Raw genomic sequence first — 482130 nt, 5'->3', positions numbered from 1 at the left:
CACCTGCTCCCTGTGCCCACAAAGCTGATCTCATGCCCATAAATCACTGCCCCGCTCTGCCGCCGCGGGAACAGAAGAGCCTGCTCATAAATCAGAAATAAAACTAACCTGGCGTCTTTGGTGAGCAAATTAAATTGTGGGCTTTGGAGGAATGTTTCTGTTTGGCCAAATCATTAATAAATCAATGGGAGCCGTAAGGAAGAGGAGAGGGGCTGTGCCCCGCGCCACGCAGAGGGATGGAGAGCTGCGGGGCGGCACGCTCCGTCCCTGCTGCCCCCGTGTCCCCTCGGGCACTGCCTGGATGGCCCCGGGGTGCCCTGGGGAGGGCAGGGGGAGCCCTGTCCTGTTGCCCTCCCGACACCCAGGGCTCACCGGCCCCGGGGAGCGCTGCGAGTTGCAGGTTAATAAATCAGTTTGTCTCCAGAATGGTTTGCTTTGTGCGCTCCACAATAGCCTGTTGTAAACGGCAGCCCCTTGCCTCCCCTTCTGAAAGGCTTTTAATTAAAATATGGAAGGGGCTTTTCTGTGTACTTAAAAAAAAAAAAAATAGATTTCAGCACACTGCCATTTCTGGCGTTCAATTATTCTCGCCTTCCTGCCGTTTGTGATCCACACGATAAGTCCTTTGTGCCGTGATCCGGCCCCATTAGGCGGCCGAGGGTGATGTTGGCAGCGGGAGCCGTGTGCCAGCGGCAGCCCTGTGCCAGCGGCGACGGCGATTTCCATCGGTCGCCTCGTCCCGAAGCCGGGGCAGGGGGACACCAGAAGCCGCACCGAGGGCCAGCAGTGCCGTCGGGGCGAGCAGAGAGGACACAAGCGCTGGGGCTGGCCAGGAGCTCCAGCCCAGCCTCAGCCCCGGGCGCCGGGCAGAGCGGACCCTACTGGAGCCCCCCATGGCCGCTCCCGGAGCCCCGTCCCCATCCCGCGCGGGGGAAGGCAGCACAGCCCCTGCCCGCCGTCACCAAGCGGAGCTGGGTCCTGCGGTCCGGGAAACCTCGGCGGGGGTCCCACCGCCGGCCCCGCGCCCCCCGCTGCAGGGTCTCTGCCTCCCCCCGCGGGAGCGGCCGGGGCCGCTGCAGCGATGGCCGGCGCTGCCCGCCCCGGGCAGCAGGAGCCACCCCCACAGCGGGGTCCTCCAGCCTCTTCCCCATATTCTCACAAATTATTTCAACAGTTTGATGGCGCTCGAGCCCAGCACCGAAGGCTTCAGGCCGCCACAGCCCGTCTCCCCCCCGCCCCTCTCCCCCCGCCCCGCCGGGACCCGGCGGCGCCCGCGCCGCGCCCGCTACAACGGCGCCACCTGGCGGCCGCCGCGGCAGCTGCAGCGGTCGCAGGGCGGGGGACACCCCGACGGGGCGCTAAGGGACGTGGAGGGGGACATGGGGGGCACAGGAGAACGCAGGGTGAGACACCGCGGGGGGAACAGCACCCCTCAGGTTCCCCTCGGTGCCCGCCGCGGCTCCCGCAGAATGTGCACTGAGCTGTGCCCGGCCTCAGCCCTCGGTGCCCCCTGGGTGCAACAGTGCCCGGGCCCCTCCACCGGCTGCGTTCCTGCCTCAGCTACTTATTTCCAGGCACATTCCCCCAACAATTAGCACATGCTCTTTAATTAATTTTCCTCTTTTATCTCTTCACCCAAATTATCTTGACTATGGCGCCATTCAGCACGTGCACAGCAGATAATGGTGCTATTTATGGCTTTCCCCTTTCAATGCCGTGGCTCAGGAAGCCAGGATGGTCATCTCCTCCAGGGGCTGCATCCTGTGCACAGCGCAGGACACATCCCCGGGATGGGCCAGTGGGTTGGGGATTTGGGTATCATCCGTATTTGTCCCCATAACCTGCCCCGTCCTCAGGCCAGCCAGCTCCTTGGCTCTGCTTCACGGGCAGCAGCTCTTTCCCAGTCCCCTGAGCTGGGCAAATCCTCCTGCACATTACTGCGGTGATATATCCTTCCAAGTGAAAATGGAGCTGAATCAGGCAAAGCTGCTAAATTAAGTCTGTCTGGAATAAGCTGTTAAACATTGACACCTTCTGAACACCAAGGGGAGACGGATAAAACCCTCCAAAGGCTCCTGAGGACACTGCCAGCAGAAACGGACCGCAGACGAGGGAGGGGGAGAGTGTGATGAGCCCCTGAACCTCCACGTAGTGGGAACTGAGGCACAGGGATGTGGCCGAGGGTGCAGAGGCCATCTGTGGCGGAGGAGATGGGCTTCAGCCACCAGCCAGCTCCAGGACACACTGGTCACCCCCACGGCCCCCTCAACATCAGCACCAGGGGCGGAGTGGCCACCGCTGCCGGCTTCAAACTGCAGCTCCGAGATGCACAGCAATCCATCTTTCTACCTTTAATAAGCTTTCTCTGTTTAAAAATAATCATTACAAATAAACAAATATACCAGCCAGTGTATATAAGCATCAAATTAAGTAGCTACATGCATTCGTTGTACTTGATATAGCCTTGTTAACTGGAAATTCCTGGGTTTGGAATATGTATTGATTTCAGCAAACATATATTATTTTACTGTAAGTACCAACAGCCATTGTAGTTAATATACAACAGTTTAATTTAAAATGCATTAGTTTAATAAAAATGCATAAAATAGAAGAGAATTGCATTAGCTTCAATAAAGAATTCAATTTCATAAATATTATCCATTGTTAAAATGCATTGATTTCCCAGGAAAAATGTATTGGTCAAAGGTAATTTACATGGGTTTGAATGGGAACGTACGGGCATGTATACATATGTATTAGTTTAGTCAAATGTATCTGATCACGGAAAAAATAACGGTTGGAGCAAAAGATATTCATAAGGAAACCGCAACGGCGTGGAGCCAGCGGCTGCACGGGCTGCAGCACCCTGACATGCCAACACAGCCACGCTCGCCTGGCCCCGGGGCCAGGACACCCCCAAATCCACTCCGTCGATGTCCGGACTCGGGGCTATCCATGGGCACGATGCTGCCGGGCTCCGTGGGACGAAGGGAGCCGGATTTGGCCGGGGCGCAGGCACGCGTCTCGCTCAGGCGGAGCACGCGCCTTGACAAGAGCGGGGGTTAATCAAATCCTTTTGACTCCATTTTTTATCGAGCTCGAGAGGGGCTGGCCTATTAATTAGAAAGGCTTTTTCATGTAAAACACAGGCTCTTTTGCAGATAAGAATGGATGACGCTTGATTTTGCCGTGGCGCACATACGTGTGTTATTCCCTGACATCCATTCACAGGCTGCAGCCGCTTCCCAACTGCTCTTTTGTTCACTACGGAGTCCTAGAGGCATATATGTCCGTACATATATATTGAAAGCACTCGGGTTTTCCTGGATGCCAGTAAGCCCCCCAATATCCACAGCAGAGGATGTGCCCAGAGCCACCTCCACCCCCAGGCACGGGGTCCTCACCGGAGGGGAGGTGCAGGATGTGGCCCGTGCAGCACAGAGGATGGTGTCTGACAGCAAGAAGTGAGCAAGCGGAGCAGATGCACCGTCTTACAAATTATGGCACAAACACAGGCAGCCATCTGCACCCTGTCCCCGGCCAGGATTCCTGCGCCACGCTCCGCCCGGGCGCACAGACGGGCCCTCGAAGCCCCCAGCCACCATCTCACCCCCAACCACAACCTGGGCAACACCGGGGAGACACCGAGGTCTGACCTCTTCCAGGCTGGGCAGGCAGAAATGGTGCTTTTCCCTTCCCAAAAAAATATCCCAGGAAATCTCCGTGGCTCCAGGGCTGCTTCCCACGCCACCAGCCATGCCCCGGCATGGACATGAAGCCACGGACGGGCAGTGCCCAGGCAGCGCCGGCAGCTCCACAGCCAACCAGTCTGGTTAAACCGCTACACATCACTTCCCTGATGCTTATGGATTTTTCCTTAATGCCACAAATTAAGGTAATTGGGCTCGGCTGGCCGATGAATCCAGCTGAACTTGGCAGGAGGAGGGAGCGTCCGTGCCGAGATTGATCGGGCTCATTCCCGGCTGTGCCCGTGTGCCCGGGGCTGCTCCTCGCCCCAGCTCTGCCCCTTGGCTCTCTCGCCTGCCCTTTTGCTCAGACAGACCCCAAACCCCATCCTGAAATCCCTTCCCTCAACTGTAGCTCCGTCCAGACGAGGCAGGCGTTCCCGGATCAGGAGTTTTCTCCTCTCTGGGCACTTTTCCCTACGCATTTCCCTGCTGCCTACTTAAATCCTTCCTGCAATGCCATCCTCACTGGCTCAGCCATGGCAGCCGGGCGTTGAGGTGCGACTGAACAGCGAGTGCCAGGGATCAAACACGGTATTTGTGTCCTTTGGGGAAGGAGGGCAGTGTCTGGGCAAAGCCCGAAGCTCTGGGGATCCTGTTTCCCGCTGCCTTTGTTCCCAGCCCTGTCCCAGCTCTCCCTGCCCGCCCTCCAAGCTCCTCAGCACATGGAGGGGACTATGCCAGGCAGTGGGTCCAGCAGCCACCCACACCCCAATCACTGAGTCATGGCCACGAGGGGCACGGCAGAGCCTGGGGGGCTATGGCGGCAGCTGAAGAGCACCGTTGGACCACCAACACCGTTCCCACCCCAGCACTGTTGAACCACCAGCACCATTCCCACTCTAACACGCTGGTGTCACCAGGGCAAAGCGAGAGGGAGGGGAGATAATTAAATTAACAGGCTGAAAATACTGAAGACAAACCAGAACCGCCCCAATCGCCAGCAGCTCTGCTCTGCGCGAGTGGTGGGGACAGGTCTCGGACCCCCGCAGAGGTTTTGCAGGATTTCTGCCTGCCCACTCACGGGTTCGGGGGCTCCCGCTGCAGAAATGCAGCCCTGGCCAGGGCGGCTGTGCCATGCCCGGGCTGGTGAGCTGTGCCAGCCGGGCAGTGTGACTGCCACCGCTGCCGGGTGCTGCAGGATGTGGCCCCACACCGGCTGCCAGCGCCCAGGATAGGGAGAGTTAATTGTGGTGTCTCGCCGGGACCAGGGCGAGCAAGTGTTTGGCTTAACTGGACGACAGGTGCCTCGGTGGGGGGTGACACATGAGAGAGGAGCCCCGCGTGCCTGCCCAGCTTTGTGGGAGCTCGGCATCTGCCTCCGGCCTCGTCTCAGCACTCTCGGATGGGGCGCTGCATCCGAGCTGCTGCTGCGGCAGGGACGGTCCCCTTTGGCCAGAGATGGAGTGACCGGGCAGCTGCTTCTGGTCTTCGGGCACCACAAACTATGTGACCCTGTTGCACCCAGGGCCGGGAGGCTCCTCCACCTCCAGCATGCCAGCCCTGCAATGGGGAATGAAGGCTCCCAAAGATGCCTGGCAGGACCGAAGCAAAACATCCACGTCGCAAGGCTTGGGGGACTGTAGCTGGGGATTCCCCCCTGACCAAGTCCTCCCGCACATCCCATCGGAGGGGAAAAGCCTGGCCGCAGCCCGAGTGACAAACGCAGGTGGGATTGCTCCTGTGCCGTCCCTGCTACGGGTCAGCATCTCCAGTGCGGGAGCAGCGGGGCCGCCTGGCACTTCGTTAACCTTGAAACCCTCTCTGGCTCCCATGTCACGTCAGCCGGTGACGACGACAAGCTGCTATTCCAGATTAGAGAGAGAGGGACAGAGAAAAGTCCAAGACAAGAGGGTTGGGGGCGGCTAACTTACCTATTACAGCCAAAAGTGGGCATGGGGTTATTTTTAACCCGGAGTGGGATGTATTTATTGCTTCAGCCCAGGGGAAGCGAGGGACTGCCTCCGGACACCTCTCGCAGCAACGTCGGCAGCTGAGCGAAGCCATGGTGAGTACCGAGAGCCCGAGGCTCCCGCGGGAAAAGGCAAAATCTGTTAGCTTCTTCACCAGGACAGCTTTAACGGGCACGGAGCGGTGGAGGTGACAGGGAGGTGATGGCCAAGGATCCCTCCCGCCCCAGAAAGGGGGTCCGCAAGCCGGGGAGCATCTGGCTGCATGGGAAGCATCCTACGGGGAACAGCGAGGTGTCTCCCACGCTAGCAGAGCTTTCTAACTGGAGCAGACCACTTTGGGGTCCAAACAATATCTTTCTGCTTCCCCTTCCTCCATGCAGCGAGAGGAAGGGCCGTTGTGTTCCCTAAAACCATCCCGCGCTGCCTCCTCCTGGCAGACCCCCCCAATTAGAGGGAAAAGGTGCCGGAGTGCGTGGCCGGACCGAGGGATGATGGGCAGGGTGGGTTGGTGCGTGGCTCTGTCCTCTGCTCCTGTTCAAAAGACATCAAACCATTTCTGGTTGTTTCAAGCCTCGATGCAGAAGGAGGCAGATTTTTTTAATAAGCAAACATTTTAATAAGTGGTGATTTAGTGAGAGGCTCAGAAAGGTAAGGAAGCACCTAACAACTACAGCCCTTGCGTGCAACCTCAGCACCGCTCCCAGACCCGGGTTTCCATCAGGGAACATCTCACCTCAGTGCCGATCCCTTTACCTGCCTTAGCCTTTTAGGGGGGGAAGCGATTTCCCAACTCATCTTTCCCTGGACCTATTTGCCTAAATTCACCAGGAAAGCAAAGATGGAGCTGTAATTTAAGCAGGAACCCTGATGTCCCTCCACAGCTTGGAGGGTCGCGTGTGCCCAGAGCTCCTGAGCAATGCACGGGAAAACCACCGAGCACCCAAGCGCAGTGACAGCAGCACCCCAGAGCTACCGTGAAGGACTCACGACTAAGAATAGGGCAGTTCCATGCTTTTATTCCACACCACAAAAAGGCAGTGAGTCAGTGATACATGCTTGAACCCCTGCAGGCACCCAAGAAAGCCAAGAAGCGGATTGAAGGTGCTAATTCCAACGTCTTCTCCATGTTTGAGCAGGCCCAGATCCAGGAATTCAAAGAGGTAGGTGGGTTTGGTAGAAATGACTGAGGGTCCTTGATGCGATGTGACCTTGAGCTCCTTCCTCCGCGCTTTCAGATGGGTGGCAGCACGCCCGGTTTTGAGTCGTTTTATTTTAAAAGTGCGAATAACGACTCGGTGACATTGTTAAATACAGCATCGCCTCGAAGCTTCCTGGGAGCCCGCGCCCCGCAGAGGAGCCAGCAGCATCCAGGAGAGCCGGCTCCCACCTACCGTGCCAGGAGCTCTGCACGACTTACCCCCTGCACGGCTGGCACAGCCCTGGGTAGATGCCAGTTACAGGGATAAGATATAAGGAAGATATAAGAAGAAATTATAATATAAGGAAGAAATTTTTTACAATGAGGGTGGTGAGGCACTGGAACAGGTTGCCCAGAGAAGTTGTGGCTGCCCCATCCCTGGAAGTGTTCAAGGCCAGGTTGGATGAGGCTTTGGGCAACCTGGTGTAGTGGAGGGTGTCTCTGCCCATGGCAGGAGGGTAGGAACTGGATGATCTTGAAAGTCCCTTCCAACCCAAACCATTCTGTGATTCTACGACAACTGGTCCCAGCTGGGGGAGCTGATGGCTCAGGCTGTCCTCCCTGGTTGGTCTCATCCCAGGGCAAGAGGGCTTTGTCCAAGGCAGAGGGTTTGTAGGGCATTAGGGTTTGGGCTGCTGTAGGACGTCGTCACTCCACGCTGCCCAAGGGCACAGGAGCCAGGATTGCTGCTGGATCAAGTTGTGGCTCCCTTGCTGAGTGACGACCCCCAAAGCCCCATCCTGGGCAAGGCTCAAAGTGCCCTTGTCCCATCCAAGCCAAAGGGAGGAGGAGGAGGGTACTAAAGCCTTTGCAAAGGCCAACAGCTCTCCCTGTGCTCCCTGCCCTCCTCCCGTGCTTTCAGGCCTTCACCATCATGGATCAGAACCGGGATGGCTTCATCGACAAGGCGGACCTGAGAGACACCTTTGCTGCGCTCGGTGAGTCCCCGGTTTGGATCTTCCCCTCAACAGCTTTGACGATGTTAGACCTCCTAAGCGAGAACCCAGCTGTGAGCTCCCGTTTAACGAAGCCCCAGCAGTCAACCGGATCTCCGGTTCTGCCGAAAACCCTGATCCAAAACCGCTTCTGTCAGCCGGTGAGATCCCACGTGGGGGGACTCAGAGCTGCTCCCGCAGCAGCGGGTGTTTGATCCCGTAGGTCCCAGAGAAGAGCCAGCTCCTGGGTTACCCACAGCCAAACGCTCCCTGCCTTCTCGCATGGCTGTGCCCATCCCACGGCGTCCCCGGCTGTACGGGCATTGGGGGGGTTTATGGGATTTGTGGGAAGCTGTGAAGTTGGGAGCTTGGCTCCCTCATCACGGAGGCCAGCATGAACCAGCGATGGGGCTGGGGAGCCCCAAAGACAACCCACCCTCAGGCAGAAGGACGTAGGCGTTCAGTCCTGTTCACTCCTGACATTGGAGGCCAGGAGGAACCACGACCCTGGTGGTTTTGACCCAAAACGTCTTCCAAGGAGGGTTGAAGCAGGCTGATCCACGGGGCAGTGAGGGAAGGAAGCAGGACAGCTCAGTCCTTTGCAGTCCTTTTTTTCTGTGAGCTGGAGCCCAAGAAACCAGAGGTGGAGATGTCCAGCCCACTACCCCTTCCTGCTCCTGCTGCGGCCGTTCCTTGGCAGAGGTGGCTCCCCAGGGCTGTGCTGTTTCCCTCGAATGGGGGGAAAAACCTCCAGGGCAAAGCTCCTGTGATGTGTCCTTTAGCTTCCAGCACGTAGAGCAGAGCCCGGAGGTCTGCACGGATTTGCAGCTGGACAGGAACACACAATTCACCCAAAGCTGCTCTCCTCTAGGGCGCCTGAATGTGAAAAACGAGGAGATCGACGAGATGATAAAGGAGGCACCTGGCCCCATCAACTTCACTGTGTTCCTCACCATGTTTGGGGAGAAACTCAAGGGTGAGAAGGCACCCAGGGAGCTGGGGAGGGGTGTCAGTGGGGACACACACCACCACCGATATGCCACCCCAGCTGGGGAAGCCACCCAACTGGGAGCTGCTAAAGTGAAGGCAGGTGGCACCGACTGCCATACTGCGGTGTGCAGAGCCCAGCAAGTGAGTCAGAGCAAAGATGCCAAGAGGTGACACCTGTGAAATTATTTCCCTCACCCATCCCTCCCACATCCCTTAGTGCCAGCTTCTCCCAGTGGCAGCACATGGACCCCCCGAAAGATAGAGGCTTCGTTGAGACCATCACCAGCAACAACCTCTTTCCCCAAGAGTTCCAGTCCTCCTCCTCCAAATCCTGGACTTGGATGCTCTCCCTGCCTCCCCATCCCAAGACACTGCAGAGAGGACAAACTCAGCGTCATGTACCCTGAGCAACTGTCCCCAGGGAGGTCCCCGCACCCCAAAACCCATGCTGACTTGCAGTACCAACAGTCCCAAAGGCAGGGCCGGGGCTGCCTGTCCAGAGACCTGCATCTCATCCCATGTCTCCCCAATCTGCTGGGGGGTAAGAGCAGGTCTCTGTGCCTCGGTTTCCCCAGCCATTTAAAAAAAACGACAGGCTGTGATGCTGCTATTCCCATAGAAAGAGGGGACAGGAGATCTTGCAGCACCTTGGAGCCTGCTGACACCAACGGCGGCCCCAACGGCCACCCTGGCAAGGGCACTGGCTACAGCATGACTCTGACCCAACGGCCCGGTCCGGCTGCATCCTGTGTCACACAACCCAAGGCATGCAGCCTCCCGGCAGATCTCCAGGAGGCTCCCCAAGGGCCGGTGCCTGGAGCTCTATAAATACACCCCAAAGATTAGATAAGACGCCGGATGCCAGGCAGACGGCCTCACAGCCTGCTTTGAGGGCACACAGCAACCCTACATCTGCTGTGCTATGCGCCACCGCCTGCGCTCGAGACCCCGGCTGCAGGGTCAGCATTCCTGCGGGACTCCCGCTTCCCAGCCTGCCCCCCATCTTCCCCCCCAAGGCTGGGCGAAGCAGGAGGCTGCGGCTGACTTCCTCTGCCACCTCCAATGGCCTTGGCCATGTCACCCACAGGTGCTGATCCAGAGGAGACGATCCTGAACGCGTTCAAGGTGTTTGATCCAGAGGGGAAAGGCCTGAAATCTGCCTAGTGAGTGCAGGGGTGACCGGGGGGGAGGGCGGGCATCCCCACTGCGGCCTCCCTGGTGCTCACCACGCTCTCTTCTTTGCAGCATCAAAGAAATGCTGATGACACAGGGTGAGAGGTTTTCCCAGGAAGAGGTACGTGCTCGTTCCCACCTTCTGCCAGCCTCCCGTGCCCTCCATCCTGACAGACCCCAGCCCTCCCTCCTCCCAGCCCAGCCACAATCGCCTCTTTGCACCACCTTTCCACCCTGGCTCTTTCCCGGCAGATCGATCAGATGTTCGCAGCCTTCCCTCCGGACATGTCTGGCAACCTGGATTACAAAAACCTGGTCCACGTCATTACGCACGGCGAAGAGAAGGACTAGGCGCCCGCTCAGCGCCGCTGCCGGTGCTGCGAGATCGCCTCTAGGTCGCACGGGGCCGGGGAGGTCATTTTGCCTCTCCCCCTGGGAAGCACGTCAACAGCAGCCACATTAAACCGCCTTTTGGCGAGAGGGAATCCAGCCGCTGCTGCGCGCGGCGCTCGGCTCCGCGTGGTGTGTCCGTGTGCTGCGCCTGTGCCCGGCGGGAGCCCCCAGATCCATCCTGTCCCTGCTGTCCCCAGCCTCCCGGCCATACTGCACACCATCCCCACGTGCCCTCCAGTCCCCCTGCCACGCCAGTTCCCATCTGGCCCAGCTCATCAAACAGCCCATGGCTAGCAGCCAGCTGGTCCCACTAGCCCAGGACCAGCACTGGGCTCGGTTTTACTTTGGGCAGCAGAGAGCTGCCTGCCTCTCCCAGCTTAGCAGGCAACACCCAGCAAACACACTCATCCCCCTGCGTCCCCCCATGCCCTGCCCACACCCCTTGGACAGGATGGCGCGGGACTGGGACCATGGTCCTCATCTCCTCCCGAGCAGCCGTGCAGCGCATGGCTGTGGGAAGCATGTTGGGATGTGTGATGAGGACGGCACCCGCCGGAGAGCCGCCATTCCCACCCCGAGCCATGGCTGCTGTCAGCAGTGGGTGAAGCCGTGGCAAAATGTCACCCATGGAGCTTTGGGAGCTGCAGAAGGCGTTGGGCTCCTTCTGGAGGGGAAGGGAACCAGAGCGACAGCCGGGACGAAGAACAAGACGAGAGCTCGAGTCTAAAAACATTTAATTTGCCTCCACTGGGCTCTCCCCGCATGGACTCCACTCCTCCCGTTCTTGCCCGGGCTGGCATCGCTGGAGCTCGGTCGCCATCTCCTCCATGACACCTGGTGGGAGGGAGGGAGGAAGAGCTGTGCCACGGAGCCCCTGTCCGGCCCTGCCCAGACCCACCCGGCTGTTTGCTGGGCACGGGCTGGGACGGGACTGTGCCAGTGGGCAACTGGGGCCTGTTGGTTTCCCTCAGGTGGGGACCCACACCCACAGCCCAGAGGAGGGCTTGGGGCTCCACTGGGATGTTCATACAGCTTCCTCAGCTCTCGAATTTGCTGGGAATTGGACACATGCAGGAGGCAGCTCCTTCAGGACTTCAAGGCTGCTGCTCTCGGCGTCCTCTTGCTCTCTCACGAGAGACGCAATTTCGTTCTGTGTGAACACAAGCACGTGAAGGGATTACTGGCTGAATGTCCACCAGATGTGCCCAACAGAGCCTGGGGACCATCCCTCCACCCTCGGAGCAGGGACATCCCGCTTCACCCCTCTGGGGACCACTGTCCCCAACCCAGGAAGGCAGGTGATGACCCCACAACGGGCAGCACTTCCCAGTGCAGCCAGCCCCACCGGTGGCTGAGGTGGCTCTTGGCCCTCCTGGATAGTGCAGTATTTGTGCTGGGTACACGGTGGCAGCATTGAGACAGTTTTAGCTCCGAGAAGGCAGCGGGGTCTGACTAGTGGAGTCCTATTTTTGGCTGCCCCTTTGCATTCTAGTCGTGCCATGTGGCAGGCCGTGAGCTGGGCTATGGTGTGGGCAGTGATGCTGGACACATGGGAGAGGGAAAAGCACCCCAATCCAAAAGCACCAGCTGAGAAAGGGGAGAGATGAAGAGCCCGGAACAGACCTGGAGGTCACGGATCCTCTGCTGCATCCGCTCTACCTCGTTGCTCAGCTCAAAGACAGAGCTGAAGCGCACAAAGTTGTTGTGGTCCTTTAGGAGGAAGCTGTTCACCAGCCCATCAAGGTCCCCGTCCTTTGCCATCTCCAGCAGGTATTCGTAAGCCACTTCCCAGCTCTCAAAGGTCTCCCATCGGAACTGCTTCTCCTCCTTGGCTGCATTCAAAGCTGAGGGCGAGACAGACAGCCTGAGCTGTGCGTGTCCCCACGGGCTGCCCTTTGCAGAGCCTTCCCCTGTGGGTGCGGTGGGGTTTGGTGAGGAGCTCGGCGCAGCGGGGGAGCAGTGCTGGAGGGGCAGAGGGAATCATAGAATGGCATAGGCTGGAAGGGACCTCAGAGATCATCTAATCCAACCTCCCTGTCATGGACAGGGATGCCTCTCAACTAGATCAGGCTACTCAAGGCTCCGTCCAACCTGGCCTTGAACACCTCCAGAGAGGGGGCATCCACCACTGCTTTTGTAGCTGTTGGCTACTGTTGGCTTCCTCCACCTTCAATGCCATCTGCCTCACAATCTCTTTTTCCAGCTCTGGTATCTGCACACATAGAGGAAAAAAAAACCACTATAATCTCCACCCCTACATTCTGGACTTTTGTCAGGACACTCAGCCAAAGAAAATACCCTCTGTTGACCTGAACTACAGCAACTGTGTCATTAATGAGCTCCCAGTTAGAGGCAGCTTTAATCCCAAAGGATCCTATCCTGCACACGCACAAACATCCGCCATAACTAGGAATGGATTTATTTTCATGCGGGCTCCCCTGTCCCCCTCAATGCTGTCTGCAACGCCAAACCCCATCCTCTCACCACGCCGAAAACAGCCACCACATGCTATGAATCAAGAGCCAAAGCCCTCTGGTAGCACTTACGCCAGCAGTTTGAGCATTTTTGCCCATATAGTAATTTTATTTTCTAGGAAGTGTGAACATTTACAGAAAACATAATTGCTTTTATAACAAAATATTTTTTATCTGTCCCCTTTGCATGTCATTTTCTATCAGGCAGTTCATCAAAGCCAAGCCAGCAGACCCCAACCCCGTGCCGTCCCCTCTCCACTGCCCGACAGTCTCTGAACACGGGCAGAGCCATTTCCAGAGCCCCACGACTGCGCAGCCGGGCACAGACCCCGTGTGCCCCTGTGGAAGGCGGGAGAAAAACTCTTGGGTTTAAAACCCTTTCCTATGGAAATACTGCTAAATTACGCATCTCCTTAGAGCGGCAGGGGAGGAGGAGGACGGACAAAGCGCCTCGCCGCCCCTCCATTTCGGTCCCTGGCCCCGGCGGGCGGGCGGGACGCGGGGCATCGCCGCGGCGGTGGCTGAGGTGGGACCACGGAGGTGCCGCACGGGCTGGCTCCGGGCACCGGCAGCGCCGCGGGCCGCGGCTCTCAGCACAGTCCCCGCACTGAGCGAAATGGCCGCCGGCCCCGCGCCAGACACGCCCGGCGCACGGATACGCCTCACGCCGAACGCTTTATAGGCGGCGGAAGAGCGCACCGCGGCCGTCTCGCGCTGGAGGGATCCTTCCGCGCACGGGAGGGAAAGTAGTGCGGCGCTGCCGCCTCCCGCCGTCGGGCTGTGGCGGGGCCGCCCGCGGGCCATCGGCAGCCGTGCGCCGGGCCAGCCGCCGTGTGGCTTCTCGGAATTGAGGACTTTCCCTACGGTTTTGCCACGGGTCTGCTCGCTGAGAAGATCTTTCCCCTTCACCAGCTGCCTTCCCAGTTGTCAGCAGCTTCCTGCTCCTCCCAGCGCTGCTGCTGGAGCTGACGGGAGTTTGGTTCTGATTTAATCCAGGCTTTTAGAGGAGGGAGAAAAGAAAAGTTTTGACAGTTCCATATATAGTCCTTTGACTCACAGATTTCATGTGTCAAATACCGAAGACGGGTTAAGTAGAATTAAGTTCTGGGTTTGTTATAAATAGGCATTAAGTAACACAAATGTATGATGTTTGCCTGAAAATACGGGCCTGATTCTCCAGCTGACCCCAGAGATTTTCTTTGACGCCAGTGGGACGCTCCCAGGTGGGTGGGCGCCGGTCGGAGACAGCCCACTCTGACCGTCCCCTGCAGCCACCGTGTAACTGGACCCAGTGAAACAGGGAAATCATTGCAGAAATTGGGAAGAACTGACGCCACTTGCACAGATCAGAATTAGGTCCTTAAAATAGTACAAGCAGTTTTAATTAGACCTCAGTCTGGCAGCCGAAGGAATAATTTTTCCATGCCAATCAGTGCTAAATGTCCCTGTGAAATCTGGGAAGATGGGTTGAGATGGAATTGCATAGGAAGTCGCTTTTCTTATGTTTCACCCAGAAGATGGAGATTTGTTGGACTCAGATGTTACAGACGATCTCATCCTGCTCCGATTAACATTCTGCTCAGCCACAGCTTAAAGGTCCATCCAGACAATGAAGTCACCCTCACTCAGAGCAAATCTGACAATGAAGCGTTGTTTGGGTGAAAACAGTCCCCTTTAGTAAAATAAATGTTTCTGCAATGAGTGTGACAGACAGAGACTCTACCAAATCAGATGCGTCCTCAATAGTTTAATTTACTGACTTGTTCATCGCTAAACAATCGAGAATCGGTCCATGGAGAGGGAACACAAAAAGGACAGACAATATGGGCTGTATTTTGAGGCTAGCCTAGTCCAAGCCAAGGGAAACCAGGCTTTTGAGCCACCCAGCGGCATAGTTTCTGGAAAAATCATGCCCACCTGCGCAGCTCTACCTTTATTCTGAACTGGAGGTTTGGCCCCATTTCCGCTGAGGGCGAAGAGAAGCCAAGCGCAGAGCAGGGATCTACAGTATGGCACAGCCTTCCCTCCGGAAGGAGCCCGACGCCTTCCGCAGCTCCCAAAGCTCCATGGGTGACATTTTGCCGCGGCTTTGCCCACTGCTGACAGCAGCCATGGCTCGGGGTGGGAACAGCGGCTCTCCGGCGGGTGCTGTCCTCTGGAAAAATTACCAAAATTACATTCTGCCACAAAGGTCAATAACTACTCTGCCAGGAAAAGATGTTTATAATAGTCATTTAATAAACAACAACAAAAAAAGACTAGCGTACGTTACTAACAATGGTAATTGTTTTAAATATTGGAAGATGAGCATTGCCTCAAGGAATCCAAAATCCCAGCTGAAATGTCAATAAAGGAAAAAAAGTTTAATTTCAGTTCTGGCAGCTGATGCAACCTCAGCTTCTTTAGTTGCAGGAACCCTCTCTTAAAAGATCATGTTAGTAAACCAAAAACCTGAAGCCAGAGGTTACGGACTCTCGTGGCCTCCAAACGTCTAATGCTGATACAAGCTGCATAAGAACGTCAGAAAGAACGTCAGTTCTTCAAAACGACGTTTTTGAAATTAAGAACTGACACTTGGAGAACATTGCACTAGTTACACTAGGGGAAATCAAGTAAGAACTGTAAATAACACCTGCAGAAGAACTCAGCATGTATTACTATGTCAAACATGACACACAGGACCTGGCATCTACAAATTGTACTACTAAAGTTTCAGGAAAATCCTGGTCTACATTTCTAAAGGGAAGCCTTTAGATAATTTAAACCAGGGCAGTTTAAATTGGTAACATGCAAAACACAAAACAGATCACAGGAAAAGCCCTATTTACTTTTCCTTACTCTAGTTCAATCATGCTGTAACGCATCTACAGGATTTTGAACTCCAGATAATTTCCAGAGTAGCACTAGTGCTCCTCTGACTGACTTTTGCTACCCAAGCCATTACACGAGCAACATGTTAAGAAGAAAAGCGTGTAATACAGCAGAAAGACATTTCTTCACCGTTTGTCTCAGCATCGTCTCAGAGGACTTTGTGCCAAATGGCAAAAGTTAAATCCCTGCCCAAGCTCTTCAAGCCTAAGCCCACATGAGATGCCTGTCCTGACGTACACGCAGCGAGGCTGGATCAGGGGAGCTTCCTCTCGGAATAATTAGCATTTACCTTGATGCCTTGGGAAAAAAAACCGTCTTAGGCTCCTTCTCAGACTTTTGCCCTGAGAAATATCAGCCAACAATTCTAGTCTGGTGCTGACCCTGCAACCAAAGGGATGATGCTGAAGACACCCAGGGCAACTTCCCGGTTTTCCCTACGGAGGAAAAACAAAAAAAAGTCCTGCTACCAGAGGACTTCGGCTCTTAATTTGTAACATCCTTCTTGCACCAAAAGCTTACAGTGTAAAAATAACAAGTGTACATCCATCATTACAGACAACAAAATAGCACAGAAGTAGCTGGTTTTCACCTCTGGGTATGTTGTTCCTGACAGCCTGTGAGCACAGCAGCAACGGCCTCTAGGTAGCAGGATGGATAGAAACGTCTCCGTACGGGCACATGGTTCCCAGTGGCAAGAGTAACTGGGATTAAGTAAGGGGAGAGGAGGCTGTTCTCTGCGTCTTCGATTACAGCTGTAATTCCTCTTCACTCAAAGAGGAAATCATGGTTGTAATTTCCTTCAGATGGGTTTCTTCCAAATTGCTGACACCAGGCGTAATGCAATTTCCAGCAGTGAACCAAGTCCTTCGTGGCATTGCTTGGTATTTTTTAAAGGGTCGTTTTAGGAGCAAGTTCTCCAGACCTTGACTTTAGGAAAGTAAAACTCTTTTCCAGTGCACACTCAGCCCCTCCGATGCAGCCTAATAACATGGATTTGCTTCATCCCTCCGTGTTAACTTACGGACGCCTTTGACTGCAGCAGGTACGTCGTGCTGAATTACTGCTCAAAGGCGGCCGCCGCGGGTGGGAAAGCGCAGAAGCAAATAGCTGAGGACACGCTGCTGTCAGAAAGCGAGAAAAGACCTCTGAAAATTTCAGTGGCCTGAGGTCAAACCTGGCACGTAGCAAGCGGTCATCCGCTGCGGGAAGAGTTTAGCTAAAGCAAGAGAAGAGAACAGAGGACTCAAGGACAGAGCCGTGGCAGAAGCTGCTGTCACATGGGGTCCTGTCTGACCGGCAGTGGGGTTCTCTGTGCACAGAGTTTTTTTCTCAGCAGTTTCAGAGCAACGCAGACATTTTACAGCAAAATTCCCAAGCAGGAGGCAGGGGTTTTGCTCAGGGGTGGGATATACAATGCAATAGCTCTGAAGGTCCGGTGGGGCACTTGGCTACGGCTAAGCTGAGCTAATAAATTGTCACTGTGACCTCCCAGATCCTGTTCTTCCCCAAGGAAGTCTGATCTAGGTGCTGTGCTGGAAGCCCTCTGTGGCAGATCTAGCTGGGAATTGGGGTGGGAGGGTGATTCGTGGCTGAGAAAGCGGCACTTCATGGTGGGGAGTTCCTTCCCTGTGCCCCTCTACAGCTCCCGGTCAGCTCTGGGCAGAGCTGGGCAGAGAGTGCAGCAGGTACAGCCTGTTTTAGAAGAGCTGTTTCCAGTTAATCATTCCTGATTACCATCCCGGGCAATGCTCTTGATCAGGACTAGGAAATACCATGCTAGTTGAACACACTCTGGAAGTGGCTTAAGGCAACTGAGGATTTGCCTACATAAGATCACTCAGGGAAACTATTTTGAATTAACATTTAAAGGCAATTAATTAAACTGCTGTATGGGTGTTCTGCACCATCTGCATTCAGTTTATCTTCTTTTACTTTTCTTTTCCGAATCAAATGAAGGCCACTCGGTCTCTGGGTTGGGCACAGGAGGAAAGGGTCCTGGGGCAGCCCACAAGCCCCAAGGAAAGTAGAACAACTGAAATAAATCTGCCTGAAAGAATTGCACCCCAGGTCCAGCCCAGCATGGTGTCGATATGTGCAGTCCCAGACCTTTCTGTCTCCCCAGTTTTGGCTTTATGGGAGAGGTCTGGGCACTCTGGGGTATCCCCTTCCAACGGCAATCGCAGCAGCAGGCAAGAAACTGGGTGCACCAACTGCTCTCCTTCTGACTCAGTGACATTAATGCCCGATGAAGTAGATGATGGCGTGAGACAGTAAAGTGCACGGACAAACGCAGGCAAGTGACCCGAGGTGGATCCGCAGGGTTTCCCTGCCCGAGCATCAGCGTGGTGGCTGCGTTGCTGGAGCAGAAAGCCGTGGGCACGGCAGCAAGCGGGACCGTGGGATGAGGCAGAGCAGGGCTTCTTCAGCACAAACCTCCCTGGAGAAGAGTCAGCCCAGCAAAGCCACTTGCAGCCTTTTTATTTGATTTAGGACATGTCTCCTAGTAATTACCCTGTCTTGGCCCTGCTATTTTTCTGAAGCAGAATTTCAGACCAGCTTCGCTCTGAGAATAGCCGCTTTCCCAGCTCACCGCCGGCACTGCAGCCCTTCTCTGGAGAAGGAACAGATTGTTCCGAACAGTCTGGTCCATTTGCCATTTCTCCGAGCTGGCTGGATTTGCTGTTTATTGCCACACACTGAGCAACTGATCTTTTGCAAGATCACAGCTATCAGTTGCCTCCCCTCCCGTCAGCCGTTGCTTCATGCCCCTTGCTGCAGGTCCAAGGCTTTACGAGGGACATCAACTGATTTTTGTAACAGGCGGTTGTTACTCAAGAGTTTATTTAAATCGAAGCTTTAAAAGAGAAAATCCCAAGGGTTCAGGCTGCATGTTTCTTTTAGTGTAAATCTGAAGGAACTCGCAAGGAAATGCAGAGGGGACACTAATCAAAGTCGGGTTATAATGAGTCCTCCTGGGTGTTTAGCTCGGTGTGTCAGCACGCGCTTCTGGGACTAGTTCAAAAGGAAGCTGCATGGCTGGGAGCTGGGTTGGAAGAGTGAAGCCCCTTTCTAACCCTGCTGCTGATCATGATTTCCACGGGTTGGCTTTGCAGGAGTGGTCATCCTTACCGGTCAGGACCATCCTGTCCCATCAGCTGCCAGTGGTCCCTGCTTTTCCCAGTGGTACCTCCGCAGGCAGGTGGAGGCAGGCTGGCACAGCTGGGAAGTGCTGGGCAGGCTGGGGCAGAGGGATGCAGGGATGCAGCCATTCTCTGCCTGCTCACTGCTCAGAGGGAGGAGAGGAGCAGGAGGTGGCAGAGCTACGCCAGTTGCTTGGCAACTCCCCTGCAAATCTCCTTCTTGTCAGAAAACATTTTTTCCAGCGATTCGGATGGGTTTCACAGGTGCAGGATCAGGCCTGGCCAATCAGGTGCTTTTAAGAAACCACACATCGTACCTGGAGGGACCGCGCATCCGCTTCGGCCAAGTCCTGGCCATGCAGCCAGGCATGGGCTGTGAAACACGGCTCCTGATGGGCACTGCACAGCGGGGAGGGCTGCCAGGGGTGTGATGGGGCTCCTACATCCTCATTTCAGCCCCTGCCCAGGGACCACGATGCTCTGCATCATCCATGTGCTAGGAAAAAGACTGGGGATGCAGCAGTCTCCCCCTCTCCCTTCTGCAGGCAACCCATGAACGGGATGTGAGCCACCTCTGGCGAGGGAATAAGCGGCTGATGTGAGTCCAGGTGAGCTTCTCCCTGGTCTCGCTGGCTGGGCAGGCCCTCCGTTAGCTGCCCCTTGCTCTCTCTAGGCTGGGAGAGAAGCTGAACTAGGCTGATCCTAGTTCAGACTTTACGTCTCTTCATCACTGCGGGAGGAAGGCACACGCTGGGCTTGATGGTGAAGAGCAAAAGGGCAGGAGCTGAGGGAGCATGAAACGGCCCCAAACCGTTGCCAAGCAGGCTGGATCCTGGCACATACAGCATCTCTGCATTTCTACTTTGCTCCTCTGCCACTTGCCTTTCCCAGGGGAGATGCTCCCGGCTTTGTCACCTGCGAGCGGCGGAGCCGGTGATGGCAGCAGCAGGTCCTGCAGGAGCTGGAGAGGAAGGATGAGACATCCAAAACTCTCCTTAACCCCCTCTACACTTTGGCATGAGATCATTTGCGTGGGAGCTGATCCTTCTGCTCGGAGCTGATGAAGGGGGGAATTTCCTCAAGGAAAACAAAACGGTCTCAGCCCAAAAAGGCTTTTCTTTTCTGGATTTTTTGGTTACAAACAGTGGCTGGAATTTTTCTCTTGGCCACACTGACACAACCCCTTCTACAGTGTGGGAGGGGAATTTGGCACACTGATATTACATCCCAAGTTTAGATCAGGATAATGATACACTGTTTGGGTTTCTATAGATTCCCAGGTCACTTTGCAAACTGGAATTAATCTTGACAACGCAGCTGCAAGGAAATGGAGGTTTTGTTGTTCCTGATTTAAAGAGAGGGAAACTGAGGCCTGGGAGTAAATGCTTTACGCGAGGTTGCCGAGAAAACAAGCGATGGAGGCTGGGAGGGACCACGGGGTCCCGAAAGCCTTTCCGTTTCTCGCAGCGCTGCAGAGCGCTCCTTCCCACACAAACCCCTTCTGGAGCACCATTTTACACCAGCCCAAAATGTAACTCTCTTTTATATTTAGCTCCCAGGTTCTGTAAAGGGACGTTATATAACAGACCTCAAGCGTGGCATTTTATAATTTACCAGCTCGACTTGTGCTGCTTCTAGAAACCCGCCTGTGCAGCGTATTCCCCGGCTCAGCGCAGAGCCCTCTCCCCCCTCCTTCTGAGCTGGCAAAACATCCCACCGGGCACTCATCCGCTGTTTTAAAACCCCGTGGTGTGCCACCCCCCAGCCCCAGGCCACCATGCTGCCGCTTAAGCAATTAGGGCTGTCGTCAGCTCCATTTTCATTGCTGAATTTTTTGCTCCTGCGAGAGAAGGAAAGGAGGTAGCTGGACATGCCACTGTCAGAGGGCAGGCGCAGCCCTTGCCGGTGGGAAGTCCTCTTTTGGGTTGCAAAATGGTCCAATGAGCTCTGGAATCTCCAAGGAAAGGTGAGGAGGGAGGGTACCCGGGCACCCCTGCTGGGCCAGGCTCTGCAGGGAGTCCCACCCTGCCATACAGCAAAAATTGGTGTCCCCAAAGCCAGGGTGAGTGAGGCGATGCAGCCGGCAGCCAGCACTGTGCAGGGATGGCCCAGCCATCATGCAGTCTCTGTATCCCTGCTGCTCCCAACCCAAAGCATGCCAGGAGGGCTGTGGACCCCCTGGTGCATTGGAAACGGGGGCTTTCCGCCCTGGGACGCCCCCCACAGAGAACAAACCCAACCCTGAAGGTCCAGTGGCTGCACAGCATCTTTGATGCTCAGTGCTCCCGACAGCCTGTCTGCTCCTCTCCAGATCTGCCGCTCTGGCCCAACACAAGAGCGCGATGCTCTGGGAAGGGCCCCCATTGCCACACGTCCCCACACGTGTCCTCTTTCTCTGAGTGATGGCGAGTTAAGCACAGACCCACTGGAGCAGGAAGAGCACATTTCCTAACGGTGAGTGCTCAGCCTGCTCCCTCCACCTGCAGCAAACTGCTGCTGCTGGGCTTGGGAGAGAGATTTTCCAGCAGCTCCTCTGCTCCGGCTGCAAGCATCCTCCCCAGACACAGCTGGTCCTGCCAGGGAACCCAAGCCTGCCCTGGCACGGAGCAGAGCAGGCAAACACCAGACCACAACCGCATGCTCCCTTCTGGCATTGCGGCACAAGCCTGGCATGCCAGCAGCCCACAGACCCCTGCCCCATCCATGTGTTAAAGCTTTAAAGCTTCTCCGTGCTCTGAATGTCTATTGACTGATGAAGAGTTTGGAAATCTGGGGTGTAAGGGCGAGGAGGGAAACAACCGGGGCCAGCATCCAGCTGGGGAGGCTGCGGAGATGCACTGCGGGTTAAGCACCGATGCAGGGCTGACACCTCCAAGGTGAGCTGATGCTGGCAGGACAAACCTGACTGACAGCGTTTCTGGCTTTAATCCCTGCCTGCAGGCGGAGGCGAGAAGCCACATTAAGGAATATTTACTGAAGTGGCAGTAGAGGAGGGCACCCTGACTCAGCCACTCAGCACTGCAGCCCCTCAGCCCCTCCGGTGCCACGAGCCTGGTGCTTGTGGGGCACCAGCAGGAGCCCTGGGTGCACAGACAGACGGACAGACAGCCCTGCTGTGCTCATCTCCAGGCCAGGACAATGGGGCTGATCCCTCATCTCTTTCTGCTGAGCCGAGCAATCACATGGAACAGCCTTAAATCTGCCATGTGCCTTTTCCAATACTTTATTTCTTATTACATTACATATCATATATATATATAACATTATATAATTATATATATTATGTAATATATATAAACTGGAGCTCCCTGGAAGTTTTGCCATAAGCTCTTGTGCCTAGTGCCCATGAGCAGAGAGAGCTCATCCTGCTCCTCACTTCCTTCTCCCTCCAAAAGCCGAGCACTTAAACCCCTGGATTATCATAACCTTCAATATTTGCAATAAACAACAGAAATGACTTGGTGTGTGACTCAGAGAGGGACAAGGAAATGACCAGAAACTTCAAATCCTGAGCTGAAAATACTGTTTTGCTAAAAACACACGTCCAGCCTGTTTCAGTGCATGAGACCGTCTCCACCCTGGGAGGTGAGTTTCAGTCACATCACTGAGTATCATCGTCAAGCAAGTGAAACAGAAGAGCATTAATTAATGAAGCAGCCAACGGCACAGCATATAAAGGCTGTGCTTGGGAGCACCTGGGAGGAGCGAGCGGAGGATTTAAAGCATCACTTTGTGCTCCCGCTGCAACCCAGGAGAGCCAGGGACACCCCGCTGTCTGAAAGACGTTTCCAGAGCAGGATCAGTAAAAGCACAGGGATGTGTGGTCACCCAGCCTGGGCATATATGACAATTGCCATATTAATCAGAGCACAATAAAAAACACCAAACAGAAACGAGCTCCTTGGCGTGGCCGACCTCCCGGCACACGAGGATCGAGTGTGTTCTCATCATCCTGCTACTTGCACTCCTGGGATTTCCGATCCCTCCTTGAGCCCCGGTTTTAAGCCCTGGGGAATTCAGCAGCGGTACCGCAGTTTCACCAAGTGACTCAAACCTCTTCGCCTTTGGACTCTATTTGCTCCCCACTCCCCGCTTCCTCACGCAAATGTGCACCCTTGATACGTAAACGCATAATAAAAATAAGTGCAACCTTGATAAAAAATAATTAAATTAATTAATTAAAATGCATCTGCGGCCAAGCCATGTAACACTGCAGCGAAGAGCTGCTGGCTTGTACCACCTCCTCCTCCACAGTCGCCAGCGGGGACTGAAGCACCCGACCATGGCACAGGGGACACCAGGCAGCATGGCTCCCGAGGGAGGAGGAGACTCAGATCTTGGAAAGGTCATTTGAGCAACCAAAATCTAAAAGAATGAAGGAAGAAGGAAAATAGAGGAAACAGTGGCTGCGTGCCTTGTTTTACCCTGTTGCCCATGCTTACAGCTAATAAAATAGAGAGAGAGCTGGTGTCAACCTGGGATGAAAGAGCAGGGAAAACAAAGCAAATAAACGCTGAGAGAAGAAGCACGTGCTCTGCCATGACCGTCCCCATGGGTCCTCTCCGGAGGTCACGGCTGTGAAGGCATCTCATTAGCAGGGCGGGCTCCACAGCGACCAAGGCACGTGTCTCCTGGGGTCTCCGAGCCACCCCAGGGCTCCTGAGCAGACCCCCAGCAGCGAGCAGGTCATGAGGGTCAGCTCACAGTCCCGCCGGGATTGTCCCCAGCAGCTGCCCCCGTATCGCCGGCCCCGGCACGCGCCGCGGCATTGCGACCTTGCGCTGCTCAGGCCTCGTGTGTGCCAAATCACAGCTATAAAAGGGAGAAAAGTTCAGCTGAAAAACACAGCTCACCTTTTTAGAGAAGAATATGGCATCTGTTACGTTCCAGCTGAAACCCTTCCAAAAACCCAGGTGGGACTTTTTCTATATATATATCTAAATAAAACCGTTTCTTTCAACAAAAAAAAAAAGAGCGCTGGCAACTATCCCACGCCGAGAAAGACATTTAATTGAAGCCACACAAAAGGCAGTCGGTCTCACCAGCAACCGCACTTCTATCGCCTCCAGAAAGCTTGACGCACGGATTCAGAATCAAGGATGAATGTCAGCTGTCAGGTCCCTAAGGCTCTCCAGTGACCTACATGCTACCGAGAAAAAAAATACCCAACGCTTGTTGGAGGTTGCGTTGGGAGAAGTGGCAGAGGTGGGACGGCTCAGCAGAGAGGGGTCACTGAGGCAGGAGTGGGGGTGAAGCATCCCCCACGCCGGCACTGCCCGCAGCGAACCCCCTCTCCTGGGGAGCTCGTGGTGTGAATCCATCGGTGCATGGGGTTACCCAGGAGCAGCTCTCGCTGGTCCTTTCCTCACTCTGTGTTGAAAAATTAAATTCACAGCAAGATGAGCGGGGAGGGAGCTCTTTGCAGGGAAGTCAAACGGTGTCGGAAAAGGAGTGAAAGTCCAGCCCAAGGGCTGGAGGCCAGCAAGGCTTTCGCCTTTGGTGGAGGCTGCAGAGAAGCAGGCTGTGCGGGTGCAGGGGGCTTCTTTGAACCCCAGTGGGATTTCTCCGTCTCTGGAGATGCTCCTGGCCTGCTTTGCCTCCAGATGCTCGTGTTTCAGGCTGAACTACCTGGGAAGAGGCAGTTGTGTTAGGAAGAGTGTCTCATGAGGAGGTACAGAGAAGAAGCTATGATGGTTCAAGTTATCATCAGATAAAACCTTCAGGCATGCAGAAACTTTCACAAACTACTTTCCTTCTAAAATACTGCCTCTTGGCCTCAAAATCTCCTTTTCCTCCTCATGTGCAATGGGAGGCGACCTGTCCCTGTGGTGGGCTTGGGCAAGTTGCGTGTGTTGAATCAGCGAGAGTGTTGGGAGGTGCGGTGAGAAGGATTGGTCTGATCCTCAACAGGAATGTAGAGTCTCGCATGGGGTGTCTCTTCCCTGGTTCAGCTCTGACGTGACAGCTACTGTCACCGGGAGCATCCTGGCTTGCTCCAGCTTGGCAGTGATGGGCCCAGCTGGGGTGGCTGCCGTGAGTACGGCCTGGTGTGTGTCTGGGTGGAAACGTGACATCCATCCGTCTGCCGCAGCCGGATCCGGCACAACAGCACTGAGTACTCGAGCTGAAAGAGCCGGTACTGTCCTCTCTGCTTCACAACACTTGTTTGCTTTTCGTATGTGCTGTGATTGTCCAAGGCAACATAAACACTCAGGTTTCACTCTCTGCCCACAGTTCGCCTTTGTACTCCTCTCCCTTTCCCACAAAGCACATTAATTTCTGCAACCTCCCTTTATAATGAAGCCAAACCCACCCGGCTCGGTGGTGAGCATCCCCTGGAAGGCAATGGGAGGGCAGGAGGGGAATTCAGTAACAAGATGTAATGAGACATTTGAACCCTAAATGCATTCTTGAATAATCAAGGCTGACCCGGAGCCGATGCGATGCTGAAGTCTCACCCGATCCCAGTCTTGCACTGGGCTGAACCTCACCTGCTGCGCAAACACGCACAGGGTGTTCTTACTGCAAACACGGCATCTATTTTTAAAGGGCAAAAAATCACGTGAAGTAAAACGTGGAGGGAAAGAAGGGGAAAATCGAGTTCCCAGAGAGGAGAGACTGCAACAAAAGTGGCGAGTTTCCAAGGCTTCCTTTTCTCTGCAGATTAATGTTCCTGAGTCTCCTGTCTCACCTGCCACCTGACAGCGTACGTGTGTATGGAAGCATTTACGTAAAAGCCCAATTTATTGGCTAAAACCCACTATTGTATACGCTATCATTCGCACCCCTTAGATTTATCACTCCACTTGAACCGAAACACTCGTGATTTATCACCAAAGGCACGTGGCTGCAGACCGACGTGGGAGAGAGCCTGGCTCTACGCCTTGGGTCTGCCTGTGCTGCGACCCAGAGATGGGATGGCAGCTACCTGGGTCACGCTTGATTTAAACCAGCTCACAACAGCACCCAAAGCCCCGTGGGTGCTGCGGAGAACCCTCCCCGCCTTTCCATCAGGTGCACCCCGCAGCGCTTTGCAAGCCCACTGGCATGCCAGAGATCTACAAGGTCTCCCTCTCCGCTGCTGGGTTGAGCCCCCGTGTCCTCTCCAAGGGTGCCAGGGACTCTGCCTGGATGAAGCTGCCCACGACATGGAGGAGAGGCCGTCCCAGGAGAAAGAGGGTTTTCCTCAAGTCATTTAAGGCATCCTCTGGATGTAGGTGCAGGTCTGCTGAGCCGAGAACACAGCTCAGAGCTACTCAGGCTGAGGATTTCAGATGAGTTAAATCAGCTTCATACTCACTCCCTCAGCCGGATAATTACCATTAATTATACAGGCTTGAACTCCGGCCACGCTCTCTCGGGGACCTGGGAGATGCTGCTCCTCTAAGTGCCAGGAGAGCCAGCGCGGGACCCCCGCTGCCGTCACGCGGCAGCCGAAGGCGGCTGTGGCAAAGGCGGCACTCGGCACAGCCAGAGATCTCATCCTCCACGCTAAGCCCGATCCCGAGGGATGCCAATGGGCAGAGGATGCCCCAGGGCAAAGCAGCAGCTCACAATGACATGCCCAAGCTGGGCGGACAAACCAGAAGGGAATCCAGGGATCAAAGGTGACTCCAGCCGCAGATTCCTCCAAATCCTTTCACACTGATTTTGGCGCAATGTTATGCAAGAGCAGCCCGGCTCCTGAAAATCTGCCAGGCTCACTCGCAGCGAGCAGCAAGGAGGAGGTGAGAATGGAAACAAATAAATAATCACACGTGGCAGCTACTTCCACAGTGGACCACGTTTTCAAACGCTGCATATAAGCAGATATTCCAGGTGTCCGAGAGCCGTCAGTGGGACTGTTCTGGATTTTTAGGAATGTAAGGGAAAATAAAGTCTCGGCCAGGAAAGCCACTGCCCTCTGAACACTTGTAAGCCATCCCAGGCCTAGGAAGACTTTGGTGCACCAGCCTTTGGGAAGCCTGCAGGCACTTGCAGGTAAGAGTTCCCATGTATTTCATCTGCATTTCAAAATCCCCAGCAGAGTTAGGGATCCCCAGTGCGCGTGGAAAATCTCTTTCTCGCTCCTGTGTCTCATGTTCAGCGATGTGTCTCCCACCGGCATCCGCAGAGGCACAGCAGTCATTTGACCAACAGCAAATCAACGGATCTCCATCTTTTTTTTCCACTTTGCCGCTCCCCCAGCAGCACTCCTGGTCCTCCTTTTTCATCAGTTTTAATTAGAGAAGTAGCTCATCCATGAAGTGGAGTTATGCTGATGTAAAATCAGAGGAAGCAAAGCAGCCAGCCGTGTCCCAGGCTGCTAACGTGCATTTCTGGCCAATGCAATGAGGAACATCCACAAAGTGCTTTCTTCAAGCCACATGAAGCCGAAGCTATGCAAAATGTCCCACTTAATCTTTCTGAGAAGCAGTTGCCTTTCCCCATCTTGCAAGGTCTGCTCCACACCATGGGACGATTCACATCCCTTGGTAAGCACATCCAGGCAGACCAAGGTGAGCCACGCAGAGAGCCACTCCGCTCCCCAACGCCTCTCCCCTCACACAGCAAAAAGAAAAGGTGAGTTATGCTTGCCCCACCATAAACCAGCTGAAGAAGGGCTGAAAAGCCCTTTGCTGGATGTCTAGCACTGGCTGTCGCACATGTTTCCCAGTTTCCCCTCTGTGAACGGCTCAGTTGAGCCCCGTGGAAACCCGCAAGAGTTTTCTAGCCGGTTATGAAACTCGGGCTTTGGCAGAGCGTAGAGATTCCTGACTGAAGAAGGGAAGACGGGGGCTCTGCTCCTTGCCAAAGCAGCATCAAGTGATCCACTACGGCTGTTCTCCAAAAAGAAAAAGACAAAGCCTCCTTTAGTCCCATTTCTCCTCTTTTTCAAAGCGACGGAGCAGAACCTCTGCCACACTTGCCCAGGGATGCTCAACGGGCGCAGGACACATTTATTGACTCGTTCTCCAAATGGCTCTTGTGCCTGGTCTAGCCTTAAAACTCAGATTCATCAAAGAAACTCACTGAGAAGGTGGAATGTGCTGTGTTTTCTTAATCCAAATAGCTATAGCAGGAAAAATCCTACTGTGGTCACTGCTATATTAGAAAAAAAAGCGACTTAAGGTATTTTTATATGAGAAGGATTTTCTTGGTAGTATTTTTGCCAATATGAACCTTCCAAAACTCACCAACAGAACATTTTTCCATTTGAAAATACCTTTCATCAGAAACCCATGAAGTACATCAACTTTTACAAAAAAAAAAAAAAAGTAGGAGGGGAGGAATGACAAATCCCATTTCTCCCATGTCAAAAGAGCCTGTCTCAAGATTTTTTAAGTAGAATCTTTTAACATTTTTTATCAAAACCGTGATTTTAACAAACTTGAGACGGACTTGTCATCGTTGTTGACAGCTTCTGTCGGTGGGAGATTTCAGACGGAAGCCAGCTGTTGAGATTGTGAAACGTTTGGCTCAGTGGAAATTAAGGCCTGGCTCTGGCACGCAGGGTACACCAGGGAGAAGAGAGGGTGTAACGAAGGCTCCAGCAGCCCTCCTGCCTCTGGCTGTCTGGGGATGGCATTTCATTCGGCTTCTGCATGTGGTTTGAGTACTTGGTGAGCCCCAAGATGAAGCCAGAGGCCTCGGAGCACCAGCGAGCTCCTCGCCAAGTCCAGCTCGGCGCAGCCGCCTGCCTGCAGTTTGCGGGTTTTGTTGCCGGAGGGAGATCATTGCACTGTATGTTTTGTCAATAAAATATGACACTAAGAAAACACCTGCCTGTGCGTCATCAGCTCCCTTCCGAACAGGACGCGGACCCCTACATCTTCAGATCAGCCTTGCGGCGTGTTCCAGCTGCTCTTCTTCTGTTTGACAAATTGGCACTGTCTACCCCCAAAACTCCGCAGCATCTGAAATTTGGAGGTCAACAAAATATCTTAGGCATCAGAGGCGAGGAGCGTGCATAAAAGTTTTATCTTGATTGTAACACGAGGAAATCTGGATGCAAACAGTAGGAGTTATGAAAACATTTAAATCGGGGCTGTGTGTCTTGTTAGAAAAAATAACATTTGACCCGCAAGTCACCCGTTCTTGTTTTTGCAGTGTTTGAACAGGCCGTGTAGGTCTTTGTTTGAACTGTACACAAACACATTGAATTTCACGGATTTAGCAAATATGTAATCTAAGGCAAGGGGAAGTGTGGGTGACTTACATTTCTTAGGATCCACCTACAGGCAGGGATAAAATAAGGAGCGTTTCATTATTATCTGCATATATATACACGTACATGTGTGTATATATAGTGTACATACATCTTATACATGCTGTATATGTATGTGTGTGCACATATTTTGTGTATGTATGTACAGAACAACAGTGAAATGCTCCTTCTTTCACTCTTGTATGTAGGTGGGTATTACATATATCACATATATCTTTTTAAACATAACCAGATTATGAGCAACCGTACGATAAACAGAAGTGGCATGCGCGTGAGAGAGTGAGGACAAATCAGCACGGAAAGATATTTTACACGGAGGCTTCCAAGGAATGTTACCAAAGCAGTGATTTATTTGTGGAATTTCACGGGGAGGACAGAAGAAAAGACACAAAGGTCTCAGAGCTGCGAGCGAGATAAACTATAAATCGTCATATATTTAGCAAACCAGAACGCAAATTGTAGACAAACAGAAAGAAGTTGGGGAGGAATATATGAACAATAAGTTTCCAAATTATGGGATGCTTCAAGTCTGTGTGCAGAGTTTAAGGACAAAGGGATTTCCCTGATTGTTCCCCCTCTAGAAACCAATCATTGTTGTGAGCAACGCTGGAGAACAAAATAGTTTCAGGATATTTATAACACCTTGGCTGGGTCCCTTTTCTAATCAGAGAAGCTGGTGTGGGGCGACGCTTGTTATTTCCAACAGAGCAAAGTCAGCTTATTAAAAAGATAATTTTGCGGCGGCATTTTAATACCTCTGGCTCATCACAGAGTTTACTGCTGTTAAGCACAGGTCTTTATTTTTCACGTAAATACAAAAGACCCTGTGCCAGAACACAGCCCCCTCCGAACAGGACACCAAGCACTGGCGGCTGCCGTCGAGACGCGGAGCTGTAGCGAGGTGCATCGGTCATTGCAGTGATGACGGGGCCTCCACAGACTCGCCTTTATCCCTCACTTCTTTCCCTTCCCTTTGGCTACGCCTCTTCTAACGAGCATTGACAGTGCTTGGGACCTGCCTGATGTGATTCAGCAAGGGAGGTACGTTCTTTGCCCTGACCGGTCTCTTTTGAAGGGCTGGATCCTTCCTTCCAGAAGTACAGTGTTCCCAGTGAATTCCCAAGTACATCTCCTGGCTCGCACCCTGGAAGGTGCTGAGCTCTTCCTCTTCACCCCGCTTCCCAGAGCATTAGCAGGAGTGAAAGGGGCTCAGCACCCCACCAGAGGTGTTCAGATTTTCACAGGATTCATCCCCGGAGAGGAGGTAACAGCTGAAGGATGAGATAAGATGAAGAGATTTCCAGCAAGGAAAATAAGGCCAGGAAGGTTTCTCTGGAAACACAGGACCAATTTATCTTTTTAAATAATCCAGCTAAGTCCTAGAGAACAACTTGCCCCGCAAAATTAGAAAGGATTTGAAAGAGAAAGAAAAGCATTCGGTGCGAAGGAGCCAGGGAGGGGGCCGTTCCCCGGGAAGGTGCAGTACAAAAATAGATGTAAATCTGCAAAGGGCTGTCACGTTGAAGTAAATCTGAAGTAACTCTATTGTCTTCAATGGGGTTACTTCGGGCTTACACCAACGTGACTAAGATTAGCATATCAGCTTGGGCGTGCTCATTACGATAAGCACTCGCTCAGGGCAGCCGAGCGTTGAAGCCGCGTTCTGCAACGGGCAAGCGCCCGTGTTTCACAGAATCCCAGAATGTCAGGGATTGGAAAGGACCCCAAAGGATCACCTACTCCAATCCCCCTGCCGGAGCAGGACCACCTAGATCAGATCACACAAGGACGCGTCCAGGCGGGTTTGGAACATCTCCAGAGAAGGAGACTCCACAGCCTCTCTGGGCAGCCTGTTCCAGTGTTCTGTTTCGATGGACTCTGCGTCCTCTGATCTCCTTCCTCCCGCCAGACCTAAGGTGTGCTGAGGCTGCAAGTCCTCTGCTCCATCGCCCTCGCCAAGCCGAACTCTGCTCCGGCCCCACGCTGGTAATCAGCTGCTATAAATACTGCGTAGCTGTCGGCAGGAGGAACCTGGGATGCGCAGTGGGAGCGATTCACGCAGGGAAGGGCCAGGAGGACAGAGGTCGACACAGCCATCCCTGTAAATTAAAGGAGGACTAAATAAAGCCATGAAACAGCATGGCTGCAAACGGAACAGTGGGAAAGGCCTGCCTCTCCCTTGCAAATGCAATCCGACTTACGAGCAGAACCTCATTTAGCTGCTCGTAGCCAAGCCGTAGCTACATACAGAATAAAAGCAGAAGCGTGAAAAAAAAAATAGCAACATGCTCTTGCAAGAGCAGGCTAATTTCTCCATCCGTAAGGATTTCACAGCGCTGCACGTTCCTCACTTAAAATGATTCGCAGGGGGACAGCCGCGCGCCTGGGGCTGCTCAGGAGCGGCAGGGCGGTCTCCGGCTGCGCAGCCTCTCGCGGGCAGGCGGGGACGGGAGCGCCCGGCCCGGCAGCACCCAGGCCCGAGCCCCGCCGCACTACTTCCCCTCCTGTGTGCGGAAGGATCACGCAAGCGCGACATGACGCCGTGCGCACTGCCGCCCCGCTCTTCCCGCCGCCTATAAAGGGTTCCGGGTGAGCCGCGTCGCGCTGGAGTATCCGTGCGCCGGGCGAGCCTGCCGAGGGGACGGCGGCCATTTTGTTCAGTGTGGGCACCCTGCTCAGACCGGCGGCCGAGGGTGGGGGGGGGCGGGGGGGAAGAGAGGGAAGAAGGAGAGCGGGGAGGAGAAGAGGAAGGGGAAAAACGAGAGAGAACGAGACGTCGGGCCGGCCAAGCTGCGAGCGGAGGGAGGGGAGCCGCGGGGAGGGGTCCGCCCGGCCGCTGAGAGGCGATGGCGGATATAGACAAGCTCAACATCGACAGCATCATCCAACGGCTGCTGGAGGGTGAGGGTCGGGGAAGGCGCGGGGCGGGGGGGGCGGGTGGCGGCCGTGCCCATGCCCGGAGCCCGCCCGTGCGGCACCTCCGTGGTCCCACCTCAGCCACTGGCGCGGCGATGCCCCGCGTCCCGCCCGCCCGCCGGGGCCAGGGACCGAAATGGAGGGGCGGCGAGGCGCTTTGTCTGCCCGCGGCTCTCCGCCGCCGTGGCGGGCGGTTCTGCCCCTCAGCCCCCACTGTTCCCGCAGCGCCGGTGCTTCCGAGCGGCTCTGCCGTCCGATCCCCTCTGCGCTCTCGGGGCAGCGTTGGGACCCGCCGGCTGCCCGCCCTCCTCCTCCCCTGCCGCTCTAAGGAGATGCGTAATTTAGCGGTATTTCCGTAGGGAAGCGTTTTAAACCCAGGAGTTTTTCTCCCGCCTTCCACAGGGGCACACGGGGTCTGTGCCCGGCTGTGCAGTCGTGGGGCTCTGGAAATGGCTCTGCCCGTGTTCAGAGACTGTCGGGCAGTGGAGAGGGGACGGCACGGGGTTGGGGTCTGCTGGCTTGCGTGGGTAGCTGCTGGCACGAGTGCTGCCAGAGGGCTTTGGCTCTTCATTCCTAAGAGCCGGTGGCTTTTTTCGGCGTGGCAAGAGGATGGGGTTTGGTGTTGCAGACAGTATGTGGAAGGGCTTATTATGGTGTTAGTGCTTTGGGTTGGGAAAACTTGCCTGGGAGTTTATAAATGAAGGGAAAACCTGGAAGTTGCCCTGAGTGTCTTCAGCATCATCCCTTTGGTTGCAGGGTCAGCACCAGACTAGAATTGTCGGCTGATGTTTCCTAGGGCAAAAGTCTGAGAAGGAGCCTAAGACAAATTTTTTTCCAAGGTATCAAGGTAAATGCTAATTATTCTGAGAGAAAGCTCCCCTGATCCAGCCTCGCTGCATGTACGTCAGGACAGGCATCCCATGTGGGCTTAGGCTTGAAGAGCTTGGGCAGGGATTTAACTTTTGCCATTTGGCACAAAGTCCTCTGAGACAATGCTGAGACAAATGGTGAAGAAATGTCTTTCTGCTGTATTACACGCTTTTCTTCTTAACATGTTGCTCGTGTAATGGCTTGGGTAGCAAAAGTCAGTCAGAGGAGCACTAGTGCTACTCTGGAAATTATTTGGAGTTCAAAATCCTGTAGATGCGTTACAGCATGATTGAACTAGAGTAAGGAAAAGTAAATAGGGCTTTTCCTGTGATCTGTTTTGTGTTTTGCATGTTACCAATTTAAACTGCCCTGGTTTAAATTATCTAAAGGCTTCCCTTTAGAAATGTAGACCAGGATTTTCCTGAAACTTTAGTAGTACAATTTGTAGATGCCAGGTCCTGTGTGTCATGTTTGACATAGTAATACATGCTCGGTTCTTCTGCAGGTGTTATTTACTGTTCTTACTTGATTTCCCCTAGTGTAACTAGTGCAATGTTCTCCAAGTGTCAGTTCTTAATTTCAAAAACATGGAATAAGATAATCCTAGAAAGAGAGATGAGCGATTTCTCTTGTTTAAAGTTTCAAACAGTAGTAAGATGTACCATGTCAATATGTGACGTTCTTATGCAGCTTGTATCAGCATTAGACGTTTGGAGGCCACGAGAGTCCGTAACCTCTGACTTCAGGTTTTTGGTTTACTGATATGATCTTTTAAGAGAGGGTTCCTGCAACTAAAGATGTACCTGAGATTGCATCAGCTGCCAGAACTGAAATTAATTTTTTTTCCTTTATTGACTTTTCAGCTGGGATTTTGGATTCCTTGAGGCAATGCTTGTCTTCCAATATTTAAAACAATTACCAATGTTAGTAACGTATGCTGGTGCTTTTTTTGTTGCTTATTAAATGTATTATAGACTTCTTTTCCCGGCAGAGTAGCGATTGACCTTCGTGGCAGTCTGTAATTTTGGTAATTTTTTCCAGAAAGGGCAAAATGATACTGCGTTTTAGCACAAACGCTGTTTTTTTGCTAGAGCGCTAAACTGTGTGAATTACTGTGCAAACGCCATTCTCTTTGGTTGTTTGAAATTTTCCTGTCTCGTCCTTTCCCTGAAATGATTAAGTCCAGCTAGGTAGATGACAGGACTGAACTTGTAAAGTGGAGGTCTCCATGGTGTTGAATGGAGGGAAAGAAATATCTTGAGTGTGTGTGTAAGGATTCTCATCCTATTTAGATTTGGAGCAAATGAGAAGTTGTTTTTCAGTGTGGTTCTGGTAGGACAACTGCGTAATGTTAGTTACACAAGTCTGGTTTGTCTGTACCAGAACTCTGTTATGAGTGATACCCTTTTCAGACAAGGTTGTGCTCTGATTAATGTCATTCTCAAGCATGAAAACACTGCAAAATCTGTTCTAATAATCAGCTCACAAACCGAGTTGTCCAAATTCTTGTGCAGGCTTTAATTTTTAGAGCAATTCGCTGTTTCATTACAGCTGTCTTTAAACTGTATACTTAGATGTTTTTATAACAGTTGACTTTACGTGATTTTGTTAGTAAAATGCAAAGGATATGAACAGGGGGCAATATCCTTCCTTTTTAAAGGTAACAAACCCGAGTATTAAGGAGGTACTTGACAAAATATTTCAAATCAACAAGAAAATACAGTTAAGCAAGTATTTGTGTTTTATAATATGCCTCAGTGTTGCGCTGTTGGAAGAGACCGAGAGCTACGCCAGTAGTGAGTCTAGTCTGAGGGTCGAGGTAAGCGGAGTGGTTAAAGGATGAATAACAAATTGCTCTCACTTTTATTCTTAATATAGAGTATTAATAATGTATTTGTGAGGGGGTTTTACTTTCTGTCCTGACTTCTCTGATCAAATGACAGCATTCTTACTTTTCTCCCAAATAGTTGATATTTGCCCACCCACATTAGGTTAGTTAGCTGAAATTAGTAGTTTGTTCTGTAAACAGCCTGGAAGTATCTGTTTAGCTTCTCATTCTAAGGTAAATATTTGAAGAGTCTTTCTTGCTCCAGATGTTTATGGTACAGAGCCCTTTAGCATTGAAATGTCACAAAAAACATTTTTCAGTAACATTGTTCTCAGCCTTGGAAAGCTGTTCAATGAAAACATTGAACATACTGATCTTTTTTTGCTGTAATTGAATTTATATTTGTTGCTTTCTTTACTAATGAGAGTTGTGTTCTGCTAGGAGCAATTTCATGAGTACAGGTTGTCTGATTTTGTTACTTTTAAGAACTGTAGTAACAAAAATTTTTGAAAGAACAAGACTTCTAAAGTATAGTAAATGACATGATCCTGCGCTGAGTATTGAAATGTTCCTGAAGTGCCCTTGATAGTGGATAAAAGCTCGAATATTTATGGAACTAACTCACTTTACTGAGGAATAAGGAGGGGCAAACATGAGAGCAAATTACTCTCCTTCTAGGAGGAGTTTTATGGACAGTAACTTCATGGTCTGAGCTTGCAGCTGTACGTGTCTGCTAAGTCATAACTGCAGGTAGACGAGATGATGCCAGAAAAGCTTGCTGTGAGATGGAAAACTCAGTGACATCTGCATGGTCATGGAAAGGGTTCCAGGAAATGGCCGAATTTCTGCTCGGCTCTGGGCAAAGAATGAGTGACAAATCCCGAGATTCCTTGAGGGTGAGTGTGGCTTCCTTTCCATGTCATGTCGGATGGTGTTCCTATAACTTGAGCCCTTCATCCTTTTCTTTCATCTACTGCGTTGGCAGCTTTTCACAGATAAGTAGGATCTGGTTTGAAAATGGAGCTCATAGTAGCATAGCTAGAAAACCAGATTGAAATGTACTAGTCTTACCCTGGTAACGATAAATATCAGGGTAAAATAAAACTATTTTGACATACATACGTGGAACTCAAGTTGAGGTATGTTTCTGAAAATCTTTTCTGTACTGCAGCCTCTGCAAGTGCTATTAAGGGAAAACTAGGTAATGAATGGAGGTTCCTTTGGATAAAGCCATGCGAGACTAGAACAGCAGTAGCCATTCTGAAAGCTGAAATCCTGGCTAGTGCACTAAAATCGGCAAAAAGACTCTAAATCTTCAAACTTTCCTATTTATACGCCCACAGATTTCTATTCCCGGTAAAGCCTGTTGTATAGCTGTTGAGGAGATATTTTCTCTAATTTGCTTTAAATGGGGAAAGAGGATCATCCAGTTATTAAAAATAGCTGAGCCAAAGAGTATGGATAAACTTTTGCTGGCAACAGAAAAGACTCTTTCTTACAAATGGAGTTCTCTGTTTTTTCTTTCCACCATTCTGCCAAATACAGCATTGATGGGGTCTGAAGGGTTGCTTGCAGTTTAGTTTCATATACTGAGATAAGTGTCTGATTCTCACAGATGTTGATCTGAAATGTAGTCAGAGTTCACTTGTTGATGAGTTGGCGTACTGTGATAAAGTTTCTTATAGACGAGCAGCACTCGTTGCCCTCAAACCATATAATTTTCCATAGTTTGTGTAGCTTAATGTTAATTGTGTCCTGCTGTGTTGCAGAAATTTCTAATGATGGAAGTAGGAGCTCTACACTCAGAAGACAAGGATTAGATTCCTATCACTGCTGTGGATTCAAATAAGTCAGTTAAATTCTGTGTGTGTTGCCCAGTGAAGTGGAGGAATTGGTCATCTCTGAGTATTTGTGATCAGCGTGAGTACCTGTAGCTCTCTCCAGTGTGGAAGTACGTTACGAGATGAAAATTGTGCAGTCACGCAGAGCCTGCTGTTTGATAATGCTGCTCTGAGCTTTTGTCATCCTGAGAAACTAGACTAGATCTTTTTAGAGGCTTGGGAACTGAGGAGTTGCTTTTCAGTTTCAGTTTTGAATTTGGAATGATCTGATCAAAGTTGGTAGTGCCTGGGGTGAAGTAAAACCTCTTTTACATCAGCCACTTTTAAGTTATTTATTCCCTTTGTGCCTGTGATGGAAAACTCAATGTGAAACTGTCATCAGGAACTGCTAAAAACAAGATTAAAACCAACCTGCAGTATTTTTGGAGATGTCTCTAGGATTGCAGGCATCTTAATGTAAAATATGGTGAAACTGAGACCCTTGTTTAAGAAGCCAAAAAATGAACTGACCTGCTGATAGACCATTTTCTTGAAAACACTTTCTGTGCGAGAACTTGAGTCCAACACTTGAATTGACAGCATTGCAGTTGCTTCTTTTAATGTTACACTGAAGGATAATTAGATGGTTGGATCACTGAAATTTCTAATATTTTTGAATATTCTGCTATTTTTGAATACTTCCCTAAATATCCATCCCTTTCAATATTAACCTTGAACAAGGTAATGTACTCAGTTTTAGGATAGCGGTTGCCTTCATTAAAGGATTATGTGGCACGAACTGGACATGGGAAAATGCTGGTGGGGGATGTGGTGTAGAAGTCTCTTGTACCCTACATGCATGTAGTCACCTGACAGTTGTATGTCCTACATCCCACAGTTCCTGAGCTGTTTATCCTTCACGAAGAAACATATCAAAATTACCCTGGATGTCGAACGGTGTTTCAACTCCTGGCAGCTGCAGCTCTGTTTGCTTGTGCCAAAATGACAGGGGTGCTGTTAGGTTCTTGCTGTTCCTTTTTCTACCTTTCCCTCCTCTGCTGGGCAGCTGTCGGACTGTTCTCACCTCTGTCATTTTAGAGTTGGTATCTGTTGTTGCTTTCCAGCAGTTTTTCTCCTTGTCTTGGAAAGCAACATTAATTTTAATAGCTGGAACCTGTGTTCAAGTCAGTATCTCTGCAGAGATCAGCCGGGCTGCAGGGAGGGATCTCTTCTGTAGTCTTTTCCATCCAGTCGAGAGCGTGTTTTTTCCAAAACTTCTCATACAATGGAGAAGACTTTACTTGTTAGAAGATTGCCCAGACTGGACATTGAAATTCAAGCTCTCAAAAATGATTTTTAAGAACAGGCGCATCTCTGCATAAAAGAGGATGGGAATATATTACTGTCTGGAAATAGTGCAGCAGTATGTTGAGACATGACATAAATAAAATATTATTTGAAATGGGCTGACTTTTTTCCTGAACCGATTAATCTTTAGCTTGTTCCGCTGTCAGTCCCAGACTGTCATTTTGGAGAGATTATTTTTTATGCATTCAAAGAGCAAACGTGCATGTACAGTACTACTGAGCTGCTCTTTCAACTTTATGACCAAGCTGCCAATTAGTGTCGTACTGCCTGATCTCTGCAGGCTGCCTTGTTTTGGTCCAAAGCAGAGAAAAGAAACTGTAAACACACCATATTTTTCATAGTATATTATTTTTGCCTTTCTTAGTGAGATTAAGTAACTTGAAGACTCGGAGAAACCTTCTAAGTAGTCTTTCAGACTGAACATTCTGTGTTTCCTTGTCAGCTCTTTCATTGCAGATGAGAAAATCCTTGCACTAAAAATATAGATTTCTCAAACCAACATGCGCTTCTGCATATTTGATTCTTTTGAAGCCAAAAACATTTTTATCCAGCTTTTCAGGATATATAGGTCAATGTTAGAAGAAATTGAACACTCATTTCTTCAGTGCTGATTCCATGTTGGACAAAGGTGGTCAGAATGTCACTGGCAAGCAGTGTGCTGCAGAACTGAATCAAATTGTCCTGTTCTTCTGTCCTCCTTCTGGTATCTGTGCTAGTGAGTTCGTGAACTGCAACAAAGCAGCATTTTATCTTGCCAAGATTTTCTAGAAGCAGATGACTAAAACTGCATGAAGATTATGCTGGTTCAGTGAAAATACGTTGGAGAAACGTAGGAAACTTGTATCTGAAACAGTCAGTTTTCAGATTTTCATTTAATCTTCAGCATAAATGAATGCATATGCTTTATTCATGAGCTTTAGTGACTCAGTGCATTACGTAGTCTGTATAACATTTTATACTTTGTAATTTATGGATGTGAGACACGGGGTTTAGTTTTTAGCAATTTCTAACAAGACCAAATCTGGAAAGTTAGACCTTTGGCTTCTCAGAAAACTAAATAAGAGTGTGTTGTATTGTCTCAGAAAGAAAGGTGAACTGTAAAATTTAAGAGTAGGGGAAAACTTAGCATTTATAATTCAGCCAGCTGATCACTTCATTCTATAAATTTATGTTTATTGCTTCTGGATATTTGGCATTTTGAGTAACTTGCTCATCGCTCAGGAGTGTTTGGAAAATTACTGTATGGATGAAAAAATTACTGTGTGGATGAAAAGCCTCATGCGTGATAAACTGCTGTGACAAAGATTTAACTTGCATTTGCATGCTTCATTACTCTGAATATTTTAGTGGAAGACATGAAGTTTAGTGATAATTCAGTGTTGCCATGTAATGTCAGTGTTGAGTGATAATCCATAGGCAGTAAATAATAGAGGAGTGCGTGCTGCTTGAAAGATAACATTATTGAAGCCCTGACTTTTGACCCACAATTAACTTCATGTCACTGTCGGTACATGTTGTAATTTGAACTAAAGTTTAATTTTGAAGCTTGTTTGAGAAAAGGTGGTGTGTTTTAGGATATTGTCAATGGTTCTGTAGGGCAGCCTGTGCCACCTTGGCCAGGGTCTCTGGGAGTCAGTACACAGGGTAGAATTGTTTTGGTAGTAACGCTAAGTGCTGGTAGAGGTTGTGTCCAAGGACACTTGATTTTACAGATGAATATTACACAATCATTTTATTCTTGGCCTAGATAAGGTGCACACTGACTGAACAATGTTTTCTGTTTCACAGATCAGACTTGCACAGAAGTAGGAAACTTCTGTGCCAGTGACAAATTGTAATCCCTTGGGAACACAAAACGGTTCTGTTGTTACTCTTCCTAAAGCATTCCCCCTGCACCCACCAGCCTTTCCTACTGCAGCTTTCGCTTCTTGATTTCGTATAGTGCAAGGCCACAGTGACAGCATGGAGATTTGAGTCATCTGTAGCTTCCACATTTCTCACTCTGAGGTTAAACAGCACCGAAGGAATTAGACTGAAATTTAGGAATTCAGGAAGATAACATCGCATAGGTTCATGTATTTGGAAGGGTTTGAGGCTTGTTGCTTGCTTTTTTTGCAATTAAAGACCAAGGCTTTTTGGCTAAGAACATGGATTCTTCAATCCCAGTGCCCTGAGAGTTGTACACGGTAAGTCAGCTCGCTTGGCGACGTTACCAGTGTAGCGCCTTTGGTTCTGGAGGTGGTGTCAGAGTGTTTCCAGGCATCTGAGGCTGAAGTGCTGAGCTAAACCCATGGGTTATGTTGTAGAAGGTTACTGATTTTATTCCATAATCTTACTGGAATTTGCTATGTGTGTGTTTGGGTGGGTTTTTGCTTCACCCTTATCAGTGCTCTGTGTTGTCACTGTTTTTTGACGCCAAATAAAATGTAATAAGCTTCACCAGTAACCACATATCACAGGTTTTTATTTAGTCATAACCTAACCGTGATAAACGCCGTTGCATGCGATTTAGCCATAGTTACAGCACTGCTGCCATAGAAATGTCCTTTGTTTTTCTGGGCAACAGAAATGGAGGGGTGTGATTACATAAATGGTGGGAAAGCTGTGCTGGTGACTGTAGAAACTTGTTTCAGGCCAAGCTGGTGTCCTTACTGTCCAGACTGGGAAAGAAAGCTTTGGTGGATATGAAAGGGAACCAACTATTGTGAATTGTTGCAGAGAGGGGGATCAAAGGGGGGATGAAAGATTGGGGAGGGTGGGGGAGTGATCTGAGGCTGGGAGACCGATCTAGTAGCTTGTCTTTTTCTGTGCACAAAGGCAGTGATAAGGACAGCTGTTTTGTCATTGTCATCCAAAAATGTTTCCTTGCGTATAGTTCTGACCTTCCAATCATAGGCTAATTTTTCTTCCATGTTTGCTAACTGTGGTGTAGGATGGGGCAGTCCAGTATTTGCTGGTATTGGAGTCCTGCTTGTTCAGGTACTGTCTGGGGCGAGGTGATGTGGCAGTTCAGGGAAGCTTGCACAACCAAGCTATGATGTGGTGATTAAATGGGAGACTTCCTTTCCTCAAGTTCGGACAGCTTTCTAGAGAAACTACTTCACTGGGTGGGAGAAAAAAAAAATAAAAATATATATATATATATAGTGTCACATTATCCAGATGATTTTTATAATTAAATAGAACCAAACTGACGCCATTTAAAATGTGACATTTAAGGGGGGAATTGTTGAGCCATGAATTCTGTTAAATGAAGGTAACACAACTGAAGCAGAACACACTACCCTTTCTCTGGTGACGCGGCGCTGCAGTTTCACCTCAGCAGGCTGATATTACCACGTTCTCTTCTGCTTCGGTATCGCAGTGGCATTTAGTCAGGCTCTTAAAATAACACTAGGGGTATTGTTGATTTTGATAACTGACTTCTGACTCCTTCTGACAGTGCGAGGATCAAAACCAGGTAAAAATGTCCAACTTCAAGAGAACGAAATTAGAGGACTGTGCTTGAAATCCAGAGAAATCTTTCTCAGTCAGCCTATTCTACTAGAACTTGAAGCTCCACTGAAAATATGTGGTGAGTACTGTGCAAAGTGTGAGGGGAAGATAAAACCCTGCTGGATGCTTAGTGGGGAGGAGGTAACAAACATAGGAATTGGAGCAAAAAAAATCCAAAACCAATAAGTAACTCATCCAGTTTCACCAAGTCTCTTGGGGAAGGGATTCACCTGAAGTTTTGGAAAGGAGTTTTTGTGTCAGCGAAATAATGTTTGATGCAGTTATGACTGAACAAGGGGAAACAAAGGACAACTACAGTTGTTTATTGTAGCTGCTCTTCAGAGTCAAATGGTGGTTTGACAATATTTTAAAATCCTGCTGGAAACTTAAATTTCTGTACTGTTTCTTGGAGTTACTTTCTGGTTTGGTTTCAGCGAACTTGTACACAGTGGTGCTTCTTTTGCACACGTGTACGTGTCTAGTTATGCTAAAAGAATGAAGAATGTCAAAATAAAAGCCTCAATTAATACACTTTAAAAAGCTTCCAGCAAACAGTATTTTATGTTATTCTTAACACTGAGGATTTACTTCAAATCGAAGTAGTTTTTTCAATATTTATGACATTGGTAGCCTAAAACCATGATTCAGTGTTGTTAGAAACAAGACCATGATTTAAATCAAAGGCAGAAATACCAGTTTCATTTTCGATACAATTTTCTGCTAGAACTTGAAAGTACTGAGTGTTTCAAGAAAATACCAGGAAAGTGAATTCCCCAAGCGGTCAGTTTTCCATCAATATTACTAATGCCGTGTGGAAATACCAAGAATGAAGTAAAGGTTCCTGATCTCACAGGCACTAGTCAAGAAAAGGATTTAACTGGATGACAGATTTCCAGTTGAACATGCAGCTGGTTTCTTGTAGTCTTGACCTTTTTTACACATGTGTGAATGTTTTTAAGTAGCCATGTACTTCATCTTAGTGCAGTTAACCATTGCATTACATAGATGTCAAACTTCAGAATGTGATAATTTTAGATACGTTAAGATAAGCAGTAATTTTTAAGTATGTTGTAGGCAGTATCTAACTTCAAGCTTTTTACTTTCTGAAGCATCATTCATTTGTTCTTTCTCTAGAGAAGAAGGTAGCAAAGGGTCACTTACATGTTGTTTCTAAATACTCTTTACAGGTGACATCCATGGACAGTACTATGACTTGCTTCGACTTTTTGAGTATGGAGGTTTTCCACCAGAAAGCAACTACCTGTTCCTTGGTGATTATGTTGACAGAGGAAAACAATCTTTAGAAACAATTTGTCTTCTATTGGCCTACAAAATTAAATACCCAGAGAATTTTTTTCCTCCTCAGAGGGAACCATGAATGTGCCAGCATCAATAGAATTTATGGGTTTTACGATGAATGTAAGTAACACAGATGTGTGCCTCTGGCTTGGGAAAGCAGGGTAGGAGGTGGTACTGTTGCAGTGTTAGATGATTTTTTTCCTAACTTGAAGTTCCCTTTGCGCACTTCAGTGGGGTCCTCGGCCTATTTAGGAAGGGAAATGTGTCCTTTCCCTGATCCTCACAGTACAAAGCAGGATACAAGTGGGTAGTTTTGCTTATTGGTGACTGTGTTAACTAGCACTTCTCACTGGTACATATTGTTAAAGTTCTTAAGATGAGGGGGTCATCAAATGTTAACAAAAGTTCACCTCTGTTTCCTTTCATTTGAGGGATGATGATGTATACTGGTGTTATAACTGTGGAGAATGGGCTTGTCTTTCCTGTGGTTATGTTGCAGTGCTGCAATCTACTTCATATTAACACCTTTGACTTTGTAATGTTAAAAAAAAAAAAAGACTTTGCCCTTTCTGGATGCCGTCCTGCTGTATTATGTGCTGTTGCTTTGGCCAAAACCTGTATTTCCCTTCACAAATGGGAGAGTGTGTGAAGATTTCAATGCGATGAGTGCTCGGGTTGAGCACCAGGTACTTGCTCTTTCAGTAGGTGGCTTCATCTGCACAGGTTACTTGAACCAGTGAGACAGCCTTTTCATGCAGAAACGTGCCTGTATTTGTTTGACATCAGGAGCACTGTTTCTGAACGAACGCAGTGTTGCCGTGCAGTTAATGTTCCAGCTCTGTCACTGCATTAAGGTCTGTTGTGACAGAGACTATACGTAGACCTCACCATAACATAGCAAGTAATTTTTGCTCAGAAGTGTATGTTCGTGTTTCAAAGGATGTGACTTAATAAATCCAGATAAAACTGTTAAAATTATTAAATTTTAATAATTTAATATAATAATTTAATTTTAAATTTAAATTTAATTTTAATTTTAAATTTAATATAATAATTTAATATAATAATTTAATTTATAATAATAATAATTTAATAATTTAATAATTAGTGCACTGAAGCATTCTCACAATTTCTGTTGTGGGACATACTTGGCTTGTAGCTTACAAGATGTACTCTCCATGTCTTGTTCCCCTTCAACAAGGGAACAAAGATCTGCGGTATTTCAGAGTTGACTCCTAAGAGATTAATCAGAGGCTTAGTCATACATTGCAAATATGTTCAGGGTTCCTGTCTGTTGGGAGAGTCCCTCTGAAAGTAAAACTGCAGCAGTTTCATTTTCAGTTGTCTTTCTTTGCCTACAGAGAGTTTATGTGGTAAAGCACTAACAGAAGTTGAAAGAAAATCTGCTTTCTAAGAATTGCTGTCTTCCCTGAAGAAAACAGCAAATGGCAAGATTTTCTGAAAGGTATCAAATTCTCCAAGAGATAATTTCCAAAAGCAAAGTTGGGAGTTGGAGAGTCTGGTTCTATTGGATAGATTTGTGTTATCCTCAGAGCCACTTCAGAGTGCTCTGCTGTACTGGAGAAGAGACCTTTGCCACTTTTTTACAGGCAATAAAGTATGTCCATGGATATCAGAGAAAGTAAATGGTGTGTAGGCTTTAACCTTAACTTTCTGCAGGCCTTAGTAAACTTAGGGCAGCCCTGTTAGTTGGTTGTAGTTGTGTTGGAAAAATATTGACTGTTTTTCCTCCACAATGTCTTCTAGGTAAGAGAAGATACAACATCAAGCTGTGGAAAACCTTCACAGACTGTTTTAACTGTTTACCGATTGCAGCTATTGTGGATGAGAAAATATTCTGCTGTCATGGAGGTCAGTGACAGTTTCGTAGTTGATATTTGAGAAACTGTAATGCTGTGGTATAAATCCTGGCGGTTTCATGTTTGCATTGCTGAAGCTTCAAAACTTCAGGGTTTTTTCTCTGCCTTGGTTCATGTGTGAGGTAGGGTTGAGCTTGATTAGTGTTTTGTGAATCATTGGGCTGGTGGTTTTGTAGCTTCAGACACATCGATCTGCTTTTATACAAAAATATGTATTTAATAACCTCTCCTTTTGAGTAAGGAATCCTTGTAGGGTTTTTTTGACTTACGTGACTAGGAGTTTTATATACATTTTGAAAACATGTTTTCATAGAATCATGCAATGGTTTGGTTTGGGTTGGGAAGGACCTTTAAAGATCATCTAATCCAACCCCCTTGCCATGGGCAGGGACATCTTTCACTGGATCAGGTTGCTCAAAGCCCCGTCCAGCCTGACAAGTTGGGAGTTTTCATTTGTAGAAATTGGCTCTGTTCTGCTGCGTGATACCTGCTTCATGCAGCTTTTCAAAGTAATAAAATACATATTGCACCTTAGTGTTTTATCACTTGCAAGTAGTGACAGTTGCCCAGGGAGACGTGTCAGTGAACAGTGGCATGAGGTCTGTTTAATATTGTATTTCAGCTTACCGGGCCTGATTGTTAAAATAAACATACCCTGTGATGCCTAGTGTCAATGCCTCTTTTGCTTCACAGCTCTTTTACCAGACACTTGCAAAATATTACAGTGAGATTATTGTAATCCTGTAAAATGTGGAAATGGCTTTGCTTATCTGTCTTCCAGTAAATCTTACAGAAAGTGACTTTTCTTCTGTCACAAAAGCTTTAAAACAAATGCTGGATTCAAAAAATGTCAGTTAACATTGCCATTGAACTATGTAAAATTGCAATGGTGAATCAGTTTGAATACGTATTATTTTTGTCTTGAATTAAAACCTTGGTCTCATTGAGCAGAGCTGAACTGTCTGTGTCTTAACTCTGAACAGGTTTGTCACCAGACCTTCAGTCGATGGAACAGATAAGGCGAATTATGCGCCCCACTGATGTACCAGATCAAGGTCTACTTTGCGATCTCTTGTGGTCTGACCCTGACAAGGATGTCTTAGGATGGGGTGAAAATGACAGAGGAGTGTCCTTCACGTTTGGTGCCGAAGTGGTTGCTAAGTTTCTCCATAAACATGATTTGGATCTCATATGTAGAGCTCATCAGGTATTGGAATTTTGTACATTACACCATAGAATAATTTTGGTTCAGAAGGACCTGAGGTGGTCATCGGGTGCAGCCCTACAGACATGCACTCAACACAGGACAAACCGGCATAAGCTGGAGTTGCTGAGGATCTTGTCCAGCCAAATTTTAAATAGCTGGATCTCAATTCTTGCAGGTATCTCTAAACAACTTGTCCCAATGGTTAACAACCCTTGGAATGAACATTTTTTTCTTGATGGGTGTAGACTCTGGCTCTGATTGCTGAACGAGATTGTCTTCAACCTAGCAGGATCCTGGTTTTCCCTTTGCTAGTGGACTCTGCTGAACTGGATCCTGGAGTGGTCTTCCTGTTTTGGTGTAAAAGTTCGAGCTCATGCTCCTTTGACGTAGCTCAGTTAAAGCTGCTTTGCACCTTGGCAGGAAGAAGTTGTCCAGTCTAATATTTCTGCTTTTTTCTCTAAAGGTGGTTGAAGATGGATATGAGTTTTTTGCAAAAAGGCAATTGGTAACTCTCTTTTCCGCCCCAAATTACTGTGGAGAATTTGATAACGCGGGTGCCATGATGAGTGTGGATGAAACTCTGATGTGCTCTTTTCAGGTATGATATCTGAAGATTTTGCTTCCTCATTAGTGTAGCCACACTTCAAATTTGCTCTGTCTTGAGTTGGTACAAAACCATAATGCTTGTTTCAAAGAGATCTTTACATGTAGACATGATGTGTAGACAGGGCTGTGTTTGCACTCATGTCTTCAAAAACGTGATGGGCCCTTGCTGCTGTGAGTAGATCAGCTGTTTTACCCTGGAATTAAATCATCCAAGCAAAGCTGTCAGCCGTTGGCCTGGGCGGTCCCATCTGCTGCTCTGAGCCTTGTCGTAGCTCCGAGTATTAAACACGTTTATTTCTTGGCACATTATGCCCAGTCCAGGTGACCTGTATAATACCTTTACTAGTGGATGAATTGATTGTAAGAAAGCTAAAACTTTTCGCTAAATAACTGAACTATCTTTTCAGATTTTGAAACCTGCAGAGAAAAAGAAGCCCAATTCCAGCAGACCTGTAACGCCTCCCAGGGGTATGATCACAAAACAAGCAAAGAAATAGTCGCTTTGGCGCTGCCTTGTTGGGACTTGTACTATAGTATATAACCTCCATTTTTAAAACTGTAATGTGTACTGTTCAGCTTGCCCAAAATAGAGAATGTGTTTGTGCTTTTCCTTTTGATTTGATGAATGGCATTTGCTGGTTGTAACAGCAAATGAAAGACTTTCCTCCCTCCCAGGAAAAGAGTTTTAAACTTTCCTTTTGTTGGTGTTACAGCTGTACACTCCACAGCATCTTATCCCCTCATTATGGGTAATTGTACAACTGACTCTGAATCTGTACAATGAGTAGTGTAAATGCTTGTTTTCTTCTTTAGGATCTAAAGAGGGCACTAGTGTGCTGTGAGAGTAGAAATTTGTTACTGTCAGATATTACATACTGTTTATACAAACCACTGTGAACTTTTTTTACGTTAAAATTTGTTTTTAAAGGGATTGCTTTTCTTTTAATGTCTTTGTCATGTCCACGTTAGTTTTATTGCTGTCAACCTTAGAAATAACCTTCAACCTCGCCAGCATCACTGGCATGATGTATATTTAATTCAGACACACGTCCCTCTCCGTACACTTCGAATGACAATTAAAGCCATTATTTTAAATGTTTGCGTCTCCTTCCCGAAGCCAAAGTTCGCTTGGAAAATCATTGGTCCACGACCCACCACGCTGACTTGGCAGGGCTTTGCATTCACGCCTTCCTCTGGAGCTAAAAGGAAGTCCTGGCTTGAAATAGCAACTAGAAATGCTGCGCTGTTTGTTCTGCTGGTGGCAACAGTGAACACATTTTTGTACAGTTTCCGTGTGTTCGAGCGAGTGGACGTTTTTACAGTGGCACCAGTCCTGTGGCAGCCAGTGTCACAAAGCTGGAAGTTACAGAAAATGGTTCTAGATCTGCCTGGATAGTTGTGTGTGTTTTAGCCTAAGGACTTTGTTCTACAAAGACCTAGAGAACAGCCTGATAAGCCAACCCGAGGCATTGATCTTGATCACTGGTTTATATAAATCTCTCACAGAATCTTGTTTTTTAAAAACTGTTAATCTTTTTTGAACAGATAACAGTGTACAATACCATGTAGTGAAAATCACTTATTAAATGAAGAAATTGTTAAATCTTCTCAGTGTCAGTTTATCACAACCTATACACTACTGCTCTCAGAGGACCTGACTTAGATAAATAAATTGTTCTGGAAACCCACCCATTCTTGGTTTGGATTTGTCTAAACTATGAGCACCAGAGGTATGGTTTTTAAATAAATAAATTTAAATACAGGTCCCCTCCGAGCAGAGGGGCTGGGTGCAGGCACAGAGCTCCCAGCTGTAGACCTGCAGAACTGGGAGGACACTGGGATCTGAACCTCTGGGTTTTGGTGGCCCGAGGCTGGTGTAGCAGCAGCAGTTCCCAGAGGCACATGTGTGTGGGAGGACTTGGTCATCCTGGCTCGTGTTCATCGTTCTGTGTTTTGAGGGGGTTTTTCCTTGAATGCAAATGCTGCTTTATTGGTCCCTTGGGCTGAAGAGGGTGATAGCAGAGGAGAAGACCGATACCCTCTGGTTCTTTAATTAAAGAACTGTGAATTCTTGGTGAAGAAGGAAAGTTGAGTAAACTTCACCCCTGCCATCTGTTCTGTTAGCAGGGCTTGGTGCACACCAGCTGAAGCAGGTTGTGTTGAAGGTGGTAGATAAGGTGTGACCATGGGGTCTTCTGCCCTCGACAGGAATACACTGTTGGTCTGTGTTCCTTTGTGTAACGCCGCCCCTCTCCTGTGCCTTGTGGAAAATACTGCAAAATTTTTAGAAGCTGAACAAGGGCGCTTGTTCAGCCTGTTCTAAAACACTGTGGTGATGAACTTCTGGTGCTTGGTGGAGTCTGCTTATGAAGAAGGACCAGATAAACCATCAGCTCTGTTCTGGTGTTCGCTTCACAGCTGAAGTTTCCCTTCACTTCTGGAGTGAGCTGAGCTTTTTTGACAATGTGTCTTCTGGGCAGTCCCCTCCATTGATTTTGGTTTTTTCATGTATTTCTCTGCCAAACTAAAAAGCCTTTTTCCTACTTTGAAGAATTGCACCACTACTAAAGCTAATTAATCAAACCACCTTTTGATGAGCTTGTTAGACCAGGTGTCAGAGATTGCCTGTTAAAGGCTTTCTCACCAACTCCCTTTCACCCTTTAAATCACATTTGTGGCTTTCTTTAGAGCTCTTCTCCCTTCTTGTAAAATGGTGACCTGAGTGTCTTTTATTGATCCAGTGAATAATGGAGCACACACGGAACCGGTTTTTATTTGACTGGTGTCTAAAGGAATGCATCAGCCTGTCTCTGCGGCCGTTCCGTGTGCCACCACGTCACGCCTTTCTTCCTCCGTGACTTTTTTTCTCTCCTCAAACACAGTTTCGGTCACACGCGGCTATTCTGAGCTGCGTTTTCTGCTCGGCTGCGTTCCCAGCCGTGGCTGGTGGCCCTCGGGCTCCCCAGCTGCTCGGGGTGAAGGAAGTCCCCCGGCACCGCGGCGGAGGTGGAAAGGTTCCTGTTCCACGGCCGAGACAGGAAGGAAAGACGACCTGCTGGTCTCGCTACAGGTTGTGAGCGAAAGCTCAGAGGCATGTTTTCTGCCTCTTTGTTCTTGTTGGGTTTTTCGATCAGTGGAGGGAGAGAAGGAGCAGCAGCTGCCGCTTTCCTATTGTTTTCCATAATGATGCTTGTAGGAACATGTAGTTGACACATGGAATGGACGGAACAGCATATGAGCCTTCTGAGGCCCTTGTCCCCCTAACCCTGCTGCCCTTTCCGGCTGGCCCAAAGCTTTGGCAAAGTTGCCAAGGGCAGTCTGTAGCAGGGAGGGCTACCAGACCTTGCTGAAGATCACCACAAAAGGTAGCAGGAAAGTTGTGATAAACCCAAGTTCTCTTCAGTCCTCTTGTACCTTTTGTGGTATGCCTGCCGTAAACGTGTTCCTCTGGAAAGGGTGGTGAGATGTGAGGCACTGTCTCTCGATTTGGATGTCACTCCAAGTGGTGGTGTCTTTAGTTTCTCTGAAATGCAACGAGTCCTCCTTGCCGTGTAGCTGGTGAGAGGCTGTTTTTCAGCACAGGCCATCTTTGATGGTTCCTGGTTTGCTTTACGATGGTCAGCGCTATGGTGACTTTCAGTCCCAAGTTGTTGGGTGAAGCTGCGATGCTTTAAAACCAACAAGAAGGCGTTAATTTTGCTGGCAGCGTACGATCTGAACCCCAACGGTGCTCAGGTCTCCACAGGAGGATACAAGAGTTTCAGGCACATGAGCCCCTGATGCGTACGATGTACTTTAGACCCTGGCGGTCCTGGGGCTGGTGGCGGTGCTGAGGGTGGCTCTGGGCTCCGGGTTCTGCCCTGGCACTTTGGGGAGTCTGTGGGCTTCACCCTCTGCAGCTCAGGTGCACAGTCCTGACCCCCATCACCCCAGAGCAGGGAGCTCAGACTGAGATTAACAGAGTTGTTTGTGAAAAAAAGGTGGACTGTAACAAGAAGTGTAGGAACCAGGAGTTAAGTCACCAGCAGACTGGGAAAAGGTTGAAGATGAGGCAGCTGAGCTTCTGCTCAAGGCCTGTAATGCCGGATTCACCCTTAAATCACGCTCCGGGCATCACCCCGGTCTTCACCAAGAGCTTTGTGGCTCTGCTGACGGCATCTCCTCCTGCTAGAGCACCGAGGTGCCTCATGGCCACAGTTAACACGCAGCCCCCCAGGGCTCTGCGTGCACGTGCTGATCAGTGGGGGTTTGCTGAAGTTCTGACATTGAGGCTTCGTCTTCGTGATCACTGGTGGCTCCGCTCAGCAGCTGCACCCGGGGGCCAGGTGAGCCCATGTGCCATGAAGACGACTCAGCTGGTGGGGGAGCAGAAGCTGGCCGTTTTCTCCTTAAAACCTCCACTCCTTACTGAAGAGCGAGTTGGGTCTGTTGAGTTCTCAGGAGATCTGCCATCCCCGGTTCCAGTCCTGAGCTGGTGCCTCCCACCATTAGCTGACTGTGTTGGTGTTTACTTGAGTCAGCTGAGACCATAAATGCCTAAATTAGCTGGAACCTCCCAGGACAAAACTCCTCCCTGCTGCTGCTCCAGGGCTGTGTCTTTCCTGTCCCATGGTCCTGTGTGCTTAGCTGATCTCTGTAAGTAGGTGGTTTGGGGTGATGGTCAAGGGATGGGGGTTTTGGAGCTCCAGGAGGGCACTGGCTGTGCTGATCCCCTGTCACACTGGGGAGGAGGATGGGGACAGGTCTGGCCCTGTGCACTTTGGGGTGAGGCACTAGAAAATTTCCAGGTTTTGGGAAAAGTTTCTAAATATCTTCAGGCTTTAAAAGTGCAAAAACTGAGAGGTGCTTCTTCATTAGGGGAGGATTAGAAATATTTCAGGTGTGTCCCAGCAGCGGTGCAGTGGAGATGGGTCCCTGCAATAGAACCGGGTCCCTGATCCTTCTTGCAGCTCCGTTTGCTCAGGGCACTTCCGACCCCAGCTTGTGTTTGAAAGATGGAGGGGAGCCCTGAATAAGAAGCAGCCTTCTGAGAAAACGTGAGCCTATAAACGGCGGCAGGTTAATCCAGGCCTAACGTCTACGTTTTATGCTTTTGTAATCCTCCTAATTCCTGGAATGCCGCCTGCTTTGTGGGACTAATCGTGCCCCTGCTCCGCAGCCAAGCTCCGATCCCGGCTGAGGCTCACGATTCCATTTCCCGCCCGCCCTGGGTGGCCGCTCGGTTTGTCGGACTCGAGGGACTGTTTAAAAAAAGGTTGGTAGTTGTTGTTGGGTTTTTTTTTTTTAAAAAAAAAGAAATTTAAACTCCATCCGGCGTCTCCTATTCCAGCAGCTCCTCCTCAGGGACGTATCGCAGCGAACTCGGGGAAAAACAGGAAGATGTGGGAGCGGGGACCCCGGGACCCGCTCGGAGCCTTTTGGGGCCCGATGGGGCGGGAGCCCGCGGGGCCGGGCCGGGGCAGCGGGGCCGCCCCCGGCTGGGGGAGGCGGGGCCGGGCCGGGGGAGGCCCCGCAGCGCCGGCGGAGTCGCAGGGCGGCGGCGGGCGCAGCCGGGACGCGCACGGTACCGGGGCGCGGGGCCGAGCGGGCGGGGGGCGGCCGGAGCGCTCCCGGGGCTTGGCCCGGTGAGTGCCGGCCCGGGGCGGGGGGGTCCATGGCGGAGTTTGCGGCGGGTTCTCCCCCCCCCGAGGCCGCCACGTCCTTCCCCTCGGGGGTCCCGCCGGGGCCCGAGCGCCGCCCCGCCTCGCCCCGGGAGCGGGGAGCCGACGTGGTCGCTGCGGTCGCGGGGAGGTTGGGGAGCCCCAACCGCAGTCCCCGTCCTGGTCGCTCCATCCACCGGTGACGGCTCCAGGCTCCGCGGCCGGAGCGAGCCCCGAGTACGCCCCGCGAGGGGCCGGGGCGCCCGGGGCAGCTCCCCGCGGGGCTCCGGTGGGCTCCGCTCAGCCGCCGACGGCTGGGAACAAAGGTGGTGCCGCCGTGATGGCAGCGTGGGGCCGTCTCCGTCCCCTACAGCGGGTGACCAGGTGGCCCAGAGCCCGTGTGCCTTCCAAGAGCCGCCGTGAGCGGATCCCGCCGGGACCTCCGCTTGCAGGGAGGGGAGGGAGGGCGACCCGGGGGCACGGACAGACCCACGGCAGCTCCAGTGGGCCAAGAGTGGCTCACGCTGAGCCCCCGGTCAGCTTTGGCCAAGGATGGATGCGTGCAGAGCCCCGCCGGGGATGGGGATGCGGTTGTCTGCTGGTGGCAGGAGCGGCTGTCGGAGGGTCTGTGGGCCGGGTGGTCTTGCTGGGTTGCCCGAGGAGGAAGGGTGAGCTGGTGGGGCTGCAATGGGGAATGTGAGAGTTGGCACAGAGGGAGCCTCTCCCGCAGCCGTTCTCAGCGCCGAGCTGCAAGTGGGATCGTCTGCAGGTTTGGGGTTGGTCCTGCCCCTTGCTGGGTGCCCACAGGGACGGCCCGAAGCCGTCCGAGGCCTCAGGGATGCCTGAGGGTGAGGTCAGGATGAAAGGAGAGCGGTCACCCGCTTATTTTGCCTTCGAAGGCTGAAAAAATGGGAACCTCTGATGTGAGGGAAGGGAAATTATGTTGTTCTTCAGCTTGGTAGCGTGGCTGGAGGATGAGGATGCCCTGGTTGGCCCAGGGGCAGCTGGGCTGCAGTCGCAGCCACCTGAAGGGACGAGGGCAGCAGAAGGTTTGTCTTGGACCTGGCGCTAACAGCAGCCTGTGCTGGCATGTTGGGCATAAAAGAGCTAATGAAGGAGAGTAAATCACCTGCTTCCACCTTCTGACTGGTAACTTCCATCAATCAGTGTCTAACAGGAACACAATGGCCCTTTCCAACTGGGAAGGGGCAGCTGCTGCCTCTTGCATCACAAGATGTGAGATAGGGCTGGTGTTTTTTTCTCCTGTAATTGATGCTTTGTTTTGAGATGTTTGGAAACGCCTCTCGAGGAAGTTTCTTGTTCTAGAGCAGCACAATGGGGTGCGAAGAGCACTGGGGAGGGTGGCCGGGGCTCCGTGTCGCACCGTGGGAGGTGATGCAAAACACGCGGCACCACCGTTAAGCAATTTCCCGTCAGCGGGGCCCGTCCACGCCACCCAACTGTCTGCGTCTGAACGAAACATCACGCTCTTGTCACGCTCACTGTGGTGAAACGGGGGAGTTTTGGCATCCTCAGTTGGCCCTGAGCAGGGTGGTGACGCTTTGCTCTTCTCCCTCAGGCGTTGGCAGGGTGATGCCAGCTTGATCCAGAGCCATGTCCAGGTACCTGAAGCACTTCACAGTGGTGGGGGACAACCCCGTGCAGTGGAGCAACGACTATCAGAAATGGGAGGAGGAGGAGGAGGCTGGGGAGAATGGGGAGAAGCAGCCGGATTCGGAGATCAAGCTGGAGCCCACCAGGAGCCGCGTCTCCTTCCAGGACATGATGAAAAAGCTCTTCAGCTCCCACAGGTTTCAGGTGAGGCAGAAGAAACCCAGGCCAGAGGGAGATGAGGATGAGACTTGGCCAAAGGTGCTTGTGGCAGCAGAACTGATGCGGGACAGAGCTCAGGGTGGGCTGGGAGCAGCGCTGAGCTCGTGAGCGCTCGCGGCGCCCGTGAGAGCGGCTGCTGCCTCCGAGCTGAGCCATCCTGTCGGAAACAAGCCGCTCCGCAGTGGGCGCAGATGTTTCCTGAGCGGCGACAAGCCTCGGTGCACACTCGTCATGGCACGGGTGGAGGCATGTACTCTGCCCCGGATCGAGCTCCCCGAGACCCCCCACGCAAAGCGGTGGGACACGGCTGGGTTTGATGGGGAGCCGAGTGGTTTTGTATGAGCGAGACTTTGCAGGAATAACTCAGCGACCAGGGGCTGCGGGAGTGGGAGTCCTGAGTGGGAGCAACAGAAAGGTCCATGAAATAGAACCAACCAAATCGGGGGTGCAGGGTGTTGGGGTGTCTTTAGCTGAAGGCTGCATCGGCTCCTCTTGCCCATCTGTCTGCACTGGGAGAGGATTCACATGGATTCTTCTCCTCCAACAGATCCTGGTTGTCTGCTTGGTCATCCTGGATGCCTTGTTGGTCCTCGGGGAATTGCTTATGGACTTGAAAATCATCCATCCAGACAAATATAATATAACCCCAAAGGTAAAATGCAGAGAAGTATCAGTGGGAACTGCTGTCTCCCACTCTTTGGTGGTTCGAAGCCCACTAGATAGGACGACTGGGCAGGCAGGACCTGGACCTTCAGCCTTGCCGAGCCGGCAGTTGCAGGCACATGGATGAAGGTGTCTCAGGGGCTCCTGTGACAGCCCTGCGGTGTGCAGGGCCGAACTGGCTCGGCTCATCCTGATCCATGCAGTAGCTTCGTGTTTCCTTGGGCTGCAGCAGAGCTGAATCGCTCTTGCCACCCTTCTCCTGGTCGTCTTCACACCTCCTGGTCCAGCTTACCCAAAGCCCCTGGCTGCCCAGCCATGCTCGCTCTGGTTGTCCTCTGGAGCAGAAGAAAAGTCTCCAGCTCTCCTCCTCATCATCGAGTCAGATCTGAGCAGTGGAGGTTTCCAGCCTGCCCCACTCATGTGCATGCAGGAGGGGTTCCTGGCCCTAAACTTTTGCTGTCTTTTCCCAGGTTTTCCACTACCTCTCCCTTTCCATTTTAACCATCTTCCTGGTTGAGGTGGGGTTTAAAGTCTTCATCTACCGCCGGGAGTTCTTCCACCACAAGTTCGAAGTGCTGGACGGGATCGTCGTCGTCGTCTCGTTCATCCTGGATGTCGTCCTCGTCTTCCGGGAGCACGAGTTTGAAGCTGTCGGGCTCCTGATCCTCCTGCGGCTGTGGCGCGTGGCCAGGATTATCAACGGTGGGTGTGCGCCACCGGTCGGGAGCTTTCCCTCGTGCAGGGCTGGATTTGTCGACCTCACCTGAATGACCTGGGGTGGGTCACGTCTTTGTTCCCTTCTCAAAGCCATCTGCAAGACACCAGGGTCTTGCTCTCCCAGCCAGCTCAGAGTTTCGCCTGTGTGGTTTTCACTGCTGGAGTGTGGCCTTAATTAGGCTGTAATTTCTCCAGAGCCCCAAAAATCTGCTGCTTGTGTTGGTGCGATGCCTCGGTGACAGGGGCACGGCAGCTGGCCCGGGCCAGTGGAGGTGCCCAGCTCTAGCATGGCAGCATTGGGCACATTCCTCTAAAAACAACCCGTAATCTGTCCTGGCATCTCTCCATCCGGGAGGGGGATGGCTCGTGTCTGAAGCTTGCTGCAGCAGAGTAGGTTTTATTGCTCGGATGTTCTGCTGGGGCTCTGTCATCCTCTCCAGGGGTGCTGCAGGGAACGTCCTGATCTCACTCTGGACTTTTCTGGCTTGGATTCTAAGGGTTTACCATAAAAAGTGGAATATAAAATATCCCCAAATCAGACTTTTCTGACTCTACTGTTGTAATTGTGAATTGTTGTAGATTCAGACACTTTTGAAACAAGTCTCTGGAGACATTTTCTTCCTTCTCGGGGAAGGAATTTTGGGATTCAAAAAAATGCGGCAGTGAGACTGTCCCTAATTCCTGCGTGAAACCTCTGCCCAAGTGCTGTTCTGTGCCTGCCAGTGCACTTTTGGAGAGTGCTTGGTACTTGATGCAACTGTAAGTCTTGTTGGTGGATTAAAAGGGAGGGATGGCTGGGAGGCATCCATCACCTGAAGCCCTCTGTTGCCATTTTGATGGGGGGAGCGTGCCTGATTGGCAGCAGTGGCTGGGAAAAGGGAAGATGTGAGAGCAGCTTGTGGCTCTTCTGAGTTCAGAGTGAAAGTCAGAGAGAAACCAGACTCCTATGCAGCTGCATGAGCTGTGGAACCTCGGTGTCTCTTAGCACGCTGTTTTACAGCAGAAAACCAGTACTGCATTTACAAGTAAATCTCCTTATCCTTGGGTGCTTCTGGTTTCCCCCCTCCCTGAGTTTCTCACCGCTTGGAGCAACAGAGGGGATAATCAGAACGTGCCCCGGGCTCTGGGTGCTGTGCTAAGGCAGGGCACGGTTCGCTGCCTTCGGTCACCGTTGGCTGCGAAGGGACCGGGTTACAGGCAGGTGGGGACTGTTTGGTGTTATCAATGCAAATAAGCAGCACCGCTGCTTTGTCTCAGAGAAATGAACCCCCAAACCTGCTGCCCGAGGAGCACGGGCACGCATCGCTGCCTGCCTTCCTGCACGCTGTTCCGACAACAGCCGGGGGAGAGCTCTGCCAGGAAGAACGTGATGTTCCCGATGCTCTTACCAAGAGGTGGTTTGTTGGGTTTTTTTTCGCCCTTAGAAAAGGGCGAGAAGAAGGTGCCTGTAGCGTGGGGGCTGAGTTCACATGTAATAACCAACGATACCTCGGTAGAGAAGTGACGCCCCCGCTGTAAGGAGCAGCTGCGTGCCCGTACTGCAGCCAGAACCTTAAGGAGCTGATGCTGTGCCACCTCCCGTTGTGGGGGCAGGACAGGAGCCGTGTGCCCCAGGCTGTGCTGGCAGAGCAAGGCTCTAACAAACCAGCTAAAAGGCAGCCCCCCCGACAACAAAGCTGCCAGTTATATCCCCCCAGGCTCTGCCAAGGGAGCAGCAGATTAAATTCAGGGTTTGAATGACAGCCTGATTAATTCAGCTCAGAGGCCAGGCTGCCCCTTCCCAGCAGAGTGTGGGTATCTGAATCCCTGGGGTGGCTAATTGAAAACCCTCCTCATTAAGAAGAGCACTTGGGAAGGGTGGTTTGAAGATGACAGAACCAAAGCTCGAGAGGAACACATTTAGCTCCTCAAGTACAGACCCTGTGTACTGTTAACCTCCTGCTAGCGGCTGTTTTACACTGTAAAACGAATCCACTGTGAATTGTTTCACAGGAATCATCTTATCGGTGAAGACCCGCTCTGAACAACAAGTGTCCAAGCTAAAGCAAGTGAACCTGAAACTCGCCACAAGGGTCCAACAACTGGAACACAGCTGCGTGGAGAAGGTAAGAAAACACTTTTAATTTAAACAAGGTTTACCTGCTGGCTGCTCCCCAGGACAAGCTGGGCAAGGTTGCCACTGCCAGCTTGGTTTTCTTATCAGACAGGGGTGGGGTGAGGTGGGCTGAAGAGCCACAGCCCTGCCTGTCCTGCGCTTCCCTGGGCTGTTCTCTCGCAAAGGAACGACGGCTTCCTCTGTCCTACTTACTTTAGCCGGGTCGTCCTGTTTCACTGCTGTGAGATACCTTAAAATAGTTTCCCAGGCTCCCACGGATCTTCCCACTGCTGAAATGGAAGAGCTATATTAATGATTCGACTTTTGTCTCCAACAGGAACAAGAAATTGAGAGGCTTAACAAGATATTAAAACAGCACGGACTCATCAGCGAGCTAAAATAGGGGAGCAGTTTTCTGAGGTGGGAAGGTCTGCCCTGGAGAGTGCAGTGTTGAAACCTACCAGTTTGACCTAAAAAGTTTTCCTGTCTCTTTGCTTTCTCCTGTATAGTGTTGTCTATAAACATTTTCTAATTGACCACACTTTGATTAGATCTTGGGATTGCAAAAATGGTTTTGCTGGAAAATTATTCACGCGTACTCCCTGTAAACAGTGATTTCGTAAGGCCTTTCTTGTACAGTTGTGCAGCCAAAACTGCAAAATAATTTAATAAAGACACATCTTTACAAGCTATACATCCATCAAAGTACCATTTATTTTAAATAATTGCATTTTTTTTGTGATAACGTTCTTTGTTTGCAACATCTTTTAGAATCATGCAGTACAAATTATAAGAATTCAGGCTGAAAAGGTCATTTCTTCTCTACGAGCTGACCATTCATCATTAGTACATCCCTTCTTTGCCAGCCATTCTTTTCATGTTGTTGGTAGTCTCCTCATTGCTGTTGCTGCTTGTGCCACTTTGTTATTTATATAACGTTCATCTCAAGAATACCAACATACCACTCCTTTAGTTGACAGTGAAATCAGCACCAAAATACAGGCAGACATGTGCCATCTTACGTCAAACAATGCCTCGTTCTCTGCAGCAAATTTGAGTTCTGATACTGCCTGTTCTCTCTTCTTCCATTTTAAGTGCTCGTTTGTGGCTCGCTGGGCTACAAAGTTCCTTCTGCTTCCACAGCTCATAAATCAACACATTAAAAGAATTAGAATATGTAAGAACAGATGTAGGTGAGTGGACTGCTGGGAACAGTTAGACTCCAGAAAAGCCATTAGAAAGCATATTCTGAAGGACCAGGCTGGTGTTTGAACACAATGTGAACTTTTTCAGGTACCAGAAGGTCCCTGCGGTGACACTATTTTATAGTTGAACAGTAAGATTCAATAAGTGGGAATTTTGAAAGGTGTTGACTGTAGCAGGAGTCTCCAATTGATTTCAACGACAGTCAGCTGGAAGGGTCATTGAGCTTTTCTGAAAGCATAACTTAACTGTTCAGATTTTTAAAGAAAGGTAATTAATTAGTGCTTTGGGAAAAATAGCTAGAAATACGTGGCCTGTTCATCTATGAAAACAGATAAAGCAGAGGCCTTATCTAATAGCACATGATTACTTTAATTAACAATCTAGCTCTGCTGTTCACAGAATAATGAAGCCTACTTTCCTTTGGAGCTGTATTGTGTCCCTGTATTATGTCCCTGTGTCCCTTCCCCTCCTGCCTCCACGCTGCCGGGCAGGCACCTCGGACCAGCCCTACTTCAGAGCACTGATGTGCTGGAAGGCTGGTGGCTGTACGTGTGCTGGCTGGCCAGCTAGAGCCACCATCAAGTTCATGCTGAAACCTTTTTTTCCTCTAAGCAAAGGTATAATTGGAAACTTTCCACTTAATGTGTTTTTTTTTCTGCCCTGAAGCTTCTGAGAACCCTCACAAGGCCTCACTCTTTCTCTCTTGGCCAATTTTAACCCAGTGTGTCTACAACTTAGAAGAAACCGATGGCCCATCACAGTGACTGGATAAACCTCACTTCTTTAGGAAGTGGACTGAAAATCAGAAAAAGCAGATTTTTTTTTTGATGTATACTTACCTCAGACAAATGGAAAGAAAAAATCAAAGGGTAACTTGGCATTAATAGTGGGCCAAGCTTTATAGCCTGGCTCTGCAGGTGAAGAAATGTCAGTGAAAACAACAGAACTTGTTACAGGAATAGTCCTTTCCCTTCCTGAGGGAAGCTGCAATGAAAATACAAATGGTCATTAGCTTCACTCTTTTCTTTGTACAGCTGCTTTGTTTGGGCTGAGTTGTATTTTCAGCTGTTATTTGTAAAAACTTTTTTTTTTCATATACAGTTCCATGTTTCTTTTGATGAATGATGTAGAGATTTTTATTGAAGTGTGTTTTGGCAAGCGGCCCACAGTCGTGTTTGAGTTGGAACAGAAACCACTGAGAGTAACACGTTCCAATATGAAGTGCTACCTTTAGATAAAGAGGTTAACTGGGTCACTGTCGCACAGCTGATACCTGAGCAAAACGAGCCATTCTTTTTGTGTTAAATCCTGTAATTTAATTACATACCTGCTTCAAGGTGGTGGTAGTGATTGTTGCTGTAACGTTCACTATTCTGGCTTGTGGATTGACTAGGGATCCATATTTAGTCCACTTCACTTCTATTTCAAGTGATACTGGTATTTGGCACGAGCTCTGAAAAGCATTATAAATTCTGTCATTGTCTGACTTGTACAGAAGCAATCACATTAATTATTCATCTTATTAACCTGGCAGAAAGCCCTCAGCAAACTCGCTCCGGGAGGTTACCAGAGCAGCTGGGCCATGCCTCTGCCCTGGACTGCTGCCTGTGCAGGCACTTCCAGCCATGGCTCAAGGGTGTCCCTGCAGTTTCTCCACAGGTGAGAAGCCAATTCCGTAACCACACTTCAGGCAGGACTGTTCTGCCTGAGCAGGGCAGGACTTTGGCTTTTAGCAGTAGTGCTGAGCTGGCTCATTTTAGTAGGAAGACTTCTTTCAGTAATACTGCTGGGACAGTAGAAAATTCTTAACTCAGCCAGCGCAGAATTTTGAAACCTACAATCTTAAGTATTTTTAGGTATTTCTTCTTGAACTGTCAAGTTTCTGTTTACAGAAATTCACTGTTTAGTTGCAAAAGCGTGCAAGAAACCTATATACAAGCTGTCTTCGAGGGGGGTGCTGTCATTCAGGATGTGCCAAGCAACGCTGCCTACGACCAACAGCAGGGAGGAGAAGGGCTAGTACAGAAGATGGTAAGAATAAGTGTAGAGTTTGGGTCACTCAAGTCAACAGTTTCTGTTCTTTAAAGCGTTCTTGCCATCTTACCCTAAACTGGAGAAATCAGAAACACTGATTCTGTTACTTCGCTCTTTCAACCTTACCTCTGGTGCTTCATCCCATCTGAAGAGCAAGACTCTCAAACTGTGGAACACATCTTGTACCTAACGTGTTGTCCTGATCCATAACTGGGGTGCCTGGATACCAGCTTGATTAACAATAAACCCTGTCTTCTATTCCTCATTTGTGAATATTCCAGGACTTTTCTCCAGATTGTTTCTGCATTTTTTTTCCCCCCATAGTTCTGAGAAACCTAAGCTGATGCTGCAGTACAGGTACTGATTTCAGGAGAGAGGACAGCGAGGGGGTAGGGGTAGTGGTGTAACTTTCACCTGTTCTGAGATGTGGAGGTGAGTTATCGGCACCCAGTCGAGCACATTCTGGGCTTGAGAATTTCCAAAAGAGGCCACATATTCAGGAAAGCTTTGTCCCTTCAGTAAATCCAGGAGGGTCTGAGTCAAAGGCTGGCATTTCATAGCTGCAGTAATTCTTCCAGAAAAAAAAAAAAAAAAGAATTAAAGCAAAATCCATTGGTTTGGCACAGTAATAATTTCTCCTTGCTCTCATGCACTGTTCAAGCCTTCTGGCTACAGTTGCTAATGTACACAATTTTTTCAAGAGAAAGATCATTGTTAATTAAACGACATTTTTAATAATTAAATAATCCAACAGCAGTATAAATGTCCCAGGACCTGAACAGATCCTAATGGAAAGGGTTGTCAGAGTGTTAAAAGCACTAAATAAAATTTAAAAAAAATGTCCTCTTACCGTAACTTGCAGCCTGATATCATGTTATAACCAAATAATATCGGGGTTCTGGCTCCCTGTGCTGCCAGACAGTCCTGGTTGGATGTGCTTTGCAGAATGGTGAGTTGACTGTATTTGTTAGTGCTCTGAATGATGCCAGATGTAACACACAGTTAAAGGGAAATTCAATACTTGATGTAAATCTTGAAGAAAGAATCCTTAATCATATCCTTAAAATATATCTGAAAATGCCATAATAGCTCGAGACTCCTCTTACACTGTGAAGAAGCACCAGAGTGTACAACGAAGGGCTAAATCTACCCCACTAAAAAGTCCCAGGGGATTGCAGTCAGGTATGAGTCATTCTCTACTTCTAAAACCCAGCCAAAAAAAACACGCTTTTGCTTTTGGTAAAGAACAGATACATTTTATAGATGTCCATGCTAGAAAATGTTTGCCAAGATGGACCAGAATGAGAGCTACACAGAAACTTTCAGCAAGGAAAGGATATCCATGTGTCCGGAAGCCCGCTCTTACGGGCAGTCCAACAACATAACCAGGATTACCACTGAGAGGAACTGGCTGTGTATTTATCTGCAACACAAACGTACAGTATTAGCTCTTATCCTGTACTGAAATGGTTGGAAAACACAGAAATATTTCACTTATTTTAGGATTGTTAACTGCCTTCGACTGTGATAGCAGTAAGATTGCTCTAAGATTCGAACGGTTCCCCAACACTGGGGCAGGCTTGGCTTCTGCTGGATACAGTTATACAGAGTCACAAGATGATCTTCTAAATGGGAAAAGTAGACTTTGGAGGCCTTTATTGCCCAGTTCTGAAATGCTGCCTCATTTGTGTATCCAGGGCAAGTTACGTTTTACCTTGCTGCTAACAACTGTTCCGATTCAAGTTTAATAAGTTTTGTAATTAAATGTCTTTCAACGAGCCATCCGTAACGTCTCCAGCAGTTACCTGAGTAAAGCTGATTTCAAAGCTCTGCTGTATTGAAAGTGCTTCTTTGTTAATTGCCCCCAAGACAAAAGCAGCAGCTGCTTCTATTATTTCTCCTGACTCTGTGTATGTGATGTGATAACTCACCTGAAAATTAAGCATTTTACATATTAGAACACATACATAAGCATATGAAACTAGGAAAAAAAGGAATTTAAAACTATGGTAAGTATTGTTTTCTTTCCTCCTTAAGAAACACTCAACTAGATGGTAGAAATATACTATATCCTCGGTTGTAGGAAGGATGGGCCCAGAAAACAGGAGGAACTGAACAGCTTAGCAGGTGGTTAGTCATTTTACAATGACCAAAAGCCAAAAAGCCCTGCCTCTCTAGCCAAGGCAGCGTGTGGTTTTAGAAACTTAGGGACTGATTAGACACTTTCCCTCCAGAGGCTGATCTAGCTTTCTCCTACAAATCAAGACGCGTGCGTTGGAAATACTGCCTATTTATCTTAGTTTGTCACCTGTTTCCTGTCTGCAAAGGGAGAGTGTTTCAAGAAAAGCAAGAAAAAAGCTGCGGTCTGATCTGACAGACAGAACCATGACATTCACAAAGTCGCCGTGTCAGCAGATTTACGTGTAAAGGACACGATCGTTACCAGACCAAGCCACTGATGAGCAATGCTCAGAAATGGATCTAGGGCTGGAGGCTCTTCAAAGCTGACTTCTTGATAAACCTCTTCTAAGCACTAGCCCAATGTTCATCTATTTAAGACGAAAAGATGAGATGATTTGCACTTGGTATTCCTCTGTCTCTGCCACCACTGTGCCTGAAGTCATCTCCCAAGCATCATGTAGATTCTAAACTCATGTGGTTATGTCACATACACAGCAATAATAGAAAAGGATTTCATCCTGCCTCCTTGTTATGTTGCATATAGTTATTATTTTGTTGCAAAACTCTTTTATCCCAAAGTCAGTGTTTCTCCTGTAACATTTGCTTTGGAGATGGCACAATATACGGAAACTGGGCAAGGCCTTTCTCACATCTTCGTAATTTGTGAGTCAGAAGTGATTTGATGCATACATGCTTTCCATCAAACCTGAGGAGGAAAAGAACTGTCATACCTACCCCAAGAACTATATTTATGCACAGTTCATCCAAAATCATAGGGAGCCTGAGGACATCACTACCATTAAGTGAAGTCCGCATTCCATTCAGGGACTGGACAACTACGGACTGGACAGTAATATTAACCTGAAAAACAAATTCATGTCATTGCTGAATATTGTGTATAATCACTTTTGGCTTTTTCTGTATTATTATTTGTGACCCTTCCAGGTTCTGTTCCATAGAGACAGAAGCTAACCCTCTGAACAACTGCTGTGTTACATGTATTGCTGAAGTTCAACAAAAGGTTTTATTTTTCAGTAACTAGAGAGAGTTACTTAAAAAGAGAGAGTTTTATATGAGGGGAATGCATTAGGCTTAAATGTTTGCAGGTAGCATATTATCTTGGAATTCCTAAGTGTCATTACTGAGAGCAATGATAGTTGGGTTTTTTTTAATTTAAAGATTAAAGTCTCTGTTCTGATGAAGTCAGTGAAGAACTCTGACTATAACTCAGTAAGAATTTTCTCCCCACCTGTTCAAACTAAGTTAAAAGGATACTTACCATCTGACTTGATTTGGGCACCTAGAGGAGAAAAAAAGAACAAATTAAAACAACAGCAAAGGTATGAATGAATAGGTATGACCTACTACAAGTAGCAGTTAAGGCTTAATTGCTTTCCCTATGCAACTCTCTAGCATTACAATAACTTTTACATCATGGAAGTGATTGGATATGCACTACAGGATCCAGGCAGTGTGAAAATAATTGCTGTTCTTTGTGGCTAGTAGGCAAAATCTTACAGTCCAAGTGTCTTTCCCTGACAGGAACTGGAAAATTTCTTAGTGACTTCCATCAGTGTTCCATCAGGCCTTGCTTTGCCTACATTCCCAATAAATATACAGTTTATTCCATAAGTAGTAGATGAGTCTAGTGTTTCCCTGGGACACTCTATTTGCAACTCAGAACTAAGAAACCCTGGAAAAGTTTACTTGCATCAGAAAGGTGACCGGAGAAAGGCATCTCAGTTTGGCATGACTGTTACTGTGTGACATATCGTTTGACCTGTTGAGGCCGTCAGAGAACACTGTTCCTGTTGCAGATCTGTGCAAAACCACTCGTTCATAGACTGCCAGTTTAGGAAGTCTGCCAGGCTGTTTGCATCCAAGGAAATTAAGAGCTTTAGTTGTCCCATTCTGACAGTAATGAGTCCATAGTTTCAAGGTCTCTAACAAAGAAATGAGAAGCAAGGATCCCTCCTGTTATACAGCACAAGGACATGCACAGTTGCCCCACTGGGACATTTCCACCAAATTTTCATGGAAAGGCAGAAAGTCAGACCAAGGTCATCAATCAGGCCTGCAAAATACTTATATAGAGCACCATTTTGTCAAAAGTTTTATTTTTGAGACGTCCCAAGGAGTGTTTGATTCACATCTTTGGGAAGGGACCAAAAATTGGACTCTGACCATGACACAAGTTCTGCAGAATTACAACAGGATACAGAGACCAGTCTGCTCATCTAACGTCACGGCAGAGACCACATTCCTGTGAGCTGGAGACCCGAAGGTGATGCAGGTAAAGGCTGTCACACACTGTCACGTATTTATAGCAACATCTCGAGGTACAACTCAGCCATCGGAATGAGCTGTATGACAAAAAGGTGCCCGTAAAGATTAGACTCGTCCTTTAGGGAAGGAGCTCTTTCTGACTAGGGTTGAGGGAATGATCACAGCTCCTAAAATTCTATTTATCTGTGACTAGAGTGACGGATTATGTTTCTGTAGGTTGCTGGCAGACAGGACTCTCACTGACTCATCTTCCCACCAGCCGGGGAGGCAAGCAGGGGCAGGCAGCAGCGCGTTGCTTTGGCAGCTGCACAGTCCATGATAACCATAGGCTGAAGCATCACAACGTTCTAAGGATCTTGGCAGACAGTTCCAAACATCCCCAACGCCCCTCGGGTCTGCTAGACCAGGGCAGAGAGCAGAGACAGACTGCAACAATTACCAAGACCTTCATATCCCTCAAGTGGCACAGCCTGGCAGTGAGCGTGGGCTCCTAACGATGGGGTTTTCTGAAGGAACTGCTGAACCAGTCCTCTCACCCGGGGCTCCCAGAAAGCCCTCCTGGGTTGACGGGTTTTCACATTTCTTTTGCTGGCAGCTCCACCTGCTGGCACTGGAAGGGCTCCCTGCTCTGCCCTGTGACCTCCCTGTCCCCAGTACCAAGTCACTTTTCCGTTGTCACAGCCCATCTTCAGCTCCCTTTGGGAAGGGGAAGCTTCCTACAGACCATCTCTAGCATCTGTTCAGCCATCTCCAGTTCTTGCATCTGATCTTTCCTGAACGTCCAATGTACTTTGGGCAGAAACCTGACCTCTCCTATGCTGGGCTGTTGTAACTGGCAAACAGCACATGGGTAACGTGTTATGTACTGCTCTAGTAAGGAAAGGAAATTCATCTTTTAATTCAAAAACATTCAGCTGCTTGGAGCCTGTCCTGAGACATGCTTTTTTTTTTTTTTTTCTGGTTCTGCAGCCACCAAGAACTCTAATTTTGGGTGCACAAAGACACTCAAAGCTCTTCTGAGGCAGTTTTCTTCACCTCTCCAACAGTGGGATGAACATCTGTGAGCAATCCGTTGCTGATTTCAGTGAGGTCCTCAATGCTCAGCAGAATGATTCCACCTGTGAGAGTGTGAACTACTTAGTGGGCTTTCCTTAACTGCTGATAGCTTTGGAATCTGTGAGGAGACCAGGAGGGGGTCTTTAAGCAGTGACTCACTACAGAGTACTAATTAAATTAATTTAAATAATTACATAAATTAACAACATTTCAATGGCAGAGAACATGCTGTTTCTTGATGACCTTCAGCTTCTGGAAAAAGCTATCAGGTTAAGGTAATATGTATTTCAGTTTCAATCTTGCATGCGTGATTTCTTTGTCTTCCTGAATATCTGTAACGGGCATTTATTTATACATACGACATCATCCTCCAGTTCAAAAAGGAATGAAAAAGTAAGCTTAGCTTGGAAAAATAGCCACAGACTGGATTTGGTAGTAGGCTGGATACAAACAAATTTTCTCTCAGTGGGGTGAAGGTCATGTTCTTAAAGGAGTATAAAGAAGGATTTGCAGGTGTGTGCAATACCTCACTACTGTAAGGCTTGTAAGAAAAGCATATATGCAGAGGATTAAACCTTACAGGTTCTTCTTTAAGTACAAAGGTTTAGCAACTCTTTAAAACCCAGACTTTTTAAAATTATCCACTCTGGTAATAGCCTGCTTGGAAAAAGTTCTGAGGTGCATAAAGGCATAAAACTGCTGCCACTGCAGTAAGTGTTAGCTCAGTGACACGTGCGTGCCTCTTCACAACTGCTATTTTTGTTGGCTGAGCAGAGAGCAGTAAATGCTTCTGTTACCAAAGCTTGAAGTAGAAACATTTCCAAAGGGTTTCTGTGTAAAAGTCATAAGGATTTTTTTTTTTCCAACCCACAACTTCAAAACTCAAATAAACCGCCAAGAATTTACTTGATTCTGGAGACATAAAAAGATATGTAATATCAACAGTCGAATCATACTTACTGCTAAAATGCTGGAGTTGATATAGAACAGCATACTGACTGCTTGAATGTTGCTACATTTTTCCACACTTACTGATCTAGTGCATTTTGTAGCCTGGTTTATTAAAAACCCTGGAAAAAAGGCACAAAGTATTATTGAACGAAATTAGAGAGTAACTATGAAAAGCAGAAATAAAAAACAACATAAGAACCTCAAGTGTAAGCAAAAGTGAAAGTAAACATAACTTCTATTTCAGATAAGGTTTGATGGGAGCTATAAAGAATGACACTTTCTTAGATTCTCCAGAAATTCTACGAGACAAAATATTACTTCTTAACAATAGAAGCTTAACAAAAGCTAGAAGATTTACGACAATTTTTGCAGTCTCATAAGATTTTTTTTTTCCCTTTCCCAAGAGACTTCAGTTTTCCTATGGTCATCATCATGATTGTTATGATACCATATTTAGTAATAACAATGGGGTTTGGAAAATATAGGTGTGTGGTTGTGGTTTCTTTTTTCTTTTTTTCTTTTCCCTCTCCCTCTGCAGACTTTCAGGGAACTGTGTGAAAGGTTAAAATGTAGAGCTCAAGCCTGCAAGTCTGACTTGATTTGCATTCAGGCTGTGAAAGGAACCTCATTGTACCAAAGGGACATCTTACAAAGGTTGCCCAGTTAGGGCTTGCTTTGTGTAATACCCTCGTCCCTCATAGTGTCACCCTTGTATTATTTTATTAAACCAATTATGCCAAATAGGATGTTTTATTATTGGATAAACAAGCCATTAAAAAGACTTGAAGATTTACATATCTAACTTTGAATGTTCAACATAGATGCAACACAACTTCCAATCTATGTCTAAAAAATCCCCAGAGAAACAGAAGCTATTTGAAAAACATTTGTTCACAAATCTTTATCTGACTTTACACTTGCATGTGTGCCAACTTACTGACTGATTAAGCTCAAACCAGAGCAGAATACTCTAAAGCAAATAAACTGGGATTCAAATGCATTTTCCCACCTGCAGGATTCGCATCAGAGCACCAAGAGGAGACAACAGGACTAGGCAGCCTTAGAAACGCATCCACTGTCTGAATAGGGGCACCATACTGCCAAATAAAACAACATATTCTCAGTCCATGGAGAGTTTTAAAACATTTATATTAACCATAAATCTGAATAAAAGAAGGACTTCTTTCAATGCTGTATACTACTTTATGCATCACTTCCTAAGCCATTGCTAACAGCTTTATGTTTACAATAGCAAAACTGCTACTTATTTTTCACAGATCTTAAAAAAAATCCAGTTCACTTTTTAAGTAAGCAAACACAAAACGCTACACTTCTTGTCTTTACATTTCCATATTTAAAGACCAAAATAATGTTTCTCTTTTCCAGAAGAAACGCGATTTTTTAAAAGCAGGTGCAAACAATGTCCACTTGTTTGCATGGAACGATCAAACACTAACTGAACCATATAATGACTTACCTCATATCTATGAGTTTCGTTTGCATCAGAAGGATTTTGAGCATCTGTGTCCATGCTCCAGCTGTCAGGCCCAGCACTGAACGTGGCACTCCCAAATTGTTTAAGCAATTGATCAAAATTTTCAGAAGTAGGCATTTCAGGGGAACCGAAGGAGAGTGCTTGCTTATCTGTCAAAACGTTTTAAAGAATGAGACAACTTCTAGGATAAAAGATACAGAAATGGTATTTAGTAACCACTTTTCCTTCTGGAGTTGTTAAAGACTTGGTTACAGAAAAATATCTTTTCTTTAAGAGAAAAGATATTCTCTTTTCTTTAAGAGAAAAGCGAGGCGGGATCTTAATTCTTCATTTCACCCAGATCCATCAAAGCACAAAGTTAAGGAAAGGGGTAAGTCCCTTTCTTTCAAAATCATGGTTTCTACCAGCATCACACGTTCCAAAACAAAGACATGTCAATTAGTGTCTCCAGTTTTCATGCTAAGTATTCAGATGACTACTGCACAGTCACAATTAAATTCAGAGAACACAGAATGATCACTTGGTACTTCCCTGCAAGTTACTTCCCCGCTGGCCAAAAAGGATTTGTACCACTGGTGGCTATTACACAGTTATACTAAGGGATCGAAAAGGAATCTGTTTCCCATGAGACAACTTTAAATGGGATTTATTGGGGATGCTAATTATCTACAAAACAAAACAACACACAATTTTTTTTGCAAAAGAGAAGACTAAGCTAGAGTATGAGACATTTTAACTCCATACTTTCATACGTGAAAGGATTACAACATAAGGACTGTGAGCATACAGAATAACCAGTCTTCTGACAGGTTTAGTTACTTTTAATTTTAATCTGTTTCTGGTACCTAATGAGCTTATGAAAATAACACCACAATGCTTAATGTTGGCAACAACTCTACTTACAGTTTGTAGCATAAATGCAGAAAACACTGGGATTGACTTGTTCAATTACTTTAAATATCCTTTCTGGTGGATTTGCTTCAACATCAAGTGAATATATAGCAGCTTTCTGACTACAAAGACGACTGTCACCTCTGCAAATAATAATAGTAAAATCAATAATCCACTAGAAGTTAGTATTGACCATATTTTAAAGTTCTTTTTCTGTATTGAGGCAGCACCAAAAAAAGCACTAAAGAGATTACTCTCTTTAACACAGTTCATGTAGCAACTGTGCCTGCTTAGGTGGTTCATATTGCTTTATACTGCGTGCTTAGTAATAAAATAATTCTCCAACATGTCTTATCTAGCAGAGAAAACTGAGCTGCAACATGAAGAAAGGTAAGAGATAGGGCAGGGGGAAGGGAAGAGCCTGAGAGTAATAATATTAGAGCTAAAAGGACAAGTTGGATGGGATCCAGGTGGTGTGAGACACCACAAATGCAAGGTGCACCACGGGCTACACGCAGCTCAGAAGCATTTTTATTTATACCATGCAGTGGAAAGTATGACCTTTAGGGCAACGTGATGGCATGTAGGCCAGAAAAAAAGGTCAGTTTTGTGGATATTAGAATAACATCCACTTCAAGGGGGCAGGAAAAAGTCCTGCTTGAGATGCATGTAAAAGAAATGGCAGAGTGAGAAACAGAGAGGTGAAATTATCCATCCAGGCTAGGAAGTGTTTGTAGATGTGCCATGGGTTTATCTACAACAGCCCAGAACTGCAGCAGGCTGCACAGTGACGTGCCAGTTCATATCCTGGAGAGTACTGGTGTGTCCTACATGCCAGAAATACAAGGTGATGATCCCTGGGAAACTGGTACTTAGGCAGAGTTAGAGCAGTCAAGGACAGAGACTGCAGAAGTGAAATGACTTTTAGAAATTACTTTTTAAGCATAGAGTTAAACTTTTCCATGAGGTGAACCATTTGTTAGCAGGATCACATCATAAATCAAATACCCTTTTTCAGCTGTTTCAGAGACCACAGAGCCTTTTACTTGTGAACAGCCAAAGCCTTCCAGTAACTAACAAAATTATGCAAGTATTGACAAATCCAGATGTAAATAAGGAGATCACAATACTTGCAGTCATTGGAAATCCCATGGATCTTCATGCAAAATAAGTATTTAACACAAAAGAATTTGGAGAAAGAAACACAACTTCATTTTATGCATTTTTTTAGTTGACAAAGACAGAATAGTCACCTAAGACAATTAAAGTGTCACTCAGGAAGGCGTTGATTAGACCTTTCTGATATATATAAATATCTATAAATGGGAGCAGTAGTTATTGTGTGCAAGAACAATAAGAAACTGCAGTCTGGGATGACTGCTGATTCAAATTTCAAAGCACCAAGAATAAACCTGTGTTCAGATTGGCATAATTTATGCAGAAGGTGGGTTGAAGAGCTGTACTTAAGTGTTCTGAGAAGTCACCAAGAGATTTTTTACATTACAATCTTGAAGTAAGCTTCATTAACTCCTTTTTGAAAAGAAGAAATTGGGTGAAGGTGTTTTCAGATAAACTATCAATAGCAAAGAAACAACTATCAGTATTACTTTTTTGATATAATGTCATATATTACTGTTTGTACAGTGACAGACTGTCAGCAGGGCAACAGGCTGGGACTCTGACTTGTAGAACTAGAATCAGAATGATGCTCATGCTACTTAATTAAGCCCTGAATTGCTCAAGTTTCTAGCTGATATCATAAACCGTAATGAAAGGGGTTACTGATAAATTGCTGATCACTTTTGGAGGTGGCCAGATGGTCCCACAGGATCAGCTTGCTTAACTTCCAGGCACTGCATTATATTGATGAAACTCTGAAGATGTGCTATCCTTCCCCAGACAGAAGGCATCACCATCTAAGCACCCATAGGCAGTAGCACAATACAACAGGAGAAAAGCAAGGAGCACAAGTTTAGAAAAGAGGGAATAAGTGAATAAGGAACTGGTGTGGGAGGCCAATTTGCTGTTTTACCTGGTTGATGGCAAAAGTTTACAGGACTAGTGCTGGCAGGCCTGGTGAAAGGGCAGGCAGGAGTTAGGATGGCAGTGGGGAGAGGTGTTAGGAATTGGTAAGAGGAGAAGATAGAGCCCTTACAAACACATACAGCAAATAAACCAGGATTTTGTATTTCATACAGCCATTTATCCACTTACGTGACAACAGGAACCGAACATGTAGTGAAGAGACTGAAATCGGCCGCGCTGCAATCAGGGTCACAGCAGCAATTTACATCACACTGTGCCACCAACAGATCACAGACACACAGCTCGGCAACTGGAGGAGAGATTTAAATTAGAACTGGAACTTTACACATTACAGCATGTTCCCCAACACTTTGATTTTTCACCTCGCCTTACTTTGACAATGGTCAAAAGTCTACAGCCAAATTGATATGCTTTTTCTTTTTAAGTCACTTTTAAAAGCCATCTTTTCTGCTACTTAGCAAATCTATTTGGAACACAAGACCAAAACCAAGGGCATACTAAAATCTGATGGTGTGTTCTCTGTGAAATCAAAAAAGCAATTTAACAGGAATTTTAAAACATACTCAGCCCTGCAGAGGGAAAAAAAAAAAAGATATAAACAACGTATGTCTAGTTGTTTGAGCTTATTGGGAAAAAAAAATAATTGAGAGAGCAGTGAGATGTTTACAAGCATTGAGCATGTCCCATGGTCCAGTAATACGTTTTCCTGATGTGCCAACATAACCATAGTTGACTTCTTTGAAGTTTTTTCTCTCTGTCTTTAGATACTGTGAAACATTGTAATATACAGAAAGTAATTGCTGGAAATACTGTAAACTGTCTCAATAAAATATATTTGGCAACCTCTTAAAACATTCTTAGGTTTCAAGTTCACAAATTCAAAGAACAGATATCACTCTACCAGAGAGTTGCTGTTCTGTAATAAATCTAGACTTAAGAACACCACAGAATGAATTAAATTGAGACGAGCACTCCATAGGCAAGACGTTCACAGAGTGCTCGTTTTCCTAACTAGTGCTGCTTTTATTTCAGCTTGACTGTTGCCCATTTCTCCGCAGCCTCCTGCATGTTCTCTGACCATCTGAACAGTATCCAGGTATTTCCTGGAATCTCTGAAGTTCTGACTGTTCTGGTAGCTGAGTTGAGCACTGGAATCCTTAGCTCACCTTGTAAACAAGAGAAGTTTAAATATGGATGGTTAGATTGCAGGTTACATCTCTGAGATCAGGGGTTTAAGTCTCCTGCTTAAGGATGCATGCATCGGGACACGTTTAATTTGGCAAGTAATCTAGGGAAGCTGAGCTAATGGCCGAGCCTGCCTCTCTGCGGAGGCTGGCTGAGAAAAGGTGCTGCCAGAGAGAGGTGCTCAGAGCAGCGCCGGTAACCCCCCGGGGACCGCGGAGAGAAGCAGGGCAGCCGCTGTGCCCCAGCCCCGGGCGGCTGCACTGGGAGCCGGGGAGGGACCGAGGGTCCACTGGCGACAGGAGGCCCGAGAGAGGCGGTGAGCTGGGCTTCCCTCGGCCCGGGAAGAGCTGCCAGTGCCCCGCAGACCCCACCCCGCAGCGCCCCAGCGGGCACCCACCGTCCGTGACCGGGGCCGGCCCGCTGCGGGGCGGCGCCCGGGTCTCTGCTGGCGCCGCGGGGCCCGCCGCGCTGGCCGTGGGCTCGGGGGCGGGCTCCGCGCTCGGCTCTGCTGCCCGGAGCAGCGGCAGAAGGAGGAGGAAAGCCCCGAGCCTCAGCGCCGCCGCCATGGAAGCCACTCCCGCGCCGCCCCTAGCAACGCCGCGGTTACCAGGGAGCGCGGAGCATCACGGGAAGGGCGCGGCCCGCCCCTAACGCGGGGCATCACGGGAAACAGGAGGTCGCGGCCGCGGGGCACGACGGGAAGGGTGTTGTTCGCTGCGGACGATATGGAGGGCACCGCTGTGGTGAGGTGGCGGTGTAGTCGTGCTTGCCGCCATCTCCCGCCGCCCTCAGCAGGGAGGCCCGGGGCGAGGCCGCACGCTGGGCCTTTGCGTACACATGGCCGCTTGTGAGGCCGCCTGCGGCTGCCGCAGCCATGTCCCGCGCGGCTGCTCGCGTCACGCAGCCCCTTAGAGAGCCCCCGGGGCCGGGGCCCTGCGGTGCCGACCCGAGGGCACAGGGAAGGGTTTAGGGTGTAGCGGTGTAAGCGTTAGCCGCCCGTGTGGTTTGGGCAGAAATGCATTGGAAGGTCGTACACCAAAAAAAGTGTGGAGAATGGCCGCTTGTGAGCTGTAAAATCCTCCAGAGTCTTTTCACACCTTTGTTTTTAGTAATCTGCTTTTCTTTAATTTTTTAAGACTTACCAATTTCTCCTTTTGGAAAATGCCATGGTTCCTTAACGTGCAGTGCACATAGTCATTAATTAATCGTGTTGGTAATCTTGCAATATATACAGGTATTTTAATTTGGAAAAACTAAGCTGGAACGTGACTAAATTATCAGGGTTCATTACAGTTATCTTAGGAAATGTTAACATCCAGGCTTCAGTTTCAACCAAGAGACAACTTTTTAAAATTAAAACTTTTATCTTCTGCATAATCTGATCAAAAGCAACTTTACCGCATTTGTTCCTGCATCAAACTGGCAAGCACGCCACTACACAGTGTTGCTTCTTTTTCTGACTAGGTTCAGCCCTGTGGTCTCGACGGGAAGCTGACAGAAGCTGTAAGACCACCAGAGGGCACGTTCTCTTTTACATTTAATAAACTTCACTGCTGCCAGTGCCAATCAGCAGTGGAACAGCACAACTTCAGGCCGGCGTGCAAGTTCAGTACGTTGGAGATGTTTCAGCTGCTTCTGTTGAAAACTGAGATAATTATACAGCGTCTTTTGTCACTTCTTCGCACCGTGCTCTGCTGCACAAGAGCCAGTTTTTGACAAAGGTCTCGATGAGTTACGCAAGATGGACTGTACTGCCACATAGTACAAGGCTACCAAGGTCATTTGATGTTATCAAAGAGCACAGCTGGTAACTTAAGATGGATTTAAAATAGCTCCGTATTACGTGGCAAAGTTCTGGAGTCATCCTTCCCCTTGGAAAGTCCTCATTCTTCTAAGGACACGGTGAGAGGAAGGTGAGAATCCAGCGTCCTCCATCGTACCTCAGATCTTTGTGCGCCTCACATGCAATGATAGTCTCACCTGGGTCTCCATTCCATATTCCTTCTGTTAAAACAAGTATAACCCAGAGTTACTCTATTTGTCTTTTTCCTTGAGGAGGAGGAACTGATGTGTTTAGTCTCTTTGTTTCTTTGCTGTTTCTGAGATTATTTTTATTCAGTTGGAAACATTCATACATTTCCTTTCAATAAGGTCTCCTAAATTATGTTAGTAGTGTTGTTTTTTTTTTCCAGGCTTGAAGAATAACAATAACTTCAAGTACGCTTCCATTTTGCAAAGTGACTGTAAAAATGGCATTGTAGGACTCCTCCTTTTTGTTTCTCACTAAGGCTGTGCCAGCACTGGCTGCAGCCGTAGAGGAGAATACGTGCCTGTGTTTGGAGGAAATGGTGGGAATCTTCACAAGGCAGTATCTTTCGTTGTTCCACAGCGGAGAAAAATGTTGGCTTTGCCAGTTTACTGAGATTTGCATATTTGTTGGTATATTCAGGACAGATACTGGTGCACTAAGGAAACTCTGGTGTCTTTGGCCTTGCTTGGTGAAGCAGATAGGCACAGGGTGTAGCAGTCAGCCGAGGAGCTGTTTGCAGCTGGCAGAGTTGGAAGTCATAGAATCATAGAATCATCTGGTTGGAAGAGACCCTCAAGATCATCGAGTCCAACCATTCACCCTGCACTGTCAGAGTCCCTAAACCATGTTGCTCAACACCAAATCCACACGGTTTTTAAACACCTCCAGGGATGGCGACTCCACCACCTCCCTGGGCAGCCTGTTCTAATACTTCACAACCCAAAGCTTCGAGGAGGAGGAGGCCTTAGGTAGGTAGCAGTCGCCTTCGTAAGGGAGGCTTATTTTCTTGCCTGTTAAAAGTAAGTGAAGCTCTCCGTTTTTGTCACCACTGAGTGACATTTCCGCATCCTCTTGCTTGAGGGAAAGTAAAACACATTTTGGAGTTTTACTTCTAATTGCTGTGGTGCTTGTCCCGGCTGGGAGAGGCAAGCCTGCAGGAAGGAACAGTTGGAGCACGTGGCTGCTCTCTGCTTCGCTGCAATGTGTTTGAGGTCAGGCATCTCTGGGTGACGCTGACTTAGTTGCTTGAACTTCCTTGACTAATCTGCTCTGGTATACCACAAGTTACCAGTTAACTTGCCAGTTAACAAGGAAGAAGTCCTGCAAATTTTGAAACTTGTTATTTAGTTTATGGGCTTGGAGGGAGAGCAGTACTTAGTTTATTTTTTATCACCACTGCTCCTGTTCTGTCCTCTGTATCCCTTGTTAAACTGTAGTGTCATTAGATAATTAATATTGAAGCACCCCTACTTGTTAGTTTACACATTTCTGATGGGTTTAAAATCAGTAAAAAGGGCTGTTGACCATGCACAAGGGAAAATATAATGTAATACATTCTTTTTGCATCCAGAATTACTTTGCATAGCTGGTGGTGCACAGGGGATCAGAGGAAAACCAAGCCTGGCTGCAATCTGTGAGCTATTCCCAAGCACAGATTGCATCCTGAATGCATGTGGGCAGGAGCTGGATCAATCAGGAGGTTATTACTTCTTACTGCATCTACCATTGAAATAGAATAGATCCGGGCAACTGTTCAATAGCAAAGTACAATGTAATTAATTGGTTTTTCTCATTTTTTTTCCCCCCAGAAATAAGTTAGGGCTTTACTCAGACCAACATTTCACCTAAACCCATCCCCAATACTGGCTGTAAAAGAAGAACAGGGTGACCATAGCTGTTCTGTCACTTCAGCTTCCCCTTTATTAATGCTCAAGTGACCAACTCTGAATTTTTTAACTGTTGGATGGGACAGTTAAAGTGAGTAAAGCCTGTGCAGAAAGTAATGTAAAGAAAACGGAAGAAAAACCACTTTTGTCATACAGAGAAGAAAGGCAAGACAAAAGCCAAGTACAAGAAAAACCATTTGAAAAATTCCACCACCACAAGAACCACCCTTGAGTGGGACTTCTGAAGCAGGTTCCAAAAAGGAAACTCCTCAGTGTGTAGGACAAGATCAGGGCATTAATAAATAATGCGTGTTCTCCATCACAGAGATTTTAATTTATCCCATCAACACGAGTTAATTAATAATTAAAAAGGGCGCTGTGATCCGCATGTGGGAGGTCCTATAAAATGGGAATTCAAGCAGTTTAAGATGCAGTAGATCGCTGTCTATTAAAAAACACGTTAAGGGATTTCCTGCATTACTGCTTTAATTATATTTTATGCGGCAAGATTTTGATGTTCATTTAAGCATTATAGTGTGGCATTCACAGTCCAAACACTGCAGGATTAAGTCCCATCAAGTACACTAAAACCAGGGGAAGTAACTGATTATAAACACAAATGAAACTATGAAACTAACGCAGATTTCTTTTATGAAATGCTAAGACTAAGCAAAATGCACTACTTATCTTTCAGTTTCTCCAAGCTTGTTTTAATAATTCAGTTAAATTTAAATTTTTAGCTATGCAACTGTCACCACAGCCCTTCCCTTTCAAAATTACTTGAGATTTAAATAATTTGATTACTTTTACACAGACAAAATGATTGCTGTTCCTCAGAACAAAGGACACTAGAGTTTTTCGAATAGTGCACCAATATCTGCCTCGAACACAGCTACGAATATGCAAATCTCAGTGAGTAAACTGATAAAGTCAACACATTTCTCTGCAGTGGGTCAATGACAGCAATTCTGCCCATGGACATGTATCCTTTTGATTAAATGGTTTAATTTTGGACATTTAAGCTAACTCAGAGTAGAACTACCTTAATAACCATGGTCTTTACAAATAATGGTGGTCAGGGTGGCCGAATGTGTGCTGCTCTTTCTGAACACACCATTTACGAGGCTTTTCACTGACTCAGGTTTTAGTGTTAGGAAGTTTTTAGCAATAAAAAATGCTCAACAGAGCTCTTTCATTCTATCATGAAAGAGCTTCTCTAGGAAGTGGTATGATTCCTGTTACTTTAAACATTTAAAATGAGGAGAAAATCCTGAGAGGAAACAGTTTTGTATGTGCATTACTTGATCTAAATATGTATTTTCAGCTTGATGCCATTCAAAACAATTTCAGCACTGACCAAAAGTCACAATCAGTGTTAAACTACAATAGTTTTTATTTTATAGAGAAGCTGGGTGGCCTGGGTGAGGTTCTGAGGGAATTGAGGGAGAAACTGATACACAAAATAAACCAGCTCTCCAGGATTTCAAACAGTTAGGATTTGGGATGTCCTAGTTCTGCATCCTGCGATGGTGATCTTCTGACTCTGCATGTTCTCTTGACTCTGCCATGTGGAGAAGTCTGGTATCTCTGTCCTTTTCACACTAGTTTTCTGTCTGATGCTAGCTATGCTGTCTGAACTTCGTCTTTTCAAGGCAAAAATTAGTTTTCCTCTTTGGCAGATCCCTTTAAAAATTCAAGCGGACAGGCATTTTTAATTAGAGTCAAACCAAAGCCAAATAAGGCTGAAGTAAACTGCATTCTGGCCTAGCACAACATTAGCCCTTAAATAAAGTGAGAAGCCTGGGCTGTCTCTGTACAGCAGATGGCATTACAGGTAATATTCATCACACTATGATCCCAAGGCTAGGATGGTAGGGAGGGAGGATTGACGTCAGCTGCAAGTGAATCAGTCTTAATACGAGCCGGAAAACTGCTCGTGCCTTCAACAGCTGATTACAGCGCACAGCACTTCTGCTCCGCGCTCTCCCTGTGTTCGTTGCTCCGTCTGAGCCAGCCGAGCAGGAAGAGTTCGTGTTGTTCTGCAGCTCAAATGGACTGATGTAAACGGATCTTGGACTTTGAGGTGGGAAGATTCCACCCAACTGCAGTAACCAGGGGGATGCCCTTTACCCCAGTTTTTGTGCCAAATTCGCGCGTTCAAGAATTTTAAACAAATATCACTTGGCAGGATATCGACCCTCAGGGTACAAGAATAACACCGAGTGAGAGGGCAGGGCATGTACTGGGAGGGTTCACAGGGAGATCTACCACTGATACTGGACAGTGGGGGAAACCAGTTCTGTCCTATTCCATTAAAAATGGTCGTTCTTTGTCTCACAGGAGCTGCGTGATCCTCTGAATGAAAACCAGTAGCCATTTTTCATCTGGGTACAGCGTCATCGCGCAGGAGTGAAAGAGTTCAGCAAAGGTTACTAATTACAGTGTTAATGATGTAATCTTCCTTGGCCGTCTGGGCAGAGCGGGGTGGGTGGCCAGGGATGGATGGAGTGTGAAGTGCTCATGGTGCACCTTGGTTTGGGAGCCCTTACCCCAACACGGAGTCACGCTCTGCCAAGTGTGTTTCACAGCCTTGTGCTCATCCAGAGTTTCTCAATCTGCGAGCCATGGCGGATGGACAAAGCGGTACGGAGAGCGTCCCGTCCAGCTCTGGGAAATGTGCTGTGATGAGGCATGGCTTTAAACTGAAAAAGGGCAGATTTAGATTAGATATAAGGCAAAAAATTTTCACTCAGAGGGTGGTGAGGCACTGGAACAGGTTGCCGAGAGAAGTTGGGGATGTCCCATCCCTGAAGTGTTCAAGGCCAGGTTGGATGAGGCTTTGAGCAACCTGGTGTACTGGAGGGTGTCCCTGCCCATGGTGTGGGGGTTGGAATGGGATAATCTTTGAGGTCCCTTCCAACCCAAACCATTCCATGATTCTATGACTCTATGGAGAACTCGGGTTTAGCTGGAAGTGCAGAGGGAGATCACGGGTTGAGAAGCAATGCACCCCAAGCCAGTGGAGGATGGATCACCTTGCACTAACCAGAGCTGCCTCAGGGCACCCTGGCACTGCAGGCAGTATTGAAATCTGCTTCGTTAAAGGGATTAGGCCAAGCTGGATTTACCCTGGAAGGGACCTGGACAAGGAGGAGGAATAATGAGAGGAGGGAAGAATGACTCTGTGGGGGTAACTCTGGAAATATGTGCTTCCCTTTCCTGCTCGATATGGGAGGGGGCGAGGCGGCACTGTTTGCTGCTCCGCAGAGCTACCTTGCAAGTACTGTTTGTCATCTCCCACACCCTGACGGGCCTCGGCAGGAGCACACCCTTATCTCCAGCGCGTCGGTAAATTTGGCTCGGTGGCAGTTTCCCAATTCGCCAAGGCTGGGCCTGGGCTGTGCTTTGTGTCCCCTGCACTTCCCTTCTCCCCGTTCTAACGGGCAGATTAATTCTTTTAATAAGCTTGGCTACCATTTCAGTTTGGGGCAGAAAGTGTTCGTGCTTTGCAGTTTGAAGGGGAGGGATGCTGTCTCCGTGAAGACACAGCAAGTGAAATGCCGGCCGTCTCTTAACGCCATTATAGTGACGGCAGTTCCGTCACGTTCCCCGTGGGCTGGGTCCGTGGAGAACGCTGCACGGCTTTTCCTTTCACCGGAGGCAGCTTGGGCTTCAGGTTTCACACCCACCTCTGCTTTATTTACACCCGACTGTTGTTTTGTTATTTACATATCTCGGGTTGTATAATGCAGCAGCAGCCTCTTCATGCGTGTGTACGCGGAGGCGTTACCTGAATTCGTGCACATCACACAGAACTACCTGCTAGGAACTTCCAGAGGGACAAGCCATTCTGAACAGACAAGTGGCTGGGAAAAGCGAGCTGCAAAAGATGAGGAATTGGGTCTTTCTGAAGCGTCGATTCCTTGAAGCTGTTGATGTCTTTGAGGTTGTCGGGGGGGGACACCCGAAAGCCAGCTCGTTGCCTGTGTGTCCCGCTCGCCTGCAATTAAAATAATTTCAGTGTTTTTTGTGTGGTGACTGCATCCCGTGGCCTTCCCGTGAGAGGGTTTTGTTTGGCATCTCACGGCCCTTACCCGAAATGGATTAACGCTCCGCACTTTCCTGGATTCCCACAGAAACCACACAAACATCACGTGCTGCAGCGCTCTGGCTCCGTTCCTAACTGCACCCCACCGGGGAGAACAGGAGGAGCGGCGCTTTAAAAACACGTTTTTGTGCGGTGTGACTCACGGGACCGTCCCTAATAGCCAGAAACGGCCACCGAGTCCCTGCGAGTTATTTGGAGCATGCGAGACACGCGGCCCGATCTGGGTGTGGAGCGCAAGTATCTGGGTTAGGTGCAGCCGCGCTCGCCCGGGCGTTCAAAACGTAATTGCAATAATTACAGGTAAAAACGCGGCAAGCCGGGGAACGGCCATCCCCGGCACCGCGGGGCTGCACGGCCGCTCACCGGGGGGGGGAAGGCGGGGGGCGGCCCCAACCGGCCGCGCCGTGCCGCATCGCCGCCGCGGGGGCTGCCGGGAGCCGCCGCTGTTATTGTCCCGCAACATGCAAATGAGGCGCGGCGGGGAGCCAATGGGGGGGCGGCCGCTGGCCGCCGCGCACGCGCGCTGGGGCGGGGCGGGGCTGACCTCGCCGCCCGCCCGCTGGCTCGCTGTGCCGAGCGCCGGGGCCTCAGCACGCGCGGCGAAGATGGCGGCGGCTGCGGCCGGCGGGGCGCGGGGGCGGCGCAGCGGGCAGTGCCGGCTCTGACCGGGCCACCCCGCGGCGCGGCGGGCAGGGCAGTCGGGAGCCTTCGCGGGGCAGCGCCGGCCGGCCGGGGAGGCGGAGCAGGAGCCCCCCTCGCGGGGGGGGTGGTGCGGAAGGCAGGGGTGCTGCCGGCAGCTCGGCCGTGAGGGGCCGGCGCGCGGGGCGTGAGGTGCGGCGCGGGCGGGAGCCGGAGCCGGCCCGCCGCGGTGAGGGGCCCGGCCGGGGAGCGGCAGCGCGGGCCGGCGGGGGCTGAGGCTGAGGCGAGCCAGCCGGCCGGCGGAAGGCTGGCGCCCTGCGGCGGGCGCTCGCAGGTCAGGAGGCGGCTGCGCCGGTGGCTCCCCGCGTTCCTGGCGCTGGGCTGCTGGGCGCCCCACGCCATGTTCTCGGTGCTCTCCTATGGCAGGCTGGTGGCCCGGGCAGTCCTGGGCGGCCTCTCGCAGACTGACTCCCGTGACTACAGCCTGGTGACAGCCAGCTGTGGCTTCGGCAAGGATTTCCGCAAGGGCATCCTCAAGAAAGGCATGTGCTACGGGGATGACGCCTGCTTCGTGGCGCGGCACCGGTCGGCAGACGTGCTCGGTAAGTGCTGGCGAGGGGATTCGGGGGCTGTGGCGTCGGTGTCGCGACTTGCCCTCGTGGAGCCGCACATGGCGAGGCAGCTCAGCCTCCGGTCGCAGACAAAGGAGCCGGTTCTGCTTCTAAATGTCAGCCTGAGTTCTCTCTTTGTTGGTGGTGGGTTTTTTTTTTTTTTTTTTTTTTTTTTGTTTCAAAAGAAAGCTTTCGTGCTTTTTGCTGCAGCGCGACGCCCACCTCACGCAGCCCGCCTTTGAGAGGCCTTGGCGGTCACCTGTGGCTACCTGGAAGGCTTAGTGGCTCCGAAAGCCAGAGAAACAACTTGTAGTGCGTTTCAGCGTAAAACCTAACCGAGGCCTGTGTGTATGTGTTGTATTTCCACATAAAGGATCGTTGGAACAGACACTTCCTGATTTTCGCGTGTGCTGCGTCCTTGTCAAGTGAAAGGCAAAGTGACATTGAGACTGGTTTCAAATGTCAAACTTCAGTTTCAGTGTTTGTTCTCTCCTGATTACGCTCTCTGGTTTGGATTCATGTGCAAAATTAATCTTAAGGGTTCAAATTCTAGAGGTAGTGAATAATTGTAGATAATCAATGGGATCTTCAGGGATCTTCAGTTTATGAGCAGCATTGCTTTTAGGAGCACCTGACCTTTTTCCTGTGTCATCAAGGTTGAATTTGGGTAACTGGCACTGCAAAAGTTAGTCTTTGAGCAACTGACAGAAGTAAATTTTCACCAAAACTTTGACATTAAAAAAAAAGCTTCCTCCTCTCTGTCCCTGGTTTGCTTTTTGTTGTGGTGTATGTTTTTTTTAATTTAAAACTGGTGGGATTGCACTGCAGTATCTCATGATGTGGCAGGGCTTGGTGATTCTTCTCAATTTGGTGCTGTCATTATGACTCGGTTACCGTTTAATATAGCTGAGACATTTTTTCAGGAAGCTCAAACTTGGTGCTAGGTAACAGTATTGCTGATGGTACTCCAGGGAGCTGTTACTCTAAGGGTGATGCTACAGCTTTCAAGGAGATGTGGAAAACTAGTCAATGTGTTTTAGGTACTCTGCATCTTTTCTGTTGTGCGTGTTCCAGAGAAACTCTTTTCTGTTAGAATTAGCTGTTGGACAACCTTACTTACCATGTGACTAAGGCTGGCTGCCTTTAAAGTTCATGCTGGGCCAGCACTGATAAATAACTGAGCAGTCGGTATTTGCCCGTAAGAGAAATGCAGAATCTGCTTCACTTAGGTGGACTCTTTGCATGGGGAAGTGGGTGGATTTAGACTCGTTTGATGATGTTTAGGATTTTTTTGGTAGTTACCATATGTGGACCTACAGCTTGTCTTGTCTTCCTGCTGGAATCAACAGAGAATTGCATTTCTAAGTTGTTCTTTGCGTTAATTTTCATGGCAACTTGAAAACAAACAGAACTGTAACCCCACTTAAGGATCAAACGGCAGAGAAGGCATTAGACCAGGATGTCTTAAGTACCAAGAAGAAAATAATTTAAATAGAAAAGCTGTTGGTTTTGGTATTGTTTTTTTCCCTGTAAAGCTATTCTCATGTTAGTAGTTTATTGCTTTTCTAATATACATACCAAAAAATCCAAGACCACTGTGCATTCTGCAAACAGTAACGCTCAGTCTAACTCCATGTTTTTTCTTCCTCCCTAGTTCTTAAGTTTACAGACTTAGTAGTTTCTCCTTGTTTCTGCTACTACAGTCATCTCTGCTTTCCCTTTCTCAACCAACTCTTCTACACTGCTGCAAGAAGTTTCAGCACCAATGTTTTCGTGCCCTCAATTCCTCTTACTCTCATCACAAAGCTGAGGTTCTGTACCTGTTTTTTAAAGACCCTCATTAATTTTGTACCAACTCAGTATCTGCCTAACTGCACCTCAACAAAACTGGCTGAGCTGAACTGTTGCTTTTCAGCCTTCGTTTTCGGTATTAGTTTAATGAAGAGGCTCGTGTGGTTTTAGGTGAAGTGAACGCTAGACGCAGTAAGAGTGCTTTTAGAGAACAGTAAATTTCGAGTGTATCACTTAAGAGTTAGTCTGCCCTAGGAGTCATCAGTGACAAAGCATGCCAGATAATTAATTTGAAATTCTTCTGTGCCAGTCTTTTCTAAAACAAATATATGGGAAGCATGCCTGTGTGGGATGGGTATGGGTGCGGTGTAGTAGTGAAAGAGCTACTCCCAGCCATTTGGCATGAGTGCTTGGGGATTCATTTTCTTAGGTCAAGCAGAAGTTGACTAGGCAGGGTGTTTATAGCAGATAGAAAAATGCTAAACGCTTCTTTTGTTGTGTGTATACTGTATAGTCTTAAGGCTGAACATTTAACAGTGTCTTCTAGTCCATGCTTTATCCTTTCGTAGTAGGATTAACAGAAAGCTTATGAAGATTCATGTTATTTCCAGCCCTCCCATAGTTGTTAAAGGCTTAATAAGGCCTGTTACTGGTATACTTGAATCCTTGGAGTTTTTGTCTCTTATTTTTACTTCTCTCTGGTATGTGCCTGTTAAATTTGCATGCTTTCTTCCCATCCTGAGCACAGGGAGAAACAAGAAACTCAAAACCAGAGTATTTCCTTTGGGATCACTCTGAGAAAAGGAAGTGGCTTTACTACTAGTATTAATCTCTAGAGCTTTATGATTCAGGCCCATGTTTCCTTTTTGCTGCTGCTTGTACTATATTGTACCTTTTTGTCTGTTCACTGTCAGTATCTTGACTTTCCAGTTCCTCAGAATATTCACATATCTTCTTGAGACTTGGTAGACACTTATATACCTCTTTATGCATACTTTTGTAACTTAAAAGGACAGAAATGTTTTTTTAAAGCTGAAAAAAACTCTTTGGAAACTGACACCTTTGTATTTTCTGTTTAGCATAGGAATAGAATTTTGGTGCATAGGAAGCAAAATTTAAAAAATGTACTTAAACACTTTCTATAAACATTTCATTTATTTAACAGAACTAAACATCGAAGCTTGTTTATACATTTTGAGAAGTCTCCCGCTGGTGATTTTCTCTTTTGTTTGGATCTGCCTTTTCTTGCTTATTCCTGCCTTATCTGGCTCCTGATGTCTTTCCTATTTTTTTATGGATTTTCCAAGCTGTTGTGTGACTCATTATTGAAACATTACAGCAACCAGTGCGCATCCCGTGACAGCATCACTTGTACAGTGTCTGTGCTGGGTAGAAGTTTGGGTGTAGCCAGTGTGACTTGACTAGTCTTCCAAACTATTTCTGTCCCCCAGCAGTAGTAGGAAAAAACTGTTTGGCAGCAGGGTACTGTTTGTCCACTGCAAAGTTAAAATTTGGCAACTGTTCTCTGCTGCAAATCTCAATTTTAATTTTTTTTTCTTTGTTTTTGAGAGGGAGTGGTATTGTAGGGCAGCTACTCTAACCCAAAAGGAATTGCACTTTACTTGAAAACTAAGTTTGTCAGCAGCCTGCATAGGAGGTATGTAAAACTCAGCGTGACAAAGCCCCTGGAACATCGTTAGTCTCACTGTTGTCGAGAAAAGTAAACTACAGAACGTAAAAGGATTTGCAGATGAAATGTCAAGGTTGTTCTGGCAGCTATAGAGGAGGAAGGGATTCTTTCTTTGATGTCTGAAGGTCATATAAGATGATGTTAAGTGGTTTATTTGGTATCATACCTACTAAAAAGGTTGCTGCCTTATCACAATTTATCACACTAAAGGAGATAAGTCATCTGGTTGCTTCAGAGTAGCCTTTTACCTGCTCTATTGGGAGAACTCGGGACATCTTAAAGGGAGCAATCAGTGATTCCAAAAAATTTGTGTGTGTGTCTTAGTCTGCAATAGACCCAATTAAAGGGAGCATAAGTACTGTCAGTTGTAGAGAAACTACAGATTATTGAGAAATATCTCCATTAACAATCATATTCACTGACATTCTTGTCAATACAGCTAATCCAAATGTCAGCAGAGCTTTTCTTAAGTAACCACTTGGAAATGTGGCAGTTCTCTTTGAGAATGAAACTAAACCCCAGTTATTCATCTTTACCACAGTTTCTGGAAGGGCGTTGCTTACAACTATTCTGATCAGTTGTGAACTTAAGTTCACAACTTAAGTGAACTTAATTGTAAGTGCTATTGATACTTGTCGATAGTGGGCAATTTTCCGTTCATACGCAGATCTTGGCTTCAACAGAACCCAGGTTCTATCAGAAATCACAGAAGGAAACAAGCAAAGCTGAACCCAGGTCGGTAGGTGCGATGTTGATCATACCTGTGTTGCAGAAATCTCCTGCTGTTCACTGTGGTTCATCCGTGCTAGTAACGTTGTGAGCCCGAGACTGTTCAGGCTGTGGGTGATTTCGGTGCAGCGAGGCTGGTGTCTGTTCTACAGCACCAGTCCTCCCTGAAGTGCCAACCACCAGGAGCAGTTCAGCTGAGAAAATAAGTTCCAGGATTGCTCAACACCTTGAGAGATTCGATAGTTATGACTGCATAGGGAAGTTTTTACAAAACTCTCACAGATGAATAGTAGTGTTCTCCTGTGGCTCCCAAAATCCACTGAGCAATTTCTCAGGCTTCAATGAAATAGGTAAGAGATCTATCTGGTAAAAACCTGTTTCAGGAACAACAGTGTATTGTAGCGGGGTGTGGGGGGGAAGATATAAGGAACTGCTGCTTTTTCCTGGAAGTAGATGCAAAATGTAATGTTTTCCATTCCTTGTTTCTGCTTCAGTTTGTTCTTCAACATCGTCTCTCACTTTGCCTCTGGCTTTTTGTTCCTTACTATCACTCGGCCAGTTATTCTTCCAGTACCTTTCTATTTCATGCAAGGGTAGTTTAAGGTCTACTGTAACTTTTAAAACGCACGGAGTGGATAAGTAACCTTTCCTTTTGTGACTAGTTATCGGTCACACACAATCTGCCTTCAGGGATTTGTATTTAACCCTGTTGTTTCTTTGTCAGAACCTGGTGAGGGAAGTGGGTGCCATTTGGCTATAAACATTGTGATCCTGTACACGCTGCTAGGAGAGTTAGTGCTGGCTCTGAGCGTGTGACTGGCTTTGGATGGAGAACCCATCTAGGTGTGTGATTTATCTCGTTGCTGATAAAACAAGGAATCTTATCGCTTTATCTCCATTCCAACATGTTGACAAATATTAGGTGCCGTCTTTCAAACTTGTGTAGTGCAACAGGTTGCATGTTGTTATCATTTTAGCCTTTCTTCTGTGTTTGATGCAAAATAAGTTCAAATATATCCTTTTGATGTTCTTTTATCTGTGATTCATTGCTAATTCAGGTAAGGATCCCAAGAAATTTAAAGTTCCATAGGATGTGTGGACTACCTTACAAAGTTAATGTGGTTGCATGCAGAAGCAATTCCTGCTGGCACCCTTGTGCCTGCCTGGTGCTTCTGTGTGTGATTATTCCTCTTACCTGATGCAATGCTTGCAAATATCCATCCCTCAAGACATTTTTTGGGCAGGGTGATGCTTTTGGGCTCTGACCACGAGCATGTTAGTTTGCCGGCTAGCCAGAACTGCTACTCATAATGCCGTTTATATTAAACAGGGTTGGATTAATATAGTGGTTTTGTTCAGAACTTTAAGCCTGTTTAGTTTTTGTTTGCTCTGCCTAGATGGAACAGCTGGATACAGAAGAGTGCGGTGACAAGCACGTGTTACTAGTCTCAGCACCGGCTGGCTGTTCCCCGAGCTTCTGCACTTAAACTTACGTGTTGGCAACCAAACCAGCTTTACATCTGCATTTCAACTAGTATTTTACCCCAGGTGCTTTTAGCATTTTGAAATAAATCTTAGCAAGTTTCAGTGGCAGTGTCTTCGCTCGCTCGGTTTCAGCACTGCAGCGTCAGTCCCTTGTGCTTTGTCGTGAAGCTCGGTGGCAGCTGTCTGTCCCCGAGAGGTCCTGATGCGCTGAAGCTTTAAGGAGTTAGAAAGAGCCAGTTTTTGGACTGACACATGCAGCGAGTATTTAATCTGGCAGTAGTATTTGTGTGTTTTCCAGCAGAAGGCAATGTAGGGGAGTATTAACTCTCAACGATTCTGAGAGGTCTCTGTAATATAGTTTAATACTGGAGAAGCATTTATTCTTTGGAAATAATTTATTGTGAAATTTTCAATTGCTTTATTTACAGTAGTTGTTCATCTAGCCACAGGCATTTCATGAAGTCGTGTACACATTTGTGTGATTTCTACGTAGGCTTGAATGGGCAATATCCAAAGAAATATTCTTTCTATAAAATTTTATGATTTTCCGAATAGTTTAGAAAAAAGCAAGGATTGTGTACAGTTCAATTTCAGCAATTTTTCTCAGCTATGCAGTTGGTCTTAAATGTCCTGGTATTCCTATTTCGTGAGGTGGTTAGTTTAAGTTAAATGGTGGATACAGGAAGACAATATTTAATGTTTTATGGTGAAATGTGAGAAAATTAAAACCTAAGTAATCTTTTCTCTTTTTAAAACAATAGTTATTTGCAATATTTACAGGTTTGTTTTTTTTTAGATGAAAACAAAGATAATATAAATGAACAGAGCTTGGCAGTGATACTGCCAATAGCAGTACCTTTGAATTTTCCTTTGGTGGCAGAGGGGAAAACATGCAATTACATAGAAATTAGTCCAATTTTATGAGCTGGCTTTTCAGTTCTTGCTAATTCTGGAGTTTGAAGTACCTCACAAATAGCTTTGCTCCTTGTTTGCTGTATATCAAATATCACAAAGTATTTTTAAGCTTTATTCTCATTTACTTTTCATCTGTTTCAGTAGTGATTTGTCCAGTCTGTTTCAAAATCACATATTCTTTTCCCATAAAACTGTTCAGTTTATGTTGATAATGTAGAATGTAAAGGTACTGGTTTTATTTTAAAACCATGCTGAAGGTAGGACAGGATTGCTAAAGATCTTAGGGAATGTCAGAATCTTTTTAAGACAAAAACAATCAAGGTGGATGTTTTCTTGGTGGCATAGTTGTGGTGTAGGGCTTCTTGAATGTGCTTTGCCTGGTGACTGCCATTAATCAATGGCAGCAGTCATTCCTGACTGTGCCAGAGTGGGAGGAAGCGTTTGACTGCTCTGCCAGTGTTCATGAACCATGCTTTGGGAGCCAACAAGGTCATTTAGCTTAAGCTAAATGAACTGACCTATTGTCTTTCAGAGATGCAGTTTAAAAAAAAAAAAAAAGGAAAAAGGTGAAAAAAACCCCAAACAACCCAACAACTCAGACCAAGAAACCCCACATTGTCTGTTTTGGGCAAGGACAAGAAATAGATGCCTGTGGTGATCCATGAGCTGGTGAGCTGGTGAGATGTTGTGGAGCTGTTCCAGTGAAAGCATCCTCTGGGGCCTGCTCGTGCACGCGCCACGGTCCAGTTTGCTCCTGTGCCAGCGACGGAGAAGGAACACAGGATTGTCATCTCGATCCTTAAGCAGGCAGTCTGTTCTCTCAAGTGTGGTACAAAGTGAAGGCAGAGGGCCTGCTCGGGGGCTGCCTAGAGGAGGATTGTTTTGGAAGGCACTGGCAGAATGTTCTTACAGCTGTTTATAGCTTGCAGAAAGCAGACAAAGGCAGACGGACAAAGCCATTTCATTGCTCAAGATGGAGCATGAAGTGTGCTGCCATGATGACAGATTCAGATTTCCTGCCTGGAGGAAGAAGTGAGCAAAGAAAATCCAGTGGCATGCTCGTATTTTTGCTTTAAAAATTGAAATAGGTTTTTGATAATTAACCTTTTCAGGTGCTTGCTATGATGGCTTTCTTGTACTGTGTACTAGTGCTGTAGTGTTTCTGTTTATGTATTTCCCAAGAAGACTAATGCAAAAATGGTTTACGGATCGCTTGAGGGAGCTCGATAACTTCTGGTGAGCGCGTTTTGTCACTGCCTTAGGAGCCAAAAGCTTTGGGCAGTACTTGTCGCAGAATCATCTTTTCATGGCATTAACCCTGTTGGCAGTGAAGCGATGCTGTATTCACCTGGCAAAAGTACTCCTGGATCGAGTTCATCTGAAAGGGAAAAAAGCCGCTCATCTGGTAACTTCATGTAAAGCAAGTGTCATAATCCGAACTGCAGCTTAGTTTCTATTTCAAGTTGTATATCTAGAACTTTTTCTTAATAATCTCTTATTCTAGACTTGTCTGCATAGCAGCAGAAAGCAAAGAGTCAATCCAGTATTAGCTTGAAGTTGTGAGCCCAGTGAAGAGAGGATTAGTTTGTTCTTGAAGAAACCAGAAAAAGCGTTTCTGAGAACGCCGGGGTTGCTTTTTCGTGAGCTGCTTCCTAAAGCCTGGTCTGAGGAGATGAACACAGGGATCTGCCTTCCTGTAGCATTCTTCTGAGAAAGCGAGCGGCCAAAGCAGGTGTCGAAAAGGTTGTGCACTATTTTTGGGAGAAATCTGATTAATGTTGATAGGCTGTTCAGAATCTGGCTATAACCTCCTGTCAGATTATGGTTCGTGCCAAGGTCAGCTCTAAACCTTCCGTCTCGGTTTCAGATGGTGTCCCGTGTGAAGGGCGTTTGTACATGAGGCAAATGGAGTTTTCCTTTCTCAGGAAAATTTTCATGCCTTGGCTAATAGCGACTTTTTTTTCTCAGGAGGCTGTTGTTGCTCAGCACAGCCTGAGCTCTGAACTTGGCTCTTTGTGCTTTTATCGTGAACATAGTATTTTAGTTAGCTGTGTTACGTTACAGAAACCTGTGCTTGAAATGGTTAGTGCCTTACATGCTGAGGAGCAAAAGGATTTTGGAAAAATTTCCAAGTAGGAATGTTTTTATCTCATAAATAGCCCCTTTGGACAGTATTTAATTTTATCGTTAAAGCCAATTGAGGGAGTTCAAAATACTTCAGCCAAGGGGGCAGCAGAATATCTCATCTGCTGCTTGTCTCCCTCTGACCGCCCTCCTTTTCTAGGTGCATCTTTGCTGTTTGCCTCTGCGGTTGCTCAAAAGCTTCCCAAGCTGTAGCAGAATTGCCTTAATTTTCTGCTATCAAAGTTGTTTTGAATAACTGAATGAAAATTGACTGGATCGTTGTCAGTTTTTGTTCTCCTGCTTGGCTGAAGCTGTAAGCAACAAACTATCCTTGCAGGGGTAGAGCCCAGCATCTTGTTGGTTACGTGGTTTTTTGAACACGCTTTTTAAATGGAAGTTTAGTTTCTACAGGAATTGATATTACCAAATGGAAAGGATTATCCTTCATGTGAGCAAGTAGCTTGAGAAAAACCTTTGGGCTGGTGAATAGTGGGGAAGGGTTTCTTTACAAGTTCTGTCTGTCTTAAAATCTCAACAACCTTCATATTTAAAACTAATAAAAACTCTTCTTCGTTTTTAATGGGCTACTCAAAGGTTGTGATTGAATCCTCTTCCTTCCCCCCCCAGATTCCCCATTAGTTGTTCTCAAGTGAAGTTGGCCTCCTTACAGAGTTTTAGACTGTAAGCATTAGACTACAGCATTAGACTTTTACCTTCTCTTCAGCAATTCAGATTATATTTAGAGATTTGTCTAGGGGCTTATGTCAGAAGTTATCTTTGTAATTGCTCAGAAATTTTTATTCCTTAATCAAAAATGTTTTTTCAAGCAGGGACTGTGTACTACTTTTTAGTTACTGAATATCTTAAGACATGTCATAAATTAAAAACCTTCTTTTGGAAACCATTTCTGTTCATCTAACTGGTGTTTTCTGTTTTCTTCTAGGGGTAGCGGATGGCGTAGGTGGCTGGAGAGACTATGGGGTCGACCCCTCTCAGTTCTCAGGGACTCTAATGCGAACATGCGAACGTTTAGTAAAAGAAGGACGGTTTGTACCGAGTAATCCTGTTGGGATTCTCACAGCAGGTTACTGTGAGCTGCTGCAGAACAAAGTACCTTTGCTTGGTAAGAGCAAAAAAATATATAAACTGGATCTGTATTGTATGTTATCTAGACACGTGCTTAGGCGGGGTTACTTAAATCTGTTGTCAGCTTCTACAGCAAATTTGTGGGCAGTTACCTTCTCTTAATGAACAAAAAAAAAACCCCGTAGGAATGTAATTGTCTTGATAGCAACCTTGTTTTCTCTTGTATGTTTAAAATCTTGATTCATCCAGTAATGCAGGGAATGTTTGCTTGTGTATTAAAAACCAAAAGGCAAACTGCTGTTGTGTGTGAAGGGTGGTAATCCACTCGTGCTTGCAGAGAGTTTGCAAAATGAGTTCAGCAGGAGAATACGCTGCGGCATGCGCGCTCGTTCTTTGTTCCGTGTGTGTAAATAACTGTTCTCTGTTGAAAACTCTTCAGGGCTGCTTGGGGTTTTTTCCTTCAGCTACGCAAGCAAAAACACGTTTTGATGATAGTTGAATGCAGTTCTGCTTGTTCCTTGCCTTACTGCTCCCGTTGCCTTTTATGTCCAATTAACTTTAAACCTAATCAGTTGACTTAAGTAGCTTATGTCAGGCCATCACTGGTAACATATATTAATTTTATAGTTCTTTGTGGGGGATTCATTACAGATTTTTTTGGAAGTGAACTCAAGTAGATGCTTCGCGTATTCTGTGTCAAAGTTGATTTTAGACAGGGCATCCAGCTGCTCTGGAAATGGTGAGCAGATAGCTGAGGCCAAATGTGGCCTCTCTGACAACCTTGAAAACAGAATACTTTTCTAAAAGCCATGTGACCTCTTATGCACCAAGAAAGTGTTACCCTGCATGATATGTGTGCTTCTCACCTGACCTTAAACTCCTGTGCCAGAAGAGTGCTGCGTAGGCTATATTTAACCTGTCTGCTGAGCTTGGGAACAGATGTTCTTGCATTATGCGCCTAAAGAATAGGTTCAAACCTCAGAAGTGACCTTAAGTATCACTAAAATAGCAGTGGTGGGTAATTACATGAGGATTTTGTGTGTTTAGTGGTGCTCACTTGTGCAAAGCAGATGCGGCTGTAAGTGATCTACAGAGTGGGCCACTGGTGAGAGGTCTCCCAACGGCTTTGTAGACGGAGGCAGCCCTGCTTGGATTGACCTTTCGGATTCTGAAAAGCAGCGTGTGCTGAGTCACAAGATCTGCATTCCACACATGGCCGCCTAGTTACGCTCTGCTAATGGAGTTGGGATTTGAAACTAATGATCCTTAGTGCTTCTCCTTTAACCGAGAACAGTATTTTTAGAAGTAGAAATAAAAGCCTGGAATTACCGTAGCAATGAACATTTAGAGTTTATTTAAAATAAAGTGAAGGGAGAGGACTTCATTAAGGAGGATTCATTAGGCAATAACTTTTCCTTGCTGTTGTGCTCTAAGTCTTGGTATTTAGTTCATCAGAATTGAATCTAGCAAATATTTTAAAATAAAACTGAAGTGGGAGGAAACTGTGCCGTTTATTTGAACACTATCCTAGTATTGCAGAACAGTCTTGGATGCTGTTACATGTAAAAATCTGAGTTTTTCCCAAGGTACTGTGTTGTCTTACCATTCACTAAGAGTGGAGAAGGTCCTGTATATTCACTAGAGGACAAACAAAGTGAGGTGTTTTGCAGGAAGCTCCCAGTGTAAGAAAGGGAAACGCGTGGAATAGGTGATGCCTAGAGGCAGCCGGACTTCTGCCCTGGCACGCTTGATTGTAAGTTTAGCTCGTGCAAGGTTGTGGTTTGTCCAGCGTGTAGCTGTGTTTGGAAACTTCTGCTGGAAGAACATTAGGATAGAAGATGAAGACTGTTCACCAGCTGGTGAAACGGGGACTTCTGCTGGAGGCAGAGGTCAAGAAGAAATGCCTTAGCTGTATTTCACCCTCTGCAGCAGTGAAAGTTCTTGAGGTGGATGTGCTCTCTCATTTGCAGAAATTGATTGCTGCTTGCTGTGAAGGACTTAGTCTGTGGATGAGTGTCTTTCCAACACAGTTGCTTTTGTGGCTTGCAACCAAGCACAGTTGGTGGCTACTCCCCAGTGAATGAATCAAGAATTCCTCAGTGCCTTCAAGCATGGCTGGGATAGTTCTGAGCATTGTTGACAAGTAGATAATGTTTCCGTCCTGTCTGACTTTAATCTGGATTAGTATTTGTCTCCGAAACATATTTTCTTTAAACTTATGAAGTTAGTATTCTGCAGATGTGACAGGATTATTATTTTTTAAAACATGAAGATAGCTCTACAGAGCCATGCTGTGAGGAAGAGCATTTTAATACTCTGTGACAAGAGCAATGCGATAATACCTAATACTTAATTGCAAGCAGTTCTTTACTTGGTGTGGTGTATTTACAGCTGATGAGTAAAACTGCGTGGAGAGCACCTAGCATTGTATGGATGCTACTGGAATTCTATTAGCTCAATGATTTCGGAATTTCAGTATTTTATGTGACTTCTGTAAATCCAGTCCTATAGCAGAATGTGCTGACATGTTGGGATGGAAAACTGTAAATAAAGTGGAACAATACAGGTATTTGTCAGCATAATGTGTTTACGAAAATCAAAGCAGGAAAAGTAAGTTCTATAAAAAAATAAATCATAGTTTGTCTTGGACAGATTGATAGCATTTTGCTGGTTTTGATGTATGTTAATTTTGGTATTATTGAGTATTTCCATTTCTCCTGATTTGTAAGCTTTGATAACTGTTTGAATAATTGGACTTTGAATCAAATCGGTGAAAGAGTGAACAGTTTCTGTAAGGCTCACTCCAGTGATTGTGTTCTGTTTGCTTCCAGGAAGCAGTACAGCTTGCATAGTAGTTCTGGACAGAACAAGTCATCGTTTACATACAGCCAACTTGGGAGATTCTGGGTTTTTGGTAGTCAGAGGAGGAGAAGTAGTACATCGGTCTGATGAGCAACAGCATTACTTCAACACTCCGTTCCAGCTGTCAATAGCTCCACCAGAAGCAGAAGGAGTTGTCTTAAGTGACAGGTAAGATGGGAGAGAATCTTAAATTTTCAATCTGTGTGTGTCAGCAGCTCCCAGAAGGCTGCAGCTTTGCTGCTACAGTGCTCCTTGTATAGTGCAGCGTAGCGTGGGGGATTTAAGCATGTACCTGATGAAAAGATCTTACACCTGCCCCCCTGCCTGCAGGGGGCATGAACGTTTCTTACCTTGTACCTAACAGATTTTGTACGCTGTTGGACGGTCCCATTGCACAGAATTCATTAGGCTATTGATTGTTCATTCGTGATGGAGTATTCCCATGGTCTGTGGCGTGTTCTGATCCATGGAAGGACGTTACTCAGTAAAGCTGCTGCAGCAGGAGTGCAGCTGGTGTACCCAGCGGCCATCCTGCCCTAGTGGCTTGTCTTATCAGCGGCTCTCGTTCCCAGTCCCTGCCTGTGCTCTCTCGAGACTGGTTTGGAGGACGCTAATTTAGATGTTTTGGCAGTGGGGTAGCAAGTGCTTGAAGAATAGAGCAGAGGGACATGTGACTGTGACTTGTGTTTCCAAAGAGCTGTGTTTCCCGCAGCATATTGTATTTGACCAAAACGAGCAAAAAAACTGTTTGGCGGAACATCAAGCTGGGAAATGGGAGTATTAGGAAAGGACAATCTGTTCACAGAAATGAGTTGTTTCAAAGGCAGACTTGTGCTTGTGTTTTTTCCTAAGAATGTCAGGCTGACCATCCTCTGACTTGGGGAAGTCTCACCAGTAAAATAAAATATTAAAAAAAAAAATCAGCTTTCAAATATGTATTAAATCATATCAAATCAACGGTTATACACTCATTAAAGTGATACGCCTCTCCTGAATACAGAAGGATGATAAAGGGGCCTTCAGAGAGTGACCATAGTATACAGGGAAGGCAATAGTCATCTTTTAAGTTTTTGCTACTGCATCAGCTTTGATATTTAAAGCCTTGTAAGGGTTATAACTTTTAATGCCAAAGCGGCTCCTGTTGAAAATGTTGGTAAGTTGTTGGAACTCCTGACCATTCTTGTGTGTGGTTTTATTACTTCATCAGACTGCAGAGAGGAAGCTTGGGTAGACCTCTGAAATTAAAACCTTTTATTATCTAACTTCTTTATTAGACTAAAAAGAAATGATTGTTTGAAATTCTAGAACTGTAAAATCTTAATTTTTCTGAGATTGTGTGTCATCCATGAGAAGACAAAAAAACCCAAAAAGCACAAGGATAATTGATGATGTCCAGTGGAAGTCAGGAAGGCAAAGTAATCTGAGTCATCCCATAATAAGGAAAGCACAAGATAAATGAGCTCCCACACTTCAGTTCTGAATCATGATTATAGCTTTCTGGCTAGTTTCTGCACTGTTCTTGACGTTAATTAGTGCTCATGCGTGTTGTCTGGGTGCTGCTGCAGTACTTTTTTCATTTGTTGTCCCAGTTAAATGTTAAATTTGGTTGTATATGGGAATATAGGCAGGCAATCGTCACTCTTATTAACCTTCAAATCAGTTAAGCAAAGCAGCTCTCCCGCTTTTTGGCATAGCCAAATGGCATGGGACGCAGCTGTTTCTCCCTTCTAAAGACCTCTGAAGGATCTTCAAAAATTAGGAGTTTGCCATTGTGCTGCTTCCGAGAACCAGATTTTACAGCAATATTGATGGCCAAAGTGGAGATTTTCTTGTCTTGGTATTGTGTCTTGTATTAGATGTGAGTAGACCAACCGGCTGTGGTCTCCTGGCAGTGATATCCAGACATGTTTCACTTTCCATTGCCTTAGAAAGTGACTCGACTTGGAATCCTTACCTGTGTGGGCTGTTCCTGTCACAAACTGTCCTTTCACGTGTAGCTCTTACATGTTTAAGATGAGTGAGAAGAAAGCCTTGACCTGCCATTCTACTTCATGGTTTCCATGGAGATACACTTGTGAAGCAGATTAGGCTGCAGGATTGTTCATCTGGGAATTTTAAATGCAAATCCTGTGTGTAACGGCTGCAATGTTACCTGTTTGCAATCAATGCTTCTGTTACAGCTTTCTGGACCAGCTGTCCTGGTGCGACAGCTCCGCAGGCAGTGATCATTTCTCTCTCTTGCAGAAAAACGTGTAAGCGTAGTGAGTTACAGAAGCCGTTCGTGTGCTAGGTTGGGTTGCTTGGTGCCTTAGTGAAAGCTGGAGTCCTTTTCTCTAACATCCCTGTCGTCTTCACAGCCCCGATGCTGCTGATAGTACTTCTTTTGATGTCCAACTTGGAGACATTATTTTGACTGCAACAGATGGACTGTTTGACAACATGCCTGACTACATGATTCTGCAGGAGTTAAAAAAGCTGAAGGTAAAGTCTGTGTGTTCTGCATCTCACATCTTTTGCACTGGTTATCCCTCCTAGCTACTACCGTTACTTTTTATGCACATAACTTTTGTATTCTCTGTAAAAGACCCACTGCAAAGTGCTGCCTCCTGGAAACTTTTCAGGCTATGCCTCAGGTGAGCAGTAGAAAGGGAGATCGACCCCAGAGTGCTCTCTCTTGGATCTGCACTAAGGCTGAATCCAGAAGCAGCAGATTGGGCATAAATTTCCCAGTAGCAGCTGGTCTCATGTCACTAAGGAGCGATGAGAGGAAGGGGGAGATGTTCAACAGCAGGCGCTGCCTGTGGCCAGCTGCTCACATGCTGTATTTTATCTGCATTGTAGATTATACACCAGCATTCTCTCATGGGTTATGTGAAGGAGCTGAGCTGTATACTTAAAAATAATTTGAAGCTTTTCCGAAGATAATAAAACAGTAATTCTACAGTAGTAGGGGCTGTCTGAATTGTGGGTTGCGCGTGCCCGAAAATTTTTTAATGTTATGCAAAAAAAACCCAACCTCCCAGCAACTTTTTCAGGTTAGCAGCCACAAATGTTCTTTTTAAATAGTAAAAATCCATCAAAATATTTTAATTTGGAGGAGAACATTTAGCTTAAGGCTATTTACTTAAAGAAAGGAAAGTGTACTGAGGAGGTATCAATATGTATAACCTCCCTGAGGGAACTGTTTTGTTAGGAAATGCAAATAAGGTTAATGTGTGGAATTACAGGGCGGTTTTAAAAAGTTTTGCCTGCTCTTACCCTGCAGCTACATAACGGAAAGGTGGTGTCAGACAGACAAGGGTCCTTACAGACAAAATGTCTGAGAGGCCTCTGCACGGCAGGCAGACTCGTGTTGCCCTGCAGTCCCCACCATTGCTCTCCTCTCTGCTCGGTGCGATATTCCCGTGTGAAGTCGAGAGCATGTAGCTGTGCTGTGAAATAGAAAATGGGATTGAATTTTCTTGTGGAAGAAAGTTGAGCCCCACCTTTTGGTGTGCTTGGGAAAGGCACCGAAGTTCCCTTTGAGGTTGAGCCAAAAGTAAATCGTGTAAATGCCTGTGAATTCCCCGAACTGCGGGGAGGACTCCTGAAGTGACAGGGCATTTGAAAATAGTTGCAAACGGAGAGCGGTGGTTGTCATGTCATGTTGGCTTGAGTAAGAAAAGTCTTGGAGTAAAGCAGCAGAGTTGCTGAAACGGAAAAAAATTGGCACTGAAAATGCAGTCTGTAGAAAGTTTGCCTGCTGGATAAATTTTTTCTCATCTAAATTTTAATGTGCCTCTTCTCCCCAAGCGTGCTCTTGTCGATTTGGGTAAGAGGCTTAGAGAAGTAAGACCTCTTGTTCGAGGTAAAACATCATTACTCCCACAGAGCCTTCCATGTGAGGGAAGGATGGTTCCTGGTGTGAACTGCTGGTGTAGCTCAAACATCCTGATTCCTTCAGGTGACACTGTTTAGGAAGAAATCAGTCTTCTAAGTTTCTAAATTCTGTAAATCCTCCAAAACCAAGTCTTGTACCTGGTGGTAGGGAATAGAGGTCTGGATTTAGTTGTGAAGCTTTGCAGTTCTAACCCAAACTTTTAAAGCCTACAAGATGGTGAGCATCTCAGTTGGAAGAGAAGGCGGTAACTAGTGCCCTGCTCTGTGAGAGGAGTCTGCAGTCAGGGATCTGCAAAACTGACATGCATCAGCAAAGCAGCTACCTGTAGGCTTTCCTGTACAATGAAACTCTTTTTTGTCATTATTTAGAACTCCAACTACGAGAGTATACAGCAGACTGCCAGAAGCATTGCGGAGCAAGCTCACGAGCTGGCGTATGATCCCACTTACATGTCGCCGTTTGCACAGTTTGCATGTGACAATGGATTGAATGTGAGAGGTAAGACTTGGTTTTTCCTCTCCTTCTCCTACTCCTGCTGTCCTTGAGAAGCCTTAAGCAGAGTGAGGTTCTGTTGTTGGAAAATCCGATAGGAAAACGGAGTGTAGAGGAACATGGTTGGCAGCAGAGCGCCAATCCGGCGCACCGGCTTTGGCAGGGACCCAGCTCCTGACGTGGGTCGTGCCAGGCCCTCCCTCCTGCAGGGAGGTGGCTGGGACGCAGAGAACACAGCACACTGATTTTTATATTTTTTTTTTCTTTACCTAATATGTACACTCCTGCCCCAGGAATCCTGCCTGCCCCAGGATCTCCAGGCTCTTAGGGAAACGGAACTTGGCTTGTTCCTTAGATTCGGGGGTGTGGGTGGTGGTATGTGAGGGTTGGTTTTTGTGGTGTGGTTGGTTTTGTTGTGGGTTGTTTTGGGTTTTTTTTAAGGTCTTCTGTTATTGGTGCTTTTTAGTTGAGATTCTGCCCAGTCTTTGTTTGTGAGGTTTTTTTGGTTCAAATTCTGACCCGTGTACCATTAGCATCCTTGTCCTGATCTCTCTGTTGGTTCTGTTTCCTGTGCTCTAGGAAGTTGCTGACACCTGGCAGAGTTCAGAGTCCTGTCAAGCACCTTCCTTTTTTCCTTTTCTTTTTTTTCCTTTTAAATAAATAAATTTAATTCTGCCAGTAAAGGTGTTCTCATTATCTCTGTATCAGGAGGGCAGGATTTCCTGCAAGACCCTTAAGCATCTTTCCTTAAGGCAGAGAGGACAGTTGCAAAGCTTGGCCTCTGAGTTGCTACGGAGCTTGATCATTCAGTGATGAGACTGCAGGTCTCCTGGGTCCTAAGGACTGGTTCAGCTTTCTACATAACGAAATTCCTCTTCTCCGAGCTGCTTCCGTAGGATTTGAGTGTACTGCTCTCCCTGTTGAGGTTTGAGAAGTGATTATTAAAAACGTTAAGTAGCTTTTAGAAAGTTACAGAGAAACAGAGTGCTGGAGAAGATGCTGAAGAGGCGTTGGATTTACAGTAGAAATTCCTGAGGCAGTACCGACTCCTTATTGCAGCTTGCTTGTCACACAGCAAGGCCAGGTGTTGTGGCTCTTTGTTGAGTACATGAACAGGCTTTCTGCTCTAACATCCAACAACAACGTGCAAGGTTCTGTACTCCTTTAGTAGTTTGTGATCTCACTAGAGCTTAAAAGGAGAGCGTGCTTTTGCTGTGGTAAGCCTCATTGCCACCCTCAGCTGCACTTCGGAAAGGAGGTGGAGGAAGCAGAATTCTTCTGCCTGCACAAAACAGCTTTTGAATAAATAAACTATTTTTTTTAAAGAGCTTTCCTTGGGGGAATGTCACGTGTTATAAGATGACCTGCTGTGGTTTGATGGAATTGCTTTATTCTTGTCTTACAGGGGGAAAACCAGATGACATCACCGTCCTTCTTTCTATTGTCGCGGAGTACACAGACTGATGTGCCCGCCGCGTCGGCCTCCGATGTTCTCGGCATCCCTCGCTCCCAGCGGCACACCTCCGGTTTCCTGCTGGCAGGATTGCTTTCCTCCTTCGCAGCCCATCTCAGCGGCCTGTTCTCACGCTCGTGGCCAGTCCTGAGATGCAGCTGAAGTCCTCGTCAAGAACCACTCTTGCAGTGCACTGGTCTTCGTCTGCCAGCAAGGAATGAAGAAGCTCAAGGCTTGAAGCATGTCTTTCAGAGCTTAGTCCTTGTCCTTAAAAGGGGGAGGATTGATGCTGTGTCGTTACTGCATTGGAAACGTGACTCACTTTCAAAGGAGTAGAATCGGGTCATCATCTTTCAAACGAGATTGGACAGATAAAGCCTCTCCTCGAGGGTACATTATTTACTAGAAACAGTCACTATTCGTTACAGGTATGTTACAGAACACGCTCGTAAGCATAGTCTTGTTACAGTGATAGCTGAGGTGTCGTGTTTCCAAGCTCCAGTTTTCAGGAGATTTCTAACTGCTGTAAACATCCTGCTCTTGCCACACGGTGTCAGCCCACGAGCCTTTCCTAGTGCGAAATTTCAAAACCCATATTTAGTTCGACTTCAGTGGATGCAAATGTGTTTTGTGGTTTCAGGTGCTTAACTGTGATCTTAAAAGTTCTGCAGATCATTCGTCCGTAACGGGCCTGCTATCTGGATGGTTTGGCTGTGGAGAATTTTTTTTTTTTTTTTTAAACACAAATTTAATCTTCGTTTCAAAAAGCTGAGCTGGCCAGAGTTGAGGTTCTTTCAGCATTTTAGCCCACCTCACCGGTGCGGGACGATCCGGCAGAAACGCTCCGGTGGGAGGGAGCACAAAGAACAGACCATCCTCGACTCCCAACTTCTCCACCTGTGGTAGATAATTCTGTTGTTAACGAGGCGTAATTTGTGTTACTAATTGCTGTTCTCGCTGGTTTGGCCAGAGTATGCTGCACCAGTTGTAAGTCCCGTTGATCCTTGAACAAGCACCTCTCGGCTTACGCTGTGGTGGCAGCAGTAAGCCCGTAAAAATGGAAAATATTAACGAATAATCAGCAACTTACATTTCAGTAACTAAAGTTTAGGGTTTGGGGAACGGACCTTAACGATGTTTACAGTTACCTAACAGCCACTTTGCAATAGTACATTTCCTTTGGAATTACGTAGCTCCCGTTCGTTCCCCCCGCTCCCGCGAGCTCTCCGTGTCCTTTCCCGAGGTTCATACAGAAAGCTCAGAGCTGTAAAGATATATATATTTTTGGTCAGTTTTTCATTAACTTTTTTTGCTGGTAGAAAAGGATGTAGAAATAAATTAAAGCCATGTTTTTATATATAAGAAGTCGGGTAATGTTGCTGTTTAGGCGAGTGCAGTTAAACTCGGTCAGTAAGTGATCTCACTGCTCTCACAAGGAGATTTTTGCTGCCCAGTTTATTGTACTGGAACTGTTGAAGTTTGAGGTTACCTCAGCTCGTTTAAAGAAGTTTTGTGGACTTGTACTGTATATTTGCGTAACTATGTCAAGCTTTTATTTAAGATCACGTAACATGTACCATGTACATGTCATTTTACTCTATTTCAACGCGTCGTGCTTGTAACAGGCATTTCATTTGTAAGAAGTGATTGATTCGGAAGCTCTCCGGTGATTTATCCGCTGTTCCTAAATTGGCGTAATGCGAGCTGTCTGTCTCAAATCGCCTGTAACTACGTGTCAGAATGCCTTAACCGCCCGAACTCCACCAAAATGTTGTTTTGGTGAGGGTTCGGGGAGGATCACGTGAGGAAGACACATCAGCTGGTTCCGTGATCCGTGGAGCAGTGGGTAACTTTGCACAAACCGTCAGTCCGTGTTGTTGTTCGAAGCTGAACGAGCGGCGCCCCGCTGTGCCGTTGGAAGGAATGTATTCCCACTGCAGCACAGGGCTTTGTTCCTGCCGTTGGGAGGGGGTTTCTCTCTCCAGTCGGAGTGTCTTTGTGTTTTGTTCTCCAGTATTTCCTGTCACGCTTCTTGAGTAGAGCAGATCTGATCAACTCTTCTTTCCCTGAGCTTCCCTCAACACCATGCCCCTGCAGACCTGGGCTGTGGTGCCCTCTGACCCCTCGCTCCCGGCACGCTCGTCCCCTGCATTCCCAGTTTCCCCTGCCACCTCCTAGAACTACACACTGGGAGACGGATGTGGATCAGGCGGATGAGTGCGGCGAAGGTGCTCACCCCCGTGGTGCTCCGTGCGCCGCTCTCTCCGGGCCGGGGTCTGGGATCCCCAAAGCCCAGGGATTGGGCCCCCGTCTCCTGAGCTGAACTGTTGCTCTGTGTGTCACACGTAGCTGAGCAGTATCTACAAAGCCATTTGCCTCATATCACCTTGTGATTTCTTTTTTATTTTTATTTTTTATTTACTAAAGAACAAATTTGGATTTTGATTTACAAATCATGAGTTTATCCCTCACCGGACACACCAAAGACCAGTAAAGCTTATAGCTTTTCCATCTGTTTATAAAGCAATACTGTATTATAAAGAATTGATATTTTTATCACATGCTTGATTGTTTTGTTTTTTGTTTTTTTCTTTTCTAAGATGTGCACTCTAAACATATCAAACCTAATTTCTTCGTATGAACTTAAGCTGTCTGCGCACAACAAATTTTTTGGAAAAGGAAATGACAGGGCCCATGTTATCAAAACAATTTTACACGATGCACGAAGCAGTAACACCTCCTGGGAATTGCGTTATTGTGACTGTTCACGAGAGGAATGTACACGAAAGGTGTTCCATGAAACGGAGGTGCGTGAGAGCGGAGCGCAGGCTGACTTCCAGCTGCTGCGGAGGGAGGGGTGCGCGTGGTCGGGAGCTGGTGGTTTGGGAGCCGCGGTCGGAAGGAAAGGGAATTCCGAGTTTTACACACCAGTAACCACGTAACGTCACAGGGCGGGCAGGAGTGGGGACTCTGCAGCAGCGGTACGAGGTACTTGGGTACAACAGGGATAAGATGTGGGGAATTGGAAAAACTGTGGTTCCTTGCTACTTTTCGGGCTATCTTTGGGAGACCTGCAGCATACAGTTTCCCTCCAAATGTGCTCTGTGTTTCTGAAGGAGGTGTGGTTGAAAAACAAAACCCAAACCAGATTTTGGGACCAGACAGTTGACTGAGTCAAGGAGATGGGAGAGGTGAAGGTCTGGCACAGATGTGAAGGATTTTGTGATGGAATCTCCATCTCTTGGTAATGGCCACTCGTTCTCCAGGGAGAGAGCCAGGTCATGTGTGTAAAACGGACTGTATGAAGTAGTTTCTTACAAAGATAGCCGGAATAACGAAGCAAATCCAAGGCTGTATGTGATGAGGATGCTTTTTTGTTGCTAAAGTGAGACTATCATCTATGCTTTCCTAAGGCAATTATGTGAATTTCATGTCTGAGGTATAACTTATGCAGGAATAGTTCTGTAAATACATTTAAATGAATTGTAAAGATATTTAATAAATATAGTATTTATACTAAAAGGTGTTTTTTTCAAGTAAAGTTGACGGCACAAACTCCTTGTTTGTTACTGCAGTGATGTCAGAGTAGGTGGCACAGAGGTGCCCAGCCACCAGTACGGGGTTGCCGGGCTCACGTCAACCTTCACGCAGTGCTCTCAGACCCGCGTGGCAGGGAGAGGGAAGAGAGTCATGCAAAAGCCTCAAACTCATGCTTTCAAACATCACTTTTATTATTTTTTTTTTTTAAATCTGTTCCTGCAACAACCTTGGTTCTGAAGTTAACCACTAGCTCCGCAGTTTCTGTAACAACACCAGCTAGTCTGTAGCACCACCGTGCCTGGCTCTGCCAGGGCAGAGGGGTTTATTTTTCCAGCACTCCCATCTTTGCAGCAGCAGCTTAATTTGCCTGAGGCAGTAAAACAATTTCAATTCTCTAGCGAGAACGTACCGGAGAGCTGCGCGTCCGAAGCAGCCACACTACAGAGCACCCAGCACCTGATCTCAGTCAGTCGATCGTGCCCCAAATTTACGCTGCATCTTGACAGCAGCTGACAGATTTGGAGTGACCTGTGCTGGGGGTTAATGTGAACAGTGAACAACCAACCTGTGCTGACAGAGCAGGAGCTGACAAAGTGCTCAGTGCCGAGTTGAGCTTTGTCCTCTTCGTGTGTCTTGCAAAAAAAAGGAGGCACCACCGGAGTGGGAATCCCCCATTCCAGCCTGGCTGAAGAGGCATTTGTGCAAGGCAGCTCGCCACACAGGCTCAGAATACCAACAGTTTCCATCGAGTCAAGAACTGCAACAGAACTTCTTTCTAAAACTAGAAACAGCCCCACCATTACCGTGTCAAACCTGCTTTGGTCTTCCAAGGCAATCCCCAGTAGCCTTTACTGGGATTCCAGTGCTTCACCTCACTGGAGAACCTGGGAGCTCTCCGTGTTGCCAGGCTCCTCGTCGGTGTCACTGGCTGTTGCTAAACTGCAGAACGTGTGACTGACAGTGTCCTTCTGACAAGAAACTGCTCCAAAAAACAACGACTGAAACTGGAAAAGGCAATATTTAGAGAAGTAAGGAACTGCACGTGATATAGAACAGGCAGGTTAATTGTTCCTGAAGCCTCTGCCACTTCAAACTCTTCACTGGCCTGCAGTGTTTCCCAGTGAAACACGCCTGCCATCAGCCACTGTTTCCAGTGTTAAACACCGCAGTGGTGGCTTTGGTCACCTGTGCTGCTGGGAAAGCAGGTTCCCTGACACGCCACGTGCGGAGCGGAGAATGGTCGTGCAGCGATCCCCGGACCACAGGCGGCGTTCAGCCAGGTCCCAGCGGAGGTATCCCACTGTAACCATGACTGCCAGTCTCCTTACCTGCTGGTAATGAGACCTCCTTGCCTCTTCTTCCAGCGTTGCGTGGCCCTCTGCCTTGGGCCTGGCTGTTCCTTCCATGCTTGTCGTTGCGCACTCGGTGACTCTGGGAACACTTTTCACCCCTTGTTTTGCCACAGGACGCGTGGGATTCGCTGACTCTGGGTTCAGTGCTTTTCCATTCCGTGGTGGGTTTTTGGGAACAACTGCTGCTGCATTGCTATGCTGATCCATGGAGGTTTTTTCAGATTTACCTGTCTTCAGGCTGGATGGGAAAACGTAGGTCAGGTTAGTAACTGGCTTTTACAGGGTTTTGTTAAAACGTCGTTATTTTCTGGTAATGAAAGGCATGATGGCTTTAGAATATTCTCAACAAGTACCTTCCCTTCCCCTCCTACTGAAACAGAACCCCGTGGAGGTAAAAGAAAGCACAAAGTGCTCTCTGTTGCACCACGTTTTATTGCCGTACGTGGTGCTGAGATGTTCCCAAACCTGTCCAGTTCCCAGTTTGCCCATGAGATCCATGCTTACCAATGCCCTGCAAGGATGAGCAGATCACTTTCCATCTTAAATCTGACTTGGCTGGAAAACTTTAAACTTTGATTTTTTCATCCTCTCCAGGCAGCCTGCCTCCCTCACCTGCCCCCGAAGCCCACTGTTACCTTTCCTGTCGCTGGGAGAAGCGGGCAGGCTGCTGGGAAGCTGTCTCCTTCTCCATGTCAGACAAGGTAGCCAAAATAAAGCTGGCTTCCAGCACCATATCTTCAACGCTGAAAGCAATTGGTCTAAACACAAATATTCAGAGGCTAAAGCAACATGCGGAGTTACACAGATTGCAGGAGGAAATGCAGCTGCAGCAGTTACACAGATTGCAGGAAATGCAGCTCGTGCATTTTTACACACAGATTAAACAATGCCTCCTCTGAAAATCTAAATTTGCGGCTGAACAATGAGAGGTGCTTCCCGCTAGATTTAAATGCACCAACGTGCAAATGCTACGCAGTATGATTCAAATGACAGTTTTAAATATGTAACTTAAACTTCTATTGAAACAGAAAACGCGTTGCTGCTTTAGACTCCTACATAAAATCACTGAGAACCTGAAGTGCCCAGGTAACTCGTGGGTGCTCGTTGCCCAGCACAGCTGGCTTAGTCACACTGGTGCCTGTATAACAGCAAACCAGTTAACCCTGTATGGCAGATCAGAAATGCAGCTTTTGCTACGTAATGAAAATCTATTTGACTGTTCCAGCTAAATGCTCATTGCGTAACCTGCAGACAGAACCCGATGGCCGGGTTGCAACTGCTGTACTTGTCGTCAGGAATGTTCCAGAACGTACTTTCCAGATCCCTCGAAATGGATTGAGACTGGAACACTGGTAGCTTCTGACAATGCCAGCAGTCCCTGAAAAGAAGGTCTAGGTGGTTAAATGCTGTTTAAAAACTAAAGATTAATACTGGAATGTAAGTTTATTCCCAGCTGTTGGTTACTGGGAAAAGGAGGGTAAAAGCCTGCTGCTTCTAGAACCCATTTCCTGCCTTCCCTGCCAGCAGCTGTGCCAAGGACGCTTCTGCGTGGGGCACGTCTGTGGCCAGGATGCTTCTTCCTTCAGTACCGTTACAATGTGCCTGCCCACCACCGAAACTGCATTTTTCTTGTTTTAAAAAATGTTTCACTTGCCCGTGAGAGGCTGCTGCGAGGGAATCCACAGCGCCCTGAACATCCTGGGTTTGTAACTGATCCTCCGCAGGTGGTACAACACCGCTGCGGGTCAGGAGGCCTGGCACAGCACCTCCCCGGGCACTCCGCAGGGACCATCGAGTCAGGCAAATTAATGGGAAATGTTCTATTTCAAAACAAATTCTTACTTTACCCTCAATTCTTTAAGGCAAAACGTCACTTCACAATCTATTCCAACTTGGAAGTAGTCGAATTCATCTGGACTTAGTTGTATTTCGGTGAGCATCGTCTTTGAAAAATCTGTTTAAAATAACGAGAAAGCCAAGGGCTCAAAGGAGCAACAAAACTGTGATTATAACCACGAGATTTTTACAGCAGCATTGTCGAACAAATAATTGTATCTTGACAGTGACTAACAGTGATAAATGTTTATCTAAATTTATTTCATAATTAAGTAAAATTCTCCATTTATTTACAGTCTATGGTGTCGAATTAAATGGCTTCTAACAGAAGCTGTTTTATGTTCCCCTGTGTGATCTCACCTTTCACCTGCTGTCTGCTTTGCCAACAGGCACCAGCACAAACAGTCCTGCCTATTGTTTCACGCAGCAAACTGCAGCACCACCTTAACAGATCAGTCGTGACTGCTGACAGTCAGAGGACAAGGAAGGTGGACTTCGGCTCTTTGTTCTAAATTACAGTCTTTTCCGGGTAGGTTAAGGGGCAACAGGAAATAGGCGCTGCAGTTTCAGGTTTTCAGTTGTTGCTTCTTAGCATGAGGTTAGCCAGTAGTTAACAGAGTGTGGAAAGAAAGTCAGAGGGAACTTCCATTATGACCAGGGTCTCAAAGCAGTCAGAAAAATTCCACAGCAGCTCTACCAGCACACACCTACCCTGTTCTCCCAGTGCCAGGCTGCTAACATGCTCCCAGCTATTCCCACTCTTCTGTTCCTCTGCTCCAGAGGTTTCTTGTCTCTCAGCCCTCAACACGGCCCCACTGCGTGTTCAAGTATGTTCTTCTAAAGCTACTGAGAACTGGAGCAAGACACACATGGAACGCACCCGCCTGCTGCAGCAGGGCAGAGCCCGCCACGCACAAGTGACAACGGGTCAGGGAGAAGGTGTCGTTCCTTTCTTTGAACATTAAACTTGCATGTGGAAAAGCCTGAGCTGGGGTGGATGGTATGTTCCAGGGACACATCTTGCTTCAGTGTGTACAGAACACTTGCTGCAGGCAGTACATTGCATCCCATACCAAACAAGAACAACGGGTGCAATTCCTCCTCTTTCTTCTTGACCCTTTGGGTTTTGGTACCTCGTTACATTTTTACCCAGTTTTTTTCACTTTCTTTCTCACAATAACTCTTGTACGTGTGTGTTTCTAAAATAACAAAAGTCATCATTCAAAATGTAATCTTTTTAATGCCCTTTTTTTCAATAATTTCTTCCCTCTTTCACTCCAGTTTCCACCACTCAATCCTCGCTCTGCGTTGCTCTTGCCTGTTCAGCACAATCCCACCCCTACGCTCCAGGCAGTCATCTTTTTCTAGGTCATTATCCTCAGCTTTGGTCACAAGCAAGTAGGAAAACCATCCCCTTGTTGTGTGATACTCCAGAACCCATACTTCAAAACCACGATGATATCTTTAAAAATCAGTCTGAGTCACACACAAAGCATCTCAGTTGCTCTCCTCCTCAGATGGAGATCGGAACACTGAGCACTGTGAGGCCAGCTAACGCTCTGCACTGCCCTTACACTAAAACACACTCCCTGATGATATCAATTCTACAATCCCAGTATCCAGATTTCAATAGCTCTTTTTTAAAACATAACATTATCTCCTTTTTCCTGCCTGCTGCCACACCTCTGCTCTTGCAGCTCTAATTACCTCTGTTCAAGCCTTCAGCAAGTGGCACAACTGATTTCAGTTGGCTGCTCAGCCTGATACCTGTCACTGATCCCAGGAAAATGTTATTAAAAACACACTTTCTTAAAATATATGAAAGGCAGAGGGTAGTAGTGTTATTTAAAATCTCGCTATGCACGCTCCCCCTCTTAAAAATCTCATTCAGCCATAAAATGCATTCTCTGCTTCCGTTGCAATCGTTATTATTCCTTTAGTTCACCCGTTCTAAGGTCCCAATATTGTTTCACACTTTGAATTTCCTTACCAGTGTCTTCCTCAGCGTAACTCTTGAAACACACTTTCATTGGAGTGACTGATAAGGTGACTTCTTCTTGACTGGTTGGGAAGTGAATCAGTATATCGGCCAGCAGCCTATAAAATTTCACTCAATATTAAAATAATTTTACGTGCCACAAATCACTAGCTAGCATTCGTTGCTCACATTCAAAATAAAAATTGTTACTTGGCAACACTGTTTGAAAAAAACTGCCTTTGAAATGTGCACCTCAAAGCGTGCTGTGTCTTTTTAACTGATTTATAGAGCAATAGGTATAAAAGCAATCTAAAAATACAACTGGTGATTACAAAGGCAAATTTGTTGGTACTTAATGCCTGTGCACGCCGCCAAATCAGTCTTACACACACAGATATATATTTTGCTGTCACAGTTTTGAGCAAACCTCGGTGTCCTGTGCTCTTTATTCAAAAGTTTGCAGTTCTAAAAGCTGCATCATCTTTTAATAAACCCAATAAATAACATCTCTATAGAGGTACCTTTATATGCCCTTAGCAGTTTAATGGTTAAATAACATTAAATAAAAATAAATAAATAAAAATAACAATAAAAAATAAAATTAAAGCACTACTTTGTTTGTCCTAGGTGGAAGCTGCTCAAAGGAGTGAATTCAAATGACACATCATGCACTTCTCAAGGTTAGACTCAGTAGAATTAACGGCAGAACGATCCAAATTTTTTAAGCTGTAATGTGGAAAATCAAGCACTAGGATACAGGATTTAGGAATTTCCGATTTTTGACTGTGCCCTAATCAAATTTTGATTATGCTAATGACTATAACAGCAGTATTGCCTCCTGTATGATTTTTTTTTTTTCCCCGAAAAAATACTTTTGTGTTCATTACCTGGAGTGGACTTTGAGTACGTTTGGACACATGTGCTTTGCAAAAACAGCCTGCAATGGATCACATTCTTGAAAAGTCAGATTGTAAGTTTTTACAACCCCTATGTATAAAGGATATGGACAAAAATCAGTGCTGGTCTGTAATTTTACATGTTTTTTCAGTATTGATTATTCTTTTAGGAAATCTCAACAGAGAAAGCAACCAAGCTACTCACTACAGCCACGTGGAAATAACTCACCCACAAACAGAAAACTGAATTGCCCTTCCTTCATCCTTAGTTATGCTCCTCCAGCATCTGGGTTTTCTAGGAATCCACATCCGTGAACAGCAACGAGTGCAACAAACGGATGGGGAAAAAGGCTTCAATATTTAACTGTTATAATAATAAATGGTGGTGGAACACAACAGGCAAACCTTATAGATCTCTACATGTTTCTAGACAAGCACGAGCTGAGTGAGCTTCACTGTCTGGAGACCTAATTCCCAATATTGTCTCATGAATACAGGCTGGGTTTTTAATGACACAACCCACTGCCTGTCACACAGCTCAGCTCAGCAAGCTGGGGAGAGATGATGGTTCTTCAGGAGTTTTGCAAAGACCGACGCTGATGAACGGACATGCTGTTTTGCTGGACGTGCTGAAAAACTCTTAAGTATTCGAAGTGGAAAGACCCAGTAAATCCTCTAGATGAAACACCTGCCAAAACAGCATTTCTCTCCCTTCCATAACATGTGTGTTTTCAAAATTTACTCCAGGCTAACTCTAAATGTTGTAAGCAGCACGATTAGCATGTGTAACCACTGAACTGAAGAACCTTTGCCTGATAAAGCCCGTTACAGCTTCCTTTTAACCAGGTGATGCCCATGATAAATACAAACTGTGATGTGAAGAGGCTGCAAGTGTCTGGCATAATGGTCCATCAATAACATTCAGCTCATAATTGCACTAAATATGATGTTGTCCTGCTGCTTTAAACTGCTTCTGCGAAGTCACTTTATGTGTAACGTACCGTGTTTGCAGAGGAGCTGAAAAGTGATGTGGTGATCATTAATATTTGTATAAATCCTGCATTTCTCCACATTCCTTTCCAGCACATTTACACATCTAAATACAGGAAGAACTGACTGGAAAAAAATAATTAAAAAAATCAGTGCAGAGGTTACTCACCAAGCAATTTTGCAACATTATTTCCCAAGTTTGGTGTGGTTTCTCTCAAGCTCCTGCTTTTACAGCTTCCCCAAACCGCTCTGTAAGCAGACAATGAGGCAGCCCATGCTGATCCCATCCTCACCCACTATTCCAACACGTGGCCAGCAGATCTGTTTGCTAAGCAACTGGACAAAGCTCTCCTGCTTCACTGGTTTTGAAGGCTACAGGAGAAACACTCATAGAATCATGGAATGGTTTGGGTGGGAAGGGACCTCAAAGATCATCTAGTTCCAACCCCCTGCCATGGGCAGGGACACCCTCCACTACACCAGGTTGCCCAAAGCCTCATCCAACCTGGCCTGGAACACTTCCAGGGATGGGGCAGCCACAGCTTCTCTGGGCAACCTGTGCCAGTGCCTCACCACCCTCAGAGGGAAAAATTTCTTCCTTAGATCTAATCTAAATCTCCCCTCTTTCAGTTTAAAGCCATTGCCCCTTGTCCTGTCACTACACGCCCTTGTAAAAAGTCCCTCTCCAGCTTTCCTGTAGGCTACCTTTAAGTACTGGAAGGCTGCTATAAGATCACCCCAGAGCCTTCTCTTCTCCAGGCTGAACAGCCCCAGCTCTCCCAGCCTGTCTCCATAGCAGAGGTGCGCCAGCCCTTGGATCATCTTCATGGCCCCCTCTGGACCCGCTCCAGCAGCTCCATGTCCTTCTTGTGTTGGGAAGAGGCAAAAATGTGGTATTCCTTCACCCCAAGATTAAGCTGATTCAGACTTCAGGAACTGCAGGGCACAGCTCAGGAGGTTCAACTTCTAAACACAATTAAATACCAACGCTCTCTTTTGCAGAACTGCTCAGAAGAGCAGTTTAGAGCCATCTACAAGCCTCTGTGAGCTCCCTCCTGTAATTTCATTTGGAAATTGGGCTAATTTGCTGCTTACAAAGCTCTGCATGACAATCCATTAAAATGTACCTTAATTATCAATTTACATGGCAGGGATAACTGTTTTTCCTTCTGACATGGTAGAGACACAGCTGTCCAGCAGTAATGTTGAAAAAACATAGATGAGAAGAACACACATGCATATGCCGACCTTGAAGAATTCACTGATCTTAAGGCAAGCTGAAAATGTAATTAAAATAATTTATTAACTCAAAACTATTTTAACAAACAAGCCTCCTTTGTGCTTCAGTACCATACCTAAGGCACAAAACCTTTAAATGTGTGCATCTCAGACTCAATAGAGATGCATCATGGATACAGTCACGTTCAAACTTATCACCATCATTATTACTGGTCAGAAGTCACTGGTACAACACAGACACAGGAACCCAACCTATGGACGTTTTAAGTGGCCCTGGAGTGTGTTACCTAAACACCTGGAGCTCAACTTGTGTTGGAGGCATTTGAAGGACTGTTAATTCTAAAACAATCTTCCTGTACACCCATCCACACAATACGTACCGATGAGCAAAGACACTGCTAGCACCTCAAAAATTCTTCAGGTATAAAGAGAAATTATCTCCACTTCTGATTTTCCAGCCTCCCAGCAAGCTGCTAAGCAGAGTTGATCACTTTTAACTAAGAAACCTCTAGAGAAAACCCTAATTCTGCTGGAAATGGCGTTTGATTAATCAGAGGCATATTAATGGCTGCATTCTTCCTGATGAGTCATACCAGTACAAAAACATGTTGTTTAGAGGCAGCTTCTGATGTGGTACAGAACATGAACCTTTTAACCCATGGCAACAGAAATAAAATCCCTGGTACTAATCCAGATGTCCTGGAGAAGCTTCAGCTTGGGTAACAAAAAAATCAAAGAATATTAGGGGCAGAGTAGGAATGAATCTTCCATGATGGAATCTGCATAATTACAATTACAGAATGTATGGCATTTGTCCGTACTGAAAGCGGAGGGAGCTGAGGGAGAACGTAACACAGACTGAAGGGTACCTGCAGGAAAACAACACAATAGCCAACAATGCAAAGACTGTACTTCCAAGAAAGATTTTAAATTCCAGTAAATCAAATTCACTTACCCCTTTTTCTATGGGGTCAAACCAAAATTCATCACTAATACGTGCTATGGCATGTATTGCTCTTCCAAACACTAGCAGGAAAAGAAAACAGTGCAATATGCATTCTAAGTTAAAAAGAAGTTATACTGCATTTTCTCCAGAATATTTTAAGAGGAAACATTACAAAATTCCTACACATTTCAAAGAAAACTGATGACATGATGGAAAACATTACTCTTCACTTTTTAGTAGCACAAACACCTTGATGTTTTCAAAGGCTGCCTCCAATGAGGCACACCTAAAACACCACCTGTCCCTTTGCAGCAACTGGTATCACCTGATGTCACCACGAATTGATCCAATCTAATGGGATAAAATACCGCTGAAGTCAGAAACTACGTTTTGTAGATAGCAACAAGTCTGAGCAGGCAGTGAGCAACTGGACATTACGGTGCAGGTGTAGCCCTGAGGAACACAGCAGAAACCAGCAGCGGGTCTCAAAACGTGCCTGTGCCCACCCTGATGCGGGCAGAGTGGCATTTTGCAATAAACACTGTGCACAAGTTTTGTGGGGCCTCTGGAGGGGAACGGTGTGCACAGAAAGGCGGCCGGCTGACCTGTGGCTTCTCCAGTCCCTAAAAGGGCTACAGGAAAGCTGGAGAGGGACTTTTTACAAGGGCATGGAGTGACAGGACACAGGGCAATGGTTTTAAACTGAAAGAGGGGAGATTTAGATTAGATCTAAGGAAGAAATTCTTCCCTCTGAGGGTGGTGAGGCACTGGCACAGGTTGCCCAGAGAAGCTGTGGCTGCCCCATCCCTGGCAGTGTTCAAGGCCAGGTTGGATGGGGCTTTGGGCAACCTGGTGTAGTGGAGGGTGTCCCTGCCCATGGCAGAGGGGATGGAACTGGATGGTCTTTGAGGTCCCTTCCCACCCAAACCGTTCTGTGATTCTCCACCCGAACGCACCCACAAACCCACGAATTCCGCCTCTGTTCCACAATCCGAACAACGCTCCGAGGCTGCGCGTTGCCCAATGGAAACGCCATTGCGTTCGCAGGGCTGAGGAAGGGGCGAAGGCGGCGGGGGCAGCGCCGGGCGCCCGGAGCGGCACCAGCCCCTCACACGCCCCGTCGCCGCTGCCCCGCTCTGGGGTGCCCGTTCCAACCGCGCACGCCCCCCTGCCCAGGCGTGCCGCTCCCCGGGGCCGCGCGTACCTCTGAGGTGAGCGCCCGCGATGACGCACTTCATGGCGCCGCCGCCCCTTCCCTCACACACGACGCCGTAGAAAGGGCGGGAAACCCGCGCGGCGCCTGAGGGGCGGGGCGTGGCGCTCCGCAGAGACCCGGATGTAGTCACGCGGCTGGCTGACGAGAAACGCGTTTCGCACTGGCGTGGCCGCTCGCAGGCGCCGTAGCGGGCGGTGGGCGCCGGCCTGGCTTCCGGCAGGCGCCGCAGCGGCTGGTGCGGGGGACGGCGGCGCCGGCGGGATCAGGATGGTGAGCGGCGGCGCGCCCCGTCCCCCCCGGCGCCCTCTCCCCGCCGGGGCGCCGCCCGCCGCGCCGGGGGGCCGTGGGTTGCCTTGCTCCGGCCGCGGCCCAGCGGCGCGGGGCCCCCGCGGTGCGGCGCGGCGGTGGCGGAGCGGCTCACGGAGCGGTTCTGTCAGCCGCCGCCCGGTGCCGGGCTGAGGGGGGGGGGGGCGCCGGGAGGGAGCGCGGGGAGGCGCGAGGCCCCGCCGAGGGAGCTGCCGGGGCTGCGCGCAGGAGCCGGGCTTGGATCTTATATTTTTTTTTTAATAATGCTTCTTTCATAACATCAACAATTCATTAATTATTATTTGCCCGCTCATTTGGCTATATTCTCTTTTCTGTTGCTCTCTTTCGTTTAACATTGATCACGTTTCGCCCTGTTTTTCACTCCCCCTGTCTGCAATCAACTCCTTCATTCCACTCAGGCTGGGCACAGAGTAAGTTTACTCCTCGTGGCTGTGGCTAACACCGGTGGTAAGGGCTCGTTAGTGTCACTGCGTTAATGAACGGCAGGGGGTACGTGTGATTTGGGGGCTGCTGTTCAAGCCGCGCTTGCGATCGCGCCCAAATTCCTGGTCAAATCCAGACGTTGTAACGTTCTTCGCCACCATTTTATGTTGCAGATGCCTGTGATTATTAAGCACGCTCCAGTGCTTTTAATTCCTTTGGTTATTGTAGCTTGCCAAGCTTTTCCTTGATTAATGGGAGCTCAGGCGTGGTTTGGGGGAAAATACTGGGCCCGCCAGTTGGCCAGCAAAGGGAGTGATCTTTGGTTTAATAACGATGTTTAAGTGTGTTTTAATCAACACACACACTCTGCAGACCTGTGGGGCTGTGTGTGTTGAGTGGTAATTTTATGAAATACATAACTGGTACTGCATGTCTCAGTCCCTTAAGTGTCAGTAAGAGAACCTACTGCCGTTTTAATAATCAAAAGAACATATTATCTATTTTCTACTTGCATTTTAATAATCAAAATCACTTATTATCTTTTCTTATTTCCATTTTAATAATCAAAATCACTTATTATCTATTTTTTACTTGCATTCAAGTGTATCTTCTCTAGGCTGATGCTAGTGAGGGTATTTTTCACTGGGAACTCGAAAGACTGTAAAAAAAATGTCTGTTACATTTTCCTCTCCTGGGTTAGTTTTAAATTGGTAGCTCGTTAAAAAACTCTTCAACCATCTGTTCTCCAAAGATGCATGGCTTCCATGGTGGCACTGAGACATTCTTAATCTAAAAAACCCCAAAAACGAGCCCAGACAAAAATCTAACCAAGTTCCTTCTGCCTTTTTTGATGACTGTTAGCATGAAGAGAGCTGCATGGCCTAAGAAATTAAAAAGCAAGTAGTAAAAAGAGATAATTTCATGGAATAGTTACTACTGCTAGCTGGGCTGTGTCTTTACAAACACATTTGATAGCTGCCATTTTAGGAACTGTCTTGCTAGCAACGCATTATGGTTAGAAGCTAAACTGTCTCTTTTTAATGCGGAGCTATTTGTCAAGTTAACAGGGATGACTGTCTCTGGATCCAGTGTTTTTACAGTTTAGTGGCATAACATCCCATGCTTTATGGAGATTTCCATGCCCTTTTTGCATAATTAATTTATTGCTATGTTGCTTGCATTAATTATTTCTTTCTTCACAGATTTAAAGCCTGTGTTATTAAACTAGGGTCTGTCTTCATCTGAATCCTTGATTTTGAAGCCCCAAATTCCATTTGTATTCTCCTTGCATCTATTGAACTGAAACTATGAATGTATAGAACTGGTAGTAGAACCCCTGTGCGCAGTAGTCTGGCTTATTTTTTTCTGTTTTTTTTTTTTTTGTTTGTTTGTTTGTGTTTTTTTTTTTTAAACTGTTAGGTGTATTCTGTTGTTCAGTGGTTCCTACAGTGTGGACACTGAACAAGATTCCTACTCTGGTCAGCTATTAACACTTGTTGCAAACTTGCTGCCTTTTTTTTTTTTTTGATAAGGAAGAAAACAGAAGTTAATTAAAGTAGAAAGAAACTTGGATGAAGAGTTTTAAAGAGAAGTGGCCATAGTTTAGCCAGGTCTGTGAGAATATGTACTAGAGATGTCCTGTTTTTTTTTTTTTGATGTTTAAGGAAGAAAAAAAAAAGTGGGATAGTTTATGGTAGTTTCCAAATTTGTGTAAAATACATCAAAAGTGGTAACACATTTCTTTTGTTCCACCTTGCAATGGCTTTCAGCAACGAAATAAACCAAAAACCTGTAGACTGTTGTGTTTGTAAGGGCCCTTGTTTTCCCTCAAAATAGCAATATTCCATCACCATTTCATTCTTATTTTAGTCACTTTTATATCAAAATGCAAAGTTCTGAAGAAAACATTGCAATGCTTTCTGTTTCCTAACGATTCTCATCTCAACAAGTATCTGTAACGATCTTTCTTCCCTGTTGCTACACCTGGTAAGTTGGTGTTAGTACTAGGAGATCTTCACATTCCACATCGATGCAACAGCCTCCCGGCCAAATTCAAAAAACTGCTGGTTCCAGGAAAGATCCAACACATCCTCTGCACAGGAAACCTCTGCACCAAGGACACTTACGACTACCTCAAGACTCTGGCTGGGGATGTTCATGTTGTCAGAGGGGACTTTGATGAGGTAGTGTCCTCTCTTGCCAATGACCTTTTTTGTGCATCTTTCACATAAAGGCAACGCTTGGGTCATTTGTAATTCAAGTGGAAGTGGGCAGACTGAGGTTTTGTAGTACTAAGAGCACGTGAAAAGAAAACTGGGCAAAAGAGTTTGGGTGAACAATCAGTAGTGTGAACTGCACAATAAGGTCTCATCCGTCATCAGTATGAATAAAAGTAATTTGTGTCCTTGGCTATGTCTAGGACTCTAGTGAACAGGACCTGCTGTCACCAGATCTTTGCAGTTCCTTGCATCCTGCCACATTCTCCCCAGTGTTCATAAAAGCAGCTTCGTAGCAGTAGGGCCAATTACAATGAATATTTCCATAAGCTTTCCCCCCTCTCTTCTTGGCGTTGCGTAGAGTCGTTTTTAAATATAAATCTGTACATCTAATCTGGGTTTGGCTTTTTTATTTTTAGAACCTGAATTATCCCGAACAGAAAGTTGTAACTGTTGGACAGTTCAAAATTGGGCTGATTCATGGCCATCAGGTTATTCCTTGGGGTGACATGGCCAGCCTGGCGCTGCTACAGAGGCAATTTGATGTGGACATCCTAATTTCAGGACATACACACAAATTTGAGGCATTCGAACATGAAAACAAGTTCTACATCAATCCAGGATCAGCTACAGGAGCCTATCACGCCTTAGAGAAGTAAGTGGAGCATGGGAAATGTCTGTGGGGATTTTCTTTTTGATAACAAAACTGAACTACAGAACTTACTTACATTCTGAATGTCGAGGAGAAGAGGGGGTGGTAGGACTTGCTAAATCTCCTTGACTGACACAGACGAGAGTGGAATACTTAAAGCTTCAGATCTGATGTACTGTGCTTACAAAATTCCTATCCATTTTTCTTAGAGTGATTTCTCTTAAGTAGTGGTGAAAACACACAATTAATACATTTTTTTTTTTCCCCTCTTTCCAGCAACATCATTCCTTCATTTGTGCTGATGGACATCCAGGCTTCTACAGTAGTCACATATGTCTATCAGCTAATTGGAGATGATGTGAAAGTAGAAAGAATTGAGTACAAAAAGTCTTAAAAATGTTTCTGCTTGCCTGGTATTTTTACCATCTCATTCTGAACTGCAAGTTACTACAGTACTTGATCGCTAGTTTACAGTACTACACTGAACTTGCTAACAGCTTAACAACGTAGCTCATTGGTAATAACTTCAAAACAACATTGTGTTTGCTTTTCTCTGTATGAATGGATTTGTAAAATATTCCATTAAAATAACTGTTTAAATATACTGTTCCTTAATGTTGTAATAAACTCCACTTCATAGAAAAACTAAGCTTTATGAACTGTCGTTGGAAAAATGCAAGGGTTGTAGTTGCTTTTAAAACACTTGATGCTCTGGGTTGGTGAGGAACTTGTAAAGGAGATGTGTAACATGGCCCTGGAGCCCTCAATCTTTTTGTTCAAGCCCTTTACATTTGCTTCAGAATGCAGTTGATGCTTGATTTTCTCGATTTAACATTCCCAGTTGTTAAGAGAATAAAATTGATTGATAGGTTCTGAAAATATTACAATAAATTAATAACTCGGAGTAGTAATTTCCCTGTAGAAAGTTTAACTTCGGTCTTTTTATAATCGAAGCAGTTTCAAATACTGCTGTGCTTTAATGAATGATGGTCATTAGATCTATAAACAGTGAAGAGAGGCTTTATGGCTTATATCTGACACCACGTGTATACGCACCTTGCTCCATATTCAGAGGTTTTAAATAATCTAATTCCATATGACATTCCTACTACTACTGAGGACTAAAACATTGGTTGTTCAAGAAGACTGGACCTTTTTGCTCTCAGCAGCAGGGAACTGAAATGTTAAGCAGCTCCCATTTCTTATGACTGCTAACTTCCCCATAAAAATTGAGTTTTATCTCTGTCTTCTACAGAAGAACGTTTGGAATGGTTTCCTTTGCAGATGTTGGCCTTTGTGTTATGCCTCTGCAGTTCACGAGCTGTGCAAAAACCTGTGCAGTATTTGTCATGAATGTTTGAGTTAGACTAATGGTTTTCCATAGAATTTAAGTGATTAGCTAGAACCCTAACTTCTGTGTCATAAGCTGACTAACTTACTTACTTCTATTCAAAATAAACCTGCTTTACCTTAGAGAAAGACCAAGCATTTCAGCCTGGTGTCTCGGGAACCTTTGGATAACTGCTAGTTCGTGCAGTGAGACAGATGCCTATTGCTTTATCCTGCTGCAGACATACGGGAAGAACAAAGTTGAAAAGAAAACTTTAGCAAACATCATTCAAGGAAGGTTAGTGACTGAGTGGAACATCAATTTACTGACAACTTCATAATTAAAAAAGATTTATAGAATACTGTAAGGCCAAAATTGATATATAAGTCTGTTTATTTGTGCTCACTGAAGTTAAAATTACAATTTGTCTACAAAGCGTAGTTTACATGAAGTACACCACTTACAGCTTTAAAAAAAGTTTATCACAATTATGCAAGGTTATGTTTGTGTGAACAAAATCTTAGTGATCCTCAGCAGACTTAAACATGGAGAAGTACAGAAAAAAACTAATCCTTCGTAAAAATTAAAGTGCTGAATATGAACATTACTGTCAAATAGAAACAGGAACCTGCTGTGGATCTAAGCTGTTCCAATGGGGATAGAGCATGGAGAAGAAACAGCCTACAACAGTTAAAAAATACATGGAAAGCTCAGTATAGCTTTTGATAAGAGCACTGAGGTTTTAGTTCAATGTTCACCTGACCAGTTCGAGCATTCTCAGTGCGTGGTGCTCGTCTTACCAGTAGAGGGAGAAAAGAAAAGGGAAAATCAAGATCTTATCGATGACAGTTCTGTACACAGGTCTCGTCTGGTCCAGTCAGATACATCTGGAAGGTAAAAGAACAATATTAATAGATTATATCCTGTTTTCCTAAGCCCTAAGACCTGTGAAAATACTCAAAAGCATAAGCCTCAGCATGGCACAAATTTTGATTCAATTAAAATTAATTATTTGAATTAGGGGATATTTTATTATGTACAATATATTTTACTAAAATCAGCTAACAAGCATTTTTGCTAAAAGTTGAATGAAAGTCTTAGTTTAGAAAAAAAGGAGAAAATACTGCATGAGGTACAAAAGTGATTTGTTTTACCTTCAGAAGATCAGATGATGGTATGTCTACCAGAGTAGGATTTCCACATTTCTCATGATATTCTTGAATTAGGGCTGTTGCATCATCAATGCTGTAGGAGGCAAAAGTTTGTCAACTTCTCAGCTCTCTAAAAAGCCAAGATTTTAGACTACATAGACTGAAGTACGAAAAATAAGGTATGACCCTGAGTTTTGGTCAGAAAGACCGCAATCATGTCCCAGTAGAGGTAAGCAAGCCATGATGAGACTAGCATTTAACCTGGGGCTGTTAATAAAACCAATATATACTGGAATTTTAGCGGTTATTTACTGGTTCCTGTCCCATTGGGACTACAGGACAACTGGTAACAGTGACTCAGAAAACTGCCTCTATTTGGGGTCTGAAATGAAAGTTTGCAGCAGGCACAGACTTCAAATAAATTAAAATAAAATAAGGGAGAAATGAAATTTCTGTAATTGCTGTCAGAATGCATCACCTGTTTTACCTTTTATTAACTTACCAGTTCTTTTTGGCCAAATAATCTACCAGTTCTTTCATTCGGTGAGTATTCATCAGTTGTTGCTTCAACAGTGGAAAATACTTTGTTTTCAAGAATTTTTCATATAGCTTCTCATTTATGATACTGTCCAAAACCAAAGATCTAATCTGTAGATTTAAGTTTTAGTAATGGAAAAGTATTAATGTTAAGATATTTTACTTTTCAATGAAATGAGCTCAGACTTTTCTTATTGGACTCCCATAGAGCAGGATTCTCTTTTTTTTTATTTTTTTTTTATTTTTTTGTGCTGTGAAATGGCAGATTTTATGAAGACTAATCTGAGGTTCAGAGAGGGGAATCACAGAATCACAGAAACTTGCCCTTAGGAAGGCAGCCCAAGGCAAGGCAAGGCAGAGTCCAGTTTCATAAGCCCTTTGGCCTTTTTTCCTTCCAACATTTTAGAAAAATAAAGTAGTACTGCTGCAAACAATGTTGTCCTACAAATAGGGGCAGCCTATAACACAGCACTATGTATATAGATGAGAAGCTTTTCAGTTGCACAACGTTAATAAAAGCGCCAAAATCCCTGCAAATGTTACTATGTTTTAGAAGTGTGCATTATGTCAACTAATGCTTGGCAAGATCAGGAGAGAGGAGGGAAAAAAACGGTTCTGTGTACACTTATCTATTAAAAAAGCCTCAAGGTCAAAGACAAGTGAAGTAAATTTTATTTATTTACCTGAGAAGCAAAAGCCACTACTTCTCCAGTGGTCATGTGTTCATCTATTTGTTGCAGCACAGTTTCTGTGTTACATGTCGACAAGAAACCCTTGCAAAAATAAGTTACAAAACATTAAAATTATGTGAATAATTAAAGTAGAAACTCTCTTCAGAGCAAGTATTTTTCAGGAACAATTAATATTTTGAAATTCTAGACACAGACATGATATTATCAAACCAGGATCGGTGCAGTTTGACTGAAAGAGTAGTGCTCATTGCTTTTAACTCTCAAAGGGTATTTTGCTGCAGCTGGTAGGGATTTTTTTGACTAATTGCCAGCATACTAAACGTCTTACACTAATGGTGTAATCTGGGAAAATCTTTCTGAGCTTAGCTTTAATGACTGGAAGTCTAAGAATTTAAGATACCTTTACTAGTGCCAGTTTGCTCATGACAAATCTGGGAACAGCCTTTATCTGGGAGAACTACGCAGAGCATAAATTAATGAAAACAAATGAGAAAGGAAATTGCCAAGATACATGAAGAGTGAGGATATGGCTTTAAGGCAAAAGGTTAATATCAGAACTTGTGATGCATATCAAACATCTTTTTAAGTAGTCAGGAGCTTTCAACTCAACACTTTTCCAAAGTAGGATTCAGTACTTTTCTTACAATCCGCTGTGAAACCAGCCCACTGGTAGCTCCTCAGAAGTTATATGTGTTATCAACTTCACACTGCTCTAGCAGGTATATGGCTATGGCTTGGGTTTTGTTTGGCTTTTTTCATGGGTTTTATGGGTGGGATCCCACAAAATATCCTTAAATCCACAACAAGCAAAGTCATATGACAAAGCTGCGGAGGATGACTTGAAGTTTGCTGGTTTTCCTTTAAAAAAAACCCCAAACATAAAAATGAGGAAGGGCTCACATGATCCCCTTCAGAAGGACACCTTCAGGGCAATAGCCTTTGTGGGTGGGAAGATCTGAGTAGCTGTCAGCAATGACATATTTAAACAAACTGGAATTGTAAGTTACCATCTTTCAGTCTCTACTGAAAAGAACATGCTTAAAGACCCTGGCATAGATAAAACACTAAAATTATTTACCTGAATTTGCTGCTCGCGCTTCTCAGGCTGAGGAATCAGTAGCAGGCACCCCAGAGCAAAAGCTGAAAGGTCCAGCTGTGCATATTGTTTAGCTATTCCGATGACATCCAAGTCAGCCAGAACAGGACACCTTCAGCAGAAGATTAGGAGTGACGTTCTCAACCACGATACGTGTAACTGGATGGCTTAGTACTGGCAACAGAACCGCCCTGAGGTTTCTAAGCCAACACATTTTTACCTCATCTTATTTTTAGAAAGAGCCAAGCTATGTGAGTTAAGTTTCAGAAAATACAAATGCATGATGAGTTTCTAGCTTGAAAAAAAAAAACATTCCAACTCCAGTTTCTCTTTCTAGACACCGAAGGCCCTATTTTGAGGGGATGTGTTGGCCAACTGCCCAGAGTAATGCTTTGGTACATATGTATATGCACAGTAGTGTAGGCATGTTCTTCAGCTGGATCCCTTTCCAGTAATTCCTAACTGACTTCTGGGTCAAGTCAGGCTCTCTGAGCTCTGGCTCTTCTCTTGAAGAAGTCAGAGAATTGTGATAAATAAGATAATGATTTATGGTGCTTCTTTACATTGTAAAGGCAATGCAAAACTGGTTTATGTAGAGAATGTTTTGGAACATTAATATCATAGGTTAACCACGTTTACAGATCTGCAGCTATTAGATTTTTGTCATGTCAGATTTATTCTTTGTAGGAAAAGGAATTACTTCTCTCTTACACTCTGTGTTAATGTTCTAGGAAACGTGCTATATTTTGGGCAAGAAAAATACTAACTGGACTTTTAGGGTTGGCCATAAGTCCTTAAAACATCGGGACAGGAACAGCTATCCCTCATGGGGGCAGCGACTGGGCAGATAAACTGGTTTTCAGCAGTCTGTGCTGCTGATCCTCAGTCCCAGTTCCAAGAACAGTTCCCAGTACAGTTTAAACAGCCAATGTACCGAGCTACAGCGCATGTTGTCAACAGTCTGTGGGCAAGCACAGAATTTCTGTTTGGGTACGTGCCCTGATCCTCTCCTCACAAGAGGCAAAAGGTTCTTCCTCATGTCTCGGGTTCCCCAGTTTTCAGAGCTCCTTTGCATGTTCCAGGGCAGGTTGTCGGGTGGGAAATTACAAATGGGCATTCCCCCTCAAACTAATACAAACGTGGAACGTACTATCTACTTACTTGAGCAGAATCACAAAACACTCGCAACATTCCTCTAACTGTTTAGGACTCAGTGGACATGAAGCTAAGAAATAAAGAGAACATGATAAAGTAAATATATAACCAAGTACTACACAGGCATGATAGCTAATAAAAACCCTACCTGTGAGAAATGGGGACAGAACCACACTTCGCCAAGCTCGACTGAAGTTGGGAATCTGTTGACAGCAAAGTTTTAAGGTAATAGCCAAATACAGTTGTAACAGAGTATACTTGTAAGCACAGACATCCTAACCCACTGTAGGTGGAAGAAGCCTGCCAATTTTTTTTTTTTTTTTTTTTTTTTTATCCTGGATGAATTATTCCCTAACATTGCTCTCCTTATCTCATAGTCTGATTTAGCCATATTTTGACTGATGGCAAAAGTATTCTGTCCAATTTTACAAACCCTCCCCAAGTAAGTGTTTACTGAAGGAACCACAAATGCAAAATATGCTGTTTCAGTGATTAATAATGATACTCATCTGCATACTACATTGTCATAAAAATAATAATTCAAAAAGAATCTTTTTATGTGTAACACTTCACGGCATAGATAGCTGCCATTCACACACACACAGAGGATGCTAAAGTCCTGTTAAGAAAAAGATTAGGAGTCACAGGGTATTTGCTTACCTCCCATAATGAATGAATCCCAGAAATTGCTATCAAAACTCTCCTTAGATATTGAATCTGAAAAAAAAATTTCATTATAAAATGCTACAGTGTTTCTGAAGATTTGGCAATAATCTACATAACTGCATTACGCGCGTTGTCTTGTCTGCAGGATGCAAACTTGCAGTTCCTCAAGGCACCTCTGTTTCTTTGGGGGGAGTAACTGATGCATATGGAAATAGGATTTATAGTTTAGTAAATTAAATTACCACAAGCAGTAGCAGCATATGTTGTCTCAGTAAATACCCAAGATTTCCAGTAGTCTTAAAACAACTGGTGCTGAAAAGTTTATGATTCCATCTTTTTTTGCCATTAATACCTCAATCTCGTTACATGAAAACTAGTTTGGATACCTGCTCCTGATATGACCACATTGCCAGGTACATATGTTTCCTCATTAATTACCTCAGAGGTAATTAAGATTCTAAATGACAAAAATCACGATTACTATCATAATAAATACATTTTAGGGGTAATGTTTTTGTGTGTGTGCATATGTATACACATGTGAATATATATTTGAACACAAAAATGTGCATATCATATTGTAAAAATATAATAATACGAAGAAAATTTTCAATTTATTATCATAGGATTTACTCTTCCATCTGAAAGGCTTTGTGCCCTTAAAAAAAACCTAGAACAATTTAAGATCAAATTTCTCAAGCAGTACTGCTAAACATGAATTCCTCAAAGTCTTAGAAGCTCAGTATCTAACAGCCCAAAGGAAGCATGCAAATTATCAATAATTGTTTAGAGTAAGTTAATAGCTTCTGTATCTGTCACACTTTTTAGAAATCAGTGCATTAAAAAGAAGGCTTTTTCTCACCTTACTGCAGAACTTCATGCCTAAAAATTCCTTACCATATTGAATCCAACGAGTTTCTGTAGTAGGCCATTCCACAGTTGGGAATCATATACTTTGTACTCCAGACTAAGCTCTGTCACCAGTCTAACAGCCTAAAGGAGAGCAGGGACAGGCTGTATTTTAAGACAAATTCATGATCTTCAAACTCTTACTACTTGCCAGCATAATTTTAGATTTTTACAGTATTACTGGGACATTTAATGCCCAAAAATCACAACCAAGACACTTTCAAAATTATTTTACATGTGTGAGGATAATTAAAACAAACCCAAAAACCCACCTATATGCCATATCACTTTATTTTCTGATTATAGGAAGGCTAAAGCTTTTTTTTTTTTTAATCTGTCATTTTCATATTTTAAACCAGCATGTGTATATTTCAACCAAGAACAGATCACTTCCATTTTATGGCTATAAATCAGAAGTATTACTGTTGAAGCCTTAATAGAATAGGACACTTTTTTGGTCATACACTATTTTCTCCCTTGAAATCTCATTTACCTGCCCTTGTCTTCAATGTTAAGTTAGCTGTTTACAAAACATACTTGGTAACACAAACTAATTGTCAAAGTTAAATTCCTAAGCAGAGCATAACTTAAAACCTATCCCTGGCATATTATATAAGTAACTAACAGCTATTCTTAAGGTGTGTACCTGTTAATTCCTAATTCATACTAAAGTATGAGCTATGAGTTCCAGCAGCTTAAAAAAAAAAAAAAAGGCTTCTGCACCAAAGATCTTACTCCCCAGACAAAAGATGAGGTATGAGTACACAAAGGTGGACAAGTAGTAGATAATAATTATGTGATGGGCTGTAGTCAGCACATCAACAGGCTGGGGTTTTTTTGGTCACTCTGAAAAAGGAGTCTTTGGAGTAACTGCATACTCACAGGTATTTTTAAATAGAATTAAGTAGCATATCATGAGTAGTGTATGAATAGCACAGAGTACATTGGAGCAACACCTGGTTAGAAATGCATGTGCTACGTAGAAAGGTGTGTGTTTCACACACTGTGTAACAAACAAAAATTACAATAGGATTTAAAAATCATACCGTGGGCTCATGGCTGTGATTCTTCCATAGCCCCTTAATCATTCCTTCCTTGGGACTCTTATGAAATGATTCGTAAGTAAATGGAATATTCAAGATTTCAAACTCTGCCAGATAAATGCAGCATTTTAGAAAATACCTGTAAAAAAGTCCCCCCAAAACCAGGAGTTAACAATATTTACAGTGATTGTTATAACTCACATAATCAAGCTCAGAGTAATATTAGAAAAGTGTTTTTCTGTTGCTTTAAAAAAATAATGCAGACTGTATTTGTACTTAAGAGGGAGATCTTAATGAAGTAAAAAACTTTCTGGTAATTGCTTAGAGAAACCTCATTCCCCTGAGCAATGGATGGCTTGGAACATGTCTAAAGATCAGCCAGTTAGTATAACTCTTAACTAAAATTTCATTTGTGCACAGAGACTGCATGTTTTCAGAAGCCCATGTGTAGCTGTCTGGCACGATGTACTCTGAAAACATGGTTCTAATTCCAGATTACCAGCATAGAAATTCTCTTCTAGATATTCTCTCAGGAAGTTAGTTGTACAGATATTTTCAGAGAAACAACATTATCCTGCTGGGATTTTGGTTCCTTATTTTTGCAGAGGACATGTCTTGGCAAGATGACTATGAACTCTGATGAACAGAATGCTATATATATCTGGGTAGGAGAAAATGCTTCAGTAACTAGAGAAGTGACTTCAATCTGTGCAAAATGGAACCAAATATTTTCGGCGTCATTTCATACTACTTTCAGGTTTATAAATTAGGACTGTGATGTACTGGACTGCATAACAGTGAAGGTAAAGATCTAATTATGCTCTTCAGAAATAGATTTGAAAAGCTCCAAAAACAGATTAGTAAAAAATAATGCTCCAGATATCACATATTTCTTTCCAAAGGCTGTTAAAGACCAACCAAACATCATTATTAATGAACACCTTAAGGAAAAAATCATCTTACTTTACTTTATTGATGGGTTTCTTGAAGAGCGATTCCACAGTGTCGGTGTCTGCCAAGTAGAGCAGGCACTTCAGTGCTCTGCTCCTGTGGGCAAATGTCAACTGAGAAACACCGATGGGCTGAGAGAGGGGAAAAAACCACACAGTGAAAAGTCACAGCAACTGCTCAACGAGTAGCAAGAGGATTATATGTGTCCAGCACGATCCTTTCTAAGATTTTTGAATTAATTTACTGGAAATGTATGGTAAGTAACGGGCTGGTTCATGCTCGACTTTTATACTAACCGGTTGAAATATTGGTCCATTTCAAAGAATACTGCTAAACCAGCTGGTTTTCTAGATTTAGGACTATTAATGCAGGCAAGAAAAATATTTTTGATATATAGTATCGAAAATATGTTTAGTTAATGTGAAAGACTGAAGGTTCAGGTTCTGCTCAAATAATTTTACCATTCTGCTTTAATTGCAGCCAAAGTGAGCCAATGTATTACACCAGCTTAAAGAACAGTCTAGAAAATGATTAATGATGTTATTTTCAGACAATATAAACAATAAATTTAGAAAACCCAGAGTTCAAGGGCTGCTCTTGACAGTCGATAGCAAAATTTGATGAACACCACAGTTTTACTCAAAAGGTGGTGGGAGGGGAGAAAGATAGAGCTCAGCCAGATCCATAAACTGTCCAAAACACGGATACAAGGGCCTTGGATTGAAACCCATACAGTTAAGCAGGCAACATTCAATAAGAGGTAAAAATTTCATAAGAAGCAAGATAAAAATTCAGAAACTTACAGATGTGGCAGATGTTGTAATGGCAAAAAGCATTCTTGAACTGTAATCCATTGGGCGTGACTGAAGCAGATAGATAACTCTGTAAAAACGCATTTGATTTTAATACAAGTACAGCATAGCTGCTGAAATACAATGTGTCAATATTGATTCAAATGTAAATATATTTCACTGTAAAAAAAGATATTAAGGATAAGAGATCCCAAGGATATAGAAAACGAGGAAAAAAACTACAGATAGCTACTTTTAAGCACACGCTTACATTTCTAATTTATTGCAAATGGCATTTTATTGCCTAAATAAGTATTTGATGATTCAAAACTGATGTCACCAGAAAGTAAAAATAAGAACCCAATGGTGAGTTCTGAATCACGCATGCTGTTAGGTTTCTTGAAAAAGCCAGATATAGTTAAAACTTGCAAGTTAACAATAATTCACAATATTATTTATATAAGAAAACACACGTACCTTCGGAGTTCTTCATCTTCCTGCACATCTCCAAAGATTTCTTGAATTTTCTTTAAAAAGACATGGAAATCTAGTTGAGCATTTTCCAAATTGTTTTGATAACCAACTGGGTCATATCCTTGCTTAAACCCTGTCTTAAAAGCGGGGCATGTCTGCTAATGCAACCAAGGAAAGGAATTCCAGTTTTACCAGTCCTTTCTTGACTTAACTGCATGCCTGGCAGCCAGTTCGTCCGCCTGCTAACTGGTATTTGGAAGCAGAGGCAATGCCTGCTCCCTGCCCCTTCTCACCCAGCTGCATGCTGCACAGACAGCAATTTACTCCCTGTTAGCTAAGTTGCAACAGGAAAGGATTCCTTCTCTTTCTGATCCTAGAATCAGTGTTTGATAAGGCTGATATACTTACAACTCCTTTACTCCTTCAGGCTGGCTACACAACCTTACTGTAGCACCAAAGGTAAGATTTTACTCTCTCTACAGAGAGAAGGGAAAGTATTTCAAACCATTCTCACTAGAGACAGCGGTGTGCAACAATATTAGAAAGGTATTGAAATTATTAGTAGTCTGAATTCAGATGCATCTTAATAGAGTCATGAGTTCTGAAGGCAAATTGTGTCTTTTGAACAAGTCATAAAAATATACGTATTTTATGTAATTGGCCATTTTTCTCCAAAACCAAATCTCCAATGACGACTTACTTCTGAGGGCGGTGTACTTGGACACAGCCATTTATCCAGCAGTTTATCCCAAATTTTGTTCATATCCAAATCGTTAATTTCAGCTATCTCCTTAGCTGCCATATGGATATCTACATAAATAGGTAGAGACAATATATTTACAAACTAGTATTATTCTTGCTTAGCATTTTTTAAAGAACTTCTTTTTGCTCCTTTGAAACTTGATTATGGATCCTTACCTGGATAATCTCTGCCAGTTGGATTTTGGATTCTTTGGCCTATACTGTGGTGTTCATATAGTAAAATGATAAGATTTGCTGGTTTCCCAATAGACTTTAAATGCTCTCCAGTGTTCAGGTTATGTGTTATTAGAACATTTTCTGTTGCTGATCGCTTATACTGCATATACAATTTCTTCTGTAGGACTTCTGCTTTTTCATGTGAATCATCCTTTAGTAAAATAAAACCACCTCCTTTTACTCAAAGGCACTAGAAAAATAATCTTAACTTTTTATCGTCTAAAACAGTGAATTCAGTAGCAAGATCTGTTCTTCAGATATGTCCCCATATCTGTATTTCCAGGTATTTTTTTTTGTAAACAGACAGTATTAACCATGCTTCTCTAGCAAGAAAACATATTTGGAAAAAAAATGGTAAACAAAGGTATGTTGTGAAAATATGTACTACATGCACCAGATTGTAAAACTGAGATATTTTGAGGTAAGATGGAGAAGAAAAAAGATTTAATATTAAACCTTGGCTGCTAGAATTACAGGTTAATTGTGATACAATTTTATTCAAAGATGTGACTATGTATCAGAGAACTATTTAGTGTTCATTATGTCTCAACAACTCCATAGCAAGTCTGATATTTATAAGCAAGTGTGAGATTCTTATTTACCTTTCCCTACCAAATATGTGAAAATGAGCCTGAGAATCAAGTCAAAGCAGACTTTCTTTATATATACTCCTATAACAGCTAAAGAGTCTTAGAACTCAAAGCAAAAGTTAATAATGCTGTTGATCCCATAGCTGGGACACATTCCAACTTATTCTCTTGCAGCAAGAGAAATGCATACAACAGGAGAAAGAACAAATTATTCTTCCTTAAAATTGTATATTTTTTGTCCAGCCTCCATGAACTGTAAGCCTAATTTTTACTGGGTGGTGAACAGGAGAATGTTACTGGACAGAGAGAGTTCTTCTGAGGGGTCACTTACACAGTCACTTCCCTAGAAGAACTTCCCATGCGAGGATTGTACCCACCACTATCCAAAACACCAACATAAGTACCTGGCTGTAAAACAACAGTTTTGCAAGCAGTTTACCATTACCTTAGCTGTGGTGTTCTTTAGCCATTTCTCAGCTAGATAGAGACAGAATTTCAATGCTTGAATTTGGTCAGGACCTTTTTTAAAGAGGGGAAGGGGAGAGGTAAAGAAAGTAAATTTTCATGAATCCTTTCTACAGTACACAGAATATTCATTTTATTTCAAATAATTTTTAAAAAAATTTAGAAGTTATTTAAAATATCAGGAAAGCTCTTGTACCTAAAGAACAAAAAAAATATCTATTTGGATTCAGATAATAGAGAAGCTAGCTTAAATTTGGCTGAAATATTTTCTTTTGCTGGAAAACGTGTCTGAAGGTGGTATGAACACGCAGAAACTTTAAGCAAGACAACGTGGATTAAAAAGAGAGAAAAAAGGATTTAATAGTGATGCTGTGTTACACAATGGTTGTTTTTTGTAGCCTACTGTTCAAAACTGGGTGTAGGAGACAAATGCATTTTTATTCCCAAACTTCCCTGGGTTTTACTGAAGAATACAGAACAAACAGGCTAGCTTCTCTTCTCTTTCCTGAAACCTGTTCTCCTCCTCCCATTACTTCACACCTCAAGTCATCACATATGCACCTTACCTGTTGGAAATTCTTGTGCAATCTTGTGAGCAATAGCTACAGCCCACTCTGGATTAATTATAGACAGCAGATATGACTGAATTGTCTGCACAGTTTTAGTTGTTTCTTTGTTAACCACTGATGTATATCCACCGTTTCTCATTTCAAATATTTTTGGTTTCAATTTTTTTTCAAAGACATGTCGAGCTGCAGACATGTGTAAGGTATCCAGTGAAACCTAGAAAAACATTCAAGTAGATTAAGAGTTATCAGAAGTTCTACAGCGAGGCCAAAATAATGCAAAAGAAAGACAAAAGGTCTTTTTTTTTGGAGGGGGGGAGAATAATTTTGAAATAAATTATTTCAAGATCCTACTTTACCTTCATTAGTTTGGAAATCAACAGAAGTGTTGGGAAGGATTCCTCACTGAGCTCTGCAGCTGAAAAGAAAAAGACAGCTGCCTGTGATAGTGTCACAGTCCACTTGCAGCTTTCTCTATGAAACAAAGCACTTTCCATTTATTGTTAGAGGCAGACCTCCATTGGGAGAGAAAGAATATAATCTTAATTATCCACACTGGCCTGGGAAGAGGGATACATGGATTACTTTGGTCTTTGAGAGGTCCTAAGAAAAGAATTTGAGGACAGAATTCTGCATTGTATATATTGTTTTAGCTCCACTGAAAGCTGTTTACCTCAACGGCGGCAATTTGGGAGGACAAGTGCTTTCAGAAGTACTTGGAAAGAAAACTATATTAATAAAGAATTACAATTAATATAAAATATATACTGCAGAACTTGAAAGTTTACAGATAGCAGAGGAAGGCAATTATATATATAGCCATACAAAATACTGAACGTACATATAATGTTCCAGAAACATTGTGCAGTTCCAAAGAATATCAGATGAAAGGGCAGTCTGGTTTGAGCAGCCGGAGATAAGGGAATCACATGCTCTAAAACATACTGGTGTTCTCGGTCCACGGGTGGAGAAATTCTTTTATAAGATTCCAGATGTTTGAGGAGGTTCAAAGCCTGGGGAGGAGGGAAAAGGAAATAAGAAAAAAACCCAACAAATAAACAAACCAAGGAAAAAGCAAGAAAGCCACAAGACTACTATTTTTCTCCCTACCCCCCAGTAAACATGCCTAAGTCGTGAGGGCATGTGGTTTTTTGGCAGAGCTGGTACATATTTTGCAGAGTTTTTGCTCCTGCTATGAGCCATTGCTGAGAAAGAGCTAGAAATCACTATTTCTTGAATGCTATTTTCTGCATGAGAGCTGTGTAGCTAGAATAATTCAATTAATTTCCACAGACTCTTGGGTAGCTACACTAATAAATAGATAAAACAGAATATAGATGCCATTAGCAAGGGAACAGGACATACCTGATTCAGCTGGATACTGGTGTTCTTTTCATCAGCGTTTTGTATCACTTTCAGGACAATTTCAATAGTTTCATAGTCATAAGGATCGAGCTGTTCAAAATAACAGTTTTATAAGATCTTATATGATTTGTCTTATAACAACATACAACTGAGTTAACTTTCTCCAATTTTAATACCAACTATATTGGCATGACAGTGAGGAAATAGTATAAGCATCATGACATACTTCTTTAAAACTTCCACTTCAAAGTCTTCTCTAAAGACTTCCCCTTCATAGCCCTAAATCCTAAAAAAATTGTTAGGAAATTGCAGAAAGACTAAACATGAAGTGATTAAAAAAAATCCAAACCACCCCAAAACCCCAACAAAACAAAAAAAAAACCTCACACCCCCCCCCCCCCCAAAAAAAAAAAAAAGTGAACCAAACAAAAAAATCCAAGACATAAATTTTTTGGCCCCTATCTATTTTGATGTAGCACTTTGAAATATTTCCAGTGTGCTATCATATTTTGAAATTACTGTTTTGACTATTTTCTGGTTGTTTTTTAAGTGAAGCTGAGAAGAAAGACTACACCTGTCTTTAAAGAAAGTCAGATATGTTGCTCTATTTTTTTTTTTTCTAGAGAAGCAGGAAACTGAAATGTAACATTAACGTTCTTTAGGAAAATTTGAAAACAATAACCTTTTCAAATTTCTGTGGAATTACTAATCTGTCATTCAAGTGACATGCAGCACTTGAGACTAGATGGATACTTCAGGGATTCTTTTTGCTTGTTTTGGTGTGTGGGTTTTTTATCTTTTTTTCTGGTGTGGTTTTTTTTTTTTTTACCTTGTACAATATTCCACTGAGGCTAGTGACCAAGTCTGTCGTGCTTTTCAGTAGAGGGATTATTTCTAGCGCTCTAGCTAGTAATGTGGAATGAGGTTGCTTCTCACTGCATTCTGCAGAGTCATCCTCAACATGATTTGTATTAGCATTCTGGAGAAGAAGGGTTTCAATGCAAAGCTGCAGTGCGGCATCGCTGTCCAGCCTGAAAGTACTAGAAGACGACAGAATATTATTTTCTCTGTGACCTTTAATTTTGTCAAGGTGCTTATTTCCTTATGAATAAATTCACCAGAGACCAGTATGTATTCTGATGAGTACTTAAAAAAAATCCAAACAGTTTTCATATTGTATTAATGAGGATCTATTTAAACCAAAACAGATTTCAGTAGGTACGGTTATTATTACAGCAACAATTAAACACAGTTGACTTGCTTTAATTATTACCTGCAGTAACTCAATATGAGATCTGTGTCTACTTTTGGATTTTGCACCAGTGTTCTTATGAGTTCCTTCTTCCTTATTCGTGGTTGTCTAAATACAGTCTCGAAAGAAATCTACAGATAAATAAACATTTTTATCTTCTTCCCAAAGAAGTCTTTTAGATAATATCAAGACTAATTCCTTATATAATTAACCATTTATGTTTTCTTCAGTTTCAATCCAGACACTTTTAGAGCAAGAAAAAGCAGTGCATTTGCTGACTATGCCCTGTACCAAATAATACTTAAGCACTTAAAAGTTCTTTTATAGCACTTTTGTAGCACCCTCAGTTATTGCATTTCTCAGCTTCTGAGGTTTATTTAAGCAGACAAGCAGAATGAAAAATCAAAACCAGAACAAACCCCCAACTTTCCTTACATTTGAATGGGAAATCTGTCTAAAAAAATCACAATACATCTCAGCATATACTGATATTTAATCAGTTAATAAAACCTTAAAATCAATCAAACTTACACCAAATTTGCCAAGTCGGATACCCCATTCTGCATCAGTAACCAGTTGTTGGAATTTTTTTTTTTCTTCTGTTTTACCACATTGGTCAGCAAGCCGTGCTCCAACTAGAGCTACTGCCTAAAAGGAGTGAGAAAGGAATTGAAAACAAGTATAATAAATAATCTGAAAATTGGGAATCCTAAAGTCTAAATCCTCAGAGGAACTTAAAACAATTCACAAATGATCACATAACTGTGTAAAATGAAAACAAACCTCACAGAAGATAGTATCAGGAATACTCCACCTCTTGAGTTTGGCAGTTCAACGCTACTTTAAAATTGAGTTTCTTAAAAATATTTTGTTAGTATTGTACTAGTGAAACTAATACAAAAGGTATTTTTAAGACATCAACTTTTCTCTGAATTTGTCACACACTCTCCCCATTTCTTTGTTACGCTTTACTTTCCATCTTTCTTTATATTTTCATAAATGTATCTATGTATTCATTCCATTCTTGACAACTGCTGTCAGAGAACAATTTCTGAAAAATATAATGTAGGTATAAACTACGACGAGACCTGAAATAAACAATTTCAAGCTTTGGAGTAAGTCATGAGGAGGTAACCTAATGCTTGGACTTACATCATGCTGAGTATTCACAGCAAGTGCCTGTGCACAATCTTAGACTGTGGTAAACACAGCTTCTCTCTCAGCGGTGCCCTAAAGGAGGAACACATTCAAACAACTGTACCCTTAATAATGGCAAACTACTCCCCTTCCATATGATACTGCTGATGTCTGTTTAAAATAAACTTTTTAACATTCTCTGTTTGCTGAAGAAACGTATTGCCTTGTGCATTTACCGAAACTTTTCTGTAATTTTGCCACGTATTGTTTATGACATCCCACAGCTTATTGAACATATCTTCCTCGGGCAAAACTGTGCAATATCCCAATGCCAGGTTCTGATCTATGAGATGACAGTTGAACACCTGTGTTTTAGGGGAAAAAAAATTATAGACTTCAGGAATTTATTTTAATAGGTCTCTTTGGATAAAGTATAACACATAAAAAGTACTCTGTAATTTAGAGGTGTATTGGGCCTTTAAGTTAGAAGTGTGGTCGGAAGCGAGGCACCCAGCCCACCCTTGTCCCATTCTGGTAATGAGACATGAGGCTGTGGAACCCAATCCCTTCCCACCACTGCAACACTGTTCAGTACTTCCCTTCGCCTCCTCTGGTTTTCCAAGGTGTGTGATTTTTTCCAGAACGTGTGGGTTTTGTGGCATTTGGCCACACAACAGTTTCAGGACGGGCTTCTGCAATAGGAAAGGTAGCCCCTTTCTTGACAGAGCAGAAGAAAGGGGCTCAGTCTTATCCTTTTTAGAGCATTCTTACCTTGTGTAGTAAGGTTAGGATAGTGGTCATAATTACTGAAGTACACTTCTGTTTCATAGCCATGATAAAGGTTTTGGTTTGATCTAGCATATTGCCATCATGTAGCTATGATTAAAAAAAAAAAAGCATACTTTTAAAAATAAATTCTAAGCTTTCAACTTCTCATTTACAGCATAATAGGGGGTACTATAGTAATTGTATTTTCAGTTTTAATGAAGGTCTTATAAAAATCTCTCCTAGATAGACAAAGGATTCCTGCTTCCCAGTGCTTTTACACTGAGGAGTGCTTCTTGGATAGTCTACTTGCAGCTTTTCCCATACTAACCAATGATAAAACAATGTGAAAGAACATAATAAACCATTAACACTCATTTTATTCCTGGCCTCCCTGCAGAGACTAGGAGTTTAGTTCTGAACATACTTTGCAAAAAGAAACAGGACCACGAAAAATAGGGAAGAAACTAACAGCTCCTTTCACAAAATGACTCAACGTCTGATCAAGTGGTAGTAATTTTTAAAAGGTCATGGTGATAGCCTCTCCCATACCTATCCAACTCTTATGTAACTACTCAGAACTTGCTAATAGTTGGTATACTTCTAAGATTTACTCTCAGCAAAATTCAGCATCATTCTTGCCATACCTTTTCACTCAGGGGAAAATCCATGTTATTTGATACACCATGCTGAAGACAGGATCCAAATGAACAGACTATCAGCCGCAGAGCTAACTCACACTGGCTGCACTCCATGAGGTTCTGTAGCACTGCACAGATGGGAGTTCCAGCTGGCAGTAGAAGGTTCTGTCCTGCGATACATTTTGAAAACAAACAACCTCAGAAAATAATCAGTGCGTTTGTATTAAGTATATTGTTCTTGGAATTAGAGCAGTTTCTCTTTTTCTTCATTAAATTTACGACACAAGATCAGCCTTAGCTCCCTTCAAAACCTTATATTTTCAGGGCTTTTAATTTCATAGACTCCTGTTTTAGTTCAAAAACCAGAAGTTGGTCATGTTCTTGGAAAGGCTCTAATGGATCCTAGCTCTTAGTGGTAGAACTTCTGTACTGAAGTACAGGCTTTGACAACATGCCCAAAATCGCATGGCTGAATGGCAGCAATCACCACCCAAACTGGTGGATTCTGTGCTGAACCAAGCTATCCCCCTAGAACGTGGCTTTAAGTGGAACGTCCAGGTACCTATTTAAAAAAACCTATGAGTTAGTCATGCTTGTGTAGGTTGAATTTAAACCTCATGTTTTCTAGTGCTCTGATTAATGCTTTTAGCGTGGTGAACTTGCCGTCATGATACCTTTAACAAATGCACAGTTTGCCAGGCTCGTAGAGTCCAAAGGATACAGCTTGTTCTCTGAAAGACAGACAAATACATGTCAGCAGTGCATCAACATCTCAGCAACACCATGAAGCCTGGAAGTACCTTAAAACCACAATACTTCAGGCACAGTACACAAAATAGACACATATGAACTCCAAGAGCCAGGACTGCTACTTTTAACTGTGCCTAATCGGAAGTTATTTTCTAGGAGGGAATTATCTCTTCAAACACACAAAGGAATACAAACCAATGGTTTTCAGTAACTACTCTGTGTGTAAATCTCTTTATCTTGATGAAATGTCAACACAAACACTTCATTTGTCAAGGTAATAAATCTGTTCAAACCAATCAAATAAGCATATGCTTTATCAGTAGATTGAGCACTGTGTAACAGAATTTGCAATTATATGCTTTTTAATACAAGAATGACACATTAGGAAAGAAAGCATTTACATCAGAATGTGTTTAATAATTCTGAAACATTCAGTGCTTCTTTTAGAGAGCTGAAAGTGCCTTTTTTCAGCACCTACGATGCTGTAGAGTTCTGTTTATAATACTTGAAATTTTCAAAAACTCACGTATACCTACAATAGTGTATAATACAAGGACAATCAGTTTAGAATAAGCTGAAATTCATCTTGATAAAATCCTGTCTCGATTAGTGGCTACCAGAAGATGTCTAGAGACGATCGTAAGAACAGGGCAAGTTTACGGTCAACACTTCTCCAGAGCATTCTCTATGTGCTCATAGAGTATGTGGTCAGGTATTTGTCATTCAGATTCTTCCTGAAGCAGAATAAAAACCAAGGTCATCTTTACACTCTTTGCCCCCTCTCTAATGGATATTTCTTCCATGACTTTGTCTAATTAAGATTTCTGAGGTGATAATTTCCACACATGCTGACTTACTTATATTCCTAGCAAAAATCAGTCTGAAATACAGATTGTATATTGAGTCAACGTTCAGGAAAACAAGTTTACCAGAAACAGGCAGGAGAGAAGAAATAGTTTCGTATGCAACTGGAAGAGCTATCTGTGGATCAAGAACTATCCCATCTTCATTAAAGAAATCATCATAAGTCCACTCTTCATAAGGATCTTTATCTCCTCCAAAAGATGTTGTCTAAATAAGAACATTGTCAAAAGTACACACAACAAAAAAGAACAGCTAATAAGTCTACTAACAAAGTGTTGCAAGAGATTCCAGATTTAGAATACAGGAATAGAACACAATCTTTTATTTGAAAACAGGTTCTACTGTGCTACTTTTTGTTAAATGGCCACTAGCATTAAACACATTTCCTACTTAGAGTGGCCACATTTTTCTTTGATGTTGCAGTTATTCAGCTGTACAGCCAAAATGCATTCTTGATTAATTTAATGGAGGCTTTCATAAACATTCTTGGCCAAATATTACAAGCGAACACTTTTCAAACAGATCATTATTTAGAAAAATAACATTCAGTGCATAAATATGCTTGCCTAGCCACTTTGATCTATCCCACTCAAACTGTAAGAGCCGATTCATTTCAAATAGCCTAAAGCACTGCTTGACCTCAACAAAAAACAAAGATATCATTCAAGAACTTGATCCATCTTAAACTTTTACAAAACTGATGGGAATGCCTTCACATAATACATGCATTTAAAAATCAAACCCTCCTGCCATAATTTACCTTTTTTTTTAAAAAAAAAAAAAAAGCGGCAGCTTTTTTGAAGTCAGCTCTCTACGTTCTCTAGCAGTCCTGGTAGCAGCTATTCAATAAAATCAGTAATATTTTCAGTCACATTAGAGGGATTTATTATACTGAAATGTAAGTGGAATATGCTAATTGTGCTTGTGCCGTAGGTGCACTGCTTTGAGTGCTTGTATCAGTTTACTTTTTATGCTGAAGCACACACATGTTCAGAGAAACCTTTATTTGTAGAGCTGTGTGGAGTTTTGTTGTTGTTGTTTGCTTTTTAAACAAACTGATTAAATATTGCTGCAAAAATGAGAGGGGAAAAAAAAGTATGTACAGTGAACATTATTCAGTCAATCGAGACATTACATTTATTAAAAAAAAAATATATTCAGGTTAGCTGAAAATACCTTTGCTGTAAATCCATAGTTTTCTATTTGGCACTGTCTGTAAATTTCCTTGGCAGCCAAAGTATATTTACATAGTTCCAGAGAATCTAATAGCAAATCTGTAAAAATATTAAGATTTTTAGCATGCTATGAATGGAAAGGTTCATATGTCCTATCAAAAGGAAACAATTCTTTGCAAGCATCTATTTTTACAGAGCAATATATAGAAATTCACTTTGTATTCATGTTTATTAAATACTGTTTGGAAAGCTGGATTCCCAACATGAACACGAAGAAACGATAATAATTAATAACTACCTGGACTACATATTGTAGCTGCTTGGCAAGCCATTTCATAGATCACTGCTGGAAGATTCATATCTTTAGGAGTGATCATTGGAACATCAGCTCCTAACATATGACAAAGCCTTTGACATGTTGAAAACAGCAGCTTCCCTGTTTCTTCATTACAGTGGTTTTCATAGAACTTCCTATTAAAAAAAAAAAAGGGTGTTAAAAATAAATTAAAAAAAAATAGTCTTTAGGGCTTTTACTTAGGGCCACATTCTGTTCTAATTATTTAATTGTTTTTTAGTTCTTTCACCTATATGACTCACTGCAACTAAAACTTTTATGACTGAAGTGAAAAAACACAATGGAGCTGACTTTAGGGATATATACTGAAGCACACAGAACACATTAATAATAAGAAATACATGTAACTTTTTAATCTCATCTCTTCTGGGGGAGGTGGTAGTAAATTTAAATTATCTGACAACCTAAGCATGAGGCAGAGACCAGCTGGAAACCACGACATGTTATGTACAGTCAGTGTACAACAGTTTTCTCCTATCTGCGTGAGCCGAGAAGCTCTCAAAATGGTTATTTAATAATTGTGCCTTACTTCTCTCTCACTGTAAAACTGTAGGCAATCTTTTTACTAAATAATCATTTTACAACAAAAACCAATGGCAATTTGCAGAGACTACAACTCAGCTCTACACTCAATTTTCTATACAAACAACATAAGCATATTTCTTAAACAGTCATTTTTAGAAAAAAAAATAAACAAAAAAAATCCTTTTCTTTGCTCTACATCTACTTACTTCTGCAAAGAATCAGAAATAGTACAGAAAAGCCCATTAAGAGTTATAATCTTGAAAGCCTCTGCAGTTTTACCTGCATATTTTTACAGCATCTTCAACTTTTCCAGCATCTAGTGCTCTCAAGGCCAGCTTTTCTCCCAGTTCTTGCTCCGACCTCTGCAGGAGCAAAGCCAGTCTGTACAGCCTTGACTCAGTAGAACGGTTCTTGATTTTACCATCTTCTGAATCACAATTAGTTGTTTGCACTTTTCTAGACTTTGACAGAGATCTGACAGTTTCGTAAGCTTTTATGTGATCCTCAAGAAGGCTAGACATCAGTGAAGGATTCCTAAATTCTTCAACTGAAAGAAAGATATCAAAATCTTTCTGCAACAGAAAAAAAAAAATTATATATTTGTATATATTTAACTTCCTTTAAAAATGTTGTGGGTTTTTTTTTGTTAAAATATTTTTATTTCTTGTTTCATTCTGAAGAGTACTTTCAGTATGCAGTTGACTTTAATAGTTTCTACCAATTACTGATTTATGCAATAAATTAGACAATTTTGCTAGGCAGTAGGTAAGCAAAATAAAAAAACCCAAAAGATCCTGCATGCTCAAATGCTGTATTAAATAATTTAAGTTTACAAACCATAATAAGACCTTAATAAAATATTGCAGTACTCTATCACGAAATCTTTGAAGCGTTAGCAATTAAGACTTTTGGGATAGTATCTAATTTTTTGGTTTAAATGGACGACTGAGTTCTAGTAGTTGGTAACCTCCCAGGCACTATTTAAATTGCTAGATTAGCCTTAGAATCTCTTTGTAGGCAGTAACAAAAACAACCTTTGGACATAAGTTGTAAATACGATTAATTTTGAATATCATCCATGTTATAAGAACAATTGGAATAACTACAGAAAGTCAGAAGCAGTTTGAAACTATAAAGATGCTTACCTGCAGGGTGGCTAGTGTTTCAAACATTTTTAGGTTTGCTTCACATTCATCCTTCTTCAGAGGATTGTCTGTTGGAGGTGAAAAACAATTACTTCCTGACTCCACTTACAAACAAAAGGTAAGATTTTTAAGTTGTAGCTTACCTTTCTGAATGCTGAACAGGAATTTAAGGATTTCCACGAGTGTCTGAGTCATAAACATTTGTGTTTTGTGCTGCAGGAAAGGAAGAGGTTAATGTTTTGTTTGGTCAAAATGCTGCCAGTGACAGTGACCCTCAGGCTTCCATTCTATTAAAATGAGTGAAGTGCCCTACAAACCTCTTGAGCAACAATTCTCAAGTCTAAGATACAACTAGTTGAAAAGCAAGAGAACAGAAAGTTATTGTAAACATGCACCCTTTATAGAAATAGCAAATATTTTATAGCTGTAATATATATGTATTCCACAAAGAGTGTTAGCTCTCACAGGAGTTTTGAAAATATCCACCCTTTTCCCTTTGTTCTTCCGTCCCTTGCCCAGAATAACTCCCTAAAACAACGTTAACAAAAATTCTCTGCTGTCCTGCAACCACAGAAATGTGTCCTGTCAACTGTGAAGCTTCAAGGCACCATGGTGTGTGGCAAAGCCACATCTACAGTTTTTAAATAGATGTTTTCCAACCAGCTAAAGAAAACTGGAAAATATGTAGGACTAGAGGTATAATAATGCAGCAAGATTTAGAAATTATTAATTGAATTCAGATAGCCATGCCACTGTGTGGAGATGGCTTTAAGTTACATGAAATAATTGTACAATATACAGAATCAGAATAAACTTAAGTTGGAAGAGGATTCAAGATGTTACCTAGTGCTACCTCTTGCTCAAAGCAGGACCAGTTAATCACCCCTTTTTGCTGAAAGATAAAGTTTTTACATCTGCATCTCCTACCTGATTTTAAGCATCTGGGTAAAAATAGTGTTTAGAATAATTTGTGCACACCCTTTACAACGTGAAATGGCTCAGTACCTCTTCAGAATTTTCTGCTTTATTCTGTAATACCAGTGTTCCCCATACAGTCAATCTCTCTGCAACTTTCTCAGCTTCAGCAAGAGTCAGAGACTTTAACAAAGTCAGAGATTCCTCTCCCTGAAGGAGAAAATAAAAAAAAAAAAAGTAAACCAGAAATAATCAAAAGAAAAGGGCATTTGCTTTTGAAAAAGCTAAGTTACATGTAATCCCTTGCTTTGATACAATGGCCAACTGGGAAGATTAATCTTCTGCTGACGAATTTCAAATCTCTTTAGAAAATACTTTTACCATGACATGACTTCCTTAAACTCCCTGAATAGTTTTTACTAGATCTGTGAGGCTTTCAGTAAAATCTATGTGCTTACTCATTAAGGGTTATAAGAGGCAAATTAAAACACAGTTTTGTTCATTGGCAGTTATGCAATGTTTTTAAAACGGTATGGTCATCAAGAATACCATGCGCTAGTAAGGCAGAACAAATGTTTGCATGAGAAACAGTATTTTGCGAGGGAGTTAATTTGATTCCTTTAATCAAAAAGCCTCCTTTTCTTCAGGTCAAAGAGATCCCAATAACATAACCAGAGACAACCACAGGGTATAAAGGATAGTCACACCTACTTTAACGTAGCAAGCAAAGTTAAATGTTTCTAGTTAGGACATCAATGTAATTTAAAGATAACTTCAGGATTTTTTGCTAAACTGGGACTTGGAATTAACTTGGAAGAGAATTTTGTGTAATAGATAAATATTCAACACCGTTTATCACACGACAAATATTCAGGTGCTCTCAGTACTAAAGGGGCAGGTGTGTACTCATGTGGGGTATCGTTGCACTAGAAGAAAGCATTTCTCAGAAGAATTAATCTTTTTTTTTCTTTTGGTTAGCAAGAAAGCAACTTGTCCCAAAATAACTCTAGCAAAAACAGTATGTGAAAATATGTAGTGACTTCAATTCCAAACTTGTTTTATATATTCTATACAATATGAAAATAATATTTTGATTTGATTCATAATAATTTCATATGATTATGAAAATCATAATTTTCATCCATTTTGCCACAAATGAATGATGGCTCATGACATTTAAAACTCTGACAAAGGTCTCATTTTCAATGTTAAGTGTTAATAGAATTATAATTAATATATATGATTAATAGACCCATAATTAAAAAAATTCGTATGTAAACCAGGTATAAGATTTCAGCAAGTAGTACAACTTGCCCCTGTTTTGAAACTAGACCTCAGTGTCTTTAAATTCTGAGATCAACTGACACGAAGTATTTTAGTACCCTTTCTTTGTCAATCAGGTCTATCATCCTCAGAATGTAGACTTCCACAGTGGGCAACATATAGGCTGATACGATTTTCAAAGCATCCTCCAAAGACGTAGGGGTATCTTGTTTAAGAATGTATTTCACTAGCCTCTGTAAGAAGAAAACAGATATAGACTTTAGTTTGTTGATGTGCAGGATAACAAAGGAAGTCATTTATACACACTGCTTCTGCTTTGTAGTTGTACAGCTTGTACCAAGCATGTTACCTAGAAATTTAAAACTGCTATCTAGAGAAAACTTGACTGAAGCGAAACAGGGAGAAGATTGGATCTGGGAAAGAGAATTATCCTGGGAACTCTCAAAATTCAGGGGACTCATTTGGCTCCACAAGAAGGCAAGGAACTTTTCCAGAAATACTTATGTTTTCTCCCTAATAAAGGGGAGATGCTAAAAAAAAAATAAAATAAGAATTGCCAAGTATTGTTCACTGTGACTTTAGGAGAAAGCGGATCTGAAGTCTCGAGAGGACTTAGCCTTCCATTTTGTTAGTTTCCTTTTCTCTTTGCCACCTCCTATACAGAAGCCACTATGTTATCAATGCTGTGCTAATCAGGTTGGGCTAAGTTAATCCACTAATTCTTTTAAAAAGTGGGCTTTCAAGCAAAAGACGTGTGCCAATGGGACAAGAAAACTGGATATTGATAACAAGTGAGAGCTAGCAGTTGCTGATACTTTTTGAAAAGTCTGGCTTGTAATACCCCATGAAAATACATGCAGGTAAGCGTAGAGATTTTTTAATAGAAACAAGAGTAATGCTGATGACGTACCATTATCATCTGCTTGTCCTTTAAAAGATTAGTATCTCTTATGCCATAGGCTCGCAAAAGCTTCTTCATCTCCATCAGTCGGTAACTTTCCTGTAGTAACTTCACTCTGTGGACAAATTAGACTATCATTAATTTATTTGCTACTTACAGCCATGTGATTTAATCATCCTACTGCATCGGATACACAGTATTTCTTGCCCCGTCTGCCCCAACAGAATTCTAATCAAAAGTACACACAACACTGAGGTGTAGACTGTGGATGTAGCCTTACTTGACATGATTCATTTCCAAATGCTGTTTTACCAGCTGCTCCACTGCTGCACTCCATGGTACCATGGCACCATGCATTATCTGTAGAACTGCATCAAATTTCAGCTATAAAAGGAACATAAAGAGCTTACTTTTCAAAATAAGTTACAAGGTAATCTCTTGAACTATTTTTCACATGTGATGGATTCAGGTAGGCAAGCATTTTATTTCCTGGCCCAGGAAATAAAATGCATAAAGGGCATTCGTTATCATCATATGATGTGACAAGTTAGATTAGAAAAAAATTACAACACTGTAGAGCTTGAGTTTCGTACGTATTAAAGTTGGTGAGTTTTCCATGTGATGACATCAAAACTACAATTAAATTCTCAAGCAAAGAACAAATGAGAGATTACCAAGACAGAATAAAACCATAGCATAACACAGCATGTTATTTGTTCCTCTTCGTACCACTCATGTAAAAACGTGCTCATATGCTGATGTAAAAATAATGTTTCATTCTGAACTTACGTGTTAGAACCACCTGATACTTACATCTGTATCAGAGATGCAGCCAATGACAGCTATTGCCTTTGCCTCCCATGCAGTTTCAAATACTGAAGTAGACCGTGTTCGACAACGTTCCAGTAAATCCTGCATATTTTGATATAGATTGTTAGGATCTTTGTATTCAGAAAAGATAGGAATACCTTATAATATAAACAACAATGAAAAGTTTTTGGACATTAAGGGACAGATTTGGCTGTCTTCCCTTGCATCTGCTAATGCTTTACTACTGAAATAGCACCTATCAATAAGTTCCTTGACAGGAGTAAGCTAATCTGAAAGCTGGTCCTAAAATTCAAGTACAAATAAAAACGGTCATTAGATTTGTTTTATGCTTACTCATGTTTAAATGGCTTTCTTCAAAAGGAAGAAAATACGAATACCTTTATGTACTGTAGAAGTAGTTCATCCTTTTGTAGATTATGTTCATACAGGTAGGGTTTTATAAACTTCTCCAAAATGGATGGGACAAGCTCTGGTGCCAGAATTTTATCAAACATGCGAAACACAATAGTAGTTGCATTTTCCTGGGCAGAAAAGAGCAGAACAATGTTCCAAGCAGAACAATGCCACATAAGGACATCACACATGTTAGTACATGATACTTTACAGCTCTCATAAATAATTCAACATCCAGTGTCCACTGAAATCAACTGAGTGATTTCAAGAACTAGCATCACTCTTTAGCTCAAATAAAACCTTTATTTTACAAAGCCCCTTATTGTTCAGTTGCACTTCTAATTTCTCTGTTGCTAATGCTTGGTCCACAATACACAATCTGTAACGAACTGCAAATCACGGAGTTTAAGCCATACCTTATCATAGTGTCTCATCACATTATACATTTATACCCATGGTTGAAACACAATTTTTAACAAACACAACACATCAAATAGTCTTAGCAGCCGCTTATGAACACAAGTTGAACTAACCAATCCATCAGGATTCTTCTTTTGTCTGCCTTTAAATCACATGCTACAAGATTTTTCTCCTTCTCAGAGCAATCCGCTACTCAAAAGCACTTTTTGAAGTGTCTGCAGAATTACCTTTTCGAAATCACAGAGTGCCAGCCTGCAGTTGTATTTTCTGTAGAGATTTATCAGTTCTTGTAAATCATTTACCAGCTTCTTTAATCTATGTACCTCTTCACAGTCCCCACATCTCTGAAAGTTTTTAAAAGTGAAACATTAGAAGACTTGCTACAATCTTCAAGACCATTAAGTGCTGTCATAAACAGGAGGAAAACAAATTATTCTCCACATCTCTGGTATAAGACAAGGATAGTTGACTTACAAAGCAGCAAGGAAGATTCTAATAAGATATTAGGAAAAGATGCTTTCTAAATATAAAGACGATGTACTAGTAGAATCTGCACAGGGAAGACAGATGAGCATTTCATTCACTGAAAGTCTCAAGGAGAGGTAAGACAAATGACTAGGAACAATGTACCTACAGCTGACATTTCCTTTGGAGTGAAAACCCTATTTTTCATGCAAACTTGCAAGAAACCTCACAGACTATTTTTGATGCCTTGCATTCTTACAGGTTTTAGGACTATACATGCTGAAGTGCTACACTTACATGGCACATAAAAAAGAAAATCAAGTACATGTTAAAAGTGGGACTTAAGACTAAATTTCTCTTCTTTCCATTATGCACTTTAAATGTGGGATTCAGCAGTTGAAGTCAGCAGATCTAACTCACATAGAATGTCAATGTTTCCAATTTCTAAAATGCAACAGCTGGTTAGCTTTGAGCTTTATCTTTCTCCACTTTCATAGATGCTACTATATCTAGGATATACAACATGCATAATTTATTTGTGTTTGCACAAATTCAGTATTCATAACCTTACAGCTAGCTGATTTTTAATACCTGTTTTCTCCAGGCCATAACACATGGTTAATTGCAATTAATTTCCAAAAATTTTGACAGAGATGAGACATGTTTCTAATTTAAGTTCATAAGTTCATATCTTTATTTCAGTAAAGATACTGAAATATAAGTGTTTTGTAGTACTCTGGCTTATTTGCGTACTACAGAATATTAAAAAATATTATTGATATTTAGACCATTAATAAAAGAGTATTAATGTTGTACTGACTTTTTTTTAAAAAATATTTAAACTCAAGAAGATTGGAAACCAGTTCCTTCCGTTCATGAAACTGAGTCAATCTTCGCCAAAACCAATAGTGACCTAATTAGCATTCATTCCAACTCTAGCACAGAGTATATGTTCTGAAGACTCTTGGGAGCAAATCCCTATTTTTGCTACATTTCTTACCAAAGGAGTCCACTGGCCAAAAATTGTCAGTCCCATTTCACCTTCATTTTTGCTTGTAAAAAAAATCTCTGCCATTTGGAGTCCATTTTCTGGCCAATTTACCTGTCCAAAATAATTAATATTAGCAAACTGTATTATACACATAGAAATACAAGATATGCAAAGTCTCTGCAGTATGACTTACCTTATCAGTTAATTCAAGATTTCGAGCACCTTGTTCCAGCCATTTAGCTAATATTTTCTGAAAAAAATACAGTTATAAGTAGAGTTACGCTATCTGTCACAGCAAAATTTGCCATTAGAAAATTGTTTTAAAGGAAGTTATTCAAAATATAAACTGTAAATATAAAGAAGAATTCCTTTAAAAGACAGAGGAGCAAGGTTCTGACATTCAAAAATGAAAGTCTGTAGGTCTGATTATAAAATTCTCTTAGTTTGAGAAAATTATATTTTGCATTTATTAAGTCAGTCTTACCTGTCCCTTTGGCACAACTCTTCTTAAGAAAGGGATCACAACATTCTTAAGCCACAAACATAGTTCCTTCAAAGGAACAGTGAAATGGATGGCATTAAGCAAGTTCTCCAGCATTTTCTCATCAAAGCTGCTTTCAAAATCTGCCTAAAATATTAAAACAGAACAATTACAGATATATGGAGTATATGTTTATCTGATACTTTGTAAAGCTGCTTCACTAATAGGAAGAAGCAATAGATTTCCCAAACACAAACAGAAAGTCTCAATAATCAGACAGGATTTTTTTTAAAAAAAAAAACATAGGCCTGTTCAGAAAAACTAGAGCTTGGTCTTCTTAAACAAGACCTAATTGAAGAAATTTCTTTGCAAATTATGGTGGCAGGGTCATGTACTTTAGGACTTGCTCTAGAGTTCTTTTTTATTAAGAAGACGACAGACATGGACCTGAAAGTCCTGCACTAAAGAATGCAATAGCTCATAGCCACTATTATGAACGTGTCATGCAGAGTAAGGAGTCTATGTGATTACTTTTAAAGGATTTAAGGCAGCCAGCAAATGTCTACTTAAAAAGTATGAGAGCTGTGCTTGCAAGAAAGTGAAGTGAAGATTATAACCACCACAGAATAAAACAAAGAACTGTCATCCTTCAGAACTAGAAATATGCGTTCTGACATCAGAAATAGCAGTTTATTCTTAAATCAATAAGAAGTTCAGCCTGCTAAGGAGCTGGGTGAACTGGTAATCATTGTGATAATAAATGAAATTCTGCCATAGACCTTTGCTTCTTTGAGGAGTTGTTTCTTAACTGCATCGGTCTGATTCTGCTAAATAAGGCTGGAAAATTTGAGACTCAACGCCCTCCATAAACGTCAGAGAGAGATTTATGTCATCTCACCTGATGCCTAAGCCAGAGGTACTGCGCACAAGACAGATTTCCTTCTTCTAGCTGAAAAAGGATATTCTTGAAAAGGTCTTCGTTATTCAAGAATTCTATCCAAGCAATACCACTAGAAGCAAGAGGAGGAAAAGAAATGCTTGTTATTGTTGTATGTCAACATCAAAGGAGCTGGCGGGGAGAACCTCAACCCTTTTCTAGATAGTACTATATGCTATAGGAGACAACAGATTGTGTGTGTATAAAATCACACTCCCTCCTATTGACATTAAATAAATAGATAAATCCATACAAGATTTTATGTGCAATGTGCAACAGATAATACATGTTTCCAACATGTAGGATGACTTAGCCTCTCTGCTTTCTCCCTTCTCCACAGTAGAGGATGGGAAACTTCAGAAAGAGAAGGAGGGGATTAAAGTTTAATGAACTCAAATTTTTAATCTTAATTTCAACGGCACATGCTTAACCGTTACAATTAAATTTACTTTAAATCTTAATGAACAAACAGAAACAAACCTGAATTTCTCCAGTCCAAAAGCTCCATAGAAAGTTGTAAGCCTTGCCTGAGCTCTCAATACCTGAATGCAGACAAGAGATTTAAGGTCAATATCTGGCTTACCAAACAGTGATACTACATGGTTAGAATAACCATCACAAAGAGGAAGAATGGAGGAAAATACAGACTTTTCAAGAATTTCAGGTAATTATATATGCAAGTTTGTTTAATAAAGCATTAATCTAAAATTTAAATTGTGTAAACACTTTACACTGATTATCCTTGAAGGCGGATGAGGCCTGTCCAGTATACCACAGGACTAAATAAGAAACAAAATTAAATACTATACTATATTTCATACTATAAAACATAATCTTGTTGAGGCTTTTAGAAAGTCTAAACAAGATTAACAGTTGTACATTGTTTATCACATGATATTGCAGGGCCAAGAAGTTCGTCCTCACCTCAGTTAAGGATACCAGAGCCCCATCAGGCGATGGAGCAATGTTTCTATCATCTTTCTTCAAGATCTGAAACAAATACATGAAATAGTTTGGCTGACAACTTAATACATGCAGAACATGCCAGACAGTATTACAAATATAATAAAGACACAAGCAAAAACTTAGTACCCCTGTAAACTAGAGTCTTTATTTTACAATGTTAGACTGTGATTTGGTTTCTACAAGGATGCAGGATCAGGCAGATGTTATGCATCTCTCTGAATCTGTTTGATAAGGCAGGAAAGACTGAAATAATTAAAACAAAAAGGCGACATATTGTGAGCTTTTAGTCCTGAAATTATTATTTAAAAGGTACATAAGAGACTACTACTTAAAACGAAAACCTGCTTTCTGATGTAAAAATAAAACCGTAAGCTCTTTTTTGCCCTTAAGCAATAGCAAGAACAAGGTTGGAACAAGCCTTTCTTCCTCTTCATGTTTGGTAACACACAGTTTACAACACATGTACTTTTATAATGACTGTAACTCGTTTGCAGATGTCCTCCCTCTCAAGTTGTACAGAAGCATATAATACAAATGGATGAGTATAAGCACTTTAAACAAATAAACCCTCTTACTCTGACTTTAGCGTAGTTCAACATTTCTTGAGTGGTTTCATACAGTGGCCATGGAGCGTTTATGCAGTAATCCACAACAAACTGGCTATCCTGTTTGCAGAGGGAAACAACTGAAATTAATGTCAAGCTCCTTTGTAATTTTAATTACTTTATTAGAGAAAGAGCGTAGAAATAAAAACATACCTGAATTTTTTTCAGATTTTCTTTGGCTTCGTTCACAAGATCCAGCCAGACTTCACTACCATAACTCCCAACAGAAGCTGAAGCCAGTTTCTCTAAAATAGTGTTTGCTTTTACTTTGTATACAAGCTATTAAAAAAAAAAGAAACACAGTTTTCAGTTTGATGCAATGAAGTTTTAAGCAGCCTTGAACTGAAAATTCTATACTTTTGTTCACAATGTTTTTGAGATAAAGTGTGTCCAGGAACACTGAATGATTTCATTACAGAAATGGATTATCTATTAGTTCCTAACAATTGTGGTATCTTGCCAGCTAAGTCTGTTTTTTTTTTTTTTATTTAAAAAACTAAACCAGAACAAAAAAAGCAGAGGGAACATTCAAATTGCATTATTTGAATAAATCAGGTAATGAAGCCAGGCTATGTGTTAATAAATGCATGTGAAAATTATCTTTTTTTTTTTCCCCCTAGCAACACTCTTTCCTGTTACTTAAAGGGACAATGTCCCTTCTCCTGATCCAGCAGCGCTTATTTTGATCAGAAGATGTATTTCTGAACCACTTCGCATTGCAAGGTTTGTTAGTTATTGTAAACAAAACCAGTTTACCATGTAGTCATCTAATTTTGAATCAGCTTTCATGTTTAGCAAGTTGCTTTGTAAGGTAACATTCCACTGCATTTGTAGCATTTTTAACACTTTCTGTTGGTCTATAGGTCAAGAACCTTACTTATAAGTTCCGTTATACTAATCAATCTCCAAATTATTTATCAAGAATGGACAACTTACCTCAACATCTAGTCCAAATTGAATAGCAAAATTCTCTGCTTCAGTGAACTTGTGTTTGTGAAGTAAGCGACTTAGTCTAGGGGAGAAATAAAGTATATTATTTTAATAGAAGTGCCAAACCATAGCCAAAAAAATAAAATAATAAAATACTGTGTCATGGAAACTCGTACCTATTTTCCGGCAAGGCTTCAGTTAAACTTCTCATCACAACAATAGAAACTGGGCCTTCGGAGGGTCTGAGGGTGAGAGGCAACTATGTGAGTTTATTGACTGTGAAACAACTATATGTAGAAGTAATCTGCCATTTTTGTATAATAATGATGTAGGATGAAACAAAACATTACCTTACCTCTGATATTCGTCATGAATTCCTTCCAAGAAGTATATTGTATCCTGTAGCATGCAATAACAGAAATCATTAGGTGGTTAAGGGAAATCAGTCATAAGAAAGCACAACTACAACATATTAAGTGTTTCCTAATCTAGAAACAACCACTGCTTTTGACTCAGAGAAGTTTGTTGTTTTTTTAAAATGCTTATCATGTTATTTTCTGGATAGTTTCCACCATGTAAAATTTCTGAGGGCCTTAACTGAACAGACTGAAAATGCTCTCCTATCCCAGTTCAGTTACCATCAGTACATCCTCCACACGAGTGGATCATCTTCTCAGAACTGCACTCTTTCATTCTGCCCAAGCCATAAGCAGGTCACGCTGCTTTCATCTTCACACCTTCTAGAACCTGATCTCTGTGCTACATTCCACAAAGGCAATACATGCCTTGGCATTTCCCACCTTGACTTTGTTATCTCAGATCAAAGAACAGGGATATATTAGCCGTTATTTTCTCCACTGCGTAGTTACATATATAACCTTTTCTGCCAAGTGCTTCACACAAGGTCAGCAGTTTCATCAACTTTGCATTTTGTTGCATATCAGATCCAGAGCTTACCACAGTCACTTTTACAATTCCAATGAAGAGCCACTGCTTAGACTTCTCACTTGGTATCCTCTCACACGCCCACTCCACCTCACCACTCCTAATTGATAAAGTTCTCAACATCTTTTTTGACCTTCTTTTGTTGAAGTCTTTATAAGGAAGCAGTTTAAACAGTAAAAGAAGTAATTCTCTCATCTAAACTTAAATAAATCCAGAGCATTTTTCTATGCTAAGAGAACTTCATACAGCTTTTAGCTGTAACAGCAGCAAGAACACGCGGAAGTAGTATTAAACATTGCACTAGACCTGGCCCTACAATTAAACTCTTCAGTTTGCTCTGTGTTGTATCTTTTTCTCCATCCTTTGGGGACATCATTTTATCTTTCTTTGTACAGTTCCTGCACAGTTTCTAGCACAAATTCCTTCTAATCTAAGAAGAATAACACAATACCCTCTCTATACAATGACACCTATTAAGACAAAGAACAACAAAACCAAAACAATATAAACATGCTGTGCCAATCCCACTTTGAACAAATGAAGAACAAGAACAACAAAACCAAAACCAAAACAATCTAAACATACTGTGCCAATCCCACTTTGAACAAGTGAAGAAACGATAGATACTTCCAAAGAATAGAGTGCTTGCATAGTGGGCAACGCAAAAACCATCAGGCTTCTCATCTATAAAGAAAAAAAAAAAGAGGAAAACAAACAAGTTAGAATTTTTTTCCTCATACACTGGTGACAGAGTAATGTTTGCAGAACCATGTCTAGATTCTTGTGGATTTAGTTGAAAGACATTATTTTTATAATTTTTTATGAAAAAGCAGATCTTTACAATTCGAGAGAGTTCAATGAAGTATTAAATGTTGCCCCTATATATATGCCTATTATGTATAATTAGACAGGTTTCACTTAAAAAAATTGTGTAATGTTCATCCTGGCATTCTTTTTCAGTTAACTCCACTGACTGTACATGGAGGTGGATGCTGAATACAGCAGATATACTACTCTAAAGAAATCTGTGAAGGTATGTAAGTCGATAGTAAGTTTTTCTGCTCTTCCCTATCTGACTACCACTAAAAAAGCAAACCAACCAACCCCTAACAATCTGTAAAAAACCCAAACAGCAGGGCAGCTTGCCCTGGTCACCACCTTAAGACATCTCAATAGCCCCTCCCTTGCTACACCCTAATATATAGATGATCCTGTTTCAGTTTTGACTTTCAGCTCCTGAGAATTCTGTCTGCTCCAAATATTTAGCCATCTCCTTTTCTTTTTTTCCCCTCTTTTTTTCTGCGAGTGACTGCATAACAATTGAGGAACAGCACACATAAACACAACAGATAAAGAGATTATACCTGTTTGTTATCTGGTATTGTCATGACTATCAGTTTAACATTGGCAAGCCCTTGCCTACAGAACAAGAGAGAAAAAAGAAAGCAAAATAGACTGTATAAATCTTATGTTAAAATTGTGAAATACTCTGGCTTCTGAGTTTTAGAAATTTTAGTTTTCCATGGAAACTGGTACATTTTAAAACCCTATAGTGGACCCCAAAATAACAGTGTTTTAGCATGTAGAAGACAGACATTTGACTTCTGACATTTTTATGATTTTCAAACAGATCTGATTCTTATTTTTTTAAACTGGTACAGAGCAATGGAAAGACTCAAGAGTCTTGTCTTCTAATATTAATTGCCATTAACTTCTTTTGTATTTTAACCAATACATGCACCTCTAGATTTTGGCTTCCCCATCTGCAGAATGAAGATCTTACTATTTATCTATCCAAAAGACAGACGAACTTTTTTTGTAACATCAGACTTGTAAGCAATATTATACACATTATTTTAGATCAGTGTTTCCTAAATGGTACAGGTTACATGCAAGATTCCTTAGCAGAAACAACAGGTAAACCAAGAAGAAGCAGAAAGAGCCAAGCTTTTCTTTATTATGACACAAGAGCTAAGGATACCTACAATCCAATTATTTTGTCCTACTGACTTGAAAGATTTCAACAAAGACTTCTAAAAATTCACTAACACAGAAAATCAAGTGTTTGTGGTGTTTCCTGTAATGATAGACAACTTTCCACTTTTCAGAGTTGGTGCTGTAATGCTTTACTTACCACATGACCGTAGAAGAATCTGACTCTGCACTTAGAAGAAACTCTTCAACATGTATTAAAGGCCAATCCCAAATTAGAGTAAGAGAATAAATGTCCCACATGCTTAAGATATTCTAGAGTAAAAAAAAAAATAATCAGATATGGATTTCATATTTTCTTCATAGAATACATTTTTTGTCTTTTTTGAGCAGAATATTAACACGTTACATAGCTTAAATAATGACTAGGAGTAGAATAAAAAGAAACAACCACTGAGATCAAGATCCTCTGTAAATATAAGAAACTTTATTTTATAAAATAAATATAGCTGGTTCAAGAGCATTGTAAAACAAAGATTAAACCAAGTCATTATACATACCTCTGTATCTAAAACAAACAGCAGATTGTCAAGAACTTGAAGTTTCGCTGCATCTAAGAATATCAATAGTCACAGAAATTTATTATTTTTCTTGACAAAGCAATTTTTTGAAGCAAAAATGTATTAAAATGTACAACCAAACATTGGAAACGTACAGACATTTAACCTCCTGTAACTTCCTAGGTCTGTGAAAAGTTTAGCTTAGATACATACATCACAATTCTGTTTAAGCTAAACTCAACAGTTTTGAAGCACACATTTTGGCTGTACCTTTACAAGAAGTGTTCCATTTGATGCATGTGTATTTGCTAAAATCAATGAAATAACTGAAAATGTCTTAGTGTTTTCTGCAATTCATTATGACTTCTACACTTGTATATAAAAACGAAAAAAAACCCCACACTCTTCTTTACCTTTGATCAGACTTGAATCAGCAAAACTTCGAACAGACACCAAGTTATTGGTAGTGTCTACCTCCCATTTGGAAAGTACATAATCACCTTTACCCTGTTAGTAAAGGCAAAGTAAAGGAGTTACACATTAGAAATTTGGCCATTGACAGGTATGCTTCTTCAAATTATCTTTAACTTATAAAAACACTCGGAAACCTGCAAAACTAACTTAAGCTTTATTCCCAGTGAATGCTGATGTTCAGAAAAATCAATTTATTGTTTTAAATTTAGCTTTTTTCCTTTCTCCTTTAGAGATTGGCCTTTACTACAGTAATGATTACAGTTAGCATCCCCAAACACTTTTGGCTCTTCTAAAAACAAGCCATATTTCAAAACATCCACTTGCCTTTCTCATAGAACATAAAACCTGAATAAAACGTACGCTGAACCTACTGAGAAAAATCGCATTGAATTCACCCAGCTTCAGTCAATGAACTCAGAAAACTTACTTCTAGTCCAAAATAACATCTCAAAATATGTCTATCTTTTTAATTTTTTATTAGTTCCTTTACTTAATTAATGCTTAATGGTTTTGTACAATTGGGACCTTGATTATTACTTTGGCAAGCCTTCATTTGTTGAACGTGAACCTGGCTGGAAGATTCTTGCCAACTTTTGGCTTTGTCTCCGACCTCAAGGACGAGACTAAAATAGATGAGCCTGCATAGGCTAGGAACCACAGTGATTTTCTAAGGTCATGCAATCAGGGTAAAAATATTTCTCCCCCATCCATCATAACAGAGTCAGTTCTGAAATGACAACAGTTATTTCCTTACAAGAGAAACTAAGACAGACTGCACAACTGATAACCTTTAAATTTGCAGCGAAGGAAACGAAAGACAAAAATTCTTAGTGCAAAAAGTTCATTATCTTCTTTTTCAACCAGCTAGAGATAAATTTTGTTGCAGATCTAAACATGCCATCACCGGTCACATAACAATTGTTATGAACACATTCTTAGTACTTACCCCAGTTATCAAATGGATTTTGTTCACTGAGTTACTGATAACAAAACTCTGACAGCTGAGGCTGTGATACTCGTCTGTGGAAATGAAAGCTGTCTTTATCTGTCCTTGTAACTCGTGGGGTTGAAGATGAAAGGAAAGCAAGCAAAAGGGGAAGAAAAAATGTTGTTTATACAATCAGTGAATAAAACCTTGGACTGCTCACTTCTCCATGTACAGAAAAAGTAACAATCACAATTATGAGTTGTAATAATAAACTGGTAAGTAGTCAAGGAAATGTATAGAGCAAAGTTTTGTTATAAACTCTGCCCTTCACACGTGTTACAAGTTAGCAGGTGTTTCTTACTTTCCTTGCCGTAATCATATCCATCTTGTCAATTGCTACATTAAAAAAAAAGAAAAAAAAAATCTGTGTTAAATAAACCTTTTCAAAATTGAAAAAAGCCACTAAACATCATATAGGATAGTTTAACCTGATGATGCTGAAAAACACTTGAGCTAGGATCTTTGACAGGGACTATTTCTAGTGATCACAATATTGAGTTACAGAAAATTAGCTAGTAATTATACAGCATTAAACATTCAAACTATTCCAAATATTTTTCAATACTGTTAAGACTGATGACAACTTAAAATCCTGCTTCCATAGTATTCAGTACTTTCTCTAAAGCGGTGACTCAGAGAAATATAAGCCAAAGGATAATTCCTTTGCATTTGGGAGGATGCAAAAATAATTTTATTACAGAACTAGTTGTATATCAGTTTCCTGTTAAAAACAAACTAAGATTACATAGAAAATCCCAACTCAATATCTTATTCCCATTAGAAAGATGCAAGGAAAAGCTTTTTTAATATAGCTCTTCCTGTTCAAATGGAAATCCCAAGTAATTTGTAGATCATCCTACCTTCCTGCGTTTTAGCAAGTGGGAGACACATAATGCAGAAGAATCCATTGCTTGTCAGAATGAACATATGATAAACACCTAAAAAAAACCCCAATACAAATATTTCAAACTTAAGTATTCCATAACCATAAAGAGACTACTTATAAATAGGACAGTGAAATAACTGACCAAAAAAAACCAAAATCTGACCAATAGCTTAGACTGCTATTAAACAAAAATTTTGCCACCTTCAACAAAGAGTAGAATAAGTTTGTATATCTTAGAGGTTTTTTTAAATTATGATTATTGTATGCATCCATCATACAGAAAATTCTGTTTTCGTGACAAAACTACATTTAAATATATTATATGGTGACAGAATGAAACTGGGAGCTCATAGAACAGGAACTACTAAAATCTGAGGTCTGATAGGAGGAGACAGAAGGAATCCTCCCTTTTTGAGAATTTTCCTGTTTAGCACAATCTCAAAAGAAAGGGTATTGAGTTCTGAACTTTTGTTGTTTCCTAAGACATTTGTAAAATAATGAGAGATAAATATCATTACAGGAAAGCGTGAAACGCAAGGTAAAGTTGTATCTGATTATTTTTCTAGTCCCTTTTCCTGAAAGACATTAAAGGGGAACAAACCCACAAAAACTGAGTAAAGGAAAAAAAAAATATCAAATTGTTACCTGCATCTGCATTATCTTTTTCAATAAACAGATCTAAGTAAGTCTTTTCACTTGAAGATTTTCCAGCCAAATTCTAAACCAGAATCAACATAAAGACTATTAAGACTACTATTCTGTATTTTATTTGGAAGAAAAATAATTATTTGAAATACTGATCATCAGTTCAAACTTTAAACTTTTTTATTTCATGAAGAACTGGTTCTTGATTATACATGCCATTCCTAAATATATTTTCCTTATTCGTTACTTATGAGAACAAAACTATCCCTATAATCTGTTTTTGTTCAAACTAGAAAACAAACACAAGAATGTTTATATTTTGATATTTGGAAGAAAGAAAGAAAAAAATCAAGATATTCTGAGAACAAAAGGTTTTCAGCAAAACTATAATAGAAAAATTACTGCACCTTAGTTAGCAAAGTTTGTTTTGATGGTATGTGGATAAGATGGAAATTGCCACTTCTCTCACCAACCACAAGAAATTGTTTTTCTTGACACATACCAACTACATCCACATTAGTATCTGAAAAGTTACAAGGCAAAATGTCAAATATTAAGATTTGGATTTTTATGGATAGACATTCATATTCGAAACACAGGAATTGGACAATAGAGTGTCCCAGATTTCTTCAAAATGATTTATTTTCGTTAAACAAAGTACAGAAAAGGGCATATAGGGAGTGGTTTTGGCATTCGTTTTTCCCATTTCAGTGAAAAGTTAGTGAAGTTTCTAATTAAATTGTACGGAAATACAGTTAATTGTATACAGAACCAGCAATTATTTTTTATTACTTGGGTGTTTATTATAATCCTTCCTTTTACAGGCTAATTAGATACGCAAGATACTGACTGTATTTTCCTATACAAACCTAATATATATTTTAAAAGTCAGTTTTAACTTCCAGTGGAATTCCAAAGAAATGAACTTACCAAACTGAACGTGCATCTGAAGGGACTGCCCAGTGCTGTCAAGAAGGGCCACCGACCTGTCAACAACAATGATGCTGCCATCCCGTGAGCTGCACGCGTACAGCTGCGGATTAACGGAGACCTGAGAGGAAAAAGGTTGTCACATCTCACAACTGAAACACTTCACGGAACATGGCAAAGAACACCTGGTAATTATTGAGGGAAAAGAACAACAAGCTTTGATGAGTGCTACCTTTTCTGAAGACGTGATTTGAAGCAGCGTATCCACTTGGTACAACGCAGTTCCACATTCATGCCCCAAACCTACAGGGAGCTTCTCACTCCCTGTGTCATCGTTTGCAAGAAGCTCAATATCATTCCACATGTTTACCTATGACAAACGTTTGAGGAACACACCGTAAAGCAGAAAAGTTTTGTGACCACACACAAATTATTGATTATTCTACCGTGATTCTGTGTCTAGGAGGAAAAGCAGAATCACAGAATGGTTTGGGTTGGAAGGGATCTCAAAGATCATCTAGTTCCAACCCCCCTACCATGGGCAGGGACACCCTCCACTACATCAGGTTGCCCAAAGCCCCATCCAACCTGGCCTGGAACACTTCCAGGGATGGGGCAGCCACAGCTTCTCTGGGCAACCTGTGCCAGTGCCTCACCACTCTCAGAGGGAAGAATTTCTTCCTTATATCCAATCTAAATCTCCCCTCTCTCAGTTTAAATCCATTGCCCCGTGTCCTGTCTCTACACGCCCTTGCAAAAAGTCCCTCCCCAGCTTTCCTGTAGGCCCCCTTCAGGTACTGGAAGGCTGCCTTTAGGAGGTTTATTGTACTACGAGAGAGCTGCCCCCACCGCGCAGCGAGCACCTTTGCCCACGGGAACCGCGAGCCCCCCCCCCCCCCCCCCCGATCTCCTCACCGCGGCCCCGGAGGCCGGTGACGAATCGTTCCCGCACTCCCTCAGCCGCTTCAGGCTTTCAAATTGGCGGGAGCCCCGGCGGACGCTACGAACCGCAGCGCGGACCAAACTTCCTCCAAACGCGAACGTCACCGTTGCTAAGATACCGCCTAATCCGTCTCCCAGAGTGCACCGCAACTCCCCGCCGCCTTCCCCCGCCCCTGGTTACATCCGGGCGCCTGGAGGGAGAGGGAGGGCGGGGCGTGTCGCCTCGGCTCGCGAGCGCGGCGGCTGTTGCTGCTGAGGGAGGTGTCGCTCCGTGTGAGGAGTTGCTGAGGGGGAGCGGCGTCCTGGGCGCTCGGTCATGGCGGTGAGTGGTGCTCGCCGCTGGGGTTTTTGGGGGGAGCCGAGCTGAGGAGGGGGAGCCGCGGGCCGGGAGGGAAGAGTGTGTGAGATGGGGAGGGCTGGGCCGGGGAGCCGTGTGCGCGGAGAGACAAAATGGCGCCCGCCGCGCCTTCGCTTGCCGGCGCCATCATGGGCCTCGGGGAGGGGGTGGCCCCTTTTCACCCGTTACCTCTCGCCCTGCTTCTGGAAGTTTCTGTTTCATTTCGCTGGGTTTGGGGAGAAGCGAGGAGGCCGTATGGCTCAGGCCCTGTCGTTCCCTGCCTGAGGAGACGCGCGTTACTGTTACAGGAGCGGACGGTTCTCAGAGGGGCTGTGGGCGCAGGTCCCCTGGGAGGGGAGGAGGGAACGAGTCGGTTTGGTGGTTGGGCCATGCTCAGTTTTCCTTCCTGTAGCTTTCCCTGTCCTGTTATTTTGCTTTGTGTTTGGTCATAAGCCTGCTGTTTTCAGCGCCTTCTGGCACCCAGTGATTATTTATTTGCTCCCATGTTGCTGTGTTTATGGTCACTATCGATAGGAAACCCTACTGCTGTGCTTATTACTGTCCTTTGTGTTCATGCGTGACCTACGAATGTAGCTTTATTATCTTCTAAAATTTGCGTGGCCTGGTAACATATAAAAATTTTTGTCCCATAAGTGAGTTGAAAAACTAATAAAAGTAGTTAAGAAACCTGACGTGGTTAATTTTTTTCAAAAGTTATTAAGTAGTCTTGAGTGAAAAAACAAAACAAAATAAAACGAAGCAGAGTCTGAAGTGATAAAACTCTTCAAAGTTGACTTTAAGTACTTTGTGGTGTTTAATCTCGTATTTTAAGTTGTTGTCTTGAAAGTTTGACCAGTCATGAAACAAAACAAGAGGACCATAGACTTCTAGAGAAAATTCATCCTTCTTTTTTTTATAATGATACTTTTTTCGTTTATATTACTTGTTAAGAATAAGACAGATTTTTCTGTAAAAGGACTTGAAGAACTATGGACTTGTAGTTTTACACCTAGATTACAGGAACCTCAAAGATAGTGCCTGTCAAGTAGCAGATGAGGGACTTGTTCGATGAAACTGAGCTTGTGGCCATCGAAGAACTGAGTATAGTCTTGCTGAAGTCTGTCAGCCTTTTTTAGCTGTCTGTTTTTGTAGAGCTGAGAGATTTCTCTAAAGTGCAGTGCGTAAGGGCGTTAATGAGCAGCAATGTATATAAATAATGAGACTGGTAGCCCAGGAAAGTGTGGCAGTAGACTCAGTTTCAGTTGGATACTATGTTTAAAAGCACAGTTAACTTAGACTGTCAGCTGGTGTTCTTACCCTTCTCAAGTAACTTTGAAATGTAAATTTATAGAAATCTCAACATTCCTTTGAAACTTGTTCTAGCTGAGTCTTTTGGAAACCTTAGATGAAGGGAGGGACTGAGTAGAAGAGGGGAAAGCATAGATAAGCAGATGATGGATAGGTGTGAAATGCCAAGGATTGTGATGGCTAAGATCACAAATAAAGGAGTTAGTTCCCACTCTTTATCTAATATTCTAAAGTTTTCAGGATGGTGGGTGGTGCGTTGATAGTATTCAGAAGCATCACTGAGACTATAGTTAAAGCTCTGCTGCAGGTGCAGTCTTAACTGGTCTTGTCCATATGCTGGTGTGTTTTGAACTAGATATTGCTATGCTATGCAAATGGAGAAGTGAACAGCTGCTTTATCTCTCTTGAAGAGATTTTAATATAGCTGTATCTTTGTACAGATGCAAATTAATAAAGAATTGGGCGCACTAAGCAGTAGTAGCGGAAATATAAATGCAAAGATTTACCTGTAGCATGTTATGAAGAACGTATACTATTAATACACAAGATATTCATGACAACCTGTAATATCTGTTGTGGTTTAAGAAAAACTAGCTGCTTTGTTTTCAAAGTAATGTATATAAATCAGCATTTGAGAGGTTTTCACATCTTGTTCGGTCTGCAAGTAAAACTGCAGCACATAGAAAACCATGCAAGTTTGAGTCCTCTGCTACGCTAAATTATCTTCATGAATAGTGTTTCTGGGCCAAATTATGTCCTTAGCCAAATTGTCTGCAACCACACCGTGTTCAGAAGGTTTGAGTATGACTGCCATTTGTGTGATCAGAACAAGAGAGACCAATGAATCTGTAAAGGGATTCATGAAAGCGCGTTCTACTTTTTCCATCCTGTTGCTGTCATTGCATTGTACGCCGGTCGTACGCATTAACTTCTCTCAGCGTTGAATCACAAAGCAGTCTTGACTGCTCTACACAGGATAAATTTCTGGGTTTAGTCCTCCTAGGTCAAGGTTTAGAAGGGATGGAGGGAACATCTTGGGTTTTGTCATCTAAGAAAAACGTGATACCAGAAATTATTGGGACAGATGAGTGTGACCTATATGTACTCTCATAAAATGCACGTTCTTGCATGGAGATACTATTGGAAGATTTTCCTTATTCCAGAGTTAGCTACCTAACACTAACACAACACACCTCATTTCATTTCACTCCAAAGTTCATTCTGTACTTCAAAATACTGCAAGGATTTGTTCTATGCCTCCTTAGTGCCTTAACTTGTGAAGTGCCTTAGATCTGTTGGGACAGTATTGAGTAATTTTAATCATGTAACTGTTAAAAGGTAATTGACCCACAAACACCACCATGTAGAGAAATCTGGAGATCAGAGTTTAGTCTTACTGATACCATCAAAAGCGCATGGAAAAAGTAAATTGCAGTCTAATGTAGTGGGAGAGCAAAATGGTGCTATATATTAGTTCTCTTTATTAAAAGTCTTGGAAAATCAATCTGTATACAGTGACACAGTTCACTGCAAGGCTGTCAAGCTATTACCTAACTAATAGTGGGATGGCTACTCAAGAGATTGTCTTTACAGGAAGTAATATTTAGTGTGTCTTCAGAGGAAGTACAAAGTAAATAGTGTTCCTTGGTTTTTAGGCCTAAGTTTTTGATTTCTAAACATTTTGTTTTCGTATGTAGGGTAGTGATACAGAACGAGATGGAGTAGCCCCAGAAAAGTCCTCTCCAGAAGGAGAGAAGAAAAAGGAACAATCAGATGCCTCTAGTTCTCCGAGAACGTCAAAGCATCATTATTCAAGATCTCGCTCACGGTCGAGGGAAAGAAGACGGAAGTCAGGTATGATCTTCATATAAGCAAAGTTGCTTAATGATGTTCTGGTGTGTGCTTGTAGAACTGAGAGATCTTTAAAGCGGTTTTGAAATAATATACGGACTTAGCTCTAGTCATTTGTTAGAACTGGGAAAAAATGAAACTACTAATTTTGGTTTTGTGTCTCAATTGTGTTATATTGAGACTTTTCAATTGTAATGATAGAAGTGCCAAGGAAAAAGGTCAGTGTTCAGGGGATGGGGGCGGGGAACAACACACACAACACCAAATAGAAACCCATACTACTTTGTCTTTGTTTTAATTAGATATGCTTAGACAGGGATACTTTTGCATGGCTGTAACAAAAATAAGGTTATCTGGCTGAAGGATGTGACTGGAGTATGACATGGACTAGTTTTTCACTATAAGAGCTTAAATAAATGCAAACAAAGAACTGAGAATAACAGCTGGAGTTGGCTTTCTGCAGTAGATATTCAAATAGTGCTGTTTGTTTTCTAAATCTCTGTTCTTGGCTTTGGGGAGCGGAACAACTAAAAGCAACTAGAAAGATTATAGCCAGCTGATCTCCTCTTTAACTTGGTAAATAACAATAACGTGTTTTCTTCTCCAGATACTGAAGGAAGGAAACACAGGAGCCGGAGCAGAAGCAAAGAGGTAATTAAAACTTTGTAGTGTTTAGGTATTTGTACAATACATCTTAAAAAGTATCTTGTAGTAATGCACATATATGTAAACCTATATAAATGACTTTATGGTAAGTACAAGAAATTGGAAACTTTAAGCTTAAAAATGGATATGGAGATCCTTTCGTAGTGAAGCATGATTGCAGCCATCATGTTGACAAGGTAATAGTTTTATAGAAAAATGCTTTCAGAAACTAGTAACTTAATTTCTTTTTTTTTTTTTTTTCCCCTGTGTGGAAACAGCCAAAAGAAAGAATTCATGTGGAGTAGTAGAATGGTGTTCTTGATGACTTTCACAGAGCTTCCATTAACCAAAAGCCTTGGGTGGCTTTATTCCTGGCCAATGTTCAGGACTTTCAATTATAAATACCCATCTACTTAAGTACATAAAAACCCAATTCCCCACCTGACTGAGCTTTGTTTATTGCATTCTTTAATTGTAAAGACTGTCATAGCTTGACAAACAAGCTGAGTCAGCTGAAAACATGACAGTAGGCAGCAAAAATTTCAGAGGGCTGTCTCTTTTTTTAAATAAATAAATATGTGTGAGATATATACAGGGGAGTGAGAAGAGACAGCATCAATAATACCTTGAAAATAACTGGCTTGCACACCAGAGAAGAGATGAAACGAGCAAACCAGGAACATCGAAATAGTCACAGAGAAGCTTAAGCCATGTGGGGCAATAGCAGGCTGGGTCAGATGAGGGACTTTTGAACTTTTTACCCGGGTCAGGAGCTTCTCCTTCCCCTGTTCCAATGGAAGCTCTGTTTAAAAAAGGAGGAGGAAAAGAAAAATAATCTAGGAGAGTTTTTGTGAAATTGAATATATTGTTTAGCTCACATGATAACATTTCTATAATAAATCATACTCAGCGTGCTAATGCGCGAAGAGACTGAACTGAAGACGCTGCAGACTCAGATAGCAAAATTATAAGCCTACTTCATGATAAGGTAACTATTAGTCATTCAAACTCATTTCCCTTAAAAATATCTTAAATCCGTTATGGGATATAATGGTGGTTTATTACTAAGTGTGTGTCTGAAAGATGTGATTTGGAAAAAAAAAAAAAGAAATAATCTGTTTAATGTTTAAAGAAAAAGTCCTTGCATAGGATTATGTCTAGTGTTTTGCCATGCTGTTGGATCTAACCTTAAATTATTTAGCAGTTCCTAAGTTTCACAGAGTGAGCAGGTGGGGAGTAACGTCCTGCAGTAGATGTACTGTTTTCATTAATTTCCAACATCAAGCTCTTTGTAGACTAAATACTGAGTATCAGTAATTCTTTTTAATGTGTATATCAAAACAACTACTTATGGAAATACATATTTAAAATTAATGTACAGATAACATCTCAAACTTCAGATATGTTTTTATGTAATAACTGATTCTTCAAGGAGTTCAGAATAAAATACTGTAAAAGCAGGAAAAATACCTAACATTATTGTATACTTGAAGAACTGTAATGAAATACGTTTAGAAATGGATAGTTAGAAAGGCTTGAATAAGTGAGCATAAGCTAATTATAGCATCTTCTCCAGACTTGTTTGAGAGAGAGTTAAGATTATAGGAAAGATTTTATGAGTAGTTAACAGATTTACATAAGGGAAAAAAAAACCCACCTCTTAAGAATTGGGTTTTAGTCTAAAATGAATGTATCATGCTTGAATTGTGGCTTGAAACAAAACATTATTTAAACATAAGACTTAAGTTGGCTATGCTTTTGTGCTAGAAAGATTTCAAAATAAACTGGATGTATTAAGAAAAGGTGTTGATGTCATGCCTTAGTCTCCAAGGAAAACACTGGCAAAAATCAGGCCTGACCTTGCTAAGTATTTTTGGCATTGGGACTATAAAAAGGAATCTCTTTTTTTTTTTTTTAAGAGGCACTGCAGGAGGAAATTGCGGTATAGAGGAGCAGCATATATTTAATTTAAAACTACTGTGGGAAGTCTGAGTGATGCATGTTAGTTTTAAATACCAAAAATTGGATATCAAACATCTAACTTATTACTTTGCTTTTTAAAAACTGTTCGAAGTTACTGACTGAAGAGAGTCTTCCTCTAAAAATTAATTACCTCTTGATGGATAGACAATCGTTTTAGTTCTAAAAGCAAAATAGTATGTGTCTGAAACTACGTGTGAATCTTAGAAACTTTCTATGTGGTAGGATTAGGCAAATATTAAATAGTCACTACAAATGTCAGTGTATATATACGTGTTTTCATAAGTTGCCAGGTACTTACTATGTGTTTGGAATAGGGACAGTGACTGAGGATGACAGTTGGTTTTGTTACAATGCTGTGAACTGCTATATGGAAACATTGTAAAGATACCTTGATGGATGGTTTAGAAATCATTTAGACAGTGGGGAGAAGAGAAAAGGGGGAAAAATTATAGTGTGCCTTTGCAACTTTGGGTAGTTGGTGGCATTAGGTAAAATAGCCATCGCTTGTGATTGATTCACACTCCTAAGGTTACTAATGTTGCATCACAGCTTATCATTTTTTATCTTCTGATACCCATACTAACTCTCTTTGTTGCACTATTTTCCTGAAAGAACCAACTTCTTCTTAAAACAGGCAAGAAGACACGAATCCAAAGAGAAGTCCTCTAAGAAGCACAAATCTGAAGACCACAATGACAAAGAACATTCTTCTGACAAGGGAAGAGAGAGCCTAAATTCATCTGAAAATGGTGAGGATAGACATAAACGCAAAGAGAGAAAGTCATCAAGAGGGAGGAGTCATTCAAGATCCAGGTCTCGTGAAAGGTAGGTTGTTTTACATGATCGTTCTTTAAGTACATTTGTGAAAGCAGTGTTTAGAATTTGTGCAGGCTTCTGAAGTACAGCTGAATTATTTAACTCTAAAACATCTATTTATGTTGCATGTTTCAGTTTTCATTGGGTAGTGCATTTGCTGCTACATGGCTTTTTTTTTTCAGATTGGTTCAGAGTAAAAGTACAAAATATCTCTAAGGCTTTCTGTAGGTGTTCTGTCTTATGTTTGTAATTACTACACACAGTATAGAATATGTATAAACAGAGTGTATTAAATGTTCCCTGTGGTCAGTGACAGGAAAGAAAATACACGTTAGCGATGTCATGGCTTTTTACCTCCTAAAGCAAGACAGTGCTGTCCAAGCCTCCTTGCACCGTAGGCCACCTAGCAGGCACTAAGGGTAGGAGAATTGCTGGAGACAACCAGGCTGCTGCCAGAACTTTTCAGCCAGCTCTGCTCATAGCTGAGGGATCTGTAGCAAACATGATAGCAAGGAACATGCTTCAGCTAATGATGTGCTGAGGGGACCGTGTGTGGCTCGCAGGCTGAAATGTGGACATCTCTTCCCTAAGGTATTGCACTACCATGGGGAGGAGGAGGGCTTTATTCCCTTGAATTTAAGACTCCTGTATCAGATCAGTTTGGTCCTGTGTTTGTTTTGAGTACACTTTAATGAACAATTGAAAATAGCTATATCGAGGAGTATGATTGTTTACGTAAATTCTTCGTATCTCACTTGTCTGTTGTGACTGGTGGTAGTGTTTGGTTCCTTTCCCATTTCATCTCCCAGTCTTACAACTTAAACTGTTCCAGACATGAACTCTTCCTTGTGTAGTTTGCGGTCTCCCCACCCTGCCTGATGCATTTTGCCCTCTGGTGACGAACCTGTATGTAAGTCCTTAAGTAGAAGCTGAATTTAAACAGGAGAATATATGTAAGAATTTGGGACATGTGTTTCAGACGTCATCGTAGTAGAAGTCGTGATAGGAAAAAATCCCGATCTCGCAGCAGAGAGAGAAAACGGCGTGTAAGATCCCGCTCTAGATCAAGATCTAGACACAGACATAGAAGTAGAAGTAAAAGCAGAACTAGGAGTAGAAGCAGGTAAGTGTTAACTTCCACATATGTACGCTTAGTGGCGGTGGTTGGCTGAATGTTCTGTGACAGTCTGATGTATAGAATAACGATGGGTTTGCTGGTTACTACCTGTCCAGTGTTTCTAAATCCATTTGGCTTTTTCTCAGCTGTATTGCTACAGTGGGTACAGGCCTGGGTAGTTTGCGTACTCTTACAGAAACATTTGTCCTAGGTAGCTTAAGTGTCTCATTCTCAACTTTCCATAGCGTGATTTTGTGTTAGCAGTTAGAAATGCTTAACTAGTTATTTTGTGAGTGTCTTACAAAACCACCATTTTAGAACTTTTGACCGAGAAAGTAGAAGGAACTAACTCAGTATTTTGAGTAGTAATGATTACCAGAGTTCAAGCTCTTGTTGGTTTCTGAGACCACAATTTTAAATAGGCTATTTAAATGATACTTAAGTGGGAAAAACTGAAGAATAAGATACAACTAACCCTTTCATGCGTTGATATAAAAGTAATGTGGTTGGCAAAACACAACTTTAAAAATACTATCGTATTTCTTTCTTTTTGTTGGTGTATATATCATAAAAGGGAATTTTAACTGGAAATCACTGGCTGTCAGAGAAGATAAACTTTTTGAAGCTGACTAGTTTCTGATCAGTGTATTTAAAAATTTGTCTTGTCTGCGAACTAGCACAGTTAGCGTAGTGTTAAGGTGAATTTTGAGTCAGATGGGCTGTTTCTGCTCTGAATATACTATTGTGTTGGTGATTACCAGCTCCTTTTTGTCAAGTCCAACATGACACTATCATTTTGATTTTCCTCCCTATCTTGGGTCTTTCCTTTTCTTCTTTAAACTTAAATTCTAGAAGCAGAGATTGAAACGCTCTAGGTAGACACATGCTGGCGTGTTTTGGGTCTGTTTGACAGAGTTGAGATCTATACCTTACCTGGAATATGCTAGAGTTGAGGTTTTCATCACTGTGTAGCAGTTAATGTTTTCCCATACTGATGAATCATTGAGTATTTTGGTGTAGAGTTCTGAATCTGTTTGTATGTGTCACCTTTGCATTCTTAATACCCTGTAGGAAGTTGTGAATGAGTAAGCCGAAGTATGACTTAACGACTGTGACAGCTGTGTGTTTTCCCTCCTACTTTTTTGAAGTCAAACAAGCAGTTTGAATGCAAATTGGTGTCCCTCCAGAGCTCCCAAGAAAGTGTTTCCAGTGTTCCAGCTTATTTAGCAGTATTTTCACTAGAGTGTTTTAAATTGCGTATTTAAAGGGTGTAGAAGTTGGTTATGGCTACTCAGCATTACGGTGGATCATTGGAGACTTAAGGATCTAGCACACTCGTGTAATGCTACGTCATCACTTGTGAAACTGTTCAGAAGACTTATCTTTCTGAAGAACTAGTTGAATTACGTGGTTTGTGTCGTATTTTATTTTGGCATGCACTTTCTACCAAACTATCAGCTGGGGTGAGTAGAGCTGGGTCTTCGATTGGTGTATGTGTTACTTGCATTAATGGTATTTAAGCCACCTTCAGTGTGATGCATAAGGCTTCAGTTCCCCATTATTTCCAGTTGTTATAGATGATGTGCACTGACTGTTTTTAAAAGTCACTTGGAACATTTTGTGTTTGACTCTGTGAAAACTTCACGTCCCAGAATAGTTTTTTGCTTCTGCAGTGGAATTCAGGTTACCTGAACGGCAAACGTGGAAAGGAAAAGTAAGGAATAGTCATAGCTTAGGAATTTCTTCAACTGGAAACATGCCTTGTTGGATGTGAGGGACATACTGCAAGAATCCATTTCTTCTTTAAGTACTGTTTTTGTCTCACAAATCCTAGAGAAGGAAAATAAGTGAAGCGTAAGTCTTTTTTAACAATAGCTAGAACACTTCATCAAGTTCTGGGCTCAAGTGAAGCCTTTGGAAAGAGAGTTATGGGACAAGCCTTAAGGAAAACCCTTCACAAGCCAGATAACCATGATATGGAAACCTACCCTGTTGAAACTCAACTGTGAAATGAACTCCCTCATTCAGGAAATGCAGTATTTGTTGTGTTTCAGTTAACAGGATATGACAGAAGCATTTGTAAATAGTAGAGCCTGACCTTCTCTTGATGGTTCTTTGCATAATCTCAAGCTCATGTTTTCAGATGATCTGTCCTTACTAGCATTTAAACTAATCTTTTTGTTCTGTGAGCCTGTAGACCCTCCTGGCAGTTCTTTTGTGGCATTGCTCTGATTAAATGCTAGGTGGAAAACATGACGCCATCTGCTTGTTTCAAATGGAAATACATAAATACAAAAGCTCAAATATTTATTTCCTTGATGTTTACCAGTGCAATAAAGCATCAGACCAAAGACAAGACCAAACTACAATAGTCAGCACGGGAAAAATGAAGGTATCTTTGAAACATGCATTACATCTTATCTCAGGAATGCAGATCTGTCACTTCCCAGTGCCTGAATCTGCATCTTGTCATCTTCTATGAAAAGATAAGTCTCGCCTCCTTTGTATTCTACCAGATTTGTCATGTAAACAAGGATCTCTTTTTGTAACTTCAGTCTACATTTCATGGTGTTTGTAGATGCTGCCCAAGTTGCAAACAGAAGAAACAGAATGCCATTTAAAGTGGCTGTTGTCAAGTTAGCTATTATCTCAGTTAGCTTTTATCTCAAGTGGTTGATAGTAACATTTAAGTATAAAATTGCAGAAACATCTTTGTGCATCTCAACTTACTGTTTATGGCAAATCTGGGAAAAATGTGAGTGATTTCTCCTGTAACTTAAACTTTGTTGCACATTTCCAGTATCTGTGACTTTTGTTCAAAACATCTGTGTCAGCGGCTTAAACAGGGATAAACCCTTCTCTTGTGATGTAGATATTAATGAACCTGCAAAGAGAAGTACTGCTAATAGCACTTGATATTTTGAGTGGCTGTTGCTTAGATGGGACTAGATGTATGTGTTGTAAGAATGACTTCTACTTGGGAGGAGATGGGGAGAACGTTACTAATGGAGAACTGGACTGAATACTTTGGGATTTTGCTTAAAAATATATTTTAACTGGGTTCTTTCCAGATTGTCAGGCTTCAGATAATCAATGCTTTGTAGTTCTCTACACAGTGCTCTCCTCAAGAGCAAACCTGGGAGAAATTCCATATGTTTAACGAGCTCTGCCATTTAGCTTGATAGCTGCCTTCAAACAGTTGTCCAAAGCACTTTAAGTGACGAGTACACAGAGGGGAGAGAAATAGTAATTTCCCTGGGTACTATTCTAGTTTTTAAATTGAGCCTCTTAAAATGCTTATTTTTAACATAATTATAGTGCTGTGAGGTCTCTTAAGGTTGAAGCATTCTTGTAACTTGATGCACTTTACAGTTTTCTTGCAATTGACTTTACAGAAAGTTACACAGCGTTTTTTCTTGTGAGGTTTTAGAATGAAAAATGACCAGATCTATTTGTTCTAAACACTAAATGTAAGAGGGTAGATGAATACCCAGAATTACACGTTCTGTTACATAGTGCAGTTGGAAATCTTCAGTTTTAGCTCTATCTTGTTACAAGGCACATGTGACTGTTACACTGTTCTAGTGTGAAAGCTGTTCTTGAGAGCTGTCCAAGTTAATCATGAAGCAATTTTTCAAAGTTATGATCAAACACTTTATGAAATGTTAAAGCATGTATGTACCTTCATTGTTTTAGCAACTGTTAAATTTGGTTACAGAGAGCGAAAGAAAAGAATTGAAAAGCCTCGAAGATTCAGCAGGAGTCATAGCCGGAGCCCGAGTCCGCCACCTTTTCGGGGACGAAATACAGCTATGGATGCACAGGAAGCATTAGCCAGAAGGTCAGAAATTGTTACAATTTTAATGATATGTAGCATAAATAAGCTGCTGTTGTTGATTTTGTATGTCTAAATGTTTTTATTCTCATCTACTTACTTTTAGACTGGAAAGAGCAAAGAAACTGCAGGAACAGAGAGAGAAAGAAATGGTTGAAAAACAGAAGCAACAGGAAATGGCTGCAGGTAGGCCATGTATATTATATTAATTCCTAAACAATAGTGTGGGGGAAAAATAGCGTAGGCTTATGTGTTGTGTTACAGTCCTGTCCAACAGATGTGCAGGTTGTCTTTTTTGTAAAATTGTTAACTTTGTCCATGTATAAGAACCACAACTAGAACTAGGAAGTGTTTCCAAAAACAAAATTTAAAACAAACAAATACAACGAAAAAACACGAACAGGACTTTGTATCACCGAGTATTGATAACTTGGTAACAAAACCAGTATGTATTATGCTGGTAAATGATTTTGTGATGGTCATTCGACCCTTCCTTTATGCATCATTAGGCAAAGCTTAATGAAAGCTCAGGGGTATTTAGAAGCATGAGGTACACTAGTTTTAGTAAACCAGAACTAAAAGTGAAAATATTGGAGACTTGTTTCTTAATTTACAAATAACATATATTTTATCACACATTTGTTATTTGGGCATTTTGAACTTACTTCAAGTGAAGGGAAGTGTTTGGGGTTTTTGAGTTGGGTTTTTTTGAGAAGGAGGGGAATCAAAACCACAAAAAGTCTGAACTTACTGTCTGATAGCAAATTGTCTTTCTTTTTCAGCAGCTGCAGCCACCGGGGGTTCTGTTATCAATGTTGCTGCTCTTCTGGCGTCGGGAACACAAGTAACTCCTCAAATAGCGATGGCAGCTCAAATGGCAGCACTACAAGCAAAAGCACTAGCAGAGACTGGAATAGCTGTACCTAGCTATTACAACCCAGCAGCAGTGAATCCCATGAAATTTGCTGAGCAAGAGAAAAAGCGGAAGATGCTTTGGCAAGGCAAAAAAGAAGGGGTAATGTTGTCTTTTCTTACTTTTATAGAACTTGTTTCAAAACATCTTGCACTCAGTTTAAGGATGCTTGTTAACATTATTTCCAGGAAAATAGCCTAAAGTAAAACTTGAGGAGTGAAAGGACTAAGATAACTAGACCTTCAATGACAAATGGTTGTGATGCAAGCCTTAGGAAAACCCCTGTTGTCATAAAACTGAGAGGTATAACTGGATATTAACCTAACATTTGTCAGTTTGCCTACAACTTGCAACTAAATAACAAATACAGATGGTCTCTTTTTACTGAAAAGTGATCCCTAAGCTGTAGTAACTGTAATTGACCTGTCCTTTCTGAGGCGGTAGAGATTTTTCATTTCATTGTTGTATCCTGTCCAATTCCAGACTTCCAAAACAAGTCTGCAAACCTTGCTAGTCACTTTTCAGGAGTAGAGGAATGCATTACTAACACTAACAAAAGTTAGAAATACAAATAAGCCTTCAGACTTTTGCTGTGTCGAATAAATGCTCTTGCAATTAGAGAAGTACAGGCCACCAAATAAAAAAGGCTCCTGTGACAGTTACTTTTTCAGAAGATCGCTGAATTTTGAGTACAGGTTTTGCCTGCTGATAGATACTATGGAAAAATTGGTGCTTTGACAATTTGTATTTTTGTCTTTTGAGACTATGCTAGTATGGAAGTGTGTTTGTTACATGAGATTAAGTATCATCATGCATCTGTTATGTAACAAGCTCACTTAGCTTTTCCAAGCTGTTTCATAAGATGTGAAAAACTGAAACTGGTTCATGTGGCATTGATGGGAGGCAAAAGGGAGGGGAAAAGAAACCCGAATGCCAAGCGGTTCTTCCTGAATTGTACTGTATGTTGCTGAATTGTAATAAGCAAGTTTGTTTTTCCATAACTCGCTTTAAGCATGCATTCTGACAAGGTTTCCAAACTACATAGAAATGAGTGTGATCCACCCGAGTAAAGAACATACCTCTGTTTCGGAACCTATGGTTAAGTAGACTTCCCTTGCAAAGAGTTTCTGAGGATGCTGCAGGAATGTCGATGTGACTAGGAAACTTCTTACTTCCAGCTGTGCTATGACTACACAATGGGCTTGTTTTTAATACTGCTTTTTTGCTTGCTATTGTATTGTGATATTAACAGACACTTACGTGAAAAGGTGATACATCTTTTTTTAACTTGTGCAGGATAAATCACAGTCTGCAGAAATATGGGAAAAACTAAATTTTGGAAACAAGGACCAAAATGTCAAATTCAGAAAACTGATGGGCATTAAGGTAAAGAGTTCTGAATGTGTAAGTCCTATTATTAATTGTAGGATAGTGATTTCTTTTATTTTAAAGTGTACCTCAATCAGTAAAGATGTTAAGTTAACCTGATACTACCTGATATAAAGAACTTTAAATATTTCTCACTGAACTTCACAAGCAGCATCTAAATCTGAATGTAAGTTAAATTCTAGAATTTAACAAGGCACCTGTTACAATCTGTAACAACAGTGGTGACAGTAACCAATATTCTTAATGTGATAAACAGTGTTACCTTGTATAGACAAGTTGATTGGAAACATGTATTTAAATGACTTAGAAAAAGCACCTGGATGAAGGCCTCTTACGACAGTGAGAGTCAAGCTATACTGGAATGTTCCAGCAATAAAACCAAAGGCTGGAATTCTTTTGAAAACAACAAAGCAAAATTTTTACATTTAGGACACCTGTAGTATATGAAAACACCACTTCCTACACAGCTAATGTTTGTTCTCTTCTGTCTGGTTTCTAGAGTGAGGATGAAGCTGGCTGTAGTTCAGTTGATGAAGAGAGTTACAAAACGCTGAAACAACAGGAGGAGGTTTTCAGAAATCTAGATGCACAGTATGAAATGGCAAGATCACAAACTCATACGCAAAGAGGAATGGGATTGGGGTTTACGTCTTCAATGAGAGGAATGGATGCAGTTTGAAATAAAAAAAAAAACAGAAGAAGCAGCAGTTTTAAAGTTTGGGACTATGGAAGGTTCTTGTTCAAATGTTGGGTCCTTGTTCACCAAAAAGCTAGCATTCTAGCTTGCATGGGTGTTGCATTGACTTTAATTTATTGAAAAATACAATTTTTTTGTAAATATCAGATCAGTGATTCTGGTGTTAGTGTTGTAATCAGGTTATACCCACTTCCATTAAACTTGACAGAACTATAGAAGGACAGTATTTTTTAGTTAAAGTTCTACTTTTCAAACCAAGCAGCAGATGGGGTAAACGCATACATGGATATTTCGTGTCCACTGTCTTGTGTACTTTTGTACTTTAACCTTGTACAGTTATTTCCAATTCTTGAAACATGAAAGAAACATTGTGTAGATGTTATTTAGCAGTCTGGGCCAATAGGCACATAATCCAGTGCAAAAAAACCTGGTTAATAATAAAGACATTTTTTCTCTAAGGTCTTTAATTAAGTTGTCTTTGGGGCCAAACTCTGAGGAAGCTGGTTCAGAGATGTCAGGAAAACTTGAGAAGTCAGAAACAGAGTGTTTGTTTTGGTTTGCTTCTTTTGAAGTAGGATTTTCCTAAAATAAGGAGACTTGGAGTGTGGAATGCTGACAAAATGAGTTCAATGTGATGCAAATTTCAGCAAAGAGAGAGGGATAACCAAACCATTGGTGAGACAGGTAGGATGTCAGAGCCCCCTGCTAGTACTTAAAAGTACTGGCCAGTGTGTTAACTTTTTGTGGGAGATTCCGTATCCTTGTCTTGTAGGAGTTCCTGTATCCCAGCACGTTAGATGCACAAGGCAGTGCCCCATCACGAGCCTGACGCCTTTCCAGGGCAGGATGCAGCCTACTTAAATATACTCTTGTCCCACACCCTGCTGCTGCCCTCTCTTTTTTTCCTGCACCCCTCACCCTGAGGAAGGGAAAAATAGAAGGAAAAAAAAAAAAAAAATTAAAAAAGAGAGCAATGCAGCAGATGGTTCTGGAGGCGGGAGCGGGAGGCTGCCGGGCTCCATCTTGGGACAACTCGTCCCCCGCGGAACTGCCGCTCCGGGCGCGCTCCCGCCGCGGCATGCCGGGACTTGTGGTCCCGCGGCCTCGCACCGGGGCGCGGGCCCGCGCGGCGCCTCCCGCCGCGACCGGCGTCGCCTCCTGCCCTTTGCCCCCGCGGCGGCTCCCGCCCCTCGCGCCCCTCCCTTCCTGCTGCGGCTTAAAATGGCGGCTGAGGTGGATTTCGGGGACCGTGAGCTCTTCGAGCAGCTCGAAGAGGAGGGCGGGCCGCCGCCTCGCCTCGGCTGCCCGGAGGAGGAGGAGGAGGCGGAGAGACCCGGGGAAGAGCTGGAGAAGCTGTACGCGCGGCTGCGGGACCGCGAGGAGACGGTGCGGCGGCTCCGGGCGGAGAATATCCTGACGGGAGAGGCAGGGCCTGCTCCGCGGCGGGGGGAGTGGGGCGCCGCCGCTTCCCTTCCGGGCCAGCCCTGGCGCCGGCCCCCCGGGGGCTGGAGGCCGCCGCCGGCGTGAGGGGCTCCGGCTTTTCCCGCCTGAGGCCGGGCCGGTGCGGCGGCGGGAAGGCGCCGCCGGGCCCCGCAGGGTGATGCGGACGGAGCTCGGTGGGGGGCACAGCCTGGGGCCGGCCCGCCGCGCTCCGGTGGCTGGTTTTTCCCGGGTTCTGCTTCAGTCGCTTCCGAGGAAGTTTTCCCTGAAAACTTTGATCCGCAGAACGTCTCGCTTCGGTTGGAGTCGTTGAGCGCGGGGATGATCGTTAAACGCGGCGCTGAGCTCCTCCCTCCTTCTAGGGGGAAGCAGCAGAGTACGCTCGCTTTGAAAATCATTTTCAATACACCTAGAAATGATTTAAGCTGTGAAACAGCGACTCAGTCCCTCTAGGGTTTTTTAGGTTAGATACTGTAGCAGAGGGGAATCAGAAATATTTTTTTTTTATAGCTTATTTTCTGGTTACAATTGTGTGCGTCTTACTCTTGACTTTTTATGATGGTTGTGGGTATAAATCTGACTTTTCAGCCGTAGTGCATGTAACGAATTGTACTGTTGGATTGTCACAGCTAGTCCTCTTTTTACCTGGGATTGTTTGGTGGGTTTTTCTTGTTATTTTACTGTGTTTCTTCAGCAACAAGTGGATTTGTAAATAATCCTCTGTGCAATGAAAAGGAAGGTCTGAAACTCCACTCGTTATTCTGTGAAATTCTTGTTAGGTGGTTTTTTTGTTTGTTTGTTTTGATCCTTTAATTGCTCAAGGTGTGGGTCTGTGTCTTCCGAAGAAAGCAATGTTCCTTAACAAGAAATTAACATCAAGAACTGAAAAGGAAGCTGAACATTCTAACTCGTCCTAGGTACGTTAATGCTGACTTAAAACACTTTGTATGACCTACACGTGTTGGAAAGAGAGTTTGTCTGAGGTAACAGCTGCCTAGGCTGACAGTGCCTTCTGCCACATCTTTTAGAAACGTTGTTTCTACGTCCCTGTCCCTGCTCAGGTATTGGTCTTCTAAAATGCCATTATCATTCCTGAAAAGTCTTTTAGACTTGAGTATCAAGAACTTAGTTTGTATTGCTGTAACTTTATTTATTTGTGTGTATCTGCCTGTTTATGAAACTTACGTGGCCCTTAGGAAAACAAGTTTTCGTAAGGTTCAGCAGTGAGAACAAGTACATTAAAACTTGAAAAAAAAATGAGAGATCTTATTTTTAAGGTCTTCTAACAGTTTACTGTTAGAAGAAAATTTCTACAGTGTGGTGTTGTGTTTTGTTTTCTTTCCACCTCACACCATGCAACTACTTTTTCTTGGAAGAGAATGATTTCTCTTGAAGTGAACAGGAACTCCTTAAAAGAAAAGAAATTGTATTGGCAGAACCTTCCTCTCTCTGTGAACTACAGACTCTTCGTCGCGATGAAACGGATAGAGGATGTTTGCGGTGAAGATAATACAGTAACCATTGTGTCTGTTCTCTTCGTCTAGTGGAATTTCAGTGGAGAACTCCAAGCTTGATGGACCTCTGTTACAGATTTTATTTATGAACAATGTAATTTCTAAGTAAGTACTTTCCAAAAAAAAGCAATCCTGACAGGAAATGGGACTTTTTCTTTGTTTGTTTCCCTATGTTAGCGTTTGCCCAGAGGATGGGTATATGTTTTATTCAATAACATAAACTCGTTAAGCTTGAAGGGGAGAAAGGATAATGAGCAATATGACAGGAGGTCTGTTGCTTTCATTAGTAATACCTGTTTTTATCATGAAATGAAATGTGACTTCCAGGAACTTGGAGGGAGTCTGAATTAGCAGTTTGAGTTTCATGAGTGTTGTGGTAAATATAGTAAATTGAATTTTTCCCTGACTCCGAGTTGTTTTTTTGCCACCCTAATATATGGGTACTCTCCAATAATTGATTATATTCATGTTGGTGGGAGGTGGAAGGAGGACAGGAGGGAAGTTGACTGCCACTTTAAGTTCTTAAGAAGCAGTAAATGATAAATGCCTTAAAAAAAAAAGACATCTGGAATATATTTCAATCTTGCTTATGTCTTCATGTCTGTATACTTCTTCACTCCGTTATAGGCAGTATCATCAAGAAATTGAAGATTTTGTTTTTAATTTAGTTCAGAAATACGAGGAGCAGAAGAGAGGTGAACAAGAAAAAACGCACTTCAATGTTAAGCCACAGGTACTTTAAAACTCAAATTGTTGTTAGGTGCTCCTTCCCTTGCATCTTTATAGTGGAAATATTGAAATATTAAATACTGCTAAATAGCTGAATTCTAGATGTTTTTTCGTGCTTAGTTGCAAATCAAGTAACTATCAGACAAACGTTGTATTCGTTCAAAAAACAGAGGACCAGGACAAAGAAAATATCCTTTCCGCCCATGAAAATGCTTCTTTAAAATGGTTCCTATTGAAATTTGTGGAAAAACAAAGTAATAAATTGGTGTAAATAACTGAGAAAATACCATAAGGTGCAAACTTAACGTATCCTCTTCTGGTAGTATTTGGCCCAACTTTGAGTGTACATATCAGAGCAGAGATGAGCAACAGAATCTGGAGATTTCTACTTCCTTCTCTTAGTTTAGAATTTAGATTTTTTTCTTAGCATTCACGTTGAATAAAGGGGGAGAATGGCGTGTTTCTCTCTGTCTTTCTGTCTTTCTCTTAGCTTTTGAGATAAGAATAAAGATGTTCTCATGCAGCATATTTCTCATCAAAGAACACATTAGAAGTAAGCTGTGTCATACTTTGGAAAGCATTAAGACTAATGCAGATATCTCCATCCTGCTGTTTAAATTAATGTGTCATGGAACAATAAAAGCTGTATTCCATGTTCTGTGCCTTTTCACATACTTTAGTAACTTAGAAGCTCCTCCCTTTACTGTTATTTTAAATTAATTATTTGCATTTTTACTTTTCATGTCAGCCCTCCAGTGTTCTTTTGGAAGAGGACTGTAAAACAGCAAGCACGAATTCTGTTAAAAAAATGAAAGAAGCTTTTAGTGTAAGTTTTTGACTATGTACTCTCCAATGGTAGGTCTGACTCTTCATTCTACATATTCAGTATGCACTGCCATTAAAATAAGATCTTTTAAAATTTCATTTATCAGTGTAATAGCAGTTAAGTTCAGCATGTTTTGGCTACATCAGTGGAAAAAGTACTTATTTTTACAGATATGGGTGTGTGTTATTTGTAAATTCTTACAGAGCGGGGGAAAAAAAAAACCCTGGAATTATTTCAAGCAGTGTAAATTTATAGAAATGCTACCAGTCTGACCTAAATACTGACACATTTCTGACAATTTTCTGACTTTTTTTCTACAGGTTGTAGGAAGTGTTCTGTATTTTACCAATTTTTGTCTCGATAAACTGGGACAGCCTATATTAAATGAGAATCCACAGCTGACAGAAGGATGGGAAATACCTAAGTATCCTGTTTACTAAAACAAAGGGTCTTTTCCGTTTGTCAAATCCAAAGAATGCCAGTTGGTAAATTGAACTCAAATTCTGTTCAGTAGGTTGTATGTTTCTATCAAAACCATATCAGTTGTTACAGATGAAAAGTTTTATTGAGTCATTAATGGCTTTTTTACTCAAAACATACAAGTATTTTGATATGATTGGCTTGTTAATTTTTAGAAGACTTATACTTGGGAAGAGTGAATGCCTTATCCCCACGAATGCATCTTGTGACTTTAGGAATTTCCTGGGCCAGTCTGTAATCAGGTCTGGAATGACAGCTCATTCCAGATATGAATAAGCATTCTCCCTCTGTACAATCTGCTGCTTGGGAGAAGAAAAGGGCTTGGCAAACTCAAATATGCTGTAAGGTGTTTTTTTCCAAATGTGAGAGCCAGAGGGAGTCTTTTAATAAAATTTAACTATGGAATGCTCTTAACTTGCATCCATTTTAAAGTTGGTTCTTTACAGTTTATTAAAGCCAGTATTTGAAAGGTGGGGTTGAGGGAAATGTTGGAAGAAGGGTTTCTTAATATCGTAGTCTTCCATGACAAAAACAAATTGGACAAGAAATTTCTCAAGTAGTCGTATCTCCCTAGTTTTCCAGTATTGCTTCTACCCCAGAAAAAGCCAGGACGAGAACCAGTTTCACAGTCCGTTTCTGCAATATCCAGTTACCAAGCTTGTAATAAAGGTCATTTCCTACTGTTAGAAAAATTACTTGTATCTCAATGAAAATTTCAAATTTATAAGCTGGCTAACTTGGGTTTTCTTGTGCCTGCCTTTGACTGTGTATGCACAGTGCTGTAATTTTACATTTGGAATGCTGTCTCTGTTCTAGAGCATTAAGTCAACCCTATTCTCCAAATGATATTTGAACCATCTACCAACCTCTAGATGAAGGAAGTAGATGCCTAACAGGGGAATTTCTCCTGAAATGCCAAGTTGTGTGGCTAAACTTTTACATCTGCCAGCTCAGCTTTGATATTATTCTTTAAATGTACTTCCTACATCTTTCCTTAGAGCTCCCATAGGTGACATCAAGCCTAAACCAGCACTTCTGAGTGAAACAGTATATCAGATTCCGTGCTTCTAAAAAACCTGAGTGCTGCACTCAATTAACACATCAGTTCCACTAGTATCTGGCATCTGCTTTGCTTTTTAAAAGCAACTGTTAGATTCTGGAAACTGCTGTGCTTCTGAACTCTGCTGAACCTCTTGGTCTTTACCGTGCTGGTTCGCTTGAAGCCCTCTTGTCTTCTCGTACATTTTTGGTCAAACAGGCAGAGCAGCTGACACGTTGCAGTCCAAAAGCAAACGCAAGTAGTATGATATGACCTGTCTCCGCTGACTTGAGAAGTGAGTTATGTTTTTGAAACTCTGCCAAAGTGTGTTATTAATAAGATTGCTGTGAAGCATATCAGAATTATTAGCTTGAAACTTTGGCCTGTAGACAAGAGGGTTATTGTTTTAGCTCTGATAAAGAGCAAAATTGGTTATTGGATAGAAATTGGGTAGGAGGAAACAACATAAGCCTATCTTAGCAAATAGTTTATAGTAGCTATAGTTTTATAGTTTGTAGTGTGGACTTGATATCAAGGACCCATCTGTAACTGAATCTGGAAGAGTCAGTGTTCTATTCAAAGCTCTATTAGGTTTTTACTGATATTTTAAACAAGATTGAAATTTTGCTTCATCCAGTAGCAGTTCCTTATTGAAATCTAAAGATATCAGCAAGTTTTCAGCCAGATTCTCTCCCTAGATGGACAAGAAATACAAGTAAAACCAAAAAGGTTTGTATTATTCTTAAATAATAATCAAGTTTTGAGCTGAAAAGTTCAGATGTACGCTGTGATTATTCCCCAGTATACTAGACCATTGAACATACTTGAGCAATGAGTTTAAATTAAGTAAACCAGTGCTGAGCTTTGCAGTCAGTGGGTCTCTCTTGTTTATTGACTTTCCTTAGGAAGGGCTTAAAATCCATGTGTAAAAACTTTCTGAAGTTTATACTTAGTTCTTCTGTTGCCTGCCTGTTTAGTGATTGCTTTGTCATCCTTGCAGTGGTGTTGTCATCATTCTTATTGTTTTGTAGAACAACTCCTGTCTGACTTATTTTGTAGGCTTTTGGGACAGGCTGATCTTAGAGTTGATTTTATAGCTTTTATGGGAGGTGAGAAGTAAAGCGAATCAAGTTTCCAGCTGACAGCTTGTGTGGTCTTCAGAGCATCTGAAGTCACTGATTTCAGATGCAATGAAGACCAGGCAAGCTTTTACTGGGATTTTCAAAGATAAAGGGCCATGCTGAGTTAAACTCTGGTTTGATTAGAAATACTGCCACCTGTGTGGAAAGCAGGTTGAAGAGTCGTGCTCATGCTATGGGATGGTGATAGAATACAGGGATCACTGCAGGTTTCTGTTTCAATAGTAGGTAAAGATGAAGCAGAAGGTGCACTTCACTTTATCTTATTAGAGTCTTCAAGAGGTTGGAGTGTGTCCAAGTGTGGGGGTTACCCTGGACGCTCATTCAGGTGTCACCCTCTTGTCTCCACTTCTGGTTCCCATCTTGATTTGGTAAAAATGAATGTTCAGAAAAGAAATCTTTTTCTATAAGCTTGTAAGAGATTGGGATTTTCCCCCCTATACCGTTGACAATGTTTGTTGCCGTGTTATGAATTTACAAGGAAAATTAAACTTCAAGCCAGCTGCAGTTCCATTCCAGGTTTTCAATGTGCAATTTCACAGTGTCCATAACTTGTTCAAACTGTGGACCAGGGTTTTTCAAAGAAATAGTCATGCTCTCCTCCTTGTTTCTACTGGTAACTGATTCTCAGTATTGTAAAAAAGGATCAGACCTCTAATGATAGAGGTGTAAAAAGAGAAGTAGAGGTATTTATGTACTACAGGCATATTAAATTGAGGGGTTCTTTATCTGTACTCTAGACTTTACTGTTTGAACACCTTCACTTTCCTTCCTCTGGACATAGCATAAACTTCAGTATGTACGTTTTGTTTTCATTTATTGGCACTAAGCAAATGCTTACATATTTAATCAGAAGCAAAAATCCTTCAGTGAATGCTTTTCTATCTGCAGCATGATATAAGGAAAAGCTTTTTCACCTTTAGGACAGTAAACTATGGGATCAGGTTGCCTGCAGAGGTTATGAAGTCTCCATCCTGAGAGATATTCAAGACCCAACTGGATGAAGCCCTGAGCCACCTGGTCTGATCTCATTGCTGACTCAGCTTTGGTTAAGGGACTGGGTTAGAGATCTCCTGAGATCCAGCCTGAATTATTCTGACTGTTCTATTCCCTCTTAAAAGAATAGATCTCTATTAGGTGGGATAGAAAAGCTCCATTTTTGCCTGGAAGTACCACTTTTCCGCTGTAATTTTTGTTCTTTGTTTTCTTTCTTTCCTCTCCATATGCTGTCATGTTTTAGTTTTTTCCCCCCCATACTGTGCATAGGTTTTTTTGTGATTTCTTGTGTTCTCCTTAGGACTGTGAAATAAACAATATTCTGTTACTCTATTTTGAAGATTGACAGTAAGCAGTCAATTTAAGAGAAGCAGAAGACAGCATGTTAAATCAGCAAGCAATGCTTACTTTTTTTCCTTTCTAAGTCTAAAACTAAAAATCTAACAAGATTTAAAATCATTAATTGCATTTAATGTTGCAAAATTATTTTCAGGCTTAATTTCTTGTGCGTTTTTTAAGCAGGCCCAAACCACATTGTTTCAATTGTGATTCTGAAGACCATCAAATGAAGGACTGTCCAAAGGTAAAGTCTACATTAGTGCTCAAAAGGCTGCTGCTCTCCAAGAAATGTTTCAGTGTAACTGGACCATTTAAAAAAAAAAAAAAAATTGGATCCATTGGGGTCAGGATGTACAAGTGGTTATTCATCTGTGTTGATTAGATTATACTGTTCATGCTTATAAATTCTAACATACTAAATCAGAACGTAAATTAATTTTGTAGCATAATAGTTTGAATGGCTCCTTTAATTTATGGAGGGACATTTTTCAGTTTGAACAGTCTTTCCTCCTGTTTTAGAGCTCCACTATGTGCAAGTACTCTTGGTTTTTAGCTGTGTAGCTTTCATTACAACAGTACAAACAGAACAACATACAGTTCCATCACAGGGCCATGTGATAAACGATTAAGTATGCTGAAGGCAAGGAGTACCACCTTTATGTTGGGTGAAGGAGTGCATGAACTATAAAATTGTCCAAATCTAAACTTCCGAATTGTGTTATCTTTAAGCCACGAAATGCAGCTCGTATAAGTGAGAAGAGAAAGGAGTTTATGGAAGCTTGTGGCGAAGCGAGCAATCAGAATTTTCAGCAGCGTTATCATGCAGAAGAAGTAGAAGAGAGGTTTGGAAAATTTAAACCAGGAGTAATTAGGTATCTCTTTTTCCTTCCATTAGCTATTGCACTGCTTTTCTGGAATACTTTTTCTACCTTTGGAGGGCCAGATGTTACTTTCCAGAGTTCTGTTAAGTCTGTCTGCTACTCTTAACTATGAGTGTATTATGTTTGAATTTGCTTGCTACATAAAATTTTGTTTAATAAATTGCACATATAGTTTTCAAATGAAAGCTCATTGCTAGCTTAATAGTCCTGGCTTTTCCCATGGCACTTTCCCTAATGCAGGGAGATAAATATTGCTCTTTGGCTACTCAAATTGCAAATATATTATGTTCCTAATAAACCAAATATGCATGCAAAATTCTGAAAATTTTGAGCTTTGAGTGTCCCTTCCTCTCTTTTTCTCTCTATTCAAAACGTTTTAAAAAACTTTGGAGATTGATACAGCCACATTAATGAAATCACAAGTAAATTTAGTGTTAAGTTCCACCCTTCCTGCCATGATAACAACAGCTAAGGCCATGAATCAGAAGAAACAAGTTGAGTGTTCTCAGTGTAGAATTAATTCTCATAAAATGTTTAAGCATACAAGACATGAAAGTGTTAAAAGTTGTCTTTAGTATCGGAGCTGGTTTTGACGTAAAATTGTTACATCTGGGATTGACAAGCAACATAGTTTGAGCTAAAACTTAAGTTATTTTAACTTAGTTTAAAATTCAACAAAATGTTCATAACCTTTCTGTCAAAACTCAATTAGGGATTTTACTGGAGGAAGGACGTTTTGTTTTCTATTTTTTTTTCTTAACTTAGTGAGGAACTTCAAGATGCACTTGGTGTCACAGACAAGAGTCTTCCTCCATTTATATACCGCATGCGTCAGCTGGGTTATCCTCCAGGTTGGCTCAAGGAGGCTGAAATGGAGCACTCAGGACTTGCACTTTATGATGGAAAAGGTAAGGAACGTGCTGTGGGAACGCAGTTTTCAGTACACAGGCTGTTTACTGTCTGCACCCTATTCAGGAGACTAAATAAGAATATCTAGTTTGTAAACCTTCATCTTCCTCATGGAAGAGTGAGAAGGTTGTAAATCAAGCTGTCTTTTCCAAAGTCATGTAAAAATACTCTCCTTTGATCTAGCTGTGATGTGACAAGGAAACAACTTCTGTAATGGTCGCATTGCATAGCTGAAGACTCCTCGTCAGTGCGACTTCACTGTAATCAACCCTTGCTATTAGTACATGGAGCTCCTGTGAAACTGCAAGACTTGCCGATAGCCTGCTGTCAAATTTCCTCTTCCTTTTTTTAATAAGTTTCTCTTTTCTTAACGTTTCATGAAAGAAAGCATACAACTTTCTAAAGTTCAGTAATTTACTGTTATACTTTTGTATAGTAAGTGTAAGATGACCACCAGCGAGGAAAGAACACACTTCTTGAAACCGAACTTAACAAGTAATTTACCAGCTTTTTACTAATGGCCAACATTTGTGCTGCATCTCAGAGAACAGTCCTGAGGCCAAATTCTGAGGCTAGTAGTGGTATTTAAAGAGTAAGAGTATTATGATTACTCAGTTAGGTTTCTGGGGGAGCTTTGTGCATGTACCTGACAGATTTGGTCACTGTTACTGCCTTTGTGCGTTACAAAACCTTCTATCAATATTTACATTCCAAAAACCAAACCCCTGTTCTTAAATCCTGTGGATTTGTTCAGCTTTGTTCTTAATTAGCACCAATAATAGTTATATTTCATTATAGATGATGGTGGAACAGATGGTGAAGGATCTCATCAACCAAAACGCATCACTTACGATGTCTCTAAGTTGATAAACTATCCAGGCTTTAACATATCTACTCCAAGTGGGATCCCAGATGTAAGTGGCTGTCCTCTGCCTTCTAAACAACATGTGGAGTAACATTAATTGGTTTTAGCCAAGTTTAATGTTTGGTATGCTGCATCTGACAATTTTCTTTCCACAAGCTCTTATTTTTAAGCAGCTGGTTTGGGGCTGGGGGCTGTGAGGTAATAGACATGACATCCGTCTGTCTGATGCCTGTCCAGCACTTGTGGGCAGGGTGTGACTGCTTCTGTGGTGATTATTCCCATTGTGAGACCAACAGGAGCTTAGAAGGATAGTTGATTTTTTTTTTATTATTTTTTTTTTAAAACACAAAACTTGACACACCAATGCCTGTTCCTTCCATACATCTAAACTTCCTGAATGTTCTTGGAATATGAAAATTACTTTAGGAGTTATCATAAATAATTATTTCAACTATAGAAAACCGCATCAGACAGCGCACAGTCTCTGGGAAGCTTTATGACAGCCAGAACAAAACGAGTCATACCAGGACACCCAGCCAGTGGTTGTCCTCTTAAGCACAGAGCGCACAAGGAATCTCCTGTGGCCGCTGCTGCTGAACTTCCATTTTCAAAAGCATTTTAACCTACTGTTAGTGGTGAACTTTATCACTGGTGTTAATGCCTGTTCATTAAAAAGAAGCATTTGTACGTTTTCTTCTGCAGCTTTATGTTTGCCCATTGAGTGGCCTCCAAATGTGTGTTTTCATTCAGTATTCTTAGCCAAAGTTCTGTCCTCAAGTTTTTTTCAGTTCTCGCTAAAAATTAACAGTTTTTCAAAGTAAGCCTTTTTCGTCTGAACAGTTATTTCAAGGGGAGGTTTGTAGTTGTGTTACAAATGTTGAAGAGTAGTTGCTATGAAATGGTTAACAAGACATCTTGTAAAGGTGATTTTTTTTTTTTTTAATTATTATTCCTACTACCCGGTCATAGTGCATTGCAGCAGTTGTTTGTGTTCACAGGTTATAGTACTTTGGTTTGTCAGAAGTTCCTACTAAAGTTCTGCTTACTCTGATAAATGAGAGGCTTTTGATGAGAACTTAAATTCATCTTGGCTTGTTAATCTCAATGTTTCTCTTAAGTTTTACTGTCATGTTGTTAGCTAACCATATGCAATGTTATTCTCTTTTTTTTTGCTGTAGGAATGGCAGATATTTGGTTCCATCCCCATGCAGCCATCTCAACAGAAGCATGTTTTTGCCAACTACCTTTCTAATTTTCATGCGGTGAATATATCTCATTATTATTTGGGGAAAAAAAAGTTTTTTTGTAGTTAGTGTAGGCCCTGATGATCTCTTGTTTATATCTTCTTTTTTGCACAAGGGGATAGACTTTCTTATTGACACTGCTAGGTGTGCAATGCTGATGCCTGGCTTATCTGCTCTAACAAAAAGGAGCTTCTTGTTTAGAACAAATTCCGTTATTTCAATGAATCTAAGCAAATCCCAGTTGTGTAATATTGTATAAACAGTTGTGAAAAAAGGTTACTGTGAACTTTTACAACCTAAAAATGGTCTGAGTTCCCTAATAAGTGAAAAGCTTACTTGCCATAGTCATTATTTACAGTAATCTTACTATAGTGACTTGGGAAAACACATAGTAGTCCTGTCCTATATTGTTCTTAGTTCTTCTTTAATGTGACTCAGCGTAGTGTTACGTACTGCAGAACACTTCCAGTTAAGATGGAAAATACACGCTCTGTTCTCAGTCCCAAAGTGTAATGCTATATGGACTAAACCAGTAAATTCTAAGACAGCCAGGAAGGAACGTGCAATACTTGCATTGTGATGATCTCATAAGGTCTAGGTGTCTGGGTGAAAACTTGGTCATAATCCTGTGTGAGGAATGCAGGCAGTCTTTTCTTTTGCCACTTAAACCTGAACTAGATTACAGTTCTGTTCAGTTGCATTAAATCTCTCAAATGTCAATGTACCTAGTTTACACACTCGGTCACCAAATTATGAAATAGCTGGAAATGTTACCTTGTACAATTTAATACTAATTTCTTTTGTTTTCCTGGATAACTTCTCTTCAGCCAAGTCCAAAATCTAGCAAGAAAAGGGCTGCATCTCAGTCAAGCTCTCATCGTTCAAAACGACCAAAAGAAGACAATTTGGAGGTACCAGCAACTGACATGGATCTAGATTCTGGTATAGATATTCTGCAATTTTTTTTTTTTTCATAGTTTCAATTTTTATTTTCAAAATAACTTGCTCTGAATTGAAACGTCAGTGTTCATAAAGAGAAACCAATGTGTTACACTAATTACCACTGTAAGGAATACTAACTGCTAACATATGCTAGCATTTGGCCTCTCTCCAAGAAGCATCCTCTGTTGCTGTGATTGTTTTATCTTCCAATACCAAGCAGGAGGTTTCAAGTGTGCTCAGAGCGATTGGAATGTTAGGTTATAAATTCCCATCTCTGCACTTAAGGTGTATTCTAAAGAAACTTCTTTTACGGAGACCTCCAAATCCTGAAATATTTGGTTGAAATAACGTAGGAAGTTACAAGCTCACAACTTCTTAAAAATGATTTGAGCTCACAGGAGGACTTAGTGTTGTTTAAATCTTAGAATAGCTGGAGAAACTTCTGGCTTTCCTTTTGGATTTCCTATGAGGAAATCCTTCAGTGTTTCTCAGTGTGGAATAAGTTTCTTCTCAATACATTCAAGAGTTGGTTTTTTTTTTTCCTTGAACGGCTAGCAGAGCTAAAATCCTCAAAAACATAGTTTAGGGATATTAAAACCTTTAGAAAATTTATTCTGTCTCAGCTGAAAACTGAGGATGCGAGCATTGGCACTTTGAATCTTGTCCGAGTTGGATTTCAGATTCTAATAGATGTCTTTTCAATTTGTTTCTAGATCTTGAAGTGTCACAAAGATCTCAAACTCATAACAGTTTTGAGTTCCAGCCTCCACTGCCACCCGGACGTCCGTCAATGTCAACTCCTCCTCCTTTACCACGAGGAACACCTCCACTAAATCTTACACCACCTCAACCTTCAACACCCACCTGCCTTCCTCTTCCTAGGACTACTCCACTATTAAATGTTTCCGGTGATATTCCTCAACCAAAAATAGTGGACTCGATCATGGATGAGGATACTCTGACCTTGGAAGAGCTAGAGGAGCAGCAACGGTTAATCTGGGCAGCACTAGAGCAGGCAGAAAGCACAAACAGTGACTCTGATATTCCTGGTGATACACCTTTAACTGGAAATTCTGTTACATCATCACCATCTAGGAATGAAGTAGATCTTGTTGCAGAAGTAAGATCATCTGAAAAGGTGATTACAGTGGAAACTAGGTTTTCTGACATCAGTGAACAGATACCAGAAAATGGACGTTCTATAACTAGTCCTAATCCAGGAGACAGTCTACTGAACTTAAAGGAAGATCCCGATAACACAGATTCTGAAGGCTTGCTGGACAACACCATGCCTGCTCCCGACTGTGAGGTTAACAATGGAGAAAATACAGGTGGTCACCAAGTGGTCACCAGCGTTGAATCATCTGCAAAAAACTCCGGTCTTGTTCCTGATATGAGCAAGTTTGCTGCAGGCATAACACCTTTCGAATTTGAAAATATGGCAGAATCAACGGGTGTCTATCTACGAATAAGAAGCGTGTTAAAGAATTCCCCAAGAAACCAGCAAAAGAAAAAGACTTCACCTTAACTGGTCTTCCTCTGTTTCATTATGTCCAAATCCCCACTTCCTTCTCTCTCCTCTTCCAGTTTTACAAACTCAGATAACCTTCCTCATCCTTTTGTGGGAAGCAGAAAACCTTGACAAATACAGCCCTGCCTCGTTCTTCCTTGGGACTGACGTCAGTGCAGCACTTCCGTGTTGACCAGGACCACCAATGTGGCCAGAAAATACAGAAGAATTTTCCCAAATTGCATCCTTCTGCTAAGGAACAACAGGACTGTTGATTCTTGCCAATACATGAAACTCTAAAAAGAAGCGTTTGTGGTTTGCTGTTCATTACTTTGGCTAAGATTTATATTGTCCTTGAGTTTCAGGTGGATTGGTGATTTTTTTAATATCTGTCCTTTGTACAATAATCTATACTTTATACATTTTGCTAATTATCCTGTAGATAAGTTTAATATATTCAGAATGTTTTTAAAAAGGCGTAACATCAAGATCTCCCACATCAAAATCCTGGCAATTGGATTAAAATAATCAGGGATTACCAGCATTATCTTCACTATTTGAAATATTTTTATAAATTATTTATGTGGGTCAGTTTTAATTACCACAGTATCTTTTGTAACATCATCCTTCATGTAAACTTGCTGTACATACATGTTTGTTGCTGTGTACAGAGGTTTAATAAATGAACTTTTATATAAAAGTTATTTTAATTGAAGTCTTAAGCCATCAAACTACTGATTTTTGAAAATTAGCTGCTGAAGATAATTAGAAAAACAAGCTGATATTTAAAATGATGGTGAATAAACTTAAATATTTTTGGGATGGGTCACAACTGTTGGGTTCAGATTTTCATAATCAAGAAGCTGTTAAAATTATTTTAGCTACTTAAATAGGACCTTGCCATACTACTCAGTTTTCATAATCTGAAGAATTCGCCACTTCTGAAAGCTTAAAAGCGTTATAATTCTGCTAATTAATTGTTCTAACCCTTTTTTCCCTTCTCTTGTCTTCAGAGGGAGCTGTAGGTGAAATGCCTGTACGTTATTTGCGTTGCCAACAGAGGGAGTGCTAGATTGGCTATTGGAGCTGGTGCACCAGTTTGTCCTTACATAACTGCAGGAGAAAGTCTTCCTAGCCAAGAGGGATGCACAGTAAAACAAAATGTTTTCAAGTATCTAAGAAAAGACTTGCGCAGGGGATCCTGTTCAAAAGTGGGTTTGGTAAGATAACTTCAGAGACTGAACTTACTCTTCAAAATTCTCAACTTTGCAGCTAGTACATATTTCCCAAAGATCCTTATAATATATGATGTCAGTACACTCTGCATTTGAGTGCTCGAGAGAACTCCAGGCTTCTTGTAGTTAAAGCTTTTATATTTATTTCCTTTTTCTGCTTTAAACTTTACAGGAAGGGAAAACCAAAGTCTCTTTATATATGAACTACTTGTCCTCCGAGAGGCTGAAAAGCTTTTTTGCAGCATATCCCAGTTCAGTTTATCTAGCTGTGTTTGGAAAGCAGTGGTCAAGGTAAACATTCCTTTTATGTGCTAAAATTGTTTTTTTAATAGGAGAAATAGAATTATTTTCTGTACGGGAATGGATAATGAAAAAATATGTGGCTTCCAGCTTCTAGGTGCTTTGCCAAGTAAAAGCCTATTGAGAAGTGTCTGTTGAGAAGCACATAGAGATCTTGTACTTTCTCCACGCCTCGTCCTCCCCTGGAGTTAAAAGCTGGTAATGACAGTTTACACAGCCTTTATGTGCAGTGTGCTTCATCGTTCACATGGCGATGATGATGTGATGCAGGGCATGAGGTAATGATTTCAAGCGTACACACCTTTTGGGTGTGTTGAGGTGCTGCTCATGTTTTAAACATGCAGTTCTCTCCCCACACCTTAGAAGATCTTTTTTTAATAGGTCTTATGAAATGCTGCTTCTTTAGTGGGGCACGCAGCCTAGACTTTACAGGAGGACTCGTGTACTTCTGCCTTGCTTACAGACGCCACAAGATGAAATCATCTTTATATGCATAGTACCCTTTAGCGCCCGGTACGTTCACAATAAATTCATGATAAATCACCCTTACACGTAATTGATGGGAATAGAGAAGTCTTTCAATGTTTGTACAAATTCTCAGACTTACCACTAAAGTAGCTGTTAAGTTTATTGCTTCCAAGATTTTTACTGAAGGTAGAGTGTGGATAAATTCTAGTTTAAAATATGTTAAAGCCTTAATTTTGTAAGGCTTTGAATTTTAAATTGTTCAGTATTTTTTATCACTTTGGCCACTCTTGTATTTGCCGCACACAAACTACTCTGAGATACAGATCTTTTTCGGTTTTGGAAGATGATGTCTCCTGGTATCTAAAGCAAATATTATCTGGGGGGGCTTGGGGCAGGAATGGACTGTGTTTGGGTCCATTTTTGTCCAAAGACAAAGACTGGACTGACTAGCTGTTCAGGTCACCAAATGTTTTTGTCCTTCACATGTAGTTTGCTACAATTGGAAGCACGTGGCCCATACTGTCATGCTTGCATACGTACTTGAATTAAAATCCCCACAACTAGAATTGTTCCCGTTTAACAATCTTGGTTTTTAATGTAACAAGAGGCTTTTGTAAATATTGAGTTGTCTGTGTGCTCCGAGATATTTTTGTATTGCTTTTGCACTTCTTTTGCAAAACTGTTAGCAGATCTTTAGGGTTGCTCCTTTTAGTTTTGGTGTTGCTATCCCTGTCTGTCTTGAATATGGTTTTGGGGGTAAGTCAAGTATCATTTGACACCAGCGCTCAGTCTTTTCTACAGATACCAATATAATTAATAAATAGGTGGCATGAATGTTTTTATGGTCAAAATCCGTATGACGATTTGGTTATTGATAGGCAAAAGTAAGCACTTGAGTAGACCCCTAGCAGGGAACTAAGAAAATGCTGAGCCCGGAGCTGTTTGGAGCGAGTCAATGGAAATCTTTGGGTTGTCAGGCCTTTCTTGGCATTTGGGATGGCTGGATATGGTATTTAGAGCCTATCCCTGCATGTTAGGAATTAGAGCATGACCTTTTAGACTTAGACCACCTATACCATGTATTGAGAATTCTTCCTTTTTCTCTTATTCTGTCCATCTTAAACATCTGTAGATGTTTAGTTTCAAGTCTGAGGCTGCCAAAACCCAAACCCTTTTTCACTAATGATCTATATAACACGTATATTAAAGCAGAAGACTTATCCTCTGTTAGCCTAAAAATACTGGAGTGGTAAAGCAAAACATAGCTGGGAATAGAATACTTTCATTTGTATTCTTTTGCCTTTCAAATCGTAAAGAAAACTTATAAAAGTTCCTGTAATACTGCTTTTCTCTTAAAATAAGATTTTTGTAGTGTATATGTTTTGATCTCAGAAAAGTGGACGGCCTGCAACAGGAACTGTATAATTTTTGGCTTTAAGTTTCAGTAATTGATTTGAAATGAGGGTAATCATACAAAATACTGGGCACTCAGAGGTATTTTTTAAAGTGTTCTTTAAATCTTATGTTGTAAGTTGTCTTTTCTATGGAGATGGTGGTCAGAATGGATGCTCTGAGGAGATCAAGCAGAACCAATGAGTAAAACTCTTACTTGTATTTACTTCTGCTGTAAGACATACAGTTCATTAGGGATGGGGAGTTATCCCTGCTGTTCTCTCATGGTTAGGAATTAATTCATCTTGATCTCTTATCTGTACTTCACTGTTCCTATCAAGTGCTATATGTCGTCGCTGCGCTGAAGATGCTTGTAATTATTGAGTTTTTTGAATCTGTCAGGTGTAACTACTCAAATGGGGTTTGCATATTGAAACTGCAATCAGATCACTAGACAAGATCTGAGAAAAAGCTGAATAGCAAAGTATTTCTGGTACTTTTAAGTCATGTTCCCATGGTGACGGGTGTGGCATAATAACCTAGATTAGAGCTTACTAAAATGAATGAGTAATAAATTTTGCAATGAGGTGGGTATAGTGTGAGCAGGCGTCACTCAAATTTTCCCACAGATTCCTGTTGGCATAGTACTCATGTTTGTTTACAGCATTCCGAACAGCAAAAGTATTTAAAAATGCTTATGCACATCTAAAAATATCTAATCGGTGCAAAATATTCAGGCTGTCAGTCAAGTGGCTAATTGTCTCTTAAAAAGATTTGAGTTTTTAACTTACATTTTTATAACGTAATTCACAGTGCTTAAAATGTTGTGGAAAGAGAAATAGCTAAAATTCTAGAAGATATCTGGAAGACGCGTTAGCTGCTAAGAAGAATTATTTTTACTGCAAACTCTGTAAGGCAGGATAGCTGTGAAAAGAAATAAAACGAAGAGGAGGAAAAAGCTCAAATATAATTAAAGTGTTTCAAATGCATTGGTAGTTGCCATGGAACTCCGTAGTACCTCCATTTTGTAACACGGCTGCATTGCCTCTGGTAAGTAAATGCCATTGAAGGTTGATGCTGTTCCTGAGAATATGTGGTGGAGTCATACTTGCATTTTGGGGGGTGGGAGGGGATGAGTCAGAGGTAGGAATTGGTCTCGATCCTTGGAGAAGCTTACAAACAGGATGGATTTAATAACACGGCAATTAATGCCTGACAATTGGACACTTCCTAAACTTCAGTGAACTACAAGCAACAAAGATTTCACATAAGATTTTTTTATAACATATATTTAGCTGTCATGTGATGACTGAATAAAAATTTATTTACCCTTTCTTTAGAACTTAGCGCTCTCCATAGGAACAAAAAACCTGCTGCTTTGCTTCTGTGTAGGTGAGAATTCAGCTTTTGTTGGTATTTGCAAATCATTTTACCGCTTAAGTGTAGTCTATCCTTTTTTAATAGGCTGTAGTTTCTCAGTTACCTGTGAAATGAAACACTCACAATCAAATTGTTAAGTACCTTGTTTAAACAAGCATACAGAAGGGATTCTTTAAGTAGTCTGTTTCAATACTGTTCTCTATTGTTTTACCCATGTTGGGTAAAACAAATAACCTAAAATTGGATGAAAGTTTGCCTTGTGTAGCACACCAGCAAAGAACACGGACTTGGAGAGCTTTTTTGTACTGCTGCTGGGTACTATGACTGACCTAGGGAAGGAAAACAGCAACTACATTAAGAATGGAAAGACTTCTTGCAGCCTTTCAGTCCACTAAGCAGTGAAAGTAACTACCACATCTGCAGTATTTTTTTTGGAACTGTTGCATACATGATAATTAAGGCTAAAAAGGCAGTTTTTCATCTAGCGTAACCGATCAGTGAAAGACTGCCAGTTTTAGAGAAATAAGTTTAAAGCCAAAAATATTAAGAGTAAGCATGAGGCTTCAGGACACTCAACCTCTGTGGGATCAATGTAGCTGTAAATAGATGAGCCAAATGTACCACTCAGCTTAAAAGGGGAGGAGGGAATCTTGTTGTGTTTTTGTAAAACCAGAAACAACTACAGAAAATAATAGTGCAAGTTTCCGTGCTGGGATTTTTGAAGCAGGACTTCTGCGATTGGAAAAATATCCAACAAACGAACAATCGGTTACTCCTTCTGAAGCAGGTGTGACCACCAGTTCTGTATAGGAATTGCCAAATGTACATATTGAAGAGATCATTCAGAGGAAAAAAAAATCCTATACTCTAAATATTTCTACTTGCGTGGATACATCCCATTGAATATACAAATGGATCTCTTAAGTCAGAATATCTTAAGTGCAGTTCTTAAAGAACAACATTTTATCTATTCTGAAAGCTTCCGTAATTGTGGACCCTTCACAAATCTGAAAAAGGGCAGAAATAATTTCAACTAGTGTTCCCACATTATTGAAAAGAAGAATTTAAGTTCTAAAGTAGGCCTTATACTTGTGGCCAGGATGCCAGTAGTTATGTCAGCATCCTGAACTTCCCCGGAGCATCCAGCAATTCCTGTTTTCACAGAGTTATGAAAATGTCTCTCTATTATATGTTGACTGATGGGATCATGCAGTTCAGAAAAGAGAGCCACTAGTCCTGGAATCAAAAATATTCTGGCCTTCAATCATATTTAGTCTTTTATAGTAGTGTGATTTATAGTACCAGCATCTTTTTTTATAATGATTGCCACAAACTGGATGTGAACACACTGGATGTTATTGCTATCACAGTCTGCATATATATCTCCGTGCAAGTGTAGACCAGTACACAGAAGCTAAGCCAACCATTTCTAATTGGGATTAACTTCAGTTACAGTTGCTCTAAAGCTACTTTTTCATGATTTGAAGGTTGATGCTGGTTGAATGATGGATAACTCACTCCCTTGTTTCCTACAAGATTAATTTCATCTTGAAGCTATCATTCTGTTCAGTAGGAAATTACATGGAAAACCAATGGCACATTCCCTTCACTGGCAGAAGCTTTTGATCTATGCAACATCATTCTCAATTCTTGCTTTAGTAACAAGACACTTTTAGCTTTAGCCTTGCAAGAGAGTAAAGAAAGCTACTTATGAACCATATTTTATCTATTATTTTACCACTGTTATTTACTGCTTGTGCTTTATTACAGCTTCTTCAAGAGCGGTGCAAAGCTGCAACGCTCAGTTTCTGACTTCTAGTTGCTGTGCTCTGTACTGAATACATCAGCCTAATATTGTTATGAAAACATTTCATGTGCATCGAACGGCATATTGTTGAAATCTGCCTACAGGGTAACAAATTAACTGAGACAAAAAATCAAATTAATGAGAGGAAATGATGGAAAATGATACACTTGAAGGAAAACACATTCTATATTAGCATCAGATCAATTCAGAAAGCTCAAATCTGCGATACCAGGAACAAGCACAAAGGTTCACAACTGTAGCACTCAAGCCAACAGATATTTTGGGCAAGCATTCTGTAAAGTTAGTCAAACTCTGGTTTTTACTAGGCAAATTGCAATTTTTGTGTTAGGGATTATTTCCATAGCTAGGCGCCGCAGGGTCAGTTTTTTGTTTTAAGCAATAATTTGCTGGCTCTGCTCTTCTAAATGCAATCTAATATTTAAATCCTAAAGTCTTTATTCAGCAAAACTTTTATCAAATTTTGCAGGGAGAAAGAAGGGTGGCTGTACACAGATTCGAGTATCTGTTTCAACATCTAATGGCCATGGTAAGAGATTCTATTTAACATTTAGGAAGTGAAATTCTAACAAACATTGCTAAATGCTGATCTAGTTGAAACCCATTATTTGGGGGACTGCGTCACACCATTTTGTGCTTTACCATGCTGGATTGATGCCAAAGAATGAAGCCAAAATGAAACACAAATTGCAATCAGGCTCCAGCAATGGAACTGCTTTCTCATCACCCTTTTGTTCGAACAGCATCATGCAGAAACTAAATGATCTCCGAGACTGCAGACTGAGGTTTGCTTTGTGATTAATTCAACAGTCATGGGCCAGCTCTGGCCGGGCTCTGTTGCCTGTTTGTAAGAGGGAAAGGAGTAAAGCAGAGCTGTTTGATTCAGCCCGGAAAATTGGTATTAAATTGCTGATGCTGCTGTTGGAGATACTGCCACAGCTGGTTAAACTTTAGCAGCGGAGTAACACCAGGTTCCAAGGTGTTGCTTCGCAAACAGACGCAAATTAAAACAGTACTTCAGAGGAAGAGAAGGAATGATAAATTTCTGGGCATCAGGACAAAAGGAAAATGGAGAGAAGAAGCAGGCAGCGAAGTTATTCATCCATGAAGAGCGATGTGGTTCACACCTCCCCGTCTCTGCTCCCCTCCCTCTCCCCCTCCTCTCCCGCTCACGCTGTCCGCTGCCGCAGCGCCTTCCCCAGGGGCTCGGCGCTACCGGTGCTCGGGGACGGGGACGACCCTCCGCACCGAGCCAGGCCCGCGCTCCGCCGCCTCCCCGCAGGCTACCGGGACGGGCGGCTGCCCCGGGGCCTGCCCTCCCGCCGGCCGCCCGGGAAGGCAGGGTTAGAGCCAGGGCCGGGAAAAGCCGCTCCTTGCCGCTCTGCCCGGCGGTGGCGGGCACCTCCCGCGGGCTGCCCCGGGGCGGACAAAGCAGGGGGAGACAAAGGGAGAGCGCGGGGGCGCGGGGCCGGGGCGCGGAGGGAGGCGCGGTTCCCGCTGCTGCAGTCTCCGCCTCGCGGGGCCGCGGGCCCGGCCGGGCGCAGACGTCGTCTGCCCGCTCCGCCCCCCGCGAGCCGGAGAGGCGCCGCCGCCGCTGCAGAGGCGGGGGAGGTGGAGGAGGCAGCGGCAGGAGCAGGAGCTGCGCCGGCGGCCGGGGAAGGCGGCGGCGCGGAGCCGAAGGCGGCAACGGTGAGGCCGCCGGTGAGGCCCGCGCGGGGAGGGCGGCGGCGCTGAGGGCGGGAGCCTCCCGCCGAGGCCGGCCGCCTCCCGCCGTGGGGCCTCCGCTTCCCGTCCGGGCGCCCCGGCTGAGCTGTGGGGTGGAGGCGGCGGGCGGTGAGGGAGCGCGGGGGCGGTGTGGCGCCGGGAGGGGGGCCGGGGGCGGCTGTGGGGCGCTGAGGGACCCGTGCGGGACGGCGGTACCCCGTGTGGGGCGGAGGGCGGTGGGCAGCCCCGGACCGGCGATGCCGGGCTGGGTGGGGCGAGGCCGCGGGAGTTCACCCCCCCCCGGGGAGCCGGTAGCCTCCGCCGCACGTGCCTGTGCTTCCCCGCCGACCTGCCAGGGCCACGGTGACAGCCGGTTTGGCCGGTTCCCGAGCCGAGCGCTCGGGCTTGCCGGGCTCCTTCCAGCTCTCCCGCCGCCGCCGCCGTGCCCCCGGTCGGACGGGGCCGGCTGCCCGCCGCGCTCCCGGTGGGGAGAGCGGGGTCGGCCGCGGCGGGTGCGAGCGCAGCATCCCGGGCGGGCCGGGCCGCGCCTGCCGCCGCACCGAGCCCTTCGTCGTGTTTCCCGAGGAGCAGGCGGGGACGTGAGGGTCTGGAACGTACGCTTCGCTCCAGTCTCACCTTTAGGAGATGTATTTGGTGTTACTGGAGTTACTGGTGGCTCGAGTGGATGATCTGGGGGAAGGGTTTGAGTGTCTCATCTCATGGTGAATGCTGACCTGCAGTTCTCAGCATCCCACGCTTATATGCTGATATTTTACCTATTAATGATTTGGCTTGTAATTTACTTTGGGTTTTTTTTGTTTTTTTTTTCGGTTTTATGCTTGCTCCCCGTGTTCGTGGTGTTTGCAAAGCTGCTGATGTGCGGGGGAGCTGCTCCTGGGTGGCCCCACTGGAGTTCGCTGCCGTGTTTATAGCCAACCTTAGCCCCCTGGATCCCCAGGCAAAGGCCGTGCTCCAGGCCCCTCCTGCTTCCCACTATAGCACCAGTGCTGCTACCTAAGGCCATCCAGTGTTCTCTTCTTCTGTGCCTCAGCTGTCACGGGGCACAAGGTAATTGTTGCTGTTACTCACATGTTAATGCAGCTCCTGCTGCATTAAAACCAGGAGTTCGTTTTCCCTTTCATTATAACGTCTTTGTGTATGTGTTTTAAATAGTTAAAAAAATATGAAAACAAATGAAAGCCAACACCACAAAAAAAATCTCTTCCAAAACAGCATGGGGAAGAAAATTTAGTCTGTGACCGTATATGTTCATGATTAAAAATACGGCTGTGAAGCGAAGACTCATTTCTCCCCACCCCTTCACTTCCATACCCAATGTGCTGAATGGGTAGGGTTTTATGGAAGTCCACAGGTTGCTTTGAGATCAAAACATGTGATATCTGTATTAATATGTAGGAAGAAGAAAGAAAAGGGATACAAAAGAGGAACATGCCTTTATGTCTGCTGCTTTGCAAATAATTTTATTTAAAGAATAGAAACATGCATATAATTCTGAAACTAGCAGTGCCAGAGTGGTTTTTCTGAAGTGTGTGTCTGTGTGCACCTGCTTCAACGTGTAACAAGATCACAAATCAGAGACTGCAGAGGAAAAGTAAATACCATTCCCTGCCCCGACAGCAGTGTGTCTTGTTCTAAGGAATGTGTAACTGTCAGGTACAAAACTTCTTCATTTACATACCAAATGTAGAATGACTGAAAAAAATGTGCAGAGGATTATTAGTTCTTGGTTTAAAATGATGAGATTTCAGGGTTCGCTTCCTGTCCAGTCCTTAGACATGCTTGAATATTTTCTGTCTGTGCTAAAGTGCACTAAAGCTTTCTGTGTATTGAAGGGAGAGGGATGTGTTGGCTGAAGCAGAAAAGCTTGGAAAAGTGACCTCAAATGTCTCTGTCTTTAGGGATCAAGAGGGAGATTTTATTTCACAAAAAAAAAAACAAACCTTTTATGTAATTTGTATGGTTTCTCTTAAAAAGAAGAACTCAACTTTCTAGTGAGGGGCAGAAAAGCTGTCTTCTATCCTCATCACAGAGGTATACTGTAGGAAATAAACATTCTCTTTCCTTATGTGATTATACTGTAGGAAGGAACAGTGCTGGAATGTGCTGATTGCTCTGACTTTCTAGAGCTCCTGTGGATTTCCTGGCTGAGCTATAGGCTGTGTATCTGTTTATCATCTTCTTCATGTAAATATCCAGGACAGCCTTTATTTACTTAGTTTAGGCAGATTGGATAAGTCCTTTGCTGTTCCTTCCATTATCCTTTTAGCCTTGTTAAAGTTTTTCTTAGGAGTGACTGAGAATATTTTAAAATCAGTCTTCCTTTAAAAGAAATAGAGCAGTCTGTCTTGCCAATATGATTTTTCAAAACTGCTTTTCTTTCTCTCTGTACAACACTCAGGTCAAATGTTAACTCTGTATGTTGAATTCAAGTTTTCTAATGTTTGAACGTGATGACCGTGAGTGAATGCAGCTCTTGTTTAATCTTTTGGCATTTCTGAGGGACTACTGGCTCTGCTGGCACATACAGAAAGTAACGCACTGGAATCCGTATTGGACTGGCATGTTTAAAAATGCCTCAGATGGATGGTGTTTTGTTATTTAATGAAAGGCAATTATATACTGCATTAGCTGTAATCTCAGCTGCTCTCAGCTAGATGCCAGTTTCTGCTGGAGCAACCATTTCGTTCTTCTTGACCAGCAGAATTGAAGCCAGCTGTGTCAGCAGCATAGTCCCAGGTGATTTCAAACATCTACTAATACGTCTGTGCTTCTCCAGGTGTTTGTCTTCTACATGCCTTTATTTCTGCAGAGTGATGTTGCACTCACGTGACTTAGAGTGGTACCACTGACCCTTAGAAATACCCATAAATCTGGTATCTAGCTCCTGGCCTCTGGAAGGCTGGGAAGGATTTAGAAGGTGTATCCAAAACCAGACTGTACAAGTTTCTACCTTAGCACTCACCTAACTGTTTTCCACCTGAAATATCTGATCAGTAGTTCGTAAAAACTCGGACAGAAGACTTTTGGCTGAATAGTACCATGTGTTCTTTTAATTTTATAAGATAGATCTTCACTTTACTGTTTCAAGAAGAAACACCATTCAAAGCTGTTCAGTTTTCCTGATCCTTACGATATTGCTGTCTGTATTTTTAGCTTGTTTTGAGGGGAAATTGCAAGGCAAAGAGAGAAACTTGATATTTGATGTTCACTTATCTGACACTCTTTCTGCTGCTCTGCTTGGCAGAGGCATCCACTCAATCACAGCAGTATTTATCTAAGTTCTGTATTTGTACTTCAGCTTTATTGTATGCCAGCCGTATAGCAGTCATGGTGCTAATTTAAAAGGCTAAGAACGTGGAGAGCTAAAAAAGGATTGCTGACTTGATGTTTTCAAAGTGTGAAACAGTTATGGTTTCACCCAAGTCTATCAAAATTAAATTCTTACTATAAAAAGCAGCATCTTTTTTTCAACTGCTTCAGTTGTAACTGTGATAGGGAGAAGCCCCTTGTCTTTATATACATTTGGTTTTGAGACTGACCGAAAATGATATTTTCCTTCTCAAACTTTGATTTATGCTTTCGATCCCAAACAACTTAAACTTGATGCTCTACTATTCCAAAATCATAATCATTATTGTGGACTGAATGCACTTACTGAGGTGGTTGAAATGCATCTTCATCATCAGAAGTCAGTGTGAACAGTGAAACAAATTACTCGACTTGTTATCAAAATGGAGGGCTTTTGGGAAAAGCAAGAATTTCCTTGGAAAAATGTGGGAAAAGTAGTAAGTATTGATAGTGGGCTTACCAGTGGACTTGGTAATTACTTACTTTCTCAGGTGCAAACTTTCTCAACTTCTTAATCCTTCATTCATTCTGTAGGAAGATCATGTGCTTTCTGCTCTTTTAATAGACTCCAGCAGTGACGTTTTTATAATGCATGTGGCAACTTGGAGTGTTAGAGTTTGCATCACATTTTCTGTGATTCTTTTTTGAACCTTTTTAACAGCTATCAGCTCTTCCTTATTAATTAGAGGTGGGAATCTTTTTAAAGAATTGAACAGGCTGTGTTTAGAAATAGCAACATAGATTGAGACAAAATTACTTACAAATTGCTAGCCCAAAATAATTTTTTTACTATTACAGACATCCTCTCTTATTTGTGCTTTGTATTCAGCAGTCTACATCTTTGTGTTTCAATAGTATATTTTTTTACTGAGGATCTTGAGGCATTTAGGAATCTGAATAAGCATGGCAGGTTATAGAATGGCAAGATGAGGTGACTTAAAATGTCCTTGATGAGGAATTAAAATCCACAAGCAGAGCAGAAGCTTTAATGAATTACCTTCCTTCCAGCATTGCTGTAATATCTGACTGATGGTTTGAGGTCCTAAGCCTCTTACTGTCTTTCATCTGAATCGCCTTGTTCTTAGTACAGTTCCTTGGTTGTAGGCATTTACTCTGCCTTTTCCCTTTCCCAAGCATATGTAGAGAGAATACTGTTGATCCAGTTTGCAGTGAATATCCTACGCTTTTCAAGGTAGAAAAGCAGCCATATGTCTTATTTACCAACTTTGCAATGCCACTAGACCCTCTAATTTTCAGTGTATTTGTGTCTCATAATGGTTGTCTTCCTAACGATATGATGTTCAAATTTTATATTATCTCCAATCGTACTGATAACCTGCTGCTACCAAGTGTATTGATGACACTACTTGGGTTTTTTCATTTTGCATCGGAAGTTGGTTGATCTGATCTAAAGTCCTTGGGAGAAACTCAAGACTATTTGAAAACAAGTCTCCCTCCTACTGGTTAGCCTACTTTTGTGAAACTTGCAAGAATATAATATTTGCTTTCAGAAATCTTCTGCCTTGTATTTTATTTAGTTGAAGTTACCCAGCAGATTCAAAATCAAAGGAGAAATACAGATTTGCTTGCAGGCCTGGCTGCTGTAAAAGCCCCGATGTTGAAAGATAATCTAGAAGTCTTTGGTCTGAATATGCTATGGATCTGTGAACTGTCACGGAAAACAGTTCACGTCATTTCCATAATACAGAAATATGGTGTTTACTGTCTGTCTCAGTTAAGAAACAACTCTAAGGTTGCTGGGTGAGCTGTAGATGAGCCGTGTCCTTAATGAGGGACAGCGTTGTGGGGCGTTTGGATCGATTCCCAAACAACGAACACTGTTCTTCCCCAGTCTCTCTAAGTGTACAAGGTAGTAGGAGTATCTTCCGAGTTAAGGAACCAGAGATTCACTCTTTGAAGCTACAGAAAACCAGTAGCTATTTATGGGGATGTCCTTGTACTGTGGTGTGATGGTTGCTTGATAGTGGGATGAGTGATGACAAGGCATAGTGTTTGCATTACAGTGTTGGGACTGTTTTGAATATCCTCTGGGTGTCTTTGTTTACTGAACGTACTAGTTGCCTCAGACTAAGTAATGTTTATGTAAACAAATGCCCTTTAAAATAGAGTTGAAAGATACTTCAGCATCTCTGCTAGTGATCGTGTAGATATGATTCAGTTTGAGTAATTTGTCAGCCACTCTTCGTTTCAAGATCTGTCCATCAGATCAATGGCACTGTCAAAACAGCTGTGTCATACCAGTGGGCATACTTCCCAACTTATTACAAGCTTTTGGGTTTGTATTTTTATGATAGCAGAAGCAAATTGCGTTTAGAGTTAGACTAAAGACGTACTAAAACTTGCATGCAACAGTAATTTCCTGGAGTAATCCTGGTGGTGACTTTGAAGGCACTTCAGGAGAGCAAAGGCTTGCTTTCATTCTGTTAATTTAATAGTTATACCCAGTTAAAATAAACAGAGATGCACTTCTTCAAGAATCTATCCCTTATAAAATTCACAGTGATGTTGAGAACACAGTATGAGAAGCTGAGGCTTTGTGGTTCGTGTAGGATGAGTGTTTGGCTTTGTGGAGGGTACACCTCTCTAGAATTCCTATGATGGTTATGTTGAATTGGGCTGGAATGATATTGTAAGAAGAACAACCCTATACAAACTAGGGGACATTGTTGCTCATTTTCATACTAAATTTTTATTTCCTATACCAGTATCTGCAAACAACAGATCTGAGAGAAGTATCTGGATTCCTTTTTTTTTTTTTCCCCACCTGATCAGCTGAGTTTTGAATGCAGAATTTTTTCGACCTTGAAAAGTGAGATAGAAAACACTGGTTTGATAGACACATATCAGCCCATCTGCTTACTGCTGGCAGCAAGCAGAACACCTAGTAAGCCAAATAAATACGATCTTGATGGCACTTAGCATGATAAACATTGAATTAAATGATGTATGTTATTTTAGTGTCTCTTCCTATGGTAGATATATTCCTGAAGAATATATTCAGATTGTCATATTACTTGATTAATTGACATAAAAATCCATGGCTTCTGGGAGACAAAATAAAACTGGAGTTGTGTTTTTAAATGCTCCCTTTCTTCTAATTGCTGTGTGTCGAATGAGTAATCAAATGTAGACTCCAGAATGCCAATCCTTATTCTATTGAAATCTTACATTCTGAATTCTGTGTATTTCTTGTTTTATATATAAATTCTAACTTAAATTCTATTCATTTCAACTTAAGCGATACCTGAAGATGCCTCTGTAATCCCACGGTCTCTAATCACTGAACCGTTAAATTCTTGAGCAATGTTCAGAAAACCAATTTGGTTTAACAGTGACTACTACAGAAGCTGCTACATCAGTACCATAATAATTTGCTGTTTGTGACTCGCTTCGTTATCAAATGCCTACAGTGCTTTCTGACGTGTTTCAGTCTGAACTTGGTGCTCATTCAGTAAATGCTTTGGAGCTGGCGAAACGTGCTGAATTTGCGCTAAGTCGTGAGCATTAAATTCAGAGAGAAATTCAGTCACCATTTCAGTAATTATCTTCAGTGGCTGAATGCAGAGAGACCTCGATGTGTGTTCATAGCTCCAGAATGGTTGGATTTCAGTAGTAGGTGGCTAGGAATACGAAATGTGCTGCATCATCAGAAGAGAAGTTGTTGAAAGTTAGTGCGGAAGGGCTTCCAAATCCACCTTTTTGGTTTAACTACTTGTAGTCGTTACAGAACTGACTTTGAAGCTTAGTGCGACATTTACAATGGATATTGTGTGCTGTGGAATTATCTCATTGTAAATGTAATCCAGTGCTTGCAAAATGGTGATTCAGTCTTTTTGGTCGCCCAGTATGAAACCTCTCCAGTAGACCCAGAACGTGGCAGAGGAGGCATCATGTTCAGGAAGACTGTCGTTCCAGGGTGCGGCTCATCTCTCTAGCTCTGGGTCTGCTGACGTTGCGATTTTCCAAACCATGAGAAATCCGGCTGCATGATATGTGGTAGAGGAGATGTTTTGTTTCCTCCTTGGAAACAAAAACAAGACGATGGCCATAGGAGATGCTCTTTAGGGAGCGTGTGTGAGTGTGTCTGCTTGCTGCGCATTGTCCCTCTGCTATTTCTGCCTCATCCAGAATTGCTTCCGTAAGGATGCTGGTGCGTATATCCCAGTCTGGTCGGTTTGTGGATGAAGATATGGATGAAGTATTCTCATTCCCACCTGAACCTTCCAGAAGTTGGTCTCTGTGATCTCGCACATTCTTGCACAGAGAGAAATATTCCTAAAGAGGTAGGAAGGAGCAAACACCGGTGCAGTGCGAAGGCATTTACTTTGTTCAAAGCCGAAATGTTGCTGTGTTTTTAAATTGTGTGTGAATTTCAAAAACCTGTAAATTCAACTAAAAGCATTACTTTAATTGCTTTTGGAAATATATATACTCATCTTTTATAGAAATGTAATACCAGCCCAGGAGACTACAAATACAATTTTTTAGAGCTATAATAAAAATTAGGTCTGAATCATACAGAAGATGCTTATGCCCTTTAAAGTTTTAAGATTGCAATAATTTTAGGAGTTGTAGGTGTTTGTATCTGTGAAGGGTCTACGGTCTTCGAGTAACTCATGGACCAGAAGAGAAAACTTTGCAGGTTCAAAATTCCAAGTTTCTTTCTCTAAGCCATTGTCAGGATATTTGAGGAATGATTCATGAGCTTCTGAAAGGTTCGTAATAGTGGTATGAACATCAGGAGTATGAAACAGATATTTAAGAAATGCTGTTCAGGCTGCTGTTTCAAACATGGCACTTCATGTGATGAATTTGTTTTTTCTCAGGAAAGTGAAGTTGCTGGATTGTGGTGTTCTTTGAAATATATTTTCCATATCTTTTCTACAAAAGGGATTTTCTGATTTATTTAGTACATGTTATATTCATGGTATGGTCAGAATTTGTTTTTTAGATACCTACTAGTTGGCTGCCACAAGGATTGTGTATGATCTTCTCTGGTTACAGATTCCTGTGAGATTTTTAGCAGAATTATCTATTCTACACAATTATTCTAGAATATTTACTCTGTATCTGTTAACGTTCATATGTATTTTGCAAAGCACCGGTATGCTTAGCAAAATTAACAAATTGAAGTGCTCTCTTTTTTGAGCGTAGAAATGTGTTGGCGTTGAAAGGTACTTTCCAACAGCATTTAGTCTCTTAATGCTGTTAACTGAGTTTAATATTAATCTTTTCAATTTGAAACGTTTTGAAGAACTCGTACGTGACCCATAGCAGATGATGATCGATTAAAATAATTATTTCACTTTATTATACAAATAAACCACAGGAATGGTGTTCCAGCCTCAAAGTACACTGCAGAGTCAGGTTGCATGTGTCTGCATGCAGAAGACGGAGATTATACAGTCTGGTTTGAGTCAATTCACACGTTAACTGCTCGATTCTAGAATGTCCTCTTTGTTTCTGTACCAGATGGACAGACAACTTGCTTTTCTCCATGGAAACACTGCATCTGTTCCGTGGTAGTCGCGAGTAGTGATGTTAGCAAACGTGTCTTCCTTAAATTGTCAAGTCAATGTTTCAAATGTTTTACCAGATGAAATGTTTTACTTTTAATTATGGCACTACCTGTCCTGAGGAAGCAGAATGTGGTGGTAGCAGCATGCTTCTCGGATGCCACCTGAGCTTAAAGAACTGTTGGTACTGTATATCCTTGTTGTGACTGTAGGGTTTGTAAGTGGAGCGAACTGAGGCTTTCACTTTTTTCCCAGTTTTCTTATTTAATTTTGCTTTAGTTCTTTTTGGAGTACTAGTTGTTGAAAATACAGTCTTGAAAGAAACAGCAGTGGACAGCTGTTCTATTTTTATTGTAGGAATTCCTGCTTTTTGAATTCAGGGTTATGTGGTTAAATGTTATTTATTTATAATCTCAATTTGCCAACAGAATTTACATCTGTTATCAGATTAGTGGGTTTTATTTTCTTACACTAATGTTTCTCAACTTGCTGCTTATGGATTGCTTCGATCCATGCACTGCTTAGAGGTCCGTAAAAGGTAAATAAGAACAAGGATGTTATTAATCAGCCAAAAGGGCCAATGCAAGGATTCATGTCTGCATTTGAAAACTTTTAGTAGTCAACACACATACAAAAAGCTGCAATTCATTTGTGAATGTAACACATTTTGATATTATATGAAAACATATATTTCCCAGTAATGGCACAAGTGTAAAGCTTGTGTCTAAAATCTCCTTTTTTATGCTCAGTTATGGTATTGTTACAACTTGTGGCTTTCTGAACACTTAAGTAGTATATATTATCAGACTCTTTCTGGGCGTTTCCTTACGTTCCTGATACGATCTTGTGAGAAACTTTCAGTTAATGTTGTTGCCTGTTGGTTATACAGATTCTTTTTCAGGAGAGCTGAGACAGATTGATGGAAAGAAAGAGAACAAATTGAGACAAGTAGCTAGCTGCTCTCTCTTATGAGAACTAAAATGAGGTAATTGGACATCTGGAGCCTGTTAGGAAATGCTGGAGTGCATAATGCTTGAAATCACTTGATGCAAATTTATGTGTGTTTTATGAATTCTATTGGGAAATACTACTATGAAGGTCTGTCTCTTTCTAAGACTAAAAGTTGCATTTTCACTGTTGCGATAAGGCAGTAATTTACCAGAATGCGTTGCCTATATTTTAGCAGTTTTTTGGATTAAGCTACAATTTCAGCAACTCTGAAACCAGGGCACAAGGGATTGTGTTACTTCTGGCCTAGTTGAAGCCCTGTGTGTTGAGAAAGGCAAATGACACAGCAAATATATAACCCGTGACTGTGGAGAGCAAGATTAAAACATGAATGAGTACCCTGAGCCAAGAAATGCCATGTTAGAACAGTCTAACTTTCTGTTGAGCAGAGATTTGTTAAATATCTATTAACAAATAATTATTTGAAACTGGCAAAATGTCATTTTGAGGGGTAATTTAGTGGTTTTTTTTTTAACATACCTGTCCTCACACAATGTAGATGGTTACTACTTGTGTGGTGCTGGAATGCTCTTTAGGGGCGAAAAAAGAGGTAGTATATGGAAAAGAATCGCAGAATACTGTAAGACAGCTTCTAGCCTCCTGGTTTTAGGAGGCAATCTTGCTTAAGGGCAACTTCCTTTGGCCCAAATGAGGTGGTTGAATTTCCCTAGATTTGGTGTTTGGCACTGGCGGAGAAGACTGTGAACTAAAAAGAACTGACATTGATACTTCCCTCATTTCTGTATTTGTGCCAAGTCCTCCATCATGTACAGTTTTTCTATTCCATGGATGTTGATGAGTTGAAGAAAGTAATGGAGGCAGGCATGGAGATCCTGGCGTTGGCAGGGAGGGAATAGTGCCTGCAGCGGGAGCAAGGGTAGCTAGGTAGCGTGTGGGTAAGAGAGAAGAAGGCGGCTTTTCAAGTCCTTGGCGTTTAACAGCAAAGTGCAGTTTTAGAAGATTTCTAGAACAAATTATGAAGAAATATGATGCACTCGGATTTAGCAGGGAGGGTAGGTATGTAGTAGTAAGGAAAAAACCCCTGCCAAACAGTGCTCCTGCTGTGCCCGAAGTGACATCTTATGGGATCCTCTAGTTGTTCTTCTGTGTAACTGTGTGCCTCCCAGTTCTTTCATGGCTTAGTTGCATTTCATGCCTATCCTTCTGCTTTGATTTTAGAGCGTTAACTCTGCTTTCGTGTTTGTGAACATGAAAGCTTCCGCTTAAAAATTAATAGTAAACTGGCATGCGTCTCGCAAAAACAACGGAGAAATTTTTCTCTTCAGTAGTCATAACTCTGCAGATGGGTGGGTGACATACTTCTGGCAATGCAGAAAAAATGTTCAGTAATCTGCACAGTGCTACTTCAGGGTTTTCGTGGAATGTTAAGAACTTAAATTGTAGACAAACACCATATATCCAAGGTGGTAATTAATGCTTTTTAAATTATAACATTTTTTTCAGACTTCATAGAAAATGCCTTGAGTTTGGCACGGCTGATCTCGAAATAGCAGAAGAAATGTTTCACTTTGGTATTTAGGTTCACAAAGCGGTGTGCCTGATACTTTTTTTTTCCACAGTGAATTGATTTTTGAGGACACCAATGTGCTGGCTATTAATAATTCGTGACAGGTAAAACTTATCCTGGTAGACAAACGCGTTTGGCTTCTCTCTTCCTTCCTGTAGCACAGCGGTCTCCTTCAGCAGTGTTTTGTCTTTCAACACACTGGACCCCCAGTCTGCCCACCTGGGCACTGGTCATAGTGGGTCTGGGAAGCCTGCAGGCAGCCAGCTTTCTGTCCGTGCCTGTGCACTGATGGGTGCCAGAATGCTGAGTAAACAGCAGGACTTAGACCTGCTTTACAGTTCTTGTTTGTCATGTTCTGAGCAAACAGTTGAGCAAACAGTCTGTTGCTACATGTCTATGTTCCCTTTTTTTTCCCTGTCAGGTTTTTGGTTAGATGTGTACTTTTTTTTTAAGTAGGCATAGCTGTTCTGTCAGTGCCTTAGATCTAAAGCTTAGCAAAGAGCCAAGCTGTGTTCATGCAGAACAGTTTATGCCTTTGAAGAAGGAGGGAGACCAGCCACCTTACAGTTTGGCTTTGAATTCTCATTAGAGAAAAAAGCTGCAGATTTTTCGTTATGGATGAAAAAGCCTTTCTAAAGCTTTTGTAATCAGAAGGAAGATGCCTTCTGTGGCAAAATGCTCATGACATAGTTTCCTGAAAAGCTTATAGCTGGCTTCCAAGACAGAGCAGGGCTCTATCCTAGCAACGTAGGGAAGAGTCCCTCCTCCTCTTCCCAGAAGAGCGTAGCTGGGGCACTGTGTCGGGGACTTGGAGCCAGCGTATCTTGTGATCTGAAAGATCACATACAGCTGAGGTGGATGTTTACTTTTTAGTTGTCGTCATCCAACTCTGTTGATCAAGTCTAGTTCTTCAGTTCCAATCTCTCTTAAAAACTGTATTCTTTTTATCCTGAAATTCCTGGTTCTGTTGATTTCTCTTGCAATTAGTTCTCTAGTCTCAAGTTGTTTTTCCTGCGATATTGCAACACTTGAAAAAAGTGACTGGAAACAGTAGGGTGCGCAGAGTGGTTTTATCTATGTGTAATGGTAGTAATGCTGTTAAGGGCTTTGTTTTGCTTTCTTAAAATAGCCTTTTAGTTTAAAGCTTAAGATGAATACAGCAGCGTTCAGTGAAGTGAGTTATTTTGATGTTTTAGCTTTAGATTTGGTGTCTTTTAATCTCAAATGACCTTCAAAAGATGAGTTGGAAATGCTTCTGGTTGTTGTTGTAAAGCATCTTCTATCATGCATTTCATACACAGACCATGTGTGTATATAGAAATTTTTGCAGGAGTTAAAATACTGATTTTTTGTTTCATGTCTTAATATTCTTATGTACAGGTTTATTCCAGAGTTGGAAAAAATTGAATAATATATTTTATCCATGTTTGGAAAAAGATAGTTGCTACAGACAAAGAGGATTAACACTGGTATTGGAAAAAGATGAGTATGTTAAAACCAAGTGGACTTAAGGCTCCTTCAAAGACCATCAAGCATGGGAGCACATTGCTGAAAGCACCTGCATCTGTTGCAGCTGGTAAGGAGTATTTAAATATCTTAACTTTCCCATTATTCATCTTGTAACAAAAAGTACCTTGAAAGCTAGGAGTATGCATTAGTTTTACTATTTACACTAAGGTATTTTTGCTTTTATTTCTGGTCTTAAAAAAATGATGTGTACAACATGCAAAAAATCTGAAGTTACTAATTGGATGTGACCCAGCAGTTTTCCGTGAAACCTTGTAATGATAAAAATGATTGGGTAGCTTCTGAGGTGAGACTCGTAATCTTCCCAAGACTTTTTACCAAAACCTGCATTAAATGCATTCAATGTCTCTGTCCATAGATTTTGGATTATTGTATTGCAGAGATTACAGTGTTTTCATAAGTAAGAAAATCTGGAATTGTGCACTTCCTTTCAGAAGTCATGCTTTTCCACATGCTTGTTACACTGAAACTAAGTAATGATGCTCTCCAGAATGTTAGTGTATTTGATTCCTGTTGCTTTCTCACTGTCCTTGATTCCAGCTCCAGCAGAAAAAGCAGCTTCCAGTGAAAAGACCTCAAGCACAGCCACTGCAGATGCACATGAAGAGTTTGTGGATGATTTCAGAGTTGGAGAGCGTGTTTGGGTCAATGGGAATAAACCTGGCTTTATTCAGTTCCTTGGTGAAACGCAGTTTGCTCCAGGACAGTGGGCAGGGATTGTTCTAGATGAACCAATTGGTAAGAATGATGGCTCTGTGGCTGGAGTTCGCTATTTCCAGTGTGAACCTTTGAGGGGAATATTTACAAGACCATCAAAATTGACAAGACATGTGCTGACAGAAGATGAAGCCAATGGTACACAGACAGCACATGCTTCTAGAGCTACATCACCAACTTCCACATCAGCTGCTAGTTTGGTGTCTTCATCCACTGCCGCACTTCCCCCTTCAGGAATTCCACAGAAAACTTCACCACTTGCTGCTAAGGAGCATTCAACTCCTTCTCAGATTAGCAATCTTTCAAAAACTGCTAGTGAATCTATATCAAATCTCTCTGAAGCCGGATCGCTAAAGAAAGGAGAAAGGGAGCTCAAAATTGGAGATCGAGTGCTGGTAAGATTCCCCTGCAGCCTCTGTGTCTGCTTTCGATTGATTGGTAAATTGTAACTTATGCTGATTTTCAAAACTTTTCTACTGTTTCCTTGGTCAAGGTAATGTAAATTTATGCTCTAGCTTTCTTTTCGTTGAGTGTCTTCTGTAGACAAGTTCTTCGCATGCAGTTTTGTGTACTGTAGAAAGATCTTTGCAGTACCAAGATAAAATGGTTAATCTGGCAATTCTTAATCTATTGTGTTTTGCCAGTATTTAAAAAAACCAAAATTCAATATTTAAAAACATATTTGTAGGTTGTCTTTCCGTAACTTCAAGAACTACAGTCATGCTAAATCAAAATTGAGCTTGCGCCATTTCCGTGCAGCTTTTTTGCCTTATTCAGGGCCATGTCTTTTAGAAATCTGAGAGTTCAATAATTGATTGTTCCCCTGAGTGGTGATGGGCAGCAACAGAAGTAGTCACCTAATGCCACTGATCACCCAGGAGTTACGTCTTCTGTTGGTCATGTGCCATGTTACTTGGCTGCCCTTCCTAAATTCAGAACCATAAATGTTTCTGCAGATGTATCATTCGACTCTTTTAAAAGAGAGTTAAAGCTTGTTAGTTTAAACATTTTTAAAAAATAATTATGTCGTATACCTTTTATATTTGGATCAGTGTAATAGAGCGTGGGTCATTTTGGTAACTGGTTTAACATATACGTGCTAAGAAAAGTGGGAAGCTTTGCCTTGAAAGACTAGCCTTTGCTGGAAAGGCAGTGGAAAGCTGGTGGTACATTATGTTGTTTTCTTTACTTAAAGGCTGTGTGTGTAGCCTTCAAATATAGCTGAAATGATACCTGTGTGTCGAGCAGATCTATGATAACTGTAACAGAGATCTGATTTTAGGTTTGAATTACTTACGTGTGTCATTAGGCGGAAGAGTTGTCTCGCTGCTGTTTTGATACAATCTCTTTTTATTTACAACATAACGTTTTAAATTTCCATTAGGTAAAAACAAGGACAGGAATGAATGCCCTGGCATAGAAGGCATTTTTGGAGTTACCATAAGAACCTTGTGTAGAAAAAAATCTCATGGATTTTATTGCTTGTCCTGCACTGCCTCACTAGATTATGATTCTGCGGTGCAGGTGGATTGATATTTTGATTTTTTAAATTTACTTTTTTTTCAGGAAGAATTTTATTCCTCTTTCTGTGTAAAGAGAGCTTAAAACATAGGACCAAGTTAAAGAAAGTGTGAAGGAGACCAAGGTGAAGTGAGGGCAGGGTTTGGCTGACTGCTAGAGTTAGGCTGAGATGTGCTTTCTTGGAGTGACCCTGGAAACAAAGATTTACCGTTTATCCCTGGCTATTTCTGTTAGACTAGAGCCCTGTCGTCTTCCAGTCAGCGTTGGCTTTTTAACCACTTGTTTGCCTTTTTCTCAAGGATCTTTGTGAGATCTTCTGGGATGTCCTCTTTGTGTGGGAAAATTCTTTGTCTACGAAGGCATCACTCTGACTTTCCTGTATCTTACTAGTGCAAATTACAGAAGCAGCATATCCTAACTGCCATGGTTTGATAGTAATGACATCCCAAATTCTGTTTGTTAAGTAGAATAGATGAAACTCAGTATTTCTTCCTCCTTGCTTCTCTTGTTTGTCTTCAGACTTCCTGTTGAATCATCAAATTGTAGTTGGAGGTTTTGGGGCAATTCCTAGCGCAGCACGTCAGTGATGCATATCTGTAATTTATATGCCAGTGTAAGACAGTGTATGCACAGGAATGTGAATGTTAGATGGACAGGATTCTTGTTTGCTGGTTTTTAACCCTTTTGGGTCTGGTGCTAATTTTTTGTAGTAGATCCTAGACTCTGCTAATGTCATGTCTAACATTAATTCAGATGTAAATACCTTAAATTGCTAGGCTATTGCAAATAATAATTTGGCTGAATAACCCATTCATCTGTTAATGTTTCTGTTTTCTCTGTCACTGAACTCCTGTTCAACACTATATGGACTGTAGAACTGAGCTGGTACTGAGTAATTGCCAGAAACTGTCCTCAGAGCCTACAGTTAGCACCGGTTGTTGTGAAAGACCTGCCTGTCACTTACTGTACTTGGTTAGCCGTTCCATCTCCATCAAAGGTACAAATGCAACTGGACTACTCCATATAATTTGTTTTTTATTTATACTGACAGCAGTAACTTTTCAGTAATGTGTCACACAAGGATGAGAGGCTCGATGGAATTTGTAAGTCCCCCCTCAGCACAGAATTTCTTCTCTAAATGACAATGTAGCATCATAGGCCTGAGATATGCTCTAGTCTGACCACCCCATTGCAAAACTGTGAAAAAATGCTGCCCACGTTTGTCAGTTCTTGCAGCTTGGACTGACTGCTATTGAATACTTTGTGAAGGTTCTTAGTAATAGCAATGCTGTGATGGTTATGGATAAACGAGGAAAACAACTGCTGAGAATTGCATCTTGAAAACAGTGAGCCTCCAGCGGTGTAGAATTGCAGTTCAGCAGAACAATGAATTCCTGATAGACAAAAGCTCATTTGGGAGCCTTATTAAAATACTTAACTGGAAAAGTATGTCCTTAAGGGCAAATTCATAGACGTGTAAGACGCATTGCATCAGCTAAGATTACATCCTAGAATGGACTTCAGATGTGGCTCAATTTTGTTGATCTTTGTGTGTGATCTTAGGGTGTGGAATGTTAATTTTTTTCCTCTAACTTTGATTTTTAAACTGTGCTTAAAGGAGTTACCTTGAATTGATCTGTTCCATTTTTTGCTTGTTGTTGTTGGCAGCTGGCTGGTTTTGGATACCTTCAACAAAACAGACAAAAATCATATAGCTTTTTTTTTCTGCCCAATCTGGGTTATCAAGAAACAAGAGGCCATTCTGACAAATGTTTAAACACCAGAGAAATGCATTTACCAATTCACATCTCTCCTCAGCTTCTTTTCTGCCTTGCACAAGTGTAAATTTGCCAGAAGTTTGTTGAACCTGAAAGGTAGGGCTCAAAGCATTTTAGGCTTGACAAACTGATGTCTCCCAACCGCTAAGCTTTGTTGGGACATTTTTCACTTCCTACTGAGATGTTCGTACTATTCCTGTGCGTGAGAAGAAGCTGTAAACTCTTCACAGTTGCTTCTGCATTCTGTCACAGCAAGCTACTGCATTAGGTGTTCATAGCCAGTGATGTTGGGATGAGGTAGTTTGATCAAAGGCTGATAAAGAAATCTTGAAGAGATGATTAAAGCTGTAGTGTGTAGTCTGTTGTTTTGTGTGGATAGAAAAAATATCTTAAGCTTATTTTCTTATTTGTCTGATCTCCAGTTGTTTCCGCTGAAAAAAAACAAGTAGAGTTGAGAGGTGATTGAGTCTCAAATGCAGACTTGTTTAGAGTATCTTGTATGAGGTTGTGCTAAACTATGCAGTAGATGTGGAGATGAAAAGGGAATTTCAGACTGGACATTAGGAAGCATTTCTTTACAAAGAGGATGGTCAAACACCAGAACAGGCTTCCTAGAGAGGTGGTTGATGCCTCAAGCCTGTCAGTGCTTCAGAGGCATTTGGACAATGCCCTTAATAATTTGATTTAACTTTTAGTTAGCCTGTAATTAGTCAGACAGTTGAACTAGATGATCATTGTGGGTCCTTTCCAATTGTCCTACCCTGTCCTACCCTATCCAATGTAAAAGAAAACAGGCTTGCCTTTTCAGGGGGCAGAAAACATGTTTTTCCAAGAGACCTTGTATATTAAACAAAAAGTTTCATTAACATCAAAACAGACAGCGCTTCAGGGTGTGTGATATGTCAACTGAGTTGTGTTCCTGTGCATGTCTGCAGAAAAATACTTGCAGCAGATTTGCTGCAACAGTTTGCTACAACTTTTTCTTTTTTTTTTTCCCCCCTCCATTTGAAGAAGACGTGTTCCAGGGCGTTAAATCAAGTTGTAGACATCAGAAAAATAGGTTGTGGTAGACCTTGATGTCTGCAGAGGAAATAGAATAATTGTGGAGGAATGGATGTTGTTCTGTTTTCTTAGAAGTTCTCTTTCTTGAGATGCTGGAGGAGTCAAAGCAAATCAAAAGCAAACCAAACTCAGTGAAGTCAATATACGAGCTGAAGTATCATACCTTGAAATGGATGTTCTAGTACAAAAGGAGAAGTCCTTTAGATTTCTGTAGTTTACTCCTCAAAGACAATTAGGTTAAAACAGCACGCAAGCCCTTTGCTGTCTAGGAGGTCTCTGATAAGAAGTCTGTCTCCCTGGAATTCCGGTATATCTGAGCCGTATTCAGCAAGCATGTACTCAACTGCCTAGTTGATTTGAAGCTGAGCAGTAATTTTCCTTTCACTAACAAGTGTTTGGAAATACGATGTTGAAATATAAGGAGATAAAGTACATATTTTAAAGAATTGTAGTTTCTGATATGTAACTCCTTATTCAGCTTTTCATTTGTTGCATTGATGTATAACTTTTACTGAAAAAAAAAAAAAGTTAAGCCAAAGAAAAAGTTATTAATGCAAAGAGTAATTCAAATAGCTCCTCATTGACCATAATGTGCATTCTTAGGATCCGAAGTATGTTCTGGAATCTGGACATGATTTAGTTGTTAGAGAGAGGACATTAATTATGTGCAGCGTGATCTCATATTTGGGGATTGCTTAAAGTAGAAAATGTTGATGGGGAAATCTGCATTTCCGTGATTGCAGTCATCCAGCCTTTGCTGGGTTAATGACAGACTGCAAGGTCTTTAACGCATTTTCCTGCTGAAAATGAGGCTACAGTTTCAGCATTTTGAACCTAGTGTGAATCTAAATTCCTGTGCAAAAAGAGATCCCTTCTTGTGCCAGTGGGATTGTTGTTGCTGGGTACTGAACCAGGTGGGAAAGAACAGCCGAAAACTAGTTCAGAAAACAAATTACTTTCAGGCTAAGCCACTTTCTGTTTCCTGGTTGAGTTGCAGACAGAGAACCTGTTTGCCCTGATATTGCAGATGCTTATGTTTTCTGAAGAGCCCAATGCAAAGTTGATTTAAAAAACAAACAAACAAAACCCCCTGACCTAACCAACCTGACAAACCCAGCTTGTTGAAATAAAAGGGGGAAACCTGCTTTGTGTGACAATTATTGCACCTGCCAAAGGTCAAAGCAGCTCTGAGAGCATCTAAGCTTTTTCCTGGAGGGACCAGATGCTGTATTTTAAATAAGTAAATAAATAAATAAAAAATCTTACTGACTAAGGGGCCTTAGCCTTCTCAAGGGATTAAAGTGCTTTCATTCATTTAACCAGTTACAGCCTCATCATGGTCTGCCAAATCTGATGCTTCTGGAGCTGAGCTGTGAAGCTGTGACTTGGGCCTCTGTCCATATGTTCACAACAAAAGGTTACAAACTAGATTTACAGACATACGCTGATGTGGCCTTTTTGCAAAGTTATTCTTTATGCATGAGTAACATCTAATTTCTTCCTATTGTCTTACACTGCTCACTGTAAGTTATTTCTTTCTTCATTATTTCTTTATTTAGTGATGTAATGGGCAAAGACTGAGAGGAGATTATTGTCAGATTTGTTTCCACCCCTGTAACCTATCTTCAAGTAAACATGACGTAAGTCTGTCAACTGATTAAATTCCAGGACTAAATAAAGTCAATGCAGAGGGAAAGAAGCTTCCCATGTAGAGAGAAGTTTCTCCCTTTAGAAGTATTCCTGCATTGACCATGTGGTATTTTTCAGTTTTCCATATTCTAGTGTCTGTAACATTCTGAATAGAAAACACACTTCTGAGTTTAGTCTATTTATAAATTTATAATAGTATTTAACAGTTAGAAGAACGAATATTCATTGGCATTGTTACAGTTACAGCAATGCAGAAATATTTGGCCACAATGCATGAGGATAGAAAAGGGAAAAAAATGTGGGAGTTGAGAACGTGATTGTTGGGGCTGTCCCCCCTCCTGAGCCTCATTCGTGGTGACTGCAGATGTATCTCAGTGCTTAGCTGCTCAGTCATGCTTTGTCTTCATCCTTTAGCTGAGTTGACTGTAAGGTGTTTTGATGGCTTTGTCATGTGAAGTCAAGAATGAAAATAATTCCTATATTTATGTATGTATATTTAAACATAGTATTTTGGATACCATGAAATATAATGTAGATTAGTTTGCAAATGCCGCAGCATGAAATATGTGTATGAGAATGTAGCTGAAGGATAGCAGGTATCCCAAGGCTTTGCCTGTAATTCATTATCCTGGTGATTTCCTCTGTGCACACTGCAGCTTGCTTTTGGTGTTACGTTTAAGCGTTTTTCAGGACATATTGTTACTTCTACTCACAGATTGCGTGTGAGTTACTGGGATGTAATGGCAGCAACAGGTGACTTCTCCACATACTTTGTTGATAGTTTGTTCACGCAAGATGGATTGATTTTATTTTTAAATTTTTTTTTTTCTTTTGGTGTATGGACTCCCTGTCTCTCTTCCCCTCCAGGAACATGTTGTCCTTGCTTATTTCAACACAGGATGGGAGAAAGAACAATTTATTTATTTATTTACTTGTTTTAGTCTTTGCTTTTCCTTTTTTTGTGTGGTGGCAAAATCATGTGTGGCTTTAGTAGTATGGAATTGCTGTTAGTTTTTTGTACTACTTCCTTTGTGACTGAATGAGTTGATTGAATGAATTGAACCTCAATAGCACATCGTTTTTAATTATTAAACTCTTTTCTTCTGGAAGTCAAGGGTTGTGTGGTGCCACCGTGTCTGTGTGTTTTATTGCACATTAGCTCTTTTCCCCACTTTGGCCTAGCTTTTGAACTTGGTGGTCAACTGCAACCAAATTGGGTGGAAATGTAGAGGTTTCAAAGATAAGTTCTTACAAGTTTCATGGAAACAGATAGCCAAATAGCAGGGAGAGAGTCTAACCACCGATCTGGAAAAGCTGCAGTTTGCCTTCACAGACTTTGACACATCAGAGAATCCACATGATCAAGGTCTTCTCTGAATACTCTTCCCATCAATAGAAAGAACTGTAGTCACTCTTGCATTTTTAGATAGCAGAGTCACTCAACCATAATATCCAATGCCACAGGAAAACTGACGTCATTAATACTGCGATTTGGAGAATTGCTGGTTTGAAAACTCTGAATTAGGGAGGCAGGCTTAAAGTTTAGTAGATGCTCTAGTGCTCTTCTAGTCATGGCTTGACCAAGTGTTAGATGTTATGCAGATATTTCTAAGAGGAAATAAGATAATCTGGAAAAGTTGAAGCTAGACTGTCTGATATCAGGCAAAAAAAAGACAAGCAAAAACTAACAGAGGAACCAGATATTGACAAACTAAAACGTGATAGTTTTGTCAAACAGATTTTACTTCCTTGTTTGAAACTGTAGATTTAATGAAGAAAACTCAGAGATACTTTGTGTTGTGTGGTGTTGTGTTTTTTTTTATTTTGAATACTATCTGAGAATCTAACTTCAGAATTAGCATTGGACTTTACTGATAAGAACTGATGGCAAACACATATGCCACTCCTTACCCCCCTCCAAAAAAAAGTGGCTTGCTTGGTTCCATTGGATATGGTCACTGGTGTGGTTTGTCTTTGAGTTAATCTGTTGTTGATACTATTCAGCACTTTGATCCATCCTCTGGAAGTAATTGTAAGTCATTCCTGATGAAATCTCCAGACAGAGGAGAGGTAAATAACAATATGCATGGAGCAGTCCGGGGGGACTTGCCATTCATCCCCAGCAGGCCAAGCTGTTGGTTGCATTTTGCATTTAATGGCAGAGTTTATAAGGCTAAGAATGAGAGCATAAGCTGTGTAACAGCCGTGGACAGCAGTGGCTGAAGAAGATCCAGGAGCTAAATGTACCAAAGACGAGTTCATGGGTCGATGTGGCAAAACGACCCGTGAAAACACACGGTGCTCTAAGCAGTGCTGACCATGCTTTTGGTCAGTACTCGAATATTCTGTATGGTTATGTCCTTAGTTATTTGAAAAACCCATTGGAAACATCAGCAAGGATTCAGAACACAGCTGCAAAGTGACTCAAGCAAGAGAAAGTGTCTTGCAATAAAAGATTGGAAGAACTCAATCTGTTTAATTTACGAAGGGAAAAATTGAGGTGTCGTGCTTAACACGTGTGATGCCGCATGGTGAACGCCAGTTGCTGAAGAGCTCTATGTAATCTTCCAAATAAAAGCATAATGAGGGTGGTTGGCTAGAAGCCACAGTCAAATTTGGTTTATTTCAAATTTAAATCTGTTTCTACCAATGGAGTGATTAACTATGAAAATAGGCTGTCAATGGAAGCGTGTTTTCTATGGATATCAGCTCTGGTCTGGAAACACCAACACGTACAGCTCAGCTCAGTACAGATACAGTGTTAATTACAGATGTTACTGGGTGAAACCTAATGACCTGTTTCAGGAGAGCCAGAGGAGATGAGCTGATGGTTCCCTCTGGCCTTGAACGGGTAAACAAATCAATTTATTACCGTTACTTCTGCCAGCTGGAAACAGTTCCTCTAAATTTTGAGAAACAAGAGAAGGAAGATTCTGATTAGTAGATCCCAGGTTTTTCAAAGGTGCTGTTGGTTTGTCTGGATGTTTTTTGCCTTTACAGGTGTTGCATATTATGGGTGCTATGGTTTGGTTCTGCCAATGTCTCAGCTGTGTGACAACACAGAAATACCCAAGCAGTGCTTTCCAAGAGTCATCTTCAATAAGGGCTCAGGCAGAAGGTGACAACTGCTCAACTGGTCTGAGAAAGCGATGCTGTTATACCGACAAAGCTTCAGACAGTGGCTATCCTCTTGTCAAAGAAATCTGTATTTTTCAATAAACACTGTTTAAATAGCAGTCTCATTTTTTAGACCATCTCTTCTTTTTCCTGGATTACACTGGTTTACTTGTTTCCTACTTGTCTTTGCAAGTGGAGCTCTGCAGAGGTTCTCACAAAGTTTGACGCGCTCACCCTGATGTGCTTTCATCAGGGAGTTTTTAACTGCTTTGGGTTTACAGACCCATTTTGGGACTTCACTTTACCTTGCAGCAAATTAATGTAAGCTTAGTTATAATTTGATAAATGGAATTTAATCACTTTTTCCATGTGTTTGACATAACTCTAGTGAATTCCAAGCAAATTTCTTTCACCCCACAATGACCTGTAGCCTAACCTAGATTCTCTGGCATATTATTGCTTTATATTTCGCAGCTTGACTATATTGAGTGTGATAACTGACTAAAAAAAGGTCTGGCAGTTCTTTTCGGTGATCTATTATTTAGTGACCTGCCTTAGCATGAATGAAGGTCATGGAAAACTGTCTTCATGGTAGTGATGCTCCATTTTTCCATATAACTTTTAGAAACTTTTAAATAAACTTTTTTCCTGTTTTTTTTAGAAATTGGGCTTTTTTTTTTTTTTTTTTTGGCCCTTCATGCACTACTGGGAAGTAGATCCACTGGCAAATGAAACTTGTTTTTTGGGGTTGTGGTTTTTTTGTTGTTGTTTTGGGGTTTAATTTTTTTTTGCTGTAATTCTTAAATTTTTTAATAATTTTCTATAATAAATACTATAATTCTGTGAGTACTATTATTTTTTCATATTCATATGTACAGTTCAGTGATTACACACTTCTTAATCTTTTTTACCCTCTAGAGAACTAAGTGTAAGTCTGTGTATGTATAGCAACTTTTATGCATAGAAAAGCCTTTACCATACTGTGTTGTACAGCAGCACCTCACATTCCGTTACCAAAGGAATAAGTGATTATTTTCTTAAATACTTTCAACATAGGCATGTTGTCACATTCAGAGAACTTAACTGCAGCTGGAGATATATAGATATATGTCTTTAAAACTGCAGACTTAGAAGGCTTTTGCTTAAAACTGCAAAACTGTGTGTATAGCCCTTTGTTGATGCTACGACACGTCACTGCTACAGCGTGCTCCGATTCCTACTCTTGGTGAGGATACACATTTCAGTATTTGCAGAAGGCAGAAATGTAGTAGCTGGTTGTTCAAAGAAGCTTGACTAGGTTTGGGGAAAAAAAAAAAAAAAATGCTTTGGCATTCTTCCTTGCATCTTGTTTTAAAATAACCCTGGTACCATGGTTACAAGACGAGTCATATTGCTGCTTCTCCTGGGGATCTCATGTTGTGCGTCCCCATATGTTCTTGGAATGTGAATTCCTCCATTTGCCCGCTCCCACTGGGCCTTGGGTTGCAGTCCCAGGTGCATCCACGGAGGTTTCTGTAACGGGTCCAGTGGGGACTGGTCACTGCCAAAACTTTTCTTCTGCATCACGGCTCCTGGTTTGTGATTTTAATGCAATGTCTTCAAAATAAATGCCACACATCTTTTACCTAAGTGTGGAAAATGAGCGGGGCCAAGGTATGAAACAAAAGAGAATGAGTATTCTGCACCCAAGTTTAATCTGTGTTATCCTGGAGCTGGCTTTGCTTAGCTAGAGGTTTATTTACAGGTTGAGTCGGAGGGAACAGATTGCAACAGTTTTTCCTGTCCCTGGGAGTCTTGGTGTCTGGTTATCCTTTTCCCCCACCGTGCTTCAGATAGCTCTTGTGTTTCTTGTCCCATTTGCCTTCTGTGGAGAGGCTTTGTGTGTGTGTGTTTTTGGGCGTTGACTTTTGTTTATTAAAAAAACCCAAACACGGCAAAACAGAAACAAAAAAAACCCAACACCACTCCACAAAACTGCAATAAAATTCCTTGGCCTGACTAAACAGTTCTGTAAAACGAGCTGAGGAATCCCTTTGTGCAACCGAAAACCTGACTATTGTCTTCGAAGGGATGCTCCTTATCTAGGGTATTGTTCTAGCTTTCCTGTCTAATTTCTTTAATGAGTTTTTTACAGCCTCTTTTGATTTGACTCTGTTTATTCAGGCAGACAACAGTACAAAACTGAGTAGGGAAACAGTACACACAGAAATAACCAGTCTTTTCACCTAAAGATGTCTTCCAAATTTAAAGAAAAAAAACAACAGCAAAAAAGCCCAAACTTGCTAGAAAAGGAATAACGAGAAGGACAACTTGGAAGACCTAGTATGGACTGATAGCACAGCCAAGTGCATGTTTTTCTTTCATGCTGCTCTGTTAAATTTTATTCTGATGTTATATATACACACATATATATACACTTACATTAATGATATTCATCTTCTAGAAAAAGTAGGTTATGTCTGAGGGTGAATAACATGTCAATGGATAGTTCTTTCCAGGAAATACTTTTAACAAATGTTCTATGTTCCCTCTTCGACGCTGTGCCACGGAGATCTGGATTCCACGTGACTCTCTTGGCTGGTTACAATTCTTTTTTTTTTTTTCTAAGGCAGTACTCATGCTTATTTTTTGAGAGGGGAAGTTTGCCTGTTCCCTGCCAAGAACACCAAATACCAAACGTTTTACTAGTTACTATATTAGGCTGAGTCGTGATAACTGTAAACTTTGTGTATTTTCATTCCATGAAGAGTAATAATTTGCTACGGTGAAGTTTTAAGCAAGATGTAAAGGTGATCTGCAGATTAAATGTTTCAAGACCTGCCTCTTATGAGAGAGGAGAAGGGAACTGCCTCCTTAAATATGGATGAAAGATGCCTCTGTCAGCTTTATCATTTTAATAATATTAAAAAGGGATAATTCTTCTTCCCTGGGTTTCTGAGGTTAGCATGGATTAGGTTTTGGGTTTTTTCTCATCAGCTGAAGCCTCATGTTTTTAACAGAGCTGTCGGCTCTGCGAAGCTGGTGAGCCAGAAGGTAGAGCACAAACATGTGTGGCAGCTCCTGTGCACTTTCTTAGCACTTTGTGGACACTTAGTGCTTTCATGCAAGATAATGTCCTCCGTTCCTAGATTCCTCCCAGTTAACCTCTTGTGGGAACACTTCCCAGATGCGTTAATATGAATTATCGAGTGTACTGTGATCGTGCGCCTTAATTTACGGCGCAGGAAGGTGGTTGTTCTCCAGTTATCCTGGGAAGTTCCCCCCAAGAAATAGAATGCCTAATGTAAAAATCATATGAAATCCTAATATACTTTTGAGTATTTAAAAAGGAAAATTACAGTCTTTGTGTTTAGCAGGTTACATCCAAGCTCTCTGCCAAGGCTACAAAATATTCCTCGTTATATAATTTGTGCTGGAAAACACAATGCGGAAAAAAACCCCACAATGGCCTTGAAAATGTCCGTGTTGAATCCAGTGAATCTCTTGAAGAGGTTTTCATTAACATTTGCTTGTTTTCATAATGCTAGATGCAGGCTGAACAGGTTTTCACACAAATAGGGCACAACACATTGGCATTCTGACCAGCACGAATCCTGCAGTTCTGGCTTGTGGCCCGTCTTGGCAAGTGTCAGTCACACTGAACACCTTTTGCTTCTTCACTTGATTGATTTCTTCCCTGCCCTGGGAGTTAGGAAAAGCTATATCTTGGGGATGTTGTAGGTAACTGGAATGACTGTAAAGATTTAAGTTTGAAAAATTATTTCTAATCTTCCATTTAGAAGTGTTTAAAAAAAAAAAAAGTGAAGAAAAGATCAAGAATATTATTCCCCTCTCTCTGAGAATTCAAATAGCTGTTTGCATCTAAAATTTTGCGGTGCTGTGCATCATGCTTTGTATCAGTTCTTTTAAATGCAAGAGAGATGTACTATGTAGTTTATCTGAACTCTTCCTTAGTGAAAAAGTATGAAAGACTTTTTTCTTATTTCATTTATTGCACTTTTCCTCATGGAATTAAAATAAGAAATAAATAGTTCTTAGAAATCCTTCTTTGCTGATGGAAATTTGTGTGAAACTATCGTGCAGATCCATTGCATTCAGTATGCTGGTTATACTGAGTCTTGTTAAATGTATTTTTAATCTTGTAGCCATGTCAAGTCACCTAATAGGAGTTGTGCCCTTCAGTTGTGACAAAATTCCTGAATTCCAAATTGGACAGAACTAAATGGTAGGGAAGTGATTTAGTTGTGGGTTTTTTTTCCTTCTGTAAACAATTTGGTAGTGAAGATCTGTTCAACATATTAAAACAAACTCACAGGCGAAAGAATATGCAGCTTGAAAGTAAGAACTGGTCGTGTCACTAATGTGCTTTGTGAACATGATTATCCTGAATGCTTTTTTGCTCTATTTGGTGTTTTAATTCAGAAATGCAGTAAATGCGGTGGTGTGCCTTACTGCTTTAGGTTGGTGGAACAAAAGCTGGAGTTGTGCGTTTCCTGGGAGAAACTGACTTTGCTAAAGGAGAATGGTGTGGAGTAGAACTGGATGAACCTCTGGGAAAGAATGATGGAGCCGTTGCTGGAACAAGGTTAGTCTATTATCAGATAGGAGTCACCTTAAAGATCTTGTATCTCTATATTCTGTCTTGGGTTTTTTTTAATATCTTACATGAAACTTGGTATCAAGGGAAGCAGTTAGGTTGTAAACCTGTCTGCTGGTGGTGGTGGGGGATCGTTAGACACTGATTTGAATTTTCTGACGCCTACACATCACTGAAAGTCTGTATCAGCCCCATGTTCATGGGATTAGTAGATCTCTTCTACTCCCATGTGAATTTTATTCATAGACTGGTAATGGAAAACACAATTTCCTGCTTTTTGAATGTCTGCTTGGTTTCTCAGCTTCGAATGAACGCTCAGTTAAGAAAATACCCCTGGCTATCTAATAGCTGAACTTAATGGAAATCTTCCTGCATCACAGGAACAGAAAACTCCTGTACCAATAGTTGCCTCATTGTAAACATTTGGAACAGTATAGCTTCTTCCTCCAGTGAGTGACACTTAGAAAGCATTAATTCCCATCACAATTTTCTTTCTCGTTTGGTATAAAGAACAGTCCTTTAACGCCTTAAAAAGTAGTTTTACAAGGATTGTGTCACCTTCACATTGGTGATCTCAACTTAAAATTTTTAGTTGCTTTTGTTTGCATATAACCAAAGATATGTTCTGTATAATCAAATACGCATATGTATATAGGTATGTATGTAATAAAATATAAACCTACGTGATTTAATTAAAGTCTGATTTTTATTTTTAACTCTCTGCTATTGCATTTGTTGTTGGCAGCTCGGAGGAATGTATCAAAGAGGAAAGCTGTGCATGTTAAACTTTGAATCCGAATGGAATTTTTAGGAAACAGAGCTCTAGCTCAAGAGTTTACTCTGAGTTTCTGAAGTCTGATATAATCATGCTCTTTCATCCTCTCAAAGTCCCCTTTCCAAATCTAGTATTAAAAAAAAAAAATTAAATTGCAATCTAATATAGATTAGATTGTCACCAGCTCTTACCCTGTCGTTTAATACTTTCAGACTATTGATCTAGAATTGTTTGTGAAGCCAGACCGTGTATCTGAAAAGACAGAAGTTAATTCAGTACTCTCATCTGTCTGCTTTGCTTTTTTCAAGGTATTTTCAGTGTCAGCCAAAATACGGTTTGTTTGCTCCAGTCCACAAAGTCACCAAGATCGGATTCCCGTCAACGACCCCGGCGAAAGCCAAGACAACTGTGCGAAAAGTGCTGGCGACTCCCACAGCCCTGAAGCGTAGTCCGAGTGCATCTTCCCTGAGCTCGCTCAGTTCGGTGGCTTCTTCAGTAAGCAGCAAGCCAAGCCGTACAGGACTAGTAAGCTTCTTTTTCTGTTGCATGCTTTACGTTCCCAATCAGGAATCCACGTGGCACTTGCCTGTGGGCTACTTGCATAAATTGAGAATAGAACAGATCTTGGGCAGAGCACGAGATGCATCTAATTGTGCTCTCTTATTCATTCAAAGCATGCATGAAGGAAGGAAATCTTAGCTAGCCCTGAAGAGTAGCTGAATATTTGGATGTTTAAGCTTGCACAGTTAATTTGGGCTAACTGAGTTATTGCGATAAGAAAGGGGCTTTTGATGCCAAAAAAACTGAAAAGGTGTCAGTGTTCTCTGACCTTAATCTCCATTTGGGTGTTCATTTTCCTAGCACTACCTCTGTCACACGGGGTTTGTGTTTGAGAATCTGGTATGCACTAAAGCTTCCATAGATCAAACTTGTTTTATTAAGTAGGAAGCTTCAAATTGTCTAAAATGTAAAAGGTTCTTTACTATGAAAGAGATGAATCGGCTGAGAAATACAGAAGTAGTGATTGTCAAGTCTTTGCTGACAAGAAGCCTCTTTCTTTTCTTTTAGATTTGGTTTTAATCCTGTGAATTCATAAAGGCTAAATGTTGCAAAGTACAGTGGCTCAGGTGAATTCTAACACAGTACTAATTCCACCTAATTACTTACTTACTTACCACCCGCTTACTACGGATTCTTTTAAAGTTACGCTGTTACGTAAATGTCCTAGTCTTGGGTTGCAATAGTAAAAGGGAGATCTTCTGGGAAAGCTGAATTGTAAGAAGCTTCTCTTTTCAATTAAAAGCATAGAAATAACTGGGGTTTTTCCACAGTCACCCTAGATTTTTACTTTTTTTTTTAAACCAAAGGACATAAATACATCTAATTAGAGAGAGATCGCTGTAACTCCCACAGACCTGGAACTGCTTAGCTGGCACAGTGTCCCCCTGACCCGCCGGTGCAGGGCAGAGAGGTGACTTGCTGTCTTCCTTCAAGACTGAGCAGATTACAAGTGAACAGAGGTCAACAGTTGGGCAGGGCAGCAGGGTTAATACCTTATCACAGAAAGCATAAGGGGTTTCTTATTTGGCACGAACAGTGGGACTTTATTACTTAATCCATTCTGGAAATGGCACTTCTAGCTGCAGAGTGCCCCCTGGTTTGAAATCGCTGCGCTGACATATGGTGCCACCTCAGGTTCAGGGCAGACTTTGTGAGCTGGTGGTGGAGCGTTAATGTGGACCTCTACGATTTATTGGTGTGCTCTGATACTCTGAGCAGCAACAGAGTACAGTTACACCTCCTAAATGTCTACGTTGTATTTGTTTATTTTGCCTCTGCGTTGTGCCCCAGGGCTTCTGCATGTTTTGGGCCATAAAATATAAGGCTTCTGTAATCCATTGTTTCTAGAATTAAAATTCCAGCGTTCTTCCAACTGTTTTTTCTCAGGCAACACAAGCATTTGGTTACCATCCAAGTTAGAAAGACTGTCAAAATAATTCTGACATTTTTTCTTTAAAAGTTAAGCTGCTGAAGAAACAGGATTTCCTAAAATCAGTTTAGACACAGCAGACTTTTCTTGCTCCAGTTTCTAGGAAAATTATAACTTATCTGGAAATTGCTGGGCTCCTACGTAGTCTTCTCCAATTATTCAGGGCTGTTGCTGTTTTCTTCTTCCTGGGTAAGAAAAACAACTGTCAAAGTAGGTGATGTCGTGATTTAAGAAGCCTGCCTGTTGCAGTTTGTATTTATTGCCAAATCTGAAAGAAGTTGATGTTTCTCTGAAATCTTTTAGATTTCGTCTGGAATCAGGAGTTAAGTTTGGTTCAAAGAGCCAGAATTGTTAAAAAGCGGTACGTTCTGGAATGAGATATCTTCTAAAAACTGAGAGGCTCTGAAACAAGTAATCTAAGCATCAAAGATGGGTTTTTTCTCTCTCTCGGACCCTTTGAGTCACTTGATACAACATTTGCATATTGTAGATGTACCATTCAAGGCTGTGAGCAGACAAGTTAGAGAAATTGTGCAGCAGTCGTGGTGACAGAAGGGAAAGTGAGTTTTTGTGGTGACAGCAGAATACGTCCGTGTTACGCTGTTGGGGATGTTGTCCCATGCCAGCATTCCAGGCTGTATATGGTAACTGTTCTTCAACAGTTTGATCTCTGAAAGGATCATGGAAGAAACATTGTCCTATCTTGGGTAATACTGTTAGAGCTAAAGGTTAAAATAAACAAAGATTTGCTCTTCTGTTATTGGGTTTTGTTTTAAGTAAGATTTTAACTAAAATGTCATTCTCATTTAATACTTAGACAAATTTCTGAGCTGTTAAGCATAAAGTCAGTTTTCATAAGCTGTATCAGATTTTTTTTGTTCAGTTTTTGCTGTTTTCACAACTCTTGTTCACTTTTACTACATAATTTCAGTTTATTTACTTTCCCTTCTAGCTCAAAAACTCTTGAGGAAGTAGAAGACAGGGCCATGCTGAATTTTCACTGACACTGGTTCCATTCAGTGCAGCAGAGATCATGCAAGCTGAAGGAAAACCCTAAGGTTCATGTTAGCTATAGTTCTCCAGATTGATTTCATTTTTATCTATACTCTTTGTTTACTCTTTCAGATTTTTTTTCCAGAAGTAATTTAATTCCAAGTGATATAAACATATGTTTTAACCAGATGCCAACTGTTGTTCTTCACAAGGTTTTAGCTGTAAGGCTGGCTTTTTAAGTCAAGGTTTATGCTTTGATCTCGGACGTTTCATTCCCATAGTAGAGGTGCACAATGCTAGTTGGGAGTTTCAAAAAATTTTCATAGAGCATTTGGAAATGTCACACTGTTGCTGGTGACCCAAGATGATGACTTGGTAACTAGAGGCAGAATATTTTTAATTTGTGAAAAGGATGCCTTTCTTTTTTTAATGCAAAAGGCACTTAGAAACATAATGAGCTGGCCTTTGTGTGAGTCTGCCAAGCTTGCCTTCAGTTGAGGCTAGCCTTTTGTTCACTGCAGTCCTTCTGTCTCCTGCACACTACCTGCTGATTGCTACCAAGCGGTCTTACTACACATGTACTGCCATCGTTAAATTCTAGAAAATAATTTAAATGTAAAAGTAGAGGGTACAGTAGGTTACAGAAAGCATTTGCTTTACTAACCCAATGTTTGTAAAGTCTGGAGCTATCCCTGGTTTTCACTTGATATGGAATGATTTTTAACTGTTTACTTTGTGAAGTTGACAGAAACATCCTCCCGGTATGCAAGAAAAATTTCTGGTACCACAGCCCTACAGGAGGCACTGAAGGAGAAGCAGCAACACATTGAACAGCTCCTGGCAGAGAGGGACCTGGAGAGGGCAGAAGTTGCAAAAGCAGCCAGTCACGTAGGGGAAATAGAGCAGGAATTAGCACTTGTTCGCGATGGACACGATCGGGTAAGAGTGGTGTCGCTGTTCTTTAAAATAGAGGCTTTAAGACAATTGACTTAATTTCCAAAATTGTGTTTTCTTACTGAAAAGGTCTGAGAGTAAGACATGATGTTCTAAAACTGAAGTAAGGAAGTCTGTACCTATGAGATCCTCCTTGTGGGAACTCTGACTTGATGAGATAGCAAATCTATTTTGTTTAACTCGTTTTGGTTGAACTTCTGTATGCATCTCCATAAGCAATTATTTTCTTTTATTACATGCATATTCGAATGTGATAACATTCCTGTGCCCTGGCCCATCACTTTACCAAATTGTGATTACTGAGGTATAGATACATAACTTGGAAAAAATTTCTGAGATTTTGTTCTTATTCTTCCTGCTAATTAGCATGTACTGGAGATGGAAGCAAAAATGGACCAGCTACGAGCTATGGTGGAGGCTGCTGATAGGGAGAAAGTGGAGCTTCTCAATCAGCTTGAGGAAGAGAAAAGGTAACCAAAAACTGTCTTTATTAGTATAACTGTGTTAACAACAAACTTGGCTTTAAAAGAAAATGCTGTGGCAACTTTGAAATACTAAACAAATCTTGAATAATGCAGCTGTGGGTAATTCTTGTATAAAATCGTATTACAGTTTCTTAAAATTAAAACTAAAAAAGAAACTATCTTAAATTTGGGGAGGGAAAGCCAAAGAAAGTGGACTTATTTAGAAGCTGTAAGTATTGTTCAGAGCTGAATTTCATGCAAATCATTGCTTTTATTATTGTTTTCTGTTATGAAGGATTTTATTCCTACTCATATGAAATTAATGGATCATCTCATTTCCTGGCAGTGCTGGATTAAGAATTTACAGTTTAGCTCTCTTGTGAATAATTTATTACTGCCAGTCGTGTGCTGCTAGGTAGTCTGTCTCTAACAGGAAAATCATCAAAGTCATTAATTTTAATGCCTTTTCTAATGGCCTTTTTTAACCATTTTGAGGAGCAGAACTGAGATTACCAAATAGGTAAAGTGAGGTTAGGAAAGGAAATAATCTGATAAATTGTTGGGACAAGGTTAGGTGAGGAAATAACCTGATAGATTGTTTTGGTGGATTAGGAATGCTTTTGCAAAGTGAGAGTCTAGAAACCCGTTGTGAGTCTGCCCTGTAGGCTTGTGTGTGCCCTGAAATCCGTCAGCTGTCGACCTCTCCGAAGGGCATCCCTAAAACTAGAAATCAGAGCTGAAAAAACGCAGTGGTAAGCCCTGGGCAATGAATTTACAGTTTTCATGCTTTTTATGGGACCCACTCTAACTGAATTTTCAAAACAAGCAGAGTTAGGTCTGGAATTATTTGTGTATTCTCTACGAAATAATGCAGTGGGGTTTTAAATTTAAAAAAAAAACGAACAACAACAAAGCAGCTTTGCAGCACTGTGGTAGCCTGGCTGCAGACCTGCTTCTGCTGAACGCCAGGTCAGTGGGGGTCTGTTTCACTGCAGTCCTCCATGGCCTTGAGCTCACCTTCAGCGTGTTGCCAGGCAGCGTGCAGCGCCGTGCGCCCGCCACCCGTTCACCCCAGTGACGTCCTGCAGCCGGGGAATGTCTCGCGGCTTCGGCAGTGTAACGTTCCTCCTTCCCGTTCCTCCTTCCTCCCGACCACTCTAGGGCTGTTTGCTTTGAAAGTTCTCTGGGATGCGTGTTCAAGTCAGTCTCAGCAGTGACCTGAAGTCAGATGATCTTTAATCCTGTTTCCCAAAGCGCACTGGTGAGATTCACTCCCAGTAATAAATTCTTAGTGTCCTTTTATTTTAGACATCCATCACTCGTAGCTCCCTTGGACGCAGTGATCTCTACAGCTGCCAGCCAGGCTGCAGGCACCAGCAGTGTGTGTAATTCAAAGCAAAGATGACATGCTTGTTTCTTCCTTTGCAACGTCCTCCAGTGTTGAAAGGATTGAGGGGAAAAGAAGATCTGACTCTTTCTTCATTGCACTACACCAGAGTCAGAGGAGGGGAGAAATTTTACAGATTTTATTTTAAGTCAGACACTAGCTTCTCACCTCTGTCTTCTCATTCGAAGACTCCTATACGGACAAGGCAAGTTCATGTTCTTCCTCACGCTCCCGTTCCGCATCTTGCGGTTCATCCAGACACCTGACGTGTTTGTTGGTGCCAGAGTTTTGATGCAAGTTGACCAGGGCACTTCTAGAAGGCCCATGGGTGTCTTGGATGTGTCCTATCTTTCTGACCATTTCTTAGGTGAGCGGTAGAATATACAGAATGCGAGATCAAACTGTTCATTTAGGTCACCTCTTTTGAGGACATGCAGAAAGGTGAAAGAATGAGAGAATCAGTGGTGACTTAAAGGTTTTCTTTTTAACTCATCAGAAAATTTAACAAAATTCTTTCTTTACAGAGCTGCAGGAAAACTGCTGCCTTACTTTGTCAGTGGCTGTGTTTTAAGGACAGCAGCTTTCCTTCTCTCTAATGCTTCCTGTGAAAGATTTCTCCTTGATGTTTCTGGCAGTTTGCTCATACAACCAGAATGATGTTACAGTAGTTCTGATTTCCACTGAAAAGAGAGCTTGAAAGCATTTTCTTTCTGTGTTATCTGAATTTTAATTAATTGTCCCCACAGGAAAGTTGAAGACCTTCAGTTCCGTGTGGAAGAAGAATCCATTACCAAAGGAGATCTAGAGGTAAAATATCTCCAGCTTTGTGAACAGGATATATATTAGGACAGAGAAATGCAATCAGTTCAGCTTAAGTGTACTGTTCTCTAGAAGAGAAAGGCAGGAATCATTAAGAGATGCAATACTGCTTATGTGAAGCATATGGAAGTGATTCCCAGTTCTGCAGTCCTTGAACAAGTTAACTGTCCTGGAACTACAGGATTGCACCCTTAATTCAGTTACATGCTTTAGCAAGGCTTGTACTGTGGAATGGCTGTAGTTTAGAGTAATTAAATTAATTCATAGAAAACTCTACCTTTTGATATTTTTACCTTATTTTATATTATATCTTACTAATGTTTCTGAAATTGCTCAAAAGAAACCAACAAAAAATCATTTTGAAGCGATGAAACTGCAAGTTAATGTTTATGCCTTCAAAAAGTAATACTGAAGACTAGTCCTGTTTGTCCTCCATCATTTTTTTGAATAATCCCTGTGCTTTCCTTAGGGAAGATTGATTAAAAGAGAATGTTTTGTCCTGAGAGTTATTGCACACAAAATCTAAACAACAATTGATGTGTGCAATTTTTATCTTTCTACTGTTTGTATAACTGTAATGTTGGGCTAAACCACAGTGTGTTATTACATAATCAGAATAGAAAATGTTTAATGAAGGATAACTCTCAGGTGTTTGAACACTGTCAATTTTTATCCCAAATTTCAAATGAAAAAGCATGAAACTTTTTTGTTGTTGTACTCTATTACTGCCTAATCACAAAAATATTACAACTTCTTGCACAGCATAAAAGACAAACGTAATTAACTTGTGTATGAACCATTTATGATTGAAGTGCTAGAAATTATTCATTTCATATAACATTTCTTTTATTTTAGTCTTCCATTCATTTTAAGATACCTATCTAGACTCTTCATAGAATGCTCCTTTTATTGTTTAGTCCATGGAAAAATTTAAGTTTTTATTTTTTGTTAAATCAGTCGATAGTCATGGCAAACCATCTTAAAGAGTCTGGTTTGTCAAGCTGCATAACTTCAAGAATTTAAACTGAGTTCAAGATATTGAAATGTATCCTGTTGTTTGTATTGGAATGATAGTGCTGAGTCTGCAGGTGAAATATTTTTGTTTGTTTGTTTTTAATTTTACTGATAGCGAAAGAGGCAGATTTCGGAAGACCCAGAAAATGTAAGAGGGCACTTAAATGTGCAGAGACATCCCATGTTAACAGATTGTGTGCAGAAAATGCTTATACTTATTCACTAACTGCATAATCTGTTATTGAAACATTGACTCTAGTACTCGTGTGCATGTTGCTTTCAGAGCAATTACAACATTTATCAAAAAGAATGTGTGTAATGACTAAACGTTGTAATCCCCATTAACTGCAGAGAGGGCGAATGTGTCATTAGAATTCTTTAGGGTCAAAAACTTTGCAACTACTTGAAGAGTGTAGGAGCTTCTAGAAAATGATTGTCCAGGATCTTGAAATGCCTTTCATTTAAATGTAGGATTTTAGTTACTTTTGTCACAAAATCCTGCATGCTTTCCTATGAGCTCCTACTGCTGTTCAATAGATGCAGCATGTAATTTGCCAATTTTTCTGAGGGAAAAAATCCAATGTCCCCCATCTCCCCTTACTTGTTTCTTTTTTTCAGCCTGAAATGCTAAGGGGAGAGGTGATTAAAAACGTCTGAAGAATTAGTGTGCAAAGCTGTCTGTTTTGACTGTATCTTCCTGTGGCTTCTCTTTGAATTATGTAGGAAAAATATGTTACTGCATAACAGAATTTGCTTTACAAGACATTTAAGCAGCCCTCTTGCTTCTCTAGCTCAGAATGGTGGAATATAAAAGCCCTCTCTTTGATTGGACTCAGGAAAATTTATCCCAGGCTGCCTCCTCTGCTGCATCCCCAGCCAAGATAGGAAGTTCTCAAGACTAAAACTGGTTTCCTGCTGTGCATTCTTAGGTGTTCCTTTTGGGAAGCTACTTCAGCGATCTGGGTCTCCTCTGTTCTTCCAGTCAGGCTCACGGTGTGTTAGAAGTAAATCTGCATGTGCCCTTCCTTTCTCTTGTTTTGTGCACTCCTCGTTTAATCCTATCTTTACTCCTGATTTCCCTACTCTAATTTTTCCATTACAATGGACATCTTCACTCTCTAGAGGAGAGAAGTAGGTGATCACTTAGTTTCTAGGCTAATGCTTCATAATCTTCGTCATGTTCTGTGATTGTTGTCCCAGCACGAAGGGACTGGAGGTCGTCTTGCCCCTCTCCTACAACTGATTATCAGCATTTATGGCTTCAGCACAATTTCACAGTTTGACCTAGAGATGGAGAACTTAGCAGTAAGGTTTGTTTCGAAGTGAAAGAGCAGCTAGAATGCACAAATGCTGAAAATAGCTGATGACTGCTCTCTGAAGTTTATTTGGGGTTCAAGGCAGAGTAAGGCTCATTCTGTTTCCCTGTCACTCTTAATCTAACTGTGACACTTTGGAGAAGGTGAAGATGCTTCTTTTGTTGTTGGGGTGGGGTTTTTTGTGGTTTTTTTTCTTTCTTTTATTTTCTTTTCTTTTCCATCCAAATTAAAGTTTACAATTAAATTATTTTCTTCTTTTTGTAATACTCTTCTATTCTTCTTCGCACCAATCCTGTGCTCTGGATTTCCTCAAAGAGCAACATAATCATTTAGATATTTCCCTCTAAATGATCAGGAGAGAAATTTGAGTGATTAAAAATTTTGCAGTGATTTTTACCTCAGGGAAACTGGAACCTGTCCCTTGGAAATCAGACGTGTTTAAAGGATAATCCCGTATGCCTTAAATGGAGAAAAAGGTGTCCAGCAAAGATCCCTGGAGTATATTTTTTTATCTTTTATTTCCATGTTGGCTGGATTTTAACTTACTTCCATTTGTAATATATAAGAGATGGCACTAAAAACCCCAGTAATCAGTGATGGTGTGGCTGATCTTTGCAGTAGGAAGGCGATGTCTATAAAATTAATGATAAAGTGTTTTGGGTAGCATGGAAAAACTTATTTGCAAAGTCATGCAGGGAGAATTCTGCAATTATCAGGTTTGGGTTTCTTGGTTTTTAATAGATCCTTTTGGTGAATTAGAGCAAGGAACGTATGAATAGTCAAATTTAAAAAACAGATTACTTTTCAGACTTACAATTCTTGTGGATCAGAACTGATACTAACCTGTGTCAGAGAGGGGCCACTTGTAAAATATTTTTATTTCCCTTAGAATACTTAGTTCCAATTTCAAAGGCTGTGAGAGGCAAAACCAGTAATCTATGTTCTCATGAGTTTTTTTCCCCATATACACTGAAGATCTTCCACTGATAGAGAAACAAATTTCAAAACCTTAAACAAATCTAAGAAGCAACTCTTCGCTTTTGTGGATTTTGGTATTTTGGACCTAGTAACTACGTAGTAAAACAGCTAACTATTTTCTGCTGGAAAAAAGGTTTAAAAAATTAAACTGCCAGATGTCTGCATGCTTTTGGGAAAGAAGATAACTCGATGCTGTCAGAAGGAATACTGTGTTTGGAGGAGAACAGGGCTGAAGCAAACAAGAGGCTCATCCCCATCCCACTTGCTCTGCAGAGACTGCATGAGATCTTTAACTGCTGCGGCTGCTTTGGAGGCAGTACTGATCAGCTTGTCACTCCATAAATAACACAGTTCTGTAGGGATTTTTAAATATCATATTGCAAAGATCAGAGAAGCAGCAGTGTCCTGCCAGCTGTGCAGACACTGCTGCGCTGTGGCTTTGGCAGCAGTGTGACTTTGGAATTATTCACGCGTCTTCCTGCCTTTTCGGATTCTTCCAATCCAGAATTCAGTGGGCAGCTGTTGAGCTGCAGGACTCTCTTCTGATAATGGTAATTCACAGGGTTTGGGGGTCACTGTGTTACTTTGTTCCACAGTAAATTAACTGCAGCCGCTAAGCTGCAAGGAGAACTTTCCTCAAGACTGATGGATGCAACTTCTTCGGTTGATAAACACATCTTCAACTTCATTCAGTCTTCTTCTGGGCATCCACTTTACTGTGGACAAACCCTGAAAAGCTGCTCTTTTTGGAAAAGACACTGAAGCAACAATAGATTTTCATAATCCTTTTAATTTGGATTGTTTAGGAAATTTAAATGAACAGTGGCCTGTCAAGATTGACACAATACTTGGATCTTGGTGCTTCAGAAATAAGCATGGCACCTGGTTCTTACCTCTTTATATTTCTTTTTTTCTTTTTCTTTTCCCCCCACTTCTCCTTTCCCCACTTCTGATGGGATCTGAACTAGCTGCTGGACTTCACCTGCATCTCTCAAACATCCAGCCCTCTTGCAGGCCTCTGCGAGTATCTGGGTGTCAAGCCAGAATATCCAATATTCTATGTTCTTTCTAAAAATTCTACCTCTTTGTAAGCAGCAGGCAGGAGGTTCCTGCTCACTTAGTTTCATCTACTTCCTGCTCCTCTTTAGGAACCTGTTAGAATTACAAAGATTTTACATTTTTGTTCCCTTACTTCCACATCGTGTTCAAAGTATTTAGACTTCAGTAACTATAGAGCAACCAGATTGATTGACTTTTTTACCTGGTTTTGGAGAATCTTACTTGTTGCTTGCTTCCTTCCTGAAAGAAGACGAAGGGGAAAAACTAGGAGGGTTCTGCGGTTATAGACAACCATTCTCTTTCTGTTTCTATTCAAATAATTCATCCCGTAGTGACAAATGAACCTTAATGTTCCCAGGTCTTGGCCAAAAGGACTTTTATGGCTGAGACTTGAAATAAAGCTATTATTTAAAAAAAAAAAAAAGTTTAAAAGTTTTGTTTTGTTACATGAGCTTCAGTGGTAAATTTTTGTCCCCTGGTTAATAACTAAAACATTTATAAAATAAGCCTGACACATTACAGAAAAAACATTAGTGGGATGACAAGGAAAGGGGCTTATCATCCTGTTAGAGCAGGTATAGCTATATATACACATTTATATTTTTTACATAACTATTCTAATTTGTGCTGAAAACTTCATGTACTGATAAATAACTTCTACTTGGCTGCATGAAACTTTTTTGTTCATATTTCTTCGTTTGTGATTTGGTTTTATTTTTATTTTTACATTTTATTTTTTTTTACACGTCAGTCCATTTACACTTTCAGTCCATCTTTCTCATCCATAGCATTTCCCTGTTCATTTTTATCCACTGCATCTTCTCTGCTCATCATTGGTAGAAGATTCTGGCAGCACGGCCTGCATGTGGCTCCCTCCTCTTGTGCTGGCATGTGATGGTGGCACCGTTGTGTTCTCTTCCTTTCCCTTTTTACTAACAGACGCAGACCAAACTGGAGCATGCCCGCATTAAGGAGCTTGAACAGAGCCTGCTCTTTGAAAAGACCAAAGCTGACAAACTCCAGAGGGAGTTAGAAGACACTAGGGTAATGGTTTTCACTATTTAAATAACAAGACTGATTTGTGTTGTGGAAGATTTCTGATGACACAGTCTGCTAGGTATAACACATGCTGAAACAGATCCTTGCTCCTGCCATGATCAGCACCTGCTATAGATACAGCTGGTACACTTTAAAAATTAGCATTAATTTTGAGCTTCAGTGCTGTACGTGTGTGTATGCCTGTATATGTATACTCATTTCTTCAGAAGAATTCAGGTAAGATGTCTTCAAACTGCAAAATTAATACTTCAGTCAAAAGTAGCAGATGGGATTGTGAATTGACACAAAGGAATGTTCAGTGGTTCATTTTTAGAAGTAGCAAAGTTCATCAACTCTAAAAAAAGTAAGATCAACCATGCCAGTGTTTTTAACACAAACTTAGTATTTGAGGTTTGGTTTCTGAGGTCTTAAATAGTTGTTGTACTACTTTGCTAAATCGTGGTTTGCAGTGGCTTTTTGCTTGTTTTTTTTTTTTTTTTCCGCTCATGACATAATCTTTTCCTGGAAATCCCAGTAGCATTAGTAATAACTGTTGCCTGTCAGAATATCACTGAACATACCTCGTCCCAAGCCAGAAGTTCAGATGATGTCAGTTTTTAAGGATGGAGTGGAGGGGGGAGAGAGAGAGATTGATTCATGCCTACCCATGTGGCTTTTCTTGAAGTCGAGGTAGGATGAATGTTATAAAACCAAGAACGTATTCTGTAATAAAGAGCAATTGCAGGTAAGTAGTATCTTTTTCAAGATGTTGGTATGATAAGGAGGTTGAAACAGTAGCTTCCTAATTAGAAATACTTGTGGTAGCTTTGCATGCTTTTCCATACCACAGACTGCTTCAGTGGTCAGTGCAAAGCTCAAGTAATGTGAGGACACTTTTTCAGAGAGAACAACCAGAAGGAGTTTCAAAGGATTTGTAGGTTAAAAATGTGTTCGTGTTCTTCTCTGACAGTCTCATTGCTGGCATGAGATTACTTTGGAAGCAATTATTTCAACAAATAAAGACATCAGAGTTCTCCATTCTTTTCCAGTCGGCTTTAAAATGGTTCTGAGAAACATTTTGATAATAGACATAAGCATAGTTTGTAAGTTATTTAGCAAGTTGTTGTTTCTAGGTAACTTCAGAAAAATGAATTTAACTAAATTAAACCTTTAGAGAGAATATACTATGCATGTAATACAAAGGTGTGGAAATTTTTCCTTTTTTAAAGCAATAATTTATACATAAGTGAAACAACAGTTGGTCTTGTTTCGCAGCCTTCCATATGAAAGCAGCATTTGCTCTGACTTAGGGTTTCTGTAGAATTTCTGTAGAAATAGGAGTTGACAAAGAAACTCAGAGGTATTCTGATCCAAAATGCAGGTAAGTTTACACTAATGACGTTGGCTTGCAACACTCGGTGGTTTCTGTTCAGTAAGGCCTATGTGTCTTCGTATTAAACATGTCTCATGTAATTCTTTCTTCTTTTCTTAAAATGCTGTTAATCGTAGGTGGCCACGGTATCAGAAAAATCTCGCATCATGGAACTAGAAAGAGATCTGGCATTGCGGGTGAAGGAAGTAGCTGAGCTTCGAGGGAGATTAGAGTCTAACAAACACGTTGATGATGTGGACACTTCTCTTTCGTTGTTACAAGAGATAAGTTCTTTGCAAGAAAGAATGGCAGCAGTTAGCAAAGAACATCAGAATGAGATGAATTCACTGAAAGAGAAGTTTGGAGTTAGTGAAGAAGCGTTGCAGAAAGAGATCAAATCGCTTTCAGCTTCAAATGAGAGAATGGCAAAAGAAAATGAATCCTTGAAAACTAAGCTGGATCATGCCAACAAGGAGAATTCAGATGTGATAGAGCTGTGGAAATCGAAGCTGGAATCTGCAATTGCCTCCCACCAGCAAGCAATGGAAGAACTAAAAGTTTCTTTCAGCAAAGGTGTAGGGGCTCAGACAGCAGAGTTTGCAGAGTTAAAGACTCAGATTGAGAAGATTAAATTAGATTATGAAAATGAAATGTCAAATTTAAAACTGAAGCAGGAAAATGAAAAATCTCATTATTTAAAAGAGATTGAATCACTGAAAGCAAAACTGTTGGCAGTCACAGAGGAGAAAGAACAAAACCTGGAAAGCCTGAAGACCAAACTGGAAAGTGTGGAAGATCAGCATCTAGTAGAAATGGAAGACACTTTAAACAAATTACAGGAAGCTGAAATAAAGGTAAAGGAGCTAGAGGTACTGCAAGCCAAGTACAATGAACAAACCAAAGTTATTGATAGTCTTACACCACAGATCAAAGCTGCTGAAGAAAAGCTTTTGGACCTTGCTGCACTTCAGAAAGCCAATTCTGAAGGTAAATTGGAAATCCAGAAACTTAGCAAGCAGCTTGAGGCAGCTGAGAAACAAATTCAGGATTTAGAGACTGAAAAGGTTGATGGAAGTAGCAAGGTTTGTATCAACATCCATCCTTTTATTTTTACTTTGTTTTTATTTTACATTTGTACTGTTCTAATCTGTTATAGCAAACTCATCACAGAAAAAAACAAGTTTTATTGAGTGCCTATTGTAGTGCCATCTGAGGAGGTTTAGAGAAAGCGTTAGCTGGGTCATGTCTCTGAACAGGTTTCTAGTGCTCAGTCTGCACCACAAAGCAAAAGAAGAAAAATTCTTTCTGCATATTCTTGCTGCAAGCTTTGGCGTGCCTCTGCTGAAAGCTTTGAGTTATGGACAAGTTGGTTTGGCTTATCTGGGAGAAGAATCCACCTGTCTTAATATACAAGTTTTTAACCTTTGATGGTAGAGACACTCAGATAAAAAGTGACTTGGGGCTCAATGGGGAAACGTTTCCTCTGTGCCTCGGCTACCTTGCCTCTCATCAAACAAGACGATGGAAGAGGCTGTTAACAACAGGAGAAAGCAAAAAAGATCCTGGTGGAACTTTTCTTTAAGACAAAGGTCTATGCAGTGATGCTGTTAGACACTATTTCACAGCATTTTTGAAGCATAAACTGCAATGTGGTACACCTTACCGAGATTTTTCTTGGGTTTGGATGAAATGTCTCTTTAATTTAAAGATGATAGCATGCCATTCAGTACTTGTTGTTGGCCACTGCAACTAGGAATAAAAGTGCTAAGGTGTCATTTCGTTTTAGGGGTTCCCTCACATCCCCAATCTCTGCATGACATGACCTGACAAGCTACAGCTCTAACTGTAAGAGTAGTGGGAAAGTAACTGGAAAGAGCTTTCCTAACCCTTCACAGATGGTTCCAAAATATGAGATTTCTACAGACTTTTGATGCTATTTTTGAGGTCACACTGGGTTTCTGCACTACCCCCTGCGTGTGGTACAGAGCCTTTTGAAAAATTACATCCCTGTATCTGCATTGGTCTGAATAGCCAGTTGGAAAATAAATGCTAAATCGATCAGTTAAAAAAATTTAAACAATAAACAACCAAAACTACTAATTCATCTGATCCTGTGAATTCGTTTTGAAATTTTGAATGTACTAAAAAATGTCTGCCATTAAATAATGTTTTCACCATTAATTCCAAGAGAACTAAATTTTAATGATTTCAAATATATTCCAAGATGCAACTAGTACTGTGATGTATGTAGTCATCAGTGGAAATCAGCTTCATTCAGTTAACACATCACTTTTTTTTTCCTTCAGTTTTTGGTTGTGGTTTGTTTTGTTTTGTTTTGTTTTCATCTTACAGTGATTTTAATATTGTAGTTATTTCTTTCAGCTTTTTTTTCATTCATGTTTGTAATTTTATTTTACTCCATTTCATCAACTTTGTTAGGCTAGTAATCTGGCCAAAGAACTGCAGGGCAAAGAGCAAAAGCTTCTTGACCTTGAGAAAAACTTGAGTGCAGTAAATCAAGTTAAAGATTCTTTGGAAAAGGAGCTTCAAGTTTTGGTGAGTAATACCCAAGAATTTTGACTTTGTCCTTTGGATTTTGGTTTTCATGGTGAGAGTGTAATTGAAATCTGTGGATCAACTCTGAGCAAAGTCTTTCAAAGCTGTTTTGCTCATGAAAAGAAGACAAGGGTACATGACTAATAGGATCCATTCCAGAATGGAAAGAGCATTTCACCGGAGTTCTGTGTCGTCAGGTGTTTTGTCTAAATAGGACTCAGCTGTTTATGGATTTCAGCTAAAAAATTAAACCAAATCAGAAGCAGCATGTGGTTTAAATTCAGACTACTCAGTAGGGAGCACGTGCCTCTTTATTGTAACTGTTGTACAAATTAATGCTTGCTGTACATGTCTTACAAATGGCTTTTGAAGACATTTTTCACCAGTTGCTCATTTTGCAAGTTGAATTAAATTTGCAAGCATCCGTAGTTGAGTGGGATTCTCCTGAGAAATTACAGCAGAATTAGTAACAAAAAGACATGCTTTTAGGTTTTACTGTCCCAAAATAGTAAATATTTGAAGTTGATGGAAGAGTCTTGCATCTTACCTTCATCACAGCCTCCCTTTTCTTCACAGTCCAGCAGCTTTTCCTGCTGGTAAAGCTGGAAAACGCTGGTATGAGATGATTGCAGGTTGCAGGTGTCTGCTGTGCAGCCTACGAGCAGTATGGGTAGCTGTTGGCATTGAGAAGCCCAGAAATCAAACTTCCTCCCCTGGACTCTGTGGCTGCAGTTCCGTTGCTGTGGTAGCTGATGGAGAAGTTATTCTGGAAGTTGAGGGACTTGCTTGCAACCAAGGCAAGGGGAAATCTTGCTTCGTGTTGCTGAATGTATCTGTGTTAAACTCTTAATTCAGAAATTTCAGATCTATTTATGATGGGAGTGAAGACTGTTCTATTTTGTACTTTGAAAATACCTAATACAAATTCAGTGGTTGAATTATACTGCTATTACCAAATCTTATCTTAGGTTTTTATCCATTTTTCAGAAAGAAAAGTTTACTAGTGCAGCTGATGAAGCAGAAAGCGTTCAACAAACTATGCAAGGTATGTCTGCTGCTAAACTAAGGAGCTAAAAAGCTGCAGAAAATAAACGCTGCAAAATAAAGGTTTTTTTTCTGTGTGCTTTCAAATTTACATCTGGCAGTACAGCAGTTTCAGCAGCTGTGGAGAGGACAGGATTACTTGCAGCCTCTCTTAAGAGTAACGTACCTTGCAAGTAGGTGGAATTGTCTGCATCTAAGTAGTTACTAACTTTGTTTTCAAAATTTTACTTGCATAGAAACAATAAAAAAACTAAACCAAAAAGAAGAGCAGTTTGCACTCATGTCTTCAGAACTGGAACAGCTGAAGTCTAGTTTGACTGGTAAGGAAGTAATAAAATGGAATGTTCTGAAAAACGCATCAGCTTTGCGCTTTCGTATGCCCCCTGCTCAGGTCGCCACGTCGTCGTACGTAACGCTTTCACAAATGCATGTGCCTTCGAAAGGAGCCTTTTTCTCTAGGCAGAAGACAGATTTGTGGCACTGTGTATAGTGGCCCGGCGAGGTGGTGATAGTTGAGGAAACGGTGCAGCAAGGCAGAAGACTCCTGGCTGAGTGTATTCCAAATCAAGAGTTAAATTCGTGTTTGACAGTTGCAACAAAATCATGTTGTGGAGATGGTCAGGTCCCAGACAAAGACTTGGGGACCAGACTGGAGCATTACAAACGTGAGAGAGTTAACTCACAGAAGCCTTGTCCATAAGTAGTCTTTTCTTTTCAAGGACATCACAAAGACTGTGCTTCAGTCTGGTTGTATTGTCCTTCCTGCCTGACAGGAGGGGGTCTTGCTGTATCTTTGTAGTTGTACATCTCAATTTAAAATGAATGTAGAAAGAAATTACAAATGACTATGTCCCCTGTAAGCAAGCCTTTCAAGGCACTGTTGGGCTGTAGAAGTCATCCCAAGGGCTGCTCTTGCCCTTGGTGGCAGTGCCTGCTCCTGGACTGAGTAATTTTTTCACTGTAGCTTCGTGTCACTTGCATTGATTGTTTTCTGCTGCTCCTACTAAAAAGCTGGTGAGTTGTCTTGCCTGTAAGATGTGCCTACCTCTCTTAATGTATTGCTTGATCACTCTCTGGCACGGGTAGAACTCCTGTCAGCTTCTCATGGCCTGAAGTTACATGAATCACTTCTGAAAGACTTCTTTGCTAGTTGCTTTTTTACTATTTCTGAAGAGTTCTTAACCTTCTGCTACAGTTAACTGTTAAAAGGTCAAACAATTTTAATTTTTCATTTTAAAGGGGTAATTTGCAAGGTCTGTAGCCTCAGCATTGTTCTGCTTATAGTTCTTTACTATCTTCTAGCTAGTCTGGGTCATATCCTTTCTTTTAAATTTACTAGACTGCTAACCTTTGTCTTGCTCAGTGATGGAGAAGAAATTGAAGGAGCGAGAAGAGAGAGAACAGCAGCTGATTGAAGCGAAATCCAAACTTGAAAATGATATTGCAGAAATCATGAAGTCTTCAGGAGACAGCTCTGCCCAGCTTACAAAAATGAATGATGAGCTCCGGTTAAAAGAAAGGTATTCTGTCTTTGTCAGAACATTTTCACATTAATTCTTTACTCCTGCACTCCCAGCTTCTCATCTTTTTCTAAATATCTGAACAAGACGCTTCTGAGTGTCACATTGATACGACAGGTGAACTTACTCTATCAAACTAAATTAATCAAAACAGTCTCCTCAGAGTGATTTGATGAGCATCTAACGTTTATAGTTCTAAAATTCTTTTGTAACACGCTTCTCATTGCCCAGAGTAAAGGACGTTTTTAATAATCTAGACTGTTTTGTGATTGTGCTTCAGAATTGTTTGATTACCTGATAAGCTTGGTTTATTTGGATATATAAAAGACTTGTGTCACGTTTTTGTCTAGCAAGAGAAAATGTATTTTGTTTCAAATAAAAATTGTATGTGGAATAGTTGTTTTTTACCTTTGCAAAAACCCAGACTAGGGGTGAGGTAACTGGCAGCTGTGTTGCTCTGCACACAGGCAAGTGTTCAGTCTCACTTGTGTATATTTAGTTTAGCAGATCATTCTTTATATGTTAAATAATTAAATCTCTTTTTAAATACTTGGACAGAATATAGAACTTCAGCATAATTTAGAGTCGTTCATTTCTGTGCTTGTCCTGCTGTCAGCAAAAAGTAATGTTCTTTTATTTGGTCTTTCCAGGCAGTTGGAGCAAATACAACTTGAGCTCACAAAAGCAAATGAAAAGGCTGTTCAGCTTCAGAAAAATGTGGAGCAGACAACACAGAAAGCTGAGCAGAGTCAGCAAGAAACTCTCAAGATTCATCAAGCAGAACTGAAAAATATGCAGGATCAACTAACGGACATGGTGAGAACAACTTTAAAAAGCACCAGCTAAGTAAGTGCAGGATGTTGTACCACTGCTTCTTTGACTGTGTTCCAACTGGTTTGTCTTCCATCAGAAAAAGCAAATCCAGACCAGCGAAAATCAGTATAAGGATCTTCAGGCAAAGTATGAAAAAGAAACTTCCGAGATGATCAGTAAACACGATGCAGATATCAAAGGGTTTAAGCAGAACTTGCTGGATGCAGAAGAGGCACTGAAAATGGCACAAAAGAAAAATGAGGAGTTAGAAACACAGGCTGAGGAGCTGAAAAAGCAAGCGGAACAGGCCGAAGTATGTATACTTTTGTTACTCTGCAAATAATTTAAAGTTTAAATCTTTCCCTTTCAGTGAGTCTGTGGGGTTTTTTTGCCTGGCTTCACCTTTCCATAGTAAGATTTTTGCAGTGTTACTTTTTTGAGCTTTTCTAGGGTAGATGAGTACGGGCTAGGGAAGAGGAGCACACACGACTGAGTGGTGATCTTCCCGAGGTTACACGAGAATCCGTGAAATACCGTTCTTTGATGTTAACATTTTATGTTCATAGATCTCTGGCTCAGCACTATCACTTGAAGCCAAATGTTATTCTTTGGTTTTTAAATGCATGAGTTTTAAAATATGTTGTGAACTATTTCATGTAAAAGTGTTACACACCTGAAATTCCGTTCAGTAGTATGATTTAATATTATGTGCAACTGTTTAGTATGTAGCTTGATTTTTAGTAATTTTTTTCTCCTGTTTCTTTGACATTATTGCATGCTTTCATCCCTCATTAGTTATTTGCTACAATCTTTGTTTTATGCTTTAGCAAAATATTTAGTGTATAAATTGGCACACGAGTTAACTTTAAATACACCACTGCTGTGGCGTTTTGAATTAAACGGGTTATGACAATATATTGTGGACAGAATCATGAGGAGAATTATCTATAGAAGTCGAATTTGAGAATTGAAAGTCAGTATCTAATATAACTCCCTGCATTTTAATTCACTTGGATTCTCATTAAATCATTCTGTGGGTCGTCTTTCTGAGTAATTTACAATTAGAGAATTTGTTGAGAGTAGTTTTAAACACAAGACGAAGTCTTGTATGGAGGAACCTTCAAACCATGATGGTTTTTATGATGATTATTTAACCACTGAAAAGTTTTCTTGCGGATGACGGGTGTTTTGTAATGAAATATCAGTTGAGTTCGCACAGAGACTGTGTGCCAGTGTATGCACTTTTTAAAAAAAATTGCAATAGCTCTGTTTGCCCTTAAACCACATTTCTCATTTGTCTGCTTGACTTCATTTTTCTTTTCCCTTCTCCCTGACTTTATTTCTTTAGTCCTTAAGCTCTGTGTTAGCATCAGCCAGAAAAGAGATTGAAGTAATGTCAGACAAGATGAGGGGTTTGATATCAGAAAAAGAGACTTTGGCACAGGAGGGGAATACTTTAACATTAGAGAGAGATTCCTTGTTATCAAAACTTCTAGAATTGGAATCAAAGATTTCGTTAATGCAACAAGACCAAGAACAACTTTGGACAATAAAAGAACTACTTAATTCAGAAAATAAAAAAATCCTAAAGCAGAAGGAAGAAGCTGAGGCCAAAAGCCAGCAGGAAAGCACAGAAAAGGTAGCACTAATTTCTGAGAAAAGCAAATTATTCTCTGAAATAGAGGCAGCACAGGCAGACCTTCTGAAGATAACTCAAGAAAATGATACTCTCCGGTCTTCAGAGTCAACCTTGCTCCAACAGTTGAAAGAACTTCAGGCTGAAAAAGATGCCATGGATGTGGCATGTCAGAAACATATCAAGGAATGGGAAGAACTGAAAAATTATCAGAAGAAACTTTTGGAAGAGAAAGATGCAGTTGTTAAAGACAAAGATGATGTTATTCAGAAACTGGAAAGTTCTCATGAGACGCTGGCCAGAGATCAAAGACAGCTACTACAAAAAGTGTCAGCTCTGACTGCTGAGAGAGATTCAGCCCTAGGTAAACACTCAGATCTTAAAAATACACAGATAGCCTTAAAAAATGAAATTGATAATCTATTGCAGGCAAGTCAGAGTCTGCAGTTGGAGAAGGAGATGCTCCTTAAAAGCGTAGAAGACCTGCGTGTGAGTTTAGACGAGACGGTTGGTGAAAACCAAGCATTAAAAGTGAGAACGGAAGAGGTGCAAACAGAACTAGAGACCAAACGTGAAGAACTTACAAAAGTGATGAAAGACAATATGGAGTTGAAGGATTCCCTTGCTAGTCTCTCTTGTCTTCTTGAGGAAATTAAAGCCTCAAGAGACAAATCCAATTCTGAATGTATTCAGTTAGTTCAAGAGAAAGAGGCTCTGTCTTCATCAGAACGAAGGCTTTTGGCTGAAAGGGAAGAACTTTTTACTGAAAATAAGGAGATTACTGAGAAGCTTGCTAAGGCCACAGCAGACGCCTTACTTGCTGAGAAAGTCTTTACTGAGAAAATAAATGAACTGAGCTTAGAAAAGGAATCAGTTTTTCGTAAGTCGTTGCAATTTGAAAAGCACAATGAAGCTCTTCTTCAAGAGAAGAATGAGTTAGAGAACAAATACTTAGAGCTTCTTGATGAAAACAAGTCTTCTGCAAGTGCAATTTCTGATATGAAGAGAGAACGTGAACTGGACGTCTCAGCCAAGAGAGCTCTGGCCCAAGAGAATACCATACTCCAAGATTCCATTGAAGCCCTCAAGGAAGAACTAAGTAAGAAGTCTTTAGAAAATCAAGAACTAATAGCCTGTAAGTGTGACCTTTCAGATCTGCTGAAAGAGGCCCAGGATGCCAAAAGAACATTAGAAAATGAACTGGCTGCTGTATCACACGCCAAGCAGGTCCTGTCATCTTCATTCCAGACCTGTTCCTCTGACAGGGAAATGCTGACCAGAGAGAGGACTGAATTGCAAGATAAGTGTCAGAAATTAAATGGAGAGGTTGAGATTATGAAAGAAAACTTAACCATAGAAAAGGAAGCCAGAAAACTGGACAAGGAATCATTTTCATTGGAATGTATGGAACTTCGAAGCAACATCAGCTTCTTAGAGAAGGAGATAGAAGAGCTGAGAGAGAAAAATAAAGAATTACTGATTGGGAAAGAACTTTTAGTTGAGGAGAAAGAAAAATCTGAAACTAAACTGGCAGAAATAATTAAAGAAAAAGAAACTCTCTGTGCAGAGACAGAGCAGCTCACTTCCAGTATCGAACGACTGAAGAATGACTTTGTTTCCTTGTCCGAATCGAAAGCTGAGCTCCAGGACTTACACAGCTGTGTCTCCGAGAGGTTAGATGATCTTCGACACAGGCATGAGGTGATGGAGAAGGAGAGAATACAGTTACTTCAGGAAAAGGACAGCCTGCTTGGTGAACAGAAGAGTCTGCTCATCATTAGGGAAGAAATGCTAAAAGAGAAGGAGAAGTTCTCCAAGGATTATTATAAACTGCAGGAGGAAGTGGCACTTTTAGAACAAACTAATAGTGACCTCTCAGGCAAATTGCTGGTGTCTCAGGGCAAAAATCAGATGCTGCAGGAGGAGATGAACAATCTGGCTTTGAAACTAAAAGAAATGGAGACTCTCCAGGCCCAAACAGTAGCACAAAAAATTGAGGTATTGAAACACAATAGTTAAACAATCAAGTATGGTCATACTAATACTGGGCACTAACCCCCTGGTTTCCTTCCTGCACTCCATTGCACAATCAGCACTTCATCTCGGTATAAACAGGCTGGAATTATGGTCTCTCTCAATGTATTACTTTGTTTTTTCAATTTGTAAGTCTGAAAGACACTTTAATTTAAAAAAAATAATTACAAAAGTCTGTGCTGTTGCTGAATGTTGCAAGAAAACAACCTAAACTGTGAATAAAAGGAAGTTTTCTTTACTGAATCTGGTAGGAGAAATTGAGCAGCTCCTTCTGTTGAAAGCTAGAGCAGTAATAGGTACCGTTTAGATTAGGTCTCTGTGCAATTTTGTGTTAAATTACAACAAACTACAAATTTGAGTTACTCAGAAATAGAAACCAATATACTGGTCTCGTAAGTGTAATTGGATGAAAAGCAGCATAAGAGAACTATTTAAATTTACACTATAGAACTTTCAGTCTGTTAAAGACATTGGCATCTCTGGTGTTCTTTTTATTCACAGAAGTGTATTGTATTCACCACCAACAAATTCTGTAAAGTATTTTGAATTTCCATTTGTGGGGCTGGAACCCCGTAAAACCGCATTGAATACAAATTGGAATCAAGGGATCCTATGGGAATGTGTTACGCCTACCTCGGTATCTTAATATTCTTGTGAAGAATTTCCTTTTATGAGGGCATAATGAACAACACTGAAATAATGCAATAATTGGCTTTAATGATTTTATTATATAATTCTTTTATTTTTAATTCTTTTTCAAATTTTAACAGCTTCTTGTAATTCCACATTTTCTGAAAATAGAGCAATCTGTTGGAAGTGAATATCTATTGAACTACTACTGTCTAAAGCGGTTAGAAGTCTAAGAGCAATCACAGTGGTGGTAATTAGAAATCCAGGAATTAAAAAAAAGAGGAAATGGGCTTCCTTGGTGGTAACACAAGCATGGGGTCATGGTCTATTTCTGCATGGAATTGAATCTTTTCGTGTCCGTTTACTTTTATACTTTATGCAGCTTCAAAATGCAAATAAATTCTCAGTTGAAGTCCTTGTCTAATTGGAAAGCAGCTGACAAACGGTGGAGCTGTGCATAAAGTGGTGTGGTTAATCTTTTGCTTTCAGAGCTCCATTTGGTAATACTTCTTTTTTTTTCTCCCCACCTCCCTTTACATATAGGCTGCCAAAATGGCAGAAGATGTTTTCCAGACTGTGGAGAAGGTGACCAAAGAGAAGGATGCCATTCACAAAGAAAAGATTGAAACTTTGGCCTCTTTGGAGAACTCTAGACAGACAAACGAGAAGCTACAGAATGAAGTAATCACCTTTAAATGCTTTTTTATGAAAAGCTTTGCCTAGTTCGTAAGGAACAACGGTCGAATTAGAGAATTACCTCAGCAGGAGTGGATTCACAATGCTCAGTCTTGACTGGCTTGTGAAAACTTACTAAATAAGTACATATTGATGGAAAAAAATCTATGTACTTTATATAGCCACATGACCTGTCTGCTTTTGCGTTCTGCATGTGATTTCAAACACCTTCACAGTGAACAAGGTCTTGTGCTTTAAATCCTGGTGCAGCAACAAAAAGAATTATCTTACGTGCTGGGAGATCTGGAAGCTACAGGCAGTAGCTTTTGCAGATCACAGAGTCAAGAGACATGAGTTTGACTTGAGGCTTGATCAGGCTTGCTGTAGAGCTTTGGATGAGTTGCTGTGCTTCGATTCCCGGTGTGTAAGTTTGGGATGTGACTTCACGCTCCAAGGAAAAGCTCTGAGTAGCAGTACTCCTAACCCATGAAAGTTGTCACTCCGTCTCTCTGCTATAATGCACTCCTTGCTCTGTACGTCATAGAATCACAGAATGGTTTGGGTTGGAAGGGACCTTAAGGATCCAGTTCCAACCCCCCTGCCATGGGCAGGGACACCCTCCACTACACCAGGTTGCTCAAAGCTCCATCCAACCTGGCCTTGAACACTGCCAGGGATGGGGCATCCGCTTTCTGATCTTGAAATGTTATAATTTATTCTTTTTTCCACTTTTCTGTTAATTGGAATTGTGGTCTGACGAGGTAGAAGTTCTGCTGAGCTCTATGCACTTACACAAATACCTGAGCACAGCAGTCCCAAAGGACTTCACAATCCCACACGTACAGCAGCTCCTTTAAGGACCTGTTCTTCAGTCTGCACCTTCCCACCACTTTGTGATACGTTAGGGGTTTGAAGGAAGGAAAAACGTCCTCACTAATCTTTCACACTCTTTCGCCCCGTAGTATGTAGTCCAACATTGAACTGGCATCTTGTCTGCAGATCTTGAGCACCCTGTGGCCTTTTTGATGGCTCTTCCATCTTTTGCAGCTCCTGTAATAACGGGTGGTGAACAGCTGGGCTAGCCTAAATGCCACAGCTTGTGCTGAAACAGTAATGATTTCCAACGAGATCTGATGACTCGAGAATTAAAAGCGGTGACGTTAACAATGGCAGGGCTTCACTTTCTGGATTAAAAAAAAAAAAAAATCCACAGGGTCCTGTGATGCCGTGAGAATGGCTGAAGATTATCTGTTATGTAATATAATGTGTCGCTGGACGTGAACGAATAGCGTTGGCCAGCTCGTGGTGTTTACATGGTAGATGCAAGCTCAGTAAATAGATACACAATTTGTCCCGTGCAACAAGATCTCTGAAAGGAGCTGACTTCTTATGGCTGCAAGCACAACACGCAGCCTACTGTTTCTCAGAAATTAAGGTATGGTAAAGCAGAGCTTTTTATCAGTTATCTTAGAGGAGTAAAAGTGAAGGCAACAGCTAATTTTAGCAACAAGTGTTGATTTTTTTTTTTTTTTTTAAATGCTTTGAGTTGTATAGCATTTAAAATGGAGATGCTTTGGAGCTTTACCTTTGTATATCAGGGTATATACATCAGATTACTGTAAGCTGCTCTTCAATGGACTTTGAATCTTTTTTGCTGCTCGATTTAAATGCAGGAAGGCTCTTAACGTTTTTTGTTAGATAAATGCTTCTCAGTACAAACAGACGAAATTCATTTAAAGACTAAAGATGAAAAAGTGCAATAGCTCAGCTCAGGCCCCCCGTTTCTCTGAATATCTTTTCTGAGTGCTACCTGGGAGCTGTATAGTTGCATTAGCGTAATGAGGCTTTTTTTTTTTCTCTTTTAAGTTGGACATGCTTAAGCAAAACAACCTGAAAAATGAAGAGGAACTTAATAAATCAAAAGAGCTTCTAAATCTGGAGAACAAGAAAGTGGAAGAACTTAAAAAAGAATTGTAAGTATTTCAGTGTTAAATCTGTTAAACCGTTATTTTGTAGTTAAATTTACCTTTCATTTTTTAAAAACTGTATCTCTCCAGTATCATCTCTTATAAAGCAGATATTAGGTCAAAATTAAATACTAGTTTGATGTGCATAAAGGTTGAAATCAGAATGTTGCTTCTGAATTGCTGAAGGACATTGAAGCAAATCCTTCACCCCAGGCATTGTTTGAAGTAATTTGGTGGAGGAAGTATAGAGTTCTGCCACCTGAGGGCACTAGGTTATTTTAAAAGCTTTATTATAAAGAAATTCTGTTTGGATTTAATTACAAGTACGCTTGGAGTGTTAAGTAGTTTTAAGTGGCTTTGCTTACAGAAAATCTGGTTCTGCTTTTGTTTTTCATTCATGACTTACCCAGTTTATTCCCAATCCTCCACTATGCATTTATTTTCTAACTTGTACAATACAAATGCCATCTGTAGTATGTAAAACGAGAGCAGTATGTAAAACTAGAGTTAACTGCTTAGTGTTTGAGATGCTGTCTTTGAGAAACTACCTCTTATGCACTACAAACTAATCCTGTAACGTTGTACACAAACAAAGTAACTGCAAAGCATCTGATATAAAGTAATTTTCCCTGTGGAATCTCATTGTGTCGAAGCTTTTGGTGTCCTACCGGAATAAAAATCCAGCCTGGTTATTGCTGCCCTGCGGCAGCTGGACGTTCCCCAGCTTTCAGAGATGTAATGCATTAAATCCCAAATCTCTGTTCCCACCTGCACGCCGAGAACAATTTCTTGACTCATGGAGCGAGAGCTGGAATCGAGGCTGATAGCTAAGAGCAGCTTTGGCTGATTATTATTGTCGTTAGTGCCGTAAGTCATTTTGTGACGGATGTTTTCCACTGCTCTGAGGTGAAGACACGACACGAGGGAAATCAGCACCACAATTAATACCAAGTTTCTGGGTGACTGACAGTGTTTACTGTTTGCTTTTAAAAACCTGCACGTTTGTACGGACAGCAGCCTCCTTTTGGAAAGGCAGGATCTTTAAGGTCCCTTCCAACCCTAACCATTCTATGATTCTGTGATTCCATTCGGTGAGCAGTTCCTGCCTGCTCAGTGCTTGTGGGAAATGCCAAAGCAAAATAATTATTTGCAGACTAGTCGCTCCGATGCTACAACAGCGAGGGGCTACCAGGCTCTGGCGGCGTGCAAAGACAAAACGTATTAGACCGTAATTTGTCAAGCAGAAGTTATTTATAGAAGGTACTTCCTTGGAAATCTTCAGCACTGAAGTGGTTCTCATGATCTGGATCACTCTGTGAGATTTTTTTAATTTTATTTTTTTTCCCTTAATCTTAGTCATAGACTATTGCTGAATGTGGTCTCTAGTCATCAGTGGTAAGAGACACTGTGGATAACTGGAAGCTCGTCTAGTTTTTTAATTTCTTTGTTGTAATTATTTTGTGTGTTGCCTTGTTCTAATTAGAGCAGGGAATGAGCTTGATAACGGGTGTTTTGTGATCAGCAGTGATGTAGGCAGAGAGGGCACCTTTGGGAGTGCGGGCAGTGCCTTTGCCTTCACGAAGGAGAAGAGGGGGAAAATTTTCCTTTCAGGACCTGTGGCTGTAGGGAGGGACGTGCTGCGGCCTCTGGAGCAGTGCCGTTGGGACGCAGGAGGATGTCACAGTGACAGAGAGCCTTCCCTGTAAAAGGAGGATGAGGAAAAGCAGAAACACCGGCTGGATGTTGTGCATCCATTTAGTGCCGCGTGTGTCACGCGCACGTGCCGCTATCGGTTTAAAGTTGGCACTAAGCAGAGGGCAGCGCTTCACACGGATCGACCCCAGCATTCCGTGTGCTTTTTTTTTTTGTACAATATCCTGAATCCACACTCTAGTGCCAAAAGCAAGAAGGGAACTGGTTAGTACTGCAGGTCAGCAAACAATCGTGGTTAAAAATAGGTACGTTCCCGCATCAGCAAGCGGATCGTACCGAGGTATCTGGATCGACGCTCAGTGGGTGAGCGAGCCTGTTCAATCCAGTCCAGGGGAACTGGGTTGGAAATTGGTCAAGGCGAGACCAGACAGAAGAAGTGGTTGGAAAATCTTAGTGATGCTGAAATGGAAAAGTAAATCAGGCTTCCTTTTGTTTAAATGTCCCAGATAACAGACCATGGAGCCCTTGTGTGTTGAAGAGCTTGAGTAAGCTTCTGACTTAGGGGTTCTTCTACCTCCCAGAGTCACAAAAGTATTTTTAATATTCCAGTCAGGGTTTAACTGTGTAATACTGGCACATGGGAGTACTGAGAGTCCTTTTTATGAAAACAAAACAGTCATAAAAATGACTGTTGAATGAAATGAAGCATATCTTTTTTTATTTTTTTAAAGATGGCAAATCTTACAAAAACTTGTGTTAGTCACTTGTGTTACAGGCAGGCATGCAAGATATTTTTTTCAAAAATTTGTAGAAAATAAACTCACTTTAAGGAAACCACACATTGGTAGCAGCACAGGCTAGTTGAACTTGCAAATCCATTTTTTTTTTCAGCTTTTGTTTTAGCTCATTTTCAGGTTTTGTATCTGTTAAAATAATAGAATAGATGGGATCCTGGTTTGCATCCTGTGATCTTGCACGTTCCTGTACGTTTGGATGGCAGACCTTGTAGGGAGTATTTAAATAAGTGGAACTGTAAGGTGGTTTTGTTTTTTCTTTTTTTTTCTTTTTTCTTTTTCTTTTTTTCTTTTTTTCTTTTTTCCTTTTTTTTCCTTTTTTTTTCCTTTTTTTTTTTTCCTTTTTTTTTTTTTTCCTTTTTTTTTTTTTCCTTTTTTTTTTTTTTTCCTTTTTCCTTTTTTTTTTCCTTTTTTTTCCTTTTTTTTCTTTTTTTTTCTTTTTTTTCCTTTTTTTTTCCTTTTTTTCCTTTTTCCTTTTTCCTTTTTTCCTTTTTCCTTTTTCCTTTTTCCTTTTTCCTTTTTTTCTCTTTTTTCTCTTTTTTCTCTTTTTTCTCTGTTTTCTCTTTTTTGTCTTTTTTCTCTTTTTTCTCTTTTTTCTTTTTTCTCTGTTTTATCTTTTTTCTGTTTTTTATCTTTTTTATATTTTTTATCTTTGTTATGTTTTTTATCTTTTTTATCTTTTTTCTATTTTTTCTCTTTTATCTCTTTTTTCTCTATTTTCTCTTTTTTTTTTTATTTTTTTTTTTTATTTTAAACAATTTTCCTGTTTTACCTCTGGCTATAAAATTCACTTCTGAGAAAGTCTAGGCTATAAACCTCACCAGCACCACTGTCAAACTCTACCCTGTATTTCTAAATCCAAGCATTTGCTGCTGTTGGAAGCATGCAGAATGAGCAGTCCGAACTCACCCAAAGCATGGAAGCTATCTGATATGTTTAAGGGAAAAGAGATTCTGTGCTGTTGCTGCTGCTTGTCAGGGTTAAACCTATCCCTGTGCATCCAAGGTACAGATCGTCACCTTCATTATAGATCCCGTTAAACACGTGACCTGGATGTATTTTTCCAAGCTGTGAAGCTGACTCTCTCCCACAGTTTTTTCTTGCCTCTCTCGTTCCTATGGTAACGATGCACTCTCTGTCCTCCCAGCGAAGCGCTGAAGCTGGCAGCAGCTCAGAAGTCCCAGCAGCTTGCAGCTTTGCAGGAGGAGAACGTGAAACTTGCCGAGGAGCTGGGCAGGAGCAGGGACGAAGTCACAAGTCATCAGAAGGTAGAGTGGCTGGAACGTTTCCTTGTCTATGGTGAAAGTGCTGCGCGTGCCGTTTCCACCGGTGCTGGGTGACGTTGCACTGCATGTTCGTGCTTGAAAGATGAGTTGTTTTGAGAATGTTTTAAAATAAATTTGGAAGCCACCTGCATCGGGAGGTTAGAACTGTAGGCTGACAGAAGGTTACGTAACCCGCAAAGGATACTTAGGAGCCTTGGGAGTAAGCATAAATTAAATGTGCTTTAGCCAAATGTATTAACAGACACTTGCTATTTCTGTCGGGAGTAATTTTGTTATACAACTGTGGAGATCTCCAGCTACCCAGTACTAAGGAAATCTAGCTATTTAATTCCTCTCCTTAGTCCTGCTCTCCCTTCCCACTAAAAAAAAGAGTATTTAGGATGTTTTTCAGGATACTGTTTACAACTACTTGGTTGGACTCTGTCTCTAAAAAGCACTGTGCACGTGTATGCTTGCTTAAACTTCACACTGTGCATGTACATGAACAGTGGTGCAGCCAGGTCATGGGTCGTGAAGGGCTAGAATCGATGTCAGATGTTTTTCTGGTGGTAGTTTATAGGAGAAGAAAATACTTTCCTAATTTTTTTTTTTTTTTTTTTACTATTACATTTCAATATGTTATTGGAATCTTAAAGCGTGGGCTTAGTTATACAGCTTATAACACTGGTACTTGCCAAAAGGGAAATTAGATTTACAGCCATTAAATATGGTGGGGTTTTTTTCTTATGGAGCAGTTCCAGTGACAGCCACACCGTGAAGGCATCTTTGGAAGATCTGGTTCAAAAGCAAGAACATAAAAGACATGGGTTTATATACTGCCCTTTTGAGATGGCACTCTTGCAGAAGAGGAGTATGCCTGTTCCCAGGGACAGTGGAACAGCTCTCTTCCATCCTGCAACAAAGCCTAATATTTTTAAAGCCAAGAGGCTGAATTTTCCCCAAGCATCCTGTTTTGAAATACTGAGCATGGGTGACTACAGATCTGGCCAGTTTCTAACCCCTTTTGGCTGCTGACAGGAGTACTGCACGAGCTGCTTCATCCTAAAGAGCCTTTGGAGATGATTAACAAGAGTCCCAGACGTGTGGGCTCAACCACTGACTCATGCTGCATCTGAGTAGTGGTGTGGTAGGAGAACGTTGTCATCCTGAGCAGCCAGTGGGAGCTCTGCTCCCCACTCCCACGTGTTTTCTTAAATTATTTCAGAATCTTTGAGGCAACCTGTTATTTTCAGAAAGTTGTAACTTGAAAAGGGTTCAGCAACACTGGTCGAACCTTTCTGCCTATCGTATGTAGCAGCTGAGATACAGAAAGCCCCCGAGGAGAGGGACCCTTCAGCCCACGAGGCGCAGACTGGCAGTGGTCACTGCAGTCTCAGTCTGTGGCCTCCCTTGTTTCCAGGTGACGCTGTGAGGGAGTCCTGCTGTCTGATCCTGCCTGCTGTGGTTCTGTCAGCAGGGATCCTTCTCTCATGGCCAGGATAGAGAGCTCAGTCTGTGAAGCACAGGGATTAGCCAGTCTTGCAAACTGGAATAGTCTCAGTTCGCTTGCACCATGGCCTTTTCTGCCCATGAGTAGATGGCTCCAAGATGAAAGGTCTGGAAGATCTGCTAGAGCTTGGAGAAACAGGCTGTTTGCCTTCTTCAGCCATTTGCGTGGCATGATGTCCTCCTCTGCAAGGCAGATGTAATCTGAATCTTGGAAATGCAGGAATGCCGTCTGTTGCATTTTCCTAACGGGAGTGTTTGGGCTATCGTGTCTTTAGGTCTAGTGAACAGCATGGCCTCCTGAAAAACTGAGAGAGGCCTCTGGTATTTCAGGGAGCTCTGTTGTGGCAAAAGAAACAAAGGCAAAATGGTGTCATTTAAAATGTAGGTTTCCTGCCAAGTGTCCCACAACTGAGTGTAGCTCCTCTCAGTTCAGTCTTGTTCAGCTCTTGTTGAAACGTGTGGTCCACTTGCTGTCCTGGTTGCTCCTAAAAAGCATTCCCTGTCTCACCTGGAGCCTGTGAAGTACTAACTGTCCTTTTCAGCCTGATGGAAACCTGCTGTTACCCCGAGGAGTAGGACTTTTTTCATGTTCCCTCAATACCTTACCCAAGCTAAACTTACAGTCCCCTTGTTCTACCTTTGGCTTTGCAGGGTCTCCTTAATGAAAGGGCACGAAAACCAGCCGGCCTTGAAGATTCTGGTGCAGAACAGCCCTGCCTCGGGCTAGAGCAGTCTCAGGGATCCCACCACCGCTTCTGCCTTGCTGCCCCCTGGGTGAACGCACGCTGTCTTTAGGCAGCAGGTCGCAGCTTGCTTTGGGCTCCCTTGGTTCAGGCTGTCTGTGGGGAGTGAAAAAAACGTTACTGTGAGGAATTGCTCAGTTAGATTTGAGAGAACAAGTGTCCGCGGGGGCGATGAGGAGCTTTAACGTAGAGCAGGATTGCTCGTGGGGCTGCATCTTACGCAGTGGACACGGAGAAATCGGTCAGCAGGGAGGAGAGCCCAGAACGTAGCAGCGCTTCGGTCTGTGTGAGTGCCGTGCACATGCCGGTGAAAATGCAGGAAGAAAGGCACCAGCACAGGCTTTAAGTATTTTGAGCGGTTGCTATGGTAACGATATAAATTCTTGCAAGTGTGTTAGTGAATTGGGTTAGTGAATCTGTGGCTGCGTGTGACACACGTTGCAAAATTAATGAATACTCTTTCATGAATGATTTATCCTGACATCTAAAGGTTAAAGTGTCTTGTACTAGAGATGCTGAGGGGTGCTTTCTATATTGAGCCGTAAATAATTAGCTGTTTGTAATTAGTTAAAGATTCCCAGTCAGATAGATACTGAGCTTGGGGAACTTTTCTGGCTTCAAATTGTTTGTTGTTGTGGTATTTTGGGAGCCTCAGGCCTGCCCAGGCATTTTAACTTCATTGGAAAAAGTGTGGAAGCACCTACTAGCTCAGCTGGTCCATCTTTTATTAAAGGTATGCAAGAAGTCTGCTCTGAGGCTGATGAACGAGTGAGCAGATTGCTGGAGAAATGTTGAGAAAAGGGGTGTCCTTTCTCCCCTTCTACCACAAAGCTGCTCAAGGCTTGATCCATGACTCGATGCAGCTGCAACACGGGTTTAGGAGCTGCACAACTGCCCTAACATCTTGTTCTCCTTTATTTTTCTCTCTTTTAAATCCACTTCTATGTTGGTCTGCACAAAAATCGCTCATCTCTCCGCAGCCAACCAGGAAACTAAAAGGGAGGAGAGATGCAGAGTGTATACTCATCATCTTGGAGCATTCCACAAATGTTGAAGGATTTTCTGAGTTAAAACAGGCACCACAACCTTTTCCTAAAAGAAACTGATAAAAAAGTGGGGTGTGTCTGGGGTGGGGGGAGCACTGTGGACGTGGCCCCTGGGGAGTACAAGGTGAATAATGTTCAGATGAGGTTTTCCCAATTGCACGTGGCAGTCAGGAGCCTGAACAGCAGGAAGTTAGGTTGGCCTCGGGAGAAATGGAGTGATTTGTTTGTGGAACATGGCCGAGCTGATGCTGCACAGTGCGACCACAGAGAAATGCTCGTGCTGGTAAAGTAGTGCAGAAAACCAGCTGGAAAAGTGTGATGCACAAGAGACTGCGACGTGAGTCCGCGGGGGGAGAGGGGCCGTATGGAATAGGTGTCGGGGGGTTCTGGAGAGGTGGCTGAATAGTGTGCAGCTCACTGGGATTTACAAGTGAAGCGTTTCTCAGAATTTTCATTTTATTTTTGCCTTTTCGTTTTTTTTGTCATCAGCCTGTGCAGGTGTAAGAAGTTCACACAGGCTGCCTCTGTGCAGGAAGCAGACAAAAATCTTCAGAAACGGGACAGACTTTGTGCTGCTGGTGAAATTGCTGGGTTTGAATCACCTGCGGGAAGAATTTGGCCATCCCCCCACAGTGCTGGGGCTGCTCAGCAGTCTTAACAGTGGTCACTTTCCTTGAGAGAGACATTTTGATTTTCTTTAAGATTTCTTGATAGGTCTCTCTACACCCTTCTAGTATTTATTTTTCTTACCAATGGTTACCTGATTAAGCCCCAGCAAAACGATGCCAATTAATCTTAAACCTGGAAGATTTAACAGCACTGCAGTACATGAAAGGGGAAGGTGAAGTTGTCAGAAAATAGGGAGAAAACAGTTTATTTAGGTGGCTGCCAAACAACCTTCCTTCCCATTGGAAGTTGCTTAACCCTTTCTGTGCCTGTTGGTGCCAAACCTGAACGTCTGCAAAGTGCTGGAAGCATTTTGTCAGGAAGAGACTATTTGCTGTTGTTCCCGGGGCTTTGAGGTTCCTGTTACAAGTGTGTGTCTTGCTGACGTTGTGAATGAACCCCAAAAGCTTGTGAAATCTGAACTGAGATTGTGTTCAAGGCACAGGTAGTTGCTACTATAAGCAGTTCTGCAGGACAGTAATTTTGCAGACTTTGGCCATTGAGTAAGAAGAAAGGAGGAGATGGTGAAAAATAATTAATTGACCTGAAAAAATACTTAAACTTATAACTTTCTCAGAAGTTCAGTGACTCCACTGTCTTCTCTGGTGGGGCTTTACAGTTTTGTTGTTGTGCAAATTAGGGCTGGGTGGTTTGTTTTGCTTTTCCTAAACCTCTGTGTGCCCCTCAGTTTGGACCCCAGGAACCTGCAGCAACAATATTTTCAGCTGAAGGCTTTACTAGTTGTAAGGGCTTAAGGTGGCCCCACCAAGTTATAGGGTCAGGATACGGTAACAAACACCAGACGAACAGCTTGAGGGATCAATAATTTATCTCTGAATGATGGTACAGTAACAGATACCAATCAGCAGTACAGTTATCCAGGTCAGAACAAATCCAGTAATTCACCAGTACTGCGCAAAAATTAATAACCAGGCGCACAGAGGCTTATGGTTCTCTTTGGCATGTGTGGGGCCCGGAAATACTGTACAGTACTCCCCTCACACCTCTCTAGTGTGCACAGGACGTGAAAACACTACGTAAAGCAGTAGTAGCACCTCACTAGCTAATCCTCTTGGTCACTGAACAGTTTGTGCTCGGGCACATGTGGTGTTCTGGTAGAAAATCAGGTGCTTTGAGGGTTCGTAGGCTCTGTAGCCTCTGCGACGCTTGTTTTGGGATGATAATGATGCTCTGATGTGTTGTACTAAGGAAACAATCCTTAGTGGTATTAACTGTAGTGTTTTTGTACTTGTGTTTTAGCTGGAAGAGGAGAGATCGGTACTGAATAACCAGTTATTAGAGATGAAAAAGAGGTAAGTTGTTTTTTCTGAGGTGTGTTTAGCTATACAGTCCTACAGAAAATTTCAGAAAATGTGATCCAAAACCCAGTGCTAAGAAGCAGCAGTTCTTTTCTATAGTATCATAGTTAAAAGTCCTGAGCTCGTTACGCAGATTGACTTACAGATGATATATTCCCCGTTTTCTTTATTAAGAGTGAGAAGGAAATGTAATTGTATGAATGTGAGAACATGTTAAGCAGTGGTATTTATCGTTTCCTCATTAGTTATGTGCCTCTTGCATTGCAGTAGTTCTCTTCATTTTCAGTAACCAGTTTAGTGTTTGGTTTTAGTCTGCTCTGGAATATTGGATTGTCCATCAGTCTGATAAATATGTGTGCATACAGATCTGACCCATCAAGTTTTTAAGGAGTAATGGAAAAATACAGTGATGCTAAGGGTTGTTATTTAAAAAAAAAAAAAAAAAAAGCAGCAGTTATTCAGCCTTGAATGGATCGTTCTTGTAGTTTTGGGATATTGAGTTCGTGGTGGCAGTAGTTATTGCAGTTCATTCAGCACTGTTTTTAAATACCAGGAGATTTGTCCTGGGTGACTGGGGCATCCATTTGTAAACTGTACTGGTCAGGAAGTGCTCCCAAGTTACAAAATGTACTGTCTTTCCACATTATATCTATGGAAAGCTAATTGGCTAAGTGCCACGATGTCTTTGGGAAAATGTGGGCTTTTCAAAGGCAGTTACAGAAATCTTTAGAAAAAGATGCAGCTCTCCATGACACCAAGTGTGTTCCAGGGAAAACAAACCAACCTCTATTAAATTTCCTGCATTAATAATGGTCATAACAAAGAACAGTGAGTGGCACTTCGGTATTCGTGCACATCCTCAGCTACTCAGTATTACACGCTGATCCCTGTTTTATCCCCTAATAATGTTATCTGGGAGGTGGGTCGTGCTGTTGCAGAGGACAGCAGGCACCAGGGTGTTCCACAAGCTAAAGCTTCCTCAGGGAATGGAGGAGTTTGATCCGTCACTATGCAGGGAGAGGGGCAAGTGAGCAGCTGACCCTCCAGCTTTAACCAGCCTCCTGAAGCGGGTCCCGCAGCCTTGAGCTGCATGGAATAGCACACATGGAAGTTACTTTCCTTAAGAAGAGGCAAAGGAGAAGATAAGGAGAGAAGTCTTTAGCTGGTGTAAAGACCATTTGACATCCACAATAATTAGTATGTTTACACCAAGAGAGGATCATCTCCAGCATATTTGATGTGTGGAACAGGAAGGAAAAGGAGGGTATTAGTGCTTCTGGCAGCTTAGGATGCTGTGTATAGCCTGTGATTTAACATGCTTTAAAACATGTATTTTAAATAGAGTTATTTTAAGTAGTGTAATTCCTGAAAGTTACTTGAGGAAAGGAAGGAGGGAATGGAGATCCAAGATTGATTCATTCAATACTTCCCAGCGGTTCTGTTTCATAGCATCGAGTTTTAAAAGAAAAATTCTGTAGTAAGTTATAAAAAACAAAGTGTGTGGTTCTAATTTTCCTTCTCGTGTTTTTACACTGTGTGAGCTGCCTGAAATAACCCAGATAATTCTGAAATCATTTGAGTGAGTTTTAACATTACTCCACCTTCAGTAGGTTACACTGAGATGCCCGAGTTTGGCTTACTGACGTTTCTCAACAGTGCTGAATAAACTCTGATAGAAAGGGGAGAACGAGTCGCAGGAACAGCCCGTGTCCCTGAGGCAGCTGGAGGCCACTAGGGGTTAAAACAGACCAGCATGGGACATTATCAACAACAAAGTTCGGCTGAATGAAGAGCTAATTAAATAAGACTCTCTAGAGAGGTGATGAGAGGAGCCATGATTTCTTCCTTTTGTCTTAAGAAGTTGAGATATTGAGAGAGAGACATCTTTTTGTTTCAGTTAGGTCAAATCTCCAGCAGTAGTTTTCCTGCTTTCCTTCCGCCCACAAGAATTCTCTTCCTCTGTTTTAGCAACTCCCTGTAGGAAGTAGCCTGGCCAGGAGTGGCAGGAGTTTGGTGTTGCTGAGTCTGAGGGGGTTCTGTGTCACTTCGGCTCGTTCGGGTCGCTGTGGGTTGCTGACTGTCTGACTGTCTTTGAGCTTGCGCTACTTATCGATACTCATTTCATTCCTCTCTCTTCCCTTTCCTACCCTTGCTTCCTTTGCTATATCTGTGTGTCTTTAATGGTAAGACTCAAGAAAGTCTATCCACGTTACAATAAATAATTTATTTTTTTTTTAAGTAAAGTTGTTGTACATATTTTGGCTGCCTTTGTCCCTTGGTGTCTTGCTTTTGTTTTGTAAAATACTCAGCTATGTATATAAAAATACAGTCTATATTTTTTACCAAATCAAAAAAAAAGCCACTTGGTGCCAATTTAGTTCTTCCTTACAGTATTTTGCATTTCTACTCCATGTTTCTAACATGTGGTTCTTGTTATCTTGCATTTTTAAAGCTTGCCCAGTAACACTTTAAGGTATTTGCTTCATTCTAAGAATTTCTTGTTTTTGTAGTAAGGGAAGAATCTGGGTGATTTTTTTATGTTAAAACAAAAACCTCTCTCTCCCATGACTTGCACACACTGCTCAAAATATGGTTTAACTTCCTCAAGAAAGTGGAAGTTTAAAATGACATGTGAAATGACAAAGTAATTTTTATTGCTGGGTTTTTTTAATCCCTGCTGGCGAGCAGCTATTTTGGACTTGAATTGGCAGGGGAAAGTTCAAGTTCACCAGATCAATTTCCGTTGGTGGTTTTTTTTTTCTCTCCCCGATAAAATAAATACTTTCCACAAGATTTTTCTTGCAAGTTATCACTATAGTTATTTCACTTTCAACATATGCTCCTCACATTTACTGTCTCTCGTATGAATCATACTACAAACGACACTGAAGCTGAGAGCATCAGTGGGGCAGACTCAGCTGATGCTGGAAGTGAACTGTGATCCAGTTACACGTAAGTAAGTAGTGACATATACCTACTATATTTGTAGGTTTTCCAGTTCCAGCGTTTTAGAGGGCCTCCAGCTGGAGCTGCAGAGCAGGGTTCCTGGAGAGACTGCCCTGTACAGGAAAAAAACAGTGCTACAGTACAGGGACCTTTTTCCCCTCTCTTGTTTCCTCTCCTCTTTTCTTCTCCTCTTTCCCTACCCTTGGGTTACAGTATTCTAGACTCCTATATTGAATTTGTAAATATATATTTATGTGCTCACAAACCGTTTGACTTTTTCAACAACCTAAATGCTTGTGGTGGTTGAAACCAAGCCCGATAAATGGCAAGTTAACAATATTTGTACAACAAGCATGTTTGGTCTTGATCTCTGAGATGAAGATCTGACCAAGTGGAAATATTGACTTCATGGCAAGCTCCTGAGCATGAGCTGACTCACTGGGGTTTCCATCTGCCCTTCTCCAGCTGCCGAGATAGCAAAGGGAAGCCTGGGTGAAGTCTCAGGTACAAGAGAGCTTGTGAGCAGCAAATTCCAGATGTACTTTTTCATTTCCCCTGCCTCAAGTAAACACTGGATTTGCAGTGCAGTGGACCAGAGAGGGCAGCTGTGCTCTGTCAGCAGCGTCCCATGCACTGGTGGCACGTTTCTGTCCCACACCTGCGCCCTGCACTTTTGATCCCATCCAGCGAGGCGTTCCAAACCATGGGTCAGGCTAGAGTGTGTATGTGATCCTGCCGAGGAACACAGGGATCACTGTCGTGCTTCTGGTGCTTTGCTGAAGCAAGGTTGGAGACATCTATTAAATGCCATTGCCCTTTTTGGTTTTATTAACAGGAGTCTAACTTGTGTTTGAAGGCAAGATTGTGCAGTCTGCAATTTGTTGTGTTTCTGCTTACATTAATTCTCTCATTGTAAAAATATACAAAAACCAAAATCAACCTTTTGATTCTTGTTTGGTACCCGCATCAGCTTCTCTAAACCCCAGATTCTCCACTTGCTGCTTCCATTGCCGAGTATAATCTTAACAATGAAAGAATTGCGATAGTCGTGCTCTCATTGTTGAGTTTCCTGCTTATCTTGAGTCGGTGAGATTTACTGTATTTCATGGTCTGGGTATCATGGCTCTCACTAACTGTAGATACCACGAATATGAAAACTTTCCCTTTGGAACTCGATAGCTATCCGCTGCCTACCGAGCATCGTCATACAAGGACACGTTTCTGCTCTTGATCCCTTGAGCAGCCCAAGAGTGTAGGGTACTTTAGTTGCTTCAATGAAATCGTTACATCACTTGGTGTCTTTGAAGTGTTGTGCTTTTTGTGTAGTGGGTGCCCACTCAGGCAGCCTAGTGTGTCTTCAGCGCTCTCAGCTAGTAAGAAAAGAAGCGGCTCACGGCTCCGACAGCGAGACCATGGTTGTCTAAACCGAGACGTATGGAATTGCACAGAAAACTGGCTACGCCTGCAGAAGCTTGGAGACATGACATCTAGTTGCTGGGCACTGCTTGGTGCTCTGCAAAGCAAGTTTCTCTTCTAGATAAATATAGATTTTTGGAGTAACAATCATTTTTTGAAAAAAAAAAAAAAAATTAAACAAAAAGCTTTCAGCTTTTAAAGAGCTCTCATAGCAATAGTCTTCACATCCCAGGACAGTTACTCATCCATGTGTGTTGTGTGGCCTGTCAGGAAGATTTGGCATCAGTGTGAGGATGTCATAGCTACGATGCCCTAAGATCACTGCCAGGGCAGGATTTGCAGGCAGAAGTCATGTCTCTTGTGAGATCAGAAAAGGTTGAGAAAACTGGACATACGTCCACAGAGGGATTTGTGTCTGCTCTGGAGGATTTCTCTTTAACCCTTCTTCCATGAAGTAAAACAAATCCCACGTGGTTTTGTGCTGAAACAGCAGTTGTTAAAGGCCCAGAAACACTCAAAGTACGTGTTTCAGGAAATGATGATGTCACTGAAATTAGTGAGGACCAGCCGATATTTCCAGCATCATCCATGCTTTGCATGACAACTTGTACAATGAGCTTTGCATGTGTGTTTTGTTGCTCGCTAATAATTTTCAGGAAGTAACAAAACTCTGAAGTTAGGTTTTGTGGAACATTGTGCAACGTGTTTGTTTATCCTGTATCTCCCCAGTCTATTAACTTGCTTCTTTAAATTCAAATGGATGCGATGATATGCAGATTCTGGCATGTACTACCTAGGTAAACTTTTTGCTTTGTTTCCACAGTTGTAACATCAGAAATGTTTATACATATATGAAATCTAAGTCGAGTACAGAATTGAAATTTACTTTTTAAGAACCACTTCTTAACAGTAGTCTAATATTTGAAATTAAATTAAATTCTTTAGGTGACTACAATAATCTATTCCTCGGATGACTTCTGGTTGTATTTGGTTTTCTTTTAGAGAATCAACATTAAAAAAAGAAATTGATGAAGAGAGAGCATCTTTACAAAAATCCATCAGTGTTACTAGTGCCTTGATCACACAAAAAGATGAGGAACTGGAAAAACTCAGAAATGAGGTAAATGAGGAGCAGTGGGATGCTTCTTAATTTCAGATTAAGTTACGACTATAAGCATATGGCTTTGTGTACTTGCTACTGAAGAGTTGGCTAATTCTTTCTTAATCTAGCACAGTTAAACCTTAGAATTAAATCTTTAGGTATCTGTGCCGACGTAAGTGACTTCTGGTGTGTATTTTTGGTGACTCTTTAGCCCTTACTGCTCAGGACATTGCTGTGGTGCTCTGACTTCACTCTGGAAGGCCTAAACATTCTCAAATAATTCTTACAGATCACGGTGCTCCGTGGAGAAAACGCTTCTGCAAAAACCTTGCAGTCGGTGGTAAAGTCACTGGAGTCTGATAAATTGAAACTTGAGGAAAAGGTGAAGAACTTGGAGCAAAAACTCCAAGAAAACAACGAACAGCCTTTAACTGTGACCAGCTCCTCAGGTAAATGAGAAAGCCTCTGCTGTCTCTGTGCCTCCAGCCTCGCAGATTTCTGCAACTACTCGCCAAACCGTTAAAAGGAGGTTTAACTAATTGAACCTCCTGAGACATGTGACTTTCCTGTTGCAGGACACTCATAAGGCTTGAATGAAGGAAAAAATGTGACCAGCTGCAAAATATGAAAGCTACTGACATTGCCAGTTAACCCCATTTACACCGGGGGGGTGGGGAGGGGCAGTTTGACTTGAAATGATCGTTAACAGTCCCAAAACTTCATCCTGTTCATGGTGTGGCTTCTGTGCAAGAGCCTTTCTCAGACTGGTGTTGTTTTTCCTTGCTGTACTGCAAAGTGAAGTGCAGGCATCATAACAAAACCACCCACCTGAGCACAGCACTGGGAGTCTCACGTTCTAGACACTCCTGCTCACCTTCTGCTGTAGCTCCGTACCGCTACAGCCTCGGCGCTGCAGCAGAGGAGCATTCCCATGCAGATCTGTAAACTTCAGCCATCACCTATACATACTTTTTTTTTTTTTGTATTTTAATAAGTAACATGCAGTATTGAATATGCTTCTGTAACGCAGTGGTCAAAAATTTTCCCCAAAAAGTCACCCTTACTGAAGCTGATGCCGAGTGGTGAGAAAACACTGAGAATTAGATGCTTTGGAGTCTAGAGACTTACTGTGTTACGTCAGTCTCTGACTAAGCTGTTATATGCTTCGTAATTCACATTACCGGACACTTACACCTTGTTTGTTGGGTTTTTTTCTCTTTAAAGGTGACATTGCTGCTAATCTACTTCAAGATGAAATTGCGAAAGAGAAGCAGGTATTTGATCTGAAAAATCAGCATGCTAAACCAGCAGTATGTCTGTAGGCAGAGTGAAATATTTTTCCAAAGCCAAGTTCCTAACAGATTTTGTAGATCAGGACTATAATGGGCAGATTTATCTTGTAATCTGCCTCTGAAGGGAAATATTAATGACAGGAAATACTAAGAATCGAGTGATGATACCAGAGTAATAGTTGAGGTTATTGGAACATGAGGAAAGCCGGGGTGTCAGGTTTTGACCTGCAGCCTGTTGGTGAGGTAGAGCCCAGCAGAGCACACTCATAAACTGCTCCATGCTGTACTTTACAAAAGTTTCTTGGATGTGAACATCCAAGAAACAAGGTGTGACCCATCTGAATCTGTGGTGCTTGCTGTCTTGGAGCAACGGGCTACCTGAGCTCACGTTACGTCTGAGCTTCTGCAGTTGGAAATGTTGATCTTTGCTTCTTTTTAATGGCAGAACTTTACCCAGCATGAGGGTTGGCAGCAATGGGGCAAGGAAGTTATTCAGCACGTTCTTGGTAACAAGATTTAGGAAGAAGGTGTATCAAAGAGTACAATAATCATGATGAACATGTGAAGCGCTGTTGTGCAACAGGCGGCCCGTGGTAGCAAGTGCCTAGGAAACACCATTAGAATAGAAGCACCTTTGCTCACTGTGAGTCCTTGTTAGATCCCTGATGTCAGTCATAGTGATTAAAAAAAAGTGTCCTTCCTAGTCTGTGCAGAGATGGGAAGTAGTGCAATTAACGTACACTAACCACCAATCTTTTTCTGATTTTCTGCCTCCTTGAATTCACCTGCTGATGGCAACGCTTCCTTCCAATCAGAATGAGGTTTGTTCCACTTCTCGCTTCCTTTGTTTTATTGGCTGTGTTAGTTTGCCAGGCAGCACTGGATTACACTCAGCAGTGCTGTGCTGGCCTGCTGACTCTGTTGCTCAGACTGGCTTTGGGAGATGCCATGTGGGTGCGCTGCGCTGTCCCACTGCCCCCCCTGGAGAGCTCAGGGCATCCCCTGGAGCTGCAGGTTCAGAGGAACAGACACTGTTCTGATCAGAATTACACAACTGGATTTGTGTTCAGAATGTAACATTAAAAAAAGAATTAACTGTGTCAGTGGTGGGTTGAGACCCACCAATGCCTCAGATGTTGGCTGGGCAGAGCTACCTAGTTCCCTGGACAGAAAACACCCTGAGGGTCTCGGAGGTCCCTCGGGAAGTTCCTGTCCCTTGTTCTTTCAGTGTCCATGGCGCTCTGTGATACAGCGATCCAGTGGTGAGAGTTAATGCCCATCTGCACGTGTCATTTTGAGAGTTACTCCTTTGTTGCTCACCTTCCCTGAAGTGCAGTCCTCAAGCTGCTGACTGCCCTTGTTCTTGACTACCATAGATTGACTTCCTGAATTCAGTGATAGTGGATCTGCAAAGGAGAAACGAAGAACTGAACTTGAAAATACAAAGAATGTGTGAAGCAGCCCTCAATGGCAACGAAGAGGAGATAAATAACTATGACAGGTATCAATCCTACGGGACAACCTTGGCTCGTGTTTTGAGAACTGTTGGCAGCAGCCAGCTCTGTCAGCTGCACAGTTCTGCCTTCAGCTGTCAGGAAGGATGAACGTAGCTTTCTCTTGAATTTAGGGTGATTTTAATCCAGCCTTCCTTTTAGGTCTGTTACTACAGTGTACCTGTGGTGCCAAATGATCCTCTGAGTTACTGACCACACACACTGATGTATCATAACGTATTTGTCGTTGGACTAAAGGGGGCCTACAAGAAAGCTGGAGAGGGACTTTTTACAAGGGCATGTAGTGATAGGACAGGGGGCAATGGCTTTAAACTGAAAGAGGGGAGGTTTAGATTAGATATAAGGAAGAAATTTTTCACTCAGAGGATGGTGAGGCACTGGCACGGGTTGCCCAGAGAAGCTGTGGCTGCCCCATCCCTGGCAGTGTTCAAGGCCAGGTTGGATGGGGCTTTGGGCAACCTGGTGTAGTGGAGGGTGTCCCTGCCCATGGCAGGGGGCTTGGAACTAGACGATCTTTGAGGTCCCTTCCAACTCTAACCATTCTATGATTCTATATAGTCTCAACATACTGGTTGAGTCTGGCCCTTTCCAAATTGGATAGAAGAGTCTTTGCTCTCAAGAAGCCAGTAGCTGTGTTGAGATGGGGAGATCCAGTCCAGAGAAATAGAACTAAAACCTATTTGATATATTGTGACTTCAGATCTCTTCTATCCAGAGAAAAGAGAAACTAGTTTACATGTGTTTCCTTTTGAATAATGTCTGCATTTGTGCAAATATTTACAAAACCAGAACAGTTTGTGTAGCAAATATTACAGTATAGGGGAATCTGAGGGTACTCCAAGGTAGTTGAGATGTCAGAAGATGTTCAGAAGGGGTTTTGTTGGTTTTGTTGTTAACCATTGTGGTATTTCCTTAGTCTCAGTAATTATGAGACAGGCTATCGTGCGGGGCAGGGGGAAGCAGGCCTGTCTCCTTCATGAAGGAGCAGCGCCCTGCCTGACTCGCGCTGGTGCTGACCTTGCAGCGAGGAAGAAAGCCTGTCCAAGAAGAAACCCCGTCTCTTCTGCGACATCTGCGGCTGCTTTGATCTGCACGACACTGAAGACTGCCCGACGCAGGCGCAGATGCTGGAGGAGCCGCCCCACTCGGCGCACCACGGCAGCAGGAGGGAGGAACGCCCCTACTGCGACACCTGCGAGATGTTCGGGCACTGGACGGCCGACTGCAACGACGACGAGACCTTCTAACGCCGCGCGCAGCCGGGAGGACAGGCTGGCTGCGCGCCCCGAGCGGACGATCTGTACCACCAGCATTGGGCTGTGCTGAATGTCAGGAAAAGGGACAGCGTTTCTTGACCCCCTCGCTCCCCTTCCCCTCGCCCAGCTACTCCAGAATCAGTACATTGATAAATATTTTGCTCCTCCACTAATGAATTCCCCATCTCCCTTTAATAAACTCAAGTGAAATATAAATAAATGATTTAACAAATGACTTTATGCTGTTTTTCCCAGGTTCTGGGTGTGTTCCCACCTTAACAAAAAATGCCCCCCTGCTGTCGCATCTGTTGATGGGAAAACATGTATAGGAACGAAACACTATAGTTATATGAAAGCTTATTTAAATACCTTAAAATTATGCTGTTAATTTTCGTATTTGCACTAAACCATTGTAAGGCTGAATTTGTACATTTAGATTTTTAAGCTTTTTTTTGACACTGGACTGAGTTGAGAAATGTTTCATCTTTATTTTTCATTGACTCATTTGCTTGTGGTGTGGCTCGGTGGCCGTGAGCTCCGGGCGCTGCCCGGTGGGGCAGGGCCGTGGCCGTGGTTTGACAACTGTGGAACGTGAGGTCGGGAAGCAGGTAAGGAACGGAGCTGCTGGGGGGTTTTTTTGGAAACCCGTATGCTGTGCTCACATAAAGCAGTTTGTGGGACATCCTTTTTTTTTGTTTTTTTTGGCATTCTTTCAGCTTCTATATAGTGTGTGTGTGTATATATGCATATATATATTAAAGTTATATTTTGGAAAAAAAAGGTGTCTTGTCTTTCATGTTTTTCCGTTCCGTTAGGCATCTAACGGGCTCTGTGAGGGGCACAAGGGTGTGTAGTGACAGGACAAGGGGCAATGGATTTAAACTGGAAGAGGGGAGATTTAGATGGGATCTAAGGAAGAAATTCTTCCCTCTGAGGGTGGTGAGGCACTGGCACAGGTTGCCCAGAGAAGCTGTGGCTGCCCCATCCCTGGAAGTGTTCAAGACCAGGTTGGATGGGGCTTTGGGCAACCTGGTGCAGTGGAGGGTGTCCCTGCCCATGGCAGGGGGGCTGGAACGGGATGGTCGTTGAGGTCCCTTCCCACCCAAACCATTCCATGGTTCTGTGACAGCCGTGCCCTGCGGCTGCGCTGTAAATACGCAGAAAAACGTGGACTGTTTCCACTGACGCTTCACGGGGACCCTCCCGCGGCCGGCCGTCGGTAACGGCCGCCGGGCAGAACGAACGAACGAACGAGCGACACGGCGGCGGCGGGCGGCGGCGGCCGCCGGGGGGCGCTGTGCTGCCGCCCGCCGCGCGGCTCCACTCCCGCCGTCACGTGGCGGGCGCCGCCGGCGTCACGTGAGCGGCGCGGGAGCGCGATGGCGGCGCACCTGAGCTCGGGGCGCGTCAACCTGACGGCGCTGCGCGAAGCGGGGCGCAGGGAGCTGCGCGAGTTCCTCGACAAGTGCGCGGGCTCCAAGGTGAGCGGCGGGCGCGGGGGGGGCCGCGGCGGTCCGGGGGGGCCGCGCCTGACGCCTCTGTCGCCTCCCGCAGGCCATCGTGTGGGACGAGTACCTGACCGGGCCCTTCGGGCTGATCGCGCAGTACTCGCTGCTGAAGGTGAGCGCGGCGCGGCGCGGCGGGCGCGCAGCCTCCGGGCCGTGTCCCCGGCGCTCCCCGCGGTAACTCCCGCCCTCGCTGCGCAGGAGCACGAGGTGGAGAAGATGTTCACTCTCAAGCCGGGCCGCCTGCCCCAGGCCGACGTCAAGAACATCATCTTCTTCGTCAGGCCCAGGCTGGAGCTGATGGACATCATCACGGACAACGTGCTCAGGTACGGTGAGGGCGGCGGCGGCTGTTGGCTCGTGGTTCTGCTCTCGGGAGCTGGAGGAGAGGACAGGTCTGGCCCGAAGCCGCCACGTGGTGCGTCAGGTCTGGGCCCAAGATGGGGAACTACAAAACTGCAGCGCAGCTGCTCTCCGGGCTCGAGTCGGGGTGCGAGACACCCTGGGAAGGGAGGGACGGGGCTTTTCACCTCGGCTGGCGATGCAGCGGGTGCCTTCCTTGTGCAGAGGGGACGTATCTTCCGTCTGATTAGCTGGAATGAGTCGTGCTTTGATGGACCCTCCTCATGAGAACTGTAGGGAAGCCAGGTCACCCTGCCCTGGTTTCGGACCTGTGGCTGTGGACGCACGTGGCTGGGCAAAAAACCTTCTAGAAATAGGACGCTAGGAATGGAAGTTGGCAACAGTAACCAAGTGGCAGCGTTCCTGTTTTGTCCGAATTCTGTGCTCCCAGCCCGCGCTCCGTGCTGGTCACCTGCGCAGCTGAGTTACCTTTGCTGTGCTCCTACCTGTGACTCTTCCAGGGAAGACAGAGGCCGCTCTCCCCAGAGGGACTTCCACATCCTCTTCGTGCCGCGCCGCAGCCTGCTGTGCGAGCAGTGGCTGAAGGAGCAGGGTGTGCTGGGGTCCTTCATCCACCGAGAGCAGTACAGCCTGGACCTGATACCCTTCGATGGAGACCTGCTCTCCATGGAGTCCGAGAGCGCCTTCAAGGTAAGCGCTTGTCTTTTTGAGGAGAAACGCCGTGGTGGCTGCTGCTGTTTGGTGCAGAGGCTCTCGGAGGGTTTGTCGGTGACCAGCACAGCAGGGAAAAGCCTTGCAGAACAAACAGGACTCGGTCCTGAGCGTGGAACTGCACCCGAACTTCTCTGCGTGTTTTCTGACTCAATGCTCAGGGAACCATCGCTACACCTAGCTGCACCCCAGTTCCTCCACCTTTAACTGGTGTTGGTATTTCCACAAATGGAGCATTCACGAGGCTTAAAACAGTTGTTACAAAGAGGCAGCAGAGTTTGTGCCCATACGCAGCCGAAGAGCCGCACACACTTAGGTGCACCAAGGATTAACAGCTGCCACGTTCCAGCTGTGTGTCCTGTTTGCTCAGAATGCCGTGTCTGGGCACGGAAGGGTTTGAGAGCGTCTCTTTGGCCATCTCTGCCTTACTAAGCATAGCCCAGAGGACACGTCAGGGCTTGCAGCTGCACTGAGGTGGTGTGCTCCCAGATTGGCCTAATTAGAGGGAGAGGCTCTTTGCAGTCGCTTTCTGTCTCTCTTACTTCTCTCCATTAAACTTGGAGTTGCGCGTGGGGTTCAAAAATATTAGTGCCTGCTTTGATCAAATGGTTTGATGTCGTGACAGCACAGATAAGGTCCGCGTTTGCCAATGGTTGTAGTTTTTCCCTAGCCTGTGTCTCTTCTGAACTGTTGATGTGGCCCATGTTCTGCTGTGGAAGCAGCTCCGACACCTTCCATCAGGAATCTTCCTTCTCTTTTAGGAATGCTACCTGGAGAGCGACCAGACAAGTCTGTACCATGCGGCAAAGGGGCTGATGACGCTGCAGGCTCTCTACGGAACCATCCCACAGATTTTTGGGAAGGGTGATTGTGCGCGGGTAAGGCAGATGCTGCTGCTTAACAACTGTGTCTTGTTCTTTGAAACTGCCTTAAGGAATGTTCCGTTAAATGCGCCTGTGGGTTTTTCGAATCTAGCCACAGGCTCGTTCTTGTCTATGTTGGAATTTGGGATCATGGCCATCAGGTCTTTGTCATCTCTGGCCAAAAGAACAATCTTTGCTGTTCCATTAGTCTCCCTGTCAGGAGGATTTCTCTGATTTCATATGTTTTGCTCGCAGGTACACCGCCTTTGTATGCTCAGCAGTTCTTTTTTCTGTGGAGTTTTAACACTCAGCTGCTCTGTGGGTACCAGAAGGGCTGAATGAAATGGGAAATGTGTAACCTCCTGCTTATGCCTTTGCTTTTTCATCTCTCCCTATAAGTCACCCTTTTTCCTTCTCTCTGATCAATCTATGGTTTATCTGGAACTCCTTGTAATACAGAAGTGACTTGAGATGAACCCAGTGCTTTGGCCACAGTCGCTGTCCTGCGAAGCTGCAGAGAGCAGCAGAGAAGGACTTTGTTTTCTTTGTCTCCTCCTGCCCCCATCAGTCAGCCGGTCTGTACCTCTTGCCAGTCTCGTCCTTTGGCCACGACTGTGCCCCATACTGGCATGAGCATGTGCTTGTAGGGCCTAGAAGTCCAATCTGTTGTGGCCTGCACCGTAACCAGACCGATGTGGTTTATTTTCAGCACGTGGCTAATATGATGATCAGGATGAAGCGCGAGTTCCCTGGAAGCCAGAATTCGATATTTCCCGTCTTTGATACCCTCTTGTTGCTGGACCGCAACGTCGATCTGCTGACACCATTAGCTACGCAGCTGACGTACGAAGGGCTGATAGATGAAATCTATGGAATTCAGAACAGTGAGTACTGGTGGGGCAGGTCTCTGGCGTGCCGGAGCAGGTTGCAGCGTGTCAGGTGGGTTTCTGCTTTGCTGTGACAGTGATGTGGGAGCAGCTCATCTGAACTTAGTGCAGGGATGGTTCAGTCCCAAGCCCATCAAGACCAGCTCTGGCTCTCTTTTTGCCTAGGAAGGGGAGCTGAGGGCGTGGTTATTGAATGGGAATATTTTGGATGCTGGCTGGGTGCAGACACAGTGACATAGAACATGTAGTGTGGGAGCAGAAAGGTTAGTGTATGCTGTCACCCTTCCAGCCTGGCTGGCTCATGTGCCACACTGAGGGGAACAGTTTGTGAAAGGCTATTCAGAATGCTCTCCTGCTCTTTGGGAGGTAAGAACAACTCCAGAGAAGCATTTGTGGGTTTTAATCCCTCCTGCTATACTGAAGACTGGGTGGAAGGCTGCCTCCAAGCCTCTTTGAAAGCAGTGTAGCTAGCACTTGGGTTCTGATCACATCTGTGTACGTAAGTCTCTGGAAAGACTCTCCTTAATTAACACATATGCACTGAGTCCTCTGGGTGTTTATGTTAGCTTTGCTGCTTACAACTCTTTCCAGCCCAGGGGACGCATTTCCACAGCTTGCTTAATCGTAACTTCTGGTGGTGAAGTTCCAGTCCTTACAAGGGTTATTTCTCTGCATTTGGTAGCTTATGTGAAACTCCCTCCTGAGAAGTTTGCCCCGAAGAAGCAAGGTGAGGGTGGGAAAGATCTCCCCACAGAACCCAAGAAGCTCCAGCTGAACTCTGCTGAAGAGCTCTATGCTGAAATCCGAGACAAGAACTTCAATGCTGTGGGGTCAGTGCTGAGCAAGAAAGCCAAGATCATCTCGGCAGCCTTTGAGGTGAGGCCTCTATCCAACTGTGCATCCCACCGTCATTCTTGTCATCGGATACAGACAGCCTGCATTGAGCAGGGCTGTGACTGGCAGCTCGAGCTGTTGCCACGGAGTAATGCTCCAGCCAGATTAAAACCAGGTAGTCCTCAGAAGCCCCACTGGCCTGTTCCCCTGCCCTGAGGCAAGATCAGCTCCATTTCAAGTGTTCTGAGTAAGGGCTGGTCAGACCTCCTCGTAAGGATCCTGTAGTAATGCAGATCCTTTCTTCTCCCCGCATCTCTGTTCTGAGGCTTTTTCTGTCCTGGCTGTTAAAAGCCTGTCTCAGAGGTAGCCTGAACCACATTTCTACTGTATGAGCCTGTAGTTCCCTCAACAGGAATTGCTTTCTGCAGAGCAGTCAGGTGCTGCTTCCCTCTGCGAGAGGCCACAGGTTAATTTTAGCGTCCGGGTCAATTCCACTTCATTGCTGCTGTTACCTGTTAAGCGAATGCTCCTTTCCCCTTGGTGTTCACTGAGGATGCAGAAAGAGGCTTTAAGAAATAAAACTCCAGATGTATGTTCATAGAGTGTTATGGCTGGCATAAAAAAACAAAAGGAATGTGAAGAAGACAGTGTCTTACAGGAGGTTTGACCTCTAAATTCATGCTCGCTTGTCACCTCAGACAAAGCTGGAGAGTGCTGTGGGGTGTGTTTGTGGTTTTGTCTGAAAACATCCTGTGGATGATTCATAAAGAAACGGAGATCCCATATCTCTGCTTTCACACTTCATGGTGATTCTCAAGAGAACTTGTTACGCTGTTTCATTGTATTTCCTTGGTTTTTTCTTTGCCTCTTCTGCCACATTTACGGTGAGGTAGCGGTACCTCAACTGAAATACTGTGTGCTCAGCCTCATCTTCAGCAATATTAGTGCTGAAGGTGCTAAAGATGGATTATTCATGCTGGTTGTTAAAAAAAAAAAATAAGAAATTGTCAGAGGTAATAGGTGATAATGAAACAGCAGCACATTGGCAGCAGAGGACTTCTTAACTTACAGGCTTCATCATTATCACCCTCCTGCCTGCACTTGCCCATTTAAATCCTTCACATTGAGGCAAATTATTATTATTTTTATTCCAAGTTGCAGCAAGAGGCAAGCAGCCCAAATGAAATGCAGAGCTCTGGTCTGCTCTGAGAGCTCGAGTCTGCACTGTACTTCATCAGACCCTTGCTCAAAACCCGGAGGTTGTTACAGCCAGGTGCAGTGAACGGCAGGCTTCTGCTTGCGAGGGACGCGGACCCTGTCAGCCCTGATGCTCGGCACCTTTCACTACTGCTTCGAGGGGAAACGTCCCCCACCTCTGCATTTGCCCACAGCTCCATGTTTACTGGCAGCTAGTGAAGTTACTCATCTTTCCATGAAAAGGTTAGCTTTGCTGGTAGGGAAACTGAGGAGAAGATAGTGATGGCTGAAGTCAGCCTAAGGAGGATAAATGATATAAATGACTTTAGTATAAAGTATTTTATCTAAAAGGTTGCATATCTCTAACAGTATCTGCTGTTGCTGTGCATATAGTAAAAAAGGTCGTCATGATGAAGTGACCTAGTTGGTGTGTGGCCAATTAATCTGAACAAGACCTGACCTAAGTGACGGATTTCTTTAGGAAAGACACCACGCGAAAACCGTTGGAGAGATTAAGCAGTTTGTCTCCCAGCTGCCACACATGCAGGCGGCAAGAAGTTCTCTAGCAAACCACACCTCCATTGCAGAACTCATCAAGGACATCACCAGTGAGTAGTTGTTCAACAGTCTGTCAGACTCATTTAAATATAGCAAGATGCAAGACAGCTCGATGGACATCATTGCTCCATCCAGTGCATCTCTGCTGAAAAGTTACATGTAGAAAATAAGCTGTCACTTGCTATTGTATTGATTTTCATTCTTTTCCCAAAGCATCTGAAGATTTCTTTGATAATTTAACAGTGGAACAAGAGTTCATGTCTGGAATAGACACAGACAAGGTAAGTAGATAATGACAATTAGTGACTCTTAGATCTTCAAAAAAACCCCAACTTATTTCTCTGCTTTTTTTTCCATTTGGGCTTTTTGAGAGAGGAAACATCTGATCTAGGTGATGTCTGTCTCCTTCCAGCACCAAGGTTGTGAGCTCTCAGGTGTGTCTCCTCGAACTCTCAGTGCATCAGACAAAGTCCAGTTGTTGACTGTGGAGTCAACGTGCTTTAGAAAATGCTGGGTGGAACCAGTGCTGGGGCACTGCAGGCCGTCTTGAGCTGCCTGGGGAGCCGCTGCACCTTCTTTCTTCTTGTTCTGGAGATACTAGGCAAAACTAGATGTTTCTTTCCAGGTCTTCTAGGCACTTTAACAGGTCTTTAAATAACAGCTTATGTATTTTTTTTAATAGGTTAACAATTATGTTGAAGACTGCATAGCTCAGAAACATCCATTAATCAAGATCTTGCGTCTTGTTTGCTTGCAATCCGTATGCAATAGCGGACTGAAGCAGAAGGTTCTGGACCATTACAAAAGAGAGATTCTCCAGGTTGGGCTTTTTTGCTTCAATAAATTTCTGAGGAAATTCATATCAAATCCTCAGCTCTACAACAGCTGCATTTTAGACAGATACGTTTTCTACACGGGTTGTGTTGGCTTCTAGTGTGGACAGGGGTAGCAGTGTTGGGGCTGACAGCAGTGACTCAGGAGATGCTCATGTGTGTTTTACAACATGTAGGTACAGAGAGGTTGATATCATTGCACTTTTACCAAGATGATTTTAACACTCTAAATGGGATACACTCGAGAGAGATCTTAACCAGAACACATTTTAAACAAACATCTTCATATTGCAGACTTACGGCTATGAGCATATATTGACCTTAAACAACTTGGAGAAGGCTGGACTGCTGAAACCCCAGACAAGTGGTCGGAATAACTACCCAACGATCAGGAAAACCCTGCGCTTATGGATGGACGATGTTAACGAACAGGTAAACAGGCGCCTCAGCAGTGAACGTTACATCTAACAATGCAGAATTATGTGCAGCAGGAAAACCTTTTTTTTATTATTATTTATTTCTACGGTGCTGTTTTGCAGCATGAAGTGTTACCCACCTGCTGCTCACACTCTGCTCTCTCCTGCAGAACCCCAACGATATCTCCTACGTGTACAGTGGCTATGCTCCGCTGAGCGTACGCCTGGCACAGCTCCTGGCTCGGCCAGGCTGGCGGAGCATAGAGGAAGTTTTGAAGATGCTGCCGGGTCCCCATTTTGAGGAAAGGCAGCAGTTACCTACTGGCCTTCAGAAAAAGCGTAAGTTTTGCTTTGTTTTCCTGTTTTTTAAAGGGAGATGCATCTCTGTTAGGCTGGATGAGGCAAACTGAAATCAGGGCTGGCAGAGTCCAGGCATGTGTCTCATCTCCCTGTCCCACTGCAGTACTGGATCTACCTAACCCACTTTTGACAGAACTTTCTGGCCTCTTTAAAACATCCAGTCGTACAGGCAGCCTGCTATTAACGCACAGTACCATGTGCACCGAGGATACTACAGAGCTGTACGTTTGTTTACCTTCTCATCAGAGTACTAAAATAAACCCCAGCCTTACACTGTGATTTTAATAAGTAACGTTACTTCACAGAGAAGGTCAGCATCACCCTCTTAGCATTGAGCCTGGGCAGGCAGAAGCTCACCCTGTAAAGACGGGAGCTACTCTATTCCAGAGCTGGGAGTAGAGTCCTCGTTTCTGGGCCCCAGTCTGATATTCTGCCTAATAGGCTTCTCCTCTGATTCAGCTGCTGTATTTATTTTGGGTTTAGGCCATTTTGAGTTTGCCTGACAGCTGATGGATAGGAGACATAAAAATAAAACTAAGACAAGCCATGACTTTCTCTGAATACACAGGTCAACACGGTGAGAACCGAGTCACTCTGGTATTCTTCCTGGGAGGTGTGACCTACGCCGAAATCGCCGCGCTGAGATTTCTGTCCCAAATGGAAGATGGAGGCACAGAGTACGTCATTGCCACGACAAAGCTGATCAATGGAACAAGCTGGATCAAGTCCTTGATGGACAAACTGGAGCCTGCTCCTTTCTAGGGTCTGTGGAAAGAGACAGTAAAAGCACGAGGCCCTTGTGTGACACAGGCACGTCAGCTTCTGGTCTTGGCACGGCTGCGTGAATGTCTGAGAAACACGACCGTGACGGAAGCTCTCCTGAGCCCAGCTCATGACGCAGTGACCCTCATCCCTCTGCACTCATGGCCCTGCTGTTTGTGGACCTTCCTAGTAGACAAGCAGCGCTGAAAGACACTAACAATGACATGAACGGTGGGAGAGAGAGATCCCTGCTCGTGGTCTGAACTGGCAAACAAGCGCTGAGGAAGCAGGGATTTGCCCTGGTCCTTTTGTTTGGCAAATTGCTGCTTTTTTGTTTTCTTTCAGTTTAGTTTTAGTGGGGGACGTGATTACTTCTTTTTACCCTCCTAAGCTGTGGAGGAAACAGGATGTTTTCCGTTCCTGATTCCACACCAATATTCCCAGTCTGTCTGTCTGTTTGGTGCCTGATACATTCCATCCATCCATGCATTGGATCTGTTTCAGCGGGAGATCTGTACTCGGCTGCACCTCTGCTGTACCCCGGGTTCAGCTTCCTGCTTATCTTTGCGATGAAAGCCAAGGAACTTGTGCTTCCCCCAGCCTCACCACAGTCACATCGACAGGCAGCAGCAAGGGCCAGGCCACAGTAGCTACATTTTCTCCCATCCTTGGAAGCTGATTGTACAATGGGAAGAGAACTGCTGTAAAGGGGAAGCAGTAACTTTTTTTACTGCATAGGTTTAGAAGTTTCATGGCCCTCGGGCATCCAGAGTAATGCAGACCTGTGCTTTACTGTAATGAGCTCTCTGTTACGATTAGTTGCCTGTTGGCCACGCTCAGGTCTGCTGTCCTGCATGCTTTGGCCAAGGCATTCACTGGGTTTCCTGCAGCAACAGCTAAACCTTGAGCTATCCCCATGCATGGCAACAGCACTGACTATGAATACAGCCAGCTGCACCCACGTTATGAGGGAGATTGCTCGAGCGTTTTACATCCATTGCCCTCTGAAAGGATCAGTGTGAGGTGGTTTGTTTGTTCTGGGTACACCCACCTGACTCTGGGAAGCTACTCCGGAGTATGAATTACATCAGCGTGTCAACAGCTTATGTTTGAAGACACACAGACAATCCTCACATGGAACTAAGGCCAAAAATAGCTGTGTCAGTGACCCAGTAAACAGCAGCTTTAGAATAGACACTTTTTTCAGCCCCCTGTTCAGTTTATAAATTGTAATACTTGCTGCCACAAGCTGTTGTAGAGCTCAAAATTATAAAATGGAATTTTCCACGGTCTTGGTGGCTGGGCCCATGGTGTGGCTGAGCCAGTGTGTGCAAGAGGCAGCATCTGGCCGCAGCAGACTCAGCCCTGCTAATTGCTAGAGGCTGGGCAGGCAGAAGCGGGGGCTGTTGCTTACGCCTCTGCAGCTCACCTGGTCACTGTCACTGTACTCACAAGCTTTAACAGCAACCACTGAGGACTCTTGTTTCACACTGCATTTCACTCTTAAATAGTTAAAAACAACTGAAAAATAAAGCACCCCAAACCTTAAATCACTCTCTCGGCAGACGTTTCTGCTCTTGGTTATCCTGCATAATAACATATCCCAAAAACTCCCTTCATTTTCCCAAGCTGCTGCAGTTACAACTGTGGGTTGTCGATTTGTTTTGTAGGATTATTGAGTTCTGTCAAATCAGCCCCTTCACGGAGCGCCTCTGTCTGTTTAACTCCAGTTGGCTTATTAGAATAAAATAAAAATGTATTTGATTTTTTTTTTTGAAAGTGTTTGCTCTCTCTCTCTCTCTGGAATACAAAAAATAAAACAATAAAACCCTGCACTGTGGTAGCTGTATCCTTCTCCCCGTGCCCCAAAATAACTTGAGTTACTTAAGCTGAAACGATTTTTCTAACATCTGACTCTTCTTTTCTTTAAGTTTATGCACAAATTACATTCTGTTCTGCCACTTAACATGCTACATCAGAAATATGTACAGGATTTCTTGACTTTTAAAGAAAAATACACTTTTAATCATTTGAGACTTTTGACTTTGGGTAGGTAGGCAACTTGCAGACTTGTCTTACAAAAACAAAGCATGCTGCAATTTTGAGGCAAGAAGCAAACATGGATGGCCTTGCTCTGCATTACTTCCACAGTTCCACAGTCCAGTAAGTAATTTCACAGTGTTCAAAAAGAAAATTGAAGTAGCTTTGGCTCAAAAACTACATGTTACTGTGCAAAGAAAACCAATGGGATTCAGTGCAGTCCTTACAGAGTGTCCTGGGCTTGGCCTTGAGGGGCTTTGTACTATCACAATTGCCAGACAAGATATTATTTTTTTTTTACATCTTGAGCTAATGGCAAGGAAATGACTAGCACTGATCAGGCTAGTTTGTGAACTAAGGTCACGACATGTAAAAGACAATAAAGGAAACCACACAAAGTGCCAATTCCACAGCTTGCTTACCTATTCACCTGGACCAGCAAATGTGTGTGTTAGTAAAACTTAATTCGAAAATGGCTTATGCCAGACCCTTGGAGAACTCTATCACCAACATTGCTGCCTATTTTTGTTGCAGACTGTACCCTGCACCACCACCAAGCAAGAGCCATGTGCACACGGAAACTAAACAAAGTGTCTTCCTGGAACTATTCAACAACAACGAGAAAAAATAAAAGCCATCTTGACGTTGATTGATTCTCTGGAGGAGCAATTACTACTTAACAGGCTTCCTGAGCAGCTTGATTATGTTCTGCTTCTGTCTAAGGCCTTGCTGACCATGCGGGTAATAATTTGATAACAAGAGAGCCTAATTAAATTAAGGGGCCATTTTCTACATCATAATATCTTTGTAGGTAAGAGATTTGATTTGCAGTACACACTCTTCCTTCTCTCTGCTGTCTGCTTTTGTCTGGTTTACAAGCGAAAAAAAGAAAACATTACCCAACCTCCACCCCAAAATGCTTTCACTTTTCATCCAACATTACCAGAAGGTAGTTTTGCTAAAAATAAACGTATCGCTTACCTCCCTCCTCCCGCCACTTGCTGCAAAAGAGTTGTCATGCTCACTCTCTAAAAGGTGGGGATGGCTTCTTGGGTGCCAAGGGCGAAGCTAGAGCAGTGAACCAGTGACAGTGCAGCCATTAGGCTGTCCCAGCGCTCACTCTCCTTTGAGAAAAGAGCCCAACTCAGCCAGCACAGTTCCATCCTGTAACGTGCTGCTGAGCTGGGACTATCCCCAGCTGTCTGTGAGCATCCTCCTCCTCCCCGAGTGGCCCACAGAATCACTGGGCTCTCAGAGAACAAGCAAGAGGCACAACAGCCTTGCAGACAACTGCAGAACAAAAAGTGTTAAGGTGACACAACGCTTTGCTAAAGGAAAACCCCCACACTGAAACAAACACAGGTTTTGACCTGGTAACACTAAGCCATGGCGCTCGACCTCACCAAATCCTGTTGCCAAAAGCTCTCTGGGGAAGGGGAGCTGTTTGGCACGCTCTGTGCTGCCGTGCCGCACAGCGCGCAGAGGCGCTATGTCATACAATAATTGGTCCTGACCACACCTAGTGCATTAGTCCTCGTGTGGGCTGCAAACACAACCTCATCACTCCCGGGCGAGCGGAGCAGAAGGGGAGCAAACTACAGCACAAACCCTTTAGAAGCCAGAAATTCAAGGGACAGCTGCAGAACAAGACTAGAGAGAAACAGGAACTTTACAAAGTAGAGCCCATCACCACCCTGGGTAAGCAGTTATTTCTTTATCAACGTCTTTTTAGATAATCAGAAATCACATAAAGCCTATAAATAGAAAGCTTCAATGCTTTGAACAACTGGGAAACCATGGCTGGGTTTGAAATGCAATAGCTCCTGTAACGCATGCACGTGCCTGAGCTTAGAATAAAATAACTGAACTCTTTGATAAGAAAAAAAAGTGAACTCTTTATCACAAGAGCTCTTTAAAAAACATTCTAAGTGGCAGGGAGGAATTCAGTTTACACTGGCTGGCTTTAGACTGTTTAGAAGATAAATAATCCTTTTAGGTGAGCTTTATCTTAAGTTTGGTTTTAAACTCCCTTTTGTGCTTGACCAAGAGTGTAGATATTTTCGATCAGGCACAGTTACGACCAAAATTAAAAAGACCATGTCAATTTGAAAGACAGTAGAATTTTTTAGACAGGTCATCACAGTTTAAAGTCTAAGGAGCCAACAACTTTTGTGAGAGAGTTCAGATTTTATATTAAACAAATGAGCAATCACTTCTAAAATGATGGGTAAGTATGACTTTAAAATACAGCTAGAAGATGAATCCTAAAGCATCTTATCCCATGTCTCCCATTTAAAGGTTATTTTTAACGTAAGATATAAATATTTGCCTGTGCAAACTTCTATCTGAGCCCCGGTTTTCGTCGTTCTTAAACAAAAGGCTCAGTTTGTGCCAGTGTCTCCATTAGATGCAATTATATCATTAAATATTAATGGTGGCTTCCTTGGAGGAATTGACCACTTTGATCAGAACACACTGTTGGTAAATGCACCATCAGCGACCGCTCCGAACATGAAGCTTCCTGGATGCACAGCAACTGACACAGGGAAAGATACCAGGAGCCAGGTGGGCTCCATGAGGGCCTCAGCCCTCCCCGACACCGCAGTGTCCACTGTCTGTGTGTCTGTATTTTAACCTGCTCAACCAGTCCTGATCTGGAGACTTTGAGCAGATCCTGAACTCCTTTTCAACACTGCACAGCTCGGCAACCCTGTACAGGACTCTGAAGAAGCACGTACGAGTCCCACCTGACACTAACGACCTTCTTAGGACAGGTGGCCATTAACTCTCCTGGACACAGCCATTTCTCCCCACAGCAGAGCCACCGCATCGGCTCTTTCCTTGCTCGGAAAGACTCATCCTGTCCTTTTGCTTACAGCCCGGGAAGGAGCACAGCGGTGGCAGCCAGCCCCACACATCCTACCTGCCGCCATGCCGGACTCCTTCACCATCCACTTCCTCAAGGTGCTGAAGGAGCTGCTGGCCTTCGTGCTCTTCAGTTACACCGTGCTGGTCGGGGCGCTGCTGCTCGCCGGCTGGACGACCTACTTCTTGGTGCTTAAATGAGACCTTCTCTTCTGCTCCTGCAGCCACGGGCGGGCCAGGGGCAACAGGCTCCGCCGCGCAGCTCGGCCGGCACGTCTGCTCCGCGCACAGGGTGGCAGCCGCTTCCTCCTGCGCCGACTCTGCCAACATTCTGTTTCCTCGCTGCTTAATCACAATCTTATTTTCTTATGTAAAAAGAATAAAGATTTAAAAAAAAAAAAAAAAAGAAGTATCTACATGCATAGGCTCTTCGTGGCTCTTGCAGATTCTTTGTGTCTCCTCGATATTTGTCCCTATTTCCCATAATATTTAAAAGCCTCCCGGTAGTTTTTCCCCGAGATTCCCTCCTCGCCTCGAGAGCGCGGCAGCCTGCCGAGCACGGCGGAGGGGCGGGAAGGGTCAAACCAGTTCCAACCTGCCCAACACCTCACGGAAACCAGTCTCTCGCCCACCTCCGCCTCGTCAAGGGCGCGAAGGCAGATACAGAAACTACGTGTCATTTTTTTTTTGCAGAACTCCTGGATAAACGGCGGGTCCCGGGAGCGGCGCCCCCGCCGCGCGCCTCTCCCGCCTTCAACCGCCGGCCCCGCGCGCCACCGGCCGCACGTGCCCGCCGCCCTCCGCGCATGCGCCACGCCCGCGGCCCCGGCCCCGCCCCGCCGGGGCGCGCTGGCGTCACTTCCTGCTTCCCAAGATGGCTGCGGGCAGCCGGTGGCTCCGGAGCTGCTGCTCCTTCCTCAGGTACCGCGGGCGCGGCGGGGCGGGCGCGTTTTGGCGGAGCCGCTCCCGGCCGCGGTACGGCCCCGGCGGCTGTGCACGGGCCGGGCGCGGCCGGCGGCGCTGACACGAGCCTCCCGGCGCCGTTACCGGCCGCCCTGTGCGACCCCGCACCCGCGGTGTTCGCCCGCTGTAACGGCGCCGGCGGCGGCCGGAGCGGCGGAAACGGCCGTAACGCGCCTCGTCTGTCTGCGGGCGCCACTGGAGCAGCAGGGCGGTGGGAGCTGCGGTGCCCGCACGGCGCCCGCAGCACAAAAGAAGGAAAACTGACCGGTTATTGCCAGAAAATGGCTGCGCAACGCAAAAATCCTCACGGCTGGGTGTTGCTCCAGCGTTTTGGCGTCTGACCCCAGGGACACACAGCGCCGGGTGCGGATAACACCGACCACGGGAGGCCCCCAGTGCCACTGGGCTGCAGCAAACCGTTCCCAGTCACATTGCTCGCCAGCCTGTGCCCTGTGCCACTTTTAAGCACGCTTTTTCACTTATTTTTCAATGTTATTGAATGTCAGCGGCGTGCTGGTACCAGGTAGGAGACGTTTCCTCTCTCAGAGCATTAACAGTGCACTAGTCACTGGGCTTGTCTTCTGCACTTAAGTGATAGAACAGGATTGAAAACAAACTCACTCCTTCGCTGTTTGGCAGCCGCGTTGCAGAAGCGTGGGAGAGCCTAGGTCACCCCAGACAGCTTCTGGGTGTTCTTTGCCTCTTCGACACGTGATTTCCACCACACGCTGGTTATTTCTTGTGTGTAACTTGGTTTCTTGCATTTCCAGACAAAGCTTCCCTGTTCTGGCCAGCCTCAGGAGACGCTGCCTCTCGGGCACCAACGGACAGTGGCACCACACGGTGGGCGTGGGGCTGGGAGTGGCCCTGTGTGCCATCCCAGTCGTGGAGGTAACGTATCGGGAGCGAGATACACACAGCACCCTCTCGTGCAAACTAGTGCTTGCCCTCCGAATTGTGCTCCTTCTTGGGGATCAGGGGGGTTTAAGCCATGCAGCTGTTCAGGAAGAGAAATGAGAAGGATAATGGCTGCCTTCAGTAACACCTTGCAAAAACAGTTTTACAGTGGCAAAACAGCAAGAAATAGGCTGCCCAACCCTGTAACTAACAGTGGTGCCTTTCCGTACCCTTATTTGTTACTAATCCATCTGAAAGTCGGTGTAAAGATTGTGTAAAGTGTAAAAAGTCAGTGTAAATCCATCTGAAAGTCAGAGCAAAGATCATGCAGACGTCTTGTCTTTCAGAAACAGAACTCGGTTTCCCTGAGTAACGATGCCTTGATTAAACGAGCAGTTTCCTTGGTAACAGACAGTACTTCCACACTCCTCTCCCAAACAACATACGCACTGATTGAAGCACTGACAGAGTATACAAAGGTAAGCTGAGAGATTACGCACTTTGCTACCACGTTAATACTGGAAATACTGAATTATTTGGTGCTGACTACACCTGTTAAGCCATACTTAAAATGGACTTTGTGTTTTTATGAATTTTAATAAAAGAGGTGGGGGGGTTTGAAGATGCCAAGTCTCTAGGAAACAGTGGTGTAGGGCTCACCATTCTACTACACCAGACATGGAGGTTGTTTTTAGCTTTGTTGGACTGCTTTGAGCTCGAGCCCATGTCTCAGAACTGGGGCTGGACTACAGTTATTAGATACCTGCTTACTCTGTAAGTAGTGTACACTAGCCTGTATTCTTGGGTGTATTGTTTACCTTCTGTGCCCATCTCTAAGGCCATAAACTTGAGTTTCATCAGAAGAAGCCATATTTAAGTCTGAAACAACAAGATAGAGTTTTAATTGTGTAAGTAAGTGCCAATTTGAGTAAAGTATTTGCATTCCAGTTTACTTCCTTCTTAATATGACAAGTACATGAAGAGATGCTATGCACAGCACGTCTGCAGGCAGACAGCAAATGCTGTCAGTGCCTCCAAAATTGCACTGAACTTGAAAACTAAGCACCTTGGGAACCATTCAGCAATTTTGCTAATTAACACCAGTTAACACTGAGACAACATCAGAGATGTACAGATTGTCACTAATTGTGTGAAATGATTCCTTTGCAGGCAGTTTATACACTGGTGTCTCTCTACAAGCAATATGCAAATCTCCTTGGGAAGATGAATTCCGAAGAGGTGGATGCAGTCTGGCAGGTGGTGATAGGAGCCAGAGTTGATGTAAGCCATTGTCTCCCTCCAGTCAGCAATCTGCCTCTTAAAACTGCTCAGACTGTTGTCGTCTCACTCTCACTTGCTCACTCACCTCGTCACAAAGCCACAGCTCGGAAGAGCATTCAGATACTGTTACATCCAGTTAAGTAACACTTTGTTTTACTTCTAGATGACAACAAAACAGCAGGAATACCTAAGGCTGGAATCCAGCTGGATGACAGCGTTACGTCTTTCAGAGATGGCAGCAGAAGCTGCATATCAGTCAGGTAAGCACAAGCAGAAATAGGCAGAGTTTCTTTCTTCTAGCATTTCAGCAGTATTTATTGAAAAAGGATGGAGCTGAGAGAGACACAGAATATACATTCAGTTAACATAACCAATTTAGAACTCGCGCCTGGTTTTTAAAGATGCTGTGAACTTACATTCTTTTATTGGCTGCAGGTCTAGCAGAAGTGTTCGGCTAACTTCCTACACGGTTTAGATCAAGACCAACCATCCTAAAAAAAAAGTTTGAGGGAAGTGTTTAATCATTTTTAAATGCGGTCTTCAAACACGGTTCTGAGAGGCACAGAAATAAGGCTACCTAGGGGATCCAGCAGGTCTTTCTAGCTGGATTTACTTTTGTTAAAGAGTGACAATATTTGCCTTTCACTCAGGAAAGACAGTAACTTTGGTCTTTTCTGCCTGTATACTTGCCTTCAGAAAATCTGTAGAGACTTGATAGCTCTGAGATTGAGTTATGGGCTGACTTATGGTAAATCAGCAAAGTTACTGGAGTCAAGAAGGGAAGGGAAAGCAATGAATATACAGGGACATGTAACTCTGTGAGTGCCTGAGAAGGACACAGAATCCGTAGGAGCACAGAATGCTTAGGGGAGGAGAAGGGTTTCAGAGTTCAGCAGTGCCATAGACATTCCTGCAGCTGCTAGGTGCTAGGACAGGACAAGGACTAAAAGTTCCTGGCACGTCATGACTGGGCTGGGCTTAGTTCTCTAACCCACTAGCACAAGCTGACCACACTGATCAGACACTGGCTGTAACCCACTTGGGTGGGAGTAATTCCAGGGGGCAGAAAAGTCTCACAGTAGGCGTATTGTTGTTAAAGGTAAATGAACAGTAAATGCATTTAGTTTGGATATTAGGAAAAATTTCTTCACCGGAAGGGTTGTTAAGCACTGGAACAGGTTGTCCAGGGAAGTGGTTGAGTCACCATCCCTGGAGGTATTCAAAAGACGTGTAGATGTGGTGCTTAGGGACATGGTTTAGTGGTGGAGTGGGCAGTGCTGGGTTAACAGTGGGACTTGATGATCTTCAAGGTCTTTTCACGATTCTGTGATTCAGCATTAATATAGCCCAAAAGCCACAGAAACACTTAGCAAAGCAGATGATAATTGTAGACAGTTGCTTCCTTAATTGAAGGTTTGCTGAGTGCTGCTCTACCCCAGTGTATTTAACTTCCTGCTTTCCAGGTGCAGACCAAGCCTCGGTGACAGCCCGCAGCCACATCCAGCTAGTGAAATCCCAGGTGCAAGAGGTGCGACAGCTGTCCCAGAAAGCAGAGACCAAGTTAGCTGAAGCTCAAACAGAAGAGCTCATAAAAGCTCAAGGAGAGGAATCTTCATTGCCGCAGGGTATTTTAGGAAGTACAGAGGCGGGTGAGGACCCTTACCTTCGGGAGGACTGAAAAGAACCGAAGTGTCACTGTAGAATATGTGGGAGTCAATTGCAAACTGAAGAGTCCCAAACTTTTAAGTGTGGGATAGTGTGGAAACCACTGAAATAAGCTTATGATTCCATTTTACCCCAAACAGGATTGCTTTACAAATCAAGTCAATTCCAAGTATCTGAAAGGCCTTTATCTTGTTTGTAATTCACCATGTTTGTAATATTTATGGATTCAATTATTTAAATGTTTAACTATGCAAATGTGAAAACTGCTATCAAGGATAGCTTCTTACTTGTCTCTCTGCTGGGAGGGTCCCCCTGCTCGTTTGCTGTGTTTCTGAGTGCTCTCAACTCAGAGGCTAGCTAGGTATCAGCCAAAGAAGCATATTTAAAAGTCATTATTTCTAACCTGTGAAGTAAACGATGTCTGGTAGGAGATACCTTTATTAAACTGTGCAAAAGCATCTCGTTGCGAGTGTGCCCTTTTGGGTTTGAGATGAAGCCCTGTTTTTTATACTTGAACTTAAAAGTTCGTAACAGAGCTGGGTCTGACAGCTGCATCAAATTACACTGAACTGCTGGAAACTGTCTGTGGAGTTAGCCAGGCTCTTAGCGAAGGTTTGCAGCCCAGTGCAGCAGCCTCTTTCACTCCAGAGTCACCACTTCAAATGCATCTGCCTTCCCCGGGAAGCAAAGGGAGACTGAATTTTCAAGATGCAGTGAGGAAAAGTGAGTTTTACATATTTGAATGCTTTCCAGCACAAGTTTCAGGAAAACAATCTTACTTCTCTCTTTTTGCAATCTTAGTGTTTTGCTGCAGGCTTCAAAACCACAGGTGTCTTTCACTGTGTTCATTTTCTAACTTGACAGCTTAATGTGAAATTTGCAATATTAACTGCATAGACAAAACTTCAGCTGAGATTGCTGCGTAGAAAAGCATCCACCAGAACTTTATCACTGCTGATTTGAGTCAGTTGATCCCCACTCATCAGTTTTGTAAGAAAACACACATTAATCATAGGGGGTTTTACCACAAATTAGCACCTGATACACTGCATCTGTGTCGAGGTTGCTGTTACTAAGTTGAGTTGTGCCTGACTGGGAATTTTTTCAGCTGCAGCACGAGCCTCTGTCTCGTTTTGCCTGCCTTTTGAGCAAATGCAATCTCAGCTGCACCGCACTGTATATTTATAGATTAAATGGTAAAGGAGTTAACAAACCACCTTTCCTTGCTCCTGCTCCTCACTCTGTCCTGCTGTATCCAAGGAGGATGGCACAGACCAGAACTCAGGCTTGCGGGAAGATGCCAGTGTCTGCTGTGCCAGTAGTCAGGAGGTCCCAAACCCAGCTTTGGGCTGGAGCATTAGGGAAAAAAAAACACTATCATGAGAGGATTATTTGCAGCAGTGGCACAGCCACACCCTCAAGAGCCAAATGCAACTTCAGATCAACCTCTAACCACAACTGCTCCAATTTTTGGTTACATCCTGCAGTTTAAGAACTTCTGCCAAGCCACTGACCCAAATGCACATACAGGTTGTCTTCTTTTCAGGATGCTACAATAACTCTACTCAGGCATTTGCATGGCAGAGATATGGCTTCAGACGGACTGCTGCAGGAGTCTGCAAAGCCACTCATTCTTCCCCTTTCGGAGCCCGCTCCCAGCCCCCTTGCAGCCCCATGCCTCACTTCTTGTTTCACCCTACGCCCTGCTGTTACTTCCCAAGACACAAGCACACACATCGAACCTTCAGACGTGATAGGACCCAACTAGCCAGTTCAGACAAGTCAAAATGGGAGTGAGGAGCGTGAGTGGCTCTGTATTGCCTCCAAAATGGGGTGGAAAAGTGTCCCACACCTTTATTAGGAAGTGAGAGTTGCCTGTTGGGGGTTAGCCCGTACACCTAAACCCGCAACAGACATGACATCACGCTCTGCATTATGTTCCTGAGTTTGCATTTGGAATCACCTAGTGGATCGGAAAAATGCTGCCACAGCAGTTCATAGGGTACCTGCTCTGGCCAGTGTCTCCCCTCGAACAAGCCGCAGTGCCCAGAGAACAGTGCCCAGAAACTGGGTTTTGCTGCTGATACGCAGCCTTGTTCACAAAGCCAACATGTCTGAAACTGTGCAGACAATTTCTCAGGTACAGCTGACTGATCCCTGTAGGGCTGCTGTGAGAAGGCGCAGGAGCAGCTGAGGATGGACACACAGACACAGGCTCACCCCTTGGAAGAGGAATTTTTTTCAGACACATCTGGCACAGAAACAGCTCGTGCGAGAGGGGCAACTCCTGCCACACAGTCCGGCTCATGCTGTGGGGTTAAGCTGGAACTACACCTGGTGCTTTAAAAAGCCGAGGCAGCAAGGGACACTCTGAGACAAGGACCAGCAGTACTGCCAGAACTCCCCTGGCCGGAGGTCAAACAGCGCTGCACCACCACGCTGGAAGGCAGGGCACCCAGCCTGCCCTCTGAGCTCACACCTCTGGTCTCGGGGATGCCCTCTGCCTAAGGCATCCAAGCAAGGACCTCCTGGAAGCTCTTCCAGGCACCTCTGAACGCCCCGGCTCGCATCTGGTGGGCAGCAATGACAAGAGCACAACACAAATTACTCTGATGTCTGTAATCACGCACTTCCTCTCTGCCCACGACCTTTTCCTAAAGCTTCCGGGCCGCTTCCTGCTCACACAGCGCACAGCAGCTCCTGCTCCAGCAACTGCCACATCCCAGTTTCACAGTTGATCTTCCCTCAAATTGGCGACTCCAGTGCACTCATGGATTAATTGCTTCCGTATCAACACATCTTGTCTAGACAGGGGCAGAGAACGGAGCAGCTCACTGCAAAGGAAGTGGCAAGTTTCCATTGCCACATAACCTTAACCTCTTCAATACCAACGACTCCTTAAAGCAAACCCCCAGCACCAGATCTAAGCCTTCTCTGGCTTTGAGTTCCCTTAGCTTTCAGGCGACCCAAGAATACTCCTGTGAAAACACTTTTCAAAACTATATTTTATTTATACCCAACATTACAACGACAAACCAAACTGAACCCCAAACACCTCCCATACAACATGAAAAGCTACAGCCACTGCAACTACCGTGATTACTCAAGACATACTGCTCCTCTCAAACCCAATCAGAAAGCATTTGTGCAAAAGCTTCCAGTGCAAGTAAACGTGTGATAAACTTCTGTAAAATCCAAAGGGCTTGAGTCAGAGCCCAGTCACTTGGATCATCGTGCTGGGTTAAAGCAATGCATTTTTGAGGCTTTTTTTTTTTCCCCTACTCCACTCTCTTTCTCCTGCTGTCCAGTAGGACCTGTGGGACTGCTGGCCTGGGACAGCGGAATTGCCATGCAGTGGTCCCAGCAGCACACACTGGCTTTTCTGCCACTTTTTCAAGTAATTTCAAGTGTTCTGTCACCCATTAGTCATCAGCTTTCCTACGCAAGACTGAATTTGCCCAGCAGTCTGACACCAGCCGTGGTGTTGCAGAGCCTCCATAGCAGATGTCACCTCGTGCACGTCCCTGTTGCAGTTGTGACTTCCTCTGGCTCCAGTCTGGCTGGGAAGAGCCAAGCTGAGTCCCCTGTGCCGTGTCTCACCAAGCTACCAGCCCCGTTCCCTCCCTGTGACAATTCAACTGCTTCAGTAACCCACCGATAGGAAAAGACTTACTGCCAAACAAACCCCTACGGCTCAAGTACAGTCTGTTAGTAGAGGACACGTTTCTACCACAACCTGATTTTTAGTTCGCGTACCCTGTATCCGTCACCAGTCACCATCCTGCCGTGCTCATCAGTAGCTTCTTTGCCAGCCCCTTCTGTAGCTGTGTGTCACTGACACCGCGCACCTAATGCTGTCATCCTTTACCAGCGTCCACATGATCCACATCTCGGTTGGGTCTAGTTTGTGCACAACCATCAGCTCTTTGTACAAGCATGGATCAAAACGATTGAAAGGTCTCTGGATCCCGAAAGTTTTAAAGCCAGCGTGGTTCTTTGGGGTCACTGCCATCTTTGCCAGACACATTCCCACAAAGACGTCATCTATTGGGAAGAGCTCCATGTCCTCTGCGATGCTCTGGAGGTGGCGCACTGTCTCTCTAGACATCACATAGCCCCCTCCACCTGCATAGAGAGGATAGAACGGGGCTCTGTACATGGGCTCTGGAATAAAGTATTTGACCTTGGTGTTCCTGATGGGCCGGGCATTGGCGATCACATCCCCAACAAAGAGATCCTGTTCAGGGTCCAGTTCTTGGAGGAACTCAACAATGTTATAAGTGTTGACAAAGACATCATCATCGCCCTTCAGCACAAACCTGGCATGCTGGCAGTCCTCCATGAACCAGCGGAGGAAATGCAGCTCCTTGAGGGTCAAATTGAAGAAGTTGTCAACAAAATCCCACTGCAGGATGTCGTCAAACTCCTGGCTCTCGTAATCCAGCAGCTGGTACAGGGGCTGTACCTGGACTTTGGGCTCCGAGCGCCCTAGAAGAAATACCAGTCTGATGTGCTTGCCACCGAGGGAGATCTCCTTTCCCCACGTGTTCCTGATTGCAACCCGGCGGTCTATGTTGATCGGGGAAGACTTGATCGCCAGCAAGAGGAACGTCTCCTTGCTACACCTGGAAGGCTTCAGCAGGACCGAGAAGTTCCGGCAGTGCTTGTACGTTAAGAAGACGCGGTGAAGCTCCGGAAGGGAGAGAGACAAATTGGCAAGGGTCAAGTTTGGCAAACACTTGCTGGGTTCAGCATTGCCCAGAAGCAAAGACTTCAGTTTATGATTCACTACATCCACTTTCTGGTTCGCTGATGGCGCTGCCAACTTTGCCTCTTTCTTCACGTAAAAAACCCCCATCAGCAGCGTGATGGAAAAGGCGTAAAGCGCCAGGATTTTAATCCGGGAGTGCATGGCAAGCTGCGGTGCAGAACCCGGGCCCTGCACGGTCAGAGGAAGACAAACCGTTTTTGAGCCAGACCCGCACACTTACACTTTCCACTCGCGCTCGCAGCACTGCCACCCCCGCAGCCACGCGGGGACGGAGCCCACGACCCAGCCCGGGCAGCCGCCGGGACGGGGCTCGGCCTTTCCCCTCGCGGTCGTTCCTCGGGCCCCAGCAGGGCAGGAGGTGCCGGCGAGGACGGGAGCGCTGTGCCGGGCGCGGCGGCCGCTCGTTCCCGGGAGCGCTCGGGAGCCGCCGGGGAGCCGCACCGGCCCGGGGAGAGCCCGGCCGGCCCGGAGCCCGGCGCTCCACGGTGCCCCTCGGCACAGCCCGCTGCAACCCCCCGAACCCGAGCTGCAAACCCCCCACCCCGAGCTGCAGAGCCGCCGCCGCCGCGACTTACCGGGAGCTGCCACCGCCACGCACCGCCCCGGCCCCGCCCCGGCCCGCGAACCGAGCTGGAGGGGGCGCGCACCGGGCACCGCGCACCGGGCACCCGGGGCAGCGCACCCTGCACGTTGCACACCCATGCTGCACACCAGATATTGCAGATCCAACTCTACACATTGCACATCCCACCCTACACACCGCACGTTGCACACCCACCCTGCACACCACACATTGCACACCCACCTGCACACCACACATTGCACACCCACCCTGCACACCGCACACCCACCCTACACCCCGCACATTGCACACCCACCCTGCACACCGCACACCCACCCTGCACCCCGCACATTGCACACCCACCCTGCACACCGCACACCCACCCAGCACCCCGCACGTTGCACCCCCACCCTGCACCCCACACATTGCACACCCACCCTGCACCCCACACCCCCACCCTGCACACCGCGCAGCAGCCCCTGCAGAAGCTCAGCAGCAGCCCCAGACAACCACGAGCCCCGCAGCACCTCCCAGCTCTGGCGATTCAGCTAAACCAGGGTCCACGCAGCATCCCCCTGGGTTTTAATTCCCACTCACTCTTTTGCTACGGACACATTACTGAGGCTTCCCCACCACCATGGCCACGCTCTCCTGGCTCTGAGTTCTGCCTGCTGAGGGCCAACGAAGCAGCTGCATCTGGAATTGAACCGTCAGTGGCGTCGGCTGCAGCCCTCGACCCTTCTCCAGTTCAGCAGGCTCTTTGTTTTTTCTTTTTCCTGTGGAAATTAGTAAATCTGTCAGTGTCTTGACAGAGTAAATCGCTCTAAGGGCAGCAGTGCGCAGGAGGGGGATGCCCACTGCGTTAGCACCGACTTCCGGGCCTTGAGGGAAAATCTATTTGAATATGACTTTAGGTAAGAAGCCCAAAACTCGTCTTTAAGCTGTCAGTGGATCTGAGTGCAATTTTGCTTTTTGTTGTTAAATTCCCCAGTAATTCCTAGGCAAAAAGGAAAGATGCAGAAACAAATAGTTCCAGGGATCCCGGAAAACCAAGTGAGGGGTAAAATGAGATCTACGTGAGACTACTTCCGACGACATCCTTCAATGTCTGGGCAAATTGTTTGCTTGAGACAAAGCTTGCTGCCTTTCCTCTTTGAGCTGTCTGGAAGGGATCCCAACTCCTCTGAGAGGACTTATTATTTGTGTGCATTTGCCGACTGCGGGATGCAAATCAGCCTCAGCTCCCGGCCGTGAGAGTGCCGGTCCCTACACAGCCTCGCCGGACACATGGCTGCAGTGGCACAAGGGCTGGGAGCCCATCCCCAGTGCCTCAGGACACGGCCGCTGCCACAGCTCCGAGGTGGTACATGGTACCCAGGTGATGAGCAAGTGCCAAACGACCACGGGGCAATTTGGTGACTCACGGAGCAGCCAGGGCTTGCAGTCACTGCGTGCAGCGGCGCTCCGGCACCCACTTGCCCCCCCCAGCTGTGTCTGCCACCCTGGCTGCAATCAGGGTGTACTTGTGAGTCACGAGGAGCAGCAGAGCGCTCGGGCACGGGACACTGCCAGCACTGGGCGTAGCGAGCTGTGGGAACAGCTGATTTTTAGCCACTACCTCCTTGAAACACACACTCAGCAGCCTTGCTGCGCTGCCAGCCAGCCTCCACTCGCAGGGGCGTAAGGGGACACCAAATTAAGCACGAGTCTCCAGTCACTCTGGGTTTCCTGCATCAGCAGCGGCTTTCTGTGCACCCAGCACCATCTCCGGCCACACAAGCCCCTGCAGAAAGGGTTCACTCTCACTCGAGCTGAAGGGAAGACCTGCATGCACTGACCACAGGCACTGGGGTGGAGAGGAAGCAGAAAAACACCACTGCTGAAGTTCAGCTGTCTGACAGCAGCTCCCTGCCCCAGTGACAGTCTGAGCATGTATTGCAAACACACCTCTTCTCGTGGGGAACAATAATTCAAGGAGTTTTTTCTTCCTTTCAGGTAGCTGGGAATGCCTCAGGCTTCCTCGAGCACAGACACAGCCGAGGACTGCAGGGTTCTGAGATCCTCCCCAAAGATGGGGACCTCGCCGTGAGTGACAGGGCACTGAAAACCATCCTGAAGGACTTGGGGAGGGGTTAACTGCTCTCTTAAATCTGACTGCAACTAAATCCGATGCCAGAGCGGTGACACAAGGCTCCTTTGGTAGCTCTGAGCTGTGCTGCGGAGGCCTGGCCCTCTCCATGCTCTCCTTGACCCATGAGCAGCTTTTCAGCGTTTCCCTGCCACCCTTTCCCTTCCCCACTTCCTCCTGCTCTTGCATTACCCTTCCGATGTGCTGGCACTGCTATTTTTGTAGTCAAAACAAGATATTGCTGGAAAAATAACCTGCAAGAGGCAGAACAAGGTTTGTCTCCAGCAGTTTAAGCAACGCTGCTGGCTGACCAGACCGTGAGCTCCGCACTGGGGAGGTGGGGGACACCCATCAGGGGTCAGGGTGGTCTCCTCATGGGTGATGGCAGACCGGGGTCTGTTCCTGGCCCTGCAATGGGCTCCTGGGGCACCTGGGGCTCTCTGTGCACCTCAGCACTAAACCACAAAGAACAGTAATCCCCTCTGCAGAGTGCTTTTGAGATGTGAGTTGGAAATGGATGAGGATCTTATGTGTCCCAGACAGCACTGCCTCCAGCTGCCCACGCCGGCCCGCACCACCAGCCACATGTGGCAGCTGACACAGTGGGCATCTCCCACCCAAAACTCTGCTTTGCCCTTCTCCTCTGGCACGCAGAGCACCTGGCTGCAGGTGTGTGTTGCTCCCCGGGCAGCCGGCAGCCCACCCTCGGTGCTTGTTCAGACACTGATTCAATAAAGTGTCCGGGCATGTGTCTCACCCTCCAGCCCACGCAGTCAATGGATGTATTCACAGCCCCAAGTTCAGGATGTGAGTAAGCGCCCGGCTCGGCAGAGCTGGCAGCGTGCAGGGACCTGCGGCTGCCTCCCGGCCGGGCACCACTGCTGTCTGCTCTCACACACGCCACCCTCCGCCCTGCCAGCTCCAGTCTCTGTCACCTTTGGCAGATGCTGTTGTTTTCCAGCTGGCCTGACTTTCTCTCTCTGCTTTTGTTTTTTCACTCTTGTTTTTGCCTTTTTTCCTGTCCTGTGGAGAGAGATGTTGCCATAGTTAGGCTGTGTTGAAATTCACTTCCCGCGTTCAGTCCTGTGACAGCCATCACCATCTGGGCTCTGTCACCAGGATTTAAAAGGCTAAGGAAAGGGGTGAGGGTAAGCAGGAGCACAGCAGAGGGGCTGCTCGGAGAAGACTCCAGGAAACAGAAAGTGTTGGTACAGCCGGTGCGTGTTGCTATGCTGAGAGAGAGAGAGCATCAGAGGAAGCATGGGGGGTTGCTTTCACATTCTCAAATGGAAAAACAAACTCATCTATTTCCCTAGGCCCATTAAAAGTAGCTGTACTTACTGCTAATTTCAACATTAAACAATGATACCAGCAGTGATGGATGATGCTTAGGTAGGACTATTTTGGCCCCATTTTATGGAGAGAAGAACCGAGAAATGGATGGGAGGGATGCCTGGGACAGCAAGGGCAGAGCAGACTGCATGGCAGGACCCCCGCCTGCAGTGCTGCCCCTCCCTGGCAGCCCTGCCTCACCACCCTGCCCCGGGACACATTTCTTACCTTCTCCAGACTCGGTGGCTGCAGTGGCTGCTCAGTGATCAAGATCCCAAAGTCACACACAGTTGCCACCAGGTCCTCGGTGGCCAGCAGGGTCTCCAGGGTCACCTTCCCAGTGCCCAAGGCCCTCCGAATGGGAGGGTCGGTGCGGAGTTCACATGGCTTCTTCTTCCTCTTCTTTTTCTGCTTGTCCCTGGGCACAGCAACCTGCAGGGCACCAGCATGAGGACAAGCCTCAGCAGAGGACTGGGGTCTCTATCAGACAGCAAGCAATCCCAACCCAGCCCCTTGCCCGCCACTGCATCAAGACTGAGATGTGTGTAAAACTGCTGCTGCCTTCCTCCCATTGCAAGGGAGGACTTCGGTGGGAGGTCTGAGATGGAGGGGAGATTCTCTGACACCCCCGAGATGGGCCCTTGTTCCCTCATTATTATTTTTGCAGCTCAGATGGTCTTTGAACATCATTTTCTCCCAGCATCCTACCTTGGCACCGTCCTTCTGCAGCCCCTGTCCTGCCTTCCCCTTTGCGACTGCGTTTTCTTCTGGATCAGCATTGACAGGCCATGAGACCACCTGCCCGGAGAGAGGAGCTGGCACCGCAGCAGCTGGGATGCCCGAGGACCCTGGCCCGGGGTCACTGCCATCCCAGGCTGCCTCCCAGAGGGAACACAACACCACTGCTGAGCCTCCCAGCAGCTCTTCCCCCTTTCTTACAGTGCCACCACATGCTCACCTTCTCCTCCACGACAGAGATGATGGTTCCAGCCACCAGGTAGGACTTCAGCCTCACTAAGTCCTTCACCGTGTGTTCCTTCCTGTAGCTGCAGTCAATGGTGTCCGCCCAGGGCTTTCCAGGCGTGACAAACACCTTTGCTGTGCAGGGACACAAAAAAGGTCTGAGCAGAGACCTCTCCTTCCCGAGGACAGAAAGATCCCAGGGACACAACTTGTGCCAATTCATTATCCATCGGTCTCAGTTACAGCCCAGGTGCAGCTGATGCTGCGAGGGACATCCTGATGCCACCACATGCCAGGAAGAGCCATAAACCTGTCCTGAGCAGTGGGGCAGGGAATTTATAATTCCTCATTACCAGAGTGTGCCTTGGGCTCCTCCGTAGCTGCAGTCTCCTGCTGACCATTTGTTTCCCTTGTGTCCCAAGCAGAGCTGTCCACATCCAGGGTGGCCATCGCGGGATGGTGATGGATTTTTGTCACCTGGAACAGAGAGGGATCTCTTGGCAGGGCATGTCTGGTTGTGTTTGCATCAGGACCAGGGGGCAGAGCTCTCTTTGAATTCCCACTCCCCAGCCCACCCTCTTCATGGGAAGAAGGGGCACCAGCACCAGGGAAGCGGTCTGCCGGATGCACTCGCTCGTACAGAGCAGCACTGGGCTCCCCAAGAGGGACAGGGAACGTGGCCAGCAGGGACTTGTCCTGCCAGACGTGGCCACACATGAATGCTGTCCCCAGTACTGCCGCTGCCCATGCCAGGTCCAGTAGAAACGGTCTCACTCTGCAGCCTGGAGGTGAAGCCTCCCTTGCTATGGCCTGGCACTCCCTGTTGCTTTCAAGATCTCAACTAAGTACAAACCTCAGTGCTGCTACCGTCCTCGATCTCCTCTGCCTCTGCAAACTCGTACGTCACACAGTAGCTGTAGGTGATCACTGGAGCCTCGGAGCCAACCTCCAGCTTCTGACAAGTGCTGGGATCAGGGACTCCCTTGATTTCCCCAATGCTCACAACCACTCGTGCTTCACTTCTGATCAGCTCTAAAAGGAAGACAATGTTGCTGTGAAGCTGAGGCGTGCTCCTTCCAGAGCAAGGAAGGCACAGACCAAGCCAAAGTCTCCAGGACGCCGTGTCCCACCACCTGGCATCCCTCCCTGTCACCCTGCACTAACGCTGTGACAAGCCACTGCCACATGGGGTCACTCCAAAGCCATGCAAACATCTCCTACCTTGGTTGCTTTGCCTCCCTGGTTGACATTTTAGACTCCAAAGAGCACATCCAGCACATAAACTCATTGAGTAAGGGCCATCAAGACGGGCTTCCCACCCCCAGCTGTCCCCAGCCCCCTGCTGTTGTCCCAGCTGGGGACATGCCACGCTGCAGAGGTGGCACTGCTTCGTGCAGACAGCGCAGCACCCATGTGAGCATCTTCCCCAGTGGAGATACTCCTCTTTCAGCAGCTCCAGAGGGAAATGCACAGTTTGAAACCAGATGGTGCCCAGGAAGCAAAGATGGGCGCAGGCCACGACACCGAGGCAGCGCTAGGACTAGGTTGTTCTTGCAGCCTTTGGACCTAAGGCTGAAACTACCTCGATTGTGATTACACTGCTGCAAGGTCCTCACTTGTACTGGTGGGGTAAAAAGGGACCGAGAAAGATCTCCGTTTGAGGAGAGGCAAGAAGGAAATCAATACCAGATGCAGCGTTTGCCCTGAGGACTCCTAGCTCAACCACGACAAAACCACCTCCCAAATCACGAGGTCAGCACAGACAGGTTCAAAGGCGAAGGCTCACCTAGCTGCCTTGCCAAACCGTGGAACCGGTGCCTCTCGTCAGCGCCTATGTGGATGTCATCGAGGACGCACAGCTTGGGCAGGCTGTCCACCAGGAAGCCTCTGTAAGTGGGAATGAGAGCCAGTGGGTTCCCTTGGAGCACCAGGACACGGAGCTTCTGCAGACTGGACAGCTGGGAGACCAGCCCCGGCAGATCTGTGAAGTTGTTAAAGCTCAGGTCAAGGGAGACAAGATTTGGCCTAAGGAGAGAACCCAGAGAAGAAGGTTAAACAAGCAGCATCCATCTGAGGTTAGAGAGCTACTGCCCTGGCTCAAAAAAAGAAACAAAAATTGTGTTTCCTCAGCACAAACTGGGTCAAACTGGGGAATCCAATGGTACAATCTGAAGAGGCCAATTCCAAATTCCTGAGCCACAGGGTCCACTGCTAGTCTGACCCACAACTCAAAAAGATGTTTCTTTAGTATCCATTAACCATCCCTCTGCATCATTCAGTAATGATCCTTCCCAGGGCGGACTCCCAGCAGGGGCTTTGGAAGGGCATAGAAAAAGGAAGCTGCCCAGGGATATGGGAACTGCAGTGGGCAGAGTGGCAAGGCAGTTCTCCAGGTGATCTCCCCATTCCACATCTTGGCCATGGACCAAGACAACCTCTGAGCATGAGAGAACACAGCAAACAGAGACAGACTGCTCTGCACAGAGGTTGGACACAGAGCAAAGAAACAACTCTGCTCAATGGCTGCAGTTTCTTAACATGGGCCACCTCAATGGCTTGAGGTCACTTGTTCCCATCTGCCCACCTCCCTTCCAGGAGCCCACATTCAGCCTGCAGCATTACCAGAAGTCCGCAGTGAGGTGCTTGTCCTGCGACAGGCCGCACAGCCTGTTGTATCCCAGCCCCAAGTGCTGGAGCTCTGGAGGAGGCTGAGCGCACAGGTCCTGCAGATCGGCCACGGCGTTGCAGCAGAGCTCCAGGACCTGCCCCGGACAGAGGGAACAACAGACACCCTTTGCAATGAGCTGTTCCTGGCACTTCCTCGAGCTGTTCAGCTTGCATTGCATTCCAAGACAGGACCTCCTTCCCCATCCTGCCATTGTGAGGCATCGCCCGCTCACCTTCAGCGTCCGGGGCAGGTTGGCTGAGGTTATCCTGCTGATCTTGTTGGCGCTGAGTATGAGCTCCTCCAGCTGCTGTAACTGCAACAGACCCTCGTCGACCTCTTCCACCTGCAAAGAGTTGGGTTTGGCCAAAGTGTCCCTGAGCCACCTCGTGGCCAAGGTGACATGGACATGTAGTGTTGATCCACGTGACATACGTGTAACGTGGATTAGTGCAACACATGGGGTGGGGGAGCCAGTAGCTCTACCCCAGCTGCAATAGTGGCATCTGGGAAGACCCTAGGATGAGGAAGGTGTCATTTTCCCAGGATGTCTTCCCTCTCAACAGGAAGACATGATTTCCTACTCAGGAGATGGGTAGCTTTGTGGGCACCAGTAGCCTCACTTACTCCCTTGCCAACGATCCGCAGGGACCTGAGGACCTGGAAGATGCTGGAGTTGCGGATGAGCTCGGGTGCCAGCACAGCCATTTCCCGCAGGTGCCGGTCCTGGGGGCTGCAGTCCGGTGGCAGAGCCCAGGGGCTGTGCCAGTCGCTCAGCAGCTCCATCAGCGCCTCAGGGCTCTCCTCGTCCGGTGGAATGGCCTCCTCCTGCCCAGTTGGGTCTGCCCCCAGCCCTGGCCAGCCTCTGTGGGGGCTTGTGCCTACATTGAAGTGGGACTTGTTCTGCAGAGACAAACAGAGAGGAGAGGCATGATAGCCTTGCAGACCACAGATCCCCCCCGCCACGTCCCATGGCCGTGCCCCCCTGGCCCCCTACCCAGCTGCCAAGGCCACAGGGGAAGTCCTGCAGCCCCAGGTGCCGCAGGTGCTCCCGAAAGGCAACCCAGACACTGCAGCGGCCGGGTGCTGCCATCCAGCCCCAGCGTGGCAGGGAATTCCTGGCTCTGGAGCATGCGTCCCTGTCGCTAGGAGATGGCAGGGACGCGGATGCCCTGGAGACCGGCACCAAGCTCTGCAAGCAGGGCTGTGGAGTGAGCCTGGGATGGCACCGAGCTCCCCAGGCTGGGAATAAATCCCTGATCTCTCCCTGGGCTCTGGGAAAGGGAGCAGACGGCCTCATGCAGCATTTGCGGGGTGCAGGATCAGCACTGTCCCCTGGCCAAGGACCTGTGGCATGGCATTTGCCATTTCACTTATCTACATCCTGAGTGTCACTCAAGTTTCAGGGAGGAAGCAGGCAGGTTCTCAGTTAGCTGTAAAAGCACTACGGTTCACTTGCGTGGAAGGTGCTGCTGCCACGGCAGTGCAAGGCCATCGGAAAACAAAGTTCACAGCTAAAAATACCTGCTCCTACACTTGGAAAAAGTAGATGAGCCCCAGGAACAAAAGGCACGGCTCTGTCTCGGGTCAGATTCAGGTCTCTGTGCTCTGAGGTTTATTTGCTTTTTTCCAGTGATAGGTGTTGAGGCAATGGCTCCAAATTGCATTTTAGGGAGCCTACAGAGCAGCTTGCGTCAGCAAAACTTCACCAAATGAATTGCAGATGCTCTGTGGCATCTGGCGGTTATGTGGTGGAAAGCTGAACGTCCACTCGGGCCAGGTTTTACAGGACGGATGCAGATCTGCTCCCTTATCAGCTCAGCAGCTTATCACAGCTGTGTCAGATAGGAAAGGGTGTGCAGAGCATGCACACACCGAGAGATAGTGGCATGCCATGGAGTGGAATAACCAGGCAAACTGCTATCCTCAGCTCGGTAGAAAATGAAGTCAAATCTTCTAAAAATCTTTGAAAAAGCACTACCAGTGGTTGAATCGTGTTTCGTGGAAAAGCCAAGCTGTAAGAACGCTGCTTCTCTTATTTATATCACTGTTACAAATAACTGGGCTCCATTGCCGTCGGTGCTGCACAGAGAGATGTTCCCTGCTCTTGGAGGAAGAGCGGCTGTTATTCCTTGTCTGTCCACCCTGGCTGTACCCATCTGGGGCAGCTGGAAGGGGACTGACACTGCCTGGTGCTCAACAGTCTCTTGGATGCACAAGCTCACACACCTTCCACACATCTTGCAACACTCTGTGGGGCACTAACCAACTGCATCTCTTTGCTTTTTTGGTGCTTCCAAACAAGCAAGATCACCCTCCTACCTGAAAGTAGACATCTGTATCCATCACTGTCTTTGTAGGGATGTTCCTAAAGAACACCCTGTACAAAGAAACATCTCTCTCTCTCCCCCCATTTTACCCTCAAATAATAAAAACCTCAAATAAAAGAAGCATCTGCCAGAACTGTCCTTTTCTGGTTCTTCTCCAGCACTCTGCAGTACTATCTGCTGCCTCACGCCACAACAACTCATTCTCTTTCTTTGCATTATTTAGCACCTGGGAATGTGGGTCGTGCAAGAAGAAATGCATCCTGGTGGGACGGCTGCATCCCTCTGCTTGGCTGGCCGGGGGTCCCCCGCAGCACGTGGCAAGAAACGTGTTCAGTTTGTGAACATCCCTTATTGCAGCTTCAGGCAAACCACTGAGGCCTGAAGTTACAGGCTGGTGGGACCTGAGCACCACATGGTACAGGGGAAACGTCCATCCCCGTTTCAATCCTTGGGAATCAGTTCATTCCGGAGAACAGTCCTTGTACCAGTCCCAGGTGCTTCAGAGGAGTTCATGCGCACGCTAAGCTTGCTATTTTCAGAGACAAGATTATTTCACGTGGAAAAGGAGAACTGATTATTTTGACATCAAGCTGTTGTTCCCTGGAAGTTTTCTGGTGACTTGACAAACACTCATCTTTCAATCTAAGACGGTCGTGGTTTAGGCCCAGCCAGCAACTAAGCACCACGCAGCCGCTTGCTCGCTCGGTGGGATGGGGCGAAGAAAATGTAGCGAAAGACTCGTAGGTCGAGACAATGACAGCGACAGACTCGACTTGGGCGAAAAAATACCAATTTAGTTACCAATCAAATCAGAGTAGGGTAATGAGAAATAAAACCAAATCTTAAAAACACCTTCCCCCCACCTCTCCCTTCCTCCCAGGCCCAAGTTTGCTCCCGATTTCTCTATCTCCTCCCATCAGCAGCACAAGGGGATGGGGAATGGGGGTTGCGGTCAGTTTGTCACACATTGTTTCTGCTGCTCCTTCCTTCTCAGGGGTAGGGCTCCTCGTTCTTTCCCTGCTCCAGCGTGGAGGCCCTTCCCATGGGAGTCAGTCCTCCATAATCTTCTCTGACTTGAGTCCTTTCCACGAGCTGCAGCTCTTCATGAACTGCTCCAGCGCAGGTCCCTCGAGAGAGGTGCAGTCCTTCAGGAACAGACTGCTCCAGCAGGAGCTTCCCATGGAGTCACAGCCTTCTTTGGGCACAGCCACCTCCTCTGGCGTGGGGCCCTCCATGGGCTGCGGGTAGATCTCTGCTCCACTGTTAACCTCCATGTCTGCAGGGGCACAGTCTGCCATCTCACCAGGGGCTGCAGGGGAATCTCAGGTGGGACAAGCGGGTGCTCTGGGAGTGGGAAATTTCAGAGCACTCCCTAAGTCTCAATTTAGAGGGAACCAAGGCCCTTGACCGATGCTGCCAAGCTGCAGGGAACTGTACGGGAGGCTGAGGGCAAGGCTCGAGCCCCCTCTTCTTTCTCCTGCAGGTTCCCCAGCAGTTTTTTGTTGTTTTTTTCCTCTTCTTAAATATGTTATCGTGAAGGTGCTACCACCATCACTGATTGGCTCAGCCTTCGCCAGAGGCAGGTCAGACTTGGAGCTGGGGAAGCTTCTAGCAGCTTCTCACAGGAGCCACCTCTGTAGCCCCTCCACCGCTACCACAACCCCACCGCACAAACCCAACACAAGTACTTTTCAGGCGTACCTTTTATCACAGAGGTGGGAAGCACAAGTCTGTACGTGTCTCTCTGCGTTTTCACAAAGGTGAACGCTCACAGGGGTCTCCTCTGCCCTCCTTTCTGTCCTAAACCATCAGTAGGTCTGCAGGTCCTCTTCTGATCGCAGCCTCATACCTGTAAATCTTAGGAACAACTTTACTGCTTTGGCAGAAATTTTTCTTGGCCCACGGCAGGAAGGTTGGAACTAGATGATCTTTAAGGGCCCTGCCAACTCAAATCTATTCTATGATTCTATGGCATGTACGAAAATTTCCTGCATTTAGTTACTGGAAATCAAAAACAGGCTCAGAGGAGTTAGAGAGCAGGGTGACAGAGACGGGGAGGTGTGATCCTGGACATCTTCTGCTGGGTTACATTAGAGACAGGGTCTCGCAAACATCCAGCGAAAGGATATAATGCTGACCTGGGAGCCTGACCTGCCTTGCACACCAGCTTTTTCATCGCCAGCGTTAGCCCGCTCTTACACTGACCCTGCAGGAGAAGGTTGGTGGCTTTGGGCACCAATGATGTCCTTGCCTGCTCCAGCGGTGTCTTTTAAAAGTGAGTTTATGTTCTAAATCCTACAATTTGGGGAGCCCAAGGATTTAGATGGGATATCTGCACATCCTGACTCCTAGTCGAAGAGATGATACAGGACACCATCTGTATCAGTCTGAAACTGCATCTAGATCACAATCAGTGAAGACGCATTTGAACCAACTTTTGATGCAATCTTTCGAAAAAGAAAAAACCCCAAACTATCACCCTCAGAAAAAAAAAACAACACGCCATGGAGGAGCCAGTGACGCAAAACTCCACGGTACTTAAATGCGGGTTGGCGGTCCACAACTACAGCACTCCAGGCAACAAGCAGCTCGAACCCCAACGTCCAGCCAGCTTTCGGCCAAGTCGGCTGCTCTCCAAGCCCGCCATGAAACACCGAGCAGGTGGGTGCGACTTAACCTTGCTACTCATCGTAAGGTTGCACTGGCTGATGTTCATCACCAGCTCAGCCACTTAACGTCTATACGCTTTAGAAATTTAGCACGCTGCACAAAATCAGGAAGTTTTGCAAAAATGACATCGACGTTTGAGACTAATCTTTGCATTCTTTCCTTTTCTTTCCCCTCTTTATTTGAACGCAGAGATCAACAGGTTTGCAATCTTCCTCTTCTGTTCACTGGTTCCTTTGGGCTCCTTGGCACCGACAGCCACCTCAGAAGAAAGCAAATCTACTACAGGACAGAGACAGAAGTATTTTACTACCAGAATAAAGCCCTTAGCATCAGTGATAGAAAAACAAGCGACTACCTTGTTTAAAAACTTCGTAAGTGTACTATTTTCCATTTGCCATGTCTATGTCTGTGATGAAATCTCTTGAATTATTATAAATTGCTAGAAAGAGCATCAGAAAATAAATATTTGGGTTAGAACATAAAATAGCCTCTTCTCTGTACTCCATACAAGAAGAAAAGCATTTACATTGCATTATTTTAGGGTAGAGTTGGAGCAATAACTAGGACAGCTGGGGAAAGTCTGGGCAACCTCGCCTCCACTAACTGCTACCTGTGATCTTCCAGACTAAACACGTTGCTCTTTCTTGGTCTCCTGAGTCACTGTAGGCTTGAAGGAGGCATCTTTTTGGAAGAAACTGGTCAGATCACTGGAAACACGGACAGAACTGCCTTACTCTCCGGTCTGATCCTAGTACTAGAGCAGTCAGGAGGCGCTTTTGCTGAAAATCCTGCTCAGTTCGTCTGTTCCTTGGAGATAGTGAAACGTGCACCGAACCTAAGTGACAATATTTCAGTCATTTCAATTCCTGGGAACCTGTTCCCAAAAGTACACAGATAACAATCAACGCAAACATTTCCCCTGAATTAATTCTTGAAATCAAAACCATCTCTGCCGAAACAGATGAAAATATGCTTAGGTGAAAGCAAATCTCTTGCATGAGTAAATTTTGCCCATCTGGCAAAGAAAAAAAAAAAAAAAAAAAAAGACTTAGAAAAGCTGAAAGCAAAGCCAAGCAGGGTATTAAGACAGAAAGTAGTGCACAATCATAGCCATAGATAGTGGGCAATACCTACTCGATAAAAGGAGCGTGGGTGTTAATACAGCTATTGAACAATGACAAAAAAAAACCCCAGGCACACAGAGACTGAAAAATAGGTGTGCACGCGTCTAGACACTGGAACGTGAAACGACTACCAGGAAAGATGCAAACCAAAAGATTAATAATTGCTCTCTCCTCTTCCTCCCCTACAGAACGCGTGTAGCTCCGTAACACCCAAAACTGCAAGCTGGCTAACTGCTGACTCCCAAGCTGAAGACATGGTGAAGAAAATACCCGAATGCCGCGCTTTTGACGCAGATTGCTGCATTTTCCACGTTTTCCACCGCGTTTTGCAGAATCTGAGAAGCGAGATAGAATTGATCTGTGGTAAGAATTTAACTCAGTTTGTTGATGCAAACATCAACCAGCTACACGTGACGCTGAGCGAACGAGCGGCGCTCTACACCTGCAAGAACGAGGACCTGCCACAGGTGGGCTGCAGTCAGGTCCAGAGCATGAAAACAGCAGACAAGAAGACGTACATCTGGCGGGTTTTACAGAAATACGAACAATTTATGCAAAACACAACCAAAATGTACTCTTCATCAGAAATGTAGTACGCCAGGATGAAAAGAATAAGTTTAAGATACTAGAGGCTGGGCTAAATGTGACCTATCAGTCGTTATGTGACCAGTTTGATACCAGGAACATTGATAATGTACTTGCTCCTCTACATATTTTGACTATACCATCTAGTTTAATTTAATATTTAAAGGATGAACGTCTTAAGTTATTGATCGTATTTATTCTGAAATTATTTATACTGTTTTATTTGCAACAGCATATAAAAAGGACGGATTGATGTAACTCAGGGTGATTTAATTAACCAATCATGATATAAATAAGCAAACAGGAAATCATGATTTCAGTAATTTTAACGTTATTTATATTTTTATCTTGCAATTACTTTTTCAAAAGAAAAGATGATGGTCAGTGGACTGATTTTGTACTTCTCTCTTTGCTAGTGAATTGTATTTATGAATTTATGTAATACATCTATTTTTATAAAATTATTTAAGGTATTATATAGTTCATATATATTTATTCAGATTTTTAACTTTTGTATTTTAATACTTAAAAGGATGAATGATATATTTGCTACTTAGTAGGTGAGTGGTTTTACTAATTTTCTGTCGTTATATTTGGATAGAACTTGGAATTTAATTAAAATGAGATCAAATAAAATTAATATTGCTTCATTCTCTTTTTACTATGTAGTTCTTTTTTACAATATTTTTTGCACTGAAAACCTAGTGTTTTATTAAACAGCAAATTGAACTAGTTGTTTCTGATCCTTATGTTAGAGATATTAGGAACAGTGCATATCCTCCTTTCCCATCCATTTCTATTCGTAGCCATGAAGCACTTTTGTTTCTTCAGTTCCTAACTGTTTTCTCGTTTGGATCCACCAGTGGATAAACTTTTCTAACCAGCCCCTGCTTCTAAAGGCTGAATTATTGCAGCTTCTGTGGACACAGCTCCAGAGTCCAGTTTAGATTTACACATTTTCATGGTTCATGGCCAGCACCAGCTCTGCTGGAAACAGGCGGATTAGCTCAGACACAACCACTGCACCGAGATGTGGCTGAGCTAATTATTGCTCCTGGGGCTGGTAACGGAGCAATGACACTCAAATGGTCTAGGAGCAATAGGACTCGTCATATAATTGTTTTTCCTTTATTTCATATCACCTCCTGATTATCCCAAATAATGGGAAGGTCAATAATAATATAATTATTTTAGTCTAAATTGCCATACAAAGTTCAAGCCAGTCCAAGAGTTAGAACCAGTTCCAAAATTAACATTATTTATGTATAAAAAAAAAAAATCCATTCCAAAAATTAACATTATTTATTTAAAAAAAAAAAAAAGACTTGAAACACTCACTTAAAACACAAGTAAAGGATTACTCCTCTTTCTGCTGCCAACCCCTGTGTTCACGGATGGTGGCCCATACCAGCACACAGCCCTGTGCAGGGCTGACTTTGCTCAAGAGTACTCAGATCTGTGCTCTGGATGTCCAGGGAGCTGCAGCTGGACCGCACCCCTATATCCCAGTGGCACCAGGGCTCCTTCTCTGCAAGGCTGTGAAAAGCCCAAGAGGAGCTGGAGCGAGGGATTTTGGTACCAGTTCATCTCCTCCATTCTCCTTTCAAATCTTCTCTTCCAGTACCTCAAGGGGGCCTACAAGAAAGATGGGGAGAGGCTGTTCAGGAGGGCCTGTTGTGATAGGACAAGGGGTAATGGTTTTAAAATAGAGGGAGGTAGATTCAGGTTGGATATTAGGAAAAAATTTTTTACCATGAGAGTTGTAGAACACTGGAACAGGTTGCCCAGAGAGGTGGTGGATGCTCCATCCCTGGAGACGTTCAAGGCCAGGTTGGACGAGGCCCTGAGCAACCTGATCTAGTTGGAGATATCCCTGTTCCTTGCAGGGGGGTTGGACTAGATGACCTTTGAAGGTCCCTTCCAGCCCTAACCATTCTATGATTCTATGATTCATCAGTGCCCTATTCACCCCTCTGCTCTGGTGGTTCTTCAAGACAGTGCCGTTAGCTCTGACGCAGCTGTAGCCCTTCTTCCTCCTGTCGCTGGAGAACTGGCCCTCTTCTGCACAGACTTCTCCAGGGAGACTGGTTTCTCGACACCAACTGGGTGACCGCCAGTTCTCAAAAAGCACCAGTCTGAGGGGGTCCTAGAAAAGTACTCTATTTCCCAAGGGGAACAGAGGGCCCAAGCTCCTTGCTGGAGCCAGCAGAAGAATTCCTCTCAAACGGGACTAAATTCAGACACCAGTATGGGGACGTCACATAGCAGTGACAGGCAGAAGGATGTGGGCAGATCTGAGACCATTAACCTGGTTGCTGATGTTAACACAAATGGCTCTCTTTGTTAGCACCATACTGGCACACCTCGAATTCAAAGAATGTTTTAATAAACCACCTCTCTGACCTGCGCGAGCTTCTTGCAAGGATGGCAAGTCCAAAGGTGGGTATTTGCCCTTGTTTTCTGCATCATAAAGTCAACTGCCAGACCTGGAAGTCTCAGTGCTAACCCCAGTGGGAAGCGGGGACACACTGGTGGCTGGAGCACTGTGCTGGTTTTGGCTGAGACACAGTTAATTTTCTGCACAGTAGCTGGTACGGGGCTATATTTTGGACTTTTGCTGAAAACAGTGTTGATAACACACAGATGCTTTTTGTTATTGCTGAGCAGTGCTTACACAGAGTCAGGGCCTCTTCTGCTTCTCACCCCACCCCACCAGCGAGGAGGCTGGGGGTGCACAAGGAGTTGGGGGGGGACCCAGCTGGGACAGCTGATCCCGACTGACCGAAGGGAGATTCCAGTCTGTATGATGTCATGCTCAGCACGTAAAGCTCGGGAAGAAGGAGGAAGAGGGGCATGTTTGGAGTGATGACATTTGTCTTCCCAAGTCACCGTCACGCATGACGGAGCCCTGTTCTCCTGGAGATGGCTGAACACCTGCCTGCCAATGGGAAGCAGTGAAAGAATTCCTTGTTTTGCTTTGCTTGCGTGCATGGCTTTGCTTTACCTGTTAAAACTATCTTTATCTCAATCTATGAGTTTTCTCACTTTTACCCTTCCAATTCTCTCTCCCATCCCACCGGGGGGGAAGTGAGTGAGGGGCTGTGTGGGGCTTAGCTGCTAACTGGAATTATACCACAACAGGCACCCTCTCAAATTACGCTGCTTAGTTCCAGGTCTACCAATTTTTCCAGGGTCCAAAAGGTGAAATTCCCATCTTATATCCTTAATTTTTAACAGAGAAAGAAGAACAAATGGAAAAGAATCATTGACAGGGGATGTGCTTATCCCCAAGGCAGAAGTAACATCTGTCCATCTTATCAGGTAGGGTCAGCAGACCACTACAAGCAGGAAGACATGTACATCCTGAGGGCTCAGACATCACTATTTCCAATGGTTGACACAAACCACTTGAACTTTACTGAACCAGAGGATTATACAGGGCCACTCCCTGTGGTTTTCTCTCTCATGCACATCTTTCACCTTCTGAGTAGGCAAATAGGTAAATGAAAGTGTTTTCCTTGGAAAGGGAAAGATTTCCTCAGAAGTTCAAACAAGATGTTAAAGTGAGTCAGATGGTCTGTCCCGATTCACGTCACGGGAGGAGCAACCTGAAAAAAAGAGTTGTTCTTGCCCACGGTGGCACAGAATGGTACTGCCAGCCCTGCAGCCCCAGGTCACCTCGACTCTGAGCTGACACACATGGGATGCACGCTCGAAGGACGGAGACACGAGCTTATGCAAAACCGCGGCGAGCCACTCTTCTCCTCACATGTCAGGAAGCAATGACCAGCACCTCACCGAGGAGTCAGAATGAGAGTGTAAGTGCATGCCTAGGCAAGCGAGACACAAACAGTGACTGCAGATAGTCTGATGCACAGTGACACAACCAAATCACTAAAGCACTTCTGACATCTGCATTGTGCTCGTTTCTGCAAGCTCATACGGCAAACGGCCATGGATGTTGTCAGACAGAGTTTATTTACGTTCTGTAGGCAGCCTACGGATGTGTGGCTGCTCAGGTGCTCTTCTTTCATTTATCCTGATACAGCTGGTTCCCCAACAACCATGGGCAAACGTAGAGGCTTCTTTGAGAAGCTCTTCCCACCTCTCTGAGAAGATGGGGCAGCTTCAGAAAAGGGAGGGACATTAAACAGGTTAGAGTCACATGTTGGATGACTGAGCTTGGACTGCACAGTAGGGAGAAGATGTGAAAGCCAACACTAGCCCTTATGTGGTTTCTCAGGACCTCTGCTGCTCACACTCAAGGCAGATCACTCAAAAGCTCAAGCTGAAGCCCAGAAAGTCTCAAAAGATGACTTGAGCATTCACAGAGAGCAAGGCTCAAACAAGTCACTCCCACGAGGAGAAGGCTTCCAGCCCCAGACAGAACAGTGAGAACATCTACAGACCTGGTGCAGGATCATCAGGGCCTAGATAAATCCCCCTCTGCACTGGAGGGCTGGAAGTTGGGGGAAACACCTGCACCACATGGTGCATCTCTGCTGTGACAATGAGGTGGTCGCCAGCAAAGCTTTCCTGACAAGCAGTTCTCCGTTTATCCTTATTGAAAATGAAGCTGTTGGCTTTCAAGGCCTATGAGGAACAAACTGTTGAGGAGTCACAGATGGGCTTTGTAAGAAATGTCAAAAGGGCAGGCAGCAGCAGGACTTAGGGATGCGATGAGTCTAATCTCTTGTGGGTTTGTTTCCATTTTGTGATGGAAAAGCATTGGTGTTTGAGAAACACACACCTTGTGCCAAGATAGGAACATCTTAAACATCTCTCTGGATGACAACAAGAACTCTTCTGTGATTGCACACAGGGAACTTTCCCAACACCCGACTCTTCATTTTTTGCTCACCTGGTGACGAGCAAAAAGGAGGAGAAAATCCTCAGGGATGAGAATGGGCATAGAACAGCTTCTGAGAGTAAATACAAGTTAAAATGAAAAAAAAAAAAAAAAATCTAGTGAGCACTGCTTTTGATTCTTTTACATATAAAGAGAGCCCTGAGCTGTTTGCCCACTGAAGCGCCAATTCTCTTAGAGCAATGATTTCATTTGGCATCATTTCCATAGGGCAAATGTAGGTCTGGCAGTGTTCAAGGATTAGCAGAATCGGCCACAAAAATAAGTCATTTCAACAACTGCCTTTTGGTGTATCAGCTACAGTTATACCATGAAATCATGACAAAAATCACTAGTACAGAAACAGCGCTCTCCAGCCACAGCTTCCTCCCAGAGAGGCTCGATAGCATCGCTGCAGTAACACTGGCATTTGTAATGCTTGGTTCAGAGCGAAGTCAGGCTGAGTGTTGCTGCATCGCTGCTTAAATAGCACTGTTATTCACTGCCTTCTCCTACCAAAATGCTTTATGTGAGATCGAGTTAGAGATAGTTAAAAAATTAAATGCAAAGAGAGTTAGAAAACTGCTATACCTTCTCCTGGAACCACAGGCCTGACTCACCAAAAGTTCACACAAGCTGTATTAAATCAAAACCACCAATGACAAGGACGAGATTAACCAGCATCAGCTCTTGTGCAATGATTTTAAAATAAAATCCCTCTTTTCACTCATCTATTACCTTTCACTTCAATAGAGCCTCCGTCACCCAATGCCGCTTCCACTAGGCAAGAAAATCCAATATGCCAATGAGGTGACAACGGAAGCAGAGAGCTGAAGTGTCCTACCAGGGAAAAACAAAAAGCAGTCGTTAAAGGCAAAGATGAAATGCTATTTGTTTCGTTTTTCAAAAGGACTTAAGCAGCTTAAAGCCTAACACTGACATGAATTCCATGGGAATACCGTGTTACACAAACTCAGTGCTGCTCTGTGGAGTCCACTGTCCAGGCAGTATGTCAGCCAAGGGCCCCAAATCCAAGCCTGCAAGAAAATAAGACCATCAGGGCTGAAGGCGTTGGTGCAGCCCCTGCAGGCTTCAGAGTTTTACCTTTCTTGGAGAAATACCAGGGCTACCTTTGAATTACTAGCTTGTTAGAAGTAGGTGCAGAAATAAATAGATGTTTACCTGCTTACTTTTGTCAAAAGAGCTCACTCTCATTGTTACAATTAATAAAATTAACGAGGGTCTGATTACTTCAGGAACACATCAGAACACCAATACGTTTGGAAAACTATGTTATGCAAAACGTGAAAGAGTAGGCTCACTGGTTATTTAGGGTGAAGAAACACGTACGCTCTGCAGACACCTGGACTTGTGCAGATAGTACTTTAGCCCACCTGTTCATTCCCAGTCTCTATGCTGCTTCAGTGAAGGGGAGCAGACTTGACTACAGAGGGTAATTTTCAATTTTTGCTAACCTGGCTAACATTTACTCTGGTGAGACAGGGAACAACCCAGCACAGAGCAAACACAACCTGGTGGCTAGTGCATGAGAAAAAGAAATTACTTGTAAGCTCATCAGAGTGAGTTGATTCTTTCAGTCAAGACAAGGGGCACCAAGTTTCTGAGTTTTTCTGAGTCCAAGGTTCAGAAGCTCCACAGAGGATATCTGCCTTGCACTGGTAAAGCCAAACACACAGGTCCCCAAGAGGTAAACTCAGCATTGCTAATAGGGAAATGAGCCCTTGTCACCCTTCGGAGTTGCAAAAAGGATGGCACGTGCTGGTCTTGGTACAGGAACCATTTCACTTACCATTTCCCCACATTCAGTTAGAAAATAAAAGCATTACAATCAGTTTCTTCCAAAAAATAACCTTTATTGTTTTGGTTGTAAATATAAAAAAATGCATTGCACAATTTAACAGACCTACTGAAAAGTGCTACATATCAACAGCACAACTGAAGTTGTGTCATGCAACAGAACAGGAAACCTAGGCAAAGCAAGAGCACAATCTGAAGTTCTCATACCTCCAAGCTTTTTTTTGTTCTTCCTTTTTTTTTTTTTCAAACAAGAATGAACTCCATTCACTTGAAACACATTTAAATACAAGGTTAGAAGAAGAAAAAGAGCAATTTATTCATTGCATTGTTAATTAAAAGGCTTGCTACTAACATTGATATCTTTTGATTCAAAACCTTGTTCATGTTGGAAAAGTTCAGATATAAAACCAGTTCATACAATGGCTAGAAAGTCATTCTATTATATACCTAAGATGTGTTTCTTTGTAACTGAATCAAGTTTTACGGATCAATCTACAATTTGGTACTACCACTTCTGCTCTAACACAGTAAATGAGCATGAAATCCAACCAAGAATGAAACAAAAGGAAACCTGAGGCCTTAAGTGATGTTGTGGGAACAATACTGGGGCCCCATAAAAGAAAAAACCTCGAAGCAAATTATCTCCTCTGAAACTCAAGTATATAAATTGAGGAGGAGTAATAGCAAAACTCCTGTTGTCTCACCTAATCAAAAAACCTTCTAAAAGTCATCAACAGTTGTCCACAGTCCTCTGAGACTGGATCCCCAAAGCACTTAAACCAGGTATCATCAGCCTTTTGATTCTGGGTGTTTTTCCATGCAATAACGGTGAAAAGGAACCAAAAATGAAAGAAAGAAAGAAAGAAAAAGGTTGAAATTGTTAACAACCCATTCCATTTTCAGCAGTATCTTCTAGTTGGCAACATCAAGGCAAGAATTATCCACTCCAGAAACACAGAAAGTGAAATAGCGTTCAAATTATTTGTACTACAAAAGCGTTATCTTACTGAATGTTTTTGTGGTGAGCTTCCCTCTCCTGCTCCCAAACTGCTCTTCAGGAGTGTTGGGCTTTAAAATCGAATAAAACAAAATTTACCTGAACCTGTCACCTCTACCACACACACACACACACACTCTCAAGGGAATGTACAAAACCCTGAAGGTACAAAGTAAAGGGATGCTATTTTTCAATGCAATTTGACAGCCCTTTGCCTTTTCAAGCCATTCCAGATTTAGAGATTTAAGCACTTACATATTTTCTGGGTTTCTGTCAAACTTCTGGTATGACAGCATGTACACGTGTGTGCATGTGCTGGTGTACAGGGGAGCGGAGGACGGTGAAGTCAGAAGGAAAGACACAATTTTTTCCCATACATACACACAATTTTTCACCACCTCAGTTTCAAAGGGACACAGTAATGCCACAGAGTTGAAATCCTTTTAAAACTCAGCGAGGCCTCACTTTGTCAGTTCACTGAATTTTCCACATAGCATTGTGTTAGGGGAAAGAATGTATGACTTAACATAAACCAAATGCATACACGACGCCAAGACCTAAGGCACAGATGGAAACATTCTAGTAAGCCTCCTTTCAAGGAAGGCTTCCCAAGGGGTCTAGAAAAGCATGGAAGAACGTGCTGATCAGGTCCAATGGCATTAATTAAGAATCCTTTGGTTTTGTGCAGTGACCAGACTGTCAAGATGAAGGATGCACTTGTCTCTGTTCCCACGACCCATTAATTCCTTCAGTTCTATTTTGCTCCTGCACTTGTACCACTTACTCCTCATGCTAACAGGGAGCATCATACAAGCCTAATAACTACATCAGATAATGCACAAGTTCTCCAGAACTTGTGTTTGGGATGGGGGTCATCTACGAGATACTTATTAACAGAACTCAAGGTCAGAAGGAACCACTAGACAATCTCTGTTTGACTTTGTGCATATCACAGGCCGTAAATATTTTATCTAGCCACTCCTTTGTTGAGCGAAACATGCTGGATTTGACTGAATATGATTTGCATTCAATTACATGGGGATTCTTTACAAGTTTAGCACCAATCCACTGAAGCCAGACATGCACCATCTGTAATTCTGTGCAGACTATAGGCACTGTGTGTTTTGCTTGCTTAAGTATACTTTGGTGACAATGAGGAAATTAGACCACTTAACTTAGTGAGAAGGTGTTACCAAACTTTTTTTTCGTTTTTTAAAATAGTATTTGGACTCCTCAATGGGTTAAGAAAGACATACTAAGGAGTTCTAATATAAACCAAAGTGGAAAACTATGCAGGGATTAATACATACGTGGTCAATCTCTTTTCATACCAACCCTCAGTAGTTCTACTGTGCAGATGTGAGACATAAATCAGCTTTTTCCTCCTGTGTTTCCAAATGAAGTGAAATCACACCCCTTACAAGGCTGACTGATAAAAGAAAAGAATTCTGATTTGCAACAGTAGGGTGACAAAAGTACACTGAATCACTGCTTCAAAGAGCAGCTGCATCATTTCTGGTAATTGTACTACGTGGAAAATACCTTTTCACTTTTCCTTCCCCCCCTCCTACACTCTTGCTTAAGTAAGCAATCTTTGATTTGATTTTTTTTCTGTTTACTATGTTAAGATTTGCAGCCTTTTCATAGTGTCATGAGCTTGATTCTCCACCACAAGTTATTGAAACAAGCACTTTCCCTCCAATTGTAACCAGCTCGTGGTGCAGTGAGCATGGTGGCTTTTCCATCCACATCCAGATGAAAACTGCTAATGGACAAAACTTTCACCAGTTCAGTCACACTACCACTTCCTATTCCTTTAAGGTCCCTTTCAGCTTCCAATTCATTCAGCGAGATCCGAGATGTCGAGATTTAAGCTTAGAAGTGGTCAGGCTTCCCTGGGCCTTCAAATATGCTTGTAGTGCACTTTGCTTGTTGAGACAAAACTCAGATGTCATTGATGTTAGCAATGGTAAAAACCAAGCACAGTCGCTGCCTGACAAGCAGGAGACCACACTGCAGGGGAGGCATTACAGAATCTGTTCATCTGAAAAGTACAGCAGAACACAAGTGGGTCTGTTCTTGGACAATTTGCCTACTGATTTCTTTCTAGAAAAACGGATACCTATTTTTAACATTCAAATATGCATGTAGATATCTCTGCATCTCAATGAGATAGCCTAGTAAAGAAAGAACTTGAGGGACGCTCCCCAGCTAATCAGTGTTAAATGACTTCACTGGAATCAAGTTCACAATCAATGATAAAAATGGGAGGACTTAAAGCACTGATTTAAAAAAGAATTTACACTTATTCAACTCTTTTTATCCAGATGCATCCCAAATAATATTGCTTAATTGATTACAACATTATGTTTGAAAGACCTAGATACGGATCCCCCCAGAAAATCTACTCACTATTTAATTACTATGACAACCTTTATACACTATTTCAACAAACCATTCCTTGCTGAGACCTGGATTTTTGTTGGTTCTGTCACAAAGACACAGGTTTTCCCATGTGCCAGAAACTTCAAATGGTATGTCAGATCTAGTGTAAAAAAATAAATAATAATAAAAAAGAGCATCTCCTCATTTGTCTGCACAGCTACAGAAAGGCATGCTGGTACTTAGATCATGCCATTTGGTCTTCCCCTTAGGTTCCTTCTCCCACCAGCAGTCCCCTTCAGCCCCCAATTCCTCAACTCACAGTTCCACTGCTCAGGGAGAGGGCCGTGGGGTTAACCTTTCATGCTTTCTTCTTGCTACAGTCCTGCTCACACAGAAGCGAACTCTGCAATGAAAGCCATTAGCTGCAAAATCTCAGGACAAAGAAGAAAGAAAAATACTCCCCATGCTTAGTCCCACTCCTCAAGCTCACTGTTTCTTTTTAAACTTCAGTACACAAAGTGGAGAAGATTGGGGACATCCCCTGAAGGAGAACCTACTGACCACATTTCAGCATGTGCAATGCCCAAACGTTCCGGCTGCTCCTCTTGTCAGCACTGTGACAGCCTGCTAGCCACCTCCAGGCAGCCTGCTTTCAAAACTGGAAGAAAACTACTCAGGGAAACGTTACCCACAGTTTGCATAGCTCTTAAGAATCAGAATCAAGTCATGAGTGGAACTACAAGGGTCATAGGATCATTCCAGGCTACGAACAATCAGCTGGAATGAATATCCCAGTGCAGTCTCAGGAGGGACAGGCTATATCACTGCTGTGATGAGGCTAAGTTTACCTGCAGCAGAGCACGGCACTTGCTGAGGCTGTCACAGAAAAACGTTATGCAGTATATTTCAGGTTTTAAACATATTTTTTTTATGTTTTGTAGTTGAGCATAACCTTCCCATACAGACCAAATTTAGCTAAGTACTTCAGGTTTTTCAGGTAGAAGGCAAAAAGAACAAGCCAAAAAAGACAAAGAGCGAAAGAAGTGACTACAAGTCCATGTGGCTTGATACAGTTTCCGAGATAACAAAAAAGCCAATTTCTTAACATTACAAACTCAATTCTTCTCTCTGAAGCACTGCTACATTTATCTATGGATGTGTTTTACAGGTGCACATTTTATGAGGAAGGCAGCTGACCTCTGCAGAGTGCAAGAAAACAGTTCACAGATTAAATGGGTATGAAATTCGTGTATCTATCCTAATTGCAGAATCTACACAATCTAAAACTGCTTTCTTGCACTTACTGCACAGCCTGCTACTCACTTGCAATGGCTGCATCAGGAAAAATAATAAAAATCAGCTACTTTATTTGCTAGAAAATAAAGCGTGACCTGAAACTGATCATATGCAATGATACACTCATTAAAATAAAAACACACAAAACAGCCTGAGATTTTAATTCTAGTATTTTTGCCACAAGTTGACATCATTGATGGATTTTTCTTCTCCTTTGGTTTTTAATATGATCCTGTTTAACAATTTTCACTGTTCAAGTAAAACAAATGGAACTGAATACCAGAAAACAAAATAAAAAGCACATTTTGTTTCACGAAATCGAAAGTATATTTCCCCTTGAAGAGAAATAGTCCTTGGTGTACAAGATTTACACTTCAGAGAACTTAGTACTTGAAGCTGTTTCATAGAAATACGTTTGTTGCATATAGATGCATGCTGCATTGATGGAGATATATTGCTGCCTGCAGGACTCAAACCTGCTGCATTTACCTGAGCTTGGTGTTTTCTCACTTAACGGAGCACAGCACAGCACTGAAGAGGAATCAAAACGTTACGACAACGTTGCATCATACTTCCACTTATTCTGAAGGCAGAGCCAGATGCCCTGAACAACGTCTCTGGTGATGGAGAGAATTCTTTCTAAAGTGCACTGACTGAAAGGAGAGTCGCCAGGCTGCTAGCCTGGCAAGCTCTCCACCCCTTGTAAAAGCAACTCATTGTCTTTGGTTGTTAAGTTTCGTCAGCTGTTTTGATCATCTTGTTAACTGCCTCAGCGGCTTGCTCTGGCAGGCACGATGGATCTGACAGAACTGAGGTGGTTGTACTTAGATGCCGGAGGGTGTTCAGCACCACTATAAAAAAAAAAAGTCAGAAAAGTATCAAGAAAAGCCATTAGTCTGACCGCAAACAGATCCATGCAGGACAGTGTGCAGGTACTGCAAGGCTGTGATGCATGACAGAATTATGGAAATACTTCTGCAAAACATGCACACCTCCACACACAGAGACAGCAAGAAAGAGATGTGCAAGAACTGTGCCCAGGGAACAGGAACAGAGATCTAGGACTTTTAACAAAACACCTATTTCTTCTGCAAAAGAGAGCACCACTTGGCAATTGTAACTGTAAATGTACATACTTGCTGAATTGCAAGGGGAAAAAGATCAAGCAATCATGCCCAAACAGAAGGTCATTCGAAAGCTGAATACAAATCCCAGAAGTCCTCCTTCATAATGAGATAAATCACTCTGCTGAACTTACTCCAACTAGAGCAAAGTATTTGGAATTTAAATGCAGCTTGAGACTGTTTAAATTCTAGTATCTATATTCGCAATTTGTTTTGTTTTTTTTTTTTTCTGTTCAGAGTTAAGCATGCAACCACAGTCAAAAGAGGTTCTTATTTTTTGACTGAGATAATAAAAAGGAACTGGAAGTAATATTCAGCATCATAGAATCACAGAATGGTTAGGGTTGGAAGGGACCTTAAAGATCATCTAGTTCCAACTCCCCTGCCATGGGCAGAGAAATCCTCCACTACACCAGGTTGCCCAAAGCCTCATCCAACCTGGCCTTGAACACTTCCAGGGATGGGGCAGCCACAGCTTCTCTGGGCATGTACTTGCTTTGTCATCCTCCGACTTTCAAGAAATGGTATTATATACAGTCTCACTTCCTAAGATCTGGAACAGCTGCTGAATAGAACTTCACTTACTTGGCCTCAGAACAGGAAGAGAACAGTGCTGATCCAACCAGGCCATTGCAGTTTGATTTAGATCCTTAAAGCTTGTCGTGGAAACCATCCCATTGAAGGACTCAAACAGCGGCTTAATAATAATGCTGAACTGCAAATCAACAAGTGTTAAGGGAGACAACAAAGGAAGGCTTCAAAACATTCTACGGGAAAGGCTACCACAGCTCAGTCTGCAGGGAAAACAACGGACTCCTAAATGGACTTCAACTACTACAGGGACGGGAACATTTCAAACAATATTTTTAAAAATCGGTAACACTAAGACAAAGGAAAAAATAGAACTTCAGTTCCTAGTTATATTCATTATTTTTTGCAAAACGCCTGTACAACTCACCCGATCTCCTAAAAACCAGCTTCACGCTGCGGTACTGTTGCAAGCGCGTGAGTATCTGAAACTTCTACATTCATGCAACTCATCCAATTTCCTCATTGACACCTTCTTCATGTAACACCAATGCTTTCTTAGCAACAGGATACAGAAGCCTTAGTATAACCACACCCCTCTTACCACAGCACACCACGGATGCACCCTAGGTGGGGGGTACCTGGATGAGTCTCGCCTGGCAATAGCGAGTCCAGCACAGGCCAACAATGCGAGTATTCAGCCAACTTTCCAGGCAGATTTTTCAGCAAACAAAGTTCTCGGCTGCAGTAGCTAAACAAAGACTTCAAAGTATATGGGCATATTCTCAGAGATGATCAATGCCGTGGCAAGGATTCCCACATCAAGGACCAGACTTGCTGATCTGTGTCTATGTGGACCAGAACAGCAGCAAGCTGAGGACTGTCAGGTGCTCTATCATCACAGCTTGGAAGGATGGGCCTGGAGCTGGCAAAATAACCTTCCTGGCAGAAAAGGAGCAGACACAATTCTTAGCCTGTAGTGTATTAAAACATACAGAGCACCACCACAAGTTTCAGTTGGCTCCAGCAACCAAGCTTTCAGATGAGCCTTCCTGGCACAGTCACCATATTTGAACTCAAAACAGCTTGTTATAACATCACCATGATAATTCACCAAGTAGGTTCTAGCTTACGGGCACATTTATTTCCGCAGCTGGCTGGATGATAAAACTCATGTGAAGGCTCAGAATCTGTGGTTTTACCATGTTACCCCACATGAGGTTTTCTGACTACAGTCAGCAGCGTGAGAAAGTGGCCCAAACCAATCTCAGCACTGTCATGCACTCCAGCCTTTCTCACTGTGGCTAACAAACAAAATAGGTCTAGCAATTGCCCAGAATACTTGAGGGGATTTGCATGCCCTTACAGACTTCTGCAGAGTGACTAGAAGAACAACATGGGTATTACTCTATTGATCTAATATTCAAGAGTATGCTATTCTTGGGTTATCTCTAGCGGCCCAAGACCAGATGACTCGTTTCCCTCCTATATGCAACAGGAACTATGGTATTTTCATATACGTAATGAAACTGCCCTTCTCTCTCTTATAGTCGCTTCATGAGGAGGAGATTTTTATTTTATTATTAATTATTATTATTAGCACTCACCCCTGGACCTTGTCAGCTTTTACTGCAAGACGTTCTGAAATATTTCAGCATGTATGAAGGCTAACCCAGTTCCATTCCCAGTCTATGTCTGTCTACGTCCTGCACTATCATTCGCTTATAAGCACAGCTGCTAGCACTGAAGAAGCAAAAGAGAAACTAAGTTGATTCACTGTTGTAGCAAAAGATAAATAAAAAGCTAAAAAAAGAAGAAAAGAAAGAAGAAAAAAAAAAAGAAGAGAAACGTGCAAGTTTCTAGAACTGCCATTGGAAGAGATTCCATAATTGTTCATAACAATTTTTTCTTTTTCCAAAATCTTTGTTATTCTCTGTTCAGTTTTCCCAAAAGACTATGCAAGTTACACTTACAGAAGCAGTCCATGAAACATTTCTTGCAGTATAACGACCCAACCAAAACCTTGCCTTTGTGTTGCATTTCACACTCAAGTTACCTCCCTTACTTTAAAGTGAACAAGGTCTGCCTTGAGACAGCAATAAGGCAAGGATTCATACAGACGTGAATGAAAACTGAGGACATGTTATTTAAACAACTTGGCTTAAAGTCACAGCATCAGAATCTAGAGTTCTTGCCTCCAAACATACCAGTACCAACCCTAAGTTCAGCAGGCTGATATAAAAGGATACAATCCAAAACTTCCAGTTCTGTAGGGTCCTTCTTCTCACATACTCATCAAACATCTTCCTCATGTGGTCAAATCTTTGCCGTGTTATGGGAACCCCAGTAGCAGGGAGCTGCCGTTGACAAGAACTGAAAGATGTTGTTCTGAGGTCAGAATCTCCACCAGAAAGGACATACTTCTCTTCCAGACTAAATTACAGCGAAAGAAAAGTGTGTATCCCCAGCATCCTTGACCAAGGTGGCTTCCCAGTGCATGCCCCCTCCCTAACGTAATTGTTATAGCCAGGAATACATACTGTTTTCCAAATAATTTTGTCTACGTTCACTCAGCAAGGCGATTTCTTGAGATGCTACACGCTTCTTATTACAAGCAACAAAATTGAAAGCAAAGTATAAGATAGAGCAAAGTAGTTTTTGGCATCCAATTAGAAAAAGGCACATTAGGAGTAAAGGGAAAATTTATAGTTACTCCTGAGCAATACCACAGAAGACAATGTTACAAAGATTCTTAACAAACAGATCAATTTAAAATAAAACCAAATGTCACCATACTTTTAAAGAAAAATAAAAATATTTTGATTTGTTGGTAAGTCTAACATAATGCCTAAGCCTAACACTTCTGTGGATTGCAGAAAAACCACTGGGGTTCTCAACACGCTCTGCAATAGTACATAACTATCCTAAACTCACGGAGGAAACTAAGGCAACAGGAAGGTGAAGAGATTTATCAGAGTTATGTTCAGTCAGTGACCAGCTTCTTAACTCCAAGTCCTGTGTCTTATGTACTCAACCATGTTTTCCAACAAAAACTGACTGCATTTGGAAAGCAAACTGCAGCAAAGCCATCATGAAGAGTAGGAGTGTTTGATCACCCAGTGAGTCCAGCTTTAAAAAAAAAAAAAAAATATCGTCACTGGCTTCTTCTCAGAATTATTCTAACTGACCTGATGCATCTTTTCTGATGCTGCCACCGTTGTGCATTCATGCTCAGAGCTTGCTGAAAATCCACACGGTTTGCTACCAACACCCATCCCACAGCAATTCTGCTTTTTGTTTGGAAGTTGGTAGCAAGTGTACTTCTGTTCAATACTCATCTGTTGTTTGGCATGACACCCGAGGCAAACACCCCCTGCTGTTTGCCAAAGCAACATCCAAGCTGCTCTGCTTCATCACAGAAATTTCCCCAAGTCTCACATGATGGTAGCGTTTAGCTCCTCGATTTCTTCCCGAAGGCGCCTGGTTTCCTCTTGCATCTGTGTTCTTTCCTGCTGTAGTTTAGCGATATATTCTACTGTTTTCTGGAGCGTGAGTGCATGGCTGATCTAGACCAAACACAAACATAGAGCTCACTTTCTGGAACAAAGCTAGACACATGAAGAGTTTGCCCCTACCCTGCTGTAACATCTAGGAAAGGACTCTAGCACTTTTCCTAAGTTTCCTTCCCTTCATGCAAAAGCACACAGACAGGCAGATTGAAACACTTCAGATAACATCGAACTCTTCATTTCTCTGACTCCTGTTTGCACACTAGTACAGAGAAATGTGGTGGCAGTGGTTGTTTTCTTCTACGAATTACATTTTTGCTGAAAGAAACATTTTAATAATTTAAAACCGTTTGTTTCATTACCCATCTTCTTAAAAATATTTACAATACTTACTTAGGTAATGAAGGATGTAATACATCTGCTGATAGGTTTATGGTGCTGTTAAAAGTATTGTTTGAAGTTGACAATATATATTATTTAGTTTGACAAGCCTGAAGTTATTAAACAGAAGGTAACACCATCTATCACCAAAGGAGACAAACAACATCACAGTTCTTTTTTAAAATACTCTTCAGTTTTGAGGAAAGAATTAAAAATCTGTACTTGAGAAATAAAATAATCAGATATTTTACTAAAGCTGAGTTTTCAAAACTGATGACCTTTCAAACAGACCATTCAGGAAGTGGAATTCTGACAACTTATGGCCTAAATGTATAAAACTACAAAAATCATGTAAACAAATCAACATGCTACACAATAAGCTTTCATATTTCCCATGTTTCAAAAGGTACTGGTATTTAAAGGACGTTTAGAATTTTGTTGAGCAGACAAGCCCGTGTTTCAATTATTTTGATTTAGTGAACAAAGTTAACTAGTGATGCCAGAATATGTTCCTAATTTGGACAGAGCCATTTGACAATGAGAAGTCAGTTAGGAATTTTTCTTTCTCTGTAAATCCATGCACAAAAAAAGACAGGTGACAAGGGGAAAAAAAAGCCCTGACAGTATTTGCAACGCTGTGAGCCCAGAGCCAAATTCTTAAAGGCAGCTGGGTGATACTATATGTAAAGAGTCCTAGAGGGATTTTTCAAAATCATCTGAACTGGCCAGGCTCCTGACTCCTCAGGAGGTAGAGGTCTCATCAGTGTAGGAAATTTTAGAGATCTCACTGGACGTTTTCGTTCTTCCTTTGGCTCACTGACATGTTTCAACAGTACCTGCAGGCGCACAAGGTTGCTGTGCCATGCTCTCAGCTGACCAAATGCAGCACAGCTGTGGCTGGCATGGCATGAAGCCTAAGCTAACAAGTTGTGCTCATCAGTGGGTACATTAGCTAAGGCCAAATGTCAAGGTATAACTAAGCCAGGCCTAGCATCGTACCCACAGCATCTGCCTGGCTGCGGGCTGGCTCATGGGGCAGGCAGAATAAGCTTACGATGCTGGCTGGACCTTAGCTTTTTCAAGTCCAGGCGTGGGGACCAGAACCCATGCAGAACAGGCAATAAAAGACAGGATGTCAGAAGAAAGGTAATGTAACAGTAAACACAAAGTCATCTTATGCTGCAAATGTGACAAAAATCTTCACTACTGGGGTCCCAAGAGGAAGGAATGCAAATATCGTTTTTTCTTCTTTCCCTGTCGGCTTTAAAGCTGCAGCATCTCATCAGGCAAGACTCGTTCAACGTTTGGAGCTGCATCAGAACAACAACATCTGAAAGATTAAGCTCTTTCACACTCTGTTTTGACTGTAAGCCATGGATTTATCACCCTTTCCAAGTCTCTCAGTTTAAGTATCTTCACTGACTGACTGGTATTCCCAGACAACAGAGAAGAGATTAAGTTTATTAGCATGTCTTTTTAGAATGGCTCTTTTTTATATTCCATATTAAACTGTTAGTGCTGCCAAGTTACTTACCAACCTGGAGTTGGCTGAAACCAAGCTGTTCAGAGTACTGAAACCAATCTTGATATTAGACCTTCGTTTTTGTTCTGAAATATGCTTCATTCTTCGATTCTGCATAAATAAAATTAGCTCAGTCTATGCTGTTCTCCTTTACCATTGTACTGCTATGACTATTCCAGCTATTCAAATTCAGAGTGTCATTTTTGTTGAATTGTGGCATTCATACTCTTCCCAGTCAAAGCTGCAGGACTATAAATTTGCAAACAACGATTCAAGTTATTAAAAAGAAGTATCCAATGTATTAAATTCCATTCCAAATCTTATAAGATTTTCTTCCTAAAGTAAAAAGTCCTGTTTAAGACTGTTACACAATTTCCTTTTCTGAATTCCAATTCCAATTTTTGAGGCATGTATTTATTTAGGATCTTGTTGAAGCCTTGAAGTTTAAAACAGTCCATATCATTTATTCTTAAGACATACATAATGTCTACTGATGTAAACAGGCAGTCTAACAAAAATAAAAATGAAAAAGAATGAAGAATCCACAACTCTGGCCTATCCTGAGGATAAATGCTTTGTCAGGAATTAACGTTTTCATTTGTAGCATTAAAAACCTAAAACTTCTTTCCACCAAAATCCTTGGAAGAAAAGAAAATAAGGAGTTTGCACTTCAAGAATGCATTCTCGACAGAGCCAGGCTTTTCGGCGGTAGTTCACCATCACCCCATTTTATAAGGAGGAAAACAATGTAATAAAGCAGTGAAGCCCCAAACCAGAAAATGCAGGTTCGAGGGCAGAAGTGAGATTTCCCTTTGCCAAACCAAAAAAACGTTGCCCAGCAACACAGAAGTGTTTATTCTAACTAACAAGGCAGAGGAGCAAAAGAACATACACCTAGAGACTGCCAAACATCCCTGTTTCTCTCTTGCCTTACAAAGAGTTACTGACAGTGCACCCAGAGCAACTCCTGTCAAAGCAGGTGTGTTTAAATGGCTATAAAGCCTATCTCGTTGCAGTGCCCTTACTTTTAAGAACATTCCTCCATCTAGTGGCCACTCTTCCACCATCGGCCAGTCCTAAAAAATTTGTTGCTTTGTTAACTTGCTCTCTAGCAGCCAGAACAGGCTGCAACTACTGATTGTGAGCATCTATGCCAAGCAAATAACTGCAAACTTTTACTTTTATCAGCAAGGGGCAGTTCTGATTCTCCTCTGCAACGGAACTACGATTGTGCATGATCACAGGCTGCCAAGTGTTTAAACTTACCTTTCTACCCTGGCAGTAATCGAGCTGACATCAACTCACAGGGCATACAAAGGCGGAGAAGCTAAAAAGGGGTTGGCACTTGCAAAATGGTTAAGTAACACTCCCCTTCACAACAGAATGAATGGGAGGCTTACAGCTGATTGTCCTGCATTGATTAGCTTTTTGTGGATAAGTTTCTCATACCATCACAGAAAGTGTTCTGACAAGGTCAGCTTATGCATGAGGTACAGCCAACTTTCAGATGCTATCTCTAGACCGCCGAGTTCTTACCCCAATAATTCTCAAAGTGTTTTACAGCTGTAACTTGTAGAGTTTGTGGAGCTGCTTCTCTGTGGAGCAGCATAGCATCACTGCAGACATGTAAGAAACTCAGCAGGTCAAGAACTCCCCCTCCAGCGATGGCCAGAGCCCTGCAGACTGAAGAGCCCCAACAGAACAATGGCAAAAAAGCCATGGTTTAGAAAACTAAACCTGAAACCTTTGACCAAGTAAACTGAGACCTGTCATAACACTCCTGTGAGCCACAGCAGGAATTGCTGTCATGACTGTAAGGACCTGCAGGGAGTTAAGCCTGGCCCCTCTGGTGCCACATCCCTGAGGAGCAGAGTTCATGATTAATGTCTGACATTTTTAAGTTGAATAGAGCAGCCCAAATGCAGCACAAACTAAGCTGAAGGCACAAATACTCCACTGCTCTTGAAGCACAACTTACTCTTTAGTCCATGCTCTGACATCAGGGCAGAAAAGTAGCTACAAAGGCAAAGAAGAAAAGCACCTGAAAGGAAAGGACACACACCTTAAGTGCAGCCATATTAGGGTCGGTGGCAGGTTTTGCTGAGCAGCCGTTCTGGGGAGACTGTGGACTGGGGCTCTGCTCGGAGGTGCAGGGGGAAGCCTGGCCTGAATTCTGACAGTCTCGGCCTTCGTAAAGGAAAAAAGACAAGTCACATGAGAAAACAACTTTCTGTAGCAAATGCGACTGCTGAGAAGTTTCTATTCAGAACTGAAACGCCGTTGGCAACCAAATTATACTCATTGATGCAGCAATCACATGCTAGAAAATGTCCACAGTGCTGGGAAAGCTCAGTATTTCACGGCATAAGGCTAATATGCCCTAAACAGCAATCTGTAATACTCCTTTCACACACACACACTTCAGCAAAGGCATATTCAACGTATAAGGCTACAACTCCATCGTCCGGCTAGACTCCTCCACTGCAGGCTCCAGGTGTGGGACATGACAGTTCACACTTGGAAGCCATTTACCTGCAAAACCAGCCCAGGTACCGCTCTATCAACACGCACGCAAAAGGAGTCTTGGCACTTACCTACTGTTAACAGGGATTGTGTCTGGGATCCTCCAATCAAAATTACAGTTATGATAGTGAACAACAAACCTGCTCAGCACTTTTACACAGATGCCTTTCAAACGGGTTTAGCTTCTTGGTGACTAGGACAGTAGATCCTTTTAGCAAGGAGCCGCTTACAGGAAGCGCAAAATCGCCGTTTGTGGGAACGCTGCACAGTAGTTTAAGACAAAAATTGCAAACAACTGGATGCAACCAAAGCTGCAGGGTAGAAAGGCCTAAAAAGCTCTTCCTTCAAAAATTATCCAGGGATCCTCAAGGCCCAGTTACACCCTACCTAACCAATGGCAACACGCTTACATGCGTAGGGGAGAGAATGCTTACAACTTTCTAACTTACTAGGTGTAGGTGAGGGAACTTGTGAACCGCTACTGTGGGAAGGGATTTGCTCTCCTTTCACCAACACATCCTGGACTACACTAGGAGAGAAGAGATGTGAGACTGTGGACTGGGTTTGTTGACTACTTGGTGCTCGCTGTGCTGGACCAACCAGAATGTTACTACGGAACTCCGTCACCCCGGGAGCCTGGGAACAGCACAGAAATAGCACAGAGAAAAACAGAGAGAAAGAAAAAGAGAGCAGGAAAGCGGGGATGGGGGTAGAGGGAGAGAAGAGATGAGAGAAAGGAGAAGGGGGAGAGAGAGAGAGATTTGTTACCTTGCCTTTCACTAAAAGTAGCAAATTAATACATGATTAACAATCTGATGACATGAAACAAGGGCTAATATATAAGGAATTGGCAGGCACTGAAGTCAGACTTCTGGCAGGAGACCAGTATCCTTTCATAACTTAAAGCAGTATTACAACACATTAACAGCATAATATACTAAAATCTATTTCCATCTTCCTGCACACAACATGATGGGAGACCCACTCATATACTCAAGGCATGCTTACCAACACATAAATGGAAAGATGAGCATCCTGGGCTCCTTCTAACTTCTGCACGATTAATAAAAAGCACAAACCATCCCCATTCATAGCAATGTGTATACATGCCTCTGTAATCTTACTGTTGCGTGAGGCAGAGTCTGTAAAGACTAGATAGTGCTTCCAGGCCCATAAAGTAGTAAATTAAAAATAAGCAAACATAATGCTGAATGCACAAATGCATATGCTGGGTAACAGGTGAGATTTAGTGGACTAGTTACCCTCCTGAGCACAGTACGGCTCTAACTGCTTGCAAATGACAGGCCTAAAAAACAAATATTTTTTTTCTTCTCCTTACTCTGACAATTCCAGCTGGTGCAATTGCAACATTAGACTGAGACGTGGCTGGCGTCAAAATCCCCTCTCTTTTTACAGGTGCTGGAGTTACAATCACAGCTCTGGACTGTCCCTGAAAGGCAGCTGAAGAACACAATTAAATTAGAATAGTTAATGAGGGAAAAAAAAAAAAAAGCTAGAGATTATTTTGTATGAGATAACTTGTCATTGAACAGGGGAATGGATTAATGAGCACCTATTTGGTACCATTTCAGTGCAATACAAAGTGCCATCAGTTTTCTGATAATCCCATGAAACCAGTACAAAGGACTCTAACACACCAGTTATTTCTGAGGCTTCTAGCATCACTGTCACTGTTTCAAGGTGAATTTACAGAGGTACCTAGTAAACCAGGGAGGTGCAAAATATCTTCATTCTACCAGAGCTGGGTTTCACAGACAGACGATCATCTTCACCTCTCCTCTCACATCCACACTTCTGGGATCTCAGGCTTGCTCTGCTGACCCAGAAAGGGTCAACGACAGAAGCCAACTGGAGGATGCACATTCAATGCTTCATGCTTCTTTCTATATGTATTAAATTCTCTTCCTCACCACTTCACTCTACTAGCTTCTTTCACTATCTGCTTTTACATGACACACAAATGTAAGACAACCAAATGTGATTAGAAATCAGCACCAAAATTCCAGAAAACAAGCTAAAGAACCAGGAGTTCTGCAGTGCTAGACAGCGAGCGATGATTGTGAACAGCAGCAATTGTCTCCACAGAGAGTTACAAAAAATTCTCAAAAAAAGTCTGTACAGGAGGCTTGCCCCCATGACAGGAATCAGGATCCTTGTTCTAAAGTTTTTTCACCACTACAGTACTCCAGTCTAATGCAAATCTGTCAAGATCTCAATTTAACCAATGCAGATGTACAGTTACTAACACGGCATGAACGCTGGCATTGTTCTTGCCCGGACTTCAGAGGGAATGTGACTAACCATCCTATATCGTTACTAAAGGGAGGATCAGGTAAAGACACAGCTTCTTGCTGTTTTGACAAAACTAAACCAAACTCAGTTTCATCCTAGCCTGTACTGGTTTCAGCTCTCCTTTGTGCTAATAGAATCATGATGTATGAAAAGTGTCAGAGCAGCTCAGTCACTGCCAACCTACCCCTCTGCAGTTCAGCATCAGCATACTGAAGCACACACGCAGCAGAACAGGGCCACAGTGCAGGATGTCTAATGTCTTCTTCCCTAGTTTGCCATCTGCGACTAACGGCCATGTTTTGAATCAACTGAAGTTTCTGCACAGTCTTTATTAAAAAGGCCTGTGGATTGCACAAACCTTGTGTCAGCCCTTGCGTGGGTGTATCTGGCAGAGAGCACTGTCCCTCTGACACGGAGTTCATTCTTTGTCCGAGCATTCCCACATATAAAGCCGGAATCACAACCCTCCCACTGTTCACTAACGGACTTACGACATCTCTATTGAGCTGAAGAGCCAACTCTTGCCAGTGCATTAATGCTGCTGCACAAACTTGGTGTTTCTGACTTCCACATTTGGGGAACCGTAACAATCAGCACATATTTAGATGCCCCTTTAGGTTTTTCATGTTTCTATCCCTACATATGCATCTTTTGCAGACTTTCCTCTGAAAATCAGAGTATTTACCCTGAAGTGGTGATAGCAGAGTTCTTTCCCATGTGAAGACTTGCACCTGATGAGATAATCTGTACAGACTATATATAAGAGCCCTTATATCACAGGGCAGTAAATGTTACACATCCCATTCTAACACAGGTTATAATGCAATTTGCTTTATAGTCATGAGTCAATTTGTTTGTCCTGAACACAAAGGACAGGCATAAATGCCTCAGTTACAAGTACTGACGTTTATGCTATTGCCAGAAAGAAAGCTCCAGTCTTTACACAAAAGTCATGGATTTGACCTCTGAGCGTGTTGCCCCTGTTGAACTAGGAGCACTGTGATCCCTGAAGACATGCCACTGCCAGGAATGAAAAACAGCAACAACTTTAAATCTAGATGAGAAACAAAGTCATTTGTTGTGTTGGTGTAGAAGTAACCGATGAAGCATTGGGAAAGTGATATATGGGGTGAGGAACAACCCAGAAAGCACTAAGAAAGCTAGGAGCAAAGGCTGTCTGAAAATGAGTTGCCTACAATGCTTCATTAGGTGAAAAATGCATGTGTTGGCTGCTGAAGGTACATGGACTCTTGCTTTGGAATGTACTACAGACAGAAACACTGCCGTTAACACCCTAGTGCTATTAATCATGGACCAACTTGTTCCCAGTGACATGCTACAATTAGATCCTTGGGTCTGTCCTACTCCTGAACAGTGATTTTTTTTTTTTTTTTTTTTTGGTGGGTAACCACAATGCCAGGCCCTGGCAGACACACCTACTCCGTAGTAAAGCCTGCTTAACAATACTCCTCCAGGCAGGGTTTTTCTTGGATTATTGTTGAACATTTCAGGTGGCTGAAGTCACTTGGCCCCCAGCCAGCACATGTCTAAAAACAGCGTGCAATAATCCCAAGAAAAAGTATACTGCCTGTCCTACTCTAGTCTCGAGCTCTCCCAGAAGAACCATCACAAGCAAAACTCTCTCTGCTCACACTTGCTATTCTCAGCCTTGTGCAGTGCCAATGGCTCCCAATCACACCCAGTGCAGAGGTCCCAGTGTATCAGTTAGGCACCCACACTCTGAACTGAAAACCACCTGACAGCATCTCAAGAGCCTGTAGACTGCTTGAGACAGAGACTGCCAGCACTCCTTGCCTGTTCTCAGTCCTTCACCACTGGAAGGCCTGATTCTCATCACCCCGGTCCTGCTAGGGAGCACTGATGGTGGATGAGAGGCACACTCCCACGCTTCCATCTGGACTAGTGCTGTGGTCCATTTAAACAGCTGCTCTCTACCCAACACTGTACTCAGTCTCAAAGAGTTTCAGGCACACCTAACACGAACGTCAGAATACACCCAACGTCTTACCCACGGATGTACACCAGCACGCTGACGTTACAGAGCGCGATGATGCACAGACAGGCATAGTGACTTGTCCAGGGCAACCAGATGAATCAATGACAGGGACAGATCTGCCATTCTCCATCCCACACTATCGCCTTCCCTTCTCCTACTCTACTGTGGTCCAGCGCTCTGAGGGGCAGAGTTAATCACAACAGGGTTAAACATCAAAACCAAGGTTTCTATGGGGTAGGAACACAGAGCTCTAGTCATCCCACGTGCTGATGCATCTATACAGCCCAGCACAAGTTTTACAAGGAGATATTCCCTCTTGCAGGTTGGCTTTTCACACTCATAACCAAACTGCTTCCAATCCTCGCGGCAGTCCAGAGCATCCCATTGAATAGCGTAGCCACACACCAGTGGATCTGGGGGTTCCTTGGACACCCTCAGGAAGCTGTACTTTTACTTATTATGGAAACCAAGAAAAGCAAGGAGGTCTCTCCCTCCTGCTAGTCCCACTTGGAAAAGAAAAACATCACCCCACCAGGGCATCTCACCTGGGGTGATGAAGGCATTCTTTAACAATAAGGACACTGTTTCCGGCTTCGGAGTAGGCACTATTTTTTGAGATTGTTTGGGCCTTGTCCCAGCACTGGCCAGAGGAACAGCTTTGGGGAGTGCAAATGTCACTTGGGACTGTAGCTGGGGTCGAGGCTGTCCCTGCAGGACAGTAGTCTGGAAAGTCAGGTTACAAGGCACTCCTGCACCTGGCTGCTGCGTTGCCAGGACAAGGTTCTGGCTCTGGCTGACGGTGGTGGCAGGGGGATTGCGGGTCGACGTAGCAGAAGCTGTGTGGGTGATAACTGTAGATTCACAGAGGGCAAACTTCTGGGTTTCTGGTGCAGCAAACGCAGTTGGTGGAGAGCTCAAGCTAGAATTCAGAGGCACTGCAGGCAACGGGGACTGCTGCTGTTGTGTCGCAGGTTGAAGCAGTGGCAAAGGTGTCTGAAACACTGGCACAAAAGTTTGTGGCCTGCTGAGAGATGAGTCGGGAGTGAAGTCCGCTGGCTGGATGAAAGATCCCCCGCTTCTAATGCTGGAACACTGGTCAGTGCCAACATCAGGAATGACAGGAGCAGGTACTGAGGAAGCAATCAGTCCGTCACTGATGTTCCCTGCTGGAAGTGTGTTGGGCAGTGAATCCGATGGCAAGACAGGAGACTGACAGAAAAGAAAAACATCAGAGATTCAGATACGACTGCTGAAACTCTTGTCTGAACTCCTTCTGAGAAGGGCATGGCTCATGTCTGAGAGTCTTCATAGCACATGTCTGAGCTGAGCCTGTTTTAAACATTGAGAACCTCTCTTACCTGGGAAGAATGGCTGCTGCTGTCTGTTGTAGCTGAGCTGACAGCAGACACAGAAGGGAAATAATTACTGGAACGACTGGGCGTGAATAAATCTGAAATATGAAAAGCCACCTATTAATTTTCTACTTTTCATACTCAAGGTACAGTATTGATAGATACCAAAATTCACAGGAATATCAGTATTATTAGGAAACAATGAAACCATGAGATTTTTGCTTCATACAACTGTAGCTGACTGAGCAATGAATTGTTGTCTTCCAGAAGAACTGATGTCTTCAGAGCAGACTTCAACTCTCACGCAAGCTGAGGACAATACGCTGTTTAAGGCTCACCTACACACAGATATCCAAGAGCTGATTCTCAATGCAGTCCCACAAATTCAGTTATCCGATGCAGACTGCATACAGGCCCAGCAAATAGATGTGACTTTTGATTTCCGTAAAGATCCGTAGCCATCAAAGTTGTTAGTAGTAGTTTAATGTCATACGTAATTCTTGACAGTACCAGAAAACATTCCAGGGCAAACAAAGTGTTAAATCACTTAATCACTAAGAAGTGTTAAATAGGAAAACCTAAGTGATTCTGTGAGTTCTCCTGTCCACATCTGATGTTCTATCTTTAATTACTTGATAATTTAATGTCTAAATGCTATTATTTTGAAAGGCAAATCAACAATCAGGTTCAAACCCTGGAATGAACAATCCTAAAGTGACACTCAAACACAGACAAGTAAAGGACTAGGGTCACAGTAACAAGGGAGTCTACCCAAATATGCATCTGCTTGAAATAATGAACAATGAAAACATATATCAAGTGTTCTTCACCTTTCACTCAAACCTCCTGCCTTCTAAAAAGAGTAGACATCTGCAACGTTTAATCTTCTGTTAAAAACTAGTTCATAAATCACTGATTTTAAAGAAATTAATTGACTATATATATGATCTTACCCTGAAAAGGCTCAAAAGTATCCATAAAATCAAAATTTGGCTGGAGAGGAATAAGCCCTGGTTGAATCATGTCAGCATTTCCTAAGTGTGCTGCAAAATTCAGGAGACAGATTAGATTAGCTTCACATCACTCGCACAGTACCAGCAGTAAGAACACGGCATTTGGCTGGAACACCACACACACTCCACAGCCAGGCTTGTCCCAGATGTTTATAGAAAAACTGCTGCTGAAATGAACTCAGCATCTGCTTTTCTTCAGAACTAAAGCACAGTTCTGAAATCAAAACCATTGGGGAATGAAAGTTTCAACTAGCAAAATGGAGGAGGTGAAAACTGAAGGCGGTGATCAACAACTGGGGATCGCCAAGCTTGGATGCCTCCTGCTCCCAAACCCCTCGTCCTGCCCCTGCTGCATAACACACGATCACGCTGGGAAGCACAACCTGAACCACCACAGCTCATAGCACAGTATTTTAAAATAAACCATCATCAATTTCATTTTGCCTCAAGTACACTTCATGTAAATCACAGTTGCTCTGGAGTAGCTCAGACAGCTTAGACATCCATGCAGCAAGGATGATGCAAAGTGGACGTCTGCTGTCCCATCAGACAGTCAGAGCCTTCAGTTAGAGAGTATTTGACAGCACTGGGTAGCTCTTGGGATTGTTTTTCAGAAGATGTGACTTGCACTTGTTTTAAGGGACATATTCAAAGAAAAGCACATAGGCACTCCTTTAAAAATACACACAACATACATGCTTTGAGATAAATAACAATGCCTTCACCACTGATAAAGGTAAATACTGATCATTACAGATTTATTCAGAGCAACATTAGAGGACAACGCTAGGAGGAGCACGTAAGAAGCTAAGACAGATATTAAATTTGGATGAATAATTGGGATTCCATAACCTATAAAGCATAAACCAGCTAAGTTCTCGGACCTATTTTTATCTGTACCAGCAAAGATTAATTTCTTAGGCAAAACTAGAAGAGCAGCAAAGCAACAAACCAGACTTCTCCTAGAGGTTCCCACTGCAACATAGCTAACAGCCAACAAATACCTATGTCCCTGGAATTTGGCCATGAAACCAGCTGATGTGAAGACAGTGTGGAGAACAGTGTGTCGGTGAACTCGGACATAAGCATATCTGCATCCAAGAGGCTGCCTTCCTCCATAGGGACAGGGGTTTCTCTGCCATACCTTTTTTTTTGCCAGAGAACCACATCATCATCCTGCCAAAGGAAAAGAAGAAAAGTCAGGCTGCCTAGACAATGCTAAAGCGGTCTGGTGCAGATATATAAAACAGTCTTCGTTTTTCACAATTTTAGAGAAAGAAACTCTCCTTTAAGAGACATGAACACAGACTGAAACAGATCAGTGGTACTTCTGATACTCCAACAACTTCAGATCACTGATTTGAGCAACAACACAAAACTTCAGTAGAATACCGCAACACTCTGCGAAAGGTTTTTGCCCCAAAAACACACGTTGACTAGAATGACATAAGACAAAATAACTTCATCAACACTTTCTAGTTTCATTGATTATATGTATATTTTTGCATCTGAAGTTTAACGACCCCTTGGTTTGAATAAAGATTTAAAAATAACACGCATAGCAAAAACTCAAAGCAAAATCACTCTTATCTCAAAGTGTATCTGAATTTCTGAAATGTAGTTAAGTGTAACTGTAACCTGACTTTGCACAAGGTATGCTGATGTTCTTGTGGGCACTTTTAGCCCATGAAAAATACAACATAATGTGACTTGGCTTACCCGTCCTTCACTACAGGCTAAGCTAAATTGCATGGCCTTGCACTTGCTGCAGACAAGCAGCACACAGAGTCGGGTTCTTGTGGCTGAGCCAACATGCAGCTGTAACTACACCAACATACCATGATGGCGCACTGGAGCTCGTGGCCAAAAGAACTGAGAGTTTTGTGAAACTGGAACAGACCCAGACTTATGTTTAGCTCCAAAAAGAAAAAAAAAAAAAATCAGAAGAGTGCTTCTGATCATCAGTTTATATGTCCAAAGTAGGTTTGATGGCTTTAGAGGGCATACTAAATGGTCACGCCATTGTTCCTTTAAACATTTTGTCTTTTTTAGGATCCTGGCACATTATTTGCCCATGCTGTGGGCAGCAGGAAGATCTGCAACATGTAGCACACACATCTTCACAGATCCAGTTACACAAGCGAGTCAGTAGTTCCAGTTACAACTCAGAAATAAGGTGAAATAATGTGCCAGCCCTCAGAGATTGATCTTTCTGGGCACCCAATACTGATCCTCGTTTCTCCTGTCACAGCACTGTACACTCAACCTCTCCTTCATCCAATTTAAGCTACAAACCTTACATTGCTCTCTAAGGTGCAGAAACATTAAGGTGTCTAACCTTAATTAAGGCTTCAGCAAGATGCTTGTCTTTAGATTTTAATCAATGCAAGCTACTGCACGTTACAGCTTTGTTACTTACTGCAGCTTCTACAAGCATAAACACTGCCACTTATCAGTGGTATTACCTACCCTGACCAAACTTGAAAGATCTTCATCTTTATGTTTCTGTAACTGCAAAAACAAAACAAAATAGATGTTAAAGTCAGAATAGGTCCTGATATTTTCAGTAGAAGACCTGATTTTGCAAAACTTTTAAGACTCAGTCATGCACAGTTAGTCCCTGCACAATAATTTTTACTTAAGTGGGACTAATCAGATGAGTACACCTGTACTAGCTTATCATCTGTTTTAAGTATTCTTGCATGCTAGCAAAAGTGACACCAAAACTCACAAAGCAACAACACACTGATCAAGTTCAAGCAAGCTACTCTCACTGTGTAAACCAACAGACCCTTTTCTTGAAGTATGTTCTCCACTTGTGGTATTCCCTGATGACTATTTCAATTCTTCGTTTCCAGTATTTCCCTTCTGTTGCAATGGCCTGAGAACACAAACACATACCATGAATTACACGGAATCACACAATGGCTGAACATTCAATAAATTTCCAAGCAAATATTCAGGCATGAAAAATGCAAAAGAAAGCATGCTAATTCTGCTTGAGCTCCTGTATCAGCAGCCCACACTGTCCCACAGTTCAGCTATCACAGAGCAAATGCAACAGTAGTAACTTCATCTCTCCCACAATAAACAAACAAGAGATGATATCTGACTGCACTGTCAGCATCTCCCACATCAGCTCAACCATAACCAATAGTTAAGAAATGGGAAAAAAAAAAAAAGCTTTAAAATGAATTTACTAAAATGTAATACATAAAGCATACCATACCCTGTTCTGCAGAAAACAAGCAGAGAGAATCTCACAAGGTTACATGAACTTGCACACACATACACAAAAGCATGTTAAGAATGACTCAAGGCAACAGAAGCCTGATGTCCAGCTCAGGGAGAAGTGTGACCTTGCAGACCACATACTAACAGCGATAAAAGGATCAGAACAATGTGGGTCTTTAATGTATCACAGATAGCAGTGTATGAGTTGGGGGCAGCAGACTAATGAGAGCCTGAACATAACTTCCCTGTGTTCAAGGATCATCTTTCAACACAAACATTAACACCATTCTTTCAAAAATCTGAGACAGTTCCACAAACTCATCTGGAACTCCTTTGAGTCATAAAATTATGCTAGAGTTATGCAGTATAGAGAGTCACATATTGCCACATCAAGGGCTGCACTGGTTTTCTGCAAGGAGCCAGAGGGCAGACATTATTTTTCATTTATGTTTACAAGAACACAAAAATGAAAGTATGCGAACTCATATTTGCTCTTTTTGTGAAGTTACCTTGACAAAGAAAAAGAAATTGCTTGTTGTCTTAAAACCACACCTCATCAATTAAATAAAATACAGAAAACACTCACAAGCTCACTTAGATTCAATCCTGAAAACAGTTGTCACTCATTTCCCACTGACTTCAGCAATCTCCAGCCAAAAGAGAGTCAAACACTGTCAAAATCTTAACTATTCAAATTGCACTTTTAAGACACGTTTCACTAAACTAGAACATAGACATAAGTTACATAGATAATTAATGTCTTTCTGGTTGCACATTGATCATCTCAATGTGATAAACTTACAACAATGAGTTCAGTCTGCTTTATATTAATGGTTCCTTCTAAGAAAGACAGTGGAACAAAGAATTGCTATGCTGCTCTCATGTCTAGTGAACTAGAAAATGTTGTTATATACTTTAGGGCTCATTAGACTGTTCCTCAGGTTTTACACACCTCCGGCCGACGATGTTCATCGACATCAACAGAGCCGTCCAGTGGAGTCACAAAGTGGCACACTGGATTCTTGCGCTTCTCCAGGTCTGAAACAAGAATGAAAACACGAGCACTCAGCACGTGCAGGCTCTGCAGAGAGCTCTGTCACTTCAATAGCAAGATGTGGAAGAAAAGTCTAGCCAGGGTTCCTTCCAGGTAACCAAAAGGAAACGGGGAGATCTCAGGCTGTGCTTGGACCACTCAGTGTGTGGGCATCTCTAAGAAAGCATCGATCCAACGGCACTTCCCAGACAGCCTCCGAGACATCTGAGTCTTCAGTAGATTTCTGAGCTTTTCATTAGACAGTACTTTCAATTCTCTTGCTTCTTACATATACATCTCTTGAAAAATATTTTATAACAAGCGACGCGGCGGAGCACGATACTTACACTGCATGTACCAGGCCCTCCAGATGGCATTATTGAGACGGATTTTATCCCTCCACTGAAGTTTCAAGCCTTTAAAATTTTTCCATTTTGGTGAAACCAGCTTTCCACTGAAACAAAACAGACAACAAATAATTCTGTATTCAGTTTTTCTCTTCCCACTTCTTTCAAGGCAAGCATCCCCCTAAAACTGCCAAACTGCCAACAGAAAAAAGTACAAGCCGCGCTTGGCCAGTGACAACTTTTGCCAAGTGCTGTCCACAGCTCACTGATCTAGGTGCCAGAGACAAGTCCAAATTTCAGGACTCCTTCATGTTCTCATCTGCCTGCTAACAATTGTCACAACTGGTTTCACAAGTATCTTCAGCAGGACTGAAGCTCATCTTACCCGCGCTTTTCTCCTTGCCAGTATCCCACCTTCTCAAATGCCAGCCTATGACCTTCCACCAACTGAGAATGAAATTGCCCAAAATCAAGCCCAAAACTTGGCCTGGAGGTTCTTGCACGTTTGGCCACGTATAGTTTTGGTTTAAATTTTGCAGAGAAGCTGGATGAAGTCAACACAATTCATTCCTACAGTTCCATTCTATTTTTCAGGCTGGTAACACTGGAAAGGAAGAATGAAACACCTGTTCTGGCCCAAGACAAAACATCACGCACCAGTTCTACAATGCTGGTGAACACAGCTGGGCACAAAGGATCACTAACAGGCTAGAAATGGTAACTTTTCTCCAAGGAAAGGTAAGGCTGGAAAGAGAAATGGCGTATTTATGAACAACCCTGGGAGGAGGGAGAGAGATGGAAGGAAAGGGAAGAAGCAACAGGGACTCCAGTAAGCACTGTATAAATACAAACTACCCAGCCCTTAAAACACACCTTTATGAATCACTAATCCATACTACTGACAGAGGAAAGGAAGTAGGAAATATTCATAGTGTAGTAAATTTCAAGCCACAGACTAAACTATAGGTACCCTGCATATCCTAGGTTCTCCCTCCCATTTTTTGTGGTTTACAAAGAAACAACTTCCTTGTTCATGCCTCGTTAAGCTGTTTGTACATCCTTGCTGTAACGGAAGCAGCCCAGCAATACGAACTGTAATCAATATGACAACACACGCAAAGGAAACAGGTTCATCTTGAAACATGACAAGCATCAGGTTAAGAGGTTAAGGTCTATCTGAAGTGAAGAGGACGCAAACGAGGGACAGGAGAAACACCACTTTGCCCTGTCAGAAAAGATCCCCAAGCACCTGGTCAGCTGGGAGCAACTTCCACCAGGAACTGCAGTGGCACTGGAGAAAGATGTCCTAGAACTGGCCTGTTCTAGGGCACTGTATATTTGCTACCGCACATTCAGTACAAATGAATTCAAAAGAGCTGAATGATTCTTCCTTTAAAGTCTGTTTTATACTTAAGGTCTAAAATCACTGTGAGAATAGGAAGTCCATCCTACAGAAGTGCCAGGCACTCCCCTTGGCTTGCCCAAGGCCATGCAGAGGCAGGCCTGAAGCTGCAGAACTGTGGATTCCCAGTTTCCTATTTGGTCTGGGAAACCTCCCGATAGCAGCTCTTTTTAAAGAAAACTTGTTTATAGTATTACAAGTTTTATTACAAGTAAAAAGTCCTCACAGCCTACACAGAAGCTGCCAGAATGCCAGAGCTGGCAATAGCTGGATATTAAACTACCACCTTCTTCCAGCATTTGGCTCGTCGTTCCTTTCCTCCCCTGCTAGCACCACAACTCCAGTTACTGCTCAGGTATTCCACAACCACAACAGTCACAGACGAGCAAATGCCAGACCCCAGCCAAGTGACAGGTAAGGAAAAGCCAGCTCTGCTCTTTCCATTTTACTGCCACACGTAACGCCAGCTGTAGCAACAGGTTAAACCGCCATCAGGCGAGCTGTTGCCCAACAGCAAGATGATTTTTTTTTTTTCCTCCTCATCCTTTTAAAAAAATAAACTGTTATGCTTTTCTATGCACAGGGGAGTGAGCGTAGAGACCAGACATCAACTGCACTAACAAGGACAATTCACAGCAGCAAGGGAGCAGATAAGTGACAAGCCTGTGAGTCCTGCGTCCGCCACGGCCCGTGCCCGGCTGCCCCTCCAAGGTGTATGCCGTATGCCGAGCCCTCCAGGCGATGCTATAAGGCTCCACTGCAGCCCGTGGGACTCCGGTGCTTCAGAAAAAATAAAGAGCAAACAGTTTGGTACACGAAACAGAACATTGGCTCCCTGCAAGGCAAACAGACTTGCTGCAGCAAGCGACATCACTGACTGGAAGTAACAGTAAACCATGTAAACTCTTAGCAAGGAATAGGAAAAACAATTATTAAGGTGCTCGTGTTATTCTCATAGCTGGGCTCTAAGACAGTACAATCACACTTTGTATGCTCACTGAAGTCTAGGAAAGCCCTTCTTTGGGCTTTTTTCTTCTTTTTTGCACTAGTGCAGCCACATGCCACTTTTTGAAATACATTTCCCAAAACTCCACTTCCAAGTTTCAAGACTCTTTCAGTTTCTGGAAAGATCTCCAAATGAAGTATTTTGCCTCACTGTTATCCAGCTGCCGTGGGTCAGGGCAGACAGTGGATCACCATCCGTTTAATATTTTCCCCATCTCTGCAAATTATCTCATCGCCTTCACAGCGTTCGCTGCACAGCCAGCTCAGCCTCAAAAATCATTGCACACCTTGTCTTACCATTCCTTCTAAACCCAGATTAAAGCACATCTTTTTCCTGTTTCTCACAGGTATATTAACAGTTCGGAGACAGGAGATTAACATGCTGATGCATCACCAACACTGACAAAATGCCCACATGCCTTTGACTAAGAAATCTGTCAACTTAATGTTCATCTCTGCATGGCTCTGTGTGACTGGACAGTTTGCCAACACAACAAAACTCGAATAATCTTCACTCAGAATAACAAGAACAAATGCTTTTCTACTAAAAACTAAAAGGAACTGTAATTAATTCTTGTACACTCCCTGCATCTTCAAAGAGCCAATTAAAACTGGAATTAAAACACAAAAAGTTTAAAACCATTTCTACTACGTTCCTACAAAACACCAAACAAAAGTAGCGCATCAAAAGAAGGAAGTGATTAAGAACCTATTCTTAAAATAATTATTATTTTTAGTTCCCATGGGAGCAAGGCACAAGCCCAGCTTGAGGTCATAAGTGAAACGACTTCAGCCTCAGTGGAGAGGAATCAGCATGAAGCTGACAACAATATTTCGACGCTATTCCAAATTCCCAAGTCAATGGAAACTCAATTACTTTGAACAACACTGACTGAGAGCAGCTGCCTAACTGAAACCCATCTTCAGATTTTAAAGCAGCAGAACAACAACAAAACTCCAAGGGGAGAGACCCACTGGCTGCTGCTCCTGCCAGCTCCCTGTCTCCTAAGACCACACCAACTCCTACGAGAAATGCAGAGCAACTTGCTGACCAGCTAGGCGGTCACAATGTACCTGCGAGCACAAAGCATCGGTGCACGCATGGTCCTCGCTCTTTCTACAACAGCTGCTGCAACTCTGCAGGAGTGCTGGTTCCAAAAAGGGGAGGAGGAGAGCATCCCAAGGGAGGCTTGGACCAGCTACTGCACAGTACAAGCCAGGACAGCTGTGCCCACACCAGCCATGGCATGACCTAGAGGGTGTTGGTGCTGCAGAGACGGTGCCCCAGGAGAGGAACGCAGAGGGAACCAGGCTCTCGGTTGCATTCTGTGGTGCCCGTCGCTGCCAGAAGCACAGCCTGTGCCACCCAGAATGTGCCGGCTCATGTAAGCAACGCTGGAGGAAAACAGGACTCTCGTACCTTCCTCGCTGTCAAACACAGACCAAATCAAAGTGGCTGAAAACCATCTGGTGGATAATGCACAACACATTCCGGCAGCTCAGTTCAGTCTCCCATGTAGAAATCTCCACCTCCCGAGAACAAATGTCCTCAAGTGATCTGATCACAGCAAACCAACTGAAAAAGCTCCAGCTGAGCAGTCAACAGACCTGGAATTCCCCTTGGACACAGGACCTCAATCTGCTCTAGAGGGATCACAGTGTTTTCTGAAGAGAAGCCACAATCAAGGCTGCAGCTTTCCCATGTGAGTCCTGGGTACACCAAGAGAGGCTGGAGTCCATTCCCAAGTTTTTTCCGCACTTTTCCCCAGGTCAGGAACTACTTCAGGCAACTGAGATCCAAAAGGTCGACAGATAATGCAGCACTGATCTGTCAGAGTAACACAACTCTCTCCATTTTTTAAATTCCAGTGAAAGCAGCTGTGTTGTAAAAACCAATTACAACCCTTCAAACATCACAAGATTTACAGAAAAGTACAAGAAACAGACATCTACTGTGACCGTGTGATCTGAGTCCCTTAAACATGTTTCATTTTCAAATTTTTCTTCAATCAATCGGAACATAATTTGGGAGAAGGTATGTATTCTAACATGGTACAAAACAGACTTTACCCTGGCAATGTCCATTTTCACACAGTTTTGCCTCTGAGAATCTCATTGTTTTCTTCTGTGTTAGTAACACTCAAAGCATTTCAGGCACACGGTACCTATGAAGGGTTCTTCCATTCTTGTCTTCATAGTTTTTAAAGACTGTATGTTAAAAGGATCACCTTCCACTGGTGATTAGCACCGAACAGCATTTTACACTGCTGGCACGTACGGCTAACAAAGATTATCTCGGAGAGCAGTCGATGAACGATCTCACGCGATGTTTTAGCGACACTTTTGATTCAGTAGGGACAAGGCAAACGGGTGACCTTCCGTAACAGGTACTGGGCACATGAGATACCATTCACAGCTGTTAGGATGACTTCGAATTTAAACCAGTAGCTCTCTGTAACACTGAAAAAACACTCAATCAATGAACTCAATGGAAAAACTCCTGCCGATTTCAGTAGAAGCATGATCAAGCTGTGATAGAAGATGACTCACGACAGAAGAATCCCCTGTTCCCCTCCCTTGAATCAGAGGATTTTAAGATGGACTTCAGTCAGCACAAAACCACATGACACAACCACCCTCTGGATTTGGACAGAAATGGACATTTATCTGTGTGCAAACCCAGAAGTAGTTTGGGGCTTTTTTCCTTACTAACTAGCATTACGGAACGCTAGCATTTTTAAGAAACACCGATTTCTACAAAGAGCACTGAAGGGGTAGAGAAGGAGAGTTTTAAATATAAGATAAATATTCCACCCAAAACAAGACAATCTCAGAGGGCTGGGCTGGTCAGCTTGCATAACCTCCATTTAATAGGTCGTTTGAATACATGTTGATTAAATGGAAACTACACAGTATAGTATGGTAGAACTTACAGATTTTTATGCAGCTCAAATGCTTTATTAAGCTGTTTCTGATTCAACGGTCAAAACGGTGCCCTAGCATTATGTTTCCAATCCTTTTCTAACAGAAGACAATAAGGAAGACTCTGCTCTAAATACCAGTCTGAAAAATCCCCTTCCTCCTTTCAGAAAAATATTAAGTTCATTCTCCACATCGTGACATGTAAATTCTGCTGAGCAAGGAATTTCAGCTATCCTGTGATTGTAGTGAACTGAACGCTGCATAAAACGAGATCTTTAAAACACCTTGTGAGGGAAGAAATGCACAATCTCTTGCTTAAAAATAAGGAAACAGTGAGACTGAATTATATGCCCATGGCTACGAAGCGCGTGAGTGACAGCACTAGAAGCGGGACACAGATTTTTCTGACATACCACCGTATTCTGCATGTAAACCCCTCACTTCCACCCTCTCATCTTTCACTTGTTTTGATATGCAAGGACAAGGAAAATGTCTGGCTAGAGTTGGCTCTCTAGGGTAGGAAAAGTTATTTTCTTCTCTTGCACTCGGATAGCACCTGGCCTAGATCTATCGTACATGGAATTTAAACACAAACCTCTGACGCCGCCGCTTAGATTCCATTGGCCTGACCCTGCTGCCCAAACATGGATTCTCAGCAAACGCAGCAAAGAGACCTCGAGAAGCAGCCACTGCAGACCTGCAGGAATCACTTCTCATACAGGACATAGGGGTCTTGTGTACCATAGTTGTAAGCAATTTATTTTGTTTTCAAATCTGAATTTTGTAAATTCAGTTTACAGGAACGTGCTACAGAAATGTGTTGTGTTTTCCTGTTTAGTTAACAGGTTCCCACTGCCCTTGTGCTAAAAGATTTTGCCAACTCCTGCCTGAAAACCCACTTCACCTGTGCTCCCCTTCCACCCCGATTCCTTCCTGTACATGATCGTGCAATCTTTTGAGGCAGACTAGGATTTTTCCTTTTATTGCAGGTGATGGTAATGAGGCTCTTAATTTAAGCAATAGAAAAAAAAAAATTCTGATGTGATATTACAGTAGCTAAATAGATTAGCTTTTTCAGCAGCACAAAAAAGGAACTTTTTGGCTTCTTCCCAGCATTTTTATTGAAGGCGTGGTTTTAGTTTGTTTTTTAATCTCCAATCTGTTTTGTTGGGGAGTTGGGCCTGTCAGCTCAAGCTCTCCAAGAGCCAAAACTAACAGTATTTCCCCAAACAAAGGTTCATTCAGAGAATCAGATTATATGCCTTGTGTGCTGGAGCAAAGAGGCAGGCAAGTGAAACAAAAACATTTCTGCAGCGAGTGAATGCGTGTGGGACTTGCAAGGAGGTCACACTTTAGCATCTTACTATTCACACCTACAAAGTTAATCCCAGCTGCAGCCCTAGGATGCTAATCCCAGACAGAGCTCATTTAAAAGCAAGCATTAGGGCAGCTCATTGTCTTGGTTACCTAGTTCATCCTCCTTATCCGAAATCCTCTCGCAGTAGCAGACTCCAGGTCTGCGGAGGGATGTTCTATTGCCCACGCTCCACCAACGACAGTAGAGAGCTTTGTGCTGAAGTGATGGCAAACACTTCAAAACAGCCAAACTCTCCCCACAGTTTGATTAATCCTCGTTTAAAATACTTCAATGTTGAAGACAGAGATACCAGAACGGACAAATATTTTTCCTCTATCATAAGCATTATATATTAGTGTTAGAGAAACAACAACAAAAAAAATCAAAGTTATCCACTGGCAAATTGGAATTGCAACACCTGCCAAGAAACTTATCTAGACGGCTTTCCCCTAGGAAGGCTGAGGGGGAAAGGAACAGGAAAATGAAAGATCAGTCATATACCAGAAGCAAACATTCCTGCCCCAACAAACGCACTATAAACCTTCATTTATTTATTTTATAAACTGAACATTATTTTATGCAAAGTTTGGAAGTTTAACTTAATTTGCATAAACGAAGGTTCGCAGTGCTCGGGCTCTTGCTCTGATGAAGACCATGTCTACGCTGGTGACTGACGACCGGAGCTGGTAAGCGTTGTGGCACACTCAGCTACCCTGGCTTACGCCAGCAGACCTGTGCTTTGCCAAGGCAACGTACTGCAGCCTCCTCAGGGAAACGCAAGAGCTGAACAACTCGCGTTCTGAGAGTATTATCGCATCCCCACTGACAGCTTTCCATACCATCGTTACGTCAATCAAGGAAAGGAGTTTCATGTTGTAACTTTAGCCAAATGTAACATGGCCAAGATGTGCTATATAAAGAGGAAGGCTTGCAGACAGCTGGGAAGGACCACTGGAGAAATGCTTTCAACAGAAGTGGGTTTCATGCAAGTTATGAAAGGGTGAGAAGAGTGCTGAAACAGCACAGGGTAAAGGGGAACATAAAGAACAGTAAAAACATCACGGAGACTTGGAAGCTATAGTGACCTTCGGTCAGTGTAAAGACTCAGCGTATTTAGACAGCTTCCCATTTCCAGTCAGAAATCAAAGGATATTTCTAGAAACGTTCCTGCTTTTCAGACATTTGTCCAACCTTGACTCACTTTACCACAGAACTGAATGAGCAAGAAAACAGAAAAGGCTTCATAAGTAATGTCACTAATAGTTCAACCAAAAGGCTAAAAACCGGCCCTTGCCATCTATCGCTGCCCACTCTTGAGCAAACCTCTCCATCCCTGCTGTACTTGAGCTTCCCCGTCTACAAAACTTGTAACTTTATAAACATTAAAACTTCATAAAATGTCACATACTTCAAAGGTCAAAAATCAAGACCTTCTTCAAAGAACTACCAGAGATACCATCATGAAAAAAGACACAGACATACAAAACTTACACGACGGTTTGAGATCTAGGGTCAGCGGCAAGTACCGCTACTTTCACTTGCTCCCATTGGAAACACCAGGACAGAGAGCAGCTGCCCACGGCCACCCAGTATGTCAGTGGCAAAGCGAGGAGAGAACCCCAGCCCATCACACCCCAGCTGCACGCCCCACACTGGAAACGTTACTAGAAAGAGTAAGTTTTAACAAGGATTAGATTTACATATTTCAATTTATACATTCCCCAGCTCTTAGTGAATTTCCCAGCATGACAGAATAATCTATGAAATATTTTAATATGGTCCATACAAAAATGGTGTAAAGGTAACACTGTAAGAACTAAGGTGACCTGCACCTGCGTTATCATTTTATTTGGCATTGCTGTTTCGATTTGTGTTTGGTCAATGAAAAAGACAGAAGAAAGCAGTCTTAATTTTTCTCCCACTTGGCTAGAGAATTCACAGCAACGCAGAATCCATTTCTAGCTCTGTGGAAAAGTTTTTTGTGTTTACAAATAAACATTAAAATATTCTTAATTTCTATTTCTGGGGTCTGTTGGTCAGATAACAGTGTGGGTAAAAACGTCAGGTCTCCTCGAAGCTTCCTTTAGATGAAAGCATCATGTTATCTCTGTATTTAAAGCAGCAAGCATGAAACCTGCTCACAGAATGCCAGGCAGCTGTTCTCCGTCTGCTAGCTGCAGGCCAACTATTGAAGTTAAGCTACTAAAGATGCAAAACTTCAAATCCAACGCCCCCTCCAGTCCTCTTCTCTCTGGTGCTGGGATTGCAAGGTTCATGTAGCTCCATCGGTGCTGTGCTCTGGGTCAGAACAACCAGAAAATTAGTATCCTGCATCACTCACAAAAGTTGTCGAAACTACTTTTAACACAACCAGCTTGAGAACTTTCATTTAGGGAACATGTGCTCTACGCTCTGCCTGAAAGGAGCAGAAGACCAAGATCAGCTTTAACGTACCTTGCGACTTTGTAATATGGAATGCTGCACCAGTAACTAACACCGTGATCAGCAACAGTGAGGGCTGTGAGAGTTAGCAGATTTTCTTTGCTGCATCATATTTACCAACAGCTTTCTTTTCAGCTCCCTCCCCGCTGCATGCTTCCCTTTTAGAAAACAGCCACCGCACTCAATGCGCTCCTCCTCCTCTCCATCACTTCCTCCTCTTCATCTTGCCTCCCTGCTGCTCAAATAAGATACAGGAGATTTTGGTGAGGCAAAGGAAACACCGTATATCTAGCAACTTGCAGGTGGTGTAACAAGGATATCAGAATCAGTTCTAGTGTGGTATTCTGTTACAAGATCTCTGCTAGGAGATAGAGGAACTTTCCTGCTGCTATCAACTGTTATGATGATGATCAACACGTGGTATTGATAAACATATCAACCAAGTAATTCACATCAGATCAATACATTTTGTCTTCCTTGGTTCTGAAGTGTTTCCTGAGCTCTCCCATGCGTGGTGAAAAGCAAGAAGTGTCATTTTTAGAGCAGCTTCAATATAAAGGGAAGTGACCCTACTCGCTTATTTCGCAGCCACTTGAAATTTTCCTCTTCTTCCTAAAACTTGATTTCTGCCACTGGCATTTCATCAACGTTCTCAGAACCACAATATTTCTTACAAAAAGCTGTTTTCCAATACAGCTGACCATGACCTGATACACCTTCTTTCTTATTTAAGAGGATGGCTGTTGGCAAGGACCCTCTTCGTACAGAGTTATGAACGTGTCAGGATCCCTGCGAATGTGAAGACCTTAGCCTAGACTAACAAACTAACCAAGAGGTGATGATCTGGGACCTTGTCTTAAGCACCTAAATTATGGTTCAAAGACTTTTCACACGCAGAGCTTCTGAAAAACCCAAACAACCCGTATCAGCGCGGCAGATCAGCAGAGCTCTGAGCAGCACATACCCACAGGAACCCAGAGCTGTTTACCATGCTCAACAGGCAGAGAAACCCGAAACCGGCCCTTCTGCCGCAGAGGAGAGCGTAACATTCTCTACACAACACTACAAGCCTATAAATACACTGCAAGACTTCAGGGATCTTATTCTGAAAGCAACTTCAGTGTTTTAAAAAGAAGAGACGCTCCCCCACCTCTCCCCTTGTGAAACAAAGCTTTCCTAGCAGCTGTCTGCAACCAGCTCCCCGCAGCATGACAAGCACCAGACTTGTTACCAAACTCAGCTCTTGAAGACTCAAGACGGCCACAGCACATACAGTTTATTCAAAGTTTACATAAAAGCTGAACCAGAAACTAAACAATAGACAGAAGTGGACTAAAGGCACCATTGTGTTACTACTAAGCCTACTGAAAGATCAAAATAAATCCCATAGAATGATAACGCAGGGAGAAAACCCTTTCCAGAGTTAAGACAAAACAGACTGCAATAAGGAAAAAAAATAGTTTAAAAAATAATAATAATAATAAAAGCATCTGTAAAAGGCCAAGCACATCTCACAGGAAAAGTCTCTACTCAGAGCTTTGTTGGATGTAAGTGCAAACAAAGCCTTTGACCATGTCTTCACCAAAACCAGCCCTTCCATTAGAGGTGAACATCACATAGACCTGCGAAGCGGCAGCTCCTCCTGCCCCTGCTGCAGGAGCAGCCACATCCCAAAGCACAGTAACAAAAACTCCCTGGGATTCACCAAAGACCACAGCCTCCGAGGAGGGTGGAACGTTCAGAAGGAATAGTGGAAAACAGACCTTCGCCCCTGGGCCACCGGCTCAACCAGGAGCTGTGGAAACTTGTCTACAGCACTGCAGGAAGGGCTCTGCAAGTGACTCTTTGTTAACTAACCGGGACACAGAGCAGGTGGGGAAGCATACTAATGCTTGTGACACAATTTTCACCATGCTTTTCCCAGATGGCTCTTGTTGCCCACTTAGGATTGGGCAGGCCAAGGCTGATGCCTGGTTCCCACACAGAGATGGAGAGAAGATCTGCCCTGTCCTTAGGAAAATGGCTCCATCATGCTGAAGAGTAGCATTTGTTACTTTATAACAATGGTGGTTATGGACCTTATGCTCAACACAGCACAGAACACTGAGAAATGTTTCACAGAAGTTAACTTTATAAAGCAATATTTAACCTGACGATAGGTGGTGAGTGCCAGAGAAAGACTTTGGTTTTATTACAATATCACCTTATAAAGTCATTCCTTGGCTCACAGTAACCACCACGTTTAAATATCTACCAGCAAAACAGTTCAGAAATTCTCACACCACTTCCCTGTGCACTAGTTAAAAGATACAGCTGGACAGACTTATCCCCTTTCCTTACCAAGAACACATTTTCAAATGGGCCAAGATGGTTTATGTCCCAAAGTGAGCGTTGGCTTCCAGAGTAAAACACATGACAATATCAGCACTTTCCTGAATCTTACTACAAACAAAACAACAAAAACCACCCTTCATTAAATGACCTTTCAACAAGTCTCTTCTTTGAGCCATGTTTTTGCCATGTGCCAAAATCACAATAAACCAGCCTCAACCTCCCCTTTGTGGAGTCCCTTAGAATGCTCAAATGAAAGGTAAATAATATTTCTTACACGTTTATTGCTACAGAGAGAAGCAATCTCTCTAAACTTCCTGGGATCTGCCTCCTCATCTTAAAAAGCCTGCTACATCCACACAGCCTGGAATCGCCACATGCAGAGGTCAGACCCCCAAGCCTACTAATGTGCTAATAAAAACTGCTAATAACAATTTTAGGCTTCTTAAGCTCTGCTAAGATTTTCACTGGAGATTTGAGTGTTCTACTTGTATGACTGGATACTGGAAACAGATGGGATGCATGCTGAGGTCCTAAACAACAGCCTTCACAAAAGTTTATTAGAAACAGTAGTGAGTTGGCTTTTATTGCAGATTTCTGTGCATCTACTTTCAGACTCTCTAAGCTGAGCTGTGCTCTTCGATAACACTTGCTGATGTGACAAAGCAAACGAGCGAAATCTAATCACATGGTTCCTACGAAGGGTTAACTATTTCACACAGCGAGAGAGACAGACCAGAACACGGGCATGCCTCCTATTCCCATGCAGTCTGATTACAGATTACCCCTCCACCGTGCGAGGAATGACTCAGATCACAGAGCCACTCAGGTCACAAACATACTGGCTGGCTGCTTTCACAACACAGCGGAATATCCAGTACCTCCAGGCAGCCGGTTAGGGAAGGCAGCGGCACAGAACTGGGCTGATATGGCAGAAAGTGCCCGGGCAGCAGCACGAACTGAGCTTATCTGAAGCTTCCAGACCCAAATGCCACTGACACATACTGTCCCATCCTGCCCTGAAGAAAACACGTTTCTGTACCAAGCAAAAGCTATAAAATAAGAGCACTTTAAAGTTGTCACAAGGCAAAAAGCAAATCTCTTATTTAGAAGAAAGAAGCTAGCAAACAGTGAAAGTGCTGCCTGGAATTTTTCCACAGCTGATACTAAAATGCTGCCCAGCTCACTCTAGCACTTGGCACCAGAACTCACCTGCTCCAGCAAGAGCTCGAAGAACACCCGTACAGGCTGGGCCAAAGGTCCAGCTTCCCAGTGCTCTGTCTCCAGCAGTGCACACCAGACAGTGCTGGGGGAAGAGCGAGAACAGGACAAGAATAGGACAAGCACACCTGCATGACGCTCCCTCCAGCCACCAACCACCAGCTCCCTCCAGCCCCTCTCGACTGTAAAGGAAACCGGTATTAACTATTATATTAACTTACTCCCTAAAAGTGAATTGGAAGAACTACATTATTTCTCCTTTTGATGTGTTTATAGACACTCCCTTTTTTTTTTTTTTTTCATACCTGGATGAGTCAAACATGTGTATTGATCTGGCAGGTCTCTGCTTTGAAAAGGGAGGGATAATGACATTTTTAATACAGAACAGCCACTGCAGTGACTACTGCAATGACTCGGAAGCCCCAGCTTTTAGGTGGATTGCTTCAGGCTCTCAGCTATTTCACAATCTCTGCTTTCTATTTTCAACAGGTTTTAAGTGTCAAACGTGGTTGCTAATTACCTGAAATAAGTGCAGTTTCCTCCTTGAGGATATCTGTATCTTTGATCAAGTCAGTTCTCCCTTCTCAACACTAGGTTCATTTGAAATAAGCTGACAACATGCAAAGAACTTCTCTGGCTCTGTCGCAGATCTAAGTATTTCACAACAATATCCAAATCCTTCTACTTAGTCCTTCCTTTCTAAAGTTCCATACCCTCAAACCCAGAAAAGTAATTTTTGTGTGTGTTCCCAGGTCACTAACCTGTTCCCCCCCACTATAACCCCTCCTCTCAATCCTCCTTCTCAAAAGCTGTGTTATAAAGAGCAAAAGTAAATACATCGTTCCCTTTCACTGCTTCATGCTTTCCCACATCTGGCACACCACCACCACATTTTCTAGTCAAGTTCTCTCAACCTCTGTCCTGTCAGGGCCAGATGTTTACCAAGCAAACAGAAAGCTGGACTAAGCTGAAATATCTGTGCAGATACTAATATGCAGGAGTTTGAACGTATACAGGGAAACATTTATATCTTCTCTGGACACCATACGCAACCAGTTAACATGAGAAGCATGACATGTAACATCCAGACCTTTATGTGCTGCTAGCAGACAAGCAAATTTCAGAGCCCATTCCAAATTTTCAGAAACCACAATGCAGCTTAGCAGAACCAGGAGTTGATTGTGTTTCCTCTCATTCAAATATGGCAGGTTCTCCTGATGCAGGCAGTTGTCACTGTAAGTATTATTAGCAGAGCTTGACGTGCCATGGATAAGCTTACCCACACTGCTACAGCTTCTATACAAATATTCAGAAATTAATCAGAATGAGCAGAGATCAATCATCCTAGAAAATAACGAATTACATCATTTTTTGCTCCGGCAAACGTGGCAGTAGATAATATCCACATCCATTGATTGACACATCAGGAATGCAACAAGATCTTCCACCGGCCACTTCCTGTTTGGCACTTCTTCTCTAATAGCTGCCAAGTTCACAGCCCAGGTATTTCCTTTTAAACTTTTTTTTTTTTTAATTTTCCTTTCTATGTGCATGCCTTCCCTTTTTCACCTTGTTGATCACTCCTGCCTCTGAAACACTGCAAAGTAACAGCTTTGAATAACTAACACGGGCTACATCAAGTGTCATACCACGGCACCAAAAGCAAAAGTCTGCATAATAAGCAGATAATGAGGAGCAGTCGCGGACTTCAAAGAAGAATCACAAAGAACTGAGAAGCTCTTCCACAATTCATGTTCCATTTGGTCCCTGTCCCTTTGGGAATGGTGTCAACAGTGAAGACAAACAGTGAAAAAACAAACAGCAGCCTAAAATCTGGATGCAAGATGCAGCAAGAACAATTTGGCAGAACAGCGTGTGATGGCTCGTATGCACACTCACACGCATGGACAGCTGCTAGATGGCAAATAATGCAGCGGCCTAAGTTATTTTTAGGTCTATTGTGAAACCCCTTTGTCACTTCTTTCCAACTGCTCCTAAGACACACCACCACAGAGGCCTGGGCTCTGTATCGTCACTCCTGCTGTGATGGTAAGAGTCTAAACCTTGCCCTGCCTTAGAATCTCACTGGGTGAGGATTCAGCCAAGGCGACAAAGCTCCTGACGCACACAAGAAGACTATTTTGGACAGCTAGCTCACGTGGGCTGAGAAAGTGGTCTGGCTGTTGGATAGAGAAGTCACTGCATTCGCAGCAGCCCTACTAAAGGTCTCATAGCTGTGCTGGCCAAGGTCACTCCAGTTGACGTGTCCTTGAACTGCCGCAGACAAAGCACTCGTTACTATGGGACCTTGAGGGAAGGGAGAGTAAACAAAGTGGCAGAGGGAAATTGAGGCCAGGATTTCGAGTAAACATCCCATGCCAGAGAGTTCTGAAAACAATAAACTTGACAGATTCCAGCAGCAAAAGCATCCTTCGTGCCTCCGCAGTGTTTGCTTGGATCTTGTTACGCAGACATGTCACTTAAAAAAAACAAAACAACCCTGCTGATATATGAGGACTAACAGGCTTCACTGTCAGATGGATCAGTGATCATCCTGTTTACGTATGCTTTTGAGGATCTCTTCTAAGCTGTAGTACAAGACACAACGGAAACTCTTCAGAACAGTTTTGTACACTTCTTGCACCCAGCCTAGTAGGACGCAGCCCCAGGACCAAGCTCCTGTATTTACCATAACTATTCTAAGGCTCTGGTGTTCACACGAGCTCTCGATGCAGTTACCTCTGAAGCGCCCACATAAGCAGGACTCTTTTGGCAGAATACCAGGGTAGATACAGCGTAGGAGACAAGTGATGCAGAGAACCACACAAACAGTACATGGATCATTCAGACCAGGGCAGACTTGCAAGCTGTCACCTTCCTCCCAGATTTGCAAGACCCAAGTATAAACAATGCAGCTGCTGTCTCACTTCCAAAACTAATAATGGCAACCCTCTTTCTCAAGAAGGGCAAACCTATTACACAAAAGCAAGGCTGTTTGGATCTTCTCCTTACCCCCTGGTCATCCTTAAGGTCCAACTCTTCAATTCTTGTTCTTATTCACAAGCCAACCCTAGTACAAGTAAAGCCCACCTAACACCAGCAAAGACAAGACTACTCTTTCACCTCCCAACCAAGATGGAAGAAGCATTTTTCATGCTAACGTGGAAACAAAGCTATAGCAAGCATCAGACCCCTGTACTTGTATAAGGGCAACTCTTTATGGACTAAAGTGGGTAGATCTCTTGAGTATTCTTCCTTTGCTCCTTCAGCTGAAAACAACCTCAGCTCTTCTATTTCTGCTCTGAGCCATCCACCAAAATTCTGTCCTTCATTTCCAAATCACTGAGAGAATGGACAGGGAAATATTTTTAATCTGCAATTAAAGAGAAGCACAAACAACACACGTACTCTGCCTATAAAGATATCCTCTGCTTGCACTGGCGTGGTATAAATGAGCAATAAAGATACCTCTGGTAATCCAGAATCTCCCACTACATTTAAAAAGTGATTCTCTCTGCATGTAGTAAGACACTCCCACATATAAAAAATTCAGGTAAGAAAGGGCATCAAATAATACAAAGGACTGCATCCACTGCTTCCTTGCACTACACCATCCGCTGAACTAGAAGCAGAGAATGAGAAAGTCTCTGTGTGTTACTGATGTAGATAACGTGCTGTGAACACAAAGCCCAAGGATCGAGAAGCTAACAAGTCATTAAAATTTAACAAGTCATTAAAATCTTTCTGCGCTTTTCAGAAGAAAACATTCAATTTGTTAAGTAGCATGCTTCGCTATTTCAACAACCAACCCTTTTCCCAGCATCATGCTAAGTCATAAAATGTATCATGTCAAAAGGTTATCTCTAGGTCAGCAGTGGTCTGGCCTAAACACACTTACTTATCACTAATTAAAGAGAATCAGATCCTTTCACTAATACCCTGCTACATGATAATCCAAGTGGTGGCTTGCAGGCCATTCCCATTTGGCCTGTCACCTTTTGTTTCACAATCTCAGAGGAGACAAAGCAGCTCTGAGAACCACTCCTAACACCCTGGGCTTTGTACCTTTAATGTACCCTCCAAGTGCCCATGGTCTGGTTATCCAACCAAGGGATGGAATCCTTTCACTGTGCCATGGGCCTGGATGGCTTCCCACGCTCCTCTCCAGTCCCATTTTCTACTATCCATCTGATGGCACAGCTGGACAGCCCAACTTTAGAAACACTCGTGTTTCACAAAGGTAACCATCTGTTGCTGAGCGTGCTCTTAAGTAGCATCCCGAGTTTGAGTATTTTAAGGTACTGAAACCTACTTAACAGAGAGGGAATGGAGATTAACCCACGGCCAACCGTTCACACCACGCCAGAACAGCCAAGGTGTCACTCACCTTCTCCTTTAACACTCTCTCCTCTGGGGCACTAAGCCTGTAAGAGACCTATAGAGACTGCCACATACATGATAATGACAGTGAGATAAACACCATGCCCACAGGGGTTCAAGTAGACGAACATCTGCTCAACCCAACACCACATTTAACACAGCGAGGCAGTCCAGCGACCGAGGCACATCAAGCCACGGGAGGAAAGCAGACAAGGAGCCCTCGTCATTCGTGCTTGCAGAGCAAAGACTGTTCCCTAAGAGCAGGGTCCTCCAGTAAACGGCAGCAGCACCTTCACCTTCTGAACAAATCTCTCTTGCGGAAAGGGGTCACACCTCACGTGGCAATCACGGGTTCGACAGCTCAAGGACGCCGACACCATTTAGACTTCCAAGCCCAACCAAACAGCCCTCCACAGGTGAAAAAATCCAAACTCCTCTATCAAAAATACACCTCCTGTTGTTCTAAAAGCAGGAGGGTTTTCTAGATTCTCCAGAAGGCCACCATCAGCAATAGACTCAGGAATCAGAGCTGATGCTCCGGATATTCAAGCTTCCCTGCTCGACTGCGAAGCACAGCCCTTCCACGAGAGCGATGATGCCCTTCGGAACCACAACTACGAGTCACCACAGGGAGCAGGTGCTTTTCACAGGCGATTCGGTGAATGCCAAAAGCAGTCAGCAGAACTCTGCCTTCCAGAAACATTATCATTACCATTAAAATACCAGTCTGGTTTTATTACCCTGTAATTTGCATCTGCAGGGTTCCTCATCAGTTACAATGGCCAGTAGCTTTTCTAACAGAAGTGTCAGTAAGTTGCACATCATCTTCCTCTTCCCCTCCTAAATCTTTCTTCCATTGGTCTTCTTTCCTTTATTATTTAAGTTTGTAGCTGAAGTGTCATCTTTGTCATGGCTTCCTTTTAGACTCCTGTGTCAGCTCACTTCTAAACTTCATGCCTTTGTTTCCACCTTTCAAAAAAGATCAGTACACACATCTGGGTCTCTGAAGCATTCAGACTGTTTTGGTCATTTTCAAAAAAGGAAGAAAGGGAGGAAAATGTAGTTAACTGATTTATCTAAGATCAATAAGCCAAGAAACTAAGGGCTACTGAAAAGCTTTGTGCTTGTGTCACAAAGTAAATAAGCTGTGGCGAACGCACACTGGAACATTTCCGATGGCCATTACAGCTTTTCTTACAAAGAGATGTCTATATTAATCATATTATGAATGGCACCAAGGCGGCGTGTTTTATGTTCAAAACAATCAAAAATGACCTTCCAACCCACATTCGAGCAAATGAACAAAAAATTATTTTGAAAAGACGGTGTTTAAATTTTCTATTCTAGTAGAAAAACTATTCGAAGCGATTTATGGAAAACCTAGCTTTTCCTAACCCCATTTTCCACTCCTTCCTGCTTCAGAAACTGTGACAATAGTGTAACTCTAGCTTGCACTAAAAACAATCACATTTTGGTTTTCCATCACTGTTTGAAACACAAAGAACCAACTCTATTTTCTTTGGAGGCAACTGAAACAAGTACTTTTCCTAATCATCTTCATAATTGTTTTATAGACATGTTAAAGGTTTCCTTCCCAGAGTTAAAGGAAAATTGTATGAACGCTGTAAAATATTTCTATAGCCATCAAAGAGTTTAGAAAGCTGGCCTTTTTCCTCAGAAGTAGCTTAGAAGTTTGGTCTTTAAAGAGACTGCTTGTGCCAGTGATGTTGAAATATCAAAGGACAGACAAGGAAAACTGTACATGCAATTAATTTCTCATACAAAGGAAAGGAAGTAGCAAGTATATAGCCTGAAGTCTGTTAATTAAAAATTAAATACCAGATTAAACCCAAACCGGTCCAAGCTTCTAAACTGGTAAAGTTTTTTTTTCCTGGTTTTGTTTTGGTTTAAAAAGACAAACTTTTCTCTGTAACAGCAAAAGGAAGCAAGGCAGTGTTAGAAGAGCCAAACCAGGAACACCAGCGCTCCCTTCTACTGCACGATCATCCATGACTTCAGTATCTGGGCCCATCTGGCTCACTCTCTGCCTTTATCAGGCACACCCTTATGAAGCGCTGCCTATCTAATTCTCCCATCACAGATCAAAGCACGGCGAAGAAATGCTGCACTTCTCAGACTCCAGTCACGCCTTCAACCACCTACCCTTATTTTCCATATCATCCTGCCTTGCGTACCTACGTCTCCTGCCCTGAACAGCACTACACCGACATCCTCTTTCCTCCTCAACTCATCATTTTCCATTCACCTTCACCCTTTTTATCAGATCTCCTCTAACTCCAATCTCTTTTCCTCTCCACAACGTCCCCATCATCTCAGAGACTTCCCTTTCCTTGCTGCCATTGCGTCCAACCCTGCGGCTGAATAGTTCCTCTCTCACATGTGTTCAGTGAGTTTGTAACCCAGGCTCAAACCCACCCAGTCAGCTGAAAGGTCGTTTGTTTGACTTGAACTTCACAATATCTTTTTTTTTTTTTCTTTCCCCTTCCTGTTTCCATCCCTGTGACCTCCTCTATCAACACCATCGAGCCCACTGCATGGCTTTATCTTGGCCCTTCTAATTCATTCAATGCATTCCTCAAAGATCCTTTTCAAATCTCAGTGAGCTTCTGGCCTCACTCCTTGCCCTCTCAACTCCTCCTTCTCTGCCAACAGATCTCTGAGTAGTCTTACTAGGGGAAAAATTCCACTCACACGTAACAACTTGAAGAGTTTGCTCTCTACTTCAAGCCCGTCAATCTAAAATGTCTCTCCGACACATCAGAAATGCCCAGCCATCAGTTCAATATGGCCACAAAGCACTCTCTATTCCTCCCCACCACTTTCCAGCTGGCTGCACCACTGGATACTCCTTTGTTTGATCGAGACTAATCATAGCTGTAGGATACACAGACAGATAAGCAGCTGCTGAAGTGACTCTGTATCAACTCTGCCTTCCAAAACAGTGGATTTTTTTTCCCTACATGAGAGAGTAACAAACAAGAATGATACAGTGACCTACTAAAGGAGCATGTGGAAAACCATGAGTAAAGCTAAGACCTGAATTACAGGTTTCTCAGCTTTAATTCCTTGTGCTACTTAGCAGAAAGAAATTAAAATGAGTAAGGGGGAGAGAAATGGAAATAAACATGTTAATTTCTGTTGCTATCAAACTCTACTTCATTCAAAGCACACCATAATCATGCAACACAAAATCTTCACTAAAAGTAATTCCAAATCTCAGTTCAGCCAAGCTTTTTTCAGACCACACAAAAGATATTGAGAACTGGCAATCTGAGGACAAACTAGCTCCCTCTTCCCTATTTCAGCAACCCATCAAAAATTATGATTATGAAATTCACGTTGTACTTCAGCCAGAAAATAACATCTGTTTACTGTGTCAAAACAGAAGACAAGAGGACTACAACAAAACATGTAGATTAAATGCTGAATCGAAAGATGACACCAATAATGTGTGCTTTTTTTTTTAAAAAAAATGTGGCCACTGTGCACCACACCTCTGTAGTAACATCCTACATAGCCAGGTCCACAGAAACCACTAAAAGCTTGTGACCTGTAGAGCCACCAAAATAGCCAGGAGCAGAACAACAACAAAAAAATTGTCTCTGTGCCTAAATCACTGTCTACACTATTTGTCTTTTCTTGCTGTAAATCATGTGTAGCCCTGGCAACACTAAAACCTTAATTTTAACCGAGACCTTTTCACACCACCACTATGAAACGTTTACTTTGGCAAAAGAAATGCATCTTTGAAATGAGAACAGCTCAGCAATCTTTCTGCAAACCTTTCTGAGGTTCAAGGTTGTCAAGGTGGAATTTAAAAGTGCGTCTTATATAGAGCTTAAAAGCTTGTGACTACATCAAGCATTTGACATAAGGAAGGTAAGAGGCTCAGTAACAACGTCCTGACTCATACTGCACTCTGCATGTAGCATCCTTGCTTTGAAACAGCCCTTAACCATGAGTACTTACAACACAGCAACTCTGCTCACATTAGGCTCAATTCACAGGATGAATATAGGTGGGTTTTTATCAGAGTCATTTCTAAGAGCAGGATATAAAATATGTAACTAAATTCTGAGAGCTTTTAATCTCAAACCTGCTATCACCATTGCTAAGAACTTCCCAAAACACATGCTGCATCAACAAAGAATATGTGGCAAAGGTGCTTTGGAAACACGCTGATCCCTAATGTCTCTGCACTGATGAAGGGAATATTTTTGGCTTACATCTACATGAAGCAAAGGGGTCATATTGCTAAAGAGGAGAGATGAGATCTAGAAATGACCTGGCAAGGTTTTCAGAAGGTAGCCTTCCTCAGAGTTCCCAGACCTCGCTCTCCTGTCCTGCACAACAAGCAGGATTCAGAAGGGTTTAGACAAGTATCTGATGCCAGTGTTAACACTCTTACCTAAAGTACAACACCTGGCATGTTCCTTAAGCTCTTATTAGGTGACAGAACTCTGAGGCTACTTAATAATACAGGAGCCCACAAAGTCATCTTCATTTACCCTATCACATCCCACTGCTAAGTAAGATGGACATCAACCGGCATAACAACATGTAACAGAAGTTTAAAAAGACCACCTTCCACATTGAGTGCGAGTTGTACCTTTAATTATTCCTAAAATAAAGCCTGTGCTTTGTTCACACGATGTACACGACCACACACAACTGAGTAACCCATTCTCTCAACTGCAGAGATCATCTCCCCAGCACGGCAACAGGGGAACCTTCACAAAGACAATCAATTACTTACACGGTCCCAGAGCTTGATCAACCTCTTGTTTCCTTACAGGGCACGGATAAGACACACTGGGTGACTACTAACTCTAGTCTGCGCTGTTACTTTCCCATTTTACACCTAGAGAAAGTAACTAAAGAATTCACTTAAATCTACTTTTCCAGGAATAATGCACTGTATTTCCCTGCAATGATTACATTAGTCATTCCAGCACGATTTATCTCTCTACCACCTCAGCATCAACACCCTAAACTAGCACAGTGCCACTGACTCCTGCTGCATGTTTTTCAGAGCTCCACATGCAGCACTCAGAATATGCAGATCTGTATTTCCAAGTGCCAATTTCAGGTTTTGGACCTTAAACAAACTACATGCCATTGTTCCCAAAGCAGAGCTTTCCACAGGGAGTCCAACATCCCCCTGTTGCAGCCCGTTAGAGTAATAAATGGTTTACAGTGCCCTTTCATAAAGCTAGTTTTTCACTTCACATAAGCCTTCAGCCTGCATTCTACAAGGAGCTCAACATTATTCTTCTGCTGAAGACAAGAGCTCTCTAAAACGAAGAGAAAAAATTCTTCTGTCCCAGTCACAGAAAAAACCTTCATGATATGCTATGGTCAGAAATCTCAGAACACAGTTCCGTTTTGGGAAGTTGCTTTTGGGTAATGTAATTATTTGGATAATTGTAAAGTTATTAAAGGGCTTTACCAAATTAAATATCAAGATTATATATAATTTGATGTAATTCTGCTTAATAACCATTGTAGGCCACATAACCATTGGCATAGCTTCTCATTAGAATGAACAGCATCATTCTAACAGGTCATTTTCATTTCGGAAAGCATATTTTTAAAAATCTTTTTGCCTTTGAAGTGTCCTGCCTGCCATAGGTCAATTACAGCTACCTACACACATCAAAATCTGCAAGGTCACAGTGTTTCAAAGGGCTGAGATGAAGGAGCTAGAAGAGGAAAACCAGGGTTCCTTCACCTTCATCAGTGTGGTATAGTTTCCACAATCAATCTCAAGAGAAAACCAGGTGACATTTAGATAAAGTACAACCCGCGTGATACCTGTTGTAAACCCTAGTGTTTATAAGTAACTTATTGATTCAGAAGACTGTTTTAATCTCCTAACTGTACAGGGGAGTAGGCTATAGTCATATTTTCCCCTGTAAAATGGCTCATCCGAAATCAGCATTTTCAACCTGCGCAACTGGATCCATGACTGAAACAGCTATGACGAAAATTAAAATCAGATCAGCTTGCACTGCTCCAAGGCATGAGGGAATCACTTCCCTCATGTTCAGAAATAGCTTTTTTATCATAAAAAGTTTGACAGTTAATAGCACAGAGCCATATTTTTAAAAAAATACAGTACAATTAGAAGAGCCCAGGCTACACTGTGCATCGCAACGTGATTCAGCATAAATTTGGTCTCTTTCAAACACAAACCATCCTAGGTAACGACCTAGGTGATCTAGAAAAACTGCTTTCTAGCTCATTGGTAAAGCTAATGGATACCAAACAGTTTAGCACTTCTTTTTAAAACTTAAACACTGAAATGCTAGCAGTGGGTGTCAAGTGTAAATAAATATTACACACAGAGCTCTGTTACAGCAACTTCCTTGTTTTTTATTTCACGTAGCTGCAGTACTCCAGCTCCAGAAACACGATGAGTTAGCTCATGCCCCTCACTGCTGGTTCTGCAAGAGCCACAAAGCAAAACCCACACTTCCTCACCTGTTTGTTTTACAGGTTTTGGTGCTGGTTTCCACTCTCCCAGTTCTTTTCTAGAGTGGATTTCTATCCAGCAAAGGCGGTGTGAAATCTGCGTGTTTTGTCAGTGCTGGATCAGATACTCAATAATGGGAAAGACACAGCTGAGGCAACAGCAATGAAAACATCCCCAGAAGTCAACCGAGTGTCCTACGTTCCCTGAGGCGTATGCAGACAGACAGACTGCTTCAAAGGCAGAAAGGTTCCACCTACCTGCTTAATCGATCATCTGTTAAATGGGGATGATTCCTCATTTCACGCCCACATTCACCACCCGAAATCAGACTTTCCAAAATAATTTAGTCCTTTTTAGGCCCAATCTTACAATTGGTTTGTTAGGCAGATGTAAAAATTTATCACAAAGCCATGGAGTAAGCAGGCTGAATCTGGGCAGGATGCTTCACGGCTGCAACTAAGCAAGCCTTAAGGCAACGAAGTACAGAAATATTAAGAATACGCTTTTCTTTGGTAGCATCTAAGACGATATTTTCTGCACCTTGCCTCATACTACTACCAACAGGCAGGATAAAATAATTCCTGCTAAATAAATCTGGTGCTTAATTTATGCATCTACATGAGAGTTCAGTATTGTCAAATTGGTATCACAGAATTATTCCTTCATATTAGACGTGATCCTCCGTTTCAAAATCCCAAGGATACACTACTGGAAGAGCAACATAAAACAAAGCTGACAGAGGCCGACAAGAAGATACAGTTGAGAAGTCTAGTTCTGCCCCTCGTAATATTTGTGGTTCCTTTGCACGTTCCTCTCAGCTTGTACAATAAAAGCAGACTGGTTAATTTTTATTTAAGTTTTACATTTTTATTTATTTTGTAAACACAAAGATTTATGTCCATTGTTGTACACACCTTATCTAAGATTAACTCTCTTGCCAGTAACTAATAACTTGCTCGGTAAAAATTGTCAAAATGAGAAGATTACTCACATTACGTTTTCTCGCTAACTGTACAGAACGGATAGTTCTATTGTTTCCTCCTCACTGAGCAATACTTAAATAGAGGAATTTGGGGTGGGTAAAGCTAATTTTCTTTTAGCAAGCTAATATAGTTCCCGTAAATTAAAATAAATGTTTCTGCTGATATTCTCAGAGGCGTTTTCCATCATTCCTTTTAATCAACTTCCAAAACGTGCTCAATAGAGAACATCAGATTGGATCCGATTTCTGCTATATCACACGGAACAAAAGACTCAAGCAGGCACACATCTTTTCAAAACACTTCTATTCCATAGCTCTGCCTCCATTTTGGATGACAGACAAAGGGAGTAAATGTGAATATAATGCTTTATAAAACAGAGGAAAAGCAAAACCTAAGTCTGAGCAAAAGGCATGGATAAACCCAGGAAGCGCTACCCAACTGAAACCACTGGAACAAAGGAAACAATGACAGATCCCACTTTCTTGAATTTGTTCTAAAAATAGAATTTTGGGGGAAAAAAAAAAAAAAAAAAAAAAAAAAGAAGAGTTGGCCGGTTTTCTCACAGACCGAGGCACAAACGTTTCCTTTGCCCTTTGGGGATTTCTCCCGAGACTCTTCAGCACTGGATGTTCCCACTAACTTCCAGCCTGACCGCGCGATGCTGAGCGTCTCCCCGCGCCACGAACCGCCCGCAGAGGCAGCGCGCGCTCCCACGCCGGGGATAAGGTCCCGCTCGGCCTCGCGCCCTCCACCCGGCCTCGCCGGTAACGCGGCGACAGCCCCTCCGCCCCCCGAAACCAGCCGCGCCGAGGGCCGGGGCGACGCGCTGCCGCCGCGGTCTCGGGCCTGCGGGAAGTGCCCGCGAGGATCCCAAAGTTCACCGAAAACAAAAGCGACACGAACACCCACGCGTGGGGGGGCGGGCAGCACCGCCCAAAGGCGGCCGCTCGGCTGCCCCCGGGGGTGCCCCGGCCGGTCGCCTCGGGCCTCGCTCCCCCCCCGCTCCGCTCCTCACCGCGCCCTCGGGTCCCCTGCCCGGTCTCCACCCGCCCCCCCGTCCCGCCACCGGCGCGTCGCCGGGGCTTTCCCCGCGGCCGTGACTCACCCCGAGAACCGCTCGGCCCCTCCGCGCCGCCCCCGGCCCCGGGCCCGCCCTGCTCCGCGCCCCCGGCCCCCGCCCCGCGGCCCAAGGGCGGCGGCCGGTACCTGTAGGCCAGGGACATGCACTCGAAGAGCTTCGTGAGGGAGGCGTCGATGCTGAGGCGTCCCCCGGCGCCGCCGCCGCCGCGGGCCGCCCCGAACTGGTAGGTCTGGCAGGTCTGCTCGTTGACCGTGTCGAAGTCGTAGCCCTTCTTGGGCGGGTGCTCGCTGTGCGGCGACGAGACCATGAAGTGGCCCGAGTGGATGATCTGGGGGCCCGGGGGCTGCCCCCGCCGCGGGCCGCACCGCCGCCCTCCGCCCGGCGAGGCGCCCCCATCGTCCGTGTCCGACGAGTCCTCGTCGGGCTCCGTGCGGGGCGACAGCGGCCCCGCCGCCCCGAGGAGCTGCGCCGGCCGCATGAACACGTCGGCGGCCATGGCCCCGCTGCCGCCGGCCGAGCCCGCCGCCCGCTCTGCGCCGCCACCGCCCCGCTCCGCCCCGGGCCGGCCCCCGCCGCGCCGCGCCGCCCCGCTTAAAGGCGCCGGAGCGCGCCCGCCGCCCCTCCCCTGCGGCCGGCGCCCGTCCCGCCCCCGCCTCAGCCGCGCGGGCCGCCTCCCTCAGCGGCCGCTCGCCCCCGGCCCCTTCCCCTCAGCGAAGGGCTGTCCCGCCATTGCCGCCCCCGAGGCCTCTGAGGCGGTGTCACCTCAGGGAGAGCTCCGGGCCGCCATCGCCCACCCCGAAGGCCCTGGGGAACACCCCGGGGGTGTTTTCCCTCAGAGAAAGCCGCAGCCGCCATCTCCTCCTCACCCCGCCGCCCTTCAGAGGGAAGGGGAAGGCATCGCTGCGCCACGGCCCCGCTGCTGCTGTCCCGGCCCGTCCCTCCTGCCCCGAGGACTGTCCCCGCTCCTCCCCAGGGGCCGCTCGTTTGAAGGATCCAGTGTGGCACCTCCATCCAGCAGGACAACGTCAAGGGGCTTTAAAAATATTCCTCAACTTAAGGGATTCTTAGGAACGTGAGAGGATGCAAAGGACAGCCCAGAACTGGCTGAAGAATTTTGACAAGATAGTGATTGTGCTAGAAATATTTGATGGATTTAAACTTATCTTTACTTAATACGGTAAATTGCTTGCTTTCCAGCAGCAGTCTGGAAGCAGCCAGGGCAGCTACAGAAGCAGCTGGAGACCTGCAGCAGGCAGGCTGCAAACACGGCTGGAGGGACCAGCCTGCCATCGCAGGGAAAAGCTCGGGACACGGAGCTCCTGCTGCCCGCCTCGTGGCTCACACCTAACCCCGTACCTGCTCCGTGGTGTGCGTAAAGTAAGCACGATTGTTCCAGGGGAAGTAAAGGTTGGATTCCATCCTTCTCAAAAGCACAAAGGGAGCAATGGATCCCATAGGTCAACGTGAAAGCACAGCAATAGGGCCACCAGATGTAGGAGCTTGGGGAGAGAACAGCAGCTTACACCACAAAACTCCATATACATACCTATGTATATACAAAGTCAAAACAAAAATCTGTAGCTTGCCCTGTAGAGCAAACCTCCATCCTCACGAGAGAGATTGTATTCCAGGTGGCATACTCCAAAGCATTTATCCCAAATTAATTATATTCTCTCAGTTCTAGGACCTCATACTTAAAAGAAAAAAAGGCTCTTCTACATAGTCATCCTCAGGAGGGAAAAAACCCTCAAATATTAAATTGCCACATGCTACTTTTTCTGCTTTGTAAAACCAGAAATAAGATCAAAGGAAACTCAAGAGAGAGAGATAGCAAGTCTTGGGCACAGAAGGAAGAGGCATTCCTGCAATATCACAATTATGCCCTTGCAGAGATCTAACATTCTTCCATTAGAGAGCATGAAATCCAGACAGATCACTGTTTAGAGGAGGTCAAATACTTTCCCATACATGAAAGGAGCAGTAAGGCACAGTCACATTATGTGAGGGCTCTGTTAGAAATCTTTAAAAACCAAGCCTAACATTCAGCTCTTAGACAGCATCGCATACTCAAGAAAAAGCCACAGTCATATTTAGCTTCAAAGCTGATTATTGCTACCTTATATTAACATTATAAGAAGAAAAAAAAAAAAAGCAATGCTATCTCCCAGGAAGACATTTTGATTGAAAGTACTCTGACTACAAAAACCAAAAACATTTCAAAACCACATTCATAGCTTTACAAAATCTATTTTAAGTCTTACATGTAGTTTGTTAAGAACTAAAAAAAAAAAAAGAAAATCAGAACCACACATCAGGAACAGCACTGTATACAGTACTTCCATGACAACAGCCTATACATTTACCTCACCAAATTACAAGCAAGCCACACTCGCTTCTTCCTGTATGAAAAGAAGGGTAACTTAAAATAAAGTCGCTAGGTAGCAGTGGAATTTCTGTGAGTTAGCAATACACCAAACCATCATTTAAAACAGGGGTAGCAGTCTACAGCTATGACTAACATTTGATGCAGTTCAGTGTTTTCTCCTCTAGTCATCCTCAGTGTAAATACAAGGAAAGAGGCTTCCTCTAAAATAAATCCAGTTATTTTGGAGACAGACCTCTTGGTTTGCCTTTTTAAGATCAGCATTTAGGTGACCAGCCATGGGTCAAGACTCTCAGCTATCCTCTCCTCCTGCACAGTAAAGAATTCCAGGAGGCACAGGAAAACACTAAGGGACCACAACAGCATGTTTTGAATATGCTTTTTCTTACTGTTGCTTTTCAGCAATCCGCAGTGCAAGGCGAAACGCAGGCCACCATCTTCTGATGATGTTCCTTCAACAGCACAGCCTTCTAGCACGGGAGGAGACAGCCACTTACCGACTTGGAATTCGACTGTCATACACACTGAACAGAGACATTCAAGCTGTTTAAAAACATACCCGCAGCGTACTCCACAACACTTAGTGGTAAGAGATTATCCTCCTAAATCTACAGACAGGAAGATAAGCATTCCCATTTTGACGAGGTGGAAAAGCTCGAGGAATCTTACTCATAGCCCCAGACCTGGGGCTGATTGCAGGTGCTGGGAGCCCAGCCATCCCGCTGCCACTCCGCTGGCTCCTCTGCCCATCCTGCTCGCAGGCAAACCACAGAGCCAACCTCCAGCTCTGTACCCGGCTTCTAGGCTCCGCCGTTGCTCACTCCACCCTTCACTGGCACAAGCCTTACCTGTCCAGAGGCCTTTCCTTCTGGGACCTGTCTTGAATTACATCCTTGTTTCTACCTGTTCTTTTCTCTCTCTCCAGTTCCACCTTATATGTAATATCTTTATATAAGTCTACTGATTTAATTCACTCATCCAGAGAAGAAAAACCCCTGACTAAAATGGGCAGTTTTCTTCCCAGGTTAGTGAATTTAAGTGGTTGATGCGGGGATGCTACAAGCACCCCAGTAAATACAAGGGAGGCAACAAAACCCAGCGAGCAGCAGGCAAGCCGGCTGTGGCTCGCCCTTCTGGTAGTGGTGAGCCAGCAGACCCGTTCAGCTGTCTGTGAAACTGCAGGCTACTTTGGGACAGAGCACATGGAACACTAAAAATAAGCTGGACACTTTATATCCATGCTGAATGTAAAGAATCTTTCCAAAACTCTTAAGGAGTCTTACCCTTGCTAGCATCGGACCCGAGCACGTTTCCACACCATGCCCCCCTCCCTGCCAATTTAAGTCACCACGACACATTCGCCAAGTATCATGCCAACAGTAAGCACCTCAAATTACCAAGTTATTCTGCACGTAGCTGCAATTACGTTGGCTGCGTGTATTTGTTTGCTGTTGTTGCAGCGAACTGTCCCCCGCCCTGCTCAGTGAGCTGCTACAACATCAAGACCCCTTTGGTTTACTCGAAGGTGAATCATTTTACACGTTACCGAATGAGACAACACCATAGAACGCAAATTTAAAAATACCATTTATAAAACCAGAAATTTATTGTCAATTTAAAAAAAAAAACCAAACTGAGATGAAGTTTCTTGATAAAAATTATTCACACAGCATTCATGTTGTGATTTTTTATTTTATTTTTGAAATGAAACCATTGTACATTGTACAAACCATAACTACCGATGGAATAAATAAGTGAAAAATTATACTGCTGTACAACACACACACACACAAATCATAAGATGGAAAACGATTAGGTATTGAAGAAAACAAAAGTCTTTACACCTTCTAACAGGCCCTTAGATATAAAGAACATTCCAAACCAGGACAATGTTTATGTATGAAGATAGCCACCCAAAACCAATATTTTATACTGCCTTGTTGATTTTTTTTTGTTGTTTTGTAAGTGCCAGCACTTTTTGGAATGTTTAACAACTACTTTCCCAAGCATAAAAATTCCAAGGAATAGTTCTGCTATAAAATGTTTGGCTGAGTAAATCGCTTATTCAGAAGGCCTTCCCACATGTTCCACAAACTCAGCTAATTTACTTGCTTGCTTCTAGTTTCCTTTTTTTTTTTTTTTTTTTTTTTGTATTTATTTGTAACTGAAGCTCCAACATTCAGCATTGTAGCAAGGAAGCACTTCTTGATATTTGCACTATTTCTAAAACACTAGCTGTATGAGAACTTTCAGTCATCTTGAAGAAAATTACATCTCTCCTTCTGCTCTACGTCTCAATACTTTCAATAAACCCTTTTACAGTGAGTTCATAAAACAAGTTTCTGGTAGAGATAGGTCCAAGCCAAAAAAAGCTGGAATCTGGTTTCAAACCTCAGGTCGATTTGAATTCGATATTCTGGTTTGGTCCCATCTGCACTTTCTGGCATTAAAATGTGTTTAATCACATCCGTTGGCCCATAAATGTTATCAGGCACTTCAAAAAAAGACTAATAACAGTCTTATACACTATTTTGGATTTCTTCATACCAGATAATGTCAAAGTCTCTTCCTTTGGAGACTGACAATAACAGGTCTAAGGAACCCAAATCTATCTGCTTGTTCAGTTGTCTGTTGTCACTAGAATCTCTGGTTAGGAAAAAAAAAAGTTCTGAATGTATTCTGTATAAGCTGTAAATAAAGCATTACTATTTTAGAAATGAAGCCTCTAGGAATATGGTTATGATGCCTTGTCTTGTAAGTCACAGAACAATGAACAGTTCTGAGCAGAAGCCACAGGAGAGAAAAAGGAAGTTTATAATTAAACCTGTTGATGTCAATAATGCCAATAGATGCTTCTATCTAATGAAAAATTTGAGGTATTTTTAGTGCTATTTATATATTTTATTTCTTCCTAAAGTACAGGAATTAGTTTCTAAAAGAAAAGTCTATTTACTCCCTTGGAAACATCTACAAAATTAAAATTAAAAACTAGCTGCGATGCACCTGAAGATAGGGATTAGTAAACATGACTACTTCTCAAAGGTGGCATCAGATTTGTTTTGTTTCAGCATTAAAAACAACAAAAAGTTAGTAAATCAAAAATATTTTTAAGTTTGAATCTTTCTAGATTTGCCCATTTAATATATCAATAGAACTTCTCACAAAATATCACTTAAATCTGAATGTAATATACATACAAATCAATTGTCATTGACCAGTTATCCACATTTTAGGCATACACACAATTCAAGAGAGAATTCTACCGCTTCATTGCATATATTGTGCAAATACAGTTTTTGGCTCCTCATTTCCTTAATTTCAGAATGTTAATGGACTTCATGATCAGACCAGAAATCCCAAAAACTTATTAGGGAGCACACTGCTTTCATGAATGATTTGCAATCAAATTTTATTCAGTTAAAATCCAAAAAGTTTTATTTCAACATAAAAGGAAAAGTTCCGCAACTGAGTGTCGTATGTTATCCGGAGCTCGATCCCACAAACATCTTACGGAAGGTCAGTACTGGCTCCCCACTCCTCCCTCCCTCCAGTCCCTCCCCCCCTCCCCATTGTTTTCCATAATAAAGTGGTAATTGCAAACGCAATGCAGTAGTCTAAGTGCAAGCCATTTTCACTGTTGGAGAATTCAGAAATAAATAAGCTTAATGAAGAGCTAATTATCAAAATGTAGCAACTGGAAGCAATTTTTTTTTTCATTTAAAAAAGTATTTACAGTTCTTAGCTTACAAACTACACGCAACCATTTCCACAGCTGTGAGATCGTATTTTAAATCACAAGTTCCATCTCCCAGACCAAGTGAAGACAGACTGAGGGCCCGATCCAGCAGTACGTATGTACGTACACGCGTGCGTGTGTGCACCGCCGTGAGAAACTAGCAGTTCCCACCGACACCGGGTATTTATAACTGGGAGCTCACCCTGGAAGTACAAAGCCCACTGTAAAATCAGGCCCTCATGACCCGATGCAGATGGTTCTGCGCTTCTGCACGCCACGAATTTGGAGGGAGCTGCACATCCTCGGTGCCTTTCGATCAAGTTTAGCATAAGCACGCTCTGACATAATTGGAAAAGAAGGAACATTTCTAACAATGACGTAGAGACTATGGAAACAACAAGGCTTATTTACAAGACTTGCTGAAAGAAGGAACGAACCCCCAAACACAGTATTAACCTGGAATACAGAAGTAAACATCTTATAAAGAAACAGTACAATGAAATCCAGTTCAGTGAAAACATGATATCAAAAAAGACCAATTGAAAATAAATTCACTGTGCATCAATCCCTTTGATCCTATTTATGTACATAATGGAACTTTTCTGTAAAGTGAGTTGTACCCAGTACAGAGATCTGGACCTAATACGTAAGTATTTTAACTGCTGTGTTATAGTATATATTCAGATCTGGACTATAAATGGTAAACAGATCATATTAACTTCTGATGAAGTTAAGTATTTAGAAGACCAAATTTACAGTTGCGAATGCCATGCATTCAATAAAAGATCTCCACTATAGCTGCTAAAATAAAATATCAAGCTCCTTTTTCTCCTTGGACTCCAAGAGTGAAAATGGCTTCCTGATCTCTATTTGTTAAAAATTTAAGCACCAGGGATTTAAAAACTAAAAACAAAACAAAAACCCCAAACAAAAAAAAAAAAGGAAAAATAAAAAGAAAAAGCCTTACTACATGGCATTATACAAACATAGGCCACTTTGCAAAGGAGACAGTTGCAAAACAACTTTTAAAAGTTAGCACTGTTTTCAGAACACAAGGCACAAAACAAAAGCAGACATCACGCCAGAACAATGAACTTCACATGAAAGCTAATACCTGACCTGTACCATCCTTAAATATCTTACAATGTTAAATAGAGAAATGAAAAACAAAACAAACAAAAAAAAATACAGCAGCAACATAATTGTAATTTTGACTTTAGAAACAGTGCGTAGACCCCTCCTGAGTTGTTTACTCCAACCATTTCAGAGACAGTAACTTAAAAGTTCTCAAATGTTTGTTTCACAGGAAAAAGTTTTCAGTGTCTGAGAAGTTAAACCTTTGTTAGGCTTTCTTGGATTTTTGCTTGGTAACTTGAAAAGTTAGGAGTTCTGTCCTCATCCAAGAGAAGATGCTTAAGTAAGGTTGTTCTATAATTAAGCCCACTGATGTACCTTACATAAAAACTGACCAGAAAAATCTATAGTCTAAATCTCTTCAACACTTTGTTGGGAAGCCTCTACTTTCATCTTTTTAGAAGGTGGCACTCCTTCAGAGTCCTTAATGAGGGGGAAAAGAAAAACAACCACGTTATCATTGCACTCAATTTCGGGCACCATAAACACCAAACAAAAAGCACCAACAAATCCCCTGGTGTGTCACTTGTAAAATACAAAGCATCCCTGGATGCGAGCAGGACATGAGCAAGCGCGTTTGCTTCCTGCAATCACTCCTCTGCTCACATCTTACCGCAACATCTTTACGCTTCTTGTCGTCTACAGACAAAGGGCAAAATTCTAGTTCCGGGCTAAAAACCAGAGTGAATAAATATTCCAAGCAACGGCCTTGATGCGTGGTTATACCTGGACTTCCCTCAGCTCCACACTCGAGCACAACCCCCACCGAGCGCACACGAATTTTCTCCTGCTGCAGCCAAAGCAATGTCTACAGGACAGAACACGCAAGGTTTGGAAAGCGCACGGTGCGCGCTGAAACAAGCCAACCACCCGCAAGGAAAAACAACGGACTGAGCAGCGCTCTGCCTGAGGATCTTGGTGGGAGGGGGACAACTGCAAGGATAATTTCTTTCTCCCACCCACCCAGAATTTTTCACTATACCAGTGAGAAAACATCCAAACACCTCGTCCACTAAATCTACAAAAATTAACTTTCCTACCTGCTATATGCATTTACTTTTATAGAAGGTGTTTTACTTCTGAATGGTCCTGTCCAGCAGGTCAGGTCCAAGCAATTTATTAACATGAAATTTTAATGCTCCCTTACAAAACTAACACCGACTGGTTTAGGAAACTGAAAAGTTAATCAAACCAATCTAGTTCAAATTATGTGAAATGCAAGAAGCCAATCTTATTAACTACAAAACCAGTACACGTACATTTAATACTTTAAACCTGCTTTACTGTCATCACCTTCAGAAACGAGTCTAAGTACATAACTGACCTCCTTACATTTGATTTTCAGTAAAAATACTCTTTTCCAAATTCCAAGTAATTGGGCTTTCACACTTAAAGTTACCTGAGAGTTTTTAGACGCCTCTGTAACTATATCATTTTCTCCAGAGGACTGAATTTCTGCTTTCTCTGAACTATTCATGGAATTTTCCATTGAAGACTGTGAATTCTGTTCATCGGAGGTATCTGCAATTTCAAGAAATAATTTTAAACAAATACACAAAAGAATTCAGCAGGAGCTTTTAGGATGTCTTCTCATCAGCGACATCCCAAACACAGAAATTTCACTCACGCGTAACCATTAATTATAACATACACAACAACTGTATGAATATAACGAATTAAGCTCAAACTCCAGGACCACAACCACTGGCTGCTGCCGGAAGACCGTCACCTTCACGCTGCCAGCAGCGTAGAATTTCTGGAATCACTCCCTAGAGGGAGCTCAGCTCCCACACACCCCGAAACACGGCGCGATGTCAACGCTGTTAGCGAACAAGTTTCAACATAAACTTTGCAAAGGGGCTGATGGCAACTTGCTTCAAACCCGAAGTAAAAGACAGCTACAAAACGGGCTGAATTGCGGTAACTAACGGATCTAAGACTGAGTAGCTAAGGAGAGAAAATAAAGTTAACTGAATCGAAATTCAGCCATATATTTAAAATCCACTTCTTTGCTTGATACTAATTTAAGATAAAATTTAGAAATTCTTAACCATTAAGGTTGTAGATTTTTAAATTCTGGTGCATACTTATGGAGAAGCCTTCCAGTTTGTAATAGCTCTCACTTGCTTTCAACTTTCATGTTCTGGGGTGTTTTGGTTTTGTTGTGTTTCTTTTTTTTTTAAACCCCTTCTCTCTCTCTCTCTCTCTCTCAAAGCAAGACCTACAGAGGACTCAGGGTTAAAGCACTCATTCACTCCAAGTGGGGATGGGGCACTTTAAGGACTGGAATCTGTTCCTTCCTTCACCTCATTTAAAAATCTTTTCTGACTCGAATGAATTCTCACAAGTATGCATGGAGTCAAGTTTTATGAAGTGATCTCTCCACAGGTCCCTGACCCAGGAAACAAAAATTTATTCTAGATGAAGAGAAATGCAAGATCAAAAAAGTTTTTGGACAACTTTGGTTAATGAAGAGGACATAACCAGTGAGTAATGGATATTTTTGTGGTGCGCTGAATTAAAAGCATGGCAAGTATTTCTGAAAGTTTCTCTGGCAGAATTCAAGATAAAGTGACACCTATGATGAGCGGTCTCAAAGATCATATTCAGCAAACTCAGACAGAACCGCCTTATTTTCCATGTCTCACCAGAAAATCATGTTCATACAAGTCCCAAGGGTCAGAAGGAATTTCCATTTCAATTTCTCTTGTGTATGTCTGAGCATACATTGCTACTTGAGCTAAGGAGCACTCTGTGATGTGCGCATCTCTCCATGACAAAAACACACTTAGGAGCAACTTCCACACCGTACATCTCAGCTGCTGTGTTCTCTTCCAGTTCCTCCTGACAGCTACTACTCACGCTGCTGCTGGCCTTTGGGCAAGGGGATCCGTGTTTTCAACTGCCAAGCCCCAAGCTATTCTGATGCCTACAGTGACTTCTTTAGACAGCAACATGTTCTGAATGCCCCTGTTTTCTTTGAGAAGTCCACATTAGGCGTTTCTGACCACCCAGACTGTCCCCGAGCTTTACGGAACCTCCTTGACTTCAGTGTAGTAACACGAGAGACACGTACAAGGTCACTGATTTTATCCAGTTGAGTAAAGTCACAGTTCCAGGGGTGTGATTGAGCGTAACACTTCGGTAGATAAATAACTATTTAATAAATTTTTAAACACGGCATATAAGCAATGGAAAAAAAAACACATTAGCAACGGGTGTTTTTTGCCATTATTTCTCTCTTTCATTTTACAATAACTGGCTCTGGAACTAATCCAGAGAACTTGGTATGATTTTCCCTGAACCTAAATTTAGTCAGGGGAGCACGTATGCTATGTAACAACTTCACACAAGCAGGTTCAGATAGTACTAGACCTGGGAGGAAATCCTTACTGTTTACTGTGACCAAATATGTTGGTTTGAGATTTTTTTGTTCCAATTTGTTTCAGTTTGATGGCAATTCAGTAGTCAAATTTTAACTCAATTAACGATGACAACATTTAAAATACTTAACCATCCTGGTATTACCAAGATAAAAGCTCTAAATTTAACTCGGTTAGTGGATCTACTGAGCTAAGAACTAAATCAGGAGGGTATAATTTAATTGCTTTGCTATGGGAAGAATTCTGCAACCAAATCATTAGAATGGTGTTAAGGACATCTTTTACCTGTTATAACAGGATGAAGAAAGTTATCTTCCCAAGAACATAAACACAGAGCATGTTTCCATTACCCAAAATACCATTCAAAGAGTGAGGTTCAGAACAATCTCTTAACCCACATGAATTTTTAATCTGCACACAACTGCAGTACAATATTGCAACACTTTGGGAAAATCAGGACAGGATTCAGAGCTAACTTTTGAATAACTAACTACCAGGGTTAAGAAAAATGAAAGCTTATATTAAAGTTCACACAATTAAAAAAATAATTTCAAGGTACCTCACCTCTATTTTATTTACACACTGGATAACGAACATTCACAGATCTACAAAAGTAATACTCTCCAGGATTCGTGTGATTACATAGTATCAGCCATTTTAAAGATGATTATAAATTATTTCTTCTTTCGAGACTGAGATTAGGACAACAATAAACCTAGTATTTTGTTTGTTTCCTCTCTGAAAAGACCGTGAATGTCAATCTGACCTTTCCAGTTATATGGAAGGATCACCAGTAGGCCAGAGAGCTTATTGCCCATTTCCACAAAACCGCTGAGAATTCAGATATCATTTCTCTCAAATTCTTATTATTCAGTTCTTAAAATGGATAAGCAAATAAATGATACTCTAAAGGACAACATTTTTTGTATGGCTTCAAAGATGGTCTTCTCAGCTCACCTTCTGAACCAGGCTGCTCCTTCGCTTCCGTCTGAGTTTCGTCAGACTTTACTTCAGTGCCGTCTGCTTGTGTCGCGAGGTTCTGCTCCGGTGCTGGACTTGAATTACTACTGTTTTCTTGTTTTATTGGGGAAGCATCAGCTATTGAACTCTGGTTGCTATTGTCATCTGTTAACAAAAGAGTTAAAAACAAGAAAGTCTCATCTGACAAGGTAAAAAGCACACCTTTATTCTTCCATATGTTTCCTGTACCGTTCCTTGATAACACAAGATATAGTCTAGCTTCTTGGGGATCAAGTCCAAGCGTTCAGGGTAACGCTACATGTAACTTTTTCCACATCACAATTTTTGCTCTTGCAGCCTATGCTGTAATACAGGAGTTTTCTAGCAGTTACTAAATATCAGAAAACTTAAAAAAAGGTACTCTAATATTATACAATAAAATCAAGAGTGTTTTACTCAGATCTCTTCCAAAAGAGCCCAGAATTGTGTCATATGAGTAAAACAGACCAACTGAAGCAACAGTCTCATTTTACAGCCCATGTAACACGGGGCTCATGAAGTGTTCGTGCCGCAGATTTACAAATATCCATCTCTACCATGTTGAGATGAGCAGATAGTTTTTGAAGTGTGTCCTGAAGGTAAAAAAAAACCCTCCCAACAAAATCCCGTCACGGTAAAATGTAACATCCAGTCCCAATATCAATAGTTTCTAAGTGATAATTGTCCAGAATATTCTCTAGCCTCCAAAAACTTGGATCACAGTAAATTTCTGCAGTACAGACCGTGCCTCTGTAGTTAACAGGAAATATTCTGCCTGCACCCTCTTCCTGTGGAAACCAGTGACAGTGGTTTAAGTATCTCAGTTACTACTTTATGGATAGCAGTGGGATGCAACTTCCTGTAATCTTTTGGCCAGTCTAACAACCACGGGTAACCAAGAGGGAAGCTCCCAGTCCTAAAGAAAACTGACCCAGCAAAACATTATTAGTTAATTACTAGCATGGAAGTCGATCCACCGCCTTCCGCAGCTGTACAACCATTACATCCAAAGGACTTCAGAGACACATAGCTGGTGATGGGACCTTCTCTTTTCAGAGCAGCTTGAAGTCAGATCAGATTAAGCTTATCATGAAACTGTACAGTATGTCTTAAAAACAAGTGATATATGATAAAAAAAACAACCAGTATATTCACCTCGCAGATGGGAGAAACAAGACCTGAGAGAATTAAATGATCTGATCAAGGCAAAAGCTAAGAAGTTTGAAACAGATGAAAAATTAATCCAGATCTGTGAAAATCCTGCTCAATTCTCTAACTGCAAGACCATACTCACTGTCAACAGTGCGAAAACCAACCAGGAGGCAATACAAATGCAAATAAAACTGAAATGAAAAATTTACAACCCACTAAAAAGTGATCTCTCTCTTCTCAGCTCAAATAGTGCTGCATTCTCAGTCATAATTGTTATCCAAACACCTAGAAGGTAAAAAACTGAAACAGAGCTGAGCTGTGCAAGCTCCTCTGTAATAAATACCAAGTTAACACTCAACAGTTCACATTAAAACAAAAAAAAAACTAAAATGACATAACAGTGCCTGACTGGCAAGCAAAAAAATGCTTTCTTAACCAGTTAATTTCATTAAGCTGAAGTAAAAGGAAAATACTGCAGAACCAGAGCTTGCCTTCTTGGCTCTTACAGAATTCTTTTGACCTGACTCACCTATAGTTAACAAGTGCAAAACCTGCACAAATTCTAACAGGTGCCACTAAGCCTTTAGGGTCTTTTGGTTCTTCAAGCAGCAAACTCAAGAGTTACTACTTCACCTGAGTGTACTAGTTTGAATGGTAGATATTTCTATTTTTATTTTCATATTTAGCTCCACCAACAATTTTTTTTCCCACACACACAGAGCCCAAATAAAAATGGCATTTACACAACTGGTAGTACATCCGCAGAAGAGAAGTCCAAGGTACCAAAAGAGTATCTGATGCTGTTTTCACTTTGACTCAATCACACTGTCCAAGCAACAGAGAATTTCACACTGTTAGCTTATACTTTCATAGCAGCGTAACAGGGTAATTGGGGCTGACCTTCTCCCACTCACCATGCATGTCCATCATCCCTGGAGAGGAGCTGTTCTCTGGAGTGGTTACTTCAGAACCACATTTTTCATCTTTGCCTTTTTTCTTATTCTTATTTTTCTGAAAAGCAAAAGGTACCACAAACAAATGAGACTATCGCCACAAAGGGAAATCCACGTTGCAATATAAAACCCTTCCCACTCATTACTTCTGTAAGCATCTCACTTGAAATTAAGTGAGAAATAAGAGCAAGGTCGCCCAATAATCACTGACATTATCAATAATGCATTAGTCCCAATAACTGCAGGGCTGTTTTTCTAATTGCACTTTTCATGACACAAAACACTAGGATGTACATGTTTTTATCCAGAAATTCTAGTAACAGTGAGCACTTAAACATGTTTTTCATTTTCAAACAATCGCACAATTTTTGTAAAAAGTGCAAGAGCTCTCAATAACACCCCTCGTTCTACAAACAGGGAATCTGAGGCACGACGACTGAACGGCTCGCTGAAACTCCGTGGGGGAACTCTGTACTCAGCCCAAAGAGCTGCAAAAGACAGGTCAAAAGAATCTGCTACAGTGGAAATAGGGAAGGAACACTGCTGATCAGAGGCAGGACTAGGATTCCTGAAACTACCCAATTTCTGAGCTCGTAATTCTGCTCACTGTATAGTTTATGCATATCAACACAGTGCTACAAACCTCCATACACTCTCCCTTTCATATCAAAAAGCTTGCAGAATACACCTAGACAACATGAATGCATGCACAACAGGAATCGTAACAGATCTACAATTTTTACACTAAAGAGACACCTTTTACCTCCTTCTCAATGACCAACATTGCAGAGACCTCCTCCTTCTCTACAACTAATGTTGTTTCTTCATTAAAACTAAAGGACGGATTAAGAAAACTCAGATTGGCCTAAAACAAAGAGCATGAGAAGACAGTCCTACGTGAACAACAGGTCACCACATGCTCATGACCGAACAACTGTATGGACTGCAAGCATTAAAACAAAGGAGGAGACAGTGGCATCCATCACGTGGAAAATCTGCGTCTGTCCGCTAAGGGATGCAGCATTTCCAATTAAGAGGTGACGTAATCAGTCTCATAGGAGAGAAAGAGCAGCTGCACTGCTTTTGGAGGAGCCTGCGTGCCTGCTGAGAAGACAATTAACAGCCTGACTCTAGGAAGAACACTCGGCAACCCATCCATTTGGCTAAGGCGATGTCCTCCAACGAGGGACGGAACTAAAATCACAACCAAATACAGTCTAAGACTGCAGAAGAAATTCAACAAGTGATACCTGGAAGGTCTCTTCCCTCTAGATTATCAGGCTTATTTTTAAATTTTATTTTTACTTCAACGAAGCCAGATTTTATTCCCTACTATGCGAAACGGGTGAAAGCACATGGACTTCTTTACCTTTGCAAAATGAAAGTTCAGAAAGGACATCCTCTCTCTCAGGTTTGGGTTATGTTTTGTTTTTAAAGGTAAAAAGGACACTTCCACCACAAAAGAAATACTGAAAAAATGACTGAGAGTAATTTAATCTGAAAAGTTTTTTTAAAAAAGGTTTAACCGTTGAAGTGGTAAGGTTCTACAACAGCCTTCTAAAACTAGTAAAGGAAAGAGTCTAGCTAATTCCAGTTCAAAGAAATGTCAAAGTGGCTTAGGAACAACATGTGAGGAGGGAAGTAATCCAATCTGCGTTCACTAAAATCAAAGACAACTTCCATGTGAAACATGAAGCAGTAAAAAAGATCCCATTCCTCTTTTCTACTAAAAAGCAAGTATACTGCCTGCTCCTTCACAAGTGGATGAAATCAGATATAAAAGGATTAAATCGTCACAGTGAACCCCTACCTGATATTTAATTTTTAAATATATGCAATTTTGTGAGAACTGTACAATTGTGAGAAGTTCCAGGCCAAAGACAGATACATCAAGTCTGCAGCAACTGCAGCTGCACAACAGCCTCCACTTCTAATGAACTGGGGCTGCAGGACACGGAAGTAACTGGTCTCGAACCAGTGCCTCTATTTGAGCAAACAGGAAGCCTAAACTTGAAGATGATGGCTCAAAAAATACAATTAAACTCTGCACATAGAGACTGTTACACAAACCCATTCTCAACAGAGAATCTGACTTCAGGTACCCGTCCCCCTGAAAATTCATCCAGAAACTCACTAGCAATTCCCTTTCCAAGTTCCGCGGTACCCATCATGCGAGCAGGGCTTAACTGCGGGAAAACAATTTTCAGAAGCCATAAGCCTAAATATCTCTGTCACATAGACAGCACAGCTTTTTCCCCCGAAGTATTATAAACAATAAAATCAAGACAAAACGTTGGACAACAAGAAAGAATGAAAAAGTTTCTGTAAAGAAACCAGGAAAGGTTTCCCAGTTCACAAGGGGTTATTTCACAGAGATGCTGCTCACGTGCTGGAAGATTTCAAGAACTTATCACAACTCTGACAGTCACAGAAATCTGTGGTGCAATCAAAAGTACAGAAGAAACAAACTCAGTTAAAACAAGGCTAATCAAAAGCAGGTCTTGAATTTGGACTTTGAATAAGACAAGATTATGACACTGTCTTGTCTGAGAAAACATCATTTTACACATTTGTTAACATAGTAGTTTTCTTCCAGATAGATCTTAACTCGTATTTCAAACAAAGTAAAAGCACATGACAGCCCAAGGAAGGAGTACCAAACTCAGGATATATATTCTATTGTATCATTAATTTACTGTGGTACCATGGATTAGTTTTATCTCTGTAACAACATCTCAATTTATAAAATGAGAGCAATGTTCATTTTGAAAAACAATTTGTAAGCCTTATCAACTCTGATTTTTACACTTATTTTTATGCCACATGATTGTATCATGGCAAATGAACAGTGCACACTAAGAACATAAACATGATGCACACATAAAACATTTATCAAGAGAAAATACACATCACAATAGAGGCACATCTGCTGTGTTGCTTGGGCTGGACATCTTAATACAAGGGATCTCAGTTCCATATGATTTTCCTACCCTTACTTCAGTGTTTTGCACCTATTTTTGAGCAAAACAGCAGTACAGATAGAACACGTTTTCCCCACAGGTCCAAACCAGCTACTTTCCTTTAAAGCATCAGACAGAAAGAGGAGAAAAGTAATCAATGTCTTAGCTTTCCATCCCCATCTCTCAATTGTTACGTTAGAGAAAGTTTTCAAAAACCAGTTTCAGGCTGAATGTTTTAACAGCCATCTGAGAATTGATCCAAGTTGACTCCGGGAAGACTGCCACCCACTGAACCATCACCTTCTGTAGAGATCAACATTTTCCCTACAGCTCTTCTATTCAAATGCTTGCAAGGCCCACACCAGTCTTAGCTTAAAGGCTCCAAGAACAGAGAGCGTATTTCTTTTGACTTGCCCTAAACGTGAGTGTCTACATCTTGAAAAAAAAACAAGACATCTGCAGGATACTTACATCATCAACTTTAGGCTCTGTTACTGGTACCCATTTGTAAATCCTTAGGGATGTGTCGCCAACTGTCACCCACTTCTTCTCCCTATAAAATTACAAGGCAGGAGAAGTTAAAGTTAAACTTGGGATTCAAAAGAAAGTGATCTACTATTGCAAGTTGTCAAGGATTTAAATAGGCTATTAAGTAGGATGATCTCTGTTAACGGTCATCTTTAACTGCATTGTGCAAATTGTTCTTTGCATTTCAAAAACTTGTTAGAGCACTGCTAACCTCCAGATTTCTCAGGGCTGTGACTTGACTAAGCGAGTAACTGCAGTAGCAGTAATAAAATCTGGATTAAAGATACAGTTAAGAGAACAGCTATTGAAAATGCAGATTTAATGCCTACAATTTGCACTTAAGTTTCTAGAAAGCAGAAGAGGTTTTAGACAGACCAGTGTGTTTTGATTGTCATGAAGCTGTTTAATGGTATTAGAGATCTAAAAGCACTTTGACCATCTGAGTTTTGGTTTTGGGCAGAAATTTGCTGCTGGCAACACTCAACACTCCTGCCAGACAGCTCTGAAATTCGAGCCTTAGAACCAACAGCCTTCTTGGTACCAATATGTGCCGTGATGCCGAACTGGGCCTCCGGAGAGCCCAGCTCTCTTGGACAGCAAAGGCTGAGAGGGCTATCAGAGAGGGAAAAAGCAGAACCTAGGGCACTCTGGGCAGACCCCTGCCAGCCATCCGTGCAGTCATGACATTGTGAAGTCGTGACATTGACAAATGCACAGGGAATCTGGCTGGAGGGCTTCACTATGTTAGGGTGTCACGCAGACAGGGAAGAATGCTGAACGTTCAGTTAAAGGGATGAATTCCTTGAGCTCTTGACATCAGAATATCAAAAGAAGGTCCACAATGCCAGAGAAATTTCATCACATTTCTGTGATCAGTTTGCAGGTCACAGATTACCACTGCTGGTTCCTGGGTTTGTAATACAACAAATGGATCGATTAAAAGTTAACAACAAAGACCAATTCCATTAAATATTCAGGAACATCTGAAATTAATTTGGCATGAGATCTCAAGCATTTTTCTTTTTTGAAAACACATTTAAATAATAGATTTGGGATCCAGTTATATATTAAAAAAAAAAAAAAATGTTCTTTGCAGGATGGGAGAAGCTGGATGTGACTCCAAATATGTGATAGCTCCATTTTTATAAAGGGCTTCCAGAATCAAAAGCAGCCACATTGTACAAATGCCACAAACATCCTCCTAACTATTTGTTTTAGCTACTAAAGCCAATCTTATTTGTTTTTCCTCTAGAGACACCTTCCTGTTTAAAAAAAAAAAAAAAAAAAAGAGGCAAGCTCTATATGGCAATTTGACAATTTGATAAGTTTTGGATCTGTCCACAAGGATATTTTAATTAAAGTACAAAACTATTTCAGATTTGTTTCTTACCCACTGGTGCTCTTGGAGCACAGTTTTACCCTCAGTGTGTTTAGATACATCCATTTGGGTACACTAGATGGCTGAAGTATGTCAAAACCTAATTTTACGCTAATTTGGAGCTCTACTGCTAGATGTGATAAAAATGACAGGGGAGATGAGGGCATGTCAATAATGAGAGCGTACTTAATTGTGAAGAGATGATCATGACATAATTTATTTTTTTTTAAGGATACAAGACAAACTAAACTTACTTCTACTCAGCAAAACCTTTTCAATTATGGAAATAAAACCAGCTGGGGTTTTGTTTTGGGTGTGGGGAAAGGTGAATAAATGTTTTAAAAAAAAAAAAAATCAAGATTTTAGTCTTTTCCTACAGCAAAATATTACTTAGAGATGCTGCACTGGAAAACCAAAAGTTCAAGATACCTGTTAGCATCTCAAAGCAGCCTCACACAGCATCTTCACTGGACAGACTGTAGAACACAGGAGGAAACCTATATTAGTAACTTTTTCCTTCTAGTATTAAAGTTAGCCCTGACATTTTAATTCTTTTGAGCTTCTTAAGTAACACTTTAAGTTTTGATAACTCTCAGCTATAGGGACTTCTTTACTGAATTCGATACGCAGTAATTCAGACGACAATGGGAATAGGAATATTTTGTGATGGAAGTACACCAACATCCCAGTCCTGCAAACACTTATGGCTAAAAAGAAAACCCAACATCATACTGCTATTATTCAAATATTTCACATGTGTAAGCATTTACAGTATTGAAGGTTTAAGATCATAAAAGTATTAATAAGAAAAAAGACGACAACCTCCGCTAAAACTTAATAAAATCATTGGCAGCACTAAAACAAATTTGTTAACAAAGAAACGTAATGACTTTCAGACATTTAAGATCAACAGGGTAAAATAACTTCAGGATTTAAGATGTTTATTGCAAATCAAGCTTCAAATATCTGTAATACTGCCTCTCCATTTCAAAACAAAAAACAAACCAATCAAACAAACAAAAAAAACCCAAACCACTTCTACTCTGAACACTCACTTTTTACCTTTTGTCCAAAGACACCATCCCAAGCTGCTGATCAGGGACCTTCCTTTCCATTTAGTGAAAACTGACAACTTACTGATGCTGCCCATAACAATAAGTGTGCTAAATGCAGCACAAACTACAAAATATTCTCACTGACCAAACGCTGGAGTAGGAACGAGCAATTAATGAACTCTTGTGCCCATTCTGTTGTGAAACTTTAAGCAGTTTCTCCATCTGTTTTCCTGTCTGTAAAATGGACCTGTTGTTGAACCCACTCATCCTGAGACCCTCACCAGAATCCCACCCCCGTGACTCTTCCACCTTTGTTAAGTGATCACTAGGCAGTAACTTTCATTGTACCGTACCCTGTTACACTACACAGGTTCACCTCTATATTGACTGGTGGACTGGAAAAGGTGGTTGATGGAACACCATGAACCTGACAGTTAATCAGGCTAAAAACGTGGCCATCATCAACTTATCTGCCCATGTCAGCCTGACAAACTCCTTAGCTTTTAAAAAAACCCACATTTTTCTGCTTTCAAACCTCTCCTGTTCCTCCCTGAAAGACTCAGGAGTAACAATGGAAAATGGCAAAACTTAAAATATATACAATAACATTTTTTTCTCTTCATCTTCCACACTGAAAACTATCTTAAGTATTTTAGTTATAATAAATTCAGAAACTAATCAATGCAACAGAAACAAACCCTTATATTTATCTGAAATTGCGTTAGAGCATTTTTGAATTCTGAACCGTACCTGCACAGCATTCAAAGGACAGCCAAGGATTCGTAGGGTAAGCACTAGTATCAACACTTCTCTAGTGCTTATGCCCAAGACGTACCAATATCCTAGAACTTACATGATTATATACCCAATTCCGCATTCTAAACAGCCCAAGACTCTTAAATATATTTATATTTTGTATATTAACACTAAAGCTCAAAAAATGAATATCAAATTCCTTGTATAAAAGTAATATACCAGTGAGCAAACACAACAGTGTATATTACACTTATACATAAAGTGTCAAGGCAGCTTCTGCAGCGGCAATGAGTGCGAGAAACATTTCATGGCACAGAAACAGAAAGCCTTTCCTGCCAAGATATTGTTGTTCAAGAAAAGGCTTTCACACTTGCTTGGCTTTCCACCGTTGACTACCATTTATCATAGTGATCTGTATTTACACAAGGATTTGCTCCCACATACCCCATCTTCTGCTGATGATCACGAAGTGACGTCATAATGCTGAATTTATCACATCACACTCACTTGCATTGCAACAGAGTTTGGTGAAAATCACAGAATTATGACCTCCCTGTGGGATCAAGCAAAGGAGAAAGGGGAATGGGAAAGAAAATGCCATTATTATACACAAAAAAAAAAAAAAAAAAAGATTTTTTTGAAACATAGGCTTGCTTCTCAGAGCACGCCTGTTGCTGTGTAGGTGCTTCTCTAGTGACTAAGGTGAAGTAGCCCCAAATACACACGGTGTTTCTTGACCACGCTGCAAACACAATAAAATACCACATAGCACGAACGAGCAAAGACTAATGGTTCAGGATACCTTCTCTCTGAGTTTATCTAAATACGATGCATTACGAGTCCCCTTTAACGTACACGGGCCAGCGTGTTTTTGAGCAAGTTCTGCTGTGCTCCACGTTGCAATGAGCACCTTTTCTCACAGTGAAGAGCAGCATGGCTTACGCACGATAAAACTCTACCTTTAACACACACCCAGCTTCCGCTGAAGTCAGAGAGCATATCCTGGCTCAAAAAGAAATAACCATGAGCCAGAAAAAAAATGCATTGTACTTCAAGCATGGTAACAGCGTGTTTGGGCCGCTACAGTACTTCACTGCCGTTCCTGCACACACATGTGGTGTTTTCACTTCAAGTGCCACCACATGAACTACAATCTTAGCAGGAAACCAAACAGAGCCAACATAGCCAGACTAAACTAGGGTGGCAATCTGGTAGCAGCAAAGAGTCTTTTCCAAAGACATCATGTTACGACGTTCTACGTCTGAACTACTTTTCAGAGTGAGAGCCTATTTTAAGAAGGAAGCATGAGCAGCAAAACCTGCAGAAGCTCAATCTCAGAGCATTACATACCACACAAAAATATTTTAGCAAGTCTGAATGGAGACAGCGAACAGAAAAGCTACAGTAGCATTGCCTAGAAATTCTCCTCTAACTCACAGCCAGCAATCCCCACCATCGCACCGGGTAACACGATCTCACTGCCCCTTGGTGACTTTGCTCCTCAACTTTTACACAACGCGCTTTTGTTTTAAGCTACATCCCAAGTCATGTCTGGCTCTATAGCCAACTCTCTGCCGTAAGAAACGCTTAACACTTTCTGTAAGTACTTTCAGGAGTTGTCCAGGTTCACCTCTTCTTCATAACGTGCTACCACTATCCCTAGATTCGGGCTTTGATGGGTCAGAAAAAGGTCAAGGGACTTCTGCAAGGATATTGCGATTCAAAGACGAGCAACACAATGAGATCTCCTCATTCCTCGTGCGTTCTCTAAGTCAGGGTACCTATTCCCAGCAGCCACACCATACCTCCATCCTTAAATGTTTGCACGGTTGTCCAAAAGCTCAGCAGTGCTATGTATCTATGCAAATTATTTCACTGCCTCCCAAGACGTCTTACCACTTCTGCTTGCCTCCTGACCACTACCCGTCTTTTAGTAAATGTCTGCATTTTCTTTCATTTAATAAATCAGACTTCTATGAAACAAAAGTGCTTCTCGTACTTTTCTAATGCTGGTTGAGGGCACAATAGTTTTTGCCTCTCTCTTCTTGAGAACCCATTTAGAATCCACACGTAGCCATCAATCTTTAAAGACAAAAAACTACCCTGTACCTTTCACGATTCCTTGAGATACATTTCTCTCAGAGGACTTTTTAAAATAGACTGAAAGAAAAGTTGTAAGTACTGCTAAAAAAAAAAAAAAGTAGAACTACCCTGTTAGCCATCGAAATTTAAGGTTTCTGCCACAAAAATACAACATAACCATGGATTCTGTAAACACGTGTTAAGTGTTTTCCAAAATAGATACTCATTCACGAGAGTGGTTTAAACAAAGGAGATAAGGTTACAATAATCTCAAGATAAAAATGTAACAACTTCACTGTTTACTACTAAGTTCCAGTAATACCAGAAGTGCCAGGCGCTCTACAAACACGCACCAAGATAGGGTACCTGCATCAAAGGGCTCGCTGTCTAAAAAAGAATGTGTATTTTCTACGGAACAAAGTCTGCCCTGCTGGAAAGTGCTTTCCAACAGGCACCCTCACAGACGTGGCAGTACAGGCATTTGGTATTGTGGCACCCCAAGGCTGCTGCACGCCTTCACAGGTCGGTAAAGCTTCGGGTCGCACGCACCGGAGCCACTGTCCGCTCAGGAGAGTTCACAGTTCCGTCTGCCTCCCTGCTCATCTTCGGAACGCAGCACTCCGAGTGCAGAAACTCCGTTCTATGAAATGCTGGATTCAAGGTATTTTAATCTTCAGTGGCTGCATTTCCACAGAAGAGCTGTGGATGGCAACAAATTGCTCCTATTATGCAAATGAAACTGCACACTTGGAAATTGCCTATGTGGCTCTTCTGAAGATGCAGGAATTGCTAGCGTGTAAAGTTCAATTTAACAAGCCAAGTCTTTTCAAAACATTTAAACCACAAGACACAGAACCTCTCTTGCTAATTTCCCACTGTGCTTGACTGTAGGTAGGGGGGAACCATGAGATTCACCTTCAAACTATGATTCCTTTAAAAATAAGAAAAATGGTTTATGCAAATACTTGTGAGATGCACACGCAAAAGGCCATGTGAATACTTCCGACAATAATAAAAAGATACATTGCATGATTCTGTGTAGGAACCCTTTAAAGCAAGTTGTCTCTCATGAGGGTTAAAAGGTATAAAATCTATTTATACTGTAAGATTTCTGTTTTACAGAGGAAGCCATAGCAACTGACATGATGGCAGAGAGCCCTTGCCAGGCAAAAAAAATAAATTAGACATTTTGTTGAATGGCCAAGCTTCTGCCTCTACTCCTCTCTGAAAACCACAAACTAGGATTCAAAGGAAGTACTCTGCGCTCATGAATGAAATACCTACAGACGACATAGTCCCACATACCCAACAACGCTCCTGTTTGAACAAAAGTCCTGTCACATTGCTCTATATTGTTCCGACGCTTCAAAGCTGGCCCACCAGTCAGCAAACTGCACTTAAAAACACCACCCGAGTAGAAGAGAGTTCCTGAAACCAACCGAACCGCGGTGCTCGGGCTGCTCCGGCTCCCTACACAATGGCTGGATTCTTTGAAATCCCCATCTCATGCCCTGCGTTATTGGACACACGTCCCGATTCTTTGTCCGGCTCAAGCCAACGGGCCCATTCATCTGCTCAAGGCCATTTAAAACGTAACGAGCCGTCTCACCCGAATAACAACGCGTTTAATTCTGTATTTTGCTTTTCTTTTAATGGAAGCGAAGCGTTAGCTGTGGATTGCAGCAGAAGTGCCCCCTCATCTTACCAGGTTCCAAAAAGCTGAGTTATGCAGATTAACACCAACCCAAGGGATTTCCTAGTGGATTTCAAATGTTTAACGAAAGTATTTTAAGATACGTGCACAAAGACTGCTGAACGGTCAACTTCTGGAAGAAAGATTCCCTCTCGAGTCACACTGGCACTGCTCTTTATCCCATCCAAAAACCCTGGACCGACCGTGCGGAACATCGCAGCGGCTGTTCTACTGTATTGTTTAAACACCTCATGTTTATTTTCCTAACAAAAGCAGAGGAAAAAAAAAAAAAAAAACAACAGAAGCGGGAAAATGCCAAGACACGTTTAAGGCCTAACGAAATGGAATTATTTCACTATGGGTACAACCTTTAATTATACAATCTAAAACAAATTCCAGCGGCGATTTCACGCGCTCTCCTGCTCCGCTCGGGATTTACAACCGCCGGAGCGTTTGCGGGAGGCGATCGCGCTCGGCTTTGCTGCACTTACGCGCAAACCTCGGGAACTTGGAAGGCAAAATAAATAAATAAAGGTGTAATCATAAAAAATAAACTCTTGGGCGCCTTACAGGGGTATTTTTAACGCGTTTTTAAGGAAAAAAAACAAACACTTCTTTGAGCATTAGTTGGACACCGGCGGCGCGGCTCCCCCAGGCCCGCTCCTCGGGGCCCTTTGTAGGGGAGGGCGGCGGGAGGAGCCGGCCCCGACCCGCCGCCCGCCCCCGCCGCCGCCCGGCCCTGCCCGGGATCCGCGGTGCGGCGGGCCGGGGTCGTCGGGAAGCGGCGGGGGTCGTCGGGGAGGGGGCTCGGCCGCACAATGGAGCCGCCTCTCGCCCTCACACGCCGCCACCGCCTTCATGTGACTCGCAGGAGCGAAATGGCTTCTGGGTGCCGCCGGCTCCCCGCCCCCCGCGGCCGCCCGGCGGGCTCCGGCCCCGTGAGGGCACGGCGGGGGGAGGGGGGGGGGGGGGGCGACAGGGGGTGAGGGAGGGCGGGCGCGGGGTCCCGGCGCGGCGCGGCCCGCTCACCATTTGCGCACTTTCTCGATGGCCGCCATCACCCGCTTGATATCATCCTTCGCCCGGCTCCGGGTCTCAGCCCGCACCGACCGGCCCGACATGCTGCTGGGGCGGGGGGGTGGTGGGGAGGGGGGCGGCGGCAGCGGCGGCGGCCTCGGCGAAGAATGCGGCGCTCGGCACTACTCGCGGCGTCCGTCCGCCCGCCCGCACAATGCTCCCTGCGCTCGGCGCGGCGCGGCTCGGCTCGGCTCGGCTCGGCGCCGCTCGGCTCCGCCCGCCCGCCGGGGCCCGCGCACTGCGCACGCGCCCCGCGCCGCCGCCGCCGGCAGCCCGCGCGCGCGGGGCCGAGCGGGGGAGGGGTCGGGACTGGCGCGGCGGGGGGACGGTGGGCGGCGGGACCGGACCGGGCGCCCGCGTCCCTCTGTCGGCGTCGAGGGGGCAGAGCCGGGGGGAGGAAGAGAGAAAGAGGACGGGGGGCTGCCCCGACGCCCGGCTCCGCCGCTCCGGTGCTGGCGACACCGCCTCAGCGCTTCCCGCCGTGCCCCCCCGGAACCGTGGGGACAAACCCGTGCGAGCCCGCGGGCTGCGGCGCGGCTCCCCGGCCCCGCGGGCTCCGCCGGTGCCAGACAGCCGATCCGCTCGCCCGCAGCCCCGTGCTCGGTGCAGGGATGCCGGTGCAGAGCCCCTCTCCCGGGCTCCCGCGTGACAGTCCCGTCCCGTCCTTGCGCACGTCGCTGGGACGGTACTGCAGACCCTGAGCTTGGGGATGGGCAGTGCTTCCCGTTAAGGAAAACATCTGCCTTGTTAAACAGGATACATAATAAATCCGTAAGATGCCGATTTTGTTATATTTTTTTGCTGTGCTTCTAAAGTTTCTTAGCTGCTTAAAATAATTCCAGTAATTCACATGGAATCGGGCTGGTTTCAAGTAGCGGAGGATCTGCTCCGACACAGATTTTTGGAAGCACGTGTATGTATGAATGAATGGGCAGAGAGCTACATGCAAAGCGATGCTCATCAGAAAATTTCTCCGGTCACATCCCCCGGTCGTGGTGCTGCCGGACTCCTTCGTTAACTCACATCTCGTGCACACCGCGCTGTTTGTGCTAATTGTACAATCCCAGACACTTCCAGAGCACGTAACAGCGATCTCTGTTTAAAAAACATCGCCTCTGAAAGGAACGCTTCTTAAGGGCCTACATTATTATTCAAATTGATGCTGAGGATGATGTAAAGGAGGAAGCGTGTTCAACAGCACTTCACTGATCTTTCTACAGCAACTTATATCAGCCTCATTACGCTGTTTATACAAACACAGTAAGAGGCCGTCCCGTTGGTATTACACTACTAATTGGAACTACTACTTCCAGAAAGGAAAAGTCAGTTTTAAAGGCCAACATGGAAACCTGGTTTTAATGTACATCACGGCATTCCTTTCTTTACTGAGGTCCGTTGGATTTATAATTACAAATCCGTTCTAACCTATCCAAGCATTTTGTACACTACATTTATCAGTGTGTTTAATCAATACAACAATACTTTTACATTGCTCTTTTGCTGTCAGGTTTCACAAATAAATACTGTCTCAACGTAATGAAAATAGACTGCATCTGGCATAAACCCACCTGAAATGAATTCTAGGAAGGTTCTAGCCAAGGGCAGGGGTGGTTAATGCAAGAAGACAGCGTGGCAGCTGCTGCTTTGTTGTTTACAGCCAACCCAGTGTTTCCATACTTAGGTTTGATCCCATAGGTTTGTGGTACGTGCTAAACTGGGAGCTCATTCTAGGGGTTTGATCAACACGGAACTGTATGACTTTTTAATAAACAGAAAAAAAAAATTTTGAAGATATTTGAGGAGACTGGAAAGTAGGAACAAGCAGAGAACTTTGTGATTTTGAGTCTTTGTAGGTCAAAGATTGATCTCTTTTTTTCTGTTCTTTTTTTCTGGTTCAGCAATAGGTAAGCCAAGAATGTCAGCAGCAAATATCTCTGCTGTGATTTCCTCTGGAATTTCTTCGGTCAAAGCTGCTGCACCTGGAGAGCAGTAATGACAACACAGAACACACAATAGCGATGTAAAAATAGCTTTTCAGATCAGTAAAATTTATAAGCAGCAGTAAGTAGATGGGAATGCTTTTAAAGATGTACAAAGTAATCATGAAAAAGTATTGGTTTACTGGTTTAATACTTTATGTGTTCATATCAGGGATCGAGGCTGTGAGTCTCTCCTTGCAGTAGATCCCTACCTCAGAAGTGACAAGGGGCCAAATGCAACTTTTGCACTCTGTTGATTTGACATTATTTTAGGACCCCAAGGAATCCGGGCGTTTCAACGCCGGTTTGTGGCTCTAGGCAGTTCCCTTCAGGAGCGGCACCTTTGCTGCGCTCCCGACGGCCCTGACCAGGTGCTGTTCTGGACTGGCATGGACTGGGACATGAGTTGTAGACAAATGCAGTAGTTACCAACAATTTTTGTACAAAAATGTGGCACTTCCCAACAGTTCCAACTACAATGGGCAACGCCACTTGGCTGAAATCAACGCTGTAATTTGCTGTTCTAGACTGGTGTAGACTGGGACATAAATTGTAGACAAACGCGGCAGTTATCAACAGCTCCGTTCCAATGGGCATTGCCGCCTGGATGAAATCAACACTGTAATTTGCATATTGTAGGATTCCTTTTTGCCTGTGGACTTTGGCGTGTAAGCCTTCCGCTGCGCCTTTCTAATTTCAGTTCCAAGCCAGCAGATAAACAGCAATGTAATCTTGTCAGGTCCCAGTTATATTTCATTGTTCATTTATTTTTAGGCACACCCGTGCGATTGCTGCGTGGATGAGGACAATCTATAGCTCTGGGACTATTTTTGCAATCCTGCCTCAGCGTTTTCGACAGCTCTTGGCCTAACAGGGTAATGGGTTTGCAATTTAAATTATTCTGTTTGGGAACTGAAGCGATCCTGCTTCTGTGCTGTGTGGAATGCTAATCCTGTACCTGAGGGATCGTAGGTGTCCGGTTCAGGCCCTCCTCCCCCAGGACGCCTGCCCAGCAGGGTGGTCAGACACCGCGCCAGCTCGTCCTCTGTCATACGCTCTCCTGTACACGACACAAAGCAATACCAGCGGCTTGGATTATGGTGTCGTCAGCACAAAAACTAGAAGGCAACTCGACCGAGTTTGAAAGAGGCTTCAGCTTCTCTGAGATAGAGATACACATCACCAATCGAAATGCGTGATCCCAACCCAGGAAAATGCTGATCCTAGGGAAAATTGTTCTTGCATATTGCATTTTGGGCAAAAATATTTATCAAAGGGAGAAATTCTGATCCAGACGGCTGTTTAGGCTACATTGCACTTGCAGGGGCTTGAGCTTCTATTCCTGCTGAAGAATTCCTGACACAGGACAGAGCATGGTCCACGTCACCCCGTGGCCATGGCTGTAGCCATTTCCACCAGACGAAGAACAGGAAGGTGCAGGAAAGTCTTGATCTAGTATCCTGGAATAACCTGGGAATAGCACTTACTCCCAGTTAGTGGTTGGCTCATGCCCTGAAGCATAAAGTTATAGATCTGTTATGAAACTGTTCTATGTAATGGAGCTATTTATGGATGTTCACACCGTCCATATAAATAACTAACCTTTCTCACACTGGTTGAACCCTTGGTTTCCCAGGATCATTGTGGCAAGGAGTTTTACCAGGTGAGGTACTGAGTAAAATAGCATTTCTCTTTGGCTGTTTTAATGCTTAGCTGCACTAAATGCTACCTGCTTTTACAACAGGAGCAAGGCAATAGAAGTTCATTATTTACCTCTCTATGGCATTGGCCATAAGCATATTTGTACAAGCCTTTGCAGTTACCTCTGATCAGCTGAACTAAACCATCCCCTCTTTTCAGTCTTTCATGCATAAATTCCATCCGGCACTGACCAATGTCCCCCCCTCCTTTCTTGCCCCCCTCTTTTTCAGTTTTATGCTGCCTTTCTGGAGACTGTGTGACTGGAAGAGAGAACAATGATTCAGATAAGGGTGTACTGGAGGAAGGATACAATTTGCCAAGATCCATACTCATCATTTGACAGACAAGGTACTTCAGGCCAGCAGAGATCCCCAGAGCAGTAAAAGAAGTGCCGCTGAGACAATAGACGTGATTATTCAATTTAAAATCCTAAGACAGGTGGCTCCACACGCCTGCCCTGGTTACCAAGCTATAGTTCCAGATTAATTTTTTGCTGCAGTGAATACGTTCTGAAATTGAAGGCAGAACTAGCAAGCATAAAACTAATATTAGAAAAGAGATAACTCACCTCTGCACTGAAGCAGCAACAGTAAGTCTCCTCTGTCAATAACTTTGTCTCCATTCTCATTATCATAACCAAGAACCTGAAACGCCCGTTGTATTTTTTTCATTGACAAGCCGAACACAGGTCGATGATTTATATAAAGTTTGATAAAATCCCCTAAATTGATTTTCGTCACTTGTTCTCCAGTATCCACATACTTGCTGAATTTCACTTCATTTATCATTTCTTCAATCTAAAGATCAAGACAGACAGATTGTTACACGTTCTCTTTTTGAGCTCATCAGGCCAGTTTCTGATCTCATGAATGCCAATGTACCGTCCTTGTGCATATACTGGTACCACAGGTGCCATGACTCTATCCCAGTAATAAAATAGCACTCAGCAGCTGAGGGTGGACATGGCTAACGGCTACACGCTCGCTGTTAACGATGATAATAGGTAAAGACAGGGGTAGCAGATACGTAGTCATTTTGGATTTCCTCTATTTGCTTGTGTGATAGGCACCCAGTGACTTTGCAGCTGTTACTGGTACCTTTGCCACAGCTGTGTCCCCACTCTGGGGACAGTGGGCAGGCAAACCACAAAACAGTAAATGTACCTCCCCGCTACGAAAGTGCATGCATGAAAGTCCTGGCACAGTCAGGCTGCACGCAGTACATACACGCTCTGGCAGGCGTCAGCAATCTTCCCCCTTCTCCGATCCGACACGCGTCTGGTGCAGTTCTGCCACTGCACGAGCCAAATCTGAAATTTGCTGTGAGAGGCTGACATCCTGCACAGCTGGATCGCTCTTCCCTCGGGCAAACGGGCAAGCACTGGCCGTGCTGGATACTAGTGGTTTGCCTAAAATCTGGTGCTGTGAGTCAGCCCAGTTGGCAGCTGTGCAGATGTGTGTCCGAAAGGCAGGATCTGCTCCATGCCTTCAGTGTGCTCGTGCTCCAAGAGGAGCCCCCTTGCAGATACACAGGCAGCAGAGGAACGCTGGGAGAATTCCCTGTGCCAACACGTATCAAGCGTGCTACTCCCCGGGAAGGGAAGCTGATGCAAGATCTCCCTGGGGAGGACTTTGCATTCAGCCTTGGGCCTTTGTCCTTGTGTCACAAGTTTTTCCACTGAATGAAGCCCGGGGAAGAGGGAAATCTCAGCCTCATATTTTTCCTGTAGCGAATGTCACGCCAGGCAAGAACAGTCGTTTTCACTCAGCTCCGGCTGATCTGGGCTTAGGCTTTGTATCAGCCCCACTGAACTACAGAAGAAAAACACCAGTTCCCAAAACCTTTGCTAGTCAGCCCAAGCCGCCTTTTCTCTCTCCTGCTTTTCCTTTATTAAAACACTCCGGAGCGAGGTGAACTTTCTCTCTGTATTTCTAATACTGTCCTACCTGCTTCAAGAGGCAGATTGTAGGTTGCCTGGTTTCACAGCAGCTTAGCACCTCTGTTTCTATGCCTGAAATGCTGTTTCCATTTTGATTCGGGGCAGGGAAGGGGGTTAACCGTTATTCTTCCAGAGACATTTCCCCAGGGAATATGTTCTCTCTATCCCCAAGAGGCAAGACCGTAATGAGCCAAGCAAAAGATCTAACAAAATACGAGGGGATAACACCGCCGCTTGACACAAGGGCGAAGCAGCCCTGGCTCAGATGAACATAAGCTCGTTGCAGGGGCTCCAAAGCAAGTCTGTTAGGTGGTGGCTATGGCAAAGGTCCTGCCTCCATCTGCTGGCTCTCCTGGCAGAGAGAATGCCCGGGCAGATGGGGTGGCATTGACTCACAGCACCGTCTCAGCAGCCTGTGGGGTTCCTGTGCAATGGCAGAGATGAACACAGCCTCCCCCACAGAAAGATGAAGAGACAGCAGCGATGTATCGCTTCCCTTGGGAGAACCCCTCCTGCGTTGAAGGGCTGTAGCTGGCACAAAGAGGTCGTTATTTAAATCTCTTTGCATCAGACTCAGTAATTTTTTTTTTTTATATGCACTTTAATTACCCTTTTGGTAGGTTACACTACAAATGAGGTTTGTATACAATACAAACTGGCTTGTAGAAACAGCCACAAAAGGGGAAGAAGCAGCACCCTTATTAAATCAGTTGTCTTTGTCTGCCGTAAAATTTGAAGCTAAGAAGCTCTTGAGAAATGTTTGATAGGAAGTTCTGCTGCTGCAACCTGAAAGGCAAGCTCAGAGAGAGCTTCTGCAGAGTTTATCAGTTATGAAAGAGCTTTAAGTTCTGTGGAAATAAAAGGTGCTGTCTCCATCTAAAATCACTCTTTCATCAGCCCCAGGCAGAACAAGAAAAAGAGGCTCTGTCAATGCCCAGACGAGTGATTGCATGGAGCTGGATGTTCCCACCCGTGTTGGTAACACACATAGGATGCTCTGGTTGAGTCTCCATCTGACCTGGAGGGACTCAGCCCACGGCCTCCAACCACATGCTGCATGTAAAGCAGTTCACCCACTCATAGAAGTCACAGAGAGACCAAGACACATGGCTGCCTGCACACAGGGTACTTCAGCCCATGGACTTTGGAAAGTTGGAGGCTGCTGCCCTTGGGAGCCGAAGGAAGATTCATTCCTCAACTTTCTCAGTTCACCTTCTGAAGAAACCCACCTCTGCAGTGGTGGAAGACCACTCAATCTCCAGAAGACCTTGCGGTCACCAATTCTTGAGCACTTCTGAACCATCAGGCTCCAGGCTTGCTCAGCCTGCCCCTGCAGCTGCCCAGCTCTCTAACGACGAATCGTTACTCTTTGAGGAATTTTCTGCCAGAGTCTGACCACTGCTATATTGACACAGACGAGGTTAAATACACTGAAAGCCAGTGAATACACTCTGGAGCCATTCAGCATGACAACGGTCAGAATCTGGCCCTCGGGACACTTGTTAAATGCAATCAGTCTTCCTCTTTTTTCTTTAATAACAACAATAAAAAACAACTCACCGACCTTTTCCTCTGATGGATAAAATCCCATTGCTCTCATTACAGAAGGAATTTCCTCCAAGGGAATATGCGTTGACACCTGTCTGGTCTCCAGCGTATCAATGCCGTGGCTGCGCAGCTGTGCATAGTAAAAATAGTCTTCCAGTTCCTACAAGGGATTCAGACAAAATACTGTGAAGTTCAGTTACCAACAGGCACGGAAGATAAGGCTCCTTTTCAGATTTACTAACAGGCGTATCAATGAGATTGCTGTTAAAGGCGAGCTGGACAAAAAATAAAGAAATGTCAGGCCCGTATAAATGAATCTTAAACTCCAGCCAGATGTTGCCAGACAGCACTCACGGTGAGCATAATTACCCTGAAGAATTCGCCTTCTCTGCCGCCATCCAGTAGGGTGTAGAATGGGATCAAGTCCTCCCCACCCAGGGAAGCAGCAGCATCCAGGGCACTGGCAGAAGCAGAGAAAAGAAGGTACAGGAAGGGTTCATGTGAGGAGAGATTTCACGTTTCCCTTTCTAGTCATTGTTCGCAGACACTTTCAATAAATAATAAAAAAAAGTCTCCGGGCCTCAGAATTCAGGAAAGAAAAGCATTGCCTTGAACCGTGTGCTATTTTATCATCAGCCTGCACTTCTGCTGCATATTTCATACCCAGGTTTTACATACAATAGCACAGTGTGGGAATTAATTATTACTGAATGGTCCTCTTGTTTGGTGGAATGAGCACAGGGCTGGGAGCCAGGAGCTTTTCCATGGACTTGGGCTTCGTGTCTGGCATTTAGCTTTTCTGCTTCCTTATAGAGACATTGAGGGAGATGAATTAGCTGGATCAGCATTTTGAACATGCAGAGAGGGCTGGGGCTGGGTGTTTGCAATAAACCACGCAAACCTAAGCTCCCTGTTCCTCGATCTAACACATTCTTCCCCAATAACTCAGCGCAATCCCATTTCGCTACTTCCTCTGCTGTAGCGGGTGGCTGTGTCGCAGGTGCAGTTGGCATTAAACCGAAAGCACCCGAGTGCCACCTCTTTGTTTCAATTTCATAGGCAGTTGGAGCCAAAAGAGTCCGTCCGGCTGGTGCGGATGAAAAGGGAAACCAAGCCTGGTAGCACAATCACGGCGTAGCGCTGCCACAGAACACCCCGTGCCCGGCAGCGAGGCTGCCGCTTTCACGCACGCTTCTGTGGTGCTGCTGCCACTGGGGTTTTTGCAAGCTTCACGCTTTTTTCATAATTAAGTTATTTGGGTATTAAACACAGTGGAGATGCACAAGATGCCAGAAGCAGCAATAAAATGATAATTAGCTCATCAAGAGCTTCGCTCCGAAAACAAATTACATAGGAATTCAATGTTGCCTGGACCCTGGCCAACCATTATAAAGAAGGATCATTTATATTCTATTGCCTTCCTTAAAATGTCGCTTATTCTGACCCCCGACTGCTTAAGCCACACAAAGTGGAAAAGAAAATAAATAAGCCCATTGCTTTCCCACCCAGGTTTCCTTTGTTCTGGCACATGAAGGTGAGCTGGCTCAGCACCCTTTGGGCTTTCCTTTGAGCTAGCAGTACCTGCAAGAAACGTTTTAGGCAGGACCAGCACGTGTCTTAACCACGAAGCCTTTGTCCCAGGAAGGTGAGGGGCAGCGGTGTTTCACAGGTTCAATGAACTCCAAAAGACAAAAATAGGAGCGAGGGCTAAACGTCAGCTCACATGGGGTTGGTTTGCCAGAAACCAGGAGACGTGTTCTGTGCTAGGCAGTACAATGACATGCAGGATAAAAAAAAAAGAATCCAGCCATGGACCGACAGAGACCATGCTGCACTATCCATCATTTCTAGCCCCGACACGGGCTACGCTCCCTTTCAAGTCCTTGAAGTGAGAAGTTGCTCCACGCTGGCCTGGCAGTTTTCAGCACGTTCGCAGCTGCCTGCTCCCTTCCGACGTACACGTGTGCCTGTGGGGTGCCCGCAGCCACGCTCGCGAGGGGAGAGCCCTCTGCCCTGCACACACCTTGCAACGGGCACCTTTGGTCCTCAACGTGCAAATACACTGAAATACAGACCCTGCCTCTGCTGCGTTACCCGCCTGCCACGCGGGAGCACGGGTCTGGCACCGCTGCCCGAGGGAGCTGGCAGAGGGAGATCGCACACTTCCAGAGAAAGGCAGAAGAAACCTGGCAGGGTTTATCGCTGACACTCTGGGCCAGAGCCTGGAAATCCTCATTTGCAAAAGCAGCCTTCACTCCTCTGGCCACCCCATTTACTGCAGTCCATTTACTCATGTAAGCAAAGCTTTATAGGATTACGGTGGCTTGTCCTAAATCCAGTCTTCAAATGCAGGGGGGATTTCCTAGCAAATGCTGCCCTTTCCCATTTGGAGAGCAGACACTTTTGTATCAGCAGTCACCCTGTCTGCTCCTCCTGCAGCCAGCGCCGCTTCTCCGATCCCACGACTAACCCCGACAATCCCCCATCACACCTGCCAGGCCCTCACAAGAACCAGAAAATCCTCTACTCATCTTCTTACCATTTGGGTACCGTTTCCCAAACTGGAGTATTTTATGGGTGCTATGGCCACCGTGTGCAAGGTCTGCTGGTTTAATCCCCTCTATGGACTATATGGCTACATCATGTGGAGGGGGGCAAAGCTCCCTCCCAAAAAAATTGTGTCCCTCTTGGTTCAGCTGCCACCCCACGTGGCTCCTTGGGGCCTGACAGGTCATAGCAATCTACGCTGACCCCACTGCCATGCCACCATCCCTGGCATGGCACATGCCCACCGTGACGAGCTGTCTGTAGGTGCTGAGCCAGGGCTTTTGGGAGCCTGTGTTGGCCAAGCAGCTGTGGAAAGCCATGACAAGACTCCTTTCTCCTTCCTGCCGTACTCACTTTAGGTTGACCTCCCATTTCATAACAGTGCAGTCGTCCCCCCCTGCTGTAAAGACGTAGCGTCCATCGTAGGAAATAGCAAGGTCAGAGACACCATCCGGGTGGCAAACGACAGCTGAGGACTTGTAGGGGTTGCCATCAACAGGCAAAATCTGCAAGCCCACCTGTAAGGAAAGAAGGGACCTGGGAAGGCTTGGGGTCTCATGGGAGGGCTGTGTGCCAGAGCAGCACTGCATCCTCCTCCCGGGAGCTCACTCAGCCCTCAGCCAGGACCAGCCCATGCATGGTTTTGTCTGCAGTGAAATTGCCCTAGGGACCACCACGTCTTCAAGTGGGGCCTCTTGTACAGCTGGGGCAGATGGGGCTCCATACCTTGTCCTTTGTAACGTACACCAGATAGCGTTTCTGGGGGTCCGTAGTGTCTGTTGTTGGGAGGATTTGTATCTTCTCCATTGGGGAGCCATATGCTGGTCCCAGAAGGGTCTTTCTAAAGGCAAACAACATTTTCGTCCATTCTAGGACTCAAAAAACATTTTCCCTCTCTGAATGGCTGCTGTGCAGAAGAATGGGTAGATACAGGGAGGTATGGTGGGTGCAAAGGCTTTGTACTGCTGGCTGAGAGGACAGGATAGGATCCCTGGCTAGAGGACACCACACCGGGACTAAGAGAGGAATTTAGCTCTCAAGGATCAGTCAGTCCTTGTGCTTTGCTCGTGTGGGCTTCTGTCTCTTTCCCTGATGTCCAACTGCTGTGTCTCAAGTCCGACGTGCTGGGCAGACCAAGACCCTTCTGCAGCCACAACCTTACTTGATGACACATTAGTGAACAGCAGAGTGGACACAAGGATGGAGCAACCTGGGGGCCCTAGAGTCATCCCAAGGTCTGCATCACGGATGGGCAAACACCTGTTCATGGGCGGGAGCAGGGCAGGCACCAGACGGAGGAGAACACAGAGTTAGGATGGAGCTCCCAGGCAGTGGGAGGCCTGAATCTCTCCTCTACCTGCACATTTTGGTTGTCGTGTTGTAGAGCTTCATTTTGTAGCAGTTGTTGGCAGTGAGGATAAAGGACTCGGTGCTGAGCTGTGGGTACCAGGCCAAGCACAGGGGCACAGCATCCTGCTCTATCTGGTCCCTGTGCAAGACCACCAAGTTGTCCTTGCTGCTGCTGTTCAGGTCATATTCAACCTGGAGGGAAGACAAGGAAACACAACAACTCCTCTCAGTTTGCCAGCACCCCGGACCTTGCGGTTTAACTGGATCTAGCATCCCCTGCAGCAGCCAGGGTGAGCAGCCTGCAATAGCAGAGCCTCAGCCCTGAACCCTGGGTAGATCTACCCTCAAACCAGGCTGAGAAGCAACCCCCTGCGACAGAGCTGGTGGGCAGAGGGTTAGGGGCTGCAGAACCAAAGACTGAGTTGATGCTCTTGTCCAGCTGCCCACTTTAACAGCAAAGCTCTCCTGCCATTTAGACTTTCACATCGACTTACCAGCTGCCGGTCCTCCCCAAGGCTCAAGAGCCTGGGCTCATGGCTGTCTGACTGAACCCCGAAGAGGATGCTCCGGATGGGTTTGTAGTGGGAATGCAGCCCTGCTAGGTGTTCCCAGCATCTGCTTCCCTTTCGCAGAACTCTCTTGTAAACAGTAACGGAGTGTTTCTCATCCTGGAACAACAGCGCTGAGGTCAGTGAGCCCCGATCCCTGTGCACATCCCTGGCAGCTCTGCTTGTCCCCTCTGGGCTCAGTTCAGCCCTTTCAGTTCTGCCAGTCCCAGCACGAGGGTTGGAGTCACAGCCAGGACAAAGCAGGGGGTCAGACAGATTTGGGCAGCTGCTCCCAAGGGCAGTGCCGCAGCGGTCCTCGGCCTGGCCGGAGCATCCTGGCTGGCTGGAGGGCAGCCCCCGACAGGCTCTCACAGCAGAGAGGCACTAAATCGAGTCCAGTTCCCCAGAAATCACAAGGAAGATGCTTCCCACTGCTGCACCCTGGCACCTGTGCATGAAGGTAGAGTCTTTTTCTTTGTACAGGTCATCACCAGTTGCTACAACCCCTGTGCTAAACTGCCTCGACGCTCTCCCAACACTTCTGCACCAAGACACGGGACCAAAGCAGCAGCCCCTCTCCTGGTGCACCAGCCAGGAGGAAATCCCCGCTCCAGCCCTTCCCGCAGATGGATGCAGAGCTAAGATGTGTCACTACAGTTAGCGATGGGACGCTGCCAGCAGCAGGTCTGTGGCGTGGCCATGACTGGTGACGTTTTTACAGAGTGACTCTTCAAGCCAGGAAAAGCATTTCAGAGTCACGAAGCCCCTGGGGAGGGACAGCCCTCCGCACCGCTCGCTCTGCCCTGCCTCGCAGGACAGCTGGCAGTTCCCTGTCCCTCCAAAAACTATGCCGCGGGCTGCGCACGTAAATCACCGAGAGGAAAAAACAAGCTTACAGCAGTTGCGAAGTACTCGGAATCATGAGAGAAGCTAATGTGAGTCACGGGACCATGCGAGAACTTGAACTCATTGCAGCTGGACTGAAGGGAAATGGCATCGAGGATGTAAACGCGTCCATCAGTGAAACCGGCGGCCAGAAAATAACCTGAAAAGCATGCCAGAAAGCTGTCTCGCCACGATCGCTCCTCCCGGGAAGCCCAGTGCTTGGCACATGGGGAGGTCGTGAGACCAGGATACCTTCAGGGTCGTAGGACAAGCACTGGATGCCGGCGTCGGTGAATATCCTGCTAACCACGTACGTGGTCTGCAGGTAGTCCCACACCTTCAGCAGCCCACAGTGACTCCCCACAGCAACGAGTGCCTGCCAGGGGTGGCAGGCGATGGCATTCACAGCTTTCTTTGCCTCTTCCATGACTTTCTCAAAGTTTGTCCTGTCTGTTGCAACATGGAGCACGGTTGCATCAGAGGTTGAAAGGATAAAGTTCCTGTTAAGTGTGAGAGAAACAGAATTTGATGAATCAGATTAGCTGGCTCGTGTCCCTCCGAGCCATATTACACATCAGCCTCTTTTTGGCAACTCAGTTGGACGATCACTTATACTTTGTGGTGCGCAATATGCAAACACTTTTTGACCTGGAAGGCAGGTGGCACTTTGTATTCATGACCTGGTAAATCTCCATGGGAAGACACTGGAGCTGGTTCCATTTTCTACTTGGGTAGGCAAGCCAGAAGATTAATGACATCTGGGTGGCTTTTGTCATTTGCAAGTCACTGGTGTGTGAGATGGACAAATGAGCAATTGAGGATACTCTGAATGGTCCTTTCACATGTCTCCATGCCACCATTGTCAGTGGCTCCATGTCGACCGTGCTGCCACGGACAAGGTCAGAGGACAGTTTCAGTCCCGTGTCGCGGACAGAGCGGCTGCCTGTCCGTTCGCTCAGCCGCGCCGACCGTGCCGCGGTGAAGAGCATCCTGCTGCACAATTGGTGATGTGTAAAGCAGATATCTCGATAACTATGCGTGTTACAGAAAAAACACATATAGTTGTCAGTCCGCCTGAGGACTGGGAGTCTGGACTGAGAGCAGAGGGTCAAGAGAGGACCACGCAGAGCCCTAAGAGCTGCACGGACAGATGTGCATGGCTGTGTCGTATGGGCAGCACGAGCGGGGAAGTGGCAGCCCCTTTTGCTAGCTGGCCCACGACAGCCATCGGTTCATGCACATCTGGCCTGGGTGCTGAAGGATGCTGCCTTTTGCATGCCTCAGCTGGGCTCTGCAGCCATCCCTCATCCCACCAGCCTGGTGAGACGAGCAGGCTCAAGGCTTCTCCTTCAGTTTTCTGCCTTTTGTGCTGCCTGGAGCAGCTGCAAGCGGCAGGAGCTGCAGCAGCGACTCAGGAAGAGGGACGAGACGACTGAGACCAACGGGGAAAACCAAACCGTTCCCCGGAGCGCTGCTCCAGGCTGGAGAGGAATCTGTCCCATATGGCTCTTCAGAAAACACGTGCGGCTAAGGACAAACGTTGCCAGGAGAGCCTTAACAGGAGTGACAGACATATGGTTTGCAGGCTGGATCGAGCCACGGAACAGCTTCATCTGGCCTGCAGGCTCCCTATAAATCCTCAGACACAGCTACAGCACGCAGAGGGGCAGAGAGGGGCTGGTGAACAGGCTGGGGCTGTCCCAAGCTCCCGAATCCACGCGGTGCAACCCAGCATGGGTACCATCGCCACTGGGGCAGTCTCTGCACCGCCACTGCCCCGATTAGCTCGCCTGGCCGTGACAAAAGCTAACTGGAAATAGCCATCCACGGGAGGGGTTTAAGGGGGGGGATTAAGGGGCCCAGTGGGAGCTGGAGGCTCGGCATTAGCACTGGGTACGTGACAGAGGAGCCGCGCGCCCCGGGGACCAGCTGATCATCTCCGTGCTGGCATTAACACTTCTCTCACCCATGCCATGGTGTCACATCAAGTTCAGAATTTAAGGTTTTCTGGAGCCCACCCGGGTTTTGGTGACCGCTGGGCGATGCCTGGGAGCTGCAGGCAGAGAGGGGCTGCCCAGGAGACACCCCCCTGCTTGTCTGCAGTGGGCAGGTGGGACAAATACCTAAAGTGAAAATCTGCAGAAAAGGGGTATAGAGGGGCACATTCCCTCTCTGTCCTGCCTCCCTATCCCTGTCCTGCCCAGAAGCCTGGGTACAGGGTTGAAACCTTCTCCAGTTATGGCAGATTTCAGCTGAGCATCTCCCCAGCCTTCCAGCTGCGGGGCAAATGCAGGAGAAGACCTGGGCTGATAAAGGGGGACTCACCTGGTGATGAAGGGCTGGCTGCTGGCGGTGCAAAAGGTGGAGCAGGCTGGGGAGACACCAGGAGGGTCTGGAGGGGTTTTGGAGAAGGAGATGGACCGAATGGGACCCACTTTGCTGTGGCTGTAGCAGGTGAGGAGCCGCAGCTGCCCATCGTAGAATTTAACCTGACCTTTCACGTCACCTGTTACTATGCAGCTGCAAGGAAGAGAAAACGTTTAATCAACGCACGGATGGAGAACTCCCAAGTATTTTTGGAGCAGCATCCTTGGGCACAAACAAATCTCTTCCCCTTTTCTCTGCGCAGGTACATGAGAAGAGCCTCGTACAGATGTGGTACAGATGTGTGGGGGGGAAAGCTCAGGGCTGTGCAGAAACCACCAGGCTCTGCTGTGACCCTGCCGTGTCCCCTGCCCTGTCCCCAAGGCTCTCAAGGCATTTGGTGGCTGCTCCCTCTGCCGGCGAAGTGGCCAGCCCCGTGTCTGAGCCACCCCAGCGGAGCTGCAATCACATCGCCAGCAGTTGTCAACCTTTTTTTTTTAAATTTTATTTTCCGCAGCCAAATTCATGGCTGAAAAAAAAAAAAAAAGCCGGAGCAACGTCTCAGAAATCAGCAGCGCTTTCCTGCGTGGATTTGCCCGCTCCTTGAATGCTGCCGAGTGGCTTCAAACGGCAACGCTTGGCCGTCGTTCATCAACATCAGCTCGGCGGCTGAAACACCCCAGGACTGCACCTACGGCTGCCGAAAACCGCCGTCCCGTTACCTCTCGAGCACCACGAGCGCGGTCAGGCCGTCCTTCTGCATAGGCACCACTTTGGCGGCCGTCATGCTGCACGGCTTGGCCCGCAAGTCCTTGGAGGGGCTGTGGGGACCAACGGCGTCCCAAACCACCAGCTTCCCAGCCGAGGTGCCCGTCAGAGCTTGCGAGTTGTTGAAATGAAAAACGGACTGGCTGAAGCGTCCCACCACGCTGTTGAAGGTCTGCAGAGAGAGCGGCGAGGCCATGTGTTTGTCCTGGGGTCTGGCTCTTCCTTACTCAAGCAGAGATGTTTCCCCTTGGTCCCTCTGTGTGACATTCCCCCCCTGTCCCATGGCAGGACCATCAGAGCCAAGAGCCCTGGGAGATGCAGTGGGGCATCTCTGGGAGGGAGAGCCCCTCTTGACCTCAGCTCAGGCAATCCTGGCTTGTCCCTTCGGGAAACCAAGGGGGACAGGATGGACACATGGCCACTGTTTTTGCTAAAGGGGATGGGAAGGGATGGTGCTGCTGCCAGGAGGAAAGCCAAGTGGGTGATGTGTCCCGTTCGCCCCCGCGCTCACCTGGGTGCTGAGGAGCGGCGCACAGTACTGCAGACCACCATCACCCTGGGGAATGCAGGGAAACATCCAGGATGAGCGTTTTGGAACTGTGCTCTGCAGCACCAGCGTGTCCCTGCCCCGTCATCTGGGCACTGGCCCTGCGCTGTGGCGACCAAAGCGGGGCTCTGGGGACAGAAAGGCTCCAAGACCTGTTGTGGGCAGACATCTGGCCCCACAGCCCATATGGCCTCGCTGGTGTGCAGCCCCACATCGCCTCCCAGCCTTCTGAGAGTGCGTCCAGCACCAGAAACATGACTTCCCGTGTCCCTACTTACCCACAGGTAAAATATCACCTGGGTTTTGCTGTTGCTGACAAACTCATGGGGATTTTGAGGGTTAAAAATGACATAATCCTGAAATTAAAAGGTGAGAATCACGTTAACACCAAGCCGAGCGATGCTTTCTGCTTCTTCCTTCATGCAAAACATCTGTTCTTATCCAAAACCCGTTTCAGCACCTGCACAGAACTGAAAACAGAGGCCAAATTCCCTGTGAAATGCCGGAGCTGTGGTCTCTTCCCCGTGAGCGGGGACGAAGCCGATGAACTGTGGGCTTTTCCTGCCATGAGCTCTGGCTGGTGCCAGGGCTGTGGTGGAGGACATCCCACCAGGGTCCCTCTGCATCCCATGGCTGGTGGGCAGCAGAGGAGCATCGATAATGGCCCCGAGATGCTCCGCTGCATTGGGGTGCAGCAGGGATGGGGTGCAGCAGGGATGGGGTGCGATCTGCCTCCCATCTCCAGCCAGCACCTACCCCCAGCCCCATGCTGGACGGGGGCTCAGGGGTGCGGGGGGGGAGTGGGTGAGGACGAGGCTGCCCAGTCCTGCCCAGTCACACTCCTCTGCACCCCTTGGCCACGGTCACTCACCTGATACCCAAACTCAGGGCTCAGCTCCGTGCTGCACACGGGTTTCTCTGTTGGCAACGTCCACTTCCAAACACAAACTCTCTGGCAGAGAAGGGAAAAATCAAGGGACGTTTGTGGCTTTCTGGGAGCTTGGGGGAGCCAGGAGAACCCCATTCCCTCTAGCTGCAGGGGATGGAGGGGTGTAAAAGACTGGAGTAGACTGGAGAGTATAAAAGACTGGAGAGTCTTTCTGCTCTCCCCATCCGAATGCCACCCTCCCCTCAGCTGCACCGGGAAAAACTGCCAGTGATCTATCCCACAAAGCTATGGAAGAGGAGATATTTCTTTTACCTGCACTGTACCAGTGCTAACAGTTGCCAAATACTTCGCATCCCGGGAAATAGCAATAGCACTGACCCCCTCCTCCGGATGACTCTCAAAGATGGTGCGCACCGGTATCCTACGGAGCAAAGTCCTCATGAGTGCTCACGGCAGCACGGGGGGTTTGTGGCAATTGCTTGGCAAAATTTGTGGCACAGCCCAGCCCAGTCTGTGCCACGGGAAGGGAATCTGCAAACACCGGTGCTGCTGCGGGAGTAACCAGCACCATGGGTGATGCTCGACATCCTCTCCATCCCTTCCTCCCAAGTAAATGCCTCTGGGAAACAACTCACCATGATGTTTTAAGAAAATATTACAGCTTACAGACATGATGTAGTTAGTGGGGGGGAGCTTGGCCCCATCCCAGTGTCCTATGGGTGTGGGTGATACTAAGACAATGAAGCTTTCAGTTCAGTTTTGGCTCCTTCGCTGCTTTACTCTGTCCCCGTGTTTCTCCCATTTCACCCTCAGCTGAGGCTGCAGTCAGTCCCAAGCGATTTACTGGACATAGAAGGTTTCCAAAGAGGAGATTCCCAGGACCTTACCCGGAGAAGGAGTCCCACACGATGACCAGAGCATCTGGCCCTCGGTCGCCAGTTGCAACCCAGCGCCTGTCTTCGCTCACGCACAGGCAAGAAATGACATTCCTGTGGCCCTGGGGAAAGAGAAGCAGCAAAGTGCTATGGAGGCTCCAGACCTGGCCATTATTTATTGAAATCAGACCGCTTTGCTCGCAAACTCCCCTTGTCTCTTCTCTCGTCCTCCGCCCTCACCCTTCCAGCCTGACTTTTGCATCCCATTTTTCACAGGCTCTTCTGAGCCCGTCACCCCGTCCTTGAGCCTTGTGCTGGCAGCGGCTCCCCGAGCCAAACCGCAGAGGGGAGGAGGGGGCTGTGCCGCACGTCGGCACCGCTGCCATCCGGCACAAAGCGCCTTCCACCAACACGCGTCGGGAACGACGACAGGCGTGTGAGCAAAGCGAGGTGCTACTTTGCACGGTTCAGTTAGAGCTGATCCCTAAGCACCGGGAAAAGAGACAGAGGGAGAGAGTTTGGGACAAGGGGAGGAGGAGGGAGACGCGCAGCCGCGGGCCAGACCTGCAGGTGGTACTGCCTGTTGCCCACCACGTCGTGGATGACCACTGTGTGGGAGGAGATGTACAGGAGCACCCAGTCCTCCCCGTCCATCAGGCTGTGCACGGCCAGGCTGCTGTTGTAGCCCAACACACAGGACAGGCTCTGTGGGGAAGAGGCAGCTCCTGGCTCTTAGTGGATGGGACAAAAAAGACCACAACAAACAAAAGGCCTCTGGGGTGCCAGGAGAGCTGGGCAGGAGTGTGGGTGCTGTGCCCACTGGTACTCACGAGGGGGTGAAGGCTAGTCTGCTTGTCCTGCTGGAAGAGCATTCCTGGTGTGGCTGCCCACACTGAGCTGGCAGAGCCATCGCGCTGGTCGTGCTCCCTGCTCCTCTGCTCTTTTTCCTGCTCCTCATGGCCGGGGCCTGAGCAAGGGCTGGAACTGGCTCCCTTGGGCTCAGGTGGTGTCCCAGTGGTGTCTTCTCCCAGGGCAGACCTTGAGCCAGCTGTCTCCTGCCTCCCAGCTGAGGTGCTGCCTGGGATCCCCATCCCTGAAGGAGACCATAGGGGACCCAACGATGTATACACTCCAGCATCCTCCAGTGCTTCTTCCTTCCCTTCAGCAGCATCCTCTGATAATCCTTCCTGCTCCTTGGCAGTGGTGAGGGGGTCCTTGGAAAGGGAGAGAGGTTTTGGTGTGTGCTGGCTCCTGGGTCTGCAGCTAGAGAGAACGCACACCAGCACGTCTTCAGATCCCAATGTCACCCTCAGGGCAGGCTCTAGTATCAGGATACTCCTCTGCTGCTGTCCAAACTGCCTATGGATTTGTACCAGGGAAAAAAATACCATGGAAAGTTTCCCACCAGTCGCTGCATCTCTTTCTGCACATCTGATCTTGCCCTCTTTGCACCTCCACAGCATCCTGTGTCTCACAGCAGAACCTCTTCCAGGCAGCTCCTGTCACCTGGACTAAGGTGCTCAAGTTTCTCCTCCAGAACTAACCTGTAAGTCCTCTGAAGGCAAAAAGTCTGCCCTTTTTGCTGTCCATCCCCTGACGATTCCCTGTGCAATGGTTACTGATTGCTGCAACAGGGCACACAGTCACGGGTTGGAGAGGGAGTGATGGCAAATTGAGGTTAAAACCAGAGGAATCAGGTCCTGGAACTGCTTCTGAGATGGCTGTGAAGGACTCCAGCAATCCCAGCTCTGTTGCCAGTGTCTCTTGCCATGCTGCCCAGTGAGCAGATGGAAAGTGAGAGTAAAAAAATCCCACCACCACCTTCCTCAGCTCCTCATCAGGCTGTTAAAAAATGTATTAAATAGCCCTGGGGTGTCAGAGCTCACAGCAGCCCCCAGATAGACCTTCCCTGGTCTGAGCACCAGACGCTTAATCTTGTTCTTGAGAATCCACATTGGCTTTTGCCTCTCCCCATGGGGCTACTTGATTTTCTACAGCAACCTCTCAGGCAAGGTATAAACCTCGCTTGGCCGTTGTTTCTGCTCCCGAGGGAGCTGAGATAACATTTCACGCAGCGCAGGGACGAGCCCGGGTTCCCTCCTGCTCACGTAACTCTCGGGCAGCTCAAGTGCTCAGCAAATATTAATGGCTGGACTGGGGCTACGCAGAGATGCTGCGTCTGCGAGCCCCGCCGGCGGGGTCCCTGCTCTGCCCCCCCCGGGGACATCTCGGGCGGAACCACATCTGGGAGACATCACCCCCCTGGTCCTGGAGCCGGAGGCTCTGCTTCCATCAGGGCCTGCCCGCGGTCGCTGGGTCGGGCAGGGATTGCCATGGCGCTGCCCTCACCTGCTCGGGCGGCGCGGCCGTCTCCTGAGCTCTCTGTCCACCCCGGGATGTCTCCATGCTGCTTACTCCTGCTCTTCCCCTGGTCAGCTCCTCCAGTGTAACTTCACAGGAACCATCCATCCACACCTTCGCCCTCGTCCCGCCGAGCTGGGGCACAGAGAAGCTCGGAAATACTCCCCTGCCCAGGGTTTGGCTGCACAACCACCTGGAATTTGGCACAGCAGGAGGAAAGGGCACCTGTGAAGCTGGGAAACGGGTCCCAGAGCCCTTTTGCAGCTCCAGTAATGCTCCTGCCAAGCGCGAGCAAGCCCAGCGCAGCCTCATCACTCCGCTGCGATCAGGCTCCCTCCCCGCCTGCCCGCACGCCGTGCCGGGCACGGACGGTTCCCCGCGGGTGGGGTTCTGTCGCAGTCCCAGTAAGCAGCAGGGCTGCTCCTGGGCGGCAGCGGGTTCGTCTCCAGCTTCACGGCTCTGGGTTTGAGCCAACACCAAAACCTCGTGCACGGAAAGCTTTCAGGGGAGCGGGAAGGAGGCCCCGGGATAAACCTCCCTCTGGGCCTCGGCGGGCAGGACAGCCACAGCCCCACAGATCCCACCGAAGTCACCACAGGGCTGTTCCCTCCAGGCCTTGGTGCCTCCCCAACTGTCCCGTCTTCCCACTGCCCCGTGGGGACCCCTCCGCTCACCGTCACACCAGTCCCGCTTCTGTTTGCATCCAGCTGCTGTTCCCAGGCAACGGCTGCACCAACGGCTGCACCAACGGCTGCCACCAGCGACAGCCCGGAAAGCGCTGGGGGAGAGCAGGGGGCTGTACTGGGAGAGAAGGGGGGACTCTCCTCATCCCCACCAGCTGCTGTGGGAGAGGCGGCGCTGACCCCCTGCCCAAAGCAGGATCCTGGTGGTGCTGTGCCCACGCCTGAATCCTGCTCGAGGCCATGACAAAGCCCCTCTTGGCACCGCCAGTCCCCTTTGGGACCGAGCCCTCGCCCTGGCCAGGGAATGAGACGAGGCCTTTTTACCCGATGCCCCCCCACCCCGAGGGGTCACGGGCAGCTTCTTCTCCCTTGGGGCTCCTGAGTGGGATAAGCAGAATGAAAGTGAGAAAAATCAGCCTCTAACCACCGCCAGGTCCCCCCACACTGTCCCCAGCTCTCTGCCAGGATGGCACTCACACGGGGATCCCGTTCCCAGGGATCACTCCAAGCCATCGCCTTCACCACCGCAGATAATCAGCTCTAAGCACTCCCAACCATTGACTCCAGCCTCGCTGTTAAGCTCAAATAATAACAATTTCTGGATCTAATTTGTTTTTCCTTCTGCCCAGCAAGAGCCTTGGACCCTGCTGGGAGTGGAAAGGAGTTTTGCTATCAGCTCCCCTTATCTCCTGGACCTGGAGAAGCTGCCGCGCAGAGGCGGGCCGGCAAAACGTGGCTGCTCTCAATTCCTCATGTGCGGCACAACTCACTCCGTCGAACAGAGATTTTTTTTCCAAAAAATCCTCACATTTTTTCCCAGAGGTCTAACAGACCAAGAGCAGCTCCTCTTCTGCACTGGTCCTACAGCAGAGGTTTGAGTGGGGTCTAAGGAAGAAGCTCAAAACTTGCCTATTTGCAGCAGGTTTTGCAACATAGTGTGTTTCTTTTTTTCTTTTGCACTTGTTGGGATTGTTCAGCCCATTCCAGACAGGGCACACACCGGAGGAGCTGCGGATGCAGCGGTTCGGACAGAGGGTTAGGGGCCACACATCTACAAAAGCCTCGCAGAGCTGAGAGCCCTCTGCAGCGCGCAGACGCCCTCGGCGCTGAAAGGGAACCGAGCGCCCCGAGAGCAGGACCCAGCCTGGCTGATGGGGCTGGGCTGACCCCCTAACCTCATTTCAGGAGCTGTGCAGAAAGCTGGGGTTTTCTAGATCATTCCATCCCAGGAGGCACAAAGACAAAGGCCTAGAAGGATGCGTCCCGTGAGCTTTTCTTCTCCTGGACCAATATCTAGACCCAGATTCATCTGCAGCTCGGGTAACACCTAGCCACATCTGGGACACCGGACACAGTTCCCAAGTACACCCGGCCAAGGCCAGCCCCTTGCCAGCCTGGCATTTCAGCTGCCGACTGATACCCAATTTATCCACGTACTTACACCTACATTCTGTTTTATTGGGGCAAAAATAGACGGGCAGGGTACGGCCACATTTAGAAACTGCAGCAGCACCCACAAATACAATCCCTTTTGCAAAAAAACAAGGCCTGACACATACATGTAACAATTCTTGTTTTACACAGGTCTGCTGACACTGCGGTCCCACGCAGAGGCTCAGTCCTCCTACAGAACAACCCCACGGGGGTACTTACCTTGTAACTACAGGCGGGGACATTGCACTGCTTTCCAGTGGGATTTCACAGTGGATTTAGGAGATGCAGTGGCCTTTGTGGGCCATAGCACCTGGTGAAGGTCAGCAGTGCAGAGCTACGCTGGTAAAGCGAGGCAGAGCATCCCAAAACACCTCCCGTTCTCAGATATTCCTTAAGAAAAGACACGGAGCAAAACAGTGCCATGTTTCAGCCCTTTTATAATTACCTGAAAGAACAAAACGGGAATAGCTAAGGCAGAGCAGGGTGAGACTGTGGTTGACCAGACTATCTAGGTACAATCTTAGCCACGGAACGCTGCTGCGGAAACGCTTCCTCCGTGGCGCCGTGAAGCCCCAGGGATCACCAAGCAAGGAGCTTTGCGTTGAAGCTTTAGCATTTCAGTGAGAACCTGCTGTTGGACTGGACACAAACACCAACACTTGAAATATCAGAAGGGTAAATCTACTCAATTGAACACAGAGCCCTCCTTAAAAGTTTGGGGTTTAGTCCATTTTTCAGTCCATTTCAGGTCCAGTTAGTGACAATTTTAACAAAATTGCTCGTTGGTGTGATGAGTTACTTATGTCACACCTGCTAATGAAACACTAATGAAAGCCTTGCACCTTACCTGGGCTTCAGCTCTGGAAGGTCAGGGGGTGGCTTTGTGCAGATCTGCGTTTAACCCACCCAACTCGGCCCACAACCACTGCCCAAAATAATAACTCCTACAAGGATGGAGAGAGGCATTACTCAGTTTTATTGTTTCGGAAGAGTATTTTGAGGTTCAACTGGAAACAAGCCGATAACAAACCAATCATCCCAGAAAGCCCCTTGAAGAGTTTATACACCCTAAAACCAACTACCACAAATAAAACGAAAACAAAATGAAAAAGTCATCGAGTTAGGAGTACTTTTATCATGACCATACAGAATACCCAAAGTAAAGTGAAGTAGAATTATAGCCCCTATTCCTTATCTCATTAACTTAACATAATTAGGTGTTCCAAAAATTCTTTCATCATGTTTAGTGACTCGAAAGTTGTAGCAACAGAGGGAAGGTAAAGTATCAAACTTGTGTATTTCTTGACTGTGATCTACTATTATGGACACCAAGAAGCGCTCCAGGACTTTTTAGCACATATTATAAGATATTCAGTGAGGGATTTTAGGGTAAAAAAGCAGAGGAATGCTCTGTTATCACCACGTAAGAACATTTCATGCTCTTTAAAACCTGTATATTAAGTGAAGTTTGGGTCTCTCTATAGCCTCATTCCAAACTGATACAAGGTGTGAAGAGATGAGAAGCCACATCTCGCAAACTCTGCAAGCCACTCCTGATGAACCAGTGCAATTCTGAATTCCAGTCAGACCTTATTCTATCGGAACCTCTTCGGGCTCAGAGTTTGCCACATAGAGGTCACAACCTCTGAAACGTTTGTTTCAGCAAAAACACATATGAGTTTTCAAATCAGGTCAGAGTCCAGAAAGCAGGCATGAGCTTCAGCTTTATTGTTCTCCAGGCAATGGTCATCTTTGCAAGGGAATGATATTGCAGCTGAAAAAGAAGAGGGTAATAGGAAACATTAAAGCCTCAGCTCTCACACAAGCACAGAAGATCTGACATGGCATGAATCAGATCCACCACAACCCTCCTCCATTTGTTTCCTCTACCAAACAAACTAGCCACTGAGATCTTCCTCCCCGTCCTCCTGTCTGATACAACTCGCCTCCCCGTATCACTGTGCAAAACTGTGAGCCTCCAGCTCTCAGCTGGTACCCGCCAGTGAAGTCCATCGGAGCGGGCAGCAACACACCCTGAGAGCAGAGCACAGAGCTGGCCCAGCTGCAGGGAACGTGCTCGGAGCAGGCTGAAAGCCTCACCCGTTCTGGTCGGTGAAACAGCAGCTTACCCCAGGAGGCCCTTCCCAGCCCAGCGCTTCGGAGTCAGTCCCACGTGCACTTTTTTGCCGCTGCGGATCACAGTCACACTCAGGGGTCTCTGAAACAGAGGAACAAATTAAAAAAGATGGCAACTTTCTATCACCAAGTCAACTCTCTTCTTCCTTCTTTGGCTGAAGCACCAGAATAACATTACGCTCAGGGGAGCTGTTCTTCAGTGGTGCCCATTCCTATCTCTGCAGCTAGATCTGAAAGAAGAGAGCATTTTGTGTGGAGACTTCTCTAGGAGACCTCTCACTTCCACTATAAAGCACTTGATGGCTGTGGCAGCTTCTTTGGCCAGTCCACGAGGGTGGCACAGCAACGCAGCCTGCTGCAGGGAGTCCCCGGGGGAGAACAGACAACACCATGCTCCCAGCAAAGAGCACAGACTTCTTAGCTCTCTTCTATCCAGCAGAAATTAGCTCAATGCTGTGAGAGAACAAGGCTACAACAGCACAGACTGAATCTGACACTGTTTCTGACATGGAAATGACGATCCCAGAAATCTATGTTCCCTAGAAAAAGGCTTTGGCTAACAGAGACAGGCAAGAGAATGCAGTTACAGCAGAAATGAGCTCACCCCTTCACTGTGCTGCACCACTGTGGCGAAGTTCTGCAGGTTCTGGAAGTTGTTTATGTTGACAGAACCAAACTCCACAATCTCATCATCGACCTGAAGTCCCTGGACCGAGACAGAGGCGAGATGAGCACTTGCCTCCTCCAAAGACAAGCAATATCACAGGAGCATCACCCTTCACCCACCCACATGGGGAGAGGTGTGCTACGGCACTGTTCTTCTCCCCTCTCAGGCAACTGAGCATTACACCCTCTCCACGTCCTTAGAAATAAATACATTCTCATTCCTCTGTCCTACTTTATGGGAAGAGAAACACGGTGGCTAGAATGGTCAGTGAGGCCTTGCAGGTGCAACGATACAGAGAGAGTACTCATCTCATTCCCATACAGTGACTAGTCTATTCAAAACATCTCAGTGTAACAAAAAATAAAAAAAAAGGGAGAGAAGAACCCTAATCAAGCCCCCAACTTATTCCCACTTACTAACATGAGACAGAGAAAGCCATCTGCTATGTTTTCTCTCTGAGTTCAGAAGAAGCCTTCCTCATGGGCTGTCAGACCCCACCAACTTACTGAGAGACTTGCAGGAGATCCCGGAGTCACCGCGTTCACTTTGGCAAACGCCTGTGGCAGGCTCTGGTTCTGGCTCATTGCCTCGGCCAACGCCTCCACCTCATCCTTGGCATGCTTCTCCTTCTCCCGGGCGTGCAGCTGGTGAAGAGCTTCCTCCACCTGCTTCATCAGGGCCTTGTGATCATTCTGCAAACCTGCGGGCGACACCATCAGCACTAAGGCAGCAGGAGCGAGTTACATCTGAGGGTTCTTTCTCAGCACACACTCTACTCTGCAACTGCACAGAAAATTACATTCTGCACATCTTGGGTTTCAGCCTCTGGGTCCTGCTGCCAGCCCTGCTCGCACACCCCGCAGATGTTTACTGGCAGAAATCAGACACAGAGAAAACCACCCTAAAGATTTCAGTAAACACGCAAGGAAGCGGAGCTTGGAAGCCCACGATCACCGAGAAATCATTGAGCAGCTCAAGTATTTTTCCATCAAGGTCCGTGCTGTTACGTACGTGCAGCAAAAGCCACCCCCAAAGGCAGCGCACGGGCTGAGCCTGGGCAGAAACAAACGCCGAGCTATTTTTTCCCCTACAAACACCACGAAACCACTTTGCTGCATTTCACAAACCCCAAACGGCTCCTCGGCAGAAGCACAATGTCAACGGCGCCACGACGGCGCGCGGACAAAGCGTTTTCCTGACTAAGCCGGTCCCCACCAGCTACGCGCACGGAGCAAAACCACTGAAAACCCAGCTCGGGGCAACGCGCCTCGTCGGTTTGTGCCGAACTGCAACGGACGGGCTGAACGACGCGGCGCTGGAGACACTCCAACGGCTGCACGGCATCCGCAGGGACGTTTATTCCAGCGGCAGGTCCCTGGAGGTCTCCCACACAACCATTTTTTGCCGGTTCACCCCCGCTGGAGGGGAACGCTCCCCCGGCGTCCCGGCAGCCGTGCCGGGGCCCCCCGCCGCCCCCGGCCCCCACTCACAGATGATGTTGTGCCGCGCCGTGCGCACTTGGTAGAGGTCGATGTCGTCGCGGGGGAAGCCCTCGGCGTCAACCAGCGGCTCGTTCATCCCGACGCCCTTTTGCTGTGAGGGAAGAGGCGGCCGTGGGGCTGCGGGCCGGGGCTGCGGGCCCCCCCCTGGACCCCCCGGCCCCGCCGCCCCCCGGCCCCGCCGCACTGACGCCGTCCAGCAGCTCGTAGCAGGCCCTGATCTGCGCCTCGATCTCGTCCTTCCTCTTCACCAGCTGCTGCACGTCGCTGACGGTGACGGGGCGGCTGCCCCCGGGCTGCGCCATGGCCGCCCCGCGCCGCGCCGGCCGCTACGGGAGCCGGGAGCGGACAGAAGGCCTCGCGCGCGGCGGGGCGGGGCCGGCAGCGGTAGCACCGCCCAGTGGGCGGGGCCCGTGTCGCGACACGCAGCGGCGCGGAGTGACGGAGTCGTGACGGTGGCGCGCGGTGGCACCGCGGCGGGGTTACACGGCTGCGGTGGCACCGCGGGGTGACCCTGTCCCTGCCGCCGGCCGCAGCCCGCGGTTGTTCCCCCCGGGAACCGTGGCACCCCCACCGCCGTGGCATCGTGCTGCTGACCGCCCTCCCACCCCCCCATCCTCGCCCTCCCCAGCTTCACCAGCAGCTCCAGCTCACCACCAGTCCCAGTGCATGGTGCACATGCTGGTGTCTCCCCTCGCAGCGCTGCCTCCTGCCCCTCCTCCTGCTGCTCCCACCCTTTGTGGACCCACTGGGCTCACCCAGGACGAAGGTGGCACCATGTGGCCCCAGGCCCGGATGCCATGTGTGTGCCACACCCCCACACGCAGCCAAATTGTCCCGCCGAATTGTCCCAGCTTGACGTTGACTGGGAAAGCCGATGGGCACGGCATGGGGGACATGTCCCTGTGAAGGGGTGAACGTCCCTGGGGGCAGGCGGGCGTGCTGGGGGTGTGTGCTGCTGCGGTTGCGTCACCCCGCGGCGTTCCCGGCACGCATGGGGCTGGGGAGGCTTTGCCGGGGGGTTCGCAGGGTCCGGCGCGGCAGAGCCTGGCACACTCCCTGCTCTCCACGTTTAGCCCTGCTGTGCTGTGGGCAGGAGCACAAAGGACCCCGTGGCTTGGCCCTGGCAAAGCCACCCATGGGAAGATGCCAGCACCCCGTTACGCACTGGGGTGCTGCTGCCTATTCACTCATCCCTTGGGACACCCAGTCCCACAGCTGAAGTGCCCAGTTCACCCCTTCGATAATTCACCCCACATTTGGCTTCCTACACAAACCTAAACGCGGGGCCGAGCCCTCTGCCCTGCAACAGGGCAGTTCCCATCGCAAACCAGACACATCGCTGGGTCACAAATAGGGGTGGGAGAAGGTGGAGCCAAGGAGGAGCTTCCCCCATCCCACCGCTGTATTAAACATCCTCGCGGACTCCGGCTCTCTTGGCCGCTGTCACATCGCCGGGTCACAAAAATGGTGAGGGGCAGCGGATGGGAATTAAATTACACGGCCGGGGCTCGACGGCACGGGACATCTCGGGAGCTTTGCCGGGTTTAATCTCTGCTTGAATTCGGACTTTTTAGCGACCGTGCTGGAAATCGGGCAGAAGAGCTGTTCCTCGTGCACTGACCTTTGGATTTGAGCTCGCGGGGGGGCCGAGGTCGCTTCCCGAGCTGCTAACATCTCTCTTTTCTGCTCCTCTCTTTCAGACGACTTACACGGACAAGGGAGAAAAGGTAAGAGCCGCTCCGTGTCCGCGCTCCCGCCCTGGTGCCTGGTGCGAAACGTCAGTATTCGCTCCTAACTCCTTGATTACCTGGTAAAATCAGAAGTAAAACTGCTCTCTGGCCACACAGGACGTGGTTCCTCGTTGTAAATCCATGTTAAGAATGGAAATTTTTTCGTTTCCTTTTTCTTTCTGGGTTTGGGAGGAGAGCGACAAACAGGAGACGACGGGTGTTTCCCATCCAGCCCCGCTGCCTAAGGAAAAATCCTCATTTTTTACAATGTTTATTTCCAAATGCTGCACCTATTTGCCACTTTCCAAAAGTCCTTTCCAAACTGCTGGTGCCCATCGCAGCTGGGTGCCCACGGAATGGGGAACCAAGCAAAGGGGGATTCATCCCGGCGCTGGCGGTTGTTTACGAGCATTTTGGGGGATAATTAATCTTTAACACAACATGGTTAACGAGTGAACAGCCCATTGCTTCTCCCTGCTCCGGAGACCAGCGATGCCTTGGGAGAAGCTATGGAATTGACTCACAGCCTGGTTTATTCCTTCTTTTTAGCCCCTGCAAGGCCGCTTCATCCATTTCCACTCCATCACCTTCTGGGTTGGCAATGCCAAGCAGGTAAGAGGCTGCGGCCGGCTCGGCACGCATAACGGTGGACGTCCGCCGCACCGGGATGGTGCAACTGCTCCGGTTATTGGCTGTTGGTGGGGGAGTGGTTCATCCCAGCAGCTCACCGGGTTCCAGGCGCTGAGCCAGGGACGGGCTTTGGGACGCCGTCCCGGCGTCCCAAAGCCCGTCCCTGGCTCAGCGCCTGTGGCAGCTGGCACGACCTTGGCCAACGGCCTTGGAGACCCTTGTGCAAGGTGGTGATGCTCGGGCCTGGGGGAGCCCCGTGGGAACCAGGGGGGCCACCAGCAGCACGGCTTCACCCGGAGCGTCTCTCACCTGCCCGCAGGCTGCATCCTACTACTGCAACAAGCTGGGATTCGAGGAGCTGGCGTACCGGGGGCTGGAGACCGGCAGCCGGGAGGTGGTCTCACATGTCATCAAGCAGGACAAGGTAAGGGTGGAGGTTGGAGAGACAGGAGCTGGTGTTGGGTGTGTGGGTGCTGCTGAAACCCATTTGCAGCATTAAACCCCCCTCCCGCAGTGTGTCTGCCCCAGCCTGGGGGCACCACCACGTCTCCGTCCTTCACCTGTCCTCCTCTTCCTCGGCAGATTGTGTTTGTTCTCTCGTCCGCTCTCAACCCAGGGAATGAGGGTAGGTGCCAGGGGGGCAGCGGAAGGAGGTGGGGCAGGAAAGGGCCGTGGTGGAGCAAAGCACCTCTGCTCATGGCCGCGTCTCTGCTCTCGCTGCGGGCAGAGATGGGGGAGCACCTGGTGAAGCACGGCGATGGGGTGAAGGACATAGCCTTCGAAGTGGAGGACTGCAACTTCATCGTGCAGGTAGGCAGCCCCTCCGCTCCCTCTGGAATGGCCACCCGGAACGGTGAGGGGAGGCAGGGAAGGGCCTGGGGATGTCTCCCCCCAGCCCGGGGTTGCTGTGGCAGGGGGGGAGCTCTCTCCTTCTGCCCAGAAAGCCAAGGAGCGCGGAGCCGTGGTGGTGAAGGAGCCCTGGGTGGAGGAGGACAAATTCGGGAAGGTGAAGTTCGCGGTGATCCAGACGGTGAGCACCAGGGCAGCTGTGGAAGCTGAGCCCCCGCGCCGGAGCGAGGTCCACGGGAGCAGGCTGGACCCAGGAGGTCCCTGAAAAACGGGGCCACCATGCTACCGCTTTCTCCCCTCTCGCAGTACGGTGACACCACCCACACCTTGATAGAAAAGCTCAACTACAAGGGCCTCTTCCTGCCCGGGTACCACCCGCCCCTCTTCAAGGACCCCCTGCTGCCAAAGTTGTGAGTACTTTCCAGAGGGTCCTGCCCAGTGCTTTGCCACTGAGTGCCAGTGGGATGTCCCAGCCAGGAGCCGGACAGGTCCTACCACCTCGCCTCAGAAGCACCTGTGCCACGGGGTGCCCTCAAGCCCATCTGAGAGCCACCTCCGGCTTTTCCCTGCAGACCAAGTGCCAAGCTCAGCTTCATTGACCACGTCGTGGGGAACCAGCCTGACCTCCAGATGGTCCCAGTGGCGGACTGGTAAGGGTGGGGAGGGCTGGCGGGGGTGGGATGGAGCAGCAGCACCGCTCTGCTGGTCTCATCCCCTCTGGCGTCGGTGGCTGAGGCTAATTAAGCCAGAGCAGAGGTTCGTTAGCGTGAGAATGGAGCAAGGGACTTGAACGTGGCCTTTGTGGCCTGGGCAGGTACCAGAAGAACCTGCTCTTCCACCGCTTCTGGTCGGTGGACGACAAGCAGCTGCACACCGAGTTCAGCGCCCTGCGCTCCATCGTGGTCACCAACTACGAAGAGACCATTAAGATGCCCATCAACGAGCCAGCGCTCGGCAAGAAGAAATCCCAGATTCAGGTGAGCACGCACTGGCGGTTGACCCATCAGGCTGCCATGTCGAGTGGGGCTTTGGTGACGGAAAAGGGACCGAGGGGTCAGGGACTCGGAGCCGGCGCAGATGCGCTGTGCAAAAGCGGCTCTCTGGAAAGCAGCGCTGGCTCTGCAAAGGGCTGTCAGACCCTGGAGAGCTGCTGGGACAGAGCTGGTTCACCCCTGATTTCACCAATACCATCTTCTGTTCCATTTTGTGGTCCTTCAGCCAATTTTCCCTTCACGTTCTTAGCCCCAAGCTCAGCCCTTTGCACGCTGTAGCTGCGCCATCACTAACGGGGTGAAGTTTTCTCCTTGTAGGAATACGTCGACTACTATGGAGGGGCCGGAGTCCAGCACATCGCGTTGAACACCTCCGACATCATCTCGGCGGTGAGTGCAGCTCCTCCACCCTGTCCTGCCTGGCATGGTCCTCATCACAGGGCACTGGTGGACTATGACCCCCGTCAGGGCACAAGGATAAGGGCAGGCTGAGCAGGCTTTGTGCCGTGGTTATCTTACAACCAGGATTAACTGCCCAGGGAGTCGCTGGAAAGGGACCTGCCTGCAGCTGTGAGCTGCAGGGAGATGGCCGTCCCTCCAGCTTAAAGCAGTTGAGGTCTGCAGACACCCTGATGGCATGTGCTGTCCGTGGTGGGGGGACAGTGGGAAGCTTGGGCAGCCTGGGCTGCTGGGCTGAGCCACCACAGCACATCACCCACCTTTGCCTGGGGAGATGCTGGTCTGGATTGAGTCCAGCTGCTGTTGAGCACTTGGTTTTGGGCTCCTCTTCAGACCAAAGAGCCTCCAGAGCTCTTGGGGGGTCGGGGTGGGATGAAGCATCCTTGCACAGTGGCCAACACTCTGCATGGCCTGGAGAAGGCACCAATGGGCCCTCCCGTAGCTGGTGCCCAAAGCGAGAAGGTGGGCCATGTCCCCACGCACGAGGTTGGCCAGTCATGGGTAAGCGTCACTCTGCCACCCGATGCCATCCATCCAGGGCCATCCTTCCAGCACAAACCACCCCAAGCCCAGCCCACACCGGGGTTTCCCCTGCCTTGCAGATCACCAACCTGAAGCAGCGCGGCATGCAGTTCATGGACGTGCCGTCCAGCTACTACCAGATCCTGCGGGAGAGGCTGAAAACTGCCAAAATCAAAGTGAAGGAGAACATCGACAAGCTGGCGGTGAGTCAGACCAGCCTGAGAGGACAAAGGTTTGCTTGGGGCTGGACCAGCTCCCCAAAGTGTTGTGCAGGGCTGAGGGTGATGCAGAAGGATCCCTTTGCTCCTCTGCGGGAATTCAAGCTCTCGCCCTGTTTCTTTTCTCCAGGAACTGAAAATCCTGGTGGATTTTGATGAGAAAGGCTACTTGCTCCAGATCTTCACCAAACCGGTTCAAGACAGACCCACGGTCTTTCTGGAGGTCATCCAGCGGCATAACCACCAGGTTGGTTTGAGGATTTCTCAATACCACCAGCTCTTGGTGCCAGCCAGCTCTTGGTGCTGCTCTTCCTCGGCTGCTTCTGAGCTGACGAAGCCGCTCTCCGTCCCCGCGGTCCGTAACGTTGTCGTCTCTGCAGGGTTTCGGCGCCGGGAACTTCAAGTCTCTGTTTGAAGCCATAGAAATGGATCAAGATGCAAGAGGAAACCTGACTGTCCTGGAGCCCAATGGGGAGACCACGTGCATCTAGAGGACGGCAGAAAAGGCCGCCCTTGCCCCTAAACAAGCTCATTCACAAACGAACCGGGAAACGGCCGATGTTTTGGTAAATAGCCCAGACCTAAGTGTCATAAACCCAGGGAAGTTGCTGCCAAGTTGGAGACGTAAAAGGACTCAACACCTATCCCAGCCCAGCCCCGGCGCTGCCCTCTGGTGACTTCTTGGGAGAGGGAGCGTGGGAAATGGCGAACACGCTCCTAAAAAGTCGTTTAATCTGATCCAAACCACCAAATTCTTAACAAAGGGCAGATTTAAGGCATGTGCCAAAGACATGCAGCTACGGGAGAAGAGAGAAGAAACAACTGGGAGTGTTTAAATTTAGTCCATCCAAAGTTTTCTGTTAATTTTAGCCACGTATGAAGCTGGGAGGCGTTTGCCTCTCTGTGCGTCTCGTTTTGTAAGATTTTATTTTAATTGCTTTTAGACTCGATCTCGACGTGGTTTTAGGGTAGCTACAACATTCTGCAATGAGACTTAATCAAATTTACATATTGCAGCCTTCCCAAAGCAATGCAGTCTTGCTCTAATACCTGTAAATCCCTGAATTAATGAAGGGGTTGGGGTTTCTCCCGTGTTTCACGAAGTAATTGCTGGCATCGTTAGCGACTGCCTGGCTCGGATCCCGGCTGCGCGTGCAGAGTCCCCTCTGGGCATCGCTCTGGTGGTGTCACCGTCCTTGGCACGGGGACTTTCCCCACCCACACAATAAAACCCTTTTGTGTCGCAGCTCGAGTGGCTGGTAAGTTAACGTGCGGGGCCTGGAGCCCCTCTACCCCGCGTCCGCTGCGGCTGCAGGTGGAACGCTCCCGGAGGAGAGCGCAGCGCTCAGTGCATGGCAGCTGAAGGTCAGCTCAGGGTCTCTGGTGCCCGCGGGTCTCCCCACCGTTGCACGTTTGCCCTCAAAGCCCCGGCGCACCCACCGCTGCTCCCCAAGTCTCCCAGTGTCAAACCTGCTCGAAGCCCCGAGCAGCCGAAGCCCGTGCCGAGCCCTCGGCTCAGGACAGGCTCCTGGGATACGAGTCCTTCCGCCGGCCCAAGCCCACCCCTCCAGCCGCCGTGGTCCCCTATAGAAGCCGAGAACTGAGCCGGGACATCGCCCACAGCCCAGGCTCTCTCCTGCCTCTTCCATCTCCTCCTCCATCAGCCTCTCCGCTCGTCTCTGCCCCGAATCTCTTTATTAAAGCTCAGAGAGGCCGCTGTGACCACCACCACGTTCACCACTCCTGGCGAGGGAGGGTGGGGGGCACACGGCGGCTCCGGGCCGGGCTTTCATCGGCATCGAACCCCAGCAGCTGCCCCGGGTGCCCCCTCCTGTGAACCACAGGTAACGGGATTCATTTCGGATTTGAATAAATCGATTTAAAAGAAACCGAAGGGTCTCTGGCCCCACCAGCCTTACAGCACCACCAGAACCAGTAACACCACCAGCTCGCTTCCTGGGTTAAGGGCTTGTGCCTCCATAAATTAAAAAAAGAGGGAAAAAGATGTGAATCCCAGGGCAGAGGCTCTGCCCAGGCAGCACCGCGGAGGGCACATGGGTTGGGGACAGCCGGCACCGTGGCGGGGGGCCGGCGCCCAGCTGAGCTTCAGTAATCAAGGGCTGTACAGATTTTTAATACTAAGAAAGTTTTCTTTAAGTTTATAAACTCGAATCGCTCACGTATTTCTTTCATGCAGTGTAATGTTGCTTAAAGTAATTTCTTGCTCACCAGGATTAATATTTTCAGCAAACTTTGCTGAAAATCAGTTCTTTGCACCACTCTTTCTGGATCTGGTTCCTGGAGCTCTGGCGGTTCCCAGCACGGGTCTGAGAGCAAAAAGCTCCCCTGGCTATACATTAAGCACAACATAATTTTTCTGTAAGAAAAGTCAGTATATTTATGGTTTGCTTTATAAAAGTTACTATAATACAATGGTACATAGTATTCAATTCACAAAAATATGAACAAATATATACAGCATGACACATCCACAACAAAAACACTTTCTTCAAAACAAGATACATACTGGTGACAGATTCTATATGCACAAAACATCCCTAAATTTTTAAATTTGCTTAACGAAAGAAAAAGCAGAAATCCTAAATCTTCAAAGCAGAGATTTTCTTTTTTTTTTTTCTTTAAGGAACTTAAAAAAAATAAGATTTTTTTTTTTTCATTTATTGCAAACCATTTTACCTGCCTCCTTTTAAAGGAGGCCCTTTATTTTCACACTGTGAATTAAAACAACGTGTTTATAGGACCAGAAAGCTGCAAGGATTGGGAGCCGGGTGTTCTTCCATTTTGCTTCTAAAACTGCCCGTTTGGTTTTTTTTAGAGTGTCCGTTACGACGTGTTTCTTTTCCCTTGGACAAATACTACAGTGGCAATTAAGGAGGAAACTCATAAAAACAAAACAAATATTAAATTGAAAAAAATCCAGTTGCAAACTCGCTTAAATACGTTTTAGGGTGTCTATTAGACTGTACACATTTCTTCGCTTGAAATAAATAGATTTTGCACATTAGGTTTCAGACTGAGGGGGGGAAAAAAAGAAGAAGCCTTGACTTGGCAATTTTTTGTCTTCAGTTTCTTAATGCTTCTAATTCCGTCTATTTATTTGACAAAAAAAACCATATTTATACAGAATTTACATTATACAAAGCTTGACACAAGCTGTAAATGCCACCAGCTCCTTTGCTATACTTAGTCCTTCCTCCTCCCCGTCTCCTCGACATGATTTAGAGCTGGAATCTGTTTAAAAAGAACTCCAAATTACAATAGTCACTTTTAATAAATTATTTACATGCTCTTGAAGTACAAAGAAATCAGCAAAAAAATTTCAACATGTTTCTACAAGAAACAGTGTTCGAAGAGAAGATTCTTGAGTTTGCCTATGTACAGAAGATGCTTTTTTTTTTATACTTCAAAATCCTTTTTTCCTTAAATTTTTATTTTATACAGAAATGCACTGAAATGATCCCTGAAAAAGGTCACAAAAACCAGAACTGAAACTACTGTATACTTTGCCGGAGTTTAAAAATGTTGTCGTTTTTTTTTTTCCTTGTAGAAATAAGCTGCTCTATACAATATAAATATCTGCAAGACGAGCCCCTTCCCCTCCCAGACCCCCAGTAGTCACCGACCAAACTGGGACCAAACTGGAATTGCCAACAGAGGTGTGAACCCAACGGGCAAACGAGGGTGTTGGGCAGCGGCGGGTGGGATTCACAAGCACAGAGCGCGCTTCCGAGGAACGCCGAACGCGGAGGCATCTGCGCCCTGAGCTCAAGCCAGCTCAACGGTGGGAAACTAAAGATTTAAGTTGTATTTCCCACTTTTTCACTGTTCTCTGGGGTCAGCTCACCTAGCGGGATACCGAAGCGAGATGTAATTTTGCAGGGAGGGCAGTCAACGTCTCTCTCTTTTTTGTCTTAAGTTTTGATTTAAGTGAAAACAAATTTGGGATATGCTTTTCAGCCAGCAAAACGACTTCAGGAAACCTCACTGTCAAGCAGCACACACTGGGAAGGTCTCTTTTCAGTCCTTGCCACTATTTCCATGGGGTGCCGGGGTGCCTGTGCTGACCACGGGAGCTCCGATCGAGGCGGCGTGTGAATCGCACGCCTTCTGCCTTCCTCCTCTCATCCCACCCCTTTCTCCGTACGAGCCGAAGTACCCGGGAGGGATTAGAAAGGCATCTCCACAGGGCTGCCTTCCAAAACCACAGCAACTGCGGCAGCCCATGGAAATCACCAAACTGGACTGGGAATTCTCACCATAAAACACCGGTCTGGGGCACAGGACAGCTCCACAGCCTGACACAGAAGCTGCGTGGGAAGGACTGTGCAAGCCAAGATTTACAGGGAAGGAAAGAGAAGCCTCGAGTTTGACTTTGAGACCAGACCAACGTGACTTTTCAGAAGCACTGCAGGTTCAACACCTCCGTTTCCTCCTGGGAGGGTTTACTGGGAGCTCAGCTCTTCCAAAAACTCACATTATTTATCTGGGATCATAAAAAGGGATGGGTTACGGGCCGTTTCAGAAGTACCCAAGGGATTTAGGTGCTCGAGGTCTGTGGTACCCAAATCCCTTCGGTGCTCCTAAAAACACGGTGAACCTGTAGGTCTCGTTTCAGAAGACCATGACCTGCCTCCCCGCCTGTCCTCAACAAAGATTAAGGCAAACTGCAGGGGCTAATCCCGTCCAGAGCACACACATACAATGGGAAATACAAAACTGTCAGCGGGTACTTTGGGGCTGAGCCATTTGGGGTGTCTTCACCCCCAAACCCACCATTAACACACCAGTTTGATGGACTAGAGAGGAAGAAGGCCGAGGACATGGGCAGAACTGCTGCACGCGGGGGCTTCAGTTCTGAGCCACAGGAAACCTCCGTGCATTTCCAAAGCTTTGAAAGTAAAAGGCCAAGCTGTAGAGATGCCAATTGGAGCATCAACACAAGATTAACCTCACTTACAAAAATAAAATAAAATAAATTGAGCAGCTGGTTTAACTCCCAAACACTCCTGCCATCGCTGCAGTTACAACCAACGTTCAACGACAGAAACTAGTTGTGCTTCTCATCATTTTAGGTTCTGGGTCACCATTACCCCATTGCTGGAGAGATTTACAAAGAGGGGGGGAACAACAAAACCAAAGCAGAACAAAAACAGAGATGAGACTATGGACTGTCCAATCTCAGGGACAATTTCCTCACCCTCGGCCAAAAGTACGGGCGGTACTAAGGCAGCTTGTAGCAGTCTGTGTGTTCCTGTTCTTTCAGGCCTTTTGTCTGAAGAAGAAATTCAGATGCATGACAAGCTCCGCTCCGCAGTGCGGGCGTGAAAAAACTTCCAGAAAACTCTTTTGCGAGGTTGTAACCTCTGATCACGGAGCTGTGGTGGTACAGCACTTATCGCCGATTTTACAAGGCTACGAGAACACAGCTGTGCAATTTGTTCTGTGGGGAGAAGATGCTGATCTTCCCATTTCGTAATTACATTGCAACTTCCCCTTATAAGCCAATTAAAAAGGTTTTAGTACAACTAATCTCTACTCTTAAAGCAGGAGAAATTCAATGCAAGTTGAAAACCTGATCCTGTCTACACCCGAACGGTCGGGTAACGTTCCCAGATCACATCCAAAGAAGTATTTCTTTGGTGTTTTGCCCCATTTTTAAATGGAACCTCTCGAAGAACTGCAACCTTCGCCTCAGCACATCTACAAGGACAGAATATTGCGAAAAACCATTTCAAAACATGCCTTCCAAATTTAAAGCAGCATTCCTTTTGCTGCTGGAGGTGGGGGAGGACAGGATGGCTGCCCGGCCTGCTCTCGGGGACACTTTAACCACGGTGACTTTTGCTGGAGGGATGGGACAACCCCGGGGCAAGTTACTGAGTAACGGAGGGAGGAGAGCGGCACGGCACAGCTCGCTCCTATCACAGGAGGCACCTGCCACATTCAAGGACAGAGCAAATACTCCACGAAAAACGCTGGAAGGGCAGGGAAATGCCGACGAAAGTGAGAAAAATTAACACGAGACACACATCAGCCTCTTTCCCATCAACAGGAAGAAAATCCTATGACAAACGTGGGCCGCAGTGTATCCTTACAAGGAGGGTAAGGTTTCTGCGACATCAACGGGGGCTGAATTGCCCATTTCATTTCAGCCTCAGCCTTTTTCGCATGCAAGGCAAACCCACCGCCGAGAAACGGGACAACCTCGAAGGCCACACGCCGTGCCACGACCCGACAGCCACACAACCGACTCGATTTCTTCCTAGCGGATTGCGGTCTCCAAACATTTCTCACCTACGGGTGCAGAGGTTTTGATCCCCCAAGATACCAGCACGGCATACAACAATTAGAGACGAGCCCAAGGGGTGTCTGGCTTAGGGGACTTGTTCAGGCTCATCCCAAAGGAAAAGGCAGGACAGGTCACCTCTAGTCTCGTCGCAGACGCATCTCCATACACACACGCACCCAAGCGCACGCACACACCCATTCACACACCCTCAAGCCTCTGGCTTGCTCTGTAACATCAACCTTACATTTATTTACAGCTTACTCTGAGAAATCTGTGCAATTTCAGCCAATCAAGCTCCCAACAAACCCTATATGGCATTTTCAGTCTCTGCTTCACATTTCAACGTTGAATGTCTTTTTCAACCAACAAAAACTGATGAGAAAAAGGTAGCAGCATTTATGAAAAGATGAAGGTTTATAACAACAATTAAAAAAAAGGTACCATTATCCCATTACGGAGCATTAATTAGGGACTGAACAGAGAAGCTAGTGTTCGGATAGACCATGCCACAAAACGGTAGTCACCTTTTTGTGTGCGCGTTGGATCTGAAAAGGAAAGAGCACCTGAAACATGAACAGTCCTCGTAAGCATGTGCGCTTTTTGCTTTCGTTCGTGATCCTGGCAGAAGTGCGAAACTTGCTTGGTTTTTTTTTCTTCTCTTTTACTCTCTCTTTTTTTTTTTAATTTTTTTTTTTTCCTTTTTAAATTTTTTTCATCCTTTTTTTTTTTTTTTTTTCCTCTTTTTTTGGCAAAGTGCAACCACACCTGGTTACCACAGTTTTGACATGGCCAAAGGTGCAAGTGTGACGAGAAACCTCGAGTTCAGTTCAGGGTTCCCCTGCAGTTCTCAGAGCCACATAGACACGGGATTTTTACATCCTCAATTGGAAATTTGTAGTCATAGGTAATTTCCTCGTTCACATTGATGTGCTGTTTGGAGTAGATGACGATCTTCTTTTGCGACTCCACCGTGATCACTTTAGCATAACAATTTGGCTGCAAGGGTGACAGAACAGGTAATGACTTAGGCTCCCTACCACCACAGCTTCCCAGCAGCCACACAATTATTCCAAGCTAAAACAGAGCAGAGCAATCCTTTCCCTAGACAGCCTCAGCCACAATTCCATGGCCGGGATTCAGTGGGAAGCTGAGAGAAGGAGGCATGAAGCCAGAAAACAGAGCAGCCCTCTTTGTGCTCCTCCAAAATATCCACATTTCGTGGTGCAGAAGAGCCTGGATGATGCTCCGCCAAGTTTGTCACAGGCTACGAGCAGCTCAGCTAATGCTCAATAATTTGGTTGGGCAGCCAAGTCTTTGAGTGTAGACTGCAGCACAGAGCAGAGCGGGGAGCAGCTTCTCTACCTGCCAGGGCAGAGAATACTTTTCCCATGTGGACACTAGAAGGAGACTGTTCCCACAGCAGAGTAACAATGCTAAAACGCTGTTTGTTTTAAGGAAATATCTGCTAGGTACGTTTGAACAGTGTCCATCGGGGTCCTCCAACACAGTCAGGAGGATTCTGAGTACACTTTGACTCACTGTGTGTTTCCTTTCCCAGGTCTCAAATCTCTTTATGTTAGTTTAGACTCTGCTTTGATCTGCTGCAGCTCGTTAACTTCTAATCATAACCCCATGACCCCCTGCTCCTGCTGAACGTGGCCCCAGTCAAAGTTCACAAGGACTCCGTGGCTTTATCAGTATGTCAGAGTACAACTGTACGGAAAAACACCATACTTACATTGCAGCTGTGATTAATAAACCTGGCGAAGTTTCCGCATTTCGTGGCATCGATGATGGTGTCATGATCGACTCTGAACATGTAACTGCTCCCGATGCCTTCATCCTCGTATCGCTTTTCACGCATGTCAGCAATGACCTACAGAAAAACCCACGCGTTGTGTCAGGACACGCCGCAGAAGTGATCCGTGAGCGGAGATCTACGCGACGCTCATCTGAGCTGTGCTTGGTCACTCAACAGACACATGATTCCAAACACCCCAAGAGAATGCAGAATTAACCCAAAACACAGAAGTTCAGGACAGGCTTCTCAAGAGCTTATCTCCTAAGGATTTTCCTACGGGTTGTTGAAAATCCCACCCTTGGTACCTTCAAACTACAGGCCAACCTCTGCTCATGCAGCTAACGCCTTACAGCAGGGACTCCAACCCCAGCTGTCACACCCCATCACTTCTTTCAGGGCTGGTTTTTGCTCAGATTTCGCCCACAGCCCAGCTTACCTGCCTGATGTTCTGACCCACGTACTCAATCACCATCTCATCAGCTGCAATGGGCTCCATAGCAAAAAGGCCCCAGTCGTGAATGTGGCTCTTGCAGAATTTTAGTTTTTTCTTCCGGAACTGCATGAAGAAAACACCCCAAAACCCCGGCCCTGAATTAGCCACAGCGCGGAAAGGGAAAGGCCACCCCTGGGTCCAGCATCCGCAGCACGATCCAAGCCACAAGCAGTGCTGGGGTGCTTCAAGCCGATTTCGTTTCCTTCTGTCTTGCAGTGACAGGACGGCAGGACAGAGGTCATGGGAGGTCCCACAGAGTTGCAGTACTTGGGTTTTCACCACTGACCACACACTGAGAACAGACCCTTTGAGGCCATCAGTCCCTGTTCTGCATAACCGTGGCTATGGGTGATGGTTCTGGCTAGGGCTCAAGCTCTGTAATCATCACACACTAATTTATAGCCATTTATCAGTCAGCTCACATCTCTGCTTCCCGCAGGTGTGCACGCTGGACTCAGTGTCACTGCTCTGTTCCTATTTCCATCGGTAAATTATTTGTATTACACATTGTATTAACTTGTATCGTTGTATCAAGTTCTATCACATGGCAGTACAGGAAAGCCAGGTACCATCCAATCCTCTCCTGGGACTGGTGCCCAATGCTGAGATGGTCATCACCAAACTGGCAGGAGGTTCCCTGCCCTAGCCTCAGCCTGCTTCCAACGGCTCCTGTGCAAGGCAGCAATTCCCGGGGTGACCTACCTTGAGCTGGTTGAACTTGAGCAGGTCACTGTCACAGCTACCAGTGAAGGAGGAGAGGAGCCTGCGTTGCTCTGACCGCCTCTCGGAGCCAGCCCGGGTGGAAGCGTGAGGTTGGGCAGGGATGCTCATACCCTGAGAGGAGAAACGGGTGATCAAAGCTGACCCAACACCCTGCAGCCTCCCCGTGAGCCACCCCTTGGCGCTACAACGCATCCTAAAACATCCACATCAAACACTTGCACCTCCCAGATGGTCAGCTCGACACTGGCATAGCAACAGCATCACCTCCCTCCTTGCCAAAAGGCAGGAAGAGGCCACCGTGCGTGACACCGTACAAAGCCAAATCCCGTTCACACCCCGGCAGCCCGCGGAGGACGTGTCCTCACCTGCGTGTCAGCCGGAGGCTCCTCCGCAAAAGCTCGGCTATTGTTGAGGTATTTGAGTTTGTCCTTCTTATCGATTTTGTAATAGCCTTCACTTCGCGCACAGCCCGTCACGTGCTCCCGCATCCCATCGTCCCGCTTCTTCTTCTTGGGGGTGGAAAAGCTAGTAGGTGGGAAGAAGTTAAGGAGAAACACAGCCACCGACGGGTATCAGACAAAACTTGCTGCAGCTACACGGAGACAACACCAGGAGCTCGGAAAATTATGAAGGGTTTTAGGGGGTTCCAAAAAATAACAGTATTATCAAAAACCAAAAAAAAGTCACTGAAGCCCATGTGCCTACAGGAACACCAAGCATGTTCTTTCCTTTTCAGCTGCACGCTTTGGGAAACTAAAGTAAAGGGATAATGAAAATTTTAACGTAAAAAGGTTAACCTGTCAAGAGAAACCTGTTTGAGAAAGGATTTCCCCACAGCAGCCACTGCGTACGCAGACAGCGGCTGCCCAGCCATCTGGACGTACCAGTTTCTCTGTTTGGAGTGACACACTTTTGTTCTACCTCCAGAAACTCCCTGCAACCACCCCGAGCCCTGAAGGCACCAGAGCGATCTCACCGCAGCAACCATCCGCACCGACCAGGGCCAGAAGCAGCCCTGATCGTAGAATCATAGAATGGTTTGGGTTGGAAGGGACCTCAAAGATCATCTAGTTCCAACCCCCCTGCCATGGGCAGGGAAATCCTCCACTATACCAGGTTGCCCAAAGCCTCATCCAACCTGGCCTTGAATACTGCCAGGGATGGGGCATCCACAACTTCTCTGGGCGAGATGATGGGCGAGAGACCATCCTCAGCCCAAAGGGTGCCAGAAGAGATGCTGCTTTCAGTGGTAAATCAGCTCCTTCGGACCCTGGTGGGAAGGGTAAGACCCTGTAACAGATGTTTCAAACCCTGCTGCCCTGATCAGTCAAGAAAACCCTGCAGCTGGCTTGGCAAGGACACGTGGCGTCAAGCAGCCAGAAGACACCTTTGGGTTTTTGGCTTCTGGAAGGATGGTGGAGCTGTACCACTGGCAGCTCACCCCAAAAACACAGCCATGAAGTCTGCGGTGACGGAGATCTACCCAAAAACACTCCCTGTGAGTCATAACATCTCCTTAACACCAGAAAACTGAAGCAGAGGGACCACGAAAAGCAAGAAGCGACGGGTTGAAACGAGGGTGCCGAGGCGTGAGCTTGCTGCGGAGCGGTGAACCCCACAGGTACCTTCACACCCATCGCGCGGCGCAGGACGAACTGACAACTGGCTGCAGATTATTTCCAAAGGGTTTAAAACCCGTAGATTTGCTGTTACAATAATCCTTATCAACAGGGAAACGGATTTCAAATGTCTCCCCTGCGTAAGTTGCCAAATGCAAACGCATTTCCGCGCCCGGACGCAGGCGCGTCCCACCCTCAGCCGTCCCGCTCTGCCCTTCGCTGGCTCTGGTCCCCCACCGCTGCGGGGCCAATCGCTCCCACCTTCAAACTGGTTCTGTTTTGGAACCGCTTCCCCAAACCGGGCAGACACAGACTGAGAGCTACTGGGGATGATGCGCTTCATCATCCTTTTAGAATATTTCCTTTAAACAATTACATAAATCTATTTCAAGACTATTACACTGGTATGAAAAGGCAGAAAATTATAAATCCGATCTTACCCGTGGCCCTCTGAGATACAGAGAAAGGATTAAAACGCACAGCTCAGCACTGAGCTCCGCTTGCTTTTTGTCAGCATCATACCACTGACTATTTTAACTGGTTTGGGCTTTTTTGCTTTTGCTTTCGTGGCTTGCAGGGAGTAAGGGATGAGATATTTTAACTCCACGCAATCTCTAGCAACACACAAGGTGGTGCATTTGTATTCTTTAACATATAAATCCATATACTCTTCCTAAAAACATTACCAGAGAGTTCTATAAATCCATCCATCCTCCACAAAAACATTCCTAGAGTTCTTAGGTTATGGGCACAGCCCTTTAGGCTTTGCTCTGGAGATCAGTACTGGTGGCTAGGCACATATAGAGCCTTGTTCTGAGACAGCCTGTGTGTCCTAAAACACTCCCCAAGACCCAAAGCTACAGCCTGTGCTGCTGATTACCAGATCACGGGCAGGGAGGGAGGGGATGGAGCCAACCCTGCCCCACCAGCACCAGCCGGTGCTACCCACGTTCCTCGCTGCGGCACGTAGCAGAACATTCCCTCATCCAGCCCAGGGCTGTGTCTGTCCCTGATGTGCCGCTTAGAAACCATGGCTTTTATTAGTATTCCAAACTCAAAGCAAGCTAAAGCTGCTAGCACCGCTAACTCCTCATTTTGGGCACAGATGGCAAGATTATTTTCACGGCAAGTTTTAGTCCCAAGTTAAAGCCCTGTACGTGCAGGCTAGACGTTCCACAGGCAAGCTGAAGAAAAAGAGTCTGGTTCAAACGCAGACAGAAGCTCCTCAGACTAGCAAGGAAATCTCCCCAGAAGAGGCGCATACAGATTTTCCCTGCAGTCCTAGACTGAAAACGCAGCAAGAATGGCCACTTCTGCAGTATTTTTGGATGGCAGCTTCAGGGAATACAACAGTCTAAAATTCCCTGCTGATATAAGCAACTGCTATTCTAGGAAGCAAATGCTTCTTCCACCAACAAACTTAGTCTTTCGCGTTCTAAGTCCTACACAACGACCACCCAGTGCATCTTACACGTGTCGTGTACCGCAGAGCGCCAGTGAGAAAGGATATAAGGATGGAATACCCACAGGGTGTCATTGAGCCAGTCCATACCGTTGTCCTGCTGTAACAACCGGTCATATGTGATACACATGAATTTGATATCCTCCTCATCTATGCCTCCGTTCCAAATGTCATACAAAATGGTCATCTCCTCGAACTCGGAGCGTGGCCTGAACTGAGGCCGGGGTGGGGAATACTCAGGGGAAGGAATCACTGGGAGGTCCTCGGGTGCCTTCTTCTGCCTTCGCCACTGTCTTTTAGGTTTCACGTGAGCTTCTTCTTCCTTGAAGTCTTCATTCCACTGGTTCTCCAATTCCTTAAATGGCAGTTTCTCTGCAACTGTCTCAGCTGCTATTTTCTCATGGAAACCGTCATTCCTGAAGTCCAGGGTGACGGCTTCAGGGTCTTTCAGTCCATAGAAAGCATCAGGATGTCCACTCAACAGCTCTTTGCCCACAGCACTTTCCACCAAGGCCACTGGCACAGGAGGAGGTTCTATGGTTTTGCTCGGGTACACATCCAACGAGAGGACAGAAGGTGGTGACCGTCTTGGCCGACCTGGCCTCCTTTTGGGAAGAACAGAAGGTGGTGGTGGGGGCGGAAGAATAGAAGCACCAGTGGGTACTTCTGGTGAGAGCAAACCAGATTTTACTTCTGCCTTGCATTCCTCAATGGGCATTCTGCCATCTCCATGCATGCAGGGCAGGGCTGCTACAGGTATTGGCTCAAGAGGTGGCAAACCCATGTCCGTGTGGAAATCTGCTTGTGGGGGGCTGGCAAAGGGGATAGGGGAAGGAACACTGTTCATGCTGATCGTAAGGGAAGCACCAAGAGGCTCTTTAAAGGGTTTCTCATCTAGCTCATCCTCTGACTGCTTTTTGCCAGACAGAAGGCAAGAAATGGTAGCACCAGGCTCCGGGAAAGTAGGCGTGAAATTGAAATCTCTCCCAGGAGTCCGAGGAATGCCACTGTTAACGCCAGGAGATTGGGATGGGTAGGAAAAGGGGCTCCCTGGGACTTGAGGGGAACTGAGCGTCAAGCTGCTTCCCGTAAGGGGAGCATCGCTTCCTGGCGTGGCTGGAACAGTGTCCGTGCTCTGCGATTTCACAAGAGGGTGCGAAGACTTGGCCAAAATGTCCCGCCCAGGAGTCCTAGGAATCTCCTCTTCCACGGACGTTTTGGTCACCATTAATTGTTCAGGGAACTTCTCTGGAGGGACTAGGGATTCTTCTTTACCAGGAGTTGACGGTAAGGGAAGCATGGAGGATGGCACCTTGTGGACTGGAAGCAACAGAACATCAGTCTCCGAATGGATCACCACCTCCCGTCCAGGCGTGCGAGGCAGCCGGTCGTCTTCCTCCGCTGCAGAGGGCAGTTTTGTTTTAACACGGGCTTCTAAGCCGCCGTCGTCAGACTTGCTAAAGAAGCTGCTTTTACTGGGCAGAGGTTCTCCGAAGACTGCCACTGGAGTCGAGAGACAGAGCGCGTCCTCCTCAGCTTGAGATTCAGGCTTTGGACCTTCCTGTACCTCGGGCTCCAGCATGGTAGCGGGTTCACACTCTTCCTCTGAAAGAGGGGAAAAAGAGAGGAGAATCAGGAGCTTTGCTTCCACTCGGTGACTCGCCACTTGCCAGTAAAGGCATGTTTAAGACGCCGCAATTACAGAACAGCTCAATTCCACTGGGAGGTTTTAAAAACTTCGATGCTTTACATTTTGGAGGCACCGAGTGTGGAGTAATTAGATGCTACCACAGACATCCCTAATGGACCATTAAAAGAAAAACGCACTATTAATTTGAGGATTAGCTACGAGACAGGGCAGAACGAAGGTTTTCTGCTTTTCTGACCACCTTTTGTAGAGACATTAAAAGAATTCACGGATGAATTCGTAGGGTGAGGACTTCAGAGGAGAGCTGTCAGAGCCCCAAGCTATCAGCTTTTCTAATGTGGGAAGGTAAACTAATTGCAAGGCCAAGAAGCACCCTCAGCTCTCCAAGGAGGAGGAGCACAACACTCTTGAACACCACACGAAGGAAACGGGAAGCCTTTGTAATGAAGGAGACACTCAGATGGTATCAATGAGGCAATTTATATGCTGCTCTCTCTGCAGCAGGCTCATTTGTCTGGAGTTTATTTACCTCCTTAGGGCCAGGGCCAAAAGGAATCAACAGTCAATCTTGTTAGGCAGCTCAAAATAACATTTTCAAGCGGGAGAGCAAAAGGAGGTGAAAATGCCAAGGAGCTGGAAGGGAAGCATTCCTCATCTGGGCTAAACAAACTGGAGAGTCCCTGGAGAAGGGTCCCACCCCTGTAACTCCTGTACCACCAGGCTGGGCTGCACAAGAAGAATTGCTGCAGTTTCAGCTTGTTCTCACAGCTTACCCATAAAGCTCATTCTGCACCTCAGGGTGCCCAGACGCAGGTCTCCCCAGATTTATGTCCTTTCTGGACACCGATCTATTCTAGAAAGGATCTGTGCAGAACAGGTTCTTTGCTTTGCCCAGTTTAATGTTTTGCCTCTTTATGGCTTTTGGATTTTATGGCAGCCAAGGAGCGATGGCCTGCGCAGGGAACAGATTTCCAGCTCTCCAAGTGGCAAAATGCTGTCCAGTCCTCAGACACCAGTCCTGCCCAAGGCTCACGGTGCAGGACACACTAGATGTGCTCTCCCTGTTGGCTCCAGTCTTTAACTGTCTAATTCCCCCCAAGCTGCAGAATTTGTCAACCTTTATGCATCTCGCTCCTGTTTTAGTAAAAGGCTTTTAATTTCCTCGGGTTAAATACAACTCTGCATTGAATGAGGAAAATTTCCATCTTCCAGAAAACCAGGGAGTACCACTCATTTGAAAGGGCTAAGTAAAAAAAAAACACAAATAATAATATCAGGAACCAGATACAATTCTGAGACTCCACTCACATGCCCCATATAGCTTTCCAGTCACATACTGCTTCGGTATTAAAACCAAAAAGAGCCAGTAGTGACTCATGAAGCACAGGCTCCTGTTCTGTTTTAGCAGCCACAGCTTTTCTATCTTGAGCTTCAGCCACCACACCATCCAGTCAGTCACCCCCGGACGTGTTCCTGTAGGACACTAACTAAACTGGCCCAGGATAAGATTCTGGATACAATAACCACAGTATTTTTAGTAGCAGATGGCTTATGTAGAGCCGCTTACTAGGAAGGAAAGTTCAGCACAGACCTCTTTCCCTACACAGATAACCCCTAGCCTAGAGCCAAGACTGGAGGAAGAAAGAGAACAAGGGAAATACAAACCCATACATATTGGACACTGCGAGAATACTGTGCTTGGAAATGTGGTAAAAAATGCCAAACCACATGGAAGGACATACCTGGCCTACAGATGGGAGACAGCACAAGTTTTGTCTCCTGGTCTCTTTCCATAACCAAGTGTTTCAGTGTTTCGGCAGCAATAGATGCCTCTGTGACTTTACCACATTCACTTTCCCCTGCCTTGATTTCTTCCATGCCTTCATCTGTCACTGTCAAAGCTGGCTCTGCGAGTCCCAAGCCTGTTGCATCCATGTCATCCACAGGATACAGCTCCAAAATAGTCTCCCTCTCATCATCAGGAAGCTCATGACCAGCAGGTTCATGCTCTGTCTCAGCAACCATGGCTTCTCTGCCTTGATCTTCAGCCACCTCCTCCTCCTCTTCCTCCTCCTCCTCCTCCTCTTCTTCATCATCATCATCATCTTCCTCGTCCTCATCATCTGAGTCTGAACTCGACTCGAATTCAGAGGAGTCCTCACTTTCATCAGATGATTCAACTTCAGCCTTGGAAGAGGAGGGACTGGCTACATCTACGAGAAGAACGAATTACCATTAGTTCTTCTTTCTGACTTCATTAAAACAATCAGGGTCTACTACAGGAGCAAATACCACTTCCACACTGTAAAAGCAGTGCGGGAGTTTGAAGGAGTGACCTCCCCATTTATTTATTTTTTTGCAGAGACTTATAAACCACGTCTTTGGATGTTTACAACAATCACCATGCAACAGGCAGCTCCATGTGCAGCAGAGCTAGCGCTGCCTGGCACCCTGCCCACGTGGGTCTCGTGGTGGATTGTCTTTTTACTGGAGTTGTACTAAGATTTTCTGCTGCCTTTGCACACAGCTTTAAAACGTGGAAACTACCACCTTCCAGAGCAGGAACTGATTGATGGGACAGAAAATTATTAGTGGCTAAATTACCCCTGTTTGAAATGTGGTCCCTTCTCCTCCCAGCCACATACGTTTCATAAAACAAGCACAAATTTAGCTGGCTCCAAGACCTCTGCTCCTCTGCCAAGTTGGGCTGAGCTCGCTCAGGGGCTGGAGAGCTATTGCAAAGGGACCCGCAGACTGAGGGACCATGGAAGCCTGGCAGGTGAACAGTTAAAAATACCTGTATGTGTTATCACATATAAAACTGCCCTTCAGTGAAAGAAGGTGGACAAATAAAAAAAAAAATCAGCTCGCAAGTGCAAAACGGAGACCACACCTGACCCAAAGGCTCCGCTTGCTGCTTCTGCTGGAACTGCTTACCCTCCTCGGAGTCCTGCTCCTCCTCCTTGTCACTTGTGTCTATGCCTGTCTCCTCTTCCTCATCATCTTCATCCTCATCATCATCCTCGTCATCGTCTTCATCCTCGTCATCGTCTTCATCCTCGTCATCGTCCTCCTCTTCCTCCTTTGCAAGAAAGCATTGCCAAAAATGAGCAGTGTTCCATTCTGAAAGCTGGCTGTCACTGCAGGAACTGCCAGCGACTCTCAGGGACACTGATCAGAGAACCTGAAGGGGAATAATCTCACAGAAGTTCCCTTAGGACAGACCCCGACAGGAGCGCTCATCTTCCAGAGGAGGTAACTGGCACCTGGAATTACCAGGGCCCCTTTTCATGGCAGCATTCAAACCCGCAACCACAAACCAACGCACCTTGCTGGGTGCTGCTTTCACCAAGCCTCCCTCTTCTTCCTGCTCTTCTTCCTTCTCTGAGGAGGACTCTTCCTCTTTCCCTGATGTCTCATCTCCCTCTTCTCCCTCACTGTCGAGCTCCAGCGGCCGTGCTGGTCGCCGCCTCAGCCCCACTGCTTCTGCATCCTTCTTTGACAGCTCGGATGTTGTATCGGAAGCATCCCTGTCCCTCTCCAACTCTGGTGAGTGAAAGCCAGAAGGAAATTGCCATCAAATACTTTGCAAGGGAGGGAAAGAGTTGACTACACAACGGAAACTTTTTCTTTGGGAAGATCAAAGTTAGGAGCAAAGTGGTTGTGCGGTGTGTGAGGGCTCAGGCTTACAGCAGCTTAATAATTGCACAGTGCACGGGAGGGTGAGACTGGGCGCAGGGTGTTGGGATGCCAAGGGTGGCAAAACGCAGGGGGCCACAGCTGACAAGCTACGGGCAGAGCGGCTAAGAGACACGGCACGACTGCACCCAGAACAGGCAAGCCAAATTTAACACCTTTTTGTTTGAAGGGCTTCACAAAACCCTGCTTCTGTACTTTGGCTTCAAAACTAGTTGTTAGTCTGAATCAACTTTATAGCACAAACAACCTGAATCCACTTTGTTTTAAGCAAAACAAAAGGAATTCAAAGCTTTGTCTTATCTCTGCTCTTCCCTGCTTCCAGGAAAAAAATAGTAAAATATTTTCAAATAGATTTTTCTGGCAAATAACTTAGTATTGTTTTTAAAATCAAACGCAGGGCAAAGTGTCTCTTACGTGCTTTCTCCCACCATGTACCCAGTGATCTGTAAACACGTCCCTGGAACGGTCCATGAACTCATCTGAGCTCCCTCTACTGGGTGACCAGCTCTGCATCAGCAGAACTAAAATAGGTTACAAGTTATTTATAAAATGTGGGTCTTAAATTTCCCGCCAGTGAATTTGAGATAACTGAATCCAGAGGAGACATCTCCCAGCTGACGAGAGTTTTGTGAGAAGCAGGGTTTTGGCTCAGATCCTTGACTCTGTGTCTAACTGTAAGTGAGCACACTGCTGTGAAGTTTAAAAGAATTCAGCTTGCATGTGGTTTGCATCTGCTCTTGTGTTTCAAACAAATGTGCTTTGCAAACCTTCATCTTCATCATCGACAGAAGTAGAAGGCCGGATTCTCTTCTGATCTCCTGCTGAGGCAGCTTCAGGTGGCTCCTTTCTTTTCACCTGAACAAAAGACATCATTAGCATTTCTAAAAGTTTAGAAACAGCAGAAATCAACTTCTTAAGCAAATTGCTACTGCTTCACTTTGCCTTGGTGACTTACACCCAGAAACCAAGGGTCACTTCCCAAGCTCTTGATCCCTTTATTTGCTTGCAAACAGAATTTCACTGTGAATGAAATTCTACCCCTTCAATTTGCATCAAAACACCCTGGGCACCAGCATGGTGCCTGTCATCACCAGGTACTTTGAAGATGACAGAGAAAACTCTTGACAAATCCATGTGTCTGAGATATAGCGGAACAGAAAGAGAGCCTGAGCCTATGACATCTTAAGGAACCTCAAAGCCAAGTTTTATTCTAAATGAAAACTGCAGAATCTCTCATCCCAAACCTTTACTTGCACCTTCTGTGCATTCAAAATCCTGATTTCAGGGAAGCCCCCCACACTCCCCCACCCTATGCTTTTTTAAGACAGTTTTCATTTTTTATGCGAATACTCTTTAAAGGAGGTGACTCTATGCTTGCAAGCCTGATTCTGTAAACTCACATGAGGCAGAGAACACTTCTAACCAAAGTTCAGGTGAGACTCAGCTGCGAAACTGCAAGACAGTCTAAGCAAAGAAATAGCTCTGTAAAGCGCCACGAGCATAAGCACATTTGTACAACCATGCTGAAACGCCGCGTCCTAACCACAAGCAAACGTCCCACTTACCTTGCAGAGCAGGGAGATCCTTTACAGACAATCACACAAGTGGCAGATGAAAAGTTAAGGCTGGGAAAGAGGATTCTTGCTCTTACAGTGTACCAGTGGGTTACAAGTGATGCTGTCAGAAGCAGCTTCCTAAGTTAGCACAGAGTGGGGCTAACCGCCCGTAGGGTTTGGGGCACAAACCTAGAGAGGTCTGTCCTCCTAATGCTCCATTAGGGAACGTTAGCATAAGGAAGGCAGATCTTTGTTTTTACCTTGAAGGATGGCAACCGGATGGCCCCTCGTAACCCAATGCCCAAGCCGATCCCCTCATATCCCAGGCCTTCTCCTTTGTTCCAGTTCTCCAAAAGACAAGATGTGATTCGATCCTTCGGCTTTGGTTTTTCCTCCAGTTCTCCTCCAGACTTCACCGGAGTGAGAGATGCCTGCAACAGAGAAAGCACACTTGAGAGGGAAAGTTTCCTGGGAAGCACACAAACTCTGGAAACCATTTAGACAGTTGAGGTTCATGAAATATCACTCCCTTGCCCAGGCATCAGCTTCTCCAAAGGCAACGGCATCTGAAGATGCACCACACGGCCACACACACCTGAAAGGCAAAAAGTGCAAGAGCTCTTCTTGATAACGAGACCTTTCCATCTCTGAGAAGCCTCCTCCCTTTTGCATTTTAAGAAGTTATTTTTGCTGCCCAAGACACTAAAACTAATTAAGACAAAAGCGCTGGGACTCCCAGAACAGTGGCTTAGGATGGGACACGAAGTGATCTTGTGTTTGGAGCCATCATGCTGGCAGGTAGCAGCTTAACATAGGCCAAAGCACTTCACAAGAAGGGACAAGGGAAATGAACAGATCCATTAGCCCCACGACTCATTCCAGGTCTCTCAAGTGCCTGGTGTGGGGACAACAGTGACCATCTTCCAAAGAGCCAGAATCCAACGCAGACGCTAAAAGCAAAGGCCGTAAAAAGGAGAGATGAAAGGGGAAGAAGAGATGCAAACACGAACCCAGGACTTGACAGCCCAAGGGAACACATTCCTCCACCCAGGCGGGAGCTACTAAACACCAAAGAGCAGCTACTGTACAAATATCCTGCACTCTGAAGGGAAGTTAAGGAGCTGGGATACACCACCACCCCCGAATGCCCAAACACTCTGGAGCCCATCTGGTTTGGTCACAGCTACGTGAGAAACAGAGCTACACATATACCTCTTACAAATAACTCACGCCTGCTTTAGGCAAGTTAGCCTGAAGCTGTGTTATCTACCTTCATTTGCTAACCCAAGCAACTGAAAGCAACTTCAGACCTTCTAGGTGGGAAGACCTTTCTTCTTTTTAGTGTAAGGCACAATATAGTGAGGCAAAAAATCCACACACATCCCTGTGTTCACTTGGCAACCACAGCCCAAGACCAGAAAAACTGTCAGAAGGCTTCAGTCCTGGGAAACAGGAAAATCCAAATATTTCAGCAAAAACACCTCAGGGTCTACAAAACTCGGTAACTAGACACGCAGCCTCATCTCTGCTCAGCCACAACAAAATCCTTTTCACCAGAGCTGAGGTGTGAGGGAAGAGCAGGAATTGGAATCTCTGCAGCCTCGGAGAGGTGGCCGAGCCGAGGAGAGCGTCACGCGTGGCGGCATCCCATGCTCTTCTTGAAACAGAGGTAATCCGTTGAAGCTGGCTGTAATCACCAAAGAGGAGGCGTAAGCTCAGCCCTCCTGCTAATAAGGGACACGACTAGTGGGAATATCAAGCAGAGGATCCAGGCAGTGGCACTCCGTGGCCAGGGATGGCTGGTTATTCCTGGCACTCTGCTTAAGGCATCTTACTCAAAGATGATTCAAACCTAAACCTGTTGCTAGATTTGGGAACAGGGAAGAGTTTTCCCCTAGTTCAGACAGGCAAAGTCCATGGTACGTGCTGCCTTCCATAGCAACATGCTCCTTAGTGGCTTTCACCGCAGACGTTTTCCATCCTGCCTGACCTAGGACACCAGCTTCACCCTTGAGCTTTCCCATCCTTTACCTATGGCACGATACTTCTTGGCAGTCTACTGGCTGTCCAAGTTGATTCCTTTGATGGAACATAGCAGCCAGAAAACAAAGAGAAAAGAGAGAAGCTGAGGCACGGGAGGTGACAAGTGTGTTGCGTTCTTGTGCATCGTTGAAGGTTCAGGGGCTGCCAGCAGCATTGTGTAGATAATATTTACTGTTCTACTAAACTTGAACATTGACAGTAAGTTAGGAAAAAAAAACAAACCCACAAGGCTTCCTGCTCTTACACCTGGGGAAGGTGATGGAGATAGCGGATGCACAAAGCCTCTGACCGAAGAGGGACACACCTACTGTAGGAACTGGCATACAGTGGACCTCACGCGTGCTTCCAAGATGAGCTTTGATCTCTCCTGTGAAATAACAGGAGGGCTGTTGCAGCTGACAGTCCAAGGATATAAGATATTAAAAGATATTATTGCTCCCTATAAATCTGCCTGGTTCATTTCCAAAGAAAAAAAATACATAATTAAGACAACATATGTGCTTGTTTGCACTTCCAAACCTCTGAAAATAATATAATTTCTTTCACTACTGTCAATCAGTAAGGAAAAATATGAGGAACTCCAATTAAAACCATTAGGAGGGAGAAAATGCAGACGTGGGGTCTGTTTTGGAGGGTCATTTCAGCTCAAACAGTGCCTGAAGGTTTTGGTCCATTCTAGAAAAATCAGTGTGCTGGCAAAGTATGTGGGCAAGTGACCTCCAGCTGCCACCAAGGAGCCCAGATGGTTCATCCTCACACGGGCATAAAGACACCAGCAATAGGAAGGTACAGTTTAAGCTGAATACTCATACTTTGTTTTCCTTTGGCAAAAGCAGGCAGCTTATGGCTGAGGAGGAATCCTGTCCTGCACCAATGTCAGGGGTGCCCAGCCCTCGCAGAGAGGAGGCTGTGAAACCTGTGTGATTTTTCTGCACGCGACAGTAACGCGCGGCCTGGCAGAGGCTTCTCCAGGCGATGCCCTGAAGCAGCAACGGCTCCGGCATTTCTGTTCCTGGACAGAGAGCACAAGTGTTATTCCACGCAACAATTTTGGATTTTCAATTATGCTCACATCCAACATAACCCGTGGCAAGCTGCTGCGGTACAGCCAGTTTCCCTTCCCAAAGTGGGTTGCGTATTCCAAGTGAGGGAGGAACATGCTAAATCCAACCATAACTCCGGACACGAAAGAGCCCGAGCAGCTGCTGAAGACCTGCCTCAACTTGCTTCTGCTCCTTCTCTGTGGATGTCTGGGTTAAAACAATTTTGTGGGTACTTCAGTCGCTGCTTTTGCAACTATTTGCTGGATCTGTTTCCTTCACTGCCCTGGAAACTCAAGGGTCTCCTCCAAAATTGTCAGCACGTGCTCGCTGGTAGGAGGCAGAAGCTCTGGGCACTGGTCAGGAGGAGAGGGACGGGGTTTCTCGCCGCACGTCACGCAGTCAGCTCTAAGCCAGAGCAAATTCATAGATTCATAGATTTCTAGGTTGGAAAAGACCTTAGAGATCATCGAGTCCAACCATCCCTAATCCCCATTAAACCATATCCTCAAGTAGCTCATCCACCCTATTCTTAAACACATCCAGGGATGGGGACTCAACCACTTCCCTGGGCAGCCTATTCCAGTGGCTGACAACCCTTTCAGAGAAGAAATACTTCCTAACATCCAACCTGAATCTCCCCTGACTAAGCTTATGCCCATTTCCTCTTGTTCTATCTCCCATCACTAATGTAAAGAGCCCTTCCCCTAACTCCCCACCATATTTTCTCAAGTATTTATAGGCCGTAATCAGGTCTCCCCTCAGCCTCCTCTTCTCCAGGCTAAACAGCCCCAACTCCCTCGGCCGCTCCTCATAAGTTTTATTTTCCAGCCCCTTGACCAGTTTAGTCGCCACTGCCATGAAGCAGCTGTTAAGCAGCAGCATTACCAACCTCTCCGGAAAGCCAAGGAGCTCTCCCAGGCGCTAGAGTCAACACGCAACCGGCTTGCAAAAGCAGGTGGTGAAGCTACTGCTCACAAACCAGGCATCTGAAACAGAAGATGTATCTGCAGGTTGTGGTGTTGGTTTCGGTTTGTTGCTGTTGTTTTTTTTTTTACAATAATTTACTGTAATGCTAATTTTGCGGCTTGCATGAACCTTTCTACAGCGTCCAGCCTTTTTTTGGTAGAGACAAATTCACCGCACGCTGGATCACAGAGCTGTTCGCTGGCTGAGAAAGGATCAGACAACTCACACAAAGCTGTTTTCTTAACTAATCCCTGAAACTCCTCATGTATTTGGCCAATGTTCAGCTTCTGAGTTAATTGCTGCTGTGTACACGCGCTGGGGAGACGGAAGGAGCGTGGAGAACTGGAAACACACACAGATCTCATCACCCAAAGTGGGGAACACAAAATAGTGGCTTGGTGGTTTCAAACACTCCTGTCACATCTGACTTCAGTTTTTTAGAGCTGAAGTTCAGCTTCCTCCTACACGTGAGAAGCCCTGGCACATTTGCCTCCTGATCTCGGGGTCATTCCCTCCTGCAAACCCTTTCTTGGAGGCAGCCAGCAGTGCCTCAGACCATCAGAAAAAAAAAATAAAATCAGCTGAACTTTTCAAATTTCAGGCCCTGGAGCTACTTCACTGAGAGAGAAAAGGGAAAGGAGACTGAGGGGAAGTGAACAACCCTGGGCTTTTGGGGTGTAAGGCATTTTGGGGCGTTCTTGAAGGCTTTCCTGAAAGGAGCACAGTGGAGAGGACCCTCCCCAGTGCGTGTGCTCTGTCTGTAGGACCAGCTACCCTCGTCCTATGACTACTGCTCGATGGACGCTGGCTTTCACAGGAGCATGCAAACCCTTGCCGGGCAGGGAAGGCCTGCGAACGCGCCCCACGGGGCTGTGGGGATGCTGAGGAGGTCACCCAGCCCATCACCCTGCTCGAGGCAGCAAGAAGTCTGTGTAAGGACACTGCAGCCCTCCGAATCACAGCTGGAAAAACAGCTCCTTTGCAGATCGCCTCCCTGGTATCACATCCCAGCATGGCTGGTGTGTCCTGCTGAGATGCGGGGAGCAGCTGGGCAAGTTGGCTTGGCAAACGTGCCACCAAAGACAAAGGTGCTCTCTGAGATGCGCACGAGGTGTGACCTGCAGAAAGGGCTGCTCTGAGGTGGCCGCAAAGCTGGAGGGGGCAAGGAGGAGGAGATCCACCCCAAAGCAGAGCGATGACGCTGAGAACTAAACACTTCTTCCTCAGGTCCACATTCAAATCAGCAGGACGGGGTGAGACAGAGCAGCAGTTCGCTCCTCGGTGAGCACTCATGGCTCCACACGTGTTCAGAGACACCTCCGCACAGGGTACCTCCATCAACGACTAGGAAGGGCTAAAATTCTCAGCCCGTGTTTGTTCTGATGGCAAAGCGGCATGAAACGCCTGCGTATATGGAGTGACACCATGCAAATAAACCCGGTTCAATACCCAGGTGCTAAACTGTCCTGAGGCAGGTGCCTGTAGCGATGGAACACCTTCCAGGTATTTGTGGGCTGCTCCCAGCACTCACTTCTGTCTCCTGCCTCAGCAAGAAGACCAGCCCCGTGGGGAGGCACAGAGGCAGATGGACAGGAACATGCACGCCTCCCATTTAATTTCAGCAGCCTCAAGCAACAGGATATCTCACAGTGAAGCTATTCCATGGCTTTATCTTTTGCTTCTGTTTTAGTTATCACAAAATTTTAGGGTTGTGGGGTTTTTTTTAAAGTCAGTTCCAGATCCCTGCTTACCCATGCCCTTGCCACAAGCACTATGAACAGTTCTCCCCGGGATCGAGCACAGAGTATGTGAAAGCCTACCTTTGCCAGACGTTCCTTTTTGTCCCACCAGTCATCAAATGCCCGAAACGCTACCACTTCCACCATCTTCCGGTTCAGGTCCCTTTTCATGATAGCTTTTAGTTCCTTCACTATGACCAGAAGGACTCCATCCACAGTGGCTTTGTGGGGATCTTCCTTCTTCGGCTCATAACCCGGTGGTGGAACGGAGGGGTCAAACTTGGGCAGTGGTGGCCACTGCTGTCCACGACCAAGAGCTGCTCCCATGGAGAAAGGGCGGTAGGGCGGAAGATTCACAAACTGCATCCGGCCCGTCATGAAAGGTGGATACTGGTATGTGTTTTGCGCCTGCATCATGCGGCTCAGCATCTGAGTTTGCATCTGGAAGGACATCGGCATGCCACCCCAGTGGTTGCCCAAAACACTTATCATATCCACTTGCATGACAGGGAACATGCCAGGATGGAACGGAGGAAGCGGAGGCAAGATATGAGGCGGAGGGACCCCAGGCGGGGCAGGGAGCGGAGGCGGTGGGACAGTGACGGCAGGATGAGTGGGTGGAGGTGGCGGAGGTAGCGGTGGAGGCATCGGGAAGCCTGGCTGCGGAGGCGGCGGAGGAGGAAGAGGAGGGAATCCCGGTGGTGGCATGGGGGGGATCGATGGGGCCATCACAGCTGTGTTGCTGACAGAGGAGTTCACCACAATGGTTTTGGCACATTCTGCGCTGGTGATGGGCGCAGGGTTGGTCTCATCGTCAGAGATTTCCATGTCTTCCCCTGAAGACTGCTGACCCTGCGACAAAAGAGAGAGAAAAGGTGAGAGGCACATTCCTTTGACATTAAACACCGCAGCGCTGGCTGCTTCAAACCAACCTAAGTTTAACAGATGTTTTAATCGGGAACAGAGAAAAGTGAGCGACGCTCTGAAAAGGCAGGGCCCGTTGAGCAGCTGGTGCCTGCTGAAGCTTTTCTTTCCCATGTCAGACCTCAGGAAGCAAGAGAGGTAAAAGCCTTCTAAAAGAGCACCAGTACCGACCAAACAAAAAACTCGGCTTCTAAGGACTTGGAGGAATCGCTCCTGTGCTCGGCAAAACACACACAATCCAAATGTCTGTCACTGCAAGGGTCGTTATCTCTTACTTGCATCTAACACTGACAGGTGCATTACACCACGTGTTTTTATTCCTTAGTTTTCATGCCATGCACAAAGAATTACCCTGTTTTTTTAATTATAATCCCTGGCTCATTTGCTGTCGACTCTTAACCTCTATCATTTTGAGAAGACAGTATTTCCAAACGGTTGCTACTACTAAAAGTTGTCTTTACTAGACCACAGCAATTTGGATGGAAAAAAAAAAAAAAGAACCTCAAATCTGCTTAAATTGCATTTAAACATCAGTCATGAATGGTGGGATTCAGACACAGCACATGTCATGTTCCTGGGCAAAACAAACTCTTTACTAGCCACAAGAAAAACAGATACAGAGTTGCAGAAAATGCTACAACAATGTCCCACCTCCACCATCAAAAGGACGGAAACTGGCTTAAAAGAGAGGGCGCTTGCTTGCTCTGCAGTCTCAAAGCTGCCTGATCAGGTCCCATACAACAGAGAGGCCCCACCAGCTACCTCCATCCTCAACAGCAAATGGTCCCACCTGCACACTATTTCCCCTACAGGTACTTCAGTCATGAAGGTGTCTCCAGTACAAAGAAACCACATGTAGAACTGTCACATCCCTCAGGTATTGTTTGAGCAAACCCTGGTAAGAAACACAGGAACCAAATACTGCTGGAAGATGCCACCAACCCACTCACAGTTTATCCAGGAAACATGAATGGGGTTGACCTTTTACTAGTGGGACATCAGCAAAGACAGGACAAGGTCCCGACTACCTTCTCCAAAACTATTTCTCCTATTATTCTTTTTTTTTTTTTTTCCAGCTAAAATCATCAAAACCCACCACTCTTGTGACAGCAGACATCCCTCAGCTATCTTCAGGACTGAAAAGCAGAAGCACTCATCATGACCTTCTCTCCCAGGCTCTCTACAAGCATGACTGGCTTGTCTCCTTCAAACAACCTACCAAGGACTTCTTCCTCACAACAGCTTCGCACAAAAAAGCCAGACAAACAGTTTGCATGTTGCCACCAGCTGATCTAAATAAAGAGCATCCCCACGTTCACCAGTGCAGATCAGAGCACAGCAGCGCCGCTCCACCTCCGCCGGAGCTCTCCTGCCTGTCCTGGCCGCTGCGGGCTGCGGCCCATCTGAGGCAGTAGGAGAACACAATCAAGTGGTCCTTAAGTGCCTCTCGTATCTCAATCCTGGCAAGAGTTTTGGAACCTGCTGACTGTTTTCAGACCCAAAGATCCCAAAGATGTTTATTTCTTCCACGTTTCATGCCAGCAGGTGCTTCTTCTGTCCGCTCTCCTACTAGTCTCCCCAGTCTGAAAGAAAAGAGCAATAAAGCTCAGCCCTTATCAGACACTGGGGAGAGCTGCAGGGAAGCAGGCTTCGTTAGCAGTTCTCGTCCTGAAGCTGCTGTGATTTGATTTTTAACCCGTGAATTTTGCACAGGGGTAAGGACCAAAAGCAAGAGCAGCTGAGCTGAAGACTCTGCTGCGAACGGCCGCTGTACCAAGCTGAGCAACCGCAACTATCCAAATCAAACCAAACGCTTCGCGTTTCATCAAAGGTCATCTCTGCTACGGCAGCTACCACCAGAGAGCAGGCTGAGCACAACGCTGGCAACAGCAGCTTTGCAAATCCTCCCGTCCTAGCACCTCCCTTTGCCCCGGCTTCCCCGCATTCCTCCGCTGCAGCACGAACCCACCGCCTCACCCATGGCGCGGGGCATCCCCAAAACTCAGCTCAATGAGAAATCACTCAGCTCAACAAGGAAATCACTGTTTAAAACGCACAAAAGCTGAAAGTTGAAAGCACGAGCCCGGCAAACCCTGCAGCAAGTGCTATCGACCCCCTGCGAACGGTAACGGAGAGGGGACTCTCCCACGGTTGCCGAGTTGCTTCAGTGCATCCATACTGCAGGGAGGTACCCTAAGGGCTGTTTTCTAAACCCTAAAAAGAACAGCTTAAAAAGGAGAAATAGAAATAATAACTCCTTGCCCTTGAGTCTTTCCAGAGCCAAACATCATCATCTCCTTGAGCCGCCCACATCTGGGTAACATTTCTAAGCGGGTCTCCCACCCTGCATCCTCCCCCCAGCTGCTCTATTGCAGTCACGTCCCACGCCGAGGATGCTGGGGAATGAAAGGACATTCTGCAGTTACAACTACCGCAGCTCCAGTGAAAGGGGCAAAGGAAGAGCAAAAGATGACAACTGTGGCAGGTGTAAGCAAGTCTCCTGTGAAACAGACCCCGTTTTTCAGTAAGCGAACACAAAAGGCACTGTTAAAAGCACTGGCTCCGACTGCAAAAGCTGGATGATGCTAAAGGTTAGCGTTGGATAGGAAGCCAGGAGTGTTCAGTCAAAATCAGCTTCATATCTGCATTCACCTCATCTAGCAAGGTATGGAGGAAAGCCACCCCACAAAACCCAGCAGAGCACCAGCACCAGGCAGTGCCACAGGCAGCCCCAAGCCCCAAACTCTCCTCAATGCCCAGCCCTTCCCAGTGCCACCCAACACCAGGCTGAGCTCAAGATCAGTCTCTGCTGAGCACACACCACCAGTGCCAGTGCCTGCCCAAACCAACACGTCCTCCCTTCCTGGAGCACCAGTGCAGAGCAGCCCAGCTCAGCCAGTCCTGCTGCAGGAGACCTGTGTGCTCCTGCCCATCATCCAAAGTTCCACTCCCATCCGCACCAGTCCTTTACTCAGTCTCGGTACCGAAGAATCCTGTCTGAGAAACGAGGTTGGTTTTCCCTCTTGAAGGAAATATCGGATAGAAAAAGCCAATCCTGAAATTGCAGAGAGGTGGTAGGAGTAGGAACTCTGTGTTGTACTGCACAGCAGCTTTCTTCATTCATACATGCATTTATTTTTACTTAAGCTGAAACGAGAACTGCTAAAGCAATAACTAACATTTTTGGAAGATTGAGATATTTTTATTTTTTTTAATTCTTCTGGTGCTCAGACAGGTCTGTAGGAAGCAACAAGAGATTCCCTGCTTCCTACAACGTTGGGCTGACAACTCACCTGCACTTGCACAGCAAACACAGTCTGTGCTCCAGTTTTATCCCAAGCAAGACAGAAAGGGAAAGAGAATAGGCAGCAGGGAGAAAAAGATCAAAAAGGTGTGGGGGGAAGAATACACAAGGTTAGGAAAGAGGTCGAAGCAAAAGAAGATCATCTACAAGGAAGTCTTTAAAGAAAGTTAAGAGGAATGAATATTTAAAGCATATGAGCAGTTACAGAAAGGTTATATCTAAGGGGGAAAAACATGAGCACCAACTGAGTGAGAGAGATCAAGGAACTGAAGGAAAAAACAAATGGAGACATAGAAAGATCCTCCATTATAGAAGTTTCTTTCCATTCACCTGTCTGAACCTGGACTTACTGTGGTTGCTACCAAATACCTCTCAGGGTAGAGCTGAAAAGTAGCTACGCTGTCCTCCCAAAGAAACCTCCTTCTACCTGGGCTCCCTCTTTGCTCTCAGAAGAGGGAAAAAGTGATGATATGTGGCATACGTACTGCTAGGAGGATGTCATGGCCATCACCATCAAAGAAACCCTGTCAATCAGTCCTGGAGCTCCCCAGCACGTTTCTGAGGGCATCCGGTACAATGCCTCCAGAAACCTCCCTTCGGCCCACTGAGAGAAAAGCCATTTCCAACTAAATTAATTTGTGCTGACATCTTTACTTCGCATTAACTAAATTAAGAGTTAGCAAAACAGGTATTTAATTATACACAGGACACATTTTTCCAAAGGTGTTTTCATGATGCAAATTTGTTGGGAGAGATTCACGTCAGCGTAACTGGTTACAAATGGCCTCGTTCATCGTTCACCCAAAACACTAACTGCCACCTTTAACACTGGCACAGTGCTTTTGGCACTGCCAAAGCCTCGAGTTAAGCGAAAGGAATGTCCTGAGATCTCACTCCTGGATCAGCCTGACTAGTGACAGGGCAGAGAGTCACCGAATGCAGGGTATTGGTCTTACCTCAGAGCAATACCCAGCATTTAGCAAGCAAACTTTCGTACCTCCAGAAAAAAGAAACTACATCCTAATATTTGCATGCAGAAGCAGCAGTTTCCAGATGTGAAGAGGCTGGTCTCTCCCCAACCCAGAGGAGCACTGACACTGCGGCAGCGGTCGGGAGCTTCATCGTACGTGCTGTTCGGTACCTCTCCTACGGGCAGAGGAACTTCACATGCTTTCATTTCCTTTTAGAAAGGCCATCTGATAAAGAATTTACTTAGAATTCCAGAATATGTTTTCAATACCATCAGCTTACAGCTAATTTCACTTAAATATTCTGCTGGGTAGCAAGTTACTTATATTTGAGGTAAGGCACTTGTATCACCGAACGTAGCAACTACTCTGACATAGCCTGGCTGAGCTCTGGTGCATCAAAATAATGAAATGCAGGATCAATGGCGTTCAGCATGATGCAAGGTCATTAGCTTTAACGAAGTGAAGCATCTCCTGCTTGCAAGATGTAGCAAACCTTTAAGCCTGCTGCAACTTGCGCTCACGGAAACCAAACAGAACAAACAAACAAAAATCATTCTTTAAGCCCTAAAACTTCAAAAACTTTGTATTTAAATACTGAAAATCTTTGTCATTTAAAACTTTAAGAAGCTTTTCAATAAAGCTAGAATTAAAATCAGAGGTGACTGTTGGACAAAAAGTTTTCATAACCTGGTCAAAGAGTCATCACTTGGTTTTGGATTGAGCCCATCCAAGTGTTTAAAAAATTCACAAGTGAGCAAGTCTCACCCTTCATCCTTACAAAAAAGTGGGGACAGAAAAACCACCAAAGGCGAGGGAGAGAGGACAACTGATGGAGCAAGGTTGCACTGCAAGCCACTGATGGAGTCAAGAACAGACTCCGGGTCTCTTTGACTTTTCCAGCTCCGGCTGCCTCCCCGAACCGAGCTCACGCCGTGCTCCTCGCTGCCCACACTCTGCGTTTGACAAGGGAAACGGCCCTAGTGTGATACGCTGTGATCCCAGTGCAAAAATAGCCTAAATAAAAAAACCCACAACTCTCCCTTCCCAGATTCCTTCAGCAGCACACATTAGAGAGAACGAGACGTTTCAAACCTGCCACATTTCTTACTCCACCACCCAGAACAAAAAGGAAGCCTGAGGATGCAAACCAGCCACCTGCAACTCTTCCTCAAAGACACAATTTCAATGAAAAACTCCTTTAAAAACATACAAGCCCATTCAAGTCTGGCCCAGAGAATCCCACCACGCTCTCTGCTAACAGTGAAATAACTCTTGCTGTCCAAAATCAACACACTGGAGCACAGCGAGGGCTTCAGAGAGTATTGCTTTGTTCATTTTTAACCTGCTTTCAGCTAGAGAAGAGCTTGCAAGTTCCAGGCACTCTCGGCAAAGCACGTAAAGAAGAGCTTTCTGCTTCCTGGGAATGCAACGCTCGGGCACGATGACATGGCAGAGGGACCGTGCTAAGCACTCACAGCTCACAGTGTCAGGCGTGAACACGGCAGACGCGGCGCCGTATTTACAGTACATACAAATATTTTTACTTTGCTACCCATAATTATAGCTCTGCCTCTGAAAGAACACACGCAAGGGTGGTTCTTGCCGGTGTCGCCGAAGTGGAGCACGGGAGGGCAGAGCTACCCGAGGTGGTTTGCCAGCAGTTTAGATACAGCAGAAAAAAAAAAAACAACCACAGAGCAAACCGCTGCCTGCGCCTTGCCGGGTGAGCTTTCAAGCCTGTTCAGATGGCTGTGCCTCCTCCCCAGATGCTCCAGGTTGATCCGTCGTGTCTTTCAACCTCCTTTGGGCTACGAGAGCACCCGTCCTCTTGCTGCGGCCAGAGCGCACGATAGCAATCACGGCAGCTTTTAATGGGGACAAAGGCAGCTCTCGGGTGCGTTCACACTACAAGAAAATGCCCAGCTCAGGAACGGGCATATGGAAAGATTAACACGTCATATATCAGTCCTTATAAATATCTTCAGCATCATGTATTTCTGTCTCAAGAAGAGAAGACTGCAAGATTTTACACAGCTATATATTTACACAGCACTTTGCAAATCTAACTTGCAGGCAAAGGTTGCAAATGAAGCGGAGCAGAACACGGACAGAGCAAGGCAAGGGACACATCACCATGTCCCACAAAAAACGGGCACCAAAAAGGTTGCAACAGAGCAGGGATTTCTTGCAGGAGGAGAGAAGTTACTGGAGTGTTTTGGTTTCTTTATTATTGCTTGCAAAAGTATCTCCCTCTACTTGAAAAAGAGAATTGAAGCTCTCCGAGATGACAACATCCTACCTGACACATAACACCATCTTGGCTCAGCTTGTGTTGAGCTCTGGTGCTTCTTTGCAGCACTTTGGCACAGATTATCCTCCCCACACCTACAGGGCTGCGCAACGAGTAAAACAAGTGACAATAATATTCAAGTGCTCATTGTAAACAAACAGCACTACCAACACCAGCCTCACTTATGCCACCTTTTTTTTTTTTTATTCTTCTTCTAATGCCAAGAGGGAACTTGAAGTCGGTACCTCAAACCACAGAAGGACAGAAGGAGAATTCCCCAGAAGTCCCCGTTGGTCCCAGAACAGGGGGACGGGGTTGAGGAAAAGCCACCGCGGTGCTCGTTTGTGTCTCGCAATGCGCTGCCTCAGGTGCTGGTCCCTAATTAGAGCGTCCTGCACAGGAGGAGATGCCACGAGGTGGGATTTGGAAGCACGTGAGGAAGGAGCTCACCTGGGCGTTCAGTGCACGGCAGGAAGGGCTCTTGGAGAGAAGAAGCACACGGAGCTAATGCTTACAAAGGGAAAAGGTCTCCTCATTCAATTCCAGGGTTTTCTGACACTAGGAACATAAGTAAATCGACCTGTGTTTTAAGGACAGTGAGAGAGCTGGAAGGCTGCCCGCTGGTCCATGCCATCATTAGAAAGTCTAGTGAACTGAGATCATAAAATGACAGAGATGCCAAAGACAGTATCCCAGACTCTTGCAAATCTGCATCTCCAGTTTCCTGCAAGCCATCAGATGATGGCTCAAGCATCTGAGATGAGTCTCAACACTTCGAGGCACCTTTTCAGACTCCAGAGGGGATTATCCTCTGCCTTCTCCCCACAGGACAGTGAAATAACACCAATGTCTCCAAGGAAAGGAACGGAGCAGCAGCTTAAGTCAGTATTTCCCAAAGCAAAGCTCAAAGACCACAGATGAAGCATGAATGTGTTTCATGAAACAGCAGTTCACAAAAAACGCAAAACAGGAGAAAATAAATGCAACAATTGAACAAGAAGGATTCAGGCTATTTTTACTTGACTGTAAATAGAACCTCCAGTGGCTGTAGAATCTGCACGGATTCTTCTTTCCAAAAGTTGAGATGGATCCTGGAGTAAGAAACACCCGCTTAGGCAGCCTCTCAGCAGCTCCATGAGGCTAAAAACTTCTCTCATTTAACAAGAGATCCAGGGAGGGACAAACAACTCTACGTGAAGCAAAGAGGACAGACATGGGAAGCAAATGCAGTGCGATTAGCGGTCTGAGGTAACCAGACCTTCACTGATCCAGAAACAAGACAACTTGAGAAACGCGATTGCCAAAGGGAGAAGACTCAACCAGCATTCAGTACTTTCAAAAATCCCTTCTCTTGGCAAGAGGGAACCATACTTTATGTTTCAACACAACTTCCAAGAGCCCACTGCAAGAGCTTCCTAGGATAGCAAGCCTGAGAGCCATAAACAGTGGAAAAACAACTGCCAGATTTGCTTCCGCAGAAAGTCTGAAGAGATGGATTGGCAAACAGGGCAATAACTTGCCAAGGGGTTTGCTCTGTTAATGTTGAGGGCATTCCCTTCCAGAAAAAAAGGTGGTATAATTCAGGCCTTTCTCCCTTCAATAACGGAAAGGAAGCTCTGAACTGCAAGATTCCCATCATATGATGTGGTTATACCATTCCTGTTGGCAAGATCACCAAAGAAGGGATATTTGGAGAAGCCAGACATTGCCCTGGGGCTTCCAGCACGCACAAGAGACTCTCCAGCATCTGCGGGGACAGCTCTAAGAAGACTGCAGGCTAACATAGCATCCTTTGGGTCCGCATTCATCAACGCTGAGACTAGAAGCTTCCAGACCCCCTGACTGCAGATTTAAGCCAAGACAAACATGATCATACAACTGGGCAGAGCACAAAATACAGTGAGAGTACGAGATGGAGAGTCACTGGCCCCCAGCCCGAGATCAGGGATGCCTGGGCAGCCCCTGCGTGCCCCGATGCGACGCTGGCCTGGACAGTCGCCCCTTCTGCATTATGTGAACAAATCCGACCTGGCAGGGCGAACGTGTGCCAATTCAGGGGCAGCGTCATGCGGCCACAGGGTTTTTCATCACATATGAAACACCCTAAAATTGGATTTACCATCTCATGGAACCATGGCCTTTTCCCTCAAGTCTTAAGTAGATCTCATTAAGAGGAAAAAAAAAGGTTTCTTTATGGGGGGAGGAGGAGGTAGGGAAAAGGAAGGAGGAAAGGAGAGAGGGGTGTTAACATTGGGGAGCCATGTAACAAGACAGGCTCTTTCCACAGCAATGGTTGTTCTGGTTTTCCTATTTTAGATGGGGGGAAGGGATAGCTGAAGAGCTATTTGCAATCTAACTTCAAAGGCTTTAGTCGGCTGGGAAGCTAAGTCATGCATAAAAGGATGGTAGAGTGGCAAGAAAATACCCCCTACAGATAAATTAGTCAGGGAATGTTCTCTGCTTCTCCCAAAGACTTTCATACAGCCAGACTGGCTTTCCCCAGGTAAAGCCCTTTTCAGACACCAGGTTCAGTGATGCAGAGTCCTGGGAACAAACCAGCCAAATCCAACAGAGGAACTAAACAGTCTCTCTGAAAAACAGAAGGGCAGTGGTAAGCAAGCAATGGCCTTCTCTGTCATCTTCTGCCATCTCAGCTAATATCAGTAGATTTTATTCTAAGGTTTGCCTGCACACAAAAGATGCAGAGTTTTAGGCAACATCTCCCTCTCTAAAGACGCAAAGAAAAGCAAGGAATTTAGGAGAAATCACATAGTATACAGAGAATCCATTTCCCAAATGATTCTGAAATGCCATGTTTTGTTCTTCACACCGGTGTGCAGAAATGCACCCACATTTCTAGAGAGTAGAAGGCACTTTACAATCGAAGATAAAGAAGGTAATTGGCAACATTAGGTCAGAGTCCACCTATAAGTTAAAAAAAAAAAACGTGCAATAACTGAGTGTGCAGAGTACACAGATACCTTATGGTTCAGTGCCAGGCAGGAGCTCACATACCATCCCCCGAGCTTACCCTCATACTTAAACCTTAGGTCAAATGGAGTCATGAATTCAGATCCTGCTACCAACAGGGCAATAAGAAAGCAGATAAGCTTGGAAAACAGTCTAGCTTCCCAGCTGGTATCAGCTTATTGAAGAATAGGTTGTACACATACTGTATTTAAACAAGTTCTAATCGGCAGAACTGGGCCAATCTGATATTCTTCTCCTTTTACGTACGATTACTATACCCTCGAGTATGTGAAATCACGTGGCTATTAGTGTTATGGCAGCATTTTCAGTGCTCTGTTCAGTGCTCTCTGCATTTCCAGCGTTAGTAGCAACAGCAGTTTCATTTGCAAGACCTGGACGTCCGCAGTGTGACCTGTGCAACGTTGAGTCTCCTCAGGAGGGAGAGGGGAAACGAAGGAATCACGGCCTTGAAGGACAATGGGCAGAAGAAAAAAAGAAGAGCTTTTGTTTGCCCATTCATCAGTATCACCTTTTAATGCTCTTCTGCTCACTGCTGTCTGCTCTCGGCCCCAGGTGCCATTCGTATATCCTGAAGCAGCAGTTCAGACGCTTGCCTTCCTTCTCAAGAGGCATCCCAAATGACGAGCCTGGCTTCTCTCCTGCCTCTCCAAGAGCTTGAGCTATTCTTGCCCTGAATTTCTAGAGTGCTGTCCTGATCTGTTCATGTAGCTGGGAAGCAGAGAGACACAACTTTTGGCACCTGCAAGAAAACCCAGGATCCTGTAGCCAACAGCTGACAGAGGTGGCCCAGAACAGCCCTTTCCAAGCAAGTACAGCTTTTACTCTCCAAAAAGTGTGGACCAAAAAGCAGGGGGAAAGAGTTCAAGTCCTGATTTTTATGTGCACCTCTCCCTTTCCTGAACATGTTTGCTGAGATTTCATGAGCCCCTCCACTGCTGGCCTGGGAGGTCACACAGGCTTAGTCCTACTCTCCTCCCAGCAGCTCTCTTCTATCCCAGCACCAACTACGTGAGAAGAAATGAGAAAGCATGAAAGAGGGAAAATACTGTTAATTAGGTCTTTAGGACCTTGTTATCATCTTGACTGCAGTCATGCTGGCAAGACAGTATGGCTTCAAATAAGAAAACTCTGAAAATAAGAAACCTTGTGGCCTTCTGTTCTGGAGGCAGCCACTGCTGTCATCCCAAGACAGGACAAAGAGGACACCTGCTCTGTTCCTGAAATTCCCAACAAAACTGCTGCAGACAAGACTGTTCAGCCAGTCCACCTGATCTCGACAAAAAGCATTTAAAACCAGTGTGGATGAAGTTCCCCACTGCAGGTCAGGTAAGTGCCCCAGACCTGCTGGGACGTCGCAGCAGAGAACGACCCTTGGCTGCTGTGGCCAGACTGCAAGCCCTGCGCAGCAGCGACCACAGACGATGACCGGCAGCCTAGCAGGCTTAACGGGCTCCACTGATTTTCTGAGCATTACAACCCAAGCTAACAAGTCCTTCCCAGCAAAGTGCTGTAGATGCACGAAAACCCAGCTAGATCACAGCCTATTTCAAGCAGCTAAAGAGGCTGAGTAGAGACGTTCTTCCTCAAAAGTAAGGGTGAGGCCAGCAAGAAACAGTTCCCCTTTGGTAACGTTTCTCTTCTCTTGCGGATCTTCTCTCTGGAAGCATCTTGAACTTTTCACTGCTTTATTCCCGGCTTAGATTTTCCTTCTCCTGCTGTTCTCTGATATAACTAAGTGCAGTCAGTGAGGAGAGAATCAAGCACATCAGCTGAGGTACAGAACATATTCATCAAAACATTAAAAATCTTCTTCATTCTAAGACAAAGCCTAAAGCAATATCCAGCCAGAAATGCCGTCAAGTTGTCCCTCTCCAAAACGTGCTCAGTGAGGGAAAGGCAACTTTTTCCCCATACCACTCCTCTCGGCTGATGGAAACATAACCCTTGTGGTTGCCAACTGTCGAATGACCCCTTAACAAAAATAATCTCTGTGCAGGACATTTCTCACAGCCTTCTAGAAGATACCAAACTTTTGCTATTAAACCAACCCCACTATATGCGAAATAAATTGTGTAACCACAACTGTTATAAATTACCAGAGTGGAAATACCCCACAGCTGGGCTGCATTCCCACTGCCATTTGTGCAGGTATAAAATATTCAAAAAAGAGACGAGAGATAGAGTATGCTGATTTCCCCACCTGCCCCCTAATTAGCAAGAAGGAGGTTTGAAACAAACACATGGAAACATTTTTCACCTGGAGCAAAATTCAGCTGTGCACCTCATTGCCACAGGCTACTGCAAAGACTCAGAGGCGCAGAAGGGTTTAAAAATGGATTAGATGTTTGTGGAAGACAGGTCCACCAGCAACAACTGAACAAGATCACATCCTAATCTGCCGGTCCTGAGTAGCAGAGGGACCCCAGGGGAGCACCACCACATACAGCCCTGCTGCTGATGGGCCTTCTGCATGGCACGAACCGCTGACCTCCCGCTGAAGGTCTTCCAGGAACCCCGAGGAAATAACCCCCAACAACACAGAAAACCAAAGAAAGGTATAGACTTGCCTTTTCCTTCCTCACTCATGAGTTAGTCCAAAGTCTCCTGTTCTCTCTTGCAGCAAAGCCATAATCAAGCTCTACCACAGATGACTGCTCAAGAGGAAGGGCTCCATGCACACGGGCAGAGTTGTTCAGCAGCAGCAGCCACCAGTGCCAGGCGACCTGTGCTCTGCTCCTCCAACCGACCACCCCAGCCCTCAGGCTCTTTCAGGCCTCCTCATGTTGGTAACACTTATTTTACTCACTTCCTTAATACTTGCTTTAAGGAGCTTTGCTGAAACAGTCAAGACAAGTGCAAAGTGCTGCAGAAGCACATGGCATCGTCTCTACAGCCCATCCTCGAGCAGATATATCTAAACCACTCTCAATCTCACGGCTCCTATTTTTATTTTTTAAAGCAGCTTTCCCATTAGATTGGCTCATTAGTGTGAAGTTGCATAAGAACTCTTGAACAGGCAGGTTATTCATTTAAAGAGCTATGTGAAACAGTGGTGAGAAAGACACAAAGCCAGCCGAACGCGGCTCCGTGCTCACGCGCTCCGTGCACTGCTCGCTGGTTCAGGTGACAGAACTTGAAGGCACAGGCATCTTGGTTGGTTTTTTTTTTAAGCAGTTGTGCAAGAACAGCTGGCTTGGTGGTTTGCATGTAATAGTTTTTTACTTAGGATGGTTTGGCCTCAGCACCTTTTGAGGCACCAGAGCTGCGCGGCACTTCTTATATCACATACCATAATCAATGCATCTCACTTACTGGATGTGACACTAAGGTCGTTCCTCACTAGAACAGAGTTACACTGTGCAATACTCTTGACACCAGAGCTCAGATAAAATAGTAAAAATATTGAAAAAAAAATGGGTCATAACGAGGGTCCAACATTCGCCCTTCTTACAACTCGGTTTGTGTGTTTAGCCTCAAATTCACTTACAATAAAATCTAGTCCTACCACAATCTCTGTCCCAACTCGGAAGTCTAGAGACTGCTACGAACTATCTTTCTGATTTTTTGCTTTTTTAAAGGCATGGTACTATCTAACATTCAGGTTTTCTTCAGCTTGGACACTGAAAGCAGATCCACACAAACCCTTTCAGAGCCAAGACAGAGGCCATGCGGAAGCTGCACCTACTGCACAGTAAAAAAAACCCAAAAACTAGTGCAAACCCACCTTCCTCACATCTCCCTGGTCTGCTTTCCCCCCTCTCCACCACCCCACAGCAATACACAGCCAGCTGAGCTAGGCTGCAAAAGCCATCCAGGGTCCCCCCACTCCAAAGGACCATGCACCCACAGCAGCCGTGCCAGAAGGTGCTTCCCTGACTGCAGCCCTGTGCCGCAGCCCTGTTGTAGCACGTGCATCCCAGCAAGGAGCCAAGACAAAGTCATGCAACAAGGTTTCCTCGAGCTGAAGTCCAAGAATCCAACCCAGCAGGGATCACAGCTTACTTCTGGTGCCTTGCAGCCAGGCTGGGTGCTCCCCATGCAATGCCAGCTCCCAGGAAATTTGAAAGCCACCCCAGCATCGGGTCTCCATCCTCCAAGCGTGGCTCTGCTGGGGCCAGGCTGCCTTTCCTGCCTGCTTCTCACTGACCTGGAACACGCCTCAGGTTTGCAAAACCATCTGCCGTTACCACTTTTCTGATGTAATTTGGGAGATACATCCCACCTGATATTGTATTAACAAGCAAATAAATTCATTGAGGTTCCCTCATCACAATGCATCCTTTCGCACACGTCTCCATGGCATATATTCAATCGGCAGGCTGCCCTTTATATTTTATTGTATTTGAATGATTTCATGCAGTACTGAGGATTTTCATATTTTCTGAGTAAATTTTTCCTGGACAATAGCAAAATGCTTGTAGCACCATGATAACAGTTGCTCACATTTATCTGCATCCTTCAAAGACAATATTTCAATTATCTGCACTGGAAACTCTCAGCCACATCTGCCGACCAAAAAGCCACGTTTGGCGACCGCTTAGCAACAAGGACTGGATTGGAAAACTGTCCCCAGAGCTGTGTGCCAACGCTAAACCTGGCCTGTGTCCTCTCAGCTCCTGCTTCCAGCACTGCTATCACCTGAAATATATATTTTGTTTTGCCTGGGACACATGAGGCACCAGAAATAACAAGCTCCTTTGGGAAAAGGGAAACCTGGAAAGAAGCCGCCCACTTCAGCAATCCCTCCCCAGGCTCCAGAGGGAACGTCTCCCCGACATGTGCAACGCATGTTAATCCTACACTGCAGGAGGAGGACACACCACTTGGACACCAGCACAAAACTATACTGCTCACAGCTCTCTTTTGGGAATAAAAAGGCATATGAGAAAGTGATTCTGACTCCACACCATCCATGAAAGCAGCAGACATCCAATTCCTTGATCAGGTCAGTAAAGGGCTGTTTCAACCCCAAGAAAAACAAAACCCAGTCCTTCCTTCACGTCACCCACCCTGCACCATCCACAGCCCTCTTCTTCCTAAGGCTCCAGGCCATCGTACTCATTGATACGGGAAATCTGGGCAGTGGTGAGCCTGAGGACATCCCGCCTTGAATGCTTGAAGGTGCAGGCAAGGAGGAAAGAGGAGAAGGACTGAACCCTGGGAAGACTGTCTTTGCTACTCCTCTTCCTCCCCTCCCCACCGTTTCTAAAGCCTTTTTCCTATCTCTCTGACTTACTGCCTGATATGGAGAGAGAGATATTGGGCAAAACCCAGGTGAGCTGGTCAAAGGTGTATGATAAATTGCACTTAGTACACAGTTATCAACTGCACATAAACACATACTCCACAAAACACACGGGCTGAGAGCAACCAGCAAATCCAAACACCACTAAAAAGTGCCTCAGTCGAAATGCCCGAGTCCCGACAAGTGAAAACTGCAAGTTCTGCTACAGCTGTCTGACCCTTTTGCAACCAAACCTCCAAACCATAAGAACTGCTGCCAGCTCCGAGTTCAAGCAGCAGTTTCGCTTCCTCCGCGCGCCGTGCCTGCGCAGCGCTCGCGGTGCAGTGCCCTCCACGCACTCCGATTGCCGGAGCCCAAGCCACGAACAACTTCCTTTAGTCAAACTGCTCCTGAAGCAACACTTTTGCAACGCCGGGAGGAGCGAACCTATTCCAACCCAGGAAGAAACTAGAAACCCCAGTTTGCTGTCTTGCTATTTTATATGCATCTTGACCTCATCAGGCCTGTCTGCACCGCTGGAAACTTGGGAAAGCAGCCACTGGCTTTATCTTAGCAGTGAGCAAATAAAAAACATTTTAAAAGATTTTTTTTTTTTTTTTTTAGACACTTTGGGTTTAGGAGCTGAAAAATTTGAGCCACCTTTTTCTTGTGATGAATGGGCATTTCCAAAAGCAAGCACTGCACTTTCATAATAAAGCCTGAGACAGCAGTAACGCGTCTGGGTCGAAGGAGCCCTCGTGGGCAGGTACGTGATGTGCAGAGTTAACGAACTCATGGGTTTCGTTTTGAGTTTTGCCCCGTCTTCATTAGGTACAAACAAGTACCCCGAACTGAAAATTAAAATTAATAGAAGGGGAGTGGCAAAGTCAAGGGACTCAAAATTGATGCACACAGAAAAAAACTTCTACTGATGAACTGTATCTATTTAGACGACTCCAGGAAAGGCAACAGCCAGTAGAAATTTGAATAAGCACTCATCTGTTCACTGCTCTGTGTCAGACAGACACATACAGAACACAGCGGCTGCTCCGTCTTCTTCAAAATCAGACCCAGAAATTAGTGCTGTTCTGGCGGCTGCCAGCACAATATGTTAGCAGCAATTATTTTCTCAATATTTCTCCTGATTACCTAACACACTGGCACGTTTTTTCAGTGTCACTGCATGTTGCAACACACGCTGCCATCCAGTAACTTGTCTGCATTCCCTTGGTCACTTTTCACAACCATCAGAAGCAAAACCTAACTAGAATGATAATGGGTTGGAGAAAACACAGGGAAAACGTGTCACTTCACAGCCTGCATTTACGACATCTGAACATTCAATATCATCACTGCTAAAACCTGAGTGTTGAAAAGAATAGGAAGAACTCCGTAAGCAGCAAAAGGAAGATGCCAAGGGCTCTGCAGAGTTCAGACTTGCAAGTATTATTCCACCACAAGCTATATGCTATAGTTAAACGTTGTCATTTGGATCTAAGTTTCCAGCACAGCAGAGCATCTCTAGATCACACAAACACAAAATAAGCAGTGCTGTACCTATTAACAAGCAATTCAGTTACACATACCAAGCAATTCAGTTATACATACCCAGTCCACCAGGAACTGAAAATTTACAGAAAGTCACTGGTGTCAAAACAGAGAACGAGCTGAGCTAGTGTCAAGAGTATAATCAGCAACGGTGATTTATAAAAAGGGATGGCAATGTCATTTCTATTAGGTATGCAAAATGCAAAAGTCTCAAAGTCTTGGCCTGGTATGAGAGAGTGAAAGAACCACTCAGCCTCCCAACCACAGCCTGCTTTCTATTTTTCAGTTACACTCCAGAGCATTTCACCATTTCGAGCTCTGTTATCAACAAGAGACATGTTCTCTCGTTCTACTGAAGTTGTGAGGTATCCAAAACACCCAAACCATGAACACTCAAATATTTCTCCATTTAGTTTTCTTCCTTCCATGAGCATACATGTATGAGAGAGTGGGTCACCAGGAACAACAGGTGAATCTTATGCAATCCTGCTCCGAAAAAGAGACTGTAAAAACTGACACTGGGCTTGTTACCTCTCACTGCTTCCTATATTGAACACATTTGGCTGGTCAGTCCCTCTGCTCTGCTAACCACCAGCCTCAGGAGCACTTCAAGAATCAAACCGGAGCCAAAGACAAAAATTAAAAGAGAAATACAACTTAGCAAACATGAGCAGACTTCTCTTCTTTGTACAAATTTTTGTAGGAGCAGCAGGTTGTCATGTGGTAAATCAATCAGATGTACAAGGAAACAGTCTCTGCCTGTGGTCTTCCAGTATCAGCTCAGAAAAAAAAGGTAAGATAACAATACTCTGCACTTCCACTGCTTCAGGAGCCAGGATATCCCTGCCTCGGCCAGGTTGTACAGGAACTGACCCTCAGCCCCAAGCATCCCCGGGAGGATGCAGGGCTGCAATCCTGCCCCAGCGTGCTCCCCTCTATGGACACGGAGGCTGAACAGACCTCTGAGCTCTCAAAAGGGTCAAATTTACATCACCTTTTGAGGGATTTGTGTGATGCCTTTCTTTTCTGAACAAGCTTAAACTCCGCAAGATCCCCTGAAGTCCCTGTGGCTTCTCGCTGCTCCGGCGCCTGGGTCAGGGAGGGCAGAACCAAACCCACAGTTTAAGCAGCTCCCTCTGATTTTAATTTCACAGGTTTAGTACGGCTGGTGTAATTCACATGTTAAACCACAGCAGTCATCCAAATCTTTTCTGCCTGGGCATTGGCTGGCTGCATTTCTGGAAATTCATGGTCATAACATATACCTATTTTTGAGTTTCCATTAGGAACCAGTCCTGTCAGGCATGATCGCATTCACAAGAGCTCAAGAGGCAGGAAAATTTGAAAAAGTGTTTATAAGACTGGGCATAAATCACACTTTTCAGGTTTTTCTCCCTTCTTCAATTAAAAAAAAATACTTTCAGAACAACCATTCCCCACATCTACTCCCCCCTTCTCCCTCCAGGAATGATGAATCCCACTCTAGCTGTAAATTGGATCCCAGGTGTACCCATATATATTATACATACATAACAGCTACTTATGGGCATAAGGGCTCTTGCACAGTTACTGTGGAAACCGAGGTATCAAATTTCCCGGCTCTTAAGACTCTACCTTCTCAACCTTAATGTGCATTTACCTTGAATAAATCACTTCTGCACTCTCCAGCCCAGAAACATCCCTTAGCAGAGCGCGTTTGGGTCTGTCTTTAGGAGGCTCCATCTAACCCGCTGTCAATGTACCAGGAGCAGGGCGCTGCCCCTGAGCCCGCACACCCGCGGATGGGAGCAGGGTACAGGAGGAAAGAGCATCTTTCTGCAGGCAGAGACCGACGCGCTCCCACACAGCACAGCTCCAAGGGGCACCGACCGCTCCTGGGGCAACCGCTGCGGGTACTGCTGGCAGAGGAACCCCCTGCGGCTCCTCTCATCGGGGCACTGCTCTGTCTCACAGGCGCTCGTGACAACTAAAGGTTGAACTTGGCTCTGTAGGAAAGGGGAATCATTTACCAGCTACTGAACCACAGTCCGGTCTGGATGGGGACGCAGCAGTGTGGAGCGGCACAAGACACGATGCAGTGTCTCAAGGACAGTGTCATCACATCCTGCTAAGGCTCCAGAGGGACAATGTTACACTTCAACATACATTTCTTCCAGTTCTGGCCGTAACCGCACAAGAACCTGAAGACACTTCAATGCAAGGTGCAAATTCAGGCCAGACATAACCTCCAGGACTTCAGCAGATCTCACTGCAGGGCTGAGCCCGACCCACCTCTACATCTATGTGTAAGCACAGCTCAGAAACTCTCCCTGGGTAAGTGCAAGAGGATCTGCTGCGTATGTACAGCTTGTCACAGGGATGCCGACGTTGCCCTGTAAGAGGCACCTCAGCATCAAGCACGGCATTAAAAACATTCACAACAACCAAGTGAGACACTGAGGGGTGCTGGTGACAGCAGCGGCTTTTGGGGTCCCTAGGGCTGCTGTGCATCACACAACTTCCAGTTTGCTCCCTCAACCATCTGCTAAAATTCACAGCAAGCAGCAGGAGAACGGCTCTCACCTCATTCATGTTTCAGGATCTTTATTTTTATGATTATCTCTGGCATTTTTAAGGCACCACTCCCACCACAGTAACTAGGTGCTTAGTCAAACTACCAGGAGTCTGTTGATCTCTCGATTAAAAAGTACTCTTGTACTTATAAATCTGGAAAAATACCATTGTCAATCATACAGTCTTCCTATTACACACCAGCTATGCACACAAACGAATACGTTCATAAGCTGGAACACAAAAGGCATCATCAATATATAACAAAGTGTCTTGTTATAATCCTGTCACCCTCCCCAGCACGCACAGCCAGGGCCTCTTCCTGTAACAAGCCAAGCAAAAACAAGACCTGGCTCAAATGGGATGTCAAAATGTCAAACTGTACTTACTTAACCTTGGCACTTCTGAAACAGCAAAGATCCTGTGAAAAAGAAATCATTACAGTTCTTTCCTTGTTATCTCTCAGGAACATAGGAAGGAAAGTTTGTACGTCGCTACCTTCAAAAGGTTTCCTAAAATAACAATGCGGCTCGGCTGTTTTATTTCCTTGCCATCCTCTAGTTTCTTGAAAAAGCCCTCTCTGCCTCGTTCTCCTGGCTGGCAGGTTGTGCTGGTTGTAAAGGATCCCTTTTCTCCTCTTACCTCGTACTGCCCACGTCCCACTCTGTTCCACCTCTCAGTGCTCGTCCCTCGGCTGAGCTTAGCAGGACTTTCTCTGCAGACCATAATCACTGCTCTGAGATTAGTCGGAGTTAGGTGTTGCACACAGACACACAGCCCTTCCTCTCCCACACCCAAACTCCCTGCCAAGCTCTGGCTTAGGAGTATCATACCGGATCTTGAAATCAAACTCCGGGGTCTTGCATGATAAATCAGAGCAATTGCTGGGGCTTGGCTGTACCTCCTTTACTTATGGCAAGCCTGGGGTGGTTAACTCGCCTGACAATTTGATAGTGCTTCACCTATAGAACAATTGTTACTGTATTAGCAATCACTGACAAAAATCATGCTTGTTTTGATAGGAAAACAGGAGTATGCCCTTGAAAACCACTTATTGTTGCAGGAAAAACTTCCCTGTGACTCTGCTGGCATCCTTATGAATCCTAAGTTTTTTCCCAGCTAGAGCATTCGCCCAAAGAGAGCTGGGCTGGAGCTGCTCTGGCCCTTGAAGAGCCAAATATGAAGTAAATAACAAGTTCAAACTCTCTGCCCTTTATTGCTTCCTTATGATACTTAATGAGCCCTCCCTACGCTAATATATCATTTCTGCTCAGCAACTCACGCCACACAGAAATATTCGGATCTGCCTTTCCTCTGTTTCGCTGGAGGATTCTCTGAAGGACTGGAAGTTGAATAGTGGTATCACAATAGGCTGAAGCCGGAGGTTCAGCTTTCCAGCCCTCAGACAGACTCAATGCCCCTCTCTAACTCAGTTGGAAAGCTGCAGCTCAAATTTCAGCCTATGTTAAGTCACTGCTCAGCTCCACTCCTTCAGTGAAGGGGGGAAGCCATGGGAGCCTTTTTCTAAAGCAAAAAACTGGGCAGGGGGAGAAGGGCGGGGGAAGGAAGCAAAACCACATGGAGATGTTTTTTTTGTGCATCAGAAGGAGCAATGAAAGGCACAGGCAACTTTTCAAACATGCCAGAATAGCTTAGCGTGATTTGTAACCAAGAGGAGGGTTGAATAAACAGCTCTAACAACAAACATCAAACTTTTTTTGGGGAGAAGGAGACGACTAAGGCAGCAATGACCTGCACGGGGACCCTGCTACCACCTTTCCAACTTCTGCAGAGGATGGAGGCATTTGTATCGTTTTGTATCGCAGAACCATCCACGTGAACTTCCCACACCAGCATCTCATTAACGGGAGACAAAGACTTAACGTGGGCTCTAACGTCAGCACGCCGCTGCCCCACATCACAACCTACAAATATAACATCCCAGCCAGTCCCCAACGCTGATCTCGGCTACAGAAAATGCCTGACCCCACATACCATGCTGGCACCCATCCATCTTCCTAAACACGCTCAGAATTGGCTGCAACCCACTTGCACAAGAGCAAGGAGAGCAGATACAAGCCCAGAATGGCGAGGAGATGAGGGTTGCCTGCCTTCATTTTTTTTTTAGACAAACTAAGAGTACCCCCTCTTAAGCCTGCCAGATCGAGCTCCAGGAATCAAAACTCCATTCCTAATTAATACATCATCAGGTCCCACCGACCAGGGACTTGCCTCCCAAGAGGGAAGCCTGGGCCAGCCCAGATGATGAATGAGACCTCAAGCAGCTGAATTGTTTCAAAGACTAAACTGGCAACCGGGAGGACAAGCAGGTTTGAAAAGACATGTAGGAAAAACAAAATATCCAGTACAGTTACTTTTTTTTTTTTTCCCTATTTACCACTGAGACCTGCACTATGGCCGCAGTGCTTTTCCTCCGGTTAAGCACTCTGCAAAACCTACAGCAGCAGCTTCCCTCTCCTGAAATGCAGCCACTTCTCACTGAAAACCTCACACCTGCAGACTGCTGGAGGGAAATCCATTCTGCCAGCTTAACCCCAGCAAGCTTTCATGAGTAAATTAAATTGATCTACCACACTTGGGACATTTACACAAGCCCAGCCCTCTTGGACAGCTGAGGTGCCCATACCGCGCAGATCTTGCACACCAGGGACAGCAGTTTCGTTTGCTTGCGTGACTATGATAAACACTGAGGAGAAAGGGTCTGGCATTTGCAAAGATCTGTATTTTGACCGTACCTTGACATGGCAGAATAGAACCAACACGTCCACTGCAGCGATACTCACATTTGTTGCACCAGACCTCCCAAACAGACCCTCCACGCAACGTAATTCCTCTGTCTGCTGGCACCACTCCACACCGTTAAGCTCTTGCTGTCCCTTCAGCCACAAATGCCCCAGCAGAGGCAGCAAGCTCCGCTCTATTATTGGAAGACTCAGTGGAGCACATCCCCCACAAGCCAACTGCCTCCCCCTTCCAACCGAGCAAAGCGAGTATTAAAACCCAGCAACTGTCTCCCGTTCAAACCAGATGGCATAAATAGTATTCAATACTTCGGCGTGACATGAAAGCCCCGTTAAGCAAGTGTGTGCAGACACACGCACCCACGCTCAGAGACCAAAGCAAGGGCAGAAAGTGCTCGATTAACTCCTCCAGTGGCTTAAGTGTCTGTCGACACCCAGGACATTCGCACAGCACCAGCACTGGCCAAACTTCCGTGGCTTGTGCAGTCCTTGAGCTCTCCTGCAGCTATAAATTGCAGCAGGCTGCTATTGTAAACAAGGAAAGCTGGAGACCGGCGAGTTGATTAAGACCATCACTTTGTGTCACATCTAGCTCACTTCCAGCTGCCCTGAGTAAAAGAAAAAGCCACCGGAAACGCTACGCTCTAATGACTCTAAAAGTAAAGGGCGACTCCCTGCCCTGTCCCGCTCTGGGGATCCGCGTGGAGCTTCGTAACTCAGTTCCAGCTCACTTACCTCATCCATTTTTTCTGACGTTGGAGTCTGGTCACCAGGCACCATTTCTTTAGCCTCCGAGGTTTCGATTTTGGAGGTCCTGCTCAGCTGATCGATGGGAGTCATGCTGGCCTCCGACGTCCCCCGAGAATTCTGACTCAGGGAAGCCGTCCCAAGGATGGGCTCGTCGTCATCAGAGTCAGGTAACGGCGTCGGGCTAATGTCCTCCAAGCCTGTGCTGGAAGGGCGCGAGGAAGGCGTCTGACCTCTGTAACCGGGCTGAGAGTTCGAACCGTACATTGGGATGGGAGAGAGCTGGGAAGAAGAGGAGGAAATAGGGCTACCTTCCATTCGGATCTCGTTATCCGAGTCGTGCTCGTTAAGAAAGGGTAACTTTGTTCTCTGCTCTTTTAAGAGCATCTCAATCCTTGAGTCTAAACTGTTATGCTGCATTTCTGACTCCATGGTGGGGGTGCCAGGGGTCTCGCTTCTCTCTGGAGTCTGAGAGAAGGATGCTGTGCTCGGCTCAGGAACAGAGTTCGAATCGGGCAGGGGCGGAGGCTCCTCCTGTTTCTCCTTCACCGGGACAAAATCAATGTTAGTGGCAGTGCTGCTTTCCACAACCATCTCAGTGGGAGGTGGTGCAGGTCTCCGGTACTCTGTTCCCTGGAAGTTTGGGGAAATTGCTGCTCGTCGGACTGGGGAAACACAGCTGGTGCCTGGTAGGGAGAGAAGGCAGATTTGTAGCTCGAAGAACTAGAATGGCTCAGGGGAGGAGTGTGAGAGAACTGAATTGGCTCCTGCTGATGGGACTTGAACGTACTAAACTGATGCTCCGTCCCTCGGAAAACACCTGCCGCGTTATGAACGTAGTGATGTCCGGGTCGACGGTTGTAGGCATCCGTAAATTTTGTTTCGTGTCTCCTCGGTTTGTACGCAGTGTCCTGCCCGAAATGGTACACGGGCGTTGTCTGACGGCTAGAATAGCTGGAATCTTGGGAAAACGGCGTCCCTAACCGTGGGGTGTGAGGTGTTCCTTGGGACTGTGGGGTAAATTGGCTGTAGGAGTTTGGGGTGTCTTGACGACAGCTGGAATAGGCTGTGTCGTGGGAAAACGGTGTGCTACTGTTTGGGGTAACAGATGATCCCGCAGAAGAAAGGTTACTGTCTTTCAGGCGCTTCAGGGAATCCGTCAACTATAAAAACAGAAGAGAGAAAAGCACCTAAACACACACTTTTAAAAAGATACTTGTTTAATCTGTTTGGTTTTCAGAGGAGTTCAGTACCCAGGAGTTTGCACTGATTTCCATGGGAAAAAAAAAAAAAATAGGTTACAGCATCCCTAAAAACACAAACCATTATCCATTATTAACAGTTCCCTTTGATTTAAAAGAAAAAGGCAAGCAAAGAGGAACTTGTCTGTAAGAGGAGGAAGAAAAAAGCAGATACAACAGTATTCTTTATAAGCTACACCCAAAAGAGCATGAGTGAACAGGAGACTTGCACAATACTTACAGCTAAGAGAGTTTCAATTTCTATCGACTACGTAAGGCTTGTTTCCATTGCTAATAGGAAAGATAATTAAGAAAATTCTGAGATATGAAATTACCAATTTAACCTTTTTTGTGAACAAATCAAAACATATAAATCGGCAAACTGGCTGCCTGCAACCAAACCTATGCAGCAGGGCTTTGTGTTGGTCCAACCGAAGGAGGTGACACACCACGCTCTCTACCAAACGCTCATCTGTAACAACGAGGGAGAAGGCTACAGGTATAAAAGGCACAAAAAGTTCTCAACTGCTAAAACCACATTTTAAATGTCTTCCCAAAGACAAATGCTCAGGTAGAGCACTACCGATGACGGCGTTTGAAACTGAAAACCTACAAGCCTACTGAGCAGCCAAGTAATTGCTCTGCAACTCACTTCACGGGCACATTCAGGGGGTTTCTAGGAGCAGCCCTGCTCCAACTCAGACTCTGCTGAGCCATAACAGTGCCACGCTAATCATCACCACCAGAATCAACTTTCCATAATGCAAAGCAAGACCTCAGTGAGAATCCTCCTGCTAGCAGAAGAGGTAGGACTGAGTTCCAACTCTCCAAAAGCACACCGGGTCAGCAAACCAGTGAGACTATGGGCTGGCTGCTCCTCTCCCAAGCACAGGTAGGTAGAGACACCCTTAAACCAACCTGCTTGTAACATGCCAGCACCATCAAACTCAAGCTGAGCTCTCACCTGCCTGCTACGCTCACCCACATCTCACCCACTCCATACTGTGGACTTGCTCTCGGTGTGACCCCTAGAGATCATGACCACATGGACACCAGGAAAGTTTCTTTCTCGACTGTTTTAAAACCCGCAGAAAGGGTCAGGAGTGAGGCATGTGCTTCCTGGTAAAATCCCCATCTCTGCACCTTTGGTGTAGATGTAATGTGGACAGTTTTTCAGTGGGGTATGGATATGGCCCGGAGGCAGGGATTGCAGCTTGCAAAACTGTCAGGTCTTTGCTGTTCTGCATGAGGGGGAAAGCAAATGTCAGTATTTAACTAAACTACAACAGCATACAAGCTTGTTGGCAGATTCTAGTGGCAAGAACAAGATGCAAACGGTCCAAGTTACCCGCAAAGCAATAATTTTGGTGGTAATTGGGAAAAAAAAAATCAATTCAGGATAATATAATACATGAACACAATATCTAGAGAAACAATCTTGAAGATCATTACAGCAGGGACTACTTGGGAGGATACCATCAATTAAGTGTTTTGCTGTTAACCCTGAAACAGGAGTAAGAACAAATCTGTCCATTTTTATTGGAGATGTGCTGTAACCGGCAGAAATGAAAAGCCAGACCTGCGCATAGCGGATTCCCCGCAACATCATTACTTGCCTCCCTCCTGCCTTTAAAAACACCTTGCTGGGAAGTAAGGAAGAATCAGCCTCTTTATGATTTTGTGAAGAGTACACTGGGGCTTTGCCTTGTTGCTGTTGGAGCAGTTGGTGGGAGAAGAGGAGAATTTTGTTTTTTCAGATCAATGGGATTTCATGTTCAATGTACAGCTCTTACCTGTCCCAAAAACACCTGATCACAGAATTAATAAAATTATGGTATTTTAAGAAGTCATAAGAGTGCAGAGAAGTAAAGAGAAGGGGAAAAAAAAAAAAATCTCTACCAAATCTCTTTCAAATTTGATGCCTTAAAGTGGGCTCCTAAGCCACAATCAGGAGCCAAAGTACATTTAGACAAGCCAAGGGGGCTGACGACTTCACAGAAACAGGTTTCACTTCCCCTCATCCCCCCATCCCAGTGAGGTGCGCAGCAGAGCAGGTAACTGTACAAAGCCATTTAGGGAATCGTACCCTAAATATCAAAGGACCCCTGGAAGTCCTCAGGAATTCTGTCCACTGCTTTTATTAACAACTGATTCCAGTGACTAATGAAGATTCTGGAAAATTGGTGCCACTATTCAAGCTCAGACACCTTCCATCTTTTAGCCTTTAAGCAAGGCTGAAGAACGTACGTGCTAAGGATTACATACTGCAGACGCTAGGCCAAATGTACCACTGTAAATCATTCCCCCTGACTTCAAGGGAATAATCTCATCTCAGGGACAGATCTGATCCAGCCCTCTTAACTGCAGGAATTTCTGATGTTAATAGGGCACATACTCTTGGTTCAGTATGTATTTTTCATTGCAAAAGACAAAAAGCACTTACCACGCTACGCAGACACCGGCATAGAGATTAGCCACGTGCACTGCACTCGCAGGGAGTTACATTTGCTACGACAATTATGAACAAGTTATATTCAAACATGAATTAGTAACATCTGCTGAAACTGTGGCAAGACGAAAAAAAAAGAAGCTAAATTAAAAGTGTTAAAATGCTAATGTTAATGATGCGTTTGTTTGGAATTTTCTAGAAAGTTATTCTTAAAGAAAACAAAAAAAAAAAAGCCAAGCAAACATACCTGGAGAGTTTCATTCACAGTTGGCGACACATCCTGTTCGGTGCCCACGGGAAGGGTCTGAGGAGTGTAAAGACCATTAACGAGCAGTTCATAGAATCGCATGCGGGTTTCACCTGCACAGACCACAATGGAAGAGTTCATGAAACAGAAATAACACAGTCTACATAAAAATACATATTCTTGACACCCGCACGCTCCCGGCCTGCCGTATCCACCCAACAGACGAGCAGGTATCACCTCTGAGGCTCGCAAAGATCATTTTAAAACAATCTGCTGGGCAAGTGAAGCCAGATACTCCCTTCTCCAGCCAAGACAAGGAGGTTTCTAAATCCTTTTTCCTCTTCTCAGCCTGCTTGGCAGCTCTGCTCTTTACTACGCTTTCTGGAGAGCAGCAGTTTTCCTCCTCTCCAAAGTGCCAAGCAAATAGCTTGCAGATTTGAGAAGTGAAACTCTCACCCAAGGGACAAGCCTCTGCCAACACCCAGAGCCACTTCAGAAAGCTCTCAACACACCTTGCTAGCAGAAACTGGCTGTTATTAATGCAAACACGGTGCATGGGAATGCCAAGGACAAAACCGTTAACGCTGCTTTTCCAAAAAGACACCGACTAATCCTTTTTTTTCCCTCCTGCTAGTTTCAAGGTGTGCTCAGAGGCATCCTTTGAAGAATAAAAGCCAGAGACGCAAACTATCCCATATATTGTTACTGAGCCTTAGCTTTTTGATTCCTAAACTCTACAAAGACCCTGTTTCTTAATATTGGATTTTTCGTTACTACAAAAACCCAATCCTACTTATTCTGCAGTCTGTAAGAAATCTGTCATCAGCTTCAAAGGCAACAGACTCAGACCCTGAAACTGTCTGAATTTTGCTCTGAGAGATAAAGAATATATAGAAAAATGGACAGACCCAGCACCTGAGCCCAGAAAATTAATTCAGGCAAGATCTCCCTGAAATGGGACTACTTTCATGAGGAAGTCCTGCAGGATCAAACCCCAAACTCCCTCTGAACCACTCTGTGCCATTTGAAAGCAAAGCACCCCTTAGCGCGATTCTGTGTACTGGAAAAGACTCATTTATCTCGAATAAATGCTTCAGACGAGGTGATTTGGTTATCAAATCTCATTTCATAAAGTCTTGAGCCACAGAATCCTCAACTATGTAAACTGTTCAGCTGAAGTCATGATAAAATAGATGTCTTCAAGACAAGAGCTTGAAGAGATGCTTTAAATATGAACACACACTGCCCCCCCTCATAAGACTGTAACGCTGTGGATATGGAAAGTGTTAGGCTGACTTTAAAACTTGTTTTTAGATAAATACAAAGTAATTGCTAGAAAGTTTTGTAATTCCTCCTAGATCCCAGTTATAATTCAGTAAAAGTTACAATTTCATTTTCAAAGAGGTTTATGAATGTGAAACGATTTCTATCTGTTTCTCTAAGGACAGGTAATTATTGTGTCCATTCAGTAGATGGATAAACTGAGGCAGAGAAGTTGCTTTAAACCAGTCTGCCTTAGATGAGGAGACTGGATTTATTAGTTCCAGATTCCCAGGCCTGTGCTCTGGACAGAGAGATAAAATAACACTTTTGCTCTTAACATTTATTTTGCTAGATTACAGCTCTTAACATTTATTTTGCTAGATTACAAAAATCAAGTTAACCAGCCTTTCATTCTCTTGAAAAGCTGAATACTAGAAAGAAACGTTGAAAACTATACATGCATATTTTAAGAATGTCCTAACCTGCTAATGCTATTTTAGGAATAACATTTTTACTTGATTCTGACAGATTATCGCACACTGACGGTCTTACTCTTTTAGAATGAGAGATGCAACCGTGGAAAAAAAGAATACAGCTGGCAAACAAAACAAAAATGCGATTTGAAACCAAGACTTCAATGCTTTCTCCCAAGAAACAGAAGCATAAAACCTCCTCATTTCCCTGATGCGCAGCTAACTTTCTTCAACAGCTGTCTGCTCAAGACTTGCAGAGTCGTTTATAAAGGAGGAGAACAAGGAGGAATGTAGCACAATCAGCTTCTTTAAAACGCCTCTCATTAAGACATCCACCACTTACAAGCCTGCTTTAGCTTACATCATTACATCTACAAATGATTAATTTGTTCTTAAATGTATTTTTTACCTTCAAGTTTCAAAGCAAGCAGGGGAAGAAGCCTGTCTGTAAAAATTAGTGATACTAGAATTTCAGAGTATACGTATGTGTGGTCAAGCTTAGCTCACAATAGAAAATATTCTACTACTACTGTGATTTTTCTTCTAACAGTCATCAGTAACGTCAATAAACGTCCTACTATACCCTCTTACTACATGTGGCACATCAACTGCTGCTAAATAATTGCACCGGTTGTGTGCTAAATCGTTGAAAATCTCTTAACACAGAACAAAAATATCAGCATTTTTAAGAAAATGGTGTTAACAATGTCCTCTTCCCAAGAAAGAGTGCGGTAAGTCGGTTTTAAACTAGAAATGCCATGTTTGGAATGAAGAACTACAAGTGGCAACTGAGCTACACCTCCTCAGCTTTAGACATTTTCTAAAATTTGGGCACGTTTTAGCAAAGCCCTTCACTAAGAAGCTTGGAGGACCAAGAGAAAAGACAAAGAAATGAAACGCAATGCTTTCACACTTCCAGAAACTTTACTGGGCTCCCCAGGGCTGGGTTCCGGGGCTGAGAGTCGGTTATCTCCAGGACTCAGAGCTCCTGTCGCTTTAAGAGACAGTCTCACACTTACACACTCGCACACACTGACAAGTGCTGCGTGTGCACTCTTTTGCTGCCAGCCTCGAGCTTGCTGCTAAGTATCAATGAAATGCCAGGCACGCGAAGCACAGCACCCAGCCCCGCTGCCGCCACCAGAACCCAGAGATTTGGGTCCCAGGATCCCCCAAGGTTTGCCCAAAAATCCCAAGTTTGCAGAAGCCAGGTGCCAGCGGGTCCGGCAGCCCGGGGAGGTGGCCGAGTGGGGCCAGCCTAGGACACAGAGATGGCGGGACACGAGAGGCCTCCGAGGGCAGAGAGCAGGGGACAGGGCAGGGTACACAGGCAGGGGACGGGCAGGACGGCAGCATTTTGCAAATTACAGGGCTGTCTCCTAGCAACAGACAACACATTTGGCTCCACGTGACTTGCAAAGGCCCCAGAAACCAGACCCGCTCACAGGGGGACCGGAGCACTCCCTTCATATTTTTAAATCGCCAGGCCCTTTGCAGTCTGCAACGGCCTCTGGTTTTTAGGAGAGGGACGGGCAGGGGCATCACAAACCACACACACGTGAGGCCGAAACGTGCCTTCCCCCCACCTCACCTTTCGTATCCAGCTCCACGTGGATGATGTTGCCCATGACAGAGGTGTTGTGAAGGTGCTGGACGGCCTCCCGGGCACCCTTTACAGTGGCAAAGATCACTTTGGCGATGCCCAGGTGCTTCTTGTTCTTGGGGTTGTAGAGAATCTCCACCTCTTCCACTTCGCCGTATTTCTTGCACATGTCGGTCAAAAAGTTTTCGCGGATGTTGTCGTTCAGCTTGGCAAAGGTGACCTGCTTGGGAGGCACTGGCCCCACGTAAAACTCATCAATCTGGAAATGGGCACAAGGTGAGGGGGGGATAAAAGTAATTGTCATCGTTAACAACTGTAGGCGAGGGTGTAAGCATGGCACGGGAGGGAGAGGGTTAAAGCATCCTGCAAACTTTGGGGAAAGAAAACTGCCTCCGAGGCTGTGGGATGAACCCTGGAGCTGAGCAGAGCCTCTGCCGCTGCAGCCATTCATTGAAACCGGCTCCTTTCTGGGATACAAACATGTATTTTGAGCGGGGTTGTCAGCAGAGAGCCCCCCCTCCGCCGACCCCCACCCGAGGAGCCCCCAAGTCACAGCTCCAAAACCTTCAAGTGATCTCGTTAGACAGATGTATTGATTTCTCGTTATCTTTATAGAGGAGGATTATTGTTAAACAGTTTGCCAAATAATAATGTTAATAAGAATATGACGGTCATTTAAACGGTCCATTAAACTATTCAGAACTGAAGCTTCACTCCCGGATAAACAAGAATACAGAGCTAAACCCAAAAGTCGGGGGCAGTACCTTGAATTTAGGGACAGACAGCTCCAACTCCTTAGTTTTGGTCCATATTCGCCCTATTCTGGGATCCCTGACACAATCCACAGGAGCGATTCCCGAGTTCTGGCAGGAGGAAGAGGAGAAAAAGCACAAAAACAGCAGTAACAGGGCTTGAAATTTAAGACAGAAATAAAAGAAAAAATAAACCCCGAGGAAGCACGGGCTGTCTCAAGGGAAGGGGAAAGCACACACACACACACACGTGTCAAATTGCAATACTGCTGGGAAATGCACACAGATTGGAAACACAGAAATAAAGCCGCACGTTTGGGCTCCTTCTCGGGCTCCTGACAGTTGAACACATAGTGTCAGGTGGCAGTAACTTTGGTGGCTGTATGCGTGTGTGTGTCCCCCAGACCCCCCTCCCACACATATGCGCCACGGCGGGGATTACCACGACCCGGAGGGACCCCCAGCCCCCAAAAACGCCGGTAAAACGGAGGGGGGGGGGATGGGGGGGCACAACACAATGGGGGAAACCCACGACCCCCCCACTCACAGGCATGCTGAAATGCTGCCCATCGTAACGGTAGAGTTTGTGCTGTCCTTTTTTCAGAGCCGGGTCAATAATCAACTTGTAACTTCTCCAATGGTGATTTCTTTTCTCGACAGAAGTGCTGGCTTGCGTGCTGTTCTCCATTCCGTTGATCCAACCTGGACGCGGGGAAGGAGGGGGGGAGAGGAAGGGGGAAAGGGAAAAGAAGAAAAGAAAAAAAACACACACGGAAAACCATAAAGTTAAAAAAAAATATTCAACAAAGACCTCTTCGTTGTTTTTTTTTTTTTTAAACCAGCCGCCCGCTCTACACACCCAGGCAGGGAGGAAATCCACCGCGAAGCGAGCCCTAAAATGGGGGAATTGCCAGCCGGGTCCCCCCTCCACCCCAGCCAGACAAGAAGCAGAGAGGGAGGAGGAGAAGAGGAGGAGGATAGAAAAAAAAAAGACCCAATCTCACTTGAACTCTGCTTTTTGCCATGATCTTCAGGGTGCTTGGCTTTTTCCCCCGCCTTGGTCTCTCGGAAAGACATCGCGCTCGGCGGCCGATCGTCTCCGGGCGGCGAAAGGCGAGCTCCCGTCTCACATGGGGCCGGTTACCGGCGCGGGCTGGCCGCCAGGCTCCTGCCTCCCGTTTTCGCGAGCCACCACATATTGTGTGTGCTCGCTGCTGGCGGCGGCGGCCTCCCACAATACACCGCTGCGAGCGCCGCGAACGCCTAACCGCCCTCCGCCGCCTGCACATTCACGGCGGCCGCGCCGCGCAGCCCCCGGCCCGCGGCCGCCCGCCGCCGCCCCGCCGCCGCCGAGCGCCGCCGCATGGGCCGCTACCGGGGTGGGTTTATTTTTTTTTCCTCCCCGCCCCGTGCTTAACGGCATGCGGGGGGGCGAGTGGAATCTGCCCGCTGCATTTACCTTAGCGCAAACTGTTTCTAAACAAGATGGACCTATAGGTGGGACAAGTTTGGTGGTGGATTTTTTTTTTTTTTTTAGGGGGAAGACTTCGGCGAGCCCGGACCGGGCGGCCGCAGGCGGAGCGCGCCGCGGAGAACGGGGCGGGTGGCGGAGGGGGCGCCGCCGTTTGGCGACGCGCAGCCGGGAGGGGGAAGGAGGCTGAAAGCAGCGGGGGGGGGAAGCAGTTTTGCTTATTAAAGGTCCGGGGCCGGCGGCAGCCAATCAGCGG

General features: G+C 44.5%; 22 protein-coding genes and 1 long non-coding RNA gene across 35 annotated transcripts; 12 read left to right on the top strand and 11 right to left on the bottom strand.

Moving 5' to 3' along the window:
* Positions 1 to 6735: 6735 nt before the first annotated feature.
* On the top strand, positions 6736 to 10306 carry MYL2 (myosin light chain 2). The gene is made up of 6 exons (XM_086623431.1): positions 6736 to 6819; positions 7720 to 7795; positions 8664 to 8768; positions 9870 to 9945; positions 10028 to 10076; positions 10208 to 10306. Exons 1-6 carry the CDS (start codon positions 6784 to 6786, stop codon positions 10304 to 10306), a joined length of 441 nt encoding a protein of 146 aa, XP_086479557.1. The 5' UTR covers positions 6736 to 6783.
* A 21523-nt stretch (positions 10307 to 31829) lies between these two features.
* PPP1CC (protein phosphatase 1 catalytic subunit gamma) lies at positions 31830 to 48005 on the top strand. Its single transcript, XM_086623672.1, is given in 8 exon segments — positions 31830 to 31941; positions 41285 to 41416; positions 42525 to 42688; positions 42690 to 42756; positions 44404 to 44508; positions 45500 to 45723; positions 46187 to 46321; positions 46737 to 48005. Coding segments are annotated over 8 exon segments (972 nt in total). The 5' UTR covers positions 31830 to 31886; the 3' UTR covers positions 46827 to 48005.
* A 5555-nt stretch (positions 48006 to 53560) lies between these two features.
* On the top strand, positions 53561 to 57968 carry HVCN1 (hydrogen voltage gated channel 1). Its single transcript, XM_009989000.2, has 5 exons — positions 53561 to 53786; positions 54349 to 54453; positions 54935 to 55166; positions 57174 to 57286; positions 57614 to 57968. The coding sequence occupies exons 1-5, from the start codon at positions 53583 to 53585 to the stop codon at positions 57677 to 57679; spliced, it is 720 nt and encodes a 239-aa protein (XP_009987302.1). The 5' UTR covers positions 53561 to 53582; the 3' UTR covers positions 57680 to 57968.
* A 112-nt stretch (positions 57969 to 58080) lies between these two features.
* TCTN1 (tectonic family member 1) lies at positions 58081 to 73173 on the bottom strand. Its single transcript, XM_086623671.1, has 15 exons — positions 73005 to 73173; positions 71591 to 71711; positions 69389 to 69519; positions 68468 to 68634; positions 68000 to 68087; positions 67000 to 67109; positions 63977 to 63997; positions 63433 to 63558; positions 62322 to 62447; positions 61857 to 61939; positions 61367 to 61507; positions 60931 to 61087; positions 59810 to 59935; positions 59322 to 59466; positions 58081 to 58419 (listed from the first exon to the last, which is right to left on the bottom strand). The coding sequence occupies exons 1-14, from the start codon at positions 73171 to 73173 to the stop codon at positions 59323 to 59325; spliced, it is 1710 nt and encodes a 569-aa protein (XP_086479797.1). The 3' UTR covers positions 58081 to 58419; position 59322.
* A 1340-nt stretch (positions 73174 to 74513) lies between these two features.
* Positions 74514 to 80666, bottom strand: LOC147527432 (uncharacterized). Its single transcript, XR_015222712.1, has 4 exons — positions 80398 to 80666; positions 80123 to 80303; positions 78853 to 79005; positions 74514 to 74611 (listed from the first exon to the last, which is right to left on the bottom strand). It is a non-coding gene; the product is annotated as an uncharacterized LOC147527432 (long non-coding RNA).
* A 756-nt stretch (positions 80667 to 81422) lies between these two features.
* On the top strand, positions 81423 to 100195 carry PPTC7 (protein phosphatase targeting COQ7). The gene is made up of 6 exons (XM_009992537.2): positions 81423 to 81652; positions 91339 to 91518; positions 94313 to 94511; positions 96701 to 96824; positions 98592 to 98721; positions 100121 to 100195. Exons 1-6 carry the CDS (start codon positions 81451 to 81453, stop codon positions 100177 to 100179), a joined length of 894 nt encoding a protein of 297 aa, XP_009990839.2. The 5' UTR covers positions 81423 to 81450; the 3' UTR covers positions 100180 to 100195.
* A 19-nt stretch (positions 100196 to 100214) lies between these two features.
* Positions 100215 to 114183, bottom strand: RAD9B (RAD9 checkpoint clamp component B). The gene is made up of 11 exons (XM_086623262.1): positions 114150 to 114183; positions 112955 to 113025; positions 111888 to 112037; positions 110772 to 110886; positions 109762 to 109861; positions 108887 to 108993; positions 106908 to 107014; positions 106374 to 106438; positions 105696 to 105818; positions 105037 to 105298; positions 100215 to 104712 (listed from the first exon to the last, which is right to left on the bottom strand). Exons 1-11 carry the CDS (start codon positions 114181 to 114183, stop codon positions 104581 to 104583), a joined length of 1266 nt encoding a protein of 421 aa, XP_086479388.1. The 3' UTR covers positions 100215 to 104580.
* Positions 114184 to 114393: 210 nt separating this feature from the next.
* On the top strand, positions 114394 to 118381 carry VPS29 (VPS29 retromer complex component). The gene is made up of 4 exons (XM_086623694.1): positions 114394 to 114431; positions 116903 to 117094; positions 117547 to 117782; positions 118056 to 118381. The coding sequence occupies exons 1-4, from the start codon at positions 114429 to 114431 to the stop codon at positions 118171 to 118173; spliced, it is 549 nt and encodes a 182-aa protein (XP_086479820.1). The 5' UTR covers positions 114394 to 114428; the 3' UTR covers positions 118174 to 118381.
* A 949-nt stretch (positions 118382 to 119330) lies between these two features.
* Positions 119331 to 159672, bottom strand: KNTC1 (kinetochore associated 1). 7 transcript variants are annotated; one of them, XM_086623687.1, is made up of 64 exons: positions 159542 to 159672; positions 158859 to 158996; positions 158627 to 158747; positions 158104 to 158219; positions 157697 to 157769; positions 157026 to 157103; positions 156467 to 156501; positions 156124 to 156234; positions 155117 to 155210; positions 154704 to 154756; positions 154346 to 154458; positions 153576 to 153630; positions 152797 to 152895; positions 151622 to 151665; positions 151443 to 151508; positions 151273 to 151348; positions 150490 to 150615; positions 150307 to 150396; positions 149690 to 149755; positions 149246 to 149307; positions 148727 to 148838; positions 147832 to 147975; positions 147541 to 147597; positions 147357 to 147458; positions 146119 to 146235; positions 145456 to 145599; positions 145061 to 145159; positions 144528 to 144631; positions 144257 to 144362; positions 143445 to 143579; positions 142153 to 142272; positions 141291 to 141360; positions 141148 to 141215; positions 140282 to 140574; positions 139421 to 139593; positions 139124 to 139221; positions 138013 to 138154; positions 137008 to 137064; positions 136340 to 136503; positions 135699 to 135803; positions 135164 to 135292; positions 134322 to 134438; positions 133812 to 133921; positions 133368 to 133578; positions 132539 to 132628; positions 132015 to 132186; positions 131533 to 131591; positions 131174 to 131390; positions 130588 to 130661; positions 129493 to 129703; positions 129275 to 129384; positions 128578 to 128627; positions 128113 to 128191; positions 127322 to 127440; positions 126362 to 126497; positions 125304 to 125399; positions 124401 to 124457; positions 123747 to 123943; positions 122568 to 122697; positions 121481 to 121570; positions 120763 to 120908; positions 120264 to 120354; positions 119910 to 119996; positions 119331 to 119344 (listed from the first exon to the last, which is right to left on the bottom strand). In XM_086623687.1, the coding sequence occupies exons 2-63, from the start codon at positions 158988 to 158990 to the stop codon at positions 119946 to 119948; spliced, it is 6762 nt and encodes a 2253-aa protein (XP_086479813.1). In that variant the 5' UTR covers positions 158991 to 158996; positions 159542 to 159672; the 3' UTR covers positions 119331 to 119344; positions 119910 to 119945. The 7 variants fall into 7 exon arrangements, with proteins under 7 accessions (XP_086479813.1, XP_086479814.1, XP_086479815.1 ...); XM_086623688.1 differs by lacking the exon at positions 119331 to 119344 and having other exon boundaries at positions 119506 to 119996; positions 123747 to 123810; positions 123889 to 123943; positions 136340 to 136530; XM_086623689.1 differs by lacking the exon at positions 119331 to 119344 and having other exon boundaries at positions 119506 to 119996; positions 123747 to 123810; positions 123889 to 123943.
* Positions 159673 to 159791: 119 nt separating this feature from the next.
* On the top strand, positions 159792 to 174919 carry RSRC2 (arginine and serine rich coiled-coil 2). The gene is made up of 10 exons (XM_086623292.1): positions 159792 to 159890; positions 162911 to 163067; positions 163672 to 163715; positions 166327 to 166517; positions 167488 to 167631; positions 171344 to 171466; positions 171567 to 171646; positions 172243 to 172475; positions 173670 to 173759; positions 174262 to 174919. The coding sequence occupies exons 1-10, from the start codon at positions 159885 to 159887 to the stop codon at positions 174439 to 174441; spliced, it is 1248 nt and encodes a 415-aa protein (XP_086479418.1). The 5' UTR covers positions 159792 to 159884; the 3' UTR covers positions 174442 to 174919.
* Positions 174920 to 175680: 761 nt separating this feature from the next.
* On the top strand, positions 175681 to 189949 carry ZCCHC8 (zinc finger CCHC-type containing 8). Of its 2 annotated transcripts, XM_086623421.1 has the most exons (14): positions 175681 to 175867; positions 176774 to 176816; positions 177444 to 177518; positions 178041 to 178146; positions 178891 to 178968; positions 179289 to 179392; positions 181151 to 181216; positions 183145 to 183205; positions 183691 to 183833; positions 184608 to 184750; positions 185550 to 185665; positions 186795 to 186878; positions 187688 to 187802; positions 188516 to 189949. In XM_086623421.1, the coding sequence occupies exons 1-14, from the start codon at positions 175681 to 175683 to the stop codon at positions 189328 to 189330; spliced, it is 2136 nt and encodes a 711-aa protein (XP_086479547.1). In that variant the 3' UTR covers positions 189331 to 189949. The 2 variants fall into 2 exon arrangements, with proteins under 2 accessions (XP_086479547.1, XP_086479549.1); XM_086623423.1 differs by lacking the exons at positions 175681 to 175867; positions 176774 to 176816 and having other exon boundaries at positions 177295 to 177518; positions 183142 to 183205.
* A 20591-nt stretch (positions 189950 to 210540) lies between these two features.
* CLIP1 (CAP-Gly domain containing linker protein 1) lies at positions 210541 to 270573 on the top strand. Of its 2 annotated transcripts, XM_086623313.1 has the most exons (27): positions 210541 to 210634; positions 211126 to 211697; positions 224891 to 225015; positions 226111 to 226327; positions 229527 to 229724; positions 230106 to 230209; positions 232337 to 232397; positions 233539 to 233571; positions 237716 to 237820; positions 239324 to 240268; positions 241626 to 241742; positions 242730 to 242787; positions 243023 to 243106; positions 244150 to 244306; positions 244957 to 245122; positions 245217 to 245432; positions 246468 to 248753; positions 249963 to 250100; positions 251961 to 252067; positions 255656 to 255776; positions 260998 to 261050; positions 263509 to 263529; positions 266421 to 266538; positions 266810 to 266969; positions 267745 to 267794; positions 269189 to 269313; positions 270351 to 270573. In XM_086623313.1, the coding sequence occupies exons 1-27, from the start codon at positions 210541 to 210543 to the stop codon at positions 270571 to 270573; spliced, it is 6654 nt and encodes a 2217-aa protein (XP_086479439.1). The 2 variants fall into 2 exon arrangements, with proteins under 2 accessions (XP_086479439.1, XP_086479438.1); XM_086623312.1 differs by lacking the exon at positions 263509 to 263529.
* Positions 270574 to 271961: 1388 nt separating this feature from the next.
* VPS33A (VPS33A core subunit of CORVET and HOPS complexes) lies at positions 271962 to 280595 on the top strand. The gene is made up of 13 exons (XM_086623404.1): positions 271962 to 272063; positions 272137 to 272202; positions 272289 to 272416; positions 272951 to 273140; positions 273923 to 274039; positions 274734 to 274908; positions 275594 to 275787; positions 277424 to 277550; positions 277714 to 277781; positions 278183 to 278320; positions 278628 to 278765; positions 278920 to 279088; positions 279678 to 280595. The coding sequence occupies exons 1-13, from the start codon at positions 271962 to 271964 to the stop codon at positions 279869 to 279871; spliced, it is 1806 nt and encodes a 601-aa protein (XP_086479530.1). The 3' UTR covers positions 279872 to 280595.
* A 4247-nt stretch (positions 280596 to 284842) lies between these two features.
* On the top strand, positions 284843 to 284977 carry LOC147527431 (uncharacterized). The gene has a single exon (XM_086623801.1). The coding sequence runs from the start codon at positions 284843 to 284845 to the stop codon at positions 284975 to 284977; it is 135 nt and encodes a 44-aa protein (XP_086479927.1).
* Positions 284978 to 285650: 673 nt separating this feature from the next.
* Positions 285651 to 290032, top strand: DIABLO (diablo IAP-binding mitochondrial protein). The gene is made up of 6 exons (XM_086623450.1): positions 285651 to 285697; positions 286510 to 286630; positions 286984 to 287115; positions 287807 to 287917; positions 288081 to 288177; positions 289381 to 290032. The coding sequence occupies exons 1-6, from the start codon at positions 285651 to 285653 to the stop codon at positions 289593 to 289595; spliced, it is 723 nt and encodes a 240-aa protein (XP_086479576.1). The 3' UTR covers positions 289596 to 290032.
* A 3328-nt stretch (positions 290033 to 293360) lies between these two features.
* On the bottom strand, positions 293361 to 294494 carry B3GNT4 (UDP-GlcNAc:betaGal beta-1,3-N-acetylglucosaminyltransferase 4). The gene has a single exon (XM_009985160.2). It carries the CDS (start codon positions 294492 to 294494, stop codon positions 293376 to 293378), a length of 1119 nt encoding a protein of 372 aa, XP_009983462.1. The 3' UTR covers positions 293361 to 293375.
* A 1034-nt stretch (positions 294495 to 295528) lies between these two features.
* LRRC43 (leucine rich repeat containing 43) lies at positions 295529 to 303096 on the bottom strand. Its single transcript, XM_086623656.1, has 12 exons — positions 303001 to 303096; positions 302631 to 302906; positions 302239 to 302349; positions 301961 to 302100; positions 301125 to 301363; positions 300192 to 300370; positions 299692 to 299815; positions 299334 to 299473; positions 299084 to 299173; positions 298604 to 298807; positions 297979 to 298066; positions 295529 to 295691 (listed from the first exon to the last, which is right to left on the bottom strand). Exons 1-12 carry the CDS (start codon positions 303094 to 303096, stop codon positions 295531 to 295533), a joined length of 1848 nt encoding a protein of 615 aa, XP_086479782.1. The 3' UTR covers positions 295529 to 295530.
* A 17110-nt stretch (positions 303097 to 320206) lies between these two features.
* Positions 320207 to 367066, bottom strand: MLXIP (MLX interacting protein). Its single transcript, XM_086623647.1, has 17 exons — positions 366696 to 367066; positions 340951 to 341057; positions 340523 to 340608; positions 339128 to 339217; positions 338806 to 338847; positions 337341 to 337512; positions 336277 to 336366; positions 335330 to 335421; positions 334517 to 335180; positions 330981 to 331102; positions 330091 to 330277; positions 329181 to 329305; positions 327131 to 327229; positions 325145 to 325272; positions 323956 to 324079; positions 321764 to 321893; positions 320207 to 320905 (listed from the first exon to the last, which is right to left on the bottom strand). Exons 1-17 carry the CDS (start codon positions 367064 to 367066, stop codon positions 320784 to 320786), a joined length of 2751 nt encoding a protein of 916 aa, XP_086479773.1. The 3' UTR covers positions 320207 to 320783.
* A 5744-nt stretch (positions 367067 to 372810) lies between these two features.
* Positions 372811 to 391883, bottom strand: BCL7A (BAF chromatin remodeling complex subunit BCL7A). 3 transcript variants are annotated; one of them, XM_086623378.1, is made up of 7 exons: positions 391792 to 391883; positions 383742 to 383823; positions 380272 to 380368; positions 378164 to 378331; positions 375178 to 375344; positions 374971 to 374997; positions 372811 to 374246 (listed from the first exon to the last, which is right to left on the bottom strand). In XM_086623378.1, exons 1-7 carry the CDS (start codon positions 391881 to 391883, stop codon positions 374175 to 374177), a joined length of 705 nt encoding a protein of 234 aa, XP_086479504.1. In that variant the 3' UTR covers positions 372811 to 374174. The 3 variants fall into 3 exon arrangements, with proteins under 3 accessions (XP_086479504.1, XP_086479505.1, XP_086479503.1); XM_086623379.1 differs by lacking the exon at positions 374971 to 374997 and having other exon boundaries at positions 375223 to 375344; XM_086623377.1 differs by having other exon boundaries at positions 374205 to 375344.
* Positions 391884 to 393693: 1810 nt separating this feature from the next.
* Positions 393694 to 410651, bottom strand: CFAP251 (cilia and flagella associated protein 251). The gene is made up of 20 exons (XM_086623740.1): positions 410610 to 410651; positions 410344 to 410484; positions 409792 to 409901; positions 409217 to 409325; positions 408887 to 408967; positions 408312 to 408371; positions 407980 to 408024; positions 407423 to 407640; positions 406662 to 406856; positions 404589 to 404836; positions 404348 to 404496; positions 403398 to 403571; positions 402911 to 403095; positions 402280 to 402394; positions 401908 to 402071; positions 399376 to 399466; positions 399023 to 399166; positions 396088 to 396316; positions 394777 to 394878; positions 393694 to 393818 (listed from the first exon to the last, which is right to left on the bottom strand). The coding sequence occupies exons 1-20, from the start codon at positions 410649 to 410651 to the stop codon at positions 393694 to 393696; spliced, it is 2727 nt and encodes a 908-aa protein (XP_086479866.1).
* A 4561-nt stretch (positions 410652 to 415212) lies between these two features.
* PSMD9 (proteasome 26S subunit, non-ATPase 9) lies at positions 415213 to 418873 on the bottom strand. 3 transcript variants are annotated; one of them, XM_086623457.1, is made up of 6 exons: positions 418751 to 418873; positions 418551 to 418653; positions 417567 to 417760; positions 416998 to 417099; positions 416387 to 416475; positions 415213 to 416031 (listed from the first exon to the last, which is right to left on the bottom strand). In XM_086623457.1, the coding sequence occupies exons 1-6, from the start codon at positions 418862 to 418864 to the stop codon at positions 416004 to 416006; spliced, it is 630 nt and encodes a 209-aa protein (XP_086479583.1). In that variant the 5' UTR covers positions 418865 to 418873; the 3' UTR covers positions 415213 to 416003. The 3 variants fall into 3 exon arrangements, with proteins under 3 accessions (XP_086479583.1, XP_086479584.1, XP_086479585.1); XM_086623458.1 differs by lacking the exon at positions 416998 to 417099; XM_086623459.1 differs by lacking the exons at positions 417567 to 417760; positions 418551 to 418653.
* Positions 418874 to 421651: 2778 nt separating this feature from the next.
* On the top strand, positions 421652 to 424453 carry HPD (4-hydroxyphenylpyruvate dioxygenase). The gene is made up of 9 exons (XM_009987894.2): positions 421652 to 421732; positions 421863 to 421952; positions 422078 to 422181; positions 422344 to 422421; positions 422586 to 422748; positions 423082 to 423153; positions 423825 to 423947; positions 424093 to 424209; positions 424343 to 424453. The coding sequence occupies exons 1-9, from the start codon at positions 421652 to 421654 to the stop codon at positions 424451 to 424453; spliced, it is 939 nt and encodes a 312-aa protein (XP_009986196.2).
* A 6553-nt stretch (positions 424454 to 431006) lies between these two features.
* On the bottom strand, positions 431007 to 481548 carry SETD1B (SET domain containing 1B, histone lysine methyltransferase). Its single transcript, XM_086623225.1, is given in 19 exon segments — positions 431007 to 431268; positions 432011 to 432148; positions 432510 to 432629; positions 433269 to 433400; positions 433655 to 433821; positions 436419 to 437975; positions 439761 to 440231; positions 440956 to 441097; positions 441347 to 441564; positions 442485 to 442572; positions 443534 to 443704; positions 449146 to 449916; positions 472364 to 473007; positions 473010 to 473538; positions 476313 to 476425; positions 479640 to 479910; positions 480416 to 480514; positions 480951 to 481105; positions 481408 to 481548. Coding segments are annotated over 19 exon segments (6033 nt in total). The 5' UTR covers positions 481481 to 481548; the 3' UTR covers positions 431007 to 431094.
* Positions 481549 to 482130: the final 582 nt, after the last annotated feature.

Source organism: Tauraco erythrolophus, chromosome 19, assembly GCF_009769465.1.
Source record: "Tauraco erythrolophus isolate bTauEry1 chromosome 19, bTauEry1.pri, whole genome shotgun sequence".
In the NCBI taxonomy this organism is placed as follows: Eukaryota; Metazoa; Chordata; class Aves; order Musophagiformes; family Musophagidae; genus Tauraco; species Tauraco erythrolophus.
Note: the sequence above shows the minus strand (reverse complement) of the source record. Positions and strands in the feature narration are given on the sequence as shown.

Excerpts from the sequence above, each read along its gene's own strand:
- MYL2 (XM_086623431.1), top strand. The coding sequence starts at position 6,784 with ATGTTTGAGCAGGCCCAGATCCAGGAATTCAAAGAG. Across the intron at positions 7,796-8,663 it reads AGACACCTTTGCTGCGCTCG|GGCGCCTGAATGTGAAAAAC; the intron begins GTGAGTCCCCGG and ends GCTCTCCTCTAG. Across the intron at positions 10,077-10,207 it reads AGAGGTTTTCCCAGGAAGAG|ATCGATCAGATGTTCGCAGC; the intron begins GTACGTGCTCGT and ends CTTTCCCGGCAG.
- HVCN1 (XM_009989000.2), top strand. The coding sequence starts at position 53,583 with ATGTCCAGGTACCTGAAGCACTTCACAGTGGTGGGGGACAACCCCGTG. Across the intron at positions 53,787-54,348 it reads TCAGCTCCCACAGGTTTCAG|ATCCTGGTTGTCTGCTTGGT; the intron begins GTGAGGCAGAAG and ends CTCCTCCAACAG. Across the intron at positions 54,454-54,934 it reads AATATAATATAACCCCAAAG|GTTTTCCACTACCTCTCCCT; the intron begins GTAAAATGCAGA and ends GTCTTTTCCCAG.
- TCTN1 (XM_086623671.1), bottom strand. The coding sequence starts at position 73,173 with ATGGCGGCGGCGCTGAGGCTCGGGGCTTTCCTCCTCCTTCTGCCGCTG. Across the intron at positions 63,998-66,999 it reads TCAACTCCAGCATTTTAGCA|GTGCCCAAATCAAGTCAGAT; the intron begins GTAAGTATGATT and ends TTTCTCCTCTAG. Across the intron at positions 59,467-59,809 it reads CTACCACCACCTTGAAGCAG|CTTCCCTCAGGAAGGGAAAG; the intron begins GTATGTAATTAA and ends TTTTCATTGCAG.
- PPTC7 (XM_009992537.2), top strand. The coding sequence starts at position 81,451 with ATGTTCTCGGTGCTCTCCTATGGCAGGCTGGTGGCCCGGGCAGTCCTG. Across the intron at positions 81,653-91,338 it reads CCGGTCGGCAGACGTGCTCG|GGGTAGCGGATGGCGTAGGT; the intron begins GTAAGTGCTGGC and ends GTTTTCTTCTAG. Across the intron at positions 94,512-96,700 it reads GGAGTTGTCTTAAGTGACAG|CCCCGATGCTGCTGATAGTA; the intron begins GTAAGATGGGAG and ends TCGTCTTCACAG.
- RAD9B (XM_086623262.1), bottom strand. The coding sequence starts at position 114,183 with ATGAAGTGCGTCATCGCGGGCGCTCACCTCAGAG. Across the intron at positions 112,038-112,954 it reads TTGACCCCATAGAAAAAGGG|CTTGCCTTAAGATCAGTGAA; the intron begins GTAAGTGAATTT and ends TTACATTTTCAG. Across the intron at positions 104,713-105,036 it reads GGAGGTCTCATTACCAGCAG|TTTCAGTCGTTGTTTTTTGG; the intron begins GTAAGGAGACTG and ends TGCCTTTTCCAG.
- VPS29 (XM_086623694.1), top strand. Across the intron at positions 117,095-117,546 it reads TCAGAGGGGACTTTGATGAG|AACCTGAATTATCCCGAACA; the intron begins GTAGTGTCCTCT and ends TTTTATTTTTAG. Across the intron at positions 117,783-118,055 it reads GCCTATCACGCCTTAGAGAA|CAACATCATTCCTTCATTTG; the intron begins GTAAGTGGAGCA and ends CCCTCTTTCCAG.
- KNTC1 (XM_086623687.1), bottom strand. The coding sequence starts at position 158,990 with ATGTGGAATGATATTGAGCTTCTTGCAAACGATGACACAGGGAGTGAG. Across the intron at positions 139,222-139,420 it reads AGCTACAATATGTAGTCCAG|ATTTGCTATTAGATTCTCTG; the intron begins GTAGTTATTAAT and ends ATATTTTTACAG. Across the intron at positions 124,458-125,303 it reads AACTCGTTGGATTCAATATG|ATTCAATATCTAAGGAGAGT; the intron begins GTAAGGAATTTT and ends TTTTTTTTTCAG.
- RSRC2 (XM_086623292.1), top strand. Across the intron at positions 163,068-163,671 it reads GGAAAGAAGACGGAAGTCAG|ATACTGAAGGAAGGAAACAC; the intron begins GTATGATCTTCA and ends TTTCTTCTCCAG. Across the intron at positions 163,716-166,326 it reads GCCGGAGCAGAAGCAAAGAG|GCAAGAAGACACGAATCCAA; the intron begins GTAATTAAAACT and ends TTCTTAAAACAG.
- ZCCHC8 (XM_086623421.1), top strand. The coding sequence starts at position 175,681 with ATGGCGGCTGAGGTGGATTTCGGGGACCGTGAGCTCTTCGAGCAGCTC. Across the intron at positions 177,519-178,040 it reads ATGAACAATGTAATTTCTAA|GCAGTATCATCAAGAAATTG; the intron begins GTAAGTACTTTC and ends ACTCCGTTATAG. Across the intron at positions 183,206-183,690 it reads AAATGAAGGACTGTCCAAAG|CCACGAAATGCAGCTCGTAT; the intron begins GTAAAGTCTACA and ends GTTATCTTTAAG.
- CLIP1 (XM_086623313.1), top strand. The coding sequence starts at position 210,541 with ATGAGTATGTTAAAACCAAGTGGACTTAAGGCTCCTTCAAAGACCATC. Across the intron at positions 210,635-211,125 it reads ACCTGCATCTGTTGCAGCTG|CTCCAGCAGAAAAAGCAGCT; the intron begins GTAAGGAGTATT and ends CCTTGATTCCAG. Across the intron at positions 232,398-233,538 it reads TTACCAAAGGAGATCTAGAG|CGAAAGAGGCAGATTTCGGA; the intron begins GTAAAATATCTC and ends TTTTACTGATAG.
- VPS33A (XM_086623404.1), top strand. The coding sequence starts at position 271,962 with ATGGCGGCGCACCTGAGCTCGGGGCGCGTCAACCTGACGGCGCTGCGC. Across the intron at positions 273,141-273,922 it reads AGTCCGAGAGCGCCTTCAAG|GAATGCTACCTGGAGAGCGA; the intron begins GTAAGCGCTTGT and ends CTTCTCTTTTAG. Across the intron at positions 278,766-278,919 it reads TGGACGATGTTAACGAACAG|AACCCCAACGATATCTCCTA; the intron begins GTAAACAGGCGC and ends TCTCTCCTGCAG.
- LOC147527431 (XM_086623801.1), top strand. The coding sequence starts at position 284,843 with ATGCCGGACTCCTTCACCATCCACTTCCTCAAGGTGCTGAAGGAGCTG.
- DIABLO (XM_086623450.1), top strand. The coding sequence starts at position 285,651 with ATGGCTGCGGGCAGCCGGTGGCTCCGGAGCTGCTGCTCCTTCCTCAG. Across the intron at positions 286,631-286,983 it reads GTGCCATCCCAGTCGTGGAG|AAACAGAACTCGGTTTCCCT; the intron begins GTAACGTATCGG and ends CTTGTCTTTCAG. Across the intron at positions 288,178-289,380 it reads AGAAGCTGCATATCAGTCAG|GTGCAGACCAAGCCTCGGTG; the intron begins GTAAGCACAAGC and ends CCTGCTTTCCAG.
- B3GNT4 (XM_009985160.2), bottom strand. The coding sequence starts at position 294,494 with ATGCACTCCCGGATTAAAATCCTGGCGCTTTACGCCTTTTCCATCACG.
- LRRC43 (XM_086623656.1), bottom strand. The coding sequence starts at position 303,096 with ATGGCAGCACCCGGCCGCTGCAGTGTCTGGGTTGCCTTTCGGGAGCAC. Across the intron at positions 302,350-302,630 it reads TGCGGATCGTTGGCAAGGGA|GTGGAAGAGGTCGACGAGGG; the intron begins GTAAGTGAGGCT and ends AACTCTTTGCAG. Across the intron at positions 299,816-300,191 it reads AGGACGGTAGCAGCACTGAG|GTGACAAAAATCCATCACCA; the intron begins GTTTGTACTTAG and ends TCTCTGTTCCAG.
- MLXIP (XM_086623647.1), bottom strand. The coding sequence starts at position 367,066 with ATGGCCGCCGACGTGTTCATGCGGCCGGCGCAGCTCCTCGGGGCGGCG. Across the intron at positions 339,218-340,522 it reads ATGAACATCGTCGGCCGGAG|GCCATTGCAACAGAAGGGAA; the intron begins GTGTGTAAAACC and ends TTGTGTTCTCAG. Across the intron at positions 325,273-327,130 it reads TTTCAGCCAACTCCAGGTTG|ATCAGCCATGCACTCACGCT; the intron begins GTAAGTAACTTG and ends TGTTTGGTCTAG.
- BCL7A (XM_086623378.1), bottom strand. The coding sequence starts at position 391,883 with ATGTCGGGCCGGTCGGTGCGGGCTGAGACCCGGAGCCGGGCGAAGGAT. Across the intron at positions 375,345-378,163 it reads GGAGCAGCCTGGTTCAGAAG|ATACCTCCGATGAACAGAAT; the intron begins GTGAGCTGAGAA and ends TTGAAATTGCAG. Across the intron at positions 374,998-375,177 it reads TACTTGGAATTTGGAAAAGA|TTTCCTAAACCAGTCGGTGT; the intron begins GTATTTTTACTG and ends TTAACTTTTCAG.
- CFAP251 (XM_086623740.1), bottom strand. The coding sequence starts at position 410,651 with ATGCTCTTCCAGCAGGACAAGCAGACTAGCCTTCACCCCCTC. Across the intron at positions 406,857-407,422 it reads GCGCTCGTGGTGCTCGAGAG|CTGCATAGTAACAGGTGACG; the intron begins GTAACGGGACGG and ends TCTTCCTTGCAG. Across the intron at positions 404,497-404,588 it reads CTTGTCCTACGACCCTGAAG|GTTATTTTCTGGCCGCCGGT; the intron begins GTATCCTGGTCT and ends CATGCTTTTCAG.
- PSMD9 (XM_086623457.1), bottom strand. The coding sequence starts at position 418,864 with ATGGCGCAGCCCGGGGGCAGCCGCCCCGTCACCGTCAGCGACGTGCAG. Across the intron at positions 418,654-418,750 it reads GCTACGAGCTGCTGGACGGC|CAAAAGGGCGTCGGGATGAA; the intron begins GTCAGTGCGGCG and ends CTTCCCTCACAG. Across the intron at positions 417,100-417,566 it reads GATCTCCTGCAAGTCTCTCA|GGACTTCAGGTCGATGATGA; the intron begins GTAAGTTGGTGG and ends GTCTCGGTCCAG.
- HPD (XM_009987894.2), top strand. The coding sequence starts at position 421,652 with ATGGGGGAGCACCTGGTGAAGCACGGCGATGGGGTGAAGGACATAGCC. Across the intron at positions 421,733-421,862 it reads ACTGCAACTTCATCGTGCAG|AAAGCCAAGGAGCGCGGAGC; the intron begins GTAGGCAGCCCC and ends CCTTCTGCCCAG. Across the intron at positions 421,953-422,077 it reads AGTTCGCGGTGATCCAGACG|TACGGTGACACCACCCACAC; the intron begins GTGAGCACCAGG and ends CCCCTCTCGCAG.